This window comes from Trichosurus vulpecula, chromosome 6, assembly GCF_011100635.1.
Source record: "Trichosurus vulpecula isolate mTriVul1 chromosome 6, mTriVul1.pri, whole genome shotgun sequence".
Taxonomy (NCBI): Eukaryota; Metazoa; Chordata; class Mammalia; order Diprotodontia; family Phalangeridae; genus Trichosurus; species Trichosurus vulpecula.
In genome coordinates this window covers 98,683,449-99,260,164 of record NC_050578.1, presented here as the reverse complement: position 1 = coordinate 99,260,164, position 576,716 = coordinate 98,683,449, and the positions used below count along the sequence as shown (strand labels likewise).

General features: G+C 39.2%; 1 protein-coding gene and 1 pseudogene across 1 annotated transcript; both read right to left on the bottom strand.

The window, feature by feature from the left end:
• Positions 1-51,001: 51,001 nt before the first annotated feature.
• On the bottom strand, positions 51,002-143,377 carry LOC118854701 (annotated as a pseudogene).
• A 28,960-nt stretch (positions 143,378-172,337) lies between these two features.
• On the bottom strand, positions 172,338-495,342 carry DCHS2 (dachsous cadherin-related 2). The gene is made up of 20 exons (XM_036762311.1): positions 493,213-495,342; positions 342,784-342,975; positions 301,350-301,581; positions 255,369-255,605; positions 253,702-254,718; positions 249,242-249,429; positions 247,464-247,563; positions 242,439-242,596; positions 240,481-241,321; positions 237,199-237,438; positions 225,218-225,352; positions 224,672-224,881; positions 221,022-221,879; positions 199,127-199,240; positions 190,018-190,229; positions 187,071-187,222; positions 181,410-181,540; positions 179,704-179,987; positions 178,215-178,353; positions 172,338-174,981 (listed from the first exon to the last, which is right to left on the bottom strand). The coding sequence occupies exons 1-20, from the start codon at positions 495,340-495,342 to the stop codon at positions 172,361-172,363; spliced, it is 10,191 nt and encodes a 3,396-aa protein (XP_036618206.1). The 3' UTR covers positions 172,338-172,360.
• Between the last annotated feature and the right edge of the window lie 81,374 nt (positions 495,343-576,716).

The window sequence follows — 576,716 nt, the reverse complement described above, 5'->3', positions numbered from 1 at the left end:
GGTGCTGGCCTAGATGAAGTAGGATACCTTGAGGGAGAAATAGGAGGGGGCATTTGCTAGGGAACTTGAGATCAGAAAAACTCAGATCCTCATGGATATGACCCCGAGCCTGAATCTTAGGAATAGCAATATCTCCCAGAGCACTAGACCTATTTCTATTCTAGCCTTCACAACTATAATTGGGGGTAGAAATTGAGGGGCACACATTCTGTATCACCAGCAACAACTGCAGACCAGCTGCCAAAAACAGGGATATGAGGACAAGAGCCCTGGGAGTGTCAGTACCCTCCATTCAGACCACTGGTCCTGCTTTTTGCCTTGTCTTCATAGCTATTATTTGGGGAAGCATCTGCTGTGGAGAGGGGACAAGTTATGCCCATACTGTCAATTAACGGTCACCCACACAGCCTAAAAAATAGACAGGAGGTAGCATTTACTAAGGGAGTTACACCACTATGATACCATCTTCACCATCATCTCTCTGTGGACCCCAATGGAGAAGAACAAGACCCTGCACCCAAGAACCTTGGGAAGATCAATGCTTCCATCATGTGCCTGGGACCACCATCTTCAGAAGAACTCCTGTGGAGCCTGGCCATTTCTCCAGCAGGTCTTATGGCCACATCCAGTGAAGACCCAGAAAAGAAAGTTCTTGCCACCAAATTCCTTGGCTCTATCAAATGGTTCAACATCAGTAACCAGAGGAAATAACATTTAAGAAGAGACATTGCCATCACCTTTGTTTCTGTATGTTAAGGACCATAGGGCATTTCTATTTTACTTGTAGCTAAAATCCCCCACACATGTTGTCTCCTCCAATAAAATGGCAGCTCCTTGGGAGCAGAGATTACTTTTACTTCCTTATTTGTAGCCTAGCACATAGCACAATGCTTTTACATAATAATCACTTAATAAATGCTTCGTTCAATCAATCATTGTCCCGTCCTCACAGCCGTGACTTCATGTGACCCATCCCCAACATTCTGACTTGTACATTATAGTTATAATGTATATAATTCCATAATTGCCAGGCACAAAGGTTTCTTTCAGCATCCTTTTTGACACCATAAATAATGCAGCTAGAAACTTCCCAGAATACCCAGGTGCCCTTTCCCTATTACAATAACATCATTAGGGCATATTGTTTTATTAGTGGAATCATAGGGTTAAAGGGAATGTTCAGTCGTTCAGTAGTTCCTATCATATGATATGATATAATATGATATGATATGATATGATAATGCTGTGATACACAAAAGATCACACTGAATCACATCTAAGTAGTGTACCTGTTTCTCTGGAGCCCCACTAGTCTTAAATGTTTATCATTTTAACTATCTTTTCCATTTTAGCAGAGACAAGGCAATCTCTACCAGAGATTTCTTTAATTTTCACTTCTGTGGTTGGTAGAGAGTTAGGCCAATTTTTCAGTTTGTCCTCAACTATAAAATGAAGAGGTTGGACTGGATTATGTCTAACGTCTAATCCCTGCTCCAACATTCCATTTTCTATGATCTCACTACTGCTAGCTTCATTTCTCTTCCTCTACATCCTCCCATATAAACGCTCTGTTCCTATCAACTTGGGTTCATATTTCTTCAGCATCCTGCTTTAACAAAGGGGAGAAGGGGCCTGAATCATAGAGTCACATAAAATTTGAGAGTTAGAAGGGATCTCAGCAGTCATTTAGTCCAACTGATTCACAAAAGGAATCCTCATTATAACCTATGGGACAAGTCATGGTCCAACCTTGTTTTGAAGGAGGAGAACCCACATCTTATTGAAGCAGACATTTTACTTTATGCAGCTCTAATGTTATCAGTAGAAATGACATTAAAGAAAAGACTGTCAACTCCTTTATACTTTAAGGACCATAGGAAATTGTTATCTGACCCATAGCTGAAATCTCCCATGTATGTTGAGAAGGTTTTGTTTTTCTGACACCAAGACTAAATTTGCTTCCTTTCGTTTGCTCACTGGGTGACCACAGGCATACTATTTAACTTTTCCACCCTTTGCTCTTAGATCCTCCCTTTGCAAGTGGAAAATGAATTTAGCCTGGAATTTTAAAGGAGGAAGAGAGGCATAGAGGAACCATGGTATAGTAGATAGGATAATTGACCTAGAGTCAGGAAGGCCTGGATTCAAATACCCCTTCAGACACTGGCTGTGAACCCTTGGCCAGTCACTTAATCTCTCTGGGCTTCAGTTTTCTCATCTGTAAAACTGGGAGGCTGATGACCTCTAAGGTCCCTTCAAATTCTAATGCTGTGATGAATCTAAACTCCTCCCTGAAATAAAACCCCTGGTCTCTGCCTGTTCATTTTCAATCTGATATATGATTTTATCTGTGTGGGGAGTTCCTGATGAGGAACTTCCTCTACCAATGGAGAGTGGTGACTTCTTTGCAACTTAAACTCCATTGCCTGAGGCACAAACCCTTTGTGGTATCCCCAGGGTCCTATAGCTGAAATGTATCAGAAGTAGGTCTTCAATCCAGATCTTCCTTCCCCAGAAATCAGTTCTCTACCCACTATGCCAAGCTGCCTTGCTGGCCCATGTTTTCAGCACTCATATTATTCCAGTAATGTTGAATGTCTGAACCATTGAATACTTCAATCTTTGAAGGAATAAAGTTGAAGATCATCCAGAGAAGAATAAGAGGCATATGGTGGGCATGCACTGGAGTGTCATGGTCATTCATGGACTGCAACATATTACAAATGACAAATTATTCTGGAGAAGTGATACAAAGAGAATTGTATGGTCAGAAGAAAGAATGAGCCAGAGTGACACTGGGCCTGTTTCCTTGATAGTTTCAAGAGGATACGAGGAAGACAATCAACAGGTTAGGTGGATCACCTGTGGCAAATTTATGGGATGGTATGAATGAGAGATGGCCGAATGGGCAGGCAGGAATGAGTTTTGACTTGGATCACTGGAGCAAATAACTACATTAATGAGATATAAATCCAGTGGAAAATTGGTTTATTGGAGTAGGAGGTGAGTAAATTGTTGTGAATAATGTCAGGCATGATAATAAAGGGCGAGAAGGTATTAGTAAGCAAAGTTTTCTTAGAAGTGAAGAATTTTAAATCAGATTTGCAATGGCATCACCAAACTAAGAGACTTGAAAACTGGATTAAAGAGCAGCCAACCTTAAACTGAGCTAAGCATCATCCTTGGGATTCCAGGTCTTCATCATTTAAGTTAACTTGAAGGAAATTTGAGAGATTAACTTGCCTAATCACCTCATTTTAGTGATGAGGAAACTGAAGTTTAGTGAGGTCATTTGGGAAGTTATTTGAAATGCCAGGGCTTGAACCCAGGAATCTAGGCTTTCCATTCAAGTGCACTTTCTACTACAACATACTATTTCCTTAAGACCTCAGTACTCAGTGCACAACACATTACTAATATAACCATTTCTATGTGAGTAACTCTTGTTGGAAGGATTTGGATGGCAGCTTGATATTTTTGTGTTCTTCATAATTTGGGAAGGAGGCATTCAGTGATTCAGTATATCATGTTGTTCCATCCCACGGTGTTTGGTTAAAAGGACATTAAATTCTTCTGGAAGTCTTCTCCAAGTGTCTATTACACATATTGATGGAGTCATTTCATCAAATTCCTGTTTGGAATTTCCTGGTTCCTGTTAGTGAGTCTGATATGTGTGTGTGTGTGTGTGTGTGTGTGCATGTGTGTGTGCATGTGTATGTGTGTGTAGCACAGCAGAATTTCCTTTGATCTTGTTGCAAATGAAACAATACCAATGTATATTTCTTTTAGCATTTTCATTATTGCAAAATTAGATGCCATAATCCACTCCAATATAACCTACTAAAGAGTCAGTAAAATTCTTTACTGTCAACATCAGGCTTACATTTTCAGAAAATTGAACCACATTTGGAGCACACCATCACTACTTGGTCCTGTGTGTGTCTTTTGTATACATGTTTATCCAAAGTTATGGCTAATGAAAGCCTTTCATCATCACCCAGTTTAAAGAGAGGAACACACAATGGAAATGAGGGATCTAGAATTCTATTAGTGTTTTCCAAGAGGGTCTTTTTCTCCCTGAGACATTTTCTTTCTGGAAGTTTCTTTGGGGACCTTTGATGGAATTCACTAATATTGTAGTCTGAGTTTGGTCGCTATTTAGTTAAAAGGACAATCTCAATTGAACACAGAAAAGACATTCTCTCAGTAAATCATAGAAATATATTTCTGGAGATTCTAGACATAAGATGACAGAGTAGAAGCAGGAACTCACCTGAACTCTCCCAAATTCCCCTGCAAACAACTTTAAAATAACACTTCAAATCAAATTCTGGACTGGCAGACAACAAAAAGTAGTCTATCCCAAGACTACTTAGGATGTCAGCAGGAAATCTGTCACACCAGGATGGTAGTTGGGCTTGGAGCACAGTGTAGGACTGTAAAATAAAACAAAGTCAAAAGAATGAAAAATACAATAAAATAATCTAATTCTGAAGAATGAGTGGGTTAAAGAACAAATCATCCAAACAATCAATAATTTCATTAAATAGAATGACAACCACATGACAACATACCAGAATTTACGGGGTGCAGCCAAAGCAGTACCGAGGGGATAATTTATATCTCTAAATGCTTACATCAATAAAATAGAGAAATAGCAGACCAATTAATGGGGTATGCAATGAAAAAAAAAATTGGAAAAAGAACAAATTAAAAACTCCAATTAAACCCCAAATTGGAAATTCTAAAAATCAAAAGGGGATGAATAAAATTTAAAGTAAAAAAATCATTGAGCTAATATAATAAATAAAGCTAGGAACTGGCTTTGTGGGGGGTGGGGGGAGACAGTAAAATAGATAAAACTTTGGTTAATTTGATTAAAAAAAGAAAGAAGAAATCCACATTACCTGCAAATTCACTGCTAATGAAGAAGAAATTAAAACAATTATTAGGAGCTATTTCACCTAATTATACACCAATGAATTGAACCATCCAAGTAAAATGGATGAATATTTACAAAAAATATAATTGCCTAGCTTGACTGAAGAGGAAATAGAACACTTAAATAACCCTATCTTAGAAAAAGAAATTGAACAAGTCATCAATGAGCTCCCTAAGAAAAAAATCTCCAGGACCAGATGGATTTACAACTGAATTCTACCAAATATTTAAAGAACAATTAATTCCAATATTATATAAACCAGTTGGAAAAATAGGCAAAGAAGAAGTTGTACCTTTTATGACACCAATATGGTGCCAAAACCTAAACCAGGAAGAACACAAACAGAGAGAGAAAACAATAGACCAATTTCCTTAATGAGTATTGATGCAAACATTTAATATAAAAGATTAACAAGGAGATTACAACAATATATCACAAAAATCATATACTAGCACAGGGGGGATTTACACCAGGCAGTTTTCAGAGGAAGAAATTGAAGTTATCTATAGTCATATGAAAAAATGCTCTGAATCACTATTGATTAAAGAAATGCAAATCAAAACAACTCTGAGGTACCACATCACACCTATCAGATTGGCTAACATGACAAAACAGGAAAGTAATAAATGCTGGAGAAGATGTGGGGCTGTTGGAACACTAATTCATTGTTGGTGAAGCTATGAACTGATCCAAACATTCCGGAGAGCAATTTGGAACTATGTCCAAAGGGCTACAAAAATATGAATACCCTTTGACCCAGCAATACTACTTCTAGGGCTGTATCCCAAAGAGACCATAAAAAAGGGAAAAGGACCCATTTGTACAAAAATATTTATAGCAGCTCTCTTTGTGGTGGCTAAGAGCCGGAAATTGAGGGGATGCTTGTCAATTGGGGAATGGCTGAACAAGTTGTGGTATATGAATGTCATGGAATACTATTGTGCTATAAGAAATGATGAACACGTGGACTTTAGAAAAACCTGGAAAGACTTATATGAACTGATGCTGAGTAAAGTGAGGAGAACCAGGAGAACATTGCACACAGTAACAGACACAGTGTGGGATGACTGATTTTGATGGACTTAGCCCTTCTCAGCAACGCAAGGACCTAAAACAATTTCAAAGGACTCATGATGGAAAATGCCATACATATCCACAGAAAGAAATATGGATTCTGAATGCCAAGCAAAGTAAACTATTTTCTATTTTTGTTTTGTTTTGTTTTTCTTTCTCATGCTTTCTCCCATTTGTTATAATTCTCCCATACAACATGACTAATGTGAAAATATGTTTAATAGGAACGTATATTTAGAGCCTGTATCAGACTGTAGGCCTTGTTGGGGAGGGAGAGGGGTCAGGAGAGGAGAAAATTTAAAACTTATGGAAGTGAAAATTGAAAACTAAAACAAATAAATTAACTAATAAAAAATACTATCCACCCTCAGAGAAAGAACTAATGGAATCTGAATGCAGATTGAAACATACTTCTAAAAATTATTTAAATTTTTCTTGCTTTTTTGAGTGGAGGGGTCTGTGTTTTCTTTTACAACATGTATAACATGGAAATATATTTTCCATGATTTCATACATATAATATATATCAAATTGCTTGCTTTCTCAAAAATGAGAAGGGAGGGGAGGCGGGGAATGAGAAAATTTGGAACTCAAAATTAAAAAAGATACTATTGTTAAAAATTTTTTATATGTAGTTGAGAAAAGTTTTTTAAAAAGAAACATATTGCTGGAGGTTGGGCTGTGTTAACAGGCAGTTCAGACAAATAACCAAACAAAAAAGCTGATTGGCCTTGCTCCTGTCCCCTGAAGATTTAGGAACTTCCAGAATCTCTTTATCAATTGGATGACAACATGAAACTTTCAGCCATTAACCAACCTATGGAAACACCCAACTAAGTCCATTTCCTGCTATGAGCCTATACACTTAAGTAATATCCCACATAAGTTTCTAAAAGTTGTTTACCAGATTCTTCTAAAATGGGGAGCAGGGTCAGGGGAAGGGACTGCACTGAGTAGCAATAGCTGGCATCAGTGGTTTGAAAAGTACTTTGCTTGGGCTATCTCATTTGGTCTGATCCTTATAATATCACTGTGAGGTGGATGCTATTATCTCATTTTACAAATGAGAAAACTGAGGCGTGGAGAAGGTATGTGATTCATTGGTGAAGGGGAATTAGAACTCAGGCTTCTTGATTCCAGGTCCAATAGTCTACTATAGCACCCAGCTCTTGAACACAGATCGCTTTAATTACAGTTCTAGGCTGCAAGCCCTTTATCCAATTTTTTGAGGTGAGGTACTCAACATGATTTCAAGACATCACTGAGTTAAGTAGTTTACTGAAATCATCTCAGAGTTCTGAGAACCTGTCCTGTTTTGTAAAGGCTCCTAAAAAAGGAGGATATACTGCCTTTCTCTAAAATTAATTCATCTCATTAGGAGGCATTTCAGTGGTGCAGTCTGGAGAGCACTGGACCTGGAGTCAAGAAGACTTGAGTTCAAATCCAGTCTCAGACATTAGCTAAATATATGACCCTGAAAAGTTAACTTCTGTTTGCCTTAATTTCCTCCATGGGAATCAAATAAGATAGTATTTGTAAAGTGCTTAGTATATTGGTTGGCATATTGCTTAGTAAATGCTTGTTTCTTTCCTTCCGTTGTAAAGCAGTTTTCAGGGTCAGGATATCATCTGTATTTTTCATAAAGCCTTCACAGTCCACCATAAACCCATTTGCTTTGCCTGCCATGGAGATGAATATCATTCTTTTCATTATGGCATCCAGTCCTCTGCAGGAAAGCCTTTATAATGTTAACTTTCCAATTTCTTTCTCTGAATGGAATAAGGATAAGATATCATTTGGCCCCAACCTTTCTCTCTCCATTTCATTGACTCAGAAGTGGGCAGGCAGGATGAATGAAGAAAATCCATTTTAAATCAAATGCTACCATACAATGTGAAATACATCCTTTGTGTAGCCTTGGATTAAGAGATAACCTCAGATAAAAGCAAATAATTCCCCAATTATAGTCCAATTGAATTCAGTGTTTGGCTGAGTTATTTTTTTAAGCTCTGCTCTTCTCCCAACTAAGAGAATATAAGCACAACTTAATCTTTACAAACGTGTATGTTTATCAACGCTCAACTAAAGGAAAAAATAAAGAGAGAGATTTCACTTGGAAGATTATTAAAGCTTTTCTATATCCACCTAAACCTTAATATCATGCCATTTGAAACTTTTCCTCAAGGCAAGATATTGACATCTAAATTGGATTCTGTTTCATGAAACCCTTTTGTGATTCCTGACATTCATTTACTTCTATAGACAGAGGCATAATGAGAGCAAGGTAAACCTAGGGTGCTTTGACACAGGTCATCAACATGAAGAGTTGCTTTTTCCCTAGGCATACACTGCCTCTGAGACGTTTGACTTCCTCCACCACCATGGGCCAGAGACTGCTGGACCTGAGCCTCCATCTTTGTGGTCATATGATGAATCATGACTGGATCCACTAGAAATTTGTTACATAATTTCATCTGGATATTCACTGCAGCAAAGGAGGCCTTTTACAATTTCCTAATAAATTCCCTATTCTACTCACTGCATTGGTTTTTCCAAACCTTTTCATTCCTCCTCAAACTTTCCACAGCTCCCTCTCTCCCTACTCTCTCAGTTGAAAATATTGCCTTGTATTACCATAAAGATTGAGTCCATTTGCTTAGAGCTCTTTCTTCTCCCCTCTTGTTCATCCTACATCACCCAGATCCATTCTAACTTCAGTCTTGTCTCACATGAAGAGATGGTCCTTCTCCTTGCCAAGGCAATGTGCACGGTGTCCCTTTATGTGCACAAGTGATCTCATTACATCTTATCTTCTCCAGAAGACTGGCCCTTCTACCATCACCATTCTCTCACTTATCTTCAATTTCTCTTACCTCCTGCCTACAAACATGCCCATGTCTCTCCTATCCTCAAAAACTCTCACTCAACATGCTAGCTGTCCTCTGTCTTTCCTCCCTTTTGTGACCAAACTCACTGAAAGGGCCATCTACAGCAGGCACCTCCATCTTCTTGACCTTTTAGCCTAGATTTTGACCTCATCATTTGACTGAAACTATTCTCTCCAAAGTTACTTATGATTTCTTGATTGCCAGATCTAATGACCCTTTCTTAATTCTCATCCTTTTTGACCTCTCTGCAGACTTTGACACTGTCGATCACCCTCTTCTTTTTAATTCTTCTTTCTTAAGTTTTTGTGACACTTCTTTCCTTTGGTCCTACTCTTATTTATCTTACCACTCCTTCTAAGTCTCCCTTGCTGGATCTCCTTCCAGGTTTTGCTTGTTAATCATGGGTGTCCCACAGGGCTCTGTCCTGGGCCCTTTTCTCTTCTCTCTCTATACCATTTTACTTGATGATATCATCAGCTTCCTTGGATTCAATTATCATCTCTATGCTGATGGTTCTTAAACCTACTTATGCAGCTCTAACCTCTTAGCTGACATCCAGGCTCTCATTTCTAACTGCCTTTTGGATATCTCAAACTGGATGTCCCACAGACATCTCAAATTCAATATGTGCTGAACTAAACCCTTTCTCTTTCTCTTCCAAACCTTCCCATTTCCTAGTGTTTCTATTAATGTCAAATGTATTATCATCCTCCCAGTCACTGCAATGTTAATGGAGCAGGGAGATCTTCCCCATCCATTTAATAAGGCCTGTGTGACTTGCTTTGAGCTCTGGCCCAGCTCATAGCTATGATATATCTTGAGTCACAGAGCCCATTGATGGAGGGAAGCTTGCTTAGGGGAGGCTTGCTTGTAAGAAGGCTTTCACACCCTTTGGTACGAAGTTAATTAGGCACTGAGTCATGAGGGTTGTGATGTCTTCTGACTCTGAGAAGTGTATATATACTCTGAGTTGGTGTTTTGATTTGGGGGTTTGCTTATGAGAAAGACCTTATGATTCCCTGGTTGAGACTCTTGAGTAGCCATATGTTCAGACCCCCTGACTACTCAGATGTAAAGGCTCTCTCGATCCAGTGGTGTATATAAAGTGAATAGCAACATTGCTTTGATTCAGGCAGTCAGAGCCCTGTCTGTTGGTCTTTATGCTAATTTCTCTACTTGTATCTTCTCTGTATTTTCTCTGACATTCAGGGTGCTCGCTTTTCCCCTGAAGTAGTGAATGTAATTAAAGAAGATTGTTGACCCCCTTAAAGTTGCTTTCCTTTAAAAGCAGATCAAAGAACCTGTGTTAGCAGGCCATCCAGGGTGTGCCAGGGTGCCTGCTGCTGCAGTCACCCAGGCTTGGAACCTCAGTGTCATCCTTGACACCTCACTCCCTTTCATATTTGATCTGTTGCCAATTCCTGTCGATGTTACCTTCATAATGTCTTGGGTATATGGCCCCTTCTTTTCTCTGACACTGATACAACCCTAGTTCAGGCCCTCATCACTGCATGCCCATGCCTAGACTATTGCAATAGTTTCCTGGTTGTTCTCCTGACTCTAGTCTCTGCCTAGTTCAGTCAGTTGCCAAAGTCATCTTCCTGTCATCTGACCATGTCATCACCCATCCCCAATTCAATAAACTCCAGTGGCTATCATAACTAGGGTCAAGTATAAAATCCTGTTTTACAATCAAAGCCCTTCATAATTTACTCCCTCTCTCCATTTTTCTTACACCTTATAGGCTATCCGTAGTCTGCTAGTCAGTAATGTTAGCTCCCTTGATGCTACTCACGTAAATTATTCATCTTCTAACTTTGGCCATTTTCACTGGTTATCCCCCATGCCTGGAAGACTGTCCTTCCTTGTCTCTTCTGTCTGGCTTCCCTAGCTTACTTCAAGTCCCAGGAAAAATCTCACTATTAAAGAAAGCCTTTACCAATTTCCATTAAGTGCATTTTTTCTCTCAGTATCTCTAATTTATTCTGCATATAGCTTGTTTGTACATTAGGTTTTGACTGAGTACAGGGACTGTCTTTTGCCTTTTTAAAAAAATATCCCCAGTACTTAACACAGTGCCCAACATGCACTAGGTACTTAATAAATATTTACTGATCCTTCTTCCTTACCTAATCTCAGCTGTCACATCCAAGGTCCACTAATGATGTTACTCTTTCCTGGGCCCACCTTTTCTCTAACCCTAATCAGATTATACTTGCTTATATCTTTTGTGCCATGCCCCTAAAATATTTTTTAAAGAAGCAAAAATTATCAGTTACAGCTTTGTCTTTTGGTGAAATTAAAGGCTTAGAGGGTGAAGGTCAGAAAAAAAAATCAGTCATTCAAATGGAAAAGTCAAAGTCTGGGAAAGGCTCGCTGCAAAAACCACCTCAGTGACATGAGGACCAAGGACAGTGCCCCATTTCCACTACTGGTAAGAGAAAGCAGGAGGCTGTTCTCCCTTAAGAGTACTCCGTGAACTGCACTGGGGCAGCAGGGGAGGTGTCCAGAACTTGTTTTTCTAATTAACCACAACGTGAAGCAGAAATTTGGCTGCTCAGAGCCCTCCCTGCTGGGCTGAGCTGATCCCTGGAGTCCCATACAAAGCCCAAATGTAGTTTCTGAAAACTTTTCAGGCTCTTTTATGACCAGAGCCCCATTTCCCCCTTGTAATTATTGTACTCTACAACCATCCAGAAGAAATATTTTAATCTCTAAGTCTCCATTCAGTGATGCCTTAAATTCGTATCACCAAACCCAGCTCTATTAATACCTCTTTTTTTTCTTTTAAACTAGACAATAAACATCTCAACTTGTGCAAAGAAAAGGCAAGTGCTCCATTTGCTTGGTTAAAAAGGGCCCTCATAATGTATTTCAATAAAATATTTATAAATGGAAACAGCTGACTTCTATTTTTTCAGGTTAGCAGAAAAGAAAAAAACAACCTTCACCATGGAGGAGGTTAGGAAGAAAACACTCCTTTAAATTACCTCTTTGGGTCTCCATTTCACCAAATCTCAAAGGATGGCTTCATGATTTAGCACAATTTTAACAATTCTCAACATACCAGTGAATAAAATACTAATTCATGCAGCATCTTACAAATAAGAAAATCTGAGATTCATCTTTCTGTGGTATTCTGAAGTATGTAGATGTGGTGGGGAATAGGGCATTAAACTGCTCTAATCTAATGGTCAGCCAATCTGTATCTTTTGCAATCATATTTTTGCATTTTTTGCCTTTCATATTTTTTCACAGTGGCTGGGACATAGCAAGCACTTACATTCATTCATTCTTTCATTCATTTATTTATTCTTGTTATTGACCTAGAAATACAGAAAATTAATACATGTGTGTATTAATATAATATTAATTTTTTTCTTTTCCATTTTCATCCCCATCTTTTCCAGTAAGCCAGACTACAATGAGTTAGAGCTACATTGGTGTTGATTTGGTTGGAATCTGAAGACCAAATCATAGAAAACTATGTCATGAGAACCCTTACTTTTACTTACTTCTCAGCTAAAAATTGGTTGCCCTAATTGAAGTGTTTTTAACATGTTTAGTGAATAACTCAGAAATGGTCTTTTAAAATGGACTAGAAATGATTCAGAAGAGAGAGACAATACTTACACCCAGTCCTTGGGGAATGGGAGAGGGAGTGGTTCTTTCATACTATTGCCCCTTGCAAAGTCAACTGAATAATTATTACGGTTATATGGGCAATTCAAGTACTGTAAGAGAAATATCTTTACTGAATTACAAGGATATTACTGGGAAAAATGGGTTTCTGGATCAAACAAGATAACATTTGAAAAGCACTTAGCACAATCTCTGGAACATAGTGGATGTTATAAAAATATTTATCCCCTTCCATTTTGCTTCCCCAAATTATCCAAACTGTGATTCCATTTCCTTATCTTACCTGGTTAACCAGAACCTACTTCTTCCTAGTCCTCTCAGGATAATCAATATGTTAAAGATTTGTGATGGTTTTAAATGAAAACCTGCCTATAACTTAAAAGATAAGTCTTAGAGAGTTACTTGAGGTTCTGGGAAGTTAACTGACTTGTCCAAAGTCTAGCACTGCTATCAGCTGTCAGAGGTGAAATCTTGTCTTCCCAACTCCACAGCTTCATCCTTCTCCTCTCTACAATAATAGCATAACAGCAGGTGGAATAAAAGCAATACTTTGTTGTTGTGTGGCACATTTCACTTTTTTCAAAGCAGTTTCATCCTTATAATTTCACTTTCTCCTCTTAATATCCCTTTGAGGTTAGGAATTGCCATTTCTCAACAAAGAAATTTAGGCCAAGCAAAGGGAAATGAGTTCTTCAACATCATACAGCAATTAGGAGACAGAGAGAGAGAGAGAAAGAGAGAGAGAGAGAGAGAGAGAGAGAGAGAGAGAGAGAGAGAGAGAGACAGACAGACAGAGACAGAGAGAGAGACAGAGAGACAGAGAGACAGACAGACAGAAAGACAGAGACACAGAGACAGAGACAGAGAGAGAGAGAGAGACAGACAGACAGACACACACACACACACACACAGAGAGAGAGAGAGAGAGAGAGAGAGAGAGAGAGAGAGAGAGAGAGAGAGAGAATAAAACCAGGTCCAGAACCTCAGTACTAGTCCCATGATTTTCTTCTGCCTTTGTTGATGCTTCTCTCTCTCTCTCTCCCATCCCTATTTGCCATAGCTCAGCTCTTCCCTCAGCCCTTCTGTGGGAAGCACTTCAGGTATTTATTAGGACACGAGAACTGAGAAGCAGAATATAGGTAACAGGGTGAGGGTCAGTTAGGTAGATGTGGATGCAAAATTCAGAGTTGCCATAACTTTCTGTTACTGCTACTGGTGCTGCTGCTGTGGCTGTGCTTCATCATCTGCTCCTCCTCCTCCTCCTCCTTCTTCAAAACTTGGCTATTTCTCAATAGCTTTGTAAATTACTACTTGATTAGATTGAATAAAAATTTCCTTTTTATCATCATCATCATCACATCATAATCCTCAAATCATCAACCTTTCCTTCTTCATCTTCATCATCATTACCTTAAATATAGCACTTCAAGGATTGCAAAGTGTCTCATGTGTGTCATCACTTTTGAATCTCATGATAACACCACAAGGTAGCAATTGAAAGATTATTATACTATATTCATTTTACAGTTACAGGACCTGAAGCTTAGAAAGATTAAATGACCAATGACCACATAGTTACAAATTTTAGGGGTAGATCATGAAAATGAGTCTCTCTGATTCCAAATCCAACATTTTGGCCACCTTATCATTATGCCTCATTGTCATCATTATCTTCATAATTATCATAATCATCACCATTATCCATATCCCACCTTCACCACAATCACTCACTAGCTGTGTGAGCATGAACAAGTCATTTGACTTCGTCAGCCTGGGGCAATTGGAGTATATAGCCCTGAGGTCCTTCTGGGTTCTGTGTCTAGGATCCTATGATCCCATAACTGTCACTCTCATTATTACCAGCCCCACCAATAACAAATGTCATTGAACATCCATTGTGTGCCAGGTACTGTGTTAGCACTGAGGTAACAAAGGGATTACAAACTAAGTAGAAAAAATATAATTCAAAGATAAAGAGCAAGACAAAACATCAAAATGAGATGCCATATAAGTAGCACAGATAGTAAGTGCTACAGAGAAAGGAAATATTACTGAATGCTGGTACAATTAGGGAGGGCTTCATGGAGGAGATGGGGCTTCAAGCTGAACCTTTAAGGATCAGATTAAGATAATGTGTGTGTGTGTGTGTGTGTGTGTGTGTGTGTGAGAGAGAGAGAGAGAGAGAGAGAGAGACTTTTCAGGGAAATTATATAATATCTATCTCACCTGGAACATAATGAATAGACCAGGTTTTCTTGAATGGGTGGTACCTATAGACGAATAGGGAGAGATGAGATCGGTCATATAAATAGGAGTCAAATGATAGAAGGCTTTGGAAGTTAGGCTAAAGGGTCTGGATTTCTATCCTGTAATGCTCGTTGGTAAGGAAGGGTGAGGGAGGGGAGAGGAGATAATACCTTGATACTGCTAAATGCTCATACAAATTTTTTACTTGTCAAAGCATTTAGTCTTCAAGATGTACCCACTGGGCAAGTGACCCATGACCCTGTGACTGGAAAGTGTGTGCAGGCTCCATTGTGTCTTGGGTATGTCTGTCTATCATGTGTTAGGTGCTTAATATTTTCACGATCAAGAGCTGCACCAGTCAAAAGATCTAGCCTAAAGACCATGCTTCAGGGGATCAATCAGGATAGGAGGCAAAGTAAGAGGCAAAGCAGCTTCAGGAAGGTCCAGAGAATACCAGTCTTCTGGGAAGGATGAGGTGACATGAGATCTAAACCAGAGGATAGATACCTTGGAACTCAAAGAGGGAAAAATCATTTTTGCCTAGGAGTTTGAGAGGCAGGACAGACTTTCTAAACCTATAGTTATGAGGATGGATCCCGAAATGAATGAATTTGGAACACACAAAGAAATGAAATCCCAGGTTAAGCCTCACACTCTCAAATTCCATGTTGAAGAGCGGAAAAGCAGACTGTAAAGGGAAACCTTGGCAACCAATTGAAGAGCCATGGAAACAGAATGAAACTAATGTCAACCATCAGACCAAGAGTAAAAAATATAAGAAGGAGGGAACTAGGGAAGACAGTTTGGTACTGTATAAAGGGCACTGGATGTGGAGTCACAGAACTTAGCTGTGTGACTTCAGGCAAATGAATTAATCTCTCTAGGGCTAGTTTTAGTTTACTAATTTTTAAAATGAGGGAGTTGAATTTAGATGACCTCTAAAGTCTTCCCAACTTTAAATCTATAATCCAATGATCTCTAAAAAGAGTAGAGAAATGTTCTGTATCTAACCTTGAGGAGCAGGATTAAACTACATAACCTAATATTTTTGTTAATATACTTCTATTCCACACCCTGTCTCTATGGAACATTCTCTCCAAGAATGGCATTTACAAAATAAGAGAGTTGGATTATATGAGCTTTAATATACCTTCTGACTCTGGACTTGGGATGGCATGAAGTATATAATAATAAACTTTCTTAAAGTCACCTAACTTATTGGAGTACTGTTACTGGAGAGGTGGAGCACAACAGGAATAAAAATAAGGATGGGAAAAAATCCTAGTCACTAGTCTTTCTCCAACTTGAGGGCTGGAGATTAGGGGATCCCAGAAAGGTAAGAAGGATGGTGGCAAGCTGAAGCCTAAATAATATAGCAATAAACTGAGACTTGGGCTTAGTGGTACAAAAAAATGGTGAGGCCATAGGTTTCAGGAGGCCTGTGGCAGTGCAGGGTACCAGAATTTCAGCACCTTAGCCAAGGCCAGAGGGGCTAATCGTCAGTTGCATCAGCACTACCTCTAAGAACAGCACCCATCAAGCCACTCCCCCAATTGTTGTCTCCAGCCATTACAGACAGAAGCATGAGGGAGCATGAAATGGGAGATTTAAAGAGGAGGAAGAGTGGACCTCATTTCTGGTAGTTATAGACTAGCTACTATTTGTGAAAGTATATAGCAGTTTTGGCCGCATCTCAGACCTCTAGGGTTTAGGAAGCACTGTGCCTCACATTGTAAGTAGCTACATTGTGGGGGTCCTCAAGATCTTTTCCTGATGTCACTATGTGTCTTCCAGGGTACAAACTATTGGGAGGCTTTTCAGCAGATATCTGTGTGCACTTGTTTCCTTTTCTTCCTGAGTATGCCATATGTTCTAATTATATTAGATAATTTCCCATTACCTGGTAGCCTCAGACTTCTCGTTTTAGATCAGTTTATAATGAATCTACAAAGCCTTCAAGAGGCAGCCTAAGACTTTATCTTTGCTATATCACTTGCCTAAGTGCATCATTAACCTTGATACTGATAATGTTAAACTTAGAAGTAATACTCATAGCTCATGTAGGTTTCTGAGCAGAGAGGTAAGCTATATACAAAACAATGACTTAAAAACATTAAGGTGCCAACGACATGTTGAATGGATTGGAAAAGGGAGAGTTGTATGAAGGTTGGCAGACCAATATGATGACCATTGCAATAGTCTAAATACTACTTTAGCAGCAATGGAAATAGAAAACACAGTCAATGAGAGGTATAGATTTAGCTGCATAATTTGAAAAACACGTATGTCTTTGTGGCAAGTTGAAGATGATCTGTAAAAGTTTTGGTGATTATTACAAAACCTTGAATGCTTGTTAAATTGACTTTACTTGCATGTATTGAATGGAAAGAATACTGAATTTGTACTGAATAATCGCACCCACTCAAGGGGGAGAGATAATATCAACAATTCTGAACAAAAGCATAAAGTGAAAACAAAAACAAAAACCAGTAACAGATAAGGTTAATATTAGAGTCTAAGCAATTTAAACAACTTATTACAACTTGTTGGGCTGAAAGCATCTATAGGCTTTTACATGGGAGTAGATTAGACCTGCCTTCGTGATCTCTCTAATAGGCCACTGACGTGGTAGGCTCCTGATTATGTCTTCATTCTCTTGGATGGAAATGACAGTCAGTGGAAACTCCATAACAGAATCTCCTGGGGTCTAGAAGCATAGGCTGTAAACAGTCATTCACATACCTGGTTGGATTTGCACCACTACTCAACAACTGCCAATAATTCTAGCCATTACTACTAAGACATTTTAGGAGAACAAGAGTTCAGGGAAGTAATAAGCTGGAATCAACTTTGCATATGGTACAAATGGATTAATACTGTTTGCTCCTGATAGCTCCTACCTAGAAACAGGCTAAGTATATATGAACCAGCATCAGGGAAGGGTATCATGCTGGTAATCTGATAATCCTCTTATACCTGATTTTATATTTATATATAAACACACACATACACACACACACATACATATACATACATACACAATATATATACAAATATACTACATACATGAATATATGTGTATCTATGTGTGCATATATGTATGTATACATGCATATATACACATATGCATACACGTATATACATACATATGTATCTATGCATGTGTGTGTATTATATATATATATAATATAAATATGTGTGTGTATATATATATATATACATGGCTGAAGGAGGACTCTGTGTGCTTTAAAAAAAGGCATACATGACTTAGAAACTCCTCTATCCCAAGGAAATTCTATCATTGCTTTTAGATTACTACCCAATTTATTCTTCTATATAAGTTTGTGTGTCTAGAACTTTGGGCTTCAGATATTGGTCCAAAGGAGGTGGATTATGGATTTTGTGTTTCCAAGGGAATAGGAACTTTTGGTGAGGCCTTGCCTTTATCCAGGAGTAATGGGGGAGAGTCAGGGGAACTGATCAATGGTTGGAATCAGTAGTGACTTATAAAAACGAGCCCCAGATTAATCTGACTAGACACACGCCATCAAGTGTGGCTTTGTGGATTCTACCTGTAACAACAGTGTTACTTGCAGCTACTGTGGAGGCATAAGGCCAATAACACCAGCACACAGCAGGGCTGCTAGCACAGCTTCTTTGATCTGATTTTCTAAAGGAAATCAACTTAAAGGTATTTACAATCTCACTTTAATTAAACATACATATATCATTCACTTAGTTCAGTAGAAAAGTCAGCACCCTGAACTTCAGAGAAAACACAAACAGAAATTACAAGCAGAAATAATATAAACAGAGCAAATAACACAAATCAGCAGACAGGGCTTCTAACTGTCCATTCATAGCAATACATACATAGTTACTAGAGAGAGAAGCACCAACATCTGGGTTTCCAAAGTTGGGGGACTCCTTAATGGCTACCCAGAGTCTCATCTGGTCAAATCACAAGAACACTCTTCCAATAAGTGAGCCCCAAAGCAAAATGCTAACCTCAGAGTATATATACTGTTTCCAATCAAGGACTCTTGATTCAATCAAAGACTCTTGATTCAAACAAAGGCAAGACTCAATCAAAGGCATTTTATAGCCTTAATACTGAGAAGCGTTCCCAAAGAAAATACAGCAAAAAGTCCCAAGGTCGCCAGCCTCACTTTCTCCTCCAGAGCCATCTGGATCCAGTGACCAGATATTCATTAGGATGATTGGAGATGACCCAGGATGCAATGGGAGATCCTGGCCCTTTTAGGGTAAGGTCTTTTCACGTACTCACCTAGAGTGAAGTGAAATTAATGGCTGTATTTTGGGCACTCCTGGCTTAGAGCAAATGTCGATGGCAACTGTTTCTCTTTGGAACAGCACCCCTGAGAGTCTTCCCCTCCCAGCTTGATTTTTTTCTTTTTTTTTCTAATTAAAAGGGCCATCCCTTTACTCACTCCCTAAAGAGGCCTATTCACTGAATGGGCATTACCTCACTGCAGCTTTGCTAAAGTTATTAATAATTTCAAGTAGTTTTTTAGTTGATTCTCTAGGATTCTCTAAGCATAACATCATATCATTTTCAAAGAGTGAAAATTTTGTTTCCTCATTGCCTATTCTAATTCCTTCAATTTTTTTCTCTTCTTGTTGCTAAAGCTAACATTTCTAGTGCAATACTGAATAACAGTGATAATAATGGGCATCCTTGGTTTACCCCTGATCTTATTGGTAAAGCTTCTAGATTATCCCCATTACATACAATACTTGCTGATGGCTTTTAGAGAGAAACTACTTATCATTTTAAGGAAAACTCCACTTTTTCCTATGCTCTGTAGTGTTTTTAATAGGAATGGGTGGTGTGTTTTGTCAAAAGCTTTTTCTGCATCTATTGAAATAATCATATGATTTGTAGCTTTATTATTGATATGTTCAATTATGTTGATAGTGTTCCTAATACTGAACCAGCCCTGCATTGCTGGTATAAATCCCACCTGGTTGTAGTGTATTATCCTCACAATAAATTGCTGTAATCTCTTTACTAATATTTTATTTAAAACTTTTGCATCAATATTCTTTAGGGAAATTGGCCTGTGTTTTTCTTTCATTGTTTTGGTTCTTCCTGGTTTAGGTATCAGCACCATATTTGTGTCAGCAAAGTAATTTGGTATGACTCCTTCTTCACCTGTCTTTCCAAATGTTTTATGTAGCTTTGGAATTAATTGTTCTTTAAAGGTCTGGTAGAATTTATGTGTAAATCCATCTGACCCTGGAGATTTTTTCATAGGGAGTTTATTGATGGCTCATTCAATTTCTTTTTCCAAAATGAGGTTATTAAGTATTTGATTTCCTCTTCGGCTACTCTGGGCAATTTATATATTTTTTGTAAATATTCATCCATTTCACTTAGATTATCAGATGTATTGGCAAATACTTGGGCAAAATAGTTCCTAATTATTGCTTTAATTTCCTCTTCGTTGGCAGTAAATTCACCCTTTTCTTTTTTGACAGTGGTAATTTGGTTTTCTTTCCTTTTAAAATCAAATTAATGAAAGGTTTATCTATTTTGTTGCTTTTTCATAAAACCAGCTCTTAGTTTCATTTATCAGTTCAATAGTTTTCTTTCAATTTTCTTAATCACTCCTTTGATTTCCTAAATTTCTAATTTGATATTTAATTGGGAATTTTTAATTTTTCTAGTTTTTTAGTTGCATGTCTAATTTATTGATCCTCTTTCTCTATTTTATTCTGTTAAACATTTGGGGATGTAAAATTTCCCCTAAGTAATGCTTTGATTGCATCCCATAAATTTTGGTATGTTGTCTCATTATTGTCATTCTGTTTGATGAAATTGTTGATTGTTTCTATAATTCATTTTGTTCTTTGACCCATTTATTCTTTAAGATTAAATTATTTAGGGGGCACCTAGGTGGCGCAGTGAGTAGAGCACCAGCTCTGGAGTCAGGAAGACCTGAGTTCAAATCTGGCCTGCCTGAGATGCTTGACACATGTACTAGCTGTGTGACCCTGGGCAAGTCACTTAACCCCAATTGCCCTGCCAAAAAAACAAAAACAAAAGCAAGATTAGATTGTTTAGTTCCCAGTTAATTTTTAATCTAACTTTCTATGGCCCTTTATTACATGTAATTTTTGTAGTATCATGATTTGAAAAGCACACATTTAATATTTCTGCCTTTTGGCATTTGATTGTGAGGTTTTTATGTCCTAAGACATCGTCATTTTTTTGTGTAGGTGTTATATACTGTTGAGAAAGAGGTATATTCCTCTCTATCTCCATTCAATTTTCTCCTCAGGCACATCATATATAACTCTTCTAAAATTCTATTCACTTTCTTAACTTCTTTCTTGCTTATTTTGTGGTTATATTTATCTAGTTCTGAGAGAGGGAGGTTGAAGTCACCCACTAGTATAGTTTTGCTATCTATTTCTTTCTGTAACTCACTTAAACTTTACTCTAAGTATTTGGATGCCATACCATTTGGTGTATATATGTTTAGTACTGATATTTCTGCATTGTCTATGGTACATTTTAGCAAGATGTAGTTTCCTTCCTTATCTCTTTTAATTAGATCTGTTTTTGTTTTTGCTTTGTCTGAGATTAGGATAGCTACCCCTGCTTTTTTTTTTACTTCAGCTGAAGCATAATAGATTCTGCTCCAGCCCCTTACTTTTACTCTGTGGGTGTATATCTGCTTCAAGTATGTTTCTTCTAAGCGACATATTGTAGGATTCTGATTTTTAATCTACTCTGCTATCCACTTCTATTTTATGGAAAAGTTCATCCCATTCACATTCACAGTTTGATTACTGTGTATTTCCCTCCATCCTAATTTTCCCCCAGTTTATGCTTTCTCTCTCTCTCTCTCTCTCTCTCTCTCTCTCTCTCTCTCTCTCTCTCTCTCTCTCTCCTTTCACTCTGTCCCTCCTCACCAGTGTTTTGCTTCTGACCACTGCCTCCCTCAATCTGCCTTCCCTTCTATCATCCCCTCTCCCCTTTCTTTTCCCTTTCTCCTCCTACTTCCCTATAGGGTAAAATAAATTTCTATACTGAACTGAGTATGTTTTTCCCTCTTTGAGCCAAATCTGATGAGAGTAAGGTTCAAACAATGCTCACCTCCTACCTTCTTTCCCTCTACTGTAATAAACCTTTTACTCCTCTTCATGTGACATCATCTACTCCATTCTGCCACCCTCTTTCTTCATTCCCCAGGAATATTTTTTCACCCCTTAAATTGTTTTATATCATCACACCAAAGTCATCTTATACCCACACCCTCTGTCTATGTATACACCTTCCCACTGCCCTAATAGAGATACAGTTCTCAAGAGTTATAAGTATCATATTCCCATGTGGTGGTGTGAGTAGCTGGACCTTATTGAATAACATGTTTTTTTTTCTTTTCTGTTTACTTTTTTATGCTTCTCTTGAGTCTTGTATTTGAAGATTGGTTTTATGTTCAGCTCCGGTCTTTTCACCAGAAAAGATTAAAAGTCCCCTGTTTCATTGAATAGCCATCTTTTCCCCTGAAAGATCATGCTCAGTTTTGCTCAGCAGTTGATTCTTGGTTGTAATCCAAGCTCCTTTGCCTTCCAGAAGATCATATTCCAAGCCCTCTGATTCTTTAATGTAGAAGCTACTAAGTCCTACATAATCATGACTGTGGTTCCTTGATATTTGAATTGTTTCTTTCTGGCTACTTGAACTATTTTCTCTTTTAACCTGATAATTCTGGAATTTGGCTACACTATTCCTTGGAGTTTTCATTTTGGGATTTCTTTTACAAGGTGATTGGTGGATTCTTTCAATGACTATATTACCCTCTGGTTGTAGTATATCAGGGCAGTTTTTCTTGATAATTTCTTGAAAGATGCTGTACAGGCTCTTTTTTTTTATCATGGCTGTCAGGTAGTCCAATGATTCTTAAACTATCTCTCCTGGATCTATTTTCCAGGTCAGTTGCTTTTCCAATGAAGTGTTTTATATTTCCTTCTTTTTTCATTGTTTTATTTTGTTTGACTGAATCTTGATGTCTCGTAGAGTCATTAGCTTCCACTTGCCCAATTTTAATTTTTAAGGAATTATTTTCTTCAGTTAGCTTTTGTATGTCCTTTTGCACTTGGCCAATTCTACTTTTTTAGGAATTGTTTTCTTCAGTCAGGTTTTGTCCTTTCTTCATAAGCTGTTGACTTTCTTGCATAACTCTCACTTCTTTTCCCAATTTTTCTTCCTCATCTCTTATTTTATTTTCAAAATTCTTTTTGAGATGCTCTTCCAAGAAGGTTTTTTGGGCTTAAGACCAATTCTTATTCTCTTTTGAGGTTTCACATGTAGGCATTTTGACATTGTCCTCTTCTGAGTTTGTGTTTTGATCTTCCCAATTGTCATAATAGCTTTCTATGGTCAAGGTTCTTTTCTGTTGTTGTTGGATTTTGCTCTTTTTTGACCTATTTTATGACTTTTAAAGTTGAGTTCTGCTCCTGGGACAGAGGGGGCACAATCCCAATCTTCTTGCACTGGTGGTGAGGGGTCCAGTCACCAGCTTTCTGCATGGGGTCCGAGGTACTGGTTGCTTGGCCACTGTGCTGGGGTGGCTCACTGGCTATATCAGAGTTTCCAGGACTGGCAGTTTGGCCTTATGCACTGGAGCTAAAGGCCTCACAGATGGCTTGCTATTCCACTGGCCTGCTGAGCCAGGACCATGGATTTGGCTTGCCTGGACAGTGTCTGTGCACAGGGTTGCATTCCCCTTTTACCCATGAGAGACTAGCAGCTAGTCACCAGCCTTTCCTGAAGCCCTTCTAAGTTATGTTAAGCTGGAAAATTGTTTCACTTCAGTTTTGTTTTTTTGTGGGTTTTTTTGTGGGTTCTCTTACTCCAGAGTCCATTTAGAGGCTTGATTTAATATTTTTTTACAATGGAAACTGGGGAGAGCTCAGGCAACTTCCTGGCTTTTCTCTGCCATCTTGGCTCTGCCCTCCAAAATTAGGGATTCTATGAGCCAAACATTATAGATAAAGATGACAAGTCTGTACAAATCACAGAGACAGGATATGGACTGACATGAACAGGGAATAAATAGCAAAAAGGCACTTTGGGGGGAACATAAATTAGATGAGGGAGATAATGTACAGAACAAATCAACTTATTTGGCCTTAGTTTCCTTTTTTCCAGCTCAAACATCTTATGAAATCTAATCTTGCTCAGTGCACTATGTAGTTTGCTCACAAAGGTGGTGATCGTAGGTTACAGGATATGGTCTACTGGTAGGCTGGGGAGTGAACCTTTCTTGGGAGCTTCTATCTTCGAGAACATTGGGTATGAACTAGGTAACCAATTCTACCAGTTAGCTCTTTGACTGGGCAACAAAATTCATGATTCCTTTAGTCTTTTCAGTTATGAATTTATTTCTCTAATTAATGAAAGTATCACAAATATGTCTTAAGAATTCATACTGGGGCAGCTAGGCGGCACGATGAATACAGCACCAGCCCTGGAGTCAGGAGGACCTGAGTTCAGACACTTGATACCTACTAACTGTGTGGGCAAGTCACTTCACCCTGATTGCTTCACCTCCCCCCTCCAAAAAAAAGAATTCATATAGACTGGTGTGTGAGGATCTCACTGGCATATGAGATTAGTGAGGCAGATAGATAGACCGTTGGCCTTGGAGACATGAGGAACTGAGTTTAAACCCCACTTCATATAGTTACTAGCTGAGTGATCATGTTAACTAGTCTGTAAAATTGGTATAACAAGAGGAAACAAGAGCACTGTTGGTAGGAGAAAGTGAAACATGTAAAATGTTTTGCAAAATTTACCATGCTATTTACAATATAGTCATGTTATTATATTCCTTTGTCTCCTTTCTTTCCATCTCTCTCTGCTTCCCGATCACTATTTTCTTTAGCATTAATTTTTTTTAAGATTTTCAATGAAGGATCATTAAGTTTCCCTTCCTCTCTATGCACTAGTTTCTAGTCCCATTCCTCATTTGTTTTTAGGGAGCTGGCTAGGTCATGCTAATTAACTCAACTACCTCAGGTTCTCAATCCCTTGGGCTGTCTTCTGTCTGGTACACCAGCTCCCTGTATACTTACTCTCTCAACCTCTCTCTCTCTCTCTCTCTCTCTCTCTCTCTCTCTCTCTCTCTCTCACACACACACACACACACACACACACACAGCTGCCTAGGACAGGGCACAGACAGACCCAGGGACTTGTGAATTGACAACTGCTGGACAGCATGTATTTTCTTCTGAACTTCCATGACACATACCCTGGGTCTCCCCAGACCCAAAATAAATAATCATCCATCAGCAACTCAACCTCTGGATTACTAATATAACATAAGAAAGCCTCCTCTCAGCCGTCACTCACTGTTGCTAGCAGGAGGAAATTGCCCTTGGGCAAAAAATGTGCAGCCAGCTGCTGTGCTTGCCAGAAAGGGAGTGATGGGAGGGAGTTTATACAGCCAACTACTCACGACTCCAAATGCTTCCCTTCTTTCTTGGCTTAAAGTGGCTTTGTTCCCAGCCAGTAGAAGAGAAACTGATAAACTGATCCTCAGGATCGCCTTCCTTGTTAGCTCTCTCTTGTTTCTTTTCTTTTCACTACCCTCTCACAGTCATCACATTATTATTATTAATACTAATAACTCACATTTTCATGGAAATCTAGAGTTTACAAAGACTTTCTCATACGGCCGTATATCATTCCCATTTTACAGAGGTGAAAACTGAGACTCATAAAGTTCAAGTGACCTGATCTTGGGTTATTCATGTAGTGAGCAGCAGAGTTAGGGTTTGAACCCAGGGTTTATAAGGCCAAGTCTCCCCAACTGACACAGTAGATACAACATTGGACCTGGAATCAGGAAAACCTGACTTCAAATCCTGTGTCAGATACTTCCTAGCTGTGTGGTCCTGGGAAAACCTCTAGAGCTTAAGTTTCCTTATCTGTAAAACGGACATAAATATAGCACCTACTTCAAAGAGTTGTTATGATCCAATGAGATAACTTATGTAAAGTGCTATATAAAGTCTAGTTATTCTTATCATTATTATTATGAGAATTTATTGTGTCAAGTTGCTTTGTACTCTGTCCAACATCTGGTGCTGAAATAGGAAAATTTAATCTTTTACAATTTCTTCAAGTTTTATTCTAGGCATGAATTTTTCCTAAGTGGCTAAGGTTTCCTTTTATTTCTTTTTTTATTAACATGATAAACAAATAAAAGTAATAAATTGGGGAAGCATCTTTTTCAGGAGAAAAGGTAGCTTCTGATGAATACTCTATGACCATTATCAAAAGAATACAAGTTATGTGACCTCAGGTGATAATTAAGGGTTTGAAAAGTAATGACATTAAAAAGGATATAAGAATTGATTTATTCTAAATTATTGATGAATTTGAGACTGTCCCCTTTAGTATTAAAACAACCATGAAAATAAGAACTGACCCACAAGTCTAAAAATATTAAGACCTGATGGAAAACAGCCACCAGGTTCTTATTTAAATGATTTTACTTTTTTTTTCAATTAATAAGCATTTCTTTTCTCTCCCATCCTTTCCCAATGGGAATGACAAAAGAAAAATGATATTTTTGTAATAAATATGTACAATCAAGAAAAACAAATTTTCACACCAACTCTACCTGAAAATGTATGCCTTATTCTTTATCTCGAATCAACCACTTTTCTAGTAGGAGATAGGTAACAAGGGCACCATTAGTCTTGTACCTTGACCTTGCTTTTAGTTTAGATTTCATAAGAATCCAGCCCATGGAGAAAATTGGGATTGTAGTTACCACAGAAAGTTGTTTACATTCTCTTAACTTAGTGTTTAAAGAGTGGAGCAAGACAAGTGGGAAATGACCAGGAAGGGAAGGCATGGGCAGGACCAGTGAGGGTTTTGTGGGTCTAATGATTTTCAAAAACTATTTACAAGGCACATAACTCTGAAGTTTTTCCTTCCCTCTTCCTCTCACAATTAAATTTAATCGACCAATTCCATAAAGGAACCAGAAGGCAATTTACCAGTCTTACATAGACTACTTTTCAGATGGATGATAAAGGCAACACCCTTGATGTGTCTGCAGTGCATAATAGGTTCTCATCTCTACTTTGTCTCATTCATTCTTTCAGCTGCATTTATTAAACTCTTACTACATGCCAGGTACTGTGCTGTGTTGGGGATAAAAAGGAAGACAGAAAAACACATACCTCCCTGTGAGGAGCTCACATTCTAATGGAGACATCCTTCACTTTTGAGGGGCCATTTTTGCTGTGCCTACGTGCAGCTGAGATGATCCTGTTGAATGCTATACCATGAAGAATTGAAGGGCTTAAGGTGGGTTATAGAAGCTGGTAATTTCTGAATGCTATTCCACTTCTAAGCAGTTGAAATCCTCTAGTATGTGCTTAGAGGCTCTCTGCTTTTCCTTTCCTCTTTCCTTTCTTAGAGGGCAGAGAGAAATGGGAAGAGGTAGACGAGTTGCCTAAAGGCCAACATATAGTTGCGAGGGGGGCACGAAGGAAAGAAAAAAATGATTATAGTTGTCTTCCGTCTCCCAACCTTCACAAATCTTGCTCAGTAATCAATGAGAGCCTTTCTTACTGTGGACTCTGAGACTATCTACCTTCCACTTCCATAAGCAACATACAGGAATGCATTGAGATCCAACCCTCCTACTCCAAATATGACATTCAGGTCTTGGAACAAATATCCTTCCCATTTTCTCATGATTATAGGACCATTGTTTTAGACCTGGAAGGAGCTTTAAAATCATCTAGTTAACCTCCTCAATTTGCTTGGTGATTTGGTCGATTGGTTGGTTGGTTGGTTGTTGTCCTTCATTCTGGAAGAGGACCAAAATTACCTCACTATTTTGGGATCAAGGTACAAAGTGTCCAATTATAACAGATCAGGGGAATATGAGTTCAGAAGGCTTTGCCACATGTTGGGCATACATAGTCCATATAAACATCTGGAATAGAGATGGCTCTAAATTGGCACATCTCATTTTTTTTGAGCTACTGAAATTCTGCTTCACTCATAGAGGACATCACCTTCTTTGATGTGGGCATGCCATGCTGTGTGGTCCATTGCCAGCATCTCCCATGTCATATAATCAATCTTAAAGTTCTTCAGAGACCTTGAGAGCGTCTTTGTATGGCTTCTTCTGACTTCCATGGGAGCATTTGTCTTGTGTGAGTTCTCCATAAAATGCTCTTTTAGGCAAATGTATGTTTGACATTTGAACAACATAGCCAGCCCATCAGAGTTGCACTCTTTGCAGTAGAGTTTGAATGCTTGCCAGTTGAGCTTGAGTAAGGACCTCAGTGTCTGGTACCTTATCCTGCTAGGTGATCTTCAGAATCTTCCTAAGACAATTTAAATGGAGGTGATTCAGATTCCTGGCATGGAGCTAGTAATGTTTTTCAGGTTTCACAGGCACACAACAATGAGGTCAGCACAACAACTATGTAGACCTTCAGTTTCATAGTTAATCTAATACCTCTTCTCTCCCATACTGTCTCCCAAACACTGATCTATCTCTGGACATGTGTGTGTCAAACTCATCATCTCTGTGTATACCCCTGAAAAGTATACTGCCAAGGTAAGTGAACTTATCCACAGCATTCAATATTTCTCCATTTGTTGTAGCCAATGGTTCCATGTATAAAGGATATGGTGCTGGCTGGTGAGGAACCCCTGTTTTCTTGGTGTTAGTCATTAGGCCAAAATTAACACAAGCAGCAGAGAACCAATTCATGCTCTATTGTATCTCAGTCTCAGAGGCTGCATTGAGCACATAATCATCTGCAAACAATAAGCCACACATTGACTCTCCTTTCACTTTAGTCTTGCCTTGTACCCTTTTCAAGTAAGATAATTTATTATCAGTGGGGAAGCATTTTCATGGCATTTTCATCTTCATTGAAGGTGTCTGACAACATTGCTGAAAACATCATGCTAAAAAGCATGGGAGAAAGCACACAGCCCTCCTTTACTCCATTGGTGATTGTGAAAGCACAAGAGCATCATACAATACCCAGAACTCAGGCAAGCATGCCATCATATAACTGATGTACAATATTGAAGAACTTCTCCAGGCACCCAAATTTTGCCACAATTTTCCACAAGCCTTCACAACTGGCAATATCAAAGGCCTTGGTCAGACTGACAAACATTGGGTAGAGACCTCAGTTCTGCTACTGGCATTTCTCCTGGAGTTGTTGGGCAGCAAACACCATGTCAACTGTTGTTTAGCTCATTCTGAAGCCACCCTGGCTCTCAGGTAGATGACAATCTTCCAAGTGAAGGATCAATCCATTAAGGAGGACTCTGGCAAGAATCTTGCCAGCACTGAGAGAGAGAGACCCACTTCCCCTTCTGTGATTGTCACAGGACAATCTATTTCCTTTACCTTTATAGAGGTGGACAATAGAAGCATCCTTGAACTCCTGAGGGATAACTTCCTCTTGCCACATAACCTAGGAGATTTCAGTAAGTTTTTGTATGAGCACTGAACCTCCCACCTTATAAATCACAGCTGGAATAGAATCAGCATCAGGTACTTTGCCACATGAGAGGAACTGAATGGAATTCAAAACCTCTCCTTCAGTTGGAAGTTTGGCCAAAGAGGGATTGACTTCTTTCTGAGGCAAATGGTCAGTGACTTCAGCACTGGTTGATGATGGTCTGTTGACTGTATCATGTAAGTGTTCTGCCAGTCTCTCCAGGAACACGTCCTCATCACTAATCAATGTGGCTCCATCAGTATTGAGTAATTGAGATGCACCATAAATCTTTGGCCCATGAATAGCCTTTGGGGCATCATAAACATGTTTAGTGATTGCTGGAAAGATTCTTGCCAGAGTCCTCCTTAATAGGTTGATCCTTCATGCGGAAGATGGTCAGCATAGCCCTGAATATCATCTGCCTTCTTACTGAGCCAAGAATCCTGTATGTCTCTAAGCTTCACTTGCACTTTACATTTGATGTAGTTAAACATTGCTTTCTTAGAGACAGATGAGCTATCCTGCCAGTAAACCCTGTGGAGTTCCCATTTCTTTGTTTGGCAGCTACTAAATTTCCCCATCATTTTCATCAAACCTATCTCAATGTTTGGGAGTTTTCTGGCCCAGATGACTAGAAACAGTGCTATACACCAAATCACTAAAAGTTGTCCACTTCTTTTCTTCTTCGCTGTTGGCAACTGTGTGTTGGCTCAGCTTTCCCTCTAAGGTAGCAACAGACTGTTCCCAATAAAAAAAAATGCTCTAGTCTGTTGACATTAATTCTTCTGATAGCTGTCTTGCCTTGGGGCCTCCACTCTTGTTGAGTGCAAATATTTAGCTTGAAGAGGATGTCTATGATCAGTCTAGCATAACTTTCATCACTCTTACATGTCTCTTCTCCTTACAATGACATGGTCTATTAAATGCTAATGTTTGCTGCAGGAGTGCATCCACAAAGCTTAGGTAAACAGAAGACATTATTGGTGATAAGAAGGTCATGAGATGCACAAGTGTTCGGTAGTACATGATCTTTGCTGTTGCTGTTTCCAACTCCATTCCTCCTAAGCACTCCTTGCCATGTCTGCTTGTCTGTTCCTTCTGTTGCATTAAAGTTACCCAGAATTATAAACTTGTACTCTTTTGGCACATTGATGATGATGGTCTCCATATCGTCACACATTTGTTCTATAAGTCAGGGTTTGTCATGGTGGTAGCATAGGCACTGATGATGGTAGAGTGGCACTTACCTGCAAGTGGAAATTGTATTATGAGCCTGTCATTCACTCCTTTTGGTAGGCATGCAAGCTTTTTGACTAGATTAATTTTGATTGCAAAACCTACACCAGCTTCACAGCACTCCCATTCACTGTGGCCACTCCAGAAAAATCTATGTCAGCTCTGACTTCAGTAATCTGGTCTTCATTTGCTCACCTTTTTTCACACAGGGCTGCTATTTTGCTGAGATATCTACTGAGTTTTCTCACAGCAAGAGCTGTTTGTTTTTCAGATCTACTGGATTTTGTGGTTGTGTCCATAAGTGTGCACTCATTCCATGTACCAAAAGTTTTTATACAGTGTGTGTGTGTGTGTGTGTGTGTGTGTGTGTGTGTGTGTGTGTGTTTGACCTCAGAGCAGGATCCCTGCCTATTGAGGTAAGCAGGCCAGGCTTGGATGAAGCAGACACTTTTAGGTCACCTTTTCCAGTCCCTTCCTCACACCAGGATGTGAACAGAGTGGTCCTTAAAAGGCTGCTCAGACACCCTGAGGGCTGCCAAATCCTAGTCCTGCTTCCGGTGAGAAGATGACCCTGTGGCCTGCGATGCTGTGTGCAAGTTTGTGACTCCAGTTCCCGGTGTGTTTATACCTGCTGCTTTATCACTTTCCTGTTTCCATGGGACTTTGAGGTAGGTAAAAATGATAAAATGGTATGGTTGATGTCTTTTGATTCATGCATAAATTGGATTTAATTGAGGCAAAGTTACACATCAGCCTTACTCTCTCTCTTCCAGAGTCATCAAAGTCCAGTGGCAAGACAAAAGTCAAGATGACTGGTGATGGCTTGAGATGCAGAGTGGATGACCTTGGCATCTTTGATGTCTAACCAAGTTCTAAGCACTCCACAGCACCTGTCCCAGCTGCCTGCATGACCATTGGAACAGACTATTCTCACTGGGGTAGACACTCCCCTAACTCACTGAAGGGTTTGTGACCCCTCAGTTACCCTCAACTTTCTTAAACCCATCTGCCAAAATAGTTTACTAGAGTGTGGCAACTGCACATATTACAGCTTCTTGGAGCCACAGGTAAGAGTTGGGTGAATCAAGTAGATGCCAAAGCAGGCATACTAGTCTTCCCTGAATATCCACTACACCCCATCTTCCTTTGGCATATGATGCAACTGATGCCCAAAGGGATAACATGACTAAGATCATACTTACTATATTTAGATCTTATTTTGAATTTTCTCCTTTGTTTTTGTAACATGTTTTGGTCCAGGCTTGGAAATGGACTCACAGATTTTAAAAGCTAGAGAAGACCTCAAGGGATCTAATAACCGAGATCCTTGCTTCCAGACATGCATATCACCCAATGCAACTTATTTTCAGTCTTTGTTTCATGTTTTCCTAAGAATGGAGATTAGTCAAGAAATTCTCCTTTACTGGAGATTTAGCCTAAAGAAGAAAAGATTTGAGATAAGCATTGTTGCTGTCTTCAGATACTAATTATCATATGGGGGGATTAGAAATTTTACTCTCTAAAGCTCCAGAGGGGAAAACTAGAATTAGGCAATATAGGTTGTAGGGAGATACAGGTTGCATGCAGGAGATACAATACTGTACCAGCAAGGCAATAATCACAATATAGACAATAATTGTTAAAATGCCTATGTGGTTCTATAGCAAAATATATGAGACTCTCCACGTAGAAGGTAGCAGAAGTAAACCATTTATTCAGACACCACATAACCAGATCCTGAAATCAATAAGTCCACAATATCACAGCAGAGAACCACTCCATCCCACAACCTTCTGCCACCTGCTGGGGCATTGCCACCAACAAGCAAACTTACAGCACAGCTATCACACATCTGCTCTCTTTCCCTCAGCTCTAACTGTCGTAACCGCTCTCTCAGCATTTCCTGTGACACAATTTCCTTTTCCTCTCAGAAAGCTACTCCCACCACATGTGACTTAGCCTTCCTGTGATGTAAGCAGGTCACATGGCCTATTAATGTGTGGGAAATGTCTTCAAATCTAAATTAGTATTGCAAATACAAAGAAGACCTTCCTAGTAATTACAGTGATCTCAAAATGGTGTGGTTTCCTGTCACTGCAAGTGTTGGAGCAGAGGATTGATGACTACTTTGCAGGTATGACAAAGGACAATTAATTATTAGTCAAGAGTTGTATTAGGTGACCTCTGAGGTTCTTTCCAAACAGAAGATTAAATCATTCTAATTTCTTGGTGTTTAGTTCTCTGTGGAGATGACCAATCCAAGTGCATGCTTACAATATGTTAAATGTATTTATACGGCATTTAAAGGTTTACAAAGCAGTTTCTTCACAACCTCCTGAGGACACTAGTTTAATGAGGCTCAGAGAATCAATAAACAACTCCAACAAAAACTATGCTCTCTGTCTTCTCTGTTGCCCTTTAGTAACCAGGGGCTAAAGACTAATTTGATGTAATGAATGTAATATATTTACTCTGAGCAGTAATGTTCTACTACAGGAAGAGAGATTTCTTTTCAATATTACTTGCAATTAAGTGAATCAAAGCAGCATGCCAACAAAGATGGAGATGCTACCCAGCAGTGGGATAACCAGACATCATTGTAGCCATCCTGTGCAATGTTCTTGGGCCACTTTGGTTGTAGCTCATCACACCTCCAACTCCTGGGATCTCTTGTGGCTATGCTGTAGTGTGGTTTGTAGCCAATGGAAGATATATTTGTTGAGTTCTGTCTCCAGAGAAGGGATGCTCATAACTTTGTCAATCACCAACTTCCATGAAACCATAGAATCTTGGAACTATTCTCATCCTACTTCTTCATTTTATAGATTGGGACATCAGAGAAGGGAAATAACTTACCCTAGGTCTCATGGATAGTAAGTGGTGGAGATAGGACTTGAACCCAGTGCCTCTGAGACCAGTGACTAAAGATGAAATATACCCTGGAAAGCATATTCAAGTGGAGGGGAATAAAAACCTGATTTTGCATCACTGAGTTGCAAGGAACTTTAACTTCACCATTTCCAAATGCTTCCAGGTCTTAGGAACATAGGGTTTGGAACAGGAAGAGAAAAGGATTTTCTACATCATGGAGTCCAATTCCATCATTTTATAGATGAGGATATTATAAAGAACTATAAAGAATTGCTTTAAAGCCATAATAAAAAGAAAGGCCTAGACATCATATTTCAAGAAATTATAAAGGAAAACTGCCCTGATATTCTAGCAGAGGTGGGAAACCTGCGGCCTCGAGTCCACATGTGAACCTCTAGGTCATCAAGGGTGGCCTTTTAACTGAAGCCAAACTTCACAGAACAAAACCCCTTAATAGAAGGATTTGTTCTATAAAACCTGAACTCAGTCAAAAAGGCCACACCCAAGGACCTAGAAGGTCCCACATATGACCTCAAGGCTACAGGTTCCCCACCCTGTTAGGACCAGAGGGTAAAATAGAAATTGAAAGAATCTACCTCCTGAAAGTGATCCCCAAATGAAAACTTCCAGAAATATTATACCCAAATATGAGAGCTCCCAGATCAAAGAGAAAAATACTTCAAGCAGCCAGAAAGAAATCATTCAAATATCATGGAGGCATAGTCAGAATCACACAAGAGAGGGGTGGAGCCAAGATGGTGCTGGAAAGCAGGGACTTGCCTAGGGCTCTACCCCAGGACCCTCCAAACATGGATGAAAAATAGCTCTAAACAAATTCTAAAACTGCAGAACCCACAAAATAGCAGAGGAAAGCAGGACTCCAGCCCAGGAGAGCCTGGATGGTCACTGGGTAAGGTCTATCACACAGGGAGCTGGGAGTGGAGTGGATCAGAGCCCAGCGTGGGCTCCGTGCAGACCAACCAGACCAGGAGCCAGGTGGAACAGGCCCTAGTGCCCTGAGTCAGTGAGCTGTGGCAGTTACCAGACTTCTCAACCCACAAACACTAAAGACAACAGAGAAGGTTAGTGGGAAAAGCTGTGGGAACAGAGTGAAAGGAGTTCATAATTAGGCCACCACCCTGGAGGCAGCGGGGGTGGTGCAGCTACAGAACTAAAGTTGCAGTTGCTTTCGGCCCCAGGCCCACCTGGTGGGAGGAATTAAGTGGCAGATCAGAGCAGGACTGCAGAGCCTGCTTAAGATCTGATTCAATGTCAGGGTTGGCAGTTCTTGGGGGAGGAGGAGTGCTGCTGTGGCAGAGCTTGCTGTATAGAAATAGCTCTGAAAACATCAGTGCGTACCCTCAAGTTTGGAACAAAGTACTCCCTGCTCTACAAGCAGTCATACCCCGAAAAACTCAAGGGTCAAGTAGTTGGATGGGAACATGGCCAGGCAACGAAAATGGACTCAGATTCAGACTCAGACTTTGGAATCTTTCTTTGGTGACAAAGAAGACCAAAACATACAGCTAGAAGAAGTCAACAAAGTCGAGGAACCTACATCTAAAGCCTCCAAGAAAAATATGAATTGGGCTCAGGCCATGGAAAAGCTCAAAAAGGATTTGGAAAAGCAAGTTAGAGAAGTAGAGGAAAAATTGGGAAGAGAAATGAGAATGATGCAAGAAAACCATAAAAAACAAGTCAATGACTGGCTAAAGGAGACCCAAAAAATACTGAAGAAAACAACACTTTAAAAATAGAATAATTCAAATGGCAAAAGAGCTCCAAAAAGCCAATGAGAAGAATGCCTTGAAAGGCAGAATTAGCCAAAGGAAAAAGGAGGTCCAAAAGACCACTGAAGAAAATGCCACTTTAAAAGTTAGATTGGAGCAAGTGGAAGCTAGTGACTTTATGAGAAATCAAGCTATTATAAAACAGAACCAAAGGAATTAAAAAATGGAAGACAATGTGAAATATCTCATTGGAAAATAACTGACCTGGAAAATAGATCCAGGAGAGATAATTTAAAAGTTATTGGACTACCTGAAAGCCATGATCAAAAAGAGAGCCTAGATATCATCTTTCAAGAAATTATCAAGGAAAGTTACCCTGATATTGTAGAGCCAGAGGGTAAAATAAAAATTGAAAGAATCCACCAATAGCCTCCTGAAAAGATCCCAAAAAGAAAACTCCTAGGAATATTGTCACCAAATTCCAGAGCTCCCAGATCAACGAGAAAATACTGCAAGCAGCCAGAAAGAAACAATTTGAGTATTGTGTAAACACAATCAGGATACACAAGATCTAGCAGCTTCTACACTAAGGGATCAAAGGGCCTGGAATAGAGGTCAATGGAGCTAGAATTAAAACCAAGAATCACCTACTGAGCAAAACTGAGTATCATGCTCCAAGGCAAAATATGGATTTTCAATAAAATAGAGGACTTTCAAGCTTTCTCAGTGAAAAGACCAGAGCTGAATAGAAAATTTGACTTTCAAACACAGGAATCAAGAGAAGCATGAAAAGATAAACAAGAAAGAGAAATCATAAGGGACTTACTAAAGTTCAACTGTTTTGTTTACATTCTTACATGGAAAGATGATGTGTGTAATTCATGAGACCTCGGTATTAGGGTAGCTGAAGGGAATATACATATATATACACACACACACACACATACACATATGCACATATATATATATACATATGCACATATATATACATATATATACATATGCACATATATACATATATACATATGCACATATATACATATATATACATATGCACATATATATACATATATATACATATATATAGACAGGACACAGGATGAGTTGAATATGAAGGGATGATATGTAAAAAATAAAATCAAATGAAGGGATGAGAAAGGAATATATTGAGAGTGGGAGAAAGGGAGAGATAGAATGGGGTAAATTATCTCACATAAAAGTAGCAAGAAAAATCAGTTGTTTTGGGAGGGAAGAGGGGGCAGGTGAGGGGGAATGAGTGAATCTTGCTCTCATAAGAAGAAGGAAGGAGATAAAGGGGGGGGGTGATAGAAGGGAGGGCAGATAGGGGGAGAAGGTCATCAAAAGCAAACACTTTTGAAAAGGGACAGGGTCAAGGGAGAAAATTGGATAAAGGGGGATAGGATAGGAAGGAGCAAAATATAGTTAGTCTTTCACAACATGAATATTGTAGAAGCGTTTTGCACAATGATACACATGAGGCATATGTTGAATTGTTTGCCTTCTTAGGCAGGGTGGGTGGGGAGGGAAGAGGGGAGAGAATTTGGATCCAAACTGAAAGTTTTAAAAGAAGATGTTCAGAAAAACGTTTTTGCATGCAACTAGGTTATAAGATACACAGGCAATGGGGCATAAACCTCTATCTTGCCCTACAAGAAAGTAAGGGAAAAGGAGATGCAGGGAGTGGGGTGACAGAAGGGAGGGCTAACTGGGGAATGGGGCAATCATAATATGTGCCATCTTGTTGTGAGGGGGAGGGTAGAAATGGAGAGAAAATTTGTAATTCAAACTCTTGTGAAAATTAATGCTGAAAACTAAAAACATTAAATAAATAAATAATGATTTAAAAAAAAAAGTATCACACAAGATTTAGTGACTTCCACATTAAAGGAGTGGAGGGCTTGGCATATGATATCCCAGGAGGCAAAACAGCTAGGATTACAGCCGAGAATAGCCTATCCAGCAAAACTGAGTAAATTCTTCAGGGGAAAGAATGAATATTTAGTGAAATAGAGGACTTTCAAGCATTCATGATGAAAAGACTTGAGCTGAATAGAAAATCTGACATTCAAACACAAGACTCAAGAGAAGCATAAAAAGATAAACAAATAATAATCATAAGGTATTCAATAAAGTTAAACTGATACTTATAACTCCTAAGAACTTTAACAGTTAAAAGAAGTTTGCATAAATAGAGGGCATAGGTGTGAGGCAATTGTGTTGGAATGATTTACAAAACAAAACAAAAAAATGAAGGGGTGAGACAGAGGGATGCATTGGGAGAAGAGACAAGGAAGGCGGAAAAAAGTGAAATTTTTCTCATGTATTAGAGGCATGCAAGGAAAGACTTTTACAATGAAAGGGGAAAATGGGGAGAGGTGTGAGCAATGCTTAAACCTCACTTTCATCTAAATTTGTTTAAAAGGAGAATAAAGATGCCTACATACACACATACACACAATCTCAGTTGTGTATAGAAATGTAACTTACTCAATAGGGAAATAGGGAGGGAAGGGAATAAGAGAAGGGAGAAGGGGATCATAAAAGAGAGAGTGGATTAATGAAGACAGTGGTCAGAAAGAAAATAGACTTTTAAAAAGGGAGGAATGGAGGGAGAGAGAAAGAGAGAGAGAGAGAGAGAGAGAGAGAGAGAGAGAGAGAGAGAGAGAGAGATAAAAGAAGAAGAAGAAGGAGGAGGAGGAGGAGGAGGGGAAGAAGAAGGAGAAGGAGACGGAGGAGAAGAAGAAGAAGAAGAAGAAGAAGAAGAAGAAGAAGAAGAAGAAGAAGAAGAAGAAGAAGAAGAAGAAGAAGAAGAAGAAGAAGAAGAAGAAGAAGAAGAAGAAGAAGATGGTGGGAAATGCACAATATTCATAACTGTGAATGTGAATGGAAGGAGTTCACCCATAAAATGGAAGCAGATAACGGAATACATTAGAAACGAGAATCCAACAATATGTTATTTACAAGACATTTGAAACATAAAAACATACGAAGGGCTAGAGTAGCATCGTATATGCTTTGGCTGAAGTAAAAAAGAAAAAAGACAAGGGTTGCAATCATGACCTCAGACAAAGCAAAAGCAAAAATAGACCTAATTAAAAGAAATAATTAGGAAACTACATTATGTTAAAAGGCACCATAGACAATGAAGCAATATAAAAATATTACAGCAAGTATCTCTGATAAAGTCCTCATTTCTCAAAAAATATACTATGTATAGAACTGAGTAAAATTTGTAAAAAAATGTACTAGTTCCCAATTGATAAATGGTCAAACAATATTAACAAGCAGTTTTCAGAAGAAGAAATCAAAGCTATCTATAATAATATAAAAAATGTTCTAAATAGCTATTGATTAGAGAAATACAAATTAAAACAACTCTAAGGTAACACATCACACCTATCAGAAATGATAAGTGCTGATGGGATGAGGGAAAAATATAGATACACCAATAACCACCTGGTAGATCAGTGAACTGGTCCAATTTGGAACTCTGCCCAAAGGGCTATAAAAGCCCTGAAGAACAATTTGGAACTATTCCCAAAGGACTAGAAAACTGCATATTCTTCAAGGAAAAGAAAAAGAACGTATATGTACAAGATGTTTACTTCAGCTCTTTTTGTGATGGCAAAGAATTGGAAATTGAGGGGATGCTCATCAACTGGGAAATGACTGAACAAGTTGTGGCATATGATTGTGATGTACTTTTGTGGTATAAGAAATGACGAGGGGTAATTTCAGAAAAAAACATGGCAAAAACTCTATGATCTGATGTAATTTGAAGGGAGAACAACCAGGAGATAATTGTACACAGTAACAGCAACATTGTAATGATGACCAACTATGAAAAATTTGGCTACTCTGATCAATGTCATGGTCCAAGATAATTCCAAAGGACTCATGATGGAAAAAATGTTATAACACCTACACAGAGAGAACTGATGAACTCTGAGTGCAAATTGAATTATAATTTTCTCACTTTATTTTTACTTCTAAAAATATAGATGATATGCAAATATATATTTGCATAATTTCACATACATAATTTATATCACATTGCTTGCTTTCTCAATGTTTGTGGGAGGGTGTGGGAAGGAGGGAGATAATTTGGAACTCAAAATTTAAAAAGAAAAGAATGTAAAAATTAATGAATTAAAAAACATTAGGGCACTGACACATTTTGTTTGGCTAGCAAATTTTTCCCTGTCTCATTCTAATCAATCAATTTGACATTTGTTAAGTATTTCTTGTGCACCAACAGTGCTGGACATGTTCCATGTACTCTAAAAGACGGAAAAAATCTGTAAACTGTTAAATCTACGTTCAAGAATCTTTCAGTCTAGTTTTAAAGACAAGATGGATGTATATGAACATGTATATGAAAGAAAAAGGTATAGTAAATGCTATCTTTTCAGCTTCATTATGCATTACTCCTTTTCTCACATATAATCCTTAATCTCTTATCCATGTGCCATTGCGGTGGTTGTTGCCTAGGCCTGGAATGCACTCCCTCATTTCATAGAAACCCTCTCTTTCTTCAAGATACAGATTAATTTCCACTTTCTATATGAAACTTTTCCTGATCCCCAAACTACTAGTGTCTACTTTCCTAACCTCTTTAGTACTTAATTACCTTGCAATTGTACTTATTTTCTTTTTATTTTTCCATATATATTTACATGTGTACTTATACAATGTAAGCTCCTTGGAAGTAGGAATTGTTTTACTTTTTACCTTTAACACAATATCGGACACATAATAAGTGCTTAATAAATGGCTGTTGATGGAATGATTGAGTGGCGAAAACTAAGTATTATGAATTCCCAGGAGGTATCACGATGGACTGGATGGTCAGAGAAGATTTCATGAGATTTGATTTGGGGCCTGAACAATAGGTAAGATTTGCCCATGGTGGATGAGAGAAACAAGGATCTTCTAATCAATTAATAAACAATCCATGTATTTCAGTAAACTAATTTTAATATTTTTTTTCTATCATCAGACTAAGAAAACACAGAATATCTTCAGAATATTCCCACAGAATCTGTAGGATTTTAATGAAAAAAGAAAGGAAATCAAAGAAGAAGAAATTTTTCAATTGGCCCCTTCCCTTATTTTCTCCCTTGATCTTTTGGACTTTCTTTGCAAATGCTAAAGCATTATATAGGTGTTACTAGATTGTCAACTCAGAGTTGTACTTACATTTTGATCTCTCTCAGCATTTAGCTAGATAATTTATAAATGTTTGCTAGAAAAATTAATGATAGGAATAATTATTATTACATGCATCAGGAGTTAAATATAAGCCTGGTAAAATGTAAAGTCTTTGAGAAAAAGAATTGTTTTATGTTTCCCCAGTACCTGTTACACAGAAGGTACTTAATAAAAGTGTGTTGAATTAAATTGAGTTGAACTGCATACAATGTCCATGCAAAGTCCAGATTTAGTCTAATGTCAAATTTAGCCAGAGGACTTGGACTAATCTTAAATTTCATTAAGAACAGAAATTGGAGCCATCCTCCAGTGAATGGCATCACTGCACTAATCCTCTATTTGCAAAGAATATTTACCCAGAATCCCCATAGATGAAGGAGAATTGTCCCTTTCTCATGAACAGATCCGAATCTTTGGAATTTGCTCAGAACTAAGTGAGTAGCCATTGACAGGTGAAGTCTCTACACGAGAGGTGAGTGACAGATCTCAGATTAAAGCTTCATTATTGCCTGCTTTGAGCACATCTGAGTTTACACCAAAGCGTAAGCAGTATTTCAGAAAAGTATGGCACTATAACATTCTAAGTTATTCAAAGATCATTTTTCATAAAATATGAACATAAAATTTTAGTGATTGTGTGCACATGCAGACACACAGTTATACTTTAATATATCAAGGATTTACGATTTTGTCATAAGCATCGTCCCACCCAACAATGCAGATTGCAGCCCAATCTCTCTTCCACATGTCAATCCTTCTTAAGATCATGGGATCTTTAGAACAGAGGGAGACCTTAGAGGTCATGTAGTACAGCGTCCCCTGCTTTTACAGGTGAGGAAACTCAGTCATAAGAGATGAAGTGATTTGCCCACCATCCCACAGACAGTTAAGTCACAGATTCAGGATTGAAATAGCCAGTTTTCCCTTTCCCAATCCAATATCTTTTCCACTTCCTAGCTGTTCTCCAAGCTCAAAATCCTTACTTCTGTCTTTATGGATTCTTCCCAAAAATTCATCTGATGACAAGTATTAGCAGTTCTCTTTGGAAAATGGAAGGCCCAGGAATGTCATATCCCTCATTGCTAACTTTTGCCACCAGGAGAGTCACTCATATTTCTCTAGTGCTTCAAATGGTTTCCCTCTAGCAACCATATAAGATGTGTAGTCCATAGAGTCAATGCCTTATTCTGATTTCATACATCATTGGATAATAGAATTAGATCTGGAAGGGAACTCAGAGGTACAATAACCTATTCCAAGCCTCTAACTTCAGAGATGAGGAAACTGAGGCCCAAGTGAGGACTTGAACTCAGGTCCAGTGACTCCAAGCTCAGTACTAGTTTCAATGGACCACCTTGCCTCATTCTACTTTTCTCACCAGGGACCCTTGAAGCAATGAAGAAGGAGGAAATGTAGTACAGTGGAAAGCACACTTCCTTCCCACCTTTTATCCTTCTTCCATGTATGACTTTGGCCACATCACTTAATTTCCTGGGGCCTCAGTTTCCCCAGCTGTAAAATGAGGTCATTGGATTAGATAACCTCTAGATGAGATTGCTTAACCTAAAGCAGGGGAATGGATTGTTGGACCACAAGTTCTACAGCTCATCTTTCAGTTCCCACTCAACCTGAGTCTGTCATGTGGACCTAAGATGTTGAAGTTTAAAAGTTCTGATTGGATTCATTTTTCATCACGCTGATAATGCCCTGGAATAAGACAGCGAAGCCCTCACAAAGCTTTGAGAAATGTTGTTTCCTTCTCTTTTTGCTTTCCTGGGAACATTTGGCATTTTCCAATGTAGCCCCTATGCTACCAGCTTCCTATTTCCACTGCTTTCTATTGAGAAATTGATTTAGGCGGTGATGGCTTGTAAGAGTGCATCAGATTGTGTGTCTGGATAAAATTACGTTTATGGGAAAAACACACACATTTTCTCCCCTTTTAGTTTTTCATATGATGGTTTAATTCAAATACTGTTTGTTAAATGCAAACCTCATGGGGAAAATGGTTACCCCAGAGAATAACATGGCAAGATTGCTTCATATCTTAGGGAGCTATGACCAAGAATGGGCAAATTCCCCAAGAAATCAAGAAATTAAGTTATCAATGATTGTGAAAAAAGTCCTCTCTTCAAACACAGACAACACATGAAAACTATTTCTTCTACAATGGCATTTGATTTAATGAGCACTCCAGACATGGCCTGAATTTTAGTGGGGGTGTGGTTAGGGGTGAGGATGTGCATAAGTCATGGCATAAGGAGAGGGTGTGAGATTAGTTTTGCTCAGAGACAGAAAGAATTACACTATTAACCACAGAAATTAGATTGGGAGGATGGGACAGTATTGTGTGATCCATCTTGACGGTGCTTCTAATTCTTCCCAATGTAGGGACCCAGATTCTTCTTGGGGAGGCTCATCACCATGATTTAACCTGATTTCCACCTCATTTTATAAAGTGTCTTTGTTCGCGTGGCACACAGAATTGGATCATGCACGGTGTTTGCAGCAGCAGATGAGACACTGCCAGCAATAATAAACTAATGGGGTTTGAAATTTATGAGTAGAAGGTCTGGTCTAACTAAAAATGGAAAAGCTGTGTAAGGCATCTTCCTCAGAGCAGTGAACATCCTGCTCTGAGGTGGAAATTTAGAAATGTGGGGATTTAGAAATGTGGAGGAAATGTACATTTCATTTTATTTGACAGGGACATGTTCAAGAACATTAACCCCTGAGACTTTAAAGCAATAAAAATAAATTTGATCTAAGGATTAGAAACATTTTCAATGTTGCTATTGTGACATAGGAATGTTCTCCCCTGAGAGATTTCTTGTTCTTGTTTTTGTTTTTAATAGAGACTTGGCAAAGTTCGGGAAAATGTAAATTGGGGAATCTTTTCTTAGAAGCCTTGATTTGCCACATGGACTGTCTTTGTCATTTTTTTCTAACATCAAAATATCATGACACTGGTAATGGTATTTGAGGAGGGATATTATGTTAAGAGATTGTCTAGGACTGTTATGGGCTGTAGAGATGGACTTTAGTCCAGGTCCATGTGACTATGCTTAAAAGGACCAGGATCAGAACATTCATCCAGAACTACAGTTAGCAATCTGGGGTCCTGAAAAAATTTACACAAAGCAGCTGGGACCGGAGGCATAAAATAGACCATCAAACATTGCTAGGGGAAAATCATGCTTTGGCCATGGAGGAGTTCACCTAGGAAGTATCTGGGGAGAGGAAATAGAGCATAATGTATAGGAAGTTGGCCTTCAAATCAGGAAAACCTGGGTTTAAGTCCTTCCCTTGATACATATTGGCTTTTGTGACCTTGGACTAGTCACATGACTTCTCCATGTCATAGACAACTTTCTAAGACTGTAACCTTCTGTTACATGAGTAAAAGAGACTTTCTTTATCCCAAAGTTCCCAACACCAATGATCTTAGCTCCAGTCCCTACTATCCATCCCAGTGTAATGGGGATAAATGAGGATGGTTCAATCTCTTCTGATGGAATTTCACAAAACACCTAGGTATGGGAGATACCTCCACCTCTCTCTGTATTTGGCTTCTTTGCTCTAATCTGCTTTTATGCTACAACATTAATTTCTCAGAGGTAGATCACCACCACATGGTTACATTCCAACTCTTTTAAAGTACTGGAAGTAACCTTACTGAGGGGAACTAATTTTACCCTATTCCCCATTCTAACTCTTGATCCCCCATCTAATGTTTTCTGATTATGCAACCAGCCATATACAACGTAATGCATCCAAACAGTACGTGATATTTATGCAACCTTCCATTCACAATAATAGCATTTTAGAACTTAAACATAACCATTTACTTAATATTAGGGCAAAAGCAATAATAATGTTCTACTAATATATTTAGAGAAAAACATTAATAATAAAATATATTACAATACACATATAAACCTAGGTAATACTCTTCTTTTGGTTCCCTTAGTAGATGTGTTTATAGGAAACCTGGCAGGGAAATACATGAGAGAGGAAAACTCATGAACTTAGGGTAACACAACTCTAGGCTTCAGGCAGCATTGTTATTGGTCTATTCAAGAATGTCTGTACCACATGAAATTGTTTCTTTCCCCACTGCTTGACTATTCATCATCACCACTGGGAAAATATTTTCTCTTGTGTACTAGAATGTAGATTTGAAGGCTCTTTCAACTAACCATAACCCTTAAAAGGGTACTTAGAAAATGTAACATAAAGAGCAGTTGTCTTCAAGGGAGATAGAGCTGGCAAGCTCATCAAACTAGCTATCACATCCTCAGATCAGCCCTGCCATTCACTCACCTGAATGCTTCATCATCTAATCAGAAAGAAGCTCATAGCAAAATAGTTAAAATTTATTATTATAAGCAATCTCACCAGGATACCATTGAGGTTGCAACCCACCCCTTGCATTTCCCTTTCAATCCAAAGGAGGCAGCAGAGTGCAACAGTTCCTTAGGCATTGCTTACCTTTCCTCCAACTTGAAGTGGTCCTGATGGCAATAGGTGTTAGTGGAGTACTGGATCAAATAACTGGGAGTTGCTCAGCTGAAGCTTTCTCTCATCTGACACCTTTTAGCTACTGCAGTTCCAAAGGATTCTAGAACCACCAACCTGCTTCTGTGTCTTCAACTCTTTTCAGGTTCTTCTTCCCTTGCTGTGGCTTTTATGATGTCTCTTTCCCATCTACTACTACCCTCTCACCATTCCATGGCTTCAATGAGAGTCTCCTCACTCTGTGATTCATCTTTGACTTATAAAGTTATAACTCCTCAAATTTCCCTTGTCAAGTTGACAATTCTTTTAAAAATAATACCTCAGTCTTCAAATACATGATTTCTTTTTTTTCTTAATTTCTTAATTTTACATTAATTATGTAAATTTGAGTAACCCACCATGCCCTGCAGGCTCTAGAGTTCTCAACAATATCTTCAATTTCCTTGGTACCTTTGAAACTGCATATTTTTATAATCAAATTTCTCTAGTTTTTAATAAATAAAAGCTCTTTCCCTCCATCTTTATGACATTTGATTGTTCCTACATAAGAAAGGCATCCCTCCACCTTATTGGAGAGGGGAATCAAGTCCTCAGATCCACAGTTAGATCATTTCCTCTCCAAAATTGTCTAAAAATCCCATCAAAAAGCTGTTTTTTCATGCACTTATTTTAGTGCTGTATATTAACACAAGGTTCTTGTTCTACTTGTCTTAGATACCAAAATGTTCATCTGTACCAGGGGCAATATCCCACATCCTTTGACAATGAATCTAAGTATTTCCTTTACACAAAAGTACCTTTTAAATGGGCATTTTGGCATTGACTGATCCTCATGAAATGAGCCTTCAAGAGATAGCATCCTTTAAAATACTTTTCTTGCTTACTAAGAGTAAGTCCATTTGTCTCTACACTGCTGAAGTACTGTAAGTTCTGTGCTTGAAATTTCAGCACCCCAGGGCAAGCCCATAATCATCCTACCCTGTTTAAAGCTCCATGCTCATAGGAGTTCGTGGGATTCAGAACTGGAAAGAGCTTTAGAGATCAGCTGCTCTGTGTCACACAGGGTGGTCTAATTCCACACAAGCAATGAGGCCAGCATTTCCAGCTCTCTATTCGTGCTGCTCTAAAGAGAAGATGCAATGAATTTGTGTAAAGTTTTCAGCTGTGACTTAAATTCACATAGCCTCGAGATTGCCTGCCTATAGGAAACCATCAGATATTGTCTTCTATCACTAATATCACACAATGAAAAAAACGTGTTCAGATTACTTCTATATTTTTTTTGAGGAAAGAATTGATCATATGTTTGATTTCACCAATAGTAAGGGCCTACTTTGAGGGGAAACTCCCCCTAGTTGAAGGTCTACAACCATCATTTATAGACTTGGTTGCCAAGGGTAATAGGGGAGTCATTACCTGTCAAAGGCAGGACTTGATCATAGATCTTCCAGACTGTAACACTAGCCTTCTGCCTTTCATTTCTTCAGTAGAAGCCCTTTAATGTCATTTACTCATTCACTCTTTCATTAAAAACTATTTATTAAGATACACTCAATATGTAGAATTAGAAATACATTTTTGAACATGGCTGATATGGTTGCTTGTTTTGCTTCACTTACTCATTTGTGATAAAGATTTGGGTTTTTTTTTCTTTCTCAATGGGTAGAAAGAGTGGTGAGTGATTGAAAACAATGTTGTTAATTGACAAAGAATATTTTAAAAGGAAGAATGTCAAATGTAAGCTCCATTGAGTGGAGGGAGTGTTTTATTTATATGTAATTGACTTTGTAAAACTTGGGGTTGTTATTTTGGCCAGTGAAGAATGCACCTTGGAGGTGGAGCCAAGATGGCAGAGTAAAGGCAGGGACTCACCTCAGCTCTCCCCCAAGTGCCTCCAAATACCTTTAAAAATGACTCTAAACAAATTCTAGAGCAGCAGAACCCACAAAAAGATGTAGTGAAACAAATTTCTAGCCCAAAACAACTTGGGAGGTCAACAGGAAAAGTCAGTTGCAGCAGAGTGAGAAAGGAGCACAATCCAGCACCAAAGCAGATTGTCCCTAGAAAACCAGGAGCAGGCCTCAGGGCAATTGAATCACTGGTAGCAATGGATGTTTCCAGATGTCTCAGCCCACAGACACCAAAGACAGCTTAGAAGGTCAGCCGGAAAGGTCTGTCACATCTGAGTAAGAGTGGAGCACAATCCAGCACAGGCCACACCAGCATAACCCCAGCCCCAGCAAACCAGGAGCAGGCCATGGAAGTGACTGAATCAGCAGCAGCAGTGGCTGCTTCTGGAGCTCTCAGGCCACAGACTCCAAGGGCTTGAACCACTGGTCAGAAGGAGATTACAAGGATCTTATTGCTAGCACTGAGGCAAGACTTTGTTGTTTTGCCCATACTCAGATCTGTGTGACAGTCCTGGGTGGCAATCCCAGGGGAAGGAGGGTCACTGGGTGGCAGTCCCAGGGCAAGAAGGCACACTAGCATAACAAAAGCTTGCAGCCACAGTGGAGGGGGATCCCCTTCATAGTTTCAGGGCAGTAAAGAGAGCTTGTGGTCAATCAGAGGCCAGGAGAGTAGTAAACACCTCTCCTTAGATCATACCATCTTGGAAGAACTGAAAACTTACAGGTCCCTAGAAGTATCTCTGAAAACAGTTGCACAAAACTCCTAAGGCCTGGGACAGTGCACCCTCTACCCTGGAAGCTGAGCCCTACTTTAACAAAGAATTAAGTAATAGGCTGGGAAAACAAGCAAACAATGGAAAAAACCCTCTGGCTATAAAAAGTTACTATGGTGACAAGGAAGATCAAAGTGAGCACTCAGAAGAAGACAACAAAGTCAAAACTCCTACATCCAAAACCTCCAAGAAAAATATAAATTGGTCTCAGGCTATGGAAGAGCTCAACAAGGATTTGAAAATCAAGTAAGAGAGTGTAATATCAATTAAGTTGGGACTTTTTTTACTGTTTTAGAATGATAAATTAATTAAGTGTCTTTGATTGAGTCTTACTAGGTGCAAGCCCTAGACCCAAACCCCCATCTACTAGGTGCTAAGCCTAGGTGGGCATGAAGCCCTCAGGGTCCTAAGGGGAGTTGCTAAGACCAGGGCCAATAGTAGGAGCCTAAGTTCTGGTTGCTCAGATGATGTTTGATGATGGCTAAGGAATATATAAAAAGGGAGAAAAGAACTATTTGCTGGGGGCTCTCACTCTTGAAGGAGTGCTGATGTGGAGACACTAGGAAGCTGTAGTTAAGAGCCCTCCAGCTTGTGAACCCAGATGTCGATGCCTTCTTGGTAACTATGGATTGTATTTGGTCTGTTTATAATGTGTGTTTGTAATTTTTTGTATTTGCTCTGAAGTTCAGGGTGCTGGCTTTTTCCCCTGAACTAAGTATGTTGGAATGAAATAAGATTGTTAACCTGTTAATGTTACTTTCCTTAGTAAAGCAGATCAAAGAATCTGTGCTGGCAGCATTCTTGTTGTTGAGCTTTTGTTGGTCTTTCACCCCCACAACAGCTGCTAGCTGAATTATTGAAACAGAGAGGTGGAGGAAAAATTGGGAAGATAAATGAGAGTGATGCAAGAAAATTGTGAAAAAGAATGAGTCAACAGCTTGGTAAAGGAGACACAAAAAAAATACTGAAGAAGATAACATCTTAAAAAAACTAACAGTCTAGGCCAAATGGTAAAAGAGGTCCAAAAAGCCAATGAGGAGAAGAATGCCTTAAGAAATTAAAGAATTAGACAAATGGAAAAGGGGGTACAAAAGCTCACTGAAGAAAATAATTCATTAAAAATTAGAACTGAGAAAATAGAAGCTAATGACTTTATGAGAAATCAAGAAACACAAAACCAAAAGAATGAAAAAATAGAAGACAATGTGAAATATCTCATTGGAAAAACAATTAACCTGGAAAATAACTTCAGGAGATGTGATTTAAAATACTGGACTACCTGAAAACCATGATCAAAAAAAGACCCTAGACATCATCTTTCAAGAAATTATAGAGGAAAACTGCCCTGATAGTATAGAACCAGAGGGTAAAATAGAAATTGAAAGAATCCAGTGATTATCTCCTGAAACAGATCCCAATGTGAAAACTTCCAGGAATGTTATAGTAAAATTTCAGAGTTCCCACGTCAAGGAGAAAATATTGCAAGCATCCAGAAAGAAACTATTCAAATATTGTGGAGCCACAATAAGAATAATATAGGATTTAGCAGCTTCTACATTAAAGGATCAGAGGACATAGAATATGATATTCCAGAAGGAGTAAGATTATAACCAAGAATCACCTACTGAGCACAACTGAGTATAATCCTTCATGGGAAGAAATGGAAATTCAATGAGATAGAAGACTTTTAAGAATTCTTGATGAAAAGACCAGAACTGAATAGAAAATTTGACTTTCAAATATAAGACTCAAGAGAAGCATAAAGATGTAAACAGGAGAGAGAAATCATAAGGGACTTAATAAGGTTAAATTGTTTACATTCCTACATGGGAAGATGATAGTTGTAATTCATAAGACCTTTCTCATTATTTGAGTGGTTAGAAGGAGTATATATGAAAAAGGGCATAGGTGTGAGTTGAATATGAAGAAACAATGTCTAAAAAATAAAATTAACGGCTGAGAGAGGAATGTACTAGGAGGAAGACAAAGGGAGAGGTAGAATTGGATAAATTATCTCACATAAAAGAAGCAAAAAAAGCTTTTACAATGGAGGGAAAGAGAGGAGAAGTGAGGGGGAGGGAGTGAACCTTTGATTGGAATTGCCTCAAAGAAGGAATAACATACACACTCAATTGGGCACAGAAATCTATCTTGCCCTACATGAAAATAGGAGGGGAAAGGGATAAGTGAAGGGGAGATGGTGATAGAAGGGAAGGCAGCTTGGGGGAGGGGGTAGTCAGAAGCAAAATACTTTTGAGAAGGGACAAGGTCAGAGAAGAGAGAGAGTAGAATAAATGGGGGGGATAGGATGGAAAGAAACACAGTTAGCAATTAGTAACAGTAACTGTGAAAAAAAGTTTGAAGCAAGTTTCTCTGATTAAGGCCTCATTTCTCAAACATATAGGGAACTGTGTCAAATTTATAAAAATAAAAGCCAATCAATAAATGATCAAAAGATATGACCAGTTTTCAGATGAAGTAATCAAAGCTATCTATAGCTATGTGAAAAAACACTTGAATTCACTATTGATTGGAAAAACACAAATTAAAATAATTCTGAGATACTACCTCATATCTATTACATTGGCTAATAGAACAAAAAAGGAAAACGACAAAAGTTGAAGGGGATGTGGGGAAAATGAAACATTAATGCATTATTGGTAAAGTGGTTAACTGTTAATTTTTTTTGGCTTTACAAGAGTTCGCTTTATTTGACAGAATAATCTACATTAATGATGTAACTTTGAAAGCACATGAAGGTTAATGGTACAATAATTTATGGGCCTGCCCTGGAAAGGTATAGAACACAAATGGTTCAGAATTACAGTTTGTATTATCAAATTAGTATCTTTGTATAAAAAAAGGTTATAGCTCAGTAACAGAAAATCCCTTTCTATGACTTTCAGTTCAGAAATGTATTAATCAGATGCTCCCTCAGCAGGGTGCTCATCTTACATTGGTATGTCCTGCACTTTCTATGGTTCCATTTTGTAAACTTAAAATGTTTAGCTTCTAGAAATTTCAAAACAAAAGGTTTTATTGCATTTTTTATCTTAATTCCCGAAGAGGATAAAATCACATTTCTTGCCTTACCAAAAAAAACCCCAAAAACCAAACAAAAACAAAAACAACAAAAAACAAAAACCCAACCCATACAACTTTCTGAAGGATTTGGGATCAACACAACTCAATATTCTCTTAAGAGAAACTGTGCAAATGCAAAAAGAAAAAAAAAAAAGGAAAACACAAACATACATTGCGCTATAAAGGAACAGACACAGCCTCTTAGCATAGCTTTTTAAAAATTAAATGAGTGCCACAAAGCCCCACAAATATGGGCATTTGTAAGCAATTGTCCAGGACATCCCCAAAGGGAGTTGTGGGAGGTGATGCAAAAACTGTGTCACAATGTTGTGGGCTGACCAGCACTTCTGGACTGGATGTAGCACTTGTTGCAGTTTAGCAAACCGTTGCGAATCCTGACATCTGTTCCACTCACTGAATCTCCAAGCCGTCCTTTGCAGATTCCACACATGAAGCACTGGATGTGAAAATAAAGGCTAAGTGTTTCAATGATCGTGGTGGCTCCTTTCCCCAGAGGAAGTCCGCAAGCAGAGCATAACTTCTTTCTGCTTATAGACCTGCTGGGAGATTGGCTAGGAGGAGTGGGAGAGCATGGGGATAACTGCCCAGCTCTGAAATTCTCACGAGGGCTTGTCTTCCTTCTCTCACTGGGAGAGGCAACCTGATGGTTGATGCTTTGATCCACCAGGAGGGTTTTCGGTTTCACATCTTCTAACACATGTGACCGTGTAGGTGACCATGGCTGATTCCGTGATGTGTCCTGAGATAACTCTAAGTTCAGCCTTCAGTCTGGTGTACCAGGCTCAGCTGTTGACAACTGATAGTCCTGATGAATTCCTTTTTGGTACAGAGGTCTCTGGATGTGCTGGGGTCACCGGCGGTACATGGCTCCTTGCTTCCTCTAAAGCATCACTCTTCTTATTCTTTGGCAGGGAGTCATTGTCTTCCTCCCAGAGTGGTCTTTGTCTTTTTTCTTCCTTGTTAGAATCTTCCAAATCCATCTTATTCACTGGCCCATTTCCTTCCGTGAAAGAGGAGGAGGTAGAAATCTGGTCAGCTGAACTTGAAGAAATTGTGAAGGGAGCCATGGTGTCTTCAATGATTTTGCGTTCCTCCTCATAATATCTACACTCTTCTTCTTCCACTTCCTTTTGTGCTGTCTCCCATTCTTCTTTCAATTTGTCCTGTTCCTTCTGGTATCTCTCCTGAAGCAAATGCTCCTGTTCAAGCTGCTATTTCTCCTGCCTGCGGCACTCCTCCTCTGGATCCCATGCCCACAAGTTGAAACGAGGTGTACTTGCAGGTGACTTCTCACTGCTATTAGATTCCACTTGTGAATCAAGATTTGGCAAAGTTGATTGGTTGGTTTCTGGTACTTGGTTCAGGTATGGAAACAACAGAACTGCTTTTGGTTCTGGAGACTTTGGCTTCGTTGCCTTCTGTGACAGCACCAACTCCACCTTCCCACTCATTTCACTCTCCAGTTTCCCCTGTCTTTGTCTTCTGTTTCATGGTCCTTAGGCTGGTGGCTGGGATTGAACTCCACAAAGGCCGCAGGTGGGCTGGCCCGGGTCACAGTTGTTGTAAAGTGCTGACACTCTTGTGAGTCACATTCTGTGTTCCTACTTTCTTCTTGTCCAGTCTGTCTAGTACAGTTTGGAACTATGTCCAAAGGGCCATAAAACCATGCATACCCTTTGACCTAGCAATACCATTACTAGATCTGTATCCCAAAAGAGATTTAAAAAACCAAAAAAGAAAAGGACCTATATGTACAAAAGTATTTATAGCAGCTCTTTTCTGGGGGCAAAGAATTAGAAAGTGAGGGGATGCCCATCAATTAGGGAATGGCTGAAGAAGTTGTGGTATGTGATTATGATGGAATACTATTGTACTATAAGAAACGATGAGCAGGATGCTCTCAGAAAAACCTGAAAAGACTTGCATGGGCTGATTCAAAGTGAAATGCACTGTGCACAAAGTAACAGCAATTTTGTAAGATGATCAGCTGTGAATGAATTAGCTATTCTCATCAAGACAATGATCCAAGACAACTTTGAAGGACTTATGATGAAAAATGCTATCCATCCCCAGAGAAAGAACTGATATTGTCTGAATACAAATTGAAGCACACTTTTTTAACCTTCTTAATTTTTTTGAGGTTTTTATCTATATTTTCTTTCACAACATGACTATTATGACAATATCTTGCATGATTATACATGTATAATCTATATCAAATTGCTTAACTTCTCAATGGGCGGGTGGAGGAAGGGAGAGAATTTGGAACTCAAAGTTTTAAAAAACAAGTGTTTAAAATTGTTTTGCGTGTAACTGGGGGGGAATAAAATACTAAATAAAATACATTTTCAAAAAAAGAACACACCTCAATTTTATTAAGACTCTTCAGCATTCACTCAACAATATCTTCTTACTATGAGCAATGTAAATAATTGCAAAATATAGAGCAGGGATTTTTATCTTTTTTTGTGTCATGGACCCCTTTGTCAGGCTGGTGAACCTATGGACCCTTTCTCAAATCATGTTTTAAAGTGTATATAGTATTACAAAGGAAAACAATTATATTTCAATGTGGTTATCAAAATATTTTTAAAAATTCAGGGATGCCAAGTTAAGAACCATTGCTGTAGAAGATTAAGACAAAACCTAGGTTCAAGTCTTCCTTCTGACTCACAATGGCTATGTGACCCTGGCTAAGTCCCCTGACTCTAGCACTAATCTTCTGCATCTCATTTCTAGAATCAAAGCCCTAAAAGTAATTCATTCATTTGTTATTTCATCCAAAAAACATTAAGTAAGTAACAGGTAAGCTTCTTGAGGGCAGGTCCCCAGGTGGCTGTCTAAGCAGTTATTCATCTTTATTGGTATAGTTTTCTTATAAAGAACTCCCCATATCAAGGAAAGTACAAGTCTAGGCTCCCATCCCTACCCCCTATCTCAACACAAACTCCAAATACAAAATGGACAAACTCTTATGCTAGACCATAGGCGTGGTAGATACATAAGATGCCATCCCTGCCCCCAAGAAACTTACAGGCTAGAATGTTGTGCTGAATCTAACAAGATGAGAAAGGGAAAGGGGATAAGCATTTATATAGTGACTACTATGTTCCAGGCACTGTGCTAAGTGCTTTTTCCCCTAAAATATTATCTCATTGGATCCAATCAAATTTAGTAGGGATGGTAAAAGTTTACGCTTGGGTTCAGAAAAAGAAATTTTTAAAGATTTGATATTTTATTTCCCCCAATTACATGCGAAACCAATCTTTAACACTGAAAAAAAATGTCAGTTTCAAGTTCTCCCCTGCCTTCTCTTCCCTACCCCTCATTGAAAAGGCAAGTGATTTGATACAAGCTATACATGTGCAGTCATGCATAACATGTTTCCATATTAGTCATGTTGTAAAAGAAAATGGACCAAAAAAAAACCAAGAAAAATAAAGTAAAGAAAAAATATGCTTTAATCTGCATTCAGACTCCATCAGTTCTTTCTCTGGAGGTGAACAGCATTTTTCATCATGAATCCTTCAGGAAGTGTCTGTAATCATTGTATTGCTGAGAATAGCTAAATCATTCACAGCTGATCATCATGCAACCTTGCTGTTATTATGTGCAATGTTCTCCTGGTTCTGCTCATTTCATTTTGGATCACTTCATATAAGTCTTTCCAGGTTTCAGGAAAAAATTACAAGTAAAAGATCAGGGAAGCTTGGTTAGACATTGGTTATCTTAATAAGATCTGGGGCTCTTAGTAGACTTAAGGTAATTATGAGTTAACACTATGGTGAAGCAGCCCAAAACCTGAAAGTGACTTTAGGCTGCATCACAAGAAATCTAATATTCAAAAATAATGAGCTGATGGTGCTACTGTTATATGTCCTGCTTGAACAACATCTGTGGTTTATAGAACATACTATATTCAGTTCTTGGGGCTATTGTTTAGAAAGAATACTGATAAGCTGGAGAATGTCAAAAAAGAAGGTGACCAATACATCAAAGGTCACACTAAGATGATTCCATATAAGGAGAAGTTGGAGGAAATAAAGATGGAACCTGAAAAGGGAAGACTTAAGATGTGTGTGTGTGTGTGTGTGTGTGTGTGTGTGTGTGTGTGTGTGTGTGTAATGGGCTACCTTAGGAAGAGATCACTAGAGATTACCAAATAAAGGCTGTTTGATTATTTGAAAACACCTTGGCGATGTCATAGAGGAGATTCGTGGGTAGGTACCAGTTGGACCACATGGTATCTAAGGTCCCTTCCAATGTCGAGCTTCTGTGAACTGAATCCCTGTGTTTCATTGCCAAAGGAAGATTCTCTCCATGTGTGACAGAGTCAGAGAAGTCACATTATACAATATAGACCTTAAGGAGAGCTTCTAATGGACAAATAGCGGAGATATTTTAGAGGTAGGCTTGGGAGCTTTCCTTCATTGAAGCCATGCAGGCAGTTGCCACCTCTGCCTACACATAGCAGTAGCTCTAATCCCTACTATTTTCCCTTGAAGGAGTTTTCACTTCCCCATTTAAGCCCTGTGCTTTTAGAGAATAGAACAACCGAAAATAATCTTGGGAAACCTACCATACTGTGTATACATTGGGATTTTAAAAAAGAATAGAAAACTAGCAATCCAATTATGTTATTGCTTTTACAGATAAAGTTTAAATCACATTTACACATAAACACATTCTGCCCTGGGACCCTTGTGAAATAAAAACAGTAATGGGAAAGACAGATGTGTTTTGCTTTGAACCGCGCTATTGTTAGGATGGTGGAGAAGCCTCCTGTTGTTCAGAGTCTCCGGGCCATCTCTGTGATCCATCACTGTCACCTCGCATAATGGAAGGATTAAGACAGCTTGAATACCTGGGTGGGAGGGGAGGAGAAGCTGGCCTTGTGGTGGTGGTGGGGAATTATTAGAAAAAAAATAGAGGAAACACAAAACATTTTCTATCAGCTCTGGAGCAAGGATCACAAATGCCTGATGATTAGGGGTAAGAGTTATCCCTTCTAGGCCAGGGAGCTTTCAATAGAAACACAAACTCTCATTTATTTGACAAAAGCTTACCTTTATAATGCAGGTTTCAAAGAAACACTAGGGACAGAAGAGACTGAACAAAGTTAGGTATTTCTCAATACTAACTGAGGATTGACCCCTGGCGGGTGGAACAGGGCTATCTAATCCTGAAGCTCCCAAAGGGGACACCCCTTCCCACTTTTTAAAATTCAAAAGGCCATTATGACAATCATGGCAGCTCCTAACAATGAATTGTATCTAGGAATCCATAGAAGGATACAGATTTTCTTAGTTTCTAAGAATCCAATATCATTTCAGTTGTGCCCTAAATACCATGGTTAATATTTGTTTTACTTCAACACAACCAGAGAAGAGAAGGAATTTTCCCATTCATGTTAAAATGAAAGGCACAATACACACAAACTGATAATTTAGAGATTCTTAATTTCTGAAAAAAAATTAAGAAAGTCAGACCAAAACTTTGCAAATTGTTTGGTTTTTATCCAGTGCACTTCATAGAAATCTCTGTCTCTGTATCCATCTGCCTCTCTTGTCTCTTTCTGTCTCTCTCTCTGTTTCTGTCTGTCTCTCTCCATATGTATAAATGCACAGGTACATGTATATCTATATCTACATGTGTGTTGAGTTTTGGCTTGTGTGTGTGTGTGTGTGTGTGTTTTGCTGGACCCATAGTTTCATTGGTAACTCCCAGTGAGGAAATTCCTTCTACCAATACAGATCAATGTCTGCTTTGCAATTTGTAGTCTTAGAAATTTCCCTGGGGTACTGAGAGATGACCTGCTCAGGGTCACTCAGTCAGCATGCTAGACACTTTGCTAAGTACTAGGGATAAAAATCCAGCAGTGGTATCTTTCTTTCCACAAGGAGTTTACAATGTACTGGAGATGACAGCAGTGGGCAGGGGTGGGAGTGAGGGAGGGATGTTACAGAGAAATAATTACTTTAAAAAGAACTACAAAGCAATATCTGGAATTAACCAAAGAGCAAATCAAGAAATACTTCTTGAACTGGTACTTTAGCTAAGCTATGAAAGGAAGCTTTTCAGGCACGGGGTAGCCAGTGCAAAGACATTTAGGAGGAAAGTGGAATGTTATGTCAGGGAACTGTGAGTAAGCCAGTTTGGTTAGAATGTTAAATGGAAGGGGTAGAATAAGATAAATATTATCCTGGAAAGACTTTGGCTTCAAATGCCAAACAGAGCTTATATTTTTACTTAAAGGCCATGGGGAGCCAGTGAAGCTTCTTGAATAGGGAATAACATAGTCAAACTTATATCGATTAGGCAGGTGTTCACAGCATAGACTGGGGAAAAAGGAAGAGACTGGATGACCAATCAGAAGGCTTTAGCAATAGTCCATCTGAGGGGTAATGATGATTGGAATTGTGGTGGTCATGGAGGGAATAGAGAGGAGGTAGATGCAAGAGATGTTAAGAAGGAAGAATTCATAAGACTTATAGCTGATTGGACATGGAGGGTGAAAGTGTAAAGAGCTGAAGAAGACTCTTAGGGGTGAACCTAGGTGACTATAAAGATAGTGATGCCTCTGACTGAAAGAGAGCACAGTGGAAGAGGCCAATAGAGGGGTTTCCTATCTATAATGAACCTGTTGTAGAGTGAGGGACAAACTGGATAGAAAGAGAAAAGATTTCGGGCCAGGGTGCCAATTAATGATAATAGGGATAAAGGAGGCAATATTAATTTATTTATTCACTCATCAGACATTAACCAAGAGCTTGGTGCAGAAGGAACTACAAAGACAGAGGGGGGGGCAGCTAGGTGGCGCAGTGAGTAGAGCACTGGCCCTGGAGTCAGGAGGACCTGAGTTCAAATCAGGCCTCAGACACTTGACACATGTACTAGCTGTGTGACCTTGGGCAAGTCACTTAACCCCAATTGCCCTGCCTTCCCCCCTCCAAAAAAAACCAACACACAAAAAAGACAAAATAGGACACACTCCCTACTCCTAATAGAGATGTGAGGGACCAGAGGTGGATGCTGAGTAATCGCAAAAGCAAGAAAGGTATTCATGGTCCTCTGAGTAGTTAGGACCATGGACAGGGGGTTGGTGTCAGTCCAACACTTTATCTTCTCTGTCACATAATATCCCTGGGCATTTATCTAGGGATATGTTTTATTTCGCTCTTAAAAGCTACTCAGAAATTATTTTAATTGTATTAAATAAATGCAACTATCAGATGTGTATTTCACAGCTAGGCATCAGGAAGACTTGAGTTTAAATCCAGCCTCAGACATTTACCAGCTGTGTGACCCTGGGCAAGTCACTTAACCCTCTTTGCCTCAGTTTCCTCACCTATAAAATGAGCTGGGAAAGGAAATGGCAAACTGCTCCAGTATCTCTGCCAAGAAAACCCAAAATGGGGTCATGAAGATTCAGACACAACTGAAAAATAGCTGAACAATATCAGAGATAGCAACTATCACACCTGCCCTTTCAGGGTAAAGCCTCGCTCTCTGCTGGTTGACTGACTACAGAGGTGAGAGAAATGGAAAGCACTGGGTTTAATGTAAATCTTCAACCAGGTACAGGAAACTGAGGGAGCTCCACTACTCACAGGAATTTATACCAGTTGCAATAGAGATTCCTCTCCTTCCAATGGCTATAACTTCTAGTGAGACAGGTAGGCCTGCAGGAAGGGTAGTAAGTATTACTATGGCTAGTAGGTATTAACTTTGGCTGTTATCTGATCAGCTCTGGGTAAGATTATGAGGAAAATCTTATATAGCATGATGAGTTCACTAGACACCATGGTCACCTAGCATGTAGAATTTGCAGAACTTTGCTTTATGCTAACAGTAATAATTAACAAACAGAGAATTTTCCAACAACAGTAAGAAAGAAGGTTGTTCCTTCACATTTGCAGTAGGCAGAGATTGGATCTAGGCCCAGCTCTGCTTCTGATTTCCCTTAGGAAAGTCACTTAGCCCCTTCTTGTCTTAGTTTTCTCAACTGTAAAATGAGACGGTTGAATAATTGATCTCTAAGGTACTTTCTAGCTCTTAATCTCTGTGGATCTGTGATTCAACAATTCAGGAGTGCCTGATGATGCCTAGGGCAAACCTTCAAAACATGCCTTCTAATCAGTTTTGTAATTCATGATGTGAAACTAATACAAGAAGTAATTAAAATTAATTCAGTTAAAGGGGAGGAAAAATTCGTGACTAGAGTGGTTTCCTGATGCTGGAGGAGTACACGTGTTACATTTCTGTGGCCTCTAAATTTCAGTTCCTTGAGGGCAAACTCTGGGCCACCTGCCCCATTTCTCTAAAGCCCTATCACTGAGCCTTCTCTAAATGATCTCCTCAAGAGAGGTACTCATTAGCAATCCTGAAAAGCTAGAAAGCTGAAAGGAAAAGTAAAGGGCCTAGCAAATCTGACCAAATAAAAAGTTGCATCCGAAGGAGAATTTGCCCTAAATAAGGAATGAAATAGTTCTCAAGCTCACTTGAGAGTCTGATGGGTTTTAGAATCGTAAAAGTGTTGAGTACAAGTAAATCTAAGACAGTTAAAAAGGCTCAGGGTGAGGGGTAAGTAAAGGAGAGGCAGCATTTTGTAGTGAGTTCTGTGCTTGCCCAGGAAGGCTTGGGTTCAAATACTGCCTCTGGTATTTACTATGGGGACATGATGGAAAAAGAATTGCAGAGTCGGGAGTAGACCACTGACAGGAATGAAGGAGTGAACATGGCTGGTCTGGGCATGGGCTTCCTTGAGACTCAGTTTCCTCATCTGTAAAATGAGGATATTGGACTAGATGATCTTTGAGCTCCCCTCTATGTCTAAATCTATGCCCCTGTGACCTACAATATATTTATGATAAGCAGATGGGACAAAGCAATGATCTTTAACTTCAACATGGGAGCTCCTAACTGCTACCAAAGAGGGACCTGGGCCCCAGAGAGAATCAGACTATATTGTCAGGATAACTGCCAAGAATATGAATGATTTTTACCTCATTTGAGGGGCGTATCTGGCTGCAATTATTGGCTCCTGGGGCCCTCAAATAGACCCGCAAGACCTAGTGATTTTGGTACAGGTTTGAAAATTTACCAGAGCACACAGGAAGGGAGAGGTTTTGTAGTAAGAAGTGGTCAAAACCAAATGAAACCAAATTTAACTGCAGGTGAAAATATATGCCGCATGTGTGTGTGTGTGTGTGTGTGTGTGTGTGTATCAGAGAGGCAGCTTTTTCAGCACCAGAAAAATCAGCAGCAGCCTGGGGAGAGAAGTATCAGCAAATGCCTTCTGTTCTCCCGAGCAATGCCCAGCCAAAGGAAAGAATGGCTGATTTTTTGTGAACCCACAAAAATGTGATATTCACCAGTGAGGAAATCACATTTGTACAACTCGATTAAAGATGTTTTTCTCATCCAGGCAAAAATGGGAAAGCTTTATATGAAAATACTTATGGGGGGCCAGGGACCCACTTTTATGTGGTGGAAATACTGGAATTTTTTTTTGGAAGTAGCCACTACTTTGAAAAGTGGAAGTTTAAGTGGCTCTTGGTTTCGTTATTATTCTCAGGCCATGCTCCTTGGGTGATTTATGTGCAGCTAGGACCTCACAAACCACATTTGAATTTCTGGAGCAAAACATTTTTGCGGGAATTGAGTGAGGGTGGAAGCATCCCTGACAGGACCACCCTCAAATAAGCACTTGCAAATAAGTGTTGGACTTTGCCTCAGGGAAAGTGGGAGAGCTCCCTGTGGCCTGGCTGTCTGCTCTGACTCTGTAGGCCACCTCAGCTTCCTTCTCACCATCAGTTCCCTTCCACTTTCTTCCGGTTTCCCTTTCTCCTTCCCCCTTACAGCAATGATTCAAACATCATATATGTATTCGCTAAGAACCTACTGTGTTAAAATCAGTAAGTGAATGTTGCAGAGGCAGGTTTCAGCTTGATACAAGAGGACATTTCCTAACAATTAGAGTTATCCAAAAGTGAAATGGCAGCCTCAGGAGGGTTCCTCCTCATTGGAGGTTTTTGAACTGATGATCCATGAAAACTTGTCAGTCATGTTGGCTCTAGAGGGGATTCTTTTCAAGTGTGGGTGAGACTATCTGACCACTGAGGACCTTTCCAACTCTGAAATTCTGTGACTTTGTGATTATTGAAGGCCAGCATTAGATGGAAGAGATGTCTCTTGGAAAATAGCTATTGTCTGTCTTAGATGACTTATCCCTACCTGAAATGCCAAAAATGATACCATAGAAATCTGCTATAACATGGCTCTTTATCACATGAATTTGGATACAGCACAGATTATTCCTCCTTTTTCAGCCTGGAAGATTATTCCACCACTGTGACCCCTTCCTCTGATCTGTCAGGTCCTCCCAAAACCTCAATTTGAAGGAAAGTGCCTAGACTAGTTGTGTTCACTCCATTTCTCTCACTGCTCCTGAATTTGAAATTCTTTCTCCATCACATCCCCATAAAAGAACCTTCTCTCTCTCTCTCTCTCTCTCTCTCTCTCTCTCTCTCTCTCTCTCTCTCTCTGTTTCTTTCTCTGTCTTTTTTCTCTCTCTCCCTTTATTTCTGTCCCAGCCATCTCTTTAGTATCTTTTTAAAAAAATATGGCTTCCTCCCATTACAACGTATGCTACTTAAGGGCAAGCACCCCTTCTCATTTTGCTTGTATTTGTATTCTCAGTGCTTAGTTCAGGTCCTGATGCATAGTTCTAATACACAAGTGCTTGTTGACTTGACTGTAATTACTACTGTGAATTTCGGGTGGCCAAGGGAGGAAAGTTTGACCTTATAGGTATTATTGACCATGAGTAAAAGGAAGCCCACAGTGGGAAGATTTAGAGTCAAAGCTCCTGAATTCAAAGTCTTACTGATTTGACCTCAGATAAGTCATTTAACTAAGATTATATTAGGGAATCATAGGGTCATGGATGTAGAGATGGAAGGGACCTCAGAAGCTATCTAGCCCAACCTAGTCATTTTATAATTAAGGAATCTGAAGCCTAGGGATGTGTTGCAACAACTCAGCTATTAGCTGCTGTGGGGGTGAAAGACCAATACAAGCCTAACAACAAGAATGCTGCCAGTACAGGTTCTTTTGATCCGCTTTACTAAGGAAAGCAACATTAAAGGGTTAACAATCTCAGTTTAATCGAACATACAAATATCATTCACTTAGTTCAGGGGAAAAAGCCAGCACCCTGAACTTCAGAGAAAATACAAATGAATTACAAATATCAACAGACAGACCTTGTCTGATTCAAACCTCAATTCATAGTTACCAGGGTTTAACAAAGTCCCAACATCCAGGTTTACAAGCTAGAGGGCTCTTAACTACAGCTGCCCAGGGTCTCCACATCAACACACCACCACGAGTGAGAGCCCCAAGGGAGAACGCCAACCTCTGGGTTTATATATCTTGTTCAGGGTCAAAGGAGAGGCACACATGCAACTCACAAACGTGACTTAATAGCATCACAAAAATTTGACTTAAACCCATGTGGTCTAAAAGCCTCTGATGTCACAAACATGTCACTCAAACCCATGTAAACTAGGCTTTCCCTTGAGGAGAGGAGGTCATCAAGGACTCCTAATTTAATCAAGGAAACAAAGGCCAAACTCTTCAAGGGAACTTGATTGAATAAGTGTTAAAAGCCCATCTTCATTACCAATGTGGTATGTTAATTGATTTTTTCAAGGTAACCTAATAGTAGCTGTCAGGGGCTGGGTTCAAACCCAAGTTCTCTGGCTCTAGAGCCACAATGCTTCTCAGGGCACCATGTTACCTACAGCCTTAGGATTTTCTTGAACAAAGTACCATCAGCTATTCCACTCCTACCTCTCCAAATTATCTAGTATTGGCGGTAAGTACCAGGCTTTCCAAGGCAGCAAAGATCCCTGAGGGCTTATGACATCAGGAAAAGTTTCATGGAAGAAACAAGGTTTGAAGTAAACATTATAGGGTAGGTAGAATTTGAAACATGGAGAGAAGGGTTGGGAATGAATTGCAGTCATGAAGAGTAGGGGAAGAAATTGGGTGTCAAGGTATTGGACATGCTTTAGAAACTGAAGAAAGTAAAGCTGTCTAGCTAGACTGAAAGGGACCAAAGATTAAATATCCATTTGCCACTAATTTAGAATAACTTTAGAAGCTTTGGAAATAAGAACTAGAGAGACAATGAAGTGGCTGGAGGGGAAGCCGATTTTTCTGTGGTTAATGGAGAATACCACACCCACAGAGACCAAGCCCAACTACCCACTGTTATCAAATCAAAGATAATTCCCTTCATTTACCTTTGAATCCTGCACACTTTCAATGTCCTGAAAGCTCTCACTCTATTTCTGATGCCAGGAATGTCTTTTCTCCCATTTTTCTCATTTTTGTCTGACTTAATTCTTTCCTATCCTGTTAAATGCTATCTCTCCCATGGAACCTTCCCTGACCTTCCTTGGTTCTCACATAGCAATTTGTCTGTGCTGTCCAATGTTCCCTGTGTGTGTGTGTGTGTGTATGTGTGTGTGTGTATGTGTGTGTTTCCCATTGAGGTTTTATTGTTTGAATCTTGTATCTCTACTGGACTGTAAATTCCAGGCAGGAAAGTTTGACCTTATAGGTATTATTAAGAATGGGTAAAAGAAAGCCCACATTAGAAAGATTTAGAATCAGAGCTCCTAAGTTCAAAGTCTTACAGGTTGGACCTTGTATAAGTCACTTAACTATTACCTCATCTATAGATTTGGACCGGGGTGGGTTATAAGGATTCTTAAAGTCCCTCTCAATTTGAAATCTATGACTCTATGATTAGATAATGAATCCGGATGGGCATACTCTTCTCAAAAGAAATAGAATCTTTAAAGGCACAAATGGTCCATGTAACATTGCATATTAAGAAGATTTACTCATGAGGAAATTATGAAAGTGTGGTGAGAACATTTAGTTTTCAAAGATCAGTGAATAGGGAAACAGCAGCAGTTTTGTCATTGTTATGTCCTATAGGCCACCTGGACAGGCAGAAGAAAAAGATGAGGAGTTTGGAAAGCAGATTACAAACCTGTCACAGAGGCATGACAGGGTAGCAATTTGGGCCCTCAATTATCTAGGCATCCGCTATGCCTCCCTCTCTTCCAAAAGTATTTCGGCTAATCATTTCTTGACTTGACTTAATGATAAGTTCATCCTTCAAAAGGAAGCAGAGACCCCCAAAGGAGGAATTCTACTCTGTAAAAAAATTTCTATTCTTACTAACCAAGGAATTGATTTCTGAGAAATAATGAGAATCCTGGGGTAAGTGAGGACTTTCTCCTAGTTCATGATAGAAAAGGAAAGGAAAACCAGACCTGCTCTAAAATGCACTCTAGATTTTTTTGAAAGCAGATTTCAAAAGGTTCAGAAGCAGAAGAGGTAGAATCCTGTCAAGATACGATGTTGTCGTTGTCCTGCAGTTGTTCCAGTCATGTCTGACTCTGTGATCCCACTTAGGGTTTTCTTGACAAAGATACTGGAGTGGTTTGCCATTTCCTTCTCCAGCTCATTTTACAGATGAGGAAACTGAGGCAAACAGGGTTAAGTGACAGCTAGTAACTGTCTGATGCTGTATTTGAACTCACATTTTCCTGACTCCTGGCCTGGGCTCTATCTACTGCACTACTTACCTGCCCTTACATTGCTATGATTAAAATGGCTTCTTGAAAGAAATGGGTGAGCCAGTCAATGGTAAAAAGGAATTTCTTTGGTCTGCAACTATGAGTTCATTTGCGGCAAGAATCCCCGGCATGGAAACTCTCCACTGATATGGACCAGCAGTTCTTCTGCTCTTCCCAGAATCACAGAGCTGGTTTCTTTCAAAAATAAGTTTTGAAAACAGCTCTTATTCTCTACAAGGCCAACTCTTTATCTGCCACACCATGCTCTCTCTTGATAGGCTGAAAACAATATATCTCCCAAGAATAAAATTCTGAAGACACAAAGGAAAATGATGCTGATGAGGAGGAAAATGGGAGATATCTAAAGAGACTGATATGGCTACATAGAGAATGTATAACCAATTTGTATTTTTGGAATATGTATTCGGAAAATGGACATAAGGGCAAATAATGGGGCAGGCCTGAGTGGTAAGGAGAGGGAAGACAAAAATGTGTCCCAGTCCTGTGAGAATTTTGTCACAGTCCTAAAGATCAGAATGTGCTTAGTTTGGTGAAGTAAGCTTAGGTTGGCAAAAAAGCTTGGGGGTGGGAGAAGTTTTTTTTAAAGCTAAATTAGAGAACAGGGGTGGATCCGGAAGGGACAGAGACTACAGCTTAGAATGGTTAGAATGATGACCAGCAGTGTGGTACAGTAGGAAGAACGCTGACTTTGAAGTCAGGGGATCTGGGTTTGAGCCTAGCTCCATTATTTGTTACTGTGCAATAGGGAACAAGTCAGTGAACCCATCTGGGCTTCAATTTTCTCATCTATGAAATGAAAGAATTGAACTAGATGATCTCTAAGGAACCTTCCAGGTCCACATATCTGATTTTATGGATAGAAAAGGCAAAGGTGTTCGATTGTAATTTTGCCTCTGTTTTCTCTGATGAGAACAATGGCATTCATGCTGGCAAGGACAGAACAAAAATGGCAAATACAGCTTATACAGTATAAAGATAAGGGCATAGCAAGATAGTACCTACCTGCCCTTAGTCAATTCAATTCTTCTGACCCATGCTTGGGTTCTGAAAGAACTGGAAAAAATTATTTCTGAGCCACAGGAGGGGATACTTGAAAGAACACAGAGAATGGAGTGGTACTGAAGGATTGGAGAGGGTCAGATATTGTTTTAAAATATTTTTCATGTTTTCAAAAAATAAAACAGATTTTGCAAACTACTGGCTAATGATGTGATCTTGACTTCAATTCTTATAAAAATTTTAGGATGAATTATTAAATATATGATTAATGAACATCTAGAAATCATAAGGAGCCAGGATGAATTCATCAAGAAGAGGGCATGCCAGACTCATTTCATTTCCTTTCTTGAAAGGCTTACTTAATGCTTAAATTTTGCTATAGCTTTAGTTTCTCTGGGTTTCAGCAAAGTGTTTAGTAAAGTATCTCATTATTCTTATGTAAATGATGGAGAAATGGGGGTTAGATAACAGTACAATTAGATAAATTTGAAGCTAGTTGGACTCAAAAAGTGTCACTAATATATAGTTATTAATTTAGAAGGATATCTCCAGCATAGTATCTAGGAAATCTATGCTTGGTTGACTCTGTGTCAGATAAAGGCATAAACCTGCCATGTTCAACAAATTTGTAGATGACTCAATACTGGGAGAGAAAGAGAACATGTTGGATGAAAGTCAGGCTTGAAAAAGATCCCAACAGGTTAGAACATTGATGTGAACCCAAAAGATGAAATTAAATAGGGATAAATCATTGGTACATATATGAGCTGGAATTTGAACTCAGGTCTTCAACTCCAAATTCGCTAGCCTTTCTACAGCACCATGCTATAATGACAAATCTTATATTTATGTGCAAAAACTGAACCTGATAAATACAAGACAGGGAAGAGGAGTTATCATTAGATGTCAGATTATTTGAAAAAGATCTTCAGGTTTTAGTGGGATGCAAGTTTGATACTAGCCAACAGTTTGATATAGCAACATAACCAAAAAAAAACCCCACAAATGCAATCTTGCAATTCCATTATAAGCTGGTGATGGGTCCACAGTATTCTGATCTAGTCATTTCATATATAGAATATTGCATTCAGTTCTAGGTACCATTATTTAAAAAGGAAGCTTAGAAGCAGCCAGGATCATCCATGGTGACTCAAAGTAGCTCAATGTTTAACAAATGTTTGTTGAGTAATTGAAAGTGGTTAGCCTGGAGAAAAGAAGACTCTTAGATGTACTTATTAGCTTTCTTCAAGTATTCCCAGAACTGTCAGGTGGAAGAGTTCTTGTCAAGTTCTTTTTTGTTTATCCCAGAGGGAGAAACCAAGAGGAATGGGTAGAAACTGAAAAGAAGCAAATTTAGAGTTGATATTGGAGTACAATTTTCTGACTATGATAGCTGTTCAAAAGTTCAATGATATTCCTCAGGAAATATTCAAGCCAAAGCTGGACGACCACTTGTTGGGTATGCTTTAGGGAGCTTCCTCACTGGATACTGCTTGGACTGGTCATTAAAGCCCCTTTCAACTCAACAGCTCAGTCTGCGATTATTCTGTCACTCAGCACAGTGCTCTGCACACAGTAGGCATCTAGGAAAGATCTGAGTTGAATTAAATTATTGAGTTCAATAGAATGAATTGCTTAATATATAATCGGATTGCCTCTTTATGCTCAATATTAAGTGCTTTAATGCTTTCTTTTATGAATGCAACACTTTAGAATAAGGATCATAGATTGAGAGTTGGCTGGAGCCTTGGAGGCCATCATTTTACAGATAAAGAAACTGAGGTTCAGAGAAATTAAGTGATTTGGTCAAGGCCAAATAAGCAGTAACATCAGAGACAGTACTGAGATCTGGGCCTCTGAATTTCAGAACTTGTGATCTTTCCACTGAAATATATACTGTCTCTTGTTGAAACCACTCTTGGCCATTCAGGAACTCTGCTCCATCTTGTGATGCCTGAGCCCTAGCTAAAAGGCTTTATTCTTTCTTTCCCACTTCATCCAGTTATATATTAATTCTAAGGAAGATACTAAATAATACTATGAGGGTTCAATATTGTCCCCTGAAGTCTTTGGGGCAATAGTAGACATTTTAATTCTTCAACCTTCTCAGTCTTACCTGGTTTCAAATAAGTGGAAGGGAGAGGGAAGAAGAAAGACTTATGGAGAGTTCTCTACCCGCTTGCCAAGGATATTGAATCATCCAACAGTCTTAGTCCAGCCAGTAAAGATATCACAACTAAAACAGGTCCTGGTCTGTCTTGAGATTAATTGACAGTTTGGCCAGCCCAGACAGTGACATAGACTGGAACAGGGATAGCTAGTGGTTAAATACCCTGAAGACCTTTAGAATCAATTGTGAGACATAGGGGACAGTGGCACAAGACTGTCCACCATGGTATGCGCCCATCTAGGAAGGCTCTGTGCTCTATGAGCAAAGCAGAATTGCAGTAGCACAAAGAAAATGTGATGTATAAATCTAGAGACATCTCCATCCCAATATTCACCCCAATCTCCAAATGGACTATTTGTGCCCAACCTGGGACAGAGCCTTCCAAGCTGGTGTTAGACTGGTGAGCCACAGTTGAACACACTGCACCTTGACCCCAACGTCATGACGTCATTGGTCTCCTTTAAGTATGAAGGACAAACAACAACCTTATTTCTGGGGCCTTCTTAGCACAAGATTTCTTCATGAAGCTGATACAGCCTCAGTTAAGGCATTGGCTGGTGTCTCGCAAGGAGACACAATTTACTAAAGATCCTAGAACTTCTATTTCTTCCTAGCTTGCAAAGAGGGGAAGCCAAAGTGAGTTAAAGTGTGGAAGGTGGGGTTTCCTACTCCTACAGTGAGTGTTTTGGAGAATCTTTTTAGAGAAAGAGGAGAAGAGGGAAGTTGCTGGGGTCTTCCCCGACACATCAAGGAGAAGGGCAAATATGGGGACAGCAACATCTTTAGTTCCATGCTCAAATCAATTCCTCCAAAGGAGACCATCAAAATCCACTTTTAAATGGACAAGTGGAGAGATACTTGGTTATATGACTACACGTATATGTATAGGGCTGTATATACATGCACACGTATATCACAGGCTCAAAGCAATGAGAGAAAAACAGACAAAAACAACATACCCCTGCATGGATCTGACTGTCACCTATTTCTAGTCATGATGTTTTATGCTGTTAAAGACTGCATCTATTATCTGATCTAATTTATTTCTCATAAGTACCTTTGGTTAACTCTGTTCTTCCAGCATCTTTTTGTGCTAGGCATGAGGGTATAGAACAGCTATGGTGGCCACAAAGGGAAGAGTGATTTTTTTGTAGGCAAAGTCTAGGATCCCAACCTTGACTTGTTTTTAGGGAATCTTTTCCTCTCTAAATAGGGTCATTCTCACCAGCCATTCATCTGTCTCATAACCACACTTCCAAGGGCAGTATTATAGCAAACCTGGTATTTTAAGAAATCTGCTTCATGAGACACAAGCTTTAAGTAATCCCTGGAATTTATATAGCTATTTACTCTGTTCAGACATCTAGGTTGCTTAGAGTATAAATTCCTGAGAGGCAGGAACTGAGTAATTTCATTTAGCATTTAGCCATTTAGTCATTTTCAGTAGCGTCTGACTCCTCTTGACCCCATTTGGAATTTTTTTGGCAAAGATACTAGAATAGTTTGCCTTTTGCTCATCTAGCTCATTTTACAGATGAGGAAACTGAGACAAGCAGTGCTTAAATGATATGCCCAAGGTCACATGGCTAGTAAGTATCTGATGCTGATTTGAACTCAGGACTTCTTGACTCCAGGCCCATTGATCTCTCCACTGCACCACTTAGATGCCCCTAATATTCATCTAGGCTATCAGTATTACTATAGATAATAATGATAGTCAGTCACAGTCAGCATCAGTAAATTAGTTGTCCAGTCCATCAATCAACAGAAACTTCTCTGGGGTCAGAATTGAGCCAAGGAAGATTGCAGGCATATTCACTAGTACCACATCCAATTCAGCAGTTTATTAAACAAAGGATGTGTCAGTTAATCAATCAATAAACCTTAAGTGCCTACTTTATGTCAGACAATGCGCTTGGCACTGGAATTGTATGTAAAATCAGGCAAATAACTACCCTCAGGTCTGAGGATTCCTGAGCTCTGGGTAGAGAGGTCATCTGAACATTCAAAAAACCAGGAGATTTCCAGGCCCAAGTTGGGACTGCGGCACAGGCTAGACTCACCAAAGGCATTGTTTTTAATATAATAAGCAACAAGAATCAACATACATCTTCCATCAATAGTTTATAGATCAATTGAGCCCTGTGATGTGACCAAACACAACCGTTAAGAGTTGACCAAGAACAACAAATTATAGATAAAGGCATGCATTTGCCTTGCTTATTAAGCACAAATTGGGAATTAGGCTATATCAAATCATGATTAAAAGCTGAAAGCTCTGAGTTCTGCAAATACAGAAAAACAAAATGAAACAAAATATTTCTAGGGATACACGGTAGGGCAAGGCACTGGAATAATTCTGTCATGAGGCAGAGAACTTATATCAAAATTAAGTCCTACAATAGACCTTCCAGACCACTGCAACCATCTATAGACCTTAGTATAATTCAAAAGGTACCCCAAAGTGCTTTATAACTTTTGTTACTGAAAAAGGTGACACAGTGACTGTCATTAATATATTTGTATCGAGTTCTTTATCAGGTTAGCTGTCTAGCAGCCAGCAGAGGGCATGAACATCTTTGAGGTATTTAGATGGAAAACAGATATATTCTTAGGGGGGTCTAGGATGGTCCAGAGGATGGACTACTCTGGGGTAGGTGAGGGTAGTCCTGGGTAAGGAATCTTGATTTGACTGAGAAGCAGTATCGGAGCCCTGGGGTAGTGGAGCCGCTGAAAGAAGGAAGTGGTACTCACCCATTTCATCCTTTTGCCTAGGACCAGCCATGTGTCTTATAGCAAGAATAGAAGGAAAAAGAACAGAGAATGGAAAAGAGGGAGTAACTAAGGGACTATTTAAGGACCAAAATTCAGAAAAGTTTCCACACAGTAAAAATGATCCTCTAGAAATGGAGAGGCAGAAAGAAGTTTTGGTAAAGGCTTAGATAAATATTCAACCAACTAAGGATTTATTAAACGCCTACTTATGCCAAATAAAAAAGAAGTAATTTCTGCCCTCAGTCAGCTCACATTCTATTGGAATGTGGAATTGGATAGGAGAGAGAGAGAGAGAGAGAGAAAGAGAGAGAGAGAGAAAGAGAGAGAAACACATGTAGGTTTAGAAAAGAATAGTACAGTGAAAAAGTAAAAGCTCCTTGGACTAGCAAACATGGCAGAAAGGGAGGGGGAGGTAAGGGAGGGAAAGAGTATATCACAATGGAAACCATCTCTGTAGATCCTAAGTCAATCAATTGGCCTTTTGGAAAAGTTAACTCTTGCCAGCACATTGTACATCAAATTACAGAATTTAAAAATAGTCTCCTGCATGTACAGGAAGTTGTTAAATATTTTATACATACGTATATGTACATATGTGTGTGTGTATGTATAAAATAAAAATGAATAACCATACAATTTTTTTGTTGCTGTTGTTGTTTGGTGTGGGAGGGAGCAGTAAGTGAATCTAAAGCATTCAGGGAAATTCCTTTCTCCCACTCCAAGTTCCTCTGGCAGGATTTGTCCCTTCTGTAGTTGAATCTGTTCTACTTCTGAGCCCTAGACCTAGTGCAATAGGACCAAATTTGGCAGAGCAGAGCTATAGTCTGATGTAAATGATAATGGGCAACTCTGGCTTTTTTTTTTTGGTCTGGTTCTTGGGCTTTATGGCTCTGCAATTCATTATGTATGGGCTGGGGAAATGTAGATAATAAGCAGGAATCTCCTAGCACCTAATCAACCTCCTGGCTGCTAATTAAGAAGTTTTGGAAGTGGTTTTCACATGCAATTCTATTTACTTTCTATAATGTCCTAAATATAGGACACCAGTCAGAGTGGTCTGTCTTACAAACACACCGTACTCTGTCTTTGCTTATGCTGTTTGCTCTGCCTAGAATTCGTTCAATCATTTATCAGTTAATCAGTAAACATTTATTAAGTATTCACTATGTGCCAGACAATGTGCCAAATGCTAAAGATATAAAGAAAAAGCAAAAACAATCCTTCCCCTCAAGGAGCTTACGTTCTAATGGGGGACATAATATGTATGTAAATAGATATACAGAAGACATATAAAGAGTAATCAAGTAACTTTATATAGGAATGTAACACTGAAGGTGTTGTGAAAGTCCTTTTTCAGATGGTAACCTTTGAAATGAGAAAAATCCAGCGATTCTAAGAAATGGAGGTAGGGAGGAAGAGTGCTCTAGCATATGGGACAGCTAGCATAAAGACGTGGAGATGAGAAATGGGACATTAAGTGTGAAGAACATTAAGTAAGCTGGTATGGCTGAGAAGACTCAAAATATAGGATGGGACCACGCTGTAAAGAATTTTAAATGCCAAACAAGTTTTAAGTGATCTCTGGAATGTATATAGCTATTTACTCTGTTCAGACATCTAGTTTGCTTAGAGTATAAATTCCTGAGAGGCAGGAACTGGGTAATTTCATTTGGCATGATAAGTATAAATGCCTTTTTGTTATTTAGTCATTTTCAGTAGTGTCCAACTCCTCTTGACCCCATTTGAGATTTTCTTGGCAAAGATACTAGAATGGTTTGCCATTTCCCCTTCTAACTCATTTTACAGATGAGAAAACTGAGACAAACAGTGGTTAAATGACATGTCCAAGGCCACATGGCTAGTAAGTGTCTGACGCTGATTTGAGCTCAGGTCTTCCTGACTCCAGTGCTCCATCCACTGCACCACCTAGATGTAGAGTGTAGTCATGTCTGAGAAGACTCAAAAGATAGGACGGGGCCATGTTGTAAAGAGTTTCAAATGCCAAACAGAGTTTATATTTGATCCTAGAAGAAATTGAGACCGCTGAAGTGTACTGAGTAGAGGGGGCAACATGGTCAGCCTTATATTAAAGGAAAACATGTTGGCAGTTTCTCAATAAATACTCATTCAGCACCTACTAGGTCCTGTTCTGTGCACTGTGGTGAATTAAAAAGGTCACTAACATACCATTTCTTCCCTCAATCCTAGTATGGAGAGGTAAGCATATTTTTCCCCATCAGATTATGAGCTCCTCGAAGAAGCTCTATTTTTCTTATCTATACAATGACCAGATAGAGTCAATTCTATTTGCCTGCTGAAATCCCTTCTACCTTTAAATTTATGTTTCTATGAAATGTATAACTGAAAAAGAAGATAGGCGTGTACCATAGCAGGAGGGGGAGAAAACCAATGACAGCTGGCAGATGGCATTGGGACCATTTCACATCAAGAGAAGATAATAAAGACCCCAGCATATTTGTCCCCTGTGGCAACCTACAGACCTTGCCCATCAGCATACGTACTTTGGACAGTTACTGCCAATAGACAATGAGCTGTACCCAGAAATGACCAGGAGGAGGAGAATGGGATGAATTGCCTTTGGGAATTGCAAAAGTTTCTTAATGATTCAAAGCTTTGCCCTAAAAACCTGCTCATTCTTTTAAAAGAAAATGATGTATGGGTGATGGTGTAAGGAATTGCCTTTTTCTTTGTATATCCAGTGTTTAGCACAGTGCCTAGCACATAGTAGGTGCTTAATACATGCTTATTCATTGACCTACTATTCAAATAATTAACAAAGTGTTGCACATAAAAAGGGCTATGTGCATCACAAAGTCCAGTGGGAATTCAGAGGACAGTTCAGTGAGATCACTTGAAGCTGGAGTGAACAAAGCATTGAATTTATGTTTGAACTGGAATCTCAGCTCTGCCATATTACTTTGGGTGACCTTTGGAATATCATCTCATCTCTTGGAGCCTCCTTCAGTTTCCTAAATCTGTAAAATGAGGGGCTTGAACTAAATGAAATCTAAGGTCCCTTTGAAATGTAAATACACTGAGCCTATGATCAGGGAAGCTTTTTGAAGGATGTGGTAGTTGACCTGAGCTTTGAAGGACAGGTAGAATTTCAACAAGCAGACATTTGAGGGATGACTCCCCAGACAGAGAGTCAGAGGCATAAATATCAGGGATGTGTTCAGTGAGCTGACTAGTTGGTTTTGGACATGGCACGGGGTCCACATGAAGGATGAGTGGGAAATAAGACTAGAATGCTCTTTCAAGGCCTAGGTAAATTAACACCTCTCCATGAGTCTCTCCCTGAATATTCTATCTCATATTGACCAGCCTCTTCTTTGAACTCCTATAACTCTTGTCATTTATAATACACAATTTAGCCATTGTGAATATTCATCCATTTGATAAACATCTACTGACCTCCTATGTTCAAGTCCTTGTGGAAGGTACTGTGAGGTTGCAAAAATGAACAAGACTTGATAGATGCCTTCAAAGAATTTGCAATCCAGCAGAGAGATGAGATATTTATATTATACTAAGGTGAATATAAGTGCTATAGGAGAAACTATGACATGCAGCTACATGGACAACCTATAGAGCTTGTCCATCAGTATATGTACTTAGGACAGTTACTGCAAGCAGACAATGAGCGTACCCAGAAACGATCAGGAGGGGGAGAATGGGATGAATTGCCTTTGGGAATTGCAAAAGTTTCTTAATGATCCAAAGCTTTGCCCTAAAAAACCCAGCTCATTATTTTTAAAGAAGATGATGTATGGGTGATAATAGAAGATTTTGAGTAATGGAATACCACAGTTTCTGAAGAATTGAAGTTGAGAATTAACCAAGGCTGACTGGGTAATACATGGTTGGGTGTGCGCTGCCTGCAACACATTACAAATGGAGTAATTATGCAGAAGTGGGGTAAAGGAAGTCATCAAGGAAATTAGAGTGCATTGGAAAGGGAAGCAGCACAGATCAGTAGAAAGGATACTGTCTCTGGAGTCAGAGCTGTGGGGGTTCAAATCCCGCACACACCAGACAATAACAATAGCAAGCATTTATATTGTACTTACTATGTGCCAGGCACTGTTCTATGTGTTTAATCTTGGCTTAATGGCTTAATCTTCTTAAATCCCATTTTTTTAATCTGTAAAATGACCATATCAGTCTATTCTATCTGCCTGCTGAAATCCCTTCTAGCTTTAAATTTATGTTTCTATGAAATGTATAACTGAGAAAGAAGATAGGCATGTACCATAGCAGGAGGGGGAGAAAACCGATACAGATGGCAGATGGCATCGGGACCATTTCACATCAAGAGAAGGTAAGAAAGACCCCAGCATATTTGTCCCCTGTGGCAAGTCTGGGCATCATGGGTGAAAATTGAGTAGGAAGCACAGCATAGATGGGGTGCAATCTGCTTCATTGGAGGGCATACCCACATCAGCGAGGCCATAGATTCTTGGTAGTATCGGAGTAGCCCCAAATTATGTGGAAATAGAAGCAAGAAAAGATGAATTTATTAAGCGCCAACTATGTGCCAGGCACTATGTTAAGAACTTTATACATATTTTCTCATATATTCCTCACAACCACCCTGGGAGGTAGGTGCTGCTACTATCCCATTTTAGAGTTTTAGAGGCAGATAGAGATTAAGTGACTTGCCCAAGGTCACAAAGCTAGTGTCTGAGGTCATATTTGAACTCAGGTCTTCCTGACTACACACACACACACACACACACACACACACACACACACACTCTCTCTCTCTCTCTCTCTCTCTCTTTCTCTCTCTCTAAATATGTGTATATATATACATATATATATACATACCTACATATACATGTATATATGTATATATACATATTTAAAATTATATGTGTATATATGCTACACATTCATGAATATATACATATTTATATATCTACTTATATGTACACACATACACATAAAAGTGCTTTCATGCCCCATTTTGGTGTAGAGATGACCCTGGGGTTTCAGCTCTTCTAATAGATTGTAGGTTTTAGCATATTCCATCGTACCAGGAAAACTTCAAGACTGTCTGTTGGCCCAGTTACATACACAGAGGCTCGTCACCAATATTACCTACCGGATGATGAATTCCCTGACCATGGCTATCCATGAAACAAATAAAATTACAAAATGATCCTCAATCTTCTGTGGCCCCCTTGCACTTCTGCAGTGGTGTTGGCCAAGTGACTGAAAAAGGGAAGATAAGAATCGCGAACCTTTTAGACTATCTATAGACATTAACTCAAATATCAATACTCTAAATATGAAATCCTTATCCAAAAACCAACAAGTCAACATATTACTAGGGTAGAGGCTCTTAACTTGGAGTCTGTAACTTAAATAAAAAAATTTAAATAACTATATGAATATAATTGATTTCCTTTGTAAGTCTCTATATTTTAACAATACTATTCATAGGAGCAATCCATAAGCTTCACCAGACTGGCAAAGTGATCCATGACCCACAACAAGGTTAAGAAGCCCCATATTACCCCAGAATCCCCTGTAGAGGATTTCTAGGTGGAGATGGATGAGTCTCACAGGACATGAGAGAAGGTATGGATAGGTTAATTCTGCACAGCTGAGAGAAATCCCATGTCAGTAAGATCCCAGATCCACTGGAGTGTGTATGTGTCTTTAGGCCATCGTATCTGCTGAAAAAAAATCAGTAGGATGGAGTTGCAAAGGGATAGGTTGGAAGATACTTGAGGGGGATGAGAGAACAAAGCAGCAATGAACACCTCCAATGGAAGTGGAAGTGAGGAGGTCTCATGTCTGACCAAAGCACACTCTGCCTTGGTGGGCCTCCAAGTTAGGAGGGTTAGGAGATGAAGATACACTCTAGAGGTAAATGTGAGTAACAAAGTGTTAGGTGTCTTTTGAGCAATGACAGTTATGGTCATATGAGGCTGGCAGGGTGGGCAAAAGATGGGAGAACAGTGTTTCACTTCCCTACAGTGGTAGAGAGGAACTGATAACAGTGATGGTGACTCCTTATCCCTTATAAAGAAATGACTTTCAGTCTGTTCTTCATAGACAACCCATCTTTCCTCCTCCTGCAATGCCCGTACAACTTTTTAATGAACTACCCTTTAGTATCTCAAGTGGAATATTCCAAAATTTCAAGCTGGAGCCATAAATAAATTTAAAAGGTATGGGGTATATGTAGTTATTATAGTAACTAATCCTGTCTTCCACTCAACTGAATTTATCTTGATTACTTTTTGCATTGTTTACAATTCATGAGTTATAAAATTGACTTAATGATACTCTGCTTACCCTTGTTGCTGCTGGTCCCAAGCACTGGAATTACTGGTGATGGCACTGCCAAAACATTTTGTGGAAGCTTTATCCAATCCACATGGACTCCGTGTGTTTTGGATACTACTTTGGCATTTCTGTTCTTCCCTAAATGGAACCTTGGGACAGAAATGCTGACAGACCACAGGGAAAACTCTGCTTCAGCTTGGAAAATCTCAGAAAAGATGTGGTTGATTTCAAGAACTCTGAAAACATCAATGTGGAAGTAGGAGATAGTTTGGTTAGAACCTTTCAGTTCTACAGCTCAAGTCAAGACTGTGGAAGCTCCTTTTCATTGGATGGAAAAAATTCAAACCTTAAAAGGAAAAGGAGAAATCCTGCCAGACAAAACTCAAATTCACATCGTGTTTCAGTTTAGCCATGAGGCTTTATTTGCAACCGAATAAAAAAAAAGAAAATTGATGGAAGGCATCAGCTTCAATTGAGGTAGTAAAAGAACATACTCCACAGTAATATATAACTAATGAAAATGAGATATGGTCAAAGAGTATCTGGTGATGGCCTGCATCATGTCAGTAACAGAATTGTTACTTAATTGGATTTATCATTATAAAGGCAAAGCTGTGCCTTCAGTTTTTATTACCTTGTTTAAAAACAGAGAAGCTGATGTACCTTCCCTATATCAGTAAAAATAAAAGGTTCAATCTGGTTTTGAAAGGAAAAGGAAGAAAGGAAAGGGGGAAGGGAAAAAGAAAGAGGAAGAAGAGCGGGGAGACAGTTAGTGATTTTTATTTTCTACCTGTAAATTTATGGCTTTGGAAGGAGATTTTAGGCCTCTATACCCTACAAAATCAAAGTTCAAGCTAGAAGGAGATAATATAATCTTTTGTATAATATAATCCAAATTAATAAGAATTCCCTGAATTTACATAAGGGTTGTAATTCCCAGGGAACTTTTCAATTCTCTTCAGTTTCTATGGGTGCTATATAGGGACATCTAATGAAGACCCAGAAAGGAAAGGTCTTGCCACCAAAATCCTTGATACTGTCAAATAATTCAATATCAGAAACTAATATGGTTTAATCAGTGGAAATGACATTAAAGAAGCATCATCATCTGCTTTGCTGTTGCACCCTAAGGATCATGGTAGTTTTCCATCATACTTGTAGTTGAAACCTTCCATATATATTATCTCCCACTTTAGAATTTGAGCTCCTTGAGAGGAGGGATGGTTTTGCTTTTCTATTTGTATCCCCTGTACTTAGCATAGTGTTTTGCACCCAATAAGTGCTTAATAAATGCTTCCCCCTTCTTACTTACTTTGTTTCTTTCCTTCTTTCTTTCTCCCTCTTTTTTCCTATTTTGAGTTTGGTAGAGATTTGTACTACTTAAATTAATTTATTCATTCACTAGCATGCCAATTAAACTATCAAAGAATTATTTTATAGAGCCAGAAAAATAATAATTCATCCTGAGGAAGAAAAAGGTCAAGACCATCAAGGGAATCAATAAAAAACTGAAGGCAGAAGACCTAGGAATACCAGATCTCAAACTTTATTACAAAGTTGTAATTGTCAAAATAATCTGATACTGGATAAGATAGAGGGGTCAATTAATGGAATAGATTAGGCAAGCAATATAGAGAATTGAATGACCACAATAACTGAATGTTTCTTAAACCCAAAGGCATAAGCTATTGAAGCAAGAACTCATTATGTGACAAAAAATTCTGGGAAAATTGGAAAGCAGTTTGGGAGAAACTAGATATAGACCAGTATCTCACACCATGTACCAAGATAATGTCAAAATGGGCACATCATTTAGACATAAAGGGTGATATAACCAAATTAGGAGAGCATGGGAAAATTATTGGAAAAAATCTGAACTGAAAAAATCAATAGATAAGGGAAGAGTTCATGAACAGCCAAGAGATAGAGAGGGTCATGGGAAATAAAATAGATCATTTTGATTACAATAAATGAAACAAAAGTTTTGACAAATAAAACCAATGCTGCCAAAATTAGAGAGAAAGCAAGAAATTAAGGGAAAATTTTATAGCAAGTTTCTCTGATAAAGTTCTTATTTCTCAAATATTTAGAGAACCGAGTCAAATTTTTAAAAAAAAATGAGCTATTCCTCATTTTGTAAATGGTCAAGAAGAAGAAATCAAAGGTATCAATAGCCATATAAAAATTCTCTAAGTCACTAATTAGAGAAATGTAAATTAAAACAACTCCAGAATACCACCTCACACTCATGAGACTGGCTAACATGACAGGAAGGGGAACTAACATGCTGGAGAGATGTGGGAAATTGGTACATTAAGGCATTATTGGTAGAGCTATGACCTGTTCCAACTATTTTGTAGAACAGTTTGGAACTATACACAAAGGGCTATAAAATTATGCATATCATTTGATCCAGCAATACCTTTACAATGTTATTAACTCAAAGAGATGAAAGGAAAAGGAGAAAGGACCCAAATGTACAAAAATATTGATAGTAGTTCTTTTTTGTTGTGACAAAAGGTTGAAAACAAAGGGGATGCCCGTCAGTAGCTGAACAAAGTGTGGTATATATGATTGTGATGGAATACTATTGTGCTATAAGAAATAATGAAGTAGATGGTTTCAAAAAATGGGAAGACTTACATGAACTAATGCAAAGTGAAGTGAGCAGAACTAGGAGGACATTGTAACAGTGATGTAACAACAATCAGTTGTGAAAGACTGAGATATTCTGATCAATACATGATGAAAAAAGCTATTTACCTCCAGAGAGAGAACTGATGAACTTTGAATGCAGTTTGAAGCACATTTCCTTTTACTTTATTTTTCTTGTTTTTCTTTTCTTTCACAACATGGCTAATGTGGAAATATGTTTTGTACAACTTTGTATGTATAATGGGCATTGTATTTCTTGCCTTCTCCCAGGGAGAAGAAAGGGAAAGAGGAGAATTCGGAGCAGTAAATTTAAAAAAAATTAATTAATGTAATTTAAAACAAAACAAAAGGGATTTAACTGGGACATGCTGAGTGAAACTGGCAAACTGAACTTGGGATTTGGGGCTGATTGAGGGAATTTTTAAAAATTCAAACATCCATAAAATATTAGGGTTGTTCTTCAATCTCTCTATGTTTATTAGTCAACATGATCCTTCTAAGCTCAACACCAGACTTTTCTCCTGTTTGTTTTTCAGAGTTGGAAAATTTCTCACTAGTATCAAAAACTCACTTTCTATCAAGATACTCCTGTAAGGCTATTGCCAGACCATCATGGCCCTGTGTCCACTGATCAGAAGGTGTGACCAAACACAAAATCATAAACATAGCACCTCTGGTACTTAGAGCTAATAATCACTATAGTGACTACAAAGATCTTCCCTGTGTCTGTTGAGGGGGCATTGTTCCAAACCTCACATTGTATATATGTGTATGTATGTATGTTATGTATGTATAGATAGATAGGTAGAGAGAGATCTCTCTCTCTCTCTCTCTCTCTCTCTCTCTCTCTATATATATATATATATATATATATATATATATATATATAACCTAAATATATGTATATGGTGTGTATACACACACACACACACACACACACACAAGGAGGAGATATATAGACAGAATTCTTAGTTAGGCTCCCTTCCCACTTCCCCGGGCGAGACATGTTGAACTGATAAGACATTCCAGCATCCATAGCCAGCTGGTAGAGCCAGCTGTTATTAGATCATTTTTATGTCCTCATCAAAGATCTCACAGTCCCCAAAGCTCTATCAGATAGTGGCCATCCAGTGGGCCACCAACCCAATTGTACACACCAGCAGGACTAGGATAATAGCTCTATACTCAATGTAGTAACACAGTTTGTGGGCTACTCACTGATAAAGGAGAATATAGGTAATCCAGTCCAACCCTTCTAATTTATCGGTTATCCAACTGAGTCGCAAAGGGGTGAAAAGGTTTGACCAAGATCACGTAATGAGTAAATGATAAAGCTAGGATCAGAACCAGGGTCTTCTAACTCCAAATTCATCCCACTCTTTCCATTGTACCCTGCTATGGTGCCCGTTTCCTACTTGCTTGTCCATGGAAACTCCAACCATGAAAACAAAAGGATAGTTCTAGTCATGCATTGACCCTTTTGTCACAATATTGATACCTAAGGAGGAAGCACTGGCAAGGGCAAAAAATGCCAAGAATTATTGGGAATTGCAGAAGGAATTGGAATTTTCAACCACATAAATTTTGGAATGAGTAGTAAAAGTAAAAGTATTTTTCTGGACTAATAACTGGGCGTCTAAGACTTTATATTACTGTTTGCATACCGGAGCTTAATACAAAGCCATCATTCCAGTGCCTAAGGATGAATGTACATCCTGCCAGGTCTAAGATGTCCTGGGCTTTGCGGGTTCTCATGAAAGAACTACTCTTGAGTTCTTCCAGATGAAGTTCTGCTCTGTGCTGGCCAAATATATTTGTTGGTTCAAAGGGAAAAGATTTTAAAAGGCTCACCAGACATTTTGGACATCTAATCATTCTTATAGAGCAAGGTTTTAATGAATTGAGTATAAATTAATAAAGAACACATGGAATTATTGTTGCCTGGATGGGTTAAAATATGAAGAGAAAAAAAGTGTTTTGGCAAAATATATTTTGGGTTTTTCTGAACCCTAAATTTTTGAAAAATATTCAGACAGTCTTGCTCAATTCGTAGTGTTGTTTAGCTCTCCCGTGGTGCCTAATAATAAGTATGAAGTGGGCAAATTTGACATATTAATCTAGTCATGGCAATAGCAAAAGACATAGACCAACTGGAAGGCATTCAGAGAAGCATTAAAACAATTTTCAGCAAGTAGAGATTTTGATGTCTGAAGAAGAATTAAAGAAGTTAAATATGCATGTGTTGATTAAAGGAAGACCATGGTGAAAAATGAATTACTAGATGATTTACTGAAAACAAGATACAATACTGGGGCCATGGTCCACTGAAGTGGTTTCTTTCTTGTGTAGCAAAATTTGCTTATGATTAATCTCAGGAAAAGTACATGAAAACTTTTTAAAAATCAACAAATTTTCTTTTTTTTTCAACATCCCTCTTTCATTTCCATTATTATGCCCCTATGGCTTAATGGAATGCCGAGAGACACCCCAGGGACCTGCACCCTTGTTCTGCTCTTATTTCTACATCCTATTTCCCCCCTGAAAAATACACTACCACCAGTACCTTCCCTAAGCTCTCTTGCTCTTAGATGCAGGAATCTAAGGCGACAGCCTTAGTCAAGACTGGAATTTTGGTGATTTGATGGGACCACCACTAACAGAGTTCTCAACCCTTTCATATCTTCCTATCTGGAGATATTCTTACTCATTTTTCCCCTAGAGATGTCCTGCTCAGTGCACTAAAGACCTTTAGTTTTACTCATGGAACAGACATTTTTCCATACCTACTATGGGCCAAGAATTATTTGAAGAGCTAGGGACATAACAATAAAACAAAAGGGTCTCTCAAAGATCTTAGGTTCTACTGTTCTCTTAGCATGTCAGGGATATCAGGAAAGCACTTGGACTATCCATCTCTTTTCTCAACTTTCTCTACATGACTGGCCTGTCTATTTGTCTAGGCACACAAGTCTTCAGAAATGCCTTTTATTCTGTTTCTCAGTGCAGTCATATTCATAATATGTTGCCTTCTGTTCATAACTACCATGAGGGTTTACAGTGCTCCAGAGGAAGATAATCAGGACAGTGAAGGGCCTTGAGTTCATGTCAAATGAGGAACAATTGAAATAAGTTGGGATATTTAGCCTGGAGAAGAGATGAGTGTGGTGATATGGTGTCAGTCTTCAAGTGTATATCTGATATACTGATATTCATGTGGAAAGAGGGATTGGGCTTCTTCTGTTTGGTTCCAGAGAGCAGAACCAGGTAAGATGGAAGTTACCAAGAGGTTAATTTACATTTGATGTTGGGGAAAATCTTTCTAACAATTAGAATTGTCCAAAAGTGGAATGGGTTACCTCTGGAGTAGAGGGCTCCTCTCATTAGAGGGATTTAAGGCTGTGTGTTTTATTTGGGAATTTCTTTTTCTTTTCTTTTTTTTAGAAATTTTTTAAAATTTTATTTTATTTTTGGAGGTGGGGAAGGTAGGGCAATTGGGTTAAGTGACTCGCCCAAAGTCACACAGCTAGTAAGTGTATCAAGTGTCCAAGGCTGGATTTGAACTCAGGTCTCCCCACCTCTAGGCCCAGCACTCTATCCACTGTATCACCTAGATGGTCTATGATCTAATGATCTGTAGCCATCTATCGCCAAGAGAATACTTATATCAAACATAATATTTTGTTTTGTTTGCCCAGCAGAGAATAGCTGAGGGTATTCAGAAACCTTGTGTGGTTGCCCAAATGGAATTCAACTCAATCTCTTCCTCCCACTCTTCTGGTTCCAGCTCACAGTTTATCTGCAAGATTGACAGGACTGACCCAAGGAAAAGGGTGAATTTCCTTGTGGGCCTTCCTACCTTGAGGTCATTATTCCTCCTGGTTTTCTCATCTTTCCACACCCTCTATAGTCCCCCTCCCTCAATAAAACTCAGGTACCTATCTTGTGTGGTTCCCCTTAGCATTATGTGGTCAACTCAGGTGTTAGCTAATAAGGAAGGTGTTAGCTGACAAGGCTTAACACCTCCCAGAGGGATTTGTATTTTAATAGGGGACTATTAAAGCCTTCCAAACCCAAAGGAATGAAAATATAACAGCAGAAGGAGCTCGGGGGTGAGGGAAGGAGAGAGAACAGGACAATATGCTGCTATTTAAGAATAGATGTTGCCTGTACCCTTAAATCTGACCACATAGATGGATACCCCCACCCTCTCCTTTGACCCCTCATTGGGCAAGTCACACAAGATAGGCAGTAGAGTTGGATTATTATCTGTGTCTCTGGAGGGATCTTTCAGATTGACTAGATCACAGATCCCTTTGAGTATTTATATGTGAATGCATTTCTTTCCTTCTTTCTTTCCATTTCTTTTTTCTCTCTCTCCCTCCTTTCCTTCCTTTCTCCCTCCCTCTCTCTCTCTCTGTCTCTCTCTCTTTGTCTCTCTCTGTCTCTCTCTGTCTCTTTCTGTCTCTCTCTGTCTCTCTCTCTGTCTCTTTCTGTCTCTCTCTGTCTCTGTCTCTCTCTGTCTCTCTCTCTCTCTCTCTGTCTCTCTCTCTCTCTCTGTCTCTCTCTCATGTTCCTGATCTGAAAAGTAGTTGGACTAAAAATGTTCTCTAAGAGTTCCTCCCCTTAAAAATCTACGGCTTTTAATTCAAAGTGAGGAGCTGGTCACCGTGTGGCTATCTACAGTTGCAGGAAGCCATAGGGCTCTAGATAAGACAATCAATTGAGAGCTAGAAAGAGCTTCAAAGTTCATCTTGCGCAATCCCTTATTTAATAGATAAGAAATCCGAGGCTCAGAGAGTTTAAATGGCTTGTCAATATCACCCAGCTATTAAATAGCAGAGCCAGAATTTGGACTCAGGTCCTTTGACTCCAAATCTAGGAAGGAAACAAGGAGACTAGCTGTCACAAAGAAAAGAAGATTGGTAGAAATAATATAAAAATGTAACTAGTAGTTACTATATTTGTATTTGGGGCATCATACACATTGAAAAGACACATTGAGCCCCCTAAGTCCAGCAGAAAGAATCTCTAGGCAGGATGTAAATATTAGTAAAGGCATTTAGGGAAATTACTTTTACCCTGGCCAAAAAAGCAATGATGCAGAAAGGCAAGGTGTTCTGGGTACGATAGGGTAAAGCAGATACAGTACCCAATAGAGTTTGTTACACCTAAAAGAATTTTTATAATTCTTAATTATAAATTAATTATAAATTATAATGTATATTATAAATAAATAAATTCTTAATTTTATAATTCTTGATTGCTGCATTTCATTAGATAGTACAATCACTTAGAAATCTTAAAGTTTTCAAAAAAAAAGAAATTTCCTCTTGAAAGAAAAATAACTGTCAATGGTGTTTGGAAATACAGAAGGCAATCAGAAACCCTGCCAATGGCAACTGTTAGGAATAATAGTCTTACATTTTATTTTCCATTTTTAAAGCAGGTTTTTTTTTGTTCTACTCAGCAGGTATGTAGAATTATATTTCTAACAGACATTCTGAAAAAAAGTATTTAAATATGGTTTTATTTACCTTGGTTAGTATAAAAACCTAGATCTCCAATGGTCAAGTTTGTGATTTATTGAGAGATGGGATGCTGATGGATGGCAGGCCTGGACGCTTCTACATTTGGATTTAGGTGTTTCCAGAGTTTTTGTTCCCTTTCGTTCCATCTTACTGATTTATTGAACAAAAATTATCTTCTGAATTTGAAAATGTGTTCTCTGCTAAATGAGTTTCTGAATCGTCTAGAAGAAATAATAGTGAAAATATATCATTCAAAGACTTGACAAGGCTCAAGAGAAACGTTGATCCATATTATCTAACAGTTTCTACTATGAGACATTCTCTTTTACTCCCTCATCATGGTGTAAAGCTGACCTTGTGTTCCCGAAGGCCATGCCACCTTAGCACCATCTCTGGCAAGAGCTCCCTGGCTGGAGAGGCTTCAAACATTGACAATGGTGGAGGATTATGAGTCTGTCATTTCAGTCCCAGTCTGTCTAAATGAGCCGATTTCTCACTACCAGTTTGGCTGCAGGCCAACAAATTTTTTTTTCCTCCATAGCTGTTCATGAAGACCATCTATACATGCACAGAGGGGTTGAAGTTTTCACTGGTGGAGGGAGTAGCCATGCAAAAGAAGTCATAGATCTTCTGAAGTATTGCAGTAAAAATGACTAAGACCAATGGAAATTAAATGTTTGGAAGTGCAACATAGAAACAAACACAGTCTTTAATCAAAACCCACTTAAAAAGTGCAGAACAGAAAGTCCTCTGAGTTTCCCCAGGTCTCAATCCCTCTAATGTAGAGCCAACCTGGACAACCCAAATTCTAAGAATTCAATAACTCAGACCAATACATAATGACTCCATGCCTCCTAATATCTCATAATATCCTCTCTCATCTGGTACATTTCCTTCAATCTATTTAATTTTCTCAGAGACGTCATGCCCACTTTGGGCAGGAATTTTTTCACCCTGCCAAGTGTGGACCTGCTATTTTGATGAGGCAGTAGGAGGTGAGATAGAGATAGAGATAGATAGAGATAGAGATAGAAGTAAAGGATTGCATCTTTTCATTTCTTTGTAAATCTTCTTAGTCCTTAAATACAGTGTTGAGTATACTGGGTTGATAAACTTCTTGGAAAATACAAATTTTTTTTATTCTGAACTTAATAAGCACCAAATGGAAGAGACATATACATACATACATACATACATACATACATACATACATATATGTATATATATATACACACACACATATATATATGTACACACACACACACACATATACACACACACACAGGAACAAAGAAGATTGTCCATCAACTGCAGGTTCTATTAAGTATAGTTTGCTTTTCCTTTGAAATATATAATCAGGACAACCTGTAGCTTTCAAAACTGTCCTGCGTGGGTCATCCAGCTATTGACCAAGAGTCAAATCAATTCATTAGCTCCTGTTGCTAAAGGAGAAATAGCTTCCGCTATCCTAGTGAAATATAACTTCTCTTAGTAATCACATGATATCTCTTGATTTGAGAGGCAGTGTATGGAGTCTTAACTTTGGGGTAAAAAAGAACCAAATTCAAATCCTGCCTCTGATCCATAGTAGGCACAGATATCTCATTTAATCTCTCTGTGTTTCAGATAACTTTCTTAGACTGGAGAATAATAAAAATAGCTCACATTTATCTAGTGTTTTAAGGTTAGGATAGTACTTTACACATGTATTCTCTTATTTTATTCTCACCACAAGGGGAGGTAGGGGTTATTATTGTACACATTTTGCAGTTAAGAAAATTGAGGCAAATAGTGACTTGCCCAGGGTCACACAGCCAGTGAGAGTCTGAGGACAGATTTGAATTCAGGTCTTTCTGACTCCAGGCTCAGCCCTTTACCTAATATTACTCAAGAGATAAAATGGAGGCATCATTCTTTATCCTGGCTCAAGATTCCACACAACACATTCTAGATAAAATGACAGGTTCAAATCCCCCATCCCATCCCCAAATATGTTTATTTCATATAAAATTTGTCAGTTATGCAAAAGTGAGCCTAGATATTTTTCTCCCTCATTGCCCATGATATCATTGCCCATCAAATCAATAAAATTTCTGGATTTAGCTGCAAAAAACATCCTAATTCAAGTTCCTTTCCAAAGGATGTTGCGCTACCCTCCCCAACCCTCTTCTCAAAGTTTTCAGGATTCCGAGAGGCTGAGTGAACTAACTGCCTATGGTCACACAGCTGGTATGTAGGCTCACAGGGTCATAGATTTTTTGGCTGGAAGGGATCATACAGACCAGCTCTCTCATTTTGCACATGAGGCACAAAGAGGTTAAATCATTTGCCCAGGATCACACAGCTAGTTAAGCGTCAGAAGTGAGACTTGAACCCATCTTCCAAATTCCATGGCTATCCACAATGCCATGCCAAAAAATAGGTAAAAACATCTTATAACCTTTAAAGTGCTATGCAAAAGTCACTTATTTTGTTGATTGATGTTTAAAGCTGTTTATGATAAATAATTTATTTATTTAAAATGATTCTGTTTAAAAATTGTTACCAATATGATTCCCTTTCCCCCATGATTCTTACTTGCTGGCTTGTTGTTTGGACACTGTGATTATTCTCAGGAATTTAATGATCACATTAGCCAAGCAGGAAGCAAATGATTAAGACTCATGGGGAGAAAGGGAATTATATTTACAACAAGTACAAATCAAGTTATATTACAGATGAATAACAAAAAAAGTATCGACCTTATGGCAACTGACCAGCTGGGAGCGTCCTGGATTGATGACTCTGCCAGACATACAGTCCTTGTTCATTGAACCCGTAGATCATCTTCTCTTGTTTCCTCTTCCTCTTTCCTTCTCCATCTTGTTGCTTTTTCTCCCCTTTATAACTTAACAGCCAAAATGAAGGAAGCCCTTTTTAGAACCAAAGAAATCCCCTTTCAAATTCAGGGAGCCAAGATGCACTATGAGGCAGCCAGGAGAGATATTTATCTTTCCTTCTGGAGCCTGAAATATAGTGCTGACAGAGTCATTCAGTGTTTAAGTGTGGTCAGGGAATCAAGAGCTCTGGATTGTTTCTCACTGCAAGTGACATTTTGGGCGAATTTTAGTCATCTGCTTAACAGCTTATTTCTCAGTTTTTCCCTCTGAAAATGAGGTCACTAATGCATTTACTGATAACTGTTGAACAGCACCTATACTTTAAAAATCTGTAGAGACCTGGCCTTGGAGTCAGGAACTGCTGTGTCCAAATCTCACCTGTGACAGTACAGCTGGTATGATAGAGAATTTGCTTCATCTCTCAGTGCCTCCCAGAAGCTCCCTGGGGAGAAAACGGAAATTGCTGAGTAGGTGCCAACCTGCATGGGAAGAGGGCATTTCCTCACTGAGTTCTCCATATCAATGAAATCAAGGTCTAGTTTCTACCTATGTACGCAAGGGGTGAAGGAGACCTGTGATACACAGGAAATAGGGTTATTGGCAAAAGGAAATGCAGAGAGAACTCAAGGACTTCCTCCAGAAGGTAGAAATGAATGGTGAAGATGGACCCAACCTCTTTGCCCTCATTGCCTGTGGGGTATTGGTGGTCAGCTGTGCTGTAAGATGAGGGTCTAAGAACTGAGGCCGTGGAAACTGCCCCTCCCCCAGACTTCTCTATTTCTGTCAAGGCCACCAATATCTTTTGTGGCAACCAGATTGGTAACCTCAGCATTGTCCTTGACTCTCTCCTCTTCTTCATCCCTATAGTGAATCAATGACCAGGTTTTTCAATTCCATCTTCATCACATTTCTAGGATAGTTTTTTTTCCTTATGTTCCCTAGTTCAGCCCCTTAATATCTCTCACCTAGGTTATTGCAATAGTAGTAGTAGTAGTAGTAGTAGAAGTAGTGGTAATATTAGTAGTAGTAGTAGTAGTAATGGTAGTAGTAGCAGTAGTATCAGCAGCAGCAGGCAACATTTATATAGCACTGACTATGTGCCAAACACTGTGCTAGGGGCTTTACAATTATTATCTCATTTAGTTCATGTTGAGATCATACAAGTTTGCTCGGTAGAGGCAACTTTGTTTGGTGATCTTTTGATCCACCACAAAACAGGAGACATGTAGTCACCAAAGGCATTTGCAACTAGTGGAGAATCTTGAAAGGAGAGGGGTAGATCCTTTAGATTGTGAGGTCCTCCAAATGCTCCTATTTGTGAATACTATTGTGCTGATTGCATAAAAATGCTACAGGTCCTCCGCGATGATATCCGTAGGAGAATCATGATCAAAGAACATAATAAATCCACACAAGAAACATCAAGTGGATGCCTACTATGCACACTGTACTCAAAGTACTATTTAGAGGACTAGATGAGAAAATATATAGAAAGAACTTTGCATACCTTGAAGCTTTATGTAAATATTAGCTGCTATTAATATTAATTATAATAATCATTATTTAACTGAGCATTAACGTTTAATAAGAGGATGTAACCTCACCCTTTGTTGTCTCACTGAAAACATACTCAGTACAATCTGAATAGAGGACAAGACAATATTTCAGTCTTCTTATCTGAATGTTTAATGAAATTCTCAGTCCTGGGACAAGTTACCACTCAGATACTATTCTCTGAAGTTTACTGTTTAGGTAACTATTATGCAAGTGGATACAATTATTTATTTTTTATTTAAATAATTATATTTTATATAACATATTTATCACATTTATATATATATATATTATTTTAAAATTATGTTTCAAATACTTTATAATTAAATAATGTGCAGGCTCATCTTCAGACTCACTGAAAATTTCAGTAACAGAAAGGATAGTGTCATATGAACTACTTGTTCCCATGTGATTTGGATTTTTTCCGCTAGGTCTCCATATTTTGGGAGCATTTCATCCTGTGGATTTGGAGATTATGAGTGTTCAGTTTGGCAACCTATATTAAAATTTTGTGGGCCAATATAGCATTAGGCCAACTGTGGGCAATAGTTTTATCTGTGACGTTCCTTTAGCTGGTGAAATAAGAAGGCACAGTAGATAGAGCACCAGGCCCGGAGTCAGGAAGATTTGAGTACAAATCTGGCCTCAGAAACTCAGGTACTTACTAGCTGTGTGACCCTGGGCAAGTCATTTAAACTTGTTTGCCTCAGTCTCCTCATTTGTAAAATGATCTGGAGAAGGAAATGGCAAACCTTACTAGTCAGTATCTTTGCAAAGAAAAACCCAGATGGGGTCATAAAGAGTTGCGCATGACTGAATGAAAATAAACATATAAACATATAAAGTTCCTTTATTTCCAGTATAGTTTATTGAATTCTAAAAAATATCTTGGGGTGTACATATGTATCATGAGGATTTGTCATCTGCTAGTTTTTGAATGACAGCAAACTTCTGGTGTATAATTCTGGCCATTTGATCATGTCTATCTAGGTATTCAGTAGGTTTTGAATGATTTCATCTTGCAGTAACATTACAGAGGTCCTACTGCTTCCTTGAATAACCCATGTCAATTACCTTGTCCCGGCTCCTTAAGAGTAACTTCTTTGTAATTTCTGGTGTTCAGTGATCTAGTCTTGTATAGCTCTCATAAGCCACTCCATTTCTGAAAACAAATTCCTCCGGTGCAGCCATTTGTTTCGGTTTTTTGTCAAAATATTGTTGGTTGAGATAATACTATTGTTGTTGGGGTTTTTTTCTTTTTCACTTAATAGTATTTTGGGTTTTTCCCCCTAAACTTCATGCAAAGATAGTTTTCAACATTCAGTTTTGTAAGATTTTGAGTTCCAAATTTTTCTCCCTCCCTTCCTCCCTCCCCAAGACAGCAAGCAATCTGATATAGCTTATAGATGTACAATCATATTAAATATATTTCCACATTAGTCATGTCACGAAAGAGTCAAAACAAAAGGGAAAAGCATGAGAAAGAAAAAACAAAAAGAAAGTGAAAATAGAATGCTTTGATCTGCGTTCAGACTCCATGGTTCTTTCTCTGGATGTGGATAGCATTTCCTTTCATGAGTGTTTTGGAATTGTCTTGGATCACTGTATTGCTGCAAAGAGCTAAGTGTATCATGGTTGATCATCCCACAACTTTGCTGTTGCTATGTACAATGTTCTCCTGGTTCTACTCACTTCACTTACCATCGGTTCATGAAGTCTTTCCAAGTTTTTCTGGAATCTGTCTGCTCATCATTTTTTATAGCACAATAGTATTCCATTACATTCCTATACCACAACTTGTTCAGTCATTTCCTCAATTGATGGGCATCCCCTCAGTTTCCAATTCTTGGCCACTACAAAAAGAGCTGCTATAAGTATTTTTGTACATGTGGGTCTTTTCTCCTTTTTTAATGATCTCTTTGGGATGCAGACCTAGTAGTGGTATTGCTGAATCAAAGGCTGTGCATAGTTTTATAGCCCTTTGGGCATAGTTCCAAATTATTCTCCAGAATGGTTGGATCAATTCACAACTCCACCACCAATGTTCCAATTTCCTCACATCTTCTTCAACATTTATCATTTTCTTTTTCTGTCATGTTAGCCCAGCTGATAGGTGTGAGATGGTACCTCAAACTTATTTTAATTACATTTCCCTAAACAATAGTGATTTAGAGTATTTTTTCATATGACTATAGATAGCTTTAATTTCTTCATCTGAAAACTGCCTATTCATATCCTCTGACCATTAATCAATTGGGGAATGCCTTGTATTCTTATAAATTACACTCAGTTCTCTATATATTTGAGAAATGAGGCCTTTATCAGAGATACTAGCTATAAAAAATTGTTTCCCAGCTTTCTGCTTCCCTTCTAACCTTGGTTTCATTGGTTTTGCTTGTGCAAAATCTTTTTAATTTAATGTAATCAAAATTATCCCTTTTGCATTTCATAATGTTCTCTATCTCTTGTTTGGTCATAATAGATCTAACAGGTAGATTATTTTGCTCTCCTAATTTGCTTATGGTGTCACCCTTTATGTCTAACTCATGTACCCATTTTGACTTTATCTTGGTATACGATGTGAGATGTTAGTCTATGCCTAGAAAAACATTATGCTATCAATTAAAATCACTCCAAAAATAATCTTTGTTCTGATTCTGAGTATGGCATGGTGATAATTATGAGACATTTTTTCTTAAGTTTTAATGAATTCAAGTTATGTCTAGGTGATTGTGGGCAACAGTTCCATCAGTAATAATGGTCCCATTCCAGTATAGTTTATTGATTGATTTCTCCCTGTTGCTTTGAAGTCTTTATTTGAAATGTGCATTTGTCGTTTTCATTTCAACTTGCAGGCTTTGATCACTATACAATTTGAACCATAAGGTTATGTCTTATTAGGTATTTGGGAGGTATTAAATTTTACATCCTTTATTGATGTGTTGTGCAATTTCTAAAATTTCTTTGAATAATCTTCATTTACCACCAAATCTGGGCTCCTTAAGGGTGACTTCTGTAATCTCTTGTGGCAAAACCTGGCCCTGATTTTCCATCATAAACCCTTCTGTTTCCACACACAAGTCTGCATGATTCAGTCATGTGTTAGATGATCCTTTGTTTGTATATTATTGGTAGAGTTCATGCAGATGTCACCAATAGAGTTTTTTTTTATTCCATTCTTAGATCTTAGGTGTTTCCTAGCCTCTATGTTGTGCTAAGCCAGTTTCAGTTGCATCCAATAAATTGAACCCATTATTAGCCTTTACTATGGAATTTAGATACTTGTTTTAAACACATTTCTGTAGTTTTTTATACCTGTGTGTCATATGTTTCAAGACTGTCAATATTTTTAATATAAAAATCAATGTTGATTTTTCTATAGCTTCCTTAGAGTGACAGGTTTGTATTTCATTAATGTTGTAGAAGATTTTGTCAGGATACTTTCTATATCTTTGATGTTCAGTCATTTCAATCATGTCTGAGTCTTTGTGATCTCATTTGGGGTTCTCTTGGCAGATACTGAATTTTACCATTTCCTTCTCCAGCTCATTTTACAGATGAGAAACTGAGGCAAACAGAGGTAAGTGACTTTTCCAGGATCACACAGCTAGTAAGTGTCTAAGTGTCTGAGGACAGATTTGAATGCAAGGCTTTCTGACTCCCGGGTTCTGAGAGTGGAATGCATTTTATAGATAAGAGAAAATCAAGGCTTCATTCAAAGCTAAATGCAACATCAGAGTGGGACTGTTGTTGGGTGATTAGATCGGTTGCTTTGACTCCTTAAAGACATTAGTGACATCCAGCTGCCATCTACCTCCTGTGAAGGAACGAAATTTTCTTCTCTGATGTCTTTACACTGAGACAATCATGTGATTTTACTTGAAGGGCATAATCTCTCCCATAATTGAAATGGTGGCTGACAGTTACCAAAGCTCTCACAGCCACTCTATTTTTCTTTAGTTAGGCTAAATCTAGATGAATCTCCTTTATTCCACATCCACCCTCATTAGCATAACATGCTTGAAGCACTGAACAACTCTCCAACTCATTGGCACCGAATATGATTAATGGAGGCATACATGTGGTGAAACATTTGTAAGCAAATTCCTTTGCCTTTTCTTTTAACCTGACTGGAATTTGGGAAACTATGTGGTTTCCTTAATTGTTTTTCCTTGGCTAGATATCAGCTGGATGAGCATGCGACTAGTCTCCTTTTATAATTATAGCCAGGCCACCTTGGTATAGCAGGCCAAAAGTGCATCATTGAAAGCCTGGGAAGAGGGCTGGGGTGGGGCAGAAAGAGAGGAGATGGAAGATTTGTCAAAAATACTAATTTTCTCCTTTAAAAATGAGGCAAGCTCTTTGAGACATGGGCCAGGATGATGGACTAATCCCAACCAAAGGCTTAATGCTACCCAACCCAAGAAGCAAAGGCATGATTTTTATTCTAGATAATAGTGAAACATAGTGTTTCTATTATGCATTGTGGAGCCCCAAGAGCTTGAATGTTTACACAAAAGAGAAATAATCTAGGCTGATGACCGACTCCTCTAAAAGACCTTCCCCTTCTGGGTAACGTGCATTTTTCTTGATTTATCCAGCTTGGAAGGACATGATAGACTTGGCCTTAAAGAACTATTCATTTAAAAGGGAAAAATAAAATCCCTTTTCTTTTCTTGACTGGTCTTAAAAATTGTAAAACATTAAGATCTTCAAAAACAAAGTCATTAAAATTATTTTTTCCCCCAAAAACAATCTGTTTTTTAAATGTCCCACCTGGATTCACTGTTGGGGCCTTGTGGTTTACTGTGATTATTACTCCTTTTTAAAAGCAGTGAAATTAAAAATCCCATACTTTGATCCTAAGTTTCATTCTATTTTTGTGAATTTCCTAGTGTTCATTTGGGTTAATTTGAAAAATGGCTTTGCCTTGTGCCTCATGACCCACCTGAGTTTCCGCCTGCCAGACTCTAGTACAATGCATTGCCTGTCATTCATGAGACTTAATTGTACTATTTAAAAATATGACCAAGGTGGATATTCCTATAAAAAACTCATGTAAATACCTTAATGTAGATTGTTTGGGGGAGGGAGGGTTGTTGGTGGTTTTTTTATTTTTTTTTTTACATTTTAATGAGTGGTTAACTATATATAGCACCTTGTGCCTGTGAGTTCCCTATGCAAACTTAATCCCCCAGCAGGCATTTTCTGTAGGACTTGTGAAAAAATGGACTGATGTATGACACCTAGCTGCCATTCACTTTACTGGAATCCTCTGCAATGAGGTCATCCAGGTAGGACAATCCCATGATTTTACATCAAGGTTTGGTCAGACGGATTTGGAATTTAAGACATCCTCCATATAAACCTTCCATAGCAGTGGGGAAGTAAGTTGTGGAATCTGGCGCTAGAAAAATGTTTGCTTTTTTGATAGCTCTGTGAGGGAAATTTCATTGGTCCCCCATTAAGCATATATAACATAGTTTCACTGCAGCCAATTTCTCTAGTTTGGAAAGAGAGTATGAGAAATGTTGTTTATTTTATGCATAGGTGCCGCCAAGAAAACATACTAAATCACTTACAGCAGTTTATTGACACTGGCCTGGACAACAACTAGGAAAAGCAAATGACGTAAATTGTATACTGTATAGGACTCAAAGTTTCTTTTACTTTTTTCTCCCTGCTTTTGTTCAGAGCTAAAAATCATGCCAGTTTGGGAAAGCTACTAGGAGCTGGGTATTTTTTGCTCCAACAACTTTAATTCAGTTTCATGCCAACGTAGGGTGATGGGTTTTTCAAATTTAATCAATTTCACTTACCTTTCAATTAGAGACTTCAACCAACCAGGAACAAAAACAGGCATTTGTAACCTCCTACAATCAAAGCTTATTAGTTGGATGTTAAAGAAGTAGAGAGAAATCATTTCTTTGAAGGCACTGACAAAATTTAAAGAAATAAACCAATAATATGGAACCATTGAATGTTAGAGTTAGAAGGAATATTAGTGCACATTTGTCCAGCCTACAGTGGATGTGATTGCTGAGCCACTCTCTGTGGTCGCTGACAGAACATGGAAGGCAAGAAAGGGGCCACAAGACTAGAGAAGGGAAAATGGCATCACAATTTTGAAGACAGAAGAGGGTGAAGTTTTAAAACTATGGGCTAATGACTTTGACTCTCATTCCTGGCAAAATTCTAGAATGTATTATTAAAGGAGTTGTCTGTGGACCTTCAGAAAGGAATGAAGGAGTCATAAGAAGTCACCTTGGCTAGGATGAGAACAGATTATGTCAGGGTAACCTCATTTTCATTTTTGACAGGATTGTTTAGCTAGTAGGTCAGACAAATGCTTGAAGATTTAGTTTATTTGAATTTCAAAAGAGCACATGATATAAGTATCTAATTAAATACTTGTTAATGAGATGGAGAAAGGTGGACTACATGAAAAGAAAGTTGTCATTGGTGGTAGTTATTGCCCTTTGTGCTTTAGGAGGAGCAAAATTGACATCACCATGTTGAGGTAAAGGTATAGTGCATCTGACTGGGTGATCAAAGCAATATAAATTTGGAAGGCTCTCTCATAGGTTGGGCACAAATAGTCCATGTGAACATTTGAAGTGAGATGTCTCTAAATTTGCTCATATCACATTTCTTTTGAGCTACAGCAATTCTGCTTCACTCATAGAGCACAATTCCTTCTTTGATGTTGGCACAACATGCCGGGCAGTCCTGGGCCAGTGTTTCCCATGTCATTCAAGCAATTCCAAAGTTCTTCAGAGAGACCTTTAGAGTGTCCTTGTATGCCTTCTTCTGACCTCCATATGAGCACTTGCCTTACGTTAGTTCTCCATAAAACAGTCTTTTAGGCATTCAAACAACCCAGCCCATTGTAGTTGCCCTCTCTGCAGTAGAGTTTGAATGTTTGGCAGTGCAGCTTGAGGAAGGACCTCAGTGTCTGGTACCTTATCCTGCCAGGTAATCTTCAGAGTCTTCCTAAGACAATTCAAATGGAGGTGATTCAGTTTCCTGGCATGGCACTGGTGGATTGTCCAGGTTTCACAGGTATACAACTATGAGGTCAGCACCATGGCTCTGTAGACCTTCAGTTTAGTAGGAAGCACTCCATGCTTTTCCTTTGGAGCCTCCCAGACACTGAAGCTAAACTCTGGCAATGCATGTGTCAACCTCATCATCCACATTTCCATCCCTGAAAAATATAGTGCTAAGGTAAGTGAACTCATCCAAAGCATTCAATATTTCCCCATTTGCTATAACTGGTGGTTCCACATGTAGATGATATGTTGCTAGCTTGTGGAGAACCTGTTTTCTTGATGTTAATTGTCAGGTCAAAATTAGTACATGTGGCAGAGAATTGATCTATACTATGTTGCCTCTCAGCTTCAGAGACTGCATTGAGTGTACAGTCATCTGTGGACAAAAAGTCACACATCAGCTCTCACTCTACCTTAGTCTGGCTTGTAGCCTTTTCAAGTAAAATAATTTAACATCTGTGTGGTAGCTGACTTTGGTGTCATTTTTGTGTTAGTTGAAGGTGTCTGCCAACATTGTTGAAAACATCATGCTAAAAACATTGGTACAAGCACACAGCCCTGCTTTACTCCATTGATGACTGGGAAAGGACAAGAGTATTGTCCACTATCCAGAACCCATGCAAGCATCCCTTCCTGAAACTGGCATACTGATACTTCTGATACTTCTCCAAGCAATAAAATTTTGTCATGATCTTCCATAAGCCCCACAACTGACAGTATCAAAGGTCTTGGTCAGATCAATGAAAGTTACATATAGACTTTTGTTCTGATTCTGGCATTTCTCCTGGAGTTGTCAGGCAGCAAACAACCATATTGACTATTCCTTAACTCTTTCTGAAGCCACACTGGCTCTCAGGTAGATGATCATATTCCAGGTGAAGGATTAGCCTATTAAGGAGTACTCTGGCAAGCATCTTACCAACAATGACTTAGAGAGAGACCACCCCATGATTGTAACAAGACAACCTATTTATTTTTCCTTTATAGAGATGGACAGTGAAGATATCCTTGAACTCAGAAAATTTCAGTCAGCTTTTATATGAGCAGTGGATCCCCTGCCTTGTAAATCTCAGCTGGAATTGAATCAGCACCAGGCATTTTGCCACATGAGAGGAGCCAAATGGCACTCAAAACCTCTTCTTCAGTTGGAAGTTCAGCAAGACAGGGATTGACTTCAACTCTGAAGTATATGGTCAATGGTCGATGATAGTCTGTCAATAACGGGAGTGTTCAGCCCATCTCTCCAGGACCACGTCCTTATGACTAATCAGTGTGGCTTCATCATTGCTGAATAGTTGAGATACACCATAGATCTTTGGCCCATAAATATCCTTCAGGGCATCATAAAAATGCTATGGATTGTTACCATCAGCATAAAATGGAATTTCATCTGCCTTCTTACTGAGCCAAGAATTCTGCATCTCTCTAAGCTTCCTTTGCACTTTACTTTTGGTGGACTTAAATGCTGCCTTCTTGGAGATGGACAGACTATCCTTCTGGTAATCCCTGTGGAGTTCTTGTTTTTCATTTAACAACATCTGAATTTCTCCTTCATTTTCATCAAACTGATATTGATGTTTACAAGTGTTCAGACCTGGATAAGTAAATGTGGTGCTATACACCAAATCTCTGGAAGCTGCATACCCCTTTTCTGCTCCACTGTTGCCAACCACGTGGTGGCTCAGCTTTCACTCCAAATAAGCAACTAACTCTTCATGCATGGAGAAGCACTCTGTTGACATCAAGTCTTCTGATAGTTGTCTTGCCTTAGGGCAGCCACTTTTGTTGAATGTGATTGTTTAGCTTGGAGAAGATCAGTCCAGCACTCTCTGCCACACATGGCCTTCGTCACTCTCATATCCTGTCTGTCTCTTCTTCTTACAATGACAAAGTCTATTAAATTCCAATGACTGCTGTGACAGTAAAACAAAGTTTTATTGCATTTAGGTAAATGGAAGACAGTATTGGTGATGTGGAGGTCATAAGATGCACAAATCTTCAGTAGTAAGTGACCAGTAGTAAGCATTGCTGTTTCCAACTCTATTCCTCACAAGGACTCCCTGCCATGTATGATAATCTGTGTCTACTCTGGCATTAAAGTCACCCAGGATTATAAACTTGTCCTCCTTTGGCACATTGATGATGAGGGTTTCCAGGTCTTCATAAAACTTTTCTTTAACTTCATCAGGGTTGTGCGAGCATATATGCTGATGATGGTGGTCTGGTCCTTTCCTGCAAGTGGCAATAGCATTTTCATGAGCCTGTCATTCACTCCTTTTGGGAGGCATACAAACTCATTGACTAGGTAAGTTTTGATTTTGAAACATACTTCAGTTTCATGGTGCTCCCCATCACTGTGGCCACTCCAGGAAAATGTGTTTCCATTTCTGACTTTGGTAAGCTGCCTTTCATTTGCCAGCCTTGTTTCACTCAGGGCTGCTGTTTGGTACTCAGCAGTACCTGCTGAGTCCACTTGTGACAAGAGCTGTTCATCTTTCATGTCTACTGGATTTTGCGTTGTCTATAAGTGTGCACACATTCCATGTATCAATGGTTAGTGGAATCATCTTTGCAAAAAATTTGTACATTTTCTTGTATTTTAACCTCAGGGTAGGATCTCTGCCTGCCACAGTAAGAAGGCCAGAATTGGATGAAGCAGACAATTTTTAGGCACCTTTTCTAGCCCCTTACTCATGTCAGGAACTGAGTAGTGTGGTCCTTCGAAAAAGCTGCTTAGACACCCAGGGGTCTGCAGAATCCTACTGCTGCTTCAATCCAGTGAGAAGACAACCCTATGACTTAGGCTGCTTGTGTGTAGAATTGTCACTACAGTTCCTAGTGTATCCACACCTGCTACTTCATCACTAGCCCATTGCCACAAGATTTTGAGGGTAAAAATGGTATGGATGATGTCTTTTGACTCAAGCATAAATTTGATTTAAGTGAGGCAGAGTTGTGCAAAGTCTTTGGCCTTACTCTTTCTTCCAGAATTATCAGAATCTAGCAACAAGACAAAAGTCTGAACGACTGACAATGGCTGAGGATGCAGTGGATGACCTTGGCATCTTCAATATCTAACCAAGCTTTAAGAACTCCATAGCACCCATTTCTCTCACCTTCATGGCTATTGGAACAAATTGTTTTCATCTACCCATTTTTCCAGAGAAATCCTTCACCTCCCTAATTCTTTGATGGGTTTGAGACTCCTTGGTTACCCTCAACCTAGTTTAGCCCATCTGCCTGAAACAGTTTGCCAGGATATGAACACTGCACAATGCTATAGTTTTTTAGAGGCACAGGTGAGAATTAGATGGCTGTTTGGACACCAAGAGGGAAAGCAGCCCTGAAAAGGGCTTAGCAGCACTCATACCAGAGGTAGTAGTCTTCCCAGAACACCCTACATGAAAGCACAGTTACTGGTTGAATGATTAGACTCAAGCAGTATGTCATTAACGAAGTGATATTAACTTGAAAAAAAGGTCTCTATTAGAATGCCACATAGATCTGCCCCTGGTCCTATGCTGTTTAATATTTGTGTCACAGACTTGCAAAAAAGTATAAGTGACATAATTACCCAATTTGCAGATGAAACAAAACTGGTAGGGATAGGTAGCTTTAGCAACAATGTGGCTAGCAGCAACTGTTGAAGTGTAAGACCCAAGACCAGCAACAAGAGCTGCTAGCACAGGTTTTTTTGATCTGCTTTACTATGGAAAGTAACTTTAAGGGGTTAACAATCTCACTTTAATCAAACATACAAATATCATTGACTTAGTTCAGGAGGAAAAGTCAGCACCCTGAACTTGAGAGCAAATACAAATAAATTACAGAGACAATATAAATAGACCAAATCACAATTCATAGTTACCAAAGAATCAATGGGTCTGGGTTAGCAAAGCTGGGGGGCAGTTCAACAGCTTGCCCAGAGTCTCAACACTCCTTCCATGAGTGAGCCCCAAAAGTCAAACACCAACCTTGGCTTATATATACCTGTCTCAGGGCCCTGGGGCACTTGATTACCTCAGTGCTGAGAAGCACTCAAAGAACAGTGAAAAATCTCATTTTGCTGGCCATTATATTTGCAAGGCAAGACTCATCAAAGGTACTTACTTGATTACCTCAGCGTTCCAAAGGAGAAGACAACAAAAGTCCTTCCCCATTACCATTACATTGTCTTAGGGCAGAGAAATACTCCAAGACAAAAAGATCCCGTTTTACCTGCCCCATTCAAACAAAGGCCAGAATCATTAAAGGCACTTAAGAGAAGAAGAGCAAAAAGCCCCGCCCTGCTGTTTGGATGACAAAGACAGGACCCAAAAAGATGTCAACTGATTAGAATGTTGGGCCAAATCTAAGAAGTAACTTAGCAGAGATAAATGTAAAGTACTACAAAAAAAAAAAATCAGAAGGCACAACCAGGAGCAGGGGTTGAAGTTGTAATGAAGTCAACAAGTCAACTAAGTGCCAACAGTGCCATGTTCCAGGCACTGTGCTAAGTTCTGATGATAGAAAGAAAAGCAAAAACAGATCCTGCTTCTTGTCCCATGGGGGAGACAACCTGTAAACAGTGCCTACAGACAAGATAAATTGGAGAAAATCAATAGAGGGAAGGCACTTTGAATTAAGAAGGATCAGGAAAAGCTTCTTGCTGAAGTGAGATTTTATCTGGAACTTAAAAGAAGCAGGGAAGCCAGGGAGTAGAGATGAGAAGAGAGAGAAATCCAGGAATGGAAGAAAGCTGGTGAAAATGCCCAAAGGTGGGAGGTGGAGTCTTTTGTGTGAGGCCAATGTTAATAGATCACAGAGTACATAAGAGTTGGATAAGGTATAAGAAGACTGCAAAAGTAGGAGGGAGCTAGCTTATAAAAGGCTTTGAACCCCTGTTCCTTTCTATTGAGGTTGTTATAATTTCGGTTCTGGCTAGTTAGGTGAGAGGCAGTGTGGTATAATAGAGAACTGACCTTAAAGTCAGGAAACCTTGGTTTCAGACCTGGTTCTGATACATGCTGGCTGTGTGATCCTGTGGGAAGAATCTTATTAACTGGAGGATCAGGGAAAGCTTTCTGGAGGAGATAGCCTTTGAGCTAGGCTTCGAATTCTTTGCTTCTTTCATCATGGTGTTCTATTGTTTTCAGTCCCACAGTCTGAGGGATATACCTGGTGTTAAAGAAATGGACTTTTGCAGCAGAAAAACAACTTGGCTAGATTAAAAGGGTTATTTATTTTCCCAAATAAAATCCAGCCCAATCTCTTTTCCAGTTCTGAGCCCAGCTCGTTATCCATCTGTAGGACTTGTCCAAGAGATACATCAAGGCAGGCTGATTTGACAGGTTGCCTGTCATAATTGAGGCAATTGAAGTTTGTCATTCTTCATGCATGGCTATGCCAATCTCTTTCACAAAGCTGAGCATTTCACTGCAAGGGTTTAGCAGTTTTCCAGTCTTTCTGTCACTACCAGATTAACCTGGATTTGGCATTTATGAGCCAAGCAATTAATCAACAGACGTTTATTGAGTGTCTCCTACTTATGTCCTCAACACCATGCTGAGCACTGTGGGGGATACAGAGAAATAGGGGGCCTGGGACCTGTGCTTAAGAAGCTTACACTGAAGGTGGGGTCATGACAGGTAATAGTGTGATTATTAGGCAATGAGGCGGGCTTTTTCTAGATGGAGTAGAACTGAGAACTGATCAGCTTATCATCACACCTTGTGTATAGTGAAGACAACAAGCAATAGTGGGCAGGCAGCAAATGTTAAGTGAATGCAACAGACACTTAAATGATTAAGTACCTCATTACAGAGCAGATCCATGTATTCTGTATTCTGTATGTGCTTCTGTATTTCCAACTTGGCAAACTAGGGAGACCAAATCTTTAACAACAAAACAAAAACCAAAAATGCTTATGAGTAGAGTCCCTCCTTAAGGGTATTGTGGAGACATGTGCATTTTAACTTAGGACATAGTGTGGCCAAGGAAGATTCCCTGGGAGAGGGGACTTGAGATGGACCTAGGAAGAACCTATAGAATTTCCATAGTTAGAGAGGAGTTAGGGAAGTACACACTGTAGGAGTCATAGCTATCATTTGTTTATGCCTAGGGTAAGTGAGATCACTGGAACAAATAGCAGGAAAAATACTCTCAGATCAGTTTATTGACCATTTGGTGCAGTAGCAGTGACCAGGTGGAGCTATCCTGCAGACAGGTGGAAATACAGGTAGAGAGCAGTAGTCCGGTAGTCCGGAGCTTGGAAGAGAGGCTGAGGCAAAAGGCTTGAGAATTAATTTCCTACAAGTAGTTATTGAAACCATAGGAGTGGATGAGAATGGGAAGGAGGAGAGAGAGGAAAGAGGACTAAGAGTTCATCAAATGATGGGGAGGAAAACAAACCTCTGAGGAAGGTAGTATGCATGTGGTATTTTTTTTCATTTTAGAGACAGGAAAGGTCTCTGAGGGGAAGATTCTTGATCATAGAACTAGGAAATGTGACCTACCTTGACCAATCAACCAACCATTAAGTGTCAGACGTGAGATTTAAACCCAGATCTTTCTTTTCCAGGGCCATCACTCTATTTTACAATGGTTGCTTCCCAACTAAATTTAGAGTTTTAATGTCGATTTGACCTCCCCCATTAAGAAATGCCCGTTGAATTGGGATTAAGTGGTTCATACCCATAATCCCAGCTACCAGGGAAAGTTAAGTCTAGCAGATCTCTTGAACTCGGGAGTTCTGAGCTGCAGTGGGCTAAGCCAATCTACTGTCCAAACTAAAATCAACCTTATTACGGTGAGCCCACAGGAGTGGTAGCCACTAGATTGCCCAAGGAAGGGCAGATTGGCCCAGGTTGGAAAAAGAGTAGGTCAAAGCTCCAGAGTCAATCAGAGTGGAATCATGAGGAGCTCCTGTATTTCTAGTCCAGACAAGCTAGGGAGACCCAAACTTTAACAAAAACAAAACATAAGAATGCTTATGAGTAGAATCATTCTTTAGGGGTATTCTGGAGACACGTGCATTCTAACTCAGGACATAGTGTGGTCAAGGAAGGCTCTCTGGGAAAGGGGAATTGATATGGACCTAGGAAGAACCTATAGAATTTCTGTAGTTAGAGAGGAGTTAGGGAAGTGTAGCTATTATACTATCATTTGTTTATGCCTAGGGTAAGCGGGATCACTGGAACAAACAGCAGGAAAAATACTCCCAGATCAGTTTATTGACTGGTGCTGATGAGGTTTGGGGTTGAGGCGTACTCAAGACCCCAAAATACCAACACTCCAGGTCCTGCCGAAAGAATTCGACCCAAGCCTTCTCAGTCAAGGAAAAAGATAAAGTTTATTTAGGGTTTGCCATAATGTGCTGTCTTAAGAAATCCCACCCTTTGTGATGCCTGTTTTCACAAGCTGGCCAGATTCAATCAGAGCTGAGCTAGATTCAATCTGAGCACCCTCCTGGAGACAGAATGAGACTTATATACACAAAGATTGTAGGAGGGATCTAAGGTGGTTCTGGGGTGATGGGAGGAGGGGTTTAGGGAGGATCTTGAGAAGGCATCTAAGGAGGAGTTTGGAGGGACTGGGATGAGATCAGACTCCAGGAACCAAGAGAATGGGATTAAGGGTGGGAAGTAGCTGAAGGCTACCAGGAGATAACAAGACAATGTAGAGCTAGGCTAGTTTAAGGGTAACAGATTTGGGCAGACACTTTTACAAGATCAAGGGTGGAAACTAGCCAGAGCAAGTGGGAAGACTCAAGGAGCGTTCAAGGGTGTTCCCAGAGACTGTACTCCAGGTTCAAAGGGGTTCCCAGAGACTGTACCCTCATCAGTGCAGTAGTTAATCTAAGTTTAACTTAGGACACAGTGTTACTTGTAACATCCATTAGATGATGATCCATTGGAATGAATTAGTCATATCAATTAGTTTATTTGATCTAACTTAGTTGACCTAATATTTATCTAACTTTTAGTTTGCATAAATTATATAAACCCATTACAACTCATGATTGCCTTGCAAAGAAGCAACTGCATCAGGCTTTAGATCAAAGATCATAGGTTTAGAGTTGGAAGAGACCTCAGAACCCCCTTGTTTTATGGATGAGGAAAATGAAACTTGCAGAGGTCAGGTGTCTTGCCTAAGACCATATAGGTGGCCAGCAGTTGCCTGCTCATCTCACTCCAGAGACAGCACTCCTTCCACTATATATGCTACCTTAGTTTATAACTTGGACAACTTTTGTTATAAGGGAGCATGCAGAAAACTCTCTGCATCATGGGCCTCAGTGAGGTGACATAAGGCACAAGGTGTTGACAAGGTAAAATCCCGAATGGAGCTAAGGGCATACAGAGAAAAAACATAGAAGATATAATGAAAATTAACTTTGCCAATTTCTAAAAGTTGCCTAGGAACAGAGGTGCTCAGGAGCCAGTTTGGTCTTGAGAATCGATTCTTAATCTTTTAGTCTGAGCATTGACATCTTGGAAATCAGCAAAGGCTACACATTGGGCCTTAATTCCTTTTGTTGCTTATTTAGATTTAAGAAAGTAATGTATGAAATTTTAATAATGTAGATTCAATTTAAAAATGTGTCATGCTACATTTTGGGGGGGAAGGGGAAGTGAACTATTAAACATTTACACGCACACCTTTGCCTATGGCCTACCCTGATGAGCATGATCCTATAGAATTCTTATTCCAGTTCATTATTTGACTCATCTGTCAATTATCTGCTGCTCACAAATAAAATGAACAAATGACTTCCTTTGGAATGATTTTCACTTTGCTGCCCCTTAAGAAACCATGAGGGAAAATCCTTTATGCTCCATTTTCTATGAAACCAGAGGAAAAAAGGGGTTTCTCACGCACAATATTCCATATCCCATCTGAACATCTCTGCATAGGTTATGCCCCTTACCTGGAATGTTGCGCTCCTTCTTTTCTTCTATTTTAAAAATCTTTAGCTTCCTTCAAAGCCCCAGTTCCAATGTCACATTTTACATGAGGTCTTTCCTAATTCCCCATTTGCTAGTGCCTCCTTCCCAAGTTATCTCATATTTATTTGTCTTGTATACATTTGTATATGATTTTACATATATAGACATATATTTCAGTGTGTGTTTGCATGTATACGTGTATGTACATGCATATCATCTCCCCTGATAAGTTCCTTGAGGGCAGATACTGATTGACTTTTGTCTTTAAATCCTCGGCACCTCTAACAGTGCCTGGCACATAGTATATGCTTAATAAATGCTTGTTGCTTGTTAGATAGATTGATTGGGTATGGATCCAGAAGACCAAGTTTTGGATCATGAGTGTTAGGGTTAGAGGTCATCGAGTCCAACATCTTCATTTTACAGATGAAGAAACTGAGGCCCAGAGACCGAGTAATTTGACCAAGGTCACACAGGTAGTAAGTGGCAGAACCAGGATTTGAATTCAGCTTCTTTCATTACAAATTATTCCTCTTCTAGTCCTACTATTTACTACCTGGGTGACTTTGGGCCAGTCATTTGATTTCACCTTTTTCATCTGTAAAATGAAAGAAATAATACTAGATGACATCTAAGGTCTCTTCTAGTTCCAGGTTCTATAATCATTACCTTGACGTATGCCTTCACTTCTCTCAAAAAGAACAGGAAAAGAGTAAAAAATATTTTTTTTTGACATTTTCATTTCTTATTTACATGCCATCTGTGTGGTGATAGAGGAACATCATAGATGAAGACTGAAATGGCATGGTACATTGGAAAGTGGCTTGATGAGCCGGATTTCAAGTCAGAAGGCATGGGGTCAGATCCCAGCTATGTATGCCACTGATCACCTTTGTGACCCTGGGTACAGGGCTTCATCCTTGGGCTTCAGTTTCCTCATCCATGAGATGACAGGGTTGGAACGGGTGATGCCTATGGTCCCTTTCGGCTCTTAATCTATGATCCATATTTAAGAGAATATTTGAAAAGATGTGAGAAAAGTGCCATCAAGTCTTTGCCCTGGTCTTTTTGGCTCTGGTTGCAATTCAGGTAAGGTGAGGAAAAGAGGGTCCCCATATTTGGCCAATGGTAGCATCTTAAGGGACTGTGGTTCTTTGGTGGAACTTGTTAATTTAAAAATAGATTTCTGAAGATCCAACCAACTCTTAATGACTTGGACCGCAGAGGATTTTTTAAATATACAGTTTTACCTACTCATTACCGAGGTAACAGTTTTTGAGGACTCTTGGCCCCTAGCTTCAGCTATGTTTGTGTGACGGGGCCAAGTAACCAAGCTTCATTCGAAACTGGTTTCCAATTACTTGCAGATGGCTGGAGGTAGATGAAAGTGTTCATAAAGGTGTTCCTTATTCTCTTCTTTGGTCCCCAGATGATTGGGCTATGTGCTGACACTTGGATACTTGTTTTACAATATCATTTGACAAGTGGGATTTATGTGTCAAAATTTCAGTGAAAGCCAAGAAAACGTCAAAGGAAGCATTCAAGAAGCAGCAGAAAGTAAGAGTGAGAGAGAACCCAAGAAAGACAAAAGGGGATAAAAAGGGACCCCGCTGTTTTTTAAAGGCAAGAGTCAGGGAGTTGGACAGTGCCAAGTCGTGACCCTGTACAGAAAACACAGGGAAATTAACCTGGCTGCCAAGAGCCTGCAATTGCTTCCCTGGGTTTGCCTTCCATGCCATCGCTGCCTTTATCATTAAGGAAACAATGTAATAAAAAAGAAACCTTTCCCCCGAATGCATTAATAAAGATAACTTGTTGGTGCAAGTCCAAAACCACTGGAGCCACATTGACTTGACTGCTGTTGTTAAGGTTTCAGGATTTGGTTTGCTGAGATGCACAGTGTGAGTCAACTGTTGGAATGGGGCGTTCTGTTTGTATGGTTGCGTGAATGTACAGAAAATGGCTTCTACACTGTCCCTGAATCTTTAACAGACCCAATTTCCTGAACATCCACCTTTGACAACTACCAACTATGACCTTTCTTCCATAAAATGGAAATAAGGTTTCCATCTTATGACTCTTTAAAAAACAAAAGACATAAAGGCAGCCCCAGCCCGGCCTAATAAATTGTTGGAGTGGCCCATTAAGTCTCTGCCTCAGAAAACTTTTTGGAGGGGGAGGGGGAGAGAACAAATGGTTAAAATCCCCCAAGTCCCATGCTGGTGCTTCTCATATTAAGAGCATGTGTGCATTACTTCATAAACTATCGGATGACATGCTTCTTTATTTAGAGTCAATAAAGAAAAATAATGAGTTATGCAAAGTTATTTTGGACACAGCGCAAAACAGCTTTGCAAAAAGGCACTATTCATTGGGACCAGCCCAGCCCTGGCTTGGGGATCGTCATCCATTAACTCAAAGCAAATTCAGGAAAGAGTACAGCTGGGGACTTTGTGCCATGTGCCAAATGCAATAAGTAGGTTATGGACAAGTAAGGAGAAGGAGGAAGAAGAGGAGAAGGAGGAAGAGGAGGAGGAAGAAGAATAGAAGAAGGAAGAAGAGGAGGAAGAGAAGAAGCAAGAAGAGGAGAAGAAAAATGACAAAGCTCTGCCCTGTCACCTCTGTGTATTAGGGGCCATGGGATAAGGATCTGAGAGCCATGCAAGGAGAGAACTGGAAGGAACATTGGGGATCATCTAGAGACCGTGCACTTTGTGTGACAAACACAGAAACTGAGTCCCATCTAGGACAAAGAAGCAGATCCTCTGATCGGTAGCACTGTCTATAACTATATTCCAGTGCACTTTTGGAAGGAGCACCAGATGTGAAGTCAGAGCACCCAGGAGAAAAGCCTGGCTTTGCAACTTAGTGTGTGACTTTGGACAAGTTACTTCCCTTCTTTGGGAGGCAGCTAGGTGGCTCAGTGGATAGAGTGCCAGGCCTGAAGTCCAGAAGGCCTGGAGTTCAAATCCAGCCTTGGAAACTTATTAGCTGTTACCCTGGACAAGTCACTTAACCTTGTTTGCCTCCATCTCTGGAGAGGGAAATGGCAAACCACTCCAGTATATCTGCCAAGAAAACCCCATGGACAGTATGGTCTACAGGTTCATGAAGAGTCAGACCCAACTGGACATCTCAACAACAACTTCCCTTCTTTGGATAGACCTCAGTTTCACTGTAAAATGAGAGTCATGGACTAAAATGAGCCCTCCTGTCCCATCCTGACCTTCTCTCCAAATTAAAGAAAGATTGGACAAGCTCATGCATTAGACTGCTGATCCTTAAAAACCATAAAAATTGGAGAATAATTCAAAGTTAATGGCCTAGAGAGATTATGCTATTTCCCTGGTTTAGAGGGCAGTATCTGGATATGATAGTAATCTATTAAGCACCTCAGATGAACAACTGTCTTTATTTCTTCCAGAAAGGATCACAGATCAGAGATTTTTCCCTAGAAGAGATCAGCAGGTCCAGCTCCTCCTTCGTTTGACACATAAGGGAGTAGAGGCCCAGAGAACACAAGACCACACAGCTGGTGAGTCCAGATTTGAATCAGATCCTTGGATCCCAAATCCAAGGCTCCTCCTTATACCCTGGAGATTTCAACTAGGTTGTCTTTCATTCTTTTAAGTTAGCATATGTCCTTTGTAGGTTAGTCACAGGCAGAGCTGTGCTGGAGCCAATTCAAATCAGCTGATGATGCAATTGTTAAAATTTTTAATGTGTGCATTTACACCCCAGAAATCAGCAAACTCTCCAAATAAGGGCATGATTTATGTTTTATTGATTTGTCTAGACTTAAGAGAGTTGATGGAAGAAATGTTTATGTAGATTAAACTTAAAACTGTGTTGTGGGTCCATTTTTCCCCCAGAGAGTCAGTTGTTAAACATTTACCAGCACATCCTTGGAGACAGGACAGATGTCCAAACAGATTCTGGGCTGCTAGTCTTACAAATGCAAACTTATTTTGTATGAGCACAGATGTGGGGGGAAAAAAGTACTGTTTCAATCAATCAACAAGCATTTATTAAGCACCTACTATATGCCAGGTGCAAAGGCAGCATAGTGGGTGGAAAGTTAGCCTCGATGTCGGGGAGACTTGAGTTAAAGCCTTGCCTCTAACACATACTAGAAGTGTGACCTTGAGCAAGTAATATATCCTCTTGGTGATATAGGCAAGATTATTAGTTGTAGACTTGCATTGTTAAAAGGGAATTTCCTCATTGGGAGCTCCCTGTACTAACAAAATCACAGGTTCCGTCTCTATCCCTGACCTGGTGCTTGGGAGGCAAAAACAAAGAAAGAAACAACCCTTCTACAGGCAATTCTGGAAGAGCCAGTGCAGCAGCCTGTGTGGTCAAACCCAGACCCAGGCTTGACCGGCCAGCGCCCTCTGCTGGTTGGAAGGAATACCATCGCCACCATTCATACCCCAGATAAGTAGGATACTGGGAGTCAGCATACAATAACCACCGTGACTCGAATTGGGTGGAAAATTTTGAACGAGAGGAAATCAAAAAGGGAGAGTTTGCTAATCAATGGAAGGGAAGGGGAACTACAAGGAATACTAACCAGAACTGGCTAAAATGAATTAACACAAGAACAGAGAGATATGGGACCAAGCCCCCATATAGGAGAAGCATCTAATAAAATAATACCAATACCAACTTTTTGCTTTGGAACTTTTTGAACTTAGGGATGTGGATTTTGGAAAGATCTCACTAGAAACATGAAGGAAGGTGGTTAACTGTGAACACAACAAACAAGAGGCATTCCACATTTCATTGCTGGTGGCACCACGTCGGGAGAAAGTGGGGAGGACCGGCTTACTGGAAATGATCCTTTTTCTCCAGCAGTTCGTGTTCAAATCAATTTATTTCAATCCAGAAAGATCATAGGTTAAGGGAACACTATGTGCGGGACACCAGACAGAGGCAATGCTTAGGTAATAATAGCAACTCTTTATACGGGTACAAGGTAGCTGTATTTATGACGGCAGCTAGGTGGCAGAGTGCTGGACCTGGAGCCAAGAAAACGCATCTTCCTGAGTTCAAATCTGGCCTAGCTGGGTGATCCGAGGCCAGTCTCTTAACCCCATTTGCCTCTGTTCCTCATCTGGAAGATGAGCTGGAGAAGGAAATGGCAAACCATTCCTTATCTATAAAATGAGGTGGAAAAGGACATGGCAAATCACTCCAGTATCTTTACCAAGTAAACCCCAGATGGGGTCATGAAGAGTCAGATACAACAACAAAAGTTGGATTTATCAAATATCGTCTCATTTTATCCTCATTAAGAACCCTCAGAGCTAGGTGATGTCATCTCTCCCATTTTATTGATGAGAAAACCAAGGCAGACAGAGGTTAAGTGACTTGCCTAGAATCACATAGCTGGTAACAGTCCAAGACTGCATTTCAGCTCAGGTCTGGCTGAGTCCAGGTCCAGTACTCTATCCACTGTGCCATCTAGCTGCCTCTAACACATACTAATCACGTGATCCTGGACAAATATACTGATCCTCCTTTCATGAAACTTAGGACACTGATGTGATTGCTTAGTCATGTCTGACCCTTGGTGACCCCATTGGGGGTTTTCTTGGCAAAGATACTAGAGTGGTTTGTCATTTCCTTCTCCAGGTCATTTTACAGATGAGGAAACTGAGGCAAAGAGGATAGAATGACTTGCCCAGATTCGCACGACTAGTGTCTGAGACCAGATTTGAACTCATGAAGATGAGTCCTCTTGATTCTAAGCCCAGTGTGCCACCTAGCTGCCCGAAGGATCCTAATAGAAGGGGGGAAAAGATACTCTTGGCAGAGAAGTGATGGACTAAAGATGTAGGATGAGATACGCATCCTCAGATGTAGCCAATCTGTTCATTTGTTTTGCTGGACTATATGTAGTTGTTAGAAGGGAGGGCTTTTATGGAGGGGAGTGGGTAGGTGGAGGGCAGATTAGTGGGTAGTTATAGATGTGGAAAAGGAAAAATAAAATATTTTTAAGGTACAGAAGAAGAAGAGGTGCATGAGGGTACACAAAGAATGATTTTGTTACTACCTTATCAAATTTAACATATATAATTTTAAAAAATGACTTTACACAAAAGATGTTCACAGTTTCTAATACCATTCTCTTGTTCTTTGTACATATATGTTTGTGTATTTGGTGGTTATCAAGTTCACAATAAAAAAGAAAAAAAAATTATTAAAAGAAAAAAAGAGAGAACCATAGATAATTATAATATGAGGACATTCCCTTATTTGTCTGCCATATCACATTGTCTACTTATTCTGAGCTTACAGTGAACTAATAATAGCTAATAATACTAGCTACCCTCTCTTTAGCATTTCAAGGTTTGACCTTCCCCAGGTCTAGAGCATCTCTTTCATTTCCTTCTGATCTTTCAAGGATTAACAACTCTGGCTCAGCATTTTTATCTGTCCATTCCTACAGTGTCCTAGGATTAATTTCAAATTGGTTTAGTAACTTCAATCCGTGGAGGATATGAAAGATACCTTCTTATGATTTCATTTTCTTTCAGATTCAATTCTCTGTTAACCATTCTTTATCTTATCTTTCAAAATGCATAGATCGTTTTTCCTTGAAGGGACAACAGAATGAATATGAGTTGGATAGTTTGGTTTTCTCATCTCTTTCATCCACTATCATCTCTTCTTCCATCCTGGATAGAGCACCGGGCTTGGAACCAGCGAGACTCATCTTCATGAGTTCAGTGGTCCTATGCTTTTTTGTTCTATATTTTGGGTTCATTATAGCTAAAAACAAATCTCTTTCCTTATTCTTGACATTCCTTGCCCGACTCTGGTCATTCTAAGATTTAGTGCTCCTGACAGTATTTTTACAAGACCAGCTACTCTTTTGTATTCATTCTGTTACTTGCTCTTACTTCCATCTTCTATATTTTTAAGCATCTGAGTTGGTGGACAAGTTTCCTGTGTATCCACATTGTTCTCTTTAGGCAACTCCCTATTTCTTACATCTGGAATAATTTCTGTTTCCAATTGAGTTTCCAAGCCCTCTCGTGCTGACTTCCCCCTGAAATACCTGGGAGACTGAATCCCAATTTTCCTTTCTCTGAATTTGGTTCTGCACTTAAGACTAGAAGAGAAAAGAAATTGTTGCAAATGGCAAAGACTTTTGGATCAGCTTGGGAAAAAGTCCATCTGTGATATCCTCAGAGAGACATAACTGGAAAAGGATGTCAGTTGGTCACATAGACTGAGAAAGGGATATCTGATGGATAGGCTATCTCTACTTTTAATGTCAATCCTTGAAAAAGGTCTTCAGCACACTCTGTCAGGGCTCTATGGGAGGATATGTACAAGAGTTGCTCAAGACGAGAAGGAATAGATGGGTTAAGAATCTATGCCATTGCAGGGTGGAGGCTGGGGGAGAGGGTAACCATTTTAATGAGATCCCTTGATGTATAAATATTGATTTCCAAACATGCAGAAGTTAAAGAAACATTCCCATGTTGTACTAAATACTTTCCCCCCTCCCAACCCAAGCCCATTCCTCTCCACCTCAGTCTCTACTCAAATGACTCTTTATTTCCATTCACAGATAACAATCCCAATAATTTCAGGATGATTTGCCCCATCAGCCAAAACTATTTCCAAAATGCTAACTTGTGGCTGCTGAGTCACACATTGCTAGAAAAGAAGCACATATCTCTCCCACCAAACTTCTGAGCTCTCTCCAGAGGGCTTCTGATTATTTCAATACTGGTTGTTATCTAATTCCCCCCAGGAACAAAGCTATTGGTGCGATATGAGGACACGGAGGCAAGGTCATGAGAACCACAGTCCCCAAGAACGTGAGCCAAAAATTTAAGGGAGGTGAAGTTGCTTCTTCTTACTTTTTCCTCTTTCCTTTTCCTCCTCCCTCCATCCCCTTCCTCCTTCTCCTTCTTTTTTCTTCATTTTTCTCCTCCCCTCTCTTCTGCATCTTCCTCCTTCTTCTTCAGCAGCATTATTAGTCTTTCAAGGTTTACAAAGTGAATTCCTCACAATAACACTAGTTTGTGGGCTCAGAGTGCTTAAATGATTCACCCAAGATTACACAGCCAGTGAATTTTAGAGCTGGCTGGGATTCAAACTCATTCCTCCTGCCTCAAACTTCCTTGTTCCCAGCACAATGTACACACATGAATATGGTCATTTGTTGAGAATTAAATACCCATGCCTTTGAAGACTGGACAATCTAAAATTGAGAACATTTAAGCAGAGCATGTGGGCACATGAAACCATTATACACACACTGAACTACCATTAATCAACAGGTAGGCAGGTAAATTCAAAGCTTTAACTAGCAATTTGGCTCCTGTAGTTCATACTACACTGTGCCCTTAAAAAAAGTTTAAAGGCATACACTTGAGGGTGGGAGGTAGGTGTCAGCAGAGATCTTAGACTTGGGGACACAAGGCCACATGACAAGAAGAGATCCTGGAGCTCTGCCCCATGGCAGGGAAATATCTTGAGCCCACTAGGCAGAGACCACCTGGGCAGGATGAAGCCATATGGTGGTTTCTTCTTCTTTTTCTTAAAGTAATTATTTCTACTAACGTATGTGCTAAGAACAATTGTTTTTATCTATAAAGAAGGACAAATGTTCTCAGAAAACTATAAATTTAGGGACCCAGAGGCAAAGCCTGGTAATTCTACCTAGTAATGCCTCTGGGTAAATGACTTATTGGTAAATTAACAAAGGTCGATTGCATGACCCCATCCCTGTCCAGTGGAGGTATAGTGCAAATAGAGCCATGAGCACGGCTTTCTGGAGTTCTAAGTACTAGCCCTAGGCTCACCATTAACCACCTCACCTAATATCCTTGGGCCTTGATCGGCTCATCTATAAAACGAGACAATTGGACTCAATGACCTAGAAGGTCTCACAGAGCTCTGGCATTTTATTATTCTATGCATTATAGAAAGAGGGTCAGGAGGCTAAATGGGGTTCTTTTCCACTCCAACACTATATGTGTGTGTGTGTGTGTGTGTGTGTGTGAACCTTCCCATTAGTAATTCAGCATGTAATAAGAGATGCAAAATTAAATTCAATTTCAATTTAGCAAGCATGTATGAAGGCTTATTGCTGGTCCTGGGCAAGTTACTTAACATCTTAGTATGCCCAGACAACTCCCTAAGAATAAAAGTTGCACAGTGGTTGCTGATCTGCAGTGGTAGATGGAGTTTTCACACCAGGAGTTCCCTAAATTTTCTTTAGTGCATTTTCCATCTGGTGTAAGAGAGAGAAGGGCCTCCTCTGCCCAAAAGCAGCAGATCACATCTCTTTCTCTCTACTTCTGAAACCCACTGGCTCCAGCTGGCTGACCATTTCTGTGTGTATGCACAGAATGAAAAGACAGGTCTAGGCACTCCTTTTTTTTTAATGTGCTTAGGTGCTAGAGACAAAAAATCAAATAGTCTCTGTTTTCAGAAAGCTTATATTCTGCTAGGAATGGGAGAAGCAGCACATATACTAAATAGTAATTGCAAGTTAAAGAATGAAAGTTTGGCTTCCATAAAAAAAGTAAATGCAAAATTGTTTCTGGGGGTAGGGTGAGAAGGTGGGGAATCACTGACCATTGGGAGAATCAACAAAGAGAGGCCCGTTAGAAGAGGTAGTGATTAGGCAGAGCCTTGAAAGGAGCTAAGGATTGCCAGAGGTGGAAATAAGGAGGGAGAGCATTTTAACCATAGACTTAAGGGCTGAGAATGAATCATGTGTATACAGAGCAGCAAGTAAGCCACTTTGGCTAGGAGGGGAGGGACAAATCAGGAAAGATTTCATGCAGAAGATGGTGCTTGAATTGTCTCCTGGAGGGTGAGAGAGATTCTTGGAGGCAGAAGTAAATTGAAAGTGAATTCTAAGCATGGGGGACAGACAATGCAAAGGTGTGGAGGTGGGATATAGAGGGTCGTGTGTGAGGAATAGAAAGAACACCAGTTTGGATGGATTTCAGAATGTAGGAGAAAGCATAATATCCATTAAAGCTGAAAGGATAGGTTGGGAGTAGGTTTGTGTGAGGCTTTAAAAACCAAAAAAGAAGAATTTATGTTTTATCCTGGAGGTAATAGGAAACGAAGAGAACCAATTAAACAAGAGAGTCACATGGTGAGATCTGCACTTAGGGAAAGTTACTTTGGCAGCAGAGCATACAATGGACTAAAGTGGGGAAAGACTTGAGGCAGAGAGATCAATTAGGAAACTGTGGTCATAATCTAGATGAGAAGTGATGTATACCTGAACTAGGGAGGGTAGTAGCATCGGTGGAGAGAAGGGGTTGGGTGTGAGAAATGTTGTAGAGGTAAAACCACTGAGATTTGGTGACTGATTGGCTATAAGCAGTGAGAGGGAAGAGTTCAGAATGATGCCCAGGTTACAATAAGGTTACAGATACGAGATACTGGAAGGATGGTAGTGGCGGTAGACTTGAGCTCCATTTTAGACATGCTGAATTTAATATGCCTCTGGAATACCTAGTTTGAATGTCCGATAGGAAATTTGTGATGCAGGATGGAAGATTGGTGAGAGAGATGGAGACTGGATGTGTGTGTGTGTGTGTGTGTGTGTGTGTGTGTATGTATATACACAAACCCTCTCTCTCATGCATATACCTAACTGTGAATCATCTGCAGAAAGATGATGATTCAACCCATGGGACCTGAGGAAATTATCAAGAGACAATATATGTAGAGGGAGAAGACAAAAGAGCCTAGAACAGAACCTTGCAGAACATCCACAGTTAGGACATAGGATATGGATAATGGGCCAGCAAAGGAGAGTGAAAGTGGTTGGAGAAGTCAGAGGGGAACCAGGAGAGAGTAACTCCATGAAAACCCAGAGAGTACAGAGTATTCCAGAGGAGAGGATGGTCAGCTGTGTCAAATGCAGCAGACAGGTCCAGAACAATAAAGACAGAAAACACTGTCAGATCACTGACAACTTTAGAGAAAGTGGTTTCAGTCGAACGATAAGGTGCAAAGCCAGGTTGCAAAGGGCTGAAAGGAGAGGTAATAGAGGGTGTGAGTGTGTATAGTTTTGTTTTTCTGCCCCAGGGGGTGTGGCTGAGAAAGAGAGAAGAGACAAAGGACTATAGCTTGAAGATGAGTCTAGTGAAAGTTTTTTAAGGATGGGAGAAACTTGAGCATGTTTGAAAACAATAGGGAAAGAACCTATTGATAGGGAGAGGGGGGGGGAATTTGTAAAGGGATATTTGAGAATGCAGTCTGCTGGAGAAGATAGAAAGGGATGGGATCATGGGCACATGTAGGGTGGTTGGAAAGGAGGAAAGTCACTTCTTTGAAAGATACTGGAGGAAAGGAGGAAAGACTGGGGCATTACATCAAGGGGTTTTGAGATGAAGAGAATGGGAGAAGAAGGAATTCACTTCAAATGGCTTCAATATTTCAGTAAAGTAAAAGTAAGGTTCCTCAACTGAAAGTGATGGGGATTTGAGAAGGGAAGAGAAGGCTTGGAATAACTCTGGTGGGGAGCAAGATAGGGAATCAATTAGGGGAGAATAAAAGGAATTCTTTACTATAGTGAGAGCCCAGTTGAGGTTGGATGACATGAATTTATAATATACCTAGTCAGCACAGTTATGGGATTTCCTTCAATTTCATTTAGCAGCTCATGAAAATGAGTAGAGGAGGCATAGGGTGGAAGCATTCTAGGTCTGAGGTTTGGCAAGAGAAGAGCATTGAGAGTACAAGCGGATAAGAAATTCAAGAGCAGAGGACCATATGGAGCTGAAATGGCTAACTACAGAGCAGAGTTTGGAGAGAAAGGCCTATGGAGTGAGAGCAAGATTAATGGCTTGAGAAAGTACTGACAAGTAGAGAATAGAGGTCACAATGAAGGTGAAGAATAGTCTAGAAGACATGAAGTGGAATAGAATGATAGGAAGTTGCGGTACAACAGGGCATGCCAGAATTTCTAATTAAGAAAGTGTACCATGTAGGGTAATGGGAAGATGTAGCATGTGGTCATTCCTATGTGTGATAGAGGTGGACAGTATAGGTCATGGGATTTAAGGAGATGGGAATTGGGAGGTGAAGGAACATGAGAAAGCAGCTATATGGATACTAAATTCCCCTAACACAAAGGGAGGAGTTGGTTAAGGGAGGAAAATAGTGATTCAGGTGTTGAATTCCTTGAAGAAGGAGAATCACCTAGGAGTCAGTATACCATAGTTAACATAACATAGAGCTGGAGGAACACAAGACCATACTGGAAAGACATGTTGCAGCTTTCCCCAGCATAAACTCATCACCTGAAATCTCATTATCTTGGAGATTGATCCAAGGTGCTCAACACCTTCTCTAATGGTTGGGGTGGTGGGAGGGAGGAGAATTAAACTACTCCTAAAGCTCAGAACTTTCCAGGTTACTTCATTTTCCATCAGCTATTTGGCTTAGTTTCAACTCCATGAACATCACGTATACCCCCAAGCCAGGTACCCTTTGGTGGCCCCCTTCCCTGTTCAGTTTTCTTTTGTGTATTGTCTTCCTCCATTAGATTGTAAACTTCATGAGGGCAAGGACTAGCTTTTTTTAAATTTATGTCCTCAGTGTTTAGCACAGTGGCTGGCATTTAATATATGTTTATTGACTATTTATTTATTGACTATTGACTTTAAATTCCAAAGAGAAGAGAAGGCTTTTTATCCTAGAAATATAATCAGTGAAGCTTCTTGAGCAAAGAAGTGACACGGTCATATCTGTACTTTAGGAATATCAATCTAGCAGTTGTCTGGAGGATAAATTGGAAAGGGGAGAGAGACAAGTTCTGAACATGTAGATTGAAAAGTCCTATGCATAGCCATGATAGTTAAACCCTTCAAAGTTCATGAGATCACAGAGAAAGTATAGGTAGAGAGTAAAGAAAAGAGGGCCTAGGCCAGTGACAAAATACTCAGGGACATATTGAATAAATATAAGATATGGTTCTGATCTCAGTCTAGCTAGAGAGACAAGACTAAAGCATGTGAAAGATGGCATATAATTAAGTATTAACCTGTGTGTATATATTGCAAATGTATATATTACCAATGGGCAGAGTATTAATATTCTGTGCTTTTAGAAGACAGGGAGATCATAAGGACTGGGGTAATTGTGAAAAGCTTCATGGAGGTGGGGGAGTATGAATTATCTTGGGTAGCATTTGAACAGGCAGGGGGACAAAAGGATGACGTTCTCTTAAAATAGCACAGCCTACTTGACAGTGAGGACAGGGGCCTAAATCCATCAGAGGGTACTTTCTGGAGATTCAATGGGAAGAAAAACTGAAAGTAAGGTGGAGACAGTTACAACAACAATGTTGCTAGCAGCTGCTGTGGAGGTGAAAGACCAAGAATGAGGGCGCACAGAAGGGCTGCTAGCATGGATTCTTTGATCTGCTTTTCTAAGGAAAGCAACAGTAAGGGGTTAACAATCTTACTTTAATTAAACATACATTAGAGAAAACACAAAGGGAAATTACAAACAGAAATTATATAAACAGAGCAAAATAACACAAATCAACAGACAGGCTTCTAGCCTCTGACCCGGACATTATATACATAATTACCAGGGAAAGAAGCACCAACATCTGGGTTTTTCAAAGCCGGGGCAGGGGGTGCTCCTTAATGGTTACCCAAAGTCTCCACACCAACACTCTTCCAATGAGTGAGCACCAAACAAAATGCTAACCTCAGAGTATATATACTCTTCTTCAGGGTCAAAGTGCTTCACACCTCTCCAGGGTTTCAAACCTCTTTTGACCTAATTAGCAAAAGGGTGTGGGCCTTCCTACCAACAAAGGCAAGACTCAATCAAAGGCACTTGATTGCCTTAGTGCTGAGAAGCATATCAAAACAAAAGACAAGAAAAAGTCCCACTTTGCTTGCCATTACAACAGATTATATGTAGATTTTAAAAAAAAAAATAGGTGTTTTGATTCAGTGCAGCAGGAATTAGAGAGACATTGAATGTTTTTTCAGCCAATGAATAACCCTAATGGAAATGGTATTTTAGGGAGACCAGCCTTTCTGTGTGTAAGATGAATAAGCAGGAAAAGACCCAGAAATCAGAGGGGTCGAGTCCTGAAGTAGTTATCATAGAAATCTTGGTGCTGGGCAACAAAGGTCTGCTTGTAAAACCAGGCAGGGAAACAAAGCGGTGTGATATCAATACATGCTGAACCAAGACATTGAGAAGGGCCCTCCCCTTGCTGTTCCTACCCCAGTTGTTTCATGGTGCTCATATGTCCTGCAGATCACAGCCACAAAAAGTATCCTTTGCTATGAATTAGATGAGAAGTCTGATGGATGGAATCACTGCACAGGACGTCTAGATCGTGGTCGTTTCATCTGTAATTACTGCAGAACACCGTAATCAGGTCAAACCCAAACCTCACTTTAGCCTCACACAAACTATGTATTATGTTGCTATATCAATATACAGAACTGAGCGAATGAGTGGTTCCACTTACATCATTCAGAGCCAATCCAGTGAGAACTTAGACGTTCTCTCTGTGGTAGATCATCGTCTCCCAGGAATTTCATGCCTGGTGGTCATGGGATCACTTGACAGATAATACCAAGAGACATGTAATGGGGGTAGGGAAGAGGAAGAGTGGAGACACACAGAATTTATTGTTTTACCAGCATCTTTCCCAGAGCAGCACTTAATTACACACGTTGTTGTCTGGCATGGTTCCATAATTGTTTTACAAAGATAACCTCTACATTAGACTATGAGCTTCTTGAGATCAGAGACTATTTTCTCCCCCTTTCTTTGTATCCCCAGTGCTTAAGCACAGTGACTGGAACCTGTTAGACATTTAATAAATGCTTATTGACTCAACTTGGCTTGGATCAGTCTTTCTTTCCAACTGGACTATGTGTGAGTTCCTTGAGGGCTCCTTCATCATGCTCAATAAAGACTTAATTAATTGATTGGTAAAGCTTCACAATGCCATAATTTTCTCCTCTGACCCTTCTCCCCAAAAACTGCGTCCTTCCTCAAGCATCCGTTCTCACTTTGGTTGCCAAAACACAGGACAGCTTATTAAATTAGTATTCTCATTTGTAAAGTAGATTTAGAGCTGGAAGATCAGTCAAGGTCACTCATCATGATCAATCCTCATTTTACCGGTAAGGAAAGTAAGTTGTAGAGGCATTAAAAAGCTTGCTTAGGGTTATGTAGGCAGTCATTCTCAGGGCTAGGACTTGAACTCAGGTTCTTTAGTTCAGGATTCAGAGTTCTTTCCAATGCTGCACACTATGGGCCTGATGTCTTTCAGCCTCCCATCTAGTTGGAGGCTGCCATCGGTCTTTCATGAGTCTGTGTTGTTCACTGCCCCAAGAGATGATGAATTCTTCTAGAACAGGGCTGTCCAACCTTAGGTTATCTTAGGGACACATTAAAATAAAATAATTATTTGAGGGCTGCACCCAGAATAAAAAATACAGTGCACTAAAAGAAAGTGTGGGAACATGCATCATCAATACGATAGGCAAAGGTGCAAAGCGTGAAAGCAAACACGAAACAACAAAGCGACAACACAACAGCATAAAGGTAGGTGCATACTGACTAGTCTGCATCGTATAGATGGAATGCATCCAACAGATCTATTGAAAATTCCATACAATATGTTCCACTCGTAATACTGCTTAAAAACACCAGAGAAAATTAAGATTAAAGAGATTATTTATTAGTGATGGAATTAAAACATTTTTTTCCCCTCATGAAAATTAAAACTCAGAGGTGGGCCACATAAAATTGCACTGTGGGCCACATGTGGCCTGCGGGCCATATTTTGGACAGCCCTGTTCTGGAATATCAGAGACCAACTTTCTGCGGAAGAAGCGTGGTTACCTGAAAAGAACACTAAAAAATAGAGGTTTTTGTCTGAGTCCCCCCTCTACGGCTTGCTCTTTGTGTAGTTATGAGCAAGTCCCACACCTTTCTGCTCCTCAGATACTTTGTCAGGAAAGTGGTGCTTATAATGAATAATGTATATATTATCCCAGGGCAGTTAGGTAGCACAGTGAATAGAGCATTGGGCTTGTAACCAGAAAAGCTCCTCTTCGTAAGTTCAAATCTGGCCTCAGACACTTACTAGCAGTGTGACCTGGGCAAATCACTTAACTCTCTTTGCCTCAGTTCCTCATCTGTGAAATGAGCTGGAGAAGGAAATGGCAGGATCTCTGCCAAGAAAACCCCAAATGGAGTCACAAAGACTTGGACACAACTGAGAAACAACATTTGTTACCCACCTTACAAGACAGATGTGAAGAAAGAGCTTTGTAAAGTGATATATACAAAATAAGTATGATTAAAGAGAACAGATTTTTGGTGGACTTAATCTCTCTATTCTCATTAGATATCATCCCATGTCTCTCCTCCCTTTTGTTGTTCAAATGATTGAGAAATCAATCTACAATCAGTGCCTCCCCTTCCTTCCCTATCTTTCTCTTCTTAGTTCTCTGCAGTCTGGCTTCTGAACATTTAGCTGAAACTGTTCTCACCAAAGTTACCAAAAGGTCTCTGAATCACCAGATGTAAAGGCGGTTTAACAATCCTCATCCTTGATATCTCTCTAGTGTCTTACACTGTCCATTACTTTCTTGATAGTCTCTCCTTTCTGTGTTTTCAGGACACTATTCTCTTGGCTCTCTTCCCAGCCATCTAATTACTCCTTCTCAGTATCCTTCACTGGATCTTCATACAGGTCATGCTTGTTAACTGCGGGCATTATTCGAGGCTTTGTCCTCTTTTCTTCTCCCTCTATACTATTTGCCTAAGTGACCCAGTGGTAGAGTGCTGGGCCTAGAGTAAGAAAGACTCATCTTCCTGAGTTCAAATCCAGCTTCAGATGCTAATTGTGTGACCCTGGGCAAGTCACTTGACCCTGTTGGCCTCAGTTTCCTCATCTGTAAAATGAGCTGGAGAAGAAAATGGCAAACCACTCCAGAATCTCTGCCAAGAAAACCCAAATGGGAACTGAAATGACTGAACAACAATAACAATACCAAGAATATTTTCATCAGTTCCCGTGGATTCAATGATCATCTCTATGCAGATGATTCTCAGATTTGCTTTATTCAGCCCTAACCTCTCTCCTGAAGTCTAGTTTGACAACTCTAGCTGCCTGGAGGATATCTTCAATTGGATGTCCAGTGTTGTAGAGGATAGGGTGCTGGACCAGGGGTCAAGGAGCCCTTAGCTCAAACCCAGCCTCAGACACTATATACCTGTGTAACACTGGGCAAATAACTTACCATTGCATTCCTGTTACCTCCTATATAAAATGAAGACAATATAATAGCATCTATTTCCCAGGCTTGTTGTATAAATGACATACTATTTGCAGAGTGTTATGCAAAATCTTAAAACACCATATAAACACTAGTTATTATTATGTTCTGTAGACATCATAAATGTATGTAACTTATCCTTCCATGTTCCCTTATTCTTAATTTTTCTGTTATGGTTGAGGGCATCAACATCTTTCCAGTTACCCAGGTTCATGTCTTAGGTGTCATCCTCAACTCCTTACTCACTGTCATCCCTTATATCCAAACTGTTGCCATGGCCTCTTCATTTCACCTCCACTATATCTCTTGAATACTTCTCTTTTTCACTTCTGACACTGTCACCACCCTGGTGTGGGCTGTTATCATGTCATACTTGTAATAACCTGCTGGTTGATCACCATGCCTTTAGTGTCTCCCCATTCATGTCAAACTGAGCCTCCTTAAGCAGATCTCTGACCATGTCACACACACCCTCCACCATTCAGTAAACATCAGAGGCTCCAGGTTCAAGCATAAAATCCTCTGGTTAAAGCTCTTCACAATCTGGCTCCTTCCTACCTCTCCAGTCTTCTTACACCTTACTCTTTCCTCGACCCCCCACAACATCTTCTTCAATTCAGTGACACTGGTCTCCATGCTCTTCTTCACATGAGATGCTCCATCTCCTGATTGTGTCCCCCATGCCTGGCCTTCTCTCCTCATCTCCACCTCCTGGCTTCCCTAATTACTTCCACTCACAGCTAAAACCCTCACCTTCTGCAAGAAGACTTTCCTAAACTCCTTTCATTCTAGTTCTCTCTCTCCAATTTGTCCCATAAACATCTTGTTTATACACAGCTGTTTGCATGTTGAGCTCCTTGAGAGCATGGAATGTTTTCTGCCTTTCTTTGCATATTCAGTTCTTAGCACAGGGCCTGGCACATAGTAAATGCTTAATAACTGCTAATTGACTCATTAGCATGAGTTCAAATCCCAGCTTTGCCTTTTACTACCTCCATGACCTCAGGCATGTCATATCACCTCTGTGAGCCTTTGTTTCCTCATCTGTAAAATTAGGAAGTTTCTAAGGTCCTTTTTAGCTCTAAAAGTTTGATCCTCTGAGCATTCTAGACTTGTGGAGACATTCCTGCAGCCAGTGATATTTTTATGAAGGTCTCCAGTTATTGGAAGGATGGACTGAATAGCTTTGAAAGGTCCTTCCAGCCCTCTGATCCTTGATTGTAGGAATGTTTTCTCTTTGGACTCGTGATCTGGCAGGGCCGATCATTTTTCAATTGTCTTCCTTACATATTTAAAAGATGTCATAAAAAATAATGAAAAGAAGGGTCATGTCTCCAACCTGAGTTTATAGAGGTTTTGCACGTTGAGTTAAAGCCAGTCCAGATTCCACCTCATTTCCAAATGATTTTGAGACTGGTTTTATTTTTATGTCTTTCCCTTATTTTGGATCATTGTGATACATTTTTATGGGTCAGCATCAAACAATAAGACTGAGGCATTTGGGGGACTATCGTCCAAAGACATTGATTGCCAGGACACACAACTGTTAGCCTTCTTTGCTAGTGTTATGTTAATAATGTTACCTCAATGTTTGAGCTGAGGTTGTACGTGCACAGAGACCGTGAGAATGCAAAGACACAAGTCTCATCACAGAAAGAGAATGCAGCGGGTTGGTCACAGCTTAGCCACGTTATTCTTTCACACCTCTTTTCCTAGGCTGAGTCACCTTGGCTAGCTCCCACTTCAGGGAACCCTCAGCCCTGAAATGCACAGAAAGAATTGGTGGGCTTTCCAGAACTCTCCCTTTTGTCTGAGGCTATTGCTGTATTTGCATCTGGGCCAGAAGGGACAGAAGCCCAAAGCGCGTGAAACGTCATCCAGTCAATACTTCCTGGCGCACGGAAAACATTCAATCGACTAAGCATAAAAACAAAAACCCATAAATCCAACAACAACAGTCCGGCACTAGTCACTTTTTTAAGGTTTATTTCATTTTCCATAGAGTTCACTTGCTGCCCTATCCTAGCCTGACAAACTTTATTTATACACAGATTGATAAATTCCTTATTTGCTATATAGGGCTAGTCCTAGGCAAAAATGTGAAGTACCATATTTTGCCATGTATAAGACACACCTTAATTTTGGGGCCCGAAATTTGAAAAAAAAATGTATTACATAAAGTTATTGAACTCAAGTTTTATTCATCTGTTCATAGCTTTCAGACATCTTTTTGGCAAGTCTTGGTGCATGTATGCATGGTTAGTCCGTTCCGTTTCATGAACCTGAAGCACCCATTGTGCCCTCCTTTGAAATCAGTAACTTCTTTTTCATCAGCAATTCTTCTTGTCTCATGCTGAACCATCTTTGTAGACACAGGAATTCCAATTGCCCTTTGCTCTTCAATCCATATCTTCAATTAATTCCCTCTCTAAATCAGGTCATTTTGCTGACTTGCCTCTGATGGCCTTCTTCTGCTGGGGTGTTTTCAGTAGGGTTTCTTCTTCCCGTAGCCAGTCTCAGATTGTTTTCCCAGTTGGAGGAGGACCAAACTTATGTTCAGCAGCACCATTTCCATTCACTTTTGCAAACTGGATCACTTTTAACTTGAATTCAGCACTGTACAAAAATCTGTTCTGAGCCATTTCTAGGCAGAACATGGCAAAACATAACCTAATATACTGATAACAAATGCAAAACAATGAGCACAAAGACAACAAGAGTAAAAAAGCAGGAAATTCAAGTAAAAAAAATCTACAGCCACTTTATAAGACACACCCAGTTTTTAGACTCCAAATTTTTCAAAAAATGGTGTGTCTTATGCATGGGGAAATACGGTAGGACATTTGTCCTTTTTACACCTATAAAATGCTAATTTTCATTTTACCTATGTGTGTACAAGTCTTACTTTACCCTATTATATTGTAAACTATCTTCTTTCAACCCAGGGGCAGCTAGGTGGCACAGTGGATAGTGCACTGGGCCTGGAGTCAGGAAGATCTGAAAGCAAATGCAGCCTTGGACAGTCACTCACTGTGTGACCCTGGGCAAGTCACTTAGCCTTTGTCTGACTCAGTTTCCTCATGTGAAAGATGGGGATAAAAATAGCACTGGCTTTCCAAGATTATTGTGAGAATCAAACAAAATAATAATTGTACAGCGCTTAGCACAGTAAGAGCTGTCTATATGTTAGCAATTGTTATAATTTTCATCCTTAACGCAGCGCTCTGTATGTTGTGGACACTAGACAAATGGTCATGGAATAAGTGAATGAATGAGTCAAGCAATGCCTTCCCTTTCCCTTTCCCCTACTCTTTACCCCTGCTCCCACTACATCATCTTAGGCAGTTCTCCTTGGCAATTCCCTAAACTTCAGAGTAAGTTGTCTCCCTCCAACAAGGTGTCTGATAGACTAAATCACAACAAGGTATCAAGGACTGATTGCACCTTGCTACCAGCCTTGGAGCATTTGCGTTTCAAAGAGGATCCTTGCAAAGTCTACTGCTCTATATCAGAAGAATACATTTCCACTAATGGGATCCTGCCGGGTGGGCTTTTTTGTTTTCCAATCATCATTGTGTAATGGAAGAAGACTCCCACTGGGGATCAGTAGACCTGGCACTTAGTTCTGATGCTCCCACCAGCTCCTTGGTGGTCTTTAACAAATAACTTGATCTTTCTGGGTTTCTTTTCCTGGTCTTTAAAATGTGGGGCTTGGCCTGGATAAATCTCTACAGTTTCCATCTTTAACTTTCTATGACTTTATAGTTTGTTTGGTGACTGTCTGTTACTAAGGATGGCTTTGCTGCTTTGGATACACAGATAATGACTTTGAACTTGGTTTCTTGTAGATGACGTCAAAAGACCTTGAGGCACCTTTATGCCCTTTGCAAATACAATGCATTACAAAGGAGAAGGATTTTTATAATGTCTAAAAGTTCGGCTTAATGATTTAAGTTTTTTTTTTCCCTTCTTCTTAAGGTTATTGGCTTTCATTTCCTGCCAGCAGACTTTTCATGAGAGGGGCACCTATGGGAGTGGGTATAACATTGGGCTGGGTGAATTGACTGGTTGTCTCATTCATTTGTTCATTTAGTACCTTTTATCATTTACCTGCTCTATGGAGAGCATTGAGTCAGGCACCAAGGAAGATGTGAAGGTAAACAAGAAAAACCTCCTGCTCTCATGAAGCTTATAGTCTATTTGGAGGATCTGTTCATTCACAGATCAATATAACAAAGACTATTATATTGGCAGAGAGCTGGTGAAGCGATTAGAGTCCTGAACTTGGAGTCAGGAAGCCTTGAGTTTGAACTCGATCAGAGACACCGGACAAGGCACTTAACCTGTTGGCCTCAGACTCCTGATCTGTAAAATGTTGATAATGACAGCAACAACTTCACAGGGTTCCAGTGAGGATCAGATAAGAAAATAGATGTAAAGCATTATATAAGTGCTAACTCTTAGAACAAGAGAAGTACAAAATTCTGTGGGGTCAGTTGAGGGATGAGTCTCTACCAGCTGGGGACGATCTGGGAAGGCCTCTCAGACCTGGCATTGATGAAGTGCTTTCTGATTTACAAAGTGCTTTGCATACATTATCTCATTTGATCCTTATAAAATACCCTGTAAGGTTGGCCATAATGATAATGGCGGCTGACATTTTTATTGCTTCTTGAGGTTTGCAAAGTACTTTACATACATTATCTCATTTGATCCCCACAACAAGCCTATGAGGTAGGTACTATTATTGTCTCTGCTCTAAAAAGGAAGAAACTGAGTTTCAGAGATGTGAAGTGAGTTGGCCCAGGTCAGGTCCTCTGATGCAGTTGTACTCAATGGGATAGGTGTTTTGAATTTGGGGGTGGGGTGGGGTGGGGTGTGAAGCATAATTATTACCAGAGCTGTAACTAGAAATATTTTCATTTGGTGTAAAAAAAGTTGTTTGTGGGAAGAAGGCAAGCTAATGATTCAGACAGTAGCATCAAGATGGGGTGGCATAAGCCTCTCTGGGAATCCGGGGAAAGGCAAACCTCACAAACAGGGGCCCCACCGAGACTGGACCCTGAGGACATAGCCTGGCTCATGTCCCACCCCAGATGTCAGTGCCCTAGGGAGAGCCAAGGCACCTCATGCTAGTTCCAGCTCTAGTTACCAGAAGGGTGGGCCCCTTGTAGTGCCCATCTCCAAAGAGGTTTTGAATTCTAAGGAATATGAGCCGTGCAGTGACTAGCCCCACACAGGAGACATATTCCACGACTCTCCACAGAAATGAACGTATATACATATACATTATGCACAAGGAGATCTAGACCTCCACATTTGGTGTTTATTAATTTTCTTCAAGATTTTAATTGGTAAACAACATGTGTGCTCTATGCTATTTTCATGTGTTGATAAATTCTTTATTTCTTAAACAATTCTGGCCAAGCTTAGCAAAGGGGATTACTGAGGACTAGTTTAGCATTTTTAAAGGCCAAATGCTTTTCTGTTTGCTGAAAGGCAAAAAGGACGATCTTTACCTAGAAAGAAAACATGTCTTATTTTTATCCTGGGGTGGTTCAGACGTGACCTTTAGCAATGTCTTGCAATTGCCTTCTGAAGAGATGCTTGGAAGGATTGGACTCCTCCTCCAAATAAGATCAGAGGCTTGGATTTGCAGGGAAGGAGTACTGCCTCATTGGAAAACACTGTTAGTAAGATGCTTGATTTTTGTGCTAAACAGAAAGCTGAATTTACCCACTGAACTATTGAGGCTCTTTGCTGTCTTTGCAAATCAGCCCATTTTTCATCATTTTGGACTGGTGCTCTCCTGTGGTTGGCCATCTCACCCTACTCCACCTCTCAGTATTTCTTCTTCACTGGGGTGAATGTTTACATTGGATGAGTAAAGGGGATGGATAATTATAAAAACATGGAGTTTTGCACTCACCAATACTGCCCCCTCTTTCTAGTGTCCAACAGACACTGGAATCTCCAGTCATCCAGAATTCTTTATGAATAGGGACCACAGTTATTTTGTACAGACATATGCCCGTATACACATAGCCTTCTGGAGTGGGAGGCGGTGTTGAAGGGAAGATCTTTTTTTTACAAGATAATCTTACTTTTAATTTTCAGCTTTTTTCTTTGGGGAGGGGATCATTATAAACAAATGCCTTTATCTATCTGTCTATCTCTATCTTATCTTTCTTTTCTCTCTCTCTCCCTTTTCTTGTGTGTGTGTGTGTGTCTGTATGCGTGTATGTGTGTGTGTGTGTGTGTGTGTGTGTGTGTGTGTGTCTTACTAATTAAGCCACCCCAGATTTCTGCTAGGGCTGCTCGAGCTGAACAAGCCTGCTACACTCTTCCAGTCCCTCTCCTTTCTTGGATGGCAGACCCAGGCTCCAGATGCCAATGCACTGAGGATAATTTTTTCCATCAGCAGCATTGAGCTACTTGGCAAAGTGCTTGCACAATTGTGCTGGCTGCCTTTGAGTTGCCTGTGATGTGATGTGGGTCTAGCGTTCCTTGCAGACCGCCTGGATGATTTTGTTCTTCTCAGAGGTATTTGGTATTTAAAAAAAATACCCTCTGTCTCCCTAAAGTGTGAATTCCTATCTATTTCTGATGACCTCCCTGCTTCCCACTTTACATTTACTTAGGCTGGGGGAAAAATGGTTCAGGGTTAATGAGGATTCATCTAGGGTGGGTTCCCACGCAGTATTCCCTGCCAACTGGCCCAAGGAGTGGGCTTTGCCTGTGAAAGGAGGCCCCCATGTCCTTCAACTGTATCATGCAGTAAGGCTCCACTTAACAGAACCCAGCTCTTCTAAACCAGCTATGTATATAGAGCTGACTATATACAGAATACTTTATCATTTACCCAGAAACATCTGATGTTTGCAATTGACTGTGGGCCCAATTAGACCACTGGAACGTTTTCTGCTCCATAACTGACTCCTGAGTATAGATCCTGTTAAATCAATTTCTAAACATTTACTTTCCTTTTTATTTCATTAGCTCCACGAGGCCATGGTAAAATATGCTCCCATTTGTGTGCAGACCCCTTAGGAAAGAGTTATAATGAGGCTGACTTTCCCTGATCCCTTGGAGAAGCAAAGTAACCCTTTCAGCAAGAATTTGCTTCTCAGAGAAGCTACTTATGCCTTCCATTTTTCCCCCTCATATTCCAGTACACCTTGTTCAGGGCTCCATATCAAATGAATTATTTCTTAATAGGCAGTTAGAGGTATAAAGAGGAGTAGTAAACTTTTGACAAAGCCCCTCATACTCCTCTTGTGGAAAATATGGAGAGGTGTGGGCTAGATGAGAGTAGATAGATGGATTTAGTACTGGTGGAATGGATGGATCCAAAGTGTATTCATTAATGGTTTGATATCAACTTGGAAGAAAGTCTTCAGTGGAGTGTGCCTCCTGGATATGGTGGAAAAAAACTAAAATAGAGTGTAAGAAGTAGAAAGAAGACTGAGCTTGGAGTCACAGAATCTGTTTGAATAGCAGGGTCTGTGCTTAGTCCTATGACCTTTAACACTACTAACAATTACCTGGCATGCTTGTCAAATTGTTAACAAATATAAATTTGACCTATTTGCAGACTATCAGTATATAAAAAGATTTGGACAGTTTAGATCATTTGCTGGATTCTAAAAAGATTAAATTCAATGGGGATAAATATAATACCTCACATAGATTCAAAAAGTCAACTTCACAACTACAAAATGGAGGAGATTCATCTGTATAATAGCTTGTGTGAAAAAGATGGGAATTTTAGTGAGTGGCAAACTCCATATGAGTCATGAGTATAATATGACAACTGAAAAAGCGAATGCAATTGAAGGTAATACAGAAAGAATATTCTGTTGTAGTGAGACCATACCTGGAGTAATATGTTCAGTTCTGGACATGACATTTTATGAATATGCATTGACAACTTGAAGATTGTCCAGAAAAAGGCAACCAAAATGGTGAAGGGCTTGGAAATTTTAATCTGGCCTGTACTCAGAAAGACCTGAGTGCAAATCCAGCCTCAGACACTTCCTAGATGTGTGATCCCAGGCAAGTCACTTAACCTCTGTCTCTCTTGATTTCTCGTCTGTAAAATGAGGATAACAATAGAACCTGACTCTCAGGGTTATCATGAGGACCAAAGGAGATAATATTTGTAAGAACACTTACACGGTGTTTGGCACGTAGTAAATGCTACATAAATGTTATCTGTCATTAGCATCACCATCATTACCCACCAAAGAAATTGGGAATGCTTGTTTCGCACATTCCAGTTAGAAAAGGAAATAGTACAAGAGAAGTGATAGTTCTCCAAATGCATAAAAGGCTAAGATATGGAAGAGGAATGCAATTTGTGTTGCATGGCCTCAGAAAGTAGAATTAGGATCAGTGGGTAAAAAAGCTAGAAAGACAAAACTTTAGGTTTGCTGTGAGGGAAAAATTCCTAACAAGTAGAGGCCACCCATATAGCACATTAGGCAGTTCTGGGGGTAGTTAGTTCCCCCTTACTGGAGATCTCCAAGCAAAGGCTTGGTGGACACTCATCAGGATGCTGTAGAGGGCATTCTTGTTCAGTTATGGGGTGAATGGCCTAGCTCTGAGAGTCTGTGATTGAATTCAATTAAGGAGGTGAGGTAAGAAGTAAGTGTCTGAAGCCAGATTTGGACTAAGGTCTTCCTGACCCCAGACCCTGTGCTCTGTCTACTGCATTGCCTTGCTAACTCTTTACTCCAGCAGATCTGGCCTCAGACTCTCAGATTCAGACACACATTAGCTGTGTGACCCTGGGCAAGTCATTTAACCCTTCAGTTTCCTCAAAAATCTGTAAAATGAGCTAGAGAAGGAAATGGCAAACTGCTCCAGTATCTTTGCCAAGAAAACCCCAGAAGGGGTCACAAAGAGTCGGATGTTCCTGAACATTTGGCTCGATGGATAGAGAAAGTGTCTGAGATTGGATGTGAACTCAGGTCTTCCTGACATCCTGACCAATGCTGTATCCACCAAGCTATCTACCTGCCCCGCATACGAGTGGTAATATGGATTTATATTTGATGGCTCTTGGCAACTGATTAGATGTGGAATGTGAAGGTTAGAGAAGAGTCAACATGACTCCACAGATATGAGACTTGGTGAATGAGAGTATGGTTTAGGCATCAACAGAAATGATAAAGCGAGGAGCAGGAGGAAGGGCAAGTTTTCAAGGGAAGATGATAGTTGCAGTTTTGAACAGGTTGAGTTTGAGTTTCTGGGGGGATATTCTGGTGGAGACAGCTAAAAGGCAGCTGGAAACACAAAAGTGAAGTGCTTTGTCTCTCTGACTGTCTGTCTGCCTGTCTCTCTCTCTCTATATATGTATGTATGTATATGTATATATGTATATATGTATGTATGTATGCATGTATGAATATAAATTTGTTGGTCAGTTGAGTTTAGAGAGAAAAGAGAATGACATCTAGCTTGATACCATGGAGAATACCAATGATGGAAGGAAGGAAGGAAGGAAAGAAGGAAGGAAGAAGGGAGGGAGGGAGCAGAAAAACGTAGGGAAGAGAGATGAAGGTTTAATGAAAGGGCTTAGTTTCCAAGTCCAGAAAGTCAGAAACAGATCTAGGAATGGAATGATGTCAGGCTGGCCTGGGACCTTCCACAAAATGAACTCATTAATGGGAGAAGAGAGTTGGGCCTTGAGAAGGGATATTTTAAGATGAGCAGGTTGCCTGAGGAGTAGGCTGTTCCAGGGTCATGAGGCTTTGGTACTAAGGGAAGTCCCAGGATAAGGCAGAAGTAGTGGGGGCATGTTTTGAAATCCAGAAAGACAGGAACAGGGATGCGGGGGCGCAGAATGACTGAGAATGAGAACAGAGGGAAAGAAAAAGAGACTGAGAATGAGAACAGAGAGAAAGAAAAAGAGACAGAAAAGGAGCAGTCAGAGAGCTTATGGGAGAACTATAAGAAGGCAGGAAGGAGTGGTCTATAGTGTCAAATGCCATAAGAATATTGAAGATTTGAATTGGACAGGAAAAAAGGTTATTGGATTTAATGACAAGGATAAGTATTTGTCAGCTGGATTGTAGATCCTAGGGTATTTCTTCTAAGTCTGTGAGCTCATTCCAGGTAGAAATCATGCTTTTTCTTTATAAAGAGGATTTTTGCTTTTAATGCTTTTAATTTAAAATTTTTTTTACATCCATATCACTTCAGTCAATCAAAAAATAAGCACTTTTTCACTTTGTTCTATGCTCCAACAATTGTTTGAAGTGCTAGAGATACAAATACAAAAATGAAATAGTCTCTACCCTCAAGAAGGTTACATTCTATTGGGGAGAGACCATATGCCCATATATACATGAAATATACCAATAAATACTAACTAACCTGGTCAGTGGAGGAGCACTAGCAAGTGAAGAGGATTGGGAAAGGTTTTATGTAGTTTTTGGTAGTCCTTGAATTGAGCTTTAAAGGAAATGAGGGATCCTAAGAAGCAGAGGTGTGGAGAGAGCGTGTTCTAGGGGTAGGGGACTTGCCTGTGCAAAGGCATGGAGAATTCTACGTGAGAAATAGCAAGGCTTCTTTGATTGGATCATAACACTAATGAAGGAGAGTCACATAATAAGTCTGAAAGGCAGGTTAGAGTCAGGTTGTGAAGGGCTTTAAGTGCCAGAGAAGTTTCTCACTAATTCCCACCCTGATCCACCCAGAGAATCTCCCCTGCCCCTGTCGACCCCTGCCTGCAACAGTGAAACAGGCAAAATAAATCATCACAGCAACCACAACTGGCAGTATACGCAACATTCCATACCTGTAGTTCATCACGTCTCCACCAAGAGAAGTCTATTTCATCATTAGGCTCCTGGAACCGAAATTGGCTCTTGAAAGATTAGTAATTTGTCTGAATCCTGACATTTTTGTGCTATTTTTCACTTACATTATTACATTATTCACACACATTATTTTTGTGCTATTTTTCACTTACATTATTACATTATTATAAGTATTTCATTTATATTATTATTACATTATTTTTCACTTACATTGCATTTACTTACATTATTATATTCACTTGTATTATTTATTCACTTATATTCACTTACATGTATTTTTCACTTACATTATTACATCATTATATTGCATATATATATATATAAAACATATACATAATTCTCTTCATTGTAATTTATTTGATATCACTTTATAAATGCCTTGTGATGTTTCTCAAAATTTTTCATATACCTTGTTTCTTATAGCTCAATAATACTTGATTATGTTCATATCCCATTTTGCAATCAATGGATACCCATTTGCTTCCATTTTTTGACCACCATAAAAGGTGTTACAATGGATATTTTGGTGTGTATATAGCCTTCGACCTCCTTGGGGTGGGGGTGGTGTGCCCAATAATGAGATTGTTGGTAAAAGCAAATAGCAAGTTTAGTTACCCTTTATGAATAATATAAATAATCTTCCAAAAATAAGGAATTTTAACTTTTTCAGTGTCCCTACATACTTCCTAGGACAATGTCTTTCACATTGTGAGTCTTCTATGAAAACGTTATTGCACAAAATTTCATATGGACTCTCATCTAAGAGCTGTGGACACCAGTAGAGGTTTGAAAATGACACCAAGGAACAGCCACAAAGAGAAGACATCTGTGAGTGGGAAAGAAAAAAAGTTCTGCTGAAGAACAGCCCCTGGCCCAAATGAAGCCATGCCTGTAGTATTTTGGAAGGGGAGAGGGCACATAGGTCTATTATTTCATGGATGTAGAGAATTCCCCGATGAAAAATCCCATTCTACCAACAGAGACAGCAACTGCCCTGCCATTCACAGTCTTAGCAATTTGCCTGAGAAGTTAAATGGCATGCCCAGGTTAGATGATAGTTGGTTTGTATCAAAGGCAAGACTTGAACCCAAATCTTCCTAACCCTGAAGTCAGATCTGCCTTTCTGGAAAGAGACTGGAAGGAAATGAGCTTGCTTTTCTCTACTCCTAGACATTCTCAGATTCAAGTATTTCTCTGCATGACTTTGAACAAAACACTGAATTCTTCTTGTCCTTAGGTTCTTCCCTGGTATAATGAGGGGTTTGGGCCAGATGACCTCTACTGTTCTAGCTCAAATTCTCTGGTTCTGGGATTCTAGCTGTCGTTTGTCCATGCCATATTTATTCTCCTGACCTGGTTTTTGTTGAGGACTGAGCCTCCCTCTTCCCTCTTTCTAGCTCTCATTTATCCTTCTCAGTTCAAGTTATATTCTACCTCTTTTATAAAGCCTACCCTAATGGCTCCACACACAATGATATCTGTTCCCTGATCTCCTGTAGACCTTACAGTGGTTATTGCAGTATTTAGTATTTAATCACATATTTCCTCTGTTGTTCTCTGTTTGAAATATGCTCATCTTGTCCCAAGTGGCTCCACAGACATCTTGAGCAAAGGAACCATGTCTTATACTATCCAATTTTCTTGATAAAACCCTTTGTGGTGTTCAATGGATTCTTAGTACATTACATCCATTTTCTTCTCTCCAACTGTAGAGCCACCATCCTAATGTAGAGTCTCATTGCCTCTCACTAGTGTTATTGGAATAGCTTGATTGGTTTCCCTGCTCCCAATCTCTCCCCTCTCCAATTCATCCTCCATACAGCTGCCAATCAGTGTGACTACAGCACAATTCTGACTACATCAAAAAGCTTCTTTAGTTTCCTCTTGCCACTAGGAATAATATAAACTTCTCTGTGCAGTATGAAAAGCACTTCGCAATTTGGTTCCAATCTATCTTTCTGAGCTAATTGCAAATTACTTCCCATCATATAATCTCTGTTCCAGCCAAATGTACCTATTTGCTGCTCCCATTACATATTATTCCATTTCCCACTTTTCCTTAGGCTTCCCTTGATGCCTGGAATGCCTTCCTCTTCACTCTTATCTTAAAAAATCCTTAGCTCAAATCTCAAAACTATTTTGTGTGTATTTTGAGTATATTTTGTATCCTTAGTGCCTAGACTTTCAATAAATGCTTGTTGGATTAAATCGATTTGAATTATTGAAAATGGATCAATTAATGGAATGGATAAGATGACAAAGTGTATGATAGGGAAAATAGAAAAGTAAGTCTTCTGTGGAGTTGATGTGGAAATACACTGGGAGCAATAATTCAGTCTATAGAGTCTTGGGGAAGAAAACTGAGATACAGTCAGATATGAGGCCAGCACAAGGACCAATCAGTCTTCAATAACATATTTGGCTCTATACATTAAAAGGCATTAGTAATAGCCTAAGTAATTATTGTGTGGCCTCAGCAATAATTCTTCTCTTTTTTCCATGATCAACATTCTATTATGGTGCTGGTTCATAATCACAAACTCTCAACTTTTTTTTCCATTTAATCTGACTCCTGGATAGAAATCTCCAAGTTCTTAAATGCACTGGTGCTATTAAAAGGGAAAGTTCTTGGCAATTCAGGAGTATAACCAAACAAAATTTAGCAGATTGCCCCAAGTAATATAACCACTTAATAATCACAATATTTTCAAAAACTTAGATCTAAGGCTGCATTTTGGAAATGCGTCTAGAAATAAACCCACAGAATCTATTTTTTCTTTGAGATAAAGTCCTCTTATTTTAGACTCCAGTATTTCAGAACTTTACATACTTAAGACATACATGTTTATATATATATATATATATGTATATATATAATATATTGATATTGATAAATTTGCTTAACTTTGGAAAATTTTGAAGATTCCTGTCTTGAAAAATGCTCAGAGCTTTTAACTTGAGAATATAGAATTCATTCTAAGGGTACAACTTTGCTAAACCAGGGAATGAAATAAATTATATATTCTTTCAGTGTGTGGCCTTTTATCACTTTTGTATATTACAGAATTTTTCTATATTATTCATTAGGCCAATTACTATGATTTTTTATTAATTAATTTCATGTTCTCATTAGTATAGATCTTGTTTCATATACTTTATACTAACTCCACTTGAGAGCAATAAAACTGAAACATATTTTCTTTAAAAACAGAGACATATCTAACTTATAATTATAACAGCAGCCCTTCACAATAGCCTCAAAAAATCATTATAGCCAAATTCCCTGCAAAACCATTATAACATCAGTTGGCCAATCACCCAATTCAAACATGGTTCCTTGGCATTAACAGCCTGCTATGGTATTGTTTTATCTAACTTTGTGTTTTCCCAAAACCCATTTAAGGGAAGCATGATAACTATCTTCTAGTATTTTGAAGAGATGTGATATGGAAGAGGGATTTGAATTTTCTGTTTGTAAAAGTGTGGGTGGGCAGCTAGATGGCACTATAGTGCATAGAAGACAGAACCCAGAGTCAGGAAATCTCATCTTCCTGAGTTCAAATCTGACCTCAGACATTTACTAGCTGTGTGACACTGGGCAAGTCACTTAACCCTATCAGCCTCAGTTTCCTTATCTGTAAAATGATCTGGAAAAATAAATGGCAAACCACTCCAGTATCTTTGTCAAGAAAACCCCAAATGGTGTCATGAAGAGTAGGACATGATTTTAAAATGACTGAATAACAACAGAAAATGTGTGTGTGTGGTAGATGAATTTCCTCACAATTAGACTATCCCAAAATGAAATGGGCTGCCATAGGAAGTAGTGAGTTCCCTTCCCACTGGAATTTTGCAAACAAAAGATGCATGACTGTTTGTTAGGTACATTCTAGATGCTATTCTTATTCATATATTGATCAGACTAGATGACCTCCAAATTGCTTTTTTAATTTTTTTGAATCTGTGTTTCTATGATAAGGATTACTATGGTAAACCTAGATTCTAAAATCTATAGTCCCATGATTCTGAAATTTAAATTCTTCAGGAAGTCATTATAACTTTTCTGTCATTTTGAATGAACAAGTTGGTACAAGAAAAACAAAATCCAAGTGGGCAAATGGAAGTGAATTTCCCCTATGTAGAGCCTTGATTTGGGCTGCTCTGGGGACTGGCTCCTTGCTTGTTTTTGAAGCACAGAGTTTTTCCTGCTGATTCTCCCCATAACCCATTGCAGTTCGGCAGTATTTAAAACTGTCCAGCAGAGAATCCTTAAACAAAAGCAAGCTGAGGCTTCATTTACAGAAGGAAAAAAAAAGGATTTCCTGGGTACCTTTGCCTTTTTAAACTTGACCTTGATTTTTCAAGCCCTAAAAATCCATGTGGTCTAAGAGTAATTGGAAAAAGCTGAGTCTCAAAATGTGTGATTGGTGGGAACATTGGCAGGTCAACTTCTCCCTTTGCAATCTGTCAAGCTGAATTTTTAAAAAACCTATGTATGGCACACATGCAATTGTACACCAGCATTTTAGGAGACTGTGGATACTTACTCTACTCCCACCTAGCTTTTGTGGGTTTGGGGTTGCTTTTAATTTTTGTAAACTCTACTTAAAATTCTTCTTAGTTATTTGAAAACATTTCTATCTCTCTCCCTATCCTTATCCCCATCCCCAAATCCTTGAGCACAATATTGTTTTAATATCGGGGAAAATATCTCACATGCGGCTGTCAGTGCTCAGTGAGAAAAATGGCCTTGCCAGGAGAGAACGCTGACCATGTGTTATACGATGGCATTTGAATGTACTTGTTTAATTTTCAGTCAAATCCAGACTCAAAGGTAAACAATTTGAGCAAATAATAAGCAATTGAAGTTGACCGTTTTTTAATGGGGACAATGACCATGAAAAATCAAGATGAATGCATTGCTTCGATTCCATGGACAACAGGAATTAAAAACAGGCCACTGTCATTCGGCTTTAATTTGGCGAATAAAATGTTTTCATTGTCTCAAAAACCAGTTTATTTGCAATAACACTCAAGCCATATTTTTCTTGGTCTGTGTGACTCTTTGGAAAAGCTGCACCAACAGTTTTGGCTGAGGTAAAACACAACTCACTTAGCCATTTACTGAGCTCCGGGGTGGTGAAACAAGAGCCTTCTGGAGACGAATTGGTATTGGCTATTGAAAATATACAGTGACTTGCCTCAAACTGACAGAATTCAACCACCATTTTAGTTTTCCAGGACAAGTCCCTGGAGAGTGACTGATAGCAGGAAAATGGGTTAGATCCTTCACATCAGATCTGTTACTCAGGGTGTCCAGAACTACAAATTTCCCAGATGAGTTTTCAGCAGTGTAGAATGTACAATGCTTTGTGACCACAGAGACTTAAATTTCCATCAAGCTCCCGTTCTGAGGTGAAAGATTGTCAAACGTTCAAAAAGGCTACTGTGATGGACACTGCCTTTTCTCTATCCATTCACACAATTCTTCCATCTAGTGAAAGCCAAAGTGGGAATATTGTATGTCCCTTTGGTGATAGCCTTCCTCCACTATTTGTTTTTTCAAAGGGCTGTCAAAGCAGGTTCCCATAAATGGTGTTAAAAGTAAGGATCCTGAAAAATAAAACCTGAGCCTACCCTATCAACACAATGGAACATTGCATGGCTATTTTTAAAATGGTTCATCTGTAGAAAATAGCCATACATGGAAATGTGAATATGAACTGAATTAATAAAATATTAAGGTTGGCTAGAAGAAGCCTTGGAGCTTGCCTTCATCCAGTCCTCTCTCTTTACAGATGGGAAGACAAAGGGCCATAACAATGAATTAAAATAAGAAAAATTCCCTAAATTCAACTATGTAGAAATATATGTATATACCTTCTTAAAGACTGGAAGGGAGGTTTAGATGATGAGATGGCCCCCTGCTGTAGAGACTTGAGCAAGGTAGTCTAACTGTAAGCTTTTTTATTTGTAAAAGGGAGTAATAATACCTATACAGATCGGGCAGCCCAAGACTTCATAGAATGAGAAAGTTAATGGTCTAGCTATTCAGACAAGCATGGCTATGCTTCCACTGTAAATGAAAATGACAGACTCGAATGTATTATTAACACTGAATGTGTTGTTGTTATCAGTGGCTGCTATATTGTTATTCATGATAATGGGTGGTTCCTGACTTGAGACTTGAAGGAGGCTAGGGATTCTAAGATGTGTAGAAAAGGCTCATCCTGAGCCATACAAAAGTGTCTTCTTCTCTTATTCTCCTCCTTAATTCTCTCCTCCCCACCTCCAACTCGGGAACTCACTTCAAGTCCACCAAGGCTCTTCAGTGATAAGGAAAGATCTAGTTAGAGGAAGGTAAGTTAGCCAGAACAGAAAGCATAAGATGGAATCAGTAGATCAGGGTACCTTGGTGTCTCAGTGGTCTCATTTATAAGATGGGGTGATGATTACATGAAACAATATTTACGAAGGCATTTTGAATAATAGAAAATACTAGACAAATGCAATATTTGGGGATGGGGCAAAGTGAAGTCACTGGGAGAAGAACAGCAAGAATGCAGTTTTCCCCCTTCCATTACTTGAGGTATACTCCGATTCTCAAATCCTTGCTTTTTTAAGGGTTTGCATCATATGGCCTGCATTTGAATCCAGGTTCAGTCATTTTCTGACTCAGTGACATTGGGCAAGTCTCTTTACCTCTTTGGGCCTCTGTAAAAGGGGAGGGTTGGATTAGATGATTCCCAAGGTCCCTAGTGTTGAAGAGTATTCTCCTTCCAAAGTTTCCTATATCAATATGAAGGCAGCCTTTGGGAACATAGCAAAGTGAAAGTTATGTCTCAGAGCAGCAGATGGGAGGAGAGAATCAACACCTTTATGGACTTAGTTTTTTTAGCATCTGAGAATGAATAAAGAAAAGGAAAGGGCATAGAAAACCTTCTTTACAATGCATTTTTCCATTCTGGCTACTGGAATGAATAAGAATCAAGAGGAAATAAAGATGTATATCCTATATGAAGGCAATTAACATTGTTAATTGATTAATTAATTAAGATTGATTGACAGGTCATAAAGTACACCTTAATGAGGTGACTACTTGGAGAAATGTAAGTGAGCATGTAAAAAGATGGGGGTAAGTACAGAGACTGTGGATTAGAGTGAATGAACTTTAAAAAAGAAGCTCACAATTAAGACAAGGAAGAATGAAAACAAATCAGGTTAGAATAAGCAATAAAGAAGGGAAAGAAGATGATGTACTGGACCAAATACTGGATTTGGAGTGAGGGGACCCAAGTTCAGATCTTCACTATAACACCATGACCCTGGGCAAGTCAATTAACCTCTCTGAACTTCACTTTAAATTTATTTATAAAATAAGGAAATTGTACTGGATAACTTCTAAGTTCTATTCCACCATTGAACCAATAGTCTTAAGGGAAAAAGATTCACCTGACAAGTAGACACTAAGCACCAGTTATATATCAGGCACTAGGGAGGCAGAAACCCCATGGAAAACTGTCCCTGACCAAGAACTTACATTGTACTAGGAGGAATACAATATATAAAGAGATAAGGATTTGCATAGTAATTTGAGGATGAAGAAGATAGCACTAATAACAAAGAGGACTGGGAAAGATTTTTTTTTATAGGAAATGATACAGACGCTGAGCCTTGAAGGGAACGAGAGATTCTGAGAGAAGGCAGTAAAGATGCATTCCAAGAATGGAGGGTAGCCAAGGCAATGGTACAAAACTATGGAGTCCCTGGTTTGAGGAACCCTAAGTGGGCCAATTTGACTGGGAAGTAGAGCATGTGATGGACAGTTCTGTCAAATCAAGTTTATTCATTCATTCATTCATTCATTTTACTTTATTTTTTTCTAATTTATTTTATTTGTATTTATTATTTATTAATAATTATTTATTAATTACCTAGTGTGTGCCAGGTACTGCGCTACATCAGGGTCAGTTGAAGGGTCAGTCAAGCTCAGTTGGAGCCATATTGCAATGCCAAGCTGAGGGGTTTTGCAGCAGGAGGAAGCCATTAAATGCTCTTGAGTAGGGGAGAGGCATGGTCAGACTGATGCTTTAAGAAGATTATTTTTACAATCTTGCAGATGATAGATCAGACAGGGTAGAGATCAGAAGCTGGGAGTTCAACGAGTGGCTGCCTAATTAATCAGTTGAATAACGAACAAGTGCCTGCTATGTACTGGGTACTATGCTAAGTACTACGGATACAATGACAAAAGAGGGTTAGTTTCTGCCTTCAAGGAGCCACTAGGAGAATGCCGTGTGCCCATTCATAAGTTACTATAGGATGCATTTTTAAAAGTATGGGGTTTTTTGAGGGGGTTGTTTTTGTTTTTGTTTTGAAGCTAGGTTGGGCTTTATTGTCAGAACCACTTGGGCAGGAACAGAAGGGACAAAATTAAACTCATACAGCTGAGGCACCCTTAAGGCAAGGGACCCATTCCACTTCTGCAGATCTCTGACCCAGTAAGCATAGCCTCCAGGCCCTGCCTACCATTTGCCTTTCCTTCAGTGTCAGGTTCTCAGAGGGACCTAAGCCTGGGGCAAGGACAGCCAGGCCTGATCAGATGACCCTATACCTCCTCCACCACTTCAAAATGCCTCATAAAAGAGACAGAAGAGAACCATGGGAATGAAGACCCAGGTCCCCTGGGCTATTGTAGGACGGGGGGAGGGTAACATGCATTTCTTGCTTAGGCTAGTCCCTGAACTTATAAACGCTCTTCCCAGTTTAGGAATACTCACACTAACCTAGGCAACTGTTCTCCAGCAGAGAACCTGGGGAACAAGGAAAACTCTCTTCAAAGAGGCAGCCCTTGAGCTGAGTCTTGAAGGGACTTTGGATTCCAAGAGATGGATGAAGGTGAAGAGGAAGAGCCTTCAAAGCATGGGGAATATCTTTTGCGATATACTGTGTAATCAACCTGGAAAGATAGACTGGGACCAGATTGTGAAGGGCTTTAAATGTCAAGCATAGGAGTTTATATTGCATTTTAAAGGCAATCAGGTGCATGGGGAGGAGGGTATCGAAGCTTTTCGAACAGAGGAATAACATGGCCAGTCTTTAAGAATATGAACTTTTCGGCAGTGTGGAAGATAGAGTGGAGATTAGAGGTGGAGACACAAATTAGGAAGGTATAGCAACAGAACAGATGAGAAGTGATGGTGGCCTGAAGCAGGGTGGTGACTCTCTTCATAGACACAAGGCAATGGAAATGGTTGATGAGGAGGAGGAAGAATCGATAAGATTTGGCGACTGTTTTTGATCTGAAAGCAAGGGGAGATAAAAAATGCCAAACCTGGAGGTAAAGAAGAAGAAATGGTGGCGCCCTCAATATTTAAAAAAGGAAAAAAAAAACCCAGCAAAATAAGAAAAAAAACCTCTTACTAAGCGAAGTGAGGGGGAACACATAAAAAATAAATCACTCCAGAGAAAAGAGAAGAGGGGCCTTGGGGAAACCTCAAGCTGAATGATAGAGACAGGGAAAACTACATACAGAAAGAGGAAAAAGAAAGAGACAGAACAGATGGGAGAAGTAAATAGAGCCAGAAACACATGAAAAAAAGATTAGCAAACATGCCTGTTTTATTTAAGTATTAATAAAAGAATGAGACTCTGAGAACAGTACCGGATTATTTACTGACTCAAGGCGTGCTAGCTTTATAGTTTTCATCTCTGTCGGGGGCTTAAACATTTCTATTTTCCTGGATGACAACCTCTTGTCACTGCCATTTCACCTACTTCTCAAAGATGTGTGGCTGTTGTTGTTTTTGTTGGTGGTGTTGTTAAATCTTGACATGTTCCCATGGAACCACACTAAACACATTTCATTCATAAGTTAAGGGGGTGGGTGGGACCCGGATCTGAGATTCTGGAGATCAGCTGTACCTCTTATTACCAAGATAACCTCGTGCAAATCGCTCTCTGGGATGCGTTTCCTCATCCGTACAATGGAGGTAATAATCACACCTGTTGCACAGAGGACCAAGTGAGATGATAGACATGAAACACATTCTAGAAATCCCAGAGGACTGTCTACAAGGCAGCTATTTAAGAATGTGAACCTGTCAACTTTTTGTCATTTTGATATCCCATTCGTAGGTGTCTCTGTCTCTTTGTTCAGATGAAAACGTGATTGGAATAGCAATGTACCTTTTTATATATATCAAGGTTTGCCATGTGCTTTGCACACATCACTTCACATGACCCTCACAATAATCCTGTGAAGTAGGTTCTATTACCATCCTCATTTTATAGACAAGGGAACTGAGACTTGAAGAGTTTCATGATTTGCCCAAGGTCTCCTGGCTACTAAGTCTCCGTAGCAGGATATGAACCTGCTGACTCCCCACCTACAACCCACCACTTTATTGGCTACACCTTGCTGCTTCTCATTATTGATGATATCATTTTTTTGGAGGTAATTGAGGTTAAATGACTTCCCCAGGGTCACACAGCTAGTAAGTGTCTAAGGGCAAATTTGAACTCAGGTCTCCTGACTCCAGGGCTGGGGCTCTATCCACTGTGCCACCTAGCTGTCCCCAATTACCGATATAAATTTAAATACAGTTAGAATTTGAGACCTCTGAGTTAGGCGGCCATACAGGTCTATGATGTTGCCAATAATCTTGTAGAGATGGCCATGGTCCTCTCCATCTCTCCAACTATCTCCCTCTCCCATTATAATACTTATCCTTGGCCAGAGGAGAACCTCCAGTCCCCGGCCATTTTGATGTTCCATTTTTAAAGACAGTTGCAGAGGTTCATGGCCCTTCTCTTGACCTGCCCCCGCCCCGAGATTCTGTCATAGTCCATATGTATTATTTGGAAAGAGTCCCTGTGAACGTCTCCTGGGCTGCACTCTGATATCACATTTCCTCTTTCTCTCCCCCCTCTAGGAATCATTTCTGCAGAAGACCACCTCCCCCAGGACACTCCACCATCTGCTCTTGTCAAATCCTCTTATTGTAGATTTATGAAATCTCCACTGAGACAACCCTCTCACAATGGAATAGATCATTCTAAAGTTGGGAGACTGTAGGTGCAATCTAGTCCTGAGGCTGCACAAATGATCTTTTGGAGTCCTTCCAAGACCCAAAGCACAAGGGCAGGAGATGTTTGTCCCAGTCTTATGAACACTGCCTACATGGAAGGAGTAGGCAAACTGCTCAGACTTTCCTCAAAGCATGAAATGCTACAGATGGGAGGATTTACCCAGTGCAGAAGTGACTCCTACATTGCAAGTAGGAAACTTTGCGAAGTCATGTGAAATTGTATCCAAATGCTGGAGAAGACTCAGTGGCTGGCTTCGGGTTGCTCCAAATGCTAACTTTCTGACTCTGGGGTCGTGTGCATGGAAAGGCATGGTCTCTGACCTCCAAGAGTTCACCCTCTTGAAGACACAAGCCACGTGCATGTGTCTGGAGAAGATGTTTTGACAATTCTTTTAAAACATGTTTAATCATATGTCGTTTCTCCTCCCTCCTTCCTCTAGCATTAATTGAGATCAACCAGAATGCAATCATCTGGTTAAAAAAAGTCAGCTCTATTATGGGACTGGGACACATTCTGAGAATCTCCTTGGTACAATGTGAATCTCCTGCTGTTGATTTGTGGTTGACTCTTCCCCACAGGCAGGGGGTGAGAGGAAGACCTGCTGGTTTCCACATGGGACTCAGCCACCACTCGCACCATTGGACACTGGCCAATAGAGCCCTGGGGTGGCCCCTACTGCTGTAGGCCCCAGGAGCTGCAGAGCAGCCACCCTTCAAGACGGAATAATGACACGCACTGTTTTCTGCCCCTCTCTATTCCTGGGCTGTCACCTCTGTTTCTGTTTCCATCTCTGTCTCTCTCCTTCCTTGCCCTAAATGAAAACATATAGTTTCCCTATATAAAATCATATGATTCTATATATTTAATTTATACCCAATAGCCAGAGACTTCCACTTCCTACACATTCTGCACAGTGTGTCAACTAAACCAATGTTATTACGGCAGAAGAAATATAAGGCTGGCCTTTGAGTCAGGAAGACCTGGCTTTGAATCCTGCCTCTGACACGTACTAGCTATGTGACCATGGGCAAATCACTTAACCTTTCAAGGTTCCAGGCAATTCGCTAAGGTTTTAAGTTACAGACTAACAGCACAGCTCTATAACTATGCTGATCACAGCGCCCACAGGGCACATGCTTATTGACTTGACCAGACAGTGCTTCTGCACGAGGAGTTTTCTACTTTTCCAGAGAAAGTTCAAGGCTCTAGAGACAGAAAGACAGCTAGGACAACAACCTTGTTCTCAGGAGACATACGGACTTAGAATCTGATGAGAGGTAATGACATATGAACAAATAATCATAATACAAAGGAAACCATGATGAGTGCAGAGGAGAGGGCCAGGCAAATTACAGTATCCCGTGAGACATTTCAGGAGATAGAGAGATCGTTTTCAGATGTGGGGTATGAGGAAAGGTGTCACCTTAGCGGGGCTTTGGAGAAAGGTGGAAGGGGCGGGGGAGGGAGGGTTCTATTCCAGGAATAGGGGATGTCAGTGGAAATGGCCAGGAAACAGAAGAGGACAAGACAAGGACAAAGAACTGTATGAGAAAGGGAGTAGTATGAGATGAGTCTGGAAAGGTTGATCTGAGTCAGAGTGTTGCAATGAAGGCCTTCCATTACAACAGTGAGGGGTAGAAATGGCCTGAAATGGGATAAGAGCAGAAGTAAAAAAGAGAGAGTAGAAGCAAAATATATCAGCACGGTAGAACATATATGGCTTTCAAATAGTTGAATATGAGAAATGAGGAAGAAGGAAGGAAGTAGAGTACCAGTTATAGGTAGAGTGCCAGGTCTGGAGTCAGGAAAACTCATATTCCTGAGTTCAAATCTGGTCTCAGATATTTACTAGCTGTGTGACCCTGGGTAAGTCACTTAACTCTGCCTCAGTTTCCTCATCTGTAAAATGAGCTGGAGAAGGAAATGGCAAACCACTCCAGTGACTTTGCCAAGAAAACCCTAAATGGGATCACAAAGAGTCAGACATAACTGAAAAATGACTGAACACAAGTTACTGAGTTGGATGTGACTGGGAGAACGATACATTAGCAGAAACAGAAAAGTTAGAGGTAAAGTTAGGTTTGGAGGGGAAGATGATGATCTCTAATTAGGATATATTGAGTTTGAAGCACCAATGGGTGAAGATACTCAGTACGTGGGTAGAAACATGGAATGGGAACTCTGTGAATGTGTCTGGGATGGAGATTCAGATTTGGGGGCATTTTGTTTAGAACTGACCACTAAGGTCATGGGTTAGGATGAGATCATTTAAAGCAAGATTATATATAAAGTAGAAGATAGAGTCAAGGATAGAGTCTTGGGAAACATTCACCTTTAAGGGGAGTGAGAAAGAAGTAGTAGGAGATAATGAAAGAAACAAAAGAGAAGTCAGAGAGGTGGGCAAGGACACCATGAGACTTCAGTGTTACAGAAGCCAAGGAAAGAGAGACTATGAGAGACAGGATGTCAGTTACCAATAACAATAGTTATTCTGTAATATTATCATGTAACATATAATAATACATCATGATATATAACATAATTACATATTATGTGTTCTATAATTATGTAATATACATATTATGTATAATTATATATATTATAATATATAATCATATAATTACATAATATTGCTATTATATTTTATAAAGCACTCGCTTCACAACGGCACTAAGAATTATAGCCAAACAATCCATCAACAAGCATTCATTAAACTCCTACTGTATGCCAGGCACTGTGCCATGGCCCAAGTATATAAAGCCAAAAACAAAACTTGCATTCTAACATAACTGAATTTAAACAGCCTCATAATGTGTAGCTGGGAGGTCAGGGATGATGTAGACAGACCAAAGGCCCAAGATTCAATAATATGGCGGCCCTAACTGATCTCAGAAGAAGCAATGTCAGGAGAGTGATAGGGAAGGAAGCTGAGGTATAAAAGTTTGCAGAATTGAGTGGGTGATGAACAAATAAAGGCAGCAAACTTAGATTATTCTTTCTAGAAGGTTCGCGATCAAAGAGAAAAGAGACGAATGACGGTAGCAACCTATGAAGATTTAGGAAATATAAAACAATCACTAAGAACATTCCTCTATGAGTTGCTCCATGAGAACTAGGAACATTTCCTATTGTTTTTCTCTTTTTAAATTTCCCCAGACTTCGTAGCTCAGTCCACTGTAATTAGAAGCAATTCACAAAATAACAATAGGTCACAGCCACAGAGCATTGGATAGTTTACAATTATCAATTGACTTTATTCCCAGGAATCAGATGATGATCATGTTCCTTTGTTTTTAGTTGTTTCTGTCTCTTCTTGACCCCATTTGGAGTTTTCTTGACAGAGATGCTGGAGATGTTTGCCATTTCCTTCTCCAGCTCATTCTACACATGAGTAAACTGAGGCAAATGGGGTCTAGCGACCTGCCTGGAATTACACAGTTAGTAAGTATCTGAGGATAAATCTGAACTCAGGCAAATGAGTCTTCTTGACTCCAGGCCTGGCATTCTATCCATTGAGCCATCCAGCTGCCACCCAAATGACCATGAGCTGACGATGATGATGATGACAATGGTAGCTAATATTTATATAGCACTTACTCTGTACCAGGTATTGTGTAAAGCACTTTATAATTATCACCTTATTTGATCCTCACAAGAACTCCGGGAGGTAGGTGCTATTTTTACCACCATTTTACAGCTGAGGAAGTAAAGGCAGGCCAGAGTCATAAACCTAAGTAAGAGTTCCAAAGCCAGATTTGAACTCAAACCTTCCTGACTTCAGGTTCAGCTCTCTATTCACTATCCCACCTGTTAAAGAACCTGTGATTTTAACATGTAGAAGCTCCCATGATGGGAGGGTAGGGTAGGGTAGGGTGTAGGGTAACTATGGTCCACACTCCATTTATTCCACTTTCATCAGCGGCAGATTTCTGAGACTCTCCTTTCCAGGATTTTGTCTCCTCCTTTGACAGCAAATGATGGGAGGGTCATGTGAATTTCTGGGGAGAGAGACTGGGGCTAGATAGTCCAACCAATAACAAGGCTCAACCCTAGCCTCTGGCTCTGCTACTGACAAATTGGTTCTGCATGGCATGTCTCTAATCTCATTTCTCCTTCTATAAAATGAGGATAACCACTCATCCCTTTCTCTCTTTTTCCACAGAGATGTTGTAAAGACAAATGAGATATGGAAATTCCTGGCAAATAAGAATCACTAAATAAAAAATTGTGCTTGAAGAATTGGCAGGCTGGCATCTTAATGCATTCATGACTCTTGTTTGGGATCCACAGTCAAATATCCCATTTGACGTCACCCATTTGGGGATCATAAATGAAATGACTTGTGGCATTTTTACCATGCAACACGCATGGGTGGTTAGGGGTATTTTTATTTAAGGCTGGCAGCCATTTTAATGAAAATGATAGGCCTTATTTACAGAGCCTGGAGGTGTTTTCGGGAGGAGATGACAGAAAACAAGGCCAATTTGAAGTCACTTTTCCCTCGATTATGTTTCCTCAGCATCTCCTTTCCCATGATGCTTTACCATGTTTTCAGTAAAACATGCTAAATAAATGTGTGAATGATAATGACATAAAATGCCAGATCCAGAATCCACTTGTTCAAGGCACCACCAAACACAGCTCCTAAAATGCTGACATGATATGGAAAGCAGGCACCTCTGTCAATAATTTCTGGAGTGAGGAGCTCCAGGGTGGGAGATGGTATGAGGTATGATTTATCACTTTCACCTGGTACTACACAGTTTGGTACAAAGCTGAAAGATACAGGAGAACGAGGCAGTAATATTGAAAATAGGCCTGAGGCCCCACCTTTCTCTGGGCTAGCCCATGCCTCTTGGTTGTCCTGTTGGCATTTCCAACTCAACATGTCCAAAATGGAGCTTGGTTAATTGAACAGAACATGCTTTTTGTCCAACTCAACTGCCTGTCTGAGAAAGTAGTGTAGTGTACCAGATAGAGAGCTGGCCTCAAAACCAGAAGGACCTAGGTTCAAGTGCTGCCTTTGACTCATTCTGGCTGTGTGACACTGTCCCCACCCTATTCTCCCCTCCCTAGAATTTACTAAACTTTTTAGTGCTCATGCTCTAGGCAATTCTCTAAGTCTAAGAGTAGAAGAGAAGGTGCTGACCTGCATTGGTAGAAGTAGTTTCCTTACCTGGGGGTTCTCTACAGCAACAACATCACAGATCCAGTCTTTATCTTATTCTAGGCATAGCCTTTTGAGAGGTAGGGAAATAAACATTTAGAAGCACCTACTGTGTGCCAGGTACTGCAAATATTATCTTATTTGATCCTCACAACAATCTTGCAAGATAGATGTGATTATTATCCCCATTTTTACCATTGAGGAAAATGAGATAGACGCAGGTTAGAGACTTGTCCAGGATCTAAGAGCTACTAAAGTGTCTGGGGTCCTGTCTGAACTCAGGTCCTCCCCACTCAAGACCCAGAACTCTACCCATCTTTACTTAGCTGCTGTTAGGGGAATAAACTAAAAAGAAGCAGGGAGGAGCTTTGGAAACTTGTGAGAAGAGTATTTTGTAAAACTTAAAGCACCATTTATTTAACTGCAAGATTTTGTGAGCCCCAACCAGCAGAAATGCCAAGGAATGTTCCCAGACACTCAGCAACCTTTTAACTTTCAGCTCCTGTTTCTGTGGTCCAATGATGATTCGTTATTGACTCTGTCGTACCATGGTGACTCATTCATTATTAGAAGAGTGTGGGTTTCTGCATTTATTCAATTAGAATAGCTCTCAATCTCCCATCTTCTGCTTCCTCCTGGAGGAGATGTTTCCTGAGCCTTAGTCGTGTTACCCTGTCTTTATGCCCCAGAAGCAAAAAGAAAAACAAAACAAAATAAAAGCATGCTTAACTGTATGCAGTGCCTTAACCCTTGGCTATAAGCAAAGAAACAATACATAATAAGAAAGCAATGTATAATAAAACACCTACTGAGCATAGTGGCCATTCTCCTAGACGGTAAAAACCTCCCAACACAGGGGTAAGCTGAACCCAGATGTTCTAGGAAACAGAGTCTGAGGTAGTTTATTTCCCCATTCTCATGTTCCTTTATAGAAAGTCAAAGGAGAGTCCATTTGTTGCTCAACTCTGGTTGGTATAGTATAGCTGGTTCTAGATAAAGACAAAGAAACTATGTAACCTGGATTTTGGTTCTTTTATGGGTGTCGAACCGAAGACTAGTGACAAACTGGAACTCATGAGGGAGGGAGCTTTTCCCGGTCTTGGCGGTCTGGTCACTAACAGGGACCTCTAACTGCATCTTGCCTCACTAACTTACTGCAGGAAAGGATGAGTGGCACCATTCTTCACCAACATCTCTCTGATCTCAACCACGGCTCCCTCCTGCTGGAACTGTATCCCATCGTCCAAGTTCCTCTTCAGCATCTTCATCGGGCCAAAGCCACACTGTTCCTTGTAGAGAAGGGTTGGAGGAAGGAGCACAGAGTGAGAGGAGCACTATATCCGGAAGAGGATAACCTAGATGGTCATGTTAGAGAGCTCCAATTATGGACATTCCCTCTACAGAGGCAGATCAGCAACTTATTTCAGGCAGTGAAGACTCAAACCCAGCCTCAGACACTTGGTAGTTGTGTGACCTTGGGCAACTCACTTAACCTCTGTTTGCATCAGTTTCCTCAATTATGAGATAGGATTAATAATAGTACCTACCTGACGGGGTTGTTGTGAGGATTAAACAAGATGACATTTTTTAAGTGATTTAAAAACGTTGAAACTATATAAATGCCAGTTCCTACTATATCTGGCAGTCTTAGAGAGCTGTTTTGGAGGCATTCTTATTCTGAGATGTTAAGCAACTTGCCCATGGTCACAAAACGACTGTATGTCTGAGGTTACATTTGAATTCATTTCTTCAAAGTTTTAAACTCTGCCCTTTGTCCATTGTACCACATTCCTCCCCGCCCCCCCCCCCCAGAATAGGTAATACTGCAACAAATTGTTATAGAATTAATGAGGTTTTTTTTTTTTACTTTTTTTTGTGAAGATTAGAGGCCAACCAATGGCTCTTTAAACAAGATCCTCCTTAAACAACATCTCTTTCAACCTATGGAAAAGGTAATAGTTTAGTATAGCAGCTCATCTCAGACCTATTTGGTTCCCTCTAATATGGAGCTTCTTAAATTTTTGTGTGTCATTGACTCCTTTGATAATCTGGAAAAGTATCTCCTCAGAATAAGGTTTGTTGCCTATATTCATAATTGAAAGAAATGATGAATTTTTGTTAGAATTAGTGAAAATAAAGATATTTTTCCCATCCAAGTTCACAGACCTCCCACCTCCACCCCATGAAATCTGTCCAAGGATCCCTTGGGGTCCATGTACCCCAAGTAAAGAACCCCTCCTCTCAGAGTTAGTACCGTATATTTCTAGAACAAAATAAAAGTGAGAAAAGAAGTAGTCTGAAAAGGAGGGCATGATGAAAAATCTTCCTGATTCAGTGAGGTTTCTTTATTATTTTTGGGAACTATTATAAATCCTTCAAAAAATCAGACTTGTCTATATTGGTACTAATATTAATAATAATTGACATTTACATAGTGCTTTAGGGTTTGCAAAGTGAGTAGAGCACACGCCCTGGAGTCAGGAGGAACTGAGTTCAAATTTGACCTCAGACACTTGACACATTTACTAGTTGTGTGACCTTGGCCAAGTCACTTAACCCCCATTGCCCTGCCCCCCAAAAAAACTAAAAAAAAGAAAACTAAAAAAGGGCCATCAAAAAGGATCCATTAATGTAAAATGAGAAGGTTGGGCTGACTTTTAAAAATCTCTTCTGCCTCTAAATCTCTGACATTATGAAGAATTATGAAGAGGGAATGGCATAAAGGATGCCACTGAGAAAAGTTTGAGTGAAAACATGGGCTAGTCAAATGGTAAGAGAGGGGAATGACTGATGGGCAGTCTGTGGACCCTCCTGGAAGATTTGAAGTAAGTAACGGTGAAATAACAAGGTAAGATGAAATAAGGAAGGGACCCACCATGTTGGGTGAGCTCCCTGTTATGAGCTTATAGGGGACATGGGCCAAAACTGCCCAGGATGGACAGGGAGAGATGGTTTGCCATCTGAATTGCTGGAGAGAATATTCATATCAATAAGATCATAGATCCATTGCAGATTCTTAGTTAAGCCAAAACTAAAAGAGAGCAGAAGGGATCACTAATACCATTAGAAAATGGAAATCAAGGCTGTAATTAGATGAGGTTCATGTGTCATGACTATGTACCTGGAGGAGTCTTCACTTCAACTCAATGAGCAGTTATTAAGCAGATACTACGTGCCAGGTGCTGGTATAAATGCTAGGGCTACAAAGAAAACAAAGCAAGATGATTTCTGCTCTCAAAAAACTTACATTCAACAAGAAGTCCTTTTCCTCCTGGTCAGCTCTTTTAGTCTCTTCCTTATTAAAACCCTTCATCTCAATAGCACATTAACTCCCACCCACTAGCTGTTGCCTGTACACTTAATCTCCACCCCCTCCTGATAGCACCATCTGCTTCCTTTTTGTGTCAGGGAGTCTGGGCAACATCCTGCTCTTCATGGTGAACATTCCCTCCTTCTCCCCCTCCTACCACAATTTTTTCAGTCTTCAAAAAGAAGATCCTGCCGAGGCAATGTATTAGGACTAGTGATGCCAACAAATTACAGGTTGGGAAGGAAGCTAATGAGCCCGGCTGCATGTAGGAGCTGACACATGGCATGTGTTCAGAGGGCTTGGCTCAAGTGAGCACTATTAGGACAGCTCTTTTCTTCTGAGCTCAAAGCTTACAGAAATGATTTTGAAAAGCAGAAGAAATGGAGAGCAGATGGTTTGGGGAATTATTAATAAGCTAGGACATCTTTCATCTGCAGGGCACTAGTTCAAATCCATCCAGAGCTGGCAGCATTTGGTGACTGCAGCAGAGAGGTCAGTCTGTGTGAAATGAGTTTCTGTGGTCTCGGGCAATGTCTGAGGTCAGAAGGGACCACATCATAAAAAAATCACTATCGCTACCCCTGATGGAAGCTGAGTATGGAAGACAGCAAGCTACTTACTGGTCTCTCCCATGATAAATTTGCTCTTAAAATATTGGAGCCTGTGGGCAGCTCTTGACTGAATTCACCATTTCAGGCATTCAGTGCCGGGAAAAAGAAAATTAATCAAGGAACTCGACTACAGCTATGGAAAGATGGATAGAATTGTGTCAAGTTCCCTGAACCTCTTAACTCTCATGACCTAATTTTTAGAAATGGTGCTAACAGCAGTCACCACATTGGCTGCCTATAGGCAAGTGCTAATCGATAGTATTTCCCTTGTTTCAGTCTTTCTGATGAGAACCACTGTTTTATGTGCACAACACATACACAATCTTTACTTTGCTGAAGCTCTGGTTAAGCTGGAGAGAATATTCATATCAATAAGATCATAGATTCATTGCAGATTCTTAGTTAAGCCAAAACTAAAAGAGAGCAGAAGGGATCACTAATACCATTAGAAAATTGAAATCAAGGCCATAATTAGATGAGATTCATGTGCCATGACTATGTACCTGGAGGAGTCTTCACTTCAACTCAATGAGCAGTTATTAAGCAGATACTACGTGCCAGGTGCTGGTATAAGTGCTAGGGCTACAAAGAAAACAAAACAAGATGATTTCTGCTCTCAAGAAACTTATATTCAACAAGAAGCTGCAGTGGGATAGTCCGCTTAGATGGAAAAATAACTGTCCAGTGCTGGGAGAAAGAGAAGGGACTTGACCAAGATCACACAGATAGTAAGTGGCATTCAAACTCAGGTCTGCTGACTCTACAATAAGGGTGTCTTCATATTTCCTCCTATTCTCCAAGTACAGAAGCTTGATGTGGTTTAGTTGAGTGAAAAAAGACCTGAATTTGGTGTCAAGACTGGGATTCAAATCCTGGCTCTGAAATTTGCTACCCATGTGACCTTGGGCAAGTCACTTAAGCATTGGGAGCCTCAGTTCCTTCATCTCTAAAAGGAGAAGGCTGATGTTCAAGATCCCTTCCAGCTCTAATCTATAATCCTATAATCAGTGGCTTGCTAAGGTCACACAGATAAGTGGAAGAGATCAAATTTCCTACTGACTGTGAAATTCTTCATATTCCTTTCTCCCTTCTGTATTTTCCAGGGTTGTTGAATCCAAGCCTTCAAAGTAACTCCCACCCCATCTTTTTGTCAAGCTATCCCATTGCCTACAGCAACTGATAGACCAAAGAATGGAATAGTGCAAAAGCTCCAATATCTGTGTTATATATTTTTGTCTGTGAATTTGTATGTTATTTTTACAGACTCTGGAGGTCCTAGCAAGTGGAAAAAAGCTTTGACTATGGACCTGGTAACTGACTATGCATCTGCCATCTGAGGTTCATTACCATATTGGTCCTAGGACCAACCACAACATCTCCTGATAGGCATCTACCCAATCACAGAAGGACTGGTTTCTGTGGCAGTAGAATTAATACCCACACTGAGGACATCACAGATCCATTAAATATTGAAGTGAGATGTAATAACTCACCAGAAGGCATATTCTACAGAAAAAGCCTACTCAAAGCAGCTCCACTTACTCAAGAGGGCTCCTTGGGGGAGGCAGCCAGGTCTAGGCTCAGGAAAACCTGAATTCAAGTCTGGCCTCAGATATGTCCAAACTGTGGACCCCTGCACAATACGAATTCCTTGACAGTATTGACAATCCCCAGATATTATTTTAGTACTTGACACATAATAAGTACCAGAAGAATGTAAACTTCATGAGGGTAGGAACAATATTTCATTTTGTCTTTGTATATCCCTAGTGCCCAGCACTATACCTTGCATGTAGTTAGCAGTTAGGTGGCACAGTGGATGGAGCACTCTACCTGAAATCAGGAAAACCTGAGTTCAAATCTGCCCTCGGACACTTACCAGCTATGTATGTAATCCAGGTCAATTTGCTTAACTCTGTTTGTCTCAGTTTCCTCATCTTTAAAATGAGGTTGCTGTGAAGATTAAATGAGATGACATTTTTAAAGCGCTTTGCAAGTTTTAAAGCACTAAATAAATGCTACAAAATTAAACTTAAATAATTAATAGCCCAAGTATACACTGAAAGGCCAGAATCAGGGTAACACAGTTTATTAAACCTGTAAATCTCTGAATCGTAAGGGACCTCAGAGGTCATCTGAGCTAACTTCTAACTTAGAAACCAATTAATCAACACATTTTTATTAAGCACCTACTATGTGCCATGCACTGTACTAGATTCTGGGGAAAACAAATTTAAAAAATGAAACAATCCCTATTCCCAGGAAGTTTATATTCTGATAGAGGAAAAGAAGAACAAGGAGCAATAAGATGTCTGTGTGTATGTACGTGTGCATGTGTGTGTGTACATGCATATATATATGTGTATATATATGTATATATACACATATATATGCATGTACATACAGGAAAATACAAGTGTACAGAAAAAATATAAGGGAGTTAAATCCAAGGTGGTTAGTGAGAGAAGACACTAGCAGTTGTGTGTGGGGCAAGGAGAAAGCATTCAGCAATCACCTCTATATCTGTAACAGATGGTTATCTGGCTTCCACTTAAGATCTCTAATGCGGGAAACTCACTACTCCCTTTGAACAACCCATTCCCTTTTGGACAGCTCTGATTTTTTGAAAGCCTTTTCTTACATCAAGCCTCAAATAGACTTTGAGAATGACTGCTTCAGTGTGTTATAAAATGAAAAAAAGGACTGAAGTTTCCAGGAAGACCCAGGAAAGCTTTAGTGACATGGGAAAAGCCTGGTGTTGCTAAGATACTGAATTTCCACTGTCAAACAAAGACCCACTGACCCATGTCTCTAATTTGTAGTACCTTGGAGAGAGTTCCCCTTACTCCCTTTCACACCTAGTGAGGCATTGGAATAAATGCTGCTTCAGGAACCATTTCAAACAAGCTTAAATATTGATTCTGCTACCTATGTGCCTTTGAGGAAGGTACATCATTTTGGCCTTCAATTTCTTTGTGAAGAGGGTGATCTAGATGCCCTCTGAGGTGCCTTACAGCTCCAAATACATGATCCTGTGAACATATAAGTGAAAGCATATGGGATGGAGAAGTCAAGGACTCTGCTTTATACAAATTCAATTAAGGGTACAATCAAAACCACACTTGATTACCAAATTGGAATGTGCCCCCTCCTCACACTCACTAAGCACTTTCTAGGGTCACCGACCAATTAGAGCATGCCATATCACACTCACCAGAGAAACCAAAGACTCCTTTTGCTCAAAAGAAACCTGTGCATTTTTTCTGACAATTTTCAGTTTCTGTGGTTTACCCCAGTGAAAAACTAGAGATATTGTACTGTTACACAATTACAGTTAGTCTACTGTAATCCAAAGGAAAAAAAAACATCACTGGTGGGAGATGTTGATTAAAGTTTTCTTTAGGCTTAAAAATAAGTCCATGGTACTTGTTTGAATACTTAAGGTATTGCTCATTGTCCATAAAAGGGTAAAACTCCTATTTGGAAGACAGACAAGGATATGGTTTGCCTGAGTTAGAATTGACATTGGCTCTAGAATAAAATCAAGTGCTGTGGAAAGTGAAATATACCTATGTGGCTTTAAGGGTCTTATTTTGTTTCCCCATGCTACGAAATTGGCCATCACTTTTGGGGGCCAGTACTTATGGCAAAGAGTTTTGTGCTTAAAAAGTGATTTAGAAAAGCAGTTTGCAATAATGTAAGAAGAAATTAAACTGTTCATCCCCTTTGGCCTAGTGATTCCATTCCTGGGCATATACACCACAGAAGGCAAGGGCAAAAAAGAAAACTCAGATGTATATGCCAAGATATTTGACATATAATTTTTGTGGTGGAGAAATAAAACCAGAAAGTGGATACCCATGTTGGGGGGGACTCACTAAATAAAGTATGTCACATGAATGGAATGCTCTGCATTAGCTATGAGAAACAATTAATAGGAGAAATTCAGAGAAACATGAAAAGACATTGGAATTGAGAGAGAGCCACGTAAGGAGAAACAGAACATTATACATCATGACCGTAATAATGCAAATTTAAAGGACACTAAACGTCAATTGAACTCATAGTAATGACAGTAGCCAATCTTTGTCCTAGACAAATGAATTGCCACTGTCAAACAATGACCTACCAACCCAAGCCCTCAACCTGTAGCATGTTGGAGAGAGAGCCCTCTTTCTCCATTTCACACGTGGTGGGGCACTGGAATGATTACTGGTTAAACTAGGGAGGGATAGGTGGGGTCATGAATGATATATTTGCAAATGAGTGTGGGGTAAAAAAAAATAGTAATAATAGTGAAAAGACCTTGAGAGCAGGGACTGTTTCATTTTTGTATTCCTATGGTCCAGCACAGAGCTTGGTGCTTAGTAGGGGCTTAATCAGTGCTTGTTGATTGAAAAAAAATCATTTAAAAAAATCCTAGGTTGAAGGTGGGGGTGTTTATTACTTGTTCAGTAGTTTGGCAAGGAGTAACACATATATTCAATTATTTGTATGTCTTAAATTTTAAAAATCCAACTTTTAAATTAAGGACATTTTAATTTCATAAAAGGAATCACATGAGCTCATTCTTTAAATACTTGTCATGTAAGGCTCTCTGTCGAGAGACTCTCAGTCGAGAGTCTTTGGACAAGAAATGAGGGACTCATGGTGAAATTGAGAAAAAATAGGAGTTTTTTTAATAAAAGGCCTTGCATGATATGGAAGTGGAAAATCTAATGTGATCTTGGGCAGTGACAGCCATCATGTTCAATGACCTTGGTCAGACTACTTCAGGAATAATATGTTCAGTTCTGGTCACCACACTTTAGGGAGAATATTAACAAGCTGGAGAATATTCAAAGAAGGTATCCAGAAGAACATCGATTTAAGGAACTAGGGGTGTTAAACCTAGAGAAGAATAGACTGAAGGAAGCTATGATAGAAGAATTGGAATATTTGAAAGACTATAAAGTGGAAGAAGCATTATACACCTTCTGCTTGTCCTCAGGTGGAAGAACCAGATGCACCAGTTAAAAGTTAATGTAACCTCCGTTTCAAAATGTTCACAGATACAGCTACCATAGCTTCAGGAGTCAGTAGATAGATGGAATATTTAGAAAAGCAGTTTATGTTGGAAGTTTGGAAATCATTTGAAATATATCTGGTTTTTGAAGTGCTTCTCTATATGGCGTCAGGGAGAAAACCAAATTCTGTTTTATTTGTGTTCTATGAGGAATCTGTGGAGAAGACAGATAGGAGATAATATGTAACTTCTTCCTCAACATAACTGTTATTAAGTGACATAAAGAAAGATTGTAAAGAGAATTTTATGAAGTTTGTGAAAAGCTGTCAAATAGAATGAATTTTGTAAAGACTATATCCTAGAAAACCGAAGACAAAGAAAAATGACCAATCTAGCCTATTTACTGAATTTAACTATTTTTAATGAAGAGAGAAATATGGAGTCTAAGAGGTTTTAATCAGTATTTAGAGTAATTGAATGGTACAAGATTGTTTCCACTTAAGAGAATATGAGTTATTTATTAATAAATTGAAGATTTGAGATAACTCATGTGACATTTGTCATAGCTAAAATATTGGATATACATGGTGTCCCAAAAGTCATGGTGCCACAAACTTAGAGAAAATATCATTTGAAACTTGGTATTTAAATTTCTTCTATAATTATTTAGTTTTATTTTAGTCTAATATATTTAGTATACTTATTTAGTTTTGATACCATTTTAACTTTAATGAAATGGATCTATCATTAATCATTGCATGAATGACACTTTCTCAGACTGGTGGATCGTTAGTGGAGGTCCTCTTACGTGGCCACCTCAGTTACTTGATTTATCTCCATTAGACTATTTCTTATGGGGTTACATCAAATTTGTTTTGTGTGTATCAAAACCTTGTTCTTTGGGTAATCTTAAGACTAGGATGACAAATGCAATCTTCTCAGTCACTGAACACCAGCTAATGAAAGCATAAAGTTCTAAAATTGACTAGAGTGTAGGATAGCACAAGATGGTGGCCAAATTGAATTTTAATGAGAACATATCCATATTTTAAATATGTTAAATAATTAAATTTTCAAATATTTTTGCAAGCATGTAGAATTTATACTTCTGGAATTATTAAGCTTTAAACTTCAGTAAAGACTTTTGTTGTAACCTATTTATCTTTAAGCTTAATAATTCCATTTGCCAATAAATTGTATATATTCAGTAATTTTATTATTTATTTAAATATAGAAAAAAAAGTTATTACTATTGGGAAAATATCTTTAATCCACTGGGGTGGGGCTTGAGTTTATTAGTTAGTAAGAAAGAGATTACAAGGTTGTTAACTAAAAATAAACTTTCACAACATGCCGCTGGATTTCTTTAGCATTTGGAAGGATAAAAGTAAGATAAGAATGAATGGAGTAGCAGATTGAGGGGGTAACCTGCCGAGGACTATGGTCAGATCTACCTTCTTTTTTACCTTTTTATGTCAGAAAAGGGGGCATTTAGGTTTGATGTCAGGAGAGGGGAAAAAATAAAACAACTTCCTAACAATTTGGATCATGGGGGTATCTCAAAATGGAATGGGTAGCCTTGGAGGTACTTTCACTGGAAGTCTTCAAGCAGCTGGATAACCCATGATTATGTTGTTGTAGGGAGGAATTCTTTTCTAGTTGCAGCCAGATTAGATGGCTTTTGAGAGTCTTTCAACTCTGAAATGCTGGGATTCAGAAATTATTCACCCGCAGCATCTTGCCTAGGGCCTTGCACACAGTAAGCGGTTAATAAATTCTTATCGAATTGAATTCAAAATTCAGTCTTTCTTGCTTTGATAACTTACAACTCTTCCTTAGTTCATAATAGGAGGAAAATCACTTCCTTCTATCAGCTGAAAGGAGGCCCTGAATGACAGATTAGAAAAGACAGAAAAGGAAATGAAGAAACTAGAAAATATAAAATCAGAAAGCCAAGTTTATAGGCCAAGTGAAGATCCAGTTACTGAAATTCTGAGACTCTAACCTCCTTCCTAATACACAACCAAACTTTCCTTTCTATACACAAAAAAAGTTCAGCCCTATGAAAGAGGCCAGTCACCCTGGCAGATTAATGGCATGGCCAATGAGATACATGAGAGATTACTTTAAGAAGTTAACAGACCATGAACTACAACTTATCCAAAGAGACGAGTCAACTTTTATTGAATAGAACATGGGTCTCTTGCCTATTTTAACTGTATTCTTCATTCTAGTATAGGAAGAATGATTTTGTTTAAATAGATGGCACAATTTAGTATGATGCCAAAAAAGGAAGCAATCATTTGTTTGTTCATTCAAAGGAGATCATGTCTGTAAAATGCTTAGTATGGTGCTTGGCACATTGTAGACATGATGTAGATATGTATTGTTTTCCCATGCCCTTCTCTTTCATTCATTCTTCAACATTTATAAAGTGCCTACTATATGCCATGCACTGTGTTAGGTGATGGAAAGAGTCGTCTATTTGGAGTCAGAGGACTTGAGTTCAAGTCTCTGTTACTTACTATGTGAGACTCAGGCCATTTAACCTCTCTGAGTCTCAGTTTCCTCGTTTGTAGAATAAAGGAGTATCTAGACTCTAGATGGCCTCTAAGGTCTCTTCCCAACTCTAGATCTTCGATCTCATGACAAAAACAAAACAGAGCTGGCCTCGAAGAACTTGCATTAGCTTGAGAAGAAACAATATGTATAAAGTTAAGTAAATAAGCAATGTACAATACAGTTCTGAAGTAATTTCAGTGGGCAAGTGAGTAGCACCTGGGAGAAGTAGGACATGGCTCTTCAGGAGAGCCTTGAAAGAAGCTAGGCATTCTAAGAGGCAGAAGTGAAGAAAGGGAGAATTCCAGGTATGAGGGGCAGCCTGTATAAGGAAAGACAGGGAGATGGGAAACGGAAAGTAGCCATAACTAAAGCCTACAACATTATAAAGGACACCATATATAGTCTAGAAAATTACCTGGGCAGGTGCCCAGGTATCAGGATGTCTTGAGGGACGTAGATGTGATCCTATTTCACTATTAGACAACATGAGAAGGCTCTATCTACATCAGAGGGCTCCTTTAATAGCTAGAGTTGAAAACAGTACTGTAGTTAGAAGTAGAATGGGTGCAAAGAGAGGATACTTGCTGAAATATGGCCTTTCTTTGGAGTATCTCCACCAACATGGCGGGGCAATTCCAGGTCTAGGGTCTAATCCTCAGCTTAGTGTATTCAGAAACCTATTTCTTAATTCTGTGGGTACACTAATAAATCTCTGACTTGACCGTAACAAACAAGATCTGTGATCAAGATGGATGTTGGTCTCCCACCACTGGTATAGATTGCAACTGATTTTCAACTTCTCATGTTATGTGAATCTTGTTCATGTCCTCCTATACATCTTTCAGAAAGGAGCTACCCAATGGTGTCCTACCATTTCATGGTTACTAACCCAGAAATTGAGCCATCCCCCTGTCATCTCTCAAGTCCACCTCCTTTTCTGGTCCCACATGTCCTTCATGATGTCTTGAGCTCCATTTGTGTGTGCGTGTGTGTGTGTGTGCACGTGCGCGCATAAGTCACTCTCAGTAGCGCAAGACATCATGAAGGGTCCATCAACTGGATCACCTGCAACCCCGTGGAGATTTTAGCATCCCATGATTCATAGCTGTAGAGTGTCACAGGGACAATATTGATGCCTAGACAAAGGGTTGCTTGTGTCAGAGATGCCATGAGGCATCTATGCAATTTTCCATATGCACACTGGCTCCCTTCCTCTTGTTCACTTCTTAATCTACCTCATTGTTCCTAGTGTCTGACTAAGGTAGTTGTAGTGAAGAACTATAATCAAGGGACTGCCCATCCAACCACATGGTACAAGATACCCTATAGCTACTCTCATATAGCACTTCCGTTCCAATATGCACCAATTATAACTTATACCCAGAATGCTCTAATCTTAAATACATAGGTGAAGCCATTTCTATTAAAAGAGCGATCTTTCTCACGTTACTTAAATGACAAAGATGCTTGAATTTTTATGGGTAGAAAGGGATTCACTCCAATCTCTACCCCACCCCCCACTGCTTTGCTACTCAATCAGAGTGTTACAACATCCTTTCAAAGATGCTGCTTATATTGTCTTTTGAGCCTAATGTCAGAATTGTTGACAGTCTCCTAGCTAAATAACCACTTTGTCTTAACCTGGGGTAATCACTTTGGAAGGTTTTTAAAGCTTCTGATGAGAACCACCCATCCTCTGCTGAATGAGATCCTATGTATGACATTGATCAATGTCAAATTCTAAGAAATGTATTTTAAGTGAAATCTGATATCTTTATTTGAAGATGGAATATGAAGGATAATTTTTCATAGAATCTAGAAGAACATAATGGTTTCCCTCTCCTTCCCACTCACATATAAATCTGAATCTAAATTTCACCTGATATGAAGGGTCTATTATTAAAATGACTACTCCTAAATGCCATTTACCTATTCCTATGTATGTAAGTATATATGAATGGATATATGATATCAATATCTATACTTATATATATGTATGTGTGTATATATATATATATATATACATATATATGTATATATATGTATATCAGTGTTAACTAAATGCTATGTATCCAGGGCACCCAAAGAAATACTTAGAAATACTTAGAACCAAGAATAAACTAATGAGGAATTGTATGGTGTCAGCAACATAGAGTCCAAACTAAGTATTCCTCTGTCTTTTCTGATCACGCTCAGATTTATGAAAGATCTTTGGAACACTCTGATTGTGAATGTGTCAACTTTTTCCAAGAAGTCTTCAGGCATCAGAGCCCAGCCTGGCATCATATCCAACTATTGTCTGCTTCAGTGGTCAGCCAATTTTTGTATAAACTCAAGTACCAGAGTTCCAATTCTTGAATTTTCAGATTACATAATGGTTAGAAATCACAAAATGGGCCTTACGATTAATGAATGGCAAAGGGGAAGAGAGCTATCCACTTGCAGATTGGAATCACTGAACACAGGCAGCCTCTGAGGCAAAGGTTACAAAAGGCATGGCCTTTTTCTAGTGGATTTTAGGGTCAAGGGAGCCATGTTTTCTTAAAACCATCTGCACCGTAGGATCATAGATTTAGTGTGGGAAGGGACCTCAGAAGTCCAACTCTATCTTACAGATGAGGAAACTGAGGCTTAAATATACCCAAAGTCACGATGCAGCAAAGTCAGGATTTGAAACAAAGTGCTCTACCTTTAAATTCAGCATTCTTTCCACTGCATCACTCTAGACATACATGTGAGTTTATGCTTCCATGATTTCTAAGTAGTCGTGCAGCGTGGATCAGGAAATAGCTCAAAGCCAAGGGAAGAAGATTCTGAGACCTGGACTAATGAAAGCACATTTGTACTATATCTCTTATGGACTTCAATGTCTGTCATTTTGAATCATCTATATTTTTAGAGATAATTTAATTAGTTTAATTCAACTAATGCTCATGACATCAGAATATCAATTGAAGCAGAAAGGTATGCCTAGTTTCCCAGAGTGCAAATCCTGATTTGCAATTCCCCTGTTCCTTCAGTCTTGGGGTTCTTTGGAATGGTACTTATCATCAAACGAGGGTATAATAAGCCATGTACACAAATAAGCATGATATAAATATGACATGACAAGGGCAAAAGAGAGATGCAGACAAAATGCTCCAGGAAACATTGAGGGAAATGGCTATTTTGACCTAATGGAAAAGGGAAGGTAGAAAGACAAAAAGGATTGAGGATGGAGCCTGCAGGGGATACCTCCATTAGGAAACTGAGAAGAAGAAATTGAAGCAGTGGAGATCAAGAAGCACACAGTAAGTGTTTAATGAGTGTTAATAGAATTAAAACTGAGAAGTGGCAACCAGACAGGTGGAGAGAGAAAAAGGCAAGAGAAGCCAAGAAAGGAAACCATATCCCGAAAAATAGGGTAGCCAGAGGGTCAAATATCATATGGAAAAAAAATCAAGGTTGATGACTAAAGTATTTGGCTTTAGAAATTAAGGCCAAAGATGACCTTGAAAAGGGGAGATTCATAACCTTGGTGTATTTACATTGAATATTTTCTTCTTAGTGGTCTTCCTGCTATATATTCTGCATAGATCTATCAGGAGTGGGGAAACCTGCGGCCCCAAGGCCACATGTGGCCTGCTAGGTCCTTGAGTGACTGAGTCGAAGTTTTACAGAACAAATCCTTTTTATTATATTTATTATATTAAAGAGATTTGTTCTGCAAAGTTTAGATTCAGTCAAAAGGCCACACTCAAGGATCTGGAAGGCCACATGTGGCCTTGAGACCACAGGTCACCCACCCCTGGTCTAGAGGGTGAAACTAAGATCAGTGGATAGAAATTACCTCCCTGTAGGGTGATGGATTTTGCTCATCAAAAGAGAGACCTTTCTAAAAATTAGAGCTGCCCTTGAATGGAATGGATCACCTCCTTAGAGAGTAAGTCCTTTATCACTGGACACATTTTTAGGGAAAGCATGGAAGACTACTTCTTGGGGCTATTGTAAATGGGATTCCTGCTCTACCCAATCAGCTATTGATGATCTATGGGATGGAAATTGGACTCAATGACTCCTTCCATGGGGGTTGGTGCCTTCCAACTCTCATTTTTAACATTTTATAATTGGCTGAATAGATCTACTTTAGAATTGCTACCCTTTTTATTCATCTTGCCTTCTGTATCACACATATGTACACCCATGAACACTCAGCCCTCATTCATTCATGCAAGTACTTATTCATTCTAAAATTCCTCACCTTGTACAGTAAGATTGAGTCCAGGCAGTTGCTTTGATGGCTTACTCTCTAATGACGAAATACACTTAACTCTGCAACCAAAATAGTACTAACTCATCAAAGGGACGCTCATGGGCATCTGCTCCTTGTTTAGTTCTACTCCACCTCCCAACCTGTCTCCATTAGTCATTTCTCAGTTTGTGTTTGGCTAGGTATTAGGTAAAACGAGAAAAATTCAGGGTGGTGGGAAGTGCTAATTATCTCTGAAATAGACATATGTTGATCAGATATCAAAAGGGTGTTATGCCTGCCATGACTCCTTCCCTCCCCAAACATTTTAGTGCATATTCTTCCAAGGTCGTGCTATATTCCTAGTCCTCATAGACAAATCTCATTTACTCACAGGCAGGCTATACAAATCATGTCACTGTGATTTAAAATGAATATTTATTGAGAACCAATAATGTGCAAGGTACTGCAAAACACACACATACAACACATACACACAGACACACACACACACACAGAGTTATCCCTTCCACATTGCAATTTTTTTCATTGTGGTTTGGATACATAGCAAGTCAGCATAAGAAATTAAATGGGAATTTGGGTGAGTTTTGCAGAAGCCGCAAACAAACATAAAGGCTAGTTGATGATACAGGAAAGGTTTAGAAACTCAGAAATGCATAAAATATATCTATGTTATACAATACTTCATATGATATCAACATAGTTTATCTTTTAACATTATAATAATTCAGACTTCTCTGGTATGAAAGGAGGACCAAAAAATTTTATGTGGATTTTCCAGATAGTGCCATGCCATAATCCTCATAATATGAAAGGGAAACCTCTGTGTGTGTGTGTATAAATATATAAAAGCAAATTTATATATACACACATATACATATACACATATATATGCACATATATTTGTAAAATTGGATATATAATATATACATTAATATATTTATATATTACAAATCATGTGTATTTATATACACTCACATGTATGCCTGTGTGAACAGGTACATATCCTCCATATTACCTGATAATTGCTTTTAGGTACTTTCATTTATCACTTCTCAGTTTAAGTATTTAAATTGACTGCTTAGAGTTGTCTTGGCAACCTCAATGCTGAGGTCATGTGTAGTAGGAAATGGACTTTCCCAGAAACTTAATTTCTTGGTCTTCTCTTTCCCTGGGAATGTATGGTATAATGTAGTGGTGTCAAACTCAAACAGAAAAGAGGGCCACTGAACCATATATAAGGATGCTTATAGGCTGCACATTGACTCAGATAACCACATATGTATATTATCTATGTTTTATTATACTTTTATTTTGTTAAATACTTCCCAATTACATTTTAATCTGGTTTGGGTACACTCAGGAGTGTTGTGGGCTGCACGGGTCCCTTCTCTCAAGTTTATATTCTTTAGGGGAGGCATAACACAGCATATAAACAGCTCAGTACAGTATACATGTGATAATTTGTGGAAAGAAGGGAGAGCACAGCAACAACTGAAAGGATCAGGAAAAACAACTATTATAATTTGCTATTAGTTCCAGTAATGTCTCTTTGAAGAAATTTGGAATTGATGACATGGGAGACACTGGCGCAGAACTACCCAGCATTGTGTGCCTGCATCAAAGAAGGTGTCATGTTCTACGAGTGAAGCAGAATTGAAGTAGCTTCAAAGAAACGTGAGATGTGCAAATTTAAAGAATCGACCCCAAATGTTCACATGGACTATTTGTGCCTGATCTGTGGTAGAGCATTCTGATCTCATGTTGAGATGTCCTTTTGGTCCTCTTCTAGCAGTACCAGAAAACGAAGAGTTAAAAGGGTGGTTTTTATTTTGTTTTGGGGTTTTTTGTTTTCTTTTTTTATGGCCAGACTAAGTCTGCTGTGAGCAAAGTTTAAATTATAGTTTTAAAATCTGTGGACTAGTAGCTAAGAGGTGACTTATTAAGAATGTCAGAGAGAAGTGAGAAAAGGGAAAGGAAGTAGGGAACTGGATTATGTGGAGACTATCTGACTGAGCCTGACATATGAACCTGAGGGGGGATGTGAAGCCAGATGCTCATTAATGACATTTAAATGTTTTCCTCCTTGCCTGTGCAAGTTTTCTCTCCCTGGATTAACCTGGACATATATGCAGCTTTAGTCTTTTGACAAATCCTTCCATTTCCTCAGTGAGTCCTTTTCCCTCTACTGCTTCAGCTCCTAAAGCAGAGGGCTAATACTCAGGGAAGACCACACCAAGTCACCATGGGGTGGGGGTGGGGGTGGGGGTGGGGAGCTGGTTGCATGTAAAAAGCTTTAGCAATCAAATGATTCTCAGCTTCCCCATAGTTAAAAAAAAGTGTTCCATTTCAAATCTTCTCCTTTGAGACACACAGGCGAACTCGTCCTTTCACACCTCTACAAAACATTTTGGTAGATTTATTCCATTTGGCTAGGAAGACAGGACTGCCCATGCAACCATACAACTTTGTGCCCTTGTGAGGGTGGGGGTGAAGTAGTGAGCAAATGAGTAGTAAGAAAGTGAGTAACAAGAAGGAGGGGGTAAGGTTCTTGTGGGTATTACATGCCTTTTTACTTCATGTAAAGGTCTGTGTAAAAACAGCAAGGGGAAAAAGTGATGAAAAAAACCAGTGCTTGATTGGAAACAAGAAATCTTTAAATTAGCAATTGATGTTTCACCGACAGAAATGTCCCTGGAATGCACAGTAAATGAGGTTCTAAAACTAAAGAGAAACATTCTTAGGAACAATCCTGTCTTCAACTATAGATCTATTATAGATTAAATTTGTATACATGTAGGTAGTCAGTGGTTTATAGTAAAATTTTGAAATATTTTTAATAACTGCTAAATTATGAAATCCCTAAAGGTAAGTAGATTGAGTTTTCTTCTTCTTTCCTTGCCCAGGAATCTGCTTGGATGCCAGGTTGCCAATGACTGCTACAATATGGAATTTTGATATCCATTTGGTCCTGATTTACACCAGGATTTCTCAGGCTGCCAACAAGCAAGTCCAGAATTTCAGGCAGCCAAAATTCCACCAGAGACAACTGTCTTTTATTTTATAGCTTATGAATTTGGGGCTTAATATGATTTTCCACTAACAAGTTCTGTACCCCCTCCAAAGTGCTAAAACCGGTGTGTAGATCGGCAAAGTAACCTAGAACAGATGAGGCAAGTTAATATTAAACTTGAAGGAAAACTGTACAAATTATATTGTTTACTTAAGAAAAGAAAAGGACCCCAGTTGAAAAGGCTGACACATGATTTATTGCAGACACTTAACTCACATATTCACATTTTTAACCTCAACCACACTTGAAGCAGCAGCATGTTGGCCAGTGTGGCTCTGAGTATTTGATATGGTATTAGTAAAGCTATCAATTAAAAAAAAATCCCCACTGAAACTTGGTAACAAGTGACTCAAAACAATGAGCATCTTCAGCTCTTACAAAATGTCTAGGAAAACAAACGTAGACTCATATCCAGCATGAGTAATAAATCACAAAAGAACACACTTAGATGAGCAAGCATACAATTTGTGGAAGAGTTGGGGAGAACAAACTGTGTATAGACAGGAGGAGAAGAAATGTTGATGCTATCAGCATGACAAAGAGCAAATGACGCCTTCCTTGTAGCGGACAAGCAGAGTATGTGGCCAAAGAGAACTTCCATTATAATGAATGTAGACACAAACAATTTCCCCCACTCTTTTGCTATGTTCCAGTGAAATTTTGAAAGGAATCAATGAGAGATTGGATACTGTAAAGTTGCCAGGGGAAGTGGTAGAGTCTTCTTCCCTAGAGACTTTTAATACCTCCATATGTCAGCGATGTTTGAAATGCAGTCCTCCTGATTCGGAGTTAGGACTGTTATACCTAGTCAAGGTCTAGTCCAAGAGTACTTATCTTCTTTTATGTCATGGACCCATTTGGCAGACTATTAAAACTAATGGACCAACTTTTTGGAGATTTTTTCAAAATTCATAATCCACAGATGCTGAATTTCAGTTAGAGATTATTGAAAACAAAGATATAATTCTGCCCCATCCAAGTTCACAGACCCTGCTGAACTATATCCATGGACAAGGGTAAGAACTTCATTTTCTATAATCCGTAGGTATTTATTTTGTGATTCCATTAAAGAGGAAAACTCAAGACACCAATCCATTCTTTGGGATGAAGTATTAGGACAGTCATGATGGGTGTCCACAGATCTTCTAATGATGACTCATTCTGTTAACTGAATTTGCTAATGCTTCATGGAATATTTATGGTGTTACTAATATATACAATGCCCTATCTGTTCCACCTGAAAATCATCAATTTCTTCTTTCTAGTAAACAGAAGTAAGTATCCCTTGGACAATACTAAGGATGGAGAGCCAGTGTGTTGCAGTGAGATGGGTGCTGCATTTGTCATTGGGTGAGGCCTAGGTTCAAAGCCTACTTCTGACCTAGCTGTGTGACTGTGAACATCACTTTACCTCTGTGACTGAGTTCATTTCCTCACCTGCAAAGTGGAGACAAAAATACTTGTAGCACCTACCTCACAGGGTTGTTGTGAGGCCTGTATTATACCATTTTGTAGAGGAAGAAAATGGACCCAGAATAGTTAGCTATTTTAGTGAGTTACTGGGCAAAGATCAGAACTCACAGTGCATGCATTTTCTATATGTAGCCTTGTCTACTAAGTCCTGCTCCCATGAATATCAGTGAAAGAATAAGACACAGTTGTTCAGTTGTTCAATCATGTATGATCTCTTGTGACTCCATGATAAGACACAGAGACACAACTAATTTCATAGGTCAGCTTTGAAGGGAGTTGCCTCATGTGTCCTGTAAATTTTGTTTTATGATTCTGTGAACTACTGCCATGACGTCTGAAACACTTATCTCTCCCCCATTGGATTCAAGAGAAGGATCCGTATGCCAAAGAAAACCACCCCAGAGAGGTAGTGAGCTAAAAAGGCAATATTCTTAGAAGAATGCTTATTTCTGGCAGTGAAGGGATGTAGGGGCTCTAGGTGTTACAGGGAAAAGAGTACTGGACAAGGAAAAAGGAATTGTGGGTTTTAGTGCTAGCTCTAGAATTAAATTTGGGGAGGGGATTTCCCTTTTGTGGGTTGAATTATAGCTCGCTGGAGAGGTCTAGAACTTTGCCCCAGGGCACTGGTAGTATTGGCATCCCTTTAGCCAGCAGAAAGAACTGATCTTAGCATCTAGTTATCATGAATAACCCATTCAAATAGGAAGCTACAAAATAACCTGCCTTCTCTGTCAGTCATATCCTAGGTGAGTTACTCTCTGGTTCAGTACTGCCTTGCATCTTCCTCCAATGGTGGCTTTCTCAGCATTGGTTTGGGGTATTCCAAGCTATTATGACTTTTCCTGACAGGGTACTGTCTTAGAATTTCTCCCATTGTAAAACCTGGCGTCCCAAGGTCTTACGTCTCTCATTCTCAACAACATTTGTTTCAGTAAGTTCATTTGAGGATAGTGTTTGTGTCGTTGCCCCAGGAACCAGAACTGTTTCATATGGTTCTCCTTGGGAATCCATTTTCCATGTCTGTAAAACGAAGGTAGTGAACTGAGTGATCTCAAAGACTTTCTCCTTCATCTCTAAGGAATTCTAAGTTCTCTGCTTCATCCTGTGAAACAGTGAAATCAAAAGGCAGAATATGCCAATAATCCAACACCATCTGCTATGCCTATAATCCATCTATACAAAGCCAAAGTACTGACTGCACCACTGAACACAAGTTCAGCTGAGCAAATGGTAATTAGATTATACTGTAAGAAGACAGAAAGTATGCTTTTGTAGCTCATTTTAAACTTTTAGTAGAAAAAATTTATACAAAAATCTTAATTTTAAAAAATACCATTAAATCATTCTAACTAGGAAATTATATGAATAGCTAATTCCATCATTCTAGTTTGTTTTTTATCTACATAAATTTGCCACTGTTAAAACAGTGCATAAATTATTTGTTCTCTGTTTACCACAAGTAACTGCAGTGTCTAGAAAAAAAATAAAATGAGTTTTCATAAATTAATCTCCAAAGTTTCACATCTATACATGTGTCCTGTCATAAGAAGCAAGAAAAGAAACAAAAAGAAAAAAGAAAATATACTCAGATCTCTTTGGAAAGAAGTCCAAGGAAGTTTATCATGTGAGAGGTTTAACCCAGTAGTTTAGGCATTACTCTTGGACCCATACCAAGAACAGACACGCTTGGTTCATTTAATCAAACAAAAGCAACTGGGAAACGCTCTTCCTTTTTTTTTTGGCATAGACTGATGGCTAATTCCATTCTTTTTTTCTCATTCATCTCCCTAGAGATGATGGTGCCTGTCACTTCTACAGTCATTATAAGGCTCTACTAATGGAATAGGCTGGCATGGAAGGTGGAAAGGGAAGGCAAATTAAGAAGTGAGTCTTTAGGTATCAATTATCTTGATGTAAAGTGTAATGTTAGAGAGCCACAAATAGTCCAATTACCTAAGCTGCTCAATCTCTATGGTCATCCTAACCAAAGGTAAACCTGATAACGCTCTTGTCTCACGTGTTTAGAAGAAGTTAGACCTCTTACTAAGATCACAGAGTGCCACAGAAAACTTTAAAGTTGTTTGCAGGGCACTCATGTCCATCAGGCCATTTCACCTTCTGAACTTATTTTCTGTACAAACTGCAAAGTACAACAGTACGAATTGTTTATTCTGAAGGTGTGAGTACTGGCAGGTGAAGACAAGAGTCAGACATTGGGCAGTTTGTCAATAAGTCTGGGAGAGAGTTTAGAAGATGAAATGGGGTGCTGTATAAACTCAGACTGAAATGGGTCATATTCTCTCAGCTATGAAAAAAATCGCCCTGAGGAGTTTGGTTGGAAATATTGGGTTTTTTGTTTTTGTTTTTGTTTTAGTATACTCCTTCTTGAATAAAAGTATCCTGGGGCTCAATGCCAAGGTTTCACAGCCGGACTTCTTCTTCTGCCCTAGGCCCATGGGCTGTCCTGACTAGGCATGTTCCTAATAATCCAGCATCTGGCAACAGGGGAGATGCAACAGGAGACTGCATGGTCAGCAGGGAAAGAGAAGGAGAAAAACTGGGGGTCATGGCAGCCGGTGGATAGTGAAGGTGCTGGTGAAGGGGAGAACGTGGGTATTTCTTGAATGCTTTCCCTGGTGAGAGGCTTGGCATTCGTGGTGGTACTGCCTTTATGCCGGGCTGCGCTACTGATGTGATCAAAGGTGGTGGGAAAACGAAAGATTTCTTCCCCTGTGGTAATCCAGGCACCTGCAAATGTTCGTCTTTAAGCTTTGCAATATCATTGAAGACAGAAGAAAGAGGCTGAAACTGAGGCTCCCAGTTGAGAAGGTAATCCCAGTCACAGCTGCTTCTTGGATCTTTAGTGGGAGCTTCTAAAGTCATGAGAGACCCATACCTTGAGTCCTGATCATTTGAAATAAAGATATACTCTCTCCTACTATCTTCCACGAGGGCTTTCTCTTTCATTCTGTGGAGTGTCTGGGGCAGCATTTTATTCTGAGCATAAATGGCATCACACCTTTCTCTTACACCATCAAAGGTGAAACTGCTCTCTAAGGTCTCGGTGGTGATCACCACATCCGTTTCCCCAGATAGGCAAGAGAGCTGGTCAGAGTCTCTGGGTATTCCAGAATCTGGCACCCGAGACCCTCGGTCACTCAGAACTGAGCCAGAGCCCTTTCGGCAGGGATGTTCATTGATCCTCTTGATCTCTTCATCCTCGGCAGTATCTCCTTCCACTGAGCAGTGGCCACTTGAGTCCGAATGCCTGCATGGATTCGCCATATCCTTTTTCTCTCTCATATCTACTAAATTCAACCATTCAGACATGGAGCCTATGGGAAGAATGCCATTGCCCACATCTGGAACTTTCTGGGAGTCCTTGAGGATGCTGGGATCACTAGTCAGGCTCAGATTACTAGGTGAGGATGAGGATACTTTTTTTTCCCCACAGGAGTTCACTGCATCTTTTCGTTTATATCTTAAAATCAGGGCAACAAGGCTGATGACCAAGAGCAGGAATATGATGATGGAGGCTGTGAGGCTGATTGAAAGGTTATTAGCAGACAGTGCATAGTGTCCTCCCTGAGCGAAAGAGGACATATTTACAAAGATGGTACAAGAGGAGGACTTGGAGTCCATTTTGGGACCATGTGCTATTACCTTCATTTCAATGATGTCATCTTTCCTGATGTTGCTTCCCATAAAGGGAGAGTCTCCAATCCAATAGACATTTCCACTGGTTTTATTAATGGATAAGAATGTTGATGAAGTTGCAAGAGTATAAAGCACAAGTCCATCAATTCCAGCATCAGCATCAGATGCTTCTACTTTGCCAATAACCTGTCTTATGTGATGAATCTCTGGAAGACTAAAGAAATACTGGTCTTGTGTGAAAATAGGTTCGTATTCATCAATTCCTTCAACATCCACTTGGACCATCAAAGTAGCTTTGGCCTCACCTTTGTCTTCTGCCTGAACAATGAAGCAGTGTTTATTTTCACTTTCATAGTCTAAGATTTGCTTGGCATAGATATCCCCTGTTAATGGGTCAATAAAAAACAGGTCATGATCTTGAGTGATTCCATGATTCACCAAACAGGATGACTGAATCGAATATGTTAGATGTCCATAAGGACCAGCATCAAAATCCAAGGCATGTGCTGTACACATGACAGAGAAATTAGGCAGATTTTCAGGGACAACACAGTTCAAACTTGAGAACATGAACTGGGGGGCATGGTCATTGTCATCTAGGACACTGATAGATACCACTGAGAAAGCAAAATTATTTGTTCCCCTATTCGAGGCTTGGACAGTTAAAGTGAAAATCAATGTGTCCTCATAATCCAAGGGTTTAATCAGATCTATTGCTCCAGTTTCCTCATTGACTTGGAAATGTCCTCTTTCATTTCCTGAGATGATGGCATAGGTGACTTTGGAATTGGCTCCAATGTCATGGTCTTTTGCTGAGACCACAACGATCTGACTACCAACAGGTAGACTTTCCTTAACATGGGCATGGTATTCTGGAGAGCTGAATATTGGTGGATTATCATTGGCATCAAGCACATCTATTAATACAATGGCTGTAGAATTCAATGGGGGATGACCACGATCAGAAGCTAGAATGATGAGTTCATGATGGGCCATAGTTTCTCTGTCTAGAGGGTGGCTCAGCACAAGGTGACCAACACGCTTGTAAGGAGATCCTAAGGGAATTACATGAGTTTCTACATGGAAAGTGTTCTGCAAATTACTGCTGATGATAGAATACTCAACATGTGTGTTTTCATGGGTCCAGTCATGGTCAACAGCGGAAAATGTGAGCAGAGTGGTCCCAATGACTGCATCTTCACTCACGGTGATGTTATAGTTCTCCATTGTGAACTGAGGGGCATGGTTGTTCACATCTTGAATTTCTATTTCCACCAAAGTAAGGGATGTCAAACAAGGGGTTCCACCATCTTTGGCTTCCACAAGAAGCTGAATTGTTGATGTTTTGTCCAGAAGCATCACAGGTTTGACAGTAAATATGGAGCCTGAAAAATAAGAACCATAACCATGTTTCCTGTGAGTTTAGATTTGAGGTATCTATTCAACAAAATTATTCATTCAATACAAATATTTACTGAAAAAGAGTTGTACATATAGCACCATGTTACTTGCTATCATGTTTACCATTAACCACTCATAAAAGCATAGGACAAATTAGGGCTCAATTGTTATTAGATTTTTTTTTAAAAGCACATAAGTTAGATGCATTATAGTGTATATGTTTGCATGTAAAAGTCTGATTATATGTGTGCATATGTATGCATGCATGTATATATGTATGTATGTATGTATGTATGTATGTATATTGGCAGCCAGGTGTCACAATGGATAGAGTACCAGGCACGCAGTCTGGAAGACTCATTTTCCTGAGCTCAAATCTGGCCTCAGACACTTACTAACTGTGTGACTCCGATAAGTCACTTAACCCTGTCAGCCTGTTTCCTCATCTGTAAAATGAGTTGGAGAAGGAAATGGCAAACCATTCCAGGGTCTTTGCCAAGAAAACCCCAAATGGGGTCATGGAGAGTCAGACACGACTGAAATGACTGATCGAAGTGTAGTTATGTATGTGTGTATGTGTGTGTATGTCTACATATGTTTTTTTTTTCTCTAGCGTAAAAGGAGTTTGTAGAGAAATGCTACCTGCATGAGGGGCAGTATTGCATGGTAAATGGAATGCCAGACTAGTAGTGAGGAGACCTGGGTTTGAATTCTGTCTCAGGCACCACATGGGTCATTATGGGCAAGTTATTTAACTTCCCATTGCCTCAAATCCCCCTTATCTAAAAAGTGAACAATAATATTCATACGTCTGTGATAAGGAAAATGGTTCACAAGCCTTAAAGTGCCACGTACATGTGTGCCGCCGCGGCTGTTGTTGCTGTACTTTGTTCAGCTCGTTTCCTTCACCCAGGTGGCCAGAATCCATTGGAACACTTGATGAGGCATCTGGGACATGGGAGTGGGGTGCAGGTGGGCAGTGACATAGAGACCACAGAACTATGTAGCTGTGGGATTGACCTTGAGTAAGTTATTTTATTTCTCTGGGCCTTAAGTCTCCTATTCCACTAAAAGCAAGGCATTGGAACTGATGGAGTCTAAGGTCCTTTCTGGCTGTGAAATAATTTTGTTTTATAGTCTGCTTCAGGATCCTCAGGATCCAGCATGTTATATAAGCTAGTGGCTAGAAGGAAATTCTACAGATAAATTCTCATGTGCAATTGGGATTATCCAGTCATTCATCTGGAAATAGAAGGGTCAGGGTTCAGAGGTCACCTAGTCTGACCCTTTAATTTTACAGATTAGGAAACTGAGGCCAGGGAGGAAAAAGTTACTTGTCCAAGGTTAACCAGGCATTAGGCATCAGAGGCCAAGTTTGAACCCAGGTCTTCTGAATTTTCTCACCACTCGTAAAAACTATGTAAAATTTTGTATAGTTAGTTTAAAGTCAAAATTGTGGGACAGGTGAGTTTTAGGGGCAGCTAAAAGTTATCTCACATAGCTTGGTAAAAGGTCTTAGGTCATGTAAAACAGACCAACATGGCAATTCTTTATAAAGACTGTAGGAACAGGTACTGTAATGTAAGAAAATGATGTTGAAAAGAATTCTCTAAAGGATGCTGTTGTGCCTTTCCCAAAAGGTCAATGTGAAATTTATTCATAGTATTGTTTTTTTTATCAGTAACCTATGATTTCTGTATCTCATTGTGGCTAGAAATAGGTAACAAATGACATAGTCATATGATGTCACATATATGAATAGTATAGAAACATGGAAAATATGTTTAGGTTAAAAACTGAAATGTTCATTTCCATTGGAGTTTCATTAATAATGAAATCAAATTAAAATAGTTTAAAAGTATTTGGTTTTTAACAAATAGGGTCTATTCAATTATATATGTATATAAATTTGCATAGCACACCTGTCCTGGATAGAGAAAATTGGGAAGTTCAATGTGGCTGCTAAGCTTTGATTTAAGCACCAAGAAAATGGAGTGTAACTTTTTCCATCAAGCTGGGCGGGGGTGAGGGGCAAAGATTCAGTACTCATCAAGTGGTTCTTTAAAAAAAAAAGAAAGAAAAGAAAGGAAAGGAAAGATACGATGTGTCCCAATACCTAAAATTGGCTTCCTCTTCTTTCTTCCCCTCCCCCGCAAGATTGGGGCTGGTTGTCTGGCCATGCCATCTGCCAAACACACCAGTGCTCAGGCTGCATGCTGTCTTTTGTGATTTTCTTTTCTCTTCAAGTTATCATTTATATTTATTTTAACAATATTTCCTTTATAGAAAGGTTTTGGGGCAGGCCCAATAACATAATTTTACCCAGGCCTTTTATTCCCCCCAAGATATGATCTTGTCGGAGAATATTATATCTTACAAAACTCAGTTTCAAGTATTCGTCCACAATTTTCATTGTTTAACCATCTAGATAAAGTTTTAACTATACCAGTTATCATCAGTAACTACAAAGCTTCCCGTGACCGCAAAAGTATGTATAATATAGCAATAATATGTAAGAACCTTGCAGGAAGCACATTATCCAGAATACCAAATGTTACCGAAGATTTCTGGTTCTTTTCTCCTTTTGTTTTTTAATGGTATAAAAAGACAAAGATGGTTCAACTTTGGAAGGTACATCTGAGGCTTTATAATTCATCCCCCTTCATTTTATGGTTGAGAAAGCCGAGGCCCAGAAAGGGCAGGTGACTTACCAGAAGTCATATAGGTAATAGATGTCAGCGGCAGAATTTGAACCCAACTCCTCAGACTCCTGAGGCAGTGCTCTCAATTTTATCATACTGACAATGCTACAATGGACTACATTGTACCTGGCCTGAAGCTAAACAAAGTCTCTAGGAACATTAGTGCTTCAGCTCTAGACCAATGCCCTTGATTGAAAAGTCTGACTCAGGCCACAGTCTTGGGATGTTTACTGGAATTGTACTTGGTTTTGTGAGCAAACAGTGTTACTGTCTTGGGTACCATAAGCCTTTGTGTACTTGAAATATAGTCACCGATCCTCTATGTCTTTCCAGGTATGGCTAAGGTGTAACAGGAAAAACAGCACCAGATCTGGAGCCCCGGACTTCCAGATTAACAGGAATTTTGTGGCTTTACTTCAGTGAATGCAAGCCAAGCCACATTTGGAAGAGAGGTTTTCCATTTCCCACTCTGTGATTGAATCTGATGAATTCTTCAGGCTCTGAAAACAACTCACCATTCTGGGGGTCAATTGAAAATCCTTCAGCAGAAGAAAGGATTTTGTAGGAAACCTTCCCATCAAATCCTGTGTCCTGATCTGTGGCTGACATGGTCAATATGGAGGATCCTACAGGTGTCATTTCAGGCAGTGTGACCTGTATCCAAAAGAGAAAAAAAAGATGAAGAGGACATAGTTTGCTTATGGACTAAACATATTTTCCTGGGCAAATGATAACTGGTGTGTTTTTGTTGAGGAAATATTATCCAGTGCCTTTCTTTGGAAATGCTACTTCTCCTGATTTCCTTAAGCTGAAATAACTTTGCTGAGTTGAGATATTAAAAGATAAAGGCAGAAAAGTTCCAGGATTCAGGGTGAACTTTGCCTTATTAACTCCATCTTTTTGAGATTTCATTTTGACCTATTTTCTTTCCAAAACAGATCCATAGGTTAGAGGAGATTCAATCTCTCTCTCTCTCTCTCTCTCTCTCTCTCTCTCTCTCTCTCTCTCTCTCTCTCTCTCCTCCCCCTCTCTCTCCTCTCTCTCTCCCCTCTATCTCTTCTCTCTTTCTCCTCTCTCTCTCTCTTTCTCCTCTCTCTCTCTTTCTCCTCTCTCTCTCTCTTTCTCCTCTCTCTCTCTCTTTCTCCTCTCTCTCTCTCTTTCTCCTCTCTCTCTCTCTCTCTCTCTCTCTCTCTCCCTCTCTCTCTCTCTCTCTCTCTATTTCTGTCTCTCTCTCCTCCCTCTCTCTCTCCTCTCTCTCTCTCTCTTCTCTCTCTCTCTCCTTCCTCTTTCTCTCTCTCTGTCTCTTCCCTCACCCACAAACCACTAAGGCTCCTGGGAGTATTACAATTTCTTCCCACGCTGTCTTTATGTTTGCACTATGCATTTATAATATGGAAGGATCCTGGAGGCCATTCTGAAGTGGTAAATTGTTGTCTGCCATTCTCCCTAGTCCTGAAAATGTCTGAAAAATCAAACATCACTGCGTGTCTTATCCAGTAGATTATGCTCATGATTAGTTGCTTCTGCAATAAGCTATCTAGAACATTCACAAAATATGCTTAGAAAAGAAAAGATTCTCTTCCCTCCAACATTTTTATGGATGCAAAGCTTGAATGAATAGCAGATGATGCAACTGTCCTCAATTTACAAAAACTGAAGCCTTCATGTTGAAGTGAAGCAAAAATCCTGTTAGTATCATTGCAAACGTTAGGCATTTTACTAAAAAAAGAGGGGGGAGTATCAAAAATAATCTCTAACAACTCTGGGAGAGCCCTAGCCATGTGCGAAGAGGTTGGTGTGGGTTTTGCACGAGAGGGAAATTAAATGAAATTTTTAACTCGAGCTGTAGTCAAATTAACCACACCTCTTGCGTTATTTAATATTAAATATTCAGTAGAGTATGTTACTGAATGGTGCCTGCCTATGCCATTCTCCAGTGATAGAGACCTTGGACTATTCCCTACACTCCTGAGCTTGGTATCCATACAACTGTAACCTTATTACCTGATAGAAATCTTGGGGAAATAGTGGGGGGTTGTCATTGACATCCATAACATAGATCATGAATGCAGCTTCTGTGTGGTGCACGGAGTCCGAAACTTCAACTAGTAGCTCATATTCATGTCCTCCTTCAAAATCCAACGGCTTTGCCAGCATAACTGCTCCAGTGTTGTCAATTGCAAATCTACTCCCAGGGTTACCCCCCTTAGTGAAACTGAAGACAAGAGCAGGACTTGAATCTCTGTCATGAGCATACACTCGGGTCACGATAGAACCAAGTGGAATACCTGTAAAAGTGACAACCATAGTCAGCCATCATTAAAACCTATTTATGATCATATGACCGTAAATGCACCTTTATCTTGACCCTTTACTGGCATGCTCTCTGGTGCTCAGTTTCATCTGAATAGAAGAAAGGTTCTAAAAGGCATACTAAAAGATGTGCCTCTGAAGCGGGGTTAGAAGAGAAGATATAATTAGTATTAATAAACATTTTAAAATACTCTAGGAATACCTAACCCCAAGACTCATGAGACATTCCAGAAGGCCCAGAACACTTACAGTGTGCCAGTTAAGACACATAGTTCTTGTAACAAAATTCTGAGTTCCTTAGGTAAGATTTTGTGTTCTCTAAAGTAGTCCTATATACTTTAAGGCTGTAATTACATCAGTGGAACGCATTCCAATGATACCAATGGCAAGCTGCCCTCTCCTTTCTTGGAGATCTCTCTAATATATCACCTTGTAGATAGGGAGGGGATCTTCTTTACATTAAATGTTTATAAACTACACAGCAGCAGGTTCCCTTTTCCACTCTTCTTAGGGATGCACAAAGAAAGAGCTGGGGGGGAAATGCCAAACTTGTTAGAACTTCTGTTGCAGAGTCTGATAGATTTTTGTCTTAGGAAGAGGTTGAATACATTGAAATGATTGGCAGAGACAGCAGATTTAAGACCCATATCACCTACAAGGAGAAGTAGTACATAAATATATATGTGTGTGTGTGTGTGCATACATGTATATATGTACGTATGCATATATACATGCATGCGCATATATACACATGTGTGTATATATACCATGCACATATAGATATATGTGTATATATACATGCATATATGTGGGTAATATAAACATATGTGCATATTTATTTCATATATATTTATGAAAAATTCTCAGTCTTTATCATCAAAATGGCATTAATGTCTAGTGACTGCTCTCTTCAGCTATCTTGGGAGAAAACAGTTGACAATATGGCCCTGGAAACTATTCCCCCACCCACTTCCTCGGGCTTTATGTTATTGACCTTTTGTACTGACACAAGTTCCCAGAGGGCCAATTTAGCCAGAAAGTTATATCCCTCTAGAGCAGGAATATTTAATCTGGGATTTGTGAAATTTTAAAGAAAAATTGATCATTTATTTCAATATAACTGACTTCAATTTAATTCTCATATATTATTTTAGGCATTGAAAAACATATTCAAAAAACATTATTCTGATAAAGGGTCCACAGGATTCACTAGACTCCCAAAGTGCTCTATGATGTAATTAGGCCTTTAGATACATGATCAACTAAATATGGCTCTCTATAAGTAATTGAACTTTAACTGCTCTTGGTGGGGATAGCCCAATTAGAATAAGGACATCCATTTTAGGTTCTCCAATTAAGAGGAATCAAAGGCACAGTCTTATGTTTTCCACACTTACTTTCTGGAACTTCTATTCGTTCAGAGGGGAGGAAGGCTGGAATGTTATCATTGAGATCTACCACTTGGATTTTGACCATAGCTGTAGCAGAAAGCCTGGGCATCCCTTTATCAGCAGCTTGTACAACCAAGCTAGTTTGAGGAAAAAATTGGAATGAAGAAAAACAACATTAATATTAAATATGCAGAAGAAAATGAAAAATGAGCTGACGAGCTACTTAATTTTTTCCCCTGGCACTGCTTTTTCCAAATCACATTTTTGAAAAAAGAAGTATATATTTTGACACAAGAATGAGAAACTGGAATTTATTTTTGACGGGTTTGGATAATCAAGTCCAACAAGTCCCAAGATATTAAAATGTGTTATGTCAAAACAAATGAATAACTTCTAGGAGACAGCCTTTTTTCCTCTCCCAAAAAGAGCTCAGCGTACTGAATAAAGAAATGCCTCCAAGAATACTCTTCATGCCTTCTCCAATCCATCAGGTTAAAAACATGACCAAGAAACTGCTTGATATATTCATCTCACTGTCAAGAAACATAATTTTTTGAGCAGAACCAGGAGAACAGTGTCCATAGTAACAGCAATATTGCATGGTGATCAACTGTGAATAACTTAGCTATTTCCAGTAATACAATGATGCAAGACAATTCCAAAGGACTCATGATGAAAAATCCTATCCACCTCTGGAGAAAGAACTGATGGAGTTTGAATGAAGATTGAAGCATGCCATTTCTCACTTTATTTATTTCACATTTCTTTTTTGGTGTGTGATTTCCTTCTCAGTATGACTAATATGAAAATGTTTTGCATGATTGCACATGTATAACCTATATCAAATTGCTTACTGTCTCAGGGTGGAGGGAAGGGAGAGAGGGAGGGAGGGAACTCGAAACTCAAGATTTTTTTAAAATAAATGTTAAAAATTGCTTTCATATATAATTGGGGAAAAAACAAAACATTCACAAAAAAGAAAAAAATATAACTTCGAATATAACTTTGCATTGAGATCTTTCAGAACCATAGTCAAACATTTCAAAAAGTGAAATTCAAAAGACAAGACCATCATCGTGCAATCTAATATTTGCATAGCATTTACAAGTTTTCAAAGCACTTCCACATATTTTACCTCAATGAATCCCCACAGCAACTTCAGGAGGTGGGAAGTGTTGGTATACTTACTATTCTCATTTTACAAATGTGGAAACTGAGGCTTGGAAAGGTATCTAAGATCCAAGATCTGGCAAATGCTAAGGGGCAGAGTTAGAATGAGAATTCATGTCTTCACACATTTTGTCCTGTGATTCTTTTCATGACATCATGCTCTTAGAATTAGTAGCAATTAAGTATATACTCTGAGACTTCAAAGGGTTAGCTATCAAGGATCAGAGTCCCTGGTCTTAACGAGTTAGAATTTAACAAGGAAGACAAGAGAGCTGGGAGGCCCCATGATGAACTTGTAAATCTAAATCCCAGGACCCAGAGTCAAAGCCTGGCTCTACTATTTACTATGTGCATGACTTTGGGGGAAACTGCTTAACCTCTTTGGGCCTCATCTATAAAATGTGGAGGTTAGATCAGATGATCTCTAAAGTTCCTTCTAACTAGATCTAAGATCCCTTGGGCCCATGAAGATAAGAGCACAACACAGATTTACATAGAAACGCCTGGTAGGGAGAAAAGTTTGGATTGCTATCAAACTTGTTTGTATTCACTAGGGAAAGGCTTCACTCCCAATGAATAACTTTGCAGACAGTGAAAACAACACTGGCAAGTGGCATAGCACTAGAAGTGAAAGCCAGGCATTTTGAAGGGACATCATTCAATAGCTGAGGTCATTAGAGGTGCTAAGTCAATTCAGAGATTAGCCCAAGACTTCCTTCCAGAAATGGGCATCAGGCTCTCTTAGCTGCCAAAACTGCTTTTAGCAAAGCAGGTCCTGTTCAGTTGTTACACTTATGTCTCCTGATCCCTTTCCATCATTACAGCATGGGAATTTTTTTTCTTCCCATGTCTTACACTTCTAAACGAAACTACAAATAGATATTTGTAATTTTCTCCGTGTGGTAATGCTATGTCTGGGTATCAAGGGTGTTAGTGATCTAATCCCTGGGTACTCCTGCCATTCACAAACAACCCAGGCTGCCTGCTGGATGCTCACAGTTTAGGGTCATTCAACAGAACACAGAATTTGAATCGCAAAATTCTGCTCAATTGGGCATAGGAATAATTCCACGTAGAAGGGTGTGTTTTGTCTACAATGAACATCAGTAAGGTACATATGGAAATGTTTTGCTAAAAATAATCACCTTCTAATGTTTCTCTGAAGAAAAGGAATCTTATGCTGGTGTCTTAGCCAAGACATCAAAGTGGATGTTCTGTCAAACCTTCCCCTATAACCAGCCTTATTTTCAGGCCCTTACAATGTTTTGGGGGAGTTGAGGGTGGGAGATTACATGCAATGTCTATGTCAGGTGAAAAAAAGCAGAAATCTTTGATATAGAGAAATACATATCATTTAGTTTTGAAGTAAGAGGACAAGTAAAGGGGCACTCAGAGGCCCAAGGGACAAGTGAAAATTATGACTGCAGCTCTGTCGACGAACTCCACATAACTTCTGAGAGGCATCAAGTCGTTTGTGATAGTTTCTTGGCAGCCTTTGGGAAATTAGTTGGTTGTCTTCCGTCCAATTGGCCATGTGCACAAGGAGAATCACTGCCTTGATTGTGGCTTCAGCAGAGACTACAGATGAACCTGCCTGACTTTAGAGGGGCCCCTTCCCACTCAGGTTCATTATTATTGTTTGACCAATGATGGTCAAACAATATTCTCTCCATGCAAAGCCAACATCCAAAATCAGAACTTAACTTGGACAAGCACTCAATTATCATTGCTATGATTCCCTGCCCCACCCCACAAATCCTCCTTTAGGCTGCAATAGGGGATTTGTCAAAATCTTCTCCTTACAGGAGAAAATAATCCAGGTCTATTTTTACTTTAATACCAACCAAGAGCAGAAATGATTGATAAAAGAAGGGTTATTTTGACTGCATTGAGAAATGTAGTAATCGCTGGCTGAGTCAGAACCATACTCCTCAGAGCCATGATAGTAAGAACATGCCTCACTGACTAAACTACAGGTAATGTTGTTATCTATACAAAGATACTCAAAAGAGTCTGTGAGCTCAATGATGTGCACATTCCCATTAATGATACAGATCCCAGTTCCTGCCCACTTCGGCTTGCCCATTCTGGGTAGCTCTATGTCCTCCCATACAATTTAAGAGGTCAGCCCAGAGTGTTGGAAACCTTTTTCACCTCTGCATTTCACAAGACTACCAGGAGAACACATGGGCTAGCCATCAGTCACTCTTTAATCTCACCCTGTGACCAGCTCATCTTATTTATTGATGATGCATTTCTTCAAAGACATTTTTTATTTGGTTTCTCCCTTGTAGTTATTTGTTGGTTCCATAGTGAAGACTGCTCCCCACCCCACACCAATTTTTACCCTCTTCATGATACTAGTTTTCAATTCTTCAGAGATACTTATGTTCCATGATTTGTAGCCCATAATGTACATTAATTAAATACATAATTAAGATGGTTTTTACCTTCTAATATTTAGGAGGGCTTTGGGGGAATATTTTTAGTGGCTTAACTCTTTTTATAAAAGCTGTCTGGGAAAATTTAGATTGAAGCTTTCTTTTCCTCTTAATAAATTTTCCTCTAACAAAAGGGATATCAAAAAGTCCTCCCTTGTTCATTCTTTTTATGCCACCTATTATTTAGAAGCCTGAAATAAGGAGTTGAATTACAAGGGTTTAGTTTTCTTATTCATCTTCTTTTCTTTACTCCCCTAAAAGGAAGAGGTCTCTACCAACGATTGTGTTATACTAATATCTTATTAATATCTTGAGACACTTGCTATTTCAAAGTCCAGCTGATAACTCATATCAACCCTTGGTACAGCATCCTTGTATGTAGGATCTCTGATGTCTCAAAATTCTGTTATAAAATGATGGCGCCATTTCCTCTGACCTCCATTAACTTGGGATCTATTGATCCCATCCCAGGGTTTGCTAACATTTTTGACTTTGTCCAAAGTTAGAAAGTCCTTCCTCAATTCCTTTAGGATAAGTCCTCATTCCTAGCTGGTTATTTTACTGGCCTGAGCAAAGATTTCCCTTACATAATAGGCCTTGAATGACTCTCTGATCTCAGGGATGGATCAATGATGTTTCACTAGAAGCAAGAAGATGACCTAAATGTTAGGACAGAAGTCACCAAGGGAATTCAGATGGCCTGGGGCATGGTCCAAAATCAACAGTTCCTTGAGTTTAAAATTGTTAGTTCTACACTTCTCTACAGACGGGAAAATATAGTCTGCAAATCAGTCCTTAAAAATGATGCAGTAAATATTTCAAAACCACTGGAAGTCTGCCCTCCACATAGGCCTTATGTGCCCTAATGTTTTACAAATGAGACCCCAGCATAGGTTTTAATTAGAAAACATTGGCAGCATTGGATATTGGCAATGGAGTTCATCCATCCTTCCCCAGTTTAAATTCAGAAACTGATTTCTCTTTCTTGGCAATGTAAATCTTAGGGAACATTTTTTCTTCTTGTTTCCAAAAAGTCCTCCATCGTCAACTTTAAAAATATGCCTGGTACATAACTCTCCTCCACCTCCACCTCCACCTGTAATGATCCCAGCTAATTTATTAGAAAAACCATTTGCTGTCTCCACAGCACTTGCTTCTTCAACCTGTATACTGCAGCCTACCTTTCTAGATTTATTACTCATTTTCCCTTTGATGAACTCTATCATCTTACCGAAATGGCTAATAACTTTCCAGTTCCTAATTCTTCCCTTGAACAAGCTATTCTCCATGCACAGAATGTACTATCTGCTCAGAAAAATCCCTACTTCCTTTCAATGACCAATTCAAATTCTGCCTCTTCTAGGAGGTCTTTCTTGATCTCCAAGGTGCCCACCCCCACCCCTGCCATTTTGGATATACTTTGTATTCACTTAAAGAGATATATATATATATATATATATATATATATATATATATATATGTATATATATACACATATACATTATATTATATTATATATCTATAATATATATGTGTGTGTATATGTATATATATACACATGTATATATTCATACATACATACATATATACATATATGCACACACACACATACATTGTGTGTGTGTGTGTGTGTGTGTGTATTATTCTTCCCAAATGCTTCAGTGGGCAGAAACCATTTCATTTTTGTTATCATTTCCCCAGTGCCTATCAAGGAGCTAGACGCAAATAGGTGCTAGAGAATGTTTGTCAGTCAATTGATTCATTGGTGTATATATAAAGCAAGTTTTGTTCTAACTGGGAAAGTTCTCTCAGGGAAAGAATTCCCCACAGTCAAAACCCTCAAAGTTCTATATCATGAGACAGCTAAAAGGGATGAGGAAAAAACAATGTTCCAGACTCAAGTGGCAAATGTTTCCTGAAGAACTAATATTGGTAGTCAAAGAAGGACGGAAAATGCCTTTCAGCCATTAAATGAACATGACAAAAGGCAAAAGCAATAGGAAGTTCAGAAACAAGGGCAGAAGCCACACCAAAGTACTGCAAATCCTTGACAAACCTGTAGGAATTGGTGAGCTCATAGTCCAGAATTGTACTAGTTGCTATTACACCACTCACTGCATCAATCTGAAATGCTTCATCCTGGTTGCCCGAGAGGATTGAATACTCAATTTGCCCGTTCAATCCACTGTCAAGGTCAGCAGCAAAAACCTACGGGAATGTGAATCTCTGGTTAGTCCATATGTGCTTCAGTTTCTCAAAGATCTGTGAGTTCAGTGATGTGAGTATTCCCAGTACCTCGCCTGTGGGACTCTCTCTATATACATCACAACAATTACAACCAAGTTGCTTAGCACTGAGATTTAATCCAATGCAAATTTAAGTGAAAGTTGGGGAAATTCTATGAGTAATTCTATCTGTCAAAGACCCCAGCAGGACATGAAGCCCCCTCAGAAAGTGGCACATATGCAACTCGCCCAGAATTTTGGGCTATGGGGAAACATAAATGATTAATTAAAAAAAATTAAAGTCTAACTTCCTTGAATATTCTTGGGTTTGAGCTGAAGATGCAAATGGAACAGTGGTCAAACTAGCAGATAGACCAGAAAAGGAAGCCAACAAGAAACAAGGTAGAACCTAGCAGGTTCGAGTTAGAAGGGACTTCGAAGTTTTCCTATTTTAACTGCCTCTTTTTCAAGGTGAGGAAGCGCAGAGGCCAGTAAGGCTGACTTAAAGCTAGAAGACCTTGAACTGAGTATCAGGTTAGCTGCTTACTGGGACAGATACTTTTATTCTTCTTTTTATCTCTGTTTCCTGATCTTATGAGGGAATTGGATCCAATGATCTCTAAGCAATTTTCCAACTATAATATTCTTTAAGGATAGTTTCATTTTCATTTTAGAGACTTGCCAGAGGTGACATGGCAGGTTAGTGAAGAAGCTAAGATTAGAGCCCTGGTCTCTGGACTTTTATAAAGATGTTCTTTTCCTTAAGCTGGTCTACGTTCTTTGCCTTAAAATGGCAAAACATATATGTTTTCTCATATATATACATATATATTCTTTTTAACCTTTTTTCTAGGCAAATTAGCAAAAGGATTGCTCGTAAATAAGCAAGGTGATAAGTTTTATTCATTATGGAAGTTTGAGTTTAAAGTGATCTCTAAGGAGGTAGACATAACCCAAAGAAATTGTGGGGTATATATTTTAGAGAAATTTGATTCTCCACAAGCAGTCATTTGCTGATTTCTTCAGCCTGAGTTGTAAATAAACACAATGGGCTTGCATCATTTTCCACAGGCATTTAGCATCTAGACTTAACAGCATCTCAAACACAGAAAACTAATGATTTTTGTGGATGAGAATGAACAATGCTTGACAACTTTCTGCATTTTTTGAGATTTGGGTCCTATAAAAGCAAAAGAAAAATCTAATAACATGGTGGTTTGATTTTCCGCTACATTTGGATTTCATAATAAAGTCCTGGACTGGGTGGCAACCAGATTTACAAAATGGAAAAAAAATGGCTATAATCTGAAAAATGAGATATACCAAGTTTATTTTTAAAATCTTGCAGTGAGGTGGGAATGGAGAGTCTAACTACTTGTCCCCAAACATCTTTATTATCTAAAGGAGACAATATCCAATACAATAGGAGAGCAACTTAGACCTCAGATTCCACTGGTTTTGGGAATTCCTAGGTGTGCAAGCTCCCTCTACCAATGCAGATTATTCTACTTCAATGTGTCAGTTGAAACCTAAGTGTTCTCACCTCTAAAATGCTTAGACTAGGCTTGATTATCTTGCAGGGCTCTTCTAAACTTGCATCCTATGAAACCACCTCCAAAATAACATAGCTGGAAGTCATTCATGGAGTCTAGACTCACCACCCAAACGTCTCCAGGGTGGAATGACTCTGATCTGGGATTTAAATGCATACACTACTGTTATTAGACAGTGAACTCCCCACAGTTACAGAGTAGGAAAGAAACTCCTACCGGGAATGGAATAAACTTTTTTTTCTTTGATATCCTGTGGGGGAGAGGGCAATGTGAAATATATCGTATGGTGCTAAGATGGGAGAATTGTGGCATTTGCTATTTTTATTTTTTTTCCCATAGCCTTATTTTCCTAATGAGCATAAATGACTATGTTACCGCTGTCAGTTTCTACCTTTGCGATTTGGGGAAAATCCCTTAATTTCCCCAAACCTGTTTCTTCTTTTGTAAAATAAATGAATTAGATTAGATGGTCTATGAGTTCTCTTCCAGTTACAGGTTTGTGATCAATTGTACTTTGAACACATACCAGGACAATGAAAATTTCATTTCAAAACCCTCTTTGCATCTTGAGAACATTGCAGCTGTGTTCTTACCAGAGGTCCCTCTAGGCAGCACCATGTTGGCCTGAGACAACATTCATTCGGTTAAGATCTGATGAGTATGCTCGTATAAACCCAGACGGGAGTCATTCCCATGGGTGGTCAATCTAGACTGCCAGCTATGTTATTTTGGAGGTGGTTTCATAGGATGCAGTTCTAGAAGAGCCTTCAAGACAAACAAGCCTAGTCTAAACATTTTAGAGTGAGGAAGATGAGGTTTCAACTGACACATTGGAGGACACATGGACAGTAAGCTATCAGAGCCAGGATTTGAACCCCAATTTTCTGACTCTAAACTTAGCACTCTTTCCATTGTAATGCATTGATGTCCATTTGCACCTATAAAGATCTTGGAGATTTTCAACAATACACAGAGACTCATTTGATGAACATAGGCCATAGATATCTTTGTGTATGTTTTTTTTTATGCAGGGGGGAAGGCAGGGCAATTGGGGCTAAGTGACTTGCCCAAGGTCACACAGCTAATAAGTGTTTCAAGTGTCTGAGGCCGGATTTGAACTCCAGTACTCCTGACTCCAGGGCTGGTGCTCTACTCACCGTGCCACTTAGCTGCCCCTTAGTGTATGTTTTAATGGAAAAAAGTTTATAAAATCATATTGTATTACCTGTATGATTTGTGTATTGAAGGGCCATCCTTCTGACACTGATGCTTCGTAAGTGCTTGGATGAAAAATGGGTACATTATCATTCACATCTTGTACTAAGACGGCCACTTTGCAATAGATTGTATGCCAGCCACTTTCAGCCAAAACAATGAGGTTAATTTCATTTCTGACCTCAAAATCAAGAAACATGGGCTCCTGCACAGTGAGTTCACCTGTAAGAAACAAAAGTATGCTATGATTATATATAGATTTAGTAAGGAAATGATAGGAAAGAGGTACTTTATAGGTGTCATTCCCTAAAAAGCAGCTATTTTATGAATTTACAATGTCATTTTTAAACTGGAGATAAACATGAAAAGGAGACTAAATAATACTAATCACATTTTTCCAGGGCTTCAGGACTTCCAAAGAGCTCCCTAAAAATCCTGACAACTAACCACCCCCACCCCCAGCCAGGCTAGGTGTAACAACAGCAAGATGCCCTCAAGGACAGTGAAGAGGTAGCGTGTGCCAAAAGTTGAACCTTAGTAAAGATAGCCCAGGACCCTGAAGCCAAAGAGACCTGGCAAAGAGCAGCAATTCCCCCAGACTAACCCTGCTTCCAGCCTTGCCCAGAAACCATCACCAAGAGAAGGAATGGACTGCTATCTACCACACCATCCACCAACAACTTGACCACCATCTCCCCTCAGACCCTGATGAAGGCAGTCCAAAACCCTGACCCCAGGAGCCTTCAGAATCATAATGCTTTCAGTCCAAGTTCCGAAGACATCACCTTGGGAAGCAGCCTCTGAGAGGATGAAGCCTGGTATCATATACCCTATTGATGCCACAGCTACTGAAGTCCCAGAAAAAAAGTTCTTGTCACAAAGCCCGTGGCACTGTCAAATGGCTCAACATCAGAAACTGGTAGGCTTTTATCAGAAATGACATTCAGGAAGAAGCTTTACCATCCTCTTTGCCACTGAACCCCAAGGACCAAGGACTTTTCCATCCCACTTGTAACTGAAACATTCCATTTTTGTTGTCTCTTCCCTTGCAACGGGTACTTCTGAAGAGTGGGGGATGTCTTACTTTTCTTGTTGCATCCCCAATACTTAACACAGTGCTTTACACTTGGTAAGTGGTTGATGGGGGCAGCTAGATGGTTCAGTGGATATTGCACCAGGCCTAGAGTAAGGAAGACTGGAGTTCAAATCCAGCCTTCAACACTTATTAGCTGTGTGACCCTGGGCAAGTCACTTAATCTCTGTTTACCTCAATCCACTAAAGAAGTTAATGGCAAACCACTCCAATATCTTCACCAAGAAAACGCCATAGACAGTATGGTCCATGCATGCTCAAAGAATCAGACATGATTGAAAATGCTTCCTTCTTTCATCCCTCCCTACCTCTCTCCTTCCTTTTCTTCCTTTTCTCTTCTCTTTATTTATTTCATGCCAGAATAGGATAAGTGGAAGGAATTAAAGATAGGATTTAGGGGGGATCACATAGAATAAGATTAGAATGATTCATTTTGCTGTAGAGGGCAGAACTTGGAGCAATGGGTGAAAGTTGAAAAATTTTAGCTCAATGTCAGGAAAACCTTCTTAACAATGGGAACTATCCACAAATGGAATGGACTGCCTTGGGATTCAATGGGTTCCTCTTCACTGGAGGGCTTCAGGCCAAGGCTGGACAACCACTTGTTGGTATGATGTAAAGGAGATTCTTTTTCAGGTGTGGGTTGGATGATATGGCCTCTTACATCCCAACTGAGGAAAAGTGTACAGAATCCCAGGAGGGCAGGTCCTATGCTAACATGCAGCTTCTTGATGGAAGCTACCTGAGGCAGCCAGCCTCCTCACACTAAAGGAGACAGACTTCAAAAGGCAAAGTCCCCCTCCCCCTATTAAGGTATTCTAAATCTGCTCTTCTACTTAAACATGTCTCTTTTCCTTTTCCTTTCTCAGGTACAACAAAATCAGGGTGTGATATCCATCTATGAGTTTGACGTGCCTGTAAGACTTAATGGGTAATGAAATGACACATTTAGAACTGGAAGGGACCTCAGAGGTCATCTAGTCCAAGTCCCTCATTTTACAGATGAGGAAAATGACCCCAAGAGAGGTTAAGTGACTTGCCCAAAGTTACACAGATAGTAAGTGGCAGAGTCAGCATTTGAACCCAGATCCTGTGCCTTCAAATCCAACAGTCTTTCCCCTACTCCATGTTGCCTTGTTATAGGTTCATAGGACACAATGTGTAGACAGGGGCAGGTGAAAAAGAAACGCAAGCCAGGTATGTACTTGGAAATTATGCTACTAAGCTGGCTGCTCTAGCTCTGCTCTTACCAACTCCATTTCCCTGGTAAACCAATGCACCTCCGGATTCAATTCAATTTCAAAAGCATTTATTAAGCACATACTATATGATAAGTATTGTGCTAGGTACTAGGGATAGAAACACATATACACAAAATGAAAAGTCCCTGCCCTGAAGGAGCTTCTTTCTTTTTAAAATCAGATTTTACTGCTATCTCTTTTTAACATCACCTAGGTTTACATCACCTCATTCCTTCTAGAGATCCATCTCTTAGAACAAAGAAATTTTAAAGGAAAATAAAATGAGAAAGAAAATAAAATTCAGCAAGTCTAGTCAATCCGTGTTTTTTTGTGCCATTATATGCAATGCTCCACAACCATTGGGAGCTTATATTCTAACAGAATAAAGTATTCAGTCAAGAAAATATCAAAGCTAGAAGACATTTGTTGGGACATCCAGGGAATGCCATGCCTGCTTAGATATAGTTTCTTTGTTCCACTTTTGAAATAGAAAGTGCTTTTAGGATTTTATCATTTATACTCTGGCCTTGGGTGCTCAAAATGCTATTTCTAATTTTTTCTTATTATTAACCCTTATTTTTTTCATTTTCATATCCAAATCGGTTGCTATTTTAGAATGAAAACCCAATCGTTCTCCCTAACCACAGTCGATTGTTACCAATGTCCCTGACAGAAAATTCGGAGCAGACCTCACATGTGGCAGCAGCAGAATCTCTAAGATCTCTTGTGATGGGTTGGTGATGAAAGCAAGCGGTCTTCGATCCATTTTGAGGCCCACATGTCTGAGGGGTGTACAGGGAGCTCCAGCAGCTCAGAGGAGCCCGAGTCTGAGGTGGGTCTGAGATGGAAGGCGCCCAGCCTGGGCTTTGTTTCCATCTATACTAGAACACTTGACATGGTATCATATTCTGTTACTGTTTATGTAGGAAAAAATAATAATAGAAATGCAATATAAAATTGTTGCAGTGTCACTTTGTAGAAAATGTGCCAATTACAGGGCAGATCAAAGGGCATTTTTTAAAATAAAAGGCTTGTGTTGGGGCTTTGATAATTGGAATTTTGCACTTGGAGCAGCTCCGCGGCTCTAATGCTTTCCTTGCTCTGTTTTATTTTTGGTGTAACAAGTGGCATATGCCGTGAAAGGTTTGCAAATCGAGACGCGCAATAGGCAGTCTGTGAAAACAGTTCAAGGCTGGGACGTCCACTAGGCTGACATTCTCCCCCCCAGAGAGCCAGAAAAGATTTCTCAGGGACTTCAAAAGGGAATTATAGGCAGTGAATTAAAAGTAGGATCAGGCTTTGTATTACAACAGCAAGAATAAGACTGAAATCTGCATTTCTCCAAGGGGGAAGAAGCCATCATTTGCCATAGTTCCTAATGTGTAGCGGCTGACATACAAGTACCAGCTCCACTGTGTTTTACTGCAAGTAAATTGAATGTTGCTGATATTCTTCTCTTAAAATACACATAGAAACACATACTTACTTCATAGGGAATTTATTCCAGTGTTGGTATTAATTGCTTTTCTTTTAAAAAAAAGTGATTAAACAAATCTCTCTATATGCAGATGTATGTATACATTGTATAATATTGTGTATACATATACAATACAGAATAATAAATAATGTTACTATGGTTGGTATATAATAAGTGTATGAATATATGTGTATATGTGCATGTATGTGTATATTTATTTAGTACAGACCTGAAATCTCTTTAGTATTGAGAACTCCTAGTATAGAAATTTCCTCCACTGATGCCCATCAGCAAAATGTCTATAGGTTATAACTTCAGAACGTTGCTTGGGGCACTGAGAAGTTAAATGATTTGCCCACAGTCACTCAGCCAATATGTGTCAAACATGGAATTTTGGTTTCATTATGCAACTCATTTTACGCATATATGTGTGTATGTGATGGCATGTAATATGATATATACACACAGTTATACATAAATGTTGCCACATATATGTGCAATTTTCAGTGATGGCAAGACTGTTGTGATACATTAAAAGAATGAAACCTCTCCACAGAGTATGTCCTTTTCCTATGACTTATGTATAAGTTATCAGTAGAACAGTGCTTCCCTATATCAATATCATACAGTACAGGGACAGGTCGCACATCTCTCAAATCAGAATGTCCCTGGACACAACTTACTTGACAAATATTTCTATTATTCAAGAAACTTAATAGGTTCCCTTCCTCTAAAATGACATCTTTGCAACATTGGCCATTTATGTTTCATGTTAATATACCAAATAATACGATGAATTTTACCATCTGTTATTCACATGAACGTTCAGTCAAACAACTGTCAGAGCCTCACACATAATCCCCACTGGTTTAGCCAGTGAGTCATAGATTCTCCTAAGCAACAGTGATGCATAATGTTTGGAGACAGAATTCAACCCTGCAATGATGGCTAGGTCAAGTTTGGCTCAGTAAGTATAGCAAAGAGCATTTTCTTCACACACACACACACACACACACACACACACTCATGACTTCTTGCACTGATGACAGAAGAAATATTTTTCTTTTAATCACATCCCTTTCTCAAAAAGAAAGGATGCAACTGAAGACATCGATGCTGCTGACTTGTTACTGCCACTTACACTTCAACATAGCACATGACATTTGGCAGGGCTGTGGCAAAGATTAGTTTGAGTGGTACATCAACAGAAGGGGTTAGTGAGCTATGATACATATGCCAAAGAGATGTACAAAATGGTCAAAATTAGAGTGAGATGTTTGGGGAGGAGTGGGATGTAAAATGGCAAAATATGCCTCCTCTCCTACTTAATCAGATTCCCTTTCCATCTTCCTTTTCTGTTCCCCTTCAAGCATTCAGATGTATGTTCCATTCCTGCTAACCTATGCTATGGTGTCAACTGATAACCAAGGTGTTTTGCAAATAGGGAAACACTTGAAGACTGACATTCTTGTTTCTGGAAGCAGCAGAACTAGAACTGGGCTGAGATTCTGAAAGGACATGGGAAAGAAAAAAAAAACAATCTACCAAACTGAAGGACCCAGATCTGGAGACCTCCCTCACCTGGAACCTCCCTCATGTGGAGGTATGCCTTCTTGTGCTCTCTACTGAATTGTCAGAGAAATTCAGTAACAACTTGACCCTCTGTAATGGAACCATCCAGTCAGTCAGTCAACAAGCATTTACTAAGAACTTACTATGTCCTGGGGACTGTGCTAAGTGCTGCTATGAATACAAAGAAAGGTGAAAATATGGTCCCTGCTTTCAAAGATAAAGATAAATAGATAGATGTAGATCTACACACACACACACACACACACACACACACACACACACCCCAAACATTCCCTTCACCTTAGACATCTGATTTCACCCACTAGATATATCTATACCTATCTATCTATACACATCCAATATATATGTGTATATATGATTTTATCTCTCTACACACACATATATACAAGATATATATTATCTCTACACACATACATATATGATATACATTATCTCTACACACAAACACACACAACAACAAACATTCCCTTCACCTTAGATATCTGATTTCTCCCACTATATATATTTATGTCTATCTATCTATCTATCCATATACATACAATATATATATATGATTTTATTATCTCTCTCTACACACACATATATGTATATATAAGATATATATTATTTTCACATACACACATGTGATATACATTATCTCTACACACATGCGCGTGTTGTCTTTCTTTCGCTCTCTCTTCCCCTCCCTCCCTCTCTCTCTGATATCTCTCTAATTTCAGATCCTCATCTTCCTCTGCCCTACTCCATTCCCAGTCTCCTCTCTTATTCTCTGATCTCCCATTTCACAGCACCCTTGGGAATCCACATGTCATAATTAACAGTGTTCTTTTAACCTTAGACTTCTTATTCCTTTCATAATCTTTATATCTTCTTGTATTCACAGAAACCCAGATCCATATGTTTGGCCCTTCTGTAACATCCCTGACATGACACTTTGAGACCCTCCCTTTCGCACATTACTCAGATACCTCACTTCTTCTGAGGTCACTCGGTCAACATCACCCTATTTAGATCCTAGTCGCTATTATCGACTGGCCCCAAGTCATTCTCCCACCTTTCTCAAGGAACTGCCTACCTCATGCACATTCTTCCTTCTCAACCCCAACCCTTTTAGCTCAGACTTGCGGACTCCTTTATATATTTGTATCTCTGACATCATGGCCTCCTAACTCATCAATGTCCTAAACTGCCATGACCTAAATCTTCATTTGCCCAAAGCAGCTCCCAAGGATGGTCATAGTTCATTGTCACTCTAAACTGTGCTATCTTCATGACCTGGAGTCCCAATCCAGAATTTTGAAATTTCTCTCCAATCACGGCCTTCTATCTTTCCATCTCTCCTTGTGCTTCCTAAAACTATTATTGATTTTCACTGCAATCTCCAATCCCTCTGCCTCTCCAATTTTCCCCGTCCAGTTCAACTAGACCACAACTAGGTAGTCAGTGGGTAAGAGTACTGGAGTTGGCATTGTGAAGACCTGAGTTCAAATTTTACCTAAGCTCTGTGACCCTGGGGAAGTCACTTAACTTCTTTCAGACTCAGTTGTTCATCTGTTAAAACAAGATTAATAATAACATCTACTTAACAGAGTCATGAGAATCAAACAAGATAACATATGAATAGCATTTTTCAAACAGTAAAAAGCTACATAAATTGTTGTCATTATTATCTGTAAGCCTTAAGTCCCTTCTCCACTTGTTCTATCACTGCTTACGTATTGTCAAACCTCTCCAGCTGAGTCATCTTGATTTGGGCCTCAAAGGTCCTGAAATAGCACTATAATAAAGTCTGGAGTATGTACAGAGTGTCTCAGATGACGGGTCCCTATGTGGAGACACTAAAAGGCCTGTTTCCTACCTCCATAAAGTCTTTCATATCTGTTGACTTCTCTTCACTCAAGGCCAGCTACGCAGGTTTAGGTCTTCTTCATCACCCTTCATCTATAATAACCTCACAATAGCTTTCCCTGCTTCTCTTCCCTCTTCAATCCATTCTCCATACAGTTGACAAAACAATCTTCTTTAAATATGGATCTGACCAAGCCATTCCCTTTCTAAAAAATCATTGAGAGTTCCCCATTGCCTCTAAGATAAAATACAAATGTTGCAGTAAGGTGTTTAAAAGGCTTGGGGTTCCAGCCATTTTTTGTTTCTTTTTTTCATTTTTCATTTCTTTTTCTTTCATTTTAATTTTTATTCATTTGTTTTATTTTTATTTCTTGTTACTATTCTTCATGCTGTTGATATTTCAGCTAAACTGAATTCCAATAGTCCCTGAATTTATTCTTGCATCTCCGTTCTCTATACTTTTGTCTCAGCTAGCCCCCTTGCCTGGGATGCATACCTGTCTCACTTCCATCTCTTAAAACCCCTAGCTACTTTCAGGGTCTGGCTCAGCTATGTCTCTCACAGAGAGACTCTCCTGATCTTTTCATTTTTGACTGTTTTCCCTCCTCCATTTCCCTTGTTAGATCTTAACTGCTCATTAAATGCTCCTAGTACCCTGTTAGCTCTTTACTCTGCTTACATCTCCAGTGTCTAGCACATAATAGATAACTTGCTGTTTATCAGATGGCATTGAATCATTAAGGCTGGTGCTAGCTCACCCTGGGGCTGGTGGATAAGGCAGTCGTTACCAATGCCTTTCCTCTCCTTCTGACTGTGTGTGTGTGTGTGTGTGTGTGTGTGTGTCTTCCCCCTTGATTCTCCAGGGTCTAGACAGGTAGGAGCTCAAGGCTTGTGGGGAGAGGAGGTGTTTTTCAGCCAGAATGTTCCTGATACCATCTCTGATGATGGACCATGGTGATGGAATAACTAAATGACAATGTTGCATGCAAAATTGAAAAGTTTACTAGCCTCCGAGCCAGACCCCAAAACTCATTTCACTCAGCCTTGGTCCCCTACAAACTGGAATGGCATTGGGGATGGGAGGGTGAAATTCCTGAAGTAAAAGTCCTCACATGTGCATATAATCTAGATTAAATAAGACAGTTGTATGTCAATAGAATAATTATTAAAAGCATTCTCCTTGAGGTTTGAGAATGAAGCAGTAGATAGGGATCTACTACATAGTTGTTAGTCATCAAAAGTATGTTTCCAATAATCAATTGGTATTCATTTAAAACACAATAATGGTCTCATTAAAGCTAAATTAAATGCATACTGTATTTGGGAATAATTTCTTTACCGCCACATAGTCCTTTTTTGTTGCATTGTTGACATTCAGTGGCGAATTAGAAAAATCTCAAGAAAACTCCCTAGGGCTATACATATGTACTTATTTTTAATTCAACCTGGATACCAGTGATCTCACCAGTCGATCCCCAAGTCTTTACAATGGATGAATAACTATAATTGCAAGCTAATATGTTTAGAGTTTTTTTTAAAAGGTAGGATCAATTTTTCCTTAGGTGAAAGCATAGGGAATACACTTCCTAGAGAAGTTTGCTTTTGTGACAAAAGATGATGATTTCAAGTCATTGTTTATTAATTACCAGAATATACAATTTCTTGTTTTACTCATTTGGAGGTTCCAAGTCACCAGATAAAAATTATGGTTAGTAAGCATTTGTAACTGAAATAACACAATGGCAGGTGGGATGTGTCTGTGAATTCCAAATTACAAGTTTTACCCATTTTATCCGTAGTCTATAAAGTAATTCCCTATGGTTTTAAATGGAAAAATGAATATAGTTTAAGAGGCAAAAAGGTTTACCTGTTTCAGAGTTTAAAGAGAAAACTCCATTTTCATTTCCACTAAAAATCCAGTATTTTATGCTTTGCCCACTGGATTCTGGAGTGAAGGCTTCTACGGTCACGACGGGAATTCCTGCAACAATTGGATAAAGGATATATCAGAAAGAGAATATTTCAAGGAGAAAATCAATGAACATATAAGAATTTATTTAGTCCCTACCATGTGCACAGAACATTAGGTATTTGGAGAGGTGGGGGGGGGGTGGCAAAAGAGGAATAGTATAAAGAATCATGGAGGTTCAAATTATCAATCCGACATGTGCAGAAGTCCATATGGGAAATATATTTCAAGAACAGATAATGCCTGCTAGAGAATGGGTCAGAAATAAGCTCAGATTAGTAAGCAGAGGTCAATTTAAAGAGCCCTTGGCAGCCAATTTGGATTCGATAAAGCAAGGAATGGGAAACCATTATAGGCTTATGAGCAGAAGAGTGACATATTATAAGGGAGTGATTAGTGTGTCAGTAGCATATACTGAAGTAGAGGGGGATTAGAAGGAAGAAGATTAACTGAAGGGTACTACAGCAATCCAGGTGTTAGGTGGTAAGAGCCTAGATTAAGATAATGATAGATTAGAGCACAGTATAGCCATTTTAAAGGAAATAACTACGGTATGAAGATAATGGAAATATGGGCTAACTCTCACTCTCTCCTTTGTAACTCTATGACACTTAGGGCTTACCACTCACTCGTGGTACTTCATATATTCGGTCTTATGTTGGAGAAAGAGTTATTCAAAGATGCCTTGGTATACCTTGAGGATACCTTCTATATCTGTGATTGTGTCATATCTCTCTTGTTAGACCTTTATAAACATAAAAGAGAGGCTGAGCTCATGAAAATAATTTTTTCCAGAAATAGCAGCAGCAAGATGGCTATATATGCATGGAGCATAGTGAATAGACTACTGGATTTGGAATCAATAATAAAAATATCATTTATAATATGCTTTAAGGTTTATAAAACACTATGTATATTAAACTAGGTATATGTAATATATAATTACACAGGTATAAGATTATGTATATATGTACATATACTCATATACATATTTATGTGTTTGTATATACAGACATATATGCACACACACAGACATATATACATGCACCTATGCATATGTCTGTCTAGCTATCATCTATGTATTTATCTATCGATCTATTTATCAATCGATTTATCTATCAGTCAATCTATCTATCTATTTGTTTGCAAAATTAGATCCTCAACAACCTTGCGAGGTAGGTGCTATTATTATCCCCATTTTGCAGGTAAGGAAACTGAGGTTGAAAGCAATGGAATGACTTGCTTGAAATTACCCAATTAGTAAATGTCCAAGGCAGGATTCAAAGTCAGCTGCTCCTAAGTTCAAGCCCAACATTCTATCCACCACAACTAAGTTTGAATTCTATCTTCCTGGCTTACTAGCTGTGAAACCATGGACAAGTAATTTAACCACTACAGATTTTCACTTTGATTTTTGCAACAGATCGTCACTTTCTAAGAACCAGACTACCTAAGAACAGAGAAGCTCACTGCCGATGAGATGGTTACTCAGTGATGAATTCTTTGGCATGGCACCTCATGAAATAAGGTGTCCATCTGTACAATGAGGATAGTAATACCTGTAGTAGAAACTTCATAGGCTTTTATGAGACTCATTTGCATAAAGTGTTTTATAATTTTTTTTTAAAAAACTCGACCTGTGATTTCATTGGGTTTAGCGAATTCCTGGTGAGGAATCTCCTTCTGCCAAAGTATGCAGGCACCTTACTGCAATTCGTGGTCAGAGAGAGTGGTTGAGAGGCTGTCACTTCCCCAGGGTCATACTGCCAGTATGTCTTAAGAGGCAAGATTTGGAAGCAGGTGTCTACAACCTCTGAGCCACACTTCCTTTAATTAACAGGTAGTAGCTATCATTTGTACCATGCTCTAAGTTTTGCAAAGTAATTTGCGTAAATTATTTCATTTGATCCCTGTATTGTAAGCATTTTTGCATCACACAAAATGTCAGCTATCACCAAGAAAATGTGTTTTCTAGAACTTGGTCATTTATTGAATTGCATAATAATTCAGCCTCCTAATCTCCACAGGAAAAACAGTTTGTTTCTTCTACAATTCCCAGGTTTGGAAATTTTTTTAATTAAGATTATAAAAAATCAGTGAGCATTTGTTTTTTTCTGACCCTCTCCTCCCTTTCCTCTTTTCCCCTCCCTCCCTCCCCTCCACAGTTTAACAACATGCCACTGGAGAAGTCAAGGCAGACAGAACTGCTGCCATTGGGCCAATTGACATCATTAGAGCTGAGGAATGAACGCTCAGTACTGTGACATGCTCTTACTTTCTAGGACCTAGTACATGGGGTGGAGAAGAAAGGGGACCTCCCTCCAGCCAAAAGTTAAATGTTGTCACGGTATCTTTAACACAGATCTCACCAAAAATGTAAGAGTGGAGCAAACTGCCCCCTGCCCCCAATAAGGAAGGTATGTGCCTCCAGAGGCTTTGCAATGCTTAGAAATATTCTCAGAAATATTCAGAGGTGGCTAGAAATATCAGCGGGAATGGGGATGGGACACTGCCGAGAAAACAATAATTTCAAAGAAATCTCTTCACAGAGAAGCGTGGAACAGAAAGAAGGCATTGTGGAAAAAAAGAGCAAGAAAAATGTGAAATGGAGTACATTATTGTCTTCAGAAACTTCATGTTTAACATAAACTATGACAAAGTTTAAAAAACATTTATTGAGATGTCCAAATGGCTGTTCACTTCGAGCCAGTGATGAAGTCATTTAGCAAACATGGTAATTGATTTTAACCAATCGTGATGGGATCAAGTTACTGCACAAGTTGACCCTTTCCAAGTTGTGTTCTGAGCTGATCCTTATTTTATTACATTACAGGAGACATGCTGTTAATATAAAATGTCCTTCATTTGGGGGTGGGAATGTGCCTTCACAGTAGTACAACATGCTCCACCTTCAGCACACAATCAGACTTCCATGCTTCCTGATGCAATTTGTTTTATAAACACAGGAAATTTTGCTTCAGCTGGCTTGTCACTGACTCTTAAATATGGCAGCAGAAAGAAAAAGTGCTATGTAAGCAATTCATGCTAACCCATTGAGTGAATAGCCTTTTCTATAGAAAGTATGGCAACGGCGTGCATTTATATAAGAAAAAAAGATAAGCAATAATGATGATGAAATCATAGACAATAGAAATATGAAAAATTGCTCCAAATCCCTACTAATTAGAGGAAATGCAAATTAAAGCAACTGAGTTTCCACCTCACAACCATCAGATTGGCATAGATGACCAAAAAAGGATAATGACAAATGCTAGAGAGGCTGTGGGAAAACAGGCACACTAATGAATTGTTGGTGGAGCTGTGAGTTGGCCCAGTTATTCTAGAAAGTAAAACAGAACTATGTCCCAAAAGTCAGTAAACTGTGCACTTCCTTTTACCCTGCTATGTATTGTTGAATGATTTTCAGTTGCGTCTAACTCTGTTATCTCATTTAGGGTTTTCTTGGCAATGTTATTGGAGTGGTTTGCCATTTCCTTCTCCATCTCATTTTACAGATAAGGAAACTGAGGCAAACAGGGTTAAGTGACTTCCCCAGTGTCACATGGCTAGTATGTGTCTGAGGCCACTTTTGAACTCAGGCAGATAAGTCTTCCTCACCTTAGGCCCAGAACTCTCTCCACTGCACCACTGAACTGTCCCAGCTACAGCATTACTAGGACTAAAATTCAAGTAGATCAAAGAAAGTGAAAAAGAGCTCATATCTAAGAAAATTTTTAGAGCATCTCTTTTCATGGTAGCAAAGGAATGAAAATTACAGGAGGGCCTGTTTTACTAGGGGACGACTGAACAAATTACGGTAATTGATATAATGGAATATTAATGAGCTATAAGAAATGACAAAATGGAGAGTTTCAGGGAAACCTGGGAAGGCTCATATGAACCGATAGGAGTGAGCAGAGCCAAAAGAACAATAAATACGAAAACAACATTATAAAGAAAAACAATTTTGAAAGACTCAAAAATGCCTACCAGTACAATGACCACCTATAATTCTAGAGGACTGATTCAACCCACCTCTTGGCCGAAGATGTGATAGACAAGATGCAGAATAAGACATACATTTTTGGACACAGTCAATGCAAAAATTTGTTTTTCTTGACTACTCACATTTGATTTTTTTTCTTTTCTTCCCTGCCTCCACCCCCCCACCTAGGAAAGGCTAAGTAGGAGGGTGAAGAAGGATAGTAACCAAGTAGCAAAAATAATAAAGGATAAGAAAGAAAAGAAGGTTATTGAGACATCTTCTTAGAAAGTGGTACTGGAAGAAGTATCAAAAAGCAATAGATCTATAGTTTCATGTATAATCCTCTTTTTTTCTAGATAGGTAGATAGATAGATAGATAGATAGATAGATAGGTAGATAGATAGATAGATAGATAGATAGATAGACAGACAGACAGACAGACAGACAGATAGATAGATAGATAGATAGACAGACAGACAGACAGACAGATAGGCAGACAGACAGAGATAGGCAGATAGGCAGATAGAGAGACAGATAGGCAGATAGGCAGATAGATAGATTAGATAGATAGATAGATAGATAGATAGATAGATAGATAGATAGATAGATAGATAGATAGATAGATTAGATAGACAGGAGCAAATAAGAAAATAAGCAACACAATAGATAGTGATAGATCATAGTCTATATAGGTATATTTATGGAATGCATATAGAAAATGTTCCATTCTACTTGGTGCTCAAGTTCAAATATTTTTTAAAAAGAAAAAAATGGAATCGCAGATTTATAGACCTTTAGACCTGAGGTCATCTAATCCAACCCCCTCATTTTATAAATGGGGAACCTGAAGATTCCCCCAGGTTCCATAACTAGTGAATGAGGAGAACCCGAACCTGTCTTCTGACTAAAAATTAATTAGTATTTCTAAATGTAAAAGTTTCTTTTTAACAACTCCTTGAGGTAGGTATTACAAATATTCCTATTCCCAGTATTACACATAAGGAAATGAAAGCTTATGTGAAGGGACACAACCACAATCACAGATTCCCTTCCCAGCCTTCTTTCTGCTACCCATTATTGAAGGCAAAGCAATCCAATATGGCTCCCTCATATAAGGAAGAACCACATTTAGGAGAAACAAATGAATGTTCACTGAGAATTTTTCTTCACAAGTTCTCATTAGAGCTAAAAATAAAATATTTGGCTAATGAAAAATATTCTAAATTAAAACATGCCAAAAGTCCAGAAGTAATGGATTCATGTTGCTTATGATAAATACTAAGAGGAATACCACAATGACTAAAGACATGGAAAATAAAAACCTTAAACACAAGTTAAAAGAAAAAGGATTTTTTTATCTACCTCCCAAATTTAAAAAAAATTGGTTTTAATTATGTCAATTATGTATGTGAGTATTATATAGAGGATGGGAAGCAGATCTCTAGCTCTGTTGAGGACAAAATAAGAAAAATCTTAGACTGAGGATTGACAGATCTATGTTATTTTCTGATAATAAAGATTGGTATAATTTTAAGATGGGTAACAGAGAGGAAATTCTAAGTTCCAAAAGGGCAAAGCCTGACATCTTGGCTAAATTTTGTATCTCCTCCAGTACCCATTACTGAGTTCTGTATTCAGTAGGCATTTAATGTTTGCCGACTTGAATTGGCTGCAGAATGTCCCTCTGACAATTCTCTTTTTTTTTTTTTTTTTTGCTTTTTGGCAGGACATTTGGGGTTAAGTGACTTGCCCAAGGTAACACAGCTAGTACATGTGCCAACTGAGACTGGATTTGAACTCAGGTCCTCCTGACTCCAGGGCTGGTACTCTATTCACTGCGCCACCTAGCTGCCCCTCTCTGACAGTTCTTAAGGAATGTGTATCTTGGTTCTCAAATTTATGTTGCTCATGGCACAGTATTTTTTGCATGTCAGGAAACCAGGTATACCGAACATTTAAAGTCCTCCAAATTCACTGCCCAAGCCTTGAGATTTGTCCATCTTCCCCTCTTTCATCCCTCACTTCTTCCTTTTCTTCTTAGGACTAACATTGGAGAAGGTGGTTTTATGCCCCAAGGGCAAAACTATTATTGTGATAGCACAATAGTACCAAGTTGGGAAGAGAAGGCAGCAGAGTGCAACTGGGCATGGGAGCAAGAGAAGGTGGAACTGTCAGGGCATGGGGAGTTTTCCGGTACATTGAGAAAAACTCAAGGTGCATCCTTTGAGAATCATTGATTTATCTATTCTCAAAAATGGTTTTGGACCTCTTTTCAGGGCATTGACCTCTTTGACAATTGGTGAAGCCTTTAGTCCCCTTCTCAGAATGATGCTTTCAGTGCTCAAATAAAATACATGATTCAATCATATTGAAACACAGTTATCAACATATGTTTTGGGGGATCATCTTTTTTCTTATTCTACTGCATGATGGAAATATTTGTTTTATTTTTTAAGTTGAGAATAAAATAAAATTTGAAAAGATTGTTAAAAAAAAGAATGGTTTTCGTATAGCTATGCTTGACAGTAGTTGGATGAATTTAAAAAGTTTCTAGAGGATACTCTGACTTCTAGGATCACTACTCCTTTTCTATACATTCTAACATTGGTGCTTATTTGTAATTTCCATGGAAGCCTCACTCCACAACAAGGAAGATACTGACAACCGACACTACATTCAATCTGCATGATGCTAACCAGTCAATGCTATTGTAAGAATTCAACCTTTCCATTTCCAGGATTTTGTAGGTTTCATTTGTAAATATAGTATTCCATTATTGGAGTTTATTGTATTTAATTTCCTTGTATGAATGCTTTTTCCTCTATTTACCAAAAGAAAGGAAGAAATAAAGCGGAGGGTTTACAACCATCCTCAACAGCAGTGAAAATATTGGCAGAAACCACAGCTATGAACTATCAAATAATATTACGTGTTTGTGAAAATCAATAGTTATGGAAAGAGTTAGGTATAGTAATTGTAAACAGTCGTGAAACTCAGTGCTATGCATGTGTAAATGATTCTTCAGTCACTTACAACCTTCCTTTTTTTCCTAAATTACCCTGACACTTCCTTCTTGAGGACTGACTACAGAGAAACTTTGATTTTCAATATTTTGTTGACTTAAGAGTCCTCATTTCTCACCCCTTCCACCCCCCTTAAAGCTTTAAACTCTAAATATATTTCAGTTTTTTAGGAAAAACATTCTTTCTTCCCTCCCACCTTTCCATCATTCAAAAATCCTTGAACATATGCTGCTGTAATTTTCCACCAAAAAATACTCCTGGAATGAGACAAAACACAGAAAATGTATGCTCAAAAGGAAGAATTTTCCAAAACTTACCAACAAATGAAAACCATGTTACAATGAAAGTGATTTATGCAATCTTGAACATGTTGTCAATGGCTGATATGTACACCTACAAAGCTCATAGAGGAAGCATCGCAAACTGAGTGCAGCAGAAAGTGTATCGGATTTGGAGTCAGAAGACCTGGGTTCAAGTCTTGACTCTGATGTGTACTAGTATCTGATAAGAGTATCAGTCAAGACTCAAATAGTGATTATGGGCAAATTACTTATCCTGTTTGATACTCATCTTTGTCACATAAAACACTTACCCTACCTTCCCCCCATAATGATTATAAGTAAATGATTTTTGTAAACTTCAAACTACCAGACAAAAGTAAGTTATTAATCAGCTACAGTGGCCTAGGCCAGTGGCTTCCAAAATGTGATACACACAAGAGAATTCCTGGGGTACAGGAAGGAAATAATATTCCTATTTATGCTTACTTTTAGCTAAAAAAGAAGAAAATAAACTTTGATAATATTTATTATAGAGATTGGATCCAGCTGCTTCATTAAGTCTGTATATCAGATGGTCATTCATCACAAAAGGTAGACACCTTGCTCAGGGATGAGCAAGAGGCTGGGGAAGCACAGACACTGCTTTACAAATATTACCTCCTTTGAGCATCCTAAGAACCCTTGGAGGTAATTGCTATCATCCCCATTTTACAGTTGAGGAAGCTGAGGTAAACACAAATCAAGTGACTTGCCCATCTAGAAAGTGTCTAAAGCGGGATTTGAACTTAGGTCTTCCTAACTGCAGGCCCAGCAATCTATCCATTGAGCCATATTAGAACAGTAGTAGCCTGGGGGATTGAGGTAGGATTTTTATTCCTGGTTTTATACATCTGTTTGATTGTTTTTGTGTAAGGTTATTAATTTTATTTTAAACATGTCATGGTAACTAATTAAATTTCACCTTCTGGAAAACTCTGAAAAAAAAGAATGTTACATAAATATTATATAGCATGTAATTTATATTATAATGACTTATTTTTAATTGTATCTAATTTATGTAATTACAGTTATAATTATAATAATTATATAGTAATACACACACACATATATTCAGGCAGCTAGGTGGCATGCTGGATGAAGTGTGCTGGCCCTGGATTTAGAAAGACTTGAGATCAGATTCAACCTCAGACATTTAATAGCTGTGTGACTCTGGACAAGTCACTTAATCCTGTTCGCCTCAGTTTCCTCATCTGTAAAATGAGCTAGAGAAGGAAGCGGCAAAGCACTTCAGTATCTTTACCAAGAAAACCCCAAATAGGGTCACAAAGAGTCAGACATGCCAAATCAGCTATTTGTCTATCTATGTGTATACACACACACATACACACACACACATGCGCGCGTAGAAGAATTGAGTATGCTCTATACATTTTGGCCAGATGGGCAACTTAAGATAGTCTAGCATTTGCCGAATGTGACTGTTGCTTTCTTGTGTTTTCATTCAGGATTCTCTGGATACGTGTGGGGATGATTCTCGTAATTGTTTTGGGAACGATGGCAATACAAGCATGTGTGTCAGGAATTGCTGAGGTTCTCCTTATCTTCTTTCTTGATCAGTAGTTATCCGAGTTAGGAACATCTGGGTTCAAATCGCACGCTGCTCCCCACTTTTTCTTACTAGCTATGTGATCACAGTTTCTTCACCCGTGACATGGAAATGAGAATACCTAGTACCTACCTTGTAGCGAAGAATCAAATGAGATGCTATGTGATCTTTGCAATGATACACTCTATAAATGGGAGCTCATTATGATTAACGAGGTCATTTTCATTAATTCTCTCTTTCTCTTCTTTTTCAAAAGAATTCAGATAAAAACTATTCTGGGAGTGCATTGCTGTGCTACTTTTACTGTTTTATAGGAAAGTCAAGTGTAAGGTGCCCTATGAGACAAGTGGATAAAGTAACGCTTTTTGTAACTGAATAAACATTGGAAGAAACATGAGAGTCATCTAGACTAACCCCGAAATAGACTGTCATCCAAACCATTTAGCCTTAGGAATTTAATTAGGACTCCTGTACATCATGCTACAAGGGAATGTAGTGTAGAGTTAAAGTATAGAGATAAATCAGGAATTAATGAATGAAGAAAGCACCTACTATGCGAGAAGCACTACGCTAAGAGCTGGGGATGCAAATAAAGAAAGACATCACTGCTTTCAGAGAGCTCATATTTTAGCAAATGAGACAACAGATATGGAAGACTTCGGTTGCAAAGCAGATGGAAAAGTCCTATGGTCCTTAGGGTACAACAGCAAAACAGATGGATGTTAATGCTTCGTCTTTCATGGAGACAGCCAAATGGGGCAGTGAGTGGATAGAGCACAGGGCCTGGAGCCAGGAAGACATGAGTTCCAATCTGGCCTCAGACAATTATAAACTGTGTGACTCTGGGCAAGTCACTTAACCTCAATCTGCCTCAGTTTACTCAAATGAAAAATGCAGATAATAACAGTGCCTACCACAAAGGGTTGTTGTGAAGCTCAAATGAGATCATATTTGTGAAGTGCTTAGGACACCTGGCACATAGTAGGGGCTTTAATAAATGCTTATTTCCCAATATCATTTCCAGTGATAAAATCCAATCAGTTTCTGATATTGAACCATTTGACTTTGTGGCAAGAGCTTTCTTTTCTGGGTCCTCAACATATGTGGCCCTAACAATGGCCCAAGAGTTGCCAGGCTGAATTTCCTCGGGGGTTGCTCCCCAGGAGGACAGCTACAGGGATTGGAATTGGGTTCACAGTGCTAGGCTGTCTCCATAAGAGTGTCAAAGGAGATGGAGGTCTAGGTGGTGATGGCGGTGGTGGCTTGGCTTGCTTGGTTCATACTGCCCCCCAATTCTCCTTCAGGCTGTCCTCCTTCTTCAGCCAGACTGGGTTGTCTTCCTTGTGAGTGGCAGCTGGTAGGGATGGTCAGTCCTTTCTCCATGATGGCAACATCCCCCGATGATAGCTGTGAGGACCGGGCCAGAAGTGGGACTTGTGGTCTAGGGGTGGGAGATGTGCTGCCACCGATAGATTTCCTGTGTTTACCCTAGTATGGATGGCCAGCGATTTTTGTTGGTGGTGATGTGGAAGGTGGGCCCCTTCTTCACACTGATATCTTCCCTGAGTTATGGCTAGAATCAGCCCCAGTGGTCTGGGGGACACTGTTATTTCCAAGGCTCTTGGATTCAGGGTCCCAGGTTGTCTCTAGCAGAGTCCAAGGAGGAGATGCAGGTCATAGTGGTGGTGGCAGTGGTTTGACTCACCTGGCACACACTGCTTCCTGTCTCTCCCCCAGGGTGCTTTATTGCCTCAGACACAGAGTAGCTACATAACTATGGAGTAAGCCATTTATTTTTTCAGTATTCCTAGCAACTCTCTAGGACTATAAATTACAGAAGGGTAAACAATTTGCATCAGTAGAGGGGTTTTCTGTGGAATTTCTAGAGAGTTTCTTACATCAATAAAATCACAGGTCTAAACCTATACCCATCTTTCTTAAGTGTGGCCAAATAAGAAAGGATTTCTTTATATTAGGGCATCTAATATATTTGTGCACACACACACACACACACACACACACACACACACACACACACACATATATATATGTAAAAAAACTTTGTATATATATACATACATACATACACAGTCCATATATTATACTTAACAAATTATTAACCTGTCTGACTGTTGATAAGAAATGTCAAATAACATATATACCTATAATATAGTCTATCTTTGATATACGTCAATTGCAGGAAAGAAAGGAGGGGAGGATGGATGTGGGGCCTACACCAAATTGAAAAAAATCACCCTAAGGTATGCTGGGAAGCAGGAAAAAAGTGTCATGACACATGGATAACTGAGAATCTTCTATACGGAGACACTTCCTGGAATGTTAAACAAGAAGACCAATTAGGGTTATACTATCCCAGACCGTAAAAGGAATCTTAAGGTCATCCAATCTAACAACTCCATACTGTAGATAAAGATCTGTAAATGTTAGAGGTATATTGCCTAAAGTGCACAGTTAGTTACAATGAAGAGACTCAGAAAAGAATTCTCTTGGCTAAAAGTTTCAGTTTCTTTCCATGAGGCCTCTCTTGAAAATGGAATTAAATATGATGCCTTTGGGAACAGAAAAGACAACAAAGGGGTTGAAAATTAACTTCTTGTAAAAATCTCTGTCAAAGAAAAGGATGCGTTGGCAATTGTCAATGCACTGTCAAAGCATGTAGCTTTTGGTCATTTGGACGTAATAGAAACATTACTAATTGGGCTCACTTCGGTGAGGATACTTGTTTCCTCTTCCTGGGGCTTACTGTCCTAAATGCTGAGCTGGTGAGTACTCACAGTTAAGAATTTTGATTTAAATATGGTGGCAATTTTAAATTAAATAGCATGGGTCTTGAGCTAATATTTGGTCCTCTAACATAAGAATAAGGTAAACTAAAGACTGCGCTCCAGCCAATTTTTCTGTGGATAATCCACTGACAGTACAGTATCTATAGTTCTAAAGAACTGGACACCTTGGAAACAATTTTCATTCATTTGTTTCTTATATTTGGAGTCAAGATTCTTCTATTTGAGTGAATGATAATCTAATTATGTTAAGGCATATATTAGGTCTTACACATTGACAAACTGGGTTCAGTGACCGTGTTCTTAAATTTACCCAAGCTCTAGGTTGTATCACAACAAACTTCATTTCAGGGTATCTTTAAACAACTATGTTCTGCCAGAGTAAGATGCTGCACAGAGGGCAGAGATCAGTACTACTCTACGATATGCTTTGAAACACCCTAGAGAACAAGCGACTGAAATGACCAAAGGTTATACGGTTAACCTATTTAATAAGTGCTGAATGTATTTATCCACAAATGACAGCAAATAACTCCTCCCACCCCCAATTTAAATATCTGTCTCATTTACTTTAGTGAACAGATTTTGCTGATTAGAGTGCCCTCATGTGTCTCTACACTGTAATACAGTTTTGGGCAACATGGCAGAAGTGGAGAAACCAGGGGATTGGTATCCAGGAGGCCTGGAATCTGGAACGCCTGGCTTCTAATGCCCTCTGTGCTATACTGGACACAAGTCACATAACATCTCTGTCTTTCAATTTCCTCCTCTGTGAAAAGAGAGAAGTGGATTAGATCACCTCTAAGGCCATCTCTGCAAGACCCAACTATAAATAGCTCTGGTCTACACAGTCTTTCAAAGGACACAGATAGATCAGATGTTGATAAACATTTCGAGGGATATTTAATTAGGCAACTCATATCATACGCTGAAGAGCAGACGTTGGCCTATATTAATAGAGGGAAATTCCTCACTAGGAGCTCCCTATACCAATGAAATCACAGATCCAATCCAAAAAATAATAGATAAAATCAATAATCAAGGTTATTTGTAAAGACATTTTGGCACTTTCACTTGTTCCAAGTGGGCACATAACACAACACCTGCAGATCCATGTTTTGTTAGGTCCCATAGTTTTCTATTTCTGCCTTCAACATTCAGTAGCAAATACATAAACCAAAGTATCTAGATTTTTTTTTAAAAAAGGAATAAACAAAAGTTGGTTTGGGATATATGGTACTGAATATATTACAAACGCATATACAATTAAAATGGTTTGTCATTAAAATCTAAGTGTCCTCTAAAGATTTAGATTTTGGGCTGGAAGGAACCTCAGAGGACATCTATTACTTCATTTTACAGACGAGGAAACTGAGGTTTAAGGAGGTCACACCACTTCCCCAAGGTCACACTGGGAGTTAATGGTCAGAGATGAAATTTGAACCTAGGTCCTCTAACTTTGCAGCCAGGGATCTTTCTACTGTACTTGGTTATGTTTCCCCTCCATATGAAAAAGGATATTAAACTATCACTCAGATATCTCACACTGATTCACAGCCCTCATAACTAGATTAACTATCGTTTCCTGGGGTTGATTCTCCCTATAAACAAATTACTGTTCCAGACCCGAGAGTTTAAAGAGGAGTTTTAAAGCAGAAATACAACTCTTCCTTCATTTTAACACTTAATTTTATCTTTAACACCTGCGGGAAGAGGGTGGAGGGGAGAATATCCTAGATTGAGTTCCTTGAAACCTTGATACTCTGCATGGTGTTAATAGGGTTTTCTTGGGAAATTTTCAACATTAGTAATAGTTCCCCCTTTGACACTGATACGTGGATTAGTGGTCTCATCAGTGTGGGTTCTTTTCCTAATTTTTTATATCAAAACTAAACCATGCCTACCCTTCCTGGTGTGATTCTTCATGTCCTCCCACCAATACTCCACAGGTAACTTCCACCCAATATACTAGGGACTTCTTCCTAGAATTCTAAATGTATGGATACCCACGTAGACAGACCATTAGTTATCCTTCGCTCTCCCTATATGACAGGTTCACCTATATTTGTGACAACTTATGATACCTCAGTACAAAAACAGACTTATTATTTTTCTATTTTGTCTAATATTTCACCAGTTGTCATTTGTTGCCAGAGTCATTGTGAGGTATAAACAAGCCGACCTATATAAATAAGAGTGCTTTTTTAAGCACAGAGCACTATATATAACACAAGGTGTTAGTATTTTTATTATTCTGAGACAGTCAAGGCACTGAGAGACCACAAGAACACTTCGAGAAAGCAAAGATTAAATTTCATTTAGTATAAAAAAAAGCCAGGGTCATAGGGTTCCTACATCGGAATTTATATGTTTTATCAATTTATTTCAAATCCAAAAGCATTCCATGTCTAAATTAGTTTCAGTAACGCTGATTTAAGGTGTTAGACTCAATACTGTAAATGTATGAAAACACTACTATTCAAAATGTTGTTTCATCAAAGGATCCAACTATTTTCTTATTTTTTCGATTGTGTCCAACTCTTCATGACCTGTTTTAGGGTTTTCTTGGCAAAGATACTGGAGTGGTTTGCCATTTCCTTCTCTGGCTCATTTTACAGATGAAGAAACTGAGGCAAATGGGATTAGGTGACTTACCCAGAGTCACACAGCTAGTAAGTATGTGTGGCCAGATTTGGACTCAGGGAAATGAGTCTTGTTGCAAATATTGTGCTATCTTTGTCTGTTGGATGACCCATGATTCCGAATCTTCTGAGATTGCAGCATTTGATGATCTGTACTCATATAGCATTATCAAGGGAATACTTGGATTAAAAAGCTCTGCTTGTGTGGAAAGGAAAAGTTTGGGGCCATCAACGTTGCTGAGGAATTTCTCCAAAGCACTCTAGCCTGTTCTCCTCCTGTTCAATTGTAAGATAAGCCCATTGTCCGTTTGCACTTCCTGACCCAAAATATATGGACTAATGGACTAACTCAATGGATTTAACTATCCAACTATATGTCATAATCTTGGCAACAAGCATTCTTCATCTATGCTGTTTTCTTCTGTGTAGACCAGAAGACTGATCTATTTGGAGAGGCCATGGATTGCACTGAGGAATCTCTGTAATATTCTGGAACAAGTACCATGTAGTATATAAACCTGCTTTTCCTGAAAGATCACTTCAGCCCTAGAATTTATACCTTGGCACTACTCTCTGCCTCCTGGAGGCCCTCCCTATGAGCTTCCATTTAAGGAGGGTGCCCAGACCAGCCATATTTTCATTTTTCACCATGCAGCACCTTTCCAGACTTTTCCATCATGCCCTTGGCAGGGTAACTTTCTCCATCCCCTCCCGCTTCATTTTCCTTTTATGTGTTGTCTTCCCCATTAAGATGTATGGTCCATGAGGGTGGAGCCTATCTTTCTTTTTATTTGTTTTTCTATTCCCAACACTTATTATAGTATCTAAAACTGAGCAAGCAATTAATAAGTGCTTATTAATTGGCTTACCACAAACAAGAACATCTAGATTACTGGTGTCAAACACAAATAGAAAAATTTCTGCTGCATATTGACTTAGAAAATCATAAATCAATATTATTTATGTTGCACTATATTTTTATTTATTTTGTTAAATGTTTCCCAATTACATTTCAATCTATTTTGGGGGCTACACTTGGGAGTTTTGCAGGCTGGCCACGGAACACTTTTGGATTCTAAATAAATTGATAAAACATAAAAATTCAGATGCAGAACCCTGACAGCCATGGAGTAACCTGAGAATAGAGGACAATTGGTGAAATATTGGAGGAAATAGAGAAAATTAAGTCTATTTTTGTACTGAAAAAGCATCACAAACATAGGTAGGTCTGTGGTATAGTGAGAGTGAAGGATTACTGATGGTCAGTCCCCAAGGCTCATTGCTATCCATACAACGCGGGCTGAGAATTTGACACTAAGTGGAATTTCACATTTATGAGAAATCCCTCCTCTCATTTGGATTCTGCACAAAACATTCTTCAGAGTTGTTGCTAGCACACATCTCCGTGTTTTATGCTCGACTTGGCACCGGTAATCACTGAGTCATTAAACAGTTATCTCTAGGGTATCAATTAATATTTTATAATGTGAGAGACAGCATAGCAAAGTCCTTAAGGGTACTGGACTTGACCTTGATTCAAATCCTGCCTTAGACATTTACAACCTTCGTGATCCTTGGCCAAGTCACTTACTATCACTCAGTGCCTCAGTTTCTTTATCTGTAAAAAAAAGAATAATAATATTTTATTTCTTACAATACAGGATTGCTGCATTAAATAAGTTAATATATGTTTTAAAGTGTTTTAAAACCTTATAGAACTGTGAAAATATCATTACTATCATCATTATTATTATCATTTTGACATGCACACAGGACATAAATAGTTGGAGCAAAGACTTTTAAGGCTGTATTTTGTCCTATTTAGTCCAATGCTTGTGAGTGGATTGGTGTATAAACAACAAACAATAAACCCAGAAGGATTATGTATTCTCTACATCTCTCAGTCAACTATGCAAAGAGTAATTCATGAAAGTCTGCCTGTTTGATGGTGATGAGGCTTATTAAGTACTTTAAATATTTAAGTATTTATTAAGTACTTATTAAGTACTCCATATATGCTAATTCATTTGATCCTTACAAAATCCCTGTAAAATAGGTGCTATTATTATTCTATTTTGTTTGTGGATGAGGAAACCAAAGTGAAGTTATTTGCCCAGGATCACCCAGGTAGGGAGTGTCTGAAGCAGAATTCAAACACAGGTCTTCCTGACTCTTAAGTCCTGCTTACTATCCATTGATCTATACGTAGCTTATTCTCATTAATATCTTATCAAGTTGATGAAATAAGCTTATGGGACATTTAGTAACAATGTTCTCTTGGTGGCTTGTCTATTTTTTGGTCACAGTACTGTCTATGGAATACTTTTTTTTTTATTCTTTTGGAACTTACCCCGCTTGAAAGCAACCTTCAAAAATGAAACAAATAACAAACAACAACAACAAAAAAAAACAAGAGGTGGCATAGTAAAGAGGGTAGAAGACTGGCTTTGAAGTCGGGAAGACTTGGGTTCAAGACCTATCTCCAACATATAGTAATGGGATGAGCCTGGCCAAGCGCCTCTACTTTTCAGTACCCCAGGCAGGCTCTAACACTCCAAGTTAGCAATGAGTGGCTGCTCTGCTTTGGAGGACGGAATTTTCATACTTTGAGTTCTCTATACCCATGAAATCACAGGTCAAGACCAACTTCTGCTTGCCCTCCACCCATGGAAACAACAGATCCCCAAGAATCTTTCAAATCGGGTCAGTTCCAGCACAGATTTCCTTTCATTGAATTTGGTTGGGTCCAGTTCCCTTCACAATTTTATCTTCTTGAATATACTTCTTAACTTACAACACATTGATTCCTGAAGTATTAAGACTAAATATGATATATCCACTCTCAATTATTATGGATATAGATATAGATCACCATGGCTATGAAGTAGAAGATCTGTACATTTTATGCCTTTTTGTGATTTTTTTAAAGGTATGAGTCAAAAGCAGCCCAAATCAGAGAAAAGAATTATGGGAAACCATGATAACCCAGAAAGTCAGCTGGGATATCATTGTTCCTAAGTGATTTGAAAGTATGATATGAATTTTGAGTGACCCCCAACAAGACCCCTACTCAGGATAATGCTTTTTTTTTAATGGCAGCCAACATTTTAAAACTGCAAGTGTTTTTGAGATCTATCATGCTAGTGCTAAAAAGTTCTGGCATATACTGAAGGTCAATGCTATATACAGAAATGATCAACGGTTCTCCAGCTTTTTGGAACTAAAAAAATTGCAAGGGAAAAAAGTCTGATAAAAATTATGTGATAAGATCTGGCAGCTAATTCTGGCTTCATGTGCCAACCACAGCTTTGGCCGGTTTGCAATGTCAGTCAATATTTTATGAAGCGTACCACTCCCTCTTTCACTGGGCTCTAGGAAATCATGTCTACCCAGATGCAGGTTAGTTATATCCCATCAAATTCAATAGCCTTCTTAACTATCATTCTTCTTCATTTCTCGTTTTTCTTTTTCCTCTATATTTTGTAGCTTTCAGCTGACTTTTATCTCTCAACTTAGACTTTAATGCCCTTTGCATATGTCATATTTACCCTTCAAGGAGACATTCCAGCCACTTCTTCATATGCCTTGTAATATACACCTACATCCACATTTATGGATGCCATATGCTTGTATCACTTCCAGAACTATTTCAAAGTTTCCTTACGTGTAAAATTTAATAAAAAGGATTTGGGGAATGTTTTATTCTTTCAGAAAAAAAAGAGAAATATCAAATTGAATGGAATTAAGTGGTTCTGAAAGTAAGTGGACCAAAGAGGTCAGTTTTCACCAGGGGTCAAGGTCAACGGCAGCAGATAGCAACAGTGAGAGCTTTTGTTCCAATTAACCATCAACTTTCCTGCCTTAATCTCAGACTGAAGGGACCACCTCCAAAGTCAAGAAGGTAATTTGCTCTTAACTGTCTGCTATCCTTAACATTTAATCTGCAAGAAAATTGCTCTTAACTGTACTGATTAATCCCAACTGTGACGGCTAGAAGAGGATGGCTAGTAGGGAGAGCAGGAAGAGCACAAACTGGTTGTGATGTGGCCTGGATGATAGAAAATCAGTTGAAATCAAATGTGGCAGTAATACACTCATGTAAAGGTCTGCTGTTGGGGGGGGTCTAACTTGTCATATATAGGTGAGTCACAGAGATACTTAATAGTAATGCTATATACTATATTACATATGTATATACTATATACATATGTACATCATATACATATATACACATACATGTATGTATATATATATGTGTGTGTGTGTGTGGAGAGAGACAGAGAGAGAGAGAGAGAGAGAGAGAGAGAGAGAGAGAGAGATGTTATATAGTAATGATAGCAAGAACTTCTTTATCCACAGAACTGGAGTCAGAAAGGGCTTCAGCAACTATTTGTACCCAACTACACTTGAAAAAGAACTTCCACTACAATATACCCAAATAAGCAGTCACTCAGTCTCTGCTTAAAGACTACCAATAAAGGAACAGCCACAGCTTCTGTAGCGAGACTACAAATGAGCTAAAATTCAAGAGTGGAATGAAAAAGGCTACAGCTACGTGAACTCAACCAATAAATAATATGTATTAAAGAATCAAAAATGCCTGTTATTCAGATTTGTCTAGACTCCTTGCCACCAGAAATTATAGAAAGGTGATATCCTTAAGGAGCTCAGGTGGAATGTAACGTAGATTATGCAGCAAAGTGGTTGAGAAACTGTACAACATAGCCCCTCAGGTTGCAAAAACGTAGGCTCCACAGGATACTTTTTAGGGCACGATAAGTTGGCTAGGATTACCCACCAGAAGCTAGTTACCCTTTATAAGCTAGCAACAAATCTCCATACTACATGCAAGCCCTAAAATATCATTGATAATTCAGCAAATAAACTGTACTTGAAATGGAACAGCATTAGAGACACATTACGTCTTCCCCGATATGATACTGATTTGTAAAAATTTTAAAAATATTCTTAATAGATATCACATACTGAATACCCATAATTCCCAGACTACACGAAATAAAAGGCTTTCAAAGTATAGACATCTGGCAGAAGAAATTAAACTATGTGGGAACAGGACAAGGTACATGTGAAGATCCTTGTCATCCTGTCTGCCATAGAGTTGTCAAAAAGATGATTTCAATGAATCTACAAAAGATGACTTTACATCCCAATGCTCTTTTTCTTGCTCAGTCATTTCAGTTGTGGCTGATTCTTCATGACCCCATTTGGAGTTTTCTTGGCAAAGACACTAGAATGGCTTGCCATTTCCTCCATTTTACAGATGAGGAACTGAGGCAAACAGGGTTAAGTGACTTGCCCAGGATGATACAGATACTAAGCATCTGAGGCCAGATTTGAACTAAAGAAAAGGAGTGTTCTTGACTTCAGGCCCATTTCTTCAGCGCTGGATATAGAGTAATAAATTTGCTGTGGTTTGTAGAAAAAATTAGGGTTAGAGTTAGGGTTAGGCACTTCTATCCACCACACCACCTAGCCGCCTTCTCAATGCTCTTACTCGGTTACAAAAAAGCAGTTATTTTATCTACCTGTACAAGGGTCTGCAGAACAATAAACTTAAAAGAATATTAGGATAGTCACTTGTTCTCATACTGCGTCTATCTGAACCCCGTCAAAAAGAGATGAGAAAAACGCTGTCAGTGTGACTACAGATGAGGAGTTTGTATCTCAACCATTCAGTTACAAAAATCAATTATTTCATCTAATTGAGCAATAGCATATCAAATATGAAACATACAGTCACAGTAATAGAATGATAACTTGTCCGAGGATCATTTCTACTTGAACCCCATCAAATATAAAGATGAGAAAAATGAGAGAATGAAAACAGCGACTTTATCAATAATCATAGGGTAGGGACTGAACTTCTAGATGAGTTCAAGCCAGGAACAGCCGGCTTCCAGCCTCACTTCTGCTACATACTGGCTGTGGGACTCTGGACGAGTCGCTTGGTGCCCCAAATTTTGTGGAGTGACAAGATATTATGCCCTCATCCAAATCCTCATAAAGCTGCCATCACCAACTCCCCAGGGAGATGTCTTGTATAAGTATCTGGAACTCTATGGGAGAGCCTATATATACACTTTGTTTCTTTGTATTAGTATCCCTTAACACAGTGCCTGGCACATAGCACTTAATAATAAAACTTGTTGCTTGCTTACGCAATTCACTAATAACTAAAGAGAAAGCCTCTAGTGAGAGGAAACAATACATTATTTAATTTCATATTTTCCTGATATGTTATACACGTTGAAAAGGATGGAACAAGGCAGAAATATCAATGTTACCAGGAATACTTAGAGTCACGGTTTATCTGAGCTTAGTACTTGGAGCTTGGGCCCTGAAAAGTATCAGCCTTCAATGATATCCAGGCATCCAATGAACCACTAGCCAGAAATTTATAGATGCTAAAGTTTCATCGAAATAGAAATGCCAGTACAAAGGCAGGCACATTTTCTCTAACTTTGTGGATAGTTCCAGGGAATATGCTTTTTAGGCAAAAAAAAATGTTACTGGGACAGAGAGGACCCTGGGGAAAATATCAGAAATGGTGAATAAATGTATGTTTCTAGGCAGAAAAAGATCGGAACGTGAAAACTCAAAATTGGGCTTTACAGGCATATTCAATTCAGCTCACCAAACATTGATGTGAAAGGTCATGTACTAGCTTTTAGACCACAAGATCACCCCAAACAATGGAAGCTGTGGAGCTGAGGGCAGCCAGTCAGGAAAGCTTGCTGAAGAGGCCTGGTCTCATCTCTAATAAAATGGCAGGTGGCAGGGTGGGGCAGTGGCTAGGGTTCAGATACATATTTCATTTGTGCAGGAACTTCTGGGCAGGAAATACCCTTTTGTCAATAATGATCTTCATCTGTTTAGCAACTTTAAAGTCTCAGAGTAGCTTGGGAGGGAACTAAAAAATTAAGTTATTTACCCAGGGTCACATGCCAGTATGTGTCAGAACAAATACTTCAACTCCCATCTTTTCTGACTCTGAGGAAGGCTGTCTATCCACATGGCAATCCTAAAGCAGGGCAGTGGATTTCCAGCATTATTGTGGAAGGAAAAAAAGAGTTAGTGGCAATGCTTTGAGGGATACGCTGATTCCTGTCTTTCAGGTTCTGAGAGTCAGGAAATAGCTAGAAGTTAAATATGGCCTAGATTTGTGCAAGTTTCTATAGCTAACTCAACATTTTCTATTTCTATTTTTAATTTAGTTCAGACTTGGTTTCTTTTTCTATATATAAAATTTTTTAAAATAGATGACATTTTGTTTCATGGTTTGTTAGACATAAACTTAAGGATCAAGCCCCAGGGTAAACGAAAGTAATAACTTATCAACGAAACCCACAAGACTGACCCACTTATGCAACAAATGCATTTAATTTTCAGTAAATGCAGAGTGCAGAAAAAAATATAGGACCAAATACTCACCAGTTTCACAGTTTTCAGTTACAGTCGATGTATATAATTGCTGACTAAAGGAAAATCTTGCATCTTTTTCCTGCATGCGGATGACCAAAAGACCAGTGGCTGTCCTGGTGGGGATCCCCTGATCCATAGCCTTTACCTGTAGCCAGATGGGGAAGTGTTCTGAGGATAATTGTTTTTGAAGTCGAACCTCTCCTGAGTGTTCATCAATATAAAACAAAGACTGGGTCTCAGCAAAATGAAAAACCACAGCTCCATTGAGCCCCAGATCTGAGTCATAGCTGACGAGTGTGGCAATGGTCTGATTCACAGACATTTGAGAAGAGACAAAAACATCCAAAGGGTTCTGTCCAAAGACAGGACTGTTGTCATTGACATCATCTACATTCACTGTCACATCAACTTTGGTTTTCCTTGGACTTTGGACACTACGATCACTGGCCACAACCCTAAACACATACTGGGACCTTGTCTCTCGGTCCAGGCCTTGGGCAAGTTTCAATGTGCCTGCCATTCTGTCAATGGTAAAGATACCCAGAACATCATTGGTTAGGAAGTACTCAACCTGCCCATTTAGGCCATTGTCTTCATCCACTGCAGAGAGCTCCAGGATCACTGACCCCACTTCAAGGTCTTCCTTCACAGTGGCTTGGTAGTGGGATGTAGGGAAGGTAGGGCTGTGGTCATTATCATCCAAGATGGTCACCTTTAACTCAGTTATGGAGCTTCTACCTGGGATACCCAGATCATAACATTCAATAAACAGGGTGAAATTGCTGATGTGTTCCCTGTCTAGGCTACATGTTGTCGAGAGTTCTCCTGAAGTTTCATTAATGGTGAAATGCTGCTCAGTATTTCCTCCTATAAAAGTGAAAGGAATGCAAAGGTGAGGATATACCAAATGACAAATACCTAAGGAAAAATCACTTTCCTAGTATGCCAATCAATAGAAAAAGTAGTTATTAATAATCTACCTGCTTACAAAATTATTGTCATTTAATTAATTTTAAATAGCATAGTTTAGTGCTTTAGTACACTTTTTTTTCCTTTAATAATGAGAATCTGAACAATGGGGAGCAGGAATGACATATACCTCAAGCTATCAAATTATTGTTTTAACAAATGAACATTGTAGGAAATGTTTTGTTTCTAAATCAGTAAATTTTATTTTAACTTTACCATTGGAATAAGTGATACTTTGTCCTTCTTGCTAAGAAATGTAAGAAAATAATAAAAAAGAAGTAAATAGTATTACCTTGTTTTCCTCTCATTGTTTTCTAATTATATTAATACCATGGAGGCAAGTCAGGGAAAAATTTAGAACTTTTATCTTGATCTGCACCTGTGATTAACTGGTATAAGGAATTCCTGGTATGGCTCTGATGAACATTAGTAATCCATCTGCAATTAATATAGTTTTAGAGAGTTTCATTGGGCCCTGGGAGATACAATGACCTTGTTTAATGTCCAATAGTTACTATGTGTCAAAGGCAGGATTTGAACCCGACTTATCCTTGTTCTTTTTAATTATAGCTTTGGCTTTCAATGGCTAGCTTTTCATCAACCAGACCACACTGGTTCTTCAAGGTGGGACACCAAGGCATAATGTTTTTGGCTTAAAAAAATAAACTTGCCTATTAATTACAAAAAGGGCATTAACTGGCCTGCTGTCCATAATTTGGAATGGTGGAGGCTGGGGAAGAACTATCAAAGTCACAGGGCACAGAGCACAAATTCAAGAGATATACTGGAGTTAGTGTGTTGGAGTGGCACTAACTAGAACAGTTCTGGCATAGTTGAAGATCCAGTGGATATCCTTAATGTCTAGTCACTAGATCCAAGGTTTAAGAAATCTAGGTCAATGGACAAGCTGATAATTGTATCTGTTCTATTGTGCTATAATAAATGACAAGCAGGCAGATTTCAGTAAAACCTGGAAAGACTTATATGAACTGATGCAAAGTGAAGTGAGCAGAACCAGGAGAACATCGTACACAGTAACAGCAACATTGTGCTATGAATGACGTAGCTATTCCCAGCAATACAATGATCCAAGATAGTTGCAAAGGTCTCTCATGAGGGAAAATGCTATTCACATCCAGAGAAAGAATTGACTGAGTCTGAATGCAGACCAAAGCATAGCATTTTCACTTTCTTTGTCTTTTATGCTTTTTCTTTTGGTCTGTTTCTTCTTTCACAACATCACTAATATGGAAATATGTTTTATATGATTGCACATATATAACCTATATCAAATTGCTTATCATATGGGGGGTGAGAGAAGGAAGGAGAAAATTTGGAACTTAAAACTTTTTAATGAATATTACATTTAATTAGAAATAATAAAATCCTATTAAAAAAGAAAGCAAGGATTATTTTTTTTTTGCTTTTCTTTGCATCCTTAGCTCTTAAAGTAGTTTCTGGAACATATTAAGCACTAAATAAATACTTGCTGACTGACAAAAAAATGCATCCGTTGTTTAAAAGCCTCTGGAAAAATGAATGACAAGAAATTTATTAGGTTGCTAGAGGGGAAATATTTTTGAAGACCATCTCCCCTAATTGGTACCCTTATTATCCATTATTGAGAGATATAAGACAGCTCCTGACCAAAATAAGAAGAGGGATGTTACAAAATAGGTCATAGGATTGGAGTAGCAAAGGATCTTAGACAATAAAATAAAAACTTGGCTTGCTCACAGAATTTCTAGAAGATAGGTAATTATCAATTATTGGTTCTGCTCCCACTAGTTAATCGCAAGCCCAAATTTAGATTGTGTCATTATAACACCCCTGTAAGACTTTTTTTTTCCCACCCAAAAGGGGATCTCAGTCTACTACAAACAGTATTTTCTAGATGCCAAATATTTGTTTTCCTGGATAATTGAGAGTGAGAACTACAATGAAAAGAAACAGCGTTCAGAAACTCACAAATGTTACCTATTGCTAACTCCACATTAGTTCAATCAGGGGCCCTTATCTCAGTTCCAAAGGTGGCACAATGAATAGAGCACTAGACTTGGAGTCACAAAGACCTGAGTTCAGTTCTGGTCTCATACACTTAATAACTATTAAGTATGACCTTGGGTAAGTCACTTAACTTCTCTGCACTTCTGTTTACTCAATCAAATGAGATAATAATTGTAAAAAGTCCTTAGCACAATGGCTAGCACATAGTAGGTGTTATATAAATATTATTCTCTTCCTTCCAAAAGCCAAAATTATTTTACAAATAACAATCCCTTAAGACTTATAGCATGTAAGTCTGGGCAGAAAATCAGCATAGTACATAGGTTGCCATTTCTAAGAATCCATACCTTCTGAATTCCTTCTTGAGGAAAACCTGAACCAATGGAGCCTTAGTCATGCAAAATAATAAAACAACAGAACATAGGAAAAAACTGGAAAAATAATTATCCCTTTGGTACTTTCTTAAAGGCAGATTAGTTAAAAGTCCTGGAAAAGCTGGAGACCAATTTCAAAGTTGGAAAGGGGAAAAATGCTAAAACCAAAATAGTAAAACTGGAATGTGATGGTGACCATTTTGTGACAACTTTATATGGACTTTATTCTACAGACTCCATAAACAATCATTATAAGTCAATGGGACCGGGTCCATCTTGGGGGATATTCTGCAGAAGTCTACCACTTACCAATTATATGATACCGCACTGCTCCGTTGTTGCCAGTATCCATGTCCGTAGCTAAAACGGTATAGATGACCTCTGGCTCTTGGTTCTCTGGAACCTGGATTTCAGGGTTGGGGATGATAAACTTGGGAGCGTGGTCATTTTCATCTTTCACACTGCAGATAATAGTTACGGTGCTGGATAATGCAGGGACTCCCTGGTCTTTCACCAGTACTGGCAGGAGATAGAGAAAAGGAAGTTTCACCTTAGTGAGCCATGGGTTTTAACTGAGACCTACTCTGTGCCCTTGACAAATTATTAGGGAAAAGAGAAATGAGAGGCTAGGCAACTCTTGTCGAAATTTATTGATGAAACTGTCTAAAATTGACTGCCCTTGGTACAACACCTGATGGTAAACCAACAGGCATGGCAGGTACACTGAGCCATTCAACAACCCTCTTGAGAAGAAATAAGGCAACATCCATAATAAAGTGGGAGGAGGGGCAAACAACAAAACTATTGAATTAAACACCCATGCCTAACTTCATATTCCAAGAATTTGGAGGTTACCTCTAAGGATGAAGATCTCCTGAGCCTCTCTGTCAAGTGTAGCTGCTGTTACTACCTCTCCAGTTCTGGAATTGATCTTGAAAAGCCCAGATATGGCAGTTGGCATGATTTCAAATTGCAGTTGGGAGTTGATTCCTTAAGGAATAATTTTGTTTGATTGGTTTCAGGAAGAAAAATAAGAGAGAAAACCATTTAAGTTATTGCTTTGGAATTCATTAGTCTACTTTCCCATCCTTTTTTCCCAAGATCATTTACTGAAGATAGGTGCTGAAGAAAAAAAAAACAAACAAGAATTCTAGGCAACTTTTAAATAAGGTGAGAAAACTGCTGGTGTGGATGTCGCCAAAGAAAAGACTCATGGGATGAAATGTTCGGTTTTTCAAATGCCTCCTGAGATTTTCCCACAGTGAATGTTTAAGATTTTTTCCCTCTCATAAAAAATGTCTTATGAGTTTGCACTCTACAGTGTATTCCTAATTACTCCATGGAACACCCCTGATTGTGATTTAATGAGACAATAGGAGCCTTGCTGAGGGAGCCATGATTCTCCATGCTGTTCCTGAACTTGGGTGCATATGCTCGGTAATGGCACCCTGTGTCCTCTAAAGAATCAGGAGATTCGCACATGGCACTGCTTGTGTGTGTGTGTGTGTGTGTGTGTGTGTGTGTGCATACAGACGATGTGCTTAGCCTTCTGCCTCCTATGTAGAATAAGAAGTCTGGTTCCACAGTCTTACCCATTACTGATCCAAAATAATTTTTCCCATATTTTTTGGTGGTTTCAGTGCTCCCCTGAGAGGTGTATAACGTCATTTCCATCACTGGTTATAGAGTAAGATCATTCACACCATTAACTTTAATGAATTTAATCCTACATTATACACAAAGGGTAGCAGGCATTCATCTCATACCATTGCATGAGTTTTATTTGCAGCTCGCACACGTTCCATTCAATCACTTTTCTGTGTTCCCCTCTTAACAAACAATCAGCCTTTAAGTGTGACCCAGGACTCATGCCCTGCACCTGGAACTGATGTTAGACCTTAATCAAAGGCTGGAAGAACATGGGGGGAGGGGAAGGAGCGGACCTTCCCAATAAAATTTTAATTGCAAATCTCCACCTCATCTGCAGTAAATCATCTTTATTCAATACATCACATTCTAAAATGAAGCTTGAGCCCACTATAGTCAAATATACATAACAAGCATCTTGGAGTTGGAAAGTATGGGTTCTAATCCCAGGTTTTATTTTATTTCATAGGCTCAGACTTTTAAAGAAAAAATGGGAATCATATATCACACACACACACACATATAATATACATATATACATATAATATGTACTGTTATACCTTAGAAATGATGAATAATAAAATAAGTAATAATAGTGTTTAAGTGTTTAAAATTGCATATCTCATCTGATTTTCAAAACAAGTGTGAGAAGGAAGCAACGTAAGAATAATGAGAGGCGGCATAAAGTAGAAGAGAAGGAGCTGGTTTTTTCAAGTCAGAAGACCTGGGCTCAAGTCTCACTCTGATATGTACTTAATTATGTTCCCTTGAATAAGCCACTAAGGATCATAGATTTAGAACTGAAAGGAATCTTAGGCTTAATCTAACTCCCTTATTTTGCAGATAAGATCACTGAGGTACAGAGAAGCTAAAAGTAACCACACGGATAATTAGAAGGAAATGTCAGTCAGTTAATAAACATTTATTAAACACTTACTAGCTGTGCTAAGCACTGGGAATACAAATACAAAAATAAAAAGTAATGCTTACTCTCAAGGAGGTTCCAAATTAATGAGAGAAGACAAAACACAGAAGGAAGCAGGGGGGGGGGCGGGGGAGGGGAGAGGGAGTTGGGGTGAGGAACACCCACTGTGACAGCATGTACCCAATTCATGATGGAGAGGTCCAAAGGAATGCAATTGAGTAGGAAATAAGGAGATGTCTGATTTGGTCACCCTCCTTAAAAAGCAAGTTTGGGAAGAAGCACTTTGCTCTGCCCTCCAATCAAATATGAATTATTGGTTACATTATTTCCATTTTAATGATGAGAAAAATGAAGCTCAATGGAGTGACTTGCCCAACATACATAATTAGGTGGAAGAGAATGGACTCAAACTAGGGTTTTCTGCCTCCAAAACCACTTTACTGTAGGATATCGCCAATTCTTTTGGCTTTTGTCTTGCCACTGGACTTTGATGACTCTGGAAGACATAGTGAAGCTGAAGACTTTGTGCAACTCTGCCTTACTTAGATCCAGTTCGTACACATGAATCAAGACATCACCCTTTGATGTCATTGGTCATCTTCAGAGCTGAAGGACAAACAACAACTATAGGGTCTATACGATGCCCTATACAAAGTGCTCTGGTTATCTCCAAAGAAAGAAAGCCTAGAAGTACAAAGTGGGATCATTGGTACTAATTCTGGTAGTATCCTCCATCCATTGCATTGGTGGTGCTGCTGCTGGCAGCAGCAGAAGTAGTACTGAGAGCTGATACCGAAGTAGCACATCACGCTTTACAGAGCTTCACACAAACGACCCCACTTATTCCTCACAAGAATTCTGCCAGGCAAATACTCTGGACAAACCAGAACTGAAAGAGACTGTGCTGAATGCATGGGTTCACAGCTACTGAAATCCAAGGCTTAAACCTAGGTTTCTCCTGACTCCGAGACTCTTGTTCGTTTCCTTGACATTGGTAAGAAATAATTTAACCACACATAAGATACGACTAGAATTCCTAAGGGGAAAAATGTTTTCCATTTCATCATTTGACATGATTAGCACTTTAGTAGTGTGGGAGTTCTAGACCTGTTAATTCATTAGTATAAGAAATTCTTTACCATTTCAGATGCTATCTTTTGTTTTTATATCACTTTAATTTCTCACTATACCTCTACACACACACACACACACACACACACACACATACACACCCCCAGAGAAATCCCTTATAACAAAAACTCAAAAAGAGGAAAAAACAGTGCATCAGAACTAACAAATTCAGCCAAACTAATATAAACCAAGTCTGACATTAATATGCATGGCAGTTTTTAATAGATTCAGAAGCTAATTCTTTCCTCTGCTGTTTTTATCTCCACTTTTCTATAACATGTTTACCCTAAAAGAGCCTTTTTTTAAATAGCAAGGAACAGAAAATAGTTTCCAAGATGTTAACTTAAAATAAATAAGAAAGGATAAACTTCACATCCTCATCAACACTTCAGACCTTTTCTTTTTCAGGATTTACAAGTCAGTTACTCAACCTCCAAACCATACATACATTACAAAGCCATAAAATATATTTATCAACCATCCTCTCCTCCTCAATAATCTCATCTCTCTGTGTTTTTGTGACACTTTTCTCTTTGTTCTCCTACCTGTCTGAATGCCTCTTCTTAGTCTCCTTGGCTGATTCATCATCCATTTCACTCTTAATAATATATGGATGTGCCCCATTATTCTGCCCTGTTATTTTCCTCCACATTGTCTTGTTTGGTGATCTATTCAGCTTCCATGGGTGCAGTTATCATTCCTAATGTAAATGTCTCCCACATCTATCTATGCATACATCATTTATCTAACTATCTCTATCAATCTGTCTGTCTCTCTGTCCATCTATCTATCCATTTTCATCCCTAAGTCTGGTATTGCCAAATTACTTTGAACATCTCAAACTCAACATGTAAAAAACTGAACTCATTATCTTTCCCACCTACCCACCACCCTCAAATGTAACCCTCTTCCAAACTTCCTCATTACTGTCTGGGGCAACATAATCCTTCTAATTACTCAGAATTACTACTTCGGTGTTATACTTGCCTCTTGCTTTCATTTGCCCCATATATCCAGTTAGTTGCCAAGTCTTGTCATTTCTATCTCTACAACATCTTTTGGATGTATCCCATCCAATGCTCTAACAAAACCATCACTTTTGTTCAGTTCACTCATTGTTTGGAGCTTAGAATATTACAATAGCTTCCTACCTAATCTCCCTGCCTCAAGCCTCTCCTCACTCCAATCCATCCTTCAAACAACTACCAAAATAATTTCCCTAAAATGCAAGTCTGATCTCGTCATTGACCTACTCAGTAAACTCCAGGAATGTTCTATTATCTCTATAATCAAATATAAAATTCTCCGTATGGAATTTAAAGATCTTCACAATTTTGTCATTCTTATTCTTCCTGAATTCTTATACATTATTCCTCTTCATGCACCACACTGGGACTTCTTGTTGTTCCCTCCTCACCCCTGCCTCACCAAAGACATCCCATCTCCCAGACTCATCCCTTTGTATCATCTATCTGCTATGCCTGGAATGCACTACCTCCTAACCTCTACTCCCCTTGGAATCCTCTACACAAAATGTTTTCTGACCCCACAGCTCTTAGTCTTTCACTCCCCAAACTTGTATTCATATTGTATATATTCTGTTAGAAGCTTTTATTAGAACATTTTACCTCTCCCTCTAGAATGTCAGGGTATTGAAGGCAGGGAGAGTTTTATTCATTTTTTTTGTATTTTCAGAGTGTAGAACAATACCTGAATTACAGGTATTGTTATTCATCAATTATCAATTGATTAATAGTCAATTATTACTAATTAATAATAATAACCAATTAATGAGCTGATTCATAGACTGCAAAATCTGAATTGATGAATAAATCCAGTTTGAGAAACCTGTACACAACTCCTTTGACGGAGACTTTTCAATTGAACATTATTATTCCATTTTAGTGAAGGTCTTTTTTTTTAAGTTTCTTAGCTATCCTTTTTAGGTTCACTTGGTGTTTTTTGTTTGTTTTTATTTTCAACTCCACCATTTTCATCATGTTAAAAAAAAATTCTTTTCTGTAGTGGAGACACATTGTCAGACAGAATTTGAAGCTCCAATGGCCTTTCTGCCCCACCCAACCCCCAGGACTACTATCATCTCCTTCCAAAAGCATCACACTGTTCTTCATAGACCAGTCCTATCCCTCCCTCCTTTGAGGGGGCAGAGTTGTCTTCTAAGCTCCCATTGCTATTTCCTAGGACCATAAAAATGGTAGCCATTAGAAGGACCACACATCCTGTTGGTGGGAGCCCTATATAAATACTACCTGGGAACATGGCACCAGAAGTGGTTTGATCAGTGTGGGATTGTATTTCTAATTCCTAACTTCCAAAATGCCTCACATGTTCCCTCTCTTTTTTGCTCTTTATTTTTATTCCCATGTTTCTTCAAATTATTCCTTCCTTTCCAATGCAAATATCAAGACTTGTCACAGGTACAGGTTCCACTTGTACAGGTTCCTCTTAATTTATTCTCTCCTTTCGAAAATTCTTTAGACAACTGGAATTTTTGTTTCCTTGACTGTTACTTTAGTTTCTCCAGCACACTCTTTATCTATTCTTAATACCTCCTGCCTTTGGATGGTACCAGCCCAAGATCTTCTGCGTTTGCATGCTCACAGGGGCTCAATTTGCATATCACTGTTCCCATCTCCACTGTTACATGGAGTTTTTCCCCCATAGCTGGAGTGGTATAACAGACCATACACAGATCACAGAGTACGGGAAATATTTGGAATCTAAAAATTACTTAGTCTGAACCCAAAATTTACAATTGAGGCCTAAAAGAGTAAGATGCCTTTTGTGAGGTCACACAGAGTGTGTAGCCAAGTAAAGGAGGAATTACATCATCAACAACCTCACCCTCCTGTCATTTTCATTCATTGATCCTTCTTCCCAGTGAGTCTACATCAATGCATGTATAACAATTCTGCATTCCAGCAATTTTATGGAACATCAAATTTTTATATGACCTTGGAGAGACAATCACAGTTTGTACAACCAACAAATTTCTTTGACCTAACTCAGTATTAATTTTCCTTACTACCTCAGAACACTGGCTCTGAAGTAAGAGGGTCTGGGTTAAAATCCTGCTTTTGGTGCTTATTTCTTGTGTATCTTTGGGCAAACCAATTAGCCTCCTAGAGCCTTTGTTCCCTCACATGTAAAAAGAGAGAGTTGAATCAAATGACTTCTGAAGTCCTTTATGCTCTAGGACAGTGACCCTATGATTTTTTGGTTCATTCCATGATTTATCTTAAGTGAAACAAATGTAATAGGGCTCGGCCAAGAGCAAGCTACATGTGCACCATTTTATTGGGGAACAAGCATTAACGGGACCAGTTCAGAAATTCATTTCACATGAGGTGAACCAAATCTTTGAATTTCTTTGAGAAATTGGGCCTAGAATGCAATATGTTTGCATGAAAACAGTCACTTTAAGGAGGAAAAAAGAAAGCAGAAACCAGGCCAAATAATAGAGGATCATCCTTCCTAAGTCATAGAGTCAACTAGGAGCAGATTCACAATATAAAGAAGATTAATGGACATTAGGAGTCAATCGTAATTGCAATCTCTTGTCAACAAAATGTATATGAGATTTTCTTTATTCCTTTGTTATCTATTTTAATCCCAATTAAATAGTTTGCCCTTACAAGGCATGTTCCTTGGCTGGTCTGCTAGCAAAGATACATCCTGATTTTCAAAGTTCTCTGCTGATCTTGAATGGAGACTCAAGCCAAATGAGGGCCAATTCTTTTTTGTTTTGTTTTTTGGAGGAGGGAAGTCAGGGCAATTGGGGTTAAGTGACTTGCCCAAGGTCACACAGCTAGTAAGTGTGTCAAGTGTCTGAGGTCGGATTTGAACTCAGGTCCTCCCAACTCTGGGGCCGGTGCTCTGCTCACTGCGCCACCTAGCTGCCCCAGGAGGGACAATTCTTAACTGAAAAAAAAAAACAAAAAACAGAAGTCTGTCTAAATCCACAGTTGAACCATCCACTAACATCACAAAGATTCAACTATTTTCTACACTTCAATAACACACAAGTGTGTGGACTAGACTCTACCTTTTGCTCTTTTCACCAGGCTTTGAAGCAGAGCTTGTGCAAATTCTTGTCACTGACATTCGACGTTAGCGACTTCTAGGATCTAATAGCCTTTCTTGTTCTCGTTTGCTTTTTCAAACCTTATTCATCCTCTCCCATGCCATTGAAAATACAGGCCAAGATTGGCTGGGGCAGGTCTCAGCAGACTTGTAGAACTCTGCAGTGTGACTATCAGCCTGAGGCCATTCCCTTTTTCATGGTTTGATCATCATTCTTGAGCTACATGGTTTGCTGCTAAATCCTTTGTTTCTTCCTGCTTCAAATTGGCACCCTGGCATTGGCCCATATTCTCGCTTCTCTGACTTTTCCTGGCTCTTGAAACAGTGCTTTGCAAATTTTAAAGTGATATATGAATGTGAGTTATTATTACTCTAGAAAAGACTCCTCCATTACTTGTGGCTTTTCTTTAAGTGGGAACTTAAGCTACCTTTTAAAAGAAACAAACAAAAAAGGACTACCTGATGACCTCTAAGGTCCCTTCTGGATATAAATTTATGACCCTCTGATCCTAATGTGAATAAAGACACAGGGACAAGAAAATGCAACACATGTACAGATATTAGGAGAGCAGTATGGGTGTAATATAGAATACACAAAAGGTGGTAGCAAAAAACAAGGCCAGAGATCAGTGATGGCACCAGATGATGGGGGTGAGGGGCTCTTAAATATCAGGAAAAAAAAGAATCTGACCTTTACTTGGTAAACAAAAGGGATCCACTAACAGGTTTTTAATAGAGACCTAACATAACTATTTTTACATTTCTCCATCTAAAAATATTTTCTCATTCTCCATAAATATCTTCTGTCAAGTTGCCCAGCTTTAGATAAACTAATTTTGACCATTATCACTCCATGATCAAAAAGGCAGTATTTCTCACTTTACCTACCTCAGTTTCTATTTTCCCTTACATATCAATCTTGTCCCTGGGCTACTTTGAGTTTCTGAATATATTCCAGATTGGTAGCATGTATGTCTAAATAAACCGTCATTTGATTTTTGTATTCTCATAAACCATTTCTAAATATTTGACTTTATCAGTTACCTTTTGGCTATTTCCACTCCTATCTTGCCTTCTTGAAACTCAGTCAAATTTTTCCTTTTCTTGCCATCCTAACACTACCCTGCCAAATAGTGATGTAGGTTCTACTCCTTATATAGTTTTTCCCTTTCATTTTTCTTGAGAAGGAAGCAGTACTTCAAATTGCCAAATTTGACCTTTCCCCTTTCCCAATTCATACCCCTCTAGAATTCCTTTATGGTCCCCAACATGACCTATGGGCAGCACAATAATATCCGCTTTCATTCATGGCAGTAGGCATGGGTTGGATGTACAGAGCCCTGTGAAAGTTTGTTTGAGTCTAAGAAATATAAGATTAGCTGGGTGAAGGGATCTACCTTGATCACTTCTAATCAGTCTATAATATCTAGAAATCTTTGTCTCAGTAACAAAAATATTTTGATATAATTGATCTAGTAACAGATTAGCATCTGATCTGTTTAAGAAATGATCCTTGAGTTCACAGAGGTATAACAGATATATTAGGTAACAAAACATGAAATGATAAACTCATTATGCCATACTTGAACATAGTATAATCCTGTCTACTTCACAGGGCTGATACGGGAGACACTCAAATGATCTAAATGGTATGGAAAATCCTTTGTAAGACTTTGCACACTGCTGATATGCCCAGAGGGCACTTTCAAGATGTGCTTACGGACAGTGCATGAAGACTTTGGGATTATAAGAGTCAAAACTCTACTTGACTCAGAATGACCAAAAAACTAATGGAAAAAAAATAAGAGTTTTAGAAGACCTTTTCCTCCCTCTGTTAAGTTTCTAAGTGGAATCACCATTAAGGGTTTTTGTTTTTAAAGCAATATTGACTTTTTTTTCCCCGATACCCTTCAGGGATTTTTCATAGATCCTGTATAAGGAAGAGACCTTGGCTCCAGAAATCTTACCCTGCATAAATTGAGAATAAAGCTTCCATTATCTATTTAAATACACCGATATGGCACTCAAACCTTCAAAGTATCATTTCAACTTAACATGGTTTTAGCACATAAATGGTGCATCGACTCCATCCATCCTTATTTGTTGGGAATCCTTCCCTTCGTGAGGTAACTATAGGGCTATAAAGGATATTTTTGCCCCCCCAAAATTGTTGGTAGTTCTCATAGATTCCAGTCTTGGTGTTGATGTCTTCAGTTACAACTTACTGATGCCTTTTTTTTTTAAATTTGAGAAGAAACTTCTGTTGAAAGAGTTGTGAGCTACACACCATAAGCCTTCATTGCTTCAAATTCTATGACTTGTGAGCACAAAAAATACTGCTGTAGTATTCTATTTTTAAAAACATTGTATTATTCAATACTATAAATACAGTTTGATTTTTTTCAAAGTGAGGAGGAGAAGAAAAAAGGAGGGGAAATAGGAGGAGGGAGAAGAGAAAAGGGAGGAAGAAGAGGAAGAGGAAGAAGAAGAAGGAGGAAGGGAGGAGGAAGAGGACAGGGAGGGGAAAGGAAGGGGGAAAAGGAAGAGGAGGAAAAGGAGGAGGAGGAGGAGACAATTCTAGAGCCATGAAATGAAGGGAAGATTGAGCAAAATCACCATTATCTTATATAATTATAACTCCACCCAACAGAAGAGTTTTATGTAGACAAATGTTTGCTAGCCATCATACTCAGTTCAAACGAAGGCTGGGATGGAGGCATGAAATGTTTGTATAAAAATGGACAATTCTTGGTGTTTTGTTTTTGCATGTTAGGGCTGTGTCCAAATACAATTCTATGTGGATTTTACATTGCTTGCGATATAGAGTTCACCTTACAAAATGCTAATACTTAGGAGTTTCTGCGTTACTCTTCATCTAAATAGTGTGGTAAGGCATTCTCTGGTTATCATAGCAATGCAATAGCTCTTAGACCTTGATGACCAGAGTAAGAAAAACTCTTTGATCATGCTGCCCCACTCTGGTCAAAAATGAGAAGTGCGCCTGAAAAACGCTAGTTTTAATCACCACTGTGAAAACATTTATAAGTGATTCTGACTTTTATCTGCAAAGTTGTAAGGATTCAATGCAATGCGATATAGAACCCATACTACATTTATGCATAGCATTAAAATTACTTCCTACAAGCTCCACATCCCAACTTTGTTTACCACATTCGATAGAAATATGAAAAGAAGTATGTTGTCAAATTGAACAGCAAAGAATTAAGAGCGAAAAAACTGTATTCATTTATCCAGAACACCCAGATGATATAGCAGAAGCACCTAAGAGATTTTAAACATACGTCCTGTAGATTAGGCCAAAAATTCTGATTAAATATGGGCTTTTTAAATTTAGAAATTGAACTAATTCATTATGAGTACTGCAGAAATATTCCCAGCATTATCTTACCTTGCAATAATAGGACATTGTGTTATATAGGTTTATAATATATTTTATTATATATAGCAATTGGAAAGAAAGAGACTGGTGTGGTTGTTACTATCTTTTACTGACATTGACAAATGAAGCATTATTATTAATGACAAAAACTGCATATTCTGCTACTTATTTTGATTACTATTCTAGCATACAGGTCATAGGTATATTTCAAATAATGATAAACTCTTATAGAATGCTCATTCATGAAAGATGATAGCCATTTTATTGGCGAGCATTTTGGGAAAAAAATGGTTCCAATTCCTTTCCATTTAGAGTGCCTGTTCATATCAAAGCATTTTCCTTGGAATAACAGATAAGAGCCAGGTCTTTTTTATATTGTTTCTTTAACTATTAAATATTAAATGGAAAGAAGAAAGGGATTGCCTATACTTCTCATGGTGTTTATCAAAATTTAATCCACAAATATAAAAGTTCCTAGCATATGCAAAACACTAACCTAGGTACTCCAATAAAATGAACAGTCAGATGAAAGCAGTGGTGTCTTATGCATACATCTCTCCAGTGCTGGAATTCAAATGAATTAACAACCTATTCTCCATGGAACCAAGCTGAGGTGCTGCCCTTGCTGCTGACACAGCAGGTGCAGGCCCTGCCCCACCAACAACCAGTTCACAGAACTCAACCTAAAATCAGGTACCTGTTCTAGCAAACTGGTGCAGACCGGCTGAATCCCACCACTGCATCTCTCTATGAATAGGTAAAGAAGAATATCCACTAAGTTTTATTCCAGTGGAAGACTAGATATTTTGAGATCTACACTTTTTAACCCCCTTGAATAATGCACAGCATGAAGCAGTAGATAGTGTACAAGGCCTGGAGTCAGGAAGATCTGTGTTCAAATGTGCTCAGACACTTACTATCTGTGTGACCCTGGACAAGTCACTTAACCCATTTGCCTCAGTTTCCTCATCTGTAAAATGAACTGGAGAAGGAAATGGCGAATCACTCCAGCACCTTTGCCAAGAAAACCCCAATAAGGAGTCACGAAGAGTCAGACACAACTGAAAACGAATGACCAGCAAAAAATGTATCCCCTTGAATTAGAATGTTCTCTCTTTTCTCATTTCTTCCTATTTCAAGAAAATAAAATCCTCATCTAAACCTTGGTTAGGTGCCACTTCCTCTGAGAAGCATATCTCCATATGCAAGTGTCAAACACTTCGTCTGGATTTGTTATTATTTTTGTTTTGTTCACATTATGCTCTACCTTGTACCAGGCTTGTCTGGGAACATATTCTACCAGACTGTTAGCTTCTTTAAAGCAGAGATTTTGACCATTTTTAACTCTGTATCATCTTAATCACACAAATGCTTTGCATACCCTAGGCGTGTGATAAGTGTTTTATAATTGAATGGCATATGTTTTCTGGCCCCTATCTAACTTTAAATTTAAGCCAAGTACTTTTTCTGAGCGTTCATAAGCTATATTTTTGACTCTCCAGAGAATGAATGAACAGTGTCTTTCAGAAAGCCATTCTCAGATGGTTAAACTATTTTTTTCTCTAGGAATGATGTGCTGCTCCATAATTTAGGTCAAACGACTAAGTATAATAAAGAGAATGAAACTACCTGAATCTCTGTCCACAGCTTCTACCGTGGTAACATACTGCCCCGGATCTTGGTTTTCAGCAACTGTAGCTTCATAGACATGTTGCTTAAATTCTGGCGCCTCATCGTTTACGTCAAGGACATAAATTGTCAAAGTCTGTGTTGTGGAGAGTGCTGGCAGGCCATTGTCCAGTGACAGGAGGGTCAGCACATGAAAGGCTTGGGTTTCATAGTCCAAAGGACAAACAGTTGTTAACAAGCCTAGGTAGAGAAAGTTAAGTGATAAAAAATGTTAGCAATATCCCCAAAGGGCCAGGCAGTTTTCACAATTCATCTACCTAACTGGGACATTTTGATGAAAATTCATTCAGGCTCTGTAATTGTGAAGGAGCGGTGAGGGGAACTCAAACTCATTCGAAATTTTGATAAATGTTCATGACTGAAGCATAAAAATGAAGAATAAAAAGATCCAGGCCAATGTAAAATTAAAGCAAAATGCACCTTCAAGAATCCATCTGATGCAGAGGTTCTTAATCATTTTTTGCATTTAGTAGACACCTTTCTATCAGTCTAGTAAAGCCCTTCTCAGAATAACTTTTTTTTAATTTAATAATTGAAGGAAACTCTTAAGTATCATTTAGAGATTAATGAAAATAAAGGTACATCATTTTTCCCGTCCAAGTTCATGGACCCCCTGAAATTGATTGATGAACTCCTTGGGGGTCAGCTCCAGGTAAAGAACTTCAGCTCGTCTCTCTCCCTACCTATAGACAGGGCTATAATTAAACCATTCAAGATATCTAACATAGTCTTCAAAGACCTCCAGGGCATTAGCAGTCTGAATGTGTATCTCAAATGGTACTCAGGATTACTACAGGTCAAATTTATAACCTGCCTAAATAAGCTGGTTATTGAGAATGTAAGTCTGGCTCTGGTCTTCTGAAATTCTCAGCGCCGCATTATAGAATTATGTTCTCTTTGTACTGCCTATCTGTTAACTGCCTCTTTTACTGACAGTAAAAAGCAAAGACTTTATGAGGAAGACAATAAACTTCATGAATAAAACATGGTTGAGCTTCTAGCCCACTGTTGTTGTCTAACTACCCATATGCTGAAAGTGTGATAAAGATTTGTACTGGACAACTGTACTCAGATTCCCAGGATCAAATGTTCCTTTAGGGGTGGTATTTTCCTCCATAAACAATTCAACCTCCTATGAAGTTTTATTCCAAATAATTAAGGAGGAGGTTTTCTGGTTTAGGGTTCCACAAACCCACCTTTGAATAATTATTCCTCTTGAGCACGTTTCCCACTTTATAGCCTGGAACCATTGAAAATCCTTTTGCTAAAAGTCTGCTTATGAGAAATATGAACCTTGAGAGAGAGATAAACCTTTCACACATGAATGTATTTGGCAATTATCATTTTATGTACCAGAAAAATGCCTAAGCAATTGAAAAAGCATCACCACAGTCAAAGATCCATGACACCTTTTGCTGGGACACTTATCTGTCTAAATCTATCCATCTTTCTTTCTTTGACAGCTTTGAATAGACTGGCTTTAGCCATCCCAGGAAACAAAGTGGGTATTGATGAAGCAACTAGGAAGCCCAGATCCAGAGGAGATCAATGACCTACATTATGCCATATTTCTCTATCAGCTGGATGTTTAGGTCATGTCCACACACCCTCAGAAGAGAACCAGATGTGTAGGATTAGTAAACACACAGAGGCAGAATATAATAAAGGAGAGATCATGATTTCCAAATGCTAGATATCTATTCCCACTTCAACCAGCATATTCATCGACAGGAGAATCTGTTGCTGCTATGTTTGGTGCAGTATTTCTAGGATTCAAGCAAAAGTCACCTCCCTTTCTAGGAAGTGAATGAGATATCAATTCAATTGCTTTCAGTTTTACTTGGAAACTAAGTTATTGTAAGGTTCAGTTTCAGTGTCACATAGAACTCTATACATAGAATTTCTTACCAAATGGTATATTGTCACCATGTTTCCAAGGAAAGAGGAAAAGGTAAGTTTGAGAGTGGAAAGCAACACCATTTCTGCCATCTTTCTCTTAGAGTTAAACTGCTGACACTGGTAAACACATGCTTTGTGCCACAAAAAAGCAATTCAAATTTACCCTGTAGGTATCTTGTGTGGACCTATTTACTTACACGGTGGCTTTCCCAGAAGAAGGTAACCTTCTTGTCTCCTTTCTTTGTATCACCAGTGCTGAGTACAGTCAATGGTGAATGTCTGATAAATGTTCATGGTTTGGTTGATTGATAAATGGATGAGAACAGTAGCATCTTCATGCCCAAATCAGTCAGACTGCCATCTTCTGAGAGTCAGCATAAGTTTGGAGAGGCTACCAACAGGCTGGCCACAGGCTAATAAATTGTTTTAACCACTGCAATTCTCAAATGCCATCTCCTAAGACAAAGAACATCGCAATCTGAGCTGGCAAAGGCAGTATTCTTACCAATGAAAGTATGGATGCTAGGAGTGCCAAAATACCTTCACCTGGCTTTGAAGTAGATTTTCTAGGCTAACGTCTCAATTGACTGTCAGTGATTCAAGTTCATAGCTGGACTATTTTAAAATCACCATCTCTACCTCTGCAAATATAAACAAGAGGCAGAGGAGGGGGTCAACTATATGAAAATATTGTTAACCTGGATTCCATGAACTTTTTTAAAAAATCTATTTTGATAGCTATGTCAGTGTCATTGCTTTGCTTTTTAGTCACATGCATTTTATTTTTTGTTTTTAAAAACATTATTCTGAGAAAGGGGCGATAGGCTTCATGAGATTATCTGGAGGGTTCATGACACCAAAAAGAATCCCTGAGTGCTCATGCACTCTCTCTCTCTCTCTCTATCTCTCTCTCTCTCTCTCTCGCTCTCTCTCTCTCTCTGTGTGTGTGTGTGTGTGTGTGTGTGTGTGTCTCCCCTTCTTTGTCTCTCTTTTCTTTTCTTTCTCTCTCCTTTCTCTATGTCTCTGTGTCTCTGTCTCTGTCTCCCATATATTAGCCAGCCTGTGATTTGGTAACCAAAAGTGGTCACTAGTACTTTTCTACAAAAGCTATCATCCATAAATATGTCAATTTGTGTCCACAGAAAATCTAACTCAAGTAGTAAGAAGAATGATATACCAATGATAATCATATCTTTTCCAATTGTAGCTATCACATCTGGAGAACTTTATATAATTCCAAAATAACACACGAAAGAAGTTTAAAAGTATGAATTTATTTGGCTAAACATAGGTTAAAATTAAAGTTAACATATTCTACCCTACCTGATATCTCATCCAATGTGAAGGTTTTGTTTTCGTTTCCTGAGAGAATGTGATATGTGATTCTTCCATTCCTTCCTTCATCTGGGTCCTTAGCAACAATGTGATGCACCAGGGAGCCTATTTCTTCATCTTCTGAGATGTAGGCAATAGCAGAGGACACAAAGGTAGGACTGTGGTCATTGACATCTAACACAACCACCTTGGCTGTCATGGTTCTCAATCTCCGGTCTGTTACGTTCACAGCCTGGTCTGACGCTGTCACTGTCAAGATAAAGGACTGAATGGTTTCCCTATCCAATGGGGATGCAGTGACCAATGTGCCGTAGGAGGGGTGGATAAGAAAGGGATTTTCACCAGGACTGTTAGTTTCAATGAAATACTGTACTTTGCTGTTTAGAAAACTGCCATCTCCATCTTTGGCATTAAATGTGTAGACCAGGGTACCGACAGAAACATTCTCCTCTATGCTGATCACTATGAAATCATCCTGGAAAGAAGGAGAATGGTCATTCTGATCTTCCACATCAATACTGAGGAAGATGGTACTATTGAGTGGAGGATTCTGGCCATTATCTTTTGTAGTCACCCTAAGAAGATAGTGAGAGGCCATTTCATAGTCAAGTTCCCTGGAAAGAAATAAGTCCCCTGTTGAGCTGTCAATTTCAAAATGGATATCCTTGTCTTCTTCAACTATACTTAACTGGAGCTTTCCATTATGCTGCAGTTGATAATTAGGGGACTTTATCAGGCTCATTACTTTTGCAGGCTTAAAGTTTTCTGGTATGACCAAATGCTCAATATAACGAGAAACTGATGACCTGTCTTTGGAGAGTGGAATCACCTGAAACAGAAATACAGAAAATCTGCTAGTTTGGCATTTTTTTTGGTTTCATTGTTCCATTTCAACAATAATTTAGAGGGTGATTCATCAGAGAAAGTCAGCTCTTTTTATATTACATCTGGGCAGACAGCAAAGAATGCACAATACATGGTAGGTAAAGCCACTGCAGAACTTACTTACACTGTTTGGTTTGTTCCAACATCTAAAATGAAAGTTTAATGAAGTCATTCAAAGCTTAAACTATGTTAGAGTCTCGTGATTTCTTCACTGGGAATGTGGGATGACTAGTGCCTCCTTTAAAGTTTCCCAAAATTATCCTTAATCCCAGACGCCAATATATATGACAACATCTGTGTACATTTTAAGTATCATGTGGTTTCGTTTGTCTGAAACAAGAGACTTGAGGAATGATGATAGACGAGTTTTTCCTAACCCACACATCCCTAATCAATAATGAATTGGATTTGGAAACTGAGCTCTCAAGGACTTATTCTCCTTCTGCATTTGTATTAATGGTAATTACATGCATGCTCAAAAAGAATCTATTTATTCATACTCTCTCCCTCTTTTTTTGCTGCTTTTTGTTGATTTTATTTATTTTTTCTTTTTTTCCCTCTAAGGAGACTACCCACAGCTCATTTGTTCACCATGATTAAAGTAAAATCCAAAATTGCAAGTCCTAGAGTGACTTCTGTAAAACTTCAAGAAAAATAATAAACAAGCAATGGGATTTATTATGTAGGCACTGTTTGTGAGCAACATGTCCTTCATGTGCAACTTGTCCCATCTTTGGGAATGGGAAGTATACTTTTAGAGGTAACTCAGGAGATTTTTTTATTTTTGCACAAAAACAGCTGGGAAGATTTCTTAAACCATACAATGTATAACAAAGCTTTTTACAAAGATTTTCCAACACAGTTAACTCTAACAATTTATCTCCTTCTCAATTCATCCAGTTGCTACCAAAATGAAGTTGCGCCAGTCAAGTGTAATAAATGAAATTCTCCCTTCAAAGAACACAAATAATTGCTGCACACTCATTCCACTCACTGGAACAAGGAGCAATGAGGCCAAAGATCTACGAAGCTCCACAATTGCAGGTACAAGAGAAACCCACCTGAATGTGAATGACTGCATGTCCTTGAAGAGAAGGCATTCCTTGGTCACTCGCTACTACAATCATCCTGTAATGTGGCCTATGGTTATATGAGAGTGGGGTCATTGTTCTTATTTCTCCACTGTTGGCATCAATCTTAAAATGCTCTGAACTGTCTTCTAAATAAAAACAGAATCAAGACTGTAATGTTAATTTACAAATACAAAAGAAGAAATCCATTTGCCCAAATGTACCTCTTTTTTCTAAAATTAACAAGCCTTAAATACTATACTGATATAAAGAGAAAGAAAATGTTTCTAATAGAGGCCCAAAACAGCAAAACTGCATTTTTAAAAAATCCTACTTGAATTCGGCACTTCTAACAAGCCAAACAGCTCCAAGAAAGACTAGCATTATAGATGACTGTTAGAAGCACAAATACCATTACTAGTAGTTTTTTATATTTTTCAACTATTTATGATGCTTTTGTCAATGAAACAAGATAATTGTAGACATCTTTGTGAATGTTTTGCTGTTTGTGTTATATTCAATGTATATGTATATGTATACACACACACACATATCTCCATCCATCCATCTTTTCCCTAGAACTTTTCCACGGAGGAGTTCAGCAAATGGAAGAGGAATTCCCAATAAATGGTGAGGTCCTCCAGATGCTCTTGTCTACTTGCATCAAGCCCTAGAATACTGTAAAGAATCCTCGATGAGATCTACAATAATTTAATAATTCAGCCTATTTGCAGAGGAACAAGTGAATAGAAAAGAGTAGCTATTGTCTAGACTGATATGCATTTGGATGGTCAGCCATAGAGTTGGTCCCTAAGTGCATTTATCTCCTCCGGACACTGCTGATAGAGAATGAACTAGGTACAAAATTAAATAGGAGGGAGACTGCAGTCTGAAGTGCCCTTGGGAAATTGGATAGGGCTTTCACTAACCTTAAGTTTCTCTTTGAAACAAAGAATTATCTTTCTTATATCAACATTGGGACACTGGGAGGAAGAGGAGAAGCATAAATAGGATCAAACTGAAGAGTTTGTAAGATTGTGATAGTAGCATCCAAGAACCCAAAAGTCCTAGCATGTTCCTGAAATACCAAGGATTAAGGAGAAACTACATCTGAGAGCAAAGAGATAAAACACCATGACCCCAGCAGATGCAATCTTCAAGTAGACACATACGCTAAATGCTATAGCTACCTTATTCTAGTTCCAATGAAAGAAAGAGAGCTAGTTAGATCTTCTTCCATGTGTGACTCTTCTGCTGAGAATCAGGGACAAAGTTTCACTCATTTGGGAGTAAGTAGTGAGGCATACATAGGATTATAAGATCATAGATATTTTTTCTATTGTTTTGTAATTCTTTCTCAATTAAATATTTTACCCTTTAATAGATGATTCCTGCCTGGTCTATGAGTAAGGTGAAAACTCAATTTAGATAACCTTTAGAAGTTCCCAAGAAACTGGGTGGGGGCTCAAGCCATACGAAATAAATTATAATGACCCAAAATTCCCACATTGAGCCCCAATCAGAGTGTATCTAGAGTTAAGTGGAAAATGGGTTACAGAAGCATTTTAAAATTAGATAATGTAGAAGAAATTCCATTATACTAACTATAATCCTACTGATTCTTTCCATAAAAACAGACATTTTTTTTCTGCTTCCGAAAAGCACAGCTGTACTAAAAACCATATATTTCCTAACATGCATCAATCATGGAGAGACTAAGACTATAAGCAGGTTTAATCCACTACTTGTTCTAGAGATTTGTAACTTAAATGGTCTCTTATTGTTCCCTCCTTGAAGTCAAACACACAAAACCAAAATACATATCCCATAGCAGTATGGTAGTTACTGCAGTCAATTCCATGAACATATTACAAGAGTTTCATTCCTTCCCTTTCAGGGTGAGAAGTAATTCTATTTTATGATAGTTTGCTTTTCATTCTTTCTTTGCCAATGGGAGGTAAATAACCATAAGAGTAAACCGAATGGCCCATGAATGTGAGCTACAGCTGAGAAAAAAATAATAACAGTGAGAAAACTTAGAATGAAGGTGGTATTGGAAACATCAGTTATGTTCTCTTGCACAGTCTCCCTTCAATCACACTGTAAACTGTCCAAGTCATTCATAATGGTTTTAGAAGTATTAAGCATGAGAAACATTAACCTCATAAATCCTCTGAAATAAAAAGGCAGAGAATAAAAAGCAAATGCCATGGCCTCTACACTCCTCCTTTCATACCCACCTGTCCCCAACAAAGCCTCCCTCACTATTATTTATAACAAATCAAAGTTTACTGCTAACATACTTAGTCCTAAAAACCCAAGAAATACTGGCAACATTGTCAAGAACTTGCTTTAAAAAGTGATTACTCATTTGTATATGGAAGTAAAGTGCATTTTTTGAGAAATACAGAAAGATAATTTCTCTATCATATTGAAAGCCTGAATCACAAGTAAGGCAACTGAGAAGTAAAATTAGAAGGAAAAAGAAAAAAAGACTAATCAAAAAGCATTTATTAAGCATTTACTATGTGCCAACCACTGTCCTAATCTAAGTGCTAAAAATACAAAGAAAGGTAAAACCGTGACTCCTATCTTCAAATAGATTGCATTCTAATAGGGAAGGCAAGGGGTAACAACTATGTTCATTTTGTGTGCATACAAGATATATACAATATAAATGGAAGGTATGGAGAGATGGTCAAGTACACCACTATTTTGGGGGAGTACTTTTTTAAAGAAAGGTATGACTTAGGAGCTTAATATATATGATGTTCAGCCATCTATATTTAACTTTAAATCTTTTTCTCTGTGTTTTGGACACACAAGTTACATGTGTCCACATACACATAGATATAGCTGACAGGGAGGTGTGAATGGATATGTCTAGAATCTCCTCCCCTACATTTATCCAAGGGAAATTTTGATTCCTGTCAGGAGAAGCAAGAGGTTGGGACCAGTGGCTGGCCATTCTGCCCTCCCCTAAGAAGAGCTACCAGGATAGAATTATATCTGCTCTCTTAAATACTGTTAGCCTGGGGAAAATAATTTTTAATTTCAAGTTGAGCCCCTGTTTACTATCCCCTAATGAGGAAGATGTGGCTCAAACAAGATTTGACCCCCTTCCCATCAAGAGGTATTTCCACAACCAACATGCTTAGCAAATAGCAAATAATCCCATTTTTAAACAGTCAGTAGCAAAGAGAAAACAAATAAAATCTACAAATGAGAATGTATATACCAAATGATAAACAGAGTGAATGACCTAACCCATTGGGAGCAAGAAGTCTCAGCTCAACCAAGACAGAATCTGAGATCTCATCGTAGGAGAAATTTCCCAAAGGCTCTAGTGTACCAAGCTGGAGAAAGGACATGATCAAGGTGCTAGCTCTTCTATGAGTTAGTTTCTTCCCAGGGTCTTTCTTTCCCTTTAGGGACCTGAAGAGAGTCTGGAACCAAGTGTTTCCTCTCTTAAATCTAGAAGCCAAAAGACCAAGATCTCTCTTCTCCCAACTCTGACCCTTACACAGGTAGAGAGGATTGAGTGAGAGTCTTATGCAAGTGAGCTTTGAACTATGAGTCCTATCACATATGCATGAACGTGTATGCACACACGGTGTGTGCATATATGTATGTCTGTATGTGTATTTGTGCATATATGTGTACATATATGATTTTCAGATATGATGTTCAATATATGTATATGTTTCCTTTCAAATTCCTAATAAGTTAAATAGGCTTTTTGACTATATCACAATGGTATGTATTGAGAAAAATTCAATCCTTGCTTCAAAATATTGAAATGAATTATTAAAGCTGGTTTTTGTTTTGACATATAAAGCATACTATCATTTTTTCCATTAAGATTTCAACCTCCTTCCTTTTTTCCATTATGGTTTCAAAATTAAGGTCATTTCAAATGAGTACAAACATGATTAACTACAGTAAAGTCATATTGTATCCAGGAATTAGGTTCTAAATTAAGGTGAAACTCATTGGGGTCAAAAGATCATTGAAAATTCCTCAAATTGCCCACCAAGTACAGTATAGTCACTATCTTTAAAACAGTTGTAGCTGGAATGGGTCAAGGATTTCTCTAGGGAAGGCAGTGGATATCTGAGGGCAAATCAAGCTGAGAGGATTGTTATAGAAACAATTTAATGTAAATTTTGTTTTTCACAATAGTTAACTAGTCTATTGGTCAGGAGAAGGGTAAGAACTAGAACTAATCAAGTAAAAAAGGGGGGGCAGTAAAAAATTAGCCATAAAGAAAACAAATGGGGCCAGAGCAGGAGTTGAGGGGAAGGGGGAGAGGTGCTCCAGAAAGGGCTTTAGTCATAATATTGATTACATTAAAATGTGATCACACTATTACATAACTGTTCCTTCCTCCAGTTTCACCATAAGATAGGATGAGACAAAAGGCAGTCAAAAAGAACACAGCAAGGATGTTCTAACTGACTAGGAATGCTAAGAAAGATTAATAAGGTCATCCCTCTCAGTTTAAGCAGAATGAACTGATTCTGAGTATGTTGGTAAGGATATTCTAGAAAAGAGTTTTTTAACTTGTGATCCCTCAACTTTTTTAATGTTTGATAACTGTATTTCAATGCAATTACTTTCCTTTATAGAGCTATATATAATTCATTTTAAGCATTTAAAAACATTATTCTAAGAAGGAGTCCATAGGTCTCACCAGTCTGCCAAATGAGTACATGACACAAAAAGGCTAAGGACCCCAATTTTAAAATCATACTCATCCCTGTGTCAGATCACCTTCTGAGGCATTTGGGAACCACAGTGGACTGAGGGAATAGCACCCAAGATGAAATAACTGGAGGACTGCTCATACCATTTCAAATATTTTTCTCTTCTCTTCTCTTCTCTTCTCTTCTCTTCTCTTCTCTTCTCTTCTCTTCTCTTCTCTTCTCTTCCCTTTTCTCTTCTCTTCTCTCTCCCACTTCCCTTTCTTTCCCTCCCCCCATGTTCAATCTCTCCATAGCAATCATAAAATCTTACCTGAAGATAATGAATATAAAACTTCTCCATTGTTGCCTGAATCAAGATCCTTTGCAAATACAGTGGTAACCAACATATCGGCAGTCTGACCTTCCAGGACCTGCCATAAAAGCAAATGGCTTACAAGTGTTTGTTTTATAATTAAAAATAAAATGTATTAAAGAGCCTTTAAATATCATCTGTTTAACTCTCCTCATTTACTTTTAAAATCGACATGAAATTCAGTTTTACTCTCTGTAAAGCTATCTGGGTAGAAGCCATGGAAATATGCCAAATTGCACATTTTAAAAAGCTCCATTTAAAGACAAACCGACTACCCTACAGGGTATTTGACAGATTCTAGCAACTCTTTAGAAGACGGAAATCAAGGAAATTGAAAACACTGAGATTCTAAATTTCCTTTGGGAATTCTAGCACCTTCTCATTACAGATCTTTTTACCACTAAGCCCTCCTTGTCAAGGTACTGAAAAAAAAAGTGGTACATATGTTTGCCCATAAAGGTTATACACAAAGGGGCTGTCATGAGTAATCACATTGGAGGAAAATACAAAACCTTACTGCAAGGACAAAGTATGTGCCTCTTCAAACGTGGGCAGCTTGCCTTGAATCTCCTAGCCATGTAGATAGATTTCATGTTTCCACATTTCTATAGTCTTTGCACAAATCCGGACAATATTTCAATGACCCATAGGGCACAAAGACAATGACTTATATGGTCCCTAACCTGGAGAGCTAGATCAGAGGTATAATCTTCCTTAACAAATTTAAGTATTTAGCGTGAGATCAGGATTCATCCAAGTGAAGTAAATACACACAATGATGTGGATACAGACCTATTGTGAGAAATTACACATTTTGGGGGGCTATTCAGTAAGTTTCTATAAGGACAGGATGACTGGATCATTTTTAGAGCATCATGTTAACAAGATTTGTTAGCATGAGATTATTCATGCAAGGTCTAAGTTAGTTTTGGATAGTGGGTGGGGAGGAGGGGCTGGAGGGGTAGAGTGGGACAAGGAAGGGAAGTACTGGATTGGCGGGCACAGAGAGATCGGTGCAAAGCTTCCAAATCTCCTAACGAAGCAGTTCAAACTGATGGACAATTGGTAAGGTGATCTTTCTTTCTTTCAACATTTCACTTTATTATTTGCTTATTTTTAGCATTCTTTTAAAATTTTGAATTCCAAATTCTCTCTCTCCCACTCTGTCCCCCACCCACTGAGAAAGCAAGTAATAAGTCAGTCATACATAATAATGCAAAACCTATTTCCATATTTGCCACGTTTCCAAAAAAGCAAGAAAAATAAAGTGAGAAAATTCTACTTCAGTTTGTATAGAGAGTTCATTAGTTCTCTCTCCAGAGACAGATAACATTTTTTTATCATAACTGTTATAAGAATGACTGCCATTAATAGTCTCTAAATGGTGAAAAAAAATACAGTTAGGATTTATTATTGCAAACCCAATGGTTATGTTTACTTGATGAACTAAACTCTTCACTGAGATAGTATTTGAAAAATTCAAATTTTTTACCACAAGATGGTGCTCCAAACAAATGATGCATAGTTTTATATGCATGGGAATTATGGAATCACAGTAAAGCTCTAAAACTCCAAGAGACCTTCATCATCTTCTACATGCAATTCCAACATTTTATAGCTGAGAAAACAAGTCTGAGAGAGATGAAAGGGAGAGCTTGCCCAAGGTCACATCCTTAGTAAGGAGAGCTCTCTCTACTATACCACAGATTCATTTAAAATTACTTGGTTCCACAAACCTTAATTTTGAGTTCTGTTCCAGGGAGAAATTGGGGAAAATAAGGTTTGTTATCATTGAGGTCTATAACTGAGATGTAAATTATCATGGTGGCATTTTGTGGTGGGGAACCATGGTCAGTCACTAGAACCATCAGCTGGTGATGTACTTGCTGCTCCCGGTCTAATGCCATCCAATTTATAATTTCACCTAAAGGATATAGGACAAAATAAAACAGATCAAGACAATAAATATCTGAATATTTATATTAAATATCAATATTCAAAAGATCCTATAGAAATAGTTACTATCCCTAAAATATTATATATAATATATAAAACATATAATATAATATAAAAATAATGATAGGAATAACTAGTATTTATATAGTACCTATTATGTGCCAAGCAACGAGCTCAGAACTTTACAAATATCTCATTTTTATTCTCACAACAACCCTGGGAAGTAGGTGCTATTATTATCCCCATTTTACAGATGAGAAAACTGAAGCAAACAGGTTAAATGACTTGCCTAGAACCACATTGCTAATAAGTGTCAGATCTTCGTGACTCCAGGGCCAGCACTCTACCCACTGAACCACCTAACTGCCTACAAATGTATAACGCTAACACACTGATAAATGTTTGTTGGCTATTGACTTCATGATGGCTTTTCTTGCTATTTAAGACATTCTGCCCCAATTTAATAAGCTGACAATACACAATGTTGACTTAGCTGAAAGGCTCACCACCAAAAAGGTGGTTCATTCTTTGGCCATGGCACCCCAACAGCATGATCTCCCTAATGGGTGTTTTAAAAATAAATTACTTTTTAGAAAGTCTGGAATAATGGGATGGTTTTAAATGCCATTCTTTTATTCCCCCATATGTATTTCAGTGTTCTTAAGTACCATTTGGGGGGAGGGGGAGAACTTACTTTACAACCCTAAGTAATGTTTTCTCTTCAGTCCACATATTAATTTTATTCATCACTTCACAAAATATGCTGAATCCTTAAGTAGCCATCTTAGTGACATGCATAAAATGCTTCATTCATATGCAGCATTTTCTGAATTCTTGCAATTTTCCCAGAGATGTCATTCTGTGTAGGATTAACCTCATGTTTCTGAGGCCAAGATTTGGATATAAAAAGGTCAACAACCTTGACCCAGAGTCAATAAAAGTCAATAAGGGGTGGAATCCGAGGAAAACATTCTGGTCCACTGCCTCCTAGGGTCTCTCTCTCCTAGATCCATCTAGTTGTAAAATTTAGGAAAATGCTCATATAGGAGAACATTGTTTTGAAGACAATATTTACTCTATCCCTTGATACATTATGTTCTCTAGTATTATTAAGGTACTATTACATTAGCAAGTAATAACAGAGAGGCAATGTGGTATAGAAGATAGAAAACATGCGTGAGAGTCAGGAAGATCTGGGTTCAAATTATATTTTTGATGTGAATTGACTATATGCCCCTAGGCAAGTCAGTTAATCTCTCTCTAGCAGCTTTCAAAGACTAGAAACTTCAGGGCAGGGAAATGCCTGTGTGCATTGATAAGGTGAGTTTCCTTGGGGGGTTGCCTACACTAATAACTAATTAACAATAATATATAATTAGTAGAAAATAATAGCAGCCCTTTGTGGGGCCAGAAGATCAAGAGCTACAATTCCATTTGTGTAAGGATTTCCTCCTTTGGAAATTCCCTCAATCAATCCTTCTACTCCCTAGCTGTAAACTGACATCTCATCTATAACTTAGCATCTTAAAGGGTGGTCTAGGGCACCAAGAGGGTTAGGGACCAGCAGCAGAGTCACATAGGAAGCATGTCTCAGAGTCAGAATTTGACTCCGTATCTTCTTGGCTCTGAGGCCGGTCCCCTACATGACTATATCACACTAGCTATCAACACTGAACAATAATAATAACCTAATATAGTAACTATTATGTACATAATGAATCAATACCAGCTTACAACTGCCCTCTACAGTTTGCAAAGAGTTTTTACACACTCATTCTTTTGAAATGATCTGTACAACAATTCCAGCCTTTTTACTCTCATTCAGACAAGTCCCTGTGTGCCTACTAACTATGCCCTAGAACTCAGTTTTAGCTGGTATTGGATCTCCAGCCAGATTGAATCCAACCTCATACCCTTACTAGCTGTATGACCCTGGGCAAGTCACTTAAACCTCTGTTTGCCTCAATTTCCCCATCTATAAAATGGGGATGATAATAGGATCTATATCCTAGGGCTGTTATGAGAATTAAAGGAGATGATAAATATAAAGTACCTATGCCTGGGACATGTTGTTGAGCTGTTTCAATCCTGTCCGACTCTTCCTGACCCCATTTGGGATTTTCTTGGCAAAGATACTGGAGTGGTTTGCCATTTCCTTCTCCAGCTCATTTTACAAATGACGAAACTGAGCGGGGCAGCTAGGTGGCATAGTGAATAGAGCACCGGCCCTATAAGCAGGAGGACTTGAGTTCAAATCCAGCCTCGGACACTTGATACTTATTAGCTGTGTGGCCCTGGGCAAGTCACTTAATCCCAACTGCCTTGCCTTCCTGCCTCCAAAAGAAAAAAAAAAAGAAAATAGGCAAACAGGGTTAAGTGATTTGCCCGAGGTCACACAGGTAGTAAGTATCTAATGTCAGATTTGAACTCATGAGGATGAGAATTCCTGACTCCGGGCCCAGCTCCCTATCCACTACTCCAGCTTGCTGCCCTGCCTGGCACATAATAAGAGCTATATAAATGTTTTTGCTGTTAGTCTCCTGCCATTCACCAAAATCATCATCTGAGTTTATTCCCTTTTTCTTTTGTCCCATTCACAGGCTTCATGCTTCAACTCCATACTTGGGTCACAAACCTAGAAACTCCCAAGCTCCTGACTCCTGCTCCCAAAGCCAGCAAAAGAGCTTCTTGTTCACAGTTTTGTTCCTGTTCTCTAGCTGATCGACCTACTGGTCTATGCACCAACTCACTCACACCAGTTCTTGGTCTACACTGCTTTCTTTACTGCAGACTAGGTCTAGTTTGTACCACCGTGCTCTTGGAGAACTTTAGCACCAGGGCTTTGTTCCAATGCATCTTCAAAAGAATGGGGCTTAAGGTGGCAGCCGAGACTGCTATGTGCCCTTGCTCAACCTCCCTTTAAAAGCAATTCCCTTTCGCTGCCTTTGTCAAAATAACTAAATGAAGTTTTACTGGCATACTCTCAATGTTGGGGATTAAGGACCTTTTTCACGGATGTGGGAGGGAAAGTAGTTAACAGAGGTAATGCTACCTGTTGTATTTTTACCTCTGAAAAATACTGAGAGAAACAAAAGGTCTAGAAATCTACCCTGCCATCTGACAAGTTGTACGATGTAAGTCGACTTAATTTCTTGGCATAAAGATTCATGGTATTGGGTGTTGGAAGGAACCTTAGAAATGCAACTCTCATACAGAGTCCATAAACTATGTGCATAATAAGTCATTATTTGCGAGATGAAACATGTATGTGGTTTCATGGGTTGCCACACATGTTTCCTTTGGCAAATTGTGAACAAATAACTTAAAATAATTAGATCATTGAATGCTGGAAGACATGGAAAAGGACCTCAAAGGATCAGAAATGTGTACCTCCCCATCCCCACTCTCAAGGACTATCACCTTAGGGTTTGTGAATCTGTGTGTTCATGTGTGTTCATGTGTGTGTGCGTGTGCATGTGTGTGTGTGTGTGTTTTCCTAAAAGGGCATAAATAGAGACATCCCTCCCTAGGATTATTTTGACATCTGGTCAATGGATTTATTTCCTAAAGCTTGACACTGATGAGGATCATGTGCGGTGGATAAGGATTTTGACATTTTGCAAAAGATTTACTGAAGGAATCCCAAATAGTGGGGAGGAGGGAAAAGGAGCAAAGACTAGAAACTAAAAAACCCTGAGTAAATCACTTAACTACCCTTGGCTTGAGTGAGTTGAACAAGATAACCTCTGTAAGGACCCTCCCAGCGCTACCTACAATCCTAGAACTTGTACGGGTCTCACCAGATTGACTTCTGTCTTGCCTCTAATTCAGGTGAAAAATGTTATCACCACTTGAATTAAATGCTATCCACATAAACTGGAAAGCCTGCATGAATAACAGTGTTGTAATCTTTGGCTGTGAAGTACAGTTGAGTGTTTCCAGTTTAGACAGCATAATTGCTAAAGTGCCATTCAGTTCTGACTTCCTAAATACACACAATGGTAGAACAATACATGTTGCTTTTTAGACCCCTGCTATTATCATACGTGTACATATGATGCACTTTCTAATCGATCAAGCAATCAAAAGGCACTATTCAACACTTTCTATATACCAGGCACCACACAAGGAAATAGAACTACAAGTATGAAAAGTGAAACAATTCTTACCCTTAAGGAACTTACCAAAATATGACATTCATTAATGATAAGAGTAAAGAAGCAAGATATCAGAATCCTACCTGTGTTGGGATTTATCTTGAAGAATTTTCCATCAGACAAAAGGAAATATGACAACTGTCCATTTTTTCCAGAGTCTCTGTCAGTCGCTACAACTGTTCCTATCACCCCTTGGGGTGTGGGGTTCTCTTCAACTTGCAAAAAAAGGACATCATACAAAAAGGTTGGACAATTGTCATTTTCATCTAGAACATGAACTGTTATGGCCGTACTCACATTTTGCCTCAACCTGTCCTCCAGGCTCCAGGCAAATACTTTGAAATGGTATATTTGGGATGTTTCATAGTTCAGCTGCCTCTGCAAAGAAATCCAACCTTTAGAAGCATCAATGCCAAATACAGCTGAGTCTGTGCTGGGTTCCAGAGAGTACACAATATGGGATGTCTTATGATTGGGCTCTAGTGAGAAGGCCTGGACTTGGAGTATCTGGGTTGTTGGTGAAAGGAATTCACTTATTTCTATCTGATAGACTAAGTGTTCAAAAGCCAAAGGAGGCTTCAAGTCTGGTTTTTCAACAGTCACTGTCAACATCAACAGAGATGTTAAGGGGGGAACTCCTAGGTCCTTAGCCCTGATGTACAGAGTCCAACTCTGCTGCATTTCTTGCTGAAGGGTCCCACTGAGGTATATGACACCGGTATCTGAATCAATGGTGAAGATGCTTGACCTCTGGTTTTCGATAGTATATTGGACAAATCCATTCTGACCACTGTCTTTGTCTTCTGCGTGAGCAATATATAAGGCCGTACCAGGCAGTGTATTCTGTAATAACCTCACCTCATCAGAAGCTGTATGAAAAATGGGAGGATTGTCATTGACATCTATCACAGTGATGTTGACTTGGGTGCTACCATAGACAGGAGAGCTGCCCAATTGTGACTGAATAGTGAGGATAACTCTGGGCTGTGTTTCATGATCCAGCTGCTTCCGGGTACGAATGACCCCAAACCTAGGGTCAATAGTGAAACTCCCATAGGGATCCCCAGAAGAAATCCTATAAGATACTGTCTCCAAGGAATCTGAGGGAAAGAAGAGGGGGGAGAGCAAAGCAATCATTGCAAATAATAAAATTAAAGCAATACTTCTGATAAGCAGAAAGATTCGACTGCTATTCTAAACGACATCTGTGAAGAATATAACACAATCTGTTACTCCTTCCTAAACTCTTAATATTTTCTTGCTCATGGCCTTGGAGTCTCGCCACAACATGTCCTGTTTACCATATAAAACTGAACACAGTTGGGTCATTCTGGGAATGTTGGGTTTTTCCCTCAAACATATGATGAATAGTCAAAGACCAAAACAGTGTTCTCTTTTTAATCTTTCATTTTTCTTGCGTTAGATAAAAGGGATGAATATTCAGAAGATCACTCGTTCTTTCTAGTCATGAAAACCCAAAACAATTTCATTTATATACTTCTTCTACTTACAGAGGGGTAAAAATGTTCATTTTCTACAAGTAAAAAAACAGGAAGGAATGAAATAAGTTAAAAGAAAGAAGAAGCTTAATTTCTCATTTTTTTATTCCCCTTTTGGGAAAGTGCATTCAGTAAGGCAGGGGAAATACGGGAAGAGAGAGGGAATTGTCTCATAGCTTTATGATGCAGGGCCAAATAGAAAACCTCTAACTATTAAACCTCTAAATGCAACAGGAGAAGAGACCACTTACTTAAAGGCTCTCTTGCTTTCACGGTTCCAACAGGGCTGTCTTCAGGCATGTCTTCATGAATGGAGAAGACATATTTGGACCTTTCAAAAATGGCAGGTGCCAGAGCAGTCTGGAGGATGTGGATGGCGATGTCTGCATTAGTCACAGATGTGAGCCCACCACCATCTCGGGCAGAGACAGTCAAAAACACACTAGTAGACTCCAAGTGACTAAGAGTTGATATTAAATAAATAATCCCTGAGGGAAGGGAAAATGAGAGTCAATTAACAAAAACCTTGAACAATGATTATAATCTGTATCTGAAAAGTACCACAGATGAATCTGGTATTCTTTGCAATGGAATTACCAGACTTCAGGTGAGAAAGGTGGAGAGGTGTCTAGAAATTAGGCACCTACAGAGATGCCATAACATTCAAAACATTCCATTGCAGCCTAACCTTCACCACCTACTGACTATATATGGAGATGGTCAATAGAAAGCACCATTCAGGAATGCTCTAAGGAAGATGGAAGAATCTCCCACTGCATCCAGGGTCATAGCCAATCATCCTGATCTATATCTTGCCATTAGACTCCATTGACTCTGGAGGAGTGGGGCTGATAATCTTGCACAGACCTATGTCACTTAAATCTAATTGACTTGCAAGTCAAGACATGACCCTTCTAATGTCATTGGTTCTCTTCAAGAATTAAGACCAACAACAACAACAACAAGCAAGCAAGCTGGGTCAAATGTGCAGCCTGCAAGGTTGAATGTGGCCCATACCACTTCCAAGAATGGCCCAAAACAGATTAAAATGATGTTCCTATCAAATTTTATGTGTTGATGTGTTAACAAAAATATATCCATATCTATGTATATAAATGTATGTGTATATAGACATACACACACATATATGTGTATGTATATATATATATATATACATATATATATGTTTTTTTCTAAGTCAGTATATAGCCTGCAGGGATCCTTATGTACATTTAATACCCTCCATTTCTATTTCACATCACCACTCTGAACAGTACTGGATTGTGGATAAACACAATGAAATAGCACAACAAGTAAACATGTCTGGCTTTATGGTGATTTAGTCCTTTTGCTTATTAGCCTGATCCAATATCACTGCAAACAACACTTCTTAGGCATCAGAATCTAGGTCGGGGTACAGCAAAGGGAGTCTATTTCTATGCCCCAAAGTTTCAATCATGTTTACCCTGGAAAAGAGAACCTCAGGTATGTTTGCCAAGACCTAAGACTTTTTTTCCCTAACCTGTAACAACAATGCTACTTGCCCCTATTGTGGTTGTGTAAGGCCAATGATACTAGCACACAGGAGGGCTGCTAGTTCAGGTTCTTTGATCTGCTTTTCTAAGGAAAGCAACTTTAAAGGGTTAACAATCTTACTTTAATTAAACACATATATCATTCACTTAGTTCAGGGGAAAAAGTCAGCACCCTGAACTTCAGAGAAAAAGCAAACAGAAATTACAAGCAGAAATTGTATAAACAGAGAAAAATAACATGAATCAACAGACAGGCTTCTAGACATCTGACCAAGACATTACATACATGGTTATCAGAGAGAGAAGCACCAACATCTGAGTTTTTCAAAGCCTGGGGGCTCCTTAACAGCTACCCAGAGTCTCATCTGATCAAATCACACCACATTCTTCCAGTGAGTGAGCCCCAAACAAACCTCAGAGTATATGTATACTTCTTCAAGGTCAGAGGGCATCACAACCATGGGACTCAAACGCATGTGACCTAAGCAGGTCATCAAAGACACAATTCAGTCAAAGACTCTTGATTGAAACAAAGGCAAAACTCAAAGGTACTTGATTGCCTGAGTGCTGAAAAGCACTCCAAAACAAAAGACAACAAAAAGTCCCACTTTACTTGCCATTACATAACCCAACGGCAGGGTAAGGTCTGTTCTAAGTATTGATTAATCAAATCAGAACCCGGCCTAGTCTTATCAGCAGTGATCCTCAGAATTGAGTCATCGTCGAAATCTATTCCAACTTGGCAATGGTCCCTCAGATGTATGAGTCATGTAGCTAGAATAAGAAACAACAAATAGACAGTAGAGGGATGCATGGATACCCCTGGAACCTTAAGAGTCTTAAATGATGCCACGAGTATGGATAGATCTGCTCTGGAGGATTTATAGGAAAGCATGGACAAGAATCTTCCACAAAGAGAAAGCATGGATAGATTGGGTGAGGAGTCAGAGGATTTGAGTTCAAATCCGACATATATGATGCTTAATATCTGTGTTATCTTGGGCAACTCTTAGCCTCCCTGGCCATCATTTCCTCAACTTTAAAATGAGTAGGTTGTCCTTGACAGACCCTAAAGGACCTTTCAAATTTAGATCCATGTTCTTGTGATCCTGTGATCACAAACTGCACTAATGAAGGAAGTACCAGCATCAGCAATTTCATAAAAGTACTGGAGTAACAGTGTCAATATGAAATAGAAAGAAGCATTTGTGAGGGGAGTAGGGTGCCTCAGTCACTCTCTGCTGCTTCTCCCTTGCCCTGTCTGCTTTCTCCCTCCCCTCTGATCAGTCAAATCCTGCTAATATCTGAAGGTTCAACTCAAGCCCTACCTCCTTAACGAAGTCTCCTTTACCCACACCAGCCCACATTTGGCTCTCAACCCTAATATTACCCACTCAGGCACTTTATTGTTCTGGGGTTATTTCTTGTTTTCCTTTTGGCTTCCCCTACTAAACTGGAGGTTCTTTAAAGGCAAGAATTATCCCATTGTGCTTTTTCTGTATCATGACATATTGTCCATCTGCCAAGTCAACACTTGCTCCCCCCACCCTGCCCCCACCAAGTGCTGAACCTATCAGCTATTTGATATGTGTATATTGATCCTGAAGCAATGACTTGTCCAGTGTCATAATGGACAATAACAACAGTGCAGGATAGATTCTGGTGTGGGCTGGGTATATTTGTTTTGTCATCAGCTGTTGTCTGTTCCTTGGAATTCCTTGAGAGCAGAAATATAATCTCTTTTACGGTAGTCAAAAACATATTAAATGAGTGTGACTGCTGTGTTCAATTCACAACATTCTGAACTGAGAGAGATAAAGGATCAGAGATTTTGAGCAGGAAGGGAACTTCAAGGTCATCAAGTTTGAATGCCCTCATTTTACAGATGAGAAAACTGAGTCTTGCAGAAGTCAAGAGACTTGCCCAAGGTTACACAGCTAGTATCTAAGGTGGAATTTGAACTCAATTCTTCCTAAGTCCAATGTTCTATTCACTACACAGCATTACCTCTTATACTGTAAAAAAGCATAATTTCTTCCCTCAAACATCTCATAGTCCAGCGAGGAAAATAAGATGCATATATGTGGGACAAAAGGGGAGAGAGAGATTTCTGAAGAGTGGTATTGCTCCCCAGGAATGGCAGCCACAAGAGAACAGAAGTCAATGGGGTGAGCACCTTTCCCACACACTGTCCCCGTGGCCATGGGCAGGCTAGCTTCTTGGATAAGCAGCAAGATGCACGCTCCAATCCCAGGTTCCCCAAAGCACTTGGGGTGCAAACTTTACGTAGAGTTTTTGACAAAGAGTGAATATGACACAAATAGGAGACTGTCCCATTGCTTGTAAGGCAAAGCAGTGGGGTGGTCTACACCAGAATTTCCAAATATGTGTCTATGGGCCACACACAGCCCATGACACTCCCAAGTGCATCCTATGCTAGATTAAAATGTAGTTCCTATATGATTTTAATGATTGATGTACTAATAAAAAAGAATATATAAATATGTGTGTTTTTTCAAGCTAATATGTGGCCCACGGGGAACTTTATGTACAGTTTAATAGACCCTACTTCTATTTGAGTTTGACACCACCAGCCTACTAGACTACTGAAATAGGGATGTTCTCTGAATTGCCTAATAAAGTGAAGAATGAAGCGCAAGAACCCAGGAGACTTAACTCTAACTGTGACACAGAGAATCGGTTGTTAAACATTTATCAGTTTACCACTGCCTGGGGTCCATAGACCCTGGGTGGGGCAGTCTATGGATAGATTTCAGAGGATTCAAGAACTTGGATGGGGAAAAAAAGATACATCTTTATTTTCACTATAATTGGTCCATCTAACTGGTTCTTAACTAGCTTTCAGAGGATTCATGAACTTGGATGGGAAAAAAAGATACATCTTTATTTCACTGTAATTGGTCCCTCTAACTAGGTTCTTCACATAAAAACAGTTAAGAACTCCTAATTTAGGGAGATAAGCCTAAAAAGGTACAGGTTAAGGCTAGACCAGGGATGGCCTTGGATTTCTGGTTAAGAAGTCAGGAATTAACATTGTATTGAATACTAGAGACTTTCCAGCAAAAGTATGACATAGTACACTATGGACACTTTTCAACAAACATCAGTTTGTGAAGATAACAATACTACTCTCTCATTGATTTCCTCTAAAAAGTTCCCTCCACAAAAAATATTGAATATATTAAGATACATATGCTAAAGACATGAGTACTTCCTCAAACGAAGGCAGAAATAGTGATTTTTTCAGAAACCTAGAATCTCTTTCTTAAAATGTTAGTGGTATGGACAGGATGGACAATGGACAAAGTGAACAGTGGACAGGCCTCCTTACCTTCAGCTGCATAGAAAGCAAGAACGCATACCAGCCAAATAAGGTTTAGATTAGGCCTTTTGATTTTCAGCCTTAAAAGCAATTGCAAGAGACACCTCTCTAAAAATAGAATTCATGCTATGTTTAAAAGCTTCAGTAATGAATATCAATGAAGAGTGCAACAATAAGCAAGCAAAGCTCCTTAGGGATCTCATTCTAGCACAAGAACTTGCAAAGTTGGGATAAATAAGCATTCTAAGCTGACTGCATCAAGGAAAAAAAAAGGCGAGAGGGCAGCAGGAAGTGTACTAGATCCACAGGCAGAGGACTCGGGTTCAAATCCTTATTTCCTCTTTGATCTTAGTTCCCTCATCTGAAAAATGTATGCATGGACTAAATGATTTCTAAGCTCCTTTCTAGCTTGAACTCTATGAACTTAATTCTAGCCATAGACATGTGGAAGAATTAACAAACAAATAAACAAACAAAAGTAAGCTGCAGGACATACACACACACACACACACACACACACACGCACAAGAAAGAATGGTAGATAAATTCTTCAAAGCATTTGGGAGACACCATGAATAATGGTAATGCTTTAGGTATTCGTTCCTTTAGGTATTCATTCAATAGCCTTAGAATAATGAATCATTGGTAAAATTTGGCAAAAGAAAAAATAGCCTCAATCAAATAAATACCTGGATTATCCTAGACTGTCAGTTAAAAACAGTGCAAGTTTTTGGTCCAAGCCAGGTCATATTCTCCACCCCACAAAAGTTAACCTTTCTAATCAAGATGTTTTACCAGTAAGGTTCTAGTTCCCTATGATTTGGCAAGAGAGAGAAAAAAAAAGCAAGAAAGAGCTAATGCTGGGCCATGTTCCAGTTCTCACACCACTCTGGGGTGATGGTTCCCATTACCAAGAGGAAAGTTAGCAGGTATAACATGTTAGTTTTAAAACTCCAAGGAGGACTGATGCAGGAAGGAGAGCCCCTGCTTGGCAAAAGGAAAGCACTTTGATAGTGGAAGGGAGGGAGGAGGTTTTTTTTTCAACTTTCTCTCAACCAATGATAGCATATGAAAAATTTGACAACACCGGGCACATCCCTCCTTTCTGTCTCTCACTAGGTGTTGCTTGAAAAGGCCACATGTGTTACACAATAGCCCCATCTCTCTTTTCACAAAGAGCTCAGAAGTTGAAGCCAAACTTCTGACAGCCCCCAAACCAAGGCAAGATATCCTCAGTATGTAAGCTTCCAAGCCAAAAAAAGGACTCTATAAAGAGAGGGAGGTCAATTTGGAATAAACAAGAACTTTGTTAATCCCATCTACCAAATTCTAGCCAAACCTTTTTACAGGGTTAGAAACCCCACTGACAAACTTGCTGTGTGGCCCCCAAGCTGCTCACTCTTACTTCTCCTTGTCTGAACTCTCTCATCTGTGAAATGTCCCAGTCTGGGACATTCATTAAGGTTTGTTAAGTACTTGATTCTGGCACAGGGAAGTGTTGTTTCTGGATAACTATTCTCTCACCAGATCAATTTGCCACCAAACTCCACACAAGTTAATCATTATTACTAAGGGAAGGACTTCATTTGCAAATTCTCTTTTCTTTGTCATGGAATGGCTTTGTTCCACTGGTGGCAAGCAGAAGAGGGCTGGAAAATGCCTAAAATCAACAAAGCCTTTTTTGTGTGTCTGGCACAAGGCTTGGAAAAACCTGAAATATCTAATTAAAGACTTTTGTTTCAGTAGGTGGAGGACGATAAACCGTATTGTATTTCAAAAGAGAAGCTATACTCTTACTAATGTTTAGTCTCTGGAACTATATTGTACTTTAAATTTTGTGTGAAAGTTGACTGATTTAAGTGGGAATATATTTCTAAGAGCAGGGCAAGGTGGGCTGCTATATGAATAAGGCAAAAAAAGAGGTATTACAGTTAGTAGAAAGCTTAAGGCTTTGGGTGCATGGAAGAAGAGAGAGCAGAGTGTAGTGGAAAGAACCTAGAGTGAGAAGATCTGGGTTCATACCTTGCATCAGATACTCTCTACACGTTTGACCTCAGGGAAGTCACATAAGCTCCCTGGGACTCAGCTTCTTCATCCATAGAATGAAGATGTTGGACTTCATGGTCTCTGAGATGGCTTCCTATTCCCTGTGGGGTCGGTACTATTACTGCCCCCATTTTAAAAATAGGCAAACAGGGGTTTAAAGGTTAAAGGTCTTGTCTAGGATCACATAGTGTGTGAGGTGGGGATTTAAATTTGGGTCTTCTTGGCTCCAAACTCAACACTCTATCCACTATTCCAATTTCTACCAGGGAAAAGCAACAAGAGGCAAAGTTTAGGGCAAAAAATCATGGTAGGCATCATGGTTCTCTACTTAGTGATACAAGGGAGAGTCGTTATTTCTGTAGTGTTTTAAGGTTAATAAAGTGCATTCCTTACAACAGCCCTTATGTAAATGGAAATATTATTATCCCCATTATGTCCCAACCTAGGCATTGGAGACAATGCCCAAAGCCACACATCTTTACTGGCAGGGGTGGCAAGATTCAAAAACAGATTTCTTGTATCCAACTTTGTTTTAACTCAAGAGTCCTTAAGACTCTCCAGGGAAAATGTACATTTGGGGTTTTTTTGTTTATTTGTTTTGTGTTTTTATTGCAGGGGTGTGGGAAAATTTGTTAACCACTTTGTCTACAGTTGTTCAACAGTCAGAGAAGTTGGATAATGAAAAAAAATTACAATATTTTTTTATTATTTGCAGGGGGGAAAGCAGGGCAATTGGGGTTAAATGACTTACCCAAGGTCACACAGCTAGTAAATGTATCAAGTGAACCCAGGTACCCCTCACTCCAGGGCCGGTGCTCTACTCACTGCACCACCTAGCTTCACCAATTACAATCTTTTAAAGCCATTAACATAAGTGAGTTGACATGGCTAATTTTTATCTATTTTTCACATAGTAGAGGGAAGGCTCCTAAGGATAATTTCTGATAAAGTAAAGGTGATGCAAAATGTCTAAATTTCTGAATAGGATCTTGCTGAGGGTACAAAGACAATCTAAGCGAATAACAGGCAACTAGCATCGGGGCAGGCACCTTAAAGGCAAATAAAGATGCTTAGAGAGTATGTTTGTATATATGCATACATATATATAAATATCTGGCTAAAATGTATATATAGATAGATATAGATCTGATATAGATCTATTTATACCTATTATACACACATATACTACTCCTTACACATCCTTATGGGATGTTTTATAAGTTGCTTAGGCAGTATGTATGTGTATGTATGCATATATAAAGTATATATAAGATGTATGTATGTATGTAATAGACAGATATAGCTCTAGAGTCATTCCTATCAGATTCCTATCTGATATAGATCTACATCTATCTATACACATATACATATTCCCTAATCATCTTTATATATATACATACATATACATGTATATTTGTGTATATATGTGTGTATAATATGTTTTATGTGACTATATACATATGTATATGTAAACACATTATATATGTATGCTGTGTGTATATATGTATTCAAGGCCCCCCACCTATCTCATGGATCTTAGAGATCTACATAATCAGGAATGATCCGTCTTTGTCAAATGGACTGCAACACCACTATTTGTGTTGAAATGATCTATGATAGCAATTATAATGCAATAAAAATCTTTTGCAGCTCTTGAGACAGGTGACTAAAGCAATCCAAAGTTCTATCTGTGACCTTATATGAAGGTCATTAATTTCAGTGTTTAAAAGCCATCTTGGCTGAGTAGATTGCTCCAGATCACAGGCCCATATTTGTCTATAGTCCGTGACCCACCCATGAACCAGCCAGAGTAGGGACCTGGAGACTGACTGCACCAAAGGCAGGTGTCACTCCGAGAGTTATGGCTCTAGAGTCAGAGAATCTAGGTTCAGATCTTTGTCTATGCCATTACTACCTGCACAATCTTGGGCAATTTACTAACCTCCTTGAGCCTCAATTTTCTCACCTGTAAAATGAAAGGATTGGACTAGATGACCTTTAAAGTCTCTTTCAGCTTTAAATCAATAATCCTATGATGCTAAATATAGTTGATGTGTCTGTGTTGGACAATAGGCTATGCAGACCTCATCTTTTTGGAGGGGCAGTCCGGAAATATGCTGGAGGCTTAGTAGAGAAAAATTCTGTCTCTTTCACAGTTTTTCCTAAAGCCAGCCCTATAATTGGGGAAACTGGAGAATGATACAGTCCTGTTCTTAAGCCTAAATTCACCAATAAGCACACACTTCCATTGAACTGAATATAATTGAAATCTAATAATAATTTGTTTTTAGTAAAATACCTAGAAGCAAATGGAACATGTAACTGGAACATTAAGCACCTCAGTGCAACTCTCTAGGACAGTCAGTAACAAACGGCCTTACTATGACAACTCTTTCTAGACAAAATGTCTCTCACTTTGGGGACAAATTTCCCAAGCCTTTTAAAAGCTCTCCTCCTCTCCAATGGAATTCTTCCATTGTCCATCGTACATCAGTTCCCTCTTCTTGACTTCAGTCTTGTGGAATTTAAGACACTGTATTAAGAATATAAAATTCCTATGGCTTTGGGCTTAAAAAGATTCAAACAAACTCAGCTCAGATGCCAGGGTCTACGTTTGGTTTTCTTTCGAGTCCCCAAATCTACCCTTGCTCCCAATAAAAAAAAGGCTTTTTCCTCACTACAAACACTGATGTCAACAAAAACATAAAATAGAACGACATGTTGCAGTACAATGGAAAGTGTACCAGATTTGGATTCCGAGGACCTGGATTCAAATCACAGCTTCCTCTTGACTATCTGGTTGACCTTGACTTCTCTCTAAAATGAGATGGTTAGACTTCAATAGATGATGATCTAAGGTCCTTTCCAGCCCCAATGATCCTATGGAAAAGCACTGCACTTAAAATTGCCAGACCTTGGATTCAAGTGTGAGCTCTGTGGCTTCCTACCTGTTTGTTCTTGGGACCTCAATTGCTCACTTGTAAAATAATGACATTGGAATTATTTATCAAAATCCTAAGAAGTCACTATGGTTCTGTGAATTATGTGTGGATCTTGGTGAATGAAATTCTTCTTTTTTTTAGTACCTTGCCACCATTTTCTATACTCTTCATCTGCCATATTCTGATTTTTATTCCCCCCAAAGGCAGATTATATTGAAAATCTATATTCTCTGAGGTCCATGAATCATATTCCTTGATTAATAGCAATCAATTTTCTAAAGCCTGTTAGAGAGGGGCATTTTTTTCCTGAGAAACAAATGTTCCCCAATGGCCAAAATGAAAAGCAAACAATGGCATTAAAAGCATCTTTTTAATATTTTCCAAATTATACTTAGCACATATGACTTCACCCATTAATACTCATGACCTATGCGTATAAGCACTATAAATAGAAGAAATAAATTGTTCTCTGAAAAGGAAAAGACATAAATTACCATAAGCTTTACTAATCAAAACATGAAGCTCTTAATTTTTCTTATATGTAACTATTAGCTCAACAGTTTGCTATGCACTTTTTACTTCATATATAGAGTGGTTAGAACAAATAAATATCCATGAATGAAACAGACCGAATGGCCTATATTTAGCATTGCTCTTTCAGATGAAGTAGTAGCCTAAAGCCAAGGGTACACTTCTGCTCTGTGTACTCTGTGACTGGTTTACAGAGGGGACTTGACCCCAGTCTCAGACAGTAGGCAGATGGCAGAGGCTGGATGTGCTTTCTTAACCCCAAGTTTCCTTTCCATCCATCTGGCTGCCATGCTTATCATCTTAAATCCTGCAGGTCAGACCTTTTGCCTATAAGTCTTGACTAGGAGGGTATGTTTTTAAACTCTGACTGTAATCTATTGAGGACACACTTTTTTGGTGAATTTGGTGGTATCTGTCATGTGAGACACCTGAAATTATAGAACAGAGGAGTGCTTTGGTCCTTGACATGGGAGCATGGGCTGGTCTTGGGACTAGAAATAAGAATACAGTTTAAAAGGAGAGACTGACTACATCACTGATCCAACTTTAATACTGCAGCAGACCATGAATCTCAATTTCTGATGATGATATGGGTTTCTTATTTTATCAGTAATCACAGGGCACCTATCTTATTGAGAGGATTTTCTTGTGCTTATTATGTAACCATAACAACACCTTGGAATATATATCGTGGGGAACAGGAACTCAGTAGCCCCTGTCGGGGGCGAAAGAGAGAAGGAAAGAGATTCTCTGTGGAGACCAGAATCTGCCTTGGCCTCTTTACCTGTTATAAATAGACCCCTGGAAAGGTTTGAATGTAATCAAAATAAAAATAAGTACTTACTCAGCACCTTCCCCTCAAGGCTTTCAAATCATGTTGTGCCCATTAACTCATTAATCCTCACAAACTGTCTTTAGGAAATTAGCAGGGGGTGAATGGTTTAAAAAAGCTCTCAGACGAAAAACGTGAAATTCAAAAATGTATTTGTCTAGTGATGAGAATTAGCATCTGAGGCAGAAATACAAGTCTATTCTTTGTCATGTCATGAACTATAGGGAGTATCACTTTTCATTATACTTTTTCAAGGATTTAAGGATCATATTTTGCAACCCCTGATGGTGGGTGGAGAGGGAAGGAGGTTAAGGGGGGAGAGCTAATTGACCTTAATATAAATGAGGTAGTAGGAGCAGAGAAAGGGCATAGGCCCTTGAATCATGGATATTTGGTAGAGGGAGTCAAGGTTAAAAGTCACTGCAAATTTCCTTTGACTCCTTAGAACAACTCTTCAATTCAACTCAACAAACAATCATTAAAAATTTACTAGGTGCAAGGCACTGTGCTCAGCATTATGAATACAGGGACAAAAATGAAATATTGTCTGCCCTCAAGAAACAAACATTCTGCTGGAGGTGAAAATATGATACCGTAAGCACATTTACTCAAGTCATTTCAAAAAGGAGAGAATGCTAACAACTGGGGCAGGGAGTGGTGGTCAGGAAAGGGCCCATGTTGAAGGTAGCAAGATGAGCTATATTTTGAAGGAAAAAAGAGGGATTATACCAATTGTATGAGGAAAGAGCAGCTTTTAGTTGGGTAAAAATATGGAGATGAGTGATGCACTATGGTGTACAAGACAAGTTTGACTGGAATGGAAAGGATACAAAGAGGAGGACCATTGAAAGCAAAAAGAATGATGGCCATGTTTCTGGTCACATACTTCTCCCCTGAGGATATACCTATTGACTGCAACGGGGTTGGGGGTGTCTTTTGGGGGGGGTTGGTTCACAATGGTTAATGCTAGTCTTCAATAAATTAATCAACTGCAGGTGGTTGGAGAATCTATATTCTTTTGGCAGTCAAGGGGCAGGGAAGACATATTTCAAGGTAGGAGGGCAAGTGGTCAAAGTCTACAGTACTATGAAGAGAGAGTACATTACAAAGGTTGACTTTTCCATAAAATTCTAGAACTAGAGGACACCCTGTGAAGTTCAGAGTGCCAATGAAGTTATCAGATTTAATTTACCTAGGGGGTATCTTAGAAGAAATTATAACTAAGTTTAAGGGAGATTTGGATAAAGTCACAAAAGAGAAAAACTTGTCTCATAAAGAGGAACAAAGAATATTTAGGGCATATACCCTTTCTTCTGAGATTGACATTATGGAGAGAAACTATGACCTTATTACAGAATGACCTGAGGCACCTACCATCCTGGAGAAAAGGTATTGATATGAATGAATCATTGGTCTGCTCCATTCTGAGATTTCATGCATAATTAAATAACCTGGAATGTCATTGGCATTATCATCCCATTCACTGTAGCTGCTTTATACAGGCTTTCCCCAAAGAATAATGTCAACGTATATGTGTGTGTATATATATGTGTGTGCATATATATATACATATATATACTTTTTTACATACATACAGTTTTCCACACTGCACTTTTCAGTGTGAACTATTCTCTTAAGATTACATTTCTTTCCTGTCTTTTAAAGAAGCAAACACCATATGGAAAATATCTAAGATATGTAAAATGTATGCCAGGTTAAACCAGAAAGTCTCGTTCTGCTAGAATATAATCAAAATCATTCCTATAAAAGTCTGACATTGGCAACACATAAATTAGCATATTGAATCAGACAACTGACTGATAGCTGGAGTTTCTGAGGAAAGCAGGGGAAAACCAGCCAGTTTCACCCAATGGATTATGTAGCAGTGAACAAGAGAAGTCAACTTTTTAAAACTCTATAAATGCTGAATCTGTGCCCTGAGGGCATCATAGTGCTTAGAGTGCCCATCTTATTGTTTGTTACATACTGCCAGGCCAAAGTCTATAATTCAATGGAAAGCAGAATAGAGTATAGTTAGTCTAGCATTTCCATGATGATTCCAATCAGGTTACACAAGCTCAGGATTGGGGATATTGGTTTTGATGCCCTGGTGTGCTCAGATAAATGCCTTTCCTAGCCCCCCTTTAATTGCCATTGTTAATACCCAAGTTCATTACTTCACAACTTCTTCTCTGGTCTATCACAGCAGCATCCTTCTTTCTGGTCTCTGTCCCCCTGGTCTTTTTTCCAGCATATCCTTTATACTGATATCAAATTAATCTCACTAAGGAACAATTCTCCTCATGTTACATGTTTCAATACTCCTCTCTCCCCTCCCCCCATTTCTAACTATTCCTTATTGCCTATAAATTAAGTCGATTTCCTCATCAGCAAAATTAGTTGGTGGGATCATTAGATAATCCCTGGGGTCCCTTTCAGCTCTAAAATAATGTAAATCTATGGCTCCTTAGCAAGGCACCAGAGGTCCTCCTCAACTTGAGGCAGTCTATCTTATCTCCCATGATTCTGCCTTGCTGAACCTCATGTTCTAGTCAGACTGGACTAATAGTCATTTCCTAAATATCTCCTACCTCAGTGTTTTTATGCACATTGTTTCCTCTGCTTGGAATGTCCTAGGCTCATAGAGATAGATTTTGAACTGGCATGGACCTTGGAGGCAGCAAGGCTGACCTCATTTCACAAATGGAGAAACTGAGGCTCTGGGTTAGTGATTTGCCCTAAAGGCTCACACAGTTGATGATGAGAGATGGGGGGAGGGAGTAATGTCTTTCCCTCATAATCTTTGCCCTCTGAAATTCTACACATCTTTCAAAGACAAACAGAAATGCCACCTCCTTTAGTCAATCAATTAGTCCATACACTTTTGTTGATCACCCACTTATGTTAAGTTAGAGATACAAAGACAGGAAAAATTTCACTACTCTCAAAAAACTCACAGCCTAATGAGGGAGACAACATGCAAATAACTATGTTCAAACAAGATATATCTTTATCTATATCTATCCCTATATCTATATACCTATATCTATCTCTATCTATTCATCTATCTATACCTATTGATCTATATATATGTATGTATATATGTTTATGTATACACATATATATGTATATAAATGGGAAATAGTTAAGCAAGGGGTAATGGGAAAGGCTTTCTGTAGAAGCTGGGATTTTAGTTGGGACTTGAAGGAAGCCAGAGAAACAAGAGGTAGACATGATGAAGGAAAGCATGCCAGGCATGAGGGACAGCCACAGAAAATGGCTGGAGTCAGGAAATGGTGTGTCTTGTTTGAGAAATGGCAAGGAGGCCAAAGTCACTCTCAGAATACATGGGAGAGAAATTTAGGTAAAAAAAGACTGGAAAGGCCAGGCAGGCAGATTATGAAGAGCTTTAAAAGCCAAACGAAGGATTTCACATTTGATCCTGGAGGTGATAGGGATCTACAGTAATACATTGAGTAGGGAGGTAATACGGCCAGGCCTCCACTTTAGGGAGATCCCTTTGGCAGCTGAATGAGGAATGGATTGGAGTGGAGAGAAGCTTGAGGTAGCCAGACCAACCAGCTGGTTATTGAAATAGTCCCAGTGTGAGGTCATGAGGGCCTGCACCAGGGTGGAGGTGGTGTTAGAGGAGAGAAGGGGACGTATGCTAGAAATATGTCAACTCTTCCCACTTGCCCAGCCAGAAATGACCTCTCCCTTCTTTGGACTCTCAGAGAATGACTGTACCTCTTGTTATCACTTTATCCATTGAACTATAATTTCATCTATATGGGTACTACCTCTCCCTATGGACTTGTAGCTCCTAAGGGCTAAAGCCATAGCTTACTCATCTTTCTATCCTTCATTCCACAACTGAAAATACACTGTCATATTTTCAAATCTCTAAAGAAGTAAACTATATATTCTTTCTCAGAAATTCATTCTCATATATAATAGTGTTGGCTGTCAGAAGTTTTTCTATATATCTAGCTGAAATTCTTTATATTGAAATTTCTATTTCTGCCTTGTGACTTTGACCAAGTTGGACCACCTTTTGGCCTCAGCTTCCTCATATGTAATATAAAGGGAATCCACCCACAATAACTTTCACAACATTTTACATTAGCCAAATAAAACAAAATGCACTGACAATGAAAGAAAATGAGCTTGAACTTCATTGTTTATTAATTTGATATACTCACTCAATACTTTAGTGAATGACAACTATGTTCAGGATACCATGAGGGAGAAAAAGAATACCACATGTTCCCTGCCCCTAAGAGCTCACAGGGGAGATGAGACTTGTATGCCAATAGCTAACATACAAAATAAATTTGTGAAATGGCAGTCAGAAAGGTAGAAAGGGGTGTGGAAATTCAGAAGAGGGGCAAGTTCCTCCCAGTTAAGGTTGTGGATCACAGGATTTAGAGCCAGGAAAGACCTCAGAGGTCTTCTAATCCAACCCCTCTACTTTACGGATGAGAAAGCTGAGGCCAAGATGTGGTACGACTTGGTCAAAGTCACAAAGTAGAGATAGAAATTTCAGTATAAAGAATTTTAGTTAGATATACAGTAAAACTTCTGAGAACCAAGACTATTATATATGAGAATGCATTTCTAAGAAAGAATATATAGTTTTACTTCTTTAGAGAACTGAAAATATAAAATCGTGTATTTTCACCTAGGGATGATTTAAGTTGAATTCTGTAGCAAAGACTACAAAATCTCGCTTCCCTTCAAGACCTCCACAGAGAGCAGCTGACTCCCTCTTTGTAGATCTTTCTTGAAGGATAATTTAAATATTTCACTCAGATGCTCCAAGGGAATATGGGATAGGGGGGATAGAGTATTGAGAAGAGAGAATGCATTCCCTTGATTTCAAAGATCCAACAGGGAAGGTATTGTTGAAAGAGAAGGCACACCACTAACAATAAAAACCAAAACAATTACTTACCATGACCCAAAATGAAGCTGAAAATATAAGGACCCAGAGATAACTTTTTTCCTAAGTCATGTTGGCACTTTATAAGTTTCTGGGGGAAAGGATGCTCACTGCAGTCTGACTCATAATAGGATCAGATGTTAATCCTATCTCTGTTTGGTAATCTGTAAATATAAGTATTTTATGTTTTGAGCCTTATAAGCCTAAGTGTTTATAAGGCAAACAAGTGCCTACCCTTGGTGGGAGTGTCTGTTGAATTGAACTTTATTGTCAACTTCTTAGTGAGTTCTGAGAAAAAAAAAATGTTTCACATTCTTAAACAGCAGTGTATACTTAAGGCTCTAGACAGAGGGAGAGCTAAACTGGATCGAATCGTAGACATTCCCCCTTTATTTTGCTCACATCCCTTACTCTGACACTGCCTTCAGAATCTGCTTCAACTCCAGGCTGCCTTCCTCCCATTCAAGGCACGATTTTGGTCCTTGGCAAGGAATCCTTTCTTGCATCTCATTTTTCATAGAAAGAATAGTACAACAGGGAGTTATATTTCTGACCATAGCTTTGAAATCTAGTTGTTGTTTTTTTAAAGAAATTACTACAAATAACATACCTACATAGTATATAGATAGTACATTACATATATACACATCCATATACATACAAGCTCACAGAGTAATAGAACACATGTAGCATTGTTTTAAATATGACATTTATTTTCTTCCTATTCAGGAAAAAGCAAGTCTAATTCCTCAATGCTTTCGACAACTCTCTAGGACTATAAATTGCAGAGAGGGATGTTTCTCACATAGGAGTTCACTTTACCAATGGGATCACAGGCTCAGGTCCTATCCCTGTTTACTAGATTTGTAATTCTTATCTTACTTCATAATTTCTGCCATAGGCAAGGAAATTCCTTCTTGGATCGTGAAATTCAGACTGGTTTTTGGCAGGGGAAAAATTTCCATACATATCTTTGATAAGTCTTGGACTCAGCTGACTTTCTGAGAAACTAATCCAAGGATATCCTACAATGGATTGTTTTCTTTCTGTGTAACTAGTACAGGGATTAGAGATCGAATTGTTGGCCACCGCTACCCTACTGATGAACTAGTAGCTTCAACTTGAACTCTATCATGCAAGGCATGCCTACCCATAAAATGCAGGAAACCCTCCCCAATTCCTCTTAATTCCAATGCCTTCTCTCTGTAAAATACTTCTTGTATTTAGCTTGCTTTGTATATATTTGTTTACACATTGTCTCCTTCATTAAATTGTAAGTTCCTTGAGGCCAGGACTGTCTTTTGCCTCTTTGTACTTAGCACAGTGCCTGGCAGTAGTGGGCACTTCATAAATGTTTATTGATTTATTGGTTGAAGCAATCACTATTTGCCCTGAATTTCTTTGGCTTTGATCACATGCCGGATTGCTCCATTGTCAAAGAGCCTCGAACCTTTGACTTTCTCCATAGACAAGGTGAAGCCTCAGAAACAAATCTCTTTCCCTTCTGGCCACAAGTGCTCCATTTTGTTGAGCTACCACTACAGCATTTCTAATGGTGCTAAAGAACTTGGAGTCTAGTTCCAAATCTGCCCTTGACTGACCTTGACTAAGACAAAACACATAATTACTCTGTGTGACTATATAGAAAATAGACTTTTTATTTTATTGTTTTTTAATCAATATACTAGGCTATATACATCCATGTATCATACAAAACATTCTCTCTAGGAGGCTATTTACTTATTGGCCTGATCTAAGATCTTCTGGGAGACTAATTATTTATTTATTGGGCTGATTCAAGATCCTTTTGGTGAGTGTGTTAAGGTGGGGGTGGTAGGGGTGGTTCCCAGTATGGAAATTTCCCCCACTAATAAAAACTCATTGGTAAATTACAATCTTAGAAATAGCATGAGGGACTGAAAGGTTGGAAGACTTTTTGCCTATGGTCCTACAGCCAGTAGAGATCAGAGGGAAGGCTTGAACTCTGGTCTTGACTCCCAAGCTGGATCCTTAAACACTATGCCACCCACTCTGTCTCTCTTAAACACAATGTACATATTCAAAGAATGCTTTCATTGATCAAAAAGTATCCACATTCAAATTAAAGCACTCCTTCCATGAACCTGATTTACCCTAAATGGGAAAAAGACTGACAATGATAAAAGCAAATTCTGAATGAGTAAATGGGAAGCCACGTTAAGGAGTCAGTGTGGTGCAGTAGAAAAAATGCTGGGTCTGGACTGAGAAGAGTTGCATTCAAATACTTGTGTGACCTCAGGTGAATCACCTAACCTCTCTGAGCCTCCATCTTTGGATGGACAATGAAAGGATTCCTTGAGAGAGCTTCTCAGGTCCCTTCCAGTTCAAAATCTATGATCCTATGATGGACGAGGGAAAGAGAAAGTGTCCCTACATGATCTCTATCCCTGCACTCTTGCTGCAGGAGTCCTTAGTCTCTATTTTGTTGTTTAGTCATTTCAACCATGTCTGATTCTCCATAATCCCATTGGGGTTTTAGGGGTTCTTTTTCTGGCAAAGCTATTGGAGTGGTTTGTCATTTCCTTCTCCAACAATTAATTAAGTACACATTATTGTAAGTATATGTTCATTTGGTTTTCTTTTTTCAAGTTAACTGCATAATAAATTACCTTATAAATCCATATACAGAATAGAAAACAGTAATTAGGCTCTTAGATAATCATATGGCGATAAATATTGAAATCACCAACCTAGGTTAATCAGTACCCATGGACCGACTAGTCTGTTCTCACATACCCAAAGCTATCCCGACTGGTTAACCAGAGTATTAAGGCAAACAATTGGGCCAGTTCATGGCTTACTTAGATTATTAAGCTGTTCCTAGGCAGAAGCAAACATCCTTTGGCATGGAGGACCAACTGATTGAGTGGTTCAGTTTCTTCCTTAGGGAACCACAAGTAATCTCTAGAGCCAGGGTTTAGGCATGAGGGTTCATGAGGGACCTTAGCCTTAATCCCAGCTGTCATGTTATAGCTCCAAGTTCCTGCCTGTGTACTCCTTGAGGAACTGAGGACCATAATAAATATCTATGTTTTATATTCTTTGTATTCATCTTCTACTATCAAGCCTGGTAGATTCTAGTGTTCTATTAAAGAAATTGTGCTGCTTACACTATGGACAATACCTTAGTGATGGACTAAGACTAGAACATATATTAGATCATCAGGAAGCATTTATAAAGTACCTACTATGTGCCAGACACAATGCTAGGCACTGGGGCTACAGAGATTAAAAAAATAAAACAATTCCTGTCAATATAATATAAGTTTACACTATTGCTCTAGTGACATGTTTGGGAGACCTAGACAGTATAGTCGAAAGCAAGTATGCAATAAGGGTAAACAGGGGAAGACCCTCCAGACTCCCAAGCCCTGACCAGCTCTGGCTAGAGAACACTGCATGGAACATACCAGGAGATGAGTTCCATCAAGGGCCACATGTACTGACCTTGCAGCTGGGCCCCTTCAAGGGACATATCTGCTGTGGCCCTTTCCAATGGGCCCCTTGATTAAAGACATATACACCTAGAAGTTCCAGGTTGGATTGGATGTGCCACTTTTCCCCACCTCCCCCTCCCCACCCACCTCCAGCCTCTGGGAGGGGGCTGAGTCAAAGATAAGCCAGAGAAGACTGGCCACTGAGCCCAGAAGAGCCAGCCTCTCGGTAGACCTGTGTACAAAGTAAATGCTTGATAAATGCTTGTTCATTCATTATATCATTCATTCAAAGTATTAAATAAATGTTAGGCAAAATTTCCTCTCAAAAATTATGAGAAATTCCCCACCCCCACCCAGATCATGGGCTTGCAAGTCTTTGTTGGTCTAGCAAAGGTATCAAGCACAGTAAGATATTTGGGCTTTGTCCTTTGCTCCTCCTTTCCCCCACACACTTTTCTTTTATATGCTTCTCCTAGGGTTAATCAGAGGCTTGACCAACATAGGGCAACTGGGCTATCCCATGGCAATCAAAGCCCCCTGGGCTGCACTGCCTGAGCCAATGCCAGGCCATTCCCTCCCTGGGGTCCTTTCATCATGGCAGCTCCTCCACCCAACATGGCCGAGGCTCCCATTGACCACCACTTCCCTAGCACCAACTCACTTCAACCATTTTTTCGTAAATGTTATTACTTACAGCTCTGTGTTCAACAACAGTGGAAAAACAGAGAAGAACAGAAAAAGAATGTGAAAAGTGGCATCCTTATCCATAGTAATCAAAATTTAATTAGAAACTTGTCTAAAATAAGGCCTGAGAATGTATCAAATTGCCTATTACTAAATGTACTCATTGCTTTCTCAATTATTTTAAAATGCCTGGGTTTAAGCCTATGGCAGGGATTCTTAACTAGGGGTGCATGAAATGTTTTTATATATTTTTAAATATTTTGACAACTTTTTTTTAAAAATGTAATTGCTTTCCTTTGTAAGCCTATGCATTTATTTTTTATTCATTTAAAAGCATTATTCTGAGAAGGATCCACAGGTTTCAGCAGCCTGGCCAAGGGGTCCATGGCATACAAGGAAGGTTAAGAGCCCTTCTCCTACTAGAAATTTCCATGAGTCTCTGCAGAGATGGAACAGGGCAGTACCATACATAGCTCCCAAACAGAAGGCTCTCTCAATCAGGCTTTCCCAAGGGCCCCCAACTTTTCCCCCACTTTATCTTCTCCAGCCTCACTCTGTCAGCAGCAGTAAAGCACACTCAGAGTGCATTCAAGTACACAATCAATCTTTACTACAGTGTGAGGGAACCTTAGCATACAAACTATACACAGCTGAAATAAATCACAAGTTCGGACTTTGAGGTTACTCAGTTAGCTTGGCACAGGTTGAAAGCACTAAGCAGTCTTGTCCTTGTTACTCTTCTTTTTTCTGGTCTTCCGCCTGTCTTGAACCTTGGAGGGCTGGGGGAGAATGGAGGGATAGGAGGCACTTGTTTTTTTATTGGTCCAAATTTATTCTTAAGCCCAGATTTAGGCAGAGTTCTCTTTATTCAGCCTGTGTCCCTATTAATGGACAAGGCATGTATTAAGTGCCTACTATGTGCCAGATACACGTGTGATGGTCATTAAGTATAAGAAGACCAAAATTAAATCATTCCAAAACTTTATATTCTGCTGCAGATGTTATTACACATATAACTATATTCTGTTAAAGGATGTACACATATAACTACATACAAAATCAAAACATATACAAAATAAACTCAAGAAAATGTTTGAAAGGAAAGTAGAGGGACTACTGAGGTGGTGTGTGCATCACAGAGGGACATTAGGAGAGGCCTCCTGTAGGATGTGATAGCTGAGAGACAGACAGGGAAGAGAGAAATACAAATAAATATACATCATATACACATATACGTCCACACACATGCACACTCACATATACATATACATGCACACACACATACACATACATATTCACACACAGATACACATACACATGCACAATCACATATACATATCCATACACATGTACACACGTACACATGCATATACATATCACAGTCACCCTATCCCTTGGCTCTGTATGGGAGTCTGCTTTCCTTTGGCTCTAGACACCCAGTTCTTGAATTGCATTCTTTGAGCAGAGTCCATCTTGCTAATTACAACCTAGAATCTCTTTTCTGTCTCTAACCCTACTTTTCCCCTAAGAATCTCCAGAGCCCCTGTCATTCCTTTACTACCTTCCTCTTTCAATTCCCACTGAACCCCAGCTCCCATCACCCAGCCCTAAATTTCTACCCCACCTTCATGATCCACTGTATTTCCATCTCAGGAAGGTACCCAGAATCTTCAACCTACTCTTTGTTCATGAATGGCATTTGCATAAAGCAATAGTACAACATAATTTTAATTGCACTGCAATTCCTTTAATTGCATTATAATCTCTTTTTTTGTTTCTCTCCAGTGGATCATCCTCAAAATCCACCATGACCTGTGGAGAGGAGGTGTTTGTTTATTCATTTGTTTCTTTGTAACATTTCTTTGCTAATTTCATTTATTAAATTATTAGATTAATGTAAATGCCAGCAACACAGCGAGGCAGGAATTTACTCAATGGACTTTAGTGAGCCTTCTCCCCTATATAATTTAAATATCTCCAAATGAGTTAACAATTTTGTTCATTTCTAATAGAAACTTACAGACCTAATTAGTGTACAGTTTTGGAAACATAATACAAATAACCCAAAGAAAAACTGAAGGATACGCAGAAGGCTCAAGTAGGTTACCAACTACATTTTTTATGCTCAACAAGTCATTTAAAAATATCATTGAAGATATGTATGATCAGAAAGGAAGAGAGCTTGGTCTTATGCTAAGAATGGTCTATATTTTGGTACCCCTTGATTTTTTTAAGAGTAGAAAGGCCTTGGGTATGTTGGATGGATCCATTATGACAGATTTATGCATAAGCACAGATAAGGATCACACAGGAAGAGAAGGCATAGAGGGGTGGTACTCTACATACCTGAATGGGGATTATGCACATGGATGAGACTCCAGTTTCGAAAGAATACAAAAGTATTCGTCTTAATATTGTTGCACCTCTACGGCTTCAACAAGATAAAAGCTGATCTCCTTTAATCAGAGGCAATGTTACATGATATGTACAGTGGACTAAATGATGGATTTGGGCTTGGAAGACTTGGTTTCGAGACCTGGCTTAGAAACTTGCTAGCCCATAGTCATGGGCCAGCCTCTTAATCTCCTAATCTATAAAATGAGAAGAATAAATGTCATATACCTCCCAAGACTGTTGTGGAGAAAGTACTTTGTAAGTTGTAAAGCCCTGTGTAAATAAGTATTGTCATCTTTCTCTTCTTCCTCTACTATGACCTTATCCCCAATATATACTCTCAAGCCTGAATCTGACCTCACAGCAGCAATAGATGGAACTTGATCTCACAGATATCAGCATGGAGAGGCAGTGTGGCATAAGGGATTAAATATTGGACTTGGAATCAGGAAGACCTAGTTCAAATCTCTCCTCTCTCATTAACTAGGTGACTATGAGCAAAGTCACCGGCCTTTTATGTGACTCAGTTTCCTTAGCTGTGAAATGGTGATAATAATACATCTAAAATCAAAACAGTTAGGAATAAGACCTACAGGACCATGCCTGGCAAACCGTAGATATTTAATAAGCATTTATTTAACGATTGATCGAGTAGTACCTACTACATTGTGCTGCTGTGAGACTCCAGTGAGATAATGTATATAAAACACTTTGCAAACTCTACAGTAAGGACTAAACCAACATGAGCTCTTAATGTCACCACCCATCTTTCCTATACTGACAGCCATCCACTCCAATAGAAACAAATACCAGCTAATGCAGAGCAGAACTGAGTGTTCTTACTTTAGGTAACAAACGCATCCTTCATCATAACCACTGACTTTCCTAGAAAGCTCAAATACTCCCCATACCAAGACAAGCTGGTCCTAATCAGTGTCCTTGAATAATGAGCAATCTGCTGATTTCATGGTGCTCCTAAATAACCCTGAAGAATTACAATCAACTCCACCCCACCCCCACTCCACCCCCACCCTCCCGCTGCTGTCTATCCCCTGCAGCAGTAAGAGCTGGAGAGAGAACTTAACTCAAACTGCCTGCAGAAGCCCCAGCTTGGCTGTCCTTCTCCCCAGCCCTCAACTTTCAGATCTCCCAACAATCATTCCCTTTAGCCATTGGTACTACTGTGCACATGTTATTCTGGCAAGAGAAACAGCAGAGTGAATAGAGTACTTTGGACAGGAGGAAGTCCTGAATTCAGATATGAACATTATTTGGACATTACCAGAGTGACCCTGGGCAAGTCATTTTACCTCTATGTGGTATAAGTCAGCACTTCTTAAATTGAGGCGTCGTGAAAAATCTGGCAACAGTAAAAGATTTCTGAACATTCAATGACCACAAATTGATTCAAAATCAAATGTGTAATGAATCTGAGGTGTTTCTGGTGACGCTTGACTGTGTTGCATCTGGCAACTTCACTGCAGCCTTGGTTCTGAACATACAACATGTGCACTTTGTATTGCACATGCCATCATGCAACAGAAATGAACGCTGCCAGAAACACCTTGGCTAAGATTCGAGACTATTGTATGTTATGAATTGCAGTGTTTCTACTGTACATACAAAATTGTTCAATGAATTTTGGCTTGGGATTAGGACAGAATTTCCAACAATTTTTGAAATGGTCCTAAACATACTTCTGCCATTTTGTACTATGTATTTATGTGAAGCGGCATCCTCAGCATTGACGATTATAAACTCAAAATATTGATCAACTCTGAAGAATGTTGGTGATGCTCTACATCCTGCAGTATCAGATATTCTACCAAGATTTAATTCTTTATGTAAAAATAAACAAGAACATCCATTTCATTAGTATGCAATTTTGCTTTCCTCTTTAATAAACAGTAAAATTATATGTATATCAAAGGATTGTTTTCAAATATATTTCTTTATTGTTTATTATCAGTCAGTGTTTAATCTGTATACCTATTTTACATATTTATATACCCGGGGTCACACAAAACTTTCTTGGGCAAAAAGGGACTCTCTAGTGGAAAAAGTTTAAGAAAACCTGGTGTAAGTAATTCTGAATTCACCTCCTAAACCATAGGTAGGTTGCATTTGTTTCTGGAGGGAATTCCCACACCTGGATCAAAAATTTCAAGCTGGAAGAGACCGAATAGGCCATATAGGCTAAACCCCTATTTCCCAGAGAAGAAATTGGGGCAGATGAAATTAAGTACCTGCTCAAGGTCACACAGGTCATAAACTACACTATGAAAGTCACAGATTCTTCTGGTATTGCAGCAAGAGAATTGATAGGATTACTGATTAAATCTTAAATTCAGAATTCAAAATTAAAATTCAGCAACATATACTTACTAAGCACTTACTATTTGCCTTTACAGGGCACCTCAGTGGCACAATGGGTAAGAGTGCCTGGCCTGGAGTCAGAAAGACTCATCTTACTGAGTTTAAATCCAGCCTCAGACGCTTACTAGCTGGGTGACCCTGGGCAAGTTGCTTAACCCTGTTTGCCTCACTGTCCTCATCTGTAAAATGAGCTGGAGAAGGAAATGACAAACCCCTCCAGTATCTTTGCCAAGAAAACCCCAGATGAGGTCAGGAAGAATGGAACATGACTAAAACTGACCAACAGCAACAAATTTTCCTTTGTACTATAGTAGGCACTGAAGATTCAAGACAAAAATGAAAAACAGTACCTGTCCTAATGGAGCTTCCATTCAGACTGGAAGCCCCTGGAAGGCAGGAAAATTTTTATTTTCTTATTTCTCCTTTTCTTTGTTTTGTCAGGAAAGGGCAGAGAGTAGGCATTTAAATAAATGTTTGCTAAATTTAATTGAATTCCCACAAGGACAAAAGAACATTTGGATGATGTGATTACAAGCAATTGGTGAGATGAGTCAAATGGAAATCCTATCAGTGATGTTAAGACCATGATGGCTCCCAAAGGGAAAAAGCAGCATCTTTCTCACCTTCCAGGATGGGCTGAAGCAGACCAAAATTAAACATCTCCCACATAAAACACACCTACCTTTTGAAATGCTAGAGAACAACTACCTCCTCCCTCCAGACTGTTCTTGCTTCTCTATACTGGAAACTGGCCTATAAGATGCAACCCTTTAATCAAGACTTTTAGAAGCCACCATATGATAGGACCCCAAAATCATAACTGAGAAAGATTGAGGCCTAGCAGGGTCTCTGGCTCCTGTCTCTTAAGTGCATGCTCGACTTCTCTGTGATTTGAGCTGGGCTTGAAGTCAGGCAGACTTGGCTTCATGGCCCACCACTGACACATGATAACTGTGTGACCCTGAATGAGTAACTTAACTTCTCTCAGTTCTAGGCAGCTCTCTAATACAGTGGCAGAAAAGGCCCTTATCTGCAGTTATAAAGAAAGTGTCCTTACCTGAGACTTTCCTCTACTAAGAAAATCATAGGTCTAGTCCCTATCTCTAACCTTGTCTATAGATTACAAACTTATCCCAATTTATATAATCTATCTGTGGAATTCCCTCTCTCTTGGCAATCAGAGATGAGGGAAAAGCTGGACTCTCAATGCCTGCAACCAGGAAAATGCTGTTGTACAAAATTTGAATGAGCTACAAGCTCTTACCTCTGTAAGATTCTGAATCTAGAGGCAACCAGGTATTCAAATATTCCACTGCATGAAACATACTTTCCCCTGACTTTCTCTTTCATAAAAGAGTTGGGCAGCTGAGTCTCAGGTACCACACATCCCTCAAACAGCCATCACATACGACCGGCATCAGTGTCATTTGCAGATAATCTATCAAGACAGCAAGTTGCCGTCATCAGATTCATTGTGTTCTGTAATACTGATGTCCCCTCCTGGCTGCAAGCCAATGGCAGAAGAAGCTCTGCTCACAGGGAAAATATGCATCTTTCAATCTTGGTACCAGGCCAACAATCTAATGCCTGACGAGGGTGGGAAACCGTATCTGTGCCTTTCTCCTTCACTGAAATGGCCAATGATGCTTAGCCTACAGAACGCCATTCAGATCTTCACAACGTTAGACGTGTACTTTAGGACCAGAAGAAGACAAATACAGCCAGTCCCTAACTCACAAATGGGCCTGGCTCCAAAAATTCATTTGTAAGTCAGTTGTTTGGAACTCAGAATGCATTTTTCCATGGAAACAATGTTATAAACGGTTGTTAGGTTTCCAGGCCAACCCACAAAAGCCTATTTAACCCATAATGCTACTGAAACATTGTACATTTGCAATGAAAAATAACAGAGAACCGCTGTAACCATGCTCATAATTGGAACAGATAAAAGTCAAACTGAATTTTTGAAGTTTCCTATGCATACTTTAAGATGTATGAGCTAAGCATATAATATTTATGTATTTGAAGTGTTAATTAATGGTGCTTAGAGATATATGAATGTATTACTCAGAGACTCGGCCTTTCTCCCTTGTTGTTGGAAGTCTGGAATCTTCAGCAAGTGTTTGGATGTTCAAGACCACCCTGCCTAACCAATTTGAAAGTGGTCCCCTGATGAGAGGGAGTTGCCTCATTTAACTCCACGCTTTCCTGCGATAATCAGGAAAGGAAGACTAAAGCACACAATTGGCATCAGGTGGTCCACAGCAAAGATCTTGGGCAGGGATGGGGTGAGTACAGACTGCAAATCCATCACAGGCAGGTAGGGAGAAAAGGGGTGTTCAGAGAAAGAGGAGGAGCCACACACGTATATGAGTGAGCATCACTGAAAGGATGGAGGGAGGGAAAGAGGAGGAAAAATGCCTGCCTCTCTAATCAGCCAATATCTTTCTAGACAGATATAGATACAAGGAATCCCCATCCATGGTGTCTAAGAGACCAGGGAAGCAATAGTTTACTGCCAGGAGCACAAGCAGATCAAGGTCAACTTGCCATGCCTGGGTTCACATGTGGGATAATCGTGGTGGTGTTGGTGTTGGTGTTGGTGATGGGGATGATGATGACGACAATGCTGATGACAATGACAATGAGGATGAGGAGGATGAAGATGATGATGGTGATGATGATAGGGATATGGATAGAGGCTGAATCAGTGATTTCACAGGTATGGTGAACTCTGTTGCAGAAAATCCCTCTACTAATGCATGCTGGCACCTTCTCTGCAACTTAGAGAGCTGCCTACAGACATTGGGAGTTAAGTAAATTGCTTTTAAAAGTTAAGCGACAGCCATAGGTGTCTAAAGTAGGAACTGAACCTAGGTTTTCCTAGATGTGAAGTCACCTCTCTCTGTCATCTATGCCACATTGCCTCTCTGGAGGAGGAAGGGGAGGAGGAGGAGGAAGAGGACAATTCATACTTTCATCTCTTGTCATATTTTATAATGATAAGCACATTAACATAAGTTTACAATGTACATTCTCCTCAATAATCTTCAGAGTTATGGAATACAGGTTGTATAAACCGATTCTCCCTGACCCCCAATTTTCAGCTTCCTTTTGTTGTGTCTTCCTTCATTTGACTGTAACTTCTGGAGAACAAGAACTGTCTTTCTTTTTCTTATTTGTGTTCTCAGGGCTTAGTACAGTGCCTGGCACATAATAGGTGCTTAATAAATGTTTATTGAATTTGCTTTCCAATACACTGGGCAGCTTTCCTCAAAAATCTTCATTGCCACTAATTACCTTACAATTAATTGTGAAGCAAAAGGTTTAAGAGGAACACAGAAAACAATTTTTTCAATAAATACTCACAGAGTGCAGTGTTTAAAGTTTGGGTCTGGTCAGTGGCCTGTGTGCTCATTTTCCTTTTGATCTAAGACCGTGTATGTGTATGATCCAAAAATGTACACGTAACCAAAGTGTTAGGTTTAGTGAGTGGGGTGCATTCTTTAACACCATTTTAGAGGCTACTCACAGATTAATGATACCACTGCTGTACTGTCCATTCAGGTCATTGTAATACTGACCACTCTCACTTATCTAGATTTCATTACGTCAGTCTGGCACAGTAGATTTAGAATAGTCCAAATAACAGCTCTGTTGTTTAACTTGTTGCTGTTGAGTTGTTTCAGTCATGTCCGACACTTTGTGACCCTGTTTGGGGTTTTCTTGGCAAGGATACTGGAGTGGTTTGCCATTTCCTTCTCCAGCTCACTTTACAGATATGGAAACTAAGGCAAACAGGGTGAAGTGACTTGCCCAGGGTCACTCAGCTAGTAAGTGTCTGTCCCCTATTGCTTCATAGTACCTTACAATTCTCCAACTGTGCAACTCACTTAATATTTCTGGGTCACAGCCTCATCTGTAAAATGACAGGAGAGGCTTAGATGGCCTCCAAGTTCCATCCCTAAATCTATGATCCTATAACTAGTCAATATAGAGGTATGTTCTAAGATGGGGAAGGGGAAAAAAAGAGAAAGAATAGTGGCAGAATGGGAGCAGGGACTGGAGGTGGGTAAGACAGTCATCCAGGGACTGACGCGGATGGGGGAGGGGTGAATTTCATATAAATAGACATTTTTGGTGCTACAATATCTTGCCTTCTCTGGCACTAGATATTTAATGACCCTGACTTGCCGGTGTTACAGTGAAAACTGAACGCTACTAGCAAAGAAGGAGAAACAGAAAATGATTTTTTCTCTCTCTTTTTTTCAAATGCAGGAGAGTAGCAAGGAGTAGAATGGAATCATTAAATGCACTTCACAATTCCCAAAATGCAACTCAGTACATTCTCTTCCTTCTATCCAGTCCCGAGTTCAGCTCAATGTCTACCTTCATTCCCCAGTCCAAGGTACATGTACGGATGGAGAAACTACAGCTAGGTGGCACAGTGGAGAAAGCACTAGACTTGGAGGAAAGAGGATCTGGTTTTGAACCCTGCCTTGCTTGCTGGGTCACCCTGGGCAAGTGGAGTTAACATCTGACTGCCTCAGTTTCCTCAACTGTAAAATGGAGTAAATAGCATAATAACATTGACTTCGTAGGGTTTTGTAAAGATCAAATGGGATAACACATATGAAGTGCTTGGGAAATCTTAAAATGATAAAAAATGTGTATATGTATATATTATATACATATGTGTATATTTTATATATACATATATGCATTAGCTATTATTAGCCTGACCATCCAACCACATGCCATATTCTTGAACAATAGGTATTCTTGCCCCATTTGAAGTATTAGGCTAGTAGAACAGAAGGCCTTAAATAAAGCAGACCTGGTTTCCAGACACACATTTGACAAAACCATAGCATCTTTGGAGCTAAGATGATGGAGAGATTTAACCAAGATCAGCATCCCCAGGGAATAAATATTTTCCCCTTTTGACTTGTGCTTAATCTAACTCTTGGCCGCATGAAGTAAATTTTACCACCAGTCTCTTTGGGAAGAAGGAATCTGATGGAGGTGTTTCAAAGTATCATAGATTTAAAGGTTGGTGGGGACCTTGGAGGTCATTCAGTCCAACCTCCTCATTTTACACATGAGGACACTGAGGCCAAAGAGGCCTCAGTTACAACTTGCCAAGGTCACATAGGCACTAAATAGCAAAGCCCGAATCCTCTCACTGCAATTCAACATGCCTTTTCCACTGTGCCTACAGAGAGGTACACTGAAAATCGATGGGAAAGTGACCAGGAGAAGGAGAATGGGCTGAAATGGACTTGGGAAATGATACAGAAGTGGAGTTATTGCTCTTCTGTGCCAATGATCTCCTGTGCCAATGACTTACTTATCTACCTTCAAAGTCAATTATAAACCATAGTAGTGGAGACCATGAAGCAGCTAGCAAATCCCTTTGAATGAACATTCCTCAATCAGCCAAGTCAAACAACACTCTTTGTAACATTTGCATATGAACAGCCCCTAGAAAACTGACTTTCCTGGCCCATAAAACAATAAACTCTTGATTCCCTGAACAGTTACAGGGACCAGTGCATATAAAATGAAATGAATAGAGTAGCCTGGTTTCAACCAAATGTTGTCATGTCTGTTTTACACAGTAAGTGGCTGCCTCTTTTTCCTGTTCCAATGTTAACTTACTTATGCCACATTTTAAGATTGTTGAAAGTGTGGCAGTTACATATAGATAGGTGGCATTTTCCATTTAATTTACAAATGAAGTACAGTAACAAATTACATGAATCACAGAAAACAGGAACTACTTTCACTGGGGGAAAAAAGATATTCAGATTAATTTGAGAAGACATTGATTCGTTTACGTTTACCTCATCATGTGTTCTGAGTTACATATTATAGACAGCAATGTGAGATAATATTTACCTATGCTATTCATATTGTCTTTTTTCCTATTAGTTTAGAGACAGGAAGCTGCTGTGATAAAGTCCTTTTAAAACTGATTCAGCTAAAATAACAACCTAGAGGCAAAGACTTGTTCTGAGTTACAACAGCATGACACCTGAAATAGGAAAAGAGATATTGTTAGGTACATCTATTAATTAAGCAACAGTGATTTTCAGTGGCAGGCATGTTCTGGCTGTTAATGACCATCTGGAGAAGATGAGGCGCCCTTGAACCAGTTGGTAATTTACAATCAGGAAATGCCCTAGCTGTAGGTCATCACCGCTGCCATATGGGCCATGGAATGTTGAAAAGAAGGAGGAAAAAAAAAACTCTCAATGTTAAAAAAAAAGTTCTACATGAGGATTATTATAAAAGCTAAGTGTCCTAGGAGGGGCCAGAGAATCTGCCTTTTCTGTCAGAAAGGGAGAAAGAGAACTTCAACAAATTGGTTGGAATTCTACCTTTGCAACATCTCTAGTATACACTTCCTTCTCACCTCTGACATAGCCACCACCTGGACTACTACAGTAGCCTGCTGGTGGGTCTCCTTGCCATAAGTTTCTCCCCACTCTGATCCAACTTCCACACAGCTGCCAAAGCGATTCTTTCAAAGCTTGAGTCCAGCCATTAACCTTCTTATTCAATAGACACCAGTGGTTCCCTAATTCCTCCAGGATCAAATATAAAGCCTCATCTTTGATCCTTATAACTCTTCAGCCTGGCCTCTTCCTAAATATTTAGTGTTCGTACATTCTCTTGCCCTTCAAACACTCTGCAATCCATCCATACTGGCTACCTTGCTGTCCCACACCTCTGCACTGGTTATTCCATAAACCTGGAATGTTACCCTTGCCTCCTCTCTACCTCTTAGAAGTCCCTTGTCTTTCTCCAATACTCAACTTAAATGTTACTTTCTGCAAGATCTTTTTCCTGGTTCCCACCCAACCACCCCAAGCTGCTAGAGCCTTCCCCTTTAAGGTTACTTGCTATACATAGTGTATGTACGTATTAATTTACATGCTATCTCCCCCATTAGAATGTAAACTCCTTGGGGCCACTAGGTGGCACAGCACCAGCCCTGGAGTCAGGAAGACCCGAGTTCAAATTTGTGACACATTTACTAGCTGTGTGACCTTGGGCAAGTCACTTAACCCCAATTGCCCTGCCTTTCCCCCTCCAAAAAAAAAAAAAAAAGAATGTAAGCTCCTTTAGGGGCAGGGATCATGTGTTTGACTTTCTTTGTATCCCCAGAACTTAAACATAGTACCTGGCCCAAAATAAGTGCTTAATAAATGCTTGCTAATTGATTCATTAATTAATCATTAAGTTTATGATAAAATTCATTGCATTTATAAATTTTAAAAAGTCTCATGCTTTTCTCTTTCAGTAAGCAGAAGCTATTGTTATCTTGGTATCGTTATATTAACTTATCTATACATGTATAGCCTATATCAGATTGCATGCCATCTTGGGAAGGGGGGGAGAAGAAGGAGGGGGAGAAAGTTTAGAGCTCAAAATCTTACAGAGTGAATGTTGAAAACTAGAAACAAATAAATAAAATTTAAAAAATAAAGATAAAGTTATCTAATCTCCTCTAAATGGAGAACAATGTATTACCTACATTATTATCCTAATTATTATCCTAACAATAACCAACATAACATTTTAGGGTATGTAAAGCACCTCACGTATAGGATTTCATTTCTTCTGAACCCTAAGAGTTGAGTACCATAGATATTATAATCAGCCTTACTTTACAGCTGAGGAAATTGAGATTCAGAGCAGTTAACAATCTAAGATAAGATTCATACCTAGGTCTCTACTGGCTCGAAGTCTAACACCTTTTCCACTATTCCCTGTTAAGCACAGACAACTTATATGGGATCCAGTGATTAATGAACTACAAAGAGACCAGGAAAGACAACTTTCTGTGTTATTGACTCACTGTTCACTATAGATTAATGAAGTTCATTAATTCTTTGGAGAATTATTTTTAAAATTATTTGAAAAACACTAATCATTCAATTTGTAAATTATTCAAAGAGAATTTGGTAATGAGGATAGATTTGCATAGGAAATATTCTGGAGAATTATTTCCATTCTATTTGTTAGAACAGAGGCAACCTGTTACTAACTGAAATTCTGTGGTATAATGGAGCCAAGAGCAGAAAGAGCACTTGGACAAATCTTCATCCTGCTGTATAACTTTGTGCAAATGAATAAACCTCTCTGTGCCTCAGTTTCTTTATCTGTCATTTGGGAATAATAATGAGGATTTTCACACATACAAACACATGTAAAAAGGTTTCAAAAAGTACAAAGCTGCCATATTAACATCATATGCCACTGAGTCATAGAAAGATCTGGAATTGTTGTCAATGCAGGAATTCTCTCTACCCCTCTATACCTTGCATTCTTTTCAGAGCCCCTCTATAACTTACAGACCAGTAGCCCTAAAGGATCAGGGAGATTAAATAACTTGCCTATGGCAGGACATGAACTCAGATATCCTCAATTCCAAAGGTTGCCTCTCTATCATACTCTATCATGCTGTCTTTTATGTTAATATAATGTAAGGATGGGATAACTGACTTACTCAGGTCCACCTCACTTAAAGTGATAAGACATCCAATCGATCACTTGTAGGCCTTAGGCTAAGTGTCAAAAAAAGTCCAGCAAACTTCAATAAAGTTGAGCAAACATCATATTTAGATAGGCCAGGGAAACTTGGCAAAGTCCCAGAGGTTATCTATCAATTTATAAGGTAAGGAACGAGAGTCATTCAAAAGTTTGGGGCAAATTTGACATTCATCAACATAGTGAGAAGGAGCTGCTTGGGGTGGAAGGATAGACTACAGCTCTAGCTTTATCCTAGGTTTCCTCACCCCACCCCACCCCCGTCCCCACCAAAGGGAGGACTTTGTAGGCTTCTAAGGCTCCCACCATTGGATTTTGGATGTCACAGCTTCCCCCAGGTGTTCTAGTCCCATCTCCAGATCATTTGATGGCAGTGTCTGCATCAGGAGCCAAGGATAGATGGATCCAGTATCACAATGCTTAAGGGAAACTCCTTGAGTATGCCATGAATGGGATGTAAAGACTTTTAGCAACTAGGAACTATTCTATACACTTCTGCCACATGTGCTTTCTAAGCTTGGGCCTACTTTCCCCCAGACTCCAAATTCATCTGTGACAGAGTGGGTCACAGACTTTGGGGCAGAGAAGAAGGGATGTTTTGTACCAAGTATATTTACTGTATTGGTTTATCAAATACTCCTTTCCAAAATCCCACTTAAGTCCGTCCGAGGATATGAAAGCACCCCATGGGGACTTGAGCCAATGGCATTAGAGAAGACAACCCTTGACACCCAACTCCAAGAACAGTGAAAAGGAGACATAGCCAAATTTTGAGGACCCAAGTCCTCAGCAATAGGAATTGGAATAAAATTCTTAGATCTCATGAGGCATAATAACATGGCATTATCATTATTTTTGTTATGCTTTCATCTACTTATCCCAAAGGCTGTATGCTGAAAGGGCTATTGATACCTTCTATAATATACATTTGATTTATACAAATACAACACAAATTAAGCAGTTTATTTTTCAATTTATAGTCTCTGACTTGCAAGAAAAGGCGTATCTTAATTTATTCAACAGCAGAACTTTCTAAATATAGGCTAGGATGGTAAAGGCTGTGTATGTCATTGGGAAGGACACATTCTTGGTGTAAAATTAAGGCATTAAACCATCATTATGACTAAATCTACTTTAAAAAAGTAAGCAGTAATGTATTCTATCATAGATATATATAAAAAAGCTAAGCCATATCATCCTCCCCTCTACTAAAAAAATGATGAAAAAGCTGCTTCTAAGCTTCTGAGCTTTATTTCTGCCTGTCTGATGTCATGCTGTTAGTGGTATGTATCTTCTGTGTTTTAATTACCTATCATTCTGTGTCTGTAAATATGCTGCACCTCTAATTTGAGATGTGGTATCCATTATAATGTGAATAAACAAAGAACAGACAATAGGCCTGCCAATGCGAACTCTCTCTTTGTTCCTTTGCGCTGGCTAGCCACGCTAGGGAAGTTTTATGCTATCACAGATGCTGTTGCTAGAAAAAGAAGAAAGCCAAAGGAATTTCTTATGGAAGGAGCTGGGAATGGTGGGGTGACAATCAGACTCAAATGTCAAAACTTGTGGTGAAGTTGCCCCCTTAAAACGGTCTGCATTGGGAGCAAATAAAGACTCTAATAGTCAAGGAAGTTTTGTCAAATTGAACAAGACAATCTCAAAAGCTAAAGAATGGTCCTTTTGAAACTACCAAAGGGAATGTTACAAACAATGGAGAGTTTAAAATGACATCTAGCCCATAATGGTATTAGTAGTACTTTAAAAAATAGAGCTAATAATAAATATGCCTCTCATGTTTCCTCTTTTTAAAACTCTAAATAGTGTGGTTTGCCTTGTGCCCACATCAAAGGAACCCAGCTAACTGAGGAAAAAGAAAAATGAAGGCCCAATTCAACATCTCCCTCTCCTGGTGCCTAAACACATTTTCCAACAATTTTCTTGGAACCAACAACAAACTTAGAAAACCAGAAACAGAAACGGGAAAATAAACCCACCAGAGGAAAGCAACCACCCCGGGGCCCCGCCCCCTCTAGCCTCCTCTGTCCCAGGCCTCATCTGAACATGCACACAATGAGTCAAAGAAATCTTGTTTTTTCCTCAAGGAGCCAACTGCTTGAGTCTTGGTCATAGTACAAACAAGCAGGGGCAAAAGATCTCTAGCCTTCAGAGAGCTGGGTTTGCCAGCTCCATTGGAAAGAGTAGCTTGCTTCAAAGAGTACTAAAATAAATAAATACAGAACTCTGTAAGAGGGCTTTGGAGTAACCTGGGAGAAAACGTTGCTGATATTTTATATTTACTTAGCTGTATTACATGTTTTCTCCAAAAGGATGCAAATTCCTCAGGAGCCAATCCTGTTTGGCTTTGGTTCTGGTATCCCCAGAACATATCACAGTCCCCAGCATACAATAGGTACTTAATAAAACCTTACCGGATTAAATTTAGTGATAGCTCAAAAATCCTTAGTGTCTGAGATCTATCTGCTCCCCACCTCCACCGGCCCACTAAAAGTTTATGTGTAGGAGTTACTGTAGTCCAACAGTCTAAGGATGACAGGTGGAATAACTTCAGTGAAAACATGTGTGTGCACATGTTCCCACATAAACACACATATATACATATGCATATAAATGTCTGCAAACATTTATGTGTCCATACATATATGTATGCATGCATTTATGTGTAGATATGTATGTATGTGTATAGCAGCAAACTTTCTGGTATGTTTTTCCAGTTCAGGATGTCCCAAACTGACTCTGTGGAAAAATCAGTGAAGAGCTCCCCACCTTGCACCCCCACCCCATTCTGCATCTACCCAGGGGTGCTTCTTCTCCTAACCTGGGGACCAGAAAGTCATCGGTGCACCTTGGGGTGCTCTACAGCAAGGGGCAAATAAAAGCTACTCACATTTATAGAGCACTTTTTCCACAATAGCCCTGTGACTTATTATCCTCATTTTTACAGATGAAGAAACTGAGGTTCAGAGAGCTTTTGACTTACCTGGTAATACACAGCTAGTAAGGGACAGAATCAAGATTCCAAGCCAGGTATGTCCTGGCTCTGATTCCCAGCCTTTTCTCCACTGTGCCATGGTCTCTCAAAAGTGGGAGGCAGACAAGGGCATTTATATGCTGTGTTCTTAGTCCCTACCTTCACTTACCTCCTAGGACCTTAGAGGTTTGGGATTATTATCAGGGACAGAAAAATGCCATGGGACTACTCTCCATAAATTTCTAGATAATTGTTCCATATGAGTGATTTCAGTCCTGAGAAGGAGGGTGGTACATGTGGTTCTGGTTTATGCAGCTGGCATTATATGCTACTAGTGGAGAATGGCAGAGGAAGGAATTATGGTATTCCAGCTAAATTCAGACCATATGGCCATCTGCCAAGGTGATGGATCTGGAGAGCAAGAGCAAAGTCCAGAATGTTCCCCTCATGCAAATCTGCTTCATTGGAATCCAGAAGTGATGCCTGGAGCCTTTGTCGTAAGAGAGCTTGGTCTCAAATGTCTCCCCTTATGCCACACACAGAGAAGAGAACAGGAGGACAAAAAGCACATCAGTGGGACCAGACCGAGAGTTGTTAATATGTCCCCAGATGAATGTAGCAAGGATTCCAAATGGAATGAAGCTTTGCCTGGTGCCCTCCCCATTAGTGTATATCATCCAACTATTTTGTATTTATTTTCTTTATTGTTAACATTCTATAGTAATTAAGGATTTATAAAATTGACATATATTCAAGCCTCACTACAACTCTGTAAGGTAGTTGTTTTTATTACCCCCATTTTACAGGGTAATTGAAATTGAAACTGAGAGAAGTCAAATGATTTTCTTAGGGTCCCATCCCTACTAAGTGTCTGAAGCAGTGTTCCAACCAAAGTCTTTCTGACTCAAAAGTGAGGCTGGTGTCCTTGCACAGCCCTCCCTCACTCAAACCAAAGTCAACAGCAAGTCATGTCATCATTTCCCTGATGTCATGGTCCTCTTCACAAACAAAGGACAAACACAATCTTTCTGACTCTAAGGCCAGTGCTTTATCAACAAATCCCCCAGCTGCCCCCATGAAAGCATGATAGAGTGCTGGCCTCAAAGCCAACAAGACCTCAGTCCAAATCCCACTTCTAACACATGCTGGCTAGACGCCGCTGGGCGAGTCAAGCTTTTCCTTGGTCTTCCAGTGGTGTCAAACTCAAAGAGAAATTGATCCCCGTAGGCTGCTCGTAGACTTTAGAAAATCACAAATTAACCTGATCGCATTTTATTTTTATTTAGTTTGTTAAACATTTCTCAGTTACATTTTAATCTGGTTCCAGCAGTACTCTGGAGTTGGATGCCTATATTGCAGGTTATTCTCCAAGACCATAAGTTTTATAAACCATAAGTTTCACTGGTACAGGGAGTTTCTTCACTGAGAGGTTCCCTATACCAATGAAATCACAGGTCTACTCCCCATTTCCTTTATAATTTATATATGATCTTGTTTTCTCCCTATTAGAATGTAAGCTCCTTCAGGATCAAGATTAACTGACTCTGTCTCCAGCACCTAACAGTACCTATCACCTGGTAGGCACTTAATACATGTCTATCGATTGGATGGGGGGACACTGGCAGTAATGGTGTAAGTGAAAGCACCACCAAGCTTCAATTTTCCCTTAGATTCTATTTACCTCAAAGAGCCAAGGACACTTAGCCTATTGGGCTACAGTTTAATATGTCTAATCAATCAGGCCGGCCATCACTATCACAGAAAAAAGTACACTGGAGAAACAGAAAAGAGTAGTCCTGATTGGCAACAGTATGTGAATCAGTTAACTTAAATCAGCTTTAACAATGGTCTCCATTCCAGTTATTAAATTGGGAAGCTACTCCCACTTTTACAAATTACCCAAATACCAAGAGAATAGTATAAGTAATCAAGATTACTGATTTTGAACTTAGAGGGGCTGGGTTTAAATTCTGGCTCTGTCATTTGCCTGTGTGACCTTGGACAAGTCATGTAACCTCTCAGGCTCAGTTTCCTCACCTGTCAATGAGAAGGCCATACTAGATAACTTCTAAGGCCCTTTCCAACTCTAAATCCATCATCATGTAAAAGGCAGCTGAATTAAAATTAAAGGCAATGACTCCCTTTTCCTTGGTTGTAAGAGAGGCAAGAACTGCTGTGAGCTCTCACATAGAGGAACCCCATCCCCTGCCATATGTCCATGAACACATGATGGCACCTCTGTTTTTCTGCCTGTGTTGTATTCAACCTTTCTGATCCTGAGTGAATGTATATGCCTTAATGGAAGTACCCAAATCACCATTACGATGGGAAAAACTATCATTGCCATCCAAGGCATCATTGACAATTCAATGAGTTAGTCAGTCAATAAATATTTATTATGTACCTATATGTGCCAGGTACTGTGCTAAGAACTAAGAATAGAAAGAAAGACAAATGACAGTGACCGCCTTTGAGGAGCTACAGTCTTAAAGGGAAAGACAACACATAAAAAGAAGATGAAAAGGAAGGGGGCAGAGGAAGGGTACCTGATTGATGAAGACCTACAGCCAGGTGAGAAAGGATGAGCAGACTGTGCCGGGGACCCTCCATAAATATAAGACCTCAGAGGAACTCTCTGATGTCCATACTCTACCTTTTCCAATCAAAGGGAGGAAAGGGGTCCTAAGTGAAGGCAGTACTGAAGAGGAGTGAGTTTCGGAGCCGATCAACTGTTGTCCCAAAGCCAGAGACAGCATCTGCTAGTTAGATTAAGGAGCCAGCCTCAGTGAGTGAGGGAGCAACTCATCTATAAGTTATGCTTCACCCAGAAGTGAACTTGACAAAGATTCCAGAGGAAGAAGACAAGAACTCATTAGCTGGGAAGTCATCCCCAAAGGGATTAAGGAGACAGTTCTTTGTTTTTGTTTTTGTTGTTTTAGTAACCGATTTAAGCTTGAACCCACTATCCCTAGGGTCCAAGGTTTAGAGAGGGGAGCGTATGCTCCCAGTGAGATGTTGCTGTACTGCAGTACTTGCTATAGTTTCTCAGTAAATATCCCTTTGTCAAAGCTAATTAAAATAAAAGAATACAACGATGGTAACGACCAATATTGCTTCCCAAAGACATAGGGAAACCCACTACCTCCTCTTGATAGGGAAGTGAGGAATACAGGTGCTAAATGAGGCATTCACTGCTAGATGGGGTCACTGTATAGGTTGGCTTTGCTTAATTGTCTTTCTTTGTTATAAGGCAGGGTTCAGTTTTTCAGAAAGTGTATGTGGTATTAAAAAAGACAGCAATAGAACTTTCCAATAAAATAAAATGTCCAAGCATTCTCTATATGCCTGGCCTTAGTTTTCTTTAAAATAAGTACATCAATATATCTATTTCTTAATTACTCATGGTAACAGCAGAAAAAAACTCTGAGTATAAGAAACTCATAGATAATTGAGAAACCCAATTTTCTACCATGTCTTTATCTGTTCTCCTACTAAATCCTTTACTAATATTGCAAAAGAACCCAATTTGAGTTTCACCTTTTCCTTCTCACTTCCACAATTATAATATGGCCAAAAAATAATTATTACTGAGAGAAAAAAAGAGATAAGATAAACCATAAACCAGATGGACTGTTCCTAAGTATCAGAAACTGAGTATTCTGATTTATCTTCTAAAGAAACAATCAAAATATTTATAGTAGTAATTGGGAATACAAATTTTTACTAGTGTCAGATGCTTAATGTAACAAACAGGCAGATTCCACCCTACCACACCTTCTTTTAAAAATAATTTATTTATTTTTATTTTTCATCATTCGCTTCCATAAGATTTTGAGTTTTAAATTTTCTTCCCCTTCCTTCTCTCCCCCCTCCCCAAGACAGTGTGCAATCTGATATAGGCTCTACATATACATTCATATTAAACATATTTTCACATTAGTAGTGTTGTATAGAAGAATTAGAACCAATGGGAGGAACCACGAGAAAGAAGAAACAAAAAAAAAAAGAGAGAGAGATAGCAAATAGTATGCTTCCATCTGCACTCAGACTCCATAGTTCTTTCTCTGGATGTGGATAGTATTTTCCATTGTGAGTCTTTTGGAGTTGTCTTTGATCCTTGCATTGCTGTGAAGAGCTAAGTTTATAGAAGTTAGTCATTGCACAATGTGGCACTTACTATGTACAATGTTCTCCTGGTTCTGCTCACTTCACTCAGCATCAGTTCATATAAGTCTTTCCAGGTTTTTCTGCAGTCTGCCTGCTCATCATTTCCTCACTATAATCGGGGGAGCAGGGTGGTTGAGCTATAGAAATGATGTACCTATCAGGATAGCAGCCTCTCTCTCGTTCTGAGATTGCCTAGTAACAGTACCTAAAAGTGGAAAGGGCACAGGCTTCTGGTTCTGGGTGGTGTTCCCCACTTGGCATTTACATTATGGCTGTAGAGTGGGTTATGTTGGAAGGAAAGAAAGAAAAAAAGCTAGGTGAGACATCTCTTCATGGCTGAGCAGTGTAGGGAGTCTGGTTACCTGGGTAGTTTTGCCTCTGTGCCTGTGTCCCCCTAAAGCAAAGGGAAAGTGGCTATGGTATGAGAAGCATTTGCTTAGAGAAAGGGAGAAATCTGTCCAAGTGAAAATGATCACCTTACCACCATGCCTTATCCTCATTTCTGTTGCTTCTCATCCTTTCTAGCCCCCTAGTAAGCATTTTATGATGGAAGCAAGTTAAGAAAAGGAGCAAGCAAATGGACAACAGGAAGCCAGGACAAGAAGGAAAACCTCAACCCCAAAGATGTCCCATTTCTACTCTTTATCCACATAGCTCTTCTCCTACTTCTAACCTGACACTACCGACTCTGCTGTTTCAGAAGACCACCCCTCTCCAGCTGATGACCTCCCATCACTACCCTTCCACTTTCCCACCCCATCTAGAACATAGGCCTTAGGGCAAAACCACCGATGCCATTGGCTCAGATTGTACACAGAGCTTAAAAATCAAATTCTTTGTGCCTTACTTAGAAGCACATGATCATAGATCTAGAACTAGAAAAGACCTTAGAGGCCATTGAGTCGAACCCTGTAATTTTATACAGGAGAAAACACTGACGCTGAGGGAAATAAAGTGAGTAGATCAGGACCACACAGCTAATAATTGTATACCCTCGTTATTTCTGCAATTCATGGGGCCCTTGGAAGTTGCCTACACTCAATAAGAAACTCAATAAACATTTGCTTAAGCATTAAGTTCCTTCTATGAAAAAGAGTCACTGCTGTAGTTGCTAAGGAGAATATAGTGTGGATAAAACATAGCCCCTGCCCTCATGAGACTTTGTCTTCTTCGAAGGCTCAACTCAGATGTAGGAAGACTAACAAAAGGTCATTGGGTTTGATTAAGAGATTATCGGGGATATTTTTTGAGCAAAGTAGTTCCAAAAGAATAGTGCAGAAGGAAGGCAGATTTCATGTTGGTAAGGAAGGAATGGCTAGTGAGGAAGCAGAAACACAAAATGTAGGCAACTTTTTTTCAATGAAGCTTGGTGGTGGGGCTGAGGAGAGACATGGGGTGATAGTTACATGAAATAGCAAGGTCAAGGGAAGTAAGGGACCATTTCATTTGGGCTTTGTCTTCCCAGCACCTAGGGCAATGCCTTAACAAATGCTTCTCGCTTGGTTGATTAAGGGAGGCCCCTGAGCAGGTCTATAGCCAAATGTAAAAGAGCTAGTGAAGAAGACAGTGAAGATTCACAGGAGAAAGAGGATGACTGTTGAGCCAGGTCGAGGGTTGGTGGGACAAAGAAGGATGAAGAGCCAGAGAGAGAGAGACTGGTCTTAGCATGTAGTGAGGCTTCTTACTCTAAGAAGGGAAGCAAGAGAGAGGTTCATGCTCAGAACATCTGAGGCTCAGAAATTTTGAGAGACAAAACAGGAAAGGAGGAAGCTACTATCAGGCGGTTTTGACCTTATCAGTGTAGTCCAAGGGTAAATCGTTGTTGTAGAACGTTAAATGTTATTGCCATTTATTTGCTAGTCTGGGGTTTCTCTCATACCTATTATTATATACATAATCATATTTTTGCTCTTAGCATTTTTTAAATAAAAGCACCATCTTTTACCTGAGAAATATAAATGAAGAGATTTTGCTAGTTATAGAATATATGTATACACATATTTATAAATATATGTGTGTGAATATGTAGTTATATATATTTAATCTCTTAGTATCACATGCAGCTCCCTCCCTCTATACACAAATACATATTTGCATGTGTGGGCAGGAACATATACATACACATACATACATATACATATATACATGTGTATATATTTATATATGCATATATGTATGTGTACATGTATACACACATGTGTGTATGTGTATATATTATATATATATATATATATATATATATATATATATATATATATATATATATATACTAGAAAATCAATCAAAGACTCAGAGAAACTACACAACTTTTGGATGATCACATGGCCCAGGAAGTGGCCACGACAAGGACTTGGGACTTCAAGCCAGACCCCTAGTGCTGAACAAAGTGCCTGGCACAGAGTAGAAACTTAAGAATGTTTATTGACTGACTGATTTCTTTCCATTCTACCAAATTGTGTCTCAGTCGTGTTCATAACTTCAAATGACCAATTTACAAGCAAACCTTTAGCATACAACTAGTCCAAATTTGAGAAATTGCCTGTGCAGTAGATTCTCTTTTCTACCCTAATAAAACAACAACTATTCATGATGTTGTTTGATATTCTGTAACTAAAGGTTATATTAAAGTATTACCAGACTTCATGAATTACTCATGAGTCCTGATTAAGTACAACCAGATTCTAAGTGTTTTAAGGTTGGGAATAGTGTCTTCAACCCAAATGCTCCCACATCAAAAAATGCCAGCTATAATGACCTGGGGCTACTTCCATTATGAATTTGGTTCTTGCTTTATAAAAAGACCATGATACTTACATGAGATAATGACCACGTCAAGTGTTCCTAGTGATTAAGCCAAGGCATTTACCTCATACCAAATGCCAAAACTGGAAGCACATGGCTAACTGTGGACTATCAGATCAACCCAGGGCCCTTTCTATAAGAATACAGGGCATCCTATTCATCTCCAGTGTCCAACAGGGGGAGCTGAGGGAAGCATCTCTGATGTTGTCTAGAAACCTTCAGCTAAATGCTTTTAGAGATTGTGTTCCCTGATTATTGATTGACCTATATTTTTTTGGCAACTACCATGCCCTAGAGGGTCTGATTTGACAGGGAGTTAAGGTCCACGGTTAAAGTAAATTATGAAAAAGCCAAGATAAGCAGTCTGACTTCCTAAAAAGATTAGTTTCTTCTGTTCTTTGGAATGTTTCTGGGGCTACGTCACTGGCATTGTTTTTGAGCAAGGAAAGATTTGCCTTCAGATGACTGCCAGAGTAAACATCTAATCCCCTGGACAGTACCACACAAGAGCCGAAGATTGCTAAACCACATGAAGTAAACTACATAGGTTAAAAAAGCGAGTTAATCTCAGTCCTCTGGTTCTTTCTGGGAAGATGGGGTAGGAATGACAAGCAGGAAGGTTGAGAAAACACAAACTTGAGGGATGACCAGTTTACCTGACTCAAAGTTCTGCTCATCTAAAATGAACACAGTATTCTTTGCTGTTTGCCCTCTGTGTAATAGAATGCCGCCATGCTGAGGCCAACGGCTGCTGTACTCCACCTTGAGGCATGGCTCCCAAACAGATGTTTTTAGCAAAGCAATACTTCGAGAATCATAGGATTCCATAATTCCTCGTCATTATAAGCATGCATCCCACCCTTTCTTTGCAAAGGTCAAACATTCTAAAGGAATTAACAGAAAAGGCAAATCTAGTTTCTTTTTATTAAACCTTTTACTCCCTCCAAGCATGTCTTAATACTGTCTACCTTGATACATCGGTGTATCATTGTTCTAGACCTTAGAGGTCATCTAACAAATCCTTTCATTTAGAAGGAAAACTGAGGACACTGAGGTCCGGAGATAAGCACTTGCCCGAGAGAGTGGGTTAGGGGAATGGTTGACCTACCATAACATCATAGAGCTAGGGCTGGAAGGGACCCTAAAAGCTCAAGTAGGACTCCCTAATTTTATAGGTGAGGACATAGAGAACCAGGGAAGTTAAGTGACTCACCCAGTGTTACACAGGCAATGGTTGGCAGAGCTAATAATTGAACCTGGATTTTCTGTCTCTGGTTTTTCTGTCAAGGAAACTCAGCAGCATAATGGGTAGAGAGCCCTAGGCCTGGAGTCAGGAAGATCTGAGTTCGAATATGACCTTAGACACCTACCAGCTGCATGAGCCTGGGCAAATCACTCTGTTTGGCACAGTTTCCTCAACTGTAAAGTGAGGATAATAACAGTACCTACCTCCTCACAGGTTTGTGGTTAAGTGCTTAGCACAGGGCTGGCTCCTAATAGATGCTATAAAAATGCTTATTTCCTTCTTTTCACTCTCCCACCCCAGCACAGAATGCAATTGATTTACATCTTCTCATCAATACAATTCATGGACATGTCCTTTACTTCTTTTCTTTTAATTTATTGTTGCCTTTTGTTTTAACTCCATAATCATTTCCCCTTGAGTTTCTCTTCTACTCCACCCCCCACTGTCCGCTAAGCCCTTCCTCTTAACAGAACATTTAAGCAAAGTCAACCAACACAGCAAGCCCCTCTGACAGAGCAGACCGCACTCCACATTTGCACATCCTGCTTCTCTATTCCACATCCTTTCCTGAATCTCCCACAGAGATTCTATTCTTGTCAACTCTAGAGGCCTTTCCCTGGCTCACTTAATACCTAATCATGTAAGTGGTTGCTAAAGTAGATACTCGGAGTTTCAATATTTCCCTGTTTTCTAAGGTATTTAAAAATCTTTCCATTAGCAATAAACAGAGGAAGGTTATGCTTTACAGAAACCAACAATTCTTTAGAAAGATAGATTCCTTTGGGACAAAAGTTACCCTGTACCTGGTATCCTTTAGAATAACAGATTTTTTTTTAAATCTGGAAAAAAACCTTGCAGATGATCTAATTCATCACCTTCATTTTACAGATGAGAAAAATGAGACTCAGAGAGACCAAGTGACCCATTCATGGTTTCATAGCTAGTTAGGATCCAGTTCTTCCGAGGCTGGCCCAGCGTTCTTTCCACTGATATTATTTATCAATCCCTGAAATGGATGTTTCCAGGTACAGAATGTTAATAAGTGAACATTTTAATAAGCAAGGCAACCTTCCCAGAAAGGGTATTTTAATATACTACAGATTGGACAAAAAACTATAGCAGTATACTTCATATAGAGGTTATCTACCAACAAAATAGCTTTTTGGCTCATCTTTCCTGAGCATTAATTACACGTCATCTAGTTCTTTATATCAAGATATCATTTGTTGTAAGAAATAGCTCCTTCTTTTCCAAACAACGCAATCTAATTTTCTGGTTCGTGTATTCTCACTCTTACACAGAAGCCATTGCTTTCAGAAGAAAATTGTCCTAAGATTGATTCTAGCCCTGCCTAAACTTCTTACATACCTGTGGCAGAGTCAATGGTGAAGAGAGAGGAGAAGTCTCCTGGAATGAGCTCATAGGACACCACTCCATATACTCCAGCGTCCCTATCAGTAGCAACAACGTTGAGAATCTCCGTGCCTGGCTGTGTGTGACCACTGATGCTCGCCACGTAGGAGGCCGGGTTAAAAACAGGTTGATTATCATTTACATCCTTCAGTTCCACTCGAACAAAAGCTTGGGCACTTAGTCCACCCTGTTGGATAAATGAGAAACTATTAAAAACACCGCTCTGCTAAATGATGGATGGAAGGATAACTAGCAGCCTGAAACCAGAATGAAATTTTTAAACAACAAAAAAATCTAAATTACAGTACTTTTAACCTTAAGACACCATTTCTTAGTATTCTTAGTAACACTGTATAATACTTTAACTGTTTATTAAAGCATTGAGCAGATGATACAAATAATATTTCCTTGATAGGTATCACATCTCAAGAGTACAGATGCTTGAGTGATACAGTCCCAGTGCTTAACGGACCTTTCCTCCCAGTTGCTCCTGCCTTTTTCTCTGCTACCTTGAATCTATCTAGTCTGAATGTATTTTTTATGTAGCTATCTTCCATACTGTCTCCTCTTTCAGAATGCGAGCTTCTAGAGAGGAAGAATCGTTTTCCTTTTGTTTTCACTTGGTATATAGTGAGGACTTATGACTGTTTGCTGAATGATTCAAGTACACTTAGTATATTTGTTAGTTAGCATATTATACCTTTAAATAGACTAATGTTGGGGAAACCTAGGAAGTTTGTCTTTTATGCTCTCACATCTTCTTTTAGCATAGGCCTTTCTTCCTGATTTCAGATCTCTCCCTCTCTCTCCCACTCTCTCTCTCTCTCTCACTCTCACTCACACACTCTCTCACACTCTCGCACACACACACACACACACACACACACACACACACACACACACAACCTTCCAATAGTTCTAATAGGTAGATTTTAAAGCAGGAAGTGACCTTGAGTCCATCAAGTCTAATCACCTCTTTTTTTGTTTGTTTGTTTGTTTTAGGGATATGACAGTTATTCATTTTCACCAGCATAAAAATTAACCACTTCATTTTTAAAATGATGCAAGTGAGGCCCAAGAGAGATTAAGTGACTCATCTAACGTCCTTCTTGTTTTTTGAGCTAAGTGATTATCAGAAGTAGGAACTTAATCCAGTTCTTTCTGCTGTGAAATTCAGTGCTATTCCTCTCTCATTTTAATTGTCCAGGTTCCCTCCACCACCACCTGGTCAGGTCCATCCTCCATATATTATTATTCAGGCTCCAAATCTTGCCCTCTTCTCTCTCCTCATCAAAATTCAATCATCCTAAGTTCATTCCCTCAGGGTCTAAATGCCTTCCTGCTAATAGGATAAATTATTTCAAGATAGGGTGTTAATGATTGCTAAGAGCCTAATGTTAGGGTCTTGATTGATTAGCTATCCTTGGCAATATCATAATCACCATCTGACACCAAGTGACCTTCTAACTGTTTAAATGGGGGAGTGGGAGGCATAATATCTCACTCCTTCCCTACTCTGCTCCAATCCAAACAAAATGGCGTCCTGATGAGGCATTTGGAAGGATCAAACCATTATTATCTATTAGTATTATTACTTTTTCATTATTATCTTATTTCTATTATCTAGTTATAGATTATATATAATTATATATAGATATAAAAGTATATCTATATAATATATAAATATAAAATATATCTATATAATAGCTATATTATCTAATTATAATAATTTATTAGCTATTATCAAGGAAAAATCACTTCATTTCAAAACTGATTCAATAAAAGGAGTGTAGGGGCAGAGGAAAGAGGGAAAATCCTTCATTAACCTTTGGCTCTGGTATAGATCTGGGAATGATAAAGATCAAATGTTGCCTCCAACCTTCAAGGAGGTACTAAGGAGAAAGAGTAGAGACTCTAGGTCCAGAATCTAGACCAAATAAATGAATGGAGCTTAAATGCAGCCTTCCAGGTCTTGTTCTCTTCTTTCCTTCTTTCTTCCTGGTAGGCAGAGCAGAAAGTGACAGTAAGTACTCTTTTGAGCGGAGAAGAAGCAAGATACAACTTTCCCATCTTTGTAATGGGTTAGGAGGTGAAAGCCACTGCATGACCTAGTACAGTGGAAAGATTAGTGTGTATGGAGTCAGAGGACCTGTGGCCAATCCCTGACTTTGTCACTGTATGTATGACTGGGGCAAATCACTTAGCCTCCCTAGGCCTCAGTTTCCCCATCTGTAAAGTAATGGGGTGACCTCTAGACGACCTTTGAAGTCCCTTCTAGTTCCTAGACCTATGGTTGTAAGATAGTCTGCCTGGGTCTAGGACATGCAATATAGCTATATCCTGTTTACAGGAATGCGTGTCTACGCCTTTATGATTACTATTAATTATTCTATTCTTGAGTGATAGATGCTATTTGGGGTGGATTTGTTTCTTACATGTGCATAACCAAACCAACTGGCTATGTCCCCAAAGCCTATGTATCTGCTGATAGTAAATATCTCTCTTCATCTCTCACTTGAGAAAGTTTACTTTGGTGAGATTATTTCTGCCCATCAAGCATCCTGTATTGTCCGATACCATGAAGGAATCTTAGTTTACAGGACAGTGCAGCCTTTAACAGTTTTAATGGAAAGATGTGGGCATCGAGTTTTCAAGAGTGGCTTGCTCTTAACAATTCTTCTGGAGAAATGAAAGCAGTGACTATGCATTTTAAAGATGTGGCTTGATGTCTTTGCCCAAAAGAATGAATGAAGGAACTCTACGCACTATCATATCAGCGGGTGTAGGAATGTTTTTTTTTTTTTTAAGGAGAAAAGGTTCTCCCAATACTCTGTCCCAAGTCCCTTTCACTCATTCACTTGGTGATCTCACCAACTCTCATTCATTTATCATAGCTACACAGATGATTCTGTATCTCTACATCCAATCTGGTGCCTCAGTCTCTCTCCTAAGCTTCAGTTATTCATTTCCAATACCTCTTAGACATCTTGAAGTGGATGCCCCATAGGTATCTCAGTCTCGACATGTTCAAAACAGAATTAATTGTCTTTCCTCCCAAAGTCTCCTCCTTATAACTGCCCTTATAAAGGCAAAAAGCCGTTATAACTGCGTTGAGGGCACTATCATCTTCCCAGTTACCTACGCTAGCAACCTTACTCCAACACAGCTAGTAAGCGTCTGAGGTCGGATATGAACTCATAAAGATGAGTCTTCCCGACTCCAGGCCTGATACTTTATCCACTGGGCTACCCAGCTGTTCTGTAAAAGGCCTTAGCTGTTTCCAACCCTCCAGGCTACTAATGCCTTCCCCTCTTAAATTACCTTTGATCTATTCTGTATATACCTTCTATCTACCTAGTTACTTACATGTTGTCTCTCCTACTAGAATTCGAGCTCTTTGAAGGCAGGGACTTCATTTAGCATTTTATTGTGTCCCCAGCTTTTAGCATAGTCCTTGGCACATAGTAAGCACTTAATAATGCTTGCTGACAGACTGATGGGAGGCCGTTAACTAACATCACACAGAATAATGAATTGCTTACAAGCCTAAAAGTAGGGCCAATACTAGTCTTTCAGACCACTGGGGGACTGTTTAATATATTTCTGCTTTTCTGTAGTAAATATTCCCTCTAGTGGCCTGGAAAAGTCAATGAGGCTTCTTAAAATGCCAAACTTGTTTTTCAGAAAGCTATGGAAGGACCTTCTTTCCACACCATGTGGCCTTTCTCGTTAATTAACTTCCCCCACCCCAAATCACAAGAAACAATTGCTGAGGCAGAGAAACAATAGAAAAGAGTGTTATGTGAGAGCAGCTGCCTTCAAGGGGCTGAGGAAGGACACCAAGAAGTAGCCACATTGTCAATAGATGGAGTCTTCTCTTGTCTCATTCCCCATCCCCCATCAGCACACTCATTGATTGTATTTTCCCTTTCTCTTAGGTACCATGTATGTGGCTACATTAAAGCGCAGCTTTCCATTTCTAGCTAATGCATGTTGGCACTTTGCTTTGATCATGTTATGCTACAACAGCCAGGATTTTTAAACTGAGTCATTCCTCTTCCTAATTTTTTTTAACCTAAGGGAGTAGGGAGAGGAAGAGGGAATAATAACCTTGGCAGGAAGAGTAAAGAAGGTGATTGGCATGTTTGCATGTCTAAGATATATGTGGGGAGTGGAGAGGGGGAGGCAGAGTGTGGATGAACAGATGTCTGACTCTACTAGGGTTGGGAGGAGAACGACTCTTGCCCTGGGGGTGCTCGGTGGATCACAGTTTGAGAAAGGTTGCTAAATACTCCTCTGGAAACAGCCACAATTTTCAGCTTCCCAGAGCAATGAAGTTCAAGGGCAAAGCTGATTACGAAGTGCAGAATCTCAGACGGAGGTGGCTGATGGGGTGATGACTGCAGCTGCTGCCATCAGCACTCCCGGCAGTCCCCTTTTCCCCTGCTCTGGAAGATCAGGAATGCAGTAGAGGCAGGGAAAGTCATAGCCACCACTGCATTCCAAAAAGTTGTCAATGAAGTGCCATAGATGGAAGAAAGAGAAAATAGCAATCTCAGACTGTTTTGTGGAGTTAAATTTCATCCCACTCCTAAGATTAAAATCTGTTATAGAACTCCACCCAAAGTTCCTTTTCTTCCCTCTGAATTCCCTCCTTCTTGTCTGCTCTCTTATGGGTATCCTTTCTTCTTTTTCTCCTCCAAGAAGGGGAATGGAAAGGATAGTCAAATTCATCACAGATAGGGTGGAGAAAGGCAGAGGGGAGGGGCAGGGAAGGCCATACTTTACTATTTGGGAAAATAGGTGAAGAAGGAGTCCTACCAAATTCTTTTTATGACACAAACATGGTACTAATACCCAAACCAGGTAGAGTCAAAACAGAGAAAGAAAATTATAGACCAATTTCCCTAATGAATATTGATGCGAAAATTTTAAATAAAATATTAGCAAAAAGATTGCAGCAACTCATCACGAGAATAATACACTATGACCAGGTAGGATTTATTCCAGGAATGCAAGGCTGGTTCAATATTAGGAAAACTATTAGCATAATTGACCATATCAACAACAAAACTAGCAGAAACCATATGATCATCTCAATAGATGCAGAAAAAACCTTTGACAAAATACAACACCCATTCCTATTAAAAACACTAGAAAGCATAGGAATAAATGGAACCTTCCTTAAAATTATAAATAGCATCTACCTAAAGCCATCAACAAGCATTATTTGTAATGGGGATAAGCTAGATGCATTCCCAATAAGATCAGGGGTGAAACAAGGATGTCCATTATCACCCCTACTATTCAATTTGGTACTAGAAACATTAGCTGTAGCAATAAGAGAAGAAAAAGGAATTGAATGAATTAGAATAGGAAAAGAAGAAACTAAATTATCATTTTTTGCAGATGATATGATGATTTATTTGGAGAATCCTAGAGAATCAAGTAAAAAACTACTTGAAATAATAAGCAACTTTAGCAAAGTTGCAGGATATAAAATAAACCCACATAAATCCTCAGCATTCCTATACATTACTGACAAAGCCCAGCAGCAAGAGATAGAAAGAGAAATTCCATTCAAAGTCACTGTAGACACTATAAAATATTTGGGAGTCTATTTGCCAAGACAAACCCAGGGCCTATATGAACATAACTATGAAACACTTTTCATGTGAATAAAGTCAGATCTGAATAAATGGAAAAATATCAGTTGCTCATGGTTAGGCCAAGCTAATATAATAAAAATGTCAATTTTACCTAAATTAATCTATCTATTCAGTGCCATACCAATCAAACTACCAAAAAATTATTTTACTGAGCTGGACAAAATTATAACAAAATTCATCTGGAAAAACAAGAGGTCTACAATATCTAGGGTATTAATGAAAAGAAATGCTAGAGAAGGTTGCCTTGCCATACCAGATATTAAACTGTACCATAGAGCAGCAGTCATCAAAACTACCTGGTACTGGCTAAGAAACAGAGGTGTGGATCAGTGGAATAGGATAGAAATACAAGATAGAGAAGTCAACAACTATAGCAATCTACTCTTTGATAAACCCAGAGAGGCCAGCTTCTGGGCTAATAATTCACTATTTCACAAAAACTGTTGGGAAAATTGGAAAATGGTAGGGCAGAAACTGGGCATAGACCAATATCTTATACCATATACCAGAATAAAGTCAAAATGGGTTCATGATTTAGGAGTAAAAGCTGATACTATAAGTAATTTGGAAGAGCAAGGAATAGTTTACTTATCAGATTTATGGAAAAGAAAAGAATTCATGACCCAACAAGACATAGAGAGCATTACAAAATGCAAAATGGATAATTTTGATTACGTTAAATTGAAAGGTTTTTGTACAAAAAAAGCCAATGCAACAAAAATTAGGAGGGAAGCAGAAAATTGGGAGAAAATCTTTGCAACTAGTATCTCTGATAAAGAACTCATTTCTAAAATATACAGGGAACTGAGCCAAATATATAGGAATACAAGCCATTCCCCAATTGAGAAATGGTCAAAGGATATGAACAGGCAGTTTTCAGAGGAAGAAATTAAAGCTATCTATAGGCATATGAAAAAATGCTCTGGATCACTACTGATTAGAGAAATGCAAATCAAAACAACTCTTAGATACCACATCTCTCCTCTCAGATTGGCTAAAATAACAAAGCAGAAGGATGATAAATACTGGAGAGGATGTGGGAAAATTGGAACATTGTTACATTGCTGGTAGAGTTGTGAGATGATCCAGCCATTTTGGAGAGTAATTTGGAACTACGCCCAAAGGGCCATAGAAATGTTCATACCCTTTGACCCAGCAATTCCACTTCTAGGGTTGTATCCCAAAGAAATCACACAAGAGGGAAAGGGATCCATATGTACAAAAATATTTATAGCTGCTCTTTTTGTGGTAGCCAAGAATTGGAAATCAAAGGGATGCCCATCAATTGGGGAATGGCTGAACAAGCTGTGGTATATGAAGGTAATGGAATACTATTGTACCATAAGAAATGGGGATGATACGGACTTCGTAACAACGTGGAAAAACCTACACAACATAATGCTGAGTGAGCGGAGCAGAGCCAGGAGAACATTGTACACAACCACAGATATATGGATTCCATGAGGACCAACCCTGACAGACTTCGCTCTTCTCAGCAACACAAGGTGCAGGCACAACTCCAAAGGACTCACGATGGAGAATGCTATCTACATCCAGAGAAGGAACTGTGGGGTTTGAATGCAGATTGAGGCACACTACATGCTCACCTTTTTTGCTTCTCTTTTGTTTTTGTTTTTGGGGTTTTTTTTTTGGTTCTGTCTCTTCTTTCTCATGATTCATTCCATTGGTCATAATTCTTCTCCACAACTTGACTAGTGTATAAATTAATTCAATGCGAAGTTATACATGGTAGTTATATGAGATTCCATGTCATCTTGGGGAGGGAGGGAGGAGGAAGGGGAGAAAATCTGGAACTCAAAATTATGTAGAACCATGTGTTGTAAACTAAAAATAAAAAATAAAAAAAGAAGGGCTAAGATTACGTATAGCCCTTGTTGATGCCTCTCCAATCCCTAAACAAAGACTTTGATTTGTAAGCTAAGTGAATGTCTTTCTGTGAACACACACAGCCCAAGTACCTGTGTACAAAGCCTAGTGATCAGTGCTGGGGAAGACACTAAGTTTAGTTAGGATACAGCTCCTGCCCTTATGGAACGTGCAATCAGTAGGAAATACAACATACACATGAATATCTATGACAAAAAATAACATCATACCCGTGGCACCCTCTTCTCATGGCTGGGAGTCCCGTAAAAGCTACCCAAGCGTCAACTCTAGGTGTTGACATCCACTTAAAACTTTTGTCCACCAATCCAATGCCAGTATTAACTTTTAGGAATCAGGCAGAAGGCCTGATTAGTTCAAAGCAGTGATGGGGTGCCTGGGTGCCTGTGCTTGGACCCCAGTTCCAAAATCACATCTTTCCCTAGCCCTAAAACACTGTCTCAGGCAGTTTCTCTCCAGCCCAAGGACAGCAAGCCCTAGCAAAATACTTACCTCTCTTCTTGACACAGTAGCCAGCTGCACCTATAGAATTTATTTGTTTGAACCGGCTGTGTACTGCCTGAACTGGCTGTGTACTGGCTCATAAAGATATTTACTCACTGACCTATCATATGTATCCTAGACTTAGACATATGTATACTCCATTTATCTTGTCTAACAAGATGTTGATGGAAGCAGCAGCTAGGTATTTTCCAATCAGTCCTGACCATTAGTTGACTTAGTGACATTTCAAGCCTAAAACCACACCTCCATGTAGCCCCACACCCCATGGGCTATTTCCCAGTGAACGCTGGGGGTAAAATGCCTACACAGTAGATACTAAAAGTGCATGTTCCTTTAAGAACTAATCACTCCTTAACTGCTTCCTAATCTTGCCTGGAATCACCTAATTAGCATATTTGGCTCATGTTTTATTATAGTTTAACCTATATAATCTTTACCTGTGTCCCCTTTCAGATTACAGGGTCCCTAAGAACTCTTGCCCCCAAAGCTTATCAATAAACTTTTGCCAACTTGACTTAAAGACTGCTTGAGTCCGAGAATTCATTCCAGGACACCTTGTCCTGGGAACTTTAGTCTTGGGATTCCAGTATCCCTGATTTTTCCCTCAACAGCAGGAGATATAGGACGCAGAAAAAACATACACATACATACACATATACATACACACACGTACATATATATTTGTGTGTGTATGTATGTATATGGGTGTGTGTGTCTGTATGTACACACATACACACACATATGTATACACACACACATATATATATATATATATACACACATACATATCAGAAAGACTCATCTTCACGAGTTTAAATCTGGCCTCAGACACTTACTCGTTGTATGACCCTGGGTAAGTCATTTAATCTTGTTTGTCTCAATTTTCTCATCAGTAAAATAAGCTGGAGAAGGAAATGTATCTTTGCCAAACAAAACCCCAAAATGGAGTCGTGGAGAGCCAGACGTGACTGAAATGACTGAACAACAACAAAAACTAATGTCTTCTGTGCAAAGTCCACACAAGGGAAAAAATTAGCCTCTTTGAATGCAAATGAGATTGTGGGGAGGATGATTAAAGGAAATATATATACATATATATATATATATGTGTGTGTGTGTGTGTGTGTGTGTGTGTATACATAATGTGTACATATATATGTGTGTGTGTATACATAATGTGTATATATATATGTGTGTGTGTATATATGTGTATATATATACATAATGTATGTGTGTGTGTGTGTGTATATATACATATATATATATATATATATATATATATATAGAGAGAGAGAGAGAGAGAGAGAGAGAGAGAGAGAGAGAGAGAATAGCCACTGAGGAAATTTGTATTTTTCTTGACTATGGATATTTGGCATAAGAAATGTTTTTTCTTTTTTTCTTTTTCCAATGGGATAGGAGGAAAGAGGAAGAGAAAATAGATTTCTGTCATTTTTTAAGACAGGGGTACTACGGGAATATGTATCTATTTGTGATGTAAAAACAAACCACATCAAAATAACTTTTTTTAAAAAAAATCAAATTCATTTATTGTGCTAGCATATTGAGAAAAGGAGCAATGAAACATTCTTCCCGATAACCTGGAGCATGCACTCATAGACACATGCCATCTTTGGAAAGAGTGGACACATACAGGGATCCTGCATAAGGGAAGTCATACATTTAGAGAACATGTTTGGTGGGGATACATATATGAAGGGATACTTCACACCTCTGCTATTATAGGGAAGTGGTGTTAAACTCAAATAGAAATGGGGGCAACTAAACTAAAATAAGATTCCTTTGGGCCACTTATTGCCTTTGAAGACCACAGACTAACATTATCTATGTTTTGTTATATTTTTATTTATTATGTTCAATGTTTCCCAATTATATTTTAACCTAGTCCTGGCTGCACCACAAGCTACATGCGGCCAATCATGGTATGTTTGACATCTCTGCTGTATGGTTATTAATATCTTCTGGTGAAGTCAATATACTGTTCTCTGTTGGATTTGTACTTGGGCAATGAATTATGTCTCTACTGCTACCCTAATGGGTGTCACAACTTTGCTACCATCCACCTCCCATTCTCTCCTGGGCTTCTCTGCTCTTCATTGAATTCTTCTCTCAGCTTATCTTGCGGTCTTTGCTAGGAAATGTTTCCTACCGTTAGCTTCCAGGCTTTTTAACTTCAGGGCTATGAACCAACCATTTCAGCTCCAGTCCAATAGGGTATGGTGACTATTGAGCTTCTCCTTAATAAGATCTGGTCATTAGGCCAAGTCATGTTACCAACAAGGCACTTAATTTTGAAATTAGGAGGAGTCACTGGGCACCTTTTAGGAAGCTGTTTCAACAGAGTAATAGGGTAAGAAGTTAGACTTCGAGGAGTAGAGACAAGAATGATAGGTGAAGCCAATCCAACAGGCATTTATCAAGTATCTACTATATTCTAGTGCTAGGGATAGGAAGAAAGGCAAAAAGAGTTCCTGACTTGAAGGAGCTCACAGTCTAATGCATGGGAGACAACCTGCATACAAGGTGAAATAAGGTGTGAGAAGATTGGAAAGCGAGGTAGGTAATAGGTTATGAAGTGCTTTAAAAGCCAGAGAATTTTATATTTGATCCTGGAGGTGAGAGAGCCTTTGGGGTTTTTTAAATGGGTGAGTGACAGAGCAAACAGAATGATAGAGCTGAAATGCATTACTTTGGGCATTTAGGGGGAAAAAAAAACTTTTAAGCAAAAAAATAAAATTTGAACACCATGTAATCTATGGCTCATTAATAGCCAAGACTTTGTTTGTATCGACAAGTATCTCCTGGACAGTTTTACCCCTGGGCCAGATACTAAGGGCAATTAAAAGGAATCAGTAATATGTTGTCTGAAGAAGAACCTTACAGAAACATGACATTCATATTCAAATATTTGAAGGGTTGCTATGTGGGAAAGGAAGTTGATTTACTCAGCATGTTTCAGGAACAGCAACGTCTGGAAGGTGAAAAAAAGGGGGGTGACGGATTTGGGTTCAAAGAAGAAAGAATGTTCCAAAAAATGAAATTTGTTTGAAAATTGGATGTGCTACTTTATGAGTTAGATTGATAATGATAAAGCATTTTGACAGATAAAATATTTATTAAGCACTTTCTATGCATCAGGTACTGTTCTAGTAAGTTCCCTATCAAATCTGTTTCTTCTACCTTCACAAAATCTCTCTCTCTCTCTCTCTCTCTCTCTCTCTCTCTCTCTTTCCCCTTCCCTCTCTCTCTCCCCCTCCCTCCCTCTCTCCCTCCTTCCCTCTCTCCTTTCCTCTCTCTCTCCGTGTATACATACATATATATATATATATATGTAGATAGATATATATATATATATATGTAGATATATATATATATATATATATATATATATATATATATATATATATATATATATGTGTGTAGATAGATCCTGGGCAGCTAGGGAACCCCTGGAGTTTTTTGAGAAGGGGAGTGACAAGGTCAGACCTGTGCTTCAGCAAAATCACATTGGTAGCTATGTGGAGAATGGGTTGGAGTAGAAGGAGATTGGAGGCAAGGAGAACAATTAGAAGGCTATCCAGAGGTGAGGAACCTTCAGCTACAAGGCCACACGTGGCCCTCTAGGTCCTCAAGTGCCACCCTTTGACTGAATCCAAGATTCAGGCCACGTGTGGCCTCGAGGCTCCAGGTTCCCCACCCTATGGCAATAGTCTAGGCAAGAGGTGATTAGGGCCTGCACCTGGGTGGTGTCTGTGAGAATAGAGAGGAAGTCTGTGTGAGGTGTGTTGTCCCTTCCAGCTCTTAAGAGTCTGTGAAAATCAGAGTCTCAATATAGGTTAAACAAATTTATGGGTGAAAAATGATACTTCTTGTCACTTTTAAAGGAAGTACTGTTTGGGCCAATTGATTTTTCTTCCGTTGCATATTTTAACAATATTGTTCACTAATTTCAGCTGTGTCCCACTCATTGCAACCCCATTTGGGGTTTTCTTGGCAGAGATACTAGAGTTGTTTGCTATTTCCTTCTTTGGCTCATTTTAACAGATGAGGAAACTGAGGCAAACAGGGTTAAGTGACTTGCCCAGGGTCACACAGCCAAAGTATCTGAAGCCAGATTTGAATTCTGGAAGATGAGTCCAGGCCCAGCTCTCCATCCACTGTGCCACCTAGCAAACAATACCCCCATACCTTAATATCTTAGGAATGCTCACACAGCAATGCAATTCAAGCATCACTTAATTACAATACTAATTTGCATTTATATAGTGCCTCTTACCCAAGGAGTTTCAGTGCTTTATAAACATCAACTTCTTAATTCGACTAGCTTCCCTTGTAGGTACTATTATTCCTGTTCTATAACTAAAATGTGGGGGGTTAGTGGCTTGCCTCGGGTCCTAGGCTGGGCTTGTTAAAAGACAACCATCTTTGTAATTAATAAGGACTGCAAACTGTTCAATGTGCCTTTCTTACAGGCTCACAAATGAAAGCCATTTGCAAGTGACAAACAAAATATATTATATTAGCTCTATTGAATCTGACAGAGGCAAACGGAGACCTTGAGAAATGCCGCTCAGTGGTCATTGCTCTACGGGGCTGAGCCAAGTAGGAAAAGAAAGCCTCATTACATCGATACGGTGCTTTGGTTTTCAAATCCCTGCCACATAAACTGTCACAGCTGATCCTTGCAGCATGGCCCTAAGCTGGGCGGGTAGGTATCACCATTCCCATTTTGAATAGGAAATCATAGGTCAGAAAGGTTAGGTTCCTACCCACATTCACCCAGCTGTCTGCCATTACACTTCACTGCCTATCTGTCAATGTGTTGCTTGTTGTGGATGGAGATAGTGCATAAACGATGGAACAAATTTATTAAAAAGTTATGAATCTCAGTCCCAAACCACAATACTTTGCATTTTTAAAATTGTTTTTTGAGATAGCTGTGGTGGGGATCAAGAAGATGATTTACAAATGAGGCAGCCAGTTGGTGCAGAGGGTAAAGTGCCTGGATCTGATGCCAGGAAGAGTTCAAATCACACCGGAGGCTCTTATGAGCTGCGTGAGACAAGTTGTGTAACTTCTTTTTGCCTCAGCCTTTTCATGTATAAAATGGGTGTAATATATTCCAGGGCTGTGGTGAGAATTAAATTAGACAGTATTTGAGAAGCATTTTGCAAACCTCAGAAAGCTGCATAAATGCTAGCTATTATTATTCATAACCCATATAGTAGTGCAAAAGGGAGCAACACTAAAATGTAGTTGAACCTACATTAAGTACAGCGAATAATCTCAGGCCTAGAGAATGTATGCTGAAAGGCATCATGGGAGGAAGGCTATAAGTGGAGAATATGGCATGCACCACTGGCACGGTTGCTTTGTTGGTCATTTTTTCTTAATTGTTTTCCTGTCAAAAAAGAGAATTTGATGTGTCTTTTGGGCTGGGTGATCTCAATATATTGGAAGATGACTATTTTTTAAAAGGAACAGAACCAAAATGGGGGGAAAGGTGAGAGGAGCCTATTTTAGAGCAGCAGGAGAAAACAGGGTCTTAGAAAGGGTCTCCAGAAGATGGGAGCCAAGGGCAGCAAGAGTTGTTGGCCAATGCCAGCAACAAACTTTCACCATTTCAGAATTTGCTAATGGCTGGCTATATATACAGGAAAATACTCAGATGGATCTGGGACTTCACTGAGGTGAATACTTCCTCCAACATGGCAGCTTGCAAGCCATCTATGCAGCTCTTGCTTATATTCTCTAGTAAATTTGACACAGGAGAAGGACTCTTCTTTTTTCTCCTACCCCAGCACATGGCTACCTGATCCTAGGACCTAGAACTCAGGTGACTACTTTATTACAGTATTATTTTATATTAAGGAGGCTTATGGGCTAGCCTGGGAGCAAAATCACCCCTAACAGCATTGATTCTATAGGGGAAAAAATTGCTCCAGGGTTTCCAAACAACAAAACAACTTAGGGACTACCGGCACAAACTTTGTTGGCAGAGACCAAAAGGCAATTCCATCTTTTTTTATTTTTATTTTTTTTTTTTTGCCACTGAAGTCCTAACCTTTAACCATTTTCACAGAACAACAGAGAGGAAATGAGGCTGTTTTATTGAGCTAGGGGATTTTTTAATACTTAATAAATTGTCTCTCAGCTGAGGTTGTAGGTGGGAACTCTCTTAGTATTCAAAAGAAGTCTATTTGTCTAAAATCTTGAAGCTAACAGTGTATTTCTTAAATCTTTCTTTTAAAAATGTAGGAATACTGGCATTCTCTTCCCTCTAAGGAGAACAAAAACATAAGGGGGTTTGGGAAATCTCTCTCATCTTCTTTGGAGCAATCATACCATTCACTTTTAGCGTTCTTAAATTACTCAGGAGGGTCTGTTAGGGTTTCTTGTAAGCTCCTCCTTTCGGGAATTGAAAGGAAAAATTTCAGTGAGAAAATCTAAAGTGAAACACAATATGCAACTTCACTGCCTGGGAACCTGATTTAATTTTTATATATAAAACATGTAATCTCTTAGGGCTGTTATTAAGTTTGAACACAATACAACCCAAGATGAAGGAGCAATTAGGAAAACTTCGATGATTCAAAGTGATTCCTGTTAGGTATGTTTTTTGTTTATTTTAAAGGAAAGCGAAGAATCAACAAAATACAAATCTAAATTAAGGTCTAATTAATAAAAGGAAAAGAAATGATGCCTAGTTATATGATGGCCAAATTCCCATTTATTTCATGGGAATTACATGAAGACAGACTAAAAAGAACAACTCTTTCCCTTGATACACCATAATGGAGAAGTAATATTTTCTTGGGTCCTGCTTATCCCCTTAATAACACTTGTTCTGGTTAGATGTTTCCCCTCAAAGTCAATATATAGCTATTATCTACTATCTACTATGTGCAATGTCTTGAGCTGTGTGCTATTCCCGTTGGGGTGCAATATATATGTACGTATATACACACACATAGTGTGTGTATGTGTATGTATGTATATATATATATACATATATATATATATACACATATATATATATACACTTTGGGTTATAACCACTTCTTGAACCCCCAAATAACTGACTTTTAGATAGTACTTTGTGCATGTTCTTATCTGATTCTCCCAGAAATCATCTAAGGAGTACATAGAGCAAGAATTATTATCCTTATTTTACAGGTGAAGAAACTGAGTCTGAGGGATGAGGGAGACTGTGACCTGTCCAGCATCACATGGCTTGTAAATTCCCAAGGCAGGATTTCAACCCATGTCTTCCTGTTTCCAATCCTAGGACTCCATCCGCTATACCACACTGACTCTTCCGACTCAACCTTGGAGAGTCTCCTCATCCTTAAAAGGAGGGTCTCCATCATCCTTTCCAGCTCCAAACCCTCAGGTTAGTTTATATAGCTGAATAGTTCTTCACGAGTTCCATAACTTCATATGCAGCTTTATTGTTTCTTCAGTCATGTCTAACTCTTCGTGAACCCCATTCATGGTTTTCTTTTCAGCGATACTGGAGTGGTTTGCTCTTTCCTTCTCCAGCTCCTTTTACAGATGAAGAAACTGAGGCAAAAAGGGTTAAGCAACTTGCCCAGGGTCACACAGCTAGTAAGTGTCTGATGCTGGATTTGAACTTATGAAGATAAGTCTTCCTGACCCGAGGCCCAGCATTCTATCCACTTTACCACCCAGCTGCCCACTTATATGCTGTCTTCCATATCTGGCATGTTGTCCCTTCTCCTCTCCACTTCTTAAAATCCTTTGGCTTCCTTCATGGCTCAGTTTCCCATGCTGCCTCCTATGGGAAGCCTTTCCTGATACCCAGAGTTGCTTAGAAGTCTCTCCCTCTTTCAATTATATTGTATTTATTTACTTGTGTTGATGTTGAATTCCACTTTCCTTCCCCATTTCACCCCCCCCCCACAGTATTCTGTGAGACCTTGACTTTGTATCTTCAGCGTCTAGTACAGTGCCTTGCACACAATAGGTGCTTAATAAATGCTTGTTAAATTGAATTGCATTATGCTGCACACAAGCCATAATTTGATACACTTTCCTAGTGTTGCAGACAGGGCCATAGAATTCCAGTTTAGTGCTGAGGAAGAAAAGAGTAGGTTTTACAAAATATCTCCAATGAGGCTGGCCTAGTAATTGACTAAACTGGGGCTGTTCTTCTATATTTTTGCCACAGGATGGGTACCCCTAAGACTGAATGTGCATGAGTTTATTTTCCCTCTTTTTTTTCTGTGTCTTTTCCAAAAAAGAACTCAAAAAAAAATAGAGAACTCAGTCTATGAAACATCAGACTTTAACTCAGGGCCTGGGTTTCAAACCAATTTGAGCCAAAAGTGTTGCTTTAGGGGCAGGTAGGTGGTGCAGTGAGAAGAGCACCGGCCCTGGAGTCAGGAGGATCTGAGTTCAAGATATTTGACACACTTACTAGCTGTGTGAGCTTGGGCAAGTCACTTAACCCCAATTGCCCTCCTTTCTCCCCTCAAAAAAAAAGTGTTTTGTTGTAGCAAAGAATTGGAAATCAAGGGGAGCCCATGAATTGGGGAATGGCTAAACAAGTTGTGGTATATTAATGTAATGGAATACTATCGTGCTATAAGAAATGGGGAAGATATGGACTTCATAATAACCTGGAAAGACCTATATGATATAATGTTGAGTGAGCGGAGCAAACCAGGAGAACATTGTACACAACCACAGATATATTGAGTGTGTAATGACTAACCTTGATAGACTTGTGTCTTCTCATCAATACAAGGTTCAAAGACAACTCCAAAGGACTCATGATGGAGAGAGCTATCTACATCCAGAGAAAGAACTACGGAGTCTGAATGCAGATTGAGGCATACTGTTTGCTCTCCTTTTTTCTTTTTTTCCTCTTTTGATTTTTTTTTGGGGGGGGGAGTTGCTTCTTCTTTCTCATGATTCATTCCATTGGTCATAATTTCTTCTTTACAACTTGACTATTGTGTAAATAAGTTCAATGCAAAGATATATGTAGAAGACATATTGGATTCCATGCCATCTTGGGCGGGGGGGAGAGGGAAGAAAATCTGGAACTCAAAATCATGGTGAACCGAGTGTTGTAAACTAAAAATAAAAAAATCTTAATTTAAAAAAAGTGTTGCTTTAACTGTGGGGGAGTAGAAAAAAGGAAGAGTCAAAAGATCTGGGTTTGATTCACACCTCTGCCCTTTATCCTCATTCCCCTTCTCCATATGATCTAGGACAATGACTCTAGAACTCTTTTTCTTCATTTATAAAATAAGGGGTTGGAATAGATGACCTCTCAGACCCTTTCCAGCTCTAACACTCTGGGATTATGTGATAAGTATTTGTTCCTCTTTAAGAAAAGATACCTTCTTCAAAATCAATGTAATGCAAATGATATAGGAGAATTGGGGGCAGTGCTTTAACCTTTAGAAGGAAAAAAGCCCAACAAGAATATTGTTCAAAAATGTTCTATTTATATGAAGATTTTCTGCATAAATATTGGGGAAATCATAAAGAAAGAGAAGGGGAAAGGATGCTGGATTAGGGAGACAAGACTTTTTTCCTAATCTCCATTCTGATGCTAACACTGAGAGTCATTTAACATCTCCCGGCCTCAGTTCTTCACCTATAAAATGATGGATTCAAACTAAAGGTCTCTTCTAGGTCTGAAATGCTGTGATTTTATAGAATATGAATCCTGGAACTTTGGGAAGGGAAGGGCATTCAGAAGTCATCTAATCCAACCTCTTTCCAAGTCAAGAATCTTATATGCAATAACCCTAGCTGCCTATCATCTGGGCTCTGAAGACTTCTAATGATGAGGAGATTGTTATCCCATTCCATGTTCAGACAACTCTAACTCTCCAGTTTTTTCTTTCCCTTATGGTGGGTCAATTTTGGGCTCTCTGCAACTTCTACCCATTAATCCATCACTCATAGATCTAAGGAAAATCATGTCCAATTCCTCTTTAGCATGATAACTCTTCAAGTCAGGGAAGACCATTATTGTTTTCTCCTTGTCTCTTCTCTTACCTAGGCTAGCCAGTTCCTGGAGTTCCTTGAGCTAATTCTTATATAACAGCATGATTTCCAGCCCTCTTACCATTCTGTTCATCCTCTTTCTGGATGTGTTTCAGTTTATCATTTTTTTCCCTGAAATGAGACACCCAGAAAAGGACACAATATTCTAGTATTATCTGACCAGATCAGGGTAAAGTGGAATTAGTACTAATATGGCTTCTTCCTGTTAATGTAGCTTTAAAGGATATTAGCTTTTTTGGTTACCATATCATACTGACAACTATAATGGAGCTTGGTTCATGAAAATCTTTATCTTGTTTTCAAATGAACTTTTTACTGGGTATGTCTCCCCCATTTTGGACTTGTGTCATTGATTTATTTGGACCCAAATGCAGAATTTTCCCTACTAAATTTCACTTTGTTAGCTTCAGCCCACTGTTCCAACCTGTCAACGTCATTTTGTGTTCTCATTACCAACAAATTATTAACGATCTCTCCAAGTTCCAAACTGTCTACACATTTAATAAACATGTCATCTATGTTTTCATCTGAGTCACTGGTCACAATATTAAACCAAGCATGGCCAAAAACAGTGCTTTACGTACCCCAACAGAAATCAGCCTCCAAGTTGACAGTGACCACATGATGAACACTCCTTGGGCCAAGTCAGTCAACTACTTCCAAATCACCTAACAATCAAAATATCTCCATCTTGTTTACAAGAGTATCATGAGTCATTTCGCCAAATGACTTCTTTAACTCTCAATGTTCTAATTTCCACGGTATCTCTCTGATCCATTAGTCTAAAAAAGGAAGCAACGCAAATCTGACAAGTCTTGCTCCTAATGAACCCATGTTGCCTCTTAGTGATTATCTCTTCTCTTTAAGGTATTCAAGCAAAATTCTTTTAATTATCCATTGTAGACTATTGCACAGAATTGAAGTGAAGCTCACTGAATGTAGCTTAAGGTATTTCTCCTCTTCTCCTTTCTGAAAATCAGTACCTCTGTCCGAATCTAAAATCACCTTACCTATTTACCCACCTATTTGTGATTCTCCTCAGATTAGGGACAGATCAGTAATCACATATACACCTTCTAGTACATTCACACAGATAACCTGAACCAACAGAGAGGAGCGAGATGCTCTTTTCCCTTATCTTGGGTTCTGATTTTTTTTAACCATTTTTGTTGCATCTTTTCATCAGCAAGCGGAAGTAATCTCCTTTCCTTTGTTGCCCTCTTGTTCCCAACATGGCTATAAAGCCCTTTTTGTTGTCTTTAACATTTGCCATAAACTTGACTTTATTATTGGATTTCGTCTTCCTGATAGTTATTTTATCGGATCTTCTCTCTTTTCTATTCATTTTAGCTACCTACTTTTCCTCATGTCTCGCACATATGCTTTAAAATCTGAGTTCTTCAATATGTTTCCCATGTAGGCACGTTAATCTCTTAAACCAGATTTCCTTTTATTTGTCAGAACTGCATTGCCAGAATTTCATCCTTAAGAGTCTCCTATTCTATTTGATCTGAGGTTTTTTGGGTATTTTTAGCCATAGGATCCTGCCAATTCTATAGCTGAACTCTTTGAAATCCAATTTCCTAAAGTTTAAGGTAGATAATGTTCCCTTCCTTTTCTATCACACATTTTAAGATGGTCATGATCTTCCAAGGTTTCTTTAGGCCACTAGGTGAGTGCAGTGGGTAGAGCTCTGACCCAGGAGTCAGGAAGATTTGAGCTCAAATTTGGCTTCAGACACTTACTAGCTGTGTGAGCCTGGGCAAGCAGCTCAATCTCTGTTTGCCTCAATTTACTCAACTGAGTGGGGATAATAATAACATCTCCTGGCATACAATAAATATACATACTATATATACGCATACAATATATACAATAAATATATATACAAGAAATATAAATACAAGAAATATAAATGCTTATTCCCTCCCTCCCATCATTTCTATTTCACAGAGTATTTCCTCTTTTCTTTATTGGTCAGAATCTGGTACAAGATGATTAGAACTAGTTGTTATTTCCTCCAAATGAAAAAAAATGTTTGCAAAGCACTGAGAACAGTTTTTGGCACATAGTAGGTAATTAATGAATCCTTCCTTCTTTCCTTCATTCCTTCCTTCCTTCTTTCCTTCCTTCCTTTCTTCCTTCCCTCCTTTCTTCCTTCCTTCCTTCTTTCCTTCCTTCCTTCTTTCCTTCCTTCCTTCCTTCCTTCCTTCCTTCCTTCCTTCCTTCCTTCCTTCCTTCCTCTTTGTCTTCCTTCCTTCCTTCCTTCCTTCCTTCCTCTTCTCTCTTCCTTCCTTCATTCCTTCCTTCCTCCTTCCTTCCTCATTCCTTCCTCCTCATTCCTTCCTTCCTTCCTTCTTCCTTCCTTCCTTCCTTCCTTCCTTCCTTCCTCATTCCTTCCTCATTCCTTCCTCCCTCATTTCCTTCCTTCCTTCCTTCCTTTCTCTTTCTCTCTTCCTTCCTTCCTTCTTTCCTTACCTCATTCCTTCCTTCTTTCCTTCCTTCCTTCCTTTCTTCCTTCCTCCTTTCCCTCATTCCTTCCCTCCCTCATTCCTTCCTTCCTTCCTTCCTTCCTTCCTTCCTTCCTTACTTCCTTCCTTCCTTCCTTCCTTCTTTCCATCCATCTTCTGGAAGGTAAAATTCACAGGAAACCAAGAAAGAATTTATCAACGGCTCTACTTTTAGTACAGAGAGATCACCATCAGATCCCTGAAAATTTCATTTTCACTGTCATAAATACATATAGTTTCTATTCCAATTTTGTAGTCTGCATGAAGAACTCATCTCTTTTCTCCTTAGGGTTGGATGGTCCATAATATCCTCCTATCCCCAACCTGACCTTTCTTTCTCCCTCCTTTGTGACACTCGGTGGTTTAATGGATTAAGTGACATACTTAGAGGAAGAAAGACCCGAGTTAGAATTCTGCCTCAGACTTACTAGCTGTGGGATTCTGGGTGAATCATCTAACATCTCTCAGCCTCAGTTTCCTCATCTGCAAAACAGCAATAACAAAAGTACTTACCTCAAAGCATTGTTGTGAAGATTGACTCAAATGAGTTAATACATGCAGAGCACTTGGCAAACCTAAATGTGCTATAGAAAAGTCAGCTTTTATTATTACCCAAATGTTCTCTACTGTGTCTCCATGCCCTAATTGATTTCACAATTCATCAATTTCCACAAACGTGGATATTTTTTTTGGTATACAATGGAGCCCCCTTCTCAGCCCCTTTTGAACCAGACATCCTCTTCCAGATCATATTCTGATCGTGAATTGCCTCCTACATTCCAACAAAACCTTGGAGTGCTGGGGCCAGAGTCTGGATGACAAGAGTTCAAATCCAGCCTCAGACACTAGCTGTGTGAACTTGTGTAGGTCACTTAACTTCTGCCTACCTTAGTTTCCTCGGCTATAAAGTGGGATTAACCGTAATAGCATCTACCTGGCAGGGTTGTTGTTAGGATCAAATAAGATTATATCCGTATCGCGTTTAACACAGCATCTAGAATGCAGAAAGTGCTATGAATACTCGTTGCTTTCTATTCCAATTTTTTGATGATGTCCTTTAATTCTGTTCTTCAGAGTTCTTTGTGGGTTATATGTTGCACCCTGTTCACACCCACTATGTACCTCTCCTTTGTCCTCTGAGTAATACTCATTTTGAGCTCTTTGGAGGCAGTGGTGTTCCACATCACACTGCCATATAGCAACACTGGCAAAACGCAGTACGAAAATATGGACTTTTGTTTTTTCATGGGAAGCTTGGGATCAATAAAAGAACTTTGCAGTTTCCCAAAAGTTATCCAGCCTGCTCTTCTCATCCTTTACAATTCTGGGCCCATCTCACCGTCCATCTGTTTAATCCAGTTTAAAGAAAGCTTGGCAGGATATCTAACTAAGCAATCATCCCAAATATATTCTCAGAATCATAAAATCTCAGAGTTGGAGGAGGCCGCAGAGGACATGAAATCCAACCCATCAATGAATTTGAACAGCCTCGATAATATGCCAGACAATTCCTCATTCATCCATTGCTAGATGATCTTCAGTGGGGGTGAGGGGGGAGGGACCCAATATCTCCTAAGGCAGCCCAATGGATATCTATAGTAATTTGAATTTTCCCCCTTATATCTAACCTAACTCTTCCTCTCTGCAACTTCTACCCCAAAAATTAATTGTCCTCATTCAATCCCAAGGGCCCACCAGAATAACTTTAGCTACTCTTGCACATGAATGTTTCAGATTACTTCAGGTCAATTGTTTCATTTTCTCCGTGTTAAATATTCACAGTTCCTTTAAAATGATCCTCCTGTAATATGGTTCCTAACATTCTCAATCAATTAAGTAGGTTGCCCAAGGTCACGCAACTTGCCACCATCTGAGGCAGAATTTGAATTCATGCCTTCTTGATTCTAAGTCCAGAGTCCTCCAAGGGTCTATTTTTTTCTCATCCTAATATATTCAACATTTTTATCATAACTTGCATGAGGACATGTATAATATGCTTATCAAATTTGAAGATAATATAAAGCTTGGAGGCAGACTTAATGTATTGGATAGCAGAGTCAGGACCCAAGAAGATCCTTGATGGGTTAGAATAATGGGCTAAGTCTAATAAAATAAATTAAATGGTAATAAAATTAAATTAAATAAAGACTTCCACTTGGTTTTACAAAATCAACTTCACAAGTACAGGATGGGAGAGGCAAAGTTAGACAACAATTTATGTGAAAAAGATTTCTTCATTCTTCCCAGCACCCATAAACAAGCTTGATCCATAGCCAAGAATATTTTACATGCTGAGCCATTCTCTAGAACAACCCCTTAGTTGGCTATCTGATTTCTCTTTGAAAGTCCTCTCCTTCAATCAACAGAAATGGATAAAACACTACCTACACACCCTTGGCACTGTCCAGTGGTTCAATATCAGAAAGTGATGTAATTTTAACAGTAGAAATGATATTAGAGAAGCGACTTCATCATCTATTTTGCCACAGCACCTTAAAGACCACGAGACCTTTCTGTCTCATTTATAGCTGACACCGCTCATAAGTGTTGACTTGCTTAACAGATATTAAGTTCCTTGAGAGTAGAGACTGTCTTACTTTTCTATCTGTATCCCCAGCATTTAGTGAAATACCCTATATTTAGTAAGTGTTTAATAAATACTTGTTCTTTCATTCAATAAGTGGGCAGGTCCCTGATTGAAAAACCATTACATTCAAGAGCAACACATTCTATTTAGAGATAATTTAATTGTCAGGAAATTTTCCTAACTCAGATCAAGGCTAAATTTCCCTCTTTGGAACTTCTACGCATTATGTAATGCTTTCTCTTTTTAAAAATTAATTATTATTATTTTTTAGTTTACAACACTCAGTTCCACAAGTTTTTGACTTCCAAATTTTCTCCCCCGTCTCCTCCCCTCTCCCCCCAAGACGGCATGTGATCTGATATAGGTTCTACATATACCTTCACATTCAACTTATTTTCCCAATAATCAAGTTGTAAAGAAGAATTCTAACCAATGAAATGAACTATGGGAATGATGAAATAAAACCAAGAATCAAATCAAATAAAAAATAAGAGAGAGCAAATAGTTTGCTTCAATCTTCATTTAGACTCCGTAATTCTTTCTCTGGATGTGGATAGCCCTTTCCATCATGAGTCTTTTGGAGCTGTCTTAGAACCTTGCAGAGTTGAGAAGAGCCAAGTCTATCAAAGGTAGTCATCACAGAAACGATGTGTCTGTAGTTGTGTACAATGTTCTCCTGGTTCTACTCCTTTCACTCATTATCCGATCGTATAAGTTTCCCCAAGTTCTTATGAAGTTCATCTGCTCTTCATTTCTTATAGCACAATAGTATTCCATTACATTCATATACCACAATTTGTTTAGCTATTCCTCAATCGATGGGCATCCCCTTGATTTCCAATTCTTTGCCACCACAAAAAGAGCTGCTATAAATATTTTTGTACATATGGTTCCTTTTCTCCTTTGTATGATCTCTTTGTGTACTTAATACTTTCTAAGTAATCAGAAGATACTATTGCTGTTATATTTTCATGATGCTATATGCTCAGAAGATTTTAAAATCAAGAACTAGAGATGTGAGGCATAAAGATTTAATTTCATTAAAATTTAACCTTGCTTTTTTCATCTTGTTTGCTATATTGAAGAGTGAATCTGTGACTAAACAAATATATATTATGATATTATATGCTTACGTATTTAATTTTCAACATAGACAATGGTCTGTAAAATGGTAACCATGGTCAGCTATTTGAATAAGATAGTTAACTAATCCGGTTATGAGTGCAACGGGAAGTTTACTTTCCCAATAAAAAATAAATTAGCTACAAATATCACCAGCATTCCAAAATGGAATTCCTAAGAGTATCTTTTTAGTAAGACTTGGAGAGACAATAGAACTTAGTTCAGTCACAATGGTCAGCCTTAGTACCATGCTGTCAAAGTTAAAAGACGGGAATTTTGGTTAAAATAATGGCTTGAAAGAACACAAAGCAGCCCAGCTCTCATATACACTCCTGCAATGATCTAAAAAGCTCACCACGTAAAAAAATGATCTAGAAATTCAAAGAGGAACATTAGCATTTTGTAACAGTTCTCTATTTTAAGGGAGTCCTTCTTGGGGTGACATAGGGTTCCCCTAATGATTCATGTCTTCTCTCCACCCCACCACCTCCACATAGGTGCAACTGTCAATAGGTTAAGTTCTTGTCTGGAAATCCAGTTTATGTCTAAGGGAAGGCGCCTAAGGTCAGCTAGAGGAGATGGGACAGCAAATTTGAATGGGGGAATAATATGTGAAACAATGGGAATCAGTTCCATGCTAAGTTTTATCAGACAAGCAAGAGGGAGAGTGGAAAAGGGAAAGAGAGAGGGAGAAAAGGACCTGAAATACAACTCAGACACACACTAATACAAAGCAAAACTCGCATAAGGGTGATGCTATATTGGATAGAGACTTGGATCTATTCAGCTGGGAGGGCTTGTTCCAACAGGACTGCATGCTGCCATTGTAGGGCAGGCTGTGCTCCAAAGTGTCCTGCTGAGAGTGGGAAACTTACACTCTGATTTTAGTGACTGTCTGGAGCTGGCTACTTTGAAAATTAAGGTTCAAGACACAAAAGATTTTGCGGGGTACACACGTACAGGGAGAAAAACAAGCCAGCTTTTGGAAAGATGTGATTTTAGGGCACACAACTGTACTAATCTTATAAATATTATTGTTACTAGTTTCCATATCTAGATCCTATAAGCTACAGCCTTCCTTAAGATGGTCCCAAGACCACCAAGCCTAATCTTATAACAGTAAGCTATGCTATCTAGACAAAAAGATTTGCCACAAGTCACAAGCACAGGAAAATAAAGGGATCTTATAGCTAGGCTTATCACCAAAAAGGTCACCCTGAGCTTCCTTGAACCTTAACTGGGGAAACTTCAGTGAGGATGAAGATCACACCAGCAAGCTCCTACTTGGCAGATCTCAAGGTGGTGAGAAGATCACAGAATAACTTGTTAAAAGGGAGGTAGTTTTTAAAAGTTATCTTTTGGGAGGCAGGTAACTCCTGGGAAGAGGAGGACTAGTGATAATAATACCCCCCAAAAAGGAAAGAGTCAAGAAGAATTTTTTAATTGCACGGAAAAGATGGAGGTATAGAGGGGAACCCAGATAACTGGAGACAACTTTTAGAAACAACATGCTGACTTTGTGATATGTGAGCGTATATATACATATATATATATATATATACACATATATATATAAAAAATGTGTGTGTATGTGTGTATGCATGTACGTATATACACATATATGCATATACATGTATACATATATTCATACATATATTTATATGTACATGCATATTTTATAATCAACTTATGTAATGGGATACGCAGTTTCAAATGCAATATTCCCTTTCTGTTTTTCTGTTCTATATATATTAGCAATGTTCTTTTTTGGGTATTCATCAATTTTTCCCCCCCAAAAATATCTGAAAACATTTTTAAAAATAAAGTAAAAAGATACAGCCCTTCTTTCTATGAACAACTAATTGATTGTTTTGGAAGGAGTAAAACTTATAGGAAGGTTTGCTTGACTGGTCCTAGTATCAAAACAAAATGCACCATTTTTTAAATAATCAAAAACTTTAAAATACAAACTACAAAGTTGCAAACCAAACATCCACTGCTCAAATACCATCAATAAGAACTGTGAGCTCTATCACCTTGTGAATGAGAATTTCAAGGCAAAAGGCAATCTTTTCCATCTTTATGGAAGAAATGCTTCAGGGGGACAAGTTTTCCAAACATAATGAACTTAATTTTCACCCTACTACCATCTCTCTCCTTTAATATGTTTCTTTTGAAGAAAGCAGGGGGTCTATGCACAGAAGACTCATGTAGCGGATGAAAATGAGACTACATGTATTTAATACCAGCAAGTCAATGTGAAAAGCAAAGGCATATTCATATTAAATGTAATTAGTATGTTTTTCCTGGCATCTATGTAATTAGGCTTTCACCTACTGCTGACTTTCTTTATGGTTTCAGGGACCATTGCTTATTTGCATGAAGAAAAAGGATCTATGTTACAAATGCATCCATAAAAATGCCAGAGCAGATTGGTTCACATGGTGTGATGCTCTAGACCTGACTTAATAAGAAAAAAAGATTCTTTCATGCCTTCCAAATTTCATTCTTAATTGAGTTTATTGGGCATGTCTTAAAGGTGCATTCTATAATTGCATACTATTAGATTCAAAATTACATATGTCCAAGTATCTGTTTCTACGTGAATTAGCTGCTTTAGTTGATCCTTGGGGAAATTTTTATGTGCTGTATTAGCATTTGTAATGTTATATTTCAAGTTCATCTAATTATCTTTTCAAAGTTCATCTTATTTAACATTTTACTTTAAAAAAAATCTGGCAACTGAGTTACTATCACCTTCCTTTTATCTCTGGTGCCCCTTCTTTGGGGCATTATGGGGCTTCTGACCTTCAGTTGAATATTTAGGAGCCATAGTTAGGCTTCTCTGAGCATCCAGGGACTAGCAATGCCAATCTTAAATTGGATATGAAATCTCCCAGGACCAGTGAATTGAGAAAAAGGCAACCCTCTCTCAATCAATAGCTTCAAGTTCTAGTTGACCTTGAGGACCCTTGTGTAGAAAGGGTGATTCCAGAGCCCTCTAGTGATGTTTCCCCCGGAGGAGGTTCATTGTCAGAGCCTCAGAACATTTTTTTTCTTCTTTCTTCCATATATTGCTTTGCAGGCTAACTCTAAAGGAGTCCTGAATAGGCCTCTCTTGTCCTAATGTGGGTATAATATTTGCCAATGTTACCCAGACTGGGATCTGACTCAAACTTGGAAGAGATTCCCCAGGGAGACTGCTGGTACTCTATGCCTGCCTCAGTCCCAGCTTAATGGAGTAAGATTCCTTGAAAGGTGATATAATTCCCCTCCCCATGCACCTCCACCCCTGCCTCATTCTGCCCCCACCACTTTTTGGAGATCTTCAAGTAGAGGATGGATGACCACTCGTGAGGTACATTACAGTGGTATATTATTGGCCATTTAGTTACATTGATATATTCCCTTCATCTATAGGTCAGACTAGATGTCCAATAAGATCTCTTATAACTCTCAAATTCTGCAATTCTGTAATGCAAGTAGAAAGGTGACCCTAAAGCTTCCAAAACTTCTCAGATGCTCAGCCTATATCCTGTCAAGATGTCTGTCAAATGTTTTACTGCTGCCCATGGGGAGGCCAGATGGAAAGAAAGAACCAGGAGATTTGAGTTCAAATCCTGCTTAAGCCACTTAGCATCTGTGTGACTTTGAACAGGTCAGCTAGCAACTCTGGACCTCAGTTTTCTCCTCTGTTAGGATGAGGAGATTGGACTAGAAGTCTGAGGTTCTTCCTAGCTTGAAATCTATGGTTCTAATTCTACAACAAAAAACTCCATTGACTTAGTGTTCCTTAGTGTTCCTGAACCTATGGAATTGTCATTCATCTTTACATTTGATATTTCAAGCTCAAGGCACATAACAAAGGAAAATTCTACACATATACACTCTCACACACTCATGCATGCATATTCACAAATACACACACATATACATCATGAGAGGCATAGAGGGAATGGAGTAAAATTGAAGGATTTTGCATAAATGGGATAAAAGTGGTGATGGTTCTATAAACTACATGTTATAAAATAATTTAGATTACAGTTACAGAATAAGATTGTAAAATTAACTGAGGCTAGATAGTATAGTTCCAGTGTTTTGGAGGGGGGGATCAGAGCACTAGAGAATAGATTTTAAAATGAAAAAAGAAACTTTAATAGAAGCTCCAGAAAGCCTATTTTTTTAAAAAAAAAACATGATTTTTCCCCATTCCTCTACTATTTGGAGCGTAGAACAGTTTATGGAAGAATTGTACAAAGTGCTTTCTTGCCTTTACTTGCCACAGATTCCATCTGTCAATAAACCAATCTCTACTTGTGAAATACACTGTGCGACCTGGGCGGTTTTGCTGCTTCCCTTCTTCATGTGCAACAACCACCACCATCACCACCACCTTTAGGAAGATGGTCTAATTTTACTCTGTTACTATTGTGCCTCTCATGGTGTGTGTGTGCATGAGAAAGAGAGAGAGAGAGAGAGGGAGAGAGAGAGAGAGAGAGAGAGAGAGAGAGAAGAAAGAGGGAGAGAGAAAAAGAGACAGAAAGAGGGAGAGAGAGAAAAAGAAAAGACAAGAGAGAAAGAAGAAAAGAGAGAGAAAGAGTATGTAGTTTTTCTTCATTATGGGTTTTGAGCTCAAAATATGATATGTCAGTTGTTACCTTGTTCCTTCTTTCTTCTCCACTGTGGTTCCTGTAGAATCCTTCTGCTCTCCTGCTGTCACTTTATCTCACATGCAGGAGCTGAAGGCATGCTCAAAAATCATACAATGGGACCAAGGGATTGGATTAAAACAGAAAACATTGGCATTCAAGATGTTTTCCAAAATATATATCTACAGGTTGCCTGGGAAAGCCCTTATCTCTATACCTGCCTCTCTTATTCTTTGCTTTCATTGGCTTCTCCTTTCTTTCCCCCAAACACACCTCTCCTCACTGCTTGTATTGATTCTTTAGTATGATCCTCTTCCCATTTCTTGCTCATACTATATGAATTCCATCATCATTCAAGTCCTTAGAAACAAAATGTGTTAACTCAGCAGTACAGGCAGGAAAGCTGTCTCAGCCCTGAGCTTCACAGGCACAAGTTCAGAGCACAAGTCAGCTCTAAGAGCTTCTCTGTCCACTCTCTTTTCAGTCCTGAAGTTCTCTTCCACAAGCTCTACACTAAATCTTAAATCAAAATTCCTTTGACAAGAGGAAGATTTTCTCCCTAAAGATCAAGAAAAGGACAAGTCTTCAGAGGCAGTGATTACAGTCTCTGTAGTGGCATGACAGGATATTCGCAGACAGTGGTTCATGATAATGTGAAACCTTGATTATGGAACTAAACCAATTACAGCATGTCAATAATTCTTTCTGCCATAGATCTGTAATTGACCAGCAAAAGTACTTTCCACAAAAGAGAAACACCTACTAGATTTCCATTTGATCATCACCATAGATTTATAGCCGAAAGGGACCTTAAAGGTCATATAATCCAAACCCCATATTTTATAGATAAGGAAACTGAGACCAGAAAGGTTAACTCACTTGCCTGAGGCCACATGGCTAGTAAGTAGCACAATTGAGACTTTAATCAAGTCTCACTGATTTTTAAGTCCTGGGCTCTTTCCACTATTCTGTTCCCTTAAAAAAAGCATCCAAAAATACTAGTGCAATGAACATATTTTGTGGGTGTCGTTTCAGGTATGTTCAAGTCTCTGTGACCCCATTTTCTTGGGGTTTCCTTGTCAAAATACTAGAGTTGTTTGCCATTTTCTTCTCCAGCTCATATTATAGATGAGGAAAGTGAGGCAAGTGTTAAGCGATTTGCCCAGATTCACACAGGTAGTAAGAGTCCGAGGCTAGATTTGAACTCAGGCCCTCCTGACTCAAGCACTGGCGCTCTATCCACTGCACCACCTAGCTGCCTATGTGGACATATATCCCATAATAATGATTTGAAAACATGAATCATAATATTACTTGTTACTGTAAGGAGACTTGTGTTTTTGGAAAAGGTCTATTCTATCTTTGCTACCTAAAATTCACTGTTTCCTCTCAACTTGTCGGGTAAAGCTTTTAGATCCTTGGGATCTTTTAAGCATTAGTCCAAAGAAGTCTTCCATGTAGTTATCCATTATATGTAAAATTCTATTGCTAATAGAAATGCAAATATAATTGAAAAGACCAACACATGACCCCAAATTCTTTTGATCACAGAGCTCCTCCTCCTCCTTCCTCGGAGAAGGGCTACAAATAACCAAATGTACTTGAAAAAGTTTCTGGTAAGGACATCCTAATAAACTAAAGGAGTGGAAAACCAAATTTAGGAGGCTGTTGAATCTTTTACAAGGGAAGATACAGAGAATGTCTGAAGCTTGATTACCTTCTTTGGGAAGTTACAGGGTATCATAGCTATGGCCCACGTCTGCAGTATCTTCCTAAGAATATGAAGTGGTATTTGTGTCCAATCTGTTATATGGCTCTCTTGAATCTGCCAGAGATATCCAAAAGCATAAACAAGGGGTAGCACAAACTTTGCTCAGCGTAAGTGACAGGAAACATAGCCTTGAATCAAATATAAGGTTGTATCCTGACCCCTGTGAACAGAGGTAACTGCTGGAGAAACTTTCATTGGGGGAGAGAAGGCTAGAGTAAAGAGGACCTCAACTGGGTGCATCCCTTAGCTTCTAACTCTCACTAATTGTTCTTGCTAATTGGGTGTTAAGTTCTGTTGTACTATACTGCCAAAGAGCTATAAGGACTTTCTAAACCGAGTGCTCTGGTACAAAGGTTCAATCACCCTGCCCTAGTTACAGCTATGTATAGATCTTAAGTGGATTCATCTGACTCACCTAAAGAGTTATTGCTACCAAAAAACAAAATCAGCAGTAGATGAGTTCTGGGATCTCAACTTGACTGGGTAGGCAGACCATCAGCTTGGTCCAGATGATCACGGAAAACGTCAGTGGCTGTTGTGCATCAAGTTTAGGTGTGTTTGACAAGAAAAGGCAAAGTAAGCAGAAGAAAACCCATCTTTCAGTCATTACTGAAAAGCATTTTGCTGTTCAGGATCTCTACCTTTACCTCCTAAGTTAATTAAGGCTGCAGCACAACTTGAGACTTTTTTATATGAGTTGGCTGCTACGTTCGATTACATTCTAATCCTCTTTTGTTTCTTGGAAAGCAACAGAAAATGGCAGTGCTGGAAAGGGCTCCGAAAGGCTGTCTCACCCTGCTCCTCACCTTGCCCGCTCCCTTCCAGAAAGGCCACAACTTCCTTGGAGTAACAGTAGCCCAGGCTTATATCATCGTGTTTTATAGTTTGCAAAGCACATTCCTCACAAAGACTCTATGAAGGGAGCAGTGTGAGTATTAGTTTCCCTATTTTATAGGGAAAGGTTGTTTGGAGACATTGCATGACTTAGCCAAGATCACACAGCTAATAAGTCCCACTGAAACACACACCAAACTTCTGATTTAAATCCAATGTTCTTTCCGTTAATCAATCAATCAACAAGTATTTATTGAGTGTTTACTATGTGCTAGGCACTGCACTGGGCATTGGGGATAAAAATCCAAAAAAAATGAAACAATCCCTACTTAACAAGTTTACTTTCTACAGGAGGAGAAAACATGTGCATTGAAAAATATATACTGCACAAATAAAAAGTAAATAAATACAAATGTATACAGAAATAAATCCAAGGTCATTCAAGAGAGAAGAGACCAGAAGCTGCATGTCCAGGAAAGGCTTCATGGAGAACATGGTGCCTGAGACAGTCACTTGGTTGCTAGTCGATCAACAGGCATTTATTAAGTACTTAGTTTTGGCAGACTCTCTGCTAAGTGCTGGAAATACAAAGAAAGGCAGATATCAGTCCCTGTTCTCAAGAAGTTCCCAGTCTTGTAAGAGGGATAAGATATGGACAGGACAAATAAGGAATGATCTCAGGGGAAAGGCACTAGCATTAGAGAGACCTAGTAGAGTCTTTTTGCAGAAGGATGACCTTTACTGGGGCTTGAAGGTAGAAGGAGGAAGCCAGGAGGCAGAGATGAAGAGGGGGAGAGTTCCAGGCATGGAGGACAGCCAGTAACAATACACAGAGTCAGGAGACAGTGTCTTATTTGAGGAAGAGGAAGGAGACCAGCATTACTAGATTGCAGGGTACATGGAGGTGAGTAAGGTGTAAGAAAACTGGAAAGATAGGAAAGGTTCATGTTATGAAGGGTTTTAAAAGCCAAACAAGGGATTTTGCATTTGATGCTGGAGATGATAGGGAGTTAGAGTCCCTGGGATTTATTGAATGCGGAAAGGTGGGGACTGATATGGTCCCACTTGTGTTTTTGGAAGATCAGTTTGCCATCTGATGGACTGGAGAGATTTGAGGCAGGCAGACCCATCAGTAGGCTACTGTGGTAGTCCACATAGAGGTGATGAGAGTCCCCAATGAGGGTTGGGGCAGCATTGTAATAGAGAAGGGGTCATATACAAGAGATGCTATAAGGGTAGAAGCACAAGGACTGGCAACTGAGTATATATGGAAGATGAGAGAGAGAATGAGGAGCTGAAGATGGCACTGAGTTCACAAATGTGAGTGACTGAGAACATGGTGGTTCACTGGACAATAGTACAGAAGTTAGGTAGAGAAGAGCACTTAGGAGGAAAGACAGTGAGCTGTACCTTAAAGGAAGAGGGCAGGATGTGGGACAGCCAATGTAAGAGTATGGAGGTGGGAGAAGACATGTTCTGTGTGAGGAACAGAGAGGTCAGTTTGGATGGGTTGTAGAGTACAAGAAGGAAGTAATAGTCAATGATTCTAGAAATATTAAGGCTTAATTTCTAGGGATCTAAAAACTACTTTATATTTTATCCCAGAAGAAACAACAAATCACTGGAGTTGATTGGATAGAGAAGTCACATGATCAGGTCTGTGTTTCAGGAAAATTATTGTGGCAGCAACAATGGGGAAGATGGACTGGAGTGGGCAGAGACTAGAGGCAAGGAGGTCAATTAGGAGGTTGCTGCAATAGTCCAGGAAAGAGGTGAAGAGGGCTTAAAATAATATAGTAGTTGTATGATTGGAGAGGAGGGGTCAGATGGGAGAGAAGCTGGGGAGGTAGAAATGTCTAAATCTGGCAGTCTAGATCTATAGGGTGAGGGTTCAGGATAATGCCAAGGACTCTTTCCCAGGGTGCCTGCCCAAGGTCCATGCCTCTGGCAACTAAAGAAAAAACTGTCTTTTCTCCCTCAATGTCTGGTATCAACAAAATTGTCTCTGCTAACTCCCTGAATTTTCCCATCCATAGATCACTGCTGCCTGGTCCCAAAGACACCTGGACCCCCTTGCATTACCTAAATAGCATCCTTAACATTCCTTTCCCTGCCCCTTTTCTATATAAGCTTTAGATTCACCCCCATTAATTTGCAGGTTCCCTAAGAATCCTTGCCCACTTCTATTGGTGTCACAATAAACTTGCCACTTGACTAGGGGACAGCTCAAGTGTACGAATTCTTTCCAGGCAACTCTGCTTTGACATCCTCAGGGTCCCAGAACTCCAAACCTCTTCAAAAAGGTGGTGGTGTTTTTAAATAAATAAGGAAGTTTGAAAAAGGAGAGGGTTTAGGCAAAAGATAATGAGCTTATTTTGGGACGGTAAAGTTTAAGATGTCTCTGGCACATTCAGTTAGAAATAACCAAGAGACAGTCTGATTCTACAGATCTGGGAGCCATCTGCATATAAATGATAGTTAAACCCATGGCAAAAGAGAGATAGAGAGAAAGAATACTCTAGAGGGGGAAGAGAAGGTCTAGGACAGAACCTTAGTAATATCCACAGTTAGGGGTCAGGATATGACACTGCTTATTATCCTACTTTTTAACGTTATTATATTAAAGGCATATGGTTAGTAAAAACATAGAAAATGATAGACTAATTTTGATAATGAATATAGATGCAAAAATCCTAAATAAAAACCAGCTAGGGAACTATAATAATATATTACAAAGGTTATATGGTGAAATTAGCAGAACCAAGAGGATGATATACACAGTAATAGCAATATTGTTCTAAGAACAACTTTGAATGACTAAGTCATTTTGAGTATTATAAAAACTCAAAAGGAAAGGACCTTCAAAGGACCTATGAAGGAAATTGCTATCCACATCCAGAGAAAGACCTGATAAATAAAAGTATGGTTTAACATACATGTATATATATATGTGTGTGTGTGTGTGTGTGTGTGTGTGTGTGTGTGTGTGTGTGTGTGTGTGTAATGATAGCCTTCTCTAAGGAGGGAGGGAGAAAAAAGCACACAGCAGAGAACAAAAGAAAACTTAGAAGGAAGCACAGAAAAGCAGGGTAGCTTTGAAAACGATGTGTAGTATTTATTACATATTTTTTCAAAAAAAACAACCAGCATAAAATGGAAATTCATGGTTTTATATTGAATCTTCTTTTTATGCTGTGCTGTGTACATGAAAATGTTCTCTTTTTGTCTTTTTGAATATAAGTCCAAAATGAATAATTTTTTTAAAAGTCATGTATTTCACTGCATAATCATAACCATCACATAATCATCACACCCTATTTTTTCAGTCCAAAATTGGTTTGTAACCTTTCATTGCGCAATCGCCACATGGTATAGTTCGGCTCATCACGCCATTTAAAAAGGTAAACAGAGCAGCAATGTATTCACCAGTGGCATATAGATACACATTTATCTCTCACACATTGCCAGTTGCAAGCCTAGAACTCTCGGTGCATATGCATTGTCAGTACGTTTCCAAAATCCAACTTTGTTTGGAGTGCTGAAGTATTAACAGTATTGTCACTGAACCCAATGAAGAGCTGTAGGCACAAGGGGAGCTCGTGGGCAGGCGAAGCTGCTGTGAGTAAGTCACATGATATGGTAAGACTTGCATCTTCCCAATTTTAATGTATATTCTTGAGTATTCCATGCATCCTAATCTTGCACCAAAGACAGTTTAGTAATAACTGATTTTTAAATACCAGCACAATTTTTAAAAGCTTCACATAACAGTCACACCCCACTTCTTTGCAAAAAATTCAGCTTAAAATCTGCAATGATTTTGCAGTAAAATACTGGAACATCCCCTTTCAATAAATGTCTTTTCTTCTATTTTTTCTTCAGTTGCCCATAAACATAGAAAACAACTGATAACATCCTTTTCATTAAACCCTTTTATATATACTTGAAGAAGGGGATTAATTCTCCCCCCCGTAACTTTCCCTCCTCCCAGTGAAATCACTCAACTTCTTTTTCTGGTAGGAAAAAAAGTTTTGCTGGACTGCCTGCCCAATGTCTTTGTTTATCGTTTTCCTTCTTAGGACTCTCCATTTTCCCCATGTTGTTTTGTAATGAAAAAAAAATCAAACTACAGTATTCTAATATGTGTCAGGGTCTCCTGACCTGTATAGCTCGTGGTCTTTTCTGCAAATCCCAGTCTAAAATCAATGAGTTTTTTTTTTCCTTCCCACAAAGGCGATGTGTTGATAACTCATTCAGTTTGCTGGATAACTATACCCAAATCTCCCCTTACCTGAGGTCTTTGTTTGCTAAGACTATGCCTGGCTGCTTCCTTCCTGTTCTGCAATTGTGTTGTTGTACTGTTGCTTTATCCTGCCTCTACCGCCTCGCACCTACCTTTAATTGAATTACATCCCGCTTTTGTAAGCTCCAGCCTTTCATTTTCCAAGGTCATTAGAAAAAAAGATTTTTTTTCCAACTCTTTTCCGCAGCACGAGCTATTTGGCTGATTTACCATTATCTGGATATTTGATAAACATATCCAATTTGTCTGGCCAGGCCATCAATAAAGGTATTGACTAGAACTAGTCCCAGGACTAGTTCTATTTGCTCCTGGGACTCCACTTGATGGATGCCCTTCCTGGACCACAACACCACATTTCTTACCCTTGACAGGCATAGTCTTTCTTCCCAACCAGTGTCAGATGAGCCTACCTAGGTCACTGTGTCATCATTCCCCTGTCTCCCCTCCAACATAATGAAGCTGAACTCAGGGCCCTTCAACAACTTATTCCACCTTCTCAAATGAACCTCTCTATTATATTGAAAAGTAGCATGACATCTGGTGTCTTCACTGATAAATAATACAAGAGCAGGCATTTCTATTGGCTTTAGGATTCACTGATCACATACATCCTTTCATTTGATTCTCACAACAGTCTTGTACTACAAGTGTTACTATCTTCATTTTACAGATAAGGAAACAAATTCAGGAAGGTTAAGTGATGCAGAGGCAGCTGGTGGTGCAGTGGTTAGAGCTTCGGGTCTGGACTCAGGAAGACCTGAGTTCAAGTCCACCCTCGGACACTAACTGTGTGACCCTAGGCAAGTTTCCCTTTACTCCTACCTGCCTCAGATTGCTTAACCATAAAATGAAGATAATTATAGCACCTGGGGTTGTCGTGAGGCTCAAATGAGAGAGCATTCATTAAGAGCACTTAGCACGGTGTCTGGAATATAAACAGGTGCTATATACATGCTTATCCCCCTTCCCTTCCTACTAGTCCACAGTTACAAAGCGAAGAAATCCTGCCAGACAAGATCTGAAGAGAAGAAATTCTGCAAAAGGGAAGATTTGAACCCTGATCTCATATGATTCTGGCATTCCTCTCACTATACCTCTTTGTTCCCACAACCCAAAAAGTAAAATGTCCCTAAAAATACAACATAGATCATACCTGCAGGTCAAGGACACAACAAAATTTTATTAAAAATAAGATAAAACAAAACAAAACAAAAAACAACTAAAACAAGCTAACATTTATATACCACTTGCTATGTGGCAGGCACTATGGCAATTTTTATTTCCTTTGATCCCCACAACAACCGCAGGTGGTAGGTGTTATCATTATCCCCATTTTACAGGTAAAGAAACTGAGGACAAGTGACTTGTCCAGGGTCAAACAGCTAGCAAGCATCTGAGGCCATATTTGAACTCTTTCTGACTCGAGGGCTGGCATTGTGTCTACTGTGCCACCCAGCTGCTACTACTACATTATGAAAGAAGTTGTTGTTCAGCCATGTCTGACTCTTTGGAGTTTGCTTGGCAAAGATACCGGAGTGGTTTGCCAAGTGCTTACAGATGAGGAAATGGAGGCAAATAGGGTTAAGTGACTTGCCAATGGCCACACAGCTAGTGTCTGAGGGGGGATTTGAACCCAGGTCTTCCTGACTCCAGGACAGGTACACTATCCACCATACCAGCAGCAGCTTCTGAAAGAACTGCAGAGTACAAACTGTGTACAGTTGAGGAGTATCTGAAGTACATGATGACCACTCAGCATGCACAAGTTTAAAGCACTAAACAATTCTTTCCAGGTGTAAACCTTGTAAACCATTCATTCCTCTTTTAATCTTTGCCCAGCTCTTTCCCCAGCTCATACTCCTTAGTGTAACAGGTCTAACTAATTCATCCATCCCAGTTCTACCCACAAGTCCCAAGTCCAGCTACTACCCTTTAGCAGCCTCTGAAGGAATATGGTCTTATCTTGTTTGGTACCAGGTATCCACCCATTCTACCTCCTAGTCCAAAGAACACTGAGTTCATAACCCCGTCAGTAAGTCTCCCCCTGGTTTCTTCCTGCTCTAGGAATTCTGGTCCTTTTTAATCTCTTTTCTTCTGCCTCCAACACAATTCCTGCTCTCATGGTTAAAGATAATTGGTTCTTCCTTCTTTATCCTATTTTGGTTATCACAGAAGGCCCTTTCTCTCCCCTCCACTTGACAGCTGCCATCTTGGATCCCTATCTCCATCATTAGTCCTGACTTTAGTCTACTACTCTCCTTGAAGGCTCTATGCCTTGCCTTCCACTCATATTAATATTCCTTAATTTTTTCATTACAGACCCTTTAGTTCTTCACAATTACAATCCTTGAATGGAAGGTGAGAACTAGTCCACATGAGTCTCCTCCTTTGCCCACACTAGATATCACCTTCTTTTATATCTCTTTCCAGGGATTCACAAAGCATCCTAAGGCAAGCTCCTCCTTTCTCCATCTTGCCCAGGAAATCTTCAAGTTATTGTGGTGATAATGGGATTAAAGGTCCTTCCCACCCATTCATTAGGCCTCAGGTGGGGCCAGTTAAAGGAGACCTGATCAGAGGCAGGCCTACACCTATGTGATGCCAATCAGTGATTAAAGATCTTTCCCACACCCTTTTGCTAAGTAGATGCTAAGCCTCAGACCCATACCCTTTTGCTGATTGGGTGTGAAGCCCTAAAAAGAGCATATACACCCAGAAAGTACCATTGAGAACTGAGTATTCAGAATTCAGAAGTGAGAATTCAGAATTCAGCCCAAGGAGGAGAAGTAAGAACTTGGAGACAACAGAGCTGCAGAAAGAGTACAGAGTGGAGAATGCACTTGCTGCAAAGACCAGAGAACTGAGGGGGAAGAGAATGCAGGCAAGTAAGCAGTTAGGATTTGTGAGTGTTTATGGGGAGGCTCCAGAATGGGGGAAGGTTACAGGATGACTTGGTTCCTTGCTATTATACTGTGTTAAAATTTCCTTGTTGCTACATTGAGGTGGGCTTACTGGTTTGGGAATATAATTACTGCTATATCAAATTGGAGTTATTGGTCTTGGGATTTGATCCTCTGGTGTCTAAATAAATGTCATACTTCCTCTGCCTCTACCTAGAGAGTTTTTCATATTTTGCAATTCTGAACCATACAGGCATGTTCATGGTCATCTTTGAGGTCATGAATCTTGCCTTACTGATACAGTTTAGTAAATTTTTAAAACAATAATTAAGATCCCTACATTTAATATTTTAATAGACGTTTTTGACCCATTATCTGAAGGGTTGTCACTAAGTTCACAAATTTCTTCATTTTTTGAAGGGGATAAGTCAGGAGTGGAAGAAAATTTTGAGGACAGAATAGTATTTGCAAAGGCTAACCACCAAAATAATCTTTTTACTTCAGTTAAATAAAATTGATGGCCAGCTTCCTTATTAATTCTGACCTACTATGACCTCATCTTTTCATTCATGCCATTATACTCTGAACCTTCTTCCCCTCTCTCAATCTATTCTCATTAGTTTCCTCAAGTTCTAGTAAAAACTATGTCAACCTTTTCTTCACAACCTTGCTATAATTACCCCTTTGAGAGACAGAGAGAGAGAAGAGAGACAGAGACAGAAAGAGATCTTGATGCTTCAGAAAGCCCAAGAGACCCCAGGTTTAAATAGTCCTCTCCCTTGTGGGAGAACTTGTACTGATCAATAAATTATTTATGTGAGAGTAAATTCTGGGTTGAAAGGGTAGCAAAAAGATGAGATCCTGTATTCCAAAGACAAGTAAGAGATCTTCCAGTATAGGGATGAGAAGAGAGTGAAACTTCATACCGCATCTACTCCCTCACCAGTTTAGAGACAGAAATTCAAGCCCTGGAGGAATTAATTCTGTCATTACCAGAACTCCTGATATTCCTTGCCCCCATCACCACCACCACCCACCCAAAACCCCGCATTGCTTCAACCCAGTACATCTCGGTCAGGGCTATAGCCCCATTTCACTGTCCTCCTGGATATCCCTTCACTAGCTGGTCCTGTCCCTACTCATTTTTAGTACAGAAACCATAACAAATTATTTCTGTCATTGCTCCTGGAAACTAGGTGTGTCAACCTAATTAACAGCCCTATAAATTTTGAAACCAAAATATTCCAACACTCCCCCACCACCCCACCCTTATTCTCCAAATGTGTGGTCTCTCCCTCTTCCCATGTAAGTTACTTGAGGATCAGGGATTATCTTTCATTTCTATTTGTATCCCAGCACTTAGCCCAGTTTTTGGTCCATAATAATCACTTAGTAAGTACTTTTCCATTCCTTTGTAGATAGACATAATTTTTACCACAGTATCTTGTACTTATTTCATAGGCTCCTAGAATCATAGATTTTGGGTTTGAAGGGGTCACCTAATCCAACTCAATTTAGAGATGAAACAGCTAAGATTCAGGGAGGAGGACTACTTGTCTTAATCCACTGAAGAAAGGAAAGGCAAACCATTCCAGTATCTTTGCCAAGAAAACCCCATGGACGCCCACGGGGTTATGAAGAGTCAGACATGACTGAATAACAATTATCATTACAAAAATTGTTTTGACCCTTAAGTTCTGAGTCTTGAGGGCACCCAAAGTTTTGAGGACCACATTTTGAAGACTATTAACTGAAAGAGGGTTTAGATTTGAACTCAGGTTCTCAGTTTCCAAATCCAGCGGGTTTTTTTCCCATGATGCTTTGTGCTTTTCTCAATGTATGCATTTCTTTTTTTTTCCCCTCAGTCAGTCAGTAAGTTCCTCAAGGACAAGTACAATGATTCTATACTAGCTCCTTCCAAACACCAAAGTATACACCTGGCCTTACAGTAAATTTCAATAAATGCTTACTGAAAGAAAGAATAACCACTCATCGGATACAATACTCAAGATACTTCTTCCCTCTACCTAATAATGAGTAACACAGCAATGCCAGACTGCTTCAAGTTGGTACATGTCATTCATTTTATAAATATTTCATGAACTTTTTAAAATTTAAGGTAATGTTATGAATATTTGCTTGGGCATTTATGCATACTTTCATTAACTATTCCATTTCAAGTCTAACAGTAGCCCCTCCAAAAAAATTTTGAAAAGACATTTTATTATACTTTATCCATACTTTAACCCAGGCTTTTATGCTCAAATGCCAAGACTACAAATTTAGAGTGGAAAAGGGCCAAGTACTTACTGAATTCATTTTGTTCCATCCAGACAATCAATCTGAATAATGCATAAGGGTGAGTATCCCTATTCACCTGATTTACTCAGATTAGCTGGTGAATTGAGGTCCAGACAGCCAATCACAAAATCCTCCCTAATCTCATGACAGGAATTTTGTTGCCTTAGATTCCACTACATAGCTTATCATGGAAATTTTATTTCCACACAGAAGCAAAGAATCTTGAAAAGCACATTTCCAGGACAGCCAAAACCTCCAGTAAAACTTACCCCATCCTGAGCTTTCACTAACAAATCATAGGTGGCTGGATCTCGTTCCCTGTCGATATCTTGAGACACACAGATGTGGCCGGAATGTGGGTCAATCTGGAATGCTTGAGATTTTTCAGAGCTGTGGAATCCATCGTAAAGAAAGTATTCAATATGACCATACTGGCCTGTGTCAGCATCTGATGCTTTTACCTGCAAGAGAAACCAGAAACTGAATGGCAGGATGGTCAACTGTTACTCCTTTCACTGACTGTAGATTATCTGCCTGGTTGTCAGAAACAAGGCAAATTTCAATTGCTGCTCTCAGAGAAGAAAAGCTTAGTTTCTACAACTCCTACAAATGACAGTATTTCAATGCCTTTTATTATTCTAATTTGATACAAGGCTGACAAACCATATAGTAAATAAGAATTTGACACTGACTCACGGTAAACAAAAAGGCTGAAGAGAAGTCTATCTAGGTCAGAAAGGGCCTCATATACTCCACAAATTCAAGAAACATTTATAAAGCACTTAGGTTCTGAGACAGGTATGTTGTCAAAATAAGAATAAGTAAGACACAAATCCTCTCTGTAAGTCATTCATAATCTAGTTGTAGTGATAAAAAATGGCACACAAATAAGCAGGATACAAAGTACAATGCATGAATGAATGAAGCATTTATTAAGTGCTTAGTGTATTTTTATAGCCTCAGGCACTTAGCACAGAGCCTGGCACATAATAAGTGCTTAATAAGTGCTCATTTACTGACTGACTGCCAAGGATGGTGCTGCCTTTGGAGGACAAAAAAATAAAACAAAAGCGATGATAGTCTCTGCCCTCAGAAGCTTCCACTATAAAAGGGGAGAAAACACGTGCAAAGTAGAGATGGTTATTTAGTTTGGAATGGCACAGGGATGGTGTGCCCTGACAAAAACAAGAGGAGAGAATAGTTTAGAGGCAGGAAAGATTACTTCCATCAGAAGCCATAGAAGGTTTTTGTTGAATAGGTGGCATTCAAGCTGAGATCTGAAGGAAGGAAGGAATATCAAAAGGCAGAGATATTAGGGAGGGCAATTTCAACATTCCAGAACTAAGGAAAGGCAGGATAGATCCAGTAATATGTTTAGGGAATGGCAGATAAGTAGCCAAGCTGGGCTAGAGCCCAGGAGCCATAAAACGAAGTAGCGTGAGATTACTACGGAAAGGTAGTTTGGAACCAGGTTGCAGAAGGCATTAAAGGCTGGGCCAAGAAATTTGGACTTTATTCAATGATCAATGGGGAGCTATCAAAGGCTTTGAAGAGTGGAGAGAGAACAATAACGGCTTATCTCTCTATAGTGCTTTAACGTTTCTATGATGCTTTAAGGCTTACAAAGCACTTTATAAGCATGTATACATAGGAGACATATTTCACTTATACTTATAACATTATGAGATAATAACGTCCATTTTTATAGCATTTTAAAGTTTATAAAGAATTTTGTAAGTATTATTTCGTTTGATCCTCTCAACCACTCTAAGAGGCATGTGCTATTATTATCCCCAGTTTAAAGATGAAAAACTGAGATTCAGAGACCTTAGTCACTTGCCCATGGTGAGCACATGTCTGAGATAGGAGGTGAATCCAGATCTACCTGGCTCCAAGGCAAGCACTCTCTCTGTCCACTGCACCATGCTTCCTGTTTGTCTAAGATAGATACAGCAATTGTTGTTGTCATTAATTATTAACCCCCATGCACAGGAAACTGGTTCACAAATGAGTTAAATGACTTTTCGTAGGATAATTATTGAAATTATTATTGTGGTTGTTTTTATCATTATTATTACCTCTGTCTATAAGAAACAGGTTAAGTAGTTTGCTTATGATTCTACCCCTAGTAAGGGTCAGCTGTGGGATTCAAACCCAGATCTCTCACCTGATAGTTTAACACTGTGCTTCCAACTTCATACTATACTTGTCTCCACTCCAATCTCCATTCTCCCCCATAAAGAGGAGTGGTCCCTTCTACTAAATGACAATCATTTTCACACCGGTTCAGACTCTACACAACCTAGTGATTCTGAACCCCTGTAGGGTATCATCCAAACCCCATCCCTCACCACCCAATTTCCTATTCCCACCCTCCTTAACTCTCCCATCCCAAATACCATCCAGTCAAATTCCATCCAACCCTTCTACTGTGCCCACTGGAATTCCTGCTCCATAAGCAACAAATTTCCCTTCATGATGAATCTTTTCATCTCCCACTCTTCCTATCCATTAGCTATTACTGAAACCTGGCTCCCCTTGATGACACAGACTTCCTGGTCACCTCTTCCAGCATTAGCTGTATTTTTACTCATTTCCCTTGGCTCACTCGTCATTGCCACTTCCAGGTTCTCACCCTATTTTTGTTGCTCAAAATCCTCTTTTCAGTACAATCCACATTTTCCACGCAATCAAAATCCTGGTAACTGTTGCATACAGACCTCCAAGTTAATCTCCTTCCTTCACCAATTTCAGTAAATGGCTCACAGTTTTTCTTCTCCCACCCCCTGCCAACTCCTGCCTTTACACTAGAGGACTTCAATTTATCTACTAATTCTCCCTTAAACACCCTAACCAATCAGTTCCTCAATCTACTCACTTCCTATAACCTACTTATCCACCCTATTGCCAATCACACAAAAAGATGGCCAAACCTTTGATCTTGCCATCAACCTACAAATATACCACCTCCATTCAAGAATTCTGAAATCCCTTATCTGATGATATTCTATTGGCTTTCTACCTCTCCCTCTGCCTTCCCTTATCAAACCCAGCTCTGTCTGCAGCATCATGACTTCCAGTCCCTTGACCTCTCAATTCTCTCCTAGGCCATCAACCTTGCACTAATCATTCTCTCTTCTTTTCCCCATTTTGGCCCTTTTGGCAAACCATTTCTACTCTATACTGTCCTCTGCTCTTGAACCCCTCATCCTCTTATCATTTCACTAATCCTACCCTGACAGGCCTCCCAGCCTTGGATTATTCCCACTGTTTATCACCTTCACTCCTATACACTTGTTACTGAACAAAGATGGAGAAAATCATGCCAACTTTCTGACCGGGTCCACCATTAACTTATCTGATACAGCCTCAATTCGGCTCTCACTGCTACTAGCCAATCCTACTATTTTTCCTTTATCAATTCACTAGCCCACTCTTCACAGCAACTCTTCCATACCTTACCATTCCTCCTAAAACTTCCCTCTTCCCCGCTCTCACCACCATCTCTCAATTGAGAACCCTGCCTCATATTTTAATAAAAGAAATTGAGGCCATTTGCCATGAACTCCCTCTTCTCCCCACTTCTTTATTTCATATCACTAATATGCCTTCTGCCACTATCTCCTTTCTAACCCCTAGCTCACATGATAAAGTGGCCTTACTCCTTAACAAAACTAATCCACAAAGCAACCTTTCAAATGCCTGAAGACAGAACTCATGTCTGTAAGTCAAGACTCTAGGAAAAACACAACTGATTCCATCCACTCAATCTTTGTATGGCTTGTTATCCAGGACCCTTGCAATCTTAGTCACTCTGGATAGAGTCATGCTTGTTAATGTCCTTAATAAAATGGAATACCTTGAATTGTGAAGGAGGGCACTCCTATTCAAATAATCTCATTCCATCTGTCTCCTCCAGCATATTGCCCCCCTTTGTCATCCCCATTCTTTCATTTACTTTCAATCCGTCTCACTCCACTGGCTCATTTCCTACTGCCTATAAGCATACCTATGTCTCCCCTATCCTGAAAAAACCCTCATTTGATCTTTCCATCTCAGCTAACTATCATCCTATTTTTCTTCTGCCCTTTGTAACTAAACTTGAAAAGGCTGCCTAAAATAGGTGTCTCCAACTTTCTCTCCTCCCCTCTCACTTTCTTTTTGAGCCATTACAACCCAGCTTCTAACTTTATCATTCTGCTGAAACTACTTTCTTCAAAGTTACCAATAGTCTCTTAGTTGCCAAATCCAGTGACCTTTTCTCAGTCTTCATTCTCCTTATCCTCTCTGTAGCCTTTGACACTTCTAATCACTGTCTGTTCCTTGAGGCTTTCTCCTCTCTTGGTTTTGGGAACATGCCTTTCTCCTGGTTCTTCTCCTACCTATCTGACCACTCCTCCTCAGTCTCCTTTGCTGGATCCTCATCCAGATCATGCCCTCTACCTGGCAGTGTCCTACAGAGTTCTGTCTGGCCTTCTCTTCTCCCTGTACACTATATCATTTGGAGTGATTTCATCGGCCTTCCATTGATTTTATTACCATCTTTATGCTGACCTAGGAATCATCCTGGATTCCTCACTGTCTCCCTGCCCTCCCCATATTCAGCCTGTTGCCAGGGCCTGTCAATTCCACCTTTCTAAGGCCCTTTCCCCTTCAGATCTATGATTCTTTTTATCTATTTCCTCTGCCACATGGTCTTTCAGTGAAAAATGTGACCAAATAGGCATGTAAGTCCATTGACCGGGCAGTGGCATATAAGATAACATGAAAGTTACAAAGTTTGAGATTTTGAATGGCGGATAGGCAATTCATGGAGTTTGACTAGAGTGGAAAGTGGTGTGAGCTATGGTGGGAAGGGCAGGATATAGTCAGATTCTGGGGAGCCTTGAATGGCAGACCTAGAAATACACATTTTATTTGATAAATGCAAGGATACTATTGAGGGATTTTGAACAGAGGAGTGATGTATAAAGAAAGCTCACCTGGCTTTGTGATATATGTATTGGAAAGAGAAGAGATTAGAGCAGAAATACAAGTAGATTATTTCTATACTCCAGACAAGTGATGATAGATGGCAAAAGTGGTGGTGGGATGAAGGAGAAGATAAACATATGAAAAAGTTGTATTTGGCAGAATTGGGAGATAGGGAAATGAGGGCAAAGGAAAACTGACAAGAAAAACTATTACACTACATATCTTACAGAGTCATCATAAGGAAAGCATTTGGCATACTTTAAGTGTCCATAAACGTGACTTCTTACTTTTAAAGGTACTACAAATCTAAAAGAAAACATTTGCTTCAATCCCATGGTGATGCAATCTTTTAATAATCTTTGATGAAGAATCTTATTAAAGGATTTTCCTAAGGGCATTACGCCCTTATCCCTCTCAAAGAACACTAAGGTATTAACATGGCATCATTTTTTTTCTTTTCTAGACCATGCCTTTATCCTCTACATCAGGAGCCAAGGGTCTCAGACATAGCATAGCTAAATAGCTCTCCATTTACAAATCTGTGATGCTAACAGATCTCTGCTTGGCCCCATGCTACTTAACGTTTTATCACTGACATGGATAAAAGGGCTACTGCACAGGAAATGAGCATGAAAACAATTCTGATGTATCACTTCACACTTAAATTGTCAGAGATTGTAAAAGGACGGGAAGAGTCAATGTTGGAGGGCTTGTGGCAATCCTGGCACACTAATTCACTGTTGAGAGAGCTGAGAATATTTCTAGATAACAACTTGAAATTATGTAAAAAAAAAGTTACTAAAAGTGTTCATATACTTTGACCCAGTCAATAAACCTATGATTGAGTTTACACCAAAAGGAAGTCAATGATAGAAATAAAGGTGTTACACATATGAAAATATCATAGCAAAAAACTGGAATCAAATTATATGCCCAATGATTAGAGAATATCTGAGCAAATTCTGGAATATTAAATGTAATAGAATATGATTGCACAATAAAGAACAATGTCGTATGGTGAATGCAAAAAAAAATGGGAAGATTTGTATGAACTAATGAAGAGCGAAATAAAGTAGAACCAAAAGAAAATATACACAACACTAAAATAATGTAAATGAATACAACAATAAAAGGTAATAAAATTCAAAATACAATGGATGATAGTTGCTTTAATTTACTAGAAGCACATATCTTTCCTTACTGTTGACCAACAATAATCTGCAAAAAATGGGAAGGTAAATATATGATGAGCATAACAGGCAGTTTTGACTCCTTTTTTAAAAAAAGTTAGAACGGGAGTACTTAACGGGAAGTGACATGTTGAGATAAAATTTGTCAATAAAAATGGGTGGGATAGGGTGACGGACAGAGAAGAATCAAGAGTGACTACAATGTTATGAAGCTGGGAGATTAGAGATGATGTTACCTTCAACACAGGTAGGGAAGGAGGAAAAAAGCAGAAAAATGGCCTAGAAGACATGATCAACTAATTTACAGATGGCATGGGTGGGAAACTTGTATTGGAACACAAATACATTCTCTACAAGAATCTTAACCCCTTGAGACAATCAGTTTAATTTAATAGGATAAAATTTGGAGCAAATTGGTGGCACAAGAGGTTAGAGTATTAGCCCTGGAGTCAGAAGGACCTGAATTCAAATTTGGCCTCAAACAGTTACTAGCTGTGTGACCCTGAGCAAGTCACTTAACCCTATTTGCCTCTGAGTAGGAGAAGGAAATGTCAAACTACTCCAGTATCTTTGCCAAGAAAACCCCAAATGTGGTCATGAAGAGTCAGATACAACTAATGGACAAAAAAAAGCAAAAACCTTTGGTTGCAAAATATTGACTTTATAAGAGCAAGATGACAGACATACGGTTAGAAAACTATACAATAAAGATCTGGGGGTTTTAGTGGACTGCAAACTTAATATAAGAGAACAATGAGTCATGAAATAAAGATGGTTGGACCCTAGACAAAGCCAAATGTCATTAGGGCCTAAGCACAGCCACCAGAGGAGGGTAATGATAGCCCTCCTTCACAGTTCAGGGTATCCCATGTTATTAAGGATATTAACAAGCACAAATTTATCCAGAGTGACCATTAACAAGCACGAGTTTATCTGAAGTGACCAAGATTGTAAGGGATAGGATTGCAAGGGATAAGATTGCAAGGGATTGCGAGCCATAAGATTGAGTGGATGGAATCAGCTGTGTTTTTCCTGGAGTCTTGAAGACTTACAGACATGAGTTCTGTCGTCAAGTATTTGAAAGGTTGCTTTGTGGATTAGTCTGAACGGCAGAATCATGAATAATGTAACACCTTTAAATTAAAGCCAGATTTATCATTTTTAATTGCTAGTCTGAAAGGAAGAAACCATATTTTTACATTCTTGAATCTTGATGTATTTTAGCTCTGCAGAATCAATAAGATTCCCATGTCACAATCAATATTTCAATATGGAAATATTATATTACTGATTTTCCAATAGCTTATATCATTAATTTTGATAAACTATAACTATAGTCATCTTGTTTCACATATGCACTGTGGACCTAGAAAAATTTGTCAGGGTACAGGGGAATGCACAGTATTGATGCTATGCATTGGAAGATCGAGAATTTTTACAAATTGGAGGGGAAATCATGGAATAGTCAGAAGATATCTTGTAATAGGAATATGAAAGCCCTATATGTAAATTGTTGTTGTGCAGTCATTTGTAGTCATTTCTAACTCTTTGTGACCCCATTTGGGATTTTCTTGGCACAGATACTGGAGTGATTTGCCATTTTCTTCTCCAGCTCCTTTTACAGATGAGGAAACTGAGGCAAACAGGGTTAAATGACTTGCCCAGAGTCACACAGTCAGTAAGTGTCTGAGACTAGATTTGAACTCAGGAAATCACAACTCCTCCACAATGTAGATGACAGTCTTCAGGAGTGACTGTGGGAAAAGCAAAACCCCCAAAGACTCATCAACCTGCACTTACCCTGAGGATCAGCCTCTAAAAACTCAGTCAAGTCCTCAAAAATCAGTGATTATATCATATAGTTGTATCATAATTAGGAAACTTAGAGGTCATCTAATCCAACCCCAAAATGAGAAACTGAAGCCCAAAGAAGCAAGTTGAGATTGGAATTGATGTCTGCTTCCCAGCTCTCTCCACCTCCCAGACTATCATCCTCATCCCCCTCCCACTGTAATTTTGATTTCTGTTCCTGGGAAGATAGACTCTGATAGGCAAGTTTTCCCTTTATCTTTCCTGGAACTAGGATTCAATGCCACCTCCCAGCCATATCCACATCATGCCACCCAGCTGGCTTTCTAGCTCCCCTGTATGTCTTGTCAAAATGCAAGTTCCTTGAGGGTAGTGATTGCCTTACTTGTTTGTGCTTATATCTCCAGTGCTTACAGCATGGTGACTAGCATGTAGTAAGCACTTAATAAATGCTCACTCAACTCATCCATCCATTCATCTCTCTCAGATTACAAATCCAGCACTCATTCCACTGTACCATGTCTGGGTTACACTTGAAACCTTTATAAATTTCATGCTGTACTGGTTGTTGTTGCTGGCGGGGATGGTGGTGATGATGGTGGTGGTGATGGTGGTGGTAATTGTGGTGGTGGTGGTCTTTGTCCTTCATGCTTGAAGAGAACCAAAATTACATCATGATGCCAAGGTCAATGTACAGCATGTCTGGCTGTGTCTAATCAGACAAATACAAGCTCAAAAGGCTCTACCACAGGTCGGACACAGTCCATATGACCATTTGGGAGGGAGATGTCTCTGAATTTGTGCACCTCACATTTCTTCTGAGCTACTGCAATTCTGCTTTGCTCATAGAGCACAATACCTTCTTTGATGCACATGGGCACACCATGTTAGACAATCCTCTGCTGGATTTCATGCTGTACTAGTAAAACCTTCTAGAATTCAGGGATTCATTCTCCACTTCCCACACTGCTCCCACACACTAAGCTGAGCATCAATCAATCTACAAGCATTTACCAACCATTTATGATATACTGGGCACTATGAAAAGCTTTGGGGATTTAACCAAAGGCAAAAACACAAAAACAAGGAGCTTACATTCTAATAGAGTGGAACTTCAGCACATAACAACAAATAAGTCCCTAGTGTATGATTTTGTAATGCTGGACAATTTATGTTTAGGACATGGATAAAAATCCTAAGAGATGAAGAGGGATGGTGGGAAGAGAAGTTGAAATCTACACTCCAGAGGGAGTACCCACACAAATGAGGCAATAGATTAATTGACACATTCCAGCGACATTTATATAACACTTATTATGTGCCAGGCATTAGGCCAAGAACTTTACAATTATTATATCATTTAATACTCACAATGGCCCCAGGAGATAGGCATTATTATTATCCCCATTTTACAGACGAAGAAACTGAGACAAACAGATTAAAACAACCTGCCCAGGGTCACATAGCTAGTAAATGTGTAAGGTCAGATTTGAACTTAAGTCTTCCTAATGACGGCCATACTATTCTATTGTCTACACCACTTATTTCCATTTACTTTCCCAATTTTTGGCCTTTTGTTTGGCATATATGTCCAAACCGCTACATGATTTATGCAGTTCAAACACTGAATATTGGGGAAATCTTGCCCATGTGAAGAAAAACTTTGGCTTTGCCTCGATCCTGATCAGCGGTATGCTAGAGTTGGCTCCTACCAGCCTGAGAGAGCTGATTGTTAAATTTTTAGTGTAAGCAATGGAAATGAGCAAACGCTAAGAATCAGGGTTTCATTTATTGTTTTGTTGCTGGTACTGAGAATAGTTTTCCTAGCCAGGTGCTGTATGAACAGGCTGGCTGGATTTGGCCCTTGTGATTTGACCCTTGAGGTTAGTCTGAATTTTGTCTCTAGACTTAAGAAAATGATGGAAAAAATATTAACAATGCAGATTAAACTTAAAAGTATATTTTTCCCAGAGAGCTCCTTGTTAAACATTTACCAGAACATCCCAGATCCTAGACCTGGGAATCTTACTAAAGAATAGTCAAAAAATTAGACTGATTAGTAAAAATGGTCATGTAAGAATTCCATCCTGCTTTTGTGACATCAAACAGTCAGAAACAGGTGTAAAAATTTTACCCAAAAAGGAGTGGGCTGGAAAGAAGCCCATGTTATTTCAATTTAAACCTTTACTAATACCCAAGTTCTCCTGACATGGAACACCCAACTGAATAACGAATAGATTTAAACCCTTCAAAAATGTATCTAAGGTCACAAATATCGTTACATTTTTATCTGCTGTTCATTTTTTATAATCTTGGCTTCTCTTGTTAGGTATTCTTAGTAACTGTTATTTGAGTAATATTAGAACATGTACAACATCTACAAATTAAAATTTTAGTGAGGTCATTTTCTTTTCAAGTAGCTGTGTTATTTTTGCTAATGCTGAAAATGTCTTAGATTTATTTTTGTCCTATGCCTCTATTTGCTTGTTTATTTAAAGGACAAATCCTATATTTACAACAACAGATTGCCGTAGCCCAATGACTTTAATGTTAGGGGGGAGGGGGGGAGGGAATCAGCAATATAACTTCAGGGCAAGATAAAATAGCAGGGGAAAGAAAGATATGACTGGGAAGGAGAGGAGAATTGATTAAAAGAGAATATCTCCAAACTATAAACATCAGTAGTTTTGTGTGGTAAGCCAAATTTTTAAAAAAGAGTTTGTTTTATTTTCATCTGAACATTCCACTCATTATAATAATCACATTCTTTTATAAATACCCATAAATATAATATAAATTTAAGATAGTCAAACTAGACACTTTTCTTAGTGCAAAATGGGCTTTAAAGGAAAAAAAATGGGAGGGAGTGAATGTGTGTGTGGTATGGGGGGAGTGGAGAATGGGAATTAAAATGAAATAAGACATGCATCAATAAACAAGGTAAGATATTCATCGTCCTAAAGATTTTATTTGTTGTTCTTGTTCAGTCACTTCACTCGTGTCTGACTCTTTGAGACCCTGTTTGGGGTTTTCTTGGCAAAGCCACTGGAGTGATTCGCTCTTTCTTTCTCCAGATCATTTTACGGATGAGGAAACTGAGGCAAACAGAGTTAAATGACTTGCCCAGGATCGCACAGCCAGTAAGTATCTGAGGCTGGATTTGAACTCAGGAAAACTGATCTTCCTGACTCTAGGTGCTGTATCCACTGTGTCACCTAGCTGACCAAAGATTTTATTTACATGTAGTTATTTGAAACATAGATCAATGAATAATAACAGGGAGACAGGGCCTGGACCAACCAGTGATTTCACTGCTATATCAAACTCCTGAATAAGGACATTTTCTCTACCAGTGCAGGCCAGCGCCTTCTCTACAATTTAGAGTCTCCAGTGCCATTAAGGCAGAACCAGATGGGGCAGCCTTTGGACCGAGTGTTTCCGTAACTTCTAACATCTTAGCCCTTTCCATTTCCTATCCAAAGTTAAGATTGCACATTTTCTTTGCTAGCTCTCATTTACATGCAGTAAGTAGGGTTTTTTATTGAGACAATTTCTGTGCTAGGTAAAATGAGGCTTAACAACAGGTGGCCTACAAAGGCAATATTTTCAAATAATCAAATCCTACCTCATCGCTTCCCTGAGACTCAGTTACCTCATCTGTAAAATAAGGGATTTGAACTGATTGGCCTCAGAAGTCCCTTCCAGTACTACATCTATGATGCTATAATACTAAGTATCAAAATGACTGGTTTTTTTGTTATAATGAAAGTCTTCTGAACATGTGTTGAATATTTCTATGCTTTTAAAAACAGAATAAACTGACCACAATGTTAGCCTTTTCTTTTTTGACAGGGTCATCATTTTGAATCTTATTCACTATTTTTTGCTGCACCACAAAGAGACCTCCAGGACTCACAAAAGTTTATAGGCCTTTATGTTAAGCGACTACTGTGTTTTTACTGTTTTTAGGTATAGTTTCTATTGTTCTCCTGCCTCTTCCTTCATCTCCTATGTCTAATATGCAGTTTTATTTTACACACATTAAATGGGGTGCAGAAGGTGGCTCTTTCTTTACTATGAAGCAAAACATTTTTTGATAAGAAATCTTTCCCCCTTTTTGGGGCCCACAGCCTCTTTCATAGGTATGGCCAAGAGAATACGGAAAGAATAAGAAAACTCTGCCATGGACTGCCCTTATGAAAGAACAAAGCCTCTACCCAAGCTCTTAGTCAAATGGGGTGTCTTAAGACATTGTGAAGCTTGCAATACACAGCTGCTTCACAAGGCTCTTTCCCCAGGGACATATACATACAACAGAAGAGAACATAAACATACACACACTAATAATAGCTACCATTTATATAGCACTTTAAGGTTTGCAAAGCTTTACAAATATCATTTCATTTTAGCTTCACAATCACCTATTTTACAGGTAAGGAAACTGAGGCAGATGAAGGTTAAGCAACTTGCCCAGGGTCACACATCTAGCAAGTGTCTGAGGTAGAATTGGAACTCAGATCATTCTGACAATCACTCCAGCTTTCTATTCATTGTGTCACCTAGCTGCCTCTCAACAGCTCAAGCAATGAGACTTTTCAGAAATAGATTCTTCTACCAAACAGAGGAATCACCCGGATTTCTTCTTTTTAGTAATATTTTCCCAATTACATGTTAAAATAATTTTTAAAACTTTTTAGTTTTGAGCTCCAAATTCTATCCCTCCTTCCCCTCCCTCTCCTCTCTCTAAGACAGCAAGCAGTCTGATATAGTTTGTACATGTGCAATTATGTAAAACATTTCTAGATTAGTCATTTTGTACAAGAAGACTCAAATAACAAAAAGAATTAAGGAAAGAATGTAATAAGAAAATGAGTTTTGCAGGATGGTTGGTTGGTTGTTGTCCTTCGTTCTTGAAGAAGATCAAAATGACATAGCTATGCTAGAGTCAAGTTTCAGTGTGTCCACCTGTGGCTGGTCAGCCCAATAGGAGCTTGGAATGCTCCACCACTGGTCGGGCACAAATAGTCTGTGTGAGCATTTCAAGTGGATACTCCAAACTTAAGCTGTTTCACTTCTGCTTTGTTCATAGAGCATGGGATGAGAAACAGTTTAGAAACATAGGCCTGGACTTTGTCTTTTATAAGATGGCTATAGATGAAAGAGAGAAAGGGAGAGAGGAAGAGAGAGATGGGGGGGGGGGTGGTTAGGGAGACAGTGAGTTGTTAGGAAGATCTTCTGCCTTCCATACATCTCTGCTCAATAGCCCTTCCTTCCTAATTTATAGTAAAACATACTATATTCCAGGTATCTGAAGTTATGACGAGTCTGAGTGCTGGATAAGTGGAATACTGTAAATGAATCATACTTATTTGCTGTAAGTCAGAATAAAGGTTGAATAGGAACTGCTCATACCACAACTCTTCCTTCCCACCACCTTCAGTTCTAAAACCATGAACCAGGGTTAAATGAGCTCTTCCATTGTTCCTGGATGGGATGAGTCAGTACTTCCCAATAGTCCTTCAGCACATCCCAGTAATTTTCAGGTCCAGAGTGCCTATCTTTGTCCACCATTGTCCCATGTGTGTTTTCTTCCTCATTATAAAGTAAGCCCCTCTAAGGTAAGGATGGTCTTTGATTTTGAATTTTTATCCCTAGTAAAGGAATGTATATTTTTTCAATTCATTCCTTAAAAACTGGTTACAAAGAATAAACTAATTAAAATACACACAACAAGTCCTAAAGAATAGTTGTCTTTTTAATGTAATTATTCATTCTCGGAGGATTACATGCAAAGCCAATACCCTTTACTTGGATGTGAGGCTGCTAATGCTCCAAGGGCTTTAACTGAATAGCTAAGTGTCCATTATTGTAAGTTTGTTTTGGCAACAGAGAGGCTGGATCCTAAACTGGCTACTGGGGAGTTTGGTTCCTCAATGTAGACAATTCATTCAGAAAGATTTTCCAGAAGTCTGCAACATAGAATGTGATTTAGGCTTGCTAATTCCTAGCAGCTTGCGCTCTACAGCTGATGCTCACGCCACAGGATTTCCACCTCAAAGTGAAATACTCTGGGGAGTTAGAATAACTTTCAAATTGCTGCTATTTAGCCTTTTGATCTGTTATCCTAGGAAGATGCGTTCCCTACAAGGGCAGTACCATTCATTTCTCCAAGAAACTAAATGTTTTATATTTAATCATTGCCGTACCCATCTCCTGGACAGACACAATAAGACACAAATAGGTTTGCAATTTATCTGAAGGCATCCAGGAGTCAATGGTCAAGCTTGGAACTAATGCACGAATCAGATGCTTCGTCTTAGTCTACGAGGACTAGAATAGTTTGCATCTGGCACACTGACTTTCAGTAAATCCGTTCTCAACAAATGTTTTTCTTGTGATTTTTTTTTTCCTCATGCACTTTAAAACCTTTTATGGTTTGCTTCCTGGTTGTCTTAAATACAGTGGGGGGAAGGGCCCTCCTTTAATTTGGAAAAAAAACATTAAACCAAAGTTTACTTTTACATATTTTATGAGGAACATATTTGTGAAATAGATTTATAGTACAAACAAAATTGTAGGGGAAATCAGCAAAATATTTGAATGTTCAAATTTTTTTCTGAAATACTTTAGAGCTAGGCAGTGAATGGTATATACTAATTATTAACCATTATTACCTATTTTTGAAAGACCAAAACCTAAGGACTTTTATTTACCCAGGTTTGAGAATCGTGCTTGAGTTTTCTTTCTCCCATATTCAATCACATGCCTGGTCTTACACATTTTACTTTTACAACAGCTCTCACATCCATCAATTTGACTCTATTCACTCAGCCAACACCATTTGAACCTTCATCGACTCTTGCACAGAATACTAGAAGAGCCTAATTGATTGTGTGCCTCAAATCTCTCCCTTCCCCAATCCATCCTCTACTTAACTGACAACTTGGTTATTACCAAAGTGTACACTGGACCATGTTACTCCCCTGCTCAAGATACTTCAGTGACTCCTGCTGGCCTTTGAGAGGAAATATAAACTCTTTTGTTGAACATTTAAAGCCATTCACAATCAAACTACAATGTACCTTTCCAGAATTTTTTCATATTACTCTCCTTTTAATTAACTACAATCCAAGCAAAATAGCCTCCTGGCTATCTCCCAAACACAACATTCCATCTCCTGCCCTCCTCCTCTTTGCCCAGATTATCTTTTCTTCTTGGAATGATTTTCCTCCTAACTACTTTCCCTTAAAATTCCTACTTCTGTTTAAGTATTAATTCAAGAACCACCTTTCTACACCATTCCTAATCTCCTTCGCCCTCATTGTGAGTAATTTCTCCTAGGAACTTACTCTGTATTTATTTTGTATATGTGGAGATAGAGTAAGATGGAGAGAAAGAGAGAGAGAGAGAGAGAGAGAGAGAGAGAGAGAGAGAGAGAGAGAGAGAGAGATGTAGGTAGCTATCCATAGGTTCCCAAAGTGGGTGATACCACCCCCTGGAGGGTACCAGAACTATCCAGGGGGTAGTAGTAGCCTCGAGTGCAATTAGGGAATGTTGAATAAAAATATGGGAGGTGGTAGAAGCATAAGGAAAGAAGATAAGAAAATTTTGAAAAACCATTGGCACGTTTCATCTGTTGTGTAACAGAGTTAAAGTCATAGTGATTACCTTATTTTCCAAATAAACACATGAAACGCAAATTATAACCAATCAGTGGTCAAGACCACTGATGTCATGCATTGTGATGCATTGTCGGGAAGTCCACCATGCATTGGGAAGAATATAAGCATGTAATGACTTGTTTACAGTACAATACTATATAGTTACAGGGTGCAATATCCCATCATCAAAGTTTCAATGCAGAAAAAAACCCACAAATTTACAATACATTATTAAATTTAAGATGCATCTTTTTTTAAAAAAAAATTTACATTTTTTGAAAAGATGCAAATTTTTTAAATAATTAAAGGGTTAAAGAAAGTAGATTTCCAGGGAGGCACTGAGTAAATTTTTTTTTGAAAAGGGGGCAGTAGGCCAATTAAATTTGGGAACTGCTTTAGATAGGTATTATTTCCTGAGCTCTTTACCTGTTGTTTCCCCCAATAGAATGTAAACCCCTTGTGGGCAAGGACTGTGTTCTTTTTTGTTCTTGTATTCTAAGTGCTCAGCACAGTACTTGCTAAATTGAATTACATCAAATTTATGACAACTAAGCCAACCTCAATTTGTCATGAGTCATTGAAAATAAATAGATGTCTCCAGTGAACTAATAATAATAATAACTAGCATGTGTATTATGCATCAAGATTTGCAGTGCTCCATAACATATCACATCTGATCCTCACAACAACCCCATGAAGAAGGTACTATTACTGCCCCCCATTTTATAGATGAGGAGACAAAGAGATTAAATGACTTCCCCAGGGTTAGACAGCTAATAAATGTCAGAGGCAGGATTTTAGCTGAGGTCTCTTGTGGCTCTGAGTCCAAGCCTCCTACCTTTGTACCACCCAGCTACAGCTAACCCTCTTCTGCCTTGTTGCATTTTCTATTTCAGTGTGCAGTAGTTCTATTTTTTATATGCATGCCATCTTCCTTTAGTGGACTATAAGCTCTGTTAGGTCAGGGACTAGCTCAGGGTCTTAAACAGAAAAGGCACTTGATAAATATTTGCTGAATAAATAAATGTCTTTTAAAATGTACAATAACCCTGGCTTCACCAATTGAGACTGGCTTCCACTCCGACTAGTCTCAACTAGCAAAGTCGTTTGTTCTTTTGTTTTTCAATTGAACGAGCATTTAATAAATGTTAACTCTGTGCTAGGCACTAAGGATAAAGAAACAAAATGAAAGGCAGCCCCCACTCTTGTCAAGGGGCTCACACTTGAGTGAGGGATTCAGCGTGTAAACTGACAATTTACAAAAAGAAACTTTTCACAGAATTTTATCACACCATCTTTTACAGCTGTCAGGATATTAGGGGAAAAGCTGCTACCTATCATTATCTCGTGTTGCCTTACCACTCCCCTACTCAAAAGACCCCACCAGTTTCCCTCTTACCTCTTAGGAAGCCAAATAAACTCCTCTGTTTAGCTTTTAAAGCCATTCACAACCTGACCCCATCCTAGCTCTCCAAACTCAATGTATATCACATATACACACTGTGATATGCACATAAACTGGTTTCCTCTTGGTTCCTCACACATGGCACTTCTGTGCCTTTACATGGACTATACTCCATGCCAGAAATGTGTTCTTTCCTCATCTCCACCTCTCAGAATCCTTTTCTCCCTTTAAGGCACAATTCTTGAACCTCCAGTCTTTATTACTGGACCCTCACTCCCACATGCCTGCCAATTGCTAGGGCCCCTCCCTTCCAAACTTCTTTGTTTTTACTTGTATTTTTCTATATATATCATGTGTGTGTATATATGTATGTATGTGTATATATGTATACATATGCATGTGTGTACATACTTTTTTTTCCATCTCACGCACCCCCAACAAAAATGTAAACTCCTTGAGAATATTAGGGATTATTTCATTCTCTGTATTTGTATCCCTTGTACCTAACATAGTAATGCATTTATATAAAACTTGAAGGTTTGTGAATCATTTTACATATGTTGTTTCATTTGATCCTCATTACATGCTGATTGATTGATTGAAGGGGCAGCATGCAGTAGTGGGGGGCAGCTAGATGACACAGGGAGTAGGGAGGTGGGCTGGGAGAATGGAAGATTCATCTTCCTGAGTACAAAATCTGGCCTCAGACACTTACTAGCTTGTGACCTTGGGCAAGTCACTTAACCCTGCTTGCCTCAGTTTCCTCATCTATAAAAACAAGGTAGAGAAGGAAATGGCAAACCACTCCAGTATCTTTGCCAAGAAAACCCCAAAGGGGATCACTAAGCGTCTAACATGAATGAACATGTGATCATGTATAGAATGCTGAACTTGGAATTTAGAAGACCTGGGTTCAAGACCTGACTGAGACATGAGCTATGTGACCCTGGGGTAAATACTTCACCTCTTGGTGCCTTAATTTACTCATCTATAAAATGGAGGGTTGGACTCCATGGCCTCTAAGGTAATTCCCAGAACTAAATTTATGACCTATGATCCCAGGATTGATTGATTTCAACTCTAAGAGTAATGCCTTATTTTAGATGGTGAATAAAAATTACCTAATATAAAGATGCTGCTGACCCTGCTTTTTACAGGGAAGCACTATTAAACACATCGCAAGATATTCTCAACTACCAGAATCTAATAAATTATCTGTGCTGGACACCGACATTGGGGTAAGGGAAGAGCCTTAATTGAAAGCATTGGACACTTGGCAAGACACTCATCTCTCTGATCAGGGCATTTTCACTGACTGTCACCCGTGCTTGGAATGATTTTCCTCATTTCCACCTCCTGGCTTCCCTGGCTTCCTCCAAGCCCTAGCTAAAATCCCACTTCTACAGGAAGACTTTCCCAATCTGTCTTAATTCTACTTCCTTCCCTTTGTTGGTTATTTCCTATTTTTCCTACTTATAGCTTGTTTGTATAAAGATGTTGTCTCTCCTCTTAGCTTGTGAGCTCCTCAGGGACCTGCCTTTTGCCTTTCTCTGTACCCTCAGTGCTTATTACAGAGTAGGCACTTAATAAATGGTTACTGACAAACAGTTGAGTCTAAGGGCACTTCCCGGAGGTAACTGATCTGCCTCAGTGTCTACCCAATGGACTCAGAAGTACATATAAGAGTATTGCCCTCAGTGAAGAGACACCAGTCCGAGTACTTCTGCATATGTGCTTAAACTCACCAGAAACCTTGGAGGGATGCGATAAACTCACCTAAGAGGAAGGGAATGAAGACCCTTCAATCCTCACCCTCACAGCTATATCAGTTCTGTCTATCAGAAAGAGTTCCTACCAAAGGCCCGCTTTCCTTTCTCTATTGCAGCAGAATGGCAATGGCCAATTTCAGTCACCAAAGAGGACTCCCTCTCCCTTCCCTACCCCCTGCCTGGTCCCCGTACCATCGCCTTCTCTCTAGGAGTCTGCCTTTAGTTCTGCCCTTGCCCAATCTGGATTCACAAGAGGGCGTTAGCCCTATGAACAACTCTCTCCTCTCACAACGCTTTGCTTCAGTCTGAGTTCTCTGGAGGCTGTAGCTGAACACATTTCACAAATATTCATGGAAGGTCATCTATAAACCCAGGGTTCTTACCCTTTATTTTGGGGATTAGACCCTTAATAAAATTAATGCCTTAGTTAAAATCATGAATTAAAATTACTTAATATAAAGATGCTACTGACCATGCTTTTTACAGTGAAATACCATTAACCCCGCCAAAGGGGTCTGTTGATAGATCTCAAAGTTTCCACAAACTTCTTGAGGTTGTTAGTCATTTTTCAGTCACATCTGACTCTTCATGACCCCATTGGGGGATTTCTTGGCCAAGATACTAAAGTGCTTTGCCATTTCCTTCTCCAGTTCATTTTACAGATGAGGAAACTGAGGCAAACAGGGTTAAGTGACTTGCCTAGGGTCAGGCCACAGCTAGTAAGTGTCTGAGGCCAGATTTGAACTCAGGCCTTTCTGACTCCAGGCCTGGAAGCAGGGAGCTAACCAAGAAACTGGAACAATTGGCTGCAGTCTGTCCTACCCAGGCGCTGCAAAAATTAAAGGCAGATAGCAATGCCATAAGATCACAGACTTGGTGCTCTATCCGCTGCTCCACCTAGCTGCCAACAAACTTAGATGGGGAAAAATTACATCTTTATTTCAATATAATTGTTTTTTTTTTTCAATATAATCTCAAGTATTTTATGCTATGCATTTGAAAAAAGATGATTCTGAGAAGGGGTACAAAGCCTTCACCAGGCTAGCCAAGGGGTCCAGGACACACAGAAACAGGTTAAGAACCCCTGCTTGCTCTAAAGTTATATGGTGTAGCAGATATTGGACCAAATTCTAGAGAGAATAAATGAGCATAATAAAATGCAAGTTCTAAGAATTTTATTACACTTCACTGACTCATTATAGACAGTCAGAAGCCAAGAAAATGAGTTGGTGAGATACGGTTTGCACAGAGTGAAGAAGCAGGCTAGAGTATGTGGGCAGACTATTATAGATGATAAGAGACGTAATTTAGTGTAAAGAAACTGGAGGAGTAAAGGTGGAAGAGGACATGGAAAGCTTAAGAAATAGGAAAGGAAACAGGAAGAGAGAATCATAAAATTATGAGGCATGTGGAATAATTAACTAGATTTTACACCAAGCTGTTAAAAAAAGACACTAGGCTACCATGAAGGGAGTAAATAGGGTTCCACTGTCTCGCCTGAGAAAGGAAATAGACATTACAACTTGGACAGATTGATATTGTAAGTGAAATGGAGAAACCAGCTTAAAGAGGGAATTATAATACTCAAAGGAAATAAAGGTAGAATCACAAATAATTTTGCGAACTGGTGTAATCAAGCACCAATTCTAAGGAAGTCAGAGGAAGCAGGGAGCTAACCAAGAAAGTGGGACAATTGGCTGCAGCCTCTCCCATCCCGGAGCTGCAGAAATTAAATTAAAGGCAGATAGCAGTGCCATAAGATCACAGACTTGGAGCCAAAGGGACCCAAGGAGTTAGTCCAGCTTCTCTCAAGAAGTTAAATCCTTTGCTCAAGGTCATTGGTATAGGAAGTGGCAGAGAAGGATTTGAAACCTGGTCCTATGACTCAAAAGTATTATTTCCACTGTACTATGGTATGATTGTGGAATGCAAGAAAGAAAGGTCCTTTGGGTTTGGGGGTTCTTTAAGGCTGAAGGAAAGAAAATTTAGAAGGTTACAGAAATCAGAAAGTATGAAATATGCATAATTAGTGGTGAACACCAGAGATTAACTAATGCAAAGAAGCAGCAGGAACTGATTTTGAAGAGAATTATCAAATCTCAGAATTTCAGAGTTAGATGGTCCAAGCCATATCCAAGCAAGAAATTCTCCTTCCACATACTTGGTAAGAGTTTCATCCAGCCTTTGCTTCAATAGCCTGAATGAAGAAGACCCCACCACCTCCAAAGGTAGGCCATTCCACTTAAGGATTGCTCCAACTGTTAGAAAGTCTTTTCTTTTCAAGCCTAAATCGAGTTCTTTCTAACTTCTGCCATTGCCTTCTAGGGCCAAATGGGATGGTTGCAATACATCTTCCAAGAGACCACCCTTCGATTTTTTGAAGAGAGCTATCAAGTCACTCCTGAGTCTTCTCTCTTCCAGGCTAACATCCCCAGTTCCTTCCAGTGGTTTCCATTTGGCAAAGACCGGCAGCTTTTTGCCAACCTGGTTGCCCTTGCCCAAGCTCCCAGCTTATCAGTGTAGTTTCTAAAACATAGGACCCAATGGTGAACACAGTGGGTCTGTCCCTGCTAAGTCTCCCTCAGTTTTCCTGTGTTTCACTTTGAAGTTGACTCTCTGAACTACTCATTTCTTAGTATCCCTAACCCTTAGCACAGTGCCCAGCACATAGTAGGCACTCAATAAATGTTTATTGACTGGCTTACTAAAGCAAGTGAGGGACAGCATCAAAGGATAGAAGGTGATTCCTTGGTGGAATTAGCTGGCGCTCTCCTCCACAATACAGGGAGGCTGAAACCTCAGCAAGTAAGAGGCTCATGTCATTCTCCCCCCCCGCCCCTTGATACTCAATTCCAGGATCCATAAGGAATATGGGGTATAAGGGAGCTGAGGGACCCTCTTCTTTTCCAAAGGGATGTACTGTCTTTGAACTTCCTGAAGGCTCTCAAAAGACAGATGACTCTTGGGAAGGGGTGGGGTGTGTGAATTTTTGCTGGTGGTGGTCTTTCATTTTTGGAGAGGACGTCACAAGTAATGTCTTGACTTGCCCATGAATTGAATTTAACTGAGGCAGTTGCTCAAAGTTGTCAGTCTCACTCTTTCTTCCTGAGTCATCAAAGTCCAGTGACAGGACAAAAATCAGGACAACTGGTGATGGCCCAAGATTCAGTGGATGACCTGGGCATCTTCAATGCCTGACCAATCTCTAGGTACTGTGTTTAAGCTCCTTTCATGACTGGGGAAAAAATTGTTCTCATGCCCCCATTCCACAGGGGAAAATCATCACACTCTTGGGGTAGATATCCCCCAACTCACTGATGGGTTTGAAACCCCTTGGTTACCCTCAGCCTGGTTTAGCCAGTGTGCTGAAACAGTTTATGGGCTGCTGCCATTGCTACAGCTTCTTGTAGCAACAGGTGAAGGTGGACCCCAAGGTAGATGAGCAGCCTTGCAAAGGGCTCAGCAAGCCCTCCCACCAGAAGTCCTGAACACTCCATACAGGAGGAGGTGAATGGGAGGGCAATAGAGGAGCTGGAAAAGGATTGGCACTAGGCAAACTTTGAAAACAAATAAAGATTGTCTTTGACCTACTGACCCTGTCCCCTGCTTTCCTGTACTTTTCTTCTCCCCTGGCCCCCCTTCTCTCCTTAACCCCCAACATTCCCATACTAATGCCCTTTGATCTCTCAGCTCCTTTCTGGGAGAGTCCTATTCTCCAACACTGCTTCTTCCAGACTCTCTATCTCCTTCATCCTTTTAACAACCAAAACTCACATTTCATCAGTACCATTCTGGTTGACCAAGAATTAGCAGGAAAGCTAATTACACAGAGTCTCTTCAAGTCCATCCCCTGCTAGAGAGAAAGGACAAGTCAAGGTTGCACTTCCCAGCTGGCCATCAGCCTCCTATTGTTATGTTTTGAGCCTCTCTCCCAGGCCATGCTCATCTTCAGCTTCTACCTGAAGGAGGGGGAGTTGCTCTTTACTGAGCCAGGCTTCAACATCATCAATCATCCTCATCGTAAAAAAAACAGCCAAAAAAACTGGCATTTATAGAGAGCTTTAAAGTTTGCAAAGCACAGCTCATTTGAGCCTCACAATAACCCTATGAGATGGGAACCACAGGTATTTTTATTGTCCCCATTTTACAGATGAGAAAGACGAGGTATTAAATGACTTGTGCGTGTTCAACACAGCAAATTTATATTAGAGGTAGGCTTTCAGTGCACGACTTCTTGGTTCTAAAGTCCATCATCGTACCAACGTGGCTCCTGGATCTCAGTATCTGCCCTGTCTCAGACCCTAATATCTCTGGTAAACCCGTCAGCTGGGGAAGTCACCTCTAGAAAACTTTATGTACCCCTGGGGCAGAAAAGCATAGACCCCTGATGCCTGCTGGTATCCAGGGTGCTCAGAAGATCCTCAGTCATTTTCTGAATTGTTCCTCTTTTTCTGCTGAGCAAAGACCCAATCCTGGCATATTTATCTCTGATCACAATCCCTGCCCCAGGAAGGGCCATATTGCCTCTTATTTCCAAATGATGGGTAGGGTAAAAGGTTGTTTTTGCTTTAAATGCATTAATGAGGTAAAAATAACACCAAACTTTTGTTTTAAGTGAAGTTAAATCCAATTCTTATTGTGTCACCATCAAGCACTTTCTGATCCTTTACAGTAATCTCTCCCCCACCCAATGCCCACAGGATACTGACTATAAATGATTATAAATTCTAGGGCTGTGTTGGAAGGTTGGGGGCAGTTGTGTGTTTAGTTTTTAAAGAGATTAATGTTTAAGCACCTTATTCTCCACTGGGAAAAACACCATCATAAATCCAGGTTCTGTTTTGGCTTTTATCTTTTATTTTTACAGCAACTGTATATGTTTTGAAAAGCAAAACAGATAAGCTTAATTTATGTGCACTGGTCTTCCCAGGGGAGACAGAAGGAGTAGGAAGGATTCATTCAGGAGTCTGTGCTCAGAATCCAAGGGGAAAGGGGTGTTTCGAAGGCTCTTGGTGAAACAAGGTCTGAGGACAGGAGGGCTGCCTGGGCCAGGCACCACAGGGCAAGGTCAAGAGCTGAGAATGCTGACCTGTGCTCTCCCTCTGAGCAACCCTGGAGAAGCTCACAAAATTCAACTACGTGCCACAGGTTTGACATCCATTAAAGGAAACTTAGTCATATAATCAGCTAATGTTGGAGCTTAGAAATTGGATTATGAATTCCATGCCACGCATGGTCTTAAGGCGATAAACAGGAACTGTATACACATTACATAGGGGGAAAAATGGATTATGTGGCCATGAAGGCTCCATAGTTACAAATTGACTGTAAAATGTACAGTTTCATACCTTTTCCCATTAGGCATTCCATTACAGCTGCACTGTTTTAAGCATGCAGCTGTGTGCATGTGGGTATGAAAGGATAGAATGGTCTTAGTGTAAAAACTTTTAGTCAGATATATCCAGCTCTGCCGCCATTTTGATGAAGATCCCAGGCATGCAGCTGCTCTAATTTCAAAATTCAGAATGTTTTCTCAAGGCATGATTTGGCCTGGGAAAGGAGAAGGAGCCTATATTTCAACACACATATCATTGAGACTAGAAAAATATGGGCAAAGCTAATAATTATGGGAAAAACAAACAAGTAAAATTGATCTGAAGGGAGTTGTGCTTTATGACACCAGAAATGTCTCTAGTATATCAGTCTTATTTGACATCTCATGTTATTGTAAGAGTTCTGAATGCATACCATATACAAGATTTCTATGCTTAATAGACTGTCTTTATATTAGCTATAGGCTTTGCCCAACTAACATGGTTAATTGGTTCCACAAAAAAGCATTAGGCAAAAGAACATTATAGGGGGCATTTGCTTCCATAGAAACAGAATTGTAAGTGGGAAATGGGTTCCTGGGCAGTCAAAATTCAGGGTATAGAGGCTTAAATTAGGTCTTTATAGGAGCCAGAAATTTTATGTGCTCTACATGCTAATACCAACCTTCTCTTCCATTCAACCCTCCCCTCTGTACGTTCCAGAAAACTGGGGTATTTTCACATTTCTATGTATTTTTTTACATACATATTTCCAAAGTTGGCCAGAAGGGGATGAATTTTTCTGTTCATGGCAGCCAATAAAATGGATTAAAATGCCAAAAGGGCCCTCAGTCCTTGGACTATTTTGTATTTCTTCTGTGATGGTATCAAGGTGGCAACATTGTTCTTATACCATCTATAAGCATTCATTTAATTCTCAGAAGTCTTAATGTGCACTCTTTGTCCAGGGACCAACAAATTGATGTACCACTGGAGAAACTCAACCAAATCAATTTTCTCAATTACTCTTATCAATCGCCAAGTATTTAAATATGTACTGTGTTCCAGACACTGTGCTAAGTGCTAAGGATTAAAGGAAGATAAAAATAAGATTCTTGACCTCAAGGAGCTCATGTTCTAATAGAGCACATGAATAAATATGTATATATAAGATATAAACAGTATAAATGAAAAAGTAAGCTCAAAGGAAAGGAATGGGGTAGAGGAGACCAGGAAAAACCTCCTTAAAAGGCAAGATTTGAGCTGTGACTTAAAGGAAGCTAGGAAAGCCAGAAGATGAAGGTGAGAAGGCGGAGTATTCCAGGAATGGGAGACAGACTATGAAACAACATGGAAGAGGGAGATGAGAGTCATGTATCAGGAACAGGAAGTAGGCCAATGTTGCTAGTCTGTAGAGCATATAGAGGGGAATAAGATATAAGAAGATTGGAAAGGAAGGTTGGGGCCAAGTGTTAAGGAGACGACTTTCTACTGGGTATTCGGAGTTAGAGGGAGTCATTAGAGTTCACTGATTAGAGGGGTGACGTGGTCATACTTGCTGTTTAGGAAAACTCCTTCAGCAGCTGAGTGAAGGATGGATCAGAGTGGGGAGAAAAATGAAAACCTGAGGCAAGGAGACCAACTAGAAGGCTCTTTCTATATTGTAAGAGTGAGGGCCTGCACCGGGGTGGTACCTTTGTGCATGGAGAAGAGATATAGATGAGAGAGATTGAGACAGATAGAAATGACAAGATTTAACCAAAGATTGGATATTTAGGGTGAGAGTGAATGGGGAGTTGAAAATGATACCAAGGCTGTATGGCTGGGTGACTAATGGAATGGTGGCACTCTTGATGGTGATAGGGAAGTTTGGAATAAATGACTGAATGGATGAGTAAAGCAATTATCTTCACTCACTATTCATAAACCACTGGGGTTCCAAATAGACAAGTAAGATTTTATTTTGTCATTGTTCAGTCACGTCCCACTCTTTGTGACCCCATTTGGGGTTTTCTTGGTAAAGAGACTGGAGTGCTTTGCCATTTCCTTCTCCAACCAATTTTACAGGTTAGGAAATTGAGACAGACAGGGTTAAGTATCCAGGGTCACATAGTTAGTGTCTGAGGCTGGATTTGAACTCAGGTCTTCCTGCCTCCAGGCCCAGCATTCTATCCACTGTGCCAACTAGCTGCCCCAAATTTTAATAAGGGAGACCACACATATAGAAGGTTTCAGCTGCAAATAAGATGGAAAAGTCCCATGGTACTAAAGGTACAAAAGCAGACAGATGTTAGTGTCTTTCCTTTAATGGTATTTTTTTAATATCACTATTATTTAGTATCACTCTCTCAGAGTGCCTTGCTGCTTCAGCTTGCTTGCCTGATGTGTGTTTTGCTTCTTTCTTAATGCCAAACACTATTTTCCCACATCGCTTTCACTGCCCTCCACTGTGACCACATTTGCATTAAATTCACTGATCATTGTGACATGTGTTAGACAAATCACTTATTCCTGTTTCCCTCAGTTTCCTTATCTGTAAAATAAACTGGGGAAAGAAATGCCAAACTACTCCAGTATCTTTGGAAGGAAACTCCAAATGGGGTCACGAAGAATTGGATACGACTGAAATGACTGAACAATGACAACTCTTACCAAAAATCCAAAACAAATGCTCAAAAAGACGCCATCAACTTTCCCCATACCTACTTTCTTATCTCTTTAAAATATGTATGGGAATGGTCTAGGTACTTGTTGAAAGTATCCTTGATAAAAATGAAAGGTGGAAGCAGGAAGCGCTTCACAGATGATTTTCTACAGTAAGCCACATTTTTACACATCTGAGAGATACAGAAAATCTAACATCCCACTTTCAAAAAACAATATGTAACATTATTTTTGTGAAAGAAAATAATTTAAGTTTCAAGAAACTAACATACATAACAAGTATTTACCACTTAAAAATTGGCGACTATATTTATCCTTAAAACCTTTCTGAAGTTCCTACTGTATCTCTTTATATCTCCAAAGTCTTATATTATGAAGTGATGATTTGCTTTTGGGCTTCCTTTGTGTCTGCACTATTATTACACTGCGAATGTGTATATCTTTTGTGATAATTTCGTCTTCCAGGATAATCTATTGGAGCAGGGCTGCTGAGTCGCACTAGATTAAAGGAGAGTTGTTTCACGCAAAGGGATGGCTCAGCATATTAATGGCCATATCTCTTCTGATTTCCATTTTTCACCTACAAATAAAGCAATGCCATATATCATAGAGTCACATGTCAATATTTTTAAAGGAGAGGCCATTCACTGCAGCTGCACTCTCCCACGTTACCAAGACACAAGTATACTAAGGCTTCCCAGGATATTCTAGAAGGAACATGTTTTTTTCTTTTATTTCTTGTCATCAGAGGACTCTTAGGAAAAATTAAGGGAAAGATTTTTTTAAGTAGTTTATTTTGAGAAGGGTGGGACTAGCTGATAAATTTAAGCTTTTTCTACCTCAAAAATTCTGAGTCCATGAATTTTCCTGCAGAAGACTTATGGAGACAATGATACCCAAGAAGAGATTTATCTGGTTGTATAACTCAATGTGTGGACACCCCTAATGTACTTCATGCACTATGGTTTATGAAGGGAAATATAATAAGTCACACAATTGATTAATGAAATCTTCAGGCTAAACACATAAACTGAAATTCAGAACAGAAAGATATTCAATGATAAAACATTTCTATAATAAACAGAGTGTTACACATTGACAGGAGTTATAGTGACCAGCGCATTCTGCATACATGCCCAGGTTCTCACAACACAATGGCTGGGGTGGGGGGAACATTCTTGAGCTAAATGACTCCAGTCCTTACAACACAGTTTACGTATTTTTAGATTTCATAGGATTTCAATGGTGGTTATTTCTAGAGGATCAGATCTCAAACTTCTAATTAAAATTCCAAAAATACTAAGCAGTCACACTTACTCTATGACTACCTTCTTACACTAGTTTAAGAAATAATAAGCCAAGGTATAAACTAAAATACCAGATGATTTTTCATTTATAAATCTGGAAAGTTGGAAATACAAATTTTGCCCCCCTTATTTTCTGCATTCCAGAGTTCTCCAGCATGCAATTCAAATTTATTAGTCCCTTAAGTGCAAAAGATTGAGAATTACTATGTAAGGGAATAGGCAGAAAGCCAAATGAGATAGAAAACTTTAGTATCCCTCTGATTCTCTAGAGATTCTAGTCTTCTTCAGTGCATGGTTAATCATGCAGTTAGAAGTGAGGTTGGCAAAACTTAGAGAACTTCCATTCAAATGCTAAGTCTCTCTCTCTCAAAAAAATTAGAGAAAGTTGAAGGTTAAGAGCAGTGCTATAATACGGTTCTGGTGACCAAGATATCAGGGAGCTCTGGGTACAATTCTTTAAAGGGCTGAGTCCTGAATCATTTTTTTTTCTATTTTCTTCTCCCAGCTAATGGTGAGGGGCTGGAATGCAGTGCTTCAGAGAAGAAACTATCCCAGGAGAGTTGCTGCCAGCATTCTAGAGTGTGTGAAATGTCAAGAGATGAAGCTGTTCAGGCACCCCTGTATCTTAGCCCACCACCCTGCCCTGTATGACAATTCTATAAACTCATAACTTATTTCCCCTGTCTCAAACTCTGCTCTTTCTTCTAATATTTCTGTCAATGATGCCACCATGTATCCAATTTTGATATTATTTGATATTATCTTTGACTCTTCCTTATTCCTCACCTCCCACATTCAGTCAGCTATGAAATCCTGTCTGTCATTAACTCTTCTTAATATCTCTACTGAGTGGCTACCCTGGAATTAGGAACACCCAGACTCAAATCTTGTCTTTGACATACTGACTGTGTGGCCCTGAGCAAGCTACTTAAACTCTCTGGGTTCTAGTCAACTTCCTTAAATTGGAAGAAGAGAATTTGGTTTAGTCAATCAATGAGCATTTATTAAGGGCTTCTTATGTTCCAGGTATTTTGTGTTAAGCTGGAGATACAAAGAAAGGAAAAATCCCTTCCCTCAAAGTGCAAATATTCTAAAGAGAGACACAACATGTAAATAACTAGGTGTACAAAAGATACTGTATATACAGAGTAGAGAAAGGGAAGAGTAGGTGTAGGTCTCCATTTGAAAGATAAGTTTATTTATTGAAAGTTCTTTATACCAATAAAAATCACAATTCTGGATATATGTACATAACTATATATGCTTGCATATATACTAATATGTGTGCTTGCATATATAATTATATGTGTGTTTGTGTATATACATATATGTGTATGCATCCATTGATATACACAGACGTATATACATATATACACACATATGCGCATATATATTATATATAATATATATATCTGTCTTCTTTATTCCTAGTGCCACTATGAACAGGCATGCTTTACCAATCACATGTATCATTATGGGGATAGAGTGTGCGTGCATGTGTGTGTGTGTGTGTGTGTGTATACACACATACCGTATATAACATGCACATATGTGTGTATGTCTAATTTCTATTCCCATTGCCGCTATTCTATAACAGACTCTTTTTCCAACCATATGCATTATTATAATACTGTCCCTTAATAGGTCTCCCTGCCTCCACACTTTCCCTCTTCCAATCCATCCTTCAGGACACTGTGGTATTAATCTTCCTTATTCATAGTTCTTATCATGTCAGAAGTTCTTCAATGATTCCCTATTTCCTACTGAATAAAGCCTCAGCTCCTTTATCTGTCATCTCAATATTGTATGACCCCTCCTTCCCAGTCTTCTCTCAGGCCCTTCCCTGTATCCTGCATCCCTACTAGACTGGATCATTCGGTGCCCTCTAGAGAGATCTTTTTGGCGCAGTGGATAGAGCACAGGCCTGGAGTCAGGAAGACTTATTTTCGTGAGTTCAAATTCTGTCTCAGACATTTCTAGCTATGTGCCCTTAGGCAAGTCATGTAACCCTGTTTGCCTCAGTTTCCTCATCTGTAAAATGAGCTAGAGAAGGAAATGGCAAGCCACTCTAGTGTCTTTACCAAGAAAACCCCAAATGGGTCATTTTTCAGTCCTGTCAAAGAGTTGGACAGGACTGAAAAATGGCCCAACACATAGACACATCTCAGGCTCAGCTGCCTTCATGCCTCTGTTCATACTCTTCTCTATTTTTTAGAATCCCATCCCCCCCACTCCCTATAGTTTCTGTCTGTTGAAATCCTTACCCCTTTTCAAAATTTAGCTGAAATGCAATTTCCTAGATGAAGCCTTCCCTGATCCTCCCCTTCTTCTCCCCCCGCCCCCACCCAGTTAGAAATTACCTTCTCCTCAATCCTACTATACTACTTTGCTTCTGAACTTATCATGGTCACTTCTTCTGTTATAGTTGTTTGGGTTTGAGGGTCAAATCCCTCTCCTAGAATGTAAGCTTTGTGAAAGGGAGACCAGGTCTTTATTATACTTGTCATTCTCTCAGCACCTCACACAACACAGCAAGCACCTAATGAACGTTTGTTGAACTGAATTGAATTCATAAGAAGTCTATTTCTTGAAAAGGAATGTGCTCAATAAACACTATTCTAGCTGTTTAGTATAAAATGTCCTTGGTCTTTAAAATGTCATTACTGACAATGTTGTATGTGTGTGATTATAGCATGCATTTTCTGCATTGTTTCAGTAATTAACTTATTACAGTAGTGGAAATGTTTTAATTTGGGGCTGAGTCAATTATTATTTTCTATTTGTGAGGCTATAACACAGAAGCTAATCAAGTCTAAATTATAAACTGAAGCATTTCAAAAGCATAAGCAAAGTTCCTTTTGAATGTAGAGTAGACATATGACTGTTAGAGAGAGCAGCTGGAAGGGGGAGTCGGCGCACAGCCTATTAAAGTGTCCTTGGTAGAGAAAAGCAGACAACGGAGACAAGGAAGGAAGAGGTAGATAAGAGGAGGGAGAATGGGGAAAGGCAGACTCAAGAGACAGAGAGTGAATGAATTAAGCACTGTGGAAAAGAGATAGCTGGCAAGAAAGGAGAGGAAAGGAAACATGTGCAGAAACACTAAAGAAGAAAGGGGATCCAAATGCCAAGGTGGACTGGGAAAAGACAGGAAACCATAAGATGATAGGGAATATGAGAAAAGCAAATAGGTAAATATAGTCACCAGAATGATAACTAAGGGGGGATAGGGAATACATGCATACATATATGTATGTATACATATATATAATACATAATGTTAACAATACATACACACATAACAAAGTACTATCTATTTAAATGAAGTTTAATTCAAATCTACAAATGCTTACTGAATGTTTACTGTGACTATTAGGTACTATGCTAGCTATAAAGCAATTTAAGTAGGTCTTTGCCCTCAAAGAACTTATAGTGTAGTTAGGAAGAAAACATACATATACACATACTTTTTATTTTTTGTTTTATATCACCTACATTTCCCAATGTATCCCTCCCTATTGCCATCCCAGAAAACCATACCCTATAAGTAAATAATAAAAAGGGGAGCTGGAGAACATGTCAGTAAAACTAACCACGATTCAGAAAGAGTCCATTGTACGCAATGTTCCACACCCATAGTCCATCTCCTTTGCAAAAAAATAAAGAGAGATAAACACAAAAACCAGAAAGGATGAAGAAGAAAAAGGGGAAAGGATACTATCTAGTTCTTCTTCAACTATCTAGATATCTGCTGGAATTGTTATTCTATGACTTGCTGATTATCTACAATAAGTCTCAATATGCTAAAAAGCTAGGTGAACTCAACTAAATTGTCTTTTTGACAATGTCATCTCTTAGAAAGTATGAGCAGCAAGTACAAATGGTGCTGTGGGCCTTATTCTAAATTAGAAGAAGGATCTAAACAATGAATTGGAGGTGATAAGAACTTTGAGAGAAGGTGATCAAATCATATTCAAATTTATAAAAGCTATAGCACAAAATGTTAAACATAGAGAGGTATATAATCTCAAGTTTATGAAAGGAGGTTTCAAAAAAACTTAAGAAAATTATAGACACAAATCCATGATCTAAGACTTTAAAATGGAAGATAATTCAAGAGGAACTGCAGTTCTCAAAAAAATTGTCATCAGAAAATCACGAATGATCTAATGATATAGATGTAGATACATCCCTCCCAAATGGCTGATAAATATGTTGAAGAGGGAATTGCAGTCCAAAATAAAAGAGGAGATAGAAAGAGAGAAACTAGATGCAACTTTCTAAAATGACTGATAAAGCTGCACAGGGAGCTCTCTAATGATCAATGAATTCCATAACAAAGGTCCAACACAAAAGAGTATCACAAGTCAGTAAGAAAAGTGTCAGAAAGGAAATAACCAAAATAAGCTGAGAACAAACAACAATGTTCGAGAAGAAATGCATTTAGAGCAAAGAAAAGAAAGAAACAGACCTATTACTTAAGGAGATATGTATAATGTTGAAATATGGCAAAGAGAAAAGAGAATGACTTAATTACAATATTGTTTCGGGAATATCAATCAGACAATGATACAGATATAGATATGGCTCCCCTCAAAAGACTGAAAAACTTGTTGAAGAGGGAATTGCAGCCCAAAATGAGAGAGAAGATAGAGGGCAAGTAGGTTGTCTAAATGAGTTTGTCTTTACAATTGCAGATCAGAATAAATAGATGACTTCTAGATAAAATCTCTGAACTAAATTTCTTTGAACAATCATGGAAAATGTGAGAAAAACTAAAGACTTTAGATAGGTAGATGTACTGTTCTGTGAAAAGGGAAGGGGAGCAGGATCCTGAAAAGCATGTACTGGTGAGCTATCCATCCCTGGAAAAGTTTTTGAATAGAATATTAAATGAATAGTTTGTGAGCACTTAAGAAATGCAGTGGTGATCATTAGGAATTAACATGGGTTCACCACGGACAAATGATGCTAAAGCAATCTAATTTCCTTTCTTGACATGATTATTGAACTAGTTAGCTGATAAGGATGTTCTAACAGTACACTTTAAGTGAATTTCAGCCAGATAATTAAGAAAATCTCTCAATGATAACAGAAGATAATTTCTTCAGATAAAATAGAAAAATGCAGTCAGTCTGGATAGTGATGTATCTAGAGGAATGAATAGAAGGTTGAATGACAATCCCCATCAATTCATTGACAAAATCCTATTCAATAATTCCATTAATGATTTGTATGAAAATATAGAAGCAATGCTATCACTTCTTCCTATACCACAAAAAGTGTGAAGGTTGGCTAAATGTTGAATTGACAGAATTGAATCACAGAATATCTTATACTGAAATCATGGAACAAAGGATAATACCCTGAAATTTCAAATTGCAAAGTTAGTTTCCAAAATATCAAAAGTGCAAGTTTAAGGCCTAGAAGACATGAGTTCATATCATAACAATATTTCATAGAGGGGGTGGGGAGGGTAGAAGACAAACAACCTTTCAAGTGTTAGTTGACTACAAGCTCAATATGAATAAATAATATTATATGGTAGCCACAAAAACATTATACCAATAAGCTATATTGATTAAAAATGTCTGAAAACAATATTCTATACCGGTCAGACAACATCTGCAGTACTGTATTCAACTATACAAGTTATATTTCAAAAGGGACATCAGCAAGCTAGGAAACAAACAGATGAAGGCAACTGGGGACTAAAAACTAAATTATAAGAGGAACAATTGAATGAACTGAAGAAAAGACAAGGGACTATTGAATCAGTCTATTCAAACACTTGAAGGGTTATCACATGGAAGAGGTCCTTCACTTATTCTCAAGAGGACAGAACCAGGACCAACAGAACCAGGTTGAATGTACCGAGGAAGACTTTAGCTCAATACAATGAAGGACTTTCTAACATCCAGGTCTGTCCCAGAATGAAACAATTTGTCTCACTGGGTACTGAACTTATTGTCACTGGAAGTGTTCCATCAGAAGCTGGATGACCACTGCTTGTGAGGTTTTGTAGAAAGGAAATTCACGGACCTCTTTGGGAGAGGATGTTGAATGACTTCATCTCCAATGAATGTCCCTTTCAATTCTGAAATTCTATAAAATTTTTCTTTTTATTTTTTATTTTTCCTTTTATAAATTTTTTAAATATATGGAATAAAATAAGCATTTCTATAACATACCATAACAAAATGAAACAAGCATTTTCATAACACAATATAAGAAAAATGATGATTGCCCATGAAACAGCAAATCTATGATGTACAACTTGCTATTCCTTTTAAATATATAATGAAGTTATCATGTAAATTTCTTTTTTTTCTTCCTACCTTAGAGATGGCTACCATTAGACACAAATAGGCATACATACATACATATATATATATATGCATATGTATGTAAAATTATTCTATTCATGCTTCTATTTATCAGTTCTTTCTCTGGATGCAGATAGCATCTTTCTTCATATGTCCTTTATAGTTAATTTGGGTATTGATACTGCTATAAAATTTAAATAACATTTCAAGACCACAAAAAGGACCTTTCACACAGAAGCACATGGTTGTTAAACGGGTGGCACAGATTACTAGGGCTCTAAGAATTCAAAGGAAAGAAAAATCCCTTTAGGCACTAAGGGTCAGAGAAGCGTTCATGAAGGAGATGAGAATTCAATTCAGTTTTGAAGGATGAGTAGAATTTTGGTAGGAAAAAGGCCAAACGCACTCCACATAGGGGTAATAGTGTACGCAAAAGCACTGGGGCTAGAATATTTAGGAAATATTTGGGTGGGGACAGGGGAATATAAACACATGTATATAAACACATTTTGTTAAAGCTGCAAGTTAATATTAAAGAAGAGTGGTTAATGAAGCTGGAAAGATCAGTTAGGACCAGATCTTTGAATGCCAAGCTGAAGAGTTGAGAACTTTATCCTATAGACAGTAGTAGCCACTGGAGATTTTATTAACAACAGAACAACATGATTAAAGAAGTACATTTGGAAGATCAATCTGGCAAATGTTATCTTGAATATATTTGTTAAATCATTGTTCTCCCATATGTAGGATATTTGGCATGATTTTACTGAGTGGCTGATTTTTTTCCTCTTTTTTTCATCCCTGTTCCTTTTTTCATAAATCAAACCAGAAGTTTGAATTGAGGTTACCATAGAATACTCCTCTATTTTCAACAAGAAACCCATGTGTGCTTTTGAAATGCCTCAATTTATACTATCAGTTCAATTAACTTAAATGTTACATCATTCCAAATGGAAAATCACTGACTTACTCCCTTCACAATCCTCAACTTTCCCCTCCTCTCAGCAGCCTACGACATGACTATCCACCTTCCTGGAATTCTCCTTTAATGTCTCAGAACATTTTTTTTATCTATCTCTTTCATAAACTCCTCTTTCCCTTGCCTTTTAACTACTGTTTCTCCCCCAAAAGATACAATCTTCAGATCTTAGCTTTTCTTCCTGGACACTCATTTAAACTAAAGGAAATATTTTCTTTTTAAAAGAGTACAGAACAAATGAAATGGATAAATGAAAAATTGGCATTTTTCAAACCTCTAAAACAGGGGCACTTAGTCTGGGATTTGTAAACTTTAAAAGTATGTATTTTGAAAATTCCATTTCAAAATAATTGGTTTTCTTTGGAATCCTATGTACCTTATTTTATGCATTTAAGAGCACTATTTTGAAAAGGAATCCATAGGATTCATTGACAAAAAGGTCTATCACGCAAGGAAGTTTAAGAACCTACCTTTTGAGGTTACCAACTCCTCTCCTAGGAGCTCTTAGGCCATACCTGTAGTAAATTTACAAGCTATCTTCTTAATCCAAATGATCCCTAAACTTTAATTGGGAAAGTAATTGCTAAGTAAACAGGCTTGGCTCCTGAGACACAGAATCCTTCAAAGACAAAGGAAAACATCCTCTTACTTAATACTTTTCCTGTCAAGAAATTCTCACTAGTGGGGAATTGTAGGTAAGCTCAAATTCCCTTCAAAGGGACTGAGAATTCCTGGCTGCCAGGAAAGCCACTCCTGGCTGCAGGGGTGGAGGCCAAGGTTCCCAAAGTGGGCTCTAGGCTGTCATACCACACCTGGAGGCTCCTCTGGTCCTTTCATGGGGTTAGAGCTGAGATCTCCCTTAAATCTCTTTCTGTAAACTGGAGGTCAGGAGTACAAAACATTCAACTGGTGACAGATTTGAAGGCACTAAAAGTTTCCAGATTTATCAACCCAGTTTTTATTTCTCTTTCCCCCTGTCCTCTTAGTGATGGAATCCTATTTGTCTAGTTTAGACCATAAATTCACTAAACAGGGATCACATCTAATGATGCTTTTATCACATGAGCACCCAAAAGCTCCCCAAAATGTTAAATGATAAAATAACAATTTGGAGATACAAAAAGCCAAAGACCTTCAGATAATGAGTGAGGTCTCACTGGTCGGTGGTTGAGACACAGAACAAAAAGCCTGTACTCATGATCATAAAGAGAACACAGCTTGTTCTTTATGGCATGTACTCCAGGAGCGGAAATTGATTGCTTATAGTAAAAATATTGTCTTCAGGGTTGATTCTAAGTTTTATTGAAATTGCTGGATTAGATGACCTAATTTGATAGCTCCAAGCTTCTTGAGGAAATCTGGAAATACAAACTGGTCTGCAAATGTAGGATCACAAGGCCTGAAAGCAATTTCCCCTTTTTGATTTGGCTGGACTTATAAAAGCAGTACCAAGCCTAGCATAGCTAATGAGAACTCAGCTTCCACCTCCCTCAATCTATTCCCCAAATCCTGCTCAAAACCAGAGGTGGCAGAAGACCTGAAAATGAAAACCTTGCAACCAATGAGGGGGAAAAAAGCCTACTGGGCACAAATCTGTCCCTTGTTAAAGCATGTTTTATGGAGGTGCCATCTTTTAACTACTCTGAATTACAAGAGCTTAAGACACCCATAAATAAAAAGCTTTTAGTGATGGTTTTTGGTTGTAGGTTTTCCCCCTTCTTGGCACTAAAATGATCCTTGATGTCAAACATTTTCTGAATTGGGAGTTAGTTTTGAGGATAGGCTTGGTCAGTAACATGCAATTTCAAGGACAGGACAGGGGATGATGATGACAAGGGAAGCTTCCATCCCAGCTCTTCTCCCCTAACTCACTCAACGGGACATCCTGGTGAGAGAGTAGTGGGAGAGGGCAGAAAAGGGAATCTCAGGCTTGCTCCAGAATCCCCCAGGGGTTCTCATAGCTACTGTGGCCAAGCAGCTCTGATGGTCCCCCAAGACCCAGTGGTAGTCTTGGAATTCCACATTACTATGAGAAGGTCACAGAAGAACTCACGACAACAGGAAGTTCTAGTCTTTTCCCCATTTCTCAGAGAAAAATTCATTGGCAGTTTGCGGTCTCTGGGATGGATTCAGGCCACAAGATCATAGAGTAGAAACGGACCTTAGAGGTCACCTTGTCCAACTGCTCCTACCCCTGCCATTTTGCCAATGAGGAAACTGAGGCCCAGAAAGATTAAACAATCTGCCCAAAGTTACATAGGTAGCAAATGTCAGAAGTGAAATTTGAACCTAGTCCTCCAACTCAAAACCCACTACTCTTTCCATTCTTTCCAGTATACTACCTCTTAAAACTTTCCATTTCAGAAACCTGGAAACACTTACATGAACTGATGTGAGTGAAGTGAGCAGAACCAAGAGAACATTGTATATAGTAACAGCAACATTGTGCGATAACCAGCTTTGGTGGACTTAGATCTTCTCAGCAATGCAATGATCTAAGACAATCCAAAAGGCTCATGATGGAAAATGCTATCCACATCCAGAGAAAGAACTATGGAGTCTGAATGCAGACAGAAGCAGACTATTTTCTCTCTTGTTTTGTCTTTCTCATGGTCTTCCCTTTTGTTCCGATTCTTCTTTCACAACATGACTAATGTGAAAATATGTTTAATCTGATTGTACATGTATAGCCTATATCAGATTGCATGCTGTCTTGGGGAAGAGGAAGTGGGAGGAAGGGGAAAAATTTAGAACTCAAAATCTTATAAAAGTGAATGTTGAAAACTAAAAATAATTTTAAAAAAAATTGTTAAATTTTAAAAATTTCCACTTCAAGATGTCTAGGACTTCAGAAACACCCCATTTATTCCACCTAGTATGGTGTGGAATCATGCCAAAACATCCTCCCACAGACCCTGCTCCATGAACTAGATGGTCTAACTCCACAAACACACTTCAGACATCCTGGCAAACAGGAGACCCCAGCTGGGTATATTACATATAGAGTCTAAGTATTTCATCATTTTCTGTTAATTAATGAATTATTCATGTCATGAGATTAAAGACAAAATTTTGAAGAAGCAGGAAGATGATTTTAGGAACAAATTCTCCAGAAATCTAGGTTATGGGATTCTAACAGAGCTACAGAGAGAAAATTTAAAATAACATAATCCCTCTTGTTTATTATGCCTTGACTGGCTTATTTGAGAATTCACATTCAGAGTGTCATCTCATTTGACAACTAGCGATTCCCTCTAACATGAATGTCATGATGGGGCCTGCACTATTTTTAATCAGAACATTTAATAAGACTATCACTCAAAAGTAATAAAGGGCTATAAGCTGTTCTTGACAAAAGCATTCACACAAGCATAATTGGGAAGTCATGCTTGTAATTATACCAAGTGAGAAAGGAGAGTGGTAGTTCCCTTTGCACAGTGACTGATGCAAAATATGAATATAACCAGTGTCCATGAATGTCAGGACGTTATGGAATGATGACATCAACAATATTCAGAGAGAAAACAAATAGTTAGTGTGGAAAATGAAGTAAAGTGGTAGAATTATTTTAATTCACACTATTTAAAGTTATAATTATATGTAAAATATGGTAATTGGTTCTAGCTTGATAAAAATATGCAATGATTTTTTTAAAAATAAGTTTTATCTGTTTATTAATGGAATACTACAACAAAGAATAAGAAAAATGCATTTCTGGTTCATTTATTACAATAGAGTACCTATACAAAGCAAAATTTTAAAATTCTGAACATCATAACTAAAGAAAAGCCTACACTGAGAAAATGATGAAAACATCATTATTTTCATTTGAAATGGATTAGCAGCATAGATTGAACTGGCTTCTCTTTCTTTAAATCTTCTTACATATATTAGTAAGTACGGAGAGTTTTATCCATATGTCTGCAAATTTGCACACTCACATTCTCCCACAAGGAATCAAGTGTAGTTGGATGAGCATCCTACAGCATTACTCCAAATAAGTAATCCTTTAAACAAAATATTGTGGTCTGTGGCATATTTTTCAACAGCTGGGCTGAAATAGTGGGCAGCTAGATGGCTCAGTAGACAGAGCGCCAAGCCCGGAGTCAAGAAAACTCATCCTCCTGCATTCAAACTAGCTGTGTGACCTTGGGCAAGTTGCTTAACCCTGTTTGCCTCAGTTTCCTCACCTGTAAAATGAGCTGGAGAAGGAAATGGCAAACCACTCTGGTATCTTTGCCAAGAAAACCCCAAATGGGGTCACAAAAAGTCAAAAATGACTGAAACAGCTGAACAACAACAATGGACTAAAATAAATTGAAAACTGGTATTCAAAAACAACTTTAGAAACCCATGCATTCTTATCTGACTACTAAAAACACTGGAAGCAATTAATGGTTGTAGCCTCTCAGAGAGGTGGGATTTCATGAAAGATAAACAAGCACTGGTTTAAATTTCAAGTCCCTTTCTGCATTACCTGCCAATAAAAATGTTAAGTGATTCTTAGACACTTTAAATCCAAGTTGAAGATTTCTTTCTTAGAAATGTAAGTTGTAGAAAGCATTCTTTTCCAGATTAAAGCCTGTTATATCCATGTTAAAAATGTGTTGATCATTGTGTCCACCTTCTTTAGTCTGTGTCTTCATCTGCACTGACCACCTCTCTGGTGATTTTAACATGCAATGAACTTGATTTTTAAAGCAATTGAACAAATAAACACTTGCCGTAATGTTTCTTCATTATCCATTTCATTTCCATTTTCTTCCACTGCCTTAAATATACTTGAAGCTTTTGTCTAAATGGCTGCTCTGCTAAGAGAAATGCATTTTTGATTGCAAGCTTCAATCTATACAACTAAAAGGTGCTCCATTTCTATCATTATAAATTATTCTTGTCATTTGCAAACTGCAAAAAGCTGATGCAACATTGTCATTTCCTTTAACTTTATTTCATGCATATTTCATAATATTTTGCACAATAGATTCAGACATTCCAATATCTCATCCTATTTTAGAGTTACTATGACCAGTTTTGTGCCATTCAATTACATAAAATCTTTGTTCTAAAATATTAACAAGCATCTTCTTTTTTGAACTGACAGTCTTTCCATCTAAAGTATTCTTCCTTTTGGAGATTTTGCTAAGGGCTCTTTTTAAAATAAATTAATACAACTGTTAGTAATTTGATACAAAGCAGCACACTGCATCTGCACTTAATGAGAGGCAAGTACAGACCAATATCATATTGGTGTGCTAAAATCCTCACCTAGCTCACCCTCATCTCAATTGAGTACTGGATCACCTTAAGTCTAGCCTATTATTTTATAATTCACACTAAATCTAATTTCAAATTATTTGAACTCACTAATTGGGATGTAGCTGTAACAGCATTTAACCCAGGATTATCCAGGAAACAATCAAGGAACCAGGTGTGAACAAATGAGAAGAATAGCATAACATTTTTGTACGTGTAGAAAGAGACTCTGAGGTACAGGACAAGTCCAAAACTTTCAGACATAATCTCAGAACTATGGTCGGTAATCTTTGAGCTACCAACATGTAAAGAGGAAGTTCCAGAAGACAGAAGACCAAATTCAAGCAAATGTCATGATTCAAATTTTAAAAAAGGAAAGACCAGGTTCCCAAAACTGGTGATTATGGCAATGATGATGAGAAAAATTCCAGAAAATATTTTTAAAGAAATAGTTTATGAGCATTTAGAAAAGAATGCAGTGATCACTGAGAGCCAGTATGGGTTTTAGAAGAACAAGTCATGCCAAACTAACTTCGTTTCCTTTAACAATAAGATTAACAGTTTGATAGACATTGAATGAAGGCTGTAAGCAGAGTTTATTTTTATTTCAACATAGCATTTCCTAAAGCCTCTCATTACTTCCTTGTGAATAATATGGTGACATGTGGGTTGAACACTATTATGTGTTCTCACAGTTTATTGAATAACTATAGCCAAAAGATATTCTAATGGATCTCTTTCCTCCTAAACTCCTTTATCATTCACAGCTGAGCAGCTTAATACTCCCTCCCTTCTGTAGATTTAATCCCAGATGTGGACCCCAATCCTATTCATTAATGGAGGGAATACAAGTAGGTTGTTGACTTGTACTCCTGTGGCTAAATCTCTGACTTTCATTCCATTTGAATCAGGGGACCTGAATGTTAATCACAACTCTGTCATTTACTAACTGTGGACTTAGTCACATCATTTCTCAGAGTTTCAATTTCTCACTCACTAAATAAAAGAGTTGAAGTAGGTGGTCTCTAATGCCCCTTCCAGTTCTAAATTCTGTGAACCCAAATCACTTGTACCAAAGGCTCTCCCTTATCTTTAAATTCTCTAGTAGACAAATACCTGTCTCATCTCCCAATTACTTTAAGAAAATTGTTTTTTCTGACCTTGAACCCCAACCTCAAGTCAAGTCAAATCAACAAGCATTTATTAAGTATTTACAATGTGCTAGGCACTATGCTTAACACTGGGGTTAAATAAGGCAAAAAATGTTTGCTGCCCTCGAGGAGCTCAGAATCTAATGGAGGAGAAAGCATGCAAGCAACTATGTACAAACATGATATATACAGGATAGATAGATTGGAGATAATCTGAGAGGAAAGGCACTAATATTAAGAGAGACAGAGAATGGCCCCTTGCAGAAGGTAAGATTCTGAGATTTAAAGGAAGCCAGAGAGGCTAAGAGGCAGAGATGAGTAGGGAGAGCATTCCAGGTACGTGAGAAGACAATTAAAATTCAGGGAGTCAGGAAGACAGAAAGGAAGCCAATACCATAGACTGTAGAATATGCAGGAGGTAGTAAGGTATATGGAGATTGGAAAGGTAGAAAGGGATCAGGTTATGAAGGGCTTTAAAAGCCAAATATAGGGTTTTATATTTGATCCTGGAGGTGATAGGGAGCCATTGGTGTGTATTCAATGGGGGGAGGAGGTGACATTGTTAGACCTTTATTTAAGGAAGCTCATTTTAAATGAATCCTTGACACTTAATTCTTGGCCAGTCTGAAACTTTTCTACAGCTCCAACAACTGTCACTTGGACCTCTGTCGGCTGCCTTCTCTGGTTCTGTAGAACTTAAATTTGATTTGGACTTTGTAGTAATGAGTCTTGCATCCTCTGTGTCTCATCGCTCCATAAAAAGATCTGCCAATTTGGCACCTACCTTAGGACTTATGTCCTCACATACCCATCCTTAGGGGAACAGACTCTTAACCTTACTCCCATATTCAGAACACCAGTCTCACTCAATCCGCCAGGTGTGCCTAGACTTGCATTCTTCCTTCTTCTTTCCACAATTTGGACATAGGTTTGATAATGATCTTTAGCTAGCCTGAGGAGAAATCTGCAGTGGAGCAACACAGGGCTGTGTATTCTGTAGGCTTTGTCTGTCTCAGAATTCTTTCTACTGCTACTACTACTACTACTGCTGCTGCTGCTGCTGCTTCTACTACTCCATTGTTATCTTCTTCTTCTTCTCCTTCTCCTCCTCCTCCTCCACCTCCTCATTCTTCTCCTCCTCCTCTTGCTCCTCCTATTACTGCTACTAATAATAATAATGGTTAACATTTACATAACACCTACTATGTCCTGAACTCTGTACTAAGCACTTCACAATTATTATCACATTTGATCCTCACAACAACCCTGGGAAGTAGATGTTATTATTATCCCCATTTTATAGATGAAGAAACTGAGATAGAGGTTAAGGGACTTGCCCAGGGTCAGACAGTTAGCAGATATCTGAGGCCAGATTTGAATTTTAGTCTTCCTGACTTCAAGCTCAGAGCTCTGCCACCTAGCTGAAGATATAAAGACAAAAGATATATACTGGATGACATAATGGCTAGAGTGCTAGACTTACGTAACCCTAGACCCCAAACCCATTGGCATAGGTCTCTCTCTCCTCATAGATGGAGATCAATGCCCCATCTTGTGAGACAGGAGTAGGGTTGGCAATAGTGGGAGAGATGAGAGATTCAGTCTCTTCAAGCACTTTCTGCCATCCAACTTTAGGAGAGAGAAGATGCGTGATATCAACTTCTCTTCAAAAGTTGCTGAAGACTCTGGAAAGAAGGTGACAGGAAAGGATCCAGCAGCCTCCAATATGTCCCTATCCCTAGCTTGCTGCATGAGAGACTTGGAGGAATTTCCCTTTGGAGTGAGATTTAGTTCTCTCTTGGTTGAACTGAATCACTTTGCTCCCATGGGGAGAACTCCTTCATTCTATATTGTCAAGTGTATTTTCTCCTATGTATACTTTCTTGGATTTCTGTTTTGCTATCACCTTGGATAAATGGGCTTCTTTGTTGCTTGCCGTATGTTCATTGTAGAATGGGTATTTGGTGGAAAGCAAGTCACGCTTGAGGTTTCCCTTTCCCCAGTAATGAATAGCGATCAGAAGTTTAGCTTGACCTGAACAATTACATCCTCTAGAATAATATACTTAAGGGAGTAGATTGATATATTTCTAGCCTAGTTCTTCTTTTATCTGAAGAAAGTAGAATTGTTGGCCTCTGCTTCCAACCTCCTACTTCCTTTCCTGGCAGGAATTAAAGTCTCCCTTAGAGGTGACTCTATTTGTCTCTCTAAGAGGCGTACATGACACTCTATGCTAAATGCTTGGAATAAGGAAGACCTGAGTTTGAATCTTTCCAGATACCTACTAGCTCACAGGATTAATACAAATAGTGTCACAAAGCAATTAAAACCATTAATCCAGAACTGGGGTATCCAAATTATGGGAAACAGCAATCCCACTTTTCTCTACATCAGCTATAACTGTCTTCAAGTACCTGAAGAACTATTATGTGATCATTTCCAAAGAACTTTTGCAAATACTCAATATCCAAAAGAAAATTCTAAAAATTCATGACTTTTATGATATAATGATTTAATTAAAAAACACCACATAGTCAAGACAACTATATGGTTAAACAGCCACTAACTTAGCCCCTCACATGTGATCTTTTTCAATTTTTTCAGCTTTCCAGATTTTTCTGATCTTATAGAAACCCTAATATTAGCAAATGCAGAACAGAAAAATTCTAGAGGAAACTGCATATATTTAAAAAAAGATAGACCAATCAATTTTTCCAAGGGGAATATGAAATTTGTCAATAAATTAGTCCTTATCCCCTAAAGAACATCTCTGAGACAAATTTTATTGCACATCATTTTTCCTACTAAAAGCAAAATTTTATTAATGATTGCCATTCAGCTGTTCCTCACCCTCCAAATCCTCCCCCCATCTTCCTTCAGAATGGTGTTTTTAAAGTATAGGAAAGCTAAGGATTGTTGAGCTCTAATGAGGGAAAAGGCCCTTTACTTATGTTGGGTAAATAGGGTTGTAAGATCATAGATCTGGAACTGGAAGAGACCTTAGAAGTTTTCTAGTGCAAACCCTTCATTTTACAAAATAAGAAACTGAGACACAGAGAGATGCAATGATTTGTCCATGCTCATACAAGTATTTAATTGGCAGCGACAAGAGTTGGCCCCAGTTCATCTGATTCAACTTCCAGTGCTATTATGCAGCGATAAACAAAAATGTAATAAACTCCAAGAATAAGTTGATTTGAAAATTTTGCAGAAACACTCAAATATTTCCTAGATCTTTATATTTTTTGTTACTCTGTTACTTTACTTTGTTCAAACTAATTAGGTGATGGCGTAATACCCATTATTGGTCGAATAAAATGTGACCTATTATTGTCATCTTAGAATAAAAGTATCATGTGATCTGAGAAGTCTTGATTTTCTGTAAAGTGGCACTCATGTCACTTTGTTAATGAGAAATTTCCTAATTCCTTCAAGTGCTAACACCTGTCCTTCCTGCCTCTAATTATCTTGCATTTACATTTATTTTGTATAAACTTATTATATATGTTCATGTTATCTCCCTGATGAAGTGTGGACTTCCCAAAGGCAGAAACTCTCTAGATTTTGTCTTTAGATCACCAGGGCCTGGGCATAGAAGACAGGCAATGTGGTACAATGGAAAAATCTCTCAAGTATAAAGACCTGGGTTAAAATTCTGCCTCTGATACTTATGCCCTCTGTGCCCTAGACAAGCCATTTTAACCTCACTGGATCTCCAGTTCCTCAAATGAAAAATGAGAGGGGTAGTCCAGATGGCCCCTGAGCTCCCTCCCAGTTCTGGATCCCTGAGCCCAGGATCTTCAAAGATATCTGTTGATTAACCGACTGACCCTCATACTGGAGATGGAAAGAGTTGACAATAAACACTAGCAATGGGGAAAGATCGGCTGAGGGAAGGAATTGCAAAGAGATGTTATATCACTCCCCTTCCTCCTCACAGGAGGACTGGAGAATATCAGGAGAATAAAAACTGACAAAGAAGACAAATGTGTCTGAGTCCAACTGGGCAGAGTCCTTTCTCATTATAATCCCTTTACTTGGGATGGCTACAGTTCAGCCAGAGAGGGCTATCTGCTGGTCTGACTCAGCTCTTCAAACTGCTTCATGAGTCGTTCCCACACGGAATTCACAAAATTGTGGTGCTAATAGCCAAAAAAAAATCTGCCCCTTCCCTCCAATGACAGCAATTTGCCCAACATGCTTGACAGATCCTGAACTATCTAAAGTGAATAATTATTAGCAAGAATCATCTATTGTGCTTGTATCATCCCAGTGAAGGCAGTGGTGGTTTCTCAGTTAAAAGATGAATGGAAGATAATTATAGACATTAATAACAATTAGGCCTTTATTTTAAGAAACTGGGGGTAGGGGTAGAGGAGGGAAGACCTGTGATTTCAGCCAGATACGCAACTTGAGGTGTATTGCAGAACCTCTCTCCATTGACGAATTTGACTATAAATTTTGAATCTTAGAGAGTTGTCTGTAGTGTTGAGAGAAGGCACTTGTCCAGCACCATCATGCATTGAACTTAAAGGTCTTTCTGACTACAAGGGAAGCCTTCTCTCTGCTTCAGCCAGGCAACACCTCAGAAACTTAGCTGGTCCAAAACCAATTTGAAGCCTTACTTTTTTATTCTCTTATCTCAAAACAAACAAAAATAAACCCCACTACCCACACCTGAAGCGCTTCATTATTTACTCTTAACCTACAAATAGATTTAATGGACTTAATAAGAGGTAAACAGAATGGTGCAATGGAAAGAGAAGTGACTTAGTGGCTTAGATCAGAGGACCTGGGTTCAAATCTTGGCCTTGCCATTTATTATCTGTGACATTGGTCAAGTCATTTAACCTTTCTGGATCTCGGTTTCTTCATCTATATAATAAAAGCGTTGGACTAGATGACTTCCAAGGTCCCTTTTCTCTCTAAATTTATAACCACATGTTTAAAAGCTAAATATATCTGGAATCCCTTCTACTCACTTCCACCATTTGTGAAGGGAACTGCTTTCTCAAATATCACAAGCCAAAGGGTCTCCCCTGTGTCACAGATCTCGGGTATCTGCTATCTTCTTCACTTTCACTTCCACCACCCAACATATCCAGCTTGGGGCGGTTGCTTAGCCCTGCTTCTAGATCAGTTCTAGAATGAAGCTGGTTCGGCATTGTTGTTTCGTTCCCCTATGTTCAAATGCTTCCAGAAACACACAAGCATTTGTGTGTTTCTGTATTTTCTATTCATTTACTACTTACTAATGGACAAAAAGTTAGAGAAAAATAGGCAGGTCAACAATCATTTTTAAAGTATTGATGTGTCGCGTATGATGTGTGAAGGACTGGGAATACAAATACAGGCAAAAAGAAATATAGTCCTTCCCCTGAAGGAAGAGATGGGGGCATACTCCTTTTACCTGACCCTCACATCCAGGGGACTTTATTACCATTGTCTATCAAAGTCCATGGACTATGCTTACAACACCCTCTCCTCCAACCTTGCTGTTGGCTTTGATGTCATTCCCCCAGTATTTACTTTACCTTCCGCTTCATCTCTTGCCATCCCCTTTGGGGACTTCAATACTCATTCTGATACCCCCTTTAACAACTTGATCTCTTAATCCTTCAAGCACCTACACTGCAAATGCCTCCTTCTTCGCTCCACTCCTGATGCACAAAAGCCCCCTCCCAGCTCAGGTTGCATACGCCACCAGCTTCACAGTCCTCAACTTTAAAACATGACTCGCCAACACCAACCTGAAATCTGAACCTTTCATTCAGACACCCTTAGGGAGCTAACACTAAGATGTGAAAGCTGGCTCATACTCTGATTACAAGATCAAAGATTTAGAAGTCATTTCATCCAACCTTCTCATTTTACCAATCGGGAAACTTAAGCCTGGAGAGAAATTATTTGCCCAGGATCACACCAGTAGCAAACAGCAAAGTCAAGTTTCATCTACAAGTTCTTTGAATATATAAATATACTAAGTTCTCACCTGCACTCATTTCCCAATTTGTTAAATGATCTCAGTCTCTCCAATTCAGAGGTTCTTGTTAAGACCTTATAATGCGACCCTGTATGAAATATATAATGTATAAAATCTACTTTTTTATAATGTCATATTTTTAAAGGTAAGAAGAAATAAACCAACAACTTAAAGTAGGGTGTGTCTTCTGCCTCACCCTTCATTTATTTTACTGCCATATCTTGTTTATGGTCACAAATGGTACAAATGAAGGCAATATTACTTCCCCTGTCCAAATCCTGAATATTTAGTCCCAGCAAGGTGGTTACAATATGAAAATAGTATGCCCCACCCCCAATTGTGCTTTCACATTTCTCTGGCAAGTACTGGGATAAAAGGAAATTATGGTCAGGGCTCATTAGCACTAACCACGAACTAATTAGCCAGCATGACCCACCATCAAAAAGAACATGGGGAGCTATTTCTGATTAGATTATAGAAGCTTATGGAGACAAAGGAAACTTGGCAGATAGGAGATCATTATTTTACATTATGGGGAGGCAGGAGAGGGACCTCTCATTCCTAATGTATGGTTAATATTCCCACATATTAAGTGCTATTTTCACTAGTATCTAAATTCCCTGTCTTTGCCCCTCCTAAAGGAGACACCCAACAACTGTGAACCACTAATGCCATTTATAATCCTTAAGCAGTGATAGCTAAGCACCTAACAGTAGAAAGAATCACAGACCATCTAATATGACTTTCTTTTACAGATGAGAAAACTGAGGTTCAGAGAGCTTAAGTGACTTACCTAATGTCACACAGGTTATAAGTGGGAAGCATTATTTGAACCCACAACCTCTGATGCCCACTCCAATGTTCCTTCTGTACTGCTTTGTTACCTCTTAAAATAGGGAAAGTTTCACAGTAAGGAAAACTCTAATCTTCCAGAAACATGGCCCCTCTGTTTCCTGAAGAAATTAAAATAGGACTTAGAGGCTTAAAAGAGAATGGTGTTGGATATTTCTCTGGTTCTTTTTGCTATGCCTTCAAATTCATTTTTAACAGGGGTTCCTATTTCTACATAGAGTAACTCATTCAATTTCCCCATTGCTTTCTCTTCCCCAGTGACAAGGCATGAATGGACAGAAAATCTTTCCTTCTACACCTAACCCAGGTCCCACCCATTTCCATCCATGACTCAGGGTCCAGAGCCACCAGATGCATGGAGCACAGATGTGTAGCAACAGTGTTTCATTAAGGGCATAAAATAAACAAAAGTGAGGAAATCTGGCCCTGGTTAAAACCTCACAGATGGGAATCACGGCAGCTAAAATTTCACAACACAAGGATCACATTTCAGCCACACAAAAGAACAATACTTCAGTTGATCACCAGGACCCACTGCAGGCCATAGACTTGTTTTTTTCACCCTAGCCAGGGCCCACTAAGCTTGGTCAAGACTGAATTTTGCCAGTTTTGTTTTGGGGCTGGTATATTCTACTGTCATGTTCTAGTACCTGAAGAATCCATTTTTACTCTTAGTACTACACCAACATTTAATAAGTATTAAACCAGATTCTCCCCAGTGCCCAAATTAACTCCCCATGACAACTCCAGCCCTTTATAAGCATTAAAAAGCCCAAGGGCCAATTTTTATACTTTACATTTGGCCACCCATGATGAGCACATAAGAGTCAGCAAATAAATATCCACTGATTGGCTGATGCTGACTATTTCTGGTATCAAAGTACCATTTAGGCATTACAATAATGGTCCCCTTATGGCCTGAAAGAGACAGCTGATCTAGTAACAAGCAATATGGTCTTAGAGGAACCAAGGGAATTTTGGAGCTGGAAAGGATCTTAGAAATCATAGTCCAACACCCTCAGTTTAGGCATGAAGATGTTGAGGACCAGAGAGGCTGAGTAAATTGTTCTAGGTCATACAATCTACAGCCAGAACTAGGGCCCAGGTCTCCTGTGCACTTTTCATGATATCAAGCTAACTCCAGAAACTCCAGTCCAGTTTTGCCATTAGCTGGAATTTAGACTTGAATCAACCTACTTTGCCATTAAACCTGACACTGGCAAAAATGGAGAAAATCAAATGACTTGTCTTCTATGTAGGATGTAGAAAATTGTTACTAAAGGAGATACTTTGAATTATTTCTCCAGAACTGGTGATGTATTTGTACCCACATAGCCAAACACCACTCCTCATGACCAATAGCACATGTGTTTTGGGTATAGTTTGCCATATCTGGGAAAGCAGCCCTTATCATGGAAGAGAACTAAATAAATTGGGTCCAAAGGGGTCCTACATTTTTGGCCTTTAACACTGTCATGCACTAATTAAAAACAGCAACAACAAAAAAAATGTACAAAAACATACCATATGATACCAATGTATGGAGGGGAGAGGCTAAGAATGCCAAAGTCCCACCTCTCCCCAAATCCTAACTATTACCTCCAAAGACTTACTAAAATACTCCATAGAATCGTAGAATCTGTAAGATCTTCCACATCTGGTACAGTGCTTGCCTGGACTAAGATTCTCTTTGCCACTGTGACTACCACCAACAAGTGATCTCCACCAGACAAGGTTCCCATCTAAAGATGTCCAGTGATGAGAAACACACAGTGGGAAACAAAATCACCTCTTCCTTTTTTTGGACATGTCAAAATCCTGGGAAGTTTTCTTTATATTGAAATTGAAATATATTAAGTGAGCTTCTCAGCACTCCCACCAATTGTTTCTCTCTCTGACCTATGGACTTAATGAGACGAGGCTAATTAATTGCTCTTCCACATGATAGACTAGACCTGCATAACTTGGCAGTAGGTAGGAGCCAAAATTAAAATAGGCTAAATTTCTTCAGGCCACAGATGGGTTTTTTTTACCAGCTTACCTTCCAAATAAAGGTATAATGAATGATTAAACTATTTCTCAAAAATGATTTTTTTTAATTGGAACATAAACCAGAAACTACAATCAGCAAACATTTCTTTATGAATTCACCTTCAGGAAAAGACTTCCCAGCAGCGAAAATTTCTTTAGAAATCTGAAAACTAACTGTAGTAGCTGCCTCATTTTCTGAGTTTATTTTCTTGAAAAACCATCATTCCCCACTGAGACTTTTCAACAATTTGGACACTTCGATTTGTTTTTTCAATGGTGTCCAATTTGCTTCAGTCAAGATGTTTTGATTCAAAATGGCGATGAAGATTGTATTCCTGCAGAATGGCTACTACTTCTTGGCAAACAAAGCACAATATTTTGTCTTTCATGAAAGTAAACAAGTCCATTTGTCCGCTTGGATTAAACACTCTATGTTCTGATTTGATGTTCTGTTTCTTTTTATCACCAATTTTACAAAGTCACCCCAAAAACTTTGGTCACGTGCAAAGAAATACTGAACTGAGTGTCTGACCTTGGAGAGAGTGCCAGACACTCATGTAACTTGGAGGGCGGCCACACAGCGAGTGAGGGGAGGAAACCCTCATATTGTTGCTGCTCATCACATAACGGGTGTCAGCTGTGTTCTGACTGAACTCACTTTTTCCCTGTTCACCACCAGTAACAACCAAAAACACAGCAAAAAGATATGATTCTCAGACTAGAGACAGACTGACGATGGTTGGTTGTCATTAGTCACATGACAAACAGGAGAAAGTGCATAGTGGCAACCCACCCCTAGGTTACATGATGGGCACAGTAGTGACCAGCGGAAGGCAGGATAAGCAGGGCATGGACAAAGCACTCATTTTATCTTTACTCTCTTTTACATGCTCTACGTTTTTCTCAGGCTACCCAAAAATCCCTTGGCGGGCCACAAGCAGCCCATGGGCCATATATTATGCAGGCCTATCACAGACCCTCAGAAAGAGAGAGACAGAAATCATGACCTTACCACCCTCCCACACACCCAGGCTAAGTCTTCTATTTCCCAAGCTAATCATTAAGTTTCTACCATAACCCAAGTTTTCTTAAAAAAAATTGAATTAGATTCAACAATATTTTATTGAAGACCTACCTACAATGTGCTAGGCATTGTTCCAGGCATACCAAGGAGACAGAGACACAGAAATGAAACCACTCCTGCCTGAAGGAGCTTACGTTCTACTCAAGTAACATGTAAACAGGTAAAGTACATACGAAATACCTACATACTTGAAGTAATTTGCGGCAGGGGGAGCTGAGGGGATCAACGAGAGCCTTATGTAAAAGGTAGTTGTTGGACTGAACATGGAATGGAACAATGGATTCCAAAAGGCATAAGAAAGTATTCCAGGCATCACAGACAACTCGTGCAAAGCCATGGAACCAGGAGGTGGAAAATGTCTAAAAGACAGTCACGAGTCCTCTTAAAGAATGCTTGGCCACATATGACATATTCATAAACACCATGAAAAGAAGATGGAACACAGGCTCTCCTTCTTTTAGTTGTTTTCACTGATCTGGAGAAGATTTGGCTCAAGCACTATCCATAATGCTGCTCTATTCTTGACAGGCTAACAATCTGATTATTAGGCTGAACTAGCACAGTTTAAAATATAAAGTACCTTCTCAGTGCAGTAATATTTAGTTAAGACAGAAACTCTTTTCATCAGTGAAATGCTAAAGCCCTGGGGGCCCATTCTCCTGCATATGTGGGTACATTTTAGCAGTCACAATCTGATAACTAAAACCTACTAATGCACTTTTAAAAATTGTAACAGGGACCTTTGCACATTACACATTTAATATTTCCTAAAACATCTCATTACCTAGTCTGCCTGGGTCCAAGCCTGTTTTGTTCTTTCTCTTTTCTTTTTTTTTTTAATGGGACTGTGTTCTAATCATTTTCAAAAGCGGCTGCACTTCAGATGTTTCAAAATGTGTAAATGAGCCTTAAGTGTCAAAAGGTCCCAGAGATTCTGTCTGACAAATGCTTTCCAAAGCGGAAACAGCAGGAGAGACATAGGGGTTTTGAGATGGAGAATTCTTGGAGATGAAAGAAGGGAATTGGATCCCAAATAATGTTATTGCAGGAAAATGATATGTCAGGAGGAGTAATTGTTGAGCGGAGTGAATGGAATGGGGTAAATGAACCCAGAATGGCATTTCTGAGAGAGGGAAAAAAAAGTTGGCATGCTGGACTGAAGTGAGTCACCTGAAATGGCAAAGTAGGAAACAAAATCCAAGATGATTGCATCCAAGGCTTTAGAAGATGCAGAAGAAATTGGGATGGGGGAGAGATGGGTTTGGATAAAGGATTAAAGGTTAAAGAGAAGACAAGCGAGCAAGAGCTAGAAAATAAAAGTTGACAGACACTAATATTGAGAAAAGACATTGAATATATTTTCTTTTTAATTAGAAGCACTTCATTTCCATCAAACAGCATCATAAAGCATACTGGGCCAAAGGATTCACTAGTAAGTGGCACAGATGTATGCCATCACCAGGTAATTAAAACAAGGGCAGTTTGTCAGGAACCTCTTCTCTTCTCAGAAGAATTAGTTGGGCCCATGTGATTAAGTAGTCAACTCAGCTCTGATTTTTCTGATAGGAAATAGAGAGGCAGTCTTTGCTTCATTTCCATGTTATTTACAATTCAAAATTCTTTGGAGAGAATCATCTTTGCACAGAGCTCATTCCACAACAGCTTTTCCAAGCCTAGGTAGCCCCTGGATTACATATAAATTCCAGTGTCACACCAACTGTATCTACAGGAGCACAGCTGTGGTGACATAAAAGAAATACATATTAAAGCAAGGGCCAAAGGAAATGTAAAGCTGGTACTAAATGCAGTAATCACGCCCATAGCCAGGCATAGAGATTCCAACTCAATAATTCCTTTTAGAAATTATACATACATATATGTATGTGTATATGTATATATATGTCTATAAATATAGACATATATGTATGTGTATATATGCATATGTCTATAAATATATTATGTGTGTGTGTGTATTTATATATAAAATTAACATATACTTCCCACAAAGAGGATAGTATACACTGCAGAGGACAGATCACCAATACGTGTACCTTGACAGCTGCTCAAATAAATGGATCTCTGTGTGCTGAGGGATCTCAGCCAAGGAACAGATTATAGCAATTATTCCAAGGACTGTACTACAGAATGCAGTGAAATTCATCAATGCAGTAAAGAGGTTTACTCTCAAAAAACATCTGATAGTCATAGCTTCATTAAAAGGCAACTTTTTTCTTCCAAAGCAACAGCGCTATCAACCTAAGGGGGTGCAGGGGAAAAAGGATCTCACAGTCAATCTCAGAAGTGCTAATGCTTTGAAATTGTAGAATTGGCACTCCCACATCCCTCAAGTGACATTTTGGGGATTGCCGTCCTATTTTTGTGATTTCCGAACTGAGTAATAACTTGCATTCCTTCTTGATACAGTAGTTTAATCTACTGGGATCAACTGTTTCCAAATGTTGCTGATAATTTGTCTCAGGAACACAAATTCACTGCAGAATATAGAAACCAAATGTCAATTAATAAGTGCCTTTAATCACAGAAATCAGAGCTTGGAAGTTGACATGCTGGTGAGCTAATTTGGGGAATGGAGACTTGGGACACTTAGCAGGAAATGAATTTTCATTTCGTCAAGTTTCTACATTACATTCTACAAAATGGATTTCTGGATCACTGGGCTCCACTTAGCTAGGGCTAAATAAATTGTTTTGAGGTAACTAGCAAAGATATAGTACTTAAATGAAGCATGATTAATTTTCAAATAGGGCCTTAAGAGAATAGAGCTAGAATTATTTCTCTCTCTGCACTCACCCTCAATCCTAACACCCCCTCCCCACTCTAGCTATGTCTGCTTAATTACCTCAAGTATCAGAGCAAATATCATCCCTACAACCCCCCTCCAACACACACACACACACACACACACACACACACACACACACACACACACGGCAGAAAATATTTAAGAAGTCCCTTTCTCAGAAGTCCTTTGTCTTATTATGAAGCCCTTTCTTGGTGACGTCTCTCTTTGCTACCCGGAAGGCTTGCCTCATTTCTGACCCTTTAATTGTCCAGATACTTTGCCTTGGTTCTCAAGTACCTGACTCTTGATGCTTCATCTCTCTAGGTTCTAGACTTAGACTATCTGTTCCTGCAGAACTCACCAGCTCCTCACCTCCTTAGCTCCCCTACCAGACTCTAGTCCTTGACTTTTTGAACCTGTGTTATTTGATGTCCTTATTCTGCCTTCGCTAAGCTCCCTGGACTTGATCACTTGACTATGAATTTGTTGCCATATTTCCTAGGTCTCTTCTGCTATAGCTTGACCCCAAGTCCTGGTTGTATCTAGCCTGCACATTTTATTGCTGTCCGAGTCTTAGCGTAAAAGCAAGAGATTTAATTCTTAGTATCATATTGTCTCATGCAAATGTTTGCCCATCTGTCTTAATCTTTTAGCTATTTCGTAGTGGCACAAGGTGAAGAACGGAGTGAGGGAATGGGGTGTGTGTGGAACTGTGAATTTCTCAAGTTTAAGAACCGATTAAGGAAAACTTCATGCATTCTACCATCATGCTAACTCTGTCTATTGAGTTCATGCGCTCAATATTTTTAAAATATCAAAAATCGTTTGCACTAAACACAAGCCCTTGAAAGTATTCAGACTTAAGATTTTTATACCTTCAGATCAGTCAGTTTCATACTTACCATTCAACACAACATGAATTGTTAATCTTCAATAGCAATATCGCTGTCAGCCTGCCATATGCCATTCGGAAGGCAATTATTTCAGAGCTTTTTAACTATGCTAACCGCAATAAAATGAGAGGCAGCTGGGCCAGAGTGGATAGTGAACTCGCCTCCGAGAGGAGCCTGGGCCGAGTCCCAACTCTGACTTACGATTATGCTGTCTCTGTTAGCCTAGGTAAGTCACATAATCTCCCAATGCCATTTGGCAATTCTCAAAGTCTACAAGTTACACATCCATCTACATCAGTGAAAGACTTTCTTTATTGGGAGTTCCATATATAGGAGAAATGACAGTAAAAAAACACACAGAGTAAGATTTTTATGAGTATGCCCAAAGTCCATTTTCAAGTCAGAAAGTCCTCTTCCTCAACAGACAACCAACAAGCACTTGCTGAGTACCTGTGTGAATTGAACTGTTTCAGTCACATACATGAAATGCTTCATATGCATACGAATATGAACCTCTTTTGAGTTGGACATGTGATGAAAGGTACAGCTTCTGGATTCCTGTCTGTCGCTGCTGGTTTGCAGCTACAATCTTGACATTGTAAGAAACTTTGGAGGCCTTGTAGGTCCAGTCATACCCGAAAAGGAATCCCCTCTAAACCATCATCATTAAGTGGTCATAGTGATTCTGTAGGAAATTCTCCTGGCAAAGAGAGCTAATTGCCTCTCAAGGCAGCTCATTCCACCTTTGGTCAAGTTTTTCATTACATTGAAAGGACACCTTCCTCTCAGCACCTTCTAGCTATGGCTCATACTTCTTCTGCCTTCTAGGGCAAAAGACGACAACATCATGAGCTCTGAATCCAACTTTATTATTATATTAATTCCTTAGTAAAGTTGCTTGGTCCCCAAGGACAAAACCAGAATCAATGAGTGGAAGCCACAAAGAGGAAAATTTAAACTTGATGTCAAGAATAACTTCCTAACAAGAAAAGCCATAGGTTAAGTGGGATGAATTGTCTTTAAGAGGTAATGAACTTCTCCTCATTGGGGGTCTTCAAGCAGAATCTGGATGACCAGTTGTCAGATATATTGTCATGTGGATTCTTTTTTGGCTATGGGCTTAGCTAGATGACTACTCAATTCCATACACTTGAAGACAGCCATTCATGCCCCCCTAAGTCTCCTCTGGGTTAAATATTCTCAGTTCCATCAACTGATCCTCCTATGGCAATTGCTTTTTTTGGATGCTTCTCCATTGAGGTGATTTCAAATCCAAAACACCCCTTCTTTATTTGCATGATTAAATATTGACTTTCATATAATATATAAAATAATTCAAAAGCTCTTATTTTAACCACACATCTATATACTTGAAGTACGTTCATCTCCTAACTATTCATGTTATTTCCCATGAGCAGTTTATCTGAGGTTCACCGGTGGTTTGCTACTGTAAGACTCAGCCTTCTATCAGATCACCTTCCACCCTTGTAAAAACTGGAATTACCTTCAAAAAAAAGGTTTCTCTCAAAATAATATATTCATCATCATCTTTTTTATGTGTGATTGGGTTAATAACTCAAAATAGGGCTAGAAAGTTAACCTATTTGAGAAGGAAGATAAAGTAGATGTACATAGAATAGAGCAAGGCATTTTTTAGTACTGAAAATATAAGAGGATAAAAGAGGGAAGAGGAAAATATAAAATCTTATGACTAACGACATCCAAAATATGGAAGAGGTGGAGTTCTCTAGACAAGGGAAGATGATTAATGTGCATGGTTTAAAAGCCAATTATAAGACTTATTCTTTTATTTTTTTAGAAAAGTAAGGAAAGGGAAGTATCCATCATTTTATTTATTAAAAATTAAGCTTGTTTTTAAAAGGTCAAATTAGACTATCCTTAAGATATTTTTTCACTGCAGGCATTTCTATTGAACTGAAAATGAGGGAGGAAAAGCAGAGGGGAAAAGGAAAAAGAGGGAGAAAACAACAACTGCTTACTGGGAATTAGGTGAGGGGAGCTGAGTAAGGGAAGACAAGTTCATTGTAAATTCGGTAAGTAGGCGTATCTGATAGAAAAGAGATAAAACGACCAACTGCTGAGAGAATGACAAGACATAAATAGCATGACTCCATAATCAGAGTGAAGTAAAATGATACCACTGGGAGAAGAAGCCAAAACACAATACCCTAGTGTTCACATATCTCCACAATTTAAAAAAAAAAATCAAAGCTCCCTTTGCAAGGGCTTGGCTTTCTATTACCACACAGGGCATAGAATTCGATCATTCTACAATCAATCCATTACATCTGGGACATTGTGAAATATAAAGACCTCAGTCACAAACCTGGCACACCTATGGTTCATTAACAATAAGTGCAAATTAGAAAAAAAATAGTTGCATCCAAATATATTTCAGTTTAATCCAAACCTAGACTAGAATTCTCATAGCCAAGACCAAGAACTCAAAAATGAATAGATTACAGAGTTCTTTGGGCAAGTTTCCAGCCACTGACCTATCTGAAGAGCCACCTAAGAGAGATCACAATTCAGTACCTCAAAAGAGATTTAGGATTTCATTGGTGAGGGAACTATGCTATACTCCTTCTACAGATTCTAATGGTTCAGTGGTGGAGCCAAACTCAAATAATAATGGGGCTAACTAAACCAAACATAAGGATCTTTGTGGACCACATATTGACTTAGAAAACCACATGTGTTTATGTATTTCTTTTTTTAACTAATACATCAACACATTCAAATCAAATAGGAACATTTTAACATGATTTGGCCATACTCAGGAGTGTTGTGGGCCACATACAGCCACAAGGCCATATGTTTGGCACCTCTACCTCAGTAGATGGTCTTTATGAGTGGCGGCACTCAAGAAAATTCATTTTCTAATAGCCAACATTCTGTTGGTTAAAGCCTTTCCAATCTTAGTTGGCCTGGTCTTCAAATTACAGAAACAAAGTCTGTCATCTGGCAAAACTAGTCATTTTAGCATTTGGCAAGAGGTGCCAGAGCTTGCACTCACTCCACTGGGATAGCGTTGAAGAACCTTGGGCTCCCATACTACAGAGAAGAATTACAGTAGGACTAGAGTAGAAGAGAGAGTGATCTTACTATTCACACAAGTTCTTTTGCCATGAATTAAAGAGAAAACTAAGAATGGAAGATTTCTAAACAACAATATTTTCTTCTGTTCATACACTGTTCGTGTTTCTACATAATTCAATAGAATCAAATCTGGTTACAAATACAACAGGACTACAACTATACAGCCTGGCACATAGTAGGTCCTTTGACTTGACTTGAAATTAATCATCCTAAATGACTGTCTCAATAACTGAGGGGCTGTACCTTGTAAGCAACAGGTGTTTTTTTTTTTAATTTAACCACTTCAAATATTTCAAAAATCACACTGTATACATTCTTGCACACTTAAGCAACATTTGGTCTTTTTGTTTGGATTGTGATTTCATTGGTGTATGGCACTCTAGCTAAAAATGAAGGAGCCCTACATACTTTATCTTGGCCAAAATGCCGAGTAGCATGGCATTGTGGAAAGCTCTAAAAATCATAGGACAGTTCTGTGTTCCAATCTTGCCTCTGACATATCTATCTCTGTGGCCTTGGGCAATCACCTACCTTCTCTAGGTTTCTGTTTCCTCATCCGTAAAATGAAAAGGTTGAACTAGATATAACATTCTTAACTTTTTGGGGGCATACAAAAACCTACAGAGCACCTCAAACCTGGGGCAACATCTCATAGGTTCCTAAGTGAAGAGGTTCCAAGTAGCAATAATACAATACAGTGATGCTTTCTAGGCTCATTGAGGTGCATAATGTCCATGAAATAGACCTAGATTATTATTTTTTTAGATTGTATGTCCACTTCTCTAAAAAATAATAATGCATTTTTTCTCACTTCTCCTATGCTATCAAGCTATGAGCAGGTGTTTTCGGTGTTGACAATGCACCAGCACTTTTAAAATAAGTAACCCTAGAGAGCTACAGGACTTAACTGTGTGACCTTGGGCAAGCCAGAGCTTCCCAGGGATTCAGTTTCCTACTTTGTCAAATGAGAGGAGGGCTTAGACTAGATGACCTCAGAGGTCCCTACCCTTTCAGTCTTTGATACCCTGATCAATTAAACGAATTCTAGCACGTGGATTTTGTGAAATCTATTGTGGCCAATCACAGACTTCTGTGCTTATAATCTGGCTCTCAGTGGAGGTCTTCCCCCTAGGGCCTACAAAGTTCCAACCATTTTAAGAGAAAAATCAAAAACATCTTTAGGATTCTTGGCTTAGTCCACAGGAATAAGTATAAAACATCTCCAGAAACATGTGACAAGCTGTTACAGATACCACTAAAATCTTGGAATCAGAGAGATATAAGGGATCTTGAAAGGCTGTCTAGTTGGAAGAAACAACTGTCCCAAAGAGATGAAAATCTAACCTATGTAAAATGCTTCCAAAGGTCTTGACCCAGTCCTTGGTAAGTTAGTCCAGTATTTAAAAAATGGGAATACTCTCTTGTCTCCAGAAAACTTCTCACCCCCTGTTGCCAGAACATAGATTAAATGGTGAAGGAAGAGACACCAAGAAGCCAGCTGGCTCACAATTTTCCTCTCCTTTAATGCTTTGTTCAAAATTCACTTTCCCTGTGAAGTATTTCTGGCTTAGCTCCCCTTAACTCTAGTCACCCCAATCACAAAGGTAAACCTCCTTCTTTATCTTTTCCATTTCTCTGGTTTCTTATCTCTGTGAGTCCTTAGTTCATTACACGTATACAATGCCTCTGGAGTTGGGGGTGCCACTCATTCTCAGCTTTCCTTTGCCATTTAACAAAAAGGATCTATATGTTTCTCTCTCCCTTATCCTCTTACTCCTGATGTATTTTAAGAAAGGTTTTCTATCTTTTTTCCATTTGAAAACTGGATCATGTACTATGCTTCCACTTTTCTAACTTCACTCTTTAAAACATTCACTGGTTTTATTTTAGTTCTTTTAAATCTGCCATTTTATCCACTTTCTGTGGTATTTCCATCTATTTGGCTTCAGACGATAACTAGTTCTTTGTTTAACAAATTAGTTCTTTTTTCCTCTTCCATTTTTTAAAAACATGGCAATCATCTTCTGAAGTTCATCTAATCATCATAGGGATCCATTTATGGTGGTCCCCAAGGAACAGCTACAGCACCAGAATCCTTTGGCACTTCCATGCCATTTTCTTTCCCTTGGAGCTGTCCAACTTAGCCAGCCCCAATGTTCACCAATGACTTACTTCTCAGGAATTCTCTATAATTGAGTCTGCTGGTTCTACTGCTTCTTTCATTTGGATTCTTAACTTCTATCAGTTTTTGGAGGCTATAATCAAAATACCCAGGTTTACAGGAGAGCAACAGTCGTTGCTGAGCAACACAAAGAACTCAAAATTTCAGATACCCTGTTTGTGGTGGGAAAAGTCATGAAGTGAAAACAGTTGTGGTCCTCAGAGCACTTCAATCAGGAAATTCCAGGGCTTTGAGGAGGGAGATATGCCAGTAGTACAGTCAGGATTTGTGGGTCCCAAACCCTACAACTGGGTCACAAAAGATTGAGGACTTTGTTATTTTAGAGAACAGCCAACCTCCCTTCCATGGACCTGAAGTAGAATCCATGTCCCTAGTCCCCCTCCATCACCAGGCTCTGACTCAACTATGCTTCTAAGGAACACACACAGCTCAGAAAATGCCAGTTTTGACCAGAAGACATTTCCTTTGATGACTGACCTCGAAGACTACTTCCCTTTTAAAGGAATCCAATGTGCTTTAGCCACCCCAGGGGCAGGACTAGCTAGGTAGCTTTGAGCTGGTCATGGTTAAAAGCCCTTAGTCTTCAGGAATATTCCTTAATTCATCTGCTCCATAAGTGATCACTGAGCAAGGACTCTGAAAGTCCTAATTAAATTAATCCTGACTAGCCCTTCAAAATTCAGTGATGAGAGAGGCCTTCCTTAGCCCATAAACCATCTTGTGCCCAGCAATACCAAGTTCCTAGGACCTAAAAAATGTCTAGTATATTACTACCACTATTGCCTTCCAAGACAGGGTAGATGTACTGCAAGGCTCATCAGATAGATGATAGATACGTAGAGCTAGAGATCATATGTGTATGTATATATGTATATTTACATATGTCCATTTATTGACCTTTGTAAGCTTTGTAAGCAAAATATTCCTATCAATGTGGTTGATGCTATAGGATTACAAGCATGTAACATCAATAATCTCCAAAGATCAGGGATAGTCCCAATCACGTTAGTGTCCTTAATACAGAATAAGTATGTGTCATGTATCTGGTGAATCACTCATCCCACCTTCCCCAACTTGCCTTCTTTTTTCTCCCTCTTCTTCCCCCACTTCTCTCTCCCTGCACTCTTCTTCTCTCTCTTTCCTCTTCTCTGTCCTTCATCTCTTCCTTTTTCTCTCTTTTTTCTTTCCTCTTTATCTCTCTCCTCTCCTTTCATTCTTTCCAGGCACTTTGCTCATTACTCCTTTGGACACTCTATGCTCCAGTCAAATTTGTGTACTTGGTGTTCCCTGAAATCTCCCACCACTCTAGCTTTGCATAGGCTGTCCCTCATGCCTGGAGTGCACTCTCTTCTCACCTCTACCTCCCAGAATCCTTAGTTTCCATCAATACTCCACTCATGTACCACTTCCTATAAAAAGCCTTGTTTGTACAAATATAGGTGTTTGTACATTTTTATCCTCCTCAAACTATTCTGTATGTAATTGCCCATTTATGTGGGGTGTCCTCCCCATGGTGGAATGAAAGTTCCTTGAGGGCTACATTTTTACTTGTTTTTGTGTCCCCCTGTATCCAGCAAACAGTGGGCACTTAATAAAAAAACTTATTGAATTAGAGTGGACAGCAGAATTGAGCATAGAAACAGTCCTCTGACTCCTAGTCCAGTGGACCGCACAACTGCCCTTTCATGTCCTCTCAACCACAGAAATCCCCAGTGCAATGTTTAAATCTGATGGCACTGGCAGCCTGTTAACATTTACAGTGACCAGGACAGTCCCAGTTATAACTTCAGCTTGATAATTATTATACAACTGTGACAGTATAGCTGCCTCATTTGCAGACAGGTTGATCGTCAATTGTGATCCTTTACTTTGGGGAGAGGGAGACCTCAGCAAGCCACAATACCTCCTGCCTAAATAAATTTCCAGTTGTTTTCAGCTAATGGTAGCTTGGAAAACCACAAACTTCTGTACCTTTATCATGAAAAGCAATGAGGACTCTTTTTCTTTCACAAGGTCCATCTTGCATCTGAGAAAGAATATGCCACTTGCTTGTATCCATTATAAATAACATCCAAGGTAGGAAGTAAGGGCACATTTGTCTGGAGTGATTAAAACAAATAATGTGACTCCATTTCTACTTCAATTGGGCATGGGGGTGGGGTGCAGAATTATCACGTAGTGGCATGCCTGTAAATGATAGGATACGAGTCAAATAGATTTTAGAAGGAACCTATTCTACAATTCTCTTTAAAGTCACTGTATAGAGATAGGCTTTTTCCTTTAGTGATCTTATGGGTCCTTTTTTTTCAAAAATTCATCAGTCTGAATATTTTTCAGCAGTTGCTCCTATAAAGTAATGCCACAATAATGATTTGATTCATGGACCATGCAACTAAAACTGATTGTCATTAAGGGGTAAATGCATCATGGCTTTTAGTTCAAGTTATAGTATGAAAATCATGCTAGTTTCTAAGTTGCTATTGGTTTTTTCCCCCAAAGAACTATCTTTCAAATCATTCCTAGGCAGAAGGAGTGAGAGGGTTACCATCAGAGCTAGACAAAACATGCAGGGGTGGGGTGAGGGAAGGGTTAAAAATATAGTGGTGAGAAGGGGAAAGGGTTAAAGCAGAGCTGTTAGATGTTCCAGTTGCCATCTTTCCATGGCTCCTGAGCAGTAACTTTTCCCCTAAAGAATTCTCCTCAAATTCTAAAGAAACTCAGAATCAATTACATCTATTGTGTAAACTTTATACAATGTCTTGAACTGGATAAATGATTCATCTTCCCCAAAGGGGCACACGGATGTGTGGTTAAGGGTAGGCACACAAAGAAAAGAGTGATGATTGGCATTATTTATTTAGATTGTCCTTTTATCTCCCTCCCGCTCTCGTCCCCACCCCCTACCATTCATACACAAGTCTCCTAGGTTATTTATAAACTATCCATCCTCCAGTGAAAAGCTTCCAAAGAAAATATAAATGTGAATATGTATAAAAGTTCTTACTTTATTTTCACAAATATTTCACATTATGGTACCACCTTCAGTGAAGAAGGAAAAGGAAGGAAAAAAGGAAGAAGCAAACCAAGAAACCACCCCAGACTATTCCAAATTCTAGACTATGAATCATACTTTACCCAGCATTCTCCTCCTATCTATTATGACTCTATATTTCTTCCCAGAGTTCTAGTTAGATCAATTTTGGTAACCAGTTCCCCTTTATTGATCAAAATGCAGTCCTGAATAGTAATTCTATTTCTTGCTTTCCCTACCTTCCAAAGAATGAAATTATCATTAAGATAAGTCAAGTCACTGTTGGCTGCTTTGCTTTCAACTGTGAGAAAACTCTAGAATCTGTAGACAACTAAAATGTCCCATCATTAGTGTAACCTACTTAAGGACCTCCCTCTGGAATCCAGTATCCAATTTCTCTCTACACCTGAGGGGGTCTATAATCTTCAATTCCATAAGCATTGTGCACCTGTACTGTGTCTTGTTTCTCCCTCCATTGATCATTACCCAAACACTGGCACTTTCCCTTTCCCCTACAATTTCTCCTTCTTTACATCTTCCTGATGCAAAAGGTTACTTACCCACCCCTTTTATCAAATGTGCTCTTTTAGAAGAAAGGTTACCATTCCAATTCTATATGAAGTCACAGGCCACATTCTATCAATTCTAAGGTTAAATTTACAACCTACCATTATGTTCCTATTCATTTTGCTATTATATATACTTTAGATGCTTGTGTATAGGCATCTGAGAACATAAATATTATCACTATCCCCTCTGTCTGAATATCATCTCCTATAAATTACTGAGCATCTGCACTACATTTATTCTTCCTATATTATACTTGATATTCTCTGTGGCATCTGGCTGACTGGCTGCAAGTGGGCAATTTTGAGAGCATGGTGACTAGGGAAAACCAGGTGACCAACAGAAGTGATTTGTACTTGAAACACTATTCCAATATTCTGAGGTGACGTTTAACAAAGGTACTGAAAGAAAGGGAAAGAAAGAAATTTTCTCTTGCCACTGAGTGAAAGATTGGACCCAATCATAGTGCCTTTGGGGAGAAATGATGTCTCAATAAAAGAGAAAATGACTCTAGTAAGACTTCAGTATGGGTGATCCAGGGCCTTCCTTTGATGAACTGGCATGCTGGAAAGTTGGGTACAGGTAGACAATTGTGGGCAAGGTTGAATCACCTCTCCCTATTAATATACTCATAAAAAAGATGGTTCCTGGTACCTACCTCAGAATTTGGGGATCAATTTACAAGTCGCTAATGATAGAAATTCAGATATAACTTAGTCTGTGCATCTGTGAGAGCAAGCTGAGACTTTACCTTTACTTTACTTAACCCTAACCCTAACCCTAACCCTAAAATCTTTTTCCTGTCTCCGGAAAACACTATCCCCTCTAAGAGGTTGTGTGAAAAAGCCCCAGACATTACAAATTTTCTCATTTCCTTGCTCTAGTTTCAATTTAAAGCTGCTTTGATCAGATATGCAAGTCTACAGGCATACAGGTGTGTATTATATGTATGTATGTTATATATCTAAATATATATACATATATATGTATATATATGTATATATACATATTTCTGTGTTGTTGTTTTTTTCTTTGCCCTCATTAAATGTACTCCATCCCTGGCCAAGACTCTGTCAGCTCTTTGTGTCTTCATCTCTGGTCCAGAAATCCAAACCTGTTCTACAACATTAGATTCTTAGCCAGCTGTTCATTTCCCAAACCCTGCTTTTGTCTTCTAAAGCCTCTACCTTCAATCAGCAGCCGTCATGAAAGCACCATCTGTTTCCCTAGGGTCTTCAGTTTCTTACTCAGGACTTCATAATCCCTAGAAAAAATTCTCTAGGTTTCTTCCAGTGGCATCATTTCTTTCCACATGACTCACCAGAAGTGGGTATTAATCATCAGGTTTGACAAGCATCAGAAGGCTCTGGGTCACGTGGTATGGGTCATAGGGAAGGAATATCAATTCTAAATTCACGTCAAAGGCACAGCCTCCAACAAAGAATCCACAATTATGGCTGTCACTACATGTTTTCTCCCCATTGGCATCTGTGGATTCTCATCTCTCATTCCATGGGAAGCTCCTTCTTTTTCTCATGTTCTAGTTCCATTCTTAATAGCAAGAGCTTCAAACCTACAATTTGCTTCCCGAGGTTCAATGATATCTGTTTTTCTCCTTTCTCTGTGTCATACTCTGATTTCCAACTTTCTGGCATAGGTTTGGATTACCCTTTACCTCTTTATGTTCTTTTCTTTCTTTCTTTTTCTTTTTTATAGTAATCCAGGTGCTACAGTGGGTATAGGATTTGGGGTCAGGAAGACTTGAGTCTAACTGCTCTCAGTCTCAGGTTCTCCAACTATAAGGTAGAGGAAATAATAGCATGTACTACACAGGGTTATTAAAAGGATCAAATTAGATAATGTGTAAAGTGTTTTGTAAACCGCGAAGTACTAACAAATGCCAATTATTTTTATTATCAATTTTCTTCCTTTTCCTCTTGAAGCCTTTCTTCTGTTATTTTAAAGTATGTTTCATTCTCCCTAATCAATGAGACAGTAGAAAAAGCCTTCCTCTCTTGCCCTTTTACCTCTTCCTCTAACAAAGACAAATGGGAATTTCACACATGTTAATTCCAGAAGAACCACAGATAGAGTGCCTGTGCTCTTCATATTTACTAAAACTGGGGTCCTCAGTTATCTGGGATGCTTGTTGAACTCATTCTGTTCAAAAAAAAAAACAAAAACAAGTTGCTTGCAGGAAGGGAAGTCATAGAAACTTTCTTATGTACATCCTATCAACTGTAATGAGCAGATTACTTCCCACAAGCTAAAATATTACATCAGCATATTCCACTGTTATCAGCAGAAAGGCATCCTGAATAATCCAAATTCACAGCCTTCTTGTCTTTTCCTTATTTAACCTGCCTTCTCACTGGTAGATCTTGCATCTTGACTGTACCAACATCTTCTGATTACTTCTGAAACTTCCCTGCAACTACAGTGCAAGGATTGTTGTTGGTTTTGTTTGTCCTTCATTCTCGAAGAGGGCCATGACATCAGGGAGGTGATGCCCTGACTTGCAAGTCAATTAGATTTACAAAGTCTCCAGCCTCACTTTCTCCTCTGCAGCCATCTGAGTCCAATGGGAAGATATAGATCAGGATGACCAGAGATAACCACAAGGATCAGGCCATTCTACAGGAAGCACCATCCCATACAGTCTCCCTCTCCTTGCCTTTATCTGCAACTCAATGGATATCCTCAGAATGACAGAGAAGCTGATGTCTTCATTACATCTATCGTTAGCAGCTGCTGCCTTCCTGCCCTCACTGATCATCTTCCTGGACTATATTTAACTGAGATAACAATGGTACCCAAGGCCTTATATCATCTGTCCCTTTGTATTTAAGTTTCTCTTCCACTCTCCCTAAACCTCAAACCTTCAGTAGAGTCAGAGCCACAGCCTCTTGAAGAAGCATTACTTACTTCTAACTCTAAGCCTTAGCTCTAAGCCTCTAAGGCCCTCATCTGAAATGCCATTTCCTGTTCTTTCCATCTGTCCATCATTTGGGCCCAACTTAAATTCTGCTTGTTTCATGAAGCCTTGATTGTGCCAACCTGCAGTAATACTGATATTTCCCTTCTCTGAGCTCATATGATCAGAGCACTTAGAACCAGGGAAAGAGTAGATTGCAAAGGCGAGATCTGACCACAGGTCTTTTAATTCTAAATCTAGCAATCTTTATAATTGCTGTTTAGTCATTCAGTCATGTCCAACTCAACATCCATGGGGTTTTCTTGGCAAAGATACTGGAGTGATTTGACATTTCCTTCCCAAGTGTGTCCCCATTTTAGGGGTTAAGTGACTTGCCCAGGGTCACACATCTACCAGATTTAAACTCCAATCTTCCTGACTCTGGGCCCAGTGCTCTAATTAATGCACCACCTAGCTGCCCCAAATTTTTGGAGGGGCAGAAACCATGTATTGTTGTTCAGTCGTGTCTGACTCGTGGTAACCCCATTTGGGATTTTCTTAGCAAAGATACTGGAATGGTTTGCCATTTCCTTCTCTAGTTCATTCGAGGAAGCTGAGGCCCAGAGCACAAAGGGAGCAAGGAGGCAGGATTCAAACCCATGTCCTCGATTCAGAACTCATGGTTTTTCAGCTATACTGCACTGCCTCACAGAAAGCTAGCTCTTACTTGCTGAACTCACTCAATTTTCTTTTGGATTCTGACAACTGTACTTGAATTAAAAATAGGAATGCTTTTTTAAAAACCCACCCAACCCAAGTAGTTACACGATTCAAAAACTATACACAAATATTACAAAGTTGTAGTCAAAAAAGGAGTTTTGTAACTCTAAACTTTGATGTAAATGAAAGGATGCCCTGGAGAGTTTTTCCTCATGTTTTTTTTTCCTTCCTCTTCCCTGTCTTACAGGGTGTTTTGCCTTCTTTGTCTTGTCTGACAATCCACTTCTCCTACACAAAACAGATAGTATCAATAAAAGGCCTCATGGAGAAAAAATGAAAAATTTCTTGTGGAATAATTTACATGACATTTTTGGAGGCTGTTTTTCAAACTTCTGTCATGGTTCTGAACTAGAAATATTTTATCAACCAATCAATACAATCTTAGGAGTTAAACCCATGGCTGCCTGCTCTGCTTACTTAGCTCTGCAAGGCTGAATGGCGCCCTAAAGACCTCACGGTCCTGATGAAAAGGAGGGATTACCATGCTACAGCATGAGACATAAATTATGGTCTTGGGTTCTGCTTCTGGCCTCTTCATCACCAGCATGGTCTTGGAGGAACAATTTAATTCTATGAAAATAAGACTAATCAGAATGACTAGACTCTTCTGTGCATTCCTTCAGGCCAGGGGAGGATTGCCAAACCTCCGATATCGAACAAAGACTTGTGGGGAGAGAAGGGAAATAGATCAATTGATGATGGTTCTGTTTTGTACCATCACGTAAGTACATCTAATAAATAAACATTTATCAAACACAGACTGATAATAACAATAGCTAACATTCATATAGCATTCACTATGTGCCAGGCCCTTTACGCTTATTATCTCATTTGATCCTCAACAACAACCTTGGGAGGTGCTATGTTTTGAGCTATAAGGTATGTGGAAGCCATAAGGTATATAGGTGATACTATTATCCTCATTTTATACATGATAAAACTGAGGCAAACAAAAGCTATGTGACTTACCTAGGATCATACAACTAGTGAGTTTCTGAGGCTGGATTTGAACTCGGGGCTTTCTATCCCAGTCAGAATACTCTATCCACCGTGCCAACTACATGCAAGGCAGTGCCAGGCACTAGGGATACACAAAGACAAGATGACATATTGTCCCTACCCTCAAGAAGCTTACATTTTTCTGGAATATATGTGTACATATGCATATCAAAAACTGTTTCCAGTTTAGAAGATAAGATTTCCTAGTCTCAAGGAAATTATTTTAAAATAGCATCTTTATGGTATTTTGCCTATAGAAATTTTATTATTTTTTATGAATTGATCCTGCTTTATTATGCTAAATTGGCAACTCCATTTTCTTCATATAATGCCATTAGTTTAGAATCAAAATTTGCTAGGAAATTATTATAATCAACAGTATTATCAAGCATAATATTATAATGAAGACTTTTTTGATTTTAAATAGTTTTGTTATATATTGTCATTATTATAATTATCATTAGGGCCTAAAAGAGGTCAATGGTTGGGAAGGGGCACCATTTCTCTTGGATATACATTTACACAAAATGAAACAAATTGACAGAAATATGTGAATGAGCACAGTAGTATCTTTTCTAAGGAGGGGAAAAATTCTTCTGCATGTGCTACATTGGCTTATTTTCTCCTGAATTCTTGAGACAAGAATAATGCACACACATAAACATGATTTTCCTCTTTATACATTATTGCTATCACTTTATAGAGGCATGAATGATACTTTAACAAGTCAGTACCTCCAGTATGGCATGGACTGGGAGTCAAGTGACCTGAGTGATCCTAGCTCCGCCATGAAGTTGCTATCTAATGTTGGCCAAGTCCCTTCATTTCCCTTGGCCTCAGTCTCCTGGTATATAAGATGAGGGAATTAGACTAGTCTATGAGGTCCCTTTCAATTTTGACACTATATGGCATAATTCAACTATGAAGCATTTACTATGTTCAAGGTATTCTAAAAGTTGTTAATAAATATCTAATTTGATCTGATCTTTACCAGATTAAAGCCCCTCTAAAAAAAAAAAGAATGACTCACCAAGATGTTCACCATCTTGGAGTTGCTAGTAAAGAAGACCTTGAGATTTGTAAGGGGCATTTAAGGGTTGTGTTATTTATGTAGGACTCTTTGGGAATCAAATTCATGAATGCCATTGAATTCCATGAAGCCCTATTCTAAAAAGGATACAAAATTATATTATCACATTACATTATCCTAAAAAGATTAGTAAAGGGGTAAGAGATAGGTTAATCTGCCCATTGTCAATATCTTTTTAGTAGGGTAAAAAAAATCAATGTCAAAGACAAGAGGATTTGGAGATAAATCATAGAGATTATTCCATCTCTTTCATTTTACAGATACAAAATAGATTGAGAGAGGTGAGATGCGATCACACACAGCAGAGCTGGTACTAAAACCCACGTGTCTGGACTTCTGTCCTGTTTGGTTTTTTCATACTCTGTTGGAGGCATGGACAGGGAAGTAGGATGTAATCAATAACACAATGACCAAATGCAAGTTCAAGAATGAAGAAAACATTGATGACGCTGACCATCAGCAGGCAGTGGGCAAGAAGAATTTATTAAAAGCTTTGTTGGAGTAATGGAGCACTGATTAACTAATCTAAACTAATTAACTAACTAATGTTTGACTAATCAACAATTCCATTGAATTAAGATTTGATTCCTATTTCCCCAGGTGGTCTCTCTATTATTAATCACTTAACTCTCTTTCCTAAGAGCTAGTCCGCAACACGATGCAAAATGCCATAGAAATCCCTCGCTACAACAATAAAGAGAGTTCTCATCTAGATGAGAACAAAGATGAAGGGAAAATGTAATAGCCAGGCTACTTGGGCAAATAGAAAAACATTTCACATCCCATCACGATCTCCTACAACCTAAAAACAGTCTCCAACACACAAAGGCAGACAACATGAAAAACAAACCTTCAAAAGTTGCGTTTATAAACCCAGTCACTTGACATTGATAGGTGAAGTAGTGGCACCTTGCAATGCTTTGTGCAAAATAAGTATTCGATAAATGTTTGTTGAATGAACAAATGAAAGAAAGATAGCAAGCTAGCTGAAGTTTTACAGATAAGAGTGGAAATGGCTCCTAGGGAAGCTTATCACAAAGTGACAGGCTAATGATTTCCCAGGAGAATATGACACTATTCTGGGCTCCCTCAGACAAGATAATCTTACCACCAGAAACTTCCTGTCAGTTGTTGGACTACTTTGTAAGGCTTTGCCTCAGTCTTAACACTGTTGTTTTTTTTGTTTTGTTTTGTTTTTTTTTGCTTTCAGATAAAAAGTTAATATTGGGAGATGTCAGAGATGCCATTCTCTAGGTTTGTTTTTGATTGGCCAGCCGCTGGCTAACACACCTTTCATTGTATGGCATTACCAACAGTTCCCTTTTTAATATGGCTTTGATATGAAAAGGAATATGCTGGAATCCATATTATTGTCAATAATACATTACTTTGCATTTGATGAGATGCAATACAATTATTTTAGTTGTTTATTTTAGTTAGTTATTTATTAAAAAAATTTGTGAGATACTTGCTAATGAAGAGAGTTCTTCATCACCAAGGGTGGGGGGGGAATAGCGATTAATCATTTTAGATTGCCCTAATTAAGCTCAAGGAAAAATAAGACAATAAATACATTATTTTACCCAATGTGCAGTAATTTTAATGATTTTCCACATAACTTAAATTTAATGTTTTCTTACAATTTGAAAACATTGACTTAAAGGATCCATAGCCTATTGATTTACTTGCCAAAAAAATCAATTCATCCAGGGTCCAGGCAAAGAAATTATTTCAACTAAAGGGAAAAAGCCAGGAATCAGACCATGATTATTACCAATCACAGGCGCCATTTTCCTCAATGACTTCATTGCTTTCAAAATTGATAGCTATCTTGATGATCATTTAATTTTTGTTGTAACTTAAGTTCTATCACTGATTTTTTAAAAAGCAAAACAAGTATTTATTTATCGTGTCTGTAGTGGTGCTATACTAGTAATAGTGCTTAGTGCCTGACATATATAGTAAGTGCTTAATAAATGCTCTTTGTATCCATAGTGATAGGTGACATTTATTTATGTACCACTTAAAGACCTATAAAGTTTGGTATATGCATTATCTCATTATACCATGTACTCATCATACCATAATCCTGCAAAGTAGGCACCATTAGAACATGATCTTCTTAAGGGACCACGTATTCACCTTTCTCTGTATCCCTTATTGACACATATTAAGTGCTTAATAAATGCTTATGGATTGACATGATTACCTTCATTTAACAGATAAGGGAAATGATTCTGAGTTTACATGGCCTGCCTAAGGTGACATGGCTAAGGCAGAATTTGAACCCAGATTTTCATAATTTCGAGTAGTCTATCCCCTACACCAGAGGTGTCAAACATGGAGTTACAATATTCCCCAAAACAGATAACAATGCAATTGGGAGATATTTAACAAAATAAATAAAAATACAATACTACATAGATAATGTTAATGTGGGGTTTTCTAAGTCAATAAGCAGTCTATAGGGATCCTTGTGTACCATTTAGTGGCCCCATTTCTACTGGAGTTTGACACCACTGCCCTATATCATTCTGTCTCTAAAATAAACACAATGCACAAGCAACTATGTGCATTAGATCAGATTTGTCCTTGGCTCCTTTCCCCTCTCCTGTGCCTGCCAGGAGCCCTCCATTGCAATATTCTGCCTAGGGCTTCTCTTCTGAGCTGAAACTTTCCCCCTCTTGTCAAAATATACATATTTCCCTTAATGCTAGGAAGCAATCTGATAAAGCAATCTACACTAAGGTTTAAAAGGCTTAGCATGGTGTAACATGCTGCTGTCCAGTTTAACAGGGAGCAACTCTTAAGCCAAAAGAATGACTCTGGTGAAATTTCAGGTGCTATGACCTGTCCAGTATTGTGCAAATCACCCAACAATAATCATAGCAATGACTACCTCCCCATACCTGGGCAGCACTTCAGTGTTTCGAAAGATGCACATAACTCTGGCCCAGGCACCCCTTCTCAAGGACAACTGGGGTGACTACTGAAAAACATCACAAACTGAAAAATTACGTGGTAAAAGATGATTAAGCTTTGTTGAGAAAGAAAACGAAAACATGTACAACTAAAGAAAAGAAATTATGACCATGGCCTTTCTGTGGAAAGGTGATTTTAATTTTAATCTTCATTTGAATTCAGCCATATAATTAGCATCTTCCTAGTTGGAAAAGGGGTTGGAGTCAGAGGACGCGGGCTTAGAAACTTGGTTCTGCTATTTCCTAGCTGGGTTATCGTGGGCAGACCACTTCTGTTCACTGGGTCCTCAATTAGGTGACTTCTAACATACCTTATAGCTCAAAATTTATGACTCTATGAAGATTCAAAATGAACTTCTTAGGTAACTACCATCAGTAGAAGATGATGTTTAAAGGAGATAGTTCAGAAAAACTGGTGGTACCTGACCTCATGAAAATTACAATATAGTAGAAGGAAATGGTGAATTCAGAGATAACAATTACACAATTTTTTAAAAAATAAGAACATTAAAGAGCACAAAACAAAGTGCTAAGTAAGGGCCAAGGAGGAGAAAGTCTTCACTGCGTGAGGAAGAAGGGAAAGAATTGGAGAATATTTCATTGAGAAAGTTGTATTGGAGATAGATTTTAAAGGATGGGTTGGATTTCAACAGGCAAAGAGGTTAGGGTAGGGAATTCTGCACACAGGGAAGAGGATGAGTAAAAAGCAGAGAGCTGGGAAAGCTCAGTGATTATGCTTGGGACAAAATGTAGTCCAATTTAAAGGCTACAAAGAAGGATGCCGGCCAACTACAGAAGGCTTTGAATGCTAGGTAAATGAATCTGAAATTAATTTAGTATGTAATATTTAGCCACGGAAGACTTTTGAAGACAGGAAAAAACAGACTAGATTCATGTATAAGAAAGATTATTCTGGAGCCATATAAAAGGTGAATTGGAGGACAGAAAACAGGGCAGGCAGAAAAATCAACTAGGAAGCCAATGCAATAGTAGGGACTGGGATGGCAGAGAGAGATAAAGACAGTCTCAAGCATGCATAAAGTACAGACCCTCATTCTACCAGGCTGACAATAGTGGAAGTGGAAAGAAGAAAGGTAAGGGAGTTTGTGGTGGCAGAAGCAACGGCAATTGGTAATTGGTTTGATCTGGAGTAAGTAGGGGGTGTTCATCTACTCTGCTTTGGAATTCTCATCCTGAGACTAAATTGTCCTAATTGGTGATTGAGCCTCAAATTAAGGTAGCCCAATATATCTAGCCCAGATTTGGCATACTTCATATCACAACTAGCTGTGTACCTTGGGCATCTCCTTGTCATATACCATATGTACTTGGCATCAAGCAAAAGACCTCCAGTTTTGTCCATTAAAATAGAATTAACATTTAATTTCCTGTTGAACCACAATGTCCTATTTGGTGTCAAAATGATAATTTACTAACTTTTGTATACTAAATTCTGCCAACAAATGAGAGGTCTCCAATGGTAGAGTGTTGTCAGAGGTCCTGAGTTCAAATCCTGCCTCTGATATCTAGGTAACCTTGGACAAGTCACTTAACCCTCCTGAACCTCAGTTTCCTCATCTGTAAAGTGAGGGAGGTGGGAAGACAAACAATTCAATGGCTTCTGAGGTCCCTTCTAGTACTCTGATCCTAGAAGCGAATACGTATTTAGAAGGGACAGGGACTAGAACTCCCAGGTGAAGAAACAACTCAGTACCTTCTCTTCTACTTCTAGTCACAGAGAGTGGAATAGAGCACTGAAAAGTTAAATGATTTGCCGAGGGTCACAGAGCCAATATGTGTCATAGAAGGAACTTGAAGCCAATTCTCTTAGCTTCAAGGTCAGCTTTCTATCCATGACAACACGTTGCCTTTTAGTATGTAATGCTGTCTGTATTAACACTATGTCTATACATGAAGCTACGATACCTGTGTTAAACAGTTCTTGGGGCCAAGGGAGAAATTTGTGCATGACATATAATTTTAATTTGCATTATTCACATTTTATCCATCCTTTTTTAGGTGAAGACAATTAACAACACAATAAACCAAGCTCTGATTTCTAGTTGGCCAATTTTTGATATTTAAATTCTCATGCTGAAAATTTAACAATCAGCTCAGGAGCCAGTTTAAGCCATCCACAGCATGCCCCTAAAAATGCCCCCTATTGACATATGTAAAAGACAAAAATAAGCAGAAACTCTCTGAATTTGGTTCAAGCTTAGTGGTAACAAGCAGCAGCTAATACCTTTTAACAGTTGGCATTTGAAGCCTATAAATCCGAGAGTCTGAGGGGCTTATGAGGATTCTGTTCTGAAGCTTCTGTTCTGAAGCTTTTCCTCCCTTTTGTTTGAGCCTCATGAAATAGTAGCTCTCCTTCCTAGAGGTTTAAAACTAAAGTGAAATAATGATTATAATGCTTTACCAACCATCTGTTAAACTCAGTTACCCAAGCTATTTGATATAGAACCAGGCCACCCCCAGTGAACAACTGGATGTAGGCCATCTCATAGAAACAAAGAATCAGATGGCCATGATTTTTTTTTAATGAGAAGTTTTAGGGAAGCAGTGATTGCCGTGGCCGAGAAGCATGGCAGAGGCAAGGGATATCTTTGACAGATAATGCCTTCCCCTTAATCACACAACAGGAAGAAGAGCAGAGGAATTCCTGGGTAGACACTGCACCAGAAAGAAGTCATCTGGAAGGCAGTGTCCACTGCAGTGGGGATGGGAAATTGAAAGTCTTCTCCAGCTCTAACATCTCACGCTTCATAGTAGTAGCTAAAACCTAGGGCCTAATAATGAGTAGAAGGCTTCTCACTATGTTTCTCAACAAAGAGACTGACCCACAGTAACTAATTTTCATCTCTGCTTTAATATATGAAATGAGAAACACTATTTCTCTTCTGACATGTAGTTTAATATGTCCAAACCCCAACCCTAGCCCCTCAGAATAAAGAGAAAGTTGCTTGAGGATGATTTGAGAATCTATTAATTATGAGATAGGTCTTTGGAATTAAGCATCACAGCACTGGGATACAGCAATGTAATCCAGAGGGAAAACACAGAATTTGGAGCCTGAGTTCTTACCCTGGGTCTACCAGTTACTATATGTATGACAAGTTTTCTCCTCTGTTAAATGTGCAGCTAGGCAAGATGGCCTCCAAGGTCTGTTTCCTGTTCTAAATCCTGTGATCCTGTTTAATTTGTTTTAAATAATAATAATATGCATAGATCACACTCATTCAGTGCTTTTTAAGTCCATAAAGCACTACATTATCTTGTTTAATCTCTGTATAATATATATGTAACATTCATCCTTGTACATATCTTAGCATCCCTACCAGATAATAAACTTCTAAAAGTGATGACCTTGCTTTATTTATCCTGTCTCCTCTAACACTTACCGCAGTGCTTTAATTAATATCTAATGAATGAATGAAGAGATGTTTTAGGTACTTGTTAAAATTCCATCTCCTTTAGAATATAAAATGTTCTAGGATAAGAACCTGTCACCTGTTTATGAGAAGTTATTAATAAATATTTTAATAAATGAGTAGCAAAATGTCTTAGGTGCTTGTTAGAATTCCATCTTCTTTAAAATATAATATGTTCTAAGATACCTTTTTATGAGAACTAATTTTTTTAAATTTCTCTAATGCCTTATAATCATTTAATAGTATACTTACCATGTATAAAACACTATGCCCTTCCCCAGATTCTGGGTTTTGTGGGATAAAAATGCAAAAAACAAAAGTCCCCACCACCTAAGAGCTGACATCTTGATTGATGATACAGCAAAGGGGATACTGGAACCAGCTTAAAGTTGATTCTTAAATTTTCAATGTGCGCATTTACATCTCAGAAAATCCACCTTCAGTACAAATCAGGATTTAATTTTTGTTTTGTTTATTGTCTATTCTTAAGAAAGCGTTAATAATGCAAATTAAATTTTTAAGTGCACAGGCATACATCCCCTCCCCCCCCCCACCCAGACAGCCTGGTTGTAAAACATTTACCAGCACACACCTGGATACAAACAACAGAGACATAAATAAGCAAATGCAAGGCATCTGCATGGGGAGCACCTCCAGAATAACTCGGGGGACTAAGAAAGGCTTCAGGAGACACCAGAAGCGAATTTTGATTCCAAGAAGACTGTTGAGGGAGCAAGTATACTTGAGGCGTGATGGAAGGAAGCAGAACATCAAATGCTAAGGTCAGGAGTAGCTAATAGTCCGGTATTTACTAATTCAGAACTGGTATCCTTTCCATGCTGTGTAACCTTTCCTCACTTCTAGATGGACTTGACTTTATTTCAACGTCAATTCCAAAATTTTAAATACTTTTAGATCATTTATTTGCCACATTTCCCAATATAATCTTTCTTTAAAATGATAGGTCAAAAATATATACATGAAACTGAGGATATCTAAGTTGTTGGCATGCATTAAAAGTTTAAAAAATCTTTCTTTTTCCCAATCCAGAATTTGAACACTGAAAATTACTACAAATTAGACTTAATATACTAATCCTAATAATTAGTGTCACACAGTAGTAGTGTCATTTCATTTTCAATGAAATCTAATTTAGCAAATATTTATGAAAAGCCTACTATGTGCAAGATACTGTGACGCTATGAGAATATTTCAATACTCCAAAAGATGTGGGTATTCCTTACACAAACCATTCATGCTTGCCCATCCTGTCTAACTCTTGGCCACACCCTCTCATAAATCTATCACAGAAGGTCCTTCCAATGTTATGGCAGCCTTATTCCAGCTCTCTTACTATTACATGGACAGCAAAGAATGACGTGTGTTAACTCTCCATACCTGACCGGCCCCCTCTAGTTTCCTTATTAATACATTTCAAAGATGGCATTTTTCACCTTGTTTGTACTGCATAATTCCTTGTTTGTCACTTGTTGCATCCTACTCACACCTAGCATGCAACTCTACACTGTCCTTCAGGTCATCCCCAATTTCAATTCTTTGGAGAGTAGAGAATTCCATGACTTATAGCTGTACAAAATCACTTGAAAAATATTGGTAACTAAAAAGATGAGCCTTTGTTTCAGAGAAAAAAATGTAGGAATCACTAAAAAAAACTACAATTTTTCAAAGATTATCTAGGCTACTACCCTACTTCGATTCAATCCTAGGCCCAAGTCATTGTTCATTTACAAGATCTGCCCAAGGAGCAAAGTATCAATGGTCAAGCTTTGGAGCAGGACCTGAACCACATTTGATCTAGTCCAGGAGTTCTTACCTTTTTAATATATAATGGATGTCTTTGGCAGTCTGGGAAAGCCTACAGACCCCTTCTCAGAATAATGTTTGCTGCTACATTTATAATTTAAAGAAATCATAAATTTCATCTAGAGGTTAGTGAAAATAAAGACATAATTTTCTTCTCATCCAAGTTTATAAAGCTCCTGAAACCTATCCATAGATCCCCTGGAGAACCTTTGGACCTCAGGTTAAAAACATTTGCTCTAGTATCCATTCAATTGTCTGACAGGGTCTAGACCACAGACTTCTTTCATTCTGTTGACTTATCATCTGTGGATAAATAAGTTAAAGTATCCTGAATGGCAATGGATTCCAGGAAGTTCTGAAATGTTACAGAGCTCAAAACAATCAGGAAAATATCATCCACAAATAAGAACATATGAAGGGCATCACCATCATAGAGAATCCCCCTTCAATTTGGACTTGGCATTGGATGTTCTCCATGACAGTGACAAACACTATTGTGAGCACAGCTTGAATGAATAATCAAAAGGTCACTTAACAAAGTAAGATTTGTTGTTATGTCTTTCAAGGAAAGACTCTCATGTGATTCTGACATGTGTGGTGGAGACCTCACATTGCAAAACAAAAAGGGCCTCTAAGATAGGATTTTGTTCTACTAAACCAAATGCTTTCTATAGCCAACAGATAGTGAGAGTGTGATCTTACATTCTCTACCTCCTTCAATCAAGGATATGACTAGAAAGATGAATTGTGCTACAGAATATCATTTTCAAAAGCTTATCTATTCAGAAAATAGATTTATACCAAACACCAAGGTAATGGACATCTGACCTACGTATATAAAGGTCACATTGTAAACAAATTAGAGGAACAAGGAATAAATTATCTTTCAGATTTATATACAGGGGAAGGGCTCATGACTAAACAAGTTGTGATAGAGAAGGCTGATTAAACATGATTAAATGAACAATTTTGATTATATAAAATTTAAGTGATTTTGCACCCCCCAAGAAAATCCAATGTGGAAAATTTACAAGGCAAACAGGTAACTGGGAAATGATCTTTGCAGTAAATTCCTTGATAAAGGTCTGATTTCCAAAATCTAAAAAGAAATGATCCAAATTTATAAGACTAAAAGTCATTCTCTAATAGCTAAAATGGTCAAAGGATATGAGTAGGCAGTTTTCAAAAATTCAAGCTATCAATAACCATATTTTCTAAAATGCTCAAAATCGATAGTAATTAGAGAGAAGCAAATTAAAGCAACTTTGAGGTTTCACCTCACAGCTGGCAAAGTGACAAAAGGAAATGACATATGTTGGAGAGGCTGTGGGAAAATAGGTCCACTAGCATACCATTGGTGGAGCTGTGGGTTGATCTAGCCATTCTAGAAAGTAACATGGAGCTATACCCAGAAACCTTACCAAACTATGCATAGCCAGCTATAGCATTACTAGGCCCGGAGAGATCAAAGAAACGGGAAAGGGATCCATATTACAATCATATTTAAAGCTGCTTTTTTTGTGGTAGCCAAATATTAGAAACTAAGGGGTAGAGGTGTCCTTCTATTGGAGAATGACTAAACAAATTGTGTTAAATTGATGTGTTTGAACATTATTATACAACAAGAAATGGACAATTTCAGTGGAAACTCTATGAACTGACACAGAATGAACTGAGTTGAACTAGGAGAACAATATTATATTTTATACAATGATAGCATAATAGAGAAAATAAACTTGGAAAGGCTTTAGAAATCTGATCAATTCAATGATTAAAAAAATAGTCCAAAAGAAGGGAAATAAAGCATGCCACTCCCTTCCAACAGGGTTGATAAATTTAAATGCAGAAGTACAGAGACAGATAGACATTTTCAGATGTAGCTAATGTGGGAGTATATTTTGCCAAGCTTATGCATTCAGAGATTTATTTTTCTGAATTTTTTGTTATTGCTCAAAGGGAGTAGGAGGTAGGAGGAGGGACAGATTAATAAAAATAATATTAATTGAAAAAAAATTAAAGTAAACCTTTTTTTTAATTTCAAAAAACCTTCCTGTTCCCTTCTCATACCTTGATATGTGCTTTTTAATAGTTAGTAAAGTCATCCTTTATGAAAGGTATACGAAGGGAACAGGCTGACTTTTTAAAAATCGTGTATGCACACATTATTCTCATTAAAAATGTGTAGAGATAAGAAAGTGGGCACATGGGTTGGTAGTTATCTTCCCTTGCTTGCTGTTTTTGGAGTAATAACACAGCTTGACATTTTACTACACCTTCCCCTCTTTGATGTTCCTCAAGAATCAGTTTCTCCAAACACTCAAAGATGTGGCCTCCCTTACGGACCTCCTCTATGTGTATCTGGTATGGTCCAGCTGCTTTTCCCGTCTTTACTTCCTTTAGTGTGATTTTTCTTCGGTATCATTTCCGTGTTCTCTAAAAGAACATCTGGGACTGGAATGTTAGCATCTAAATGTAATGGCTCCATCACCCTTAATGATTTAAATTTAAATTTAGAAAAATATTTTAAAAACCTTTACGACCTTACCCAAACTTTTTTACCCCACTCTTTGTTGTTCCTATTATTCTTAAATCCTCTCAGGAAAACTTTGCTAAGTTGAGTCTCTCATCAAATTATCTTTAAATTTATTCTTCCCTCCATTGTTTCTCACTATTGTACGAGGTTTTACACTCCACAATGTTCAACCATGCTCCGTAAGATTTTTAAACTACGTGTATTTTTTAAACTGGCAGTGCCCTTGCTTTATTTGTCAAGGAGATCATGTGTTTTCTTGGCAGAAGTTTCTAGGCTCTTTTGGTCTCCTTGTTAGTACAATTAATTTACATCAGTTAAACTTTAGGAAAAGGTTAAAATCAGTGCTGATGTCTGTTCCTCAATCCATTTAACAGCTTTCTGCATTAATGGCTTGCTTAAATAGATCAGATAATTCATTATCTTATCTTTTTTGCACATTCAAAATTCTTCTTGGTTTATATTCATTTTGATCCTTGTTCTAACAAGATGGTAGTTTGTGCAAAGATAATTCAGGAACAACTCACATCATAATTTTTTTCCTACCCATTATAATATAACCTATTTCAGTTTTCCCTGAACTATTTGGCAGTTCCCATATAGAAAAGGAGGCTTTTCCTGTCTCACCCCCAAGCTGCTAGTGCCTTCCCCTCCAAAGTTATTCTGAATCTACTTTCTACATGTCTTGTACATACTTATAAATTTTACATGCTGTCTGCCCCCACCCCTTTAGAATTTAAGCTCTTTTGAGAGCTGGAAGTGTTTCATTAAAGTTTTCGTATTCCAGCACCTAGAACATAATACAATTGGTGCTTAATAAATGCTTGTTGTCTGACTGATTGACAAATGAGTACACCAATATAAAATAACACAATGTCTCATAACACGGGCTTCTTGGTATTTTGGGACCCACAAAAAATCAATTCCACCAATCCCTTTGTTTCTCTAAGAGATACCTTTAAACCAGGTAGATGTTTAACATTTAACAGCTCTCTGGGGTGAAATGCATGCACAACACACTTTAAAGCTTAATGTGCATTATTAATATTTCCTCTGTCACTTTTGTAAGTCTGTAAATGAACAAAACAAAAATAAAGACCTGATTTACAGCATTTGCCAATTTCCAAGGTGTACATGGTCACTGAAAATTTAAGAATCAGACAGTATATCCCTGTTTTAAGCTGTAACTTAATTTATTGATAGCAAGAATGTTGAGATACAATCCCAGTCCTTTATTAGTATGTTTGGTTGTTGGACATGGATCTCACATTCAGGATACCTACAGCTAGTCAGTAAATTAATCAGCAAGTGTTTTCTAAGGATCTATGATTTTCAACTTACTGTAAGACACTGGAAATACAAAGACAAGAAGGAAACAACCCCTATTCTAAAGGAGTTTACATGCTATCAATGGAAATAAGTTAATGTTTATAAGATGTGCGAAAGCTCCTGGCTCTATACAGGGTGGTAGGAGCAATATCCTAACCCTTCCCTCTAAGTAAGTTAGGCTAGGTTTTCCTTAAAGAGTATTGAGACTCCTTGAGACTTAGCTCTGGGAACTAAAGGCTTAGACTCTTAAAGCCACTTCCTCATTACCTCAATACAAAGCAGCTGTAAGGAGTACTCTAATGCTTGGCTGGTGTCCACAAGACTGTGGGCTACTGTGGAACTTCACTCCATTGAATCAACTGTTAGGGTCTGTAATGCCTATCCTTCTTAAATATCCTTCTACTTCTTTGGTAATTAAGTCTCTTTTTTATTAATTGTTGAATCACTTATAAATGTCTCATTTTGTTCCAATATTGACTACCTAAACAACCAGAGGCCTGGTCAGTGTCATGACAAACACAGAACATATGGTTCTTGGATAAGTAGAAAGGGACTCTCAAAACTGAGAGTCATTTTGTATTTTTCTCTGTTTCATAGGTTACCTTGATCAAAGAATTCACCACCAAGTGGCCAATATACTGGTGATCCTTACCTAGCCTGGTCCTCAGAAAGTAAGCACGGTTTGTTGCCAGGACCATACTAGATGCCTTTCCAACTTAATAGAAAACTCCAGAGCTTGTGCTTATTTGGTATAACTAGCAAACTCATGCCGCAATGGGGAATATCAAAGTAGGATTTTGTGGAAGGATTTGAGGTTTTTTTCCCAAATGAGAAAATTTCCTCTACCATTAAAGTCAATAACTGTTGCACAACCTGTAGTCCTAGACAGTCATTCTAGCCACTGAGAAGTTAAGTGACTTGACCAGGGTCACTCAGTCAGTATGGGTCAGAGGCAGGGCCTGAACCCAAGTCTTTGTGTCCCAAGGCCAATTGCTCTACCCATTACACCACAAGGCTTCCCTTGGCATGCAAAGATCAAAAGCCCATGCCCTTTACGGCTGAATTGTGTCAGTGTGTGTTGTCTGGTACCACCAGGCTTATAATACAATGGTCTGATCAGGAAAATGGTACCAAAATGTGGCCTATTATGTTACATCAATATTTGTTACTCCAGAAAAGAAGCTTCATAAACACTGGACCAAGAGCTTGCCAACACTGGATTCCTTTGTTCTATAAGATAATGATGGAATTCTGCCCACGTTACTACAAATGCATGTGCAAGCTCCTAGCTATAAGAGTCAGGCAAAGTCTGCTTTTTTAAAGCTATCTCTCTTGGTGAATATGTGTGTATACAAGGAAGGGGCAGTGTGGTTGTTTTTCCCCAAGGAATATTAATGTTTATTTTTAAATTGTTTTATTAAAAATTTTGCTTTAGAAATATTTGTATTTAAATTAATTCATTTCAAGGCATACAGGATGATTATTTTTCTGTCACTCCTTCTATATGCCCATCAGCATTCTTTGTTTTCCAATTCATTTATTTTCTTTTATATGGTCATAGTTCACAAGTACTTTCTTCTTTTGCTTTTGCTTTTTTTTCACTTTGCATGATTCTCTAAAGGTCTTTTAAGATTTTTTTTGTATTCATCATTATTTCTCCATCCTAATTACATTATATATTCCATTACATTATTATGCCACTATCTATTTAACTATCCCCCTTCTTCCTCAATTGTTGGATGCTTAGGTTGCTTCCAGTTTTTTTTTAATTATATATAATGCTTCTATTAAATTCTTTGAATGGGTAGCTTTTTAAAATTGTTTTTGATAAGAATATGAGGATATATTCTCAACAATTATGCATGTTTCTTTTGTCCTCAGGTAGATGTAGTAATAATTTTCTGGATAAGACTAATCATTTTATGGAAATCATAGCAGCACTCACTCCCTTTTGAACAAAAGCAGCCGAGTGGCACAGCTGTATATTGCATGTGGCATTCAGACTAGAAGAGGAGATTGTCTGTGCTTAAAGCCAGGGAAAAGAAAGAAACCTCACAAAAAAGGAGAAGGCAATGGAGGGCAGAGGGTTTGGAAAAAACAGAATTGGGAAACTAACATTTTCAATTTGGGATGTTTCTTTAACCCAGTTTCAAACATATTAATCAGTTAAAACTCCAAATGAAATCTGCCAGTCTTTCTCCTGTTCTACATCTGAAAAAAATAGTAATTTCGCCATGATCTAGTCACTTGGTTCCTTTGCTCAGTGAATTTAAGTCCCACAGCAAGTTTCTAAGGACAAATTAGAAAACAGCTGTTCTACTTCCCATTTTTCTCCAGGCCCCAAATTTACAATAAGAGATTTTTTTTAAATATAGTAATAAATTATTTACAACAAAAAAGTGCTTTTTTTTTCTTTTTCCATTCTAAAACTTGTCATCTTTGTTTTAAAACACAAAACTCACAAATAACTTGGAAAACTCCAATCTAGTCCAAACTCCAGAAGATCCACAAATTCAACTTTATCATAAAATGCCGGCTTGTGACTTTCCAGAGCTCCCCACAGTACATCTGGACATTTGTATTTGGAGATTTGCTCTGCTGTCCACGTAATACCCAAGAAGCCTGCACAGCTGGTCCCTGATGTTTGCTGATACTGTAGACACCGCAGAGACCTGATAGTCCAAATGAACCAAAATAAATCCTATCCCTGTTTTTTCAAACCTTGATAAAACAGATTGTTCACTGACCATAAAGCTGCATTTAAGAGGTGACTGTCAACCTACTACCACATGGCGAGGATACAGTTTCCTCAGCCTGTGACAACCAATCCACACTCACCGTACGGATGCACATGTGGAAAAGCAAGTTCCTACAGGATGAGGAAAATGTTCCCACACGATCTGAGCCGTGGAATCAAACTATCCCCACCAAATAGCAAAAGGCAATTCAAAAACAAAAGATATCATCAAGATAAATTGCTTCCTGAATTACAAAAAAAAAAAAGAAAGAAAAAAATTTGACAATGAGATTTTTTTTAAAGAATAAAAACAGTCTCTGCAGTTATTCTAAGCGAGGATAGAATTACAAAGGCCTATGATTCCTCATGCTTGAGGGAATAAGCTGGGGTCAGGAAGAAGTTTCCTCCAATGATATAGTATTGCACAATTAGATTTGTTATGGGGGTTTCCTGTCTTCCTCTGAAGTATTTCTCACTGTCATATACAGGATACCAGACTCCATAAACCCCTAGTCTATGGTGTTGTGGGAGTTCCTTTCTTTCCCCTCTACAAACTGATACTGAGGTTAGTTGAAGGGTAACAGAGACCTTTCAAATAACTTATCATACACAGCAGTTTATGTAGTATGGTAAATTTGTATTTGAAAAACTCATCATGGTGCAAGTAGAAAATCGGCTAGATTTAGAATAAAAAGACCTAGATTCAAACCCTGGATCTGCCATTTAAAATTTGTGCGACTTTAGGTCAATTATTGTATCCCTCTGGGGCTCAGTTTACTCACCTGTGAAACGGGAAGAGTTGGACTCATTGACCTCTAAAGTTCTGTCCAACTCTCAGCCTCTGATCTTAGGAGATGGCCCCTTGGTTATAGAGCTTTGAAAGGCAGTATCCCACTGGACTGGGTGACTGTGTGGCAAGTCTTCCCCCTTCAGAGTAGTTTCTGAGGAGCTCCCCAAAAGTTATTGCCATTTTATGATATCAGGGTAATAAGTTCAACTGTTGGGCCATAGGAATTTTCAGAAGCAGGGAGCTATTTCTCCCCTCCACTCCAGGATAAGGGAGGAGGATACAGATAAGATGTGTGTGGGTCCTTCCAAACACCCAAGGGAAAAAAATGATGCTGAGTGAGAATTTTTAAAAAGGGACATGTGTCTCTGGGGGAATGGAAATAGAGTCAGCTGCAGGGGCAAGAAAGAAAGTCATACTCAATCCCACAGACAAATTAGAGCATCTCTGCTACAGTTTCCTCATCAATACGCTGAGGTTAATTATATTGACCTAATTTGCAAAAGCCTCCTGTGGCTAAATTAGAAATGCTGAGGGAGTAGGGGAAAGACTAACTGCTATATAAATGCTAAGTGGTATCATGAAGACCTCAGTCTTATGGTGGACCAAAGTCCTGGTGACTTATTTATTCAACTTGATTATTTATAGTCCATGACCTTAGGCCACTGGAATTCATCACCAAGGAAGCAAATGTGATGTCACAAACATGAGATCGCTTCATCACTGAATCACTCAAGGGTCAGTGAAAGCCGCCAGCACAAAAGGAGTAAACAATGCTTTCACAGGAAGCTCTCAGCCATCAAACATACCTAGAAAAGGGAGGCAAGATCCAAGTAGGACTGTTTGTTATTAACCAAATAATTTTTATTCCTGAGAAAATGATAAAAATAAAAACAACAACAATAATAATACATTTTTAAAAAGGTGTTTCTGATTCTTTAGTTCCTCTGACATCCTACTTTCTCCCTCCCCTACCCCATCTCCTTTTTCCCTTTCTGTCTGGGAATGGGACAGAAATGGACTATTGAATGTCTTGGGGGCCCTGCTACAAAATGACCCCCCAAAAAATTTGAGGTCATTTAATGAAAGAGGAAAATATGCTGCCAAACACCAAAAATACGTCATTGTAAGATGAAGCTTTTCAGGATTTGTTATGATAACATTAGTAGATGTTCTTAACTAGTAGGCATGAAAGGGCAGATGCTGACAAAAACCTAAAGCTTTTCTTTCTTTCAAAAGCTCACTAAAGACATTTACATCATTAAAATCATGCAGCTTGGATAGGGTTTGGCTGTCTTTTGTTTTGTTTTTCAGAAAAGTAATCTCAATCTTGGCTTTTTTCTCTGCTGATAGTTTACTCTATAACTGTTTAGTTGATGAATATTAAAATATGTAAAATTAACACATTAAACATTACATTTGGAGCCCTTTTTGCTACAGGTAGAACCCTCTTCAATTTAGCCTACACTGGCAGTTTTCACAGCTTATAAACCTGTTAATCTCTTGTTATAAGCCAAGCTAAGTGGTATAAGCCTGATTTGAAGATTTATAAAAGGGGGGCATGGGGAGGGGCCTAAAGCAGAGATTTTGTTAGAAGGTATTCTATATGCAAGACAAAATCTTTGTGGTTTCTTGAGAGCTACAGCTAAACTGAACTGATATTGGCTAGTCCAGGAGCAAGTACCCAAATATATCTGAAATTTACTTTAATGGTTTATTGGGGTTTTTTCATTGAGAAACAGTGCAGCGTAATGAAAGGACCATTGGATTTGGAGTCAAAAGACCCGAATTGAAATGACCAGCTCTGTTTGCGCAAATCTCTTCACCTCTCTCAGGTTCCATTTCCTCATCTGTAAAATAGAAGAAGTGAACTAGACTATTCCACAGGTCTTTTCTGGCCCCAAATCCTATGAGTCAACATGGGTATTCCCTTCACCACAGCAAATCTACCAATCAGAGCTGTCCAAAAGGAGAATGGACTACTTGGGGAGTAGCAAGTTCCCCAGTCAGTAGAGGTCTGCAAGTAGCACCTGGATGATGACCTCTCAGGGATGCTATAAAGAGATGATTCACAGAATCTAAGAACTGGAAAAGCTCATTGAGACCCACCTGGTCTAATGCATACCTGAACAGGAAGGCCTTCTACAACCTACTCAACAAGAGGTTACCCAGCCTCACCTAGACTCCAATGAAGGGGAATTGGTACTTCACTGTATCAGTATAGAAAGTTCAACCGTTGGGCCTCTATCTCCTGAAGAAACCCATTTCACTTTTGAATAGCTTTAATTTAAAGGAAACTTTCCTCTAAATAAAATCTAAACCTGTCCCTTTATAACCTCCACCTATTGCTCTTTATTCTAACACCTGGAGCCAAATAGAACAAGTCTACTCCCTCTTCCATGTAGCAGCCCTTCAGGTACTTGAAGACGATTATCACTTCCCCAAGTCTCCTCTTCTCCAGGCCAAAAAACTCTACTCATAAAAAATTTACTAATTTAGAGACTATAAATATTCATGGACTATATAACACACCAATTTATACCAATAGTAACTCTTAACATGTAAAATGTGCCTTTAAGTTTTGCAAAGCATGCTCCTCACAACTCAAGGAGTCAGGGGATAGTTTATATAATTTTATTTCATCTGTGTCTTGGCTTTTTAACAGACCCACACATGCTCAACCATTCATAAATATTTCTACAAGAGATTCTGACTCAGACATGGGTTAGACTAGATGTCCAACTCCACTTATGAGTTGAATTTGGTCAACTCTTATTGATATCATTAAAAAATTGACTAACAGAATAAGATTATAAATGTAAAGCTGAAAGGGACCTCAGAAATCATCTGGCCTAATCGCCTCATTATATAGAACCCCAGAGAGATGAAGTAACTTGCCCATGGTTAAGTAACATAGATAAGTAATGGAGCTGGAATTAGAACCCAGATGCTCTAATTCCAAACCCCAAACTCTCTTCAGTTGCATGATAAGATCTTCCAAGTCCCTTCAAGCTGATCCAATGATCTGTGGTTCTCTTATTATGTTTTTATGGTATAAATTATAAAGGCTATAAAAATCTCATCCCCCAAAAAAGTGATGCTAAAATTCTCAGACTTCCCCACATCCTAAAGGATGTCATGCTGATGATAGATGGTTGTCATAACATACTTTTCAGATCTAAGTTTTCTTCTGAGAACTTGGAAGTGTTGAGGAGAAAGACTCAGAAAATAAACTTCTGCATAATAATGTGTATCATTGCCTCATGCTGTCGATACATCTGGTCCTCCCTGCCAGGTAGCCCAGATTCAATGCCCAGCCAAAGCTGACCAGATCAGCACCTATCTGCAGTATTGACCAGCTCATCCCCCTCTCTTCTTTCTCTCTTCCACACCACTCACATAATTCTCTCAGAATGAACTGACTCACACTCATGCTGCTGTTTTCTCTCTCACATGTCTACACTCCTAAGCACTCAGGACAAACACTTGTTCTCTATCCACACTCCTCCCCTTCCTCTACACTTTCCAAACACTCCATGGCCAACAAAGCTCTAAAGCTAAACTCTTAACTACCTACTGCCTGGCTCTGCCAGCATCTCAACCTTAGGCATGCAACCAGGACTCCCTGCTCAGCATCCTCAACATCAGAGGTGTGCCCTAGTACAGCAGCGTGCTCATTTTGTATCATCTGACAACTTCCCAGTCACCATCACACATTCTTGCTCCGAGGTGCTTCTCCAAAAGTTTAAATTTGTAGAACAATGGTGTCAAACTCAAATAGAAATGGTGGGGGGGGAGGAACTAAACATAAGGTCCCTGCGTATTGTGACTCAGAAAACCATGCATTAATAATATCTGTGTTTTATTGTATTTTTATTTACTTTGTTAAACATTTCCCGACTACATTTTAATCTGGTTCAGGCCATACTCAGGAGTGTTTCCAGCCCATAATCATGTGTTTGACACCTCTGTTGTAGACTATTTCCTATAGTCACTATAACTTGAAAACTGTAAAGCTATTTCAGAAATAGCTAACATCCACTGCCATTCATTTACACCTCAGTACTGGCCCTCTGCCTCCAGGATAACCTGTTGACCACACCACTCAAGTGAAACCATGAGGTGCAGTGACTTTGCTGAAATAGACCCCTCTTCCTGTATGCTCTGTCTTGCTTGCAGGCTGTCTGCTACCGTAAAAGCTGCGATTATTCATTCTCATTTTACAGATATGCAAACTGTGTTCAATTATAACAACCACTAAAGAAATGATGGAGTCAAAATTAGAATGCAAAGCCATTCTTTTCCCCTGCCTAGCTCTCCACAAGAGAATACTCTTTAAAATAGACTAAGATAGAAGACAGTGGAAAGAGCATAGGCCTGGGAATGAGGAGACCTGGGTTCTCGTCCCAGATCTGCTATTAATTCACTGCTCGACCTCGGGCAAAAATACTTCTGCTCCATGGGTCTCTGTTTCCTCATCTGTAAAATGAGGAAGTTGGACGAGAAGATCCCTACGGTCTTTCTCTGCTCTAATATTCTAGGATTCTGACACTGCATGATGAACATGCAGAATTTATACAGGTGTTTATAAAGTAGTCAAAACCTTACTGCTGCTATTCCCATTAAAGAAATGCCAATATCATGCTTTCATATTTACCGGCACATACTGCATTCAGATCACACAGATTTAAAAAAAACTCTTCTTGGGGAGAGATTCTCATAGGCATATAATCAGTAAGGCTGATATATTTAGTCACAAGAAAGAGTAATTTTTCACCTTAATTTTTAAAAAATAAATGTGTTCAGGAAAATAAAGTAATAGATACATAAGGATACAAATTCCCCAACTCCAGAGAATTATTAAATGCCTCAGTAAAATATATATTTATGCTCATAAATCTACTTGGCAAAAAGCTCTGCAAAAAAAGTAATAAAGACTGCATGGTTTATTGCAAGTGGATTTTTCAAAAACACCTGCTGTGTACAGAGGTTTAGAAAATAGTATGACAGCTCTGTGTGTGTGTTTAAGTGTAAAGAGCCATAAAAATGGGAAAATATTTATTTTACTTAATATGAAGCTGATAGAATCTAACTATTCCTGGATTAGAAAACTTAGGATCATTTTGAGATTAATTTGTCCCTGTTTATATTCTCACATTTTAGAGTCATGGCAGGTTCAGCTCTGTATGCCACCATCATTCCTAGGATTGTTTTAATCCTTCAAAAAATGAGCAGTAAAAAACAGAGAGGATCAGCATGGGATGGTGGAGCATCAACCATTAGGCATGCACATAGCACCCCAAAATGTGTTGAAGTTAGTAAAGGAATACAAATCACAGTATAATAGAAGAGCCCTAACCCTGGCATCAGAGAACCTGGGGCTCAAATCCCAATCCAGACACAGTGGCACTGAACCTCCCAGGATTCCTTATCTTTAAAATGATGGCGTTGAATTAGATGGCACCTGACTCCCTGCTCTAAATCAGTGATCCTCATTGGGCATCTAGTGAGCAGTGATTTACCGCTATTTTAATTACATGGTGCTCTTGCATAAATATACACAGACATATATGACAGTTTTAAATTTTAAGTCCATACAAAAATGATTTCGATTTTAACTGGCCCAAATAAAAAACAGTCCTATAATTTTTCAAAAGAGAGGCAGGATTGGGTGCTATAATATGAAGAGAAATTGCCTGTTTTAGGGTATTAAGGAAAGTTGTGATAATACCATTTATTGATTCTCATAAGGATCATAGGGATTATAGAGGTCATCTAGTCCACCCACCCATTTTACAGATGAAGAAATTGGTCCAAACTGGTCCAAGGGCAAACAGAGTGGTACAGCTGGGATTTAACTTGGCTTATTGTTATTCTTGATATCTGAGCTCCTCCTACTCTGTCCTTCCTTTCTCCTTCAAATCTTAGAAGAGAGGAAAGGGGAGAATCAGGAGACTCCAGAAAACTTTGGGCCGTAAAACACCCACCTTGGCTACCCTTTGACATGAAAATGTAGGAAAGGGGTGAAAATGCTATGAAACTAAGTTGAAGCTATAAGAATTTCTGTTTTTCAGATACCTAGGGCGTGGGGGTGGTATGGAGAAGCACCATGCTTGGAAAATGAGAACATGATTGTTTACTTCACCATACACTTCATACATTGTGGTGTGCCCCAAATAGAAGCCAGTTAACAAACCCTTCAATTTCCTAAAACTTTTTGAGAATATGCTAACTGTGTAAAGCAGGGGAGGCTGTGGTCCCAGAGACCTCCAAACTTCAAATTGACTCTGCATCACCCTAACAAGATAATTACTATCACCATTTGCTATCAGAAATTTTATCAATAATGCCTAAACTCTTTTACCATCTCAGTCCTCTTCCTACTTACTCCTTCCCCATCCTTCTTTCCATCAGACTTCCAGACCAACCTCAACTTCACAGAGAATTTTCTCTATGACTGTAATAAGGAAACACTTAAATCAGCTCATGAGAATGACCTAGGGGTACCTGAAGAAAGAAGCAGGCCCACCTCATAACAGGGGGGTGAGACAAGCAAACCAGGATAATAACAACAGCCAACATTTATGCTGTACTTTTAGGTTTGTAAAGTAGAATAATACACTTATTATTACAGCTAACACTTAAATGATACCTACTATGTACCAGGCACTGTGCTATACACTTTACATATATAATCTCATTTGATTTTCACAACAACCCTGGGAGGTTAAGTGCTGTTATTATCCCCATTTTACAGATGACAAAACTGAGGCAGAAAGCAGTCAAGTGACTTTCCCAGGGTCAAAGCTAGGATTCAAACTCAGATCTTCCTGACTTTAATTCCAGTACCCTCTCCACTACACCACATAGAAATCTGGTTAGACAAAGCATTAGTTGCTTGGCAGTCTAGAAGTGTTCATTTTCTGACCTCTCAAAGACTCCTTTTGCCCTGAATCTTCTGATTAATAAACAATTCTCTTTTTCATCTGAGCCCTTTTGATACCCAGGCTCTGTAGATATATTGGTAACCAGCAAGGTTGGTTTCAAGAGTATAACTATTCTCATCCCATCCTGGGTCCCTTTTATTCTTGCCCCATCAAGAATTATCTTTCTTCTGTTTCTTTGCAATTTAAGCAAATGATCATGTAACTACTGGACACCCCCTCCCCAAAGTTCAGGATAAGTAGAGCCTGCACAGAACTACCCTTTGGAAGGGGAGAGGTGATCTCTAAGGTGGTTCTGGTTCCAAGTGTCATTCTTGACACAATTCTCATCTCTGAGCTATCGCCATTCAGTTCAGAAGTGAGGGCCAGGCACCAACAGCCTCTTTAAACATCACATCTGAAGTGCCACCAGCTTCCTATCATAGACAGAGCTCTTCACTTTCCTCCTAACACCAAGCATATTGCTGCCTCTGTGATTCCCCTCTCCTCCCTCTCCCAGCCACCCCACACACACCCATCCCCATTTGGAAGATCCCTTCTTTCCTATCCATCCAAATCCTATCCTTCATTCAAGTTCCTACTCCTCCAGAAGCCTTCCCTAGAGAGTCCATCCCATAATGCAAATAACAATAGCTACCATTTCTATAACACTTGAAAGCCTACAAAGCACTTTACATAGATTATTTCATTTCAGTCTCAAAATATCCCCTTTTTGGTCTATTTTAAGAATGAGGAAACTGGGGAAGTTAAGCGATTCAGCTATGGCAGCAGGACACAGTAGTAATATGGCTCTTTGACTTTATGAGTAGTCTCAAGATCCTTCTTACACACTTCAAAATTACTGAGGACCTCAAAGAGCTTTTATTTTAGGGGTTATGTCTACCAATATTTGCTGTGTCAGAAATTAAGGTTTCATTATTATTATGAAAATAGGTTTGACCTTACAGACTCCCTGAAAGGGTCTCTGAGTCCCTTAGGGGCCCCCACACCACATTTTAAGAACCACATTTTAAGGATAGAGAGCTGGCCTCAGAGCCAGAAAAGCCTGGGTTCCAAAACCTCCTCTGACTGTGTGACCCTGGGCAAGTCACTTAACTTCTAAGTTCTCTAGGCAACTCCCCAGAATTCTACACCACAAAGAAGTGGTCAACCTTCATTTGAACCATGCGTTGTAAATTCTTTGCATCTCTCCCACACATATAGCAGAGTAAAGCAGATAGATTGGATGCTCAGTATATGTTTAATGAATTAATATGGTGGAAACCCTCCGTGTAGAAACTTATCACTATTCTACCTCCTCCTATAAGCCTAAAATGACTTCACCCATTGGAGTAAATCAAGGCAACAACTCTGTGTATAACGAGACTTGACCAATTCGATGAGCTCCTTGGTCACAATTCGATGATATTATAGGGCGAGGATCTTTGTCTTGAGACGTTTGAGAGTCACTTTCCCACGAAGCGGATAGGCATGCTAAGAAGAGCCTTGCTGAGAAGGTACAGAGAAGACCTCTTATTGACTCCAGGGACTAATTGGCCATTGAGAACACAGCAATAAATAGACTCTTACCAAGAAAGCCACCCCTCTGCTGCGATCTATAAAAGGAAACTTCCAGCTGCTATTATCCACATTTGGGAAAACTTAGACACAGTTAAACCATTTAAGTTTACCTGGATTAATCCAGGTGGAGGCTGTGCCAAAGAGATTATTATGTGAAAAAACCTTAGACTTGGAGTCAGGAAGGAGCTCAGGTCCAAATCTGCCTCCTATGCTCCTTGGCTATATAATTACATGGGCGGGTTACTCCTTATCCCCGAGCTTGTCCGTAAAATGAGGATGATAGCACCCACCTCACAAAGTTGTTGTGAAGATCAAATGAGACAAGGGGGGCAAAACCTTAAATCACTATTTATATGTTGGCCGTGGCCATGGCCATGGTGTTGTTGTTGTGGCTTGCGCTTGCATTTGTCAGGGTGGTCAGGAATTTTGTGTTTGTTGTTGTTGATTTGTGGTAAGCTCACATAAAAGTGTAATTAAGTATAAGTTCCCTTGTCCCTATAAAATGAAAGTCTGGCTGAAAGGAAGAATGTTACTGCCCCCCCCCATCTAAAATAAGCAACCTAGCTACATCTAAGTGAACATGATAAGGATGTCCTCAGATCTGGTCATTCCGAAACAAATCCATTGAAGTAAGGAATCCATTACATGAAGTGGCAGGTGAAGATAGCATTAGACCCATAAGCAGACCCATCTCTCTTCTGATTCTGGAGTAAGCAGTCATAATGGTGAGTTATAGAGTTTAGGAGCTAAAAGAGGCTGTAGAGACCCATAAAGTTCAACATCCTCATTTTACAAGAATGTTAGATGGCTTTACCAAGGTTATCCAGTGGGTGCATGACTGAACTGGAGTTAACACCCTACATGCTCCTGACTTCTCCTTCACCATCCTTTCCATTATACAACATTGCCTCTTCCTGGCCCATTCATATGCTTTTCAAGGACCATTTACACGCTTTTACCTTTTCAGGAGAAATAGTTGATAAATATAAAGTGTCATCATACACTGCCATGATCCTGGATACAAAAATCCTGCCATGGATGCCAGAATCAATTCCCTGATCCCTAATAAGTCTGCAGTGGAGCCTGAGGTAAACCTCTGAAATGTTCCCAAAGCAGCAATCTAGCCAGAATATGCTTGATGATGATAACTTGAAGACACCGGCTCAGAAAGATAGTCAATATGGAAATACTCCAACAAAAACCAGTGAACTGTCATGAACTGATAATGTCCCTGGAAGAACTAGAGAGCATGAGAAAACTCAAGTCCAAGTTTTTCATTATTCGTTCATTCAATAAGCATTTATTAAGGACTTACCATGTGAAAGACAAACAAAAAAGGTCCCTCTCCTCAAAGAACTTAAACTCTACTAGGGACAAGGGTAACAACATATACATAGATAACTAAATACAAACATGCAAACAGATAATTACAGCTTATTTTAAAATGGATATGTAGTGGTTTTGTCAGGGGAAACATTAATAAGTGGGGAGACCTCTTGTAGGATGTGGTCCTTGAGCTGTGTTTTGAAGACAGCTACAAATTACGAGAAGCAGAGGGGAGGAAAGTGTTTGAGGCATGGAGGCAAGTGATGGAAGGTTGGGTATGAAGAATGGTTAGTAAGCAAGTGTAGCTGGAAAAGGGCTGTGCCTGAGGGAGAATACTATGTTTAATGAGCCTGGAAAGATAGGTTAGAAATGCATTATGTTTAAGGGCCAAACTGAGGAGTTTTTGTTTGATCCTACAGGTGATCAGGAGGCAGTAAAGCTTCTTAGAGAAAGGATGTGGTTTGACCTGCACTTTAAGAATTTCCATTTGACAGCTGTGTGGAAGACTGATTCCAAGGAGGAGATAACAGATGCAGAAAAGCCAATTAGGAAGCAACAAAACAGAGGAGAGGGGACAGGGACCTGAACTAGATCATGTAAGTGGAGTGAAGAGGACAGATGCAAGAAAGGTGAATGTAGACTTGGCAAAGCTGGGACAAATGATGGGACCTTCGGGAGGGAGCAAGAAAAGAGTGGGCAAAGAGGTGAGGAGGTAACTGGGGTGTGGTAGAAAGGGCAATTGATGACTTGGAATAACCTTGAAACTAAATCACAATGTACCAGCATTGGATAACTGAAACAGAGGGCCTGGAGAGAAGGGAAAAAACACTATTCAATAAGGAGAAGGGAGAAAAGATCAAATCAAAGAGGAGAATAACATGAAGTTAACACACACACACACACACACACACACACACACAGAGTTCAGCTAATCCCAGGACTTCAATCACTATTTCCACCCATCTCTATCACCCCATCAGTACTGTCAGCGCATCTAAGAATGAGCCCTGTCAATCCCCACCCTCAGGGGCCTCACCTTGTGACCCCATCCCCAAAGTTCAAATAGGGCACATGCATTATTGGTTGAGGTCCATTGCCTCGGGCTCCAGAGGTTTACATGAAAAGCAGTTATCACCTAGCATGCTTGGACTTTTGATCAGGGAAATGTTATGTTCTCTCTACTCCGTATTCTTTCACTGTATGTTCAGAAAGCTGCCCAGGGTCTAGCTATTAAATAGAGTTTCTAACTATACTTTTGTGGAAAATGTAGGCCATGGAATCATAAAAATATATAAGCCTTGACCTCACATTTTTGGGGTAGTGAAGTATTTTATAGACTTCAAGGGACAGCTCTGTTTGCTGGCCTTCTTAAGTTTTACATCTAAGTTTAAGCCGCTAAGCGTCACAATACAGGACTTTGTCCTGCTGTGTGCTTTAAACAGGACAGAAAATGAGAAAGGGAAAGAAAAGAAAATGAGAACAATATGAAATGGGGGAAATGGTACGTGTTAATTCAGAGCAGGTGATGTTTTTGGTCAACGAATAGAGCAATATTCTAATATAGAAAAATGAATTGCACTGATCTTATCAATGTCCTAAATTTTAAGTCCCTCTATGGTGAGAAGTAAAAGGGGATGTTGCCTCCTTCTCCTTTGTCCCCTTAAGACTGTTACCATCTGGTAGAGGCAATTAGGTTCTGAAGTGACTGCATTTATCATTTAGAGAAAAGAGAAGGTCTGGAAATTTTTACCATATTGTCCAAGGGAAAGATGGGAAGGGGAAGTCTGTCTGAAGATTTTCCATGAGAAGAAGATTTTCACATACTTGCTCAATTTCCACAGCTTCCCAGAAAACGTCTCCCTCAGGTCGGCAGCTGAGGATATCCGATGCCCTGCACTTGATGTTAAACTAATCAAATGCAAGAGAAGCAGGTCATGCTTTTAACACCGAGAGGAAGGAGAGGGACAGAAGCCACCTGGCAGGAACACACTCCCCCAAAACAAACACAAGATGCTCCCATATTCTCTTTAATACAAGCAACAAACTTGACCATCCAGAACTCTCCCCTGTCTCAATTTCTCTTTTTCTCAAGTTACAACTGATACACTGAACTTCTCACTTGGCTCTTGAACATTTTAGTGTATTCAGTCACTTCAAAAATACAGGGAAGAGCAAGTTTTGAAGGGGTCTGTGTGTTTACCTTTCATAATAGGGTGGACCTGACTCCCTCCACACTCTTTACTTCTTATTGGTGAAACATGAGGCTTTCTCCAGGGATTTCTAGCAATCTCAAGGAACTAATTTACACCGATTTCTGCCACTCCTCAGAATGCTAAAAAGAAGTTAAAAGAGAGGGATAGGAAATAAGAGGTATGCACAAACGCAAAAACAAAGATCAGAAGTAGAATTTGTTAGGGAAAGTATATGTCTATATATGTATGTATGTATGTGCATATGTGTATGTATATATAAGTGTATGCATATATCTATGTAAAAATATATCTGTGCTTAATTGTAGCCTTCTGGGGGGGAATAAAAGAACAAAGTATAAAGTTCACAGCAGAGAACAAAAGAGAACGAACTTACAAGGAAGCAAAGAAAATATGGACAGTTTTCAACACAACATGAATTACTTATTATTCAGGTTTTCTTGAAATGGAAATTTATTGCTCTATACTTTGAATCCTCTCTTACATTCTGCTGTGCACATGACGTTTTTTTTTCTTCTCCTGTTTTGTATTTGTCTCAATATTTAAGTTTATAGTGTTTCTTTTTCTTTGTTGTGTATTTAAGTTTTAGTATCTAAGTCTAAATTTTTTAAATGGAAAAAAAGAAAGAAGTTAAAAGAAGAGGCCCCTAGAAGCTTCAAATTTCTAAAATGGTGCCTCTGCCTTCTTCTATTCATCAAGGAAAAGTAGGTGACTGCTATACTTGGTGCTGAGCCACGAAAGTGGTCATTCTAGTGCATTCTTAATCCTTTGTTTCTCTTGCCTTTGTTTAAGAGATAAACATCTTCAACTTTCCTACAGAGAACTTTCTGTTTGAATACCCAATCATAATTCTGCCCGAGGATAGCCATGTTGTATGTAATGGTCTACCAAAGATCTAGGATACGGAGGCAGAGAACAAGAGACACAGAAACACATAATTCACACACATGCGCATGCTTATACACACACATATACACTTCCAACCAAAAGTGATTTGGGAGTCTAGGGGGAAATAGCATAGAGATTCTCAGCATCCTGAGGCGATGAAACAACGAAAAGAGGACAATATTTGGAGTCAGAAGTCATGTGTTCATGTGCCAGTGTGACCTTAAACAAATCATGTTATTAGTCCAAGTCTTAATTTCCTCATCTGCAAAAGGAAGGGGTTAGAGTAGATAGATCCTTTAGGGCCGCTAATCGATGTAGTGGATAGAGTGCTGGTACCGATGTTGGGAAGACCTGAATTCAAATCTCTCAGATACTTGCTAACTTTGTGATCCTGGGTAAGTCATTAAAAAGTTATCTGCCTCAGGGTCTTCATCTATAAAATGAAAATAGTAAAAGCACCTACCTGCCAGAATTTTTGTAAGACTAAAACGAGATATTCGTAGTGCTTTGCAAACCTTTAAGAGTTATATGAAGACTAATTGTTATTAACTAGTATTGATATTACTAGCTGTAAATCTTTGATCCTATACTCTATGTTTTTTTAAACTTCTTCAATCATATCCCATGGTTAAAGGCATGGTTTTTCTTTCTGTTGAGCTATAAAAAATGATAAAGTTTAACAATAATTCAAGACCCTTTATACAAACCTAGGCATCCCCTATACCTTAAAATAGCTGGTCAACCCAGAGAAAAATAAGTAGCATTGAATTGTAGGTAGAGGGATGACCCTGGAATCAGGAAGAAGAAGGTTGATTCAGTTCCTAAGACTGACAAATTCTGAGTGTATGACCCCAGGCAAGTCACTTAAACACACAGTGCTCTAGACAACTAAGACCAGAAGTTGCCAATTTGCATGGGTGAAAGGAATTTCCATACCCAAATATGAACTGAGAGGGTGAGACCCTCTCCTACCACTTCCTCAATAAAAAAAAAATACAAGAAAGTTCTCTGTGCTCATTTTTTTTTAATCAGAGAATGCACATAACAAAGGTTACATCATAAATAGACGTTTAAAGGGCTGAAATTTCAGAATCTTACATAACCAGCAAATGTTTTAACAAAAAGGTTTGATACTAGAGTTGGTCAATACGTTATTTTAGCCCAAGGGAGCATTCGCAAACAGCTGCAGTAGAAACCGCAAGATTAATTAACATAGGCAATCCCCAATTTACAGACAGGTTGTGTTCTAAAGCTGCATCTGTAAATCAGCTGTTTGGAATTCAGAGTACACTGTCCCAGAGAAACATTTTTCTATTCATGACAAGTTCTCAGGTCAGCCCCTAGAAGACTACTAAATCCATAATATAGCTGAATTATAGTACTAAATGAATAGAAATTATTATTAAACTATGTATAATAATCCAACCTAAACTGGAAAGAATCCAGCACCCCCAGTTACACTAGGATAATGGTTTTCTCCTTCTCTAGCCTCCCCCATTTGTCAGGTAGTAGGAAACAAACGTGCACTTGCACATATGTGCACACACACTCACACACATACACCATATACACACATCCCAGGTCTAAGCCAACAGTAGTGGCTTCCACAGTCTAGAACAGAGGAACAAGGCCTGGGAGTGGGGTGGAGATGAGAGATAGAAACACTCTAGAACAATTCTTAGTACCAACTATTTTCCTAACTGCCCCTTCCCTATTTTAAAAGCACCAAGGATTTGTTAATGTGTTGGTTTACTTTCCTCTTTCTAACACAACATCTATTGCTTCTGTTCAAGATTCCTCTCCCTCTTACCTTGCTAATAGCTTCTCTCTTATTCTTCTTTCCCTGAAGTAGACAGGGTCTGCAATTTTCTGAGGGTCCTTACAAATAATCATAATGGATAAACTTATGTGGAAGAAAAGGCGCCATCCTACACTCTCACACATTCTTTTTCACTTGGACCCTGAAAAGAAAGATAAATCTATGCATGGGAGGTAAGGATGGGTCCTTGTAGACAAAGGACTAAATTAAGATTCATCTAAGTTCAAAGGAAAACTAGTTTAAGCTATTCTAGCATCACCAGAATTGAGGCTAGAGCATGGTTTCTGGGGCGCAAAGCAAAAAAGTGAGGGACATGGAAGTAGGTCTTCTGTTAGGGACTTGGTCTAGGAAACCACCACTGATTCTGCAGCAGCTTGGAAACAAGAAAGGGTAGGGAGATGATTACAACAATGATGAATCTACACTGCTATGTTCATTGGTTCTACAGGAGTAACAAAGTTCTTCCTTCACTAGGACAAAATGGGAAGATTCCTCCCATTAGTTCTAATACTTCTTTACATTATGATTAAAGTGAAAACATGTTTAATATGAATGCATAAGTAGAGTCTATATTAAATTGCATGCCATCTCGGGGAGGGGGGAGGATAGGGAGGGAGAGAAAATTTCAAACTCAAAATCTTATGGAAGTGAATGTTGAAAACTAAAAATAAATAAACGTTTTTAAAGAAGAGTGGGAAGGAAAGAAGGAAGGAAAAAAGCATATATTAAGCTCCTATTATGTGCCAGGCATTGTGCTGAATGCTTCAAAAATATTATTTCACTTGATCTTCACAACACCCTTGGGAGGAAGGTGCTATTTTTATTCCCATTTTAGAGTTGAGAAAATTGAGGCAGGTAGAAGTTAAATGACTTTGGGTCACATAGATGGTAAAAGTGGAGTCTTTGACCTTGAAGATTATAAGGAATAGTAGTGATTCATGAGTACCTGAGGGCCACAAGGGACCCTAGCCATGGTCTTCATGCTGAATTTTCTACTACAGGTCTGAGCTGTACCTCTACCTCTACCCCCTTCAGCCGTGGCAATGACAAAACACTGTAATGGAGAGAAAAAATCATTCAGAACCTGTTGTCATTCTGAATAGTGGCCCTCCGGTGTCTTTAACAAGACTAGCTTCAGATTCCCTTCAAATAAGAGTGGAGAACCCCATTGCCCGTATCTGATTTCACCTATTTCCTGCTTTTTACCTATTTCAACCTAGAAAGTGGTTAGAGGAGAGAATGCTCTCGCAGCTGGAGCCTGGAAAATTTGGCATTACATCTATTATCTCTTTAACAATTTTTTTTATATTGGAATTTTTATGCATTTGAAACTATCTTAAAACTAGATAGCTATCTAAGCCGTGTGAGTTGTATTTGCTTGACTGTATTTGGGGAGATTAAGAATGAAGGGAGGAAGTCCAGAGGGGAAACAAGCTATATTGAGAATCTGTAAATGTAATTTGGATTCTGCAGCACAAGATGGGGCAGAAGTTGGGGGGAGGGGGTAGAGAGGAATAGAGGCACAGTGTGAAGGGTGGGGTGGATGTTGAGATCCATTCATTTAACAGAGATGGAAGTTTATTTGCAAAAATTGCTTAGGACCAGAAAATCTTGGCACAAGCAATCCTGTAAAACCAGGGAAGTAGTTAACCGAGTGAGTTTTCCCTTTTCTCTAATAGGCAGTGAGGAAGATTGCATCGGCTCTTCAAGGGATGAAGCCAAACTGTGTGGGTCCAAGTTGAAGTACATACCATCACCATCATCTTACTTGACAATGGAGTTGTCTTCAAGATACCTTCAGTGAACCTACAGAAGACAAGCTTACACTTCAATTACTGTTTTCAGTTGTTCAATCACGTCCGACTCTTCATGACCCCGCTGACCATAATGTCTGTGGGATTTTCTTGGCAAAGATACTGGAGTGCAAAAGATGCTTAGTGGAGCAAAACTATTTCTATCTCAATAATTTTATTCAATTACCGAAAGTAGTCATTGTATTTACCACTGCAACAGCCCAGAAATCGTTAATCAGGAGAGAATGTTGGAGAAAGATAGCAACCGATCTCATGAGCATTTCAATCTAAACTTTTTTGAATTGTGGTGAGGAAAAGAGCATTCTAATGATTGATTTGTATTTAGAATTTTAAAGTTTATAAAATATTTCATGTATATGATCTCATTTGAGCCTCATAACAAATCTCTCAGGTTGGTACTTCAGGTATTTTAATAATCAGTAAATTGAGGATCAGAGATTAAATGATGTGCTCATGATCGCAGTAAGTTTCAGACAAAAGATTTGAACTCAAATCTTCCCAACTCCAAGGCCAGCCCTGTTTCAGATAGGCAAAGTCGTCTGCATCTCCTAAAAGGGTGTTGATGTATTATTTTCATTCAGACATTTGCATGATGTGGCCATGACCAACTTATGACTCCTCAATGCCTATTATACAATTTTCATCATGCATTTGGCCATGGAATACTTCTGGAGTTAAAATATATTTATGGAACCCATAAATTCTGACCAAGGGAGAGGGAATAGGATGAGACTGAGGGGCTGGTGTAATTTTGGAGGAAGAGAAGATAAATAAATTTTTATATTGAAAATTGCCACAAGTTGATATGCACTTTAATGCATGACTTCACACATTTTAGAAGGCAAAATATTGTTAGTAAACTCATTTTCTCAGAGACGTACTAGTCATATTGTATAGAACAAATGGGATCCACCAAATACTTTGGCAAACACTGACCTTACTGATCAAGTCCCTATTCTTCAGCCTGGCATTCAAGGCCCTCCTTGACCTGGTACTAGTACATTTTTCTAACCTGATCCCCCAGGAGGCCCTCAAATAGACTACATCATCCATCAAGTCCAGCCATCTCACTGTCCTAGGAACATGATATTCACTTTTCCACAGGGAATTATAATATCAGCTCTGCTCCTTGTTAGCTTGGATAGGTCATTTATCTCTGGGCCTCAGTTTCTTAGAAAAGGGGGTTGGACTAACTAGATGATCTCCAAACCTCCATCCAGGTGTAAACCTCAGCAGACTTAAATATGTCTTGGGTTGTAAGGGGGAAAAAAGCACCTATTCATTTCCTCCTGTGATTATGATTCTGCACTAGCTCCAAGGTCATAAGCAAAGTCAGAGTACACATAAGCAAGCCTGCCAGCTCCACAATAGCCTATCGTATGAATCACTCATATTAATAAGAAGTCACATAAATCAAGCTCAGGAAATGAGTTGAGTCCTCATTTAGCTACCTTACTCGTATTTTTCACCCAGTCTTTAAACATCCTATATCTTATGATTCTCTTCTATGCCCATCCCTGCAATGGCTAGGATACCATAGACCTCTTTCGTGTCAGATCCTTTCTCTCCTATAATAGCATGTAAGCTCTTTCAGGGGAGGGACTACATTTTTTTATCATTGTATCCCCAACATATAGCATGGTACCTGGCATATACCAGGTCTTTAATTTTTAAATCAATGTTTTAATTAGCATGAATCCATTCTCTTTCTCTCCCATCCTTCCCCACCCCAATGGAAAATGAGAGGAAAACTAAACTCTAGTAACAAATATACATTATCAAGCAAAACATAGTCGGTATTTAATAAATGCTTGTTGATTGATCGATTTCTCCTCCCAAAATGTTCCACTTTATAGAATAATCTTTATGTCCCTTTCTTCCAACGGTCTAGTTTATATGTAAGTTTATTTTCTCTGTCTCTCATTTTTCTTGCCTCCTACCCAGGCCCCCTCAGCCCTCAACATGCTCACCTCCACCATTTATAATTTCCATCTCAAGCTGTAATGTGGCATGGAAGTTCCTCTGATTTTCAAAGTCTTTGCCAGCAAACTGAAGCTCGAATCACTCCTTCCAAGCTAGAAAGGCTTAGCATAAGGGCCTGGGATGGACCCTGTGTCCTCTGTCCAAGGAGCTGCCTTATTAGAATAAATTAGAGGAGACATATCTTCAGGTTTGTAGGGTGATCAATTTGGGGATGCAGCAACTCTCAAAGGAAACGAAATTGAGAAGGAATGCCCAACCCTAGCAAAATCATGGATCCTTGATACATTGAAATAAAAAGCCCCCTTCTCTGCTCCTAAACTGCCTGATGGCCTGCTCTGTTACCTCACCACTCACTTTAACACCACCACCCCCCCCACTACATAATGCTTACCTTCTTTGTCTCAAGTTCTGGTCCACGTTATTCCCCATTTGTAAAATTCATAAAAATACAGATTCCTTTGTTCATCATTTAAAGCCCTTCATAATCTGACTCCAACCTATCTTTCTAGACTGATTTCATATTACTCTCCTTCACACACTCTATATTTCAATCAGATATACTTGCTCCTCAATTTGGAACAATGCCCAACGGGCTATAAAACTGTGCAAACCCTCTGACCCAGCAATACCACTGCTAGGTCTATATCTCAAAGATACCAAAAAAAGGGAAAAGGACCTATTTCTATAATAATACTTATATCAGCTCTTTTTGTGGTGGCTAAGAATTGGCAATCAAAAGTATGTCCATCAATTGCTAATTTAGCTGTGGCATGTGATTGTGATGGAATATTACTGCTATATAAGAAATGGTAAGCAGGATGATTTCAGAAAAACCTGGAAACACTTACATGAACTGATGCAAAGTGAAGTGAATAGAACCAGGAAAACATTATACACAGTAATAGCAATGTTATAAGATGAAGAATTGCGAATGACTTAGCTCTTCTCAGCAATACAATGATCCCAGACAATCCCAAAGGACTAATGGTGAAGCATACTATCTGCTTCCAGAGAAAGGACTGGTATTGATTGAATACAGACTGAAGCATGTGATTTTTCATTTTCTTTCTTTCATTCTCTCTTTTAAAAAAAAGTTGAGTCTTCTTGTACAAAATGACTAATATGGAAATATTTTATATGATTGCATGTGTATAACCTATCTCGGCTTACCATCTCAAGGAGCGGGAAGAGTAGGAAAAGAAAGAGGGATAGAATTTGGAACTCAAAACTTTTTTTTAAATGTTAAAAGTTGTTTTAACATGTAATTTGGGGGAAATAATATATGTATACATATGTATGTATATATAAAAATATACTTGCTCTTTTCGATATACAATATTCATCTACCTTTGTACTTTTGCAATGGCTACCCACATAGACACCCCGGCTACAAAATAAACCATCAAAATCAACTGAATTTCTATATAATAATAACAAAATTCAAAAGGAAACAATAGAACCAAAAATCTCATTCCAAACAACTACAAAATGCATAAATTATCTGAGGACCAACCTGCTGAAGAACAGAAAAGACATATAGATTTAATTACAAAGTTCTCCTTAAAGAAACAAAGAACAAGGAAAATAGCAAGAATATTTAGGGCTCATGGTTAGGCTGTACTAATATAATAAAAATGACAATATTATCAAAGTTAATTTATATTTTGAATGCTATACCAGTCAAATCGCCAGAGGGATACTTTATAGAAACTGATAAAAATAATAACAAAATTCATTTGAAAAAACAAAAACCTAGAATGCCACCCACCCCCCTGCCTCTCCTTTTTGGGATACCTAGTCTTCTTCAAGACACTGCTCAAGTGTGACATCTTCCAAGAGATCTTTCTTGACTCCCCTCTCTTATTAATATGTCAATCACTCAATTGAATTTGTATTACATATATGCATATATACATGTGTATATATGCATATATATGGAGATTGTATTTGCTTATTTATATATGTTGTCCTCCCCCCTGCCTTGGAGAATGTAAGCATCCCTAGTGCCTAGCACAGTACCTGGAACATAGTAGGTATTTGTTGATATTAATTGAAATGAGTAGCAATCACTTCTAGTCCACATAGGTTTGTTGTCTGCAAACATTTAGAATCTCATCTGCTGCATTTAGAACATAACCCTACTGAACATTTTCCAGCCAGACAAAATGTAGACAAGAAAAAAAAATTTTGAAAGAAACAGCAGGACACCATCTATTTTCTCCAGATTTGAAAGGAACCCAACTACTGCCAAATTCCAGTAAACTACTCTCTAACTCTGGCCCATGGGAAAAATGAGAATGAGGAGGACTGGTCCAGTTGAAAGCTGGTTGCATTACGTCACAACTGTACATGCTAGCCAGTTCAGAAGTATATTCTTAAAAATGCAAACATTCATTGCCAGTCTTAAGAAAAACCTATGAACCAGACTGCCTATACCCAAAGTGTTTATTAATCAAGCAATTCCCAGAGGGAACCATGAGAATTAGTGCCAGAGCTATAGAGGGCTAAGACTTTTTATTTTATTAACATGAGAAATATGGGTAGTATACATTGTACCTCTTGAAAAGAAAGCAATTCAGCCCAGAGATGCAGTTTAATACCTAACTGGACTTTATTATAATTCCTTTTTGATTACAGCTTCCTTTATTGGGCTTTAATAGTGTTTTGGTTACCATAAGCCCCAGGAAAGCTTAACTAGCTCTCATTCCCAGCTCACACATGTGTTATGTGTTGTGCACACCAACTTTGACAAAGTGTCTAGCACAGAATAAAAAGTTGTCTAAGTGCTTGGGGCAATACCTTTGGGGGCTAGCACACTAGTGAATAGGTTAAAAACAAGAATGAACCCCCAGAACAGTGAGGGTAATTTAAACCAAACCCACCTGGGCTAGTGAAATAAAGAAGGGAGTATAGCTAAATATGTGAATACAGTGCTTAGGCATTCCTTTGAATATCCTGCATAATATACAGCATTAGATAATCTTTATATCTCTACATTTGTGCTGTTGAATTCAAGGTTATTGTGGGTTACTGTTAGAAACTCTTACGATGTTTAAAAACATTTGGGACAGTGAAGCCATACAACTTGGTGCACAAAATAATAGAGACAGACAAAGACAGAAAGAAGGGGGAGTGGGGGGAGGATAGAGACAAAGAGAGAGATTGGATCAGCCCTGGCATCCTGTTATTTCATTTCTGTTGAGGATTCTCAGTAAAGAAATTTCTTCTATCAATGCAGATTAGGAACTGCTCTTCTCTCTAGTAGATAATTTACTGATATTGAGATATTGATAATTTGCTGATATTGAGAATTCAAGTGACTTGTGGGATAACCAAGAATGTATCAAGACTTAAGCCCAGGTTTTTCTGACTCCAAGGCCGGCTTTCCAGCTATTACCTCACACTAACTCTGCCTGAAACTTAGTAGGTACTTAATGAATGTTTGTTGAATGAATAAGTCATTTTTCTTGATTCTACCTTTCTTCAAAAAATTTGTAATAATACATATATTCCCACTCCTAATACATCAAAACCATGCCAAGTCATACTTTGGCCACCTACTGGCTGTGTAACCATATGTAAATCACTTAGGTTCCCCCTGAGCTCAATTCTTCATCTATAAAATAAAGAGATTAAACTGTATGATTTCTGGGGTCCCTTCCAACCCTAACCCAGTGACCCTATGATCCACAGTGTACACAAAATATTTTCCTAAAAAAGTAGTACACAAATTGACTTTTTGTAATAAATTACATTTTAAATACACAGGGAGAGATCATATTTTTAAATGAATGCTACAGAAAATTCTTTTGCAAAATAAATGTTCAATCTCTAATATAAGAATCCAGATTTGCCCAGGAGACATTAAGTTAACTGAAAGTAAGTCTTATCCATTTATGCCCTACAGAATGATATACAGAGTCCTGTTCCCTGTGTTGTGATGTAGCCATGCATTTATAGTCTATTGAACACCAGTGCCAATGTGACTAAGAAAGCATGAACAAAGTGTGAAGACGTGCTGTCTCTTTGTGATGTGAATTATTTGTTCAGATATAAATACAAATGTGTCTGTCTCACTGCAGCATTTGGCAATCATTCCCTCCAAGGAGAACCTAAGTTGTCTGGTAATTTATGCTGTACCTAGGGTTTTCATTGATCCGTTGTTTAATATAAAAAGGCTTATTTCAAATGGGTAGCACTACATTTTAACATTCTTTTGGAGTGACTAGTGGTACTTTTTTGCATGTACATTTCATAAGCAGTAATGTCAAATTTTTGTAACTGCTTCATTACTCATTTAGACATAAATCATACACAAATGTAATTTATGTAAATGGTTGGTTAGATTTTTTAAAAAAATTATCCCAATTATTGCACATAGGAAGATTATATTACAAAAGACTTAAGGCTCTTTTAGAATTTTATTGCAACTCTGAAACAAAACTCCTAAGTGCAATTTCTCCATGCCAGTCTTTTTCTAACATTATCAATTTTCCACGTTAACTTTCTTGCTGCCTCTGAAAGTTCTGATTATCAGATGATTAGAAGATATGGCTCGCTCACTTACTTGTCCAGTGTTAGGTGAGCTTGTTTGTTTTATGTCTATGTTCAGATAAAAACTTAAAATAGGCCTTAAGTCCAACACCATACAACCATATATCTCCATGGAAGGGGATTGTCATGACCTGTCAATAGAACTAACACTACTTTACTGATGAAGATACAACAAATTCTGTTTAAAGAGCAATTCTCAATCCATTCCTTCTTTCATTAATTCAATCTTAAATAACAGATGTTTTGTAGTGTCACTCCTACATTTTAAGTTTTAATATATCTGATACTGATAGTACCAGAATTATTATAGATTAATATGAACTTTAGCCACCATACAAACCTACATTAATCATTCAATTCAGTCAGGGCACCCTGCTTAAATTGTGCATTGTGCATCTAGTATAGAAATGCTTCTTATAATTACATCTCAAGACAACACAAGTTGAAAGAAGTCACATAATCTCATGCCTAAACAGGAATTATTCCTTCTATAAAATGGATGTGAAGTGGGCTTCCAGTCTCTGCTATTTAAAGATCTCCAGTGAGAGGGCACTGACTACTACTTGTAGAAATCTATCCCACTTCTTTACAATTCTAATTGTTACGAAGTTTTCCCTGATATCAAGCCAAGGTATACGTCTCCATAACTCCCCTACACACACACCCTCCCCAACCTTGCTCTTTGTTCTATCCTCTGAAACTAAGCAGAAGAAGTATAATCCTTCTTTCTTCCATATCGAAAATCTTCAAATATTTGAAGATAACTCTTGTGTCCAAGATGGGGTTGGGAGGAGATGGTAGGGAAGGGAGAGAGAGAAGAAGAAAAGCAGAGAAAGGTTAAGAAGGATGGGACAGGAGAAAGGACAGGGGAAAGGACAGTGGGAAAAGAATGAGGCAGAACAGGACCAGGGACAGGGGCAGGGGAAGGGAAGGGAACAAGGGAGGAAGGGAAAAAAAGGGAAGGGAAGAGGAGGAGGGACGGGGAAGGGGAAGGAAACAGAGAATAAACAGTACCTATTATTCTAGTACACTACCATCAATGTTGACTTTTAATTAAGAAAATTATTACAAAATGGGTTTATCTTAAGACATTTTAATTTAAAAACAAGCTGTAACAGTATCTGAATTACAAATTTCTTGAAAGTGCTCAGCATTATCAACATTTGAGATTTGTAAAAGAAAAAAAAATTTTTCCAATATGCTGATGTTGGTTAATGCAAATGTTGGTTAAAAGTACTTTTTTTAAACATTCATAACCTTCAATACTTCAAAAAGGTATGTATATTCATTAGTGTGGGTGCTCCCTTAACCCATACAGGTCACAGCTCCTCTTTGTCTTTTTCAGTACCATGAATTCTATAGCCAAAAACGTTTAAAGGCTTGGTAGCCAAACATCTGGTAACCAAGCTCTTTGAACTTTGCTAGTTCAGATAATAGACACAATCCAGTTCCAAGAGGGTGCTTTCCTGCTCAGGAGATCCTGCTAGAGCTTTCTATTTGTTTGCCCTGCCTTCAAGAACCTAGTTACCTACATGCAAGGATGGGGCTTTCATGGAAGACATTCACAGACACACAGATTTAGGGCCAGAGGGGACTCTAGCGATCATCTAGTCTACATTTCATTTTACAGATGGGGAAACTGAGACCCGGGAAAGAAATGATTTGCTTAAGGTGACATAGGTAGGAAAGAGAAGAGGTAGACCTTGAACTCACAAATCCTAGGACTCTAGGTCCTGTGTTCTTTCTAACTAGGCATTGAAAACAAATTAAAAATCTACAGCATTAGCATGTATACCTAACCTGATCTGTCATCCTGCTTATTTATTTGCTGGCCTACTTGTCCAGTCTGGCTTTAAAGCTCTGATACTTGCCTGACCTAGCCTAGTAATAAGTCAAAATGGTGACAACCACCTCATTTAAGCCTAAGAACATGGCAGGGAATTTGTTTCCGGGATGCTTTATTATTCTGAAGCACAGGGAGAACAAAAGGAGTATGATCGCTTTCTCGCTGTCACCGAATTATATAGAATGTTAGAGCTGCAAGGACCCTCACTACAGAATCATCGTCATTGTCAAGAAGATAAAATACAGAGAAAAGAAAAAGCTGGGGAGCTTTTGTTGTTGTTGTTAACTAAGGATTATTTACACATGTGTGACCTCACTGACAACCAGCCAGAAAGCTGCTTTGTGGTTTTATGTCCTAAAGCTACGCTGTAATGTTAATTAATAACTCCTTGCATTCCAAACCACCTTATTTGCTCAAAGCCTTACTTTAAATAGCAAATAGGCTTTGCTAGGTTTAACAGGACAGAAGAGATAATGACTTAAAGAGCATTGGCTTAGAGTTAGAAGGAACCTCAGAGAGGCCCAGTACAATCCCTTCTTTTACAGATATGGAAACTGAGGGCCAAGGATATAAGGTGATATTCCCTCAAAGTTAGTAAATAGCAGAGGGGGAATTCAAGCCCACATCCTCTGACTATGAATCCAGTTCAAATAGAGGGATTTTTAACAATCCTGATGATATGAAAAATGAATAGATTTTTTAAGCACAATCACTGCAGTACTGTTTAAATGTGCTGGGGGAAGAGCCTGGATTTGCAACCAGAGGTCAGTATGATGGAATGGAAAAAGCAATGGCTTTAGAGCTGGAGAATCTGGGTTCAAATCTTGGCTCTATCACTTACTACTTGTATGGGATAGCCTTGGGAACATCCCTTCACCTCTCTGCCTCACTTTCCACATCTGTAAAAGGAAGGGCTTGGACTAGATGATGACAAAGGTCCCTTCCAGTTCTAAATTCACAATTCTATGGAAATACGTACTTTGAAAATATGACCAAGTTTAACTTTCATGCTTTATCTGAAGTATTTTTTTCTGGAATGAAAGAATTTATAAAAATCCCAATGCACAATTCTGACCCTCTTGGATATTTAGAGGGTGGATAACCAAAACCCTGCAAACACACCAAATGATGGCACATCCACCTAGGAGGCTGACTGCCTGAAGGTGCACACCCCTAAATATTCGGGTGTTTTGGAAACTTAGGAGGAGGATATGTGATTCTTTCATTAGCCCTTGGGTTTATTACTGAACAGTCATAATCATCTCTGATTAAGCAGCAGCTGCTATAAACCACTCCAGTTAATAAGGTTAGAAACCTGTCTCTATTTTACATGTGACCTTGAAGATAGAGATAAGAAAGTATGGTTTGATCAAAAGTGGGAAGGAAGCTTTACATACTAGTCACCCTCATATTCTGATCTGAAAAGGGTGAGATCAGGAACACATTTACTGAGCATAATGTATTTCAGACCTGGGCTTGAGTAAATAACCCATTTGAGTCTTAACAGATGCAAATAGCAGGGAGCCATCTTTGGAAGAGTCATTCAACACATCTGGTAGCACGCAGAGTCATTCAGACACAGAGTGGGGCAGTCAGAGACAGACTGTATGGCGTTGTGGCACTTTTAATGTGTAATTTTAAACTATGCCAGTGTTTCCTGAAGGCAGATGGCAATAGTAATACACCCAGTTCATAAATACATAAATAAACCTATATTATAGGCTAAGAAATAGAAACCACTTGTTGGTTCCTTATCCCCAGCCACTACAGGACAGATTTTTGTTTTTATTTTTTAAGAAAATCCTATTTGGTGATAATGATACGTCTCTACAGAACAGCTGGAGTATCCCAGAGAGCGAGGTTATTTGTCAGGCTATCTAAAGTGGCTTCGAGGCCAAACTAGCAGCTGTTGTTACCTAGATCTGAAACCTGTGCCAACAATGCCCTTTGAATAGCTGCTGCCCGGGGAAAGTCTATTGGGGCATCGTGCTTTTTAACTACAGCATCTTAAAATCTGCAACACTTCTGTTATTTTGACACAGGCTAGAAACTCCCAGGTAAAGCTGACCCAAATTCAGTCAGTAAATTGTAAAGCTGAGCAGAGCTTTTGGCTTTTAATTAAGACTCTAAAAGGTTAGGGCTTATGGTTTTTAATTAAAGTGTCTGAAGTAAAGTCCATTTTATATCATTTATTTTTTAATGAAAAGGGAACATTGACAGCAAAATAGTGGCAGCATAAAAGCCCCCTAGCTCAGGAAGCCCAAATGGATGGTGATTACTAAGGCTTCAAAGATCCTTTCAAAGAAAAAGAAAAAAAATGTGATACACTGCAAAAGGCTGCTACCCAGGATTAATGTGGAATTAATATAGAATACTATAGAAAAAAAAACTTTGCAAAGTCTTATTAGATAATGAAATGATATTTTAAATAAAAATTGGCCCAATTACACATTTGACATAATAAATTCTTTCAGTGAAAGACAGTCTACTGTAGAGGAAAGAACAATGGAATGGAAACTGGGGAGCCTGGGTTCTCCTCTGATGTAAGGGGATAACAAGGTATGTGACTGCAGGCAAGTCAATATCACATGTTTAGGCTATGGTTTTCTCGTCACTCAGGATGGCAGTTAGCTTATGGTCCAAAAGGCCCTTTCAAGCTCTAAAAACCTGATTCCACGGACCAAGCACAATTTAGTGCTCTGGAAATATACTTTCTTTGATCATCTTAAAGCACTCCTTTGATATGGAATAAGCATTTACTGATTTGTCAGTCTCAAGATAAAATCTAATCCAGACCACTGAGTGGCACCTGCTAAATGGATCCATTTCTGAGAGGAAGTAATGTGTAGTGGACAGTCTTGAATTCAGGAGATACCAGGGTTAAAGTAGGACTCTGAAACTTTCCAGCAAAATTAAACCAAGTTGGGTTAGAATGGACAAATGCAATGAATGTATACCTGTGTCCGGTTTTAATATGGCTAGGCAAAGTAATGTCTCCTTATTTAAAAATTACTAGTGTTGTATTTCTCTCATTTTTTCCAATAGGTTTCAAAGAAAAATGCTCCTAGTCCAAGAGCCAACTTTTTATTCTTTTATACCATATTTTCTATGGACTATTGTGCAAACGAAGAAAATAACTTTTTTTAGTTGAATAAAAGTATTAGAACTCATCATCATTAGTGTTATTATCATTTTGCTTTTCTCATATTTATGTTCAATAGTGTTCATATAGAAGTGAAGTGCTATCCTGCTTTATTGTTAATGTTTGGTGAATTTTTATGCAAGTGGACGAAAGAACTGATTTTTTTCATAATTGAATAAAAGTGTTGGCAGATGAGCCATCCTCTGTAGTTTCTCTGAAATCATCTTTAGGAATACTCTTATTATAGAAAGGATGGTGAGGAGTATATAGACTTCTTCCTGTCCTCACATGGTTTTGATTTCTTTGTATAGTCTCTATACTTTAGAAATTTTTCATTCCCTGTTGTAGGAGATTATGAATATTTAGTATTATGACATTTACTAGAGGTTACTCTAAAATCTTTATGGATCGGTGTTATGTCCAGTCAGTTATAGGCAACGATTTTGTCTGTAATGATGCTCTGATCTAGTACAATTTGCATGTTGAATTCTCAAGGATATTTTGGGGGTATATTTGTGATAATATGATTAATCATCAATTAGTTTATGGAAAAAGAACTGCAGGTATGTAAATTCTCACTACTTGATCCTATCATTCAAGATATCTTTGCAGGTGCTAAATTTTTGTACCCTAAAGTGATGAGTTTTTACCATTTACTTGCAAAACATGCAACTATCGATAGAATAATAATAATAAATGACTATTTAATTATTTTACTTTCATTCATATTTCTCTCCTAATCTTCTTTCATTTCTTTTCTCAAATTTCTTTTCCTTTCTCTGACATAGGCACTACTTATTTATGTTAGGGACATTCAGAGATAAATTTCTTACTTATTCTAGTTAAGTGCCTAATGATAACTTTCTGATATATCAGTCATGTAATTGGAAAAAAACTATGAGTCTTCAATAAGGCTTAGTAGAGATAATGGACTGACAAAGACTATGATATCAGTTTGGGATATTTTCATTAGTCAAAAGGTGCATTAAAAATGTTGGCCAAGAGGTTTTTTTTTCCACATATGAGCAAAACTCTTAAGGAAAAAAATAAATTTAAATATGTCATTAATAGTCTACTTTTTTCCAAAAGAATATATAGAGAGAAATTGTCTTTTCAACTGATGTAAAAATAAAACTGAAAGGTAGTTTTCACCAATTCAACAATTGACATGATTAATCAGATACGACCAGTAAGAGTCACTATTAATTTTCTGATATTAGAAAACATATTTTTATCATTTCTAAAAGTAGGTCACATTTGCATTTCATTTCTCTGAAGTATAATGAATTGTTCTCTTACTCCCACTGAATCTATGTAGTCCTGTAAGCATGACAGAGTGTTAAGAATACTGGACTCAGAGACAGGACACTTCCATTTGAGTCCCTGCCCCGATACTGACTTATGATCTTTCACCATTGTATTAGCTTCTTTGAGTCACAGTTTCCTAATCTGTAAAGTGGAGAAAATACTTGAACTACCTACCTCGCATCATTGTTTTTAGGAAAGTGCTCTGTAAATTACAAGTTGAGCTATATTAAATGTGTAGGGGTTAGAGCACAATAAAACGGTAAGACCATCGCATTGGGAACCCAAAGAAACAAGTTCATGGCCCCCCTCTCCCATTCACAAGTTATGACCTTGGGCACATCACTTATAAATGTCTGAAAGTCTTTCCCATCATGGGACACAAAGAAGAGATAACAGAAAATTCAAGGGGATAATTTCTGAAGTCCTTTCCCAGCTCTAACATTCTATGATCCTTTGCTCTATTAAGCTTTTAAGAAAATTCACAAATTTAGACTAGATTCGTAAAACCTAGGAACAAATGAACACAGTAGCCCAGTATTCCATAAACCCAAAAACATAAACTACCTGAGGGAGAGATCCAATTCAGCAAGAATCTTTGGGAAATTTTGAAAGGCAGACTGGCAGAAAAGTTCACATGAATCTCGTATATCAATATATCACAGCAAGCTTCAAATGAAAATGACATCTAAATATAAAGGGCCACATTAAATAAGTTAGAGTACATTGGGAGGAGGCGTCTTACACAACTGTTTAGCCTTCATTTCAAAGAGGACCAATGCCATCATGAGGTGATGCCTAAAATTGGATTTTTTAAAATTTTTTTTGACCATCATTCTTTTTTTTATTTTAACATTGATTTCCACAAGATTTTGAGTTACAAATTTGCTCCACATTTCTACCTTCCCCCCCCGCCCCACCCTAAGATGGCATAAATTCTGATTGCCCCTTTCCCCAGTCTCCCTTCCCTTCTGTCACCCCACTCTTCCCCTTATCCCTTTTCCCCTTACTTTCTTGTAGGGCAAGATATATTTCTATACCCCATTGCCTGTATATCTCATTTCCCAGTTGCATGTAAAAACAACTTTTTTTAAACATCTGTTTTTAGAACTTTGAGTTCCAAATTCTCTCCCTTCTTCCCTCCCCACCCACCCTCCTTGAGAAGGCAAGCAATTCAACATAGGCCACATATGTATCATTATGCAAAACACTTCCATAACAGTCATGTTGTGAAAGATTAACTATATTTCCCTCCATCCTAACCTGTCCCCCTTTATTCACTTTTCTCCCTTGACCCTGTCCCTTTTCAAAAGTGTTTGCTTTTCACTACCTCCTCCCCCAGTCTGCCATCCCTTCTATTACTCCCCTTATCCTCTTCCCCCCTACTTTCCTGTGGGGTAAGATACCCAACTGAGTGTGCATGTTTGCATTGGTAACTAAGGTGAGACTTTCTTACTGTTTTAGAATGATAAATTAATTTTCTTTCATTGAGTCTTACAAGGTGCTAAACCCCAGGCCCACACCCTTTTACTACTAGGTGAAAAGCCCCAGGCTGGTTAGCAAACTAGTTTGCTAGTTTGAGAGAAGGAGGAAGCCCTCAGGGCCTTAAGGGGAGTTGCTAATACCAGAGCCAATAGTAGGAGCCTAAGTTCTGGTCACTCAGATGACATTTGATAACATCCAAAGACTGTATAAAAAGAGAGAACAGAGCTATTTGCTTGGGCTCTCACTCTTGGAGAAGTGTTGATGTGGAGACTCTGGGTAGCTATAGTTAAGAGCCTTCCAGCTCGTGAACCCAGATGTTGATGCCTTCTTGAATTATATTTGGTCTGCTTATAATGTATCTTTGTAATTTGTTTGTATTAGCTCTGAAGTTCAGGGTGCTGGCTTTTTCCCCTGAACTAAGTAAATGATATTTGTATGTTGGATGGAAATAAGATTGTTAACCCCTTAATTTTGCTTTCCTTAGAAAAGCAGATCAAAAGAATTTGTGCTGGCAGCATTCTTGTTGTTGGGCTTGTGTTAGTCTTTCACACAGCAGCTGTTGGCTAATTGTTGCAACAATGTTATTCCCTCCCTAAGCCAAATCCAATGAGAGCAAGATTCACTCATTCCCTTTCACATGGCCCCTCTTCCCTTCCATTACAATTGCTTTTTCTTGCCACTTTTATTTGAGATAATTTACCCCATTTTATCTCAGCCTTTCTCCTTCTCCTAATATATTCCTCTCTCACCCCTTAATTTCACTCTTTTTTAGATATCATCCCTTCATATTCAACTCACCCTGTGCCCTCTGTCTATATATATGTATATCCCCTTCAACTACTCTAGTACTGAGAAAGGTCTCATGAGTTACAAATATCTTTCCATGTAGGAATATAAATGAAATGGTTCAACATTAGTAGGTCCCTTATGATTTCTATTTCCTGTTTATCTTTTCATACTTCTCTTGATTCTTCTATTTGAAAGTCAAATTTTCTATTCAGCTCTGGTCTTTTCATCAAGAATGCTTGAAAGTGTTCTATTTCACTGAATTTCCATATTTTGCCCTGGAGTATTATACTCAGTTTTGCTGGGTAGGTGATTCTTGGTTTTAATCCTAGCTCCTTTGACCTCCGGAATATCATAATCCAAGTCCTTCAATCCACTACTGTGGAAGCTGCTAGATCTTGTGTTATCCTGATGGTATTTCCACAATACTTCTTTGTATTGCTTCTTTCTGGCTCCTTGCTATATATGCTCCTTGACCTGGGAGCTCTGGAATTTGGCTACAATATTCCCAGGAGTTTTCTTTTTGGGATATTTTTCAAGAGCTGATCAGTGGATTCTTTCAATTTCTATTTTACCCTCAGGCTCTAGAATATCAGGGCAGTTTTCCTTGATAATTTCTTGAAAGATGATGTGTAGGCAGTTTTTTTTGATCATGGCTTTCAGGTAGTCCAATAATTTTTAAGTTATCTCTCCTGGATCTATTCTCCAGGTCAGTGGTTTTTCCAATGAGATATTTCACATTGCCTTCCTTTCTTTTATTCTTTTGTTTCTGTTTTATGATTTCTTGATTTCTCATAAAGTCACTAGCTTCCACTTGCTCCATTCTAATTTTTAAGGTGGTATTTTCTTCAGTGGTCTTTTGGACCTCCTTTTCCATTTGGCTAATTCTGCTTTTTAAGGCATTCTTCTCCTCATTGGCTTTTTAGAGTTGTTTTGCCATTTGGATTAGTCTATTCTTTAAGGTGTTACTTTCTTCAGTATTTTTGGGTCTCCTTTAGCAAGGCATTGACTTGTTTTTTTTTATGATTTTCTTGCATCACTCTCATTTCTCTTCCCAATTTTTCCTCTACTTCTCTTACTTAATTTTCCAAATCCCTTTTGAGCTCTTCCATGGCCTGAGACCAATTCCTATTTTTCTTGGAGGCTTTTGATGTAGGATCTTTGACTTTGTTGACTTCTTCTGGCTATGTGTTTTGATCTTCTTTGTCACCAAAGAAAGATTCTATAGTCTGAGTCTTTTTACACTATTCGCTCATTCTTCCAGACAATTACTTGACTTTTGAGTTTTTTGTCAGGTTGTGACTGCTTTCAGAGTGAAGAGTGCTTTCTCTCTCCACAGCCACCACAAAGCTCTGCCACACCAGCACTACTCCTCACCCAAGAACCGCCAACCAGGACCACAACTCAGTTCCAAGCAGGGCAAAGCAAGAGAACCTTGCCTCAGTGCCAGCAAAGCAATCTCCTCACTCTCCCTCTGATCAACTGCTTGATTCCTCCCATTGTGTGGGCCTGGGGACAGAAGCAGCCACTGCACTGCTGCTGTTACTGCTGCTGCTGCTACCACTGCAGCCACCTCCACCACCCCGGGCCTATGACCAGACCATGCACTTCTCTCACCCAAATCCAGCAGTTTTCCCACTGACCTGCTCTGTTGTCTTTGACATTTGTGGGTTGAGAAGTCTGGTAACTGCCACAGTTCAGTGATTCAGGGCCCTGAGGCCTGCTCTACCCAGTCTACTCTGCACCTGGTCTGTCCTGGCATGGCCCACATTGGGCTGCGCTCAGCTCCCAGCACGGTGTGATAGACCCTTCCCAGTGACCATCCAGGCCATCTTGGACTGAAGACTTGTTTCTCTCTATTTTTCCATGGGTTCTGTAGCTCTAGAATTTGTTTAGAATATTTTTACAGGTGTTTGGAGGGATTTGGGGGAGAGCTTAAGCAAATCCCTGGCTCTGCCCTGCTAAAACTGGATTTTAGTGAGGAAGAGTTGCCCAAAGTCATTAGCCTCACTCTCTCTTCCAAAGTCCAGTGGCAAGACAAAAGAAGGGACAACTGGTGATGACCCAGGATGCAGTAGATAACCTTACACAACTCCTATCTGGTTAAAGGAAAAATTTAAAACCACAGGATGGAAGTTATAACAAAGATAAAATGGAAAACTTGTATTAAATATAATTTTAAAAGTTTTTACATAAACAAAATCAATTTGGTAGAATAAGAAGAAAAGCTAACAGAGAAAAACATGTGCATCATGCATCTCTGATAAAAACTGACATCCTAACAGTGGTGTGTTGGTAAATGTTTAACAACCAGCTCTCCTTTAAAAAAAATGCATGCTTAACCCATTTTAAAGTTTAATCTGCATTAACATTATCTCCATCACTTTCTAAGGAAAAGATAATCAACAAAACAATAGGCCAAGCCCTGATTTGTAGCATTTGCCGATTTCTGAGGTGGAAATGCTCACTTGGGAATTTTAACAATTAGTTCTCAAGAGCTGGTTTGAGCTGGCTCCAGCACATTCTAATGCCATAATGTATAAAAGTAACTGAAGTTTGATGTATGAACGTAAGGGAATATCATTACACACAAGAAGGGATGAATATGAGTGATTCAGGGAAATATGGGAGGGCTTGTAGGAACTGATACAGAGTAGAGAAAGTAAAACCCAGAGAACAATACCTGCATTGACTATAGTGATGTAAATTATGGCAATGCTAAACAATCAGATTCAAATCAAATGCAATGATCAATGTTAGTCCTAGATAATTTATGATACAACGTATCTTCTTCCTCTTGAGAGAGAAGCAGAGGGCTTCAGAGGTACAATGGTCACAGTGAATTCATCAGACAACTGTGCTTGCCTCTATCTTTGTTGCCATTGTAGAAAGAAGGAAGGATATTCTAGGAGGAAATGGGAATGATTTATTAATTGATTATAATATAAAAAGGATGTCAATTAAATATTTTTGAAAAGAAATGCATACATCTAATACAAGGAAAATCATAATTTGCTGTATTATGGAAAGAAAAACATTACAAAAGCAGAAAAGGGTAGTTAAATTTCAGAGAGAAACTGGAAAGCTGTAAATTCTGACCCTCTGAAAAGGTCATTTACATATTACTTTAGCTGACATTCTTAAAATACTATAATATTAGAAGATCGGTTAAATTAACAATCAAATTTTCTTTTTATTTAATTCACCATTTCCCATCTCCTGAATTTGTTTTGTGTGAAGCTGGGATGTACTAGGTGCAATCCCATCATTCTGTAAGACAATATATTGTTAGGAATATTAGTACATATTATGGTACATTCTCCTGATAAATTCGAAGGGAACATAAATAGACCTATAAATCTGACTTTCTACGTTCTCCTAAGATAATAAAGTTCTCCCATATTCTTACTAAATTCATTTCATTCACACATCATTTAGATCAAGAAAATCACCTCAGTTTCCAGGTCTTGAATTTATCTTGTCTATAACTTGCTTGTTTATAGTTGTTTGCATGTTGTCTCTGCCATTAGACTGTAAGCTCCTCAAAGGCAGGGACTGTCTTTTGCTTTTCTTTGTGTCCCTAGTGTTTAACACAGTGCCTGGCTCATAGTGAGCACATACTAAATGCTTGCTGACTGATTTCATTAAGCAAGAATGAAATGTACTCATTCACCACGTTAAGATTAATAAGTAGGGTCAGCTAGGTGGTGCAGTGACTAGAGCACTGGCCCTGGAGTCAGGAGGACCTGAGTTCAAATCTGGCCTCAGACACTTGACACACTTACTAACTCTGTGACCTTGGGCAAGTCACTTAACCCCAATTGCCCTGCCTTTTGCCCTCCAAAAAAAAAAGATTAATAAGTTGTCTTATTGAGAGTAAGAGATTTTTGCCATAAAGATTAACATTCCTAGTTATGGAAAAACATAAGGAATCAAAGCTACTAAGTTGTTGAGTAGAAAATAATTTTATAAAGATTTAGAAAATGTGTGGCATTCCAATGATTCAAGGGAAAAGGTCACTAAAACCTCATTTCAGTGGCAAAACTCTGGCTGACGACAAGGGAAAAGCTAATGCCTTCCCCAATTTGATTATCTACTTACATTTACTTGGCATATATTTTTGTTATCATATCCCCAGGGCCAAGCAGGTGGTTAATAATTAATTGCTTATTGATTAATTGAATTACAACCACTCCCCCAAAATGTTCTAGTTCCAATTCTTACACCACAATAATCACTGATATTTGCATAGTGCTTTGGAAAATATCCAGTACTTTGCATGCATTATCTGCTTCAAGACCCACAACAGCTTTGTGAGGCAGGTGCTGAGAAATATATGTTTGCCTAAAGGACTATTTTACAGAGACGTCTCAACGTGTCTCTGAAGAACTTTGGAATAGATTGTGTGACATGGGAAACATTGGCACAGGACCACCCGACATGGCGTGCCTACCTCAAAGAAGGTGCTGAGCTCTATGAGCAAAGAGAATTACAGTAACTCAAAAGAAACATGAGATGTGCAGAGTCAGAGACAACTTCACTCCAAACGTTCCTATGGACTATTTGTAGTACCTGACCCGTGGTAGAGCGCTCCGAGCTCATATCGGTCTGATCAGCCACAGTCGGATACACTGTACCTTGACCCGAACCTAGTGACGTCATTTAGTCCTCTTAAAGAATGAAGGACAACAACCACTACTGCAGGTATTATTAGCCACATTTTGTCCTTTAGGAAATGGAGAATCAGAGACACTGAATGACCTGGTCACACAGCTATTAAGTGTCAAAAGCAGGATTCAAATCCAGATCTCTCCTAATTCCGAGCCTGGTATACTTTCCACCACACCAGCTACCCACCTTGTACTGCTATACAAGAATTCCTGATATAAGTACATCATAGGGGAAGGTCAATTCTTTAACACAAATAGTTTTCATTTGTACTGAGAGTGGTAGTTAAAGAAAGAAATCTTGGCAACCTCTAACATTCTCTACCTGTGAAGGTTAATCCTAGTAGGGAAACTTCCCCTACCAATGCAGAACTACAACCATTCTACAATTTAGAGCCTCACAGTTGCCTGGGGTCACTGAAACTTTAAGTGACTAGGGTCACAGAGCAAGAGGTGGGATTGGAACCCAGATATTCTTGACCATGTAACTCGCTACAGAGCATGCCATGCTGCCTTAATATTCAATGACATACAGGAAATATTTATTGATATTTACTATGTGCCAAGCACTGTTCTAAGTGCTAGAGACAGAGATAGGAATAAGAATGGACCTGCTATTTCACTGGAATATGGAACTCTTAGTGAAAAAACTCCCTCAGTCATTGCAGACAAGCAACATCACCATTTAAGAGTTTTAGGGAGTTGTCTACAGGACTGAGGGACTCGCTGACTTGTGAAGAGTCACACAACCAATGTGTGTTGGAAGGAGATTTGAATTCAGGTTTTCTGGCTTCAAGGCTAGCTTTCCATCCACTACACCACGACAAATGCAAAATACTCTGGGTCCTAGATGGCTTATGTTCCATAGGTTAAAAAAAATCCCCAAGATGTGTGAAGGTAAGTACAAGTGAAACAAATCTGTTATATTGGGGTGGAAGAACAGCATGATTTTTCTGAAGGCCAAGCCAATACTTCTTTCTAAAGATAGAAGAAAAGGCTTAATATTTATAACTGAGAGAACTATAGGAGAAAATTCTTCTCATTTGATTTTGAAGGATTGTCACTTGTTGATTTAAGATTCTATGTCATGATAGCAAATGTTAGTTGGTGAAAACATGGATTTGGCCAAGGTGAAATTCAAATATATGGAAATTCTAGCAAATTATCATCTCTTGAATGGCTCTGATGGCTCTAATGAAAACAGGTGCAGTAACTTTGAACCAAGAAATGATTACCATGGATGAGCACTAGTTAAATAGGACACTAATGAATGAATCTGTTAACTATTCTTCCCTGCTGAAGATATTGGCTCCCATGCAATCTTTTAACCAATACATGTAACACATGGCTTAAGAAAATTATAAAGGGAAAGTAGTCAGAGTACTGAATTGCAAAATTCAGTGAATTGCAAAATAAAAAGAGAAGAAAAATACCCCTGTTTCTTCAAGGGGAAAAAATAAACTCTTCAGTACACAGGTTTATGATTAAAACAACAGAACAATCAACTTCTGAATACAAAAATAGTTTCCCACACAGATGATAGGACTTGGGTACTCAATTTTCACTTAGTAAAGTAGAATTCATTTGCAGGAATGATCATATAATAGTAAAAAAACAGGCTTAGGTCTTTTTTAATTCAGGGCTCCATTCAACTCCTATGCACACATGGAAAAACTGAATATAATTAACTTACCATGTTCACAAAAAAAAAAAAACCTCACTAGCTCCCTTTGTTTAATTTGTTAAAATGCTAGAATCACAAATAGCACAATTTCCTTAAAGACAATATAAGGCTCGTCTGTATTCTGAATCATCCAGGGTTTGTCTATTTTTTAAAATGCAAAGCAAACAGTTTTTGCATTTTTGTCCAATATTAATTTATAAACTGCCCTTCCTGTCACCTCTTTCCCTGTGTGAGACACAGATAGAGTCAATGGAAGTGCTGCAGACACAAGCATGACAATCCAATTCGGCACACAAAAAAATGAAGGAAAAAACACCATATGAAAGTCTCATAAGGTTAGCTTGGGAGACAAAGCATCTGCCAGTACTGAAGGCTGGCACATTTGTTTATCCTTTACCAAACAGAACTGCTTTTGTATTATTTTTAACAGTTTGGTCCTTAAAATAATCTATACTTCAAAAGAAGAGTAAACAGTACATAAGCTTAAGAAGACTCTGTTCTGTGCCTCATAATTTGGTTCATGTATAATAGACATCCGTAAGAACTAGTCACATCTAATATTTATGTAAACAATAATTTCCTCTGGGTTGCCAAATGTGGAAGGCAAGGGGGAGTTTACAATCATGTTTCTTGCTATTCCTTTCTATGCAAATTTCCTGACTAGACAACTGTTGAGAATCAAAAAGTATTTTAAGCCCATTTAGAAGAGAATAAAGAAAAACAATTTAACATCCAGAAAACACACCCACAGCTAAAATCCGATCTACAAGGGCAAGTTAAATGGAGAATTGAAGTAAGTTTCTGGAAAATTCAAGATGAAGATTATGTTGCTGGAAAGTAAAATTTAGCTCTGGTGACCTATATTTTTCAAAGCGGCCATTGCCTAAATTCACCAACTGGCTGCTGTAGCTCTTTACTGTTCTTTCTTTCCTCTGTGAACATTTTGTACAATAGAGGGAGTAACTGGAATATAATCTGTCTCTAGAATTGTTGTGCAATTGACCACTGCAAAGCAGACAGTATCTTCCCATATCAAGATGAACTTTCTCTTCAGATGCACTAAAAGGGTTTACAAATCAGATTCATTTTATCAACCCTGTGAAGCACCATTTTGTAAATGAAATATCTGAGGTACACAGATGTAATGGCACAGACAAATGACTGAAAAAATAATAAAATTGAAAGTTGTAATCCTGACCAACTGTTCAGCACCAACTAAGATTATGTACACATACACATCTTCGTCATCAGTGTCGTAAAACCAAATATACAATTTCTATAATTGTTCCAGAATAGTGATATTATGTCCAAAATATGATCAAGTGGATGTTAATATTCCTTCAACGTCCAAGGGATCCTAATGAGAAAGGAAGCATACTATAGTGGAAGAAGTAATGGCATCAGCTTCGGAAGATCTGAGTTTGAGACCTCACTCTGCTACTAGCTGGATGGCTGTGGACACGTAACCTCACTATACCCCCAAGTAGCATTATATATGAAATAAGGTTAATAAATACTTGCACATCTTAACTCTTTCAGCTAGAGTGGAGGGAAAGTGTTGTAAGGTAGGTACCCTATAAAAAGACTGATTACTGTTTTTACAGAGTACATCAAATATATAACTCTCTTGTAACAGAAACATATCCTAAAGTGAATTTTCTGGTGTTAAGAAACAAATATTTAGCCAAAAATAATTTTGTTTGTTTTATAATCTAAAATGTATCTAGGTGGTTTGTTTTATGTATCAGATCTCATTAAGAAACTGTCTAAATACATTGGAACTCATGCTTCAAAAATAATTTACAATTATTCCATTAATCTTGAAATTAGAACTCTTCAAAATAGTAGGTACTTAATAAAAGATGATCAATAAGGGGGACAACAGTTTTTCTTCCAGTGGTTATTCCTCTTAGCATGGTATAGAATGCTAGATTTAGAGTTGGTATGTCTGGGTTTGACTTCCATCACTTCCATTTATTAGCTGTGTGACTGTGGGCAAATTGCTGAACTAACCTCTCTCAGCCTCATTTTCCTCATCTGTAAAGTCCCTGCCCCCGGGATTACTGTGAAGCTCAAATGAGACAAGGTAGGTAAAGGACTTCGGAAATTTTAAAGCAGTCTCTAGATGCCAACTACTGGTAATCAATCATTCACTCAAGTGTAACAAATGTATTGGTCCCATCAAAAATGTTTCTTTCTCTTTAAGTGCTGGACCTAACATTTCTCTTCTCTACCCTCCCCTGCCTCTTCAATTTATTCAAAACGAAACATTAAGCCTGCCCATATCAAACCAACTGCAATGCCAACAGGAAAGCAAAGATGCTGGGAAAGGACTCCTTTTACCCCCTCAGGGTCATTTTGTTAACAGGCCATCAAAACTCTTCACATTTTCTTGTAGCCTCGTAAGTTCTTTTTAGAGTCTTAAATAATCTCTCTCACAAAGCTTCCAGGATGGGAATAGGGCATTCAGTATCCCAATTCTTACAGGGAGACACAAGGAGAAAAAATTAAACAAGTGAGTAGTCAGGGTCGGGAGAACTGGGATAGATCTTTTGAATAACAAGGAAGCAAAATGCATGACAGAAAAGGCAGGACCTACCTCCATCAATTTTATGTGGAGGTTTCAATTATCCAGCTAAATGAGATCTACTTTCTGTACCTGCCTCAGCATCCTGGCTCCCTCCTCTGGAGGTACACCAAACTAAACACAGCACTCTAGAAGTGGGATCTCACTAGTGGCAAGTACATGGGACCCAAAGTTCAATGGGGCTTGAGAGATCATCTAGTCCTTACCGTGGTCACTATACATCTAGTGATTCAGCCTAATTTTTATAGCTATGACATCTGGCAGTCACACACATTGGATTTTACTCTACCAGTTAAAATTTCTTTTTAACTTAACAGCATTATGAATTATGAAATTTATTATGAAATTCAACAAACATTTATTAGGTACTTAGTATGAACAAGGCTCAGCATAGTGCCTGGCACATAGTAGTTACTTAATAAATGCTCTTGGACTTCGGCGGAGGGAGATGAGTTGACAACAGGAAAGGGACTTTTAAACTCTTTTTAACTTAACAGCATTATGAATTGCGAAATCTATTATGAAATTCAACAAAAATTTATGAGGACTTAGTATGAACAAGGCTCAGCATAGTGCCTGGCACATAGTAATTACTTATAAATGCTCTTGGATTTTGAGGCGGGGGCGGTGGGGGGGGTGGAGTTGACAATAGGATCGGGATGCACAGAAACCCAATGATAATTTAAGATATCTGGTGGAGTAGCTGCATCCTTCCCTTCTCCCAAACAATCTGACCATTTGATAGTTTCCTACTTTAATTATTCTTTAAGACGAGATACTAAGATCAGTTGTTCCTTATCTGACATTCAAGAAATCTGATTATGAGGGGAAGATGAATGATAACCCTTATAGAAAAGAGATAGATGCTTTGTGGTAGGGGGTTAGAAGAGCACTTAATGCCAGCCCCCCCCCCCAAAGAATAAAAAAGAAAAACCTTCAGACTGTCACATTAGAACTCTAAGGGGCCTTTGGGATTATTATGGAACTCCTTGATTCTATGCACAACAAAACTGAGATCACAAAACTCACAGAGCAAAGTATATTCAACTCCTTGAGATTGAGGCTAATGCCAAAGTGGAATCAAACGGAGCCCCAATCCCATAGTCTTCATAAACTAACTAAGCCTGCTTGTTACACCTAGAAGAGGTCCTTGAGAACACCTTTTCCAACATCTTGATTTAACAGAGGAGAAAACAGTGGCCCATGGTTACATCCCAGCAGGGACTACTAGACCCTAGTTCTGGCTACCAGGAGTGTTCTTTTAGGCAGGTTGTTGAAACTGGTCCTCCTTCGAGGAGACGGTGGGCACAGGACTATAGGAACAGAGTGGGCCCAGTCCTTCCAGAACAGATGTCAGTCTCTGGTCTCATGACCCAGGACGATCATTTAAGCATGTGGGGCTGCGGGGAGGGAATCCTTTGGTCTTTCCAGGTATATCCTGATCCCTAACATTCCCAATCCCAATGAGGAAGGTTTAAGCCGGTTGAGAGGACAAGACTTTAGAAGAAAAAATTCTCAGAGATGGGAAAAGCAAAGGCATTCCCAGAAGGGTAAGGTCTTCTTGAAGAGGCTCAGGGATTTGGAGATGGGATCTCTCCCCTGCCTTGCTCAGCTTAGGTGTCCTTACCCCTTACCATCCATGGGCAGACCAGACTGAAAAGAAGCAGAGAACTTCTAGACCCATATAGGAGATCATGTCCTTGAAGTGTCCCACCTCTCCTTTCATACAGAGGTTGACTATTCTTTCGACCAGAACCCCGAGCCCTACTCTCAGACTCTGGGAGCGCAGGAAGGTTTAAGAAGCAGAGGATGGTAAAACCTGAGGGATAGATGAAGTCCCTAAAAATGTCCCCTCCAAAAAAGGGAAGGTCTTCTAGTGTTGATGAAGATGTACTATCTTTCTTCCTCCTTTCTGCTACCCCATTAACTATCCTCCCCCTTCCTCATCTCCCTCACTCTATACCTGAAGGCTGTCTCCTTTTTTGCAGGCCAATCTTGAACAAAAAAGGGAGGAACCCTTCCCACACCAATACTGGTGTCAGAGCTATCCCATCTCACTAGGCTGTAGTCTGTGAGAAAATCCTTGAGCCATCACTACTGGTGCCAAGGAACAGGCTCACTTGGCTATACTTCAGTTACTCTTATCACCACGAGGCTGGTCCAGGGCTACAGCCCCATCAGCCTCTGGGAGACAAACTGCTCCCTCAGCATCAGTCTACTCCCTCTTCCACTCTCATCACCCTCAGCTCTATCCTAGCCCAAATACCAGACTTTCTCTTCCCACTTCCATCACCATGGTTATCAAGCACCATCTTGGTGCTCATTAGTCACCCTTTAATTGTCACACCCTTGGGCAAATTTCTAGGCTTTGGGCAATTTTCTGGGCAAAATCCCAGGTTAGAGTACTCTAGTTATACTTCTGGAGAGAAATCACATACACAGAGAAGTCAATAACAAATATAAACCAAATATATAATAATTTCAAGGAGATCAGGAAAAGCTTCATGTAGGAAGAGGTGGTAAGGGAAAAGATAGGATGTTAGACCATATCGCCACCATCTTTTATTATATAGTTATGTGTGTGTTTTAATGCTAAATGCAAGAGTTAAAATTTATTAATCAATCAACAGGCATTTATTAGGCACCCACTAAGTGTTAAGGCACCATGAAAGGTATTGGGGTAAAAAGGGAAAAAATAGTCACTGTCCTCAATGAGTTTTATATTCTATTAGGAGAAAAATAACATTTAAATCACTTAATTTAATTTTGGTAATTTGAACCCACTAAAATATTTTTAAATCTTGTTGAGGGGGGGGGGTAGTCAGGAGAACCTGACCAATCGGAACCCTCACATCCATTTGATGGACTTACTGGGCATCAGAATTTGAGTGGCAGAGCTTACGTATGAAAGAGTCAGCTAGTTATTAACTCTTAAAAATGGAAGGAGCCCCTTTGTCCGATCCCCTTACTTTATAGATGAAGGCCCCATGAGAGAAAATGATTTGAAGAGGGTCAAACAGCCAGTAAGTCGTTTTGAAGTGGATTTGAACCTAGTTCTTCTGACTGCAATTCCAGCGTTCTCTCTACTAACATCTTAAGCTACACATGCTCCCAAACCTAACAGCCTCTATTTCTGTCTTGGCCACTGGAGCTCTATGTATTTGCTTAACCTTAAAGAAAAAGGAAAAAAAAGTTATTTCCTAATAGGAAGGAGCATTTCCATAAGGACTATCTCTTCTTTCCATGTTGCCAAAGGGTAAAAATACATATTTCATTACCTTAATACCGTGACTTTAATCACCAAAGATACTTACCTCATTGTGTCTACAGGGACCCAACTGAGCTACACCAACCTTCTCTTTTATATAAAAGCTCTACTGTACATATCAGCCTGAAATTTGACATTAAACAGTTTATTTTGGCTTCAATTTTAAGAAAATAGATTGCTTTGATTTATATCAGAAATAAACATTAGAAATCATTATGAACCACTTTTTTCTTTTTCTTTTTTTCTTTTTTTTTGTATATGGCATTTAAGCAAGGGCTATTTACAACATCTGCAAACACACCAAAGCTCTAGAGGTTTCTTTCATAGAGAAGATTGTTTTGCAGATGTGGAAAAACTGGAAACACCAATGGGAAGAATTCTCAATCTAGCCAATGGTATCACAAATCAAAAGCAGGAAAAGCTGCTTTCCTGCACTTCCAGGCCTATTGTGCATCAGGGCCTAATGTTGAAATCGAACTACACATTCAAGAGGAAATGTTTTGCAAACAGAACATGGCACATGTGAGATTCATTCAGAAAAGGTGGAAGGAGATAGCATACATGTATTTTCTTGAAATGCATCTGATTTGACAAGCTCTTCATTTTTAGAAGCAAGTTTAGCCTAAGTGGAAAGCCTGCATTCTGACAATAAAGGTCACTCCTGAAGTATCTCCTCAAATTTACTGTAATGGAGGAAGTCTCAATGATGGGCAGGGTTGGAAACTAGTGTTTGAATCTAAGGGTGCCCAGGAAAAAAAACAACACTCAATATCCTATAAAAGTACCTTTGAGTTTTATTATGTGAGATGAGAGCATTAAGTATAATCAGTAAGTCTGAACTGAAAACTCCCAAAGATACCTTCTTTCTTTCCTTCTTTCTTTTTTCCTTCCTTCCTCCTTCTTTCCTTTCCCCTTCCTTTCTTCCCTCCCTTTTTTTCCTTCCTTCCTTTCTTTCCTACCTAGATAAGAGGAGTCTAGACATGTAATTTCATTGGTGTGAAGAACTCCCATTGTGCATACTCCATCCACTCATGCAGATCTACAGTTACAATATTGTCTCAGCTTCTAACATTATGCCTGACTGATTAGAGTCACCTATGGTACTGAGAGATGTAGTGACTTGTCCACTGTCAAGCAGCTAGTAAGGGCCAGGGGCAGGGCTTGAACCTGGGTCTTCCTGACTCCAAGGGCAGTGTTCTTCCCACTGTGCAACACTGTCTCTCTGATCCTTTGTACATTTACAGTAACTGGAAAAGTAAAGAACTTTGTAAATGGGCTTAAGAAATTAACTCAGTTGAGAGAGTTGCAAGAGAAACGAAGGAAGGAAGTTGTACTAGGATGCTTTCCCTGATCACAAACTCTCCCCTACACACACCTCTACTGAAAGTTCTCTTTCCTTCATCTAAACTCATAGCACTCCATACTGCTCTTATGTTTCAGTCACATTCCAATTTTATTATTATATTTCATCTACATATATATCATTTCCTCTGCTAGATTATAAGTTCCTTCAAGGAAGATACTGGTTTTCTTTATCACATCTCCCCCAGTACCTAGTATAGCTCATTATACAAGGCAGGCATATAAGAAATACTTACTGAATGTCTGATAAATTGAGTCCTATCAAGCTCTGCACTCTTTTGGATTTCATGCTCCTAAGAACCTCATCACTGGGAAATCTTGTCATTCTCCAAGATCCAATCAGCCTTGGTACCCACATTTCATCACTACCATTTGCCCCTGTAAATGACGAGTGGAGTCATAAAACCCAAAACTTCCAGTTAAGGAAGTAAAGCACTGAACCACTGAAGCAGAGAATGTCTAAATAACCAGAGCTCAGGGGATACACAATTTCTCTCTTCTCTACTCACTAAGTTTCAACTAATGCCTTCCCTGACTCTCATAATCTTCCCCAGATCCTATCTCCTACTTTAACCGCTCTAGTCTAGACAGTCCCACCTAGATCATCTACAGTGAACTTCTAGCTCAACATGGTGAACACCAAACTCTAGAAAACCAGCTAACCTAGATATCCACACCACCTGACTCTTGGCTGCTCATCATCTCACAGAAGGGGAGGGTTTGGTCTGTGCATTGGAATAACATTAAACAAAGTCAAACTGTCTCCTCTCGATGGTCTAGCTTCAAGCCCAAATTCACAAACTTCTGTTGATTCCAAAATGCTCTCACGAAATCACAGAGACTCAATGGGAACACCTTGGTGGCTATCTACTTCGATCTACACACAAAATAGAATCAATTCAGCAACACAACCAACAAGTGGTCATCGAGCCTGCCTAAAGACCTCCAGGTAGTGGTGATTCATTACTTCCTAAGGCAGTCCATTTCACTTTCAGGTAACTCAAATTGTTAGGGAGTTTTCTCAAACAAACCTAAATTTGACTCTTTGCAAATTCTACCTATAACTCCAAGTCTGCCTTCTAGCACCAAACAAAATTAGTCAAATCTCTCTTCTGCATGACATCCTTCACACGCTTTATACAAAAAAGCTACCATATATACTATTGGTCCTTGCTTCTACAGGCTAAATAGCCTTTTTCTTAAACTGATTGATTCACATATGGTATGAATCTGAGGCCCTTGATCATCCTGGTTTCTCTCCACTGGGCTTCTCAAGGCCATTCCTCAAGTATGATGTCTAAAAAGAAACACAAGATTGAATACTTAGAGACAGAAGGGAATTTGGAGGGAATCAAGTCCAAATCTCTCATTTTACAAAAATGGTCATTGTAGATGTGGTCTCAAACAGAATAAGTTCTCTTGATTCCAGTGCCTCCTGTGCTTCTCTTAATGCAGCTCAAGATCTGCTCTAGATTGGTTTCCTCTTGAACAAACTGTACTTAAAGTCTAGATGCTTACATCTTTCTATTCTTCTTGCTAGAATTAGGCTGACTGATCTATGTTTTGAAGTCTGGGGTGACTAGGTGGCACAGTAGATAAAGTACTGGGCCTGGAGTCAGGAAGACTCATCTTCCTGAGTTCAAATCCAGTCTCAGACACTTAACTAGCTATGTGACCCCTAGTGAGGCACTTAACCCTGTTTGCCTCAGTTTACTCATCTGTAAAATGATCTGGAGAAGAAAATGGCAAACCACTAAAGTGACTTGCCCAGCATCACACAGCTAGTAAGTATCTGAGACTGGATTTGAACTCAGGAAAGTGAATCTTCCTGGCTCCAGGCCCAGTGCTCTATCTACTGTGCCACCTAGCTGATCTGAGTGTGACCCTGTCTTATACCTGGATTGCTTCCTGGAGTCAGAAGCCTACAGTCTTAACTAACCCTGAAGTCACAACCCTCTCTCTAGTACAGACTATTCTATTAGTTATGTGCTTCTGCTCTATACTTGGCCCAACCAGTAGAATATTACATCAACCTTCCCTATTTCTTTCTCTTCCTTTCTTTTCCTTTTTTAAAAACTATTTCACACAGGCTAAAAGTGCAGGGGCTTCTCACAAGGTCTTTCCCACTCTGACACACAGAAGCTTTGACCCGCTATGTTTCTGCCCTGGGCCAGTTCGACCCTTTAGAGGCGACTTGATGGTCCCCAACTCAATGGATTACCTTAGTAATGCCAAACTCAGTGTGGATAACCAATCTGCTTAGCCCATTGTGACTCAGAACCCCAGACACCAAAGATCCCCCAACTTTCACAAGGCTTCCCTGGTAGAAAGGATGTACCGTCACACCTGACTCTCCCTATTTCTTTCAGGAGTACCATTATTTTCCTTGTTCTTAGGCTTATAATGTGGCCCTCATCTTTGACTTCTCCCACTCCTCTCCCCTCCCACATCCAACTTGTCAGTTTCATAAATAGTTATTGATTATTTCTTATGTATCCAAGATACATGGTCTCCAAGTCTCACTGGTTTTGCTTTTGTCATGATATCCCCCTCACCCTCACTCAAAAGAATTTTCTTTCAATGGCTCCCTACTACCTGGATAATGTCCAACCATCTTAGTTTGGCATACTAAGCCTTTGATAATCCATCTCTTACCTACTGCCCCTTTATCTCCTGCTCCTTCCTACACATTACCTCTCTTTATATCAGAGATATCATATGTGTTCCAACCTCCATGCCTTTGCTCAAGTCCCTTCTGTTACTCTTCACTTATCTAATTCCTACCTTTCCTTTGAGACTTAGAACAAGTCCTACCCTCCTCCACAAAACCTTATACACCTATTCTGATCCTTAGTTATTATCCTCTCTTTGGAAATTTTATGGACTTATTGGCTATCGTGTTCATCAATCCTTTCCTTCATCCATCTACCTATAGATGTCACAAACCAGATTACAGGCCCTTTAAAAGCAAAGGATTTAAGTGGTAGGAGAAACATTTACTTTACATAGGCTAGGCTAGTTTTGCAATCAATCAATTAATAAGTATTTATTATATGCTTACTACATCCCTGTCAGGATGCAGGGCACTGGTGATCCAAATACAAAGAATGAAATAATCCTTTGCAAAATCTACAAAGGCCCCTGCCATGCAAGCAAGGTTAGCTATTGTTAGTTAGTTAGTTAATATTAGTTACATAATGAAATCCTCCTGGAGACTTATTAGGTAAAGGGGACTAAGGCTTGAATCATTAATTTAGTTTCTCCTACACCCAAGATATAAAATATCTAGAATCAGGGCTCCTCAGCCTCAACAGGCCTGATGGACTACCAAGGAATTCAGCACAGCTACGAAATGTGGAGGGGAGGAAAAATGAGCCCAAGTGAATCCACAATTTATCTTTGCTGAATAGCCTTTCCATCCTACCATTAACTAACTTCTTTTGTTAAATGTTATATGGTCAATGAGAGTCTTCCTTCATTCCAAACCTGAACCTAAATCACCAGGCTGGCCTGAGTCAGGCCTGGCCCAGAACATCTCATGATGTATCTTTGTATCCGCCATTCCTAGCATATACTAAATCCTCAATTACTACTTGTTTGTGATGGAGATGACAAACAAAGGCTACACTTGTAGGAAAAAGAAGAATGAGGTGGGTTCAAGGGAATACTTTGAAGGAAATAGCAACATTTAAAGATATTTTGTAGAGTTTTATGCAAGATATAAGCAAGCAGGAAATAGACTTAGAGGCATACTTGGAAATAATCTACATATAGACAGTATCGCACAATGGAGCACATGACATAACTTTGTACTCCCTGTACGTCCAGGACCCAGGGTCACAATTATAACACCAATCTGATTTTTCCATATTTTGAAAGGCTTGAGTTCAGGCACTGTGACATTGTGTAAGGTTAAAATCTTGAACTAAAATAGGTTGTGATTTTTGCATTTTTCCAATACCTTTCTCCCATACAATACCTCATTCGGTCTTGTCCTTCAAAGTACAGAATTTTATTTATTCATTAAGTGTTTCCAATACCTGCTGCAATATCTATTTATCAATAATACCCAAATGTCTGTTTAGTTCAGTTCCAAATGAAATTTCTTAATGAAAATTCTAACAAAAATTCTATAGTAAATTCTATAGTAAAATCTTCAGTGGATTTCAAGTCCTTTTGACTGTGAGGGACATAGCCTGCTACCATTAAAAACATTTTTTCCTTTTTTTGAAAAAGAAAATCCCCTCATTTTTCTAAGCATTAGCTTAATAATTTTAAAAATGAGTTAAAACAAATCTCTTAAATAATGAGTAACTTATCCCAGTAAATACCTACTTGTACTAAAGGTAATTAAGGAGATAAAACACCAAACTTTTAATTCTTGGACCATCAAGAGATGTTGGTGTTTAATTTTAAATAAAATAAATTTATTCTTAAAGTTCAGTCCATCAAGAAAAGTACATTATATAAAGCTACTAAGAATGATTGACAGCGGCCATCATGGCTGCTCTTTCATGGATATGATTTTTAGGAACAAAATAATTCACAGCCAGAAAAGCACCATGAATTTCTTAGAAAATATATGCACAGCATAAATTTAGTCTGTATTGTACAGATAGAATATATCTCACATATGCAAAGTAACATATTGAAAAAACATGTGTTACAATGAAATCAGGAAGGGATGAAAGCCACTTTTTAAAAAAAATGTCTTTGGCAAAGTACAAAGAAAGCTTGAAGACTTCAACAAGTAAAAATAATCACTCACACATTCCAGGGCTAATCACGCTTGGGGAGAAAATGAATATTCTCAGCCATACAGCTACCAAGAAAGGCTAAGTAGGAATCCTGTAAGGGCCAGCAAACTGAAGTTCTCCAGCACTATGTTCAAAAATGACATGAATGACTTATGAGGGGAAGGCCAGAAACATTGCTTCCACCTGTCCACCTCCAATTTGAAAGGCGTTTGTATATCACTGTGCCTGACAACGGCAAGAACTCAGGGACAGTTGGGACATTTCCATCCAATGATAGTTGAATTTTTCTCATATTCATTAATTCACCTTAGAAAGAAAGGAAGCATGCTACTTGATGGTAGAGAGATGGGACATGCTAGAGCTTATTGACAATGCTGTTTCCAGGGCTGACATAAAAGATCCACCTTAGGTGTCATGGAACATAGGTACAATTGTCATCTAGGAGAGCTAGCTGACACTTCCAGGCTTAAATCTGTTTTGGACAGATTCCCAAAATGGCCACAAGGAATAGAAAAGAGTTTCATAGCAAGGTTCTAGAGTTGAAACACCTCAGTAAAAACGGGGTCATAAGAACTTACTTGTCCTTGCCTATAAAAATAATTTCTGTATAATAAATTCCCCTTCTGATTTTCATAACAAAATGGGTTGAGGACAAGTAAGTTCTTGCCTATAAAAATAATTTCTGTATAATAAATTCCCCTTCTGATTTTCATAACAAAATGGGTTGAGGATTTCTCTTGAGGGAAGGGGGAAAAACTGATCGAGACTCTTTTAATCACATTTAAGAAAGTAACAAGAGTTTTCTTTTAAAATTCTGTAATTAATGGACAAATCAATCATTTTCTGTTAAACTACAATTAGGAAAGTAATACTGGAAAGTAGTCATAAATTTAGAATGCAGAGCAACTGGAGTTATCTTTATGCATGGTCGGACAGCCTAAAAGGTCTTAGAAAATAACAACTAATTATTTGAATAACGTATACTGCACTGAAAAGTCATCCAGCTCCTGTCAAAACCTCCTCCCCAATATTTAAAGGTAGAATAACTAGGAACTCCTTTTATTTTCTTAAATCCTGTTTCTTAAAACTTTGTGGAAGCCAGTGACTTTCAAACACATGAACAAACGTAACCAGGTCTGCTCTCTGTTCCTTTAGCTCACACCTCTCACCCCCACACCCCCCTTGTTCACCTTGCCCTGCATTTGCTCACCCTGTCTCCCATGCCTGGAATACACACTCCACTCCACAAACCCTTTACCTGTTTAGATGTTATTCATCTCTTCAGGCCCAGATGAAATGTTCTTTCTTATAAAACTTCCCAGCTCCCCCTAGTTGGACGTAATCTCAACTTTCCCAGATCTTTCCCTGCACTTTCTACAAGTATACCTTGCCTGTGTACCTGTGTTCTCACCTGTATATAGAGCTGGAAAAAGCCTTTGAGATCATCCACTTAAACCCTCTCACTTTACAAATGAGGGAAGCCCAGAGGGCTGAGAGATGAAGGGAGGTGCAATGTAATACCAGCAAAGGGTAAGTGAAAAAAATTCCAAGTCAGCTCCTCTGACTCCAAAGCAATCACTTTCTACTTGGTGCTGCCTTCAAACTGTATGACAGTTAGTTGCCTATGTATCTCATCTTTGCTACTGTATTAATAATCTCATTGTAGGCAGGGCCCCTGTCTCATTCACCTTTATGTTCCCCCTATGTAGTTGAGTGCCTTGAAGTCAAAGGTAATAAAATATTTGTTGAGTTGAATTAAACCTAGACTAACACAAGATGAAGAAAGCAAAGGCACAAGGACCCTACAAATGAACGAATGGGAAAACATAGTAATGGTAATAAACAGTGATACATGAAATGGTGACAGTATATCTTTCTGAAAATACAACTAAAGCTATCTGAAAATTCTCTAAAGTGAGTCTTTGGATTGGTCATTGTTCAGTCATTTCCTACTCTTCATAACCCCTTTGGGGGGTTTCTTGGCAGAGATGCTGGAACGGTTTGCCATTTCCAACTCATTTTACAGATGAGGAAACTGAGGCAAACAGGGTTAAGTGAGTTGCCCAGAGTTACACAGCTAGTAAGTGTCTGAGCCTGGATTTGAACTCAGGAAGTTAAGTCTTCCTGACCCAGGCCTGGCACTCTATCCACTTTGCCACCTAAATGCACAGTCTTTGGACAGTACATATTAAATATTGGCAAGATAGGTCTACAGCCATAATCATCATGTGACATTTATTTGAAGTTCCCTCAGCAATCAATAATTAATGTAACTAATATGTCTGGTTGTTATTACAGAGTAAAATAATAATAAAAGATACTACACTGCACAAGACCTCAGAAAATTATTTCAAATTAAAATGTCTTAAAAAGGACACATTATATAAACTTAGCAATGCAAATTATTTAGTATACACTGGTAATTCTAGTGTATCTGGTAAAGGTAGCTTAATCAGTATATCTACACATTTAAAGAAGCTTACTTTCTAATATAGTAAAACCTCTTAATAATGGGCACTAATGTATTTCAGGGTGTCTTTTTTTCCCCAGTAGCTGAGTTTGCAATTAGAATGAAAAAGGAACGAGGAAGATAATATTAGAAAATGTGCCTATTTCTACCTGCCTTAAAACCTTCTTGTGCCTTGTTCTCCCCTTATATGGTTAGGCAGCTTGAACACTGGAAGCTTTGATGTTTAATTCAGCCAGAAGTGTCAGGTATCATCCATCTAAATCAATATTTCATGTGGGATCCTATTAATCCACCTTATTAGCAACTAAAAAGTATATTTATTCAATAGAAACGGTAACTCTAGGAGACAGTAACATTTTGGTCACCCCCATGGCTGTTATATTTTTAGCACCTAGCAATAATGCAACCTAAGGATTAGAAATCAAAAGCTATCATTATATGTCAATAAGAATATTAGCATGCACATAAGAAAACTGGCATAAAAATGATGGAAGATCTAAGTTTGATGTCAAATTGGGAACCACTTCAAGCTCTGACTCTTGCTAGAACTTTTAGCAAACCAATTAAATTTTCCATGCCCATTTGGCCAACTCTCCATGTACACATTGCTATCTGCCATCACATGATAACAATTAAGACCACACATCATGTTGTAATGTTGATAGAATTCCCTGAATTCTTCCAAGAAAGTGATGCATGACTACAAAGCAGGATTATGAGAACCACTGGGTGACTTTCAAAATGGAAATGGGGAAGAAAGGCGAAGATCACAACAAAGGAATTAAAAATAGGAAAGATGGTCCTACAAAAAGTCACACATAGAGGCTCTTAGATAAAAATCAACAGCACATTTCCAGTGTAGAACAAAGAAGATTAAAGTGGAGGTAAGAGTAATTATAGTAAATGAGCAGAGCCTGAGAAAGGATCTGAACTGAATGGCAAAAAGTACTTACTAACTTCCATTACTAATTCCTTACATAGTAGAATATTTTGTACTTTCCCTAAAAAGATATTTTTAGTATTACTGGAGTAGGATCACAGGATTAGAGCTGGAAAGGGCCTTCAGGATTGTGTATCCCAGCCTCCTCATTTTTTCACATGAAGAAACTGAAGCCTAGCTAGGAAGGGATTTGCCAAAGATCATATAGGTAGCAGTGAGTAGTAAAAGTGAGGTTCAAATCCAGGCTTTCTGACTTCAAATTCAGTATTCTTTCCACCATGACAAATAAAACAAATAATTACAAATAAAAATGAAATTACAGAGCACTAGCATATTGATTTTTTAAAGGTGAGAGAAAATACATATCACCAAAATCAGAAATTAGATAGGAAAATGACCATAAGCACAAAAGAAACTGAGAAGATTATCGGAGGCTATTCCATGCTGCTATAGGTTTATAAGGTAGAGAATATATGGAAAATTGATAAATACTGATTTAAAAAATCAGATACCAAATACTAAGTGAAGTTGGAGGACAGAAAAAAAATGCTGCCAACTTGGAGAAATCAAAGAAGACTTCATGAAGGAGATATCATTTGAACTGGGTCAAGGATAGGCAGGAGTCCAAAAAGTGGAAGAGTGGGCAAGGGTATTATTTCATTTAATGGCAGGACCAAAGTCATAGAGGTGAGAAAGCAATAAAGATGTACAACAGGATGGTTAAAAGTCTAGCTTGATGAATGTGCTGTGCGCAAAGAAGGAAGTAACATTAGAATGCTAGAATGGTAGGGATACTCCAGGCTATGGAGGGCTCAAATGCAAGACTTAGGATTCTGGACTTTATGCAGTATGCATTAGGAAGCTCTTCAAGGGTTCTGAACATAGGAAAAGAATATGAATCTGATAGTGGGAGCAGAAACCAATTACTGCAGAAGGTTCTTGTAGTAATCCAGATACATTTCAGTAGGTTCTAGAGCTGAAAGTATCTTTGAGATTCATCTAGTATAGCTCACTAATTTTACAGATAAGTAAACTGAGTCCCAAGGAGATTAAATGATATTGAGAATCTGTATTAAGATGGTGGCAGAGGGATTAGAAAAGAGATAAAGCATTATAAATATATCATAGAGGACATTGGCAACTGAATGACTGTAGGAGGTGAGGAAGTCACAAGAGGCAAAGATCACAACACTAAGATTTCATGTATATAGGTAGTGGATAATATTGAAAAGGAAAGGAAATCAAAAGGAGGAATCAGTCTGAGGAGAAAGCTTGTCTCTGTTTGGGATGTGATAAGTGTAAATTGTCACTAAGACATTCAGAGAGAAACGTCCATCAAGACAGTTAGAAATGTGAGCCTGTAGCTCAGGAGATATGTCAGAATTGGGGAATCATGCATCTACCAATATGGCCACTTCCCTGTTGAAACAATCTTCAGTGGCTCCCTTTTGCCTTTTATCTTATAAGATAAAATATTAAATCCTTGCTCTGACCTCTAAGGAGTTCCACAATCAGGTTGCAGCCCACCTTTTCCCAGCTTTTACTTCATAAGCTCCCTTTCATTTACTCTGTGTGCAACCAAACTAGCTAATCTTATCCAACATTCTCCTGCCTAGGTGAATTCAGACAGACTTTGCTCATGCCTAGAGGGCACTCTCTCCCAATTTCCACCTATTAAAATCCTTCTCTTCCTTTAAGGCCTAAATCAAGTGCCTCCTCTTCTTTGAAGGCTCATTTCTCTAAACTCCTTTAGCAGAAAGTAAGCTCTCCTTCCTTCAACTCCTCTACTAGCACTTTGTAACTTTTATCCCTATCACATTCCACCTTGTATCTTACATAGATGTGTATGACACATCCTTCCAGCATTTGACTGTAAGCTTATAAACTCTTTCATGGCAAAGTCTATGTGATTTTTCCATCCTTGTATCCCCATTATGTTCCTTGTAATTAGTAGGCATTTAATAATTGTTTAATTAAGTCTGTGTACAGGTGGCATGAGTTCAACTGCAATTCCAAAGAGAGAGACAGAGAGACAGAGAGAGAGAGAGAGAAAGAGAGAGAGAGAGAGGACCTTGAAAAATACCTACCTTAAGACGTCAGAGAGAGGAGCCAATGAAGAAGACAGAAAAGGAGCAACCAGAGAGGTAGGAGGTGAACCAAGAACATGGCGACATAGAGGACCAAAAAAGAAAGAGCCTCAAGGTGAAGTCTTCAACAGCAGCAACTGCTGCAGAGGGATCAAGAAGGATAAAAACTGAGGCTGTTGGCTAAGGGGGTGATCAATGACCTTTGAGAAAGCAATTCCTGTGGAGCAAGAAGCCCAACTGTGAGGGATTGAATGAGTGGATGGGAAAGAAGTACAAACACTGGTTTAGGATTTTTTTCAAGTAGTTAAACCATGAAGTGGAGAAAAAAGTTGAAACAAGTAGCTTGATGGGTAGAGGGGAAAAGATGAGACTTTTTGGCTTTATTTTTTAGGTTAATTAAAATCTGAGTATGTTTATAGGCTGCTAAGGCAGGAACAAGTGGAAAAAGAGAGTGTGTGTTTATGTGTATATTCACCTCCAGAGAAAGAACTGATGAACTCTGAATACAAAATGAAGTATTCTTTTTTGCACCTTTTTTTGCTACATGGCTAATATGGAAATATGTTTTGCATGAGTTCACCCATATAATTGATATTATATTGCTTGTCTTCTCAGTGTGCGGGGGAGAAGGTAGAGGGAGAGATAGAATTTAGAACTAGAAATTTTTTAAATGAAAGTTAAAAATAATTGAACACATTAAAAAAGAAGATAAGTTTGCATCTCAATATTGTTATTCAGTTTTTAAAAGCAATTATTTTTTCTATAAATTATAGTCTGTAGTAGTCTAAGTATCTATAAAGTAATCGTCTCCAGGACATTAAATATAAAAGAAGAGTTGTGGGGTAGGGACTTGTCCCAGGATTGTTTTGATATGAACTTCTTTAAAAAAAGACAATATGGTGGTGGTGATGATGATGATGGTGATGATGATGATGATAATTGGTACTTTAGGCATCTTAAAGTTTCCAGAAGGCTTTACCTGCATTACTTCATTTGAGGCTCATGAAAGGGAATGTTAACGTATATTATTTCCACAGAATCAGATTTCCACATGGTGAATTTCCTTTAAGGAGCTCCAAAGTCAATGCTTGGATAAGAGGGAAGGGTTTTTATATTCATCAAGATTGGGGAAACCTTTAGTGGTATTTCTTGTCCAATAACTATAGGCTCCACCTGAATCAGAAGACCACATCAAAGGCAGCATGAGAAACAGCATGGGGCAGAGGAAAGAGGCTGGATTTGGACTCAGGGAGCCTCAGTCTGAAGCTGCTACTGATTCTCCATGTGACACTGGTCAAGGCACTTTATCTCTATAGGTCTGTTTTCTCATTTATAAAATCAAGGGGTTGAACTAGATGACTTTCTAGTAATGAAAGTACTTAAATTAAAAATTGATGATTATGAAAGAGTACAAGACAGTCTCCCAAAATTCCTGTGGAAATATCTGGCTTCTAAGACTGAAATGTAAGGTTCATAACCAATCAGACACAGGGCTGCAATCCTATGAGCAATATGATGATCAGATAGAAGAGAGTATAGCATTATACATGAGGGACCAGACCACATAAATTGCAATAATAACAAAATCTTAGCCCACTGGTGAAGTGTTCCAGCATCTCTGTGGAAGGAAATTCCATAACAAAATTATGAAAATGTAGTTGTAGAGCTATACTACAGATCATTTGGCCAAGGTAGTAAGACTGAGCTTGAAATGTTAAACAAGACTGAGAACGCTGAAAAATTAAGCCAAGCAGTCATAAGAGGAAGCTTCAATTATCCATGCATATTAGAAGAAATTTTCAAATGGATAAAATATGGAGCCAAGGTTTGGAGGTTTGATAAATGACTGCTTCCTAGAAGAGACAGTTTTATAGCTCATGAGAAAACAGAAATTTCCTGGCCTTGCTTCTGAATAGTTCAGCATAGTATGCAGGAGATGGCATAGGGATTATCCACAGGTTAAATTCCAGGTTTGGTAGGAGAGTGAAAGGGGCAACAAGAACAAAATTAATGATACTACAATTTAATCTATCAAGAAATGCAACTTAGTCATAGAAAATAGAACTGTGACTAAAGGGAACATTTCATGAAACCATCCCTTTCTGTCTTTTCCCATACCCACCACACGTAGACCTTCATTGCCAGCCATCTGGACTACTACAAGAGATTTCTGATGGGTTCTTCTTGCTCTCCTCCCTCTTTCCTCCAACCCAACCCTTCAAGCCACTGTCATATAAATAATTATACCGTCAAATAATTATCTAGTTATATTATTAATGGCCAATGGCAATGGTTTCCCATTGCCTATGAATCAAAGTCCAAATTTTTTCACTTGGCATTCAAAGCCTTTTACCACTCAACGTTTCCCTTCTTTCCAGTCCTATTTCACATCACTTTCCTCACCCTATCCTACTCTACTCTTAGAATATGCCTATGTTATCCCCTCCAAACCTCTCCTGATACTGTTTCACATTCCTAAAGTGCCCCCCTCCCTCTTTGCCTATTGAATCCCTATCCACTCATTAAGATCCAGCCCAAGTGACCTATTCACTATTCCTCAGGCACTACATTCCATCTTGAATCTCCACACCTTTGCAAAGGCTCAACCCCATGCCTGGAATACACTTTCTCCTCACCTTTCCCTCTTGGTATTGCTTTAACTTCCCTCAAGGTTCAGCTCAAATACCACCTCCTACAAGAGGCCTTTCTGGATGCTCCTACCATAGCACAGTCATTGGTTTCCTCCTCTCCCATGTTACTGTGTCTGGGCCATCTCCAGTCATCCTGATCTATATCTGGTCACTAGACCCAGGTGGCTCCAGAGGAGAAAGTGAGGCTGGTGACCTTGCACGGCCCTCCCTCACTTAAATCTAATTCACTTTCAAGTCATGGCATCATCTTCCTGACATTATGGTCTTCTTCAAGAACAAAGGACAAACCACACAATATCATTGTGTATTTTTTTACCTTGTGTATATTTCATATTCATTTATTGTGTACATAGCAAATGTGCGCAATGCATTTGTGTATTTCTCCTTCCTTACTTCCACAGCCAGAAGAATATTAGTTCCTCCACAGCAGGGACTTTTAAATCTTTTTATGGTCTTCTTCTAACATAGTTCCTAGTCACACCTTTCATGAAGGCCTCTCTTACCCGCCTGTCCTGACAATGACCTTCCCCCTCAGACCTCACAGGGCACATACTTTTGACAAGTATTCTGCATTGTCCTCCAGCAGGGCCCAGTAACATATGCTGGTGGAGCTGCTGCAGGGTGCTTAATGATCTTTAACTTAGATTGAGCACATCTAACTTTCTCTTGAAGATGAAGGTGATTAACAAAAATTAGGCATTACAATGACAAATGGCTGATCCAGCTCATCTTTTTGACAGGCATCGTCTCATACTAAAAATGAACTGAATATTAAGTTACCAGGGACATCAGAAAGCATTGCTCGGTGTTACAAAGAAAGCCAAAGTTTCCACATCAAACTCCACTCCTTTCAGGAGGGATGTCAAACTGACTGTCCCTTTATGTCATCTTCCTTGTGGAACTGAGGTAGAAACTCACACAATTATTTCAAGGTGTGGATTCTGAATCTCAGACTAGTCAAAATAGCAATGAAGAATGAGGACACTTTTCTGAACTGCTTAGAGAAGTAGTTATTTGATGTGGCAGTCCTGGACATCCAGTCCTATAAAGAAAGGGACGGTCTTTTGTGCATCAGGCTCAAGTATTCTGATTTTTTTCAGTTAACAGGAACCATTCAGTACATTATCAACCTTGCACATGTGGCTAGCCAAGCAATTACTTAGTCATATATGTGGACTTCCCCCCTCCCCAAACCCAAACATTCAATAAGATAATTTTCCTTGTTGGCTCAGAGTGATCCTGAAGGGATAGAACAGGCTCAATCCAGGCTACACACATGTAAAGTGTAAAGCAAAACTATTTTATGAAGGAAGACACAATTTTCACTCAGAACTCTAATATAAGAGACCTCAGAGGCCATTTAGTCCAACTCTCCTTTCACAGATGAGGCCTTGAAAGGCTGAATACGTTGGCCAAGATCAAACAGGTAGAAAGTAAAAGACATGAGACCTGAAACCATAACTCTTACTCCACATTCACTATTCTTTCCACTGTGTGACCCTCTCAAAAGGGAACCAGAGCCTCCCGGATTAAGAGAAATTAGGATGGACAATGGTAGACATTAGGAGCTGTTAGCTAGATAGCAAAATTTAGGAAGTCTGTAGTCACCTAATTTTGAATTAAGCATTATTTCTTTTGGCATTTTCAATTAATTGCCTTCCCCTGGGGTATTCTAAATTTGTGTGCCCTCTTTTAGCTTATAAAAATCCTAGAAAAATGCATTTCCGTAGTCAATGTGTGGAGGTAAGTTAAAAGGGAAGTGGGTGACAGAAACTGGCACCATGAGACAGTGACAGAAGGATAATTAGGATAATTTGGCTTGAGTATCTCAAATCTGGTGCCAAGCTGATCCAATGGACCAGAAGTTCAGAAGATGCCTTGGGTTGGGGTTCAGGTATCAGTGATGATTTAGGATATGGTGAAAGGGACAAAGGTTAGCTGCTCTGGATCAGCCTTAGGACTGGAACCCTGGGAAGCTGCTAAGGTTCAGCTGGAAGAAGGTAGGGCAAGATGCAGAGTAAGTCCCAGGGCTCCATTCTCACCACCTACAGTAAGGCAGGACCCATTCCCTGGGAGAGAAGGTGGACAAGTTCAGTCCTTGATCATACCCACTTGAATTCTCATTTTTCTAACAGCTTTCTTTATATAGGTATGTACCAAATCTTTCTTCCCTTAATCTAGGTAGAGACAATGGGCAGAGTTTTCTAAAGGAGCTTTACTAAGAAACCAAGGAAAAAGTAAAAGAAAACAGAATATAAAAGCACAGACTGATTATCCACTGACATAGACATAGAACACTGAAATCTTAATCTGAGAGAACTTCCATCAGGTCCCAGATTGGTTTAGTTGTCTCAGCTGAGAGACACATCACAGCCTGACTCCATTTCTCTTTCTCGGCATCTCAACTCTACCCAAAGGACACCAAAGATCCTTCCACTGGGAAAGCCTTCATTGACCATGAAGAAGCCTTAAGGCCTTTCTTCTGTTGAACTCTATGCCTGCTGACCCAGGAAAGCCTGGTCTATTTCTCTCTGTCCTGATTTATCTGTCCTAAGAGTCCTATTGTTTAAGCTGGTTCCACCCATAAGTGAGGCTCTTATCACTTCACCTCTAGTTCTCATCAGCTAACAGGACTGGCCTTAACTGTCAACCCAAATGGCCCTAAAGGGGTAGAACCATCCATTCCCTTGAAGCTACCTTAGGCACAACTGTACAAATCAGGCTCTAGCAGAGACTGGCTGGCTAGTACAATTAAGACCCTTGTCCTGCAGGGAACTTCCTACTAAGTCCAGTTTTGAGTGGTATTTCTTATTTTCCATCTTCCAGAAGAGGTAAAATAATAAATATTCTCTGGGCCCAGATTATCAGCTCTACTCATTCCCCAATTTAGTAGGTTTTAAAAGGTGTCACTCAGATCAAAGAAAGAAAAGAACACATTAGTACAAAAATAATTCTATATGCTCTTTTTGTGGTGTCCAAAGACTGAAACTAATGAGATGCCCAGCAATTGGAGAACAGGTAAATAAAATATATTAATATGATGGAATACAGTTATCATAAGAAATGACAAAAGGGAAAGGTTTAGAAAATCTGGGAAGACATTATCAACTGATGCCATCTGAACTGAACAGTAGCAGGAGAACAATGTATATAATAATACCACTGTAAAAATGAACAATTTTGAAAGGCAAAAGAACTTTTATCAATACCAGAGGCCCAGTGATACAGAATGGTACCCAATTCCCAACAGAGAGGAGAGAGACATAAAATGCAAAGTAAGTGATACGTTTTTTGTACGTGGCCAACATGGGTATTTATTTTACTTGATGGTGCATATTTGTTACAAAGGATTCATATTTCTCTTTTTTCCCCCTATTTGCATGGGGGAAGGTGGGAGGGAGAGAAAATTAATACTTGTTATTTAAAAATGAAATTTAAATTTTTTAAAGCTATTACTTAGGTGCTCCCAGGAGAGTAGTCAAATTCAATCCTGAACTTTTTAGGGGGATATTGGGGCTCTTGATCTATAATTTCATCTCTATAGGGAATTCTTGCAGGCTCTCATCCATAATTCAGAATTATAGAAAGTTGCCTGGGGCACTGAGAAGTTAAGTCACTTGCTCATGGTCCCACAACTAGTAGGTGGAGGAGGTGAGATTTAAGCCCAGGTTTTCCAAGGTCAGCCTTTCTATTATCTCACGCTACCTCTCCTTACAAAATTTAACTTGACAGCCAATTTAAAGCACGATTTCCCTCCTGACAGAGGGGTGATAGACTCAGATTTAGAATTAGACATCTATTTTTTGGACAGGACCAATATGGCAATTTGTTTTGCTTGGCTATGCATATTTTTGGTTTTCACCTGGGGACAGCTGTAGGGAGAAGAGAAAGAAAATCGAGTTTTGTTATTGCAAAAAAAATAATTTTCCAAAAAACAAATAAAGACAAGGTAAGAATACTGACAGTCTCTACCTGCAATAAAAAAAACTTGTTCCATAACACCTCTCCACCAAAAAAACAAACCCCACAAAATTTTCAAAATCAATCCTATAACCATAGAATCCTCAAGTTGAAAGAAACTTCAGGTGTGCTCAGGCTCTACTACTACTAACCAAAAAGGATTCACTGAGTCCCTCCTATGTGCCTAGCACTGGGCTAGAAAATAAAAAAGGGTCAGGGCTCAATAAGGTAAGCTACTTTCTTTAACTTTTTGATAGTTCCCTGGATTTCTGAATCACTCTCTAATTCTCAAAGCGCCTAGACAGCGATTGGTTTAGCCACCCTGTGAGGGACACGGGGCAGACATCCACATCCCCATTTTACACATGAAGAAAGAGATTAAAAAAATTACGTGGCTAATAGTGGGGTGGCATTTCCCCCTACCTCCTAGTTTAGTGCTTTACCATATCACACTGCCTTGAGTTCCATGCTTCAAAGGAGAGAAAGTGGAGGCATCCAAAGTGGTTGAAGGTACTTCCCTTTATGGTCATGGAGTTGGGGCTCCAGAAGCCTCAGCTTAAGAAGCACTGACTTCAAACAAACTACAGCACATAACCTGGGCTCGCCCAGCAAGTAAGAACTCCTAAGTTTCCTGTAACTTGGGGTTACTGGTGCCCATCACAGCCCCTTCCATCTCCTTTATGAAGATTTACTCAGTAATTATTGGTGGAGCACCACGTGCTTTCAAGCATATCCTGGAGTACTGGTAGCCTTTTTGGAGAACCACAAGAGAACCTTGCATAAAGCATAAAATACTGAAGATCAAACAATTTCTAATCAAAGTTACCCTAAGTCTGATTCTTTATCTGTCCAATGAAGTAAAAGAACCAAGCTGTAATAATTCACACCAAGGGCAGCTAGGTGGCACAGTGGATAGAAAATGAGGCTGGGAATCAGAAGACTCATCTTCCTGAGTTCAAATCCAGCCTCAGACACTTACTGGTTGTCTGATCCTGGGCAAGTCATTTAATTTTTGCCTCAGTTCTTCATCTGTAAAATGAGCTGGAAAAGGAAATCACAAACCATTCCAAGTATCTTTGCCAAGAAAACCCCAAATGGGGTCACAAAGAGTCAACATGAATGAAATGACACCACAAGGACAATATCCTCAGGTGATTAATTAATGTACAAAAAATTCACACCAGGGAATTCATGTCTCCTGGTATCAGTTATAAGTAGACAGAGCTTAAGATTTGGAATGAGGACCTGTGTTCAAATCCTGGTTCTGATACTCATCCCAATGACTTTACACAAGTAATTTCATCTCTCTGAGCCTTTATTTCCTCACATTATGTCCATCTTATGATGGTCCATGACCTTTGAGTTAGAAGAGGCCTTAAATGTTCATTGGTTCAACCCCCCACATCCTAAGTCCAGCCTTCACTGATCATAAATTCATCATTAAAAGTCACCTCTCTGGTGCAGCTAGGTGGCACAGTGAGTAGAACACCAGCCCTGGAGTCAGGAGGACCTGAGTTCAAATCTTGCCTCAGATATTTGACACACTAGCTGTGTGACCTTGGGCAAGTCACTTAGCCACAATTACCCTGCCTTCCGCCCTCCAAAAAAAAAGTCACCTCTGGGAAGAGTATATCCCTAAAACAAATAGCTTTGGGGTGGGGAAGAATAAAAAGAGTGAAGAATATTGCTGTATTTACTGTTAAAAAGAATAAAGACAATTGCACATTCACAGAACTGGTCACTTAACCGCTTTCCAAAATTCATTGACACTTCACTCCTCTGTAGGTCCCTTATTCAAAACACAGATGGGAAACACAAAAAAGTATGCAAAAAGGGTTGTCTTTATGTATGTAGCGCCTACATAACAGGGCTCCTCATACCTTATTTACTTTAACTCTGCTCTTAGTTGTAATGATCCCACTGATTGAGCAGGTTTTCCTGCTTAGGCCAAATTAGAAGCAGCAAAAAGGCGTGTGTACAGCTGGGAATGACAGCTGTCATCATGCTAACAGCTTGAATTTGAGAGAGGAAAAGAAAAAATAACTATAAAAAGAAGATAGGAGAATTTTTTAAAAGCACAGCAGTAGTGTACAGCCCTACATCCCCTACAGGCATCTCAATAGAACAAATGATGTTCCTAATGATGGGCCTGGATCATCAAGAAAAGTTTGAATTAATTTCAGTGTTTCTTGTCTTAAGAAGACAGGGAAGTGTGAAATACTCTTCCGAAAGCGTTTCGCTCAAATATTTTTTTTAATTGAGAGCTTAAAGGGATAAGGCATCATTTATCTAGAAAATACACATGCAATACTTAATTCCTCAATGGCGCCCAAATAAATGAGGCATTGGGGTATCCTAGTGATCACTTGGACTCAGCCAATTTTATTTTGTCTTGTTTTCTCAAACTAGTTTTGTGAATACACACAGAATAAAGGAAACAAAAATCCTTCGACCAACAGAATAACTGCTTCCAAATTCTAAAATTTTAGAACTGTAAGAGACTTTAGAAATAATCTAATGGAATCTCTTTATTTTGTAAATGGAGAAACAGGCCTCAATAAGTGAAGTGAATTGCCAAAGTTATACAGATCTAGAGAACTGAACACAGTTCAGAACTGATTCGTGGCCCATTGCTCTTTCCCCAGTACTACAGCCAAGCCTGTGATTTTTACAGATTAAGAAAACTCGAAAGCCAGAATGCACTTATTTCCCTCCGTCAAAGAGGAACTTGGGTCTTTTTTTGGTTTTCAGGTCATTGGAGTTTCCTATACTACTAAGGAGCCCTTTCCCTTCAAGGCTCTGAAAACCTCCCCTGTCCCTTCCCGCCACCGGTCTCCAGACACCCCTGCCCTCACCTGCAGAAAGCAGTGCCCGGAAGGGGCATGTTCAGCTACGCTGGCATTGTACACCTGTCGCTGGAAGACTGGCTCGTTGTCGTTCACATCCTCCACAGTCACGCTCACCCAGCAGGTGGAGGAGAGCGGAGGCTGGCCGAGGTCCTGGGCCACCACTTGCAGCTCCACAGCCTCCTGGACCTCCCGGTCCAAGGTCCGCGTAGTGCTTATCACTCCGCTCTCCGGGTCCACAGCAAAGGCCAGAGGAGCGCATCTTGCTCCAGGAGTTACGTCTTCGGGGCTGCAGTCGTTCGGGGACTGCACCTGGGTTAGGACATAGCGCACCCTGGCCTGGTCAGTGCCTGGCTCATCTCCGTCAGTTGCGCTGAGACGAAGCACTGCAGTGCCGGGCGCCGCGGCCTCAGACACGGAGGCATAAAAGCGCTCCTGACTGAAATGGGGTGCCTGGTCGTTGACGTCGGTGACCCGAAGCAAGAGGGTCTCCTGGGTGCTAAGGGGCGGGGACCCCGAGTCCGTGGCCACCAGCCGCAGCTCGTACTGGCTGTGGCTCTCCCGGTCTAGTGGCCCCTCCACGCAGAGGAAGAAGATATCCTGGGAGCCTCCTGGGCGCAGTGCGAAGGAGCCCAAGCCGCCCTCCAAAGATAGTGTGATGCCTGCGCTGCCACCTTCACTACCCACGACAACCTCGGCAGCTTCCTCTTCCTCGGGGTCCCCATCCAGGTCGGACACGGAGACTCGGGCTACATAATCCCCGCGCTTGGCGCCCTCTGACACCTGAGCACCGCCGCCTTCAGTCAGAAAGAGCAAGTGTATGGTGGGCCGGTTGTCGTTCACATCCAGCACTGCAATGGATACCAGAGCGCTGGCGGCCTCAGGTTCCGCGCCTCCGTCCCGGGCTTCCACAACCAGCTGGTGCCAGGACTGAAACTCTCTGTCCAGCGGCCGGCGTACTCGCACCAAGCCACTCAGCTCCTCCACGGAGAAGTAAGCCCCCTCGCTGTCTAACCCGCCCGCAGAAGGCTGCCTGGCGCGGAGGCTGTAGCGCACTTCTCCATTGGGCCCCAAGTCGAGGTCTGTGGCGTGCACCCGGCAAACCGCGGTGCCCGGCGGGGCGTCTTCGCGCACAGTGGCTCGGTATTCGCTCTGGTTAAAGACCGGCGGGTTGTCGTTCTCGTCCAGCACGCGTACCTCCACTTTCAGGCGGCCAGTGCGCCGAGGGCTGCCGCCGTCCCATGCCTCTATCATCAGTTCGTGAGCAGAGACAACCTCACGGTCCAGACGCCGCACCAGCACGAGGTCCAAAGGCTCCAGGGGTGAGGAGGAGGAAGAAGAGGAGGAGCCCGACGAGGAAGGCTGCTGTCCCGGGCCTCCGTAGCGCAGCTGGAAGAAGGGTCCCTCGGTGTTCTTCGGGGGTTCGGAAGGCTGCAGCAGGGTGTAACCCTGGGTGCTAAACAGCCCCGCGTCTGGGTCACGGGCCCCAGGCAGGCGGAATGCTGTGCCCGGGGGGCTGAGCTCGGAGATGTCTAGTTGCAGGGAGTCCCTTGGAAAACGGGGTGAGTGATCGTTCACGTCGTTCACTGTAATCTCCACCTGCACCACGGCGCCCAGCAGCGTGGCCGCCACGAAGCTGTAGTGGTCCCGCCGCTCGCGGTCCAGGCTCAGCGCCGTGCGGATGATGCCTGTATCCGTGTCCACGTGAAAGTCGTCCAGCAGCGGGGAGTCGCCCGAGTCCTCAGACAGGAAGAAGCCGTCTCCCACCCCCTGCTGCTCACCAGGCAGCCCAGCACGGATATCCCCAACCAGAGTATCCGGGGGGAGCCCTTCGTCCACCGCAAGGCTGAGGTTGTACACCTGAGCGGACGAGCCGGAGGCAGTCCACAGCCACATGTGGAGGAAGAGCCCCAGCAGGTAGCGCAACGCGGCGGCCAGAGTGCACAGCTGTCCACCGCTGCAGCCGCGTCTCCGCTTCTGGCTTCCTCTCCCGGAGCGGAGCGGGAGCTGCTCTCCAGCCAGAGCATCCCATTGCAATCCTCCGCACGTCTCCGTTCTCCTGGGGAACATCAGGCGTTGCCCAGCCGGGGTTTCCTGCTGCTGCAGCGCCTTGCACCTCCTTCTCCCAGGGGGGTTCATTTCTTCCCCCTCTGCTTACCTCAGTTCATCCGCTCTTTGGAAAACTGCTGTTTATCTTCGTAGCTGTAGGAAGAGCCAAGTGCCTCTACAGGGAGCCTCCTTCTGGAACCGGCGTCTCAGCCAAGGAAGAGTTTGTTTAGCAAATAGACAAACAGCAGTTCCGAGTTCTCGGGGTTGCACTTTGCAACTGGCAAAGTCTTTCTCTGCCTAGAGCATATGAAGACTAGAAAGCTGCTGCTTCTGCCGCTGCTGCCGCTGCCCTCCTCTCCGGCTTCATCCCCTGGATTTTCTTAGATCGGTCTCATCTCGGTTTCTCCCTCTGCCGTTATTCCTTTTACATCTGTTCCTTGTTCTGCTCGACTGGTTGTTTCCCCCTGGTAAAGTCAGGTGCATTATTTCTTTTGCCAGAAAAGGAGGAAATCATTTTAGCCGCGCGCACACGCGGGGAGGGAGAGGAGGAGGAGAAAGAGGAGGAGAAAGAGGAAGGGAGGGAGAAAGTTGGTGCGGTGAATAACAAGTGTGTGAGTGAAGGGTTGGTGGGCGGGGAGGGACAGCTCCCTAGCAGTGGCTGCGACCGCTTCTGCTGCTCCTGCTCGCAGAGCTGCGTCTCTCCTCCGCAGCAAGGAGAGCGAAGAGCGCCGCGCCCCCTCCTCTGCCGTCTACCCCTCCTCACCATGTGACTTCGCTCAGACAAGGGCAAACTCCAACCCGGAGAGCCGCGGCACTGCCGCAGGGCACGACTCCCCTGCTGTGGGTAGCCGCTAAACCCCAGTTAGAGGCACAGGCAAAGTGCTAGGGTTGGACCAGGGAGGGGAAGAGAGAATACAGGCCCGAGAGAATTGGACAGGGGATAGATCGGGTTAGGGCCGGGGCAGGCAGCCTCGCGTGCAAAGCAGTGATTTAGAGCCGTGGGGAGCAGCCTTCTCCCCTGGAAAAGGCAGGGCGCTTGGCTCCGGAAAAGGGGAGGAGGGGGTTAGAGGCTCTAATCATTTTAGATAGCCAAACTTGTGTTCTGCATTTGGTGAGATAGACTTGTCCCCAGCGGAAGGACAGATGGAGTTAAAGGAATAGCGGCACAGCTGGTGCGAGGATTATTATAGAGAAGAGGGGGGTGGGGAAGGGCAGGGCGGTCCTCCTAGGAAAAGCCTCCAAGAAAACCGAGAAGTCTGTGAAACACATGGGTGTAAACCACGGTTTATTATGCCGCGCTACTACTCAGCAATGTGTGAGTTTCTCGCTGAGCAGCCCCCACTCACTCTACCACCAGGAATGTCAAAGGAGAAAGTCTGTGAGCCCTTGTTATTCATTCATTGCAAGACCAGCTACAAGATTGCTAAGGTGTTGATTTAGGGAGATATATAGCATCTGGAACTCCCCAAAATATATCCTAGCCTGAAAGCATCACTTCCCTACTGAGGCAGCAGCTAGGGTCCCTCTCTCTGAGGCTAAAGTTTTCCTGCAGACAATCTCTCACACACACGCACACACCCCTCTACATTTCGAGAATCTTAGCTGAGCATGAGCTGAAGCAGAATTCAAGCATTGCTCTCTCCCTTCAGTCATCCACAGAGTAAGGATTGACAAGCGAATCAATCAAACAATGAGTATGAATTAATCCCTTACTATGTGCCAGGACTGAGTTAAGCCCTGCGGAGACAAAGAAAAAGCAGAAACAGTCCCTGCCCTCGACAGGTTTACATTCTAATAAGGGAGACAACATATATGAATCAGAACATGCAAGCTAAAAAGTAGATGAAATCTAAATGGCAGTAGTAGTTGAGGAGACCAGGAAAGGTCTCTTGGAGGCATTTGAGCTAAGTCTTAAAGAAAGCCAGGGAGTCTCCAAGTCAGGGTTTGGGAAGGAGAGGATTTCAGACTCAAGGAATAGCCAATGAAGAAGCACAGAGAGGAAATGGAATGTACCCTTCTAGGAATAGCTACTAGATCAGAAAGACTGGATCAGGCCTAGGGGAAGGTCTAAGAAGCCTTGGAAAGGTAGAAAGCAGCCAGGTTTCAAAGAGTTGGAAATGCCAAACAAATGACTTTATATTTGATCTTGGAGTTAATAGGAAGATTCTGTAGAATGAACCATACTGTAGTAAAATCATGTTGGAGACTTAGTGGATGTTTTGGAATGGTAAGAGGCTTGAGAAGACCAATGAAAAGGTTGTTGAAATATTGCAGGTAAGAAATGATTAAGGCTGAGCAGAGAAAAGGGTATATGTTAGAGAGAAATTACAAGAGATGGCAATTGATTAGGTTTGAGGGGGGAGTGATGACAGTGAAATTTCAAGCCTGGCTGCCTGAAAGGAAGATAGTACACTCAAAATTAATAGGGAAGTTCAGAAGAGGAAAGGACTTAGATGGAAGATAATGAATTCTGCTTTGGCCATGTTGAGTTTGACACATGAGACATCAAATCTGACAAAAAGTTGTTGTTGCAAGACTGGAGCTCAGAAGCAGATCAGGGAAGGGTAAATAGATCTGTGAATCATCTGCATAGATAGTCATTGAAATAATGGGAAATGATGAGATCACCAAGTCAGAGACTATAGAGAGAAAAAAAAAGGCTCACAACAGAGCAGTGGACAAGTGTCCTAGAACAGGATGCCAGGCAAAGGCTGAGAATCTTCAATGGAATGAATGATTATCTATCTCTATGAAATGATTCCTGTGCATGTGAATGAGAGGAAGAGAAGAAATCATTTCCAAGCACCATTTCTCTTCATTCAGCCTAGAGAAACGACATGTATTTGGCTATTGCATCTAGCAATAATAATCAAACCTCTGTAATCTACAAGTATCACCAAACTTGTGTGTAAAGGTTGCACCAAAGAAAGTGTGCTGTATAATATAGAAATGGTGAATATAAAGGAAGGTACGTAATTATGAGTGACCATCCTGATATAATGGTACAGAATACTAAACACTGAGCTAGAAGTCCTAGAAATTAAAGTTGCTTCTCAGATTTGTCAACTGTATAATATTGGGCCAGACAATTTGTCCATCTGAGCCTTAGTTTCTTCATCTGTAAAATGGAACTAGTAATATTTGCACTTGAGCTGCAGGCTGGCATAGGGGATAAAGTCTCACACCTATAAGAGTATCCATTGGTAGAGTTCCTCACCAGATGTCCTTTGTGCCTATGAAATCACAAGTCTGGTCCACATGTAACACATATATGTTTACATGCATGTGATATTTATAAAACATACACACATGTATGTATAAATATATGTATGTGCATATGTACACATATGTATTTTATCTCAAATGATAGGAAATGTGAACTGTTTTTATCTGGTTGTTTTAGACACTGGAATCCTGCCATCAGGAACACACATTTAAATCAAGCAGAATTTCCCAACACAATGAATCATATTCCGTGAGGTTATTTTTGTCTCTCTTTAATATTCTGATGTGGTTTTCCTATAGAATGATGCTGGTCCCATGGCTGAGGCAGTGTGTGATAATGCAGTGGCTTTCTAGCCTTTGAGAATGAAGACTCTTTTTGAACATAAAAAACATTTTGTCAACCTCCACATAGTAGATGTACTATGTAGTATCCATTGATTAAGAAAACATACCATACCATAAAGCTAGTCTAACTTCAATAATACTTTTAAATAAGTCCTATTAATCACAATGTCTACATGCATGTGAAAAATAATGATACATAAATGCATAAGACGTTTAGTTGGTCTACGGAAGGCATATTTGCTTATTATGAGTCTCGGTGCATATTTTGTAGGAACTCAGTAAAGGTCTAAACGTTATTTGGTTCTCATATAGATTTTCAGCCCCCTTGTATTAATTCTAAAGTCCCTCAGGAGTCCTTCATCCACAGTTTAGGAACTTATGGTTTGCTGGGATCTTAACCTGAGGTCCATGAAAGATATATTTTTGATAACTGTATTTCAATATAATTGGTTTCCTTTTGTAATGCTATGTACTTTATTTTGTGCATTTAAAAACATTATTCTGAGGAGTCCATAAGCTTTATCAGATTGTCAAAGGGTTCCATCATCACAGAGACACAGACAGACAGACAGACACATACACACACACACACACACACACACACACACACACACACACACACACTAAGAACCCCTGCTTAGTGAAAGGCTCATAGAAGTGGTAATCAGGCCATCCAGGTTATACTCTGCCCCAAACCAGCCATGTGACCTTGTCCCTCTCTGAGGGACAAACAGTTTAAGTGACTAGCCCAGGGTCACTCAGCTAATAAGTATCTGGTTTGATCTCAGGTCTTACTGACTCTAGGCCTATCATTTTAATTACATTCATAACAATAATGAAGGCCCCTTTCATCTCTAATGTTCAGAGGCTACTAGGTGGCCTGATCCTTGGAGTCAGGAAGACCTGAGTTTGAATCCTGCCTCAGACACTTATGAGCTGTATGATCCTATGCAAGTCACTTAACCTTTGTGTTCCAGTTCCCCCATCTGCAAAATGGGGATAATAATAGTACCTACTTCACTAGGTTGTTGTGAGGACCAAATGAGTTAATATATGTAAAGTACTTCACAAACCTTAGAGCACTTAAATGTTAACTATTTTTTTCTCATCTATTAGTAACCTTAAATATGTAAAGGCAAAAACTCAAATATGGAGGGAAAGGTCCTAAAAGTCATTTAGTCTAGGCTTCTTTTTCGTTTGTTTTTATTTTATTTTTCCTGAGGCAATTGGGTTTAAGTGACTTGCCCAGGGTCACACAGCTAGTAAGTATCAAGTATCTGAGGCAGGATTTGAATTCAGTCTCTCCTGACTCCAGGGCTGGTGCTCCATCCACTTTGCCACCTAACTGCCCCTAGGCTTCTCATTTATATAGACAAGCTGTGACCTGTCCACAGTCACACAGGTATTAAGTAATGGGGTTGGGATTCAAACCCACAGAATTTCAGAGTTAGAAGAGACCTCAGCAGCCATGAGCCCATCCCTCTCACTTTTGGCAGGTCTCCCCACAATCATCTCATCTCTATCTTTAATCTCTCCCCATCCATTGACTCTTTCCTCCTGCCTACAAGTATGGCTAGGTCTCCCCCATCCTTAAACAGTTTCACTTGACCCCATTATCCTCTCGGGCTACGTGCCATATTTCTCCTCTCTTTCATAGCCTGAGGGGTGGGGGAGGCTGTTGATAGTCATTTCCTCCACTTCCTTTTCTCTCACTTCTCAATATTCTAATCTGGCTTTGAACCTTATCACTCAATTGAAGCTTCTGTCTCCAGTTACCAGTGATCAATTCATTGTAAAACCCAAGGAGCTTGCCTCAGTCTCCATCCTTCAAGGCCTCTTCACAACATTTGACACCATTGACCACCCTCTCCTCTTCTCTTTTAAGATATTGTCCCCTCTTGGCTCTCTTCGGTCTGCCCACTCTTTCTCTATCCCCTTTGTTGGATCATTATCCATAGTCCAGCCTGTAACTGTGGGAGTGCCCTAAGGCTCTATCTTGAGCTCTCTTCTCTTCTTTACAGACTCAGACCAGGCATCCACATCACTTTTCATCCACTTCTACACCACGTTGCCTTTACTTCCGGTATCTTCCTCAATTCTCTTACATCAGAACTCCAGGAACTCTGCCCCCAGATCCTTGACTTTGACAGGTGATTTTTCACCCTATCTTTCCTCGAACACAGCCTCCACATCACTTTCTGGCTATTTCTTAAAACATGGCACCATGTCCACAACCCACTTCTTTTCTAGTGCCCCTAAAGTTGTCTTCCCTCCCTCTAGAACATAAGCTTCTTGAGGGCAGGACTTACCTATATTTGTATTCCCCGCAATTAGCAGAGTGTCTGGAATGCAGCAGGTACTCAATGTTTTATCATTTATCCATTCTCCCCATGACTTCAGCTGCCATTGGATCAAGAATCATCTCTGGAGACAACTCTCAGATCTACATACCCAGCTCTAGCCTTTCTGTAGACCACATCGCCAACTGCCTGTCTGACATTTCCAACTAAATACCTTATCGGCATCTCAAATTCAAGATGTCCAAAAAGGAACTCAAAGTCATCCTTGATGCTTCTTTTTTTCACCTCCCATATCCAATCAGTGCCCAAGTCTGATCAAATCTCTCTAAAAATTTTCTTGCAACCAGCCATCCTCTCCCTCTTCACCCCACCCACACAACCATCCCCCTCATTCAGGTACTCATAATCTCTAAACCGAACTATTGCAATTTGTCTCCTCAAATCCATCCTCCCTGGACCTGCAAAAGTGCCCTAAGGCACACATATCACCAAGATGCTTCACAGCTCAGAAAACTCCTGTGGTTCCTTGTTGCCTGAAGGCTAAAATGCAAACTCCCCTACTTATCAATTAAAGTCATTCACGATCTCCTTCCAACCTGTCTTTCTAGATTTATTATACTTTATTTATTATCATTTACTCTCTGTGGTCCAATCAAACTGAACTACTGGCTGTTCTTCCAACACAACACTTCATCTCCCATCTTTGACCTTTGACCTGGCCTTTGCCAGTTCATCCCCCATGGACTGCTTCCTCGGGTCTGCCTCTCAGAATCTCTACTTCCCTTCAAAGCTCAGCTCTAGCCCCACCACCTACATGAGGCCTTTTCTGATTCTCCACTCCCAAATTACTTTGTATTTATTGTGTATGTAGTTTGTATTTATTTAAATGTATGCACATTGTTTCCTCCTAAGAAACTCTTTTTCGGTATTCCCTATCTTGCTTTTGTCTGTATGTCCCTAACACACAGCCCAATACCTGACATGTGTAGAAGTTTAATAAATGCTCATTGATTGAGAGATTCATCTAGTCTAACCCCTATACTGAAATAAGGTCCCTTTCTAAATGGAATAAGTATTATCCCAGTTTTGTTTGAACATGTCCAACAAAGAAGAACCCACTACCTTATCAAGTTCTCCCCTCTCCCAAGTTTTTCTTTTGTTTTCCAGTCTCCATATGACATGTATTCATATTTCTTAACCATCTTAGTTGGACACCTTGAGATGCTTCTCCAGCTTCTCTGACTCCAATGATCCTTCTGTTAAGTCACGCTGCCATCTACTCTTTAGCTTTCACGTATGGTGAGGTTTCATCACATGAAGATCTTCCTAATTTTAACCTAGACTCTACCTGGCTTCTGAAAGTGTCAGAAATTTATTTTGCAGCATTTACTATTATTAAATATTTACTTAAGCAAGGGAACAGCCATAATATTCATTGTGAGCTAACTACTTCCTTTGCTATGTTCTTTGCAATAAATGGTTCTGTTTAGAAACGGAATGGAAAACAGTCGTCACTTCTGGCATCCATTTTCCTATTAGTACCAAAGCTTTACAATTTCAGCCTTTACAATTCAAGGTCTCTGGCCCTTTTATTCAGGCCTTCACTAGTTTACCCGAAAAATGTTATGGAAGGGGGACTTCGGTTTAAGACAGTAGGAGAAATGATCAATTGTTCATGTGTGGGGGAAAGGAGGTGTTAGAAGAGAGGTCAGCAGCCTTACAAAAGCAGAGTGCCAAAGTTCTAATCTATATATGTGGTTGGGTGGAGTATATCTCAAGGTATTAAGAATCCATCCACCTCAGCTTTGTGGGAACAGTTGTACTCATTCTCATAAACCGGGAAGGGAAAGTTGAGCAAATCATCCTGTGATAGAAAGAGAATGCTGCATGATTAAAGAGAAAATGGGAAAGCCAGCAACCCCCAAAAAATATCCCATACCCCAAGCTCTACATTTGATTTTGTCACAATGCCTGAAAAAATTAGCAATTTTAAATTAACTAGAATCCTCTTTTATTATTCAAATATTCTCACATAAATATTAAGACCAAGAGACATCCCTCAATGATAAGTATTCAAAGGATATGATCCAGCAGTTCTCAAAAAAAAAAAAAAGAACTGCAAACTATTAACATCTGAAAGGTTTCTAAATCACTAATAACATGAAAAATGCAAATCCAACAACCCTGAGGTTTCATCTCACCCCTAGCAAATTGTCAAAGATGACAAAAGATGGAAGGGTTGTGGAAAGACCGGCACACTAATACCCTGTTAGTGGAGCTATGAATTAATCCAACCTTTCTGGAAAGCAATTTGGAATTATTTTTAGAAAATAAGATATTCACTCATACCTTTTGATCCAGGGATCCTACAACTAATCATATTCCATAAGATAGTCAAAATAACAAGAAAAGTCCCAGAAACATTAACCCGCTGAAGGAATGAGGAGCTTGTTAAGGGAAGAGGAGGAAAAAAAAGTAATTTTAGAGCCTGGGACACTTGAGGAAGGACTGGTCTACAGGGGTGCAAAAAAGTGGAGGTTCTTAGCCCATCAGAAAACAGGATGAGGATTCTTGATGCTTGAGAGCTGTGGAGAAGGGGTATGGAGGGAAGGGAGAGATGAAGAAAAGCCCTTCTAAGCTTTGTCTAGAGCTAGCCCAAAGAACCAGTGCTCCACTGGGAGTTTTGGAGGCCCTTTGGGAATACTGTTCTCCAAAAGTAGGAAACCAGGCCTTAAGCTGGTAAAGTTGTCACAAGTGGTGGAGAAAGGATAAGGTAGAAGGGACTGGGCCATGTGCCACCAAATGTCCCCAACATACCTGATGAATTCTGGTCACTTTCGATATCTAGTATGGTCCCAGACAACAAATGAGCACATTTCCATCTTCTTGGTACAGTAGAGATGGACTTATAAGAAAAGCATTCACTATCATGGGAATAATTAATAATAGGAAAAGTGATAATGGGACTAATAATGATAACTAATAATCATCACAGAAATAACTAAATCCATACCTCTTATTTTATAGATCAGAAAGCCAAGGCCCAGGAAAGTTAAACAATTTTCTCAAGGCCACAAAGGTCATGAGTGGTGGAGTTGGAACCTGTAAATCCAATGTTCTTTCCATTGTTCCAAGCTACCTCTCAGGCACGGCTGCCTCTTCAGTCAGTTTTGATAAGCTGTTTTTCTTTGTTATGAGAGAGAAGTGAATGAAGGGGAAAGGGAATCTATAATGGTAAATGACTCTGATGTTTAAAAACAAATGAAAGGCATCAATGAAACTAATAAAACTTCAAACAAGGAAAGAAAGAAAATCAGACCGCATGTTTTCATTCCTTCTGTCAGCTGTCTTTCATGGAATAATTGGAGCGAATCAGTCTTTGGAGGTCTATACACAGGGAAGCTGTTTTGCTATTCACCTCAACATCAGTTAACATTTACTGCATTTCTACAAAAGATTTTATGTCCTCAGAATCATAAAATCAAAATCCCAGACCTAAAAGGGATCTCAAAAAGTAATCAAGTCCAGCTCCCTTCCTGGAGGCCTTAACTGTCTGAGACAGGTGGCCGGGCTTTCCCTAACCTCCTCCTCCTTTTATTTTTTTAAATAGCCGAAAACTAGAGCAAGGGATATAGCACAACTCTCCTCAGAGAGTTGGGGGAAGTATCTGGGAAGGGTTTATGACAGGGGTGGGATTTGTTCTTTGAAGTTTGGATTCAGTCAAAGGGCTAGACTTGAGGACCTAGAGGGCCACATACGGCCTTGAGGACACAGGTTCGCCACCCCTGGCATGGCAAGACATACATATGATGAGAAAGCACAGGTAGGTTGTAATCTGTACTGGTGGAGGGAGCATTCACCCCATTTAGGTCATGGAACCATTGAAGTATAAGGATCAGCATCCTCGCAACCACTTGCTCTTTTTTTCCACCAGCAAAACGACTACACCTTATGCAGGAGTCGACCTCCTTGCTATAATCTAAGCCTATGTCCTCTGGTTCTCTGTGGAGATGAGAAGTGGTCCATGTCCTTTTTTAACAACAACAAAAACCATACAGATACAGTGGAAGTTCATTATAACATGGTTCATTATGTAAGTAGATTTTGAAGAGCTATGTGTGGTCATGTTCCCAGAAAAACAACCCCCTGAAGTAAAAGTTAGGGTGAAGCCAGCAAGCCCATAATACAGCTTTTGTTTTATTTTAAGATGAGGCCCTGACTAGTAATTGTACTCTTGCCTTAGCAAGGATATTCTCTGCAAGGAATAAATCATTACACATTTATTAAGCGTTCCAGGTATAATGCTAACGACTGGAGATACAAAGACAAAAATCAATCTGACTCTGTCCTCAAGATGCTTCTTATTGTTTGCCCTTTATTTTCAAAGAGGACCAAAGACATCACAGAGTAACGCCTTGACTGGAGCATGAATTGGATTTTTTAAAATTTATTTCATTTTTAATTTACAGAATAAAATAAACCTTTCCATAACAGTACAATAAAAAAGATAATTGCACATGAAACTGCCAAACTATTATGTACAAGTTGCTATTCCCTTTAAATATATAATAAAGTTATCATGAAAATTTCTTTTTTCTTCTCCCCCTCCCATTCCACAGATGTCTACCATTAGACACAAATAAGCATGTGTGTGTGCACATATGTGTGTGAAATTATTCTATACATACTTCTATTTATCAGTTCTTTCTCTGGATGCAGATTGCATCTTTTTTCGTATGTTCTTTATTTTTAATTCGTGTATTTAAAATGGTCAAAATGACTTCATCGTTCAAAGTCGTTCTTAAAAATATTGCTGTCACTATATACGATGTTCTCTTGGTTCTGCTCATTTTGCTCTTCATTATTTTGTGCAAGTCTTTCCATGCCTTCCCAAGATCACTGAGCTCACCATTTCTTATAGCACAATAGTATTCCATCACAACTATACACCACAATTTGGATATCAGTTCCCCAGCTGACGAGATCCCTGCAATATCCAGTTCTTTGCCAGTACGAATTGGATTTAAGTGAGGCAGAGGTATATGAAATCATCTGCCTCACTCTCTTCCAGAGTCATTGAAGTCCAGTGGCAAGACAAAAGTCAGGATGACTGGCGATGGCCCAGGATGCAGTGGAGTCTTCAACGTATGACCAAGCTTTAAGCACTCCATTGTGCCTGCTTCAGCCAACTTCATGGCCGTTGGAGCAAATTGCTCTCATTTACCCATTCTACTAAGGTAAGTCATCACATGTTTGGGATAGACATCTGCCTAACTCAGCTACAAGTCTGAAGCTTGTCACCTTCCCTCAACCAGGTTTAGCCCATCTGCCAAGATGTTTTTGTTTTGTTTCATGTTTTAAGGGGGGAAGGTAGGGCAATTGGGGTTAAGTGACTTGCCGAAGGTCACCCAGCTAGTAAATGTGTCAAGTGTCTGAGGCCAGATTTGAACTCAGGTCCTCTTGACTCCAAGGCCAGTGCTCTACTCACTGCGCCACCTAGCTGCCCCCAAGATGGTTTTAACAGGGTGCAGTCACTGCACATGCTATAGCTTCTTTGAACCACAGGCAAGAGTTGGGTGACAGGTGGATACCCAAGGTGGATGAACAGCCCTGAAAAGGGCTCAGAAAACCTTGCCACCAGAGGTGCTAGTCCTCTGTAACACACACACCCCCACCCCTCAAGATGCTTACTTCCTATTTGAACCACTATCTTCTACCCTTTTGGCCTGCCTGCCTATTCCCCTCTCATTTAAGAGCAACCACAAAGCCAGATAGATTTCTACTATAGCTATCAAAGAGTGCTAAAGATGAAAGAGACCTTAGATATTTCTAATCAAACTCTCCTACTCTGCAGAGGAGGTAAATGACATCTAGAGATGGAAAGTAACCAGCTCAAATTGACACAACCTAGAAGTACTAGAATTTGGACTTAAACCCAAGTCTCTCAATTCTAAGACCTCTTTCTACCAGGATCAGAAGGTAGTATGGTGTAGTAAAGTGAGCACCGATCCCAGCATGAAAAGGATTGAATTCAAGTATAAACTCTCACTCTTTATAGTTCTGTGATCCTAAGTGGTCACCTTACCATGTCTCACTCTGTTCGTCTGTAAAATGGGGACAGTAATATTTGCTCTATCTACAATACAGAGTTGCCATCAGGAAAGTGCCTTTTTAGACATTAATGTGCCATTTAGGTAGCACAACAAGTTGGGCAAAAAAGGTCTTTACTCACGGGTTTCTCTGGGCAGCTAGGTGGATAGAGTGCCAGGCCTGGAGTAAGGAAGACTTGAGTTCAAATCTGGCCTCAGACACTTACTAACTACGTGACCCTGGGCAAGGCACTTTAAACCCTGTTTCCCTTAGTTTTCTCATCCAAAAAATGATCTGGAGAAAGAAATGGCAAAGCACTCTGTTATCTTTGCCAAGAAAACACAAAAAAGAGTGGGACACGACTGGAAAATGACTGAACAGGGGTGCTCTAGCTCTATCTTTGGAAAATAAATACTTCAGTCACCCCATCGTCGCCTTGAACTTCCCAAAATCCTTTGCTTTAAACTAAAAAACAGTACGGTGACAGAGCACAGAATTTGAAGCCAAAGAACCTGTGTTGAAATCTTTGATTTGCCACTTACTACATGTATGACCTCAAGCAACTTATCTGGGCCTCAGTTTCCTTATCTTTAAAGTAAGAGATTTGGATTAAATCACTTGCATTATACCTTTCAGGGCTAAATCTACCGCTGGCATGCCTGAATTTCTTGGCATTCTTGTCACTGGTCATATTTTTTAATTACTTACCATTTTGTTTAACTTCTTTGAATTAGTCCCAATTTTTCCACATACCTTCTAAGATATAGAGACCAAAATAGTAATAATTGATATTGATGTAGAACTTTTAGTAAATGTTAGAAGCAGTATGGAAACCCATGTATTCCTAACTCCATCTATCACAGAGCCCTTCTTTTACAGATGTTCTCCAAGTCCAGCATTGTATACAGTACTACATGTTGCCTCTAATTGGAAAATAGCAATAAGATTTCATTTTGAAGCTAGTGAGGCAGCTAGATGGAGCAGTGGCTAAAGGACTGGACCTGAATTCCAGAACAATCTGGCCTTAGATACTTACTAGCTGTTTAACCATGGGCAAGTCACTTACCACTGTCTGCCTCAGTTTCTTCAACTGCAAAAATGGGGATAATTATTTACCTTATGGGGTTGTTGTGAGGATGAAGTAAGATAATATTTGCAAAGCAATCGGTACATAGTGGATGCTTAATAAATGCTTGTTTCCTATTTTCCTTCCTAGTAAAATTCAACCATGCTTATCAGGTGCCATCTATCTCTATTATAATGGAATTACTCAAAACAGGTAGGGACAGCCTTGTTTCTCTGGAGATGATAGTTTTACAGAGGTAATTATTTGATTGTCTCCATCATCAAATAGTATTTCACAATAACATAATATTTAAGCATTATGAAAACTTTATGAGGAAACAAGACTGGTGGGAGAAAGGATAGCATTTGGTCTCATCTTAATATTTTCAAAGCATAATTGCTTCTTTTGTGAAGGAAAATGAAGCTGTATGTTTCCCAGGATAAAGCAAAAATTCATTGAAATATACATGTAAGTTATGGTAATTCCAGGCAAGAGAAAGAGAAGGAAATACCCGGGATCCTGCCAATCCCACAAATATTCAGTGAGAAAAACACCTGGATTCTCCCCAAGCCACAGCTGTTCAGTTGGAAAATGCCTGGATCCTATTGAATCAAGGCACAGTCAGGGAAAAGAGCCACATCCTGCCTCATTTGTCTACTCCGTGCGACGTGCACACATGAATCCTATTTGATCAAGACACAGTTATTTTGGAAATAAATAGATCCTGCTGGATCCAAGCACAGTTTATGATTAGCACACACAGATGGGGATGGACTGTATACAGATACAATCTATGAGAAAACACTTGAATACACAGACATTTCATAGGGAAACATGTGCCATGGGTTTTTTGGCTACGTCAATATTCAGGTTATTTTTTTAAATAGAACATCTGTTGATCTGGCAACAAATGTTCCCTGATTAAATTTGCCTGGATTAGGCAGGACCTGGGTGTTTCCTCTTTAACTGTTTTTGTCCAACAGTGCAAATGTGTAAAAAAATAAAATTTCAAAACAAAACTTCTAAGTTATAAGATGTATTCTATTATATGTTTCCAACCAACACTGCACTAGCATGATTACAATGAAGTCAGGTCCATGCCTCTTTAATCACACATGAATTAGAGAGAAGCTACTTATTCACATTATTATAATTTAGGCTTTTCCCAAATTTCCATCGTTTTCTTCTAAAACTATAGACTTCTTAAGTTGCCAATGAAGTAAATACATATACATATTTCTTAGTGTGTTTTTTTTTTTTGCATTTTCGAGAAAGTTTTCACAAATGGCCCTAATGTATTCGATGAAACTGGCCCTGAAAAGTAGACAGAGCCTCCCCTTCTTGACTGATGTGCTGGTCCAAGGTGGGGAACCTGCGACCTCAAGGCCATATGTGGCCCTCTATGTCCTCGAGTGCAGCCCTTTGGATTCAGTCAGAGGGCCACACTTGAGGACCTGGAGGACCATGTGTGGCCTTGAGGCCGCAGATTCCCCACTTCTGTGCTGGTCCCTTATAGTAATTGATAAGCTTTTACAGATTGTAGATCTATAGCTGGAAGGGAACTCAAGGACCATCTAGTCCAACCCAGTCATTTTATAGATGAGAAAATTAAGTGATTTACCCAATGTCACATGAGTAGTATCAGAGGCAACATATTGAATTAGGTCCTCTGAATCCTGACCCAGTGCTCCTTCCACTGTACCACTGAATTAATCAGTAGAATTCAACTCCAATGTTTCATCATGAAAATGGATGTTATTCTAGGGTCCAGAAAGGAATGAATGAATGAATGAATGACTTTAAAAAAACATTTATCAAATGTTTACTATGTTCAAAGTATTGTGCTAATCACAGGAGATATAAATGTAAAAGAAAGTGTTTTTTTCTTTCGACTAGTTCCAAAAACAAGACTATATGACTGTATTTGGAGGACTAACATGTCTAATTTCAGTGAAGGACATAATGAGGTTATCTACAGGTTGATTAAATTTGATTATAGCATCTCTTAAAGATTATCTACTTGAAGGACCAGCTATCTGCACCAGTGGTGGGGGTACCTATGCCCCCTAAAAATAATGGATTATCAAAGTATTATAGTATATTTGATGGCTAAGGAGATGACATTTCCCATCATTAGCTCATTTTCTTCCACCAGAAAACTTTTCTTAGAAGACAGAATTTTCATGTAGACCCATTTCTGAAGAAGCGATGATAGAAGGTACTCAATACGTTCATGTATTCTACAGTTTTCTGCCTGTTTACAATTCTCTTCCAATTACTAAGTTTATCCAGTGGTGGGAAGAAAAAAGCAAAATAGCTTTTATATGCACTTTAAGATTTGCAAAGTGCTTCCCATGTGTCATCTCATTTGAAATTTTACAGTCTCTTGGATCTGAAGAGCTGTATTTAATTAATTCACAATTATTCTAATTTTAACTATGGTCAGCAACTCCACAATCCATTCTGACCACTAACAACTGTACCAAGTGTTTTGGGGAGTGGGATTAGTGATAAAAGCTATTTAATGTCTATAGCAAATATAGGGGATCTATCCCACACACTCTCCTGGATCCTTACCGCCACCACTGCGGAGGTCTTTGTTCTAGTGTTGAAGATGTCTCTAATAAAAGGTGGAAATATTCATTTCAGCAAAAATTCTTTAGGTGTCCATATGTCAAAATGACATCATTCTCACCCTCAAAAAGCTTACATTTAATTTAGAGAAACAGTATATAAATGGATAACTAAATACAAAATATATGTAAAATAAATATGAAGGAACTGGAGGGGTGCACTAACAAGTGGAGGGATCAGAAGACACATCTTATAGATGGTAGCACTTGAGCTACACCTTAAAATTACATTAAAATTTATTATCACATATGTGTATATATGTATATACATACATATATTCTTTTGATATTGGACTTTTCTGTCTGAATTGCCACTATAACTTCCTGTACTGTGTCTCCCCATTAGAATATGAGTTCCTTAAATGCTATCCACATCCAGAGAAAGAACTTTGGAGTCTGAATGCAGATGGCAGCATACTATTTGGTCTCTTTTTTCTTTGTTTCTTTTTTCTCATGGCTCCTCCCATTGGTTCCAATTCTTCTTTACAACATGACTAATGTGAAAATATGTTTAATATGAATGTATAAATAGAGCTTATATCAGATTGCATGCTGTCTTGGGGAGGGGGGAGAAGAGGATGGGGGAGAAAATTTAAAACTCAAAATCTTATGGAAGTAAATATTGAAAACTAAAAGTAAATAAATTTTTATAAAAGAATGTGAGTTCCTTGAAAGAAAAAATATTTTATTTTCTACTTATATCTCCTGTGCTTTCAGGAGACTGAAGAAAGGAGAGAGAGCATTTCAGATATCTAGGGACAGCTTGTGCACGGTCAAGGAGAAGGGAGATAGAATGTCACACATAGAACAAGCATGACAGTTTGAATGAAACATTGACTGTATGGTAGGGAGTAATGTGGAATTAGCCTGGAAAAGCAAGACTGGAGCCAAGTGGTGGATGATTTTAAAACCTAGCAGGAGAATTTCTGTTTAATCCTAGATGCAATAGTAGCTTCTTCAGGGCAATGACATAGCCAGACCTGAATTTAAGGAACATTGATTTGCAGCTGTGTGAAAGATAGACTAGAAAAAGGTGAGATCGAATTCAAGGGGACCAGTAAAGAGGCTATTTCAATAGGTCAGGTGAGATTTTGGATGATTAATTTCATCATGGTCATTCATTCATTTGAGCTAGATCTTGGTCTTGCCCTTTAAAAATTAAACTGAAATCAAGAATGGAGAGGGGAGAATGGTGAGTAGTAGAGGCTTGGACTCCATTCCCTAGAGAAGAGGCCTGCTTTTATGTGAAGTCCCTACAGGGAACCACATGGTCTCAGAAGAGGAGGAACAAAGTCCACTTCCATGAGTGACAAGGATTTTTACATCCTGTATAGACAGACATCCCCAGTGCCAAGACACAGCCCTCATCAAAGGATGGCAATGAGGACCTGGGGCAATACCCGGCCACACAATGCCCCTCTTACCACTACATAAATAACTGTTAAAACCACATTTTTGGTAGCTTACTTTCAAAACTACTTCCTGTAGACACAAAGACAGGTTCTTTTCTCTACACTTATCATCATTTTCCTGTCTATTTTTCCCTCACTCCTATTGTCTTCCCCATCCCCCATGTCCAAGCTCCTTATTTCTCTTGATGCAGTATTTTCAGGCTATCATCCGGTGGACTCTCAGGGTCTGTTGTCAGACTCTTTCATCTTCGAGTCCTCCCATTTTTTTTCCCTTTAGTTACATTCTCTGTCCTTCTTTTTGTGAGCCTGCCATTATCACAAGAACTTGTAAACCTTAAATGTGATCGCCACAGGAGGGAAAACAGGCAGAAGAAATGTTATAAAGGTTCAACCAACCAGGCACCTGAAGGAGTGTAGCCAGAGATATAATATGTTAAATGCTGAGCTGTCACTACCAGAAGCCTGATGTGCAGCGATCAGAAATTTAACAGCTCAATCTGAGTAGAGACATTGTGGCATGAAGCAAGAAAAGGCAGGGATGCACACAGCTGGAAAAAAAAAAAGACAGCTGCTAATCACCAGCCTGGCAAACTGCATACACACGAGCCCCATGCAGAGGATTATAATAAGTAGCACACCCATTCTTTCACAATGAGACTAATGTCATCGTCAAAAACAAAGGACAGGAGATGAAGAGATCCCATTACTCCTGCTCCTGGACCTTCATCATTCTCTTTACTCTATGGTGCAATTGCCACTTCATTCTTTTTCCTGCTTTTTTCTATAGCAAGTATCCACTTTTCCAGCACTGCCCTATCCCCTTTGAACATCTGAATTGCTATTGGAGAGAAGGAGGGAACTGTCACTCCATTACTCCTGCTTCCAGCCAGCATTATAATATAATTCAAATCTCAGGAGTCCAGTTTCAGCTGGAAACTTGAAGCCTACAATATTTGGGTGTATTCATCATTTCCAGAGAAGGAGTTTCTGACCCTTCCAGGATCCGGTATTTTGTCCTCTGACTTAAATTCTCTATCAGAAGTTTTGTCTTTCAGCAAATATACCTATGTATGTATATCTACACGCACATAACTAGAGTGAAAAAACAGATGTCATCTAAATGCTAAACAAAATGAATGAGCACTCTGAAAATAAAAAAAAACCCTAAATTACAGTTATTTCGAAACAATAAATCACTGCTATTCCATTTTCTATAAGATTTCTGTTACTGTTCAGCCAAGCATGTTTTAGGTAAACCTGAGTGGCCTATATAGTTTATGTACTGTCATAGACAGAAGATACTCCTGGGACAAGGGGAAAAGATAAGCAATTAAGTGTTGGGAAAGTTGGCTTAGCATTTTTCTTGGGTGGGACTTAGAGAAAAGAATGGAATTGAGAGTAGATGTATGACAATGTTATGAGAGTAAATTAACTCTGTGTGTGTTGAAAACAAGTGTGAAATATAGTAAATAGGATTCATTGTTAGGAAAATATTGGGAAACTGACTTACATAGCAAAGGAATTAGCTCAGTTGAAAACAAGGGGTGATTCCTTGAAAACTGGTGCTCGTTTGTTCATTTTATGGATACTTTGATGATACTGAGGAATTCATTCATTCACTAAGTGTTTATTAAGCATTCTCTATGTGGACAGGCACTGTGCAAAGTGCTAGGAATACAAAGACAAGAACAAAAAAATCTTTGCCATCAAGCAGTTTTATACACATGTGAGCAAATGCACAAATCTGCCAAGTAAATACAAGGCAATATGGAATGCAATCACTTTCAGCATGTATTGTTGGGTGCATTCTTGTTAGCACTCACCAATAAGATCAGATGATTAGGCTGGACCACAGCTGAGGTGACTTCCAGCTCTCTAATTCTGTGAATCTTTAACTTCCTACCCAAGAAGGCTTCTTTGCTTTTTAAACACGAAGTTCTTCTTGCTCCACCTACCTACAGTTAATGCAGCTGTGGACTGTGAAGAACTTGGAAACTTTCCCTACAGCAGGCACACTCAGGGAACAAAATCCTCCTGTGAGACCCTTCTGACGCTTCCCTCCTCCTACTTCACAGTAAGTTCTGAAACAAGAACAGGCCTTTTCAATGTCAGGGATGACTGAAAATGTCATTCTGACCCTTCTACAGAGGTTATTGGTATCTAGGGGGTTATAACTTCGTGCGATCTAGAATCAAGTCTCTTCTGCTGGGTTTAAGCATTCTGGGAATCCTTCATATGATTTTTGACACCATCCCACACTGAATTTAATGCCCATGTGTACCAAGATTGATTCTTATCAGGGGCCTATAATGCCAGTAGGAATAAAAACAGAGTCATCACCACCAAACCCATTGGTCTTCTCTAAACTTAACACCTAAGGAAACTCTTAACATAGGCCATCACATGAAACTTGTCCCAAAAGCACTCATACAAAAACTCAGACACATAGGAAAACCCTACGTAGACAGCCAGATTCCCTGGAGCTACACTACTCTGCCAGAGATTTTTTCACATTTTCTAACTCCTTCCAATACAATTATCTCTGCAGTCCCAGTATAATGCCAGCTCAGAAACACTAGCCCAGAAGCCTAGACTCTCTCTACTTTTATCATTGGCCTATAGGCAACCTCAGAAAAGAACGGACTAGAGGCCCTCATTAAAGTTATTGGCAATATCTGCTGCCTTCCCGCTGCAAGAAATCAACGGCTTATGCCTCAGATGACACAAAGCAAGGGATGTTCACTAAAATGTCCCAACAGCGTCAGCATACCAAGACATCTTGACTGGTGAGGGCTTTGAGCTAAATCTAATAAAGCTAAACTTAATAATGATCAATGTAAAGTCCTATACTTGGGTTTTAAAAGTCAGCTTAGTTAAGTACAAGATTGGGAGAGGTGCATAACTGCACCAGTTTCTCTGAAGGAGATGAGATACTTAGTGGATCACAACTTCAGTATGAGTCAACAGTGTTATGTGGCAACCAAAAAAAAAAAAAACAATGTAATCTTAGGCTGCTTTAAGAGAAGCTTGGCTTCCAGGATAATTATACACTATAGTCGGGGAAAGGGGAAGGGAACAAGCATTTATTAAGCACCTACTATGTGCCAGGCACTGTGTAAGTGCTTTATAAATATTATCCCATTTGATCTGACAGCAATTCTGGGAATTGGTGCTATTATGCCCTTTTTACAGTTAAGGAAACTGAAACAGAGGTTTCATAACTCACCTGGGGGCACAGAGCTATTAAGTATCTGAGGATGGATTTGAACTCCGCTATGCCTGACTCCAGGCCCAGAGCTCTATCCACTTCACCATTTAGTGGCCTCTGAAGTGCCAGAGACCACTTTTCCCTGTCCTAGTCCGCCAGTATCTAAAGTAGTATGTTTGGTTCTGGGCACTTAATTTTAGAAAAGATTAAGCTGGAAAGCATTCAGAAGAGGTCATAAAGGACTTTAAAATCATGCTGTATGAGGAGTGGTTGAAGGAACTGTGGATGTATATCCTAGAGAAGCTTAGTCTTGGGGAACATCCGAGCTCTCATCAAGAGCTGATTTATGGAAGAAAGACTGGACATGCTCTGCCTGGCTTTAAGAGACAGAGCTAGTAGCCGTGGGGAGAAACAACGTGAAGAAATTTAACTAAGAGTTATTGCCCCCAGGCAATGTTCACAAACAGTGCCTTCTGTGGAGGGTGGGGTGGAATGGCACCCCAACGACAGAGGACAGACTCTGGGACACTGCCCTCCGGCTGCTGCTAGGGACCTTGTCCCAGTAGCAGTCAGGTTGGGGAGGAGACTACCAATCCCAGTCAGGGAGCTTCCCATTTTAAGGAGTTGTTCTTGATAACAAGGTACTAAGCTCTACTGATTCTTCTCTTCTGAAACCCTGAAAGTATTATCCTCAAAGGCCTCCTCGTCCTCCCCTAGTTTACAGCATTGAGAAAATCTTTTTTTTTGGAGGAGGGAAGGCAGGGCAATTGGGGTTAAGTGACTTACCCAAGGTCACACAGCTAGTAAGTGTGTCAAGTGTCTGAGGCTGGATTTGAACTCAGGTCCTCCTGACTCCGTGGTCCACGCTCTACTCCCTGCACCACCTAGCTGCCCCGGGGAAAATCTTACTAACAATCAGAGCAAAGGGCCACCTAAAGAAGTAGGATGTTCCCTCTAATATATACTTGTGGTGTGATGGAATACTACCGTGCTGAAAGAAATGGTGAGCTCGGTGATTTTAGAAAAACATGGAAAGACTTACACAAAATGATGAAGAGTTGAGTGAGCAGAACCAAGAGAACGTTGTGTATGGTAACAGCGAGATTGTTTTAAGAACAGCTTAGAGTGAGTAAGTTATTTTGTCTATTATAAATACCCACGTTAACCGTAAGACATATGAAGCAAGACTCTATCTGCATCGAAAGAACTGATAAATAGAAGTATGTATAGAAAAATTTTACATATATAATACATATATTAAAATGCACACATATACATACATACATACACATACATATATACATATACATACATACATACATACACACACACATATATACGTACATGTTTGTGTCTAATGGTAGCCATCTGGGGGAGAGGAAAAAAAAGACAATTACATGATAATTTTGTTGTATATTTGAAAGGAATAGCAAGTTGCGCATAGAAGATTTGTAGTTTCATGTACAATCATCTTTTTATTGTACTCTGTTATAGAACTGCTTGTTTTATTCTATAAATTAAAAAATAAACTTTTTAAAAACTAATTAGAAATGTTTAAGCAAAGATTGGACAACCACTTATCAGTATTCTGTAGAGAAGATTCCTGCTGAAATACAAGCTGGAATAGAACACCTCTCAGGTCCCCTCTAGCTCTAAGATTCAGTCATTCAGATTGTAGAAACTGTGCATTAGGAAGCTAATCCCATAGTTCCATTCATGTCCCTTCTTCTTCCACCTTCAAATGTTCTCTACCACTTGGCCCACAGAATAGATTTCCCAGTTTCCAATCTGTAAAATGGAGCAATAATATCAAAGTATTATGAAGAATAACTAATAAACCCAGAACTCTGCAAATATAAAAGCTATATAAATGCTAAATAAGAGCAGTCCATCATTGGTTTGCCGTGAGCTGACACGCAGCCCTGTTCCCTATTTCCTGAAGTAGTCTGTCTTATTGCCAAGCAAAGCCCATTTGGTTAACTTGTCAGAGATCTATAACAGACTGCAATGATATCATCAGTCTCAGTCCCTGTTGGGGACTCAAGCAGGTGGTACTGAGAGCAGAGGGCTGACACACTGAGACGTATCACCCAAATATGCTGAGCCACCAAGCCAGCTAATTTTCCTGCTATTCTTAGCGAGGCAATTATTTTAAACTGCCATAATTCAAGAGTGACTTTATTCTTGCCACTAAAATATAGCAAGTCAGTAACCTATAAAGAAGATGCACGCCCCTGGATGCTTTGACAAGAGGAATGAAACCAAAGTCTTGGGGCCTCATTTAGAGTCATTGAATTCTGGGCATGTACAATCTATTTAAAGATTAGGTATTCCAAGGATTTGTAACATACACAGCTGATTAATACTTGGCCACTTCTCCCTAAGTAATGACCAGCTAATATCAGCATGAAAGGTCTATTGGGTATTTGGTAAAACACTTTATATTTCTCTTTAATATCCTTAAGTTTTGCTTGGCACATTGGATAGGTTATGGTATTGGGAATCATGACGATCTGGGTTCAAATTCTGCCACAGATATTCACCAGCCAGGAAACTATGAGCAAGCCAATCAACGTCTATGGCCTTTACTTTCCTCCTCTGTAAAATAAAGATAATAATACCTCACAGGGTTGTCATGAGGCCACAGGCAGTTCTCTCAACCTTTCTTAGAGTAGCTTCTTTATCTGTAAAATGGAGGGCTTTGGACTAAATAACCCCCAAGATCCCTTTGATCTTAAAATCTGTCAGCCTCTGAAGGTAATGCAAAGTACCATGCACACTTTAAAGTGCTTTTAAAATGTCATTCATCCTTAATGATGAGTAATTTCTTCATTTATTCCTTATCCATGACCCTTTCCAGTCTTCTCTTCTTTCCTCTCGCCACCAGTTCTGCCCTTGCACTGCCCACTTAATAGCAGATGACCTGGTCCATTTTTTTTAGAGAGAAGAATGTCCTATTTTCACTTGAACTCTTTTCCTCTGTCAACCTCCATTTCTCCTAACTCGGGCTCGTTATTCTCCCTCTTCTTCTTCCTTCTGATTTCAAAGATGAGATATTTTAACTATTCCCCAACGCAGACATCCTCAATCTTATTTTCTCTTCCCTCCTCAAGAACTTTGCTCCAGCACTCAGCCCTTCTCTCTCATGCATCTATATATCTGTACCTAAATTTTCCCGTAAGCTTCAATCCCATATCATCGGTTCCGTATTGGACATTCCATACTGCCTTACCAGAAGGCATCTCAAACTCAATGTCCCCAAAACAGACTTCATTAGATTTCCTCACAAATCCACCTTCTTGTGGTCTCTTTCTGGTGAGGACACCACCAGTCATCCTCCCCTCCCCTCCCCCATCTTCTTGGTTCATAGCTGTCATCACAACATTTCTCACATCCATCTCATATGCTCTCTATGCACAGACATCACCCTCATTTTGGACTTCATCATTTGAAATGTTTTGATAACCACTCCTAAGTGGAATCCCTACCTCCCTACCTTCTGTTCTCCTATTTATTCTTCACATAGCTGCTAAAGCAATTTTCCTAACTCTAGAATCAAATACAAACTCCTCCTCTTCCATTTGGCATTTAAAGCTCTTCACAGCCCACCCCCAATTTCCCTTTCCAACTTTACTGTATATATTCCTTCATGTCTACCATCCCAACAAACTGGCCTTCTTGCAGTTCCTTACACACAATACGACATTTCTCGTCTCCATGTCTTTGCATTGGCTGTCCTCTATGCTTGAAATGCATTCTCTCCTCACTTCCTCATCTTAGAATTCCTGGTTTCAGGGCAGCTAGGTGGTGCAGTGAGTAGAGCACTGGCCCTGGAATCAGAAGGACCCAAGTTCAAATCCAGCCTCAGACACTTGACACACCAGCAGTGTGACCTTGGGCAAGTCACTTAACCCCAAATGCCCTACCTTCCCCCCTCTAAAAACATACATACATAAATATAGAATTCCTGGTTTCCTTTAATATTGAGCTCAAGGGGCAGCTAGGTGGCACAGGGGATAGAGCCCTAGAGTCAGGAAGACCTGAGTTCCAATCCAACCTCAGACATTTATTAGCTAGGTGACCCTGGGCAAGTCACTTAGCCCCCATTGCCTCCAAAAAAAATACTGAGCTCAAGCACCACCTTTTGCAAGAAGGTCTTTCCCATTTCCCCCAGCTGTAAGTGCTTTCTCCCCACAAAATTACCTTTTATATTTCCTTAATTCCCTCTTTTTCCTCCCAAACTCATTCCCACTTCTCTACCAAATGTTTCTAGGATCCATCAATACATTCCAACATTTGCTGTGATAAAACATAAACTTCTTTCATATTGTTTCATTTGTACATAATCCACAAATGTTTGTTGATTGATTTGAAGGGTGCTCAGAGACCATTGAGTCCAGCCCACACTTGATCAAGAATTCCTTCTAATTGGAATGCCCTTGGTATATAACATAGCCCCAAAGTGGTCATCTAATGGTTGCCCGAAGAAGGCGAAGGATCTGATAAAGGTGATGGTGAAGGATCTGAGAAGGATCTGGTGAAGGATCAGAGAAGTTTAAGATTTAGGGCCAGGTTGTACCTTAAAAATCATTGAGGCCAATCCTCATATTTTATAGCTGAGAAGAGAGACTCCAGATGGTTAAATAATTTGCTCAAGGTCAAATAAATAATAGTCAGAGGAAATCAAATCTAGTTCACTTTCCAATATGCCTTTTCCAATATAGAGAGCTGGATCCTACAGGGTGGGTGGAGTTTAGAGTGAAAAAAAGTAAGGGCAAATATTTGGTGATAGCGAGGAGAACATGGTTATGAGACAGGAAAAGGACTGACCTGGTTGGAGAACAGGGTACATCTGAGCGAAAGTAGATGATCAAGTCGGATAGACGGAGTAGGACCCAGTCATAGAGGTTCTTAAATGCCTATCTGAGCAGTGTGGAAGTTGCCGATCAGTATTTTCTAAAATGATCTATAGACACCTAATTCTCTGCAAGATGTGAATAGGAGTTTCATGAGAAAATGTTTGATACTACCAATATTTTACCCTCTAACATATTAAATATGTAATTATGTATCCAAATGCTTATTATGTGTAGCAATTTATCCAGTTTGGGAAAAAATGGTTTAAATTACTTGGTTCTGTGCCAAAATTTCCTTAATTCCCTCTTTTTCCTCCCAAACTCATTCCCACTTCTCTACCAAATGTTTCTAGGATCCATCAATACATTCCAACTCTAAATATGATCCATGACTAAATTCATGTGGGAAGTGCTAACATAACAAGTGGGAACCATAAAATGGCCCTGAGCCTATCACACAATTAGATTTATGGAAATAGAATTAAATACATGATATTATATTCATACAGTCCTGGTGGATATGGATGTACATCAGCCACAAAATGCTTAAAGCCCTGGCAAACATTTCCCTTCCAATTAAGTCCATTCCATTTTGGGATAGCTCTTCAATTTTCCCCTCTCTGTTGATCACTCTCCAGCTGCCTACAAATGTACTCAGGACCAGGAAGGGAAAGAAATCATTGATGGTGTTCTGGTCTGCAAGGGACAGTCAGGGCCTGGTTGTCTCTCCATTGTTTTTCTTGTAGCCAGGCATCACATCTTATCTAGCTTTGTTTCTCCCCAGCATCAAGTAGAATAAGTGCTTGATGAATGTCTGTTTTGGTCATAGTGGGGCTTTTGGGTTTTTTTAAATCTTCTGGAAAATGATGTGTAACAAAATCAACTTAGGTGGGAGCAAAGTTTGTGAGTTAGAGCTGGTTGAAAAATGAGATTGCTCTAGATAGTGTCATGAGTCACCATCGATCAGAGTTCAAATTCTACCCCAGATATTTTCTAGCTGAGTGACTTGGCCACACAGTCACTTAACCTCCCTCAGCTTCAGTTTCAGCAGTTAGGTGGCACAGCAGATAGAGTTCTGGGCCTGGAGTCAGGAGGACCTGAGTTCAAATTCAGCCTCAAACACTAGCTGTGTGACCCTGGGCAAGTCACTTAACCCTGTTTGCCTCAGTTTCCTCATCTGGAAAATGAGCTGGAGAAGGAAATGACAAACCACTCCAGTATCTTTGCCAAAAAACCCCAGATGGGGTCACAAAGAATCAGACATGACCAAAACCATTCAACAGTTTCCTCATCCATAAAATAGAGATTGTAATAGCAGAGTTTGTATGTGGCTCAAATAAGAATATACATCGAGTACTTTGGAAACCTTAACACATTTTGCATACATGGCAGAAAATAGGGAAAGGTCTTCTCCAAAGATTTGGGGGAGAGAATGGGGTGGCGAAAGAAAAAGGTGAAGGTTGCACAACTTCTGTTTGGGACAAAGATGCCTGGGAGAGCTCTTGCTGCAGCCAGGGTGGGGAAACAGCTCATCTTTACTTAGAGCTTCAAAGTTTTCAAAGCACTTTCATTCCCAGCAATGACACAATGGACAAATTTCACCACCCCCATTTTAAAGATATGGAAACTGAGGGTAATAGAGGTTTCTTTAGAGATTTTCCCCAATAGCATGAGGGAAGGATCCTAGTGAAGAAATGCCAAGCCAGTAATGGCCAGAAGCATACACCAGCTTGAGTCCGTTGTCAAACAATCACAGAATTGTAGATTTAGAGCTGGGAGAGACCTCAGTGCAAAACAGAGCCCCAGGTAAAACTTCTGAGGCAGGAGATTGTGAAAAAGGGATGACAGTTTTCCAGACAGGGCCTGGGTTACCTGAGTATTCAACAGGCTGATGAAAGGTTTATTCATGAGCTCGCAAGTTGTGACTTTTTGATTCAACCAGCTCACTGGGGGATGTCAGCTTTTGGAATTTCCTGGGCCTATACAAAGCTGGCTTGTTAATGGCAGCTGGTGCTGACCCCAGGAAAATTAGGGCAACTTGAGGGCAGAGGGAGCCTGGGAACCAGGGGAGGGGCAAACAGGAAGGGAAGTGGGTGAATGACAAGGAAAAGCTTTGCTCATACCAAAATGTTACCTAGCGCTGGCCCTGTGCCCAGCAGAGAGAGAAGGAACTCAGTGCTCTTCCCAGGACTTAGAATATGATTATAGGATTTAGAATTAGAGACAACCCATACTTTGTATAACCTATATACTGGTATATAAAACAGCAATTAGGAAATGTCAATCATATTCTTGTTGTTCTATCAATATATTGCTGGAAGATAAACTTTTTTGCTATTGTTGTTAGAAGGTTTACAAATACACTAAAATCTACCCTGTTCCTATCTTGGTTTCTTTTTGAAAGAATAAATCTTAGACGATCATCTGATCCAGGGTGTCAAACTCAAATAGAAACAGGGGCCACTGAACTTCACATAGTGGTCCTTGTAAGTCATATATTGACTTAGTTTAAAATGTAACGTTATCTGTGTTTTATTATATTTTTATTTATTCTGTAAATAGTTCCCAATTGCATTTTAATCTCTTTCTAGCCACACTAGGGAGCACCAAGTGTTTGACAACCTCTGATCTAGTCCAACACCTCAGAGGAAACTGAAGATGAATATTTGTTAATTAAAAATCAGTCAACACATACTTATTATATCACCCACAATGCGTTAGGGAAGGTAAACCACACAGTGGATAGAGTGCCGGGCCCAGAATCAGGAAGACTCATCTTTCTGAGTTCAAATATGACCTCAGATGCTTACTAGCTGTGTGACCCTGGGAGATTCACTTAACCCTGTTTGCCTCAATGGCAAATCACTGCAGTCTCTCTGCCAAGAAAACCCCAAATGGAGTCACAAAGAGTCAGATATGACTGAAATACTTCAACAACACAATATCCTAAGGTGATTAGTAAAAGTCTAAAAAAAATAATAGTTCACACCAGGAATCATATGGTACCAATTATAAGTAGAAAGAGCCTTAGCTTTGGAGTGAAGAACTGTGTTCAAATCCTGGCTCAGTGATGGGAGAAGGGGGCTGGCATAGCGAAGGGATTTCCCAAGGCGCAAGGGCCCAGGATTGAGGTGGAGACAGTAATTGAGCCATGGTGACAAAGTCTAGAAACAGAGCTAGGAGGGGAATAAAAGTTAGCCATCTGGGTCCTACCCCAAAATGGAGGAATTCACCAATGAAGGCTGCATGATAGAGGAATGTTCTAGGGTGAGAAAAACCTAGATAGGAACCTGTGGCCTCGAGGTCACATACAGCTGTCTAGGTCCTCAAGTGTGGCCCTTTGACTGAATCCAAAGTTCACAGAATAAATCTGGCCCTCTAGCCCTTCTGTGAAGTTTGGATTCAGTCAAAGGGCTGTACTTGAAGACCTACGGAGCCACATGTGGCCTCAAGGCTACAGGTTTCCCATCTCTGGCCTAATCTCTAAGGGAAGTTCCAGGGTAAGAAAAAAGCTGAGACATGGGACAAAGTCCAGAAAGTCAGAAACAGAGCCAGGAGGGATAAAAATAAATAAATAAATAAACTTGCAACTAAAATTCTGGAATCAATTAATTTATATATTAGGTGTTGTCTATGCTTAAATTCAACAGCCAAGCAGGGGAATAGTCTTCAAGGAGCTAAGGAAGAGAAAAGCCATGAGAATCCAGAAGGGCTTCTGACACCAATTTGGCCTGAAGTCTACAAGTCATTCTGAGAGGACTTTCTTTTTTTTTTAATTTATTTTTAGCTTTCAACATTCATTTCCACAAGATTTTGAGTTACAAATTTTCTCCCCATCTCTACCCTCCCCCCCACCCCAAGATGGCATGTATTCTGATTTCCCTTTCTCCAGTCTGCCCTTTCTTCTGTCACCCCACTCCACCCTCCCCCTTATCCCCTTTCTCCTTACTTTCTTGTAGGGCAAGATTGATTTCTACACCCCATTGCCTGTATATCTTATTTCCCAGTTGCATGTAAAAGCAATTTTTAACATTTGTTTTTAGAACTTTGAGTCCAAATTCTCTCTCTCCTTCCCTCCTCACACACCCTCCTTGAGAAGGCAAGCAATTCAATATAGGTTATACATGTATCGTTACATGAAACATTTCCATAATAGTCATGTTGTCAAAGATTAACTATATTTCCCTCCATCCTATCCTGTCCCCATTTATGCAATCTTCTCCCTTGACCCTGTCCCTTTTCAAAAGTGTTTGCTTTTGATTACCTCCTCCCCCGATCTGCCCTCCCTTCTCTCATCCCCCCCTCTTATCCCCTTCCCCCCTTCTTTCCTGTAGGGTAAGATACTCAATTGAGTGTATATGTTATTCCCTCCTTAAGTCAAATCCTGTGAGATCATTCCTTTTCACCTACTCCCTCTTCTCCTCCATTATAACGCTTTTTTTGCCACTTTTATGTGAGATAATTTACCCATTCTATCTCTCCCTTTCTCCTTCTCCCAATATATTCCTCTCTCATCCCTTAATTTGATTTTATTTTTTAGATATCATCCCTTCATATTCAACTCACCCTGTGCCCTCTGTATATATATATGTATGTGTGTGTGTGTGTGTATGCATGTATATATATATATGCATATATATAATGTATATTCCCTTCAATTACCCTAATATTGAGAAAGGTCTCATGAGTTACAAATATCATCTTTCCATGTAGGAATGTAAACAGTTCTGAGAGGACTTTCAACTGGTGGGATCTCAAATTTTTAAGGGAATTTAGGGATCATCTAGTCAAATCAAAATAAATTGACCATATTCTATTCAAGTCTAGGGATTAAACCAAGGATAAAAATAGTGACTATAATATATACACATGCACATACATACATACACATACATACATATATACATACATGTGATTAGTGATTTATAACAGTTAAAGATAGATAAGAAAGGTACTGAGCTATACCTCGATATATTCTTCCTTTTTAAAATTTGCTCTTTAAAAATTTCACTCTGTATGTTTTTTTTAATTAAAAGATTATTTTGGAGAGAAGAGAAGGAATAATTGAAGGAATGAGCATTCACATCTCTCTCAGTTAACCCTGCCTATGGGAAGCCTGGCAATTAGCCTACAAGGTTATAATATAACCAGGGCACTCAATTGATAGCACCATACCCTAATTGCCAATAAAATACTGAAGTGGAAATTAACAACCTCTGGTATGCTAAGCTTATAGCCCTAAACATAAAAAATGCTAAAAACACTTCCACGAGAAAGAAGAAAAATGTCTAATTATAATTTTATATAGATCAATATAGTACTGGATCCTAAATCTCAGTTCAACAAATAGGTTTGTTTTTGTTGTTATTGTTATAAGGTTTGCCAATATACTAAAGGACATTCCTGGTCCTATTTTGATTTCTTCCTGAAATCCTTAAAGAAATAAAAATGAAAGCCTACCATGTAAATCTTTGCCTCTGTTTTTTACATTTAATTTTCATCTTGCACCATTTGATTATGTCATCTCATACATCTTGCCAGCAGCTGAGCTATTTTAATAAGCCCTTTTCTTTAGGTTAAGGTGTATTTTTTAAAGTAGGGTCATATGTCACCAATAAATTAGAAAACGATTTTTTTTTTGCTTCCTAGTTACAGTTGGATGTTTTCATAATTCCAGAGGGTGTTGGCTTTTCAACTTTCTATCTCTCTTCGTTCCATCAGCATAGAAGTGATAGTTTAAGCTATGACAGAAGATGAGCTCATGGAGTAAAAGAGTACAGAGAAATAAGAGCAGAAATAAGAAATAATGCCCCAAATTCCCACAGTCGAGAGTAGAGGAGAATAAAGAGAGGAGGATAAAGCAAAAAACTAGCAAAAAAGACTAGAGAAGGATGAGATTGAGAGATCAGAAAAGATAGAAAGACACAACAGTGTTACAGAAGTGAAGAGAGTTTTCCAGGTGTATAGTCAACTAAGTTAAATGCTGTAGACCAAAGGTTCTTAAATTTTTTAGGGTCATGGACCCTTTTTACAATGTGGTAAAGTCTATCGATTCTTTCTTAAAATAATGCTACTAAACGCACGAAATAAAACATCAAAGATTACAAAGTAAACCAATTATATTGACATAAAGATGTAATTTCCTCCCATCCAACTTTATGGACCCCCTAAAATCTAAAGTCTACAAGAATTTTTTAGGGGTCTGTGGACCCTAAATGCAAACAAATGAAGAAGAATGACAACAAAGAAAAGTCCCTTGGATGTGCACTGAGAAGTATTTGAATCATCCGTGTGTTGTAGAAGGAAGATTATTTTCCTTTTTAAGCTCTTAAAATATGAAAATGATGGTCCTGATGAAGAAGGATGTTTTGAGCACTTGAATACTAATGATGTGGCCCTTTTCCTTGTAAAGGTCAACCCCTCGACATACTCACTTGGTTCCATCCTTTCCTGCCTTCTCCAGAACTGTCTATCTCTATCTCTGTCTCCATACCTCTGTCTCCATCCATCTCAACACTATCTGTCTCTGTCTCTCTGTCTGTCTCTCTCTTTCTCTCTCTTCCCCCCTTCCTCCTTCTCTCCCTGTCATTTTTCTCTCTTCTTCTACCTATTTCTTCCATATTCTCTACAGATATGCCCATCTCCCCTATACTTAGAAACATCCCTTACACTCTTTATGACCCAATAGTCCTATCTATCCTTCACCCTCTCTTATGTTGTTGCTTCCATGACACTATCAATCCATCTCATCCTCTACCATACAGTTTTCCTTTTGCCTTCAATCTTTCCCAACATCAAGGTCCTTTCCAATGAATAGCATCTTTTTCTTATGTGGCCAAAGTATTTAAGCTTCAACTTCAATATTTGACCTTCCAGTGAATAGCCTGAATTAATGAAAGTATTGACTGATTTGATCACCTTGCTTTCCAAGGGATTCTCAAATCTTCTCCAGCACCTGAATTTGAAAGTGCCAGTTTTCCAGGACTCAGCTTTTCTTATAGTCCAACTCTCCCAGCTGTACATTGGTACTGTAAAAACCAAAGCTTTGTCAGCAAGGTGACTTCTCTGCTTTTTAGTATGCTGTCCAGATTTGCCACAGCTTTCCTTCCAAGGAACAAGAATCTTTTAATTTCATGACTGCAGTTGTAATCTGCAGTCATCTTTGAGCCCAAGAATATAAAATTTGACACTGTTTCCATTTCTTCTCTCTCTGTTTGTCAGGAAGTAATGGGGCCAGTTGTCAAGATCAAGATTTTTTGATGTTAAGCTTCAAGTCAACTTTTATACTCTCCTCTTTCACACTCATCAAAACACTTCTTAGTTCTTCTTCACTTTCTGCCATCAGAGTGGTATCATCTACATATATGAGATTGTTAATATTTCTCCCAGCAACTTTAATTCTAGCTTTTGATTTGTCTACCCTGGCATTTTGTGTGATGTACTCTACATATAAGTTAAACAAGTAAGAAGACAATGTATAGCCCTGTTGTACTCATTTTCCAAACTTAAACCAATCAGTTATTCCACATTCCATATTCAAGGACTTGCCACATTTCATTGTGATCCACAGAATCAAAGACTTTAGTGTAGTCAATGATGCAGAAGCAGATGTTTTTTCTGGAACTCCCTTGCTTTCTCCATAATCCAGTGAATGTTGGCAGTTTGGTCTCCAGTTTCGCTGCCTCTTTGAAAACCAGGCTACTCTCCTAGTAATTTTCAGTTCACATATTGCTGAAGCCTAGCTTACAGAAACTTAAGTATGTGGGCATGTGAAATGAGCAAAATTGTTTGGTAATTTGAACATTCTTTGGCATTGCCCTTTTTTAGGATTGGGACATATTGGGGATTGGTAATGGGATGATCTTTTACAATCCAGTGGCCACTGTTCAGTTTTTCAAATTTGCTGGTACATTAAGTACAGCACTTTAATAGCATCATCTTTTAGGATTTTAAATAGTTTAGCTGGAATTTCATCACCACTGCCCTTATTGTTAGCAATGCTTCCTAAGGCCCACTTGACTTTATTTTCCAGCTCTAGCTCTAGATCGGTAGTAACCACATCACCATGGTTATTGGTGATGTTTAAGATCTTTCTTGTATAGTTCTTCTTTATATTCTTGCCACCTCTTCTTAATCTCTTCTACTCCTGTTAAGTCCCTACCATTTTTGTCTTTTATATATCTGTTTTTGATGAAATTTTCCCTTGATATCTCCACTTTTCTTGAAGAGTTCTCTTGTCTTTCTCATTCTGTTGTTTTCTTCTATTTTTATAGTATTCATTTAAGAAAACCTTCTTATTTTTCCTTGCTATTCTCTGGAATTTTACATTCAGTTGGGTATATCTTTCTCTTTCTCCTTTATCTTTCACTTTCTTTCTCTCCTCAGCTATCTGGAAAGCCTCATCGGAGGCTTTTGCGTTCTTGTTTGTCTTTTTCTTTGGAGTATTTTTTGCTTCCTGTACAATATTGCAAACCTCTGAAGAATGGTAGTTCTTCAGGCACTCTACCAGATCTAATCCTTTAAACCTATTCATCATTTCCACTTCATATTCATAAGGGATGTTATTTAGGTCATACCTATATGGTCTGATGGTTTTCCCTATTTTCTTCAATTTAAGTCTGACTTTTACAATAAGAAGCTCATGATCTGAGCCACAGTCACCTCCAAATCTTGTTTTAACTGACTGTATAGAGCTTCTCTACCTTTGGCTACAAAGTATATAGTCACTCTGATTTTGATATTGACCATCTGGGGATGTCCATGTGTAGACCTGCCTTTTGGGTTGTTTAAAAAAAGTGCTTGCTATGACCAGCAAGTTGTCTTGACAAAACTCTAATAGCCTCTGCCCTGCTTCATTTTGTACTCCAAGGACAAACTTGCCTGTTATTCCAATTGTCTATTGATTTCCTACTTTAGCATTCCAATTCCCTATGATGAAGATGACATCTCTCTTTGGTGTTATTTCTAGAAGATACTGTAGGCCTTCATAGAACTGATCAACTTTGGCCTCTTTGTCATCAATGGTTGGAGCATAGACTTGTATTACTGTGATGTTGAACAGTTTGCCTTGGATTTGAACAGATCATTGTGTCATTTTTTGAAGTTATACCCCAGTACTACTTTTTTAATCCTTTAACTGACTATGAGGACTACTCCATTTCTTCTAAGGGATTTTTGTCCACAGCGGTATATGTAATGAACACCTGAATTAAATTCACCCATTCCCATCCTTTAAGTTCACTGACACCCAAGATGTCAATGTTCAAGCTTGCCTTGCTTCATAGATCTTACATTCCAGGTTCCTTTGCAATATTGATCTTTACAGATTGGACATTTCTTTCATCACCAGACACATCCACAGCTGAGTTTCCTTTCAGCTTTGGCCCAGCCACTTCATTAATACTGGAGCTACCTGTAGTTGTTCTCCTCTTTTTCCCAGTTGCATGTTATCTGGACACCTTCCAACCTGAAGGGCTCATCTTCTGGTGTCATATCTTTTATCAGTACTGTTTGTGGGGTTTTCTTGGCAAAGATACTGAACTGGTTTGCCACTTCCTTCTCCAGTGCATCACCTTTTGTCAGAACTCTCCACTGTGACCTGTCTGTCTTGGGTAACCCTTGGTGTCATTAAGCTATGCAAGCCCCTCTGCCATGATAAGGCAGGAAGGGAGATGATGTGCTTAGCAAACCTTAAAGCATCATATAAATATCTATTGTCATCATCATCACCACCACCATCATCATCATCAGTTTTTCCATGGCACTGCTACCCTAAACAGTGACTAAGGAAAAGCTATCTATCATAGAGCCAAACCTCAAAAGAAGGGTTCTGAGACACTGCCATCTGGTGGTGATGCGGAGAACACCAAAAATTGTTTTCCAGAATTCAAAAATAATATTTCATAAATTCTTATGGCATGTAAAGCATTGTGCTAGATGTTGGGACAAGGGATGTGGCAGTTCCTTCCCTTAAACATCTCCATCTATAATGGAGGTAAAAATCAGTAGGATTTGGTAACCACTCAGATCCTTAGAACTTTAAGGGACCTTAATAGGTCATCCAGTCCAACTCCCCTTGATTTGATATGTAATTCTTTTGGTCCTATTTTATCTCCTTTATCCATACAGAGATACAGGGATCATTGTGTTAATTATGTGGTAAAGTAATTTTATTAGCTAAATGCAATATCTGAATTAGCTGCCATGGGGCACTTATACTTCAGATACTTTCAGATAATTCAGTCCATCTTTGACACTGCCAAAATGCCCAAAGAAATCCCAATTTCAAATGGGCTACAGTATCCCCATCTGCTGCTAGTAGACATTCAGGCCTAAAAATACCTGGGCTACTATCTGCCATTATGGGGAGGTGGAGCCAAGATGACAGAGTAGAAACAGTAACCCAGTTGAACTCTCCCAACATTGCCCTCCAAACAACGTTAATACCTCAGATCAAATTCTGGAGCAGAGCTACCAAAAGGTCAGGGTGAGATGTTTTGTCCTAAGACAATTTAGGAGGTCAGAAGGAAAGATCCATGACACCAGAGTGGGGGCTGGCTTGGAGAACAGTGGCAGCAGCACCAGCTGTAGGCCATGGAGGCAACTTTGACAACAGCAGCAACAGTAGCAGCTTTAGGAGCTCTTGGCCTAGAGACAATAAAGAAATTAGACAACTGGACAGAAAGAGATCATAGCGGACCCTTTGCTGGCACTGGGCACAAGACCCTGGTGCGTTGTTCATATGCAGTTCCAAGTCTTAGTTCCAAGGTAAAGAGGAGCACTACTACTTGTGGCTGCAGGGCAGTAAAAGTCCAGGTCCCAGTTCCAGGACTCTGAGGAATGCTAGCAACTACAAAGGAGCAGGGGCCTTTCCTGGATAAAACCAGAGTGCAAACCAGTGATAACACCTCTCTCCAGATCACACCACCTTAAAAGCACTTAAAACTTACAGATCCCCAGAAATATCTATGAAAATAGAAACACAAAAAAGTCTAAAATTTGGGACAGTGCCTCCCCACTTCTAGATGAACAGAGAACAACTTTAATATAAAGCTCAAAGTCAAGAAATAGGCTGGAAAAGAAGAAGAAGAAGAAAAGGAAGAAGAAGAAGAAGAAGAAGAAGAAGAAGAAGAAGAAGAAGAAGAAGAAGAAGAAGACTACCATGACTACTGAGGAGGAGGAGGAGATGTTGACAATGATGATGATGATCATCATCATCATCAAAAGCTACTACAATGTCAAAGAAGACTAAGACACAAACTTAGAAAGAGGTAACAACATGAAAACAGATACAATCAAAGCCTCAAAGAAAAATATTAATTGAACACAAGCCCAACAAGGATTATTGGAAGAGTTAAAGAGAGAGCTCAGAGTAGAAAAATAGGGAAGAGAAATGAGAGTGATGCAAGAAAATTATGAAAAAATAAACAACTTGATAAAAGATACACAAAAATACAGAAGAAAATACCTTAAAAAACAGAATTGGTCTAAAGGAAAAAAAGGCACAAAGGCTAAATGGAAATGGAGTTACAAAAATTAACAAAAATTAAGGAAAGTAATTCTTTAAATATTAGAATTGGTCAAGTGGAAGCTAATGACTCCAGGAAACATCAAGAAACAATAAGACAAAGTAAAAAAATGAAAAGTAGAAGAAAACATGAAATATCTCATCAGAAAACAACTAATCTAGAAAAGAGATTAAGTAGAGATGATTTAATAATTTTATTTTTATATATAATATATAATAAAATATATAACATATGTAATATATAATAATATATTTAATAATTTAATAATTACTGGATTTAACATTACTAGAAAGCCATGATCAAAAAAACCAGCCTAGACATTGTAATTCAAGAAATTATAAAGGAAAACTGCCCCAATACCTTAGATTCAGAGAATGAAATTGAAATTGAAAAAATCCACTGATCACCTCCTGAAAGTGATCCCAAAATGAAAATTCCTAGGAATAATATAGTCAAATTCCTAGGAATAATATAGTGAAATTCCAGAGCTCCTAGGTCAAGGGGGAAAATTATAAGCAGCCAGAAAGAATTCAAATAATATGAAGCAACAGTCAGAATCATACAAGATTTAGCAACTTCCACATTAAAGAAATGGTGGTCTTGGAACACGATATTCCAGAAAGCAAAAGAGCTAGGATTACAACCAAGAATAACCTGCCCAGCAAAACTGAGATAATTCTTCAGGGGAAAATGGACATTTAATAAAATAGAGAATTTTTGAGCATTCTTAATGAAAATGCTAGAGCTTAATAGAAGAATGACATTTGAAGACAAGATTCAAGAGAAGCATAAACAGGTAAACCTGTAAGAGAAATCATAAGAACTGAGTAACATTAATCTCTTTATATGTGAGAAGATGATACTTGTAACTCTTAAGAACTTTCTCATTATTAAGGCGATTGGAAGGAGTCTACATAGACAAAGGGCATGGGTGAGAGTTGATTATATTGGGATGATCTCAAAAGAAAGGAAAGGGTAAAAAAAGGGATATGCTGAAAGAAGGGGAAAGGGAGAGGTAGAAAGGGGGAAATTATCTCACATGAAAGAAGTGGACAAGGAAAAGCTTTTACAGTGGAGGTGGAAATGGGGGTGCTGAACAATGCTTGAGCTTCCCTCTCATCCAAACTGTTTCCTAAAGCACAGAATATATCTATATCTATATCTATACCTATATCTATATCCACACACATTCAGTTGGATATAGAAATCAAACTTACCCAACAGGGAAATAGGAGGGAAAGGACATAAGGGTGAGAGTGATAAAAGAGTGGAGGTGGATTAAGTGATGCAATGGTCAGAAGCAAAACAGACTTTTGAAGAAGGACAGGGTAAAAAGAGACAGAAAGAGATAAACAGAATAAACTAGGGTGGAGGGAAATATATAACAATCATAACTGTGAATGTCAGTGAAATAAACTCTCCCATAAAATGGAAGCAGATAACAAAATGGATTAGAAACCAGAATCCAACAAAAAACCATACATGAGAGACATACTTTTACGAGAAAGACACACAGAGAGAATTAAAATAAGGGGTAGAATCTATTATACTTTGGCTGAAGTGAAAAAAAGGATGGGTAGTCATCGTGATCTCAGAAAAAGAAAAAGAAAAAATAGATTTAATTAAAACAGATAATCAGAGAAACTACATTTTGCAAAAAGGTACCATAGAAAATAAAGTAATTTCAAAAAATTTTAAGCAAGTTTCTCTGATAAAGGCCTCATGTCCCAAATATATAGGGAACTAAATGAAATTTTAAAAAATAAGAGCCATTTTCCAATTGGTCAAAGGATATAAAAGGCAAATTTTCAGAAGAAGAAATCAAGTGTATCTATAGTTGTATGGAAAAAGTGCTCTAAAAATGATTAGAAAAAGGCAAATTTAAACAATTCTGAGGTACCACCACACATCTATCAGAAATGACAAATTTGGAAGGGATGCGGAAAAATTAGGCTACTAAATGCATTGTCTGAAGAATAATTTGGAACTACGCCCAAAAGAGCTATAAAACTGTACATAGGCCAAAATGGTGGAGTAAAAGCATGGACATCCTTGAGCTCTCCCCCAAACCCCTCCAAATACCTATAAAAATGACTCTAAAAAATTCTAGGGCTACAGAACCCACAAAATGACAGATTGAAGCAAATCTCCAACCCAAGATGGTTGGCGGTTCTTGGGGGAGGAGGACCACTGGTGTGGCAGAGCTTGCTGTGTAGAAATAGCTCTGAAAACAACAGTGCATCCCCTCAAGCTTGGGACAAAGTACTCTTTACTCTACAATCAGTCATACCACACCAAAAAACTCAAGGGTCAAGTAGTTGCCTGGGAACTTGGCGAGGCAGCGAAAACACACCCAGATTCAGACTCAGACTTTGGAATCTTCCTTTGGTGACAAAGATCAAAACATACAACCAGAAGAAGACAACAAAGTCAAAGCTCCTACATCTAAAGCCTCCAAGAAAAAATATGAATTGGTCTCAGGCCATGGAAGAGCTCAAAAAGGAGTTTTAAAATCAAGTAAGAGAAGTAGAAGGAAAATTGGGAAGAGAAATGAGTGATGAAAGAAAATCATGAAAAGCAAATCAACAGCTTGCTAAAGGAGACTCCAAAAAATGCTGAAGAAAATAGCACCTTAAAAAGTAGACTAACCCAAATGGCAAAAGAGGTCCAAAAAGCCAAAGAGGCGAAAAATGCCTTAAAAAGTAGAACTGGCCAAATGGAAAAGGAGGTGCAAAAGCTCACTGAAGAAAATAATTCATTACAAATTAGAATGGAGCAAATGGAAGCTAATGACTTTATGAGAAATCAAGATATTATAAAACAGAACCAAAGGAATGAAAAAATGGAAGACAATGTGAAATATATCATTGTAAAAACCACTGACTTGGAAAATAGATCCGGGAGAGACAATTTAAAAATTATTGGACTCCTTCAAAGCCACGATCAAAAAAAGAGCCTAGACATCATCTTTCAAGAAATTATCAAGGAAAACTGTCCTGATATTCTAGAACCAGAGGGTAAAGTAGAAATTTAAAGAATCCACAGATCAGCTCTTGAAAAAGATACCAAAAAGAAAACTCCTAGGAATATTGTCACCAAATTCCAGAGTTCCCAGATCAAGGGGAAAGTATTGCAAGGAGCCAGAAAGAAACAATTTGAGTATTGTGAAAACACAATCAGGATAACACAAGATCTAGCAGCTTCTGCATTAAGAGATAGAAAGGCTTGGAATATGATATTCTGGAGGTCAAAAGGGCTAGGATTAAAACCAAGAATCACCTATCCAGCAAAACTGAGTATAATACTTCAGGGGAAAATACGGATATTCAATGAAATAGAGGACTTTCAAGAATTCTTGATAAAAAGACCAGAGCTGAACAAAAAAATCTGACTTTCAAATACAAGAATCAAGAGAAGTATAAAAAGGTAAACAGGAAATGGAAATCATGAGGGACTTATTAAAGTTGAACTGTTTATATTCCTATGTGGAAAGATGATATTTGTAATTTGTGAGACCTTTCTCAGTATTAAGGTAGTTGAAGGGAATATGTGTGTGTGTGTGTGTGTGTGTGTATACAGACAGAGGGCACAGGGTGAGTTGAATATGAAGGGATGATATCCAAAAAATGAAATTAAAGGATGAGAGAGGAATTTATTAGGAGAAGGAGAAAGGGAGAGATAGAATAGGGTAAATTATCTCACATAAAAGGGGCAAGAAAAAGCTATTACCATGGAGTGAAAGAGGAGGAAGGTGAAAGGGAATGAATGAATCTTGTTCTCATCAGATTTGGCTTAAGGAGGGAATAACATACACACTCAGGTGGGTATCTTACCCTACAGGAAAGTAGAGGGGAAGGGGATAAGGAAGGAAATGATAGAAGGGAGGGCAGATTGGGGGAGGGGGTAGTCAGAAGCAAACACTTTTGAAAAGGGACAGGGTCAAAGAAGAAAATAGAATAAATGGGGGGCTGGATAGGATGGAGGGAAATATAGTTAGTCTTTCACAATATGACTATTATGGAAATGCTTTGCATAACTACACGTGTATAACCTATATCGAATTGCTTGCCTTCTCAATGAGCGTGGTGGGGAGGGAAGAAAAGAGAGAATCTGGAACTCAGAATTTTAAAAACAAATGTTAAAAATTGTTTGTACATGCAACTGGGAAATAAGATATACAGACAATGGTGTATAGAAATCTATGTTTCCCTACGAAAAAGTAAGGGGCAAGGGGATAAGGGGGTCGGGGTGATAGAAGAGAGGGCAGACTAGGGAAAAGGGTAATTAGAATGCATGCCACCTTGGGGTGGGGGTAGAGGAGAGACACGGAGAAAATTTGTAACTCAAAATTTTGTGGGAATGAATGTTGAAAACTAAAAATAAATTAATTAAAATTTTTAAAAAACTGTGCATACCCTTTGACCCAGCAATATCACTATTAATTCTTTGTTCTGAAGAGATCAAAGAAAAAAAGAAAGGACTTATATGTGCAAAAATATTTGTGGCAGTTCTTTTTGTTAGGCAAAGAAGTGGAAATTGAGGCGATGCACTGAACAAGTTGTGGTATATGATTGTGACAGAATACTATTGTGCTATGAAAAATGATAAGGGGGATGGTTTCAGAAAAAAAAAAAAAACATGGGAGGACCTATATGAACTGATGCAAAGTGAAGTAAATAGAACCAGGAGATTATTGTATACTGTAACAGCGATATTATAATGATGTTCAACTATGAAAGACTTAACTACTGTGATCAACATAATGATCAAAGACAACTCAGAAGGGCCCTTGACAAAAAATGTTTTCTACTTCCAGAGAAAGAACCAATGAACTCTGAGTGCAAATTGAAGCACTGCATAATTTTCTTACTTTCTTTATTATTCTTGCTTTTTTGTGAAATGGACAACGTGGCAATATGTTTTGCATGATTTCACATGTATAATTTCTATTATATTGCTTGACTTTTCAGTGGGTGCAGAAGGGACTAGAGGGAGGGAGAAAATTTGGACCTCAAATTTTAAAAAAAGAATTTTAAAATAAATAATAAATTTATTTTTAAAAGTAACCAAGGTACCATTATGAGTCTTCAGTGTTTAACCGGGAAATAACCTTGTGGCCAGGTTCTAATTTAGTTTGTGAGTTAAAATTAGATATTACTCAAGAATCAAAACAGGAAAGCTATCTGATTCATAGCCCCCACCTCATAAGGGGTGATCTGGTTTCTCAGACCACTTCCTACTCTACTCAGATTCAGATAATTAAGCATAATAATTAAGCAGAGCCACCAGCTGATACAGTGGATAGAGCACTGAGCTTGGAGTCAGGAAGACCTTAATTCAAATCTATTCTCAGAGACTTCTTAGCTATGTGACCTTGGGCAAGTCATTTAACTGCTGTCTCAGTTTCCCCAACTGTAAAATAGGGATAATAATAGCACCTACCTCTCAGGGTTGTTGTGAGGATCAAATGAGATAATAATTGTGAAGCACGGAGCATAGTACTTAGCACGTAGTAAGCCTACAGGAATGTTAGCTATTATTATGTTATCGCAAAGTTTAATAAAGTAGAATTAGAGTCAAAGAAATATATCACTTCTCCTCATCATACTCCACCCCCCTCCTATATCCTTCTGTACAAACGAAGAAGTTTCCCAATCCTTGCACACCTGAAGTTCAGAAAGAAGGGTAGGGAGAAGTTTTCTTCTCCCATCTCAGGCTCATGGGTTACAGAAGAGTAGGGAGGAGGAAATCCTTCCACATTGCTCATGAGAAATAGGAATTCCAGGAACATCATCTTCGATGGTTCTAGGTAACATCGGTCCTTGGTGTAGCATCTAGTCCTCACTTGGATGCTGTGTCCCATTTCCCCATTGCCCCTTCTTTGGATTCTGTTTCTGCTTCCTTTGTGGTCACCTGGCTCCAGAAGTTCTGGTTACATGGGAGAAGAGAAGAAACAAGAGAGCATACATTACAGCATACATTATTCTTTAATCCTCTCTAATGGCTGCTGTTTCTGACCCCAATGATAAGAGATAATATTTGTAAGGCACTTAGCACCATGCTTTGCACATAGTAGGCTCTTTAAAAATCTTTCCTTTCATCTTTCCTTCTTTCCTTCCTTCCCTCCCTCCTTCTTTCCTTCCTTTCTTCATTCCTTTCTCCCTTCTTTCTTTCCTTCCATCCTTCCCTCCTTCTTTCCGTTCAGAGTATTATTACAATCCCAGCCAAGAAGGAAAGGGTAAACATTTCTTCTGTTTTGAAGTCATTAGGAATGCTTTGGCCAGTCCTTCTCTCTGTACATCATATCCTAGAGGTCAGAGGATCTTCACAGGCATCAAAATTTTTTAAAGATGAGTAGAAGCACCAGACTACAAACAAATAAGGAAACCCAAGCTTAACTAGTCAGTGGTTCCACAGCTAGTTTGAAATCGAATCTGACCTAGAACCTAAGTCTTCAGGCTCCTATTTCAAGCTCATACATAAACTCACAACATGGAAGATACAGAAGGGGAGGAGGAATGAGGGAAAGAGAAAGGGGAGGAGGAACAAGGGAGAGAGAAAGGGAGGGAGGGTTCAGTTTCCTGCAGTTCTGTACAGGGTTGTTTTGTTTTTACTTTTCAGTATTCAGGGAGAAAAAATGTCAAAAGAAGTGTGTGGGAAATTTTTTTTAAATAAATTTAAAAAAAGAAGTGTGTGTTCAAGTAGCAAACACAATAAACAGAGACATTTGATCAGTTGTCAGTTGTCATGGCACCCCCAAACAAAGCATTACTTCAAAGACTTAGACCCTAAGGAAAGTTAATCCGAGCAGGTTTTCTAAGTAGGATACACTAATCTCTATTTACAAGGAAAATAGAAAGATATATGGTAGGCATAAATAAACTTCTATGTATTACCATAGATAACGTGATCTCATCAAGGAGAGGTACAACTTGAATAAGAAATGGGCTGGTCCTGAAGTGAGGACAGCCAGCCCAAACTCCCTGTGATATCCCACAGATGCAGAAAGATCCAGGAGAAGATCACCAGCACCTTGAGTGGTTCTTCCATGGAAGATTTATGGGAAGATGTACGGGGAAGGGTTTGTGAGCTGTGTGAATGAAGGGAAGACCCACACCAGTGAAATCATAGTTCTATGAAATAATCAACTTGGTTCTGTTCCCCGATAAAGATAATCAAGCAGATTAACTGTGTAAACGAATTCAACATCAACTCCAGTCAAGCCAATCTCTACAAAGTCCTCCCCACCCCCAGAATGTTCTCATTTCTGAAAGTTGTTTATTCCTAGTAATTTCTCCACTAATGGGGAACTAATTACCACTCAAGGCAACCTATTTTTTTTCTTGGTGTGCTCTAGTTTTAAGATGAAAGATAATGATTTGTGCATGATTTTTTTTTGTATTGTGACAATTACACTTCTTGATGGGGATGGGGAGAGAAAAGGGGGAAAGGATCTGTGATTTCATTGATGTGCAAAACTCTCTGGGGTAGAAACTCCTCTCACCAAAGCAGATCACCAACTCATTAGCTTCAACAAATAGTCTGACATGTCAGAGCCACTGAGAGGTTGAGTGACTTGCCCATTGTCACCTAGGTAGCAGGTGTTAAAGGCTGGAACTGACCCAGCCTTTCCTGACTGATGCTAACCCTCTGTCTGTCTGTCTGTCTGTCTGTCTCTCTCTCTCTCCATATATATATATATATATATATATATATGTGTGTGTGTGTGTGTGTGTGTGTGTGTGTGTATGTGTATACACATATATTATATATATATATACACACATATATATGTGTATGTATGTGTATATATATACATATATATATATAGTGTACTTGATTTTCCAAAAAAAAGGAGCTGCTCTTTGGAATTCATTATTTGTGAAGTGAGTATAGAAATATTGTCCAAGTATGAAAATAGAGAAACAAAACTACAACTAATGAAGGTCCAACTGAGCTTCGCCAGAGCATGCTGATGTGGAGGGGTATGGGACACACAAACACTTTTCTTCTTATCACACTTGATGTGCCTGAGACTTGCCTTTTAGCTTTCCACCAGACTTGTACTGGCTAGGCAGTGCTGCAATCCTATGCCAGGCCACCAACCCCAGGAGTTTTATTGCCTTGGCACTCCTTTCCAGGGCCCCTCCTTCCCTCCAAATGCTGCAAGAGTGCAAAGCAGACTCCTTGGGAGAGTAGCTGCTCCCTCTCTTGGCATGATTATACCTAGGGCCACAATCTCTTCTGCACTGCTAACAAGTTCTGCCCTGCCCTTCCACACCATCATCACCACCACCACTAACACACACACAATTTGCCCCAGGTGCAATAAATCTGAGTTACAGCTATGCAGAGCTGTGGCGTTGAAAGAAAGTGAATTTACTTGCCCAGTGACACACAATAAAATAGTTTCTAAATGATATTAAATCAAGTGCATTGCAAAGGGGAGGGATATGAGTGGGTTTAAAAGAAAATTCAAACATTAATTCACAGATTCTTTTGAAACTGCTTTGGATCAGGAGCTCCAATTCCATCTTCCCCTCCCGGTCCCACTGTATATCACTGCTGAGAGAGAGAGACAGAGACAGAGAGAGAGAGAGAGAGAACGGATTGAAATGTTTTTGTTGTTTGCTTTAAAATAACCTTACAAACTGAATTTCAGGTCTACAATCAAGTAGTGGCCGCTGTGAGTTCTTGTGAACTAAGACCCTTTGAGAAATTCTCTCTGTCTAAAGTTCATTTGCATCCTGTAGTATATGGCTTTCCTGGAATCACACATGCTTAAAAAAAAATCAAATCAATAAGAGTAAATGCTTGGTAAAGAATTTGTTTTTCATGTAGTCAATAACTAATTATAAGTTAATGCCCTATGTATGAATCAATATTGGAAAGCTAGTCTAAGTAGGTTCATCAAAGAGAGTATGGAAGCCTCTAAGAATGCTTCTTTAGATAGATTCTCTCTTTTTCCTCTTTTCCTCTCTTCTCTTCCCTCTTCTTTCTCTCCTCTCCAATCTTCTCTCTTCTCCTTTCGCCTTTCCTCCTGTCCTCTTTTCTCTTCTCCTGTCCTCCCCTCCCTTTTTTTCTTCCTTTCTCCTCTTATATCATCGCTGTAATAAATGTAACCAGGAAAAAGAAGCCAGCACCCCCAGGATGTAGACCTCAAAGGAACAGAGAGTAAATGACGATTTAGCTCTGAAGGTCACAGGGTGGATTAGGCCGTCTCCGGGAGACTGTACAGACTGCCTGCAAGTGTTCTGCATGGTTCAGCTTCAAGCTTCAGCTCACACCCACAGCGAAACACAAAGACAGCCATTGCCAGGATGAGATCATGACACGTAGAGATTCCTTCTGTATTCCCTCTGGCTCACAAGCTTGGAACAATTGGACATTTTCTCAGCAGCCTGATTTTCCCCTCCTCCTCTTCATCAAGAGCCCTTTGCTATTATTTTTTCAAAGATGTGAGCGAAACTCTAAGTTCCAGAAAACTTCCTCTCCCAAGGGGAGAATTTGGCTGCCACCACCTTGATGGCGAATGCCAAAAGAAATGTCTAATTCACCTTCTCCCTTCTTTCTTTCCCTCCCATCTTACCCACCCCTCCCCACCTTTTCCTTTTTTCACTCACACTTCATCTCTTAAAAGAAGCTTCCCCGGGTGCTGTACAAGGCTCTCCACTGTCTTACATCACAATGGTTGTGGACACTGCCTGGGAAGCTGGCATGGGTTCACATTCTTAATAAAGCTATCTTACTTTGAGGAAACCAACGAACAAATAAACGGTCAAGATGATGATTGTAATATTTAATATTGAGTGAGCACCAGTAATGTGCTGAGCCCTGCACAAAACACAAATGAGATGTGCTCAGTGCCCAGTAGATTTAAAATCCAAATCGAATAACAGACAAAACAAACAAGTGGAAGACTGGCAAGTGCCAAACATTTGAGCGCTGTGGGATTAGAATAGTTAGCAAGACCCTGAACAGACAGTAAAGGGCTTAGAAACCTAGATTACCTGCAGGAGAGATCTGGAGGAGCCAAAGTACCCTTATGGGTTTCCAATCTTGAATACTAAAACGTTCATCTGAAATGTTAATTTCCTACAGCAATTTCAGGCCCTCACCATCCAGATTAATGAGCCAGCAGATGCCACAGCTGAGGCTGGCATTGGGGACTCAAGGCAAAAGCAGTATTAAAAAGGTCTGTACCTCTAAGGGGAAAGAGATTCAGCCACTAAACAGTGGCATGGGACAGACTCTCGTGCTAATCTATGATAAATTTTCAGAACTCAAACAGGCAGCATAAATCTCTAAATATTTTTCAAATGAAGCTGGACAGAATGGCTCTAGGGGCCTGCAACACACCCGCAAACGGATGGACTGGACAGCTCATCATGTCTTTGCTGTCTCTAATTTCCATGATTCTATCCTGTCCTAAAGCTTTACCATTTCCCACATCTGTGATGAGATGCTCCAGCCAATCAGCAGCCTTGGAGATGCCTCTGACCTGTCTCTGCTCTGGGCGGCCAATTTAGGCGTTGTCCTCAACCTCAGCATTTTTACTTCCTGCCTGCTTATGGGAAAATATTTCCTGAAAGGGTTTCTTCATGCAGATGCAAAGGAGGGGTTATCTGGATTCTGTAAAATGGGTTTGGCAAATCCAGTGGTGTGCTTGGCTGCTGTCCCTGATCTTAATAAAGTATTATAGCATAAGTCAGAGATCTTTTTCCTTCTCTCACTGAGCACTTGCCCACAACTCACTATCATTAGATTTTTGTGGAGTGTCCAAAGTGTGCTAATTTTCCTTGCAGGATACTATTTGTATAGAAGCATATATGTAAGGAGTGTAGTTGAACCTGGAGCTGGCACAAAAGGAATTGTACTGGGTCAAGGTGGTAACTAACTTACGTCTGAATTGTGAGACCCAGGGTCTGTGTTTTCAGAGGAAAGGGTCACCAATCACACTGCTGAAGAGCATTAGTCCCAACAAGGCTGGTATTTGGCATTCAAAGCCCTTTGTAATCTTGGCCTTCCTGCTTTTTCATTCTCCTTACCCCTTCCTCTCTCCTCCATGTATTCTTTGACCCAATGAATTAGCCTCTCTTAATGGTCCTTGCACAAGAGCTATGGTCATTCTGAATATTCTCACTGACTGCCCCCTTTACCCCAGGCCTGGAATTCTCTTCCTCATCTACTCCACCTCCAGGCTTCCCTGGATTCCTTCAAATCCCAGCTAAAATCTTACCTTCTACAACAAGACTTTCTCAATCTCCCTTAATTCTAGCTCCTTCCCCCTGTGGATTGCCTCCAATTTATCCTATATTTAACTTGCTTAAGCATAGTTGTTTGTATGTCATCTCCCCCATTACTGTGAGCTCCTTGAGAACTGAAACTGGTTTTTGCCTTTCTTTGTATCCCCAGCACTTAGCACAGTACATGGTACGTAGTAGGTGCCTAATAAATGTTTATTAACTAAGGCATATGCAAGTCTGTAGAGAAAGAATGCTTCTATGTTTTCATGTCTCCTAGAGATAAGAATCCTTCTTATCTCTAGGAGACAAGAAAAACAAACAAAATCCAAGTTCCCAGAAAATAGAGCTAGATGGGATATCAGAGCTCATTTAATCTAGCCCCTTAATTTCATTTTTATTTGGGCATTCTGAAATTCTGTTTCCAATTGCTGAGCATTCATATTTTTTCCTTTCCACCTCCCTCCTCTGAATGAAAAAAAAAAGAAGAAAAACAAAAGTCATGGAACAAACACATGATACTCAAGTAAAACATTCTTCCAGTGGCCATGACAAAAAAAAAAGTAAGTTTCATTCTGCATCTTGAGGCCATCACTCTGTCGACAGGCTGGTGCCATATTTTATCATTAGTCCCCTGGCATCATGCTTGGCCATTTTCTTCAGCTGCGTCCCAAGAGTCCCAATTTTAGTTCTAGCCTTGGCCGGAGATCTTGTCCGTGTTTGCACGCTCTGTCTCCACCTTTGAAGTTTACCGGTATACTTTGCAAGGTGTTACAACTTCTCAAAGCAGTGAAGGACTCAAAGAGGCAAGCAAAATGAAAGCTAGACTTTTATTTAAATTGTTTTTCTTTAATGAGGGAGAAGAAATCCAGCTACATTCCATGAGAATGGGACATTAATTTACCCCCAGACTTAATTAAACAGAAAATATTCAGGAGCTCTGAATAACGAGAAACTCTAATTTGAGACTCCAGTTCTCTAATGAGTGACTTTTTTTTCCTTATTTCCTTATCAATTGGCAGCAGGGTTTTGTCTCTTCATGGAGTCAGAGGACTTGGGTTCAAGTCTTTGCTCTGTGACTTTGGGCAAATTACTTCTCATTTCCCTCAATCCACTGAAGGAGGACCCTTCCAGCTCTGGAGCCTACTATTTGATGCAGTGTTGGCCCACAATCCATTAAGCCTGAGTTGTCAGTAATGAACATAGTCATTTTGGACAAACAGTATTGACTACAAAATGCCTTCCATTAGCAGAAGGGTTGCCAGTAAGGCCCTCATAATAGGGGAGAGGAATCATATCTCTTCTTCACCCTTATTTTGTCCCCCTCCTTCTCCAGGATAACTCCTGACAAAGGTATAGCATGTAGGAAGAACAAGACAGCAATCTTAACTTCAGAGGACTGACAGGGGAGCTCACCTCTTTCTTCTCAGAGGAGATGCACTGAACTATAGGAAGAGAAGAAGGAATACACAGTTAGATACAGCTTGATTTGCTTCTCTATATTATTTCTTTGCTACAAAAGAGGGTTCCACGAGGCAGGAAGGGATTACTGGGAGACTAGCAATGCCAGGGGGAAAAGATATCCCTAAAACATTTATTTTTTATAAATATTAAATTTATATTACATATAATATAAAATACATGATAAATATAATAACATATACTATCAATATCAACATAAAGCACTCCAATCTTCACGGAGGTAAATAGGAAAGAAAACTTCAAGGCAAAAATATTTTAATATCTCAAAGAACTAAGATGTTTGTGTTGTTGTTGTCCAGTCATGTCCAACTCTTCATGACCCAATGGACCATACTATCCGTGGGGTTTTCTTGGCAAAGACACTGGAGTGATTTGCCATTTCCTTCATCAGCAGACTAAGGCAAACAGAGGTTAAATGATTTGCCCAGGGTCACACAGGTAGTAAGTATCTGAGGCTGAATTTGAACTCAGGTCTTCCTGACTCCAGGTCTAGTGTTCTATCCACTGCCTCCTTATGATAATTATAGGTGAGGTGAAACAGAATGGGAATCCCTTTACAACTTGGTAAATTATCTTAATGAGTGGCTGGTCCAAGAAAACACATCACCTTGTGACTAGTTAGGTGATGAACTTCTCCAAACTTAGGCTGATCCTTGGAAGACATAACCTTTCACCAGTTTTATTGTTGTTCAGTCATTCAGTTGTGTGCAATTCTTCATGACCCCATGGACCATAGCTAACCAGGCTCTTCTATTCCCCCACTGTCTCCTGAAATCTGTCCAAGCTCATGCTCGTTGTTTCCATGACAGTATCTATCCATCTCATCCTCTGCCATCCCCTTTTCCTTTTGCCTTCAATTTTTCCCGGCATCAGGGTCTTTTCCATTATATTGCCAAAGTATTTAAGCTTCCAGTGAATAGCCTGAATTAATTTTCTTCAAGTGTTGATTAATTTGACCTTTTTGCTGTCCAAGGGACTTTCAAAAATCTTCCCCAGCACAACAATTCAAACCCCTTGATTCTGTAGCACTCAACTTTTTTCATATTCCAGCTCTCATAGCCATACGTCGCTACTAGAAAAAAAAAACATAGCTTTGTTTATATGGACCTTTCACCAGACCTGTCCCCAAAGTCTTTCCACTTTGGTTAGACCTTCCAAAGTCTGTCCTCCTCTGGAAAATCTTTCAGGGTCTCTTCCCTGTCAACAGCCAGTAAGCTTTTGTCATGCCAGGTACAAGGCTAAGTGCAGGGGATAGAAAAAAATGCCCTTGAGGGTGGTCTCCACCTTCAAAGAGCCCACATTCTGAAAGAGGAGGTGACAGTGAATAATTAGCTACATTCAAGATATCTTTGCAGAATAGATGTAAGGTAATTTGGAAGGGGAAGGCATTCGGGAGCTTGTAGACTTTAGTGGAGAGAGACAAGGATGAGAGGGGACAAACCAACTGAGTTTCCTGATTCAATTCTTTGTCGTTCATTGCCAGGGATAGATTTCCAGAGTCAGCTTAAAAGACTTTTCCTCATTGACAAAATAGCAGGAGGCCAGGAGAAAGGAATAATTATATCCCTCTCAAGACGCTTTCAGACAACCACATGATGGGTGATCTCAGGTGAAACACGAGTTTTACAGAATCATATTCTGGAACTCAGAATGCTGCCATTCCTATGACTGGTTTGCTCTTTCAAACTGGAACCTGGAAAATAAGTCATCAGTTCCTCAGCTATGTGAAAATACTTAGCTTATCCTTGTGTTTTTCTTCATAGAATCTCAGAGCTGGAAGGAACTCCAAGCCGTACCTGAAGGAATTACACCTACAAACTTCCCAACAAATGGTCTCCCAGCCTCCACTTATAGCCCATTGATTAAGGTTAGCTAACTCTCTCCAGAGACAACCAGTCCTATATTTAGGTAGTTCTAATTGTTAAGAAGTCTTTCCTAACATCAAATCTCACTAAAATTCTCCATAACTTTTATATAGTGCTTCTAGGCCTCAATTCTCATGTCCTTCCTAAGGCCTTTTTTCTTCAGACAAAACATCCTCACTTCAGTCAGTCCTTGAAGGATGTGCTTTCCAGACCCCTCACCACCCTCCTCATCTACATGAACTCCAGTTATCAGTGTCTTTTCTAAAATATTGCTCCTGGTATTGAACATAGAACCCCAAGTATGGCCTGACTACACCTCTCTCCTTCTGGACATTATGCATCTATTAGTCCAGCTTAAAATTTTGCTTCTCACCACTAGTGTTTTTCTAATTGTAGGGAATTTAAATACAAATATAGAAAATGGAAATGATATTGAAACATTGTACGTACAATACATATACAGGTTAAATGGAATGTAATCTGAGAGAGAAGATGGTAGCAGAGTGTGTGTGTGTGTGTGTGTGTGTGTGTGTGTGTGTGTGTGTGTGTGGTGGACTTGGCTGGCAAGGAGGGGAGACCTGGAAAAGCCCCTTGCAGATGGTGGGATTTGAGCTAAGTCTTGATGGAAGACAGAGAAGCTAGGAGTCAGAGGTGAGGAGTGAAAGCACTCCAGCAATGGGAACTAACCAGTACAAATGCACAGATACAGGGGGAATGTATTGTAGGAGTAACAGCCAGTTGGGACAGCTAGGTGGTACAGTGGAGAGACACTGGACCTGGAGTCAGGAATATCTGAGTTCAAATCTGGCCTTAGACCCTTATTAGCTGGGTGACCCTGGGCAAGTCACTTAACCCTATTTGCCTCAGTTTCCTTCTCTATAAAATGATCTGGAGCAAGAAATGGTAAACCATTCCAGTATCTTTGCCAAGAAAACCCCAAATGGGGTCACAAAGAGTCAGATACAACTGAAATGACCAAACAACAACAACAAAAATGGCCAGTAGGCCAGTGTTGGTTGGTTGTTGTCTTTCATTCTCAAAGAGGACCAAAAGGACATCGCTATGCTAGAGTCGAGTTTCAATGTGTCTAACTATGGCTAATCAGACCAATGTGAGCTTGGAATGCTCCACCACAGGTCAGACACAAATAGTCCCTTTGAACATTCTGGGTGGATACTCTAAGTTTGTGCATCCTGCGTTTCCTTTGAGCTGTTTGCATTCTGCTTTGCTCATAGAGAACAGCACCTTCTCTGAGGTGTGCACACCATGCTGAGTGGTCCTGTGCCAGCGTCTCCCATGCCACACAATCGATTCCAAAGTTCTTGAGAGAGACCTTCAGAGTGTCTCTGTATTGCTTCTTCTGACCACCATGTGAGTTCTCCATAAAATAGTCTTTTTGGCAAGCATGCATTTTGCATTTGAACCACGTGTCCAGCCCATCAGAGTTGTGCTCTCTGAAGCAGAGTTTGGATGCTTGGCCTCAGTGCCTGGTTCCTTATCCTGCCAGGTGATCTTCAGAGTCTTCCTAAGACAATTCAAACGGAAGCAATTCAGTTTCCTGGCATGGCGCTGGTAGACTGTCCGGGTCTCACAGGCCAGGATATCCGAATCACAGCATGCATGGAGGGAGGTAGATAATGATGTTAGCTAACATTTGTATAGCACTTTAAGGTTGAAGAGTACAACCTTCACAACAACCTTGGGAGGTAGGTGATATTCCCATTTTGCAGATAAGGTAACTGAGATAAACAGAAGTTAAGTGACTTGCACAGGGACTCGCAGATAGTATGCGCTCTGGGACTGGAGTCAAACTCAGACATTCAGGACTCCAAGTCCAGCCATCTATCCTCTGGACTACTTTTTGCCTTTAGGTGTAAGGTGTACTACCTCTTTGTCATTGTTGCTGAGTCGTTTTTCAGTCGTGTCTAACTCTTCGTGACCCGTTTTGGGGTTTTCTTCAACCACTAGAGTGGTTTGCCATTTCCTTCTCAAACTCATTTTACAGATGAGAAAACTGAGGTAAACAAAGCTAGGTGACTTGTCCAGGGTCACATAATTACAAAATGTCTGAGGCCAGACTTGAACTCAGGAAGATGAGCCTTCCTGACCCCAGGTCCAGCGGTCTATCCACTGTGCCACCTAGCTGCCCACTTTACCTCTAGTAAAGTGTAAGATGACTGTCAAGGCAGTGTAATGGGAATTGGCATGGAAGCAGAGCACTTGTGGTGGTGTCTCCTCAGGTAGAGGGGTCACGATGGCATGTAAATGGAGGCATGTTGGAGAGACTTTGGCCTCCAGGTAACTGGTTCTGCTCTGCTAGCCACACAGTGAATGGCAACCTGTTATGGTAATTAGAGTGGGACTTTTTTACTGTTTTCTCTTTTGGAATGCTGAGGTAGTCAAGTACCTTTGATGAGTTTTGCCTTTCAAATGTAACTGCAAGCAAAGTGGACTTTTTGTTGTCTTTGTTTTGGAGTGCTTCTCAGCACTAAGGAATCTTTGATTGAATCTGGAGTCTTTGATGACCTGCTTACATCAAGGGAAGGCCTAGTTCACATGGGTTTGAGTCCCATGGTAGTGATGCCCTCTGACCCTGAGCAAACATTTAAGTCACAAGAAGGCCTAAGTCATGTGGGTTTGAGTGGCATGGATGTGAAGCCCTTTGACCCTGAAGAAGTGTATATAAACTCGAGAGGTGAGCGTTTTGCCTTTGGGGGCACACTCATTGAAAGAGTGTTGGTGACGAGACTCTGCATAGCCATCGAAGCAGCCCCCTGGCATTGAAAAACCCAGATGTTGTTGCTTCTCTCTCTGGCAACTATGCATGTATTGTGATTTGGTCAGACAGATAAAAGTCTGTCTGTTGATCTGTTTGTAATTTCTGTTTGTATTTGCTCTGAAATTCAGGGTGCTGACTTTTTCCCCTGAACTAAATGAATGACATATGTATGTTTAGTTAAAGTAAGATTGTTAAACCCTTAAAGTTGCTTTCCTTAGAAAAGCAGATCAAAGGACCTGTGCTAGCAGCCCTCCTGTGTGCTCTTGTTGCTGGTCTTGTTGGTTGTTGGTCTTTCACCTCCAGAGCAGCTGCTAGCAACATTGTTTTTACACAATGTCTTTGACTGGCTGGCTACATAGCTAGAACTGGGAATGCTTTCAAAAACCATTAGCCAAGTGGAGCTTTGCATCAGTCATTTCCTCTTGGACTTTTAGGGGAAAGACAAGTCCTGCTTTGGACATATGGATTTTGAGATGGCTCTGGGACATCCAATAGGAAAGATTCAAGAGGTAATGTGGTACAGGTCTGCAGTTCAGGAGAAAGATCAAGGCTGGAAATAAGATCTGGGAAACATCTGCATAGAGATAAGAGTTGAACCCATGAGAGCTGAGGTCATCAGATGAGATAGTGTTGGGAAAGGAAGAGGGCTCCAGACCATCTTTGAGAGAAGCTCCTGGTCTGGGTAAAAGACCAGTCCAGCAAAGGAGCAAGAGGTTTGATTGATCAAGTAAGAGGGGAAGCAAGACAATGCAGTGTCACAAAAACATAGAGAGGAGAGAATATCCAGGAGACAATTCGAGGCAGTGGAAAAAAACGATGAATTTGAAGTACAAAGCTCTGCCTTTGAGTCTGAGCTCTGTTATTTACTACCGATGTGACCTTGGGCAGTCATTTACTCTTTCTGGACTTCAGCTTCCTCATCGGTAAAAGGAGAGAGTTGGACAAAATGATATCTCAGCTTTAATTTCTCTGTTCCTCTAATTTATCCTTGGGGGTTCCTGTCTGGAGGGGCAGGAAGATGGATCATATGCTCTCTCAGAGTTTCCTTGAGACTTCTGGTTTTATAATAGCATCCAAACCACTAGGCAGTTCCTCTTGATGTCCTCTCTCCACCTCTCCCCCATGTGTTTTCCTCATCTTTTTGAAAATACAAATTGCTCTAAAATTTTGTATCTTTCCAGGCAAATTAGTTTAGGATGGAAATGAGATTTATTTGGTTTTTCCCTTTTGAAAGAGTCAACAAGGTTTATTTCATGGGTATTGGACTTGGAGCACACGTTCAAATCCCTTCCCAGACACTTACTAGCTCTGTGAATCCGCGCAAGTTACTCAGTGCCACCGTTTCATCTGTGGTAAAATATGAGGTATGGGGCATCGAGGTGGCACCGCGGATGGAGTGCTGGGGCTGCAGTCAAGAAGACCTGAATTCAAATGGCTAAGTCCCTTAGCTCCCCATCCTATTTCTTCACCTATAAAATTAGAGGTTAAACCCAACAGACTCTGAGGTCCCTTTTGGCTATAGCTCTATGATCACCCAAGTCGTGGCGCTAGCCACTGAAGACAAAGAGGCAAAAAATGAAACGATTCATGCCTCAAGAAGCTTACGTTATCCTGGCAGGAGGAAGAGAAGAAGGTACAACATAGACAAAGATATGCGCAGAAAAAGTTATGCGAAATAATTGAGACAGACAGACAGTGACGGGGGGGGGGGGAGACAGAGAGAGACAGAGACAGAGAGAGAGACAGAGACAGAGAGAGAGACAGAGACAGAGAGAGATTGAGAGAGAGAGAGAGAGAGAGAGAGAGAGAGAGAGAGAGAGCACACCAGTAACTGGGGGAGGTCAGGAAAGGTCTTGCAAAAAAATGTGGACCTGAGCTGTGCTTTGAGGGAAGCTAGAGATTCTATTGGCAACTAGGCAGATAGAGCACCGGGTCTGGAGTAAGGAAACTCATCTTCCTGAGTTCAAATCCAGCCTCAGACACTTGTTAGCTGTGTGACTCTGGGCGAGTCACTTAACCCTGTTTGCCTCAGTGTCCTCATCTGTAAAATGAGATGGAGAATGGCAAACTACTCTAGTATCTTTGCCAAGAACACCCTAAATGAAATCACAAAGAGTCACACAGGACTGAAAAATGATGCAAAACAAAAGAGATTCTGTTCAGTTTTCTACATGTACTTAGGAGCTAGGACTAGAAGGTAGATTTCTCAACTTTCAATGCGATGTCACTTCCTTTAGTCTATTCTGCCTTTCTGTGAGGCTTCTAATAATTCCTAAACAGAAAACAGTTTGGATAACTTGAACAAAATCTCCACAAAAGGGTAGGGTTAACTTTGGTGGTGTGATTGAGCCAGCTCAAACTGGATAGAGAGCTGATTGTTAAATTTTCAGCGTGAGCATTTATACTTCAGAAATCAGCAAACTCCACAAGTTAGAGCTTAGTTTATTGTTTTGTTAGTCATTTAGACTTAAAAAGTGATAAAGAAAATGTCAATAATGCAGATTAAGCTGAAAATTGTGCCATACATTCATTATTTCTCAACTCCCAACGCCCCCCAAATAAAACCAGAAAGCCAGTTGTTCAATGTTTACCTGTTTAATCACTGTTTAATTCTCATAATCACAAGAAGCAACCCAACAAAACAGACTGGGACTTGGGGTCAAGAGGATCTGGATTTGAACCTTGTATCAGATACTAATACCTATGTTTGATAGGTCATCTAAAGTCTTAAAGCCTCACTCAGTTTTCTTTTCTATGATAATAACAATAATAATAGCTAACATTTAGATAGCACTTACTATGTTAGGCACCTGCTAAGTGCTTTACAATTCTTATCTTATTTGATCCTCATAACAACGCTGAGAGATATTATCCCCATTTTACAGATGAGGAAACTGAGGTAAACAGCAGTTAAGTGACTTTCTCAGAGTCACACAGCTAGTAAATATCTGAGGCCAGATTTGAACTCAAGTCTTCCTGACTCCTGGCCTGGTGCTCTATCCACTGAACCACCTATCTGCCCTGTACAAAAAAGAAAAGATAACAACAACCCCTATTTTAGAGGGTTGTTGTGAAGCTCAAGTGATGTCATATAGACAAAGCACTTTGTAATACTTAAAATGTAATAGAAATATTAGCTGTTATTATGCTGAACAAATTCTAATTGAACTCCAGTGACAAGAGAATGAATGTGGACCCTGCTACTTAATGCTTCTTCTCCCATATTTCTTCCCTTCTTCCAAAGTCCGGGTGTGAGCCTTTTTATCAATCAAAACATATAATTTCTTATTATTTGGGAAATATTTGGCAGTTAAATGATGTCTGTCTCCTCATTTACCAGGAACAAAAGTAAAAGGCAATTTAATGAAGGGGAAAAGAGGAAGAATTACATTTATAATATGTTGAAAAATATCTAAACAACTGTTGGAAGATCAGCTTTCCAAGATATCTTTTGCGAGATTATTTTTTCCTCCTCACTCTTAAGTATCAGCCAGAGGAAAGGAATACTCTAAGGCAGGTAACCAACTGAGATTGAATTTTAAAAGAGCAGTATGCAAGAAGGATTTCCTGAATGGTTAAATCCCAGAATGAGCTAATGCACAAGCCCCAAAACAGGCATTACTCGCTGGGCTTCAAGCAAGAAAAGGATTAAAGAAAGATGAATAAAGAATGAATAAAGGTGAATGAGATGGTGATAACAGATAATGGAGAGAATTCAGAACCACTCAGACACAGCCAAGTCCCAATTAGTATAGATAACGTATTTGAATTTATACTATTTGAATTTATACTTGGGAAAATTATGGTCATTGGTTCCAGTCAATAGAAATATGCAGTGCAAATTTAAATAATGTGACCACTTCAAAGAATTCCTTTTTCTTTTGTGGACTAATGGGGACCTAGCTGTATTATTTTACAACTGCATTCTCTGCCAAGGAGACTGGTCTCTGACCTAGAAAGGATAGAATAAAAAAGGGTTAAAAGGGAGTTGAAATTCATAACAAGTGAGGAGCTGATAAGGGCTTCCCTCAATATCTTCAGTGCACCAGACTTGGATAATTTACATTCCAGGCTGCTAAAAGAACTGGCAAATTTGATTGCTCAGGGACTGGAGGTGATTGTGGAAAAAAAAAGGAGCTGGAGGATGGGAAGAGAGCAAATATTTCAATTCTCAAAAAGTGGGAGGGAATAGAGTTAGTCTGCAAACTATGAACTTGTCTTTGACTCTTGGAAAAAAATTTAGGACACATTGTTAACAGGAAAGTTTGTGAGCATTTAGGAATGGAAACGGTGATTATTAAGCACCCGAATGGCTTCATAAGGAACAAGTCTTGCTGGACCAATTTCATTCCCCACCCCTTTTTTTACAGAGTTTCTAGGTTATTAAATCAAAGGGACACTATAGATATAATAGACCTAGATTTAAGTAATACATTTGACAAATTCTCCCTCTCCTGCTATTCTTTTTGGGGGGGGTGGGGATGGAGAGATGTGGATTAGCTGGTCATATAATTTGGTGAATTTGAAACATGTTCAATGATTAGACTCAAAAATGTCTACTTGGGCAAAGATCAGGCTTTGAGTGCCCTAGGGATCTGAATGACTTAGATCAAGGTATAGATAGCATGCTTATCAAGTTTAATAGAAGGAGGAAGAATAGGTAAAAGACATTGGATTTGAGTCAACATTCTGACTGACAGTTATGTTAACACATTGGATGACAGTCAGGATCCAAAAAAATCCAGTTTAGAAGAATGGACCCAATCCAAGATGACATTTTAGGGATGAATATAAAATCCGAAGATTGCGTTAAAAAAAATCAACTTCACAATTATTGATGAAGAGGGTGCAGCTAGACACAAGTTCATGCAAAAACAATCTAGGATGTTTAGTGGACAGCAAGCTCAATAGATTCAAAAGTAACTGACATCCCCATCCTACAGATTAGGAAACAACCTCAGGGAAGTCACATGAGTCATCAAGGTTCAAACAACTATGAAGTGCCCAGGAAAGATTTTGTGTGATTCCTTCAACAATTTTTTTTTGCATCACACCACACTGCTGCTCTTTCTATAGAATAGATATGGAAGCCTAGAAAGGCAACATAATTGAAAGCTACATCAATAGAAAGACTGTGTTCCAGAAAAGTGAGGTGATAGCCCCACTTCATGCTGTCCTACTCAGACCACACCTGGAATGTTGCATCAGTTGTGGGTTCCACCATTTAGGAAAAACATTCATGAACTGGGCCATGTTCACAGGAAGGCCACCAGGATGAGATATATCCTTGAGATCAAGCCATGTAATGTATTGATAGAATTGAGCGTGTTTAGCTTGAAGAAGAGAAGGCTTTGATCAGTCTTCAAGAATTTGGAGAGCTAGCATGTGAAGGAGGGATTAGACTTCAGATGGCCCAGGAACAGAACTAGGAGCAAAGAGGGAAAAGTTGAGGAAAGGAAGATTTCAGTTTATAAGGAAATCATCCTAGTCAAAAGGTATGGGGTGTTCAGGGTGGGCTAACACCTCTGGTCTGAGGGCTTGCTGAGCCCTTCTCAGGGCTGCTCTTCCTCTGTAGGTTTCCATCTTTGTCCATCTCTCACCTGTGGCTCCAAGAAGCTGGAGCATGTACAGCAACCAAACCCCAGTAAAACTGTCTTGGCATATGAGCTAAACCATGTTGAGGGTAACCAATAGGTGAGTTGGGGAATGTCTCCCCAAACATGTGACAATTCCCCCCCCCTCCCCAGAGGAATGGGCTGATGTGAACTTGGTTTTTTTTTCCTCCCAACAGCCATGAAAGCAGCTTAAGCAGACTCTGTAGAGCACTTAGAACTTGGTCAGCCATCAAAGGTGTCAAGGTCATTCGCCTTATCCTGGGCCATTGCCAGTCCTCCTGACTTTTGTCTCCCCCCTGGACTTCACCCACTCTGGAAGAGAGAAGCTGATGACTTTGTGCAGTCCTGCCTCACTTAAATCCAATTCATGAGTGAATGGAGACATCACCCTGCGCTGTCGTTGGTCCTCTTCAAAATGAAGTACAGACAACAGGTGAAAGTGTATCTCTGATCAACTGGATGAGCTCATAGGGAGGTGAACCTTTGGGATTGTTGAGATCTTCTAGCTATGAAGGGACGTATGCCCACTGGCACTTCACTAAGAGAACCAAGAACATCGCCTGATTGTGTTAGTGATTGGGGCTGTTCCTAAGATGTGCTTGTCAGCTTCCACTATCACGAGACAGAATATAAGATTAGTCGCCCCTTTCTTTTGGGTTATAAAAGGGAGCTGGCAGTTTCTTTTGCCATTTTTTTTTCTGGAGTGATCAAGAACACGACAAAGCTAGAAGTGTCATTTGGGGATGGGAGAGGAGGCGTAGTACGGTATCCTGTCCTAGCCTCTAAGGATGAATAATGACTGCTTCAGGACAGAGGCACATCGAGAGACAGTCATGTGCTGGTTCACTTTACATGAGAGAAGTAGTCTCACCCCCCGGTGTGGGAGAAGTATTAGAATAACCTCTCAACCAGTGGTAGGATTCAGCAGTTTCGCTGGTTTGACAGTACTGATGCCTAAGTTTACGTTGAATTTTACCGAACCTGTTATTAGCGGGGGCGGGGCCTGCGCCGGTACGTCAGCGGCGGGGGCAGCGCTTCGGTTTGGTTCCATTGAGAACAGGTTGTTAATTCATTTAAATCCCACCACTGCTCTGAACCTATGAATTAGCAGCACTCAGGAAGGGAATCGTGTGGCCAAATGGCGAGAGTCTCCAAACCTAGCCTCCTGGATAAATGAGAGAGATATTCTAGTGCCAACCTTGGGCATTTCACTCTCTAGCAACCCCAAAGCTAGGAATTCCATAATCCAGACTCCTATTAGAGAATGTTGACTTCCTTAGCTTTCCTGAATGGCGGAGTTTCTTGGATAGAAGAATATTATATACCTGGTCCCAAAGCTAAAAGAATAGAACGGAATTAAACATTACATAAGGAAGAAAGGGAATTGGGTTTTGTCATCTCCAAAAATGTGAGAAATCTGGTGTAATCATTCTGGAGAACAATTTGGAACTACGCCCAAAGAGCTATAAAACTGTGTATACTCTTTGACCCAGCAATACAGCTACTAGTTCTGTATCCCAAAAGAGATCAAAGAAATCATTTATACAAAAATATTTATAGCAGCTCTTTTTGTGGTGGAAAAGAATTGGAAATTGAGGGGATGCCCATCAATTGGGATATGGCTGAACAAATCACAGTATATGATTGTGATGGAATAATATTGTTCTGTAAGAAATGATGAGTGGAATGGTTTCAGAAAAACCTGAAACATATGAACTGATGCAAAAGGAAGTGAGAAAAGCTAGGAGATCACTGTACACAGGGACAGCAATATTGTAATGATGATCAACTGTGAAAGTCTCAGCTTCTCTGATCAAGACAATGATCCAAGACACTCCCAAAGGACCTGTGATGAAAAAAAATGCTATACACCTTACACCTTCAGAGAGAGAACTGATGAACTGCGCGTAGATTGAAGCATGCATTCTTAAACTTTCTTTATTGTGTGTGTGTGTGTCTGTGTCTGTGTCTGTGTGTGTGTTCTTTTGCAATATGACTAATATGGAAACATGTTTTGAATGACTTCACATGTATAATCGATATCATATTGTTTGTCTTCTCAATGAGGGCAGGAAGGGTTGGAGGGAGAAAGAAAATTTGGAACTCAAAATTTTTAAAAATGAAAGTTAAAACTCTTTTATGTAATGGGAAACTAATGAAATAAATAAAAATAAATTTTTAAAAAAAGAAAGGAAAATACTCTTCACTTCCAGACAGAAAACTGTTGGACTCTGAGTGCAGGTTGAAGCACATTTTTTAACTTTCTTTATTTTTCTTGTTTTTGGTGGTTTTTTTGCAACATGGCTAATATGAAAATGTGTGTCACATGACTTCATATGCATAATGATATCATATTGCTTGCGTTCTCAACAAGTGGGGGAAGAGCAAGAGGGAGGGGGAGAATTTGGAACGTAATTGTTTTTAAATGAACGTTAAAAGTAAAAACTAAAATTCAAAAGTATCAGAAAATGAGTTATCCAAATGGTGTGTGTGAATACCATCAGGCCCTCTCATCTAGCAGCCCTAGGTATCTTTCCCTTCTGTGGGGAGGTCAACCCGATAGTGCCATGAATCTGAGAAACTGAGTCAAAGGGACTCATCAAAGTATTAAGGATTTGCCCTGCTGGTAAACCCAATTTTGTTTTCCTTTCAAAGGGACTCCAAAAAACAGTGTGATGCTATGAAACAAGGGGACTGCATGCATCCCTGTGAAAAGAGGGACCTGTTGGAAAAGAAGGAAAATCATCAAATAATCATGGTCTAATATCAGTCCTTCTACATTTTTCTGCAAGAGTTATTAGAATTGGGTTGGACACACGTGGAGTCTTTTTAGGAAACATTAAGCAACAACAGCATCAATGATTACTTAAAATCAACTCAAACACATCCTAGACAGTTCAAACAAATTGGTTGCCCATTGTCCATCTTTCCCCCTAAACCCTCTTAAAAACCTTTTTTGTCTCGGGCCAGTCTAAGGTGTTCCAGGATCACTATGCCACCTGGTGGCCAACTCTGGGAACTACAAGACCCAAACTAAATCTTTCTCTTCCACCAGTAAACTGTACTTTTTTTTTTTTTTTAATTCCTCAACCATCAGTTAATTCCACCTCAGGCAATCCCTTTCTCATAGGTATACATATGTCTTCTACCCTCTTTTCTTCTCATTTTAATTCCTCCCTTCTCCCCTTTCCTCCCTTTGCCTCGCCTCATTTCCCTTTCCTTTCTCTCTGCTTCCCAGCCCACCCATCCCTTATCTCCACTCTACATTCCACCCTCTTCACTTTCCCTTTCCCTCCTTTTTTCCCCTTCTCTCCTCTATTCTCACACTTTCCTTTCCCTCCTCTCCTCTGCCTTCTCCTTTCCTCTCTCACGTTTACCCTTCTTCCCAACTATTTTTCTTTACAGCAGTCAAGATAAATAAAGCACTTTTTCTTATTCAACTTCTTCCTCCCATTTTAATTATGAGTATTGCAATAGCCTTGCTTTATCCTATTTTTCATTCTACAGTAACTTGTGTTACTCACTGTAATATGTAAATGATTTCCAGTTTCAATGATGAATCTCTCCACTGAAGCAGATCCATGCCCTCCCTAGTAGAAAGTCATGAGTTATTCTAACCAAAATAACTCATCATCTGGTCACCAATTTTATAGTGATGAGACTCCTTACACTTAGGGAAATTGGTCTTTGGAGGACAGACACATAGACTTACACTGGATAAAGACTATCCAACATGGCAGAATCTGCTAGAGCTTATGCAAAAATCCATGAAGATAGGCCATTAGAGCACTTTCTCTCTTATACTCATGTTCGCCATCCCACAAGGAGACAATAAAACAATACATTCTTGAATTGGTTTTTATGGATTGGTCTGAGAACCTAACCACCATTTAGAATGTTGGAATTCAAGATGTAGATGTATGTCTCTATAGGAACAGCTTTCTAACAAACTAACTTTTGGAACTCAGCCCATTTGTCAATTGGAAACTGTCTGTAATGTAATACTTTACATTTGTATTGGGCTTTGTACTTTAAAAAGCTCTCTCAGATCCATTATCTGGTCAAATCTTCACAACAATCCTATGTTTCAGTCCACAGACTTTGTCCTTTTGTTGTTGCTGCCATAAAAGTTTCCCTTTGGGGGGGGGGAGAAGGAGGGGAGGTACAAGAATACACAAAGGGTTTGTGATTTCTTGGCCAGAGGTAGAAAGGATCTCCTGGGTAATTCCAAACCCAACCCAATAGCCCATAGGCAATACTGCCTTTTTTACCCTGGTAGAAACATTTAAAAATGTTAGTCAATTGAGCGCTAAAAAAACATATATAGGTACATAGGAGCTGAAATTGAAGGGAAGCTCAGAAATCACTTCATCCAACTTATTCATTTTATACATTAGGAAACCAAGGCAGAGAGGGAAAAAGTGAATTGTCCGAAGTTATCATAGTAAGTAGCAGTGCTAAAGCTAAGAGACTGGGATGCTGTGAGGCTGTATATGCTAGAGAAATGCAGGTGCTCGTCCTTACAAGGGAAAATTCTCTGCCCATTCTTCATTATGGGAGGGACAGATGGAAAAGGGAATGATTGTTGGCAATTCCATGTTTGTATATGTGGCATTAAGGGGTTGGGTGGTAGTCTAGAACTATTGTTGAAGGAGAGACATAAAATGGTAGAGGTCATGTGTATTTTAGGTGTACATTTTTTCAGAGCCCAAACCAGGAATTCTATTTCCTGGCAAAATCGATGGAAGATGGGGAGAAGGAGGAAGGAGGAAGAATATCATGGTCTGGGGTACCACTTCCCAGACTATCCTTTAAATATATCTCTTACAGCTTGTCCCTTGTCCCTGGAGGGTCCCGGGACTTGAAGTGCCCCCACTCCCAGATAAGAAGTTGGTTAAAGACACTGCTTATCAGACTGTGGCTTATTTCCAAACTATCTGGAAGGCTGCCCCCTTTCCCCTGTGGAACTTTTTGAGAGATTCCTGAAGTATCCTCTCTCCACATGAACTCCCATGCCTATGGAAATGTACAGGGTGTCCTAAAAGTCCTACTGCAGGTATCCGTCAGGATAATAATCAGTCTGACTCATCCTGTTGTTAGCAGTAAGGAGGAGGGTAGGTCTAGCCTAAAGGACACTTCCTGATACAACCCTCGAGCTCTGTTTCCTTGGCCCCAGAGATGACTTTAGGGAGAAGATTTTCCCCAAATTCACAGTACTCATGCTCAAGCTCCTTCTCTACAGAGGAGTGCTGGACCAGAAAGCACTAAGATAAGCCGTTAGAGCCTTTTCCCATACTCAGCAACAGCAGAGCAAAAGACATTACAACAGCAGATTCCCATCTCCCTAAGCAAGAAGTGATCTTTGCAAAAGCAACACTTTCTTCTCTGGGGTGCATGGAAAGAAGTAAGATGTTCCCAACACTGGGGAGATAAGGAGAAGAAGATGAAGGCTTTGAAGAAAGATAAAATCAGGAAATTGGGGAGGAAGAGCAAAAGCCACCAGGGTATTAAGTAGAAGAAGTTGAATTCAAAAACAAAAACAAAGCTCGGGACCTCTAACTTCAACTTCGTTGTTCTTGTCACTGTATCATATTGCATACGCTATTAGGATCACAGATGTAGCTGAGCTTTCTCCATTCCAACACTGAGTGGGCTTTTCCCCAGTCTGTCATTAAAAGACTTGGGGCTATGGTGAACTCCACCCATTAGTAGCTGCTTTGGTAGAATGTAAAACAGCTCTGATTGAGTCACTCTTAGGACTGGCCTATCCTTTAAATAAAGTTTGAAAACTGGACCTTTCTTTACAGGTCTACTGCATTCCCACAATGCTGCAGAATCCTAAGATTTCCTCATTGAGGAAAGGGTCTTGAATTGCCTGCCATAGGAAGCTGTATATGAGCACACCATGTGGGATTGCCACTGAGGAAGGAAGTTTTGAGAAGTCCTGGGGAAGCTGGAAAGGAAGAAAAAGGAGCATATCTAATTTCCATCTCCAGCTCTTCTTGGTTTCAATTCCACAGAACAGGGTGATCTTTTCAGGACAAGCTGATCACTTCAGGCTTTGTGGCAATGCAGCTACCTGTAATGACAAGCAAAGTGAGACTTTTCGTTGTCTTTGTTTTAGAGTGCTTCTCAGCACTAAGGAATCTTTGGTTGAATTGGGAGTCTTTGATGACCTGCTTACATCAAGAGAAGGCCTAAGTCATGTGGGTTTGAGTCACATGGTTGTGACGCCCTTTGACCCTGAAGAAGTATACATAAACTCGGAGGTTAGCATTTTGCCTTTGGGGGCACACTCATTGAAAGAGTATTTTTTGAAAACCCAGATGTTGGACAGACAGCTATAAGCCTGTCTACTGGTTTGTGTTATTTGTTCTGTTTATATAATGTATGCTTGTAATTTCTGTTTGTATTCTCTCTGAAGTTCAGGGTGCTGCTTTTTTCCCCCAAACTAAGTGAATGATATAAGTATGTTTCATTAAAGTAATATTGTTAACCCCTTAAAGTTCCTTTCCTTAGAAAAGCAGATCAAAGAACCTGTGCTGGCAGCCCTCCTGTGTGCTAGTGTTGTTGGTCTTACACAGCCACAGCAGCAGCAAATAGCATTATTGTTGTACTAACTCAGCCTTAAATATTCAATATCATTCTACCTCCCTCAGCCTCCTCTCCCCTCTGATTGGAGAACCAGGGGGTAGAGCACTAAACTCCTCCCAGAGCTTTCCTTTAAGATGGGCTTGGGACTTTTCAGCTTGCTCTACTTTCCATCTACTCCTCTGCTTGGTTTCAGCTCCATGGACTAAGATGCTCCCATGCCAAATACCCCCTACTGTCTTTCCCCCCTTCCCCTTTCCAGTTTCCTTTTGTGTGTGGTCTTTCTCATTAGATCATAAGCTCCTTGAGGACAGGGACTGCTTTCCTTTTTCTTTTTTGCAGTCCTAGCTCCCAGCACAGTCAAAAGTTCAAGTACATCTGGATTTTGTTGGATTTGTTGGTGGTGGTGGTGGTGGTAGTGGTGGTGGTGATGATGATGATGGTGATGGTAATGGTGATGGTGGTGGTGGTGGCGGTGGTGGTGATGGTGGTGATGGTGTTGGTGATGATGATAATGATGCTGATGTTGTTGTTGCCAGGTGTTTAAACAGCACATAATTGGGTGCTTAATTTATAGTTACTGTTATATCACCAAAGACCAAGAAGACACAAGGCACATGAGTTATTCATTATACTTGAAAACGATATTTATAGGCCATCCCTCAAGATATACCTGTAGAAATGACTCTGGAAGCTGTTACAGACAATCAGTCACAGGGCTGCAGGAAGGTGTTAGATCTGGTGTCCAAGGACCTGGGTTTGAATCCAGGCTCTGCTATTTATTACTTGTGTGACAATAGGCAAGTTATTTTATCTCACAGGGTCTCGGTTTCCTCAACTGTAAAATGAAGGGGTGGACTTGGTCTTCAAGGTCCTTTCTAGAGTTAATAAATCTATCATCCCTATTCAAAATTAAGTAATAGTTTTACTCATTGCTTCCTCCATCTTCTATACAATCAAATTTCCAGGAAAAAAAACGAATTCAGTTCAAAAAATCACCTACTTCATATAAGGTACTAGGATAAAGATAAAGAAAGTCCCAGTAATCCCAGTCCCTGACTTCAAGCAACTTACTGTATTTCACCACATAATCACCACCACATAATCATCGCCACAGCATGATTGTCGCACTCTGGTTTGTTTGGATTTTTTTTTCAATAAATTTATATGTCATATAAGGTGGAATATGACATATATAGGCATATATCATACGAGGTTGATTGTGATAGAAACAAAGGAGATATCTAAAAATAAGGCTCTCAGACAGTTTGAAGACTCAGAGAACACTTTCAGATATATCTTTATTACATATAAATTTTCTTCAAAATATTATTTAATGGAATGTCACATGTAGGTAGAGACCAATTTTAATAAGGTTGAAGGAATGACACTATATCATACTGAAATGTCATTAAAATGGAAACCACTTGATACAATGTTCAGAAAAGTATGTATGTGTGTGTTTCATAATATATAAATGTATCAGGAGTTCTGAACCTTTTTTATGTCATGGATCTCTTTGGCAGTCTGTACTCCTCAGAATAATGGTGTTAAGTGAATAAAATAAAATACAAAAGGTTACTAAGGAAACCAACTGTATTTGAAATACAGTTACCAAAATATTTGGGGGAAAATAGTTCACTGACCCCAAGTTAAGAACTCCTGGTCTACATTGTTTTTCCAGATAAATTAGGGGAGATGGAAACTTGGTCAAAAATAAATATTTTGTTCATTCCAAAGTGGCACCTGAGAGAATACAGTGATATACAAAGAGAGGCTAGCTTAAGATAATCTGACATATTTTCCATTTGAGGAGGTAAGCAGTGTTGCTTGATCACTGATTCAAGGGCAGGAAAAGGCTGTGAAACTGATATAAGGTACTGGCCCAAAACAGAATAATCTCACATGCCTCTCTAGCTTACAAAAGAAAAATGTCTACAAAATTCCCTCTATTATTTTGTTAACCACTCAATGATGCTCATAGGTTATGTGCTGGATTTCACAAATCTACAGACTGAACTTATCAAAATTTATCTTGACCCTGAGCTGCTTAATATACTATCGTGGCAGAGACCTCACTAGCCTATGTGACAACAGATAGGCAGGGCTGTTCACCAGCCATGTCCGATTTTATAAATCCTTCCAAAGTTACCAACACATTTTTCAAATGTACAATTTTATAATGAGTATTTAACACTGTGCGATCTACACCTCCACGAAGTCTTACTTTGGTGCCTCACTGTGGCATGAAAGTGGCTCTGGCTTCTTGAAGGTAAGAGCTGCAAAGCATGGGCTCTGACCAGTTCTTCCATGCCAGAAAAGCTCTGAGTAGAGTCCCCAAAGAAAACAAGCTATTTCTGCTTTCCAAGCAAAGAAACAAGGGAAGGAAGGAAATCAGCATTTATTAAGTGCCTACTATTTGCTAAGTGCTTACAAAGACTTTATCTCATCCCATTCTCACAATAACCCTGGAAGGTAAGCGTTATTATTATCCCCATTTTAGAGGTGAGGAAGTTGAAACAGACAGAAGCTAAATGACTTTGCCAGGGTCACACAATTAATGTCTGAGGCCAAGTTCAAATTCATGTCTTCCTGACTCCAGTTAGGTCCACTGAAACACCTATTTGCCTCTAGGACCAGACTAGCTAAATATGGAGAGAAATATTCTTCAGAGACTGGACACTTGGTGAGGGATTCTTCCACCAGGGAAGTCCATAAAGTGCACACACACAAAAAAAACTAAATAACTCTCATGCAGTCCCCTTCCACTTCTCAATGACAACGGCATAGTGGTAGGAAAGGGGACAGAAGATGATGATATTCTTACAAGATTGGCAGGTGTAGCTGGGTTGCGATCTCCATCACTGGAGTGAATGCCCATATTGATGAGATCATAGATCCATTGAAGGACTGGCAAATATAATCTACTCTTCAACAAATATTTAGCAAGTATTTACTAGAGAGATATAGTATGTTAGAGGCAAATTGGACCTCAGAGATTATCAAGTTCAAGCATTCTCTATGGAGGAGGGGGGGTCAACTGATTCCTAAGCAGTCTGTGTATAAATTTCAGGGGATCCACGAACTTAGGGGGTAAAGCTTTATTTCAAAATAATTTTGTAATCCTATATATTGTATTTTATGCACCAAAAAAATATTATTCTGAGCAAGGGTCCATAGGCTTCACCAGACTGACTAAGAAGTCAATGACACAAAAAAGGCAAGAATCCCTGAAATGTGTGTGACCCTTTCATTTTCAAATGAGGAAACTGAGACCTTATGAGCAAGGCATTCCAATGCAGTATCCCAATACAGGACTTATGCATAGATATTTTACCCAAAGGACAGCATAGTCATTGCTGTTGCTTAATTGACCACTCAATGGGCAAGGACCTGTAAATTCATCTGTTCAGAAAAGTATTAGCGTGGATGCCAGGACATGGAAATGACCTTGCAATAGAAAATTGGATATTATAATGGTATTCATTAAAATGAGCTTCTACCTGCATGTATGTATATACGCACATGCACATAAAATGTATTCACTGAAAATAATGCAAGAATTTCAAATCCCCACATCCCCAAACATCTACCTACTTCATCCCATTGCTTTTTTTAATATAGAAAAGAAAGAATGGATAATTCAATCCTCAGATTGCAAATTTCCTAGCCAGGTGTTCTTTGCCTAGTCATTTAAAACTACATTTTAATCACCATTTAATATTAACAGCCTGCTCGCCTGAGTCTTCTGCTTGCAAATTGTGTGCTCAGGTCATGCTATTTCATGCTTGGCTTCTCCACACACCTGGGAGAAATTTCTGTTTTGATTTGCATTCAGGGCTTAAAAAATTCATCACTTCGGCAGGAAACCATTTATCTTCCCTACAAGCACAACTAAATACTCTTCTATCACTCAGAGACATCAGAGTAAAGCTTCCCATCCACATTCACTGAGCCCCAGAAAGCCAAGATTATCAAGCAGTGTCTATACTTCTAAAGCTACATCGGTGGTCATTATTTCCACAGGACTGAGTTGCTGTGACAGGTTCTTCTAAGACAAAAGAAATCAACAACCTGGAAATTGATCGTTTTGGGTTTTTTTTTTTTACTTCAAATTCAGACCTCGTTTGGGAATTTAAAATCATCCTTCCATCTATGCATAGACCGAAGAAACATCCAATAACACTCAGTGAATATAGATTGTCAGAGCAGGTGAAAAGAGCTTATGTTTCTAATGGTAAAAGATGGGATCTCGGGAGCAAAGAGATCTCAGAACACCCAATGCTGGCAACTGCTGAGTGGGACCAACCTAGGAAGCTGAAATTGAGGCATTTCTTTCATGGCTTTCTTGCAAACTCCCTCTGAGAAACAGATAAATTCCACTGCCAGAATGGTTGCTAGGATACTTTCAAATTATGATAGCAAAAGTTCTTTTCAAGTAGTGACATTATTTTCTTAAAGGGTTTAGCAAGATTTTCATTATTTTTCAAGCATTTTTAAAAACACAATTGTGTGCTCTATAAGCTTTCACCTAAGCACATGAAATAGAAAAATAGCCTCTTAGTGCGGAAAAAATGTGTTTATAAAAGGCTTTTCTTGAAAAGAAATTCTATTGTAGGAAAAGAATTGGACTCCTTTCAGCATTTTATTAAAAGTGAATGGTGGGCTTGTTGAGGAAGCCTACACTCTCATACCTAAAGATAAGGCATCTATGTCAATATCTCATTGATAATTGTATTCCTCCTATGGCTGCAAACCATATCTCTTCCCTGGCCTCTCATCTGATGTAATTTTTGCCCATATTCTACTTTCAAACCTTCGTATCCAAATGCTGGAGGCCTTCCTCTAGCTCTTTTTAAAATGCCATTGATCAGGCTGTCTGTTTGATCTCACGTGTTCTTGCTTTACTGTCCTACCTCCTTTTCCTATCATACATCTGCACACAATATTTGCAGGGTCACTGGTAAATGTTTAACAATCAGCTCTCTGAAGGAAAAATATGCACAACATACTTTTCAATTTAATCTGCATCCAATGACATTTTCTCCATCCCTTTTTAAAGTCAAGACAATTGGCAAAATGATAAGTCAAACTCTGATTTGCAGCATTTGCTTATTTCCAAGGTGTCAATGCTCACACTGAGAATTTAACAATTGACTCTCCAGAGGTAGTTAGAGCAAGCTCCAGCATACGCCCACCCTTATGCCATTGCTTGGTCACAAGTCATCACTGGAAACACACTCAAGCCTACTTGCTGCCACCACATCTCTTCACTTACTGTGGCATCCCCTCCAACTTTGGTAAATCATGTGGTGTCACTGGAAAAATATACACATTATGTATGTTGTGTGCCCAGAGTTGAGAAAGAGAATAGGCTGGATAGCATTTGGGCTTAAATGACCCCAAGATGTTCCCCAGCATTTTTTTTATCTGTCTTTTAAACCCAAGATCTAACAAGGCATAAAATCCCAGAAAAAGACCAATAGCCAACATGAAATTCAATGGTTTTCTAGTGCTTCATTTCATCCCAACATTCAACTTGAAATAAGAGAGTGCTGGTATTAAAGCCTCCAAAACCCTTCATTTAGTAGATGAGGAAATAAGCCCAGGAAAGGTGACTTACACAAAGTCACACTGATAATAAATATCAGGGAGAGTATTTGAATCCACCAGACTCCAGAGCAGAAATCTTTCCAGTGTACTACTTTTCTATTGGGAATGCAATAGAAGTCTTCCTGATGAAGTCCCTTACAAGTTCTTTTCACTAAGCCTCATGGAGAGGGGGCATAGCAATGGTTACCACCCTCTCAGTCAACCATTGTGGGATTCCCCAAGGAGAGAACCCCTACCCCAGAATCTAGAAGTGCTACTATGGAATCTGATGTAAGGTTCTTCCCGTTTTGTGTGGGATTGTGAATCCAGGGGATACAGTAAATATTAAATGACCCTTTGGAAAAAATCATCCAAAACTTCAACAGATCCAAAATGTCATCAGTGTGAGCATGTCTCCTGCTGGTATAGATAGCAAATGGTCCCTATGTTTTCATACCACTTGATCTGAGTTCACATCTTCCCATAAATCCCCCATAAAAAGAATTTACCCCATGTGCTGTATGTCTTCCTCTATGTAGGTCTTTTAATATTTCCATGGATATCATCGCACTACAAGGCAGCTAAGTAATAGGTACATACTACTCTTAGAAACTTGTTGTGTGACCCTGGGCAAGTCACTTAACTAAACTCTAAAATAGGGATCATAATAGCACCAACCTGACAGGGTTGTTGTGATGTAGTGCTTGGCACATAGTGGGAACTTAATAAATGACTGTTCCCTTTTCCTTCCCTCCCTTACACTTAGACTGCCCATTGGCTTTTACTTGTTTTCTCTTTTAAAGTTAAACTTTTTTCAGATAACAAGCATTTATTGTCTCTTCTTCCTCCCCCACCCCACTGAATCAAAAACAATAAAAGGTAAAAAGAATCATTGTAACAAATATGCATAATAAAGCAAAACAAATTCCCATGTTAGTCATTTCCAAAAATATATGTCTTATTCCACATTTTGAGTCCATTATCTGTCAGGAGGTGAGTAGCATACTTTATTTTTTGTCCTTTGGAATCCTCAAGTCTTTCAAAGTTATTTTTCTTTATAATGTTGTTACTGTATAAATTGCTCTCTTAGATTGGTTCATCTCCCTCTGTGTTAGTTCGTGCAGGTCTTTCCATTTCTCTCTGAAGCAGTCCACATCATCGCTTATTATGATGCGATAATATTCCATCATATTAACATATCATAATTTGTTCAGCCATTCCCTATTAAGGGGAACTCCCTAGTTTACAGTGTTGCTACAACAAAAAAGGGCTGCTTTGAATATTTTTATATTTATGTGTCCTTTTCCTCTTTCTTTGATCTCTTTGCAGTATAGATCTATATATAGTGGTATTTCTGGGTCAAAGGGAATGAAAGTTTACTCAGGGGCAAAGTCCTAAATAACTTTCAAGAAGGGCTGAACCAATTAACAGTTCCACCAGCAATGCGTTAGTATCACTACCATTCAAACATGTGTCATTTTCCTTTTTATATATAATTCTGCCAATCTCATGAGTATGAGGTAGAATCTTACAGATGCTTTAATTTGCATTTCTCCAATTATTAGTGATTTGGAATATTATTTCATAAAGCTATAGCTAGCTTGGGTTTCTTCCTTTGAAAACTGCATGTTCATACCCCTTGACCATTTATCTATTGGGGAATGGCTTTGTTATAAACTTAGATCCATTTCACATATATCTTAGATATGAGACCTTTATCAGAGAAACTTGATGTAAAGACTTTTCTCAGTTGCCTGTTTCCCTTCCCTTTAACTGAATTAATTTGTGCAAAACTTTTTAAGTTTATGTAATCAAAATTATCCATTTTTTTCTTCTGTGATCCTCTTTTCTCTTGTCTTTTTTTCAGGATCTATTCCCTCATTCATAGATTAGAAAGATAATTTCTTCCATCATCTTCTAATTTGCTTATTATTTCACCTTTTATGTAGAAGTCGTGTAACTGTTTGGGATTTATCTTGGCATGTGGTATAAGATGGTGGTCTCTACCTAATATCTGCCAGACCACTTTCCAACTTTATCAACAGTTTTTGCCAAGTCTTCTCTCCAGTAACTGGGGTTTTTGCACATTCCTCACTTTTACTATATGACCAACCTATCTTCTTTTATAATCACACATATATCATATATGTTATATATGTGTTATATATATATATTATATATGCGTTATATATACAATATGTATGCGTGCATATATATGTATATATAATAGACACTTTTGTTATCCCCACTTCTTCCATGCAAGTCACAAGCTACAACCCATTTGTACCTAACAAACTTTCCATTAACTTTAGTGTCTGTCACCTGCTATGTTGAATTCTGTGATTTCATGGTGTTTACAATATAATATCACAGATAGGATATTGATGCTAAAATAAAATGACCTTTTGAAGAAAAAAAAGGCAGAAACTGAACAGAATGCACACTACAACCATACTAAATGACAAGTGAATAAGAATACATAGATACACAAAGAAAGACTTCTGATCCTGAGGAAATAATTAGAGAGAGAGAGAGATACTTCATGAATTAACTTAAATGTAAATATTTTACTTTTTTTCTTTTTTCTCCATTTTGTTTTTCTCTTCTGAACTTGATTAAAAAAAATAACATTTCCATACACACAGCAGAAGACAGAAAAGAATCTTGTATATAAAAACAAATCTCCGTTTCACGCAACTTGTCCTTTTCAAAAATTATATAATAAATTCCATGTATTACTTTAAAAACTGTTCTGCTTCTCTGTGCTTCCTTCCGAATTTCCTTCTTTTCTCTTCTGCGCATTTTTTGAATATGTTTTAATCTTGGTCATTGTTTGGCATTACTACTGTTAACTGCTAATCTCTGCCATTTTGCCTCCCGTGCTCCCCTACTACCCCACTTTAAAAGCTGAGATGGGAAAAAAAATACCTCTTGTAACAAAAAATAGTCAAGCAAAATAAATTAACGCAATGGCATTGTCCAAAAACATGGCAGCTTCTTTTCTTTTCCCTTTTTGTTTTGTTGGTTTTTGGGGGGAGGGCAATCGAGTTTAAGTGACTTGCTCAGGGTCACACAGCTAGTAGGTGAATACATGTCTCTTTCTGCGCCTTCAGCCTATCATCTCGTTCAGGAGGTGGGCACCATATCACATAGAGGTTCTTTGCAGATGCGGCTGGCCACTGCATTGATCAGAGTTCTTAAGCCTTTCAAAGTGGTTTTTCTTTTAAAATGTTGTCTGGCTATCAATCGTTATCCCTGTTCTACTCATTTTACTCTGCATTAGTTCACACCTCCCAGGATTCTCTGAAATACCTTCTTACATCATTTCTTTTGCACAATAACATTCCATTACATTCATACAACAGTTTGTTCAGCCATTCCCCAACTGGTGGCCATCCCCTCTGACTTGGAATCTAGTTCTTTGCTTCTTGCGTTTCTTGTTAATCTTCCTTTGAGAATAGGGAGCTTTGTTCTCCTTGTGACTATCCTCACCCTGATATTATTCCCTCTCTTACCCACAGCCTCTCATCTCTACTTGTTTCTCCGTTTTGCTTGATGTATTTCCATGTCAAACTGGGCGTGTTCGATCCACCTTTGTGTATTTCAGGTATGAGTTAGATTCATCTGATGAATGCTCAACCTACCTTTTCCTTCATATTTGAATAGTCTTCCTATTCTAATTATGAGAAATTGCAAGCTCCACTTCTGATATGAGTGAGATTTTAAACTGGTCAGTGTGTTTTGTGCCCAGGCCATGTTCTTCCCCGAGATGCTCCTTTGGTTAGGTTACTGCTTGATCTGTCATTTGGGTCACCTGGGCTTCTGAGCTGACCTCCACCTCCAGGGTTAGAACCCACCCTGGATCTTTGAGATTCTGAACACTGGATGTTTGAGAGCCCTCGATGACACCTCTAGGTTTGAGAGCCCTCGATGACATCTCTAGACAGAGTACTACAAACCCCAGGGTACCTGTACATCTGGGCTGTCTTATTCTGAGCACTGTCGTACCACACAACCACTCCCTCTCCTAATGGCTTCCAAGATCCCCATTGCAGGTTACCAGTCACTCTACTGCATTCTGACCACCATGGGGCTTTCTTGGAGTGCCTTCTGCTCTCACTGTTTCCAAACACTAAACAAAGTAGGCTACGCATGTCTCTGGTCCCATCTCTGGTTACACTGGCAGGCTGCGGGCTTGTTTGCCTACACTGGCACCAGCTTTGCTGGCTGTCTCTTTTCCTATTACTGGTGAGCTTCCGGTTGACTTCTTGTGCTGTTCTGGAGTAGCAGAAGTCACTTAGTGTATGTAGTTTCACATTGGACTTCTTGATCATTATTCTGTCTGGTGTGAACTTCATTTTTTTATTGGAGTAGGTCCCTGGGAGTCTGCCTCTGTTCAGGAAGCTATGTTGGCCTGGAATTCTCAATTTAAATATAAATATTTAAGCAAAGCAAGTTCACTTGGCTGCATAGTATTCATATGCTAAGTTTTTAATAAAACATTTAATTTTTTAAATGAAGTAGATAAATAAAAGATGGGCTTTTGCATTAGTGAGCACCCTGGGGTTATTAAAAGCAATGCCAGATTTAACCCAATCCCTGATGTATTTCTATTGACTCAAATGTAAAGTGGCGACATTAATGCTGAGATCCAAAGGGATGTTATAAGGACAAACCATGAAACATCAATTGTTTCCACAGAATAGCCAGGAGCAGCTAAGCTGGCACAGTGGAAAGATAACGAGATTTAGATGAGGAAGACCTGGCTCTAAAATAGAATCTTACTTCAAACACTAGCTGTGACTCTGAGCGCATCATCTAACATCTCCCAGCCTCAATTTCCTTATTTGTTAAATGGAGGAGAGGGATTGGGGTCAATGCCCTCTAAGGTCCCTCCATGCTCCAAATCTGTGATTCTGTTACTTTTGTGCCTCCTTTGCTGTAGCAGAACAGAGAAGACACCCAAGGATCTGGATAATTTGTTAACAAAAGAAAATGAACTTAAGTGGATTATTTTTGGCCACAGTTACCTTGAGCAATAGAAGCCTGGCTTATAAATGCAAAGCTAAGTACTATTTGGCACTGTCCTCTGGCTTTCAATTAGCTGGCAGATGGTTTTTAGGCACCAAAAACCTTGTTTGAAACCTACAAGTCAGGGGTGCCACACCATACATCTTCCGTCTCTCTCCTATTTGCTTACTTTTGCAAGCTGAACCACACACATAGAATTAAACAAAGCTATCAAGCAAACCAGCACACTGGAAATTATTACTTCCAAAGTTGCCAAGAGCCATACAATAATTTTGGAAGAAGTATAAGTAACCTAAGAATATTGCTAATTGCCTGACCTCGTTTTCAAAGAGACACTTGCTAATAACAATTCTCAGCATCTGATAGCATCCCCATAAATGGTACACAAAGAAAAAAAATCGCCTTTTAATGAGGCTTTTTCTTCCAATTTTTTTTCAAGGGAACACAGATGCATGAAGGCCCCATCATGATTATTTTTGAATGTTGAACATCAAAGCCCAGCATTCACAGCTGCTGGAGATAGTAACAATCTGTGCAAATTAAATGACTGGGCCCTATTGTGCATTTGGTATACTGCATTAGCCATGTATTTCATCAGCAGCAAATACTGAAAACATGACCAAGCCCTCCACTTGTTCACACAAAATGAGAACGAATGGTTCATTAGCTTCATGTCCACTTGCCATGGGACACAAGTGTAGACTAGTACTCCAGGATCAATGACTGGATTCCAACCTCCCTTTCCACACTTAATACACATCACTCTCTTTCATGTACTCTACCTATCAGCCAAACTGGATGAGTTTCTATTCCCTGGTCTCTTCCTGAATTCTCTTATTATGATGTAATTAAAGAATTGTAATATCTCAGAGCAGTTAGGTGGCATAGTAGATGGAATCAAATCTGACCTCAGACACTTACTAGCTGTGTGACCCTGGGCAAGTCATTTAACCCCATTTGCCTCAGCTTCCTCACTTATAAAGTTATCTGTAGAAGGAAATGGCAAACCACTCCAGTATCTTTGCCAAGAAAACACCAAATGGGGTCACGAAGAGTTGGACATGACTGAAACATGACTAAACAACAATGGACTATCCTTTTATTTTTGTACATGAGCTTTTGCTCATGTCCTAAAAAAATCAGTCTGAAACATTAATACAGTCTAGTTCTCTTTTCTCTTTTATAACTCCAGTCATTCAGCGCAAAAAGGAACGGCCTGAGAGTCTACATCGCACAGATCTTAAGACATAGGTAGATTTAATAGAGGTCATCTAGACCACAGTAAAAGGCGATTTAAAATACAAAATTTTGAATATTTTTTAAATAAATGACACATTGCTCTTGAAATGTAAACTGTAAAAGAAGACCTTGAAAAAAATGAAGGAAGAAGAAATATAACCTTAATTCCATCTTTTCATCTTTGGTGTCTTATCCATTGCTTTTGGACACTGAAAAAGCTGTACCTCCCCTACCTTCCACCCCCAGACCTAAGGAGGAACACACACTTCTTGGCCAGACTGCACCTAGCCTAGGATGGATGGGTTTTTTTCCTTCTTTTTTTCTTTTTCCCCCCTAAGGTGCTGACATTTGGTTGGCAGGGTAGGGTGCTTCCTGCCACAGCAATCAGCGTCTTTGTACATCATTTCACAGTCTTCTGCTGGACACATTGGCATGTAACATGAGCTGCCTTGGCATCCCTGCCAAGCTGCCACCTAAAGGATGCTCTCATTGTGGTACCCCTCTCTTGGGGCCTGCCTTCCCTCACAATCTCTCCATCCCAGCATGACTGACTGTACCCATGGTTGGGCTGTCTTCTGGGTTCCTGCTACATGGCTCTCTTTTCCAAACAGAATTTGCTTTAGTCAGAATAATTCCTAGTTATGAATCTTCTGCTTTAACACGTAAGAAGCATTTTGTAAAAAAACATATAAATGTTAGTGTGCATGGACCCTTTTGTTCTGAGGGTTTCCTTGTGTGCAAATGTGGCAGAACACCTGTCTCCTTTTGGCAAACAGTTGCAATTTTTTTCAGTCTGGCATAGAACATGATGCTCATCCCCCTCCCTCATATTAAATGTGACAGAAAAAGACACACAGTGCATGTTAATGGTGAAGTGTGCATTAGCTGAGTTGTAAGGCAAAGAAATTCTAATCAAAGCTCTTTGGGATGAGTAAAAAAAACAAATAAGGGTAAAAAATGGTTGATTTTACTTTTTGGTCTGTCTTAAATCTGCCAATTTTTTCCCTTTATTTTTAAACCTCTGGTAAAAACAAAAGAAAAAACAACCAGCCCTTTCTATTCTGCTTTTAATTACTTGAATTTTTCAATGAAGAAAGTTCTTTAAAGTATTTCATTATGTTCCCCAGAAATGCCATTTGATAGTCAGAACAGACGACAGTTAAATATGTATTAGAAAGTCACCTAAATTTAAGAAGCAGGCTGTATTCCAATCACATAATGACAGCAAGGTCAGTGGATGTCACAAGGCATATTGCAATCTACATCCATAAAGCAGGGATTAGGATCCAATCTAAGATGTTATTACAATGAATCCTTTGTAGCACTGTCTAGCAATGTGGAAGTTATAACTATGTGCTCCATTTTCCTGACACTTCTCTCCATAATAAATACTTGCTCAAAACTATGTGTCCATAATAATTCTGTAATTTAACAATTTTGAACAAAAAAATCATATGATGCTAAAGGACTACGGGTGCTAGAGAATTTGTATGTTAAATGCCGAAATCTGAAGTGAACATTCTTATAATTTCATAAACATTTCTAAAATAAAATCAACATTAGCTAGCAGGGATAAAATAAATATCAGTTCTGAATAGAGTTCATTGAGGTCTCCCATACACTGCCAGATGAACCTTGTGCTGTCAAGAATTAAGAAAATTGTTGTTCAGTCATGTCCAACTCTTTGTGACCCCATTTGGGGTTTCTTAGCAAAGATGCTGGAGCAGTTTGCCATTTTCTTCTCCAGCTCCTATTTCAGATTAGGAAACTGAGGCAAACAGGGTTAAGTGTTTTGGCCAGGGTCACATAGCTGGTAAGTGTCCAAGGTCAGATTGGAACTCAGGAAGATGAATCTTTCTGACTTAAGGGCCAACATTCTGTCCACTGAGCCACCTAGCTAGAATATTAGAATGTTCCTGCTACAGGGAAGTGAAGGAATCTACACATATCACTATGCATTCCACTGTGATCTCATGTGACGATTGTGGAACATCACCACCCACCCATGCCTTCTCATTCTGTGTAACTTGTCATATCCTCTGAGAAAACCTCCACAGGGTCTCCACCCACCAAGATGGGGTGGGGATGGGAAGCTGAAGGACACCTTTCTGTCTCTTGGCTATTGATCTTACTTCCTGAGTTATGTACTCTTACTTCATTTTCCAGTCATAGATCTGTTTTTCAAAGAACAACAACAAAAAAAAAACAAAAAACGATAAACAATCCTCAGAAGTTACTATTTGTGTCCAACTTGAGCTGAGAACTTTGCCTCATATAATTTACAGATAAAAATGAGGCCATTCACCATAAACTCCCTTTTCTCTCCTCTTCCTCATCTCCCAATGCTCAGATGCCTTCTGCTATGATGAAGTGGCCTTTCCAATGTGAGCCCATCTACTTGTTCAAATTATCCCATTTCATCCCATCTCCTTCGACAGATTGTCCTCCTCTGTCATCCTCACTATTTCACTCATTTTCAATCTCTCCCTGTCCATTGGCTCTTTCCCTGATGTCTACAAGCCTATGTCTCCCCTATTTTGAAAAAAAAAAACTCTCACTTGATCCTTCCGACCTCACTATCATCCTCTATCTCTATTGCCCTTTGTAGCTTTTGGCATAATTGATCCCTCTCTCCTCCCTGATATTCCCTCTTTCTACATTCTCCCTGCTCTTTCCTGGTTTTCCTCCTGCCTGATCCTTCTCTGTCTCCTTTGCTGTATTCTCCTAGAGCTCATTCCCTCTAACTGTAGGTGTCCTCAGGGTTCTGTCCTGGGACCTTTTCTCTTCTCCCTCTGGTATACCACTTCACTTGGTGATCTCTTCAGTTCCCATGGATTTAATTACCATCTCTATGCTGATGATTCTCAAATCTATCTATCCTGCCCCAATCTCTGCTGACCTTTAATCTCTCATCTCCAACTGCTTCTCAGGCATCTTGAACATGTAGACATCTGCAAACATGTAGACATTCATACATCTGGACATGTAGTCCAGGTGATATCTTAAACTCATTATGTCCAATACATAACTCATCGGCTTTCCCCCAAAACCCTACTCTTTTCCTTCCTACTTTCCATACTACAGTAGAGAGCAATACCATCCTCCTGGTCCTTCAGGCTAGCCACATGGCTGCCATCTTGGATTTCTCACTATCTCTCACCCCCCCCCTTCTCCATATTCAATCTGTTGTCAAGGCCTGTCCATTTCATCCATCTCTGGATTATGCTTCTTTCTCTCTTCTGACATTGCCACCACTCTAGTGCAAGCCCTCATCACATCACCCCCGGATTAGTGCAATAGTACTGGTGGGTCTGTCAGTCTCAAGTCTCTCCCCACACCAATCCATCCTCCATTCAGCTGCTAC

Excerpts from the sequence above, each read along its gene's own strand:
- DCHS2 (XM_036762311.1), bottom strand. The coding sequence starts at position 495,342 with ATGAACCCCCCTGGGAGAAGGAGGTGCAAGGCGCTGCAGCAGCAGGAA. Across the intron at positions 301,582-342,783 it reads TAGTGAAAGCTCAGGATGGG|GGTGGACTAAGTGCCCAAGC; the intron begins GTAAGTTTTACT and ends TTTATCCAACAG. Across the intron at positions 181,541-187,070 it reads GAGCTCACCAATTCCTACAG|CTTGGTTGTACAAGCTGCTG; the intron begins GTTTGTCAAGGA and ends TCCTCAAACTAG.